At 38.7% G+C, this 576,716-nt stretch overlaps 4 protein-coding genes and 1 pseudogene across 4 annotated transcripts; 2 read left to right on the top strand and 3 right to left on the bottom strand.

Moving 5' to 3' along the window:
* Positions 1–5,022: 5,022 nt before the first annotated feature.
* Positions 5,023–5,724, bottom strand: LOC149169650 (oxidoreductase-like protein, amino-terminal protein). The gene has a single exon (XM_089427141.1). It carries the CDS (start codon positions 5,652–5,654, stop codon positions 5,304–5,306), a length of 351 nt encoding a protein of 116 aa, XP_089283267.1. The 5' UTR covers positions 5,655–5,724; the 3' UTR covers positions 5,023–5,303.
* Positions 5,725–69,420: 63,696 nt separating this feature from the next.
* On the bottom strand, positions 69,421–71,160 carry LOC149169649 (alcohol dehydrogenase class-P-like). Its single transcript, XM_089425281.1, has 6 exons — positions 70,951–71,160; positions 70,679–70,754; positions 70,507–70,568; positions 70,220–70,315; positions 69,919–70,080; positions 69,421–69,540 (listed from the first exon to the last, which is right to left on the bottom strand). Exons 1-6 carry the CDS (start codon positions 71,143–71,145, stop codon positions 69,421–69,423), a joined length of 711 nt encoding a protein of 236 aa, XP_089281407.1. The 5' UTR covers positions 71,146–71,160.
* A 2,064-nt stretch (positions 71,161–73,224) lies between these two features.
* On the bottom strand, positions 73,225–74,499 carry LOC149169648 (O-fucosyltransferase 23 pseudogene; annotated as a pseudogene).
* A 108,842-nt stretch (positions 74,500–183,341) lies between these two features.
* Positions 183,342–426,226, top strand: LOC149169646 (Flavin containing amine oxidoreductase family). Its single transcript, XM_089428756.1, has 9 exons — positions 183,342–184,078; positions 238,985–239,170; positions 239,302–239,386; positions 309,559–309,706; positions 309,828–309,908; positions 310,700–310,871; positions 326,051–326,210; positions 394,488–394,591; positions 425,596–426,226. The coding sequence occupies exons 1-9, from the start codon at positions 183,644–183,646 to the stop codon at positions 425,896–425,898; spliced, it is 1,674 nt and encodes a 557-aa protein (XP_089284882.1). The 5' UTR covers positions 183,342–183,643; the 3' UTR covers positions 425,899–426,226.
* On the top strand, positions 294,751–297,249 carry LOC149169647 (uncharacterized). The gene is made up of 2 exons (XM_089427140.1): positions 294,751–296,931; positions 297,055–297,249. The coding sequence occupies exon 1, from the start codon at positions 294,991–294,993 to the stop codon at positions 296,677–296,679; it is 1,689 nt and encodes a 562-aa protein (XP_089283266.1). The 5' UTR covers positions 294,751–294,990; the 3' UTR covers positions 296,680–296,931; positions 297,055–297,249.
* Positions 426,227–576,716: the final 150,490 nt, after the last annotated feature.

Here is a 576,716-nt window from a genome sequence, read left to right as displayed (position 1 = left end):
ATCATTAGGTCATCTCTTTGGCTTTAACTCCATGTATTCTCTGTCCTAGATGCGAGTCCCCTGCCATGGAGACCACACAGTAAAAGTCTTGGATCTCACAGGGAAACTCATTTCTTGTGAAAACTGAGGGTACTGTATTTGAGCTCCAACATTCTCTTTTCACTTCTTCCTAGGGAGTTCGGGAATTGCACACAGCTCGAATATCTGGATCCCTGCCAGATCAATCTGCATGGCCCCATTCCCCTGAAGGTGGTTCGACTCACAAATCTCTCAGACTTGTCTCTTTATTCTAACTTTCTCACCAGAACCACTCCTCCCTCTAGTTTTGCGCTTCCGTTGTTAGAGGATATTTACTTGAACCAAAACAACTTAACTGGAGAAATTTCATCAAATATTGGAAATCTCACTGCGCTCTTCAGCTTATGGTAAGAAGAAAATAAATTATCAGAGACAATATCCGCTTCCATAACAAATTGTCGTCGCCTCTCAAATTTGTATCTCCATCACAATCAACTGCATGGAAAACTGCCAGCAAGTTTAAGCAGGCTACAGAGCTTGGCACACCTCTACCTTACCAGTAATATGTTTGAAGGCCCTATACCAAAACAACTTGCAATGAGCAGCGACAGTCTTAGTTAGGTTGATCTATCGAATAACCGTTTCAATGGAGAAATACCATGGGAATTGGGCAACTGGAGCGGTATTTCAATGACTTCATTTTACCAAAATCAATTCACAGGACGCATACCCTCATGAAAATAAAACCCAAGGGAGTACTGTGAACCACTCCACCCTCTAGTTTTGCGCTTCTGTTGTTAGAGGATATTTACGTGAACCAAAACAACTTGACTGGAGAAATTTCATCAAATATTGGAAATCTCACTGCGCTCTTCAGCTTATGGTTAGAAGAAAATAAATTATCAGAGACAATACTCGCTTCCATAACAAATTGTCGTAGCCTCTCAAATTTGTATCTCCATCACAATCAACTGCATGGAAAACTACCAGCATGTTTAGGCAGGCTACAGAGCTTGGCACACCTCTACCTTACCAGTAATATGTTTGAAGGCCCTATACCAAAACAACTTGCAATGAGCAGCGACAGTCTTATTTAGGTTGATCTATCGAATAACCGTTTCAATGGAGAAATACCATGGGAATTGGGCAACTGGAGCGATATTTCAATGACTTCATTTTACCAAAATCAACTCACAGGATGCATACTCTCATGAAAATAAAACCCAAGAGAGTATTGTTGACGTCTATAATGGAGAAAACCCCTGTGATCAGTCAAAGAATTACATACCTGAATTCATTTCTTTACGCCGATGTCTTTCAGTCATTTTGTTCTTCCTTTTGTCAGACGGGACCGAACCTTGAAACTGACCATCATTTGGACGATTAGAACTGTACAATGCGGTCTTTAGAATAGGAATCCAAAAATGTAAAACAAATGCGACAGAGAACAGACTTACTCCAAACACTTAAGCGATAAAAGCAACACAAGATTTCAACTATTTAAAGATAAAATGCATTAGATGTTTTTCATAAAATAAAACCCTAAAACCTACCGCTACAGACTGTAAAGGCCGAGAAGAATTAACCACTAAATTGTTCTACCGTGATCAATTCAGAGCCTGAAATACAGAAATTTAAAAAGGTTTTTTGTATATCTGAAAAATGTGGGTAAAGGGTTAGTTAATGCCAACCTGGCGGATAACAGACATGTCGAATTCCGCCCTGAGAACTTGAAATGCCCTGCAAACAGCGGTGGAAAGCTCTGAGAAAACCTTTGAACCGAAAATTAGTGAGCGAGAACCTGAGATTGGGCGAATGAGATGGCGCGTAAAAGGTCGAAATGACGAACTTAATGAGGAATAAACTAAGCAACTCGCAAGGGCAGAAGGAATACAACAGGAGAATGACAGGAAAACTGCTTTTAATCGTTCGGCTTCCAATTGAATTCGACACTGAGAACTCTGGTCCACTGCGATTTCCACAAGCAGCCGAGATTTCAAAATGAGAACAATGGTTTAGTACCCTTGAAATGGTTCTCCAGTTGGTTCTGCAGTTGCGCTTTTGGAAGTATAGCAAGTGTGCCAGAAGTGAGAAAGGCTGCTCGATTGCTGATATCATAACTACATTGATAGGAACATCATTGGATGTCAAAACAAGAATCGAAACCTGTCATCGAGTGATCGACTCTTGGCATTGAGTGATTGAAACCTGTCATTTCCACTTGAAATGTAGGTAGTGGCAAGAACCGAGAAGCACGGAACACACTTCTTCATTAACCGTTTTCATAACTTATTTCAGTTTTGGATCAACGATCAAACTTCGTTTAATCGTCTAACACCACAAATCCACGGTCAACAATAGGACACGGCGTCGGCTGGGGCAATTCATTTTAAAGGGAAACGCCTTACGGCGTAAAAATTAGGCAACTGGAGCGGTATTTCAATGACTTCATTTTACCAAAATCAACTCACAGGACGCATACCCTCATGAAAATAAAACCCAAGGGAGTACTGTGAACCACTCCTCCCTCTAGTTTTGCGCTTCCGTTGTTAGAGGATATTTACTTGAACCAAAACAACTTGACTGGAGAAATTTCATCAAATATTGGAAATCTCACTGCGCTCTTCAGCTTACGGTTAGAAGAAAATAAATTATCAGAGACAATACCCGCTTCCATAACAAATTGTCGTTGCCTCTCAAATTTGTATCTCCATCACAATCAACTGCATGGAAAACTGCCAGCAAGTTTAGGCAGGCTACAGAGCTTGGCACACCTCCACCTTACCAGTAATATGTTTGAAGGCCCTATACCAAAACAACTTGCAATGAGCAGCGACAGTCTTATTTAGGTTGATCTATCGAATAACCATTTCAATGGAGAAATACCATGGGAATTGGGCAACTGGAGCGGTATTTCAATGACTTCATTTTACCAAAATCAACTCACAGGACGCATACCCTCATGAAAATAAAACCCAAGAGAGTATTGTTGACGTCTCTACTGGAGAAAACCCCTGTGATCGGTCAAAGAATTACATACCTGAATTCATTTCTTTACGTCGATGTCTTTCAGTCATTTTGTGTTTCCTTTTGTTAGACGGGACCGAACCTCGAAACTGACCATCATTTGGATGATTAAAACTGTAGAATGCAGTCTTTAGAATAGGAATCCAAAAATGTAAAACAAATGTGACAGAGAATAGACTTACTCCAAACACTTAAGCGATAAAAGCAACACAAGATTTCAAGTATTTAAAGATAAAATGCATTAGATGTTTTTCATAAAATAAAACCCTAAAACCTACCACTACAGACTGTAAAGGCCGAGAAGAATTAACCACTAAATTGTTCTACCGTGATCAATTCAGAGCCTGAAATACAGAAATTTAAAAAGGTTTTTTGTAGATCCGAAAAATGTGGGTAAAGGGTTAGTTAATGCCAACCTGGCGGATAACAGACAGGTCGAATTCCGCCCTAAGAACTTGAAATGCCCTGCAAACAGCGGTGGAAAGCTCTGAGAAAACTTTCGAACCGAAAATAAGTGAGCAAGAACCTAAGATTGGGCAAATGAGACGGCGCGTAAAAGGTCGAAATGACGAACTTAATGAGGAATAAACTAAGCAACTCGCAAGGGCAGAAGGAATACAAGAGGAGAATGACAGGAAAACTGCTTTCAATTGTTCGGCTTCCAATTGAATTTGACACTGAGAACTCTGGTCCACTGCGATTTCCACAAGCAGCCGAGATTTCGAAATGAGAACAATGGTTTAGTACCCTTGAAAAGGTTCTCTGTAGTTGCGCTTTTGGAAGTATAGCAAGTGTGCCGGAAGTGAGAAAGGCTGCTCGATTGCTGATATCATAACTACATTGATAGGAACATCATTGGATGTCAAAACAGGAACCGAAACCTGTCATCGAGTGATCGACTCTTGGCATTGAGTGATTGAAACCTGTCATTTCCACTTGAAATGTAGGTAGTGGCAGGAACCGAGAAGCATGGAACACACTTTCATTAACCGTTTTCATAACTTATTTCAGTTTTGGATCAACGATCAAACTTCGTTTAATCGTCTAACACCACAAATCCACGGTCAACAATAAGACACGGCATCGGCTGGGGCAATTCATTTCAAAGGGAATGGGGCAATTCATTTCAAAGGGAATAAGACACGGCATCGGCTGGGGCAATTCATTTCAAAGGGAATGGGGCAATTCATTTCAAAGGGAATAAGACACGGCATCGGCTGGGGCAATTCATTTCAAAGGGAATGGGGCAATTCATTTCAAAGGGAATATATATGTCAGTGTCCATCCCTTTACCAGTGCAGATGTGTAATTCTGCAAATTAGAAAATCACAGCATTGGTGTGGTATAAGTTCACTTTCCAACCTCTTCCAGACATGTAATTCTGCCCAACTGATATTGACAGAGTTTATGGTTTTTAACCCATACATTGGCGTAAGCGAAATGGATTTTACTGCCTTAAACGGCACTAATCAATGGGTTGCAACGGTTTATAGGTTTGTTAAACTACCTCAAAACGTTTGAAAATTGATTGAAATGGTTGCCTTCCGATGTCAAAAATCGATCCAGAATGCCTAATAGAGGCCTCAAAACTCTTGACACACCTTCAATATACCCTCTGGAATCAGAGGCGTCAAAAGCCCCTGAAACAGATGCCTTAAAAACCCTAAAAGACTTGCAATACACCAGCAAGTAAATCTGAAAACTCAAAACCAGATTTGACCATATCCAGCCAGAAAAGGGAAAAAATATAACCAGATTTAAGCATATTCAGGCTGATTATCCTAATTTCACACAAAAATAGCTCCTCATAATTGATGCTTGATGACTTCAGTGGACGCAAAATACCGTGAATATTTTTTTAAAGTAAAAATACCATGAATCTATCCAAAGGTCCTTTTACAATTTTCGTATGCGCTTAAGCAGAATGAAGGCGGGAATGGAAACAATATTTGTATGCATTTGACTATAAAAGCAAACTAAAATAACAATTATTTAACATTGAATCGTTCATTTCGAAATTGAAATCGCTATGATTCAATCAATCAACAAGCTGGATCTGGATTTAAATTTACAGTATAAATCGAGATCTACAAATGTTCATTGCAATTCTAATGCACAGATCTCCTCCAAAGCAATGGACGAAATATCAGTTAAAAAATGGCAGCCAAATAATGGCCATGATATAAGAAACCCACCAGAGCAAAAACCCTAAGCAATTTTGAGTAGGAGATTCGTGAACTTTTACAGCTGAAGGGAAATCAGGGCGGAGAAAGGGATTTAAGAATGGAATCCTTTTCCTTCTTGTATTCCTGCAACTGGTCGAAGTAGGTGTCCCACACACAGGTCTCGCAGCCGCTGCCACAGCAATCCCCTGGAAGAGGTTTCTCTGGAGGCGGCCCTATTTTCTCCATCAAAATTTTCTCTATCTCTTCCTCCCGCTTCTTCTTTTCATCTTCTACCTTTGCCTTTGCCTCTGTGGATTTCTCCAGATTCTCCTTCCCTTCCACGCCGCCGGCTCCGCTCAGAGTCGCCATGGTGAAACAGTCAAGCCGAAAGCAAACCCTCGTTCTCGCTGACACAACCGATGGAACACAGAAGAGGCTTCTCATAGGCTCCTCCGCTCCATAGGCAGCCCAAGCAATGTCGTCAGTAAGCGTTCATAAATTTATAATGCTTCTTTTACAAATGGATTCCGTCGCCCATTTGGACTCTGTACCGTGGGAAAGATTCCACGCGTTTAATAATTGACATCTTTTGGGAATGACTCCACATGTTCAATACTGGCAGGACGATGATTTATAAGGAATAATTAATGTCAAATTTCAAAATAGCTATTTTTTTCAGGAAAGAAAAATCAGTGTTCTGTACTAATAAACAGAGTACACGTTTGAGTTGTTTGATATTATTTTTGGTTGGAATTCGAGCAAAAAAAAATTAACAAATCTTACTAAGTACTGTTTAAATCATGTTTTTTGGAGAGTGACAATGGATTCAGCACTATCGAAAAAAACTTTTGGAGTACCCAAAATTTTAAAATTTAACAATTTTAATTTGGATTTACAAAAATCTCTGCTAAAATTTATCAAATTATTGCCAGAATTTTCTTAATTTTCAGTGAAAAAAATAGTGTAATTAGACTACGACATAAACAAAACCCATTATATATAACTGATATTTCAGAATCAAAACACTCAGTTCCTTTACTTATTCCAACAGTGTTAAACATACATCATTTCTAAATTTGGATATCTGTCCCAAAAAAATGTCTTATATAAAAAAGTTTAAACATATTATTACCACTATTAAGCTTACGATAAAAGCCATATACCATATACTTGAGTGATTCTTTCATCAATATTGTAGAGACAATATTGAAGCTAGTGTAAAAGGGTTTTTTTTGTCTTTGAATTCTGCCCATAATGTAAGCAGAGTAGTAGATCTCTCCCAACCAATATTTATGACCTTGTTTAGAGAGTGCATCGGTGATATTGTTTTGTTCTCTGTAAATATGTTCGAAATTCATTGAATTGGAAAATCTCTTCATTCTCCAAATTCGGTGCATCAAGTTGACAAGAAAAAGATATTCAAATGAGGACATATCATTTACCCAACCTATAGCAACTTTGGAATCCCTCTGTACATCTAGAGACTCAATAGATAGTCATCTACTGCAAAATAAAATCTCTATAGTCCAATGATCTTTACCTAAGTGTTTGTACCAATGTCGTCATTCCAACTAAAAAGTTAATATAGATCGGGGTTCGTAACAATGTATATCCCACTTCCACATCTATCGAGATGTACAACACCATCAAAGAAACTAGAGAGATATCAACTCCAACAATTTATAGGTTGTATGCATCTCTATAAGACCTTTTGAGCTCCCTGCCTTGATTCATTGAAAAATGCACATATATTGGTGCAATTCTTGTTAATGTCATATGGAGTATCTGTTAGTTTTTGTAGCATCAGACAAGTGTTCTAGTCTCGACTTTACTTAGAGAGGCTAAGAAACACAAGATCTCCAAAACTCCAAAAAAAGTTTCGGGAGAAAACACCTAGAGATGGTTCAATTAAGTTAATTGATCAATAATTAAATATTTCCTAACTTAGGAAACGTGATTAATTAAAAGTAAAAATTTGAGAAAGGTGAGAATTCTCTAGAAACTTACACGGATCGATTTGGAGATGATCTTAGTTGTTGATGATGATTTAATCATAGTTGTTGGTTCACCAATGAGAGATTATAAGAGCAACTCGATGGGTAGATGGAGAACGCACTTGTGAGGTCGAGTTTCATGGCAGATCGAGCTACCTAGTTGCAAATATCGAGTAAGGGAGAGAAGTTCGAGCGAGAAGGGACGCAAAGACAGAGAGGGAGCAGTTGAAGTGAATTTCGAAGGAATTCCAAGTTTCGGCGAGCTAGCAGTAAGAGGTCAAGTTATTCCACTAGAGGTTGCGTAGGGACTGCATATGCAGCTTTAGCGTGGTAGTTCGATTTGGATGAGCAAGAGGTCGATTTAGTTGTCAGAGGTCGAGATAATTTTCCAGAGGGCTAGAGAATTACTTCTAGAGGTAGCAGCAAGCAAGACAACAAAGAATAACCTTCTAGAGGCAGCAACAGGCAAGACAACAAAGAATCACTTTTGGAGGTAGTAGCAGGCAGGACGACAAAGAATCACTTCTAGAGGCAGCGTGCCAAGATTGCTTGTGGAGAAAGGAAATTTTCCCTTAATACCTTTGGCCAAATTCTCTTGCAGAGGATTGCTAGTTCGACATCCAAACTGTACTCAAAAATTTCATTGTTGCATGATAATAATAAAACCCTCATATGTTGCACTGGGTTTCCCATATTTTTCTGGGGACATTTGTCCAAAAATAATGATGTCATTTTTTTTGTGTGTGCGCGCTATATTTTCCCAATTCCAGTTATTTTGCATGGCGTATTTTATTTTGGTGAAAATTTCAGTTCTGATTTTATTTGTTGTTGCCGTAGCAAATAAACTGCACTTAATAATAATCAATTAGAAGAATAACTTCCATTTGCTGCAATAGTTGAAAATTTCACATGGTATCATAGCAGTGTTGAAGACAGATCAAAGCTTAGTGGCAAAGAGGGAGAAATTTCGTAGTTCATAGGGAGTTTTGTGCGAATTTCTTCCTATATATGCACAAAGGCTAGCTAGAGTGCGAATTAGCAAAGGAAGAGCTCGATTTTCAGTTTGCAAGCAGCAGAAAATTTGTGGTTCCTCAGTAGTAGTGATTTGCAGACAGTGGTGTTGCTGTAAAGCAATTTCAGTGCGCAGATCTGGGCGCAGTGGTTTTGTAGTAACATATCAACATCGGGTGGAAGAGAAAAAGACACACAAAGGAATTTCCAGAATTTCTTAGAGGGTTTCCAAACCTAGTTTTCAGGAGGAGAACTGTGATTTATAATTGCATAAAGTCATAACAGTTGTTCTAGTCAACCAGTGGGAGCTTCAAGAGTAGCATATCATGTGCCATATTCTGAAGAAGGACTTCTGGAAGGTTGAGCAAGTTGTCCAATTAAGGTAGCAGGCAATGTGAGAGCCGGAGAAGGACTTCTAGAGGCAAGCAAGAGAAGATATGTGCATTCTAGAAGAAAGTGTGAGCAGGAAAGAGAAGGATATTTCCAGTTTCATTCTCCAGTTTTTTTGAATTTCGCAGATTTTGCAGCTTTCCAAAGATGGACGTACGAGATTACTAAAGAAGGTCGTAGGAGTTAGCCAGAACGCAAATCTGGGTAGTGGATCAACTTCCAGTTATCGGGGATAGGTGTTGAAGGAAGTGCAAGCTGTCAAGTGTGAGTTGCAAAGCAAAGCATTTTCCCTATAAGGGACAAGGCTTGATAGGAGATAGTGGGGCACCAAATCCAGGTGGAGGTGGAGTGTAACACCCCTCCCTTGTGTGTCAAACCATTACAAATCTAAGTTGAGGAAAGCTAGGTATGATGTATAATATGAAAAACAATTACATTATTAAGTAATTAATAAATTGATCACTTGGAAAAGCAAGACACCAAGAGATGAGATTCTTGCCAAATCCCATTGAGGAATGGGATAGGAATAAATATTTCATGATAAAGCTTCTAGATGTGATTCTAGATAAGCTAGATGGATTGGAGATAAATATCCATCAAGAAAAACATAAAAGATTTGTGGGAGATAAAGGCAAGGTTTTATGAGGAAAATCCTCGCGGGAGATAAAGGAGAGCTTTTTCAAGAAAGGTCTAGGAAAATGGAAAAAAATCCATAAAAGCGGGACACTGTTAATGGAAACTATATCATGAAAGAGGGTATTAAATACCCATTCAATTGGAGGCAATTGATCCATGGCAAGAACCTCGACAAGGGGGGGATCAGAGGTGATTCATGGTTGGGTGGTGGTGCTCCACTCTCCAAGTGATGTGCACTCTTTCTTTTGATCTTGTTGGTTTCTTATGCATGGAATATTCTGTATGTTGGTTTCTTCTCCTCTCTGTTATAATTTTAGTTAGTCTATTTTCTTGAGTTTCCTCGCCATGAGAAGGAATGCATGGATTTCATGTACCCATTATGCATGAGTAGATTACCTATGTTAATTGCTTTTATGAGATATTTTGATATGGATGCATGTGACATTAATGTAGTCCAAGTCAAATTTAGTAGAGGAACGTAATATGTGGGTTGATGCAATAATGGAAATGTTGTCACTATTTTAACATATGTGGTAACTCGGTGGTGAACCTCTGTGCATGAGATATGTGTAGGATTAAGACAATAATCTCGGCAAAGTATGTATGTAATAATTTCCATAATGCTTCTATGAAGTCATCTTCATGAGGTTGTCATGTATATAAGTGTTTGAGATAGTTATTGGCATGAGATATTGGTGCATGCAGAACAATTAGGGAATAATGTGTCTAACTATATATTCAATGGTTTAGGATAACTATACTATGCATGTCATAAGAGTTGTATCCAACGAGGCTAATCTAATTAGATATGCATGTTGAATAAAGGTGGTGAGTAGCATTTTGACTGCATCTATAGACAATGATCATGATTCATAGCCATGCTAGTCACAGTAGTTTCATATCAATACTCCCCTAATGCTTGTGTGGGGTTTTCAAAGAGCTTTGATGATTGTCTGTCATGATTTATTCCTTTCTCCAACTTGTGGTTTAAGCCTAAGATCTGATCTAAAGAGCATGTAAAATGGTGCCTATGGTGACTTTGATGTTGTCAGTAGTTAAGATCAAGAGTGAAGTTGCAGGAACAATCGTATTGCATGAAATGATGGAATCACTATACTTCTGATGACTGACGAATATTAATTGTAAATGAAGACAATTTTAAATTAAGAATGCCTAGTAGCTATTTTCTAGGGTAGGCTGAGGAGGTACGTTACAAATGGTATTGGGGCTTCAAGTTCAAACCTTTCGACCCATGGGCCAATCCGCCTCTGCGGAATTTGACAAAGTATGAGAACTAAATAAGTAAAATAACCCAATTTTTTTAAAAAGGTGAAGTTAAATATTGAAACTTAGAACATGTTAATATCATATTGATTTCTTGTCGTTAAAAAAAAGTTTGGATTCCTTAAATTGAATCCAAATATTAACATGGTTTATTGAGGAATTATTGAGGAATCATTAACATACATATGTTAATTCAATATATATGTAACACGTTATTATATCAAGCAATTAAATTAAAGGGGAAGTTTCTATGAATTGGTGGAAGATGTTTGACTTCTACCCCATCTAGGTTGTATGTCGAAACACGTCCTCTCGAAAGACCGTAGGGTGTCCAAAAATTTAATATTGGGAAAACTCTAAAAGAAGTCGCAAGAGACTTCAACCAACCCTACCTCAAACAACTATCAAGATAAGGTGCATCTCTATGAAGGCCTGCATACAAAGGCTGCATTTATATGTTTGAGTACGTAGAATGATTTTTTAAAACTTCTCTCAGGTAGACTGAGACATGGTCTAGGGCTCTGGTAGAAAGCTCCGCAAGATAAGAAGAACTGCATCCAGCTCGTAGAGGATTTGCATCACACGGTTAGACATATCTCTGTTGCACTATATAGCAGGGATGCTTCATTCTTTTTTCCAGAATGCAGGGGATAACCACCATGCATTTGGTGTTCAACCTTCGTTGGAGTTGTAATTACCAGATAAGATAGTTGTAACTTTTACATTGTTGGTGTTCAATAATGAGATAGGAATTCGAAAACTTAATATCGATTCTATATGTAGTGTTGGACTCTTCATAGAGAAGAGGAAGGGTTTTAATCAAATTGGTAGGTTCAGATTACAGGATCAATTTCTAAATTTCACCAACAGAAACCCTATATTAATCGTCAGTTGTGGAATGGACAGTTTGTTTTTTGGGTGCTTGATCCAAACTGGTTGATGTGGTTTCTAACCCAGAATCTGACGGGAACATTGTTTCCAACTACCGCTTAACCATGGATGGCATATACAATAAACATGCGGGGTGAAATATGCATGTTGGGTATGGGTTGTATAAAAATTATAATGAGTCCACCCATCGAAACCATCTAAGTGATAGTACACTGTGAAACAATTACCGCTCGTGCGAATGCAAGGTGTAGGCAAATGAAAGTTGTAGTAGAATTAGAACCACCAGGAAATATTAAAAAAAATGTTGACTGCTAGGTAGGATGTAGTAAGGGAACCAAAGTAGAGTTGGTAGCCCTAAGCTGCCATTGTTGTTTCCAATCCATAAAAGATGGCTATATACTCAGAGTGGTCATAAAACATTATGAAGCATAAACATAGTTAGAGGAATTGAAACCACCATCTGTACTGCAAATCGAGAGTGGTCATAAAACATTATGAGGCATAAGCATAGTTAAAGGAATTGAAACCACCATCTATACTGCAAATCAAGACACGGGGACAACGCTTCTGCCAGACTGTGGCTCGGATTTTGTTCTAGAGAAAAGAATCTGGTTAATTAAATTGCAAGGAGAATGGTCGTATTATCATTCCTCCCATATGGCTTGGCGCTGAAAGTGTTGGTTGTTATCCTGGTGTGCTTCTTTTATCCCCCCTGCGTGGCATTCCTTTTCGACTAAGCTAAGAGCTTTTTGTTTTATCTCAATAGATGGGTAAGGCAACAATGCCTTCCAAAGCTAGCAGGTGGAGAAGGTCACGTGGGTGACTGTTTATTTTAGTGTTGCCTTTCGGACTATTGATTGCTGATCGAATTGGCTACCAATGAAATAAATGGATAAGGGTTATCCACTAGCCCCATGAACAAAATTAGAAGACGAGAATAGTGAAGGAAGAAGGCAGGATATATCCAACCTTATCCACGGCTTGGAAACGTATGGGGTTCAAATTTCTTGATCCCAAAAGCTGATTATTTGACTTACGAATATAGAAACGTTATCCCTGGACATGCTGGTAAAAGCAATCAGAAAAGAAATTAAACGTATTGATATGGATTATCTGAAATAGATAAGATTTATCTACAACCATTGTCTAACCGCCATAAGCCATACCGACGTGGAGGCAGTGGATTTTATTCTGAGTTTTAGGAGAAAAGTATGGTAAGCCGCAGGATTTCGGGTTGTGCTGACAAACGAATTGAGAAAAGGCTGCTGTTTCTTTTTAAATACTGCTTTTCGGGTTGTTTTACCACAATTTCGGAGGAATAAAGGAAAATTCGTAGCACAGTTGTTTCCTTTTGATCAAGTGTGAATGCCTATCCGCCAATTGGAGGCATTGGTTGGGATAATGATTATCCTCATGGGCGGGATAGAGTTATCCTTAGATTTCACGACGCTCGACTGTATCCATGCGATAAACACATATAAAAACTAGAAGGAGGAATATTGTCTTCAAATGAGTGCTCTATCCATCTATGTGTTGAAGCTACTCATAAGTAAGTGAGCAATCTCGGTTCTCTATAGACATCGTTATGCTCTGCAGACAACATAGGGTAAGTATGGTTTTTCTTTCGGTCGATTTTGTTTTGCTTGATCGAGTTTGATATATATATATATATATATATATATATATATATGGACAATGTATTATAAAACTGTTCTCAAATCATTTTTTTGTTTATGTTGAGGACATTGCAAGCAACTACGGTGGCAGAATTAGCGTCTGCAAGCTTTTTCCACCAGCAAAAAATGAACTGTGTGCCGGGATAAACATGTTAGGTCCCTATACTAATATTGTAACCCCTTATTGTTATTAGTACAACCCCCTTATTATATTGTTATGCCCATGTAGTCCCATATTGTTATTATTGTTCCCTTACATTATTATTGTTATGTCGGCTCTGATTATATTATGACCCCTTAGACTCCTATATATAGAAAGGAGGTCTTGTCATTTGTATCATCCAAGAATTGTTCATTTGTGTAATGTAAATGAGGTTGTCCCCTTGAAGAGGCTGATTTATAAGAGTTCATTTATCTTTTCTATCTTTTTGTGAGCTGGTTTCAGAACATATGGTATCAGAGCTTTGGATTCTAGGGTTTCACTGCTCCAAACAGGTCATCGTGGAATTTCTGCTATAACATGTTTTCTGCGACATTTCAGAAGCTAACAAAAAAAACCATTTGAGAATAAATCTCACTGAACCACGGGTCTGAATTTCAGATCTTGTCTCACTTTATTTTTGGAGATATGATCTAAGGAAGTTAGGTTTTTTGCAAGCTCCAAAATTTCATCTAAAACAGGTCATCGTGGAAGTTTTGCTATAACTTGTTCGCCACGAAGTTTTAGAAGCAAAAAACAAAACCCATTTGAGAAGAAAGCGGCCTGAACCTTCGGTTTGAATTTCAGATCTTGTCTCGCTATATTTTCGGATATATGATCTGAGGAAGTTAGGGTTTTTGCAGACTCTCGAATTACATCTTGAACAGGTGACCTTGGGAAAATCATCCTAACTTTCTCTCTGAGCATTAGATTGAAATTCGTAAGAAGTTACGGAAAGAGGACGGACTGCAGTTTTCTGTGTATATTTTTTAGATCCTAAGGTCAAAAAAGTGACACGTGGCCCTTCATACAAGTTCGATCTTTTGAAAAGGTATATAATCAGGTCATCTTGGGAGATTGTGCATAAATCTTTCTTTGAAAATCCAATATCGAAAAGACTAGTGGCATTGGAAAGAGGACGCGAAGAGCTATTGTAGATCGTGATTTTAGAACTAGAAGATCCGAAATTACAGAGTTACAATCGTTTCAAGATTGAGCTCCTAAAATCAAGAAAAAGCGAGATGAGGAAGTTTGATGGCAAAGATATGGTAAATTGGATACTACATATGGAGAAATATTTTGATCTACATGGTGTACCACTGTTACAAAAGGTACATATTGCATCTAATTATTTATAACTGAATCAATTTCTATGGTATAAAGGGCTTTGTTCTCGTAAACCACTTGTCACATGGTCAATTTTCACGGAGGAAATGATAGCACATAATGAGGATACAAAGAGAAGCACCTTTTTTAGCCAATTGATAAATCTCAAACAAACGGGTCCAATGGCAGAGCACATTGAGGACTTCCAAAAATTGAATATAAGGGTAGATGATATTCCAAAGAAGAAAATGGTTGATGTCTTCATAGGGACTTTGAAGGATGACATTCAACATGAGGTTCGTCTTTGGGAACTTGATTCATTGGAGAAGGCATTCAGGTTGGCAAGAAAAATTGAAAGCGAAATTATGGAAACAAGGAATCCCACCACTCATGACTATAATTATGGAAGTGTTTTTTCTCCTAGATTTCCACAATCTACAAGGTTTACACCACAACAATTGGAAGGAAAAAGAGAAAAAGGGCTTTGTTACAATTGTGATAGCAAATACACTAAAGGTAATAAGTGTGCCGAGAAGAAATTATTTTACATAGACTATGAAGAGGAGGAAGAAAAGGATCAAGAAACATCAAAAGAAGAGGATATACACCAGGAACCCACCCCAGAGAAAGAAGAAATGAATCCGACCATATCTTGTAAAGAACTAGAAATAACTACCACTCCTCAAACTCTCAAGATAGAAGCACATATCAAGAAGAAAAAGGTTCAAGAAGTGAAATATTACATCGAGAAAGAAGAAATGAATCCAACCATATCTTGTAACGCATTGGCTAGATTAACCACTCCTCAAACTGTCAATACAGAAGGACATATCAAGAAGAAAAATGTTCAATAAGTGAAAGATCACATCAAGCATCAAGAAATGAACCCGACCATATCTTGTAATGCATTAAAAGAAATTACCACTCTTAAAACTATCAAGATAGAAGGACATATCAAGAAGAAAAAGGTAATAGTGTTGATTGATTCGGGTAGTACCCATAATTTTGTTCATTGTAAGATAGCCAAGGAATTGAATTGATTCCTATATCCAACACTAGAGTGTCAAGTGATGGTTGCAAATGGAGGAACTATAAATTGCTTTGGAAAGTGCCAAACTATCAAGCTATCCATGGGAGAATATGTATTGAATAGCCCAATGCTTTTCATTCCAATGGGTGGTGTTGATGTTTTACTAGGAGTCCAATGGCTACAATCTTTGGGTACGATAGCTTTTAATTTTCAAGAACTTTTCATGAAATTTTTTTGGGAAGGAAAGGAAGTTAAATTGAGGGGTATCGAAGGGAAACTAGGAAATATAATCAACTCTAACAACATGACAAAGCTTCTAAATAAAGAACAACAGGGCGTAATTGCACAATTATGTTAACTAGAAGATCCCACATCGAAATAATGTATTTCTCCATATCTCCAAAAAGTTTTGGACAATCATTCCAAGGTATTTGACACTCCCAAAGGCCTCCCACCTATTCGTGATCATGATCATGCTATTCATTTGATTCCAAGAAGTGTTCCTCCAAGCATCAGGCCTTACAGATATCCATATGCCCAAAGGAGTGGGAACTCATTCAAAAGTTGCAGAAGATCCCAGTTCAAATAGTATTGCGAGAACTTGACAAGGAAGGAAAAATCATATTGGAGTCTGAAGTAGTCATTGAACCAAGAAATCGACAACTACGAAATATATGAATTTCAGAGTATCTCATCAAGTGGAAGAACTTACCCACTGAAGATTCCACATGGGAGGACAAAAAATTATACAAAAGCATCAAGAAATACTCAAGCATTGAGGACAACACTTTTTGAAGGAGAGGGGCATGTTAGGTCCCTATACTACTATTGTAACCCCTTATTGTTATTAGTACAACCCCCTTATTATATTTTTGTTCCCATGTAGTCCCCATATTGTTATTATTGTGCCCCATAGAAGCCCACTATTGTTATTATTGTGCCCTTACATTATTATTGTTATGTCGGCTTTGATTATATTATGACCCCTTAGACTCCTATATATAGAAAGGAGGTCTTGTCATTTGTATCATCCAAGAATTGTTCATTTGTGTAATGTAAAGGAGGTTGCCCCCTCAAAGAGGTTGATTTATAAGGCGTTCATCTATCTTTTCTATCATTTTGTGAGCTGGTCTCATAACAAAACAACTGTGGATTTGAAGAGAACCTAGGTATTCATTCCTTTTATTTAGAAACTGAATCAGGTTACAATTATGAGTCTCTATGTGCATCAATGTTGTTTGAAAATTGCCTGCGATGACAATTCATTGTTGGAGTCTTGCAATCGGAAAGTCAAAGTCAATTGAGTAATTTCCTGTATGGTCGACGATGTTATAAGTCATATATATAATTTGAGCATTTTAAAGCCAGAGGAGTCGAGACGCTCGCAAGTCTCGAATATAAAAGGTTTTGTGTTGCCGAAAAGGTTTTTTTATAGCCTTTCATTGGTCATTGAGATGACATCATAAATTATTCATCTCCAATAACATTAGTCATTGTTAACCATCATTTTAGTTGGTCGCACAGACCCATGATTATGGAAATATGAGGACATTCACAAGAGTTAGGAAGCATCGCACCCTGTATCATTTTTGCAACTAGAAACATATTTCGTTCCCTTCAAGCCATTCCTCAAGGGAAAATCACTATCAAACCCATTTGTGGTCGTTGTTGCACTCAAGTGATTTGATACCATGTGAAAAATCAATTGGACATAGTTATTTGAAATTAGTAAAAATGCGGTCATCAATGCAAGGCTGACTTGCCATAAATTTATCTATATGAAAGGTTTCAAAATTTATCTATATGAATGATTTCGAAAGTGGGGTAAGCGAATAATTATATACCTCCTTGCAAATAATTCGGAGGTTTCATTGAGTAAAATCATCCTTGATGAGGCAGAAATATACTTTTGAATGTCTGTGATATTGTAGTAACATAAAATCTGAATTCTAAAAGTACAGGCTATATAGTGCTTTTTTTCTACCATAGTTGGATTTTAAATGTATTCGAAAACATGAAATAAATCTAACAAAAGATGTAGGCGCAGGCTAGTACTTGCTTACAGTGGGTGAAAGCAATTTTATTAAAACTAGCTCTGGAATTAAGAATTGTATGAGTCAACACCATTCAGATTCAATGATTGGTAGAAAGGACAAATACCTAACCATAGAAGTAGGTATTGTATGCTAAACTATAATGGGTGCAAGCACCACAACATGCCAATAACTATGTCATGGACAATGCTCTTTCCGATTTTCTACAACTTAGTTAAGCAGCAACAAAAACGAGAGTAGTGTAAAAACATTGTTTTGAATTGGCATGCCTCATTATGTTAAGCAGATAGTACCAGACTAAATAACATGAGGTTATCTGTGGCGGAAGCAAACTGCACATAAGCATGTGTACCTAAATTATTTTGTTCCATGCATAGATTTATGTAAGTTACTTTATTTATTGTTTGCTTATGATAAGCAGTACGGAATGCATGACCAAATTATGAGCATTTTCTCATGTCTAAAACAATAGATTTAAGACACCGTGGAAGAGATATAGTGACTTGATGAGTAATCGAGTAGGTATTAATCCCTACAGTTATATAAAATTATAACTAAATTATTATTTGAAGTTTAAGAGCATACAAAAACTATATACCATAATGAACAAGTAGTTTAAAATAAGTATGGTTATGGTATACAAATATTGCATGAAGAATTGACGATATGCTATGTTGCATGCAATAAACAATGCTAAGTCGAGAGTTACCATGAGTTATTTTATTGTGTCTCCTCCTAGATGAGGAACTTGAAATCTTTATAAGTTGTAAAAAATTAAGCCTTGAAAAATGATGCTTGCAAATATGTACAACAGGGTAGATAAATAATAGATAACCATGGGAAAGCATCGTCATCAGATTAATACAATGTTAAAGATCGATAACAAGTAATGCATATAGGAGGAAGATATGATTACTTGAGTGGTACACTTATATGTGTTGCCTTCATGAGTGAAGGAATCACAATTCTCATAAACTAAATTATGATAAAATCAAAGAGGAAGTTACCCTGTATGTGGGAGAATCTGGGGTGTAATTGGTTTTGGATAAGAAGTCAAAGATTAAACTATGAGATCTTAACAATCATTAAATGAATATATGAGCAAAGCATTACACCAATGATAAACATACAAGTTGTTGGATAGTTGTAGTGTATGGGGAAGAGAGACTCCCTGGAAACTATAATGAAACATGATCAAAACTAATTAGTTCAGTAAGTAATAAGTGGTTGATAGATTTGATGACATAGTCAATATAACATATTTAAAATTTTAAGACTGTATGGTTGCCATATAAGGGCAAAGCCTAAATAAAATACCAACTCATGAATGTAATATAGTGATAAGTCATCTTATCCTATCTATATCTGAAATCAAATTATGAGTGTATGTTGTCTAAGAAAGAATATAACTTAAGGAAATTAAGTTATGCTTAAAAAATCCTAAGAAGGGATGGGAGATGTGAAAGACAAAGTTTTATACGTAATATGAGACTAAGTACATTAAAAGTTGTCTTTTAAGTTAAATGTGACTGTATTGATCAGTGCACATGCAAGTCATGATGTAATTAGCCTTGGATATGGGTTTCCAATAAATGAATCATTTTAATAAGAAAATGATCTAAATACACCTTAATGAAGGAAACAAAATCTTACCAGAAAATTATGCATAGTTAACATGCATATGTTGGAATCTATGGGATTCTGGTTGAGTAAAGCAAGAGTCATAAAGTACATGATAATCTAACCTAAACCAGGAATGAGATTGTCAAGTGGGTGTGAAAATATGACACAACCTATTGTAAACATCATATATTAATAATGATGGTATGATAAGAAGGACAATGAATTGACACCAAAAGTACACCTAGTGTACATACATAGTGGAAATCTAGAAGCCAGTCTTGGTGCTTCTTCGTTTATAATAGAAAGATAGTGTAAGCTTATACCTTCTCAACATACATCAAGTAAGATAAGAGAGGATAATTGATCTCTTAGTCTTAAGGGTGATTTAATGTTAAAAGAAGATGTTAACATGTAAATACCCTAGGGTCACACCCTCGAATACAGAGTCGAAGGGTGTGAAGTTGTGAATATTATAACTTTCACTTATAACTCCTACATGGGAGTTGTATGTAGGTGCATACTGTTTAACCATAATGTTTAGACCTACATGAAACTTATCATAACCAACAAGGTGTTGGAAGAAGGAAATCATATGACATGATTATTTAAGTGTGAAATAATTATTAAGAAACTAACCAACTTTGTTCTGATGGGCATGAGACTTCAAATATCTATGATAGACTGAGTATCATAGTTAATAGTTTGCTTTATGATGTATTTCATTGTTGTTAAAACCTGGTATAGGTGACAGATTTAATTCCAAAACTAAAAGTTATGGGTATGATTGAGTTATAGTGTGCATGATGACTGTTATGATACTATTATAGTGTGCATGATGACTATTATGATACTATTATAGTGTGCATGATGACTGTTATAGAAATGGAACAGGTCCATGAAAGTCCTTAGTAAGAACTTGAACACAGTTTGTTCTACTTACCAGAAATAGATGAAGAAATGTTTGGCATAATGCTAACATGGTTGAAAACATGTGGATAAGTGCAGGTGATGCTATGGACATGGGTAGGATATGCATTGGTACAAATTGTACTATGTACAAGCAGTACATATGGTACTAGTATGGATATATGTATGGCGTGATTAAAATATGATACGTATAGTTATGTGTGTAATACACCTTGTGTGTGGGTATGCATGAAGACACTAGGTGGGTGTCTGGAAGGGCAACCGACTTGGAGGTTGCACAGAAGAAGGAAACTAAGAAGTAGTTCAGGGATAAGTAACATTGGTTTATTTGCAGTTTGGCACACATATGATTATGATGAGTATATATGGTTATGATGGTTATATGTGAGCTACCCTGTTATGATGTTTTATGCATATTGATTGGGAAAATATGCTAGTTGACTTACTATTTGTAGAGAAATTGCACGAAGCAAGTGTTCGACAAAGAACACAAAGGCTTAATAAAATGTTGGAAATACTAAGGGGGGTGAATCAGTATTTCTTTTCAATTGTTACTTTTACCAGTTAGATCACTTATATTTAGAACACAAAATGAACAATGATAAGAATAAATTCTTTTATTAATTGAATCAAGTACAAATGAATGAGTACAATAATTGTTGCCAAGCTCCAACTTGGACTTTAGTGAGGCTCCGACCTCTAGGGCTTCGACCCTATCTTATCCAAGGCACCAACCTTGAGTTTAGGAGCACCGACTCCAAGAACACCAATCCTATATCTGCTTCAAGCATCGACCTGGTTTCTTAAGGACTCTAATCCTCTAGGGCTCCAACCCTATATTTCAAGGCACTGACCCTGTCAGTTTTGGGGCATCGACCCCAAGGACTCCAATTCTTTATCTTCTTCAGGCACCAACTTGGATTCTTGAGGACTTCGATCCTCTAGGGCTCCAACCCTATTCTCCAAGGCACCAACCTTGTTGTTTGAGGCTCCAACCTTCGCGCACCAACCCTCTGGGGTCCAACCCACTCTCGTACTTCGTCTAGATTGTAGGTTTTAACCCCATACAGAAATTACCTGCATACAAATTCTAAAACACAGAAAATAAACAATGCAAGCGCATAACACATAAAACCGATGTCTATAGAGAACCGAGATTGCTCACTTACTTATGAGTAGCTTCAACATATAGATGGATAGAGCACTCATTTGAAGACAATATTCCTCCTTCTAGTTTTTATATGTGTTTATTGCATGGATACAGTTGAGCGTCGTGGAATCTAAGGATAACTCTATCCCGCCCATGAGGATAATCATTATCCCAACCAATGCCTCCAATTGGCGGATAGGCATTCACACTTGATCAAGAGATATATACCCCAACCGAGTTACATGGCATTTAAAAAGGAGTCCATGTATATTTGATAGAAGAAGACTTTTAGCATGGAGCCATTATATATGATTTTCCTTATCATGACTTAATTTGTGATATATCAACTTTGGTGGGGTGGGCCATAAAGTTAAATTATTTTATTATAAAGTTAAGACTTTAAAATCAAAGTTTTATTGATTTAAAAAAAAATTGTTATATGGATTTAGGGTTAGGATTTTAAGATTTATGAATTAGGATTTAGATTTTAGTCTTGGTTTAGCTCTTTTAAATGGTTAGGATTAGGGTTTTATAATCATAAGGCATGCTTCAACTAAGGCTAGGGCATCATGTAAAGCTAGGGTTTCTTGCAAATTAGGGTTTAGCTAAGGCTAGGGTTTCATCTTAGGGTTTGCATGAGGTTATGGAATCTTCATGGTTAGTTCAAGGACATCTAGGGCACTATGATCAACGGGAATCTAGGGCAACATCATAGCTCACAAGAATTTGTCATCACGAACAATTCCATATTGACATCAATGATAACCTTGATTAACAAGAACGCAGGGTAGCAATGGAAGGAGATGTGCTGGGAACACTCCTTGTAACTGATATATATATATATATCAGAATATTTTCATCAGATGGCAAGGCCATAGAAGCTATGGATTCAGAGATAGCTACCTGAGAATGAGGATGCAGTTATACATCGAGGACGATGTAAAATTTAAGAGGGGGAGTATGTAACACCCCTCCCTTGTGTGTCAAACCATTACAAATCTAAGCTGAGGAAAGTTAGGTATGATGTATAATATGAAAAGCAATTACATTATTAAATAATTAATAAATTGATCACTTGGAAAAGCAAGGCACCAAGAGATGAGATTCTTGCCAAATCCCATTGAGGAATGGGATAGGAATAAACCTTTCATGATAAAGCTTCTAGATGTGATTCTAGATAAGTTGGATGGATTGGAGATAAATATCCATCGGATGGATTGGAGATAAATGTCCATAAAAAAAAAAAAAAACATAAAATCTTTGCAGGAGAGAAAGACAATATTTTATGAGGAAAAGCCTCGTGGGAGATAAAGGCGAGCTTTTCCGAGAAAGGCCTAGGAAAATGGATAAAAATCCATAAAAGTGGACGCTGCTAATGGAAATTGTATCATGAAAGAGGGTATTAAATACCCATTGCATAGATCAATTGGAGGCAGTTGATCGATGGCAAGAACCTCAGCTCGGGGGGAATCATAGGTGATTCATGGTTGGGTGGTGGTGCTCCGCTCTCCAAGTGATGTGCACTCTTTCTTCTGATCTAGTTGGTTTCATATGCATGGAATATTATGTATGTTGGTTTCTTCTCCTCTCTATTATAATTTCAGTTAGTCTATTTTCTTGAGTTTCCTCGCCATGTGAAGGACTGTATGGATTTCATGTACCATTATGCATGAGTAGATTACCTGTGTTAATTGTTTTTATGAGATATTTTGATATGGATGCATGTGACATTAATGTAGTCCAAGTCAAATTTAGTAGAGGAACGTAATATGTGGGTTGATGCAATAATGGATATGTTGTCACTCTTTTAACATATGTGGTAACTCAGTGGTGAACCTTTGTGCATGAGATATGTGTAGGATTGAGACAATAATCCGATAGAGTATGTATGTAATGATTTCCGTAATGCTTCTATGAAGTCATCTTCATGAGGTTGTCATATATATTAGTGTCTAAGATAGTTATTGGCATGGGATATTGGTGCATGCATAACATTTAGGGAATAATGCGTCTAATTGTATATTCAATGGTTTAGGATATCTATATTATGCATGTCATAAGAGTTGTATCCAATGAAGATAATCTAATTAGATATGCATGTTGAATAAATGTGGTTAGTAGCACTTTTACTGCATCTGTAGACTATGATCATGATTCATAACCATGCTAGTCACAGTAGTTTCAGATCAATACTCCCCTAATGCTTGTGTGGGGTTGTCAAAGAGTTTTGATGATTGCGTGTCATGATTTATTCCTTTCTCCAAGTTTTGATTTAAGCCTAAGAGTTGATCTAAAGAGTAGGTAAAATCGTGCCTATGGTGACTTTGATGTTGTCAGTAGTTAAGATCAAGAGTAAAGTTGCAGTAACAATCGTATTGCATGAAATGATGGAATCACTATACTTGTGATGACTGATGAATATTAACTGTAAATGAAGAAAATTTTAAATTAAGAATGCCTAGTAGCTATTTTCCAGGGTAGGCTCATGAGGTACGTTACATGGAGCTTGATACTTCAGCGTGTTAAGATGGGAAGGGTCTAGTGCAGAAGCAGCAAGGAGATCAGTTAGATCAGTCCCAGTTGTTGCAGCATGACCATCATCCTCGCTACAAGGGCCCATAGTATCATAGTATCAGGTTCAATGTCACCAGGTGTAGTCATTTATTCAGATGACAGTTTCATAACTAGTTGCAGTCAGTACTCGAGAGATAGTTGCAGTGACATAGGTAGTGAGAATTGCTCCGTTGCAGGTAGCAGATGCAGTTCCAGTCAGAGAGGGTTCCATTTTTCTAAAGGAGGCTAAGTAAATTCTAGAAAATGAAGACAAGGGAGGTAGTGTGATTTGGTCAGTTGAGACACACTTCTAACTAGAGACAATCGGTTAGTCCATGTTGGAAAGGCTACAGATCATATACCAGTACTGGGAGGAGAACTGGAGGAAGAACGAGTAGTTTTAGTATGCAGTAGGAGGAAGAGTGTCTATTGAAAAGGGTTTCAGAAGACAATATTGATTTTTCCCGCAGCACAACTATGCAATCCAGTTTGACATGCAAACAGGATTGTGAGTTGCAGTAGAGATGTTTTGTTGGAAGAAAAGTGAGATTTCACAATGGGAGATTGAGACTCACAGGGAGTCTAGATTCAAAGGGAGAAGCCCTATGGAAGCTCGACACTTTAGATTCTAAGAGTTCAATACATTAGAACACACATTTTCAGTTGTTGCAGCAGCGTAGTGGTAGCACAAAAGCATAAAAAATGTGGGATGAGGTCAGTAGTTCAATTTACATTTTCCTTGTATGCAGTTATACCTCCAAGAGAGAGGTGGGGAGACATTGAGCTGTAGACCCCAAAGTTGTAGAGATTTGGGTAGGATCCATAGAGGAGGATTAGTAGTTGTAGATTACTCCTCATTTGGATCAGTTTTCAGGATGGTTCAGTTAGATCTCAGTGGAAAGTGCAGAGGCTAGTTTTAGTTAGAGACTTACAAGATAGTTGTAGCACAAGAACATAATTGATTCATAATTTTGTTCTCAGTTGTAGTAGTTGCAGCAGCATCAACAACATGAGATCAGTTGCATCACAGAACATAGTTGGCAATAATAGATGTGGTACAATGCAGTGTCATCAACAATGCAGATGCATGGTGGTTCAACTACAAAGATGGCAGATGAATCAGAGTATGCGCAGTAGTTGGTGGGCAGTGGCAAGTTGTCACAGTTGTTACACATCAACAACATATGGGAGGATGTTATAGGATCGAGAGAAAATTTTCCCTGCTAAGAGAAAGTGTTAGTTTTTGTAGCATCAGACATGTGTTCTAGTCTTGACTTTAGTTAGAGAGGCTAAGAAACACAAGATCTTCAAAACCCAGAAAAGGTTTCGGGAGAAAACACCTAGAGATGGCTCAATTAAGTTAATTGATCGATAATTAAATATTTCCTAAGTCTAACTTAGGAAATGTGATTAATCCACAGTGATTAATTGAGAAAAGCGTGAATTATTTAGAAACTCACACGGATCAAGTTGGAGATAATCTTAGTCAATTGTGAGGATCTAATTATGGTCATTGGTTCACTAATGAGAGATTATAATATCAACTTGATGGGTAGATGGAGAACACACTTGTGAGGTCGAGTTCCTTGGTAGATCGAGCTACCTAGTTGTAGAGATCGAGTAAGGGAGAGAATTTCAAGCCAGAAGGAACGCAAAGACATAGAGGGAGTACCTGAAGTGAATTCTGAAGGAATTTCCAATTCTGGAGAGGCAACAACAAGAGGTTGAGTTATTCCACTAGAGGTTGCACAAAGACTGTACAGGCAGCTTCAGTGTGGCAGTTCGATTTGGCTGAGCAGGAGGTTGATTCAGTTTCCCGAGGCTGGGATAATTTTTCAAAGGGCCAGAGAATCACTTCTAGAGGTAGCAGTAGGCAGGACGACTTGATCAGAGGCAGATTGAGGATGTGTGTGTGAGGGTCTACGCAAGCACTGCGCAAGGGTTCTTGAAGGGCCAGTTTTCTAAAGCAGGTTGTGTTGGGATTGCTTGTGGTGAAGGGAAAATTTCCCTTAATATTTTTTGGCCAAATTCTATTGCAGAGGATTGCTAGTTTGGCATCCAAATTGTACTTATAAATTTCACTGTTGCATAATAATAATAAAACCCTCATTTGTTGCACTGGTTTTCTGACATTGGGTTTTTCCAGAGACATTTGTCCAAAAATAATGATGTCATATTTATTGCGTGTGTTATATTTTCTTGCAATTATTTTCCGCAATGTATTTTGTTTTGGTGAAAATTGCAGTTGTTATTTTATTCATTGTTTGTTGTAGAAAATAAACTACACTCAATAATAATAAGTTAGAAGAATAATTTCTAGTTGTTGCAATAGAGTTGAAAATTTCACAGTATCTTCAAAAATGAAAGCATTTTTGCTTCTCCAAATGCCCCAGAAAGCAAAGAAGGGAAGTGTTCTAACCTCCTTATAATCTAACATCCATACATGAATACATCTTCAATAGAAGTAAAATCCCAAAGTGCATTGATTTTTAATCTTTGTAAAACTCCTATCTAAATGGCCACAGCAAATGGGCACTTGAGAAATAGGTGTAAGACATATTCATTATCATTCTTGTACATAATGCATCTACTAGGTCATATAAAGCCTCTCTTACACATATTCTCCCAAGTTAGGATCTTATTTTTCCATACTAACCAACCAAAACTTTTTGAGTTTCAAGGGCATCTTCCATGACCATATTTTCTAGAACCATTGTCTATCTACCGCTGCCTGTTGATCAAGAGAAATAAATCTATAGGTCTACTCAACATAGATCTATCCCTGTGTGGATTTTACATCCCATGTGAAATTATCCTCCTTTCCACCAAGGTGATGCCCACCAGGTATAGATTAACCACATATATATTCCAAAGCTTTGTTAGTTCCCCATAAATGACCATTACTGTAAGGTTATGTCATGTATCTTTGTTGCCATGTCTCATCAAGATGGTTTGTGTACTCTTTTCTTCTTTCCTTTTATTTTTAAGTTTTTTGGGGTTGTTATGGACTTCTTAGTGGAGGTTTTTGGGTTTAAAAAAAATGGAAAGAATTTTAATATTAAAAAAATAAGGTTTTGGAAAATAGTTGAGATAACATTTCCACTTGAGTTTATTACGTTTAAAAAAAAAAGAGATGGAAAACTTTTTAATATTAAAAAAATAAGGTTTTTGTAAATAGTTTAATATTTATATAGATAAATTTTCCATTGTAAGAGAAGATTGGCTTGGAGTATTGCCCAAAAACTGCTTATGCTTGGCTAAGATCTCATCTTCTTCAGACAAATGTACACACACACACACACATTAGTGTGTGTAAAGGGAAGCCCCTAAGGTGACTATAACTTCCAATGTAAATTACATATCTTGAATATCATTAAATGAATACCTATAAACCCATTACCATTGAACTAACAGAGGGACTCTAGCACTATAAGGTGTGAAGGACTTTTGTGGTTTATGAGAAATAATGGCCAACACTTAAGCGGTTGACCTCCAAGACTACCTCATTTCCCTCTCACCCCTGTTTTTGTCCACCTTTCCCTAGAAGGTGTGCCTCCTTGAAGCAATGACCACTTGATGCTTCTCTCCCTTCTCCTTTGTGCATGCCCCAATCTACTTATAGTAGCACCTCACTTTCCTCCCCTTCCCTTTTTATTTGGTTGTTAGAGGTGACCATACATAATGTATTTTTTACTTGCAGCAATGCATATCGATGGTATAATGAGGGTTTTATGATCGAAAACTTGGTGGTAGCTAACCTTGACATTATCGATTCAAGTAATTTAACAATTTTTATAGTTGTAGCCACTGGCTAAATAAACCAACAAATAAATCAATAAGAGTTAAGTCTTTCAAATAAGAGTGAGTGTGATTGGGACTTTCCATAATGTGATACTCCCTCACTGTTGTTGGCATAATTTTTCTGACCATCAACTATAATTAACATTAGGAGGGCCAATGATTTTGAATAGAAATAAAGGATTCACATATATCTAACCCTCCAAAATAACCTTGTACACCACCTCAAAGGGTGCCAATGACCAAGTATTTTGAAGAAATTCCACAATATTCACAACTTCTAGATCAATCATATCAAAACCTTTTGAATATATGCATAATCCACAAGAACTTGAAACCTAAAGTAATCTTGTTATCAATTCTCAAGTTGAACTTATTAATACAAGTGTAGCTTCATAATTGTGGTTATTCAATCCTACATTAGTTAAATCATAACTGTCAAGAATTCTTAAAAGAGCACAAAGGAAATAACTTGGCTAGTCTCTTGTTGAATTCACTATTTCATAAAAATGTAGGCTTCCAAGAAAAGAAAGATCAGGTGAGTGTCACATGCTTTTAGAAATTGAATTAGGTGCTCATTTATATAAAAGTTTAAAAGGTAATGTTGATCCAAGTGAACTAATTTTGGAATTATTTGGTGGTGCAAATAGAACACCATCTCCACCTAAGAGTCCACTTAATTCTCTATGGGGTTTTCCTAAGAAACCATCAGAAGGCACTCCAGATCACACTCCCAAAGTTTCACCACCACCTAGATCCCAAGAAACATGATAATCATCGAAGGAAACCATGGTTTATACCTGAACCAGTAGCTTTAGTGGGAACATTGAATAATTTTCCAAAACACCTTGAGAATTTTCTTCCCAAATATGACCTAGATATCAAAGAAACACCAAACACTCATGTAATTGTGTCTATGTTAGTTATGAATGTAATGGGTGCTCAACATGAAGATGTTATGTATATTTTTCCCACTTGCATTTGAATGAAAAACCTCTACATGTACTTTGCGCTTCCCCAAGGTTTAATCACAAACTAGAATGAATTCAAAAATTCATATCTTAAAAAGTTTAGTGAATATAAAACATTAGTGGCCCTAGTTTTAGAATTGTCCAAATTCAAAATGAATCTAACGAAAAGGTTAAGGGTTTCAGTAAGAAATTCTTGATTTTATTAAATAAAACACTTGAAGATTCGAAATTATCATCCAATGTACTATTATAATTTTATATTATTCCTCTCCCATCATCTATTTCTATATTTGTAAAACGAGCAAGAAAAATTTGTTTAGTTGATGTTTTTGAAGAAATCTTAATAGTAAAAATAAAATGCTTAGAATTTCTAGTAAGTCTATGGTAGATGAAAAAAATATTTTCCTAGTGCAAAGAAAACCACCACAACAACTAAGGTTGTTGATGAAAAAAAGACACAATAGATGTTGACAGTTTACAAAGAATCATTAATAAACTTTCAAATTATATAATAAATCTTAAATTAGCTCAAGGGAGGTACCTCTAATAGGAAACCTTGGAAACTTTCTTTAGGAAGGAATACTTTTGTGCCTCCAGCTCAAAACCATTTTGCTAAAGAAATTCACCATGAGGAATCTGCTTAAGCTAATTTCTATAGAGCCCATAATGCTAATCATTTAAAAAAAAATTGCCCAAAATTTGTAAAGATGTTTAAAGTTATTGTTGAGATGGACGAAGGAGAAGAAAATCAAGTTAATAATAAGGAAGACGAAGACGAAGAAATTCTTGAACCATCAATTAATGTTATATTTTCAGGGGCATAATTGATGAAGACGAGGAAGAGGTTGAAGAAATTTTCACTGCTAAAGTGAGAAGAAAAGGCCCCCCATCCAATTTAGGGTCTCCTTCATCTTATTATCCTATGAAGAAAACTTCTTCTAGTAATAAATCAAAGTTGAAATGTAGCAAAATATAATATAGTTATGATAGACTAGATTATGATGGGGTTGAAGACATGAAGAAGATCAAGGAAAACATCTAACTATATGAATTAACACAACAGAAAAATAAATTTCTTTAGGCTCTAGTTAATAATAATTCTAAAAATAATTCATGTATTGGAGACAAGGATAAGGGGAAAACAACTCTCAATTATTCACAAAGAAATAAATCATATGTAAATGCAGCACTAGAAGGAAAAACTTGTTCAAACACACTACCCTTTTTACTGACATTTGAAATTTATAATAGAAGTGTACATAATTGTCAAGTGAAATCAAGGGCATATTCAAACATTATTCCGTATTCAGTTTGCAGAAAATTAAATGTCGAGCCCAAGAAAACCACTATACAAATTGTGCAATTGGATTGTTCAAATGTTGTTATGGGACTTGAAAGATGTGTTAATTAAGTTTTTTTTTTCTAATCCAAAGGTTCATCATCCCATAGAAATTATGTTTGTTGATATTCCTGAACCATGTAGTTTATTTCTTAGTAGGGATCGGTCTGAAAAAACTTAATGCTTATTTCTCAATGGACTGGTCACAATTATGGTTGTCATATAATGGCTAGCATAATAAAATAAAAGTAGAACGGGAAAGGCACATCAAATATATTGTGACAGACTTAAATAATACTAATGATCATGTCTTATTTTGACATCTGACACTTGGTAATTACTATTTTGATTCATTTTTTGGAAATTTCATCCTTGAACCATCACCCTTTGCAAATTTGCATGAACAATTTGAGGTCCTTCACACCACTCAGATTGTTGCTAATAATTGTATAAATTAAAACACTGGTTATACAAATTTAGTCTCAAATAGTTTAAGTTCAGATGTAAACAAAGAATTGTAGATTTAATTTTTTTAATGGCTTCAAATCAAGCAAGAGTAAAGGTGTTGTATGCATCCTTAAAAACCAAAAAGGAAACAAAGAGATGATATCTTGCAGGTTGGTTTTCTAATGTATTAACAATGTAGCTGAGCATGAGGCACTAATTCAAGGTCTTAGAAAGGATATTGGTTTTAATGTGAGGCAATTAAAAGTCATTGGTGATTATAAATTTGCCATCAAACAAGTAAATAATTTGATACATTACATTTCCAATCATGATCTGAATGAAAAGTGACATCCACCTGTTGTATTCATCCACCCATGGTATTTATCCGCCCATTGTATTGTAAGTGGCATCTATCCATGATATTTATCCACCCATGGTATTCATCCACACATGGAATTTACCCATGGTATTGTAAGTGGCATCCACCCATTGTATTCATCAACTCATGGTATTTATAAATCCATGGTATTGTAAGTGACATATACCCATGGTATTCATTCACCCACCTATGGAATTTACCCATGGTATTGTAACTAAAAAAGGCTATAAATAACAAATTGTATTTTGTAAAAGGACAGATTGTCCACCACAATGTAGCTTTTATAGTTATTCTCTATTTATAAAAATAAAAAATAAATAAATAAAAATCTTTGTGGCTTTGTTTACTATGTGTTCTTCTATTTTCTTCTGACATTTTAATTTTTTAGATCCTGGGGGCCTCCCCCAAGATCCGGATCAATGGTTTCAGATTCAGGTTAAGGCTCCATGGGAATGAGGCATATTTCAGTTTCAAAGTTTTGCATCAATATTCAGAAAACTTCATGCAAGTGCTACAACCTCCGTAGAGCATTTTAGAAGGTGCAAAATATCTCATCTAAAAGTATTTTCTGTGAGCTCAAATGGGTTTTGTATGGAATTTGATTTTGTTTCTCGATTTGAGAGATATGAGAAATTGAAGTTACACATGTCTAGAATGTTGCGCCGCCATATGTACCATGAGTTTCTAGACTCATTTTCTCACTCCAAAGGTCATCAAATTTCAAGTGTCTTATATCAATGGAAATATCTCTTCAATACCTCAAATGGGTCTTTGACGGAATTTGATTTCATCACATGTAGTAGAAGTTATCAACAAATTTGCAGCAAGAGGTCTATAATGTGAAATAATCATTTACTTCATCTCATTGGATAGGAGAATCTACCAGAAAATCCACCATGTTTTTACCAAGCAGAATGACAAGCATCATGGTTATGGGTCATCCACAAACCCAAGGTTATGGGAAAACTACACAAAACACTTGTCATCGAAGTCCATTTGGTAGGCCGCACATTGTTAGTATCACAGTTGGTCACAAGCATTACAGGGTATCTCTATCCTCTAATCTTCATTTTTCATGGTTATGGGTCATCCACAAACCCACATTTGATCGAAATCCACTTTCTAGGCCACACGTTGTTAGTATCACAGTTGGTCACAAGCATTATAGGGTATCTCTATCCTCGAATATTTGTTCATCACATTTATGGATTAACCACACAAAACCCTTCTCTTCAATGGCTCTTCATATTCAACAAAGGCTTCGCATGAGGGAACTTCACGTAATGGGGACCATTGCTTCTTAAGGGGGGAGGAATGATCTGAATGAAAAGTGACATCTACCCATGGTATTCATCCACCCATGGTATTTACCCGCCCATGGTATTGTAAGTGACATCTATCTATGGTATTCATTCACCCATGGTATTTATCCACCCATGGTATTCATCCACACATGGAATTTACCCATGGTATTGTAAGTGGCATCCACCCATGGTATTCACCCACACATGAATTTACACATGGTACTGTAAGTGGCATCCACCCATGGTATTGTAAGTGATATCTACCCATGGTATTAATTCACCTATGGTATTTACCCACCCATGGAATTTACCTATGGTATTGTAACTAAAAAAGGTTATAAGTAACAAGTCACATTTTGTAAAATGACATATGGTCCACCACAATGTATCTTTTATAGTTATTCTCTGTTTTAATAAAAAAAAACTTTGTGGTTTTGTTTATTGTGTGTTCTCCTCTTTTCTTCTGGCATTTCAATTTTTTAGATCTTGGGGGCATCCCCCAAGATTCAGATCAAAACATCTAAGAAATTATCAAATGGGATATGGAATTTAATTTCTAATTTTGATGCATTTAATATAATTTCTATACCTTGAGTTCAAAACTCAAATATTGATCTTCTCTCTAATATTGCTTCTAAATTGATTCCTTCAAATAATTTGTCACGAAATCATCAAATGGGATATGGAATTTAATTTCTAATTTTGATGCATTCAATATAATTTCTATTTCTTGAGTTCAAAACTCAAATGTTGATCTTCTCTCTAATATTGCTTCTAAATTGATTCCTTCAAATAATTTGTTAGCTGATAAGTTCTTTGTTGAATTTATTTACATGCCCTTAGTACCCAATAACATTACAAATTGGAGAGTGTTCAATGATGATGACAAGTCCTTGAATTTATCACAATTTAGGATAACTTTAAAGGGTTAGTCATTAATGAACATCACAATGACTTAGAAATAAATGAATTGACTCCACAAGAAGAACGACAAATAATGTTATTCCAAAATTTACGGTTCACCTAGAAAATTTTATGATTTTCATGACAAGTTTAAGAGAGTAACAAATTGTAAAACAAACAACTCATTCATGCAATATGAGGTGATTAATCTTAGTACCAATCAAAATTTGTGGAATATCAATCTTGAGACTAGATGCGCACCTACAAAGAAAACCACATTCATTATCCTATTCACAGAATATAAAGATATATTCTCCTAGACATATAATGATTTGAAAACTTATGACGTTAAAATTATCCATAATGTCATTCCACTCACAAATGATGCAAAACATGTTCAACAAAAGCTAAAGAAAATTCATTCAACAATGGAACAATAGAGCATAAAGAAATGAATAAATTATTGTAAACTGGTTGGGTGTCAAATATGATATCAATAAATGGTGAAATTAGGATTTGCATTGATTTATGTAGTCTTAACAAATCCTTGGATAAAGTCAATTATCATGTTTTGCCTATGGGACATATTCTACAATGTGTGTTAGGTTTGGAAGCATTATCTTTTCTAGATGTATTTTTTGGTTATAACTGGGTTTTTGTTTCACAGGGTGATCAATTAAAAATTACATTTAAGAAGAAATGGGGCACATGCACTATAATAAGATGTCATTCAGTTTGATTAACATAGGTGCAACATTTCAAAGGGGAATGGACATTTCTTTCATAGATTTGGTAAAATAAATTAGTGGTTGTATATCTAGATGATGTAATTATATTTTTGCATAATTTCAAACAAATATTTAATCATTGTTGAAGGTATGGAATCTTTTTCAATCCAAAGAAAACTATTTTTGTAATAAATGAAGATAAACTTTTGGGTTTTATTATGTCAAAGTTTGGTTTTATGACCAAACCCAAAAAACTAAAACCATTTCTTAATTTTTTTCTCACATAATAAAAAATCAATGCAACCATTTATGGGAAAGATTAATTTTGTTAGAAGGTTTGTCTTGAGTTTTGCATAAATAGTCAAACAACTCGAGTACATGATTAAAAATATTGCTTTGTTTAAATGGAATGACCAGAGAAGGAATATTTTAGTTCTATTAAATAGACTATAGCACAAGCTCCTACATTGAAAAGTCTCGCATATATATGACTAGAGGAATCGACAGCTAGGCCAGTTTGTACTCGTGTGATGCAGGGTTAATTCCAACCGCTACCACTATAACCCCTAGGTGCTTATGTATTCCCCTTCCACAGACAAGGGTAAATCGGGGGGATTTGAACCTCGCACCTCCTCGCATCTTACACTTAAAATTCACGCCATCGCTTATTGAGCTACCCCTAGGGTCTGATGAGTCCTTATTTTAGTAAAGAGTATATTTTATATATTTTTTCTACTGACTCAACATTTGTTGTAGTTTTAACTTAGATAAAATTATTGTATCCAGGCACCCATTTCATTTATGAGTTTAGAGTTATAAGGTGTTGAATTAAACTATCCTAAGGCAAACAATTAAGCATTTGTTACCTTCAAAGTAGTAAAAAATTTCAGACCATATCTTCTTAAATATTAAACCAAAGTGATTGCTCCACATCCCTCCATCTGCCATTTACTAGTCCATAAGGAAGTGGAAGATTGAAGGGAAAATCTAGCAACTAAAAATATTTTTCAAGGACAAGGACTTTGTAAGCTAGTAGTTGAACCTGAAGGTTCACATATAGATGAAGTGTTAGGTGGGGAAGACAAGGATTAATTACGTATTAAATAAATTTATTATTTGCCCATTTCGATTAATTCTTGGTATAATGATTTAAAGTTCTAATTCACTCATGGTACCTCTCCACAATATATGGATCCAAAGAAGAAAATAGACTTAAGATTAAAATATGCTCAATATCAATTGATCAATGGGAATTTTTTCGGGAAAAACTACAATCATGTTTTGTTAAGATGCCTACAAAAGGAACATGTTGAAAAGGTTCTCATTGAACTGTGTAATGAACGTGTAGGAGGACACTTTGGAGGTGACACTACTACCCACAAAGTTTTGTGTGTTGGTTATTATTGGCCAACATTGTTCAAAGATGCTCACACTTTCTCTAGAAAGTGTGAAAAATGCCAGACATTTGTTGAATGAGAAAAGAGCCTATATTATCCTTACAACTAGTTGACAATAGACAATCCACTTGAATAGTGGGGACTTGACGTTATTAGAGAAATCACTCCAAACTCATCTCAACAACACAAACACATCCTCATTGCTATAGATTATTTCACACGAAGGATAAAAGTTGTCCCTTTGAAAACTATAAATGAAAATCAAGTTATCTATTTGCTTGAACAAAATATCATTACCAAGTTTGGTTTTCCTAGTTCACTTGCTTTGGATAATGCTTCTTATCTTTATTCCTTGAAATTAACTGAATTTCTTGAAGAAAATAAATACAATGCAAATCATTACACTCAAGGTAATGGTTTGGTAGATTCAACAAACAAAAATCGGATTCAAGTAATTACGCTTTTTATTTATTTATGAAAATTAGAAAAAATGACATAAATTTCATTACATTGCTTTATGATTACATATAGCTACCCCAAAAGCTGCATTAGGAAATTTGCATTTCTTCTTTGTCTATGTCAAGGAAGTTATCGTAACTCCTAATATTTTTTCTCCTTTTTTTTAGTTAGTCGAATCAGTCAGAAAGGACTCGTGCCCAATAATACGAAAAGGAATCAAAAACCTTTTAAGACTAGAAGAAGAGTGAGAGAAAGCCAAGAATAAATTTAATTTATATCATCAAATTATAAAAATTGGTATGATAAAACTTCAATTAATAAAAAGGCTTTTGATGTTGGAGATTTGGTTTTGTAATGGGACAAATCCCATGAGGTGAAAGACAAGCATACCAAATTTCAACACCTCTGGCTTGGGCCATTTCAAATCTTTAAAAGTGTTGGTCCTTCAATATACATTCGAGAATCATCAAAGGGGTCGTTAGAAGGCCTCCTTGTGAATGGAAAAATCTTAAAAATGAATTTCACATGATGATTTTATGTTTATATATAATTTATTTCTATATTTATTGTAGTTGTTTGATCTTTTATTTGAATTCCTTTGAAATATTTGAAATTTATTTTAGTTCTGTTACTAACTAGCGTAATTTTCAAACTATTTGTATAGATTTAATTGTTTACAAGTTGTTGTAGCAAAAACTAATTTTAGTGCACATCTAACAACAATACTCTAACCATAAATCAATAAGGACAGTTTATTAGGATTATCATTATTACAATTTGAAAATTCAATTAAAGGTTTTATTTCACCACAATAAATCTTTATAGTTTATCATAAAGATGAGACATATGTTGACTCTTACAAGGGCTTCACTGGTTTAAAACGATAAAAATAACAAAATATAAAGAATGATTAGAAATGAATATATATTTGGACTAAGTTTTTATATCTCAATTTTTACTAGTCAAAATAATTCCTATATCACTACACTTCCTATCCACCGCTCTTTACATACAAATTATTCGATAAATAAGGATTTGAAACACTCAAAATAGTGTGAGAAGTATAAGCAAACCTATAGGGGCTATGGATGTTGGCTGGAAATGGGGCCATACTTATATAATACTAAGGCAATTTTGTTGGGGCTATGGACTCCCATTGGTAGCAAAGCAATGTTGGGTCACAAGCGTGTAAACATTTATGAGTATAAAACTTTGGCCTTTTGACTTATTTACTAATTAGTTAAAGTAAAGTTTAGAATTTAATTAACACAACAAGCTCTATGAGGACAATGTTGAGTTATGAGTATTTGGAATTTGGAATTTGGAATTTATCTTGTACAAGCATTGGGTAGAACAAATTTTTGTAAATTTTTGAAATTTTGAAATATAGGACTAATCTTTCATATTTTAGAGAAAATGTTGTCTTATGTTTTTCAATGACAAAGATAATTGGTTCTTATAGTATGTCACCATTGTTGTAACTTGTACAACAACTTCCCCATTATGATATGAAATATTCATTAAATAATGGGGACCTACCAATTTTTTTTGTTTTCTAAGTTTATTCATTTAAACATGATTTTGACCTATTGGTAAAGATTGTGTTTTATTTTAAATTTGGTTGTTAATATTTTATTAATTTTGTATAATTGGTTGTTTAAAGTTTTTATAATTTTTCATAATTCATTTCAATGGTTTTGTCTTATTAATTTAATCAAATATGATTTTTAGATCTATTCGTGTAGAATGCTCAAATTCATAAGGAAAATTATTTTCAATTTATATATGAACCTGATTCGCAACTTGATGAATTAAATGTCCTAGATGTATGATAAATCTGGATATAAATAATCTAGATTTGGAACAAACCTTAACATCTACCATTATAATCATCTAGATACCAAATGTAGATGTCTTATATCTGGATCTAGAAGAAACTAAGTGTAGCACCATTCGAATTTACTGGATACTCAAATACCAGATATTATTTGAAACTTCTTCTTTAGTTTTTGTATTGTTTCCTTCTTATATGTGGTTGTTGGCTGGATAAATTTGTGAGGTTTCATACGATTGGCTAGTTATGATGACATGGTTGCAGATTTGGATTGGTGGTTTGACTTTGCTTTAGGATTTTATTTCTAAAATTGAAACCAACTTAACATTTGTTAGTTTTATTCTCTCCAAATTTTGGATACTACGTAAATCAATTCGAATGGACATGCATCTCGATTCGAGAAACATATTTATTGCAACCCATTTAAATGTTTTGGATGTTGGATAACTTAACTACATGTCATATGTATCTATCTGAATCCAAAAGGCTTGTTTATTGTAATTCATTTAAATGTTTTGGATGTTGAATAACTTAGTTGCAAGTAACATGTATCCAAATCCAAGAGGTAGCTTATTGCAACTCAGTTGAGTGCCTTGGATACAAAATATCATGCATTTGAATTCAAAAGGATTACCCTTGTGCACTATTAATACATACCAGATGTTATGGATATTGGATATCTTTCTCACAAGTGATTTGTATCTGAATATTTGGGACATGCGTTATGGTGTGTTGTTTAAATCATCTGGATACCCTAATATCAAGAACTTTGAAACATACCCAGATGCTTGCCTATGTTAGCTTCCAATCATATGTTATGTCACCTTCAAACCAATTTTATGATATCTACATAACGCTATGGCTATTCTATGCGCCATGGATGAAATGTGTATATTGACATGGAATCCAAATGCAAGGGATTTTCGTATATATACAAGATATACTACCTAAGTTAAAATTATAATAATTATGCTATAAACTATATTATATTTTATGTCACACTCAAAGTATGTTATGTTAATAAAATGTTATAAACCTCTTATCTCCACTTGATGAAAGGATCATTAGCTCTCAAAAGCAATATTTTATTTAGTTAAAAAAGGGTTTTGACTTTTGAGGAAAAGTCATATTTTCATAAGAAAATATATTGTATTTTTAAATGGAAATATTTAGTGGGAGTGAGTCATAGTTAGAATGTTTAGTTTGGGTGTGAATTAGTTGGTTTGGTATGTAATCATATCTTCAATTATGGGCAGAATTTGAATTAGGATTTGGTTGAGAAAATAAAGATTTTAAGATATTTTAGGAGTCATATTAGGATCTCATAAAAAAATTCAGTTAATTGGGTTATGCTTATATGCTTTTGTAAAACTTTGAGCGAGAGGAGCGATGATGGAATTAATGACAAATTAATGTATAATGTGGATGAGGAAGAATGGCTAACCAAATGAAGATCAAGCCATGAAGAAGTAAGAGTCAAAAATTTATTATATATGTATAGATTGTGAAATGAATAGAATTTCATATTTTATTGTGTGTAACTATCTATGTGTGATCCTGTTGGAGAATTCTAGCATTTAAGTGTCAATTTAGCTCTGAATGTGTGAATGTGTGAGGGATTCTATAAGTCTTTGGGTAAACCTCATTAATGAGTAGAGTTAATGTCTATGTGTGTGAAATCTAGAGCTAATGATCTATTGTATGAATCCTCCATTTGAGGAAGTTGATTCTAACTGAGACATTTCAGAGTTTAATGTTAGTTTAGGCTTCTATACATGCATGAAAATTCTCTGTTACAAGAGTGAAGAGGAATGGTAGATGCAAATGCAAGATCGAGAGTTCCATTTACAAGGAATTATTTTTGTTCATGAAGTGAGAGTATGGATCCATGGAAATAGATTGAGTTCATCATTGGAAATGCCATAGGAGGACAATTATCAAAGAGTTGCAGAGAGAATAGGTGTCATTTTCCATAGTAGAAAAAAAGGAAGACTTCGAAGAAGTTTGCATTGAGACACAAAAAGAAAGCCTAGTCTGTAAATATCTAGGGAGAACCTCGATCATTTGATCACTGAAGGAGTGAAATAGATCAATGCTAAATTCAAGTAAATAGAGATGAAATTGAGCACTAAAGTCGTGGAGCTAGTTTGATTTGATTCCACGAAGAACTCTATAGGTAATTTAGGAACTGTTATTGGTGAAATATGTAGGTGCATAAATCACAAGTCAAAGATCGATTTTTTGAGGATTGATCTGCATTAAGTAGGGTAAAATGAAATTCAAAACTCTGAAATCTTGACCTAGGCGTGGTCTAAACCTGAGTTAAGTCATTGTAGGGAAATGTGTCGAAAGGTAAGGTCAAAATCTAATAGGTTTACTGGTATTTGAATCGATTGGTATTTATAACGATTTTGTTTTGCCAAGATTTATAAATATGCTGAACATATAGACAATTCAATAGGTGAATTGTGCTAGCTCATGACAAAGGCATCCAAGGTGGTACTCCCAATGTATATTAGGTTACATATTTCACAAGAGATATATGCAAAGTCATAAATTATGGATATACACATGTAATATGTAAGTGCATGGTGTTAGCGCTTGGAATTCACCTAGGCTGAGATAGACAAACTCTCAAGGCTACATCAAACCATTTCACCTCGTAGCTAGCCCTACGAGGTATGAGAAGGCTCTCTCGGGTCAGATTCGGTAGATCTTTCAATATGATAAGCTGACCAATTAGGAATAAAGATTTTAGGCTAGTAAATTGATAAGGGGGGTTGATTTAAATATTTTTGGGGTTTTTGGTGGCAATTGGAGGGAGTGCAATTCAGGGTGCGGGGATTGGGCTCAGTTTTTGCAGGGGGATCTTTGGGGCAAGGTAGGAGTGAGTGCTGATGCCTTAATCTGAGATGGATGATTAGGAATGATAGAGGAGGAGCTAAAGAGGGCAAACAACAACTTTGAATCCTCTTTAGACAGTGGAAAACATAGATATTGAACAAAATTAAAAGCTGAGCATGGCATGCATGAATTCAAACTTTATCACTTCATCTGTTCAATTAGCAGCAAAGAAAGAGATGGAACACATAAACACACTTACAATAACATGTAGAGAACACACCATCAACACAACAAACCACAAGAATCCACAATGATGTCTGCAAAACCTTGGCCTTCATTTTCCTTAAATTGCAGTAATAGATATACAATATACAATAATGCTTCTCCCACAAGAGTCCAACCATCAAAATGAGGATGAAAAGGCATCATATAGCTGATCTAACTCCTTTCCCCACCTCTAGGGGTCGAGCTCAGCTTCCTAGGAGCAGTTTGAACTAATTCTAAACTAAGAACTAGATAATAGGCAGTCAAAACAACTTGCCTCTAAAACTTAGGAAACTAATCCATGCATTAAATATTCACTATTTACATCAAGGAAGCTTCTAGAAGGGTTAAGAGAGATTAAATCTATCAATGTGCCATGAAAATTATCCATACATCCATCATTTACAGGTACAAATGATCAACCAAGGTAAAAACAGAGTTTGCAGGCCTGAAAAGTCAAAACTGGCAATTTTAGCTCGAGTGGTCGCGCCCCTTTGCAGCACTTTTTGAATGGGTTCCAGTTGTCCAAATCAAGTGCAAGATGGCTCATTGGAAAGCTCTGTGTGTCTACTTTCCATCCCAAGTGGAATTTCTGGATTTGGAGTTGATCTGACCCCTCAAAAGTCAATTCTCCCAAGGTCACTTTCTGCAACTCAAAAAGTGGGCAGAAAGTCAAAATTTTGATGTATTTTGAGCTTTTGGAGGCCCAAATCTCAAAATCAAGTTGACCCCAAGTATAGGTAATTCTAGTTTTTGCATGCCCTTTCCAAAAATGTCAACTTTTTGTGATTCTGAGCAGTCCTCCCGAGTGGTCGCGCGGGGGGTGAGACCACTCCACAGGCAAAAACCTGTAAATTTCCAAAAATTTCCAAAATGCTCCAAAACTCTCAAATTTTTTTGATTTTGCTGCTGGATGAAGGCTAATGAGTACCATGGTGAGTGAGGGATGCCTCAGCCAAGATACGGAGTGGGTTTGTCCTTTTCTTCCTCTTGCGGGCCTCGGACAACTTCCTTTGGAGTATCTTCATTTTTGCCTTGCAAACATGCATTCTCGCCCAATAATGATTTTTCATGTTCTGTAGCAGCCTCTTGTCCTCGTTTGCCTTCTCTAACAGCCTCTGCAAGTGTGCATTCACACGGATAAGCATGGATTCCCTCTCCTTGGGCAGCAAGTCACCGGGCCTCCTACGGTTGATGACTTGGTCACTTCGAATCCTCCACATCTCATCCAACTCTTTCTCATCCTCAAGTTGCTTGTTGCGCTGCTCAAGATAGTTTATTGTCCATTGTTAGGGTTTTGGGTAGATTAGATGGAGGGCATTAGGGTTTAGGGAATGTATGTGAGGGAGGGATAGGGTTTAGGTACTGGGGATGGGAAATTTAATATTCTTTGCAAATGAGATAAGATAGAAACATATCATAACAATTGTGAATTTAATGGGAAACAATGGAGGTAATAGATGGGAATCAACACCTTGAAAAAACATCAAACCCTAGCATTATGCCTACATGAACAAGCAGCTACCAATGTCTTCTTTCCTTGCATTCTTGAAGGTATAATCACAAGCATGAGGATCCACAACCACCATCAACCAACAAAACAATTTGTAGAGAGCCTACCTCAACCCAATTTGCAAGTTTGAAGGAGATTTTGAGTGAGTTGGAGGTGATTTTGGCACTTACAGCCTGAGTGGTCGCGCACCTCCTGAGTGGTCGCGCACCTTGTAATTTAACACTGCAGGAGAGCCTCTGAGTGGTCGCGCACCTCCTGAGTGGTCGCGCACATTCACAGCCTTTTTTGAGGGCCTTCCTGGTGTCGGAATCAGGCGCAGGATAGCTCGTTGGAAAGGTATTTGAGTCTACTTTCCAACCCAAGTGGAATTTTTCAATTTGGAATTGATTTGACCTGTAAAAAATCAAATCTCCCAAGACTGGTCAAAAAGTGCCCAATGAGGCTGCCTCAAGGAAGAGTGTTGTTGCAGTCAACTTTTGAATACCTTCCTCAACCCCAAATTGAGCTCATGATAGCTCATTGGAAATATATTTGTGTCTAGTTATCATTTTACCTATCAAGAAAGTCATTTGGTCAACCAAGCTAGGAGAAAACTTGATTTTCCCAAGGTCACTTCAGAGGTGCCTTTGATTCTCCTGAGGCAACGGTATTCTTGACATTTCTCTCAAACCATGACACCTGTGCAAAAAGTGAAGGATTTTTCTCTTCCTTGGAATTTTTTGGACAAAAACCTCTCTCAGTTTTGCAAAATTCATCTTTGATTGCTCAGAAACAGCTTTTGAGTGAAACTTGTCCCGATGTGTGAAACAAGGGATTTTGTCGAAATGAAGCGAAATGAAGGGGATAGAGGGCTTCTAAATTCTTGGGGAAATTTTTGGGAGTGGGGAGGGATGTTAGGAAGTAGGGGAAAGTGGAATCTCAGAGATTGAGTGAGGGGAAGGGGTTCAAAAGAGTGAAACACAGGCCCAACCTAGAAAATTGCCAAGTTGTAGCTAGAAACTAGGGTTTGTGCAAAAATGAGGAATTTGGGGGATCTGAGTGTTGGGAAGTGTTTGATAAGGTACATTAAGGATAGGGGAAGGTGTATGAACATCAGGAAACAAGTTTTGCCGATGATTTGTCCGCCCAAGAGAAACTGCCTTCAAAACCCTAAGAGGGGGAAATGACCTTGCCTGGGCGCAACTGAAGCATGAACAAGGTATCAAATGACCCATTAGACACTGACATGATAATGAAAACCCTATGAATGATGATAGACTCAGCTGGATAGTGACATAGACCGTCATTTGGGCAAACCCTAGACCTAATGCCTAGTGACCAAATTTTGCTTGAAGACTCACTGAAATGACAAAATTTGACCTTGACACTCCAAAATCACTTTGTAAGAGCATATTTGATCACTGTAGGAAGGCTGGAAAGACTGACACTAACACATGGAATAGGTACATCAAGGATAATGGATGAGTTATGAGATAACCGGTGATTGTTGTATTGTAAAAAATTATAAAGGTGATCGTAGTTGAAACATGGTGTGTGTGCAACTAATGTTGCACACCATTTCACCCCGTCAATGTGGTATAAACCTTTACAATTATGTTAGTAGAAAATAACATGCCACTTGTTGAGATTAACGCATAAATTTCCTTAAATATATCAACCATAGATCCTATTTTTTGTGGATTTAATTGGTCCAAATACATTTTTTGGTAGGATTAATCATTGTTATGAGTTTATTCATGTTTTTTTCCTTTTTAATAATTGTAAATAAGATTAATTTGATAGTTTGATTCAAAATTCTTCTTGTAAGTTTGATTATTTTTTCTATTTTATTTAAAATTGTTGCGAATTTGTAGATAGAAGAAATAATCTTGGGGATCTAAAAAGTATGTAGAGGGAGAAAATAAAGAAGGTATTAGACAAATGAAGATTAAGACATCAACTAATGGAACAACAAAGAATAATATACATTCAACATCGTGAAGCAAACATAGTCATGTGTATAAAAAATAAAAAAATAAAAAAATATTATACAACCATAAAATCATTTATTAGAAAGAGAAAGGATTTGTATCATTATTATTTAACTTGAGGAATAATAAAGGATTTTCCAATGATGTTTTTCAAAATTATTGGGACTATTATAACAAATAAGTGTCAAGAATTTGAATGTAAAGATTGAGCATTAAATTAGCATAAAAAACATTTTTTCCAAAAGAGAGCGAGATGGAAAACTTTGTATTATAACTTGTGTAATATTAACAATGAAATAATAAATTTTGAAGGTGTTAGGTCCCTATAATACTAGTGATTCCCCCAATACTATTGTTATTCTAGCCCTTATTGTTATTTTTGGACCCCTATTGCCCCCATATTGTTATTATTGTGCCCCATAGAAGCCCACTATTGTTATTGTTATGTCCTTATATTATTATTGTTATGTTGGCTTTGATTATATTGTGACCCCTTAGACTCTTATATACAGAAAGGAGGTTTTTTCATTTGTATCATCCAAGAATCATTAATTTGTAATGTAAAGGAGGTTGCCCCCTCAAAGAGACTGATTTTGAAGTCATTGATCTATCTTTTCTTCTATTTTGTGAGCTAGTTACATAACATTTGGTATCAGAGCTTTAGATTCTAGGGTTTCGTTGCTCCAAACAGGTCATCGTGGCATTTTCGCTATAACTTTTTTTCTACGATGTTTCAGAAGAGGAAATTAAAACTCATTTGAGCTGAAATATCCATGAACCTCGGGTCTGAATTTTAGATCTTTTATCACTATACTTTCAGAGATATGATCCAAGTAAGTTCGAATTTTTGCAGGCTCCTGAATTATATCTCAAACAGCTGACCTAGGGAAAATCGTCATAACTTTCTCTCTTGGCATCAGATTGAAATTTCGTAAACAGTTGCAAAAAGAGGATGTCCTGTAGTTTTCTATGTATTGATTTCAGGCCCTAAGGTTGAAACAGTGACACGTGGAACTTCGTACAAGTTCTATCTACTGAACCATTCTATAATCAGGTCATCGTGGGAGATTTGGCATAACTCTTCCTTGGAGAACCCAAACTTGATCAGACTTGCAAGGCTAGAAATATGACTTAGAGGGCTAAAGCAGGACGTAATGTAAGACCTTGGAGATATGAAATTACAGATATACAACAGATTCAATATCGAGCTCCTACACAGTGAAAAAAGGTGTGTAGTTTTGTTTTTTACTTTTCATAAGTTTGGTTTGAAAAATTAGTTTGAAGGAATTCAAAGGGCATAGTGAAACATTATTATCATTAATTGATGCCCCGAAGAAATAAAATGGAAACACCTAGTAAGAAACCTAAAATCTCTAGCATGACTCATGAAGAAGAGGAAGAAATGCAACATGATATATCAAAATTATGAGACCAAGTGCAACAAAATTGTCACAAAACGTAAGAGAAGCTAAGATGGATAGTTTAAGAAAGGCATGGAAGCTAAGATGGATGGTTTAAATAAAGGCGTGGGATCTAAGATGGATGGTATAGAAGAAAAACTTAAAGGCAACATGCAATATTTGAAGACAGATGTGGAAGCTAAGATGGATGGTATAGAATAAAAACTTAAAGGTGACATGGAAGATTTGAAGACAGATTTGACAATTTTTCTACAAGAAATGCTTACTAATGGTGAAAGGGTAGTAAAGGAAACTCATCAGGTGAACAAAAGAAATGGTAATCCTGATTTCATAGACTCTAATGGTGGATTGAAGACCCACCATGTTCCAAAGATCGATATGAGGAAGTTTGATGCAAGGATCCTGTAACATGGATACTACAGATGGAGCAATATTTCGATCTCCATAATTTGCAAAACACACAAAAGGTACGCATTGAAACTTTATATTTGGAACCAAATCAATTTGAATGGTATCAATGGCTTTTCTCTCATAAACAAATTGTCACTTGGGCAATTTTTACGGAAGAAATGATAGCACATTATGAGGATACAAAAAGCAACACTCTTTTTAGCCAATTGATAAATCTCAAATAAAAGGGTTCAATGATGGAGCACATTGGGGACTTCCAAAAATTGAATATAAGGGTAAAAGATATTCCAGAGGAACATAGGATTGATGTGTTCATAGGGATTTTAAAGGATAGCATCCAACATGAGATTCAACTTTGGGAACCTAATTCACTGGAGAAGGCATTCAAGTTTGCAAGAAAATGGAAAGCAAAATTATGGCAACAAGGAAGCCTACCACTCACAACTATAAAGATGGAAGTGTTGTTGCCCCTAGCCTTCCACAACCTACAAGGTTGACACCACAACAATCGGAAGAAAAAAGAGAAAAAGGGCTTTGTTACAGTTGTGATAGCAAATACACTAAAGGTCATAAGTGTGTTGAGAAGAAATTATTCTACATATTGTGAATAGGAGGAAGAAAAGGAACAAGAAACGTCAAAAGAAGAGGATATACACCAGGAACAAAACCTAGAGAAAGAAGTAATGAATCCGACCATATCTTGTAATGCACTGTCCGGAATTACCACTCCTCAAACTATCAAGATAGAAGGACATATCAAGAAGAAAAAGGTATTTATGTTGATTTATTCAGGAAGTACCCATAATTTTAATCATTGTAAGATAGCCAAGGAATTGAATTGCTTCCTGTATCTAGCACCAGAGTGTCAAGTGATGGTTGCAAGTGGAGGAACCATAAATTTCTCTAGAAATTGCCATAATATCAAGCTATCCATGGGAGAATATGTATTGAATAGCCCAATTCTTTCCATTCCAATAGGTGGTGCTAATGTTGTACTAGGAGTCCAACAACTACAATCCTTGGGTACAATAGCTTTTAATTTTCAAGAAATTTTCTTTGAAGGAAAGGAAGTTGAATTAAGGGGTATCACAAGGAAACCGGGAAAGATAAAAAACTCTAATGGAATGACAAAGCTTCTAAAGAAAGAACAATGAGGTGTAATTGCACAATTATGTTCGCTAAAGGTCCCCACATCGAAATCATCTATTTCTCCATATCTCCAAAAAGTCTTGGACAATCATTCCAAGGTATTTGAGACTCCCAAAGGCCTCCCACCTATTCGTGATCATGATCATGCTATTCATTTGATTCTAGGAAGTGTTCCTCCAAACATCGGGCCTTATAGATATCCCTATGCCCAAAAGAGTGAAATTGAGCGTATGGTTGCATAAATGCTAGAGGCTGGTATAATTCAACCTAGTCAAAGTTCTTTCTCTGCTCCAGTCGTATTGGTGCAAAAGAAGGATGGTTCATGGTGCATGTGTCTAGATTCTAGGGAGCTCAACAAGCTCACTATTAAATATAAATTTCCCATTCATGTCATTGATGACTTATTGGATGAATTGCATGGATCAACTTACTTCACCAAGTTGGATCTTCGTTCAGGATAACATCAAATCAGAATGAAGGCTGAAGACATTCCAAAAACAACATTTAGAACTCATCAGGGTCATTATGAATTTTTGGTCATGCCTTTTGGCCTTACCAATGCACCTTCTACATTTCAAGGTTTGATGAATTCCATTTTCAAACCCTTCCTTAGAAAAATTGTGTTAGTATTTTTTGATGATATACTAATGTACAACAAGTCTTGGAAGGATCATGTTCAACATGTTGACATGGTGCTCAAACCATTGGAGGAGAAACAATTATATGTAAAAAGCTCCAAATGTTTCTTTGGAGTACAAGAGGTGGAATATTTGGGGTCATATTATATCTCATGAAGGTGTGAAGGTAGATCCTAGCAAAATTAAATCCATTAAGGAATGGAAAATCACCACATCAATAAAGCATTTGCGAGGATTTCTTGGGTTGATAGGGTATTATCGCAAGTTTGTTAAGAATTATGGGCGAATAGCAGCACCTCTAACAACATTATTGAAGAAATATGCATTTTCATGGACTCCAAAGGAAACGAAGGCCTTTGAACATCTTAAAGAGGAAATGTGCCAAGCACCGGTCTTAGCTGGACCTCACAAAAACCTTTATTGTGGAATGTGATGCCTCATGAAATGGAATTGGTGTTGTTTTAATGCAAGAGGAAAGACCCATTTTTTTCGAAAGTCATCCAATCAAAGAAAATTATTTACACAAATCTATTTATGAGAAGGAAATGTTGGCAATACTACATGCACTTAAGAAATGGTGACCCTACCTAGTGGGAACACACTTCAAGGTAAAAATGGATCATGATAGTCTTAAATACTTTTTAGAACAAATATTATCTTCAGAAGAGCAGCAAAAATGGGTCACAAAGATGTTGGGTTATGACTTTGAAATCATCTACAAAAAAGGGAAGCAAAATGTTGTGGCAGATGCACTTTCAATAAAGGATGAGGATGTGGAAGCATTGCTTTGTGCCATTTCTATTATCCAACCAGCTTGGATAAACGAAGCAAGGGATGAATGGAAGAATGGTGAAGAAGTGTGGGAACTCATTCAAAAGATACAACAAGATCCCAGTAAATCTAATACATTTAGCTGGAAAAATGATTCGGTATGGTACAAAGATAGCTTATAGCTATGTAAGAATTCCCAACTCAAACAAAAGATTCTTATGGAATTGTACACCTCTCCCTTAGGAGGGCACTCAGGATTTTTAAAAACTTACCACAGGGTTAAGAAGGAATTTTTTTGGGATGGCCTTAAATCAGATATTCAAAAGTTTGTGGTGGAATGTTTGGTTTGCTAACAAAATAAAGTTGAAACAATTAAGACCCCAGGTCTATTACAACCTTTATCCATTCCAAGCCAACGTTAAGAGGAGGTTTCAATGGATTTTATCACAGGCTTACCCAAGTCCGAAGGAAAGAGTGTCATCATGGTGGTAGTTGACAGACTTACCAAGTATGCACACTTTTGTGCATTATCACATCCATTTAAAGCTAGTACAGTTTCTACTACATTTATGGAAACAATTCAAAAGCTACATGGAAACCCAAAGATTATTGTAAACGACAAAGATCCCATTTTCACTGGATATTTTTGGACAGAATTATTTTCTTATCTTGGTACTCAGTTAGCTCATATGTCGTCTTATCATCCTCAATCTGATGGGCAAACTAAGATTGTAAACAATTGCTTGGAAGGATATCTTCATTGCATTGTATCTGATTAACGGACATAATGGGTCAAATGGTTGCCTCTGGCTGAATGGTGGTATGACACTTCCTTCCATCCTGCAGCAAAAATGACCCCATTTATGGCACTTTATGGATATCATCCACTGTCCATCACATCATATTTAAGAGAAAATTCTAACGTTCAAGCAGTGGAATTTCACATCGAGCATCAACAACAAGTTCTCCAACTCTTAAAGGATAACCTCACTTTGGCACAAAATACAATGAAACAACAGGAAGATCAACATCGCAGCGAAAGAAGTTTTGATGTAGGTGACTGGGTATTCCTGCGGATGCAACCATATAAACAAATGTCCATCAATCAAGCTAAGAAGGATAATAAATTACTACCAAAATATTATGGTCCATACAAGGTGTTGCAAAAGATTGGTACTATGGCATACAAATTGGAGCTTCCTGCAACTTCCCGAGTGCACCCAGTTTTCCATGTTTCATGCTTAAATAAGGTTATAGGTGACAAACTCCCAGTTCAAACATTATTGCCAGAAATTGATGACGAAGGAAGAATCATATTGGAACCTGAAGAAGTCGCAGAAACAAGAACTCGACAACTACGAAATTGATTAATTTCGGAGTATCTCATCAAGTGGAAGAACTTACCTGCTGAATATTCCACATGGAAGGGTGAGAATTTTATACATAAGCATTCAGAACTACTTAAGCGTTGAGGACAACACTTTTTTGAAGGAGAGGGACATGTTAGGTCCCTATATTACTAATGATTCCCCCATTACTATTGTCATTGTAGCCCTTATTGTTATTGTTGTGCCGCTATTGTCCCCATATTGTTATTATTGTGCCCCATAGAAGCCCAATATTGTTATTGTTGTGCCCTTATATTATTATTTTTATCTCAGATTTGATTATATTGTGACCCCTTAGGCTCCTATATATAGAAAGGAGGTTTTGTCATTTGTATCATCCAAGAATCATTCATTTGTGTAATGTAAAGGAGGTTGCCCCCTCGAAGAGGCTGAGTTTGAAGTCGTCGATCTATATTTTCTTCTATTTTGTGAGCTGGTTACATAACAAAAGGCCACATTTCTATTTTAGACATTGATCATGGGAACTTGCAATTGTTCATAATACATTCTAAAAGTTAGTTCAATTCATGTCTTTCACTTTGATGCATGAATTTTTTTTATGTTTCTGCGATTTCTTTAATAGATTTTTATGAGATATGAAAGTATATATATATATATATATATATATATATTTGGATTTTACGAATTATTCCCTATGATTTACTAATTTATCTTTTACTTGTGTCAGAAACATATATACTAATTCATATATGTATATAGAAGGATTTTTATAATATATTAGTAGCTTTAGATCACATATATATTTCTCTTTGGATCAATATTATTGTATGCAAAATTATCTTTTAATGGCAATTGGACCTACTTACAAGTGGATATCACCATACCAAATGAAAGTGAGTCTGCTTGGGGTTTTCCATTGGGTGATACTCCCACATTGTTGTTAGTATGATTTTTCTTACCATCAATAGGTAAGAAAAGGAATAAGACAAAGTTTCAAAAGGAGCGTTGAGGAAACCTTTTTTTAATTCTTTCAAACCCTCTTGGACAAAACCAATGCATGAGTTGCCAAGCAAAATACCAATATGCCTCTTTGTATCGCCATATAAACATGTACAACCTCATACAGTCTATTTGTGAGGGAGAGGAACTATTATATGACATATCACTACTGGAAATCGAATTTATTTACCATGGAAAGGTTTCCTGAGGATTTTTGGGTTGTATACTAGCCCTCATTAAATGACAAGAAACCAATTTAAGCTTCAAAATTCTATAGTGGCAAATCACAATGGCATTTCCCCCACTTCTAATAGTTAATTCCCAAATTAGAACCGATTTAAAACTCCTTGCAAAATTGCAATGAACAAATTACAGTTTGTCCATTGATCTTCAATCTCATTAATCAAACAATGGTGGAGGATAGGTAACTATTCGGATATATTTATGCTCTTAAACTAGTAGGATATGAAGGAAAACTCCAACACTATAGAGATATCTCAACACACCAACTAACACAAAAACCATTAAAATCTTCATAGTCAATAAATCTTTAGAGCATCCATTAAAAATGCACATAATAGCTTCATAAGACTATGCTCGCAAGTTAACACAACAAAATAACAATACATGGTATATAAATTAAAGCACATGGAGATATTAATTACCATGGAAACCCAAATGGAAAAACTAGCATTCAATGGTTGTTCAATACTCTTATTTCAACAATATTTAGTACAATGAAATTCATGGATCTATGGCCATTCAACGATTTATACAACTCCCTCACCTCTTCTTCTGCTAGCCCAAAGACCCTTTTTGAGTGAAATTACAAGAAGAAATAGGGATAATTAGGGTAAGGGAAAGAAAAAGGGATTGACCTTTTAGTTCCAATTCCTCTCTCTCTTTTCCCTTACTATTATATTTATATATTTTTAAGTAATTTATCGTTTTCTTCTCCTTTTATCTAATTCCATTTTACTTTGCATTGTATTTTACACAATTACTAACCTTTTGTAATCCTTTAATTTCCTTATATATTGAGGCTTGCAACCATGGATTTGTGTTCATGTCAATTGAGGATCATGCCTTTGAATTGAGAGTCATTTTTGTCTCCAAAAGCTTAGAGGACCAATCAGAGCAATGTGCCTTCTATGTGTTTCTTTCAAACACAACTCTAACTTTGGATCTTGGCTACAACTATCACTCTAGATTTAGGTCATGGCTTTGGTAACTAGCTATTATTCTAGCTTTGGTTTTTGGCTTACTTGTTCCCTTAATGTAGAATTCTACTCACTGACTCTCAATGTTGATAAATCTCTAGATCCAAACTCTAAAATCATAATCCATTCCCATCTCTTTCAAACTTGGAGATGGTCCATATTAGTAGTCAATGAAGTCAAGTAGAATTATGGTTTTCATTTTCAATGTGATCCCAAAAATCTATCTTGGCACATAGAAATTCCACAAGAAAATGTGTGGATTGCCTTTTTCTATTAGGACCAATTACTTCTTGTTTAGCAACAAACAAAAAAATAGTCTAAAAATATAACCTCTTTTAGGAGAAAACCTCTGTTTAAAATATAACAATGTACAAGAATGAAAATTGAGATGCTCCTAAGGCTAGGTCTTCTTGGTATATATATGAAGGATAAAACAGGTGCAACGAAATGTTATAACCAACCAATTAATATATTAATAGAAATATAATGACACGCTAGGTATGGATTAATTAGGGGTTTTATGCTTAACATGGGGCTTTCTTTAGGGCTTAATATTCCCCTCTCTTTCAAATAAGTGTTGCCTTGAACACTTAACTAACTACGGGTATTTATACATGAATAAATCATCTTCCCACGTTATCTCTTCCAATAGTAGGTTCTTCCATCTTATGAGGTACTTAGTAATTACTTAATTTAATAGTTGCTTAATCCTTATTTAAAGAATTGTTTATGGTTTGAGTATGATTTTCCCTTCTTTATTAGTTTATGATAAACTAGTTTGGACTAGGATCTTATCACAAATTTCCTTCTTTAAACAAGAAACATGGAAGATTGGATGTACAGGTAAAGATTGAAGCAACTCCAATTTGTAAGCTATACTTCTTATCCTTTGCAACACCTTATAGGGGCCATAATACTTGGATGCTCATTTATTATCCTTCTTTTTTTTCTTGAGGGACATCTATTTATATGGTTGTATTCTCCAAAATACTCTTTCATGTACTTCAAATTCCCTTTCCTTATGATGTCAATCTACTTGTAGTTCCATCCTATTTTGAGTTATAACCAAGTTATCTTCAATAGTTTGAGAACCTCTTATTGGAACCATATATGGTCCTCCACTACGTGAACCTTTGCAATCCCTTTCAATGGTGATGTGATGGATGGAGGATGGTATCCATAAAGTGTCGTAAATGGGGACATTTTTTGATGAAATATAGAAGGATGTGTTGTATCCTCATTTTGCCCAAAGCAACCACTTGACCCATTATGTCTATTTATCAAATGTAAAGAAACAAAAATATCCTTCTAAACATTTATTCACAATCTCAATTTATCTATTAGATTGAGGGTGCTAACAATATTTGTGATCCAATTGAGCACCTAAATAGGAAAAAAAATTATTCTAATATTTTTTAGTGAAGATTGGATCTCCATCACTTACAATAATCTTGGGCATTCCTTATAGCTTTTGGATTGTTTCCATAAATGTTGTTGCTATTGTACTTGCTTTAAAAGGATGGGAAAGAGCAATAATAAGCGTACTTCATCAATTGATCCATTACTACCATGATGAATCTATTTCCTTCATATTTGGATAAATTTGTAAAAAATTGCATTGAAATTTCTTCCAAAGATTGAATTCCTATAGAGAATGTTTGTAGGAGATCTAAGGTCTTGATTGTTTCTCCCTTGTTCCATTGGTAGACCACACATTCAACCACATAATTTTGAACAAAAAATTTAAGACCTTCCTAGAAAAAATACTTCTTGATTCTATGTTAAGTTTTAAATAAAGCACCCTAAATGTCCTATAGGAGAAGTGCATAATTCCCACATGACCTTTTGCTTGAGTTGGGAATTATTAATTAAATATAGGTGATCTTAATACCACAACAGATCATTCTTCCACAAAAATTTATCTATGGTACTTGGGTTCATAGTTGTTGAATGACCTTGCATACCCTTTTATCTTGTTTCCATTATATCCTAGCTTCTTCCACCCATTTAGATTGTGGAATAGAAATAACATATAGTAAATCCTTTGTTTCTTCTTCTTTCCTTGGAAGTGCATCTACCACCATATTATGTTTTTCTTTTTTTGCATATAATTTCAAAGTCATATCCTAGCATTTTTGTGACCCATTTTTGTTTCTCTTCTAAAGATAATTGTTGATCCAATATGTACTTCAAATGATCATGACCTTTTTTTACTTTGAAGTGTATTTCTATTAGGTAAGGGTGTCATTTTTTTTACTAAATGTAGTATGGCCAACCTTTCTTTTCATAAATAGGTTTGTGTAAGTTCTTTCCTTTAAGTTGGCTACTTTCAAAGGCAAGGGGCCTTCCTTCTTGCATTAAATCTACATTAATTCCATGGCCTCGGGAATCACACTCCATAATAAAGTTTTTTGTGATGTCAATTATGGCCAAGAAAGGAGTCGTACACATAGCCTCAAGTTTTTCAAATGATTTGGTTGCTTCTTGAGTCTAAGAAAATGTTTCCTTGTTTAATAATGTTGTTAGAGGTGGTATTATTTGACAATAATTCTTGACAAAATTGTGATAATATCCTATCAATCCTAAGAATCCTCTAAGTTTCTTTAAGATTTTATGGATTGGTCATTCCATTAGCTTTAATTTTGTTAGGATCTACCTTGACAACCTCATGAGATACAATATGAGGATGACCTAAGTTAAAATCCTAGCAAGAACAGATGGAGCTCTGGAACCCGCCTAATAAGGGCTATGGTTTGTTTGCAGTATTTTTCTGATGCACCCTCCCTCTCGTTTTCGATTAGCTCTGCCTCCCCCTGTTGTTGTACCTACCTGACGTTGTTCATCACCTGTCGTTCCTCGTTTGCAATTTCGTATTATACTCTCCCATGATTCCGTTGTGCCCTTACCGTATCCCCCATCCTGCTCTCAGTCACTACATCGACAAGTTTCTACATTTTACGGCGGCAGCTGGCGCGTAACTCTCGGAGCAGTTATGGATATGGAAATTGTAGACTATTCGGAAGACCCGTTAGAGGGTGTTACCATCTGGACAACCCCCCAAGAGAACACAGAAGGCCTCCTCCCTTTCTGCAGCGAACTATCGGATACTATCGCGACTTTGCCCTCGATCTCAGGGCCCTCATGCTCGGTCATAACCCTACCTGAGGCTAGCCCCTCCTGGACAGATTTTACTACCCCTCCCTCATTACCATCCTCCCTTCAATTTGCGGCCCACTTCATAGGCCCTAACCTAGCCTCTTGCTCCTTCGGCTGTCCACCCTTCCCTCCATCCGCCGGATCACATATCCCCTCATATAATCCCCCCGACGAACCCTCGGTCATGGGACAAGTAACTCCTCTTGCGGCACCTTTATCTACTCCCCCCTCCAATAGTTTCACATACATACCACCTCTCTTGGATGCTTTCCCCTCTAGGTTGTGTCTGAACCTTGAAAACCCTCAACCTATCCCTCCTACAAGTGGATCCCAACAGGATGCTACCGACGCAGGCCACAGACCGAGCAAAAAACAAAAGTGTGTTAAATCCAAGGCACAAGACGTTATAATATGCCTAGGCGAGGACATTCAGTGGGGAGAAACAATGGATACAGCTGATCGAGTCTTCGTTGGTAGGGTTCAGGGAAGAAACTACATTGCGGCTCGGCTGAAGCAATGGATGGTAGAAGTTTGGGGACAACATTTGGTTGATCTACCTTTAGTCCAAACCTTTGTCAAAGGGTGGTTCATGTTGCGTTTCGTTAGAGCTGAGCATACGAATTGGGTCATGTCCTCGTTCTGGCACATTAAACAAACCCTCGTTCTCCTGTGTCAATGGAACCCTCTCTTCGACCCTAAGAGGGAGCAACTCGGAGCAGGGCCACTATAGGTATGTCTACTAGGATTACCTCTTCACTTCTAGTCTGAAGACATCTTCCGGCGCATTGGTAGCTCTCTGGGCACTTATCTGGAGCATGATAGATCATACCTCTCCACTAGCATCATGGCGTACGCGAGGATTTTGGTTCACCTAGACACCCGGGAGGGACTACAGGAACACGTCACATTACAATGGAGGAATTTCTCCCGATTGAGGATTCTTGATTATGATGAGGTGCCTTTCCAGTGCAGGAGGTTCCATAAGGTGGGTCACCTATTCAGAGATTGCCCCCTGAATGGAAATACAAGGGCAGGGGGAAATGGAAAGACTATACCTACAAAGGACTCTCAAGCACCTACGAATCAACCCTCTTCCGAAGCTGCAATGACTCACACCGTCCCTGAAGCAACAGTGAATGCACCAGCCAAGGAGGCTTTGAAGAAGCATGGTAAAGCACCATATCAGCCTCCCTCTCCTCCTCTCACCAGGGCAAGGGCGGTTTTAGAGGTTGTGTTATCTTCGGGTATGTTCGCCTCTAACCCCTACTCTGTACATCTCTCTACTTCATCTGATAGCATGGCATTATCTTCAGTTAATAATCAGGCCTCGACTTTCATACCTATGCCCCCCATTTCCTTGGCATGCTCCCTAGACCCCCCCCTCCCACCTACTCTTGCACCCCGCCATCCTTCCCGGAGGTGGCCCCTTCCAAATCTTCTGACTCTAAGCATGGACCTCTATCTCCCAGATACCCGCTTCAATCCCGAGCACATTCACAGGCCCCTGACTCTATTGGCATTGGACTGGATACTTCCCCCCATTCCCCAGAATCCACCTCGAGGCTGACCTTCCTCCCTAACCAAAGCCAAGTTTTAGGTTGCGGAAGAGATAGCATTTGGGAGACAACACACTATTGACAAGGTACTTAGAGCATTGAACACCCTGGACGCTCCCCCCCCATGAAGTTGTTTTCATTTAACTACCGAGGGCTAGCTAGCCCTGGAAAAAAACTATATTTTCGCAAAATTCTTAGCACTGAACTGGTCGATGTCGTTTTCCTTCAAGAAACTCTAGGCCTAGCTGAAGCCATCACCCTCCTGCTAGAATCCATGCTCCCTGGTTGGTCTTTTCAAGCCCTTGATGTCAATGGACACTCGGGAGGCATAGCTCTAGGTATAAACTCTCGAACCATAAAAATCTATAACATATGGGGAGGCATAGGATACATTGGGGTGGACATATTCTCATCTGAACTAGGCACAAACATTAGACTTATCAATGTGTATGGGCCTTGCCAACACCGTGCAGATTTCTGGGAACATTTACTAAACACTAATCTCCAAAAAAAGGACAACATAATCCTTGGGGGGGTTTAAATTTCTCTATTGGATTCTCGGAATCATGGGGACATCATGCCCAGATTGACCCCCTATCTGCTTACTTTGAGAATATCCTGGAGAATCACAGTCTTATTGATATCCCATCAGCAAAAATACAACCTACCTGGAGGAATAAAAGAATTGGAGAGGATAGCCTCACTAGAAGGCTTGATCGCTTTCTCATCAAGGAGCGACTATTGAGTATGGGATATAACTACCGACAATGGGTGGGATCAGGGGGTATATCAGACCATCTGCCGATATACCTTGAAATAAGAGGAGGTCTGAATAAACCAAAAGCCCCTTTCAAATTCAACTCCACCTAGTTAAAGGATGCAACCTATACCCGAATGGTAACTAAATATTGGAAGACCCAACCCCTTGCTAGTGGTGGGAATATAGTCGAAGGCTTTGCACTCAACCTAAAAGAGCTGAAGAGATTATCTAAAATCTGGGTGCACAATAAGAGAGAACAGGATGACCAAACCCTAAGGGAAACTGAAGCAGAGATAGTTGCTTTCGAAAATGAACAAGGAGGGGCTTTCACCTCTATTGAACAAAAGGAAAAGCTCACATCCTTAGTAACCAAGAGAAGCAAAATTTTAAAGGACCGAGAAGAAACCTGGAGGTTGAGAAGCAGAGAAATATGGTTTCTAGAGGGAGACGATAATACAAATTTTTTTCACAAATTTGCTAATGGGCACAAAGCCATCAACTCCATATGGAAACTAACAAACGAGCAGGGGAACATTGTGAACACTTTGCCGCAATTAACATCCCTGGCTACATCCCACTTCAAGCAAATCTACAAGGCACCTCCCAATGCCACTCTTGTTGAAGTCATTCGAGTAGCACAACTATTTCCTCGGTTTGTGGATCAGGAAACTGCCATGGAACTAAACAGGGAGGTCATAATGGGGGAACTTGAAGCTACCTTAAAATGGTTCAAGTGCGACAAGAGTCCAGGACCAGATGGATGGTTGGTGGAGTTCTACATGGATTTTTTTGATACTCTCGGAGAAGATATTCTAAAAGTCGTTGAAGATTGTTGGATCAATGGAAAGATGTATGAGGCTTTCAATACCACCTTCATCGCCCTCATCGCCCTCATCCCCAATACCACAATCTTGTCTCCTTTGATGACTTCCATCCCATCTCCCTGTGCAACTGCATATACAAAATCATTGCCAAAATCATAGCCAATTGCCTCCGTCCCATCCTATCCACCCACATATCTTCTGAGCAATTTTCCTTTCTGCAAGATCGACAGATCCATGAGGCTGTTGGAACTGCACAAGAAGTACTACACTCTATTCAAATGAAGAAGATGAAAGGTATGATCTTAAAGGTAGATCTCTCAAAAGCATTTGACAAAGTAAGTTGGTTGTTCATCATAATGCTCCTAACTCATCTAGGTTTCCCTTATGAGTTTATAAAATGGATTATGTGTTGTATAACAAATATATCTTTCAGTGTCCTTGTCAATGGGGCAGCATCACCCTTCTTTCACTCTGAAAGAGGTCTCAGGCAGGGTTTCCCTCTATCCCCATTATTATTTTTACTCATCATGGAATGGCTCAACAGACTTATAAAAGAGGAAAATAGTAGGGGAAGGCTTAAAGGAATCAAAATCACTGACAGATGCATACTGACTCATCTACTTTTTGTGGATGATGTGTTGATTTTCCTCAATGGTGGCATTGGGGATCTGACTATATTGCAGAACACTTTCTCTTTATTTCAAACGGCTACAGGTATGGTCATTAACAACACCAAATCCACCATTACAGCCACTGGATGCTCTCCCCATGAGATTCAATATGAACTTCATAGATTCCCTTTTACCCTTCTACAGATGGAGGATGGCCTTAGATATATGGGATACAGGCTAAAGCCCCATGGATACAAGATAGCAGACTGGACTTGGTTAATTTCTAAGATGGAAAGGAGGCTCAACATTTGGTACCACAAGTACCTATCCAGAGCAGGAAGACTAGTACTCATCAAAGTTGTTCTTGAAGCCACTCTGGTATATTGGATGTCTCTGGCATGGATACCCAGAGGTATCCTCTCCAAGATACAAAATCTTTGTTGCAGGTTCCTCTAGAAAGGCAATCAGTCAGGGAGAATATTTTCCTAGGCCAAATGGGAGGTGCTTACTCTCCCAAAGAAATGGGGAGGGTGGGGCATTAAAAAGCTGGAAGACTTCTCCTCTGCACTGGTGGCCAAGCTTGGCTGGAAATTAATCACTTCAAATAGCCTGTGGACTATGGTGGCCTCTTCAAAATACATAGCCCCACTAAACCTGATGGACTGGCTTTGACAGCCACACTAGAACAAAACAGGGATATCAGTCATTTGGAAAGTTGTGCTAAACTTGATGTCCATTATCCGAGGGGGACTCACCTGGAGAATTCAATCTGGCACATCATTGCGCTTAGGTGTAGACCCTTGGATCGGTTGCGGTAACGCTCACAGGTTGCCTTATGAGCTTAAGCTACACCTTAACAATGCGGGTATCACCCATATCAGTCACATCATTGACATGGAATGCATCACCATTTTACAGCAAGCCTGGAAAACCGCACACAATCTGCACATCCCTCAGCACTGGCAACAACATTGGGCAGAATACACAGCAGCCTTAACTGAATCTCATATTAGAATTGTCGAAGGGGAGGACGAGATAATCTGGGCGCATGCAAAAAATGGGAGATACTCCCCTAAGGAGGGATATCTCGTCTTAGCTGATATTCATAGACCACAAGCTTATGAACACTGGTGGAAAAGCATGTGGAAACTAAAAGCGCCTCCCAAGACCCGATTATTCATGTGGGCAGTTCTAAAAAATAAGACTCCTACAGGTGACAATTTAATCAAAAGAGCACAACACGGACCTTTCTGGTGTTGCTTGTGCAAGAACAACACTGCATATACAGACCATCCTTTCCTCATCTGCCCGGTCGCAAAGGATCTCTGGAACTCTATCCTATTGACCATACCCACCCAGTGTAGTTGGCAGGGCTTGACAGTAAAGGATGCTTGGTCCACATGGTGGACTTCTGCTACACCGATAAAGGCTAGGAACCTTCCTCTCCTCATCTGCTGGGCAATCTGGATAGCCCACAATAGATACATCTTCTGAGACATTGCTCCTCATTGGCCCTCCATCACTGCTCGCCTTCTAACAGACTATCACACCATACCTGAATAAGATGAAAACTCTACACCCAGGCACATTGTCCATGAAAACATCAATCTCTCTCAACCATGGGCATACTTTGATGGTTCAGCATAGGAAGAAGGCTGTGTAGGCGGAGCCATTCTGTACCTATCTGAATCCTATCATTTCCATATCCAAATGGGCCTGGTGAGATGCACAAACAATTTTGCTGAACTGATTACAGCTAAATACCTTACACAATTTGCTTTGGAAAAACACTGCAGGAATATCCAAATGTTTAGGGACTCAAAAATTATTTGCAATTGGATAAACAAATGTTCTAACTACTTTGTTTATACTCTGAGACCTATACTGGATGAGACTCATCAGACATTTTGATTCATTTGTCTGTCGTCACATTTATAGGGAACGCAACTCATATGTTGATCTATTATCCAAGGAAGTTGCGTTCAGGCCTCTCGACACATGGCTGATACAGGAGCCGGGGGATGGTGCACACTACCAATATTACCATCGACCATTCATGGACCTAACAGACTAAATCTGGCTCAGCCGGAGCCTATTTTTTGCTTATGTAAATAATATTATGCTTTTAAATTATCAGATGTACACAAATGACAGTCATACATTACTCTTTGCGTAGAGTTTTTTGTTAAACTATAATTTGAACAATTACTAAAGTACAATGCCTCCCTACATGGAGTGCACTATTTTTGTTAATTTCTTATCTGATAGGCACTCTGTTCACAACATATGCGCTTCACATCTACAATATGTAATTTTCCTTTACTAATGAAAATTACGATTTTTCCAAGGGGAAAAAAATCCTAGCAAGAACGCTTTGGTGAAAAAGGAGTAAGAAAAATCATTGTGATGACCAATGTAGTGCCCAATTTGTTTTGATTAGTTTGGAAAATTGGGTATTATTATTTGAGGGTATTTTGTTTACAAAATGGCATATGTTATGATGATAAAACTTAAAAAATTTAACTATTTTGTAGTGACTTTAACTAGCATAATTATATTTCTAAATTAATTTAGTTTAATATTTATTTTTATGTTTTACTTTTTTCCATGTAATCAAGCATCCAACCTCTAGCATGAAGGTAAGGACAAGATATTCTTTGAGGCTTAAGGACGTTCAACAACAAGGGTCGAAGTCATTACAAAATATACTTGATATGAGTTCAACGTGTCACTTCATGGGAATTGAACATGGGCAGGGAGGATAACAATCATTCCTCACTACCACCCAAAATAAACCCAATTGACTAGTTTAGTTTAATATTTATATAATAAACATGGATGGATAAATTGTACAATGATATGACATAATTTACAATGCCAATTTACGTTGTCATCATATAGTGTAATAGATGTATACATATGTTTTTGATGCATTAATCGCTAGATGCTATTGATGGTTTTTCTAGTGTGACATAGGTGTTCATTAATGTGAGACTACGTCAATATCATTTGGACTCTACATTGAGTCTGGATGTTAATTTATGTCATTTTATTAGTGATGTTTTTTAATTTATGATTATGGAATTATTTAGTGCATTGTTTTAAGTATATGCAAGCAATTAAAATATGTTTGTTGTTCAGAACACACATGGGTAATGGAGTTGTATGGAGGTTGTACGTGGTATCACCAAGAGTGCGATAACTACATTCTTATTTCTACTTACAAGCATTCATTTTCTATGTTCCATGTTGTTGTTTTTATCTAAAGGTTGCACATTGATATGAGTGTAGGTAACAGATTTTTTCATTCATGAGGTTTAGTTGAGGGGTGCACAATAAGGTCGTGGAATTATTCCTCAATGACCATTAGTCTCTCAATAAGGTTATGATAAGTTGACTTAATGTGGTCTCCAAAATCGCATCAATTCCCCCATGAAAGAAATTTAGATGTTTGAAGGGCATGGAACCTTGTTTCTTATTGAAAGGTAACTCTTGAAGGGGGTGGAGAAGCATCACACCCTTGGTACCAATATAAGAGGTTATGCCTGCATAGAAAATATGTTTGACTAAGCATACATGCATCTTATTTAGTTTGAGAAAAGTTAGAATTCATGGTTGATTAATTGAGCATATATCTTATTACATTTCTCATAAGAGAAAAAAAAATATAATAGGTTATTTAATAGCCATTATAAAAATAAACATATTTTCAAATGTGTATGAAATGGAAAAAAAAAAAAAAAAAAATAATTAATTAATTAACTAATAATTAATTACTAGTACACTCACAAATCAAGGAGAAGAATGATGAATAAGGAATTCAAGTTTAAATAGAACCATGGGAAAATAAAAGTGGGCTTGTGAGATATTAAAGAGAATTAATAACTAACCAGAGCAGTGATTACATGTACACCCATTCAAAATTTAGGAAAAGAGAAGGAGATCAAGGGAACATGTAAGAGTTAAAATAGAAAGTGTAGCAGGTGAGGAATGATTACTCTTTTAAATTTTTAATGAGAATTTACTTGTGCATATTAGTGACACATGGGTGAGTTAATAATAGGTGATTAGGAAATTAGGAAATTGCATGTTTATATGTAATGTACAAGTGGCTTGGACCACAAAGCCTATAAAGACAAGGCTTGAGCTAGAGAGCTCACATTTTTTACTTTTTAATGCTAGATGGTTGTTGTAATACCAAATTTTCTATTGGTGATTGTTGATGAGTTTGGTTTATTGGAGAGTTTCCTTGAGGTAGAGATTTCCTCTCAAGTTTAACAACTTCACTACTCACATTTTTTACTTTTTAATGCTAAATGGTTGTTGTGTTGAAAATAGCAACAAGAAATGTTAAAAATCGCATTGCTATAGATAGCATTTCAAGATATATTCCAATTTTAATTTGTCCTTGAATTAAAATTCAAATTTTGTCTCACCAGTTGTTTGAAAATAATTAATTAATTCATCTTGAGTTAATTAGTTGGTGAAAATCAAACATGAAGTCTTTGTGAAGACATGCAACAATTATCCCTTTGATTGAGGAAGTTATCCCCTAATTAAGGAGATAAGGATGAGTTGTAATTATTTAGCTCATTTAACTGAGTTAATTCCAGTTAAATTAGTTCCAAACAGTTGGAGTGTTATGAAACCAGCTCAAGAAAAGATAGAAAAGATAAATCAACGCCTTAGAATTCAGCCTCTTCAAGGGGGCAACCTCCTTTACATTACATAAATGAACAATTATTGGATGATTCAAATGACAAAACCTCCTTTCTATATATAGGAGTCTAAGAAGTCACAATATAATCCAGCCGACCTAACACTAATAATATAAAGCCACAAAAATAACAATAGAGGGATTCTAAGGGGCACATAAATAACAATATGGGGGTAATAGGGGCACAACAATATAAATAAGGGTATAACTACAATAGTAATGGGGTAATCACTAGTATTATAGGGACCCAACATGCCCCTCTCCTTCAAAAAAGTGTTGTCCTCAACGCTTGAGTAGTTCTGGATACTTTTGCATAAAATTCTCATCCTCCCATGTGGAATCTTCAGGGGATAAGTTTTTCCACTTGATAAGATACTCTGAAATTGATCGATTTCGCAGCTGTTGAGTTCTTGTTTCTGTGACTGCTTCCGGTTCCAATATAATTTTTCCTTCCTCGTCAAGTTCTGGCAATATTGTTTGAATTGGGAGCTTGTCGCCTATAACCTTCTTTAAACATGAAACATGGAAAACTGGGTGCAATCGAGAAGCTGCAGGAAGCTCCAATTTGTATGCCATAGTACCAATCTTTTGCAACACCTTGTACGGACCATAATACTTTGGTGATAATTTATTATCCTTCTTAGCTTGCTTTAGGGACATTTGCTTATATGGTTGTAGCCGTAGGAATACCCAATCACCTACATCAAAACTTCTTTCACTGCGATGTTGATCTGCCTGTTGTTTCATTCTATTTTGTGCCAACACGAGGTTATCCTTTAAGAGTTGGAGGACTTGTTGTTGATGTTCGATGTGATGTTCCACTGCCTGAACCTTAGAATTTTCTCTTAAATATGATGTGATGGATGGTGGTTGATACCCATAAAGTGCCATAAATGGGGTCATTTTTGTTGCTGTATGGAAGGAAGTGTTATACCACCATTCAGCCAGAGGCAACCATTTGACCCATTGTGTCTGTTTATCAGATACAAAGCAACGAAGATATCCTTCCAAACATTTGTTTACTATCTCAGTTTGCCCATCAGATTGAGGATGATAAGATGAGCTATGAGCTAACTGAGTACCAAGACAAGAAAATAATTTTGTCCAAAAATTTCCAGTGAAAATGGGATCTCTGTCACTTACAATAATCTTTGGGTTTCCATGTAGCTTTTGAATTGTTTCCATAAATGCAGTAGAAACTGTACTGGCTTTAAATGGATGTGATAATGCACAAAAGTGTGCATACTTGGTAAGTCTGTCAACTACCACCATGATGACACTCTTTCCCTCAGACTTGGGTAAACCTGTGATAAAATCCATTGAAACCTCCTCCCAACGTTGGCTTGGAATGGATAAAGGTTGTAATAGACCCGGTGTCTTAATTGTTTCAACTTTATTTTGTTGGCAAACCAAACATTCCGCCACAAACTTTTGAATATCTGATTTAAGGCCATCCCAAAAAATTTCCTTCTTAACCCTGTGGTAAGTTTTTAAAAATCCTGAGTGCCCTCCTAAGGGAGAAGTGTGCAATTCCATAAGAATCTTTTGTTTTAGCTGGGAATTCTTACAGAGGTATAAGCGATCTTTGTACCATAACGAATCATTTTGCCAGCTAAATGTATCAGAAGTACTGGAATCTTGTTGTAGCTTTCGAATAAGTGCCCACACTTCTTCGTCATTCTTCCATTCCTCCCTTGCTTCGTTTATCCAATCTGGTTGGATAATAGAAATGGCACACAACAATGCTTCCACATCCTCATCCTTTCTTGAGAGTGCATCTGCCACCACATTTTGCTTCCCTTTTTTGTAGATGATTTCAAAGTCATAACCCAACATCTTTGTGACCCACTTTTGTTGCTCTTCAGAGGATAATCTTTGTTCTAAAAAGTATTTAAGGCTATCATGATCCGTTTTTACCTTGAAGTGTCTTCCCATTAGGTAGGGTCGCCATTTCTTAAGTGCATGGAGTATTGCCAACATTTCCTTCTCATAAATAGCTTTGCTTAAAAACTTTCCCTTGATTGGACGACTTTCAAAAGCAATGGGTCTTTCATCTTGCATTAGAACAGCACCAATTCCATTTCCTGAAGCATCACATTCCACAATAAAGGTTTTTGTGAAGTCCGGTGTAGCTAAGACCGGTGCTTGGCACATTGCCTCTTTAAGATGTTCAAAGGCCTTTGTTGCTTCCGGAGTCCATGAAAATGAATCTTTCTTCAATAATGTTGTTAGAGGTGCTGCTATTCTCCCATAATTCTTAACAAACTTGCGATAATACCCTGTCAACCCAAGAAATCCTCGCAGATGCTTTATGGATGTGGGGATTTTCCATTCCTTAATGGCTTTAATTTTGCTAGGGTCTACCTTAACTCCTTCATGAGATACAATATGACCCAAATATTCCACCTCCTGGACTCCAAAGAAACATTTGGATCTTTTTGCATATAATTGTTTCTCCTCCAATAGTTGTAGCACCCTGTCAACATGTTCAACATGATCCTTCCAAGACTTGCTGTAGATTAGTATATCATCAAAAAATACTAACACAAATTTTCTAAGGAATGGTTTGAAAATTGAATTCATCAAACCTTGAAATGTTGAAGGTGCATTGGTAAGGCCAAAAGGCATGACCAAAAATTCATAATGACCCTCATGAGTTCTAAATGTCATTTTCGGAATGTCTTCAATCTTCATTCTGATTTGATGATATCTCGAACGAAGATCCAACTTGGTGAAGTAAATTGATCCATGCAATTCATCCAGTAATTCATCAATGACAGGAATGGGGAACTTATCTTTAATAGTGAGCTTGTTGAGCTCCCTATAATCCGGACACATGCGCCATGATCCATCCTTCTTGTGCACCAATACTACTGGAGCTGAGAAAGAACTTTGACTCGGTTGAATTATACCAGCCTCTAGCATTTCTGCAACCATACGTTCAATTTCACTTTTTTGGACATAGGGATATCTGTACGGCCTGATGTTTGGAGGAACACTTCCTGGAATCAGATGAATAGCATGATCATGATCACGCATAGGTGGGAGACCTTTGGGAGTCTCAAATACCTTGGAATGATTGTCCAGGACTTTTTGGAGATCTGGAGAAATAGATGATTCCAATGTGGAAACATCTAGCGAACATAATTGTGCAATTACACCTCTTTGCTCCCTTTTTAGAAGCTTTGTCATGCCATTAGAGCTGATTATCTTTCTTAGTTTCCCTGCAATACCCCTTAATTCAACTTCCTTTCCTTCCGTAGAAAATTTGATGAAAAGTTCTTGAAAATTAAAAGCTATTGTACCCAAGGATTGTAGCCATTGGACTCCTAGTACAACATCAGCACCTCCCATTGGAATGGAAAGCATTGGGCTAGTCAATACATATTCTCCCATGGATAGCTTGATATTATGGCACTTTCCAGAGCAATTTATTGTTCCTCCATTTGCAATCATCACTTGACACTCTGGTGCTGGATATAGGAAGCAATTCAATTCTTTTGCTACCCTACAATGAATAAAATTGTGGGTGCTTCCTGAATCAATCAACACTATTACCTTTTTCTTCTTGATTTGTCCTTCTATCTTGATGGTTTGAGGAGTGGTAATTCCCGCCAATGCATTACAAGATATGGTCGGATTTATTTGTTCTTCATCTAGGCTTTGTTCCTGGAGTATATCCTCTTCTTTTGACCTTTCTTGCTCCTTTTCTTCTTCCTCTTCACAATCTATGTAGAATAATTTCTTCTCAGCACACTTATGACCTTTTGTGTATTTGCTATCACAATTGTAACAAAGCCCTTTTGCTCTTTTTTCTTCCAATTGTTGTGGTGTCAACCTTGTAGGTTGTGGAAGACTAGGGGCAACAACACTTCCGTCTTTATAGTTGTGAGTGGTATGCTTCCTAGTTGCCATAATTTTGCTTTCCATTTTTCTTGCTAACCTGAATGCCTTCTCTAATGAATCAGGTTCCCAAAGGCGAACATCATGTTGGATATTATCCTTTAAAGACCCTATGAACACATCAATCCTATGCTCCTCTGGAATATATTTTACCCTTATGTTCAATTTTTGGAACTCCTCAATGTGCTCCATTATTGAACCCTTTTGTTTGAGACTTATCAATTGGCTAAAACTAGCAATTGTCCCAAAAGGTACAAAGAGAGGCCGATAGGATTATTAATTTGGAATTGTAAAATTTAGTAGCAAATATTGCAGAGGGAAATCCCATGATATTACATAATGAAATCCCATCCTATTACAAGTAAAACTGAGAAATTTCATATACCACAATACAAGTAACACTGAAACCAATCTTGTAGAGTGAAATCCCATCATATTACAAAATGAAATATCATTATATAGGATTTATTAGGGTCATTACAGAGAAAATTAGCATAAGTGGAGAGCTGATTCAGAAGGTATGACATGGACTCTGTAGAGTGAATCCCCTAATCTTGTAGAGTGAATCCCCTAATCTTGTAGAGTGAATCCCATCATATTACAGAATGAAATAGAAGTCTAAAGGATTTATCAGAGACATTACAAAGAACGCTATCACAGTGGAGAGCTGCTTCACAAGGCAGGACATGGATTCTGCTTATTCACCACAGAAACTCTTGTTGTTGAAGATGAGAAGCAGCACAAAAGTAAGTCATTCCACAACTACTATAAACTTACAACAATATTAACATCCTGCAAATATTCTCATCTATGAGGAGCTTTGGGGGCCTATAGATTACAAGAGAATAGCATAAATTCTTCACTAAACATGTTAGTAGCGTACTGATCATCTTGGCGGTTGGAGACAGAACTGGTGTTGAAGCTCTCTTTCCTCACAAACCCAACAGGGGCTTTCTTGTCATAATTCTGAGTACAAAATTTGACTGTCATTTTCTGCATCTTTCTATTTATATACATTGTTTGAACTCCTGTACAAAATTTCCCACAGAAGAGAAACAAAAGATATTACAATCATATTGTAAGAGAAATGATCTGGCTACTAACAAATGAAAACCAACATGAAATGATGATTCAAGCACTACAAAGCTAAATCCTAGTTTTCAAAATACATTCTGTATTAACTACATGTGGGCATCAGACTGTCCTTGTACAGTGACTTAAGCTATTTGGCTAGCAAGAAATTAAAAGAATTCAAAACAAAGATGTTATTACTAATCAAGTTTGACACAAGAATAGATATGCATATTAAGGGACACAACCACCTTTAAAGGAAAAGAAACAAATAATACTAAGATCCCCAGATATATATATAACAATAGTGTGGAGTTATTTCAATGAGGCTTGTCAAGGTAATCCCAGCTATTGTGGATCATGAGGCATTACTTTAAGAGACAATTACGAGATCAGTTTCAAAGCAGAGCTGTAGGAGATGGATCAAACAACAGAGCAGAACTTTATGCTTTTTGGTAGATTCTGAAAATAGCAATAGAGAAAGGTTTAAATTGTCTACAGGTGATAAGAGATTCCAAACACATTGCAGAGAGGTCAAATGGAAATTTCAATCAGGAAAATTTGCAGCTGGCCAATCATTGGACGGAATCAGAGAAGCAAGGAAAAATTCCATGTCATTATCTTTTCAGCATGTCTGCAAGGGATAAATATGAAGGATGATATATTGTTCAAGTAAGCACTGAGGATGCAGAACAGATGGATGGAGATGATTGAATACCCCATCTGGACCTTCTCATTCAATCTATTGCTAATCAAGCTATTATAGTAATGACCTTTTGGATGGTTGTTTTGGAAGCAGTGTCAAAACTTAAATATCATACTTACCCTAAAATTATTATAACGTTTACATGCTTTCCGGGACTTTAATTGCATACCATAGTTACACATAAAAGCCATGACATTAATCACATAACAGTTTGAAATAGTTCAGCATGCCTTCATAACATTGGAGATATTCCAACTGTGTTCATATTTGTCACTAATCCTGAATGACTTTAATTACAGTTCTCAGACCCTCTCCTTTAAGCATGTGATCAAATGCCTTGTTGATGTCATCAAAAGAAACCTTGTTTGTAACAAATTTATCCAGTTCAAGCTCCTGCAAATTTAACAATCAAGGAAGGAAAGATTAAAACCGTAATTATAACTCTAATTAGATATGATAAGCATAGATTGCTCCCGTCATGGTACGGACAAAAAAAAAAAACAACTGGGAAACATGACCACACAGTATTATCTACAATTATGGTTTGAATAAGCTGTTACAACTATGTTATGAAGTCTTACCCCATTCAAATACATCTCTACAAGGCCTGGCAAATCAGTACGAGGCTTATAATTTCTAAAGAAGGTTCCTTTCAACGTTTTCTCGCTCAGAAAGTTTACAGGATTCGTTTTAAAGACTGCATCTGAACGAGGGACCCCTGTTAAAACGGCTACACCCCAACCCTGCAAAAACAGAACTCTGATATCTTACCCCATTCAAATACATCTCTACAAGGCCTGGCAAATCAGTACGAGGCTTATAATTTCCAAAGAAGGTTCCTTTCAACGTTTTCTCGCTCAGAAAGTTTACATGATTCGTTTTAAAGACTGCGTCTGAACGAGGGACCCCTGTTAAAACGGCTACACCCCAACCCTGCAAAAACAGAACTCTGATATCAAACATATGCATTGCCTGCATTTTCTTAATTAAATCGAAGCAATCAGTTTAAAGCTACAACTTAGAATTGAAATGATTGATGTATCTTAAACCAAAGGAAACCAAGAGCTAGTACATCATGGCAGCATTCCAAAGCTTGAACCATGGCCTCAATACTCCCTGTGCATTCGACGCTGCAGTCCACCCCTCCATCAGTTTTTTTCGCAATTACCTGTAAACATTTTTTATAAGTGTTTGGAAATTAAGAGTCTACACTGCTTTGAATGGATGGTGAATGAGTGCACTCCATGCGAAAACTTAAAATCTCCCCCACCTAAGCACTAAAGTACCACACTAGTCAAAAGCAACCAATACTCTGATCTGGGAGAGAGTTTGATGATCATTTTGGGCAGCTCTACGTACCTGCTGAATAGGTTTTTCGTACTCTTTAGGGTTTATAAATTCCGTTACTCCAAATTGTTTTGCTGAGAAAGGAAAGATTACAAGAAAGGGTTAAAAAGGCAATTCTACAAGTCAACATATCAACATATGTACACAAATTTTCCAATAATGGAAGTGGGAAATATACAATTACCTCGTTCATATCTCTCATTATTGAAATCGATTCCAATTATTCGAGCAGCTCCTGCAATTCTTGCACCTTCACAAGCCTGCGTAGTTAAACTCGGGTCAGAAGGCTAACATATAATTAAACTCTACCCTCATCATATTGGTCCCAATGAAAATGCAGGTAGGGGAAGTGAACAGAATAGTCCCTAGAAAAAAGGTTTGAGGACTTTAAAACTGCAACATATACTAATATGCATACAGTGGAACATAAAGAGGGCACTTGTTATTAGTACTTACAGCAAGCCCAACAGCCCCCAGGCCAAATACTGCTACTATCGAACCCTTCTTGGGTTTGCCTGCGTTCAAAGTAGCACCCATCCCTGATTCCACAACAGAAAAGAATTTTACACAACAATTCCAGTCAAAGAAACCATTATGAATGATTTTATAATTATTAACAGTACAGCGAGCAAAAGTCCTCGCAATTGACATGCCCACTTTGTAAAACACTATACATTGTCAACGAGGTCAGTTATTTCATTTCTTCAGTCAAACTTAATATATTATCATCTCAAAATTACTTATAAAATCTTCTACAATTCAGGAAAGTAGTTTTTGCATAAATGGCAAGCTGCATCCAGACTTGGAGTCGCTCTGCATTGAGTAAATTCTGTTTTGATAGGAGATCCAAGGGCAATATAGGCCTTGCGGGGCAGGGGGTGTTTAGAGATGAGCATGGTAACATTCCAGGGAGGTTAGACAAGTTTTGGAATAGAATACCTAACAGGTAAGCAGAGATAACTTGTAAAATCTTCTACTATTCAGGAAAGTAGTTTTTGCATTAATGGCACGCTGCATCCAGACTTGGAGTCCCTCTGCATTGAGTAAATTCTGTTTTGATAGGAGATCCAAAGGCAATATAGGCCTTGCGGGGCAGGGGGTGTTTAGAGATGATCATGGTAACATTCCAGGGAGGTTAGACAAGTTTTGGGCACAACACACACACATATATATGAGAGCACTGGATTTATCAGAGGGTTGGTGGATGGGAGATTGCTGAAGAAGCTGTGGTCTCTTTCCCAATTTCCCTGTGATCCCAGTTTCTGTGGGAAAACTCTCAACATCCAATAAAGGTTGACAACTACACTCAAGGGAATCAAGTTTTTCTTAAACTCTCAATGAAATTTTGTTTTTTCCTTCTAGCAAAACCCTTTCATTCAGATGTGCTTTTGCATGTTGCAATCTAGAAAAACTTCTTGTCACTTTCATCGTGCCAAAACATGAAGAGTGTAAGTTTCAGACAATAATCACAGACAATAATCTAAAAAGATTTTGCGAACAATTTTTGTCACGTTTATCAAGCCAAAGCATGAAGACTCTAAGCTTCAGAGAAAATTCCATCTTTCAAATTAAACAACATAACATTACAAAACATGCAAGTCCAGAACATAATTTTTTTTAAACTCACAAAACTAATTTCATTACTAATAATTGGGCGAAAGTTAAAACATTGCTTCCTGGAAGAGGGCACATATAGATATATATTAAAGAAAGGGTTGACACGAAAATAAAACACAAATCTCTGTTCTTAAAGTAGTCTTAAGCATGGAATACAATTCAGATTATTTTTTCTGGCTGACTACCGACCCTAAAGAGAGGGGAATTAGTTTAAAAACGTTTTGCCTGCTGGAAACCACATTGAGCTAGCACAGAATCCAAATACCAATTAACTCATAAAGTCACATTTAACTTCAGATACAAGGCATCGCACTAGATATATGGAAGCTTATGTAACAGAAACTACACATAATGATTTGATCTTAGAGAAAAGCACAACTCAGCAAAACATAGTATGTAATTGTACCTCAGCCAAGGAATTGTGCAGATTGAGCTCCTCCTCAGTCGCTTTTCGTAGCTCACTGATTGATGATTTATCATCGTCATCATCTGCGCAATCCTCTGCCATCTTGTACCTATATGCAACCCATGAAAGCATCCATTTAGACAGACATTTATATTCAATACAAATCTATGGGTTGGTGTATAAAGAAAGAAAAGTCAACAACCAGAGTCGTGTTTCTTGTATTTCTTTACATTCATCAATTTGTGAATATAACTATTAATGGCTGATAACAAGTTCAAAACACAAAGATGTACAGCACATGACATGTGCAACAACACCCTCAGTGAGAATTCCTATGGCTAAATACCAACTGTGTTTGCAATTGTAGCAAATGACAAGCCATTTGATTAAAGACTGCCCTCTTGAATATCTTGCACTGTAGAGGAAACAAAAAAACCCAGCCTGTGTCATCTTCGTCAAGTATATTTGAGGCCCAGGACCTCACACAAACATCTATGTTTAACGCAGAATACTAATGTAAGATTTGGTAATAATAAAAAATGTCAACAATCAGACTTGTGATTCTCTTATTTCTTTATTATATGTTCATCTATTCGAGAAAACAGAGATACAGAGCGTGAGATGTGCAATAAAACCCTAAGAGGGAATGGAGATGGCTAAATACCGGCTGTGTTTGCAATGTACATAAACCACCAAGAACAAACATCTAAACATCTTCAAGAACAAACTTCATTAATTCTGAAATAAATATAGACCCAATTTAACAATAGTATATAACAATTTGTTTTGAACAACACCAATTGGTATTGAGGCACCATTAATCTCCCATTCTCTGTTAAAAAGCTATTAGATCATATTTGAAGAGCATGATCGTGAGGAAGAATCATACAAAATGCACATAAACTGTAGCTTCTGCAAGAGGTATTGACCAGGCAATTTCTTTGTAGCATACAGCTTACAAAATAATGTTACAGAAAATCACCTTGTTGAGATTCAAGCCTGAATCTGCTTAAAATTGAACAATCTGGTTCTAGTCTTTCACTGGCAAGAGACCTCATTAGATCCATAGCTAATAGCAGCAAGGCTCAAATCCGACATGTTGGTTGCCCATCTTTTAGGTCCTCCTGCTGGGCCTTCAATGTTGTAAGCATAAGAAGCCACAGTTGAACCTTCACAATCCTGCGCCCTATCCATTCTCATGGTCCTCTGCAACACTATGAGACTCGAAAATGTAGAAAAGCTATTCCCCTCAAATGTATCAGCCTGCAGGCATACTTCATAATCAATTGCAGATTGAATGAGATAGGGATACTTTGAGTAGATATCCAGCACACCCAGTTTCTTCTTTTCGTAAGGGGCTAAGAAGTCACTCCATCCCTCTAACAGCACCCTGTCCTCTAAAAGATCGTCGGCAACAGCCAGATAAACAACAGAGGGCTTCTCCAGTCCAGGAATGTGAGCAACCCTCTTCATTATTTCCTCCTTACTACTGCAAATTTTCAAGTCCTTGCCATTTCTAGCTCTGGACCTCATCTCAAGCTTCTTGCAATGGATCATCCAGTCTTTCTCAATTCTCATATGAACCGCCACATATTTGGGTTGAAATATGAATGGGCTCATTCTGATTTTATTCTGATCAATTCCAGTTCGAGAGCTTAAGCTCTTTAGCTTGGATACAACTCTGGAGACTTCGGCGGACAAATTATCAACAAGAACGAGGCATTCAAAGACTCTGGCATAATCAAGAACAGGCCAATGGTCGTGCCAAAGAAAAGGGTGTTTACCCTCCAATTTAATAACGGTATGCCGATCGCTTTCAGGGGTATTGCATTGTTCCAGCTGTGCCATATCCCTTTCCACTGTCCACCGCCGCCCACTCCCCTTAGCCACAACGAAAACATCGGAAAAATTACGGGAATTCATGCTGCTTATGCGAACGAAGCCGTTGCAGAGGGAATTGAAACGATGGAGCGAGAAGAGGCGATCGACCAGGTGTCAGCATGAGAATCAAGCCTGAACAAATACTAAGCAAATTGCCCAGTCCGCCAGGTGTCAGCGTGAGAATCAAAAGGACGACGAAAGTCCCTTTCAAAGGAAGGCCTATCGGCCTAAAAAGTGTTGCTTTTTGTATCCTCATAATGTGCTATCAATTCTTCCGTAAAAATTTCCCAAGTGATAAATTGTTTACGAGAACAAAGCCATTGATACCATACAAACTGATTTGGTTCCAAATATACAGTTTCCATACGTACCTTTTGTGCGTTTTGCACATTATTGAGATCGAAGAATTGCTCCATCTGTAATAGCCATGTGGCGGTATCCTTGCCATCAAACTTCCTCATATCGATTTTTGGAATATGGTGATTCTTCGATCCAACATTAGCGTCTATGGAATCATGATTAACATTTCTTTTGTTCTCATCATGAGTTTCCTTTACTACCTTTTCACCATTAGTAAGTATTTCTTGTAGAAAATTTGTCAAATCTATCTTCAAATCTGCCATGCCTGTCTTCAAATTTGTGTTCAAATCTATCTTCAAATTGTCCATCTTAGCTTCCATGCCATTCATCTTAGCTTCCATGCCATTTATCTTAGCTTCTGTTAACTTTTGTGAGCGTGACATTTGTTGCACTTGTTCTTGTAATTTTGATATATCATGTAGCATTTCTTCCTCTTCTTCATGAGTCATGCTAGAGCTTTCAGGTTCCTTACTAGGTGTTTGCATTTTCTTTCCTCAGGGCATCAGTTACCGATAATAATGCTCTACTATGCCCTTTGAATTCCTTCAAAATAAATTTTCAAACCAAGCTTAAGCAAAAATTTAAAAAAATCTACACACCTTTTTTCACTTTGTAGGAGCTCGATATTGCCTCTGATGTATCTCTGTACTTTCCAATCATCTAGTTCTAGATTTGTGACCTGTAGTAGCTCTCTGTGTCCTCTTTCCAATGCCACCAGTCTGATCCAAATTGGATTCTCCAAGAAAGAGTTATGCACAATCTCCCAAGATGACATGATTATAGACCTTTCCAGAAGAGCGAACTTGTATAAAGTGCCACGTGTACAATTTTCGATCTTTGGTTCTGGAAAATATATACAAGAAACTACAGTCTGTCCTCTTTCTGTACCTTCTTACGAAATTTCAATCTAATTCCCAGAGAGAAAGTTATGATGATTTTCCCCAGGTCACCTGTTTTGAATGTAATTCAGGAGTCTGCAAAAAGACCAACTTCCTCAGATCATATCTCCGCAAATATCGCGAGAAAAGCTATGAAATTCAGACCCAAGGTTCAACGTGATTTCTTCTCAAATGGGTTTTTTTTGCGACTTCTAAAATGTCATAAAAAAAAAAAAAAAAAAAAGAGTTGTAGCGAAAATTCCACGATGACCTATTTGGAGCAGTGAAACCCTAGAATCCAAAGCTCTGATACCAAATGTTATGAAACTAGCTCAAGAAAAGATAGAAAAGATAGATCAACGCCTTAGAATTCAGCCTCTTCGAGGGGGCAAACCTCCTTTACATTACATAAATGAACAATTCTTGAATGATTCAAATGACAAAACCTCCTTTCTATATATAAGAGTCTAAGGAGTCACAATATAATCCAGCCGACCTAACACTAATAATATAAAGCCACAAAAATAACAATAGAGGGATTCTAAGGGGCACAGAAATAACAATATGGGGGTAATAGGGGCACAACAATATAAATAAGGGTATAACTACAATAGTAATGGGGTAATCACTAGTATTACAAGGACCCAACATGGAGGAACTAATTGTGAGTTCAGTCAGTTAATGCATGCATGAATGCAATTAGTGTTCTCCAAATAACTGAATATTCTCTTATAAATAACCAATGCATGTCAGTTCAGACAAAGATCCAGTTGAGATTAAAAGCAGGGATAGTTTACTATCAGTTGCTAGAATATTCCCATGTGAATATCTCTTGCATGTAGAAGGAATTCATTCCTTGATGATTGCGTAGTTACTACATAGGTAAGAGCAGTCTGTGAGGTGAGAATCACACAGGTTACAGCTGGAGGACCCAGGGAAAACTGCGGAAGGAAGTAGGAGGCTTGGAGGACATAGGAGAAGGCATATGTGTTGTCTATTCTGTCTATGAGCAGCAGTGAGGGATTGTACTAAGAGCTGGATAGCTTGAGAGCTAAAGCTTTGTGTAATCCTGAGATATTTCCACTTGTATGATAATACATATAGCGGGGTTTTTAGCTGAGGCTTTCTCCAGAGTATTCTTTTGTGTTTCATGTGTGATTGAATCTTCCTCTCTGTTATATGTGTTATGTTTGATCTTGTTCAAAGTCGATTAATCTTCCGCAAGTTTGATTGTAGAAGTAGATTAAGTATTTTGCTTTAGTACATTGCATAATCAGTTTAATCTACAGTGAGAATTTATACATGGTAGGTGATCAAAGCAAAGAACAATATATAAAGAAGGGAGAAGTTCGAAGTTTGAAGTTCTTGATTGTAGGTACAAAATCAATTAAGCTTCCTCAAGTTTGATTATAAAAGTAGATTAAGTATTTTGCTTTAGTACATTGCATAATCAGTTTAATCTACAGTGAGAATTTCTACATGGTATCAGAGCTGGTGAGACTAAATTTGAATTTTAATTCTCAATTTTAATTCAAGGACAAATTAAAATTTGATTATATCTTGAAATGATATATATACCAATGTTATTTTTAGCATTTCTATTTTTAGCATTCTTGTTGCTATTCCAACACTCCCTTTCAACAACAAAGGGATTATCTGCCACCCCGATCCTATCTCTATGGAACTTGAATTTACACTTTGACAATGCCTTAGTCAAAATGTCAGCATCTTGCTCCTCGGTCGAAATATACTGCAACAACATGATCCTCCTCGCCACACAGTCTTTGACATAATGATACCGAATGTCAATATGCTTGAACCTGTCATGAAATACTAGATTCTCAAAGAGTTTGATACAACTCTAATTATCACAATAGATCATAGTTGGATCCATCCTCTGATCAAACAAACCAACTAGAATTTTCCACATCCAAATGGCCTCACATGTTGCCTGACTTGCAGCCATGTATTCAGCCTCTGTTGAGCTAAGTGCAATTGACCTCTGTTTCCTGTTGTACCAAGAAACTGCAGCTGAACCAAGGTTGAAAATTCCTCCTGATGTGCTCTTTTGATCTGATGGACTCCCTGCCCAATCTACATCTGTGAAGCCCTGAAGCTTCACTCCCTCTGTCTGTTTGTACCATAATCCATAATGAGATGTGCCTCTGAGGTATCTCAAAACATGCTTCACTGCCTTCCAAAACATCTTGGTAGGTTGAACCATAGCTTGACTCAGCTAGTTCACCGCAAAGCACAAGTCTGGTCATGTGTTCACTAAATACATCAATGAACCCACAAGCTATTGATACACAGTAGCCTCTACTACCTCACCTGAAGTAGCATCTTCCTTCCTCTAGTTACATGCCAGAGGAGTCTGCATGGGCTTGCACTTCTCCATGTGGAATCTCCTGAGTGTCTCTTTGGCATACTTTCCTTGAGACACAAACACTTCCCCATCCTTCTGCCACACTTCCATGCCTAGAAAGTAGTGCATGAGACCCATGTCTTTCATCTCGAACTCTCTTGCAAGGTCTGCCTTGCAAGACATGATCAACTGATCATCACCTGTCAATATCAGATCATCAACATAAAGAACAATGATCAATTGCTTACCTTCCACCATGATGTGGTACAAGTTCGCATCCGCTTCACTCTTTGTGAAGCCCAACCCGGTGAAGTAGTTGTCGATCCTCGTGTACCAAGAACGAGGTGCTTACTTCAACCCGTACAAAGCTCTCTTGAGTTGGCACACATGTGACTCACGATCAAAGGTCTCAAATCCTTTCGGCTACTCTATGTACACCTCTTCCTGCATCCATGTTGCTGCTGGTCCTTTCTCCCAACACTGCATTCCCGTTGCACCTCCTCTCATCACATTGCATCGTGCTGCCCACTGCTGCACTACAACTCAGTTACTGAGAAGTAAGTAACTAATCTAGCAATTGACCTCCCTGTTGGGCTAGAAACACCCTCTGATGCTGAAGCTCCCTTTGCCGCTCCATCCGCGTCTGTCTCTACCCACTCAGGCAGTCCTACTACTCCTCGTCGAGGCTCCCATAGTAAGGTCTAATCAAATAGGTTGGGTACCTCAAGGATCCTGCCCCTATTTCAGCCTTCTTGGGACTATCACTTCACATTGCCCCACCTCCCACCTAGAGGCATGGTTGCATGTGATCCCTCTGCTGACTTCTCCAATTATGGCTCCTCCACAATTGTCTGAGACTTCTTATGGTGTTGCATGTTGAGAGGTAATGTACTCTCCCTCTCAACCACCAAGTCTCTAACATTGGCCTTGCTCCTCAAGGCTCTGCATGCATCTTGAACCTCGAGAGCATACAGGTTCTGTACCCGTGAACCGATCTGTTTCACCTGTCCCATGGTGATGTGTCTAAGGAAAATCGTTCCCTTACTGAAGACAACATCGTAGCCTTTGTCCTCCAACATCGCGATCGATACCAAGTTTTTCTTCAGTCCAGGCACATACTTTACATCAATCAGGGTGAGAGAAGCTCCATGCTCCCTATGAAACACAATCGTACCTTCACCTGAAACACGGTACTTTCCATCATTGCCCATCTCTATGCGCATCTAGAGGTCCTTCTCCTCCAAGGTACTGAATAAACTCTTATCGCTGGTCATGTGGAATGAGGCTCCACTGTCCAGAAACCAACCACAACCCATCATCGATGAAACCATGCATGTGATGAGGGTAAAATCCAATTCGAACTGAGAGGCCAATGCCTCACCTTCAGATCCTTCCGAGGATGCCTTCTTCGATTTCTTCAATGGACAATTAGTTGCATAATGGCCCACCTCATGACAATTAAATCATCTCACTTTAGATTTGTCAATCTTCTTCCCATAATGGGAAGAACTCGATTTGGAATGGGAAGCCTCCCCTTTCCCTTTCCACACCTTACTTGCTAAGGCTAGATTTTCTTCATCATCATTCTTAGATGAAGAACCATCTCTGGTGCTTCTCCTGATCTCCTCCTGCATCAGATCCGACCACAGTCGTTCCCAATCTGGCAGTTTCTCTCTTCCATTCACTGAGTCCTAGTAGCTATGCCAGCTCTTAAGAAGACCAAGGAGAGAAAGACTCACCATGTTATCATCAGTTTTCAGGATTCCTACACTTCCAAGCTCATCGTTGTAGGTGGTGAGCTTGTTCAGATATGTAGAGATCGTGTCGCCCTTTTCACACTTGATTTTCCGAAGCTTGTCCTTCAGTGCCAGCTTCCTCTGGTCACTATTGTTCTGATATAGGTCCTTCAATGTCTTCCACATTGAAAACAGAGTCTCCTTCCCATGGAGACTCGAGATAATATGGTCTCGAACTCCCTCCAGAATAATCCTCCTCGCTCTCACCACACATTTCTTCCATTTTGCCAATTTTTGGGCATTAGCTTCTGCTGGCTTGGGGACTTCTTGATCAATCAAGTCCTTCAAACCATTGTCTTCTAATATCACTTCCATGCGATCCTTCCATGCTATGTAATTCGAGCTACCATCTAGGGCATACTCGAGTCTCAAGCCATTGAACGCCATTTGTGAACTTTGAGATGTTATAAGAAATCGATTTTGTACCTAAAATCAAAAACTTCAAACTTTGAACTTCTCCCTTCTTTGTACATTGTTCTCCGCTTTGATCACCTTTGCTCTGATACCATGTAGAAATTCTCACTGTAGATTAAACTGATTATGCAATGAACTAAAGCAAAATACTTAATCTACTTCAACAATCAAACTTGTAGAAGCTTAATCAATTTTGAGCAAGATAAAACAGAACACATATAATAGAGAAGAAGATTCAATCACACATGAAACACAGAAGAATACTCTAGGGAAAGCCTCAGCTAAAAACCCCGCTATCTGTATTATCATACAAGTGGAAATATCTCAGGATTACACAAAGCTTTAGCTCTCAAGCTATCCATCTCTCAGTACAATCCCTCACTGCTGCTCATAGACAGAATAGACAACACATATGCCTTCTCCTCTGTCCTCCAAGCCTCCTATTTCCTTGCGCAGTTTCTCTTGGGTCCTCCAGCTACCACCTGTGTGATTCTCACCTCACACACTACTCTGACCTTTGTAGTAATTGCGCAATCCTCAAGGAATGAATTCCTTTTGCATGCAAGAGATATTCTCATAGGAATATTCTAGCAACTGATAGTACACTGTCCCTGCCTTTAATCTCAACTGGGTCTTTGTCTGAACTGACATGCATGAGTTATTTATGAGAGAATATTCAGTTATCTGGAGAACACTAGTTGAATGCATGCATGCATTAACTGACTAAACTCACAATTAGTTCCACAAACTATTTGGAACTAATTTAGCTGGACTTAACTCAATTAACTGAGGTAACTAATTACAGCTCAAATACAACTCATCCTTATCTCCTTAATTAAGGGATAACTTCCTCAATCAAAGGGATAACTGTTGCATGTCTTCACAAAGACTTCATGTTTGATTTTCACCAACTAATTAACTCAAGATGAATTAATTAATTATTTTTCAAACAACTGGTGAGACTAAATTCGAATTTTAATTCAAGGACAAATTAAAATTGGAATATATCCTGAAATGTTATCTATAGCAATGTTATTTTTAGCATTTCTTGTTGGTATTTTCAACACTCCCTCTCAACAAGAAATGGATTATCTGCCACCCTAATCCTGTCTCTATGGCACTCGAATTTACACTTTGACAATGCCTTAGTCAAAATTTCAGCATCTTGCTCCTCTGTCTCAAATCCTTCCAGCTGATCTGATACCAATAGTGTACTATCAATTGCTAGAATATTCCCATGTGAATATCTCTTGCATGCAGAAGGAATTCATTCCTTGAGGATTGCGTAGTTACTACAGAGGTTAGAGCAGTGTGTGAGGTGAGAATCTCATAGGTTACAGCTGGAGAACCTAGGGAAAACTGCACAAGTAAATAGGAGGTTTGGAGGACAAAGGAGAAGGCATATGTGTTGTCTATTTTGTCTATGAGTAGCAGTGAGAGATTGTACTGAGAGCTGGATAGCTTGAGAGCTAAAGATTTGTGTAATCCTGAGATATTTCCACTTGTATGATAATACAGATAGCGGGGTTTTTAGCTAAGTCTTTTCCCAGAGTATTCTTCTGTGTTTCATGTGTGATTGAATCTTCTTCTCTGTTATATGTGTTCTGTTTGATCTTGCTCAAAATCAATTAAGCTTCCGCAAGTTTGATTGTAGAAGTAGATTAAGTATTTTGATTTAGTACATTGCATAATCAGTTTAATCTACAGTGAGAATTTCGACATGTTATCAGAGCAAAGGTGATCAAAGTGGAGAACAGTATACAAAGAAGGGATAAGTTTGAAGTTTGAAGTTCTTGATTTTAGGTACAAAATCGATTTCTTATCACATCTCAAATTTCACCAATGGCGTTCAATGGCTTGAGACTCGAGTATGCTCTGGATGGCAACTCGAATTACATAGCATGGAATGATCGCATGGAAGCAGTATTAGAGGGCAATGGTTTGAAGGACTTCATTGATCAAGAAGTCCCCAAGCCAGCAGCAGCTAATGCCCAAGAATTGGCGGAATGGAAAAAATATGTGGCGAGAGCAAGGAGGATTCTTCTGGAGGAAGTTAGAGACCATATTGTCTCGAGTCTCCATGGGAAGGAGACTCCGTTTTCAATGTGGAAGACATTGAAGGACCTATATCAGAAAAACAACGACTAGAGGAAGATGGCGCTAAAGGACAAGCTTCAGAAAATCAAGTGTGAAAAGGGCGAAATGATCTCTACATATCTGAACAAGCTCACCACCTGCAGAGGTAAGCTTGGAAGTGTAGGAATCACGACAGCTGATGATGATATGGTGAGTTTTTCTCTCCTCGGTCTTCCTAAGACTTGGCATAACTACCAGGACTCAGTGAATGGAAGAGAGAAACTGCCAGATTGGGAATGACTGTGGTCAGATCTGATGCAGGAAGAGATCAAGAGGAGCACCAGAGATGGTTCTTCATCTAAGCATGATGATGAAGAAAATCTAGCCTTAGAAAGTAAGGCGTGGAAGGGGAAAGGGAAGGCTTCCCATTCCAAATCGATTTCTTCCCATGGTGGGAAGAAGATTGACAAATCTAAAGTGAGATGTTTTAATTGTCATGAGGTGGGCCATTATGCTACTAATTGTCCATTGAAGAAATCCAAAAAGGGATCCTCGAAAGGATCAGATGGTGAGGCACTGGCCTCATAGTTCGAATTCGATTTTACCCTCATCGCATGCATGGTTTCATCAATGGTGGGTTGTGTTTGGTACTTGGACAGTGGAGCTTCATTCCACATGACCGGCGAAAAGAGTTTATTCAGTACCTTGGAAGAGAAATACCTCCAGATGCGCATCGATATGGGTGATGATGGAAAGTACTGTGTTTCAGGTGAAGGTACGGTTGTGTTTCAGAGGGAGCATGGAGTTCCTCTCACCCTGACTGATGTAAAGTATGTGCCTGGACTGAAGAAAAACTTGGTATCAGTCACGATGTTGGAAGACAAAGGCTATGATGTAGTCTTCAGTAAAGGAAAGGCGTTCCTGAGACACATAGCCATGGGTCAGACCAAGAGGATTGGGATTCGAGTGAAGAATCTCTACAAGCTGGAGGTAGATGACTATGCTACATTGAGTTCCAAAGCAGAATTGGTGCAAAGCCAAGATATTGGTGAGTTATGGCATAGAAGGTTGGGCCACTTGCATCATGGGGCCTTGAAGATAATGCAACAGATTTTTATCGGACTTACCAAAGGTAAACTTGAGCAAGTAAACACATGCAAAGGTTGTACCTTGGGTAAGTATGCAAAATCTTCCTTTCATGATCGAGACAGTTCCGCTAAAGCAATCTTGGAGCAAGTTCATACAGATGTGTGTGGACCATTCTTAACAGCCTCCACCGCTAAACAAAGGTATTATGTGATTTTTATTGATGATTTTTCTCGTAAATGCTGGATCTATTTCATGCAAAAGAAGGATCAAACCTTCTCAAGGTTTTGTGAGTTCAAAGCCTTGGTTGAGAAAGAATCATGAAAGAAGATCAGGGCCTTGCGAAGCGACAATGGTGGAGAGTATGTCTCTCAAGAGTTTAAGGACTTCTGTGCTGCAGAAGGAATTAAACGGGAGTTGACGGCACCTCATAACCCACAGCAGAATGGGGTGGCCGAGAGGAAGAATAGAATGATTGTGGGAGTAGCTCGGGCGATGCTGCATGACCAAGGCCTGCCACTTCATTTTTGGGCTGAGGCATGCAACACAGTGGTTTACTTGCATAATAGAAGCCCGCATCGCATACTTGGGATGAAGACACCAAAGGAAGCTTTCTCTAGGAAGAGACCAGATGTCGGTCACTTCAGGATCTTTGGCTCATTGGTTTATTTCCATGTGACCCCCGAAAGAAGCTAGAGTTGACAGTATAGTTGGGGATACTTGTGGGGTACACTGATACTCCACACAACTATCGGGTGTATTTTCCTACTAGTCAAAGGACAGTGGTTCATAGAGATCTTAAGTTCAATGAGTTGAAGGCCATGTGAGTTTCCCTTGAGAGGGAGCTCAAGTTGCAGGTAGAGGAGGAACTTTTGGTTCCTAAGGAGGAGGAGCCTCAGACTGATGCGGAGCAGCCGCATGCAGAGGTTCCAGGAGTGGAGACATCCACTCATGCAGAGTCTTCCAGAGAGGGGCGGAAATGCACAAGGGAGGCTGACAGATTGTTGATGGATGCGAGAGAGAATGTGGGAGAGCCATCTTCTCACCACAGACAAAGGAGGTCACCTAGCGGTATACTGGTTACATGGCCCTTGTTGGGGAATGTGTTGAGACTGAACCATCTTCCTTTGAGGAAGCAGTGCAACAGCCAATTTGGGTTGATGCTATGGTGGAGGAGTATGACTCCATAGTTCGGAACAATGTTTGGGATGTTGTTCCAAGACCGGAGAACAAGTCAGTTGTGAGTTCCCGTTGGCTTTACAAGGTAAAGCATGCTGCTAATGGTAGTGTGGAGAAACATAAGGCAAGGTTTTTTGCCCGTGGTTTCTCACAAGTTAAGGGGATCGACTATGATGAGACTTTTGCTCTTGTAGCAAGGTACTTATCTATCAGATCGATGTTGGCACTATTAACACAAATGGGTTGGAAGATCCATCATATGAATGTGAAGACTGCATTCCCCAATGGCAAGACTGAGGAAGAGGTGTACATAGAGCAGACAGAAGGATTTGAGACCTTCAATCGTGAGTCGCATGTGTGCCGAATCAAGAGAGCTTTGTACGGGCTTAAGCAAGCACCTCGTGCTTGGTACACCGGGATCCACAACTACTTCACCGGGTTGGGTTTCGCAAAGAGTGAAGCGGATGTGAACTTGTACCACATCATGGTGGAAGGTAAGCAATTGATCATTGTTCTTTATGTTGATGATCTGATATTGATAGGTGATGATTAGTTGATCATGTCTTGCAAGGAGGACCTTGCAAGAGAGTTCGAGATGAAAGACATGCGTCTCATGCACTACTTTCTAGGCATGGAAGTGTGGCAGAAGGATGGGGAAGTGTTTGTGTCTCAAGGCAAGTATGAAAATGAGATTCTAAGGAGATTCCACATGGAGAAGTGCAAGCCCATGTAAACTCCTCTTGGCAGGTAACTGTAGGAAGGAGGATGCTACTTCAGGAGAAGTAGTAGAAGCTACTGTGTATCGGCAACTTGTCAGTTCACTGATGTACTTAGTGAACACACGACCATATTTGTGCTATGCGGTGAACAAACTGAGTCAAGCTATGGTTTAGCCTACCAAGCTATTTTGGAAGGAAGCGAAGCATGTTTTGAGATACCTCAGAGGCACATCTCAGTTTGGATTATGGTACAGACGGACAGAGTGAGTGAAACTACAAGGATTCACAAATGCAGATTGGGCAGGGATTCCATCAGATCATAAGAGCACATCAGGAGGAAACAAAGGTTAGTTGCACTTAGCTCAACAAAGGCTGAATACATGGCTGCAAGTCAGGCAGCATGTGAGGCCATTTGCATGCGGAAAATTCTAGTTGGTTTATTTGATTAGAGGATGGATCCAACTGTGATTCTATTGTGATAATAAGAGTTGTATCAAACTCTCTGAGAATCCAGTAGTTCATGACAGGTCCAAGCATATCGACATTCGGTATCATCATCTCAGAGACTGTGTGGCAAGGAGGATCATGTTGTTGCAGTATATTTCTACTGAGGAGCAAGATGCTGACATTTTCATTAAGGCATTGTCAAAGTGTAAATTCAAGTTCCATAGAAACATGATCGGGGTGACAGATAATCCCTTTTTTGTTGAGAGGGAGTGTTGAAAATAGCAACAAGAAATGCTAAAAATAGCATTGCTATAGATAGCATTTCAGGATATATTCCAATTTTAATTTGTCCTTGAATTAAAATTGAGAATTAAAATTCGAATTTAGTCTCACCAGCTGTTTGAAAAATAATTAATTAATTCATCTTGAGTTAATTAGTTGGCAAAAATCAAACATGAAGTCTTTGTGAAGACATGCAACAATTATCCCTTTAATTGAGGTAGTTATCCCTTAATTAAAGAGATAAAGATGAGTTGTATTTGAGTTGTAATCAGTTAGCTCAGTTAACTGAATTAAGTCCAGTTAAATTAGTTCCAAACAGTTGGAGGAACTAATTGTGAGTTCAGTCAGTTAATGCATGCATGCATGCAACTAGTGTTCTCCAGATAACAGAATATTCTCTCATAAATAACCAATGCATGTCAGTTCAGACAAAGACCCTGTTGAGATTAAAGGCAAGGACAGTGTACTATCAGTAGCTAGAATATTCCCATGTGAATATCTCTTGCATGCAAAAGGAATTCATTCCTTGAGGATTGCACAGTTACTACAGAGGTCAAAGCAGTGTGTGAGGTGAGAATCACACAGGTTACAGCTGGAGGACCCAGGGAAAACTGCACAAGGAAATAGGAGGCTTGGAGAACAGAGGAGAAGGAATATGTGTTGTCTATTCTATCTATGAGCAGCAGTGATGGATTGTACTGAGAGCTGGATAGCTTGAGAGCTAAAACTTTGTGTAATCCTAAGATATTTCCACTTGTATGATAATACAGATAGCGGGGTTTTTAGCTGAGGCTTTTCCCAAAGTATTCTTCTGTGTTTCATGTGTGATTGAATCTTCTTCTCTATTATATGTGTTCTGCTTGATCTTGCTCAAAATCGATTAAGCTTCCGCAAGTTTGATTGTAGAAGTAGATTAAGTATTTTCTTTAGTACATTGCATAATCAGTTTAACCTACAGTGAGAATTTCTACATGTTGTAATACCAAATTTTCTATTGGTGATTGTTGATGAGTTTGGTTTATTGGATAGTTTCCTTGAGGTAGAGATTTCCTCTCAAGTTTAACAACTTCACTTTCTTTTCATTTGCTAGTTGGTACCTTTCATATGACTCCATTATAGCTTGAGGTCCTTTCAGAAAGAAGAGTGCCCATTAGAGTTAGTAGGGTTGTTAAACCATGAACTATCAAATGATTGACAAGTTCAACACAAGGCCTAATTTGTGCTCATAACACAAGCATTGATAAGTAAGGGAAAAGTTAGTAATTCTTACAAAATTTACATTTAGTAAAAATTATTGTTTGTCAATGAATTTATAAATTGTGAATCATCATAGTGTCGCTAATCATTTCATCCTTGTGAATATATACTTACATAAATTTTATTGATGTCATTATGCCAATAAGCATGTCTATTTTGGAATAGGGCTTCCACATTTTTAATTTAATTATCAGTAATTACTGACTGGATGGTAGGGATTTAACCTCCATAGAATATTAGAAGCTATTGTTAGTAATATTCACAAATCAAAGGTTGACATTGATTTCTAAACTAGTTATACGTCTTTTTAATTAAATTGATCAATTAAGAAAATTGTGTTGTGAACAAGTGTCATATGAAATGAGTTATGATTTTATGGGCATGTGCTATTGATAAGCCATGGTAAAAGTATCCACGGTTAAGAATCTTGTAACATGCTTTTTAAATGTATATGTTAAAGCGTATATCTTTTTTTTATAAATAATAATAATAATGTTATAATTTAGTTAATTTTAATTGTATTTTTTTAAAACTTGACACATATCATGTAGTAAGTGGTTTGATGCTTATCATGGATTGATTTCTAAGGGTGTTTACCATTCATTTAATTTATATGATTGTGATAGTATTTAAATCATCTTTTACTAAAAATATATATAAATATATTTATAGTATAATGGGGTCTAATCAAGAACATGGATTTTCTTCTAAGAGATCACATGTTCAATTTATGTATGTTTAGTCTAATCATGAAGAACATGGATTTTCTCCTAAAATTACATGTACAATTTACTTATGCATTGTTGTTTATATTTCCTTGGCCTTAATGGTAAACCATATAAGTGAATCCTCAAAGCACAAAAATAGTCAACAATATACTCATTAGATTTCTAAGTTATTTATATTTCCTAAATAGAAATGAGTCTTGAGGACACAAAACTAGTCAACAATATACTCATTAGATTTCTACCAATAAATCCTAAAATACTCAACAACAATGCTAATCAACAAAATAGTCATTATAAACTCAATTATCAAAAATATTCATTTGTATAAGTACATTATTAATTTAGTGCTTTAATTTAATTGCTTGGAAAATTAACATAATCCATCATATTTCATTTCATTTAACTGAAGTTGCAAAAAACACTATTAAGGTAATAATATATAGAGGCCAATATCTCTTGGAGAGCCAATATTCTTATTGCTCAGATAAGGACTAATTCTCATCAACTCCTTTGTAAAAGAGGGCGGTGGAAAAGGCCAAAAGAAGTGGGAGGAAAGAGTATGCATTTTTTTTTTCTTTTGGAAAAGTGGAAACAGAAAAGCATTTCATTTTAGAATGTGATGCCTTCAAAGACAACAGGGAAAGTTATGCAGATACGCTGACAACTAGCTTTTGGCATAATCTATTTAGCCAGGGGTTTGTCGAGAAGAATAATTAATTGTAAGTTCAAAACAAAATCTTATTTCTAATCCACTCATAGTTGTTCCCAAAAAAATAACTATAGTAAAATCGTGAACTATTTGAGAAACAGGAAGACCCGTGATCGATTATGAAGCAGACTTTTGATATGTCAAAGACATCTACCGGCCGAAGAATCTATTAATCACACTTAGGGATTCGATATTTGTCTCCATATTTCATGCATCTCTGTCAACTCAACTAAAATCCTAAGTTGGCAGACATCAAGATATCCTGTGTACACTTGGCCTCAATATGTGTATATGTGTATAGTTGGGCATGTAATTTAATTAGTTGTGTTTACCAGAACTGAAAGTGTCACTTCAAAGTCTAATATCAATCAGAATTCAAGTTGTGTTTTGGAATTTGACCACACTTCTCTCCACAACTGAACTCACATTTCGTATCGACATTGAATTCTTCTTGCACATCTAATTTATAAATTGAATAAGATAGCTCTAATCTTTAAGGTATCGGGAGTAATAATTTTATTATTTCATCCATTGATAGTTAGTGATATTTTGGCATGGATCGATCTATAATTTTACATAAGTTATTCACTGCAATATATAATACTAAGGAATATTTATCCAACACTGTAAGTGCTCCCTTTAACTGACCCTATACTTATTATAATTGAATTCCAGTTATGGTTTAACACATGCCATACACATACACTATATCAGCACATGGGATTTCCATTAGACAGTTTCAAATCTATTATTTGCAACCATTACAAATTACATGTTAATTGAATTTCCAGTTATTGTTTAACACATGCCATACACATACACTATAGCAGCACATGGGATTTCCATTAGACAATTTGAAATCTATTATTTGCAACAATTACAAATTACATGTTGAATGTTAGCATATAAATTTCTATTAAAATTTAAAATTTATGGATATATATAGCTTGAGTTCGTCTAATGATTAAAACTATACACTAATATTTAAATACAATGTGAGATATAATTGTATATCTATCCATATATATAACTCTACAACTACAACATTTACAAAACTAACACAATCCTATGCATTTTGCAAAGGCTAATTGGAGTGCACATTTTTGCAATGATGTACTTTGAGAAGTTCACATTGGAAGGAGTGTTACAACAAAGGCCCCCCTAAGGGATCCCTTTATGCAACTAAAATAGATATAACAATTAGTGGAAGAATATTTATGCATATTCATTATAGCTACATGAGTATCTATGTACCGTTAGGTAAGGCATACAATTGATTTATCATTGGGTGCCATCTACATATATACTTTTGGGACACATTGAATTGAGTTCCTCACCTCACAATTGCCTAATTATACTAGTTCAAAACAAGTGTAAAACATGGAAACTCTGTATTGATTACACAACCTTGAATAAAATTGTAGACAAGAATTGATAGCCCACCCCCTAGATTGATGATTTGGGTGACCAACTTAAAAGTGCCAATTTTTCAACAAGATCAATCTTAAGTTAGCTATCACTAGGTGTCAATTGATTCAACATATATGTGGAAAACAACCTTCAAGTCCAAAGAAGCTCTCTTCAAATCATTATCCATGTCATTAATATATACTAATGCATCAACAATGTTTGTGATGATGATGAATGATATTTCGCCACAATATTCCATTGCATATGTGTTTATTTTGTTTGTTGGCTTATCAAACTTCGAGAATGTGACTTAATAGACAAATTTTTTTAAAAATCATATCTACTATCAAAGCACTACTTTTAACAAATCAACCTCATGGTTCGATCCTAGGTTCCCCCACCATGCCAAAATTACCTATCTCTAAGGATCCTTAGTATGAAGATGTCCTTATTCACTTTGAAACTTTACATTTCCCATAAGGATTAACCCCTAACTAGAGGAGAACACTTAAATATAAGATTCAAAATCATCGAGTAATTGTTGGAGTCTTGTTCAAACGAAATTATCATGGTGTACTAGTTAGATGTTTAGATCATGGTTGAGATGCTAGACTTCTAAATGAAGTGGTTTGATGTGTGTGGAGTATTTTTGAAACCTTTGTTACAAATATAGGAACTTGAGGGATGATTATTGGTGGACTAGGTTTTTCCATAATACTTATCAATTATAAGATATAATAGAGCTTGATAGAGATTTTCCAATAAGGTAAAAAATGTTTGTCTCCAATGCATGTTGTGTTTATTAACACCCCTTCATGCAATTGGAGCGAGAAGTGATTGGACTTATCAATCCTACATCAACTAATGCCAATTATATAGACTCACTTTCATTAATAATTTCATAAATTGGCTTAGATTTATTCTCCTTAAAAATTCACCATGAAAATATTATTAAATTTCTTGAAGGCAATTTATTATCAAAATTCGTTATACATTATAAACCCATTACTCATTATGAATCTACTTTTAAACCTACTAAAACAATAAATATCTATACCAATTATTATATTGTCAAGGCACAATCCCCCCCCCCATGGTTATTACCTTCAAGAGAATGGTCTTATAAAATCCACAAATAAAACTTTCAACAATGACTTAAAGAAAACTATCAATGAATTGTTATTACTACATTGTGTGGTCGAATATATTCGCACAAAAAGCACTAGCAATTCCCAATATATATCTTTATGTATGGGAAATATATTATGCTTCTAATACACCTAGAGATTCCAATCCAGTTTTAGTTATCAACGATTTTTTTAAAACAATAATTGGAGATTGTATTGAGCAAAATTGCAAAGGAAACGAGGTTACATCAAAAAATTCTATATTGTCAAAAATCCAAGGTAGGAAGTTCTAATTTAGATATCGTCAACACAACCAAGAAGAACTTAGTTGACTTAATTTGCCAAATATTGAAAAGAACTATACTTCAACGTTTTTGACATGAATATATTCTCATGAATTGCTTACGTAATAGTAGACACAAGCAATACATGATTAATTGGTTTCGAATATGATTTCTTGTGACCATTGGGTAGGATTCTACTAAAGATTTCTTCTTTTTCTTCCCTAATTTTCTCCAAACTTATTTTTAAGTGGGTCGAGTGCTTACTAGTTCATTTCGACCTAAAGTACCTTAAGGATTCTTCTTGTTCTCGAGATTCAAATTCATCAGCTTGATCTACCCAACTTTCTATTGTTTGAGGGCATATATGACTATGGGATTCATGGCCCAAGTCCTATGGTGTTGGATCTACTTTTGATGGACTTTGAGAAACCTACTCTTGCTATTTTTCTTGAGATATTGGAGCCATTTGAGGTGGAGGAGAAGTTGGAGGAGTTTTATCTCTTAGAACTAGATGATGGTCGTTAGAGGAACCTACCCACCAAATTTATAGTTCTTTAACCCATTTGGACAATGAGTAGTTATATAACCTATATTAAAACATGCCCTACACCACAAGGAGACATGCTCATAATCTAATTTTTGAGTCCAAGAAAATCTTTGCAAATTAAAATTTCAGTTGGGATCCCAAGACTAAAATCCATTTCTACGTAGATTCTAGCATACTTCTCCATTGAATTTCATGAGAGACAAAATGGAACTTTCTAAAGGAATCGAATGGCTTGGATAGAGGGAAAACCCCATAGATGTAGTGGTAGATTTGGAAGTTGCACCCAAATAAGAGAAGAGGTTAGAAGTTCTATCAATGAATCGAAATAGGGAGACTAAGGCTTTGGGTACAAGCCAACATTACCCCAAAACCATGAACTTGAGTTAAAGATAAACTCCTTATCGTCAACATTGTCAAACTTGGAAACAAAAAAAACCCCTTTGCAAGGGTGGATGAAAAAGTCTTGCTTGATCATAGGGAGCCAATTTTCTATGATATAGGCATGAAGGCCTATAAGTTGCAACCAAAACCCATTAAATCAAGCTGCCATATTTGAGGAAATTCGCTTCCTCTTTAGCCTCCAAGTCAATGGGAATGGAAATGGAGGGAGGTTCATGAAACAGAAAGGAGGAAGAATGGGAAGAAGATTGTTGAAGCACAAATCTTGAAATAGATAACTCTAGGAGAGTCCAAGCTTGAACCTAATGTTAGAAAACTAAGGGAAGACACAAGATCAGACACTAACTAAGCACATTGATGCATGTTAAAGGGAAGCACGCACCTAGAAAGGATCATTGAGGTGAAAGGAGCCAGGGGAATCCATGATGGAGAGGACTTCTTCTAAGAGGAGGGGATCAAGAGAAGAGGTGCCATAGCTAGGCATGGCAGCGAAGGCTAGATGCTAGGGGAGGAGGATTTATGCAGGAAATTAAGCATTTTCGAACTCTGATTCTGCCTAAAGCCGGGAACATATAAACACCTAAAGTTAAGCCAACCACAATAGCGGATCCAAAAAACATGGCATTATCCTTAGATCATCTCCAAGGAGTAGAAAAACATCCCAATGGGTCTGACAAATCAGATAGTGAAAAAGATGCAAGTTATGTCTCTGCCATAGCACTAGATGTCAACCCTGGAAGGATTCAAGCCATAATGGTGAACACAACAACCTCTTCCAACCCCACTAGTTGGATAAATGTTTGGAAGAAAAAATTAAAGAAGGATTATTTTAGATCCTCACTATGATCACACATTATCCTCACTTTCTCTTAGTATGCATGTATCAGTTCTTGGATGCCCCGAGAAACATTAACAACAAGTATGCAATCAATAATATTTGACAGTTTTTTGCCAAATAAGGATTGGGGCAGATCATTGATGAATACAAATATAAATGTGTATATATATAATGTATTTTCTTTACATTTATAATGAAAAACAAAAAACAAGAAAAACATTTCATTTTCCATCTAATCATTTAGAAAAGGAGAACCATGAATTTTACCAAGGTGAAAAGGAATGATTATAGATAAAGGTTAGAGTAGTAAATAAAATGAGGGGTGAAGATCTAAAATTAGAAATATTAAACTAGCCTATACCCATATTAACCCCAAATCTATCAAGCATCAAGAGGGATCCAATATCTTGAGGTGCAAACCTCTTTTTTGAGTGCAAAACTTGAGGAAAGGTTTGTACCTCAAGAGATTTTATCTAGGATGGTTATATAATACTATATAATATCTATATTTGTATCTATGTGCCTCTTTCTTATTCCCTCTCTCTATGTCACCCCCCAAACATACGCACTCTCTCTCCATATCTATCTCTCTCTCTCACTCCCTCCCTCTTCCACTCCCACTCTCTTTCTTCCCCTTCTCTCCTTCTCTTTATCTCCTTCTCTATCTCTTGGCCCCCACTCTCCTCTTTCCCTCACTCTCTCTCCATCTCTCTCCCTCCCTCTTCCTCTCCATCTCTCTCTTCCCCTTCTCTCCTTCTGTATATCTCCTTCTCTCTCTCTTGGTCCCCACTCTCCTCTCTCTCTCACTCTCTTTCCATCGCTCCCTTGTCACTCCCTCTCTCTCCACCTTTCTCTCTCTATGTTTTTTCTTCCTTCCCTCTCTCTCTCTTGAGTCCTCTCTTTCTTCTTTCGTCTCTCTCCTTTTCTCTCCCACCTTCCTTTGTCTCTCCCCCCATCTCTCTCTCTCTCTCTCTCTCTCTCTCCAACTCTATCACTATCTCGCTCCCTCTCCCCTCCTCTCTGTCCCCTCCATCTCTGTGTATCCCTCACTCTCTCTTACCCTTCTCTCCCTGTCTGTTCCCTCCTCTCCGTTGTCCCTCACTTTCTCTCCATCTCTCCCTTGTTACTCCCTCTCTCTCTCCACCTCTATCTCTCTGTCTTTTTTATTTCCTCTCTCTCTCTCTCTCTCTCTCTCTCACACTCACTTTCTCTCCACCCTCCATCTTTGTCACTATCTCCCTCCCTCTCCTGCTTCCCCCCCGCCCCCCGCTCTTAAATTTGATCCCATTGTGTTGTATTTAAGAAAGTATCCAAATTTTAAAAAACTCAATTGGTTGTAAAATATTAAACCTATATTTTGGATCATTCAGTTCAAAGAAAATACAATAATGAAAAACTTTAAAAAATCATGCACTATCATTCCTCTATTATTGTTAGTCTATTTGCTTGCTCTCATGGCTTGGATCCTTAGTTAAGATGGATCTATGTTGGTAATTTTTATATTATATACATTTCGCAACTTTAAATATAAAATTATTCTCATTTTTTCTTCTATTAAAACCTTAATTTAACCTATGGGAGTATTTTTAGTAGTCCTTAGAGGGTTTAGATATATATCTCAAAAGTAATTATAACCTTTTTCCTTTTAGATTCTATTAAAAAAATGTTATAAATTAAATTAAAATGAAATATTTATATTGTGAAATAAGTTACTGTTTTTGGTTATATGCTATTGCTAAGCCATTGTATTGGCCCATAGTATTGTAACAAAGAATATTTACAAGTTAATAATATCCATGGTAAAGTGAGGGTGAATATATATGGTTAATAATCTTGTCATATTTTTATAAAATATTTTGATTGTGAAATGAGTTATGATTTTTTGGCATGTGGTATTGATAAGCCATGGTATTGGTACATGGTATTGTAACAAAGCCTATTCACAAGTTCATAATATCAATGGAAAAGTGTGGGTGAATATCCATGGTTAAGAATCTTGTCATATTGTTATAAAATATTTTGATTGTGAAATAAGTTATGTTTTTTGGGCATGTGGTATTGATAAGACATGGTATTGGTCATAGTATTGTAACAAAACTTATTTACGAGTTAATAATATCCATGATAAAGTGAGGGTGAATATTCATGGTTAAGAATATTTTCATATTGTTATAAAATATTTTGATTGTGAAATAAGTTATGTTTTTATAAGCCATGGTATTGACCTATTGTATTGTAGCAAAGCCTAGTTTTTACAAGTTAATAATATCCATGATAAAGTGAGGGTGAATATCCATTGTTAAGAATCTTGTCATATTGTTATAAAATAGTTTGGTTGTGAAATAAGTTATGGTTTTGGGGCATGTGGTATTGATAAGCCATGGTATTGGCCCATGGTATTTTAACAAAGCCTATTCACAAGTTAATATCTATAGATTGGAGGCTTTCGTGATTCATGATTTAAGAAAATATCTTTCGGAGAAATCACATAGATATCTTAGTTTTTTATTATTTATTAAGCCAACATTTAAATGTTTGCACTCATCCCCGATATCTCTTTTAACCTTCTTCTTTTTTAATTAAGCCTACATTTAAAATTGTTTACATTTTTATGTTACACCTACACATCTACCCTATAATGCGTTGTAGAGATCCTCTCGGTGCAATAAATTGAAAAGTTAAGAAAAATGGGAAAAAAGAGAGAAAATATCTCACTCTCCTACTTCAGAATTCTTAATTTTTTTTTTGTCAAAACCATTTTTAAACTTTTATTTATGTTTGTTAAAGAGATTTCAAGGCCTTCTTTATCATCTTTCAAATCCATTAGCTTATGTAACCTATGTTGTAATGGTATGCTTTAATCACTCCTAAAAGTGTTGGCAAGTAATGGTGATTATGCATCTATCTATAGTGGTTAGGGTTTTTCCCTTGTTTCTCATGTGCCTCCTCCCCTAGCATCTAGCCTTCACTGCCATGCCTAGTTATGGCACCTCTTCTCTTGATCCCCTCCTCTTGGAGGAAGTCCTCTCCATCATGGATTCCCTTGGCTCCTTTCACCTCAAAGATCCTTTCTAGGCATGTGCCTCCCTTTAGCATGCATCCATGTGCTTAGTTAGTGTATGATTTTGTGCCTTCCCTTAGTTTTCTAGCATTAGATTCAAGCTTGGACTATCCTAGAGTTATCTCTTTCAAAATGTGTGCTTCAACAATCTTCTTCCTATTCTTCCTCCTTTATGTTTCATGAAGCTCCCTCCATTTCCATTCCCATTGGCTTGGAGATTGAAGAGAAAGCGAATTTCCTCAAATCTGGCAGCTTGATTTAATGGGTTTTGGTTGCAACTTACAGGTCTTCATGCCTATATCACAAAAAATTGATTCCCTATGATCAAGCAAGACTTTTTCACCCACCCTTGCAAATGGTTTTTTTGTTTCCACGTTTGACAATGCTAAAGATAAGGAGTTTTTCTTTAACTCAAGTTTATGATTTTGGTTAGTCTCCTATTTCGATTCATTTATAGAAGTTCTAACCTCCTCTCTTATTTGGGTGCAGCTTCCAAATCTACCACTACATCGATGGGGTTTTCCCTCTATCCAAGCCATTGGATCCCTTTAGAAAGTTTCATTTTGTCTCTCATGAAATTCAATGGAGAAGTATGCTAGAATCTATGTAGAAATGGATTTTAGTCTTGGGCTCCCAACTAAAATTTTAATTGGCAAAGATTTTCCTGGACTCAAAAATTGGATTATGATCATGTCCCCTTGTGGTGTAGGGCATGTTTTGATATAGGTCATATAACTACTCATTGTCCAAATGGGTTAAAGAACTATAAAGAGAAGCATTGGAAATAAATTTGGTGGGTAGGTTCCTCTGATGACCATCATTTACTTCTAAGACATAAAACTCCTCCAACTTCTCCTCCACCTTAGGTAACTCCAATATCTCAAGAAAAACAACAAGTTTAGGTTTCTCAAAGTCCATCAAAACTAGATTCGACACTACAGGACTTGGGCCATGAATCCCATGGTAATATAGGCCCTCAAACAACAGAAAGTTGGGTAGATCAAGTTGATGAAGCTGAGTTGAGGGAGAGAGAGAGAGTGAGAGATAGAGAGAGATGGCGGGAGAGACAAAGGAAGGTGGGGGAGAAAAGGAGAGAGAGGAAGGAAGAGAGAGAGGACTCAAGAGAGAGAAGGAGAGAGAGATAGAGAGGGAAGGAAGAAAAAATACATACAGTGAGAAAGATGGAGAGAGAGAGATTGACAAGGGAGTGATGGAAAGAGAGTGAGGGAGAGAGGATAGTGGGTACCAAGAGAGAGAGAGAGAGATGGAGATATAGATAAGGAGAGAAGGGGAAGAGAGAGAAGGAGAGGAAGAGGGAGGGAGAGAGATGAAGAAAGAGTGAGGAAAAGAGGGGAGTGGGGACCAAGAGAGAGAGAAGGAGAGAAGGGGAAGAGAGAGAGAGGGAGTGGAAGAGGGAGGGAGAGAGATAGAGAGATAGATATGAAGAGAGAGTGTGTATGTTTGGGGGATGACATAGAGAGAGGGAATAAGGAAGAGACACATAGATACAAATATAGATATTATATAGTATTATATAACCAGCCTAGATCCATCTTAACCTCGAACCTATCAAGCATCGAGAGGGATAAAATCTCTCGGGGTGAAAACCTTTCCTCAAGTTTTGCACTCAAAAAAGAGGTTTGCACCTCAAGATATTGGATCCCTCTCGGCGCTTGATAGATCCGGGGTTAATATGGATCTAGGCTGGTTTATATTTCTAATTTTAGATCTTCACCCATATTTTTATTTACTACTCTAACCTTTATCTATACGCATTCCTTTTATCCTTGGTAAAATTCATGGTTCTATGAAATGTTTTTTTTTTCATTATAAAGGTAAAGAAAAAACATTATATATATACAAATTTATGTTTTCATTCGTCAATGATCTTCCCCAATCCTTATTTGGAAAAGAACTGTCAAATATTATTGATTGTATACTTGTTGCTAATATTTCTAGGGGCATCCAAGAACTGATACATGCATATAAGAGAAATTGAGGATAATGTGTGATCACATTGAGGATCTAAAATAATCCTTCTTTCCTTTTTTCTTCCAAATTTCTATCCAAACAATGGGGTTGCAAGAGGTTATTACATTCACCATTATGGCTAGACTCTCTCCAGGGTTGACATCTAGTGCTATGGCAGAGACAAAACTTGCATCTTTGTCACTGCCCGAATTGTCAAACTCATGGGAATGTTTTTCTACTCCTTGGAGATGATCTAAGGATAATGCCATGTTTTTCTACTCCACTATTGCGGTTGACTTAGTTTCATGTGTTTAGATGCTCTTGGCTTCAGGAAGAATCAGAGTTCGAAAATGCTTAAATGCCTGCATAGACGAGAAGGTCTTGGGAACATTTAGAGGAGACAATGATGCAAAAAAATAATTTGGACCTATGTGCCTGAAGAAGGTGCTTCTAGTGTTGACTTATAGGTCATTGGAGGCTACAATTCTATATTTTATAGAGGAGAAGGTTTATGTTTGGTTGACTGTGAAGTTTGCTAGCCTTTCTGAGTCATTTTATTTTGAGGCCTCGAGGAGGGAAAGGAAGAGAAATTGTATTGAAGATGTCCAACCCTTGGTAGGATCTACATCGAAAGGTAATATCTTCATAGTCTAGAGGTTGCATGAGAGAGTCCTCTAGCCAATCTATACAAATTTTATTTGGAAGGCCATTACAAAGATCCATTTCAACACAAATTATTTTAATGTATAGATGCCTTTCTGGAATAATTCTTCTTTTATCTTAATAAAGCACCCAGGAACATTTCCTATCTCCTCCATTGACAATGGGTTGTAGAGGGGAATAGGAAAGTTGGGAATCCTAACCAGATAAGAGCCTTCATGCCCTCCATGTCTAGAGGGTTGAAATCGAGAAACTAGGGTTCTAATGAGAGGCCAAAATGCCCCGAGAACAAAGACCCATGTTCAAGGTCCTTTAGACAATCTTATGAGTTATTTAAGAAGACAACAAAAAACCCTTGGAACAGAGCTAGGGAGGATAATCTATGGTCAAGGTTTTATTCAACCAATCTCTTAAAGCTGGAGTTGAGGGCTAGAAACCATTAAAATGGAAGAGAATAACATTTGTTTACATAAAGATAGGCTCGCATAATAAAGACATATTCAATTACCTTAATAGTTGGAATCTCCTATGATTATTCAATTATGAAATATGGGTATAAGAGGGTTTTAGCATCATAAATGGAGTTTCCCACCCTTCGTAGCATTGTTGCATGATTTCTTTTGCGATGAGCTTGCAACCCCCGGGCTCAAACTCTGGCTTGGATCGAAGATTGGTAGCCATGGGAACTCCCCAAGAGACTTGTGGAAGCCGATATTGTTTTGTTCTTGCTTATGCAACGCCCAGTGACCATGCATTAGCTCGAACTCGAAAGACGGAATAGTCAATGTTTTGGAAGTTCTAAACTTAGTGTCTACAATTCTGGAGTTTTTGTTCACTAAGAGACAGAGAGGGGGCCCATCCAAAGATTTTACAAAGAGAGAGAAGACCTTGCGTTCGCGGTTAAATTTGGGGCTTGAGAGCAGAGCATCAAGAATCGAGAGAGGAGGCTTCAAGTATACCATGAGTAGGGAAGTGCACTCAACCAGCAGTTGAAGCCCATCTTGAGAACCACTGGTAGGGAAAAGGGAGGCATGGAAGTTACCATGAGCTTGAGGTGGTTGTCGAGAAGCCCATGAGCAAGTTTCAAGAATAGTCAAAGGGTTGACAACCGGGATTTTTCTTTGTTATGCCATCATTTTCCCATTCACTCAAATCCTTCAATACCTCATGAAAATGAAATGTTTACTTAACATATAGTTATTTTAAATTTTTTATTAGATATGATGAAAAAACTTTTATAAAGTGATTAACATATTAAAATTATACTATGAAAAATTAAATTAATGTTATTGTATGTAAATAATAATATTTTTTTCACTAATTTTTTTTAAATAGATATTGAATATTAAAATTTATTAATTTTAAAACTATTATATGAAAATAATATGTTTTCATAAATATTAAAAATTATAATAAAAATAAAAATATTTTTTATCCATTTGTTTATATCTTTACTTTCATTTTCACAAAAGTACTTGATTTTCTTTTTGTATATTTTTTTTTGGCTTACCCATGTGGTTTGAACCCGAAACCTCACGAGAAATAACTCCTCACTATCAAGGCGATTGCCAATCAAGCTAAACCCAATGGGTTATTTTCATAATTTTATTAAACACATAATGGGTTTGTGCTTTTATGAGACTTGTTTTTTTTGTAAGCCAATACAAAAGATTTCTATTAATAAAGATAAGTTTTACATTGATAACATATGTCCTCCAAAAAGGCTGACCTAGGAATATAAATCTCGAACCAGGTAATACAAAGTAAGCATGGAGATTAAATAACAGAAGTCCCAAAAATTACATCCATTGGCATCGATTGGCTAGTAATAAAACTAATACCTCCAGCTTATTCTAAGGAAATTGAAGCATTGTAAAAGAAAAGTCACACAGTTAAGAAACACCTTTAGCAAAACAGCTATGGAGAAATTAAGCCATGGTCGCCATCCTTTTGTTCTAAGAGTCGTAGAATAAAATAAACACCTCCAACAAAACTATGTACGGAAAACACGGGTGCTACTTGTTGAAAGAAGAACACGAACTTCGTGCTACCTTGTTGAAATAAGAACACGAACTAAGTGTCACACCATATAGAATGCCATTACATGTTATAAGAGCATTAGACGCCACCTCTTTGCAAGAAAAACGCAGACTAAGTTCCATAGCAAATGGATTTTTGTTGCCTATTGTAGAGAAGAGAGGTACATATGTGCCATTGTAGACAACCACAAAAAACCCTAACAACACCTTCCCAAGATCTGTGGAACAAAATGTCATTGCATTTGAAGGCAAACAAAAAATTGCACAATCCAAGCCCATTAGTCAGATATGATAACTGGTGAAAGTGGAGATGTGTGAGATGGTGGAGAAGCGGTAGTTGGTGGAGCATTAATAACAACAGGAGGCTCTATGAGATCCTCAAAGTTAGAATCAGAAACTATATACTTCTCAACCCTTCGCAAACGTGAGACTATATCATCTAGGCAGAAATAAACATTCTAGAGAAGTCGCTTGATATCCTCTTGTCTTGCAAATATTTTATAATTGTCCACCTGCTTATCTATGAGAACCAAACAGAAGAGGGTACACATTAGTTGATGCACAACAATGGAATGTAGAAAATGTAGTCTCCTCTTTCTAAATTTCCCAGGTCGGGAATCCATTTGAGGTCTTCTACACCCACCTCTGAATCAGAGAAGTAAGGCCTATCATTGAACTCCCTAGATTCAAGGTGAAGAATTTCCTTTCAAACCTCCATAGGGACCGAATCAAAATAGATCACAGCCAAATTCCAATCAAATAACTATCTACATTGAGAAGTAGATCTACTAGCACCCCCTCTATGATTTTCCATTCTCTGTCGAGGAGGCATAGTTACTGAGAGAAGTGGATGAAACACACAAGACTGACCAATACTAAGACAAAGTGGAAAATACCTAGATTTTTGGACCCTCAACCAAAGCAAAAGGACGTCATCTTCAATTCGCCATGATTGGAATCCATAAACAAGAAATCCCAAGCTATAAAAGTGACAGAATATTGATAAAGTAATACCCAAAGTTTTGGACCCTAAGCCAGTGCAATAGTAATACCCAGATTTTTGAACCCTCTCCCAGAGTAGAAGCATAACGTCCACAATATTGTAGAAATTATGGTGTAGATTTGCAACTGCTCATGAAGTTTTAATCAAAATCACAACATACAAACCTACTCTACTGCTTTGCGGAAGTCAATTTACAATTTAGAAAAAAAAATCAGACATGCCATAAGAAAAAACACACATGCACATAATATTTTCTTGGGGAAAGCAATTTGCTAAAAACCCTAATGTCTTCTTGCATTAATTTGATAAATAAAGATGTATCACAATTACTTTGCTCAATTGAGCACAACTTACAAGTGAACAACCTATCTCTCTGCTCACTAAGAAGCTCTGACCCAGAATTAGTCAATTTTTGCCTCTGCTTGAGCCCCTATTTCTTTGCGCAATTTCTAAGAAATTAGGCCTTAGGAATTTCTCCAAAATGGATTGCGCAATTCCCAAGTTTGATCATCTGACTACATGTAACACATGTGCACTCAAGACTAGTCTACAACTAATGTTACATTGCCTTGGAATCTCCACCACAGTTGGGGAAATCGATTTCTCTGCATGCAGTAGCTATTTTGGGTTGATTGATCAATTAACTGCATGATCACTAAGTTTGACAGAAGTCCCACTGCACCACTGACCTTCCACTAGTTCCTCCAACAATTGTAACTAGTTTAGCTGAAAACAACTTGACATAACTGACTTTAATTGCTACAAATTAACAATCACACATGCGTAACTAAACTCTAATTCCTCCAACACAAATTTACTGACTAAACTACTCTGCTGTTGTGGAAATCTGAATTTTCTCAATTTTATCAAGGCAAAATAAAATTAAGAATTTCTTGCTGCATTTTTCAAAACTCCCTCTCTACAAGAAAGGGATTATTAACCACCACTATCCTGAACCTGTGGAACTCAAACTTCCCTCTTGACAATGCCTTTGTCAAAATGTCATCATCTTGTTCCTCTGTTGGAATGTATTGAAGCAACATTATCCGCCTCTGCACATAGTCCCGCAAATGGTGATACTGGATATCTATATGCTTGGATCGATCATGAAAAACAAGATTCTTAGAGAGCTTGATGCAACTCTGATTATCACAGTAGATCACAGTTGGATCCATCATCTGACCAAATAGTCCAACAAGTATCTTTCTCATCTAGATTGCCTCACATGTTGCTTGAATTACAGCCATGTATTCTGCTTCTTCTGAGCTGAGCGCCACACATATTTTCTTCTTGTTGTACCAGGAAAAAGTTGCTGACACAACACTAAAAATTCCGCTTGATGTACTCTTTCAGCCTAATGGACTCCCCACCCAATCTACATCTATGAAGCCTCATAGCGTCACTCCCTTTATTTGTTTGTACCATAGTCCAAACTAGGTAGTGCCTCTGAGGTACCGTAAAACATTATTGGGCGCCTTCCAAAATAATTTGGTTGGCCTAACCATACCTTGGATTAGCCAGTTGACTGCATAGCACATATCTGGCTATGTGTTCACAATGTACATCAATGAATCCACTAACTATCGATAAATGGTAGCATCCACTTCCTCGCCTGAAGTTTCATCCTCCTTCCTCTAGTTGGTCGCTAGAGGTGTCTCCATGAGTTTACAACTCTCCATGTGGAACTTCTAGAGTATCTCATTTTCATACTTGTGATGAGCCCCAGAAATGGGTAACTATATGGGCTCATTTTGCCTATTATTCTCATTTAATCCACCATTCTCCATAGTTTTATGCATGCTATTGAATATATTTATGTTAATTGTGTGAATGGGAATAGTCACTTTACCACAAAGTCTAATACATGCTTATTGCAGATTTTTGGACATCTTTGGACCAAGATCAGGCATTTATGAGTAGATTGGTAGCCAAATATGAAGAAACAAGGCTGAGGATTTGTAGGAGGGGTGTCTCCTACACTAAATGACCCCTTCCTCGAGTTCTCCACCATCAGCTCGGAGTTCAACAACCCATCAAAGATGATTTCAAGGGGTAGCCGAGAAAGTCTAGTGAAGTGGTTGATTAACTACAGTTTTGGGCAACCAAGCTCCTAAAGTTAAGGAGGATTGTTGGGATTCCTCGTTTGCATAAGTAGGAAGGCTTCAAGCCTTAGTAGTTTAGTCATTTGTTAGTCTATTTTTGCACTTTAGTGCAGCCTTGTATCAGCACATTTTCGAGCTTCTTCTTGTAGACAGTTTTTGGGATGTAACTATTATTTTTTGATCAATGAAGATGAATCCTAATTTGCACCAGCTTTGATATTTCTTAGGAGGCTGTAGCTCTTGGGTTTGGGCCCAACCCAAGTGCCCAATACCTCCTTTGTGTACTTTTATGTGTTTTTCTTGCATTCATAGAATAATTTCTATTATTTAGGTTAAAATCTTGCTTTATTACTTAGGTTGTTTTTGATGATTAAGATAGTTGTTCATGCTTCAGGTTGATTTGATAGTTTGGTAACAGAAAAGATCCATAAAAAGGCTACCAAGCAGTCCTTGGTTTCATTTCTCCCTCCTTGGGACCATGAATTGAGACCAAGGCACACTTGCTGCCACAAAAACATTGTTTTTGCCTTCCAATGCAATTGCTAGTGTTAGATTTTGAGTTGGATAAGTTGATATCAGTTGTGCTTTCATGCTTAGATCTGTTCTTGCTCAGTTTCCATAGCTTTCTTGCATGATTTCCTATCTATAAACTTTTGTTCATCATGTTTCTGGTTTCTAGGTCAGAATTAGGTCAAAATAGATAAATCTCTGTTTTTTAGCCTTTGCTTGGATCAATTTTGGAAAGTAATGTGAAAAACACCTGTAAGACACTCCAGCCTATCCTTCCTCCATCATACAACCTACTCCAGTCCCTCGCTTAAGGTATCCTTCACTCATTCGCCATACTTTCCCAACTTGCCCTAATTTCTACATTTTTGTGCAACATTGCTTTCTTCATCCTTGAACAAATCCAACCATCTTCATCACTCCTGAGCTTCATTTACCAGGTCCTAGACCTCTTAACATCCTTATCCATCCTTCATTTCCACTTTCCCACCGTTTTTCCACCATCAACCCTCTAAAAACCACTTTCAGCCTGTTCCTGTAGAATTTCCTGTAGATCCCCTGCAGCCTCCTGTAGAAGTTCACGCGAGCGATTTTTCGAGATCTGAGTGTGGTGGAAATCTCTAGAAGGGTGCTAGGGACTCCTTAGGTCCTCTCCACACCTTCCCAACCTCCTGCAAATGCCCACTCCATTTCCTTTCACCAATAAACCTCTGCACAGTCAAAAATAGTTAAAACACATGCATAATAATTCTGCATAAAATTACTCAAAAATACAAAAAGATGATTTTTCCATGTTTACCTTCAGAAGTAGCTTAAACACATGCATTTTACCTTTTCAATAGTCAATGGCATCCATTTTAGTAGCTTACATCTCTTTTCTTGCACAAGTAGGGTTAGTTGATAACACTAGGGTTTGCTAGGGTTTGTGTTTCCTTTCAGCTTTCATCTTGTTTCTGCAAGTAGACTAGCCTCTTTTGAGTTAGCTTTCATCCATCATAGTTAAAAGCTTCTTCTAAGAACTCATAGAAGTTGGCTTAATCTCCTAGCGAACTTGTGCCAGCTGATCAAGTGACAACCTGCAGTAAGAGGTAGTACTTGTGCATACAACACCGTCGCTTCCAAGTTTGTTACGAACTACCGGGTTGATAAAACTAAAGTAGGGAGTCCTAGGAGTTACAACATCATTGTTGCAATACTAGAGCTCACCATCTTTTTGGCGTCATTTCCGGGGAAGTGTTAGAGTATTTTGTGATTACTACTTTTCTTCTATTTTCTACTGTAATCTTCCGCTAAGTAGTTTATTTCAGCAAGAGTAGAGTAGTTGTTTCATTTCAATTCTGCAAAAGTAGATTAGACCATTTCCTGCTTTCATTTCAATTCCGCAATTTCATTTCAGCAAGTGTAGATTAGTATTTCCTGCTTTCATTTCAATTCAGCAATTCCATTTCAGCAACATAGATTAGTCCTTTCCTGCTTTCATCTCAATTCTGCATTTTCATTTCAGCAAGATAGATTTCAGTTAGTTGCAATTTGCAGTTCAATCTATTTCAGTTTTTGCAGGTACAAGAAGAAGAAGAAGAAAAAAAAAAAGGATTTCATTTCACGCCTTGTAGGAACAGAGACAATTAAGGAAAAGGGACACAAAAATGAAAAACATAAGTCCCTCAACCTTACATCACTTCCATGGATTGACTACTGAAGACTGTTGGGTCCCTATAATACTAGTGATTACCCCATTACTATTGTAGTTATACCCCTTATTTATATTGTTGTGCCCCTATTACCCCCATATTGTTATTTCTGTGCCCCATAGAATCCCTCTATTGTTATTTTTGTGGCTTTATATTATTATTGTTAGGTCGGCTGGATTATATTGTGACTCCTTAGACTCCTATATATAGAAAGGAGGTTTTGTCATTTGTATCATCCAAGAATTGTTCATTTATGTAATGTAAAGGAGGTTTCCCCCTCGAAGAGGCTGAATTCTAAGGCGTGGATCTCTCTTTTCTATCTTTTTGTGAGCTGGTTTCATAACATTTGGTATCAGAGCTTTGGATTCTAGGGTTTCGCTGCTCCAAACAGGTCATCGTGGCATTTTCGCTATAACTTTTTTTCTGTGACGTTTCAGAAGTCGCAAAAAAAACCCATTTGAGAAGAATTGGCACTGAACCTTGGGTCCGAATTTCAGAGCTTTTCGCGTGATATTTTCGGAGATATGATCTGAGGAAGTTGGTCTTTTTGCAGACTCCTGAATTACATTCAAAACAGGTGACCTGGGGAAAATCGTCATAACTTTCTCTCTGAGGATCGGATTGAAATTTCGTAAAAAGGTACAGAAAGAGGACGGACTGTAGTTTCTTGTGTGTGTGTTTCAGATTCAAAGGTTGAAACAGTGACTCGTGGCACGTCGTACAAGTTCGCTCTACTGAACTAGTCTAAAAGCAAGTCACTGTGGGAGATTTCACATAACTCTTCCTTGGAGAATCCAATTTGGCTCAGACTTGTGGCATTGGAAAGAGGATGCAGAAGGCTACTACAGGTAGAAATTTTAGAACTGGATGATCCGAAATTACAGAGATACATCAGATTCAATATCAGGCTTCTATAAAGTGAAAAAAAGTGTGTAGTTTTTTTTAATTTTTTTGTGTGTAAGCTTGGTTGAAGGAATTCAAAGGGCATAGTAGAGCATTATTATCGGTAACTGATGCCCCGAGGAAAGAAAATGCAAACACCTAGTAAGGAACCTGAAAGCTCTAGCATGACTCATGAAGAAGAGGAAGAAATGCAACATGATATATCAAAATTACAAGACCAAGTGCAACAATTGTCCCTTGCACAAAAGGAACAGAATCTAAGATGGATGGTTTAAAGAAAGGTGTAGAAGCGAAGATGGATGTTTAAAGAAAGGCGTAGAAGCTAAGATGGATGGCATGGAAGCTAAGGTGAAGGGCATGGACGCTAAAATTGATGGCATGGATGATAAGATGGAAGAATTGAAGATAAATATGAATAAGTTGCTACAAGAAATGGTCACTAAGGGTGAAAGAGTACTAAAGGAAACTCATGATGAGAACAAAAGAAATGTTAATCATGATTCCATAGACTCTAATGTTGGATCGAAGACTCACCATGTTCCAAAAATCGATATGAGGAAGTTTGATGGCAAGGATCCCGCCACATGGATATTACAGATGGAGCAATTCTTCGATCTCAATAATGTGCAAAACACACAAAAGGTACGTATGGCAACTTTATATTTGGAACCAAATCAGTTTGTATGGTATCAATGGCTTTGTTCTCGTAAACAATTTATCACTTGGGCAATTTTTACGGAAGAATTGATAGCACATTATGAGGATACAAAAAGCAACACTTTTTTTAGCCAATTGATAAGTCTCAAACAAAAGGGTTCAATAATGGAGCACATTGAGGAGTTCCAAAAATTGAACATAAGGGTAAAAGATATTCCAGAGGAGCATAGGATTGATGTGTTCATAGGGTCTTTAAAGGATAATATCCAACATGATGTGCGCCTTTGGGAACCTGATTCATTAGAGAAGGCATTCAGGTTAGCAAGAAAAATGGAAAGCAAAATTATGGCAACTAGGAAGCATACCATTCACAACTATAAAGACGGAAGTGTTGTTGCCCATAGTCTTCCACAACCTACAAGGTTGACACCACAACAATTGGAAGAAAAAAGAGCAAAAGGGCTTTGTTACAATTGTGATAGCAAATACACAAAAGGTCATAAGTGTGCTGAGAAGAAATTATTCTACATAGATTGTGAAGAGGAAGAAGAAAAGGAGCAAGAAAGGTCAAAAGAAGAGGATATATTCCAGGAACAAAGCCTAGATGAAGAACAAATAAATCCGACCATATCTTGTAATGCATTGGCGGGAATTACCACTCCTCAAACCATCAAGATAGAAGGACAAATCAAGAAGAAAAAGGTAATAGTGTTGATTGATTCAGGAAGCACCCACAATTTTATTCATTGTAGGGTAGCAAAAGAATTGAATTGCTTCCTATATCCAGCACCAGAGTGTCAAGTGATGATTGCAAATGGAGGAACAATAAATTGTTCTGGAAAGTGCCATAATATCAAGCTATCCATGGGAGAATATGTATTGACTAGCCCAATGCTTTCCATTCCAATGGGAGGTGCTGATGTTGTACTAGGAGTCCAATGGCTACAATCCTTGGGTACAATAGCTTTTAATTTTCAAGAACTTTTCATGAAATTTTCTGGAAGGAAAGGAAGTTGAATTAAGGGGTATTGCAGGGAAACCAGGAAAGATAATCAGCTCTAATGGCATGACAAAGCTTCTAAAAAAGGAGCAAAGAGGTGTAATTGCACAATTATGTTCGCTAGATGTTTCCACATTGGAATCATCTATTTCTCCAGATCTCCAAAAAGTCTTGGACAATCATTCCAAGGTATTTGAGACTCCCAAAGGTCTCCCACCTATGCGTGATCATGATCATGCTATTCATCTGATTCCAGGAAGTGTTCCTCCAAACATCAGGCCGTACAGATATCCCTATGTCCAAAAAAGTGAAATTGAACGTATGGTTGCAGAAATGCTAGAGGCTGGTATAATTCAACCGAGTCAAAGTTCTTTCTCAGCTCCAGTAGTATTGGTGCACAAGAAGGATGGATCATGGCGCATGTGTCCAGATTATAGGGAGCTCAACAAGCTCACTATTAAAGATAAGTTCCCCATTCCTGTCATTGATGAATTACTGGATGAATTGCATGGATCAATTTACTTCACCAAGTTGGATCTTCGTTCGGGATATCATCAAATCAGAATGAAGATTGAAGACATTCCGAAAACGGCATTTAGAACTCATGAGGGTCATTATGAATTTTTGGTCATGCCTTTTGGCCTTACCAATGCACCTTCAACATTTCAAGGTTTGATGAATTCAATTTTCAAACCATTCCTTAGAAAATTTGTGTTAGTATTTTTTGATGATATACTAATCTACAGCAAGTCTTGGAAGGATCATGTTGAACATGTTGACAGGGTGCTACAACTATTGGAGGAGAAACAATTATATGCAAAAAGATCCAAATGTTTCTTTGGAGTCCAGGAGGTGGAATATTTGGGTCATATTGTATCTCATGAAGGAGTTAAGGTAGACCCTAGCAAAATTAAAGCCATTAAGGAATGGAAAATCCCCACATCCATAAAGCATCTGCGAGGATTTCTTGGGTTGACAGGGTATTATCGCAAGTTTGTTAAGAATTATGGGAGAATAGCAGCACCTCTAACAACATTATTGAAGAAAGATTCATTTTCATGGACTCCGGAAGCAACAAAGGCCTTTGAACATCTTAAAGAGGCAATGTGCCAAGCACCGGTCTTAGCTACACCGGACTTCACAAAAACCTTTATTGTGGAATGTGATGCTTCAGGAAATGGAATTGGTGTTGTTCTAATGCAAGATGAAAGACCCATTGCTTTTGAAAGTCGTCCAATCAAGGGAAAGTTTTTAAGCAAAGCTATTTATGAGAAGGAAATGTTGGCAATACTCCATGCACTTAAGAAATGGCGACCCTACCTAATGGGAAGACACTTCAAGGTAAAAACGGATCATGATAGCCTTAAATACTTTTTAGAACAAAGATTATCCTCTGAAGAGCAACAAAAGTGGGTCACAAAGATGTTGGGTTATGACTTTGAAATCATCTACAAAAAAGGGAAGCAAAATGTGGTGGCAGATGCACTCTCAAGAAAGGATGAGGATGTGGAAGCATTGTTGTGTGCCATTTCTATTATCCAACCAGATTGGATAAACGAAGCAAGGGAGGAATGGAAGAATGACGAAGAAGTGTGGGCACTTATTCGAAAGCTACAACAAGATTCCAGTACTTCTGATACATTTAGCTGGAAAATGATTCGTTATGGTACAAAGATCGCTTATACCTCTGTAAGAATTCCCAGCTAAAACAAAAGATTCTTATGGAATTGCACACTTCTCCCTTAGGAGGGCACTCAGGATTTTTAAAAACTTACCACAGGGTTAAGAAGGAAATTTTTTGGGATGGCCTTAAATCAGATATTCAAAAGTTTGTGGCGGAATGTTTGGTTTGCCAACAAAATAAAGTTGAAACAATTAAGACACCGGGTCTATTACAACCTTTATCCATTCCAAGCCAACGTTGGGAGGAGGTTTCAATGGATTTTATCACAGGTTTACCCAAGTCTGAGGGAAAGAGTGTCATCATGGTGGTAGTTGACAGACTTACCAAGTATGCACACTTTTGTGCATTATCACATCCATTTAAAGCCAGTACAGTTTCTACTGCATTTATGGAAACAGTTCAAAAGCTACATGGAAACCCAAAGATTATTGTAAGTGACAGAGATCCCATTTTCACTGGAAATTTTTGGACAGAATTATTTTCTTGTCTTGGTACTCAGTTAGCTCATAGCTCATCTTATCATCCTCAATCTGATGGGCAAACTGAGATAGTAAACAAATGTTTGGAAGGATATCTTCGTTGCTTTGTATCTGATAAACAGACACAATGGGTCAAATGGTTGCCTCTGGCTGAATGGTGGTATAACACTTCCTTCCATACAGCAACAAAAATGACCCCATTTATGGCACTTTATGGGTATCAACCACCATCCATCACATCATATTTAAGAGAAAATTCTAAGGTTCAGGCAGTGGAACATCACATCGAACATCAACAACAAGTCCTCCAACTCTTAAAGGATAACCTCGTGTTGGCACAAAATAGAATGAAACAACAGGCAGATCAACATCGCAGTGAAAGAAGTTTTGATGTAGGTGATTGGGTATTCCTACGGCTACAACCATATAAGCAAATGTCCCTAAAGCAAGCTAAGAAGGATAATAAATTATCACCAAAGTATTATGGTCCGTACAAGGTGTTGCAAAAGATTGGTACTATGGCATACAAATTGGAGCTTCCTGCAGCTTCTCGATTGCACCCAGTTTTCCATGTTTCATGTTTAAAGAAGGTTATAGGCGACAAGCTCCCAGTTCAAACAATATTGCCAGAACTTGACGAGGAAGGAAAAATTATATTGGAACCGGAAGCAGTCACAGAAACAAGAACTCGACAGCTACGAAATCGATCAATTTCAGAGTATCTTATCAAGTGGAAGAACTTATCCGCTGAAGATTCCACATGGGAGGATGAGAATTTTATGCAGAAGTATCCAGAACTACTCAAGCGTTGAGGACAACACTTTTTTGAAGGAGAGGGGCATGTTGGGTCCCTATAATACTAGTGATTACCCCATTACTATTGTAGTTATACCCCTTATTTATATTGTTGTGCCCCTATTACCCCCATATTGTTATTTCTGTGCCCCATAGAATCCCTCTATTGTTATTTTTGTGGCTTTATATTATTATTGTTAGGTCGGCTGGATTATATTGTGACTCCTTAGACTCCTATATATAGAAAGGAGGTTTTGTCATTTGAATCATCCAAGAATTGTTCATTTGTGTAATGTAAAGGAGGTTGCCCCCTCGAAGAGGCTGAATTCTAAGGCGTGGATCTCTTTTTTCTATCTTTTTGTGAGCTGGTTCATAACAAAGACCCTCATACCTTCTTGTTTGAGTTTGTTGTCCTTTGTCGAACTTATGACTATGCAGAAGACGAGAAAAAGTTGAAACTCTTTCCTTCTACCCTCAAGGATGCAGCACTCCGTTGGTTCATGGGGCTACCTGGAAACAGTATCACAACTTGGGCTCAAATGCAGCAAGCCTTTAACAACAAATACCGGGACTATTGTAGGTCAAAGGATACAAAGGAAGAAATCTTTCGAATGACCATGGGAAGTGATGAATCTTTAGAAGACTATGAAGAGAGGTTTCAACTCAATTATAAAAGGGTCAGGTGCACACTTGACCCCGAATCTCTGAAGTTGGTTCTGCTCAGAGGAGTCCCTGAAGACCTTCTAGATACCCTCCATTTGCTGGCCGGGGGAGACATCTACCAGCTACCTTATGATGACATAAAGACTGTGTTTAGAAACCATTCTAGGGTAGCCAGAAAGAGAGGTAGGGGAAGTCAACTCTTAGCCAGCACCCCCTTATCTAGTTCATTCCTTAAAAACGAGTTTGCAAATCAGATGGAAGATTTCAAGAGTGAGATGAGGCAGACCATTGCCATGCAAATGAATACCTTGTGAATCCAAAAGAAGCAAGAGTAAGCCGAGAGGGATTTGGCCATCTTTTGTCCCAGGTGCACCAGAAAGCATCCTAGGAATGAATTTCCATTGCACTCTATAGAAGTGTGTTTTGTTTGTGAAGAAAACCATCCTACAAATCAGTGCCCTTCCTTGCCTGGATTTAAAGCTATGTACCAAGGGGCTGAAGGAGCCACTGAACCACTCTACTTCATGAACCAAAGGAGGCCACATGGACCCAGACCTTACCAGCAGGGAATGCAAGGGACATCCCAGACTTATTACAACCCCAATCAAGCCACTTCCATGCCTTCTTGGGGTCCCCCTGCTCATCCTTCCTGGTCCACACCCCCTCCTTGGTCGTATCCTCCTCAATACCATACTCAACCAGCTGCTCACTCATTTCATTCTCACACTCAGCCACAACCTTAGTGGAATGCACCTCATCAGGGGTGGAGGCCCCAATACAATTCTCCTCCCACTCTTTTGCCTCCACCACCTACTCAACCACAACCATTACCTCCTGCTCCTCCAAGAAAACCCCAGATACCTGCTCAACTGAACCCGAACCCCAATAACAGACAGGCCCAGCAGGTATATACTGGAGAAACCACATGCCCTACCTATGCTGTAAAGATTCAAGAGATCAACCTACGATCTGGGAAGGTCCTCCCAGATAGCCAACCTCCTCCTAAGGAGGATGAGGAAGAGAAACAGGAAAGTGAACCCAAAGCCATTCCACCCTTTCCTGAGAGACTAACTGGAACCACGCAACCAAACCTAGAAGAAACTGAACTTCTGGGAGAACTTAAACAGTTATGTGTGAAAATACCACTTCTCTAGGCCATAAAAGATGTACCAATCTACAATAAGTTGATCAAAGAGAAGTGTTTCAGGCACCCAGGCAGGCGCAAGAGAGATGCCCCAACTATCAATGTCATAGGACAACTGTCTGACCTAATGTTGGGACAGGTAATTTGTCCAAAATATCTGGACCCTGGGAGTCTTGTAGTCGATGTCCACATCAATGGCACCATAATCCCCCACACTTTGATTGATCTAGGGGCTGCCATTAACGTAATGACCAGGGACACTATGCTCAAACTCAACCTTTAGAGTTCCCTAAGAAAGACCTCAACAGTACTGCAGTTGGCAGACCGCTCCACTGTGACTCCTGAGGGGATTGTGGAAGATTTCATGGTCTCCATTGATTCCTGGGAGTACCCTGCTGACTTCTTGGTCCTTCAGCCAAAGGAAAAACTCACTGGGTATCCCCTCATCTTGGGAAGGCCTTGGTTAGCTACTGCAGATGCTTACATCAGTTGTCGAGCTGGGAGCATGACCATCAAGAATGGGCATATGTCCAAACAGCTAGTCCTATATCCTCCTACCCAACCTCTGCTAGAACATGATTTACCTCTCTGGTTGGAGGAGGAAGATGAGGATGAAGTCTATTTTGCCTCATTGTGCACAGTGGAAGCCACCAGGGGAGGTCCTCAAACCGAGGATGATCTTATTGAGAATTTGATTCAAAATCCACCCCCCAGTGTGTTGCCATTAGAAGAGTTGGTGGAAGAAACCCAAGCCAGTGCTTTAGTTAATCTCTGTATGGCTGATCCGACCTCTCTCTGAGTTAAGAATGTGGAATTTGGCCCTGAAATAACCTTGAAGATCAACTCATCCCTATCCCCCTCTCAAGAGAAAGAGTTTTGTAGCTTATTGAACAACCATTTGGATTCTTTTGCTTGAAGCTATAAGGAGATGAAAAGAGTCCACCCTTCAGTCTGTACCCATCACATCTACATTAAAGAGGATTGTAAACCAGTCAGGCAGCCTCAAAGGAGGATGAATCGAGCCTTTAAGGACATTGTCAAAGAAGAACTGCAAAAGTTGTTGGATGCAGGATTCATCTACCCCATCTCTAACAGCGAGTGGGTTTCTCCTTTGGTGCTTGTGCCCAAGAAAAACAGGAAGTGGAGAATCTGTGTAGATTATCGAGAACTTAACAAAGCCACCAAGAAGGACCATTTCCCTTTGCCTTTCATAGATCAAGTGTTAGATGGCCTGGCAAGGAAGAAGTTCTTTTCCTTCCTAAATGGGTTTAACGAGTACAATCAGATCCAAATCAGACCGGAAGACCAAGATAAGACCACTTTCACTTGTCTATGCATTACCTTTGCCTACCGAGTCCTTCCCTTTAGGTTGTGAAATGCTCCTACCACTTTCTAGAGAGCAGTACTGAGTATATTCGCTGAGCTGGTTCATGATTCAGTAGAAATCTATATGGATGACTTTACCCCTTATGGTTCTAACTTCCAAGAAGCTCTGACTAACCTGAGGAAAGTTTTAGCCAAGTGTATTGAAATGAACCTGTCCCTCAGTCCTGATAAATTTGAATTCCTAATGACTGAAGGGGCCGTGCTAGGTCATACAATTTCTCAGCAAGGTTTACAGGTGGATCCCAACAAGATTGCTATCATCTAAAGGGTCCTGCCTCCTCAAAAAGTAAGAGATGTTTGGAGTTTTCTAGGCTTAGCAGGATATTATAGAAGATTCATTAAAGATTTCAGTAAGCTAGCCTCTCCATTGTTTGGTCTTTTGGAAAAAGATGCTGAGATCATATGGACTGACAACTATCAAGAGGCTCCAGGTGCTTTGAAAGGTACACTGATAACTGCCCCAATCTTGAGAGGTCCAAACTGGGCCCTACCTTTCCACATTCACACAGATGCCTTGAACAAAGCCATAGGAGTAGCCTTAGGACAAGTTGAAGAGAAGCTACTGTATGCCATATATTTTGTTAGTAAAAACCTGTCTAAGGCAGAGTTAAACTATACTGTAAGAGAGAAACAACTCCTGGATGTAGTCCATTCCCTAAACAAGTTCAGAAACTACATCACCAGCTATCAAACATTCATGTATACTGATCATGCTGCAATTAGGTATTTGATGAACAAACCTGATGTAAACGCTCGTATCATTAGATGGTTACTTTTATTGCAGCAATTTGATTTGACCATTGTTGATAAGCCAGGTAAGGAAAATGTTGTTGCTGATTTTTTGTCTAGACTAGATTTGCTTGCAAGTGAAGAAGGGATGGTGGATGATCAAATTCCAAATGAACACATGTTTGCTATTTCAATACTCTCTCCATGGTTTGCTGATATAGCAAATTATTTGGTTTCAGCATAATTTCTGCCATACCTGTCCTCAAAAGAGAAGATCAAGATCGTGAGGAAAAGTGCCCCATTCACTTGGATTGGGGGCAATCTTTTTAAACTTGGCCTAGATCATATTTTGAGGTGATGTGTCAGGGAGGAGGAAGTTTTTGACATCCTCCTAACCTGTCATGATGGGCCCTGTCGAGGCCACTTTGCAGCAAAGATATCTGCCTTCAAAATTCTACAAGCAGGGTACTATTGGCCCACTCTTCATCAAGATGTTAGGAGATACATCAGCCAATGTGATAGATGTCAAAGGATGGGGAAACCTACTCCAAAGGATGAGATGCCCTTGCAGCCTCAAGTGACTTTCGAGCCATTTGAGAAGTGGGGCATGGACTTTGTAGGTCCTATCAACCCTCCTTCAAAACAGAAGTCCTACATCATTGTGTGCATGGATTACCTGACAAAGTAGGTGGAAACAAAGGCAATCAAAGCAGCAACAGAAGAAAAAGTAACTGAGCTCTTGAGGGAAAATATCTTCTACAAGTTTGGCTACCCAAGAGAATTAGTCACAGATCAAGGAAGTCATTTTACCTCTAACCTGATTGAAGACCTGCTCACTCATCACAAGATTAAGCACAGAACTTCCACCCCTTATCATCCGCAAGCAAATGGACAAGTGGAAGTTACTAACAGGGCTCTGGAAGGGATTTTGACTAAGGTAGTGAGCAGCAGCAGAAAAGATTGGGCAGATCACTTGGTTGAGGCCACCTGGGCCTATAACACTACTTGGAAAACTACAACAGGTTTCACACCCTATGAGATGGTCTACGGGAAGAAGGATTTTTTGTCCATAGAATTTGAATATAACACATTGAGGTTGGCAGCTCAGCTGGACCTAGATCTCAACCATGCACAACAAGAAAGATTGCTTCAGCTGAATGGATTAGATGAACAAAGAATGCAGGCCCTTCTCCACTCAGAGGTAATCCAACTTCAAAGAAAGATATGGCATGACCGGCACCTCAAAGAAAAGCAATTTTAGCCAGGAGATTGGGCACTACTATATGATTCAAGATACAAGGATTTCAAGGGCAAGCTGAGGACAAGATCGCTGCAACCATATACAGTGGAAACATGCAATGACAATAGTTCAGTCCTTATTCAGACCATTGACGAAGAAGCTATCCCCATGCTCGTCAATGGGCATAGATTGAAGATCTACAGGAAGCTCCTTTCCAAGCAGGAGTTCATTAAGACTCTTGGTAAATCAATATTGGTAGTGGAGCAAGTCCCTGTCTCCACTCCACCTACACCATGAAAAAAAAACACCAAAAAAACAGAAAAAGAAAAAGGAATAAAAGATCCTTGGGTGAAAACCTCTTGGAGGCGCCTAGGGTAGACAGTGAGGGTGAAAACCTCTTGGAGGTGCCCCAACTGTCTCAGACAAAAAAAGAAAAGAAAAAAATAAACCTAATTTCTATTGAATAAATTGCAAGTTGCAGGAAGGTCATTACAGGTTTTAGGAGGATCGCACAAGACAAAGACAGAGGACATGACCAGGATGCATGCATCCCTCATAATCCATTCCTCCATCATCATTACCCTTTCCCAAGATCTAGTCTCATTTGGTCCGAAATTCCACATCCTACAGGAAGCTCTGTATCTTCTACAGGAGGATCCTGTAGAAACTACAGACAAGCCAAAATCGATCTCAGAAGAGGACCCGAGGGTTTGAAATCTGTCTATGAGGCCTATGAACCTCCCTGCCTCCATCCCTCGCCATATGTCACCCTTTTCCATCTCTGTACACCTCCATTACACTCGTTTTTATGTCCCTGCACAGTCACACACAAAAATCCTGTTTTTTTCATGTTGCAAACAAAATTTTAATGACAAATCAAAGCAATAGTTTTTTTCACTCACCATACCTGATACCCTCCATCTGTGATTCCTTGTCAGCCGAGACCCTCGTCAGCAGTTGTAGCCCTACTCATTTTAGCTTGAATTTCAGAAGGAGAAGCAGCTACAGGAAATCCTACAGGATTCCTGTAGCAGCTGATCCCTCTGAAAAACATACTACAGAGACAGGGACAACAAAGTATAGCATATGAAACATGCATGGAGCTCTGTTTGAACGTGTGAACATTAGCAACAGCCCGAGGCCAAGCATGCAGAATGCAAGTAGCAACAACAATGAAGAAATGGGTTCCAAAATCTGAAAAATGCATAACACGACCGCGACTGCACAGGTAAGTGCCTAAACCTATTCCTCAATTACATGAATCATATTTCAAGGCTGTGTGACTATGGGAATGGTTCAGATTGAATGGAATCGGTGGCCAATTAACTGGCCACCCTCGGTCAGTTACACATCCTTGTGGAATCCAAACGAGCCCCGTCAAATTCAAAACTGCTGATCAGATACGCAGCCAGCACGTGTGGAATGTCCATTCAGGAAGAAATATTCGGGACTGGTAGTGGTGGCGGCGGATAACGGGAGTAAGGGAGGTGATGGTGGTTAGACAGCATGCAGAAACATTATGACCGTGACGTAGGATCAACGGTCCAATCCGGCCACCTCATCTCCTCACCACGAATCATGCCCGCAGTTAAAAGACAGCTCAGTTAAGACATTCACCACCCTTTGTTCATTTTGCCTTCACGACGTTCTCGACTGGAGTACGCATCTACCACTTCCAGAGCAGCTAACCAGTTGTCCTCCACTAGATTTCTACCTGTTTTTTTGAAAAACTCCTGCCTATCGGGCTCTACAGGAAGCACAATTTCATTCTACAGGAGTCGGTGACTTCTACAGGAAGGGTTCTACAGGAAAGGCAGAGAACAGCTCTGCAGAAAGAAAACTCGGGATTTTTGTCGAATTTCAACCTCAAAATGAGGTAGGCTCGAGAAAAATTCTCTGTGCATGATTTGTTTGTGTAAGGTGGTGAACTAAACACGGTATTAGATTGAAAAACGAGAGTGAAAGTCTGCCTGTGCATTGAAAAAAGTGAAAGTCTGCCTGCATATTTCACCAAGTTTACCCAGTTTCTTTTTTTTTCTCTGCATCCGAAATCTCCTCATCATTTTTCAAATTCTCCTGTAAGGAAGATACATGTAGCTGTAGAGACCAGCCTGTGTGTGTATGAAAAAAACTGAATTTTCATATCTATCTATGTGCTAAGAAAAGAACCTGTGTCCTTATCCTTTGTTCTATAGAAAAAAATTCTTTTCATAAACAGACAGTCAAATTCAGGGTGACAGCAGTTTAAAACAGGGGAATTATTGCCATTTGATGTTGTAAGGAAGCACACGGGAAATTCCTTCTTGGGTTCAGAAAAAACCGAATTCAGTTATCCTCTGTTTCAGTGATTGACTTTTTTTTTCCACCTAAGCATTTTCTTTTCTGGTTAAAACACAAACTCAACACCATGCCAGGAGGATTCATGAGGAAAGAACCCTTAAACTCTAGCAAATTGTATGAGCACCCTGAGGTGGTGGACCTTTTCACCAGGGCAAACTGGATATCCTTCTTTGACAGAATTCAGGGTTATGATGAGGAGGTGACTGAAGAGTTTTTGATGTCCCTAAGACCACATTCAAAGACACATGCCACAGTTAGTTTTAGGGGTTTGACCCTAGAACTTACCCCTGATTTCATCAGTAGAATTATCGGTCTACCATTGGGGCTCCCTTGGAGCAAAGAGGAGAAATCATTAGGACAAGTGGCTAAGAAAACATTTTTTCTGCCTAAGGAGCATCCTGTAGAAGACAAAAACGAAGTCAAAAGGACAAGCTTGCCTCTTCTCTGGAGTGAACTCAGTTATCAAATAATGAAGTATATCACATGTGAAGGGAGGTTTAGCATCATCTATGGTTATCTTTTCAGGTTGCTACATGAATTGAGGTATGGAATGGACTTGCCGCCAGCTAAAAAACTGAGCATCCCATATTTCCTCCTTCAGTATTTAATTGAATGTGGTACAAAGCTAAATGCAGGAGTCCCAGATCAGTTAGCCCGCCATGGACTCATCAAACTGTTGGTGGAAGATGCTTTACACACCTATACTGTCCCCATAAGTGGAAAATCTTTAGAAATATGTCCAGGGATGATAACATCAGAACTTTGGTTGAGAACATCAGCCAATCCAGCAGTGATGAGGGGGAGAAAACTGAAGAAATTGAGAAGAACATTGATGAGGGAGCACAAGACATTCAAGCAGAGGGAAGAACAGAGGAAGAACAGAAAGAAAAATAGAAATTTGATAAGACTGCTAAGCCTAAGACAGAAAAGGAGAAAACATCAAAAACAGATAAGGGAAAAAGGACAAAGATTGGAAAGAAAAAGGCCAAGAAAGCCCAAAAGAAGGTTGCCATAGCCAAGGCAGGCACCCAGCAAGAGAAAGAAAAAACACACCTTGAGATATTAGTGACACAAGCAGAAACAGGGGGCATAGAGATTTCTACAAGAAGTGAAGGAAAAGAACAATAGAAAAGGAAATCCCCTGAAATGTTGGCAAGGGAAGCAGCAGTTGTGCTGGCTGCATTAAGCACACCTACAAAACAAAAAGGAAAAAGAAAAAGGCAGACCTCCATGTACTTTAAAACCAAAAAAATCACAAGGATCAAAGTGGGCAAACCCCAGCCACCATCCAAGGAACCAATTGTCATTGAGGACTCACCCACTAAAAAGAAGGAAGAGTCTCCTTCCAGGATATCCATCACCTATGAAAGAGGAAGTCGAAAAACCACCACATGGAAAGAGAAAATTAAGTTGATGGACTCAAAGGCAGTTCTACAGGAAGCTGAAACATCTCTACAGGAAACTCTAGCCAAGTTAAAAGAGACTGAGAAATTGGAGGAGAAGGCAGCCAAACAGTCATAGGGGGAGAGCAAGGCTAAAGAAATACCTGAACCTACCCCTCAGCCTAATTTGGGCTCATATTACAATCTGTTAGAGGGTGGGAAAATCATCCCACAGAAATTTGTTGTACCGTTATTTTTCGAATTAGAGAAAGAGAGGATCAGAACACACACATGGATGCAAATCACCAAATCTAAAGGAGTTGAGGACATAGGCCACATGGAGGATAAGCTAAAAGAATTAAGAGGGGAATTGGCCATGGTGAGGCACATAGAAAGCTGCAAAAGAGCCCAGCTACAGGAGGAGAATGAGCTGCTGAAAAAGCAGTTGCAGCTACAGGAAGTCCATAAGGAAGATAGGCTGTCCATTTTGGGAGGGCAGCAGCAGCAAGAAGGACCTCCAGCAGACAAGGAAACAACCGAGAAACAGCAAAAAGAGGGAGAGCTACAAGCTAATGTGGAGATGCTAACAAAACTGCTGCAAGAACAGGAGTCTCAGGCAACAAAAGAAATACAAGTTTTAAAACAACAGTTGTAAGAAAAAGAATCCCAAATGGCCTGCATGGCTAGTTGGGCAGTAGAAGCCTTACAATGTAGGCAACCTGCTAAATCCTATGCATTATATCTTAAAGACCAATGGTTGCAATTTCAAATTAACACATTGGCCCAAAGGGGCACCACTCCATTTCAGAATTACAATCAATTTCTGCAATTGTGTGACAGTAGCTCAGCTAAAGATAAGGCCAAGTTAGCAGAATTCTATTTACACAACTTGGCACTTCCTAACATGAATCTATGGGACCCAAACATTGTATTAGGAGATCTGCAACTCATGGCCATGGCTTCTTGGTTAAGCCATGAGGAAAAGAGGGTAGTAGAGATTCAGAATATTATGGCCAGGGAACTAAGTGAGCCACTTATGATCAGGGCAAAACCAGAAGATCCCTCAACTCTTATATATTCCCATCGGTACCTTGCAAACAACCCTCACATCGCACCTAACTATGTTGAAAGGCAAGCTCAGGCCATTGCTCACTTTGAAGACATGGAAAGACTGTTTGGTGATAATTGCATTCATGCTTGCACAAGGAGATGGAACACATTGTCCCATAGTCTAAAAATAAGAGAGTACCACTCCCCAACCAGAATGAGGGAGGCTATGAGAAGAGTACCCCTATACAAACAATCAATGCAGAACTTGAAAGCCAATTGGATTGGCCTTAAGTTCAGCCCTCCACTACTGCTAGGGCTGTTAGAAGGGGTCAAGGAAGAAGAGGAGCAAAGACAATGGGAGGAAGTAGACAGAAAGGCAGGTTTTCATGATAGAGAAGAGGACATCACCTCAGAGGCCTGGGATGTTAGAGAGGCAGTCAAAGCGATCAAAGATGATGAACTGGATTAGTTGCTCAGAGGATGAGCAACACATTCAGCAGGGGGGTGATGATGAGCCCTGGAAATGGGTAACTATATGGGCTCATTTTGCCTATTATTCTCATTTAATCCACCATTCTCCATAGTTTTATGCATGCTTTTGAATATATTTATGTTAATTGTGTGAATGGGAATAGTCACTTTACCACAAAGTCTAATACGTGCTTATTGCAGATTTTTGGACATTTTTTGACCAAGATCAGGCATTTATGAGAAGATTGGCAGCCAAATACGAAGAAACAAGGCTGAGGATTTGTAGGAGGGGTGTCTCTTGCACTAAATGACCCCTTCCTTGAGTTCTCCACCATCAGCTCGGAGTTCAACAGCCCACCAAAGATGATTTCAAGGGGCAGTCGAGCAGGTCTAGTGAAGTGGCTAATTAACTGCAGTTTTGGGCAGCCAAGCTCCTAAAGTTAAGGAGGACTGTTGGGAGTCCTTGTTTGCATAAGTAGGAAGGCTTCAAGCCTTAGTAGTTTAGTCATTTTTTAGTCTATTTTCGCACTTTAGTGCAGCCTTGTATCAGCACATTTTCGAGCTTCTTCTTGTAGACAATTTTTGGGATGTAACTATTATTTTTTTATCAATGAAGATGAATCCAGCTTTGCACCAGCTCTGATATTTCTTAGGAGGCTGTAGCTCTTGGGGTTGGGCCCAACCCAAGTGCCCAGTACCTCCTTTGTGTACTTTTATGTGTTTTTCTTGCATTCATAGAATAATTTCTGTTATTTAGGTTAAAATCTTGCTTTATTACTTAGGTTGTTTTTGATGATTAAGATAGTTGTTCATGCTTCAGGTTGATTTGACAGTTTGGTAACAGAAAAGATCCACAAAAAGGCTACCAAGCAGTCCTTGATTTCATTTCTCCCTCCTTGGGACCATGAATTGAGACCAAGGCACACTTGCTGCCACAAAAACATTGTTTTTGCCTTCCAATGCAATTGCTAGTGTTAGATTTTGAGTTGGATAAGTTGATATCAGTTGTGCTTTCATGCTTAGATCTGTTCTTGCTCAGTTTCCATAACTTTCTTGCATGATTTCCTGTCTATAAACTTTTGTTCATCATGTTTCTGGTTTCTAGGTTAGAATTAGGTCAAAATAGATAAATCTCTGTTTTTTTAGCCTTTGCTTGGATCAGTTTTGGAAAGTAATGTGCAGAACACCTATAAGACACTCCAACCTATCCTTCCTCCATCATACAACCTGCTCCAGTCCCTTGCTCAAGGTATCCTTCACTCATTCGCCATACTTTCCCAACTTGCCCTAATTTCTACATTTTTGTGCAACATTGCTTTCTTCATCCTTGAACAAATCCAACCATCTTCATCACTCTTGAGCTTCATTTACCAGGTCCTAGACCTCTTAACATCCTTATCCATCCTCCATTTCCACTTTCCCACCGTTTTTCCACCATCAACCTTCTAGAAACCACTTTCGGCCTGTTCCTATAGAATTTCCTGTAGATCCCCTACAGCGTCCTGTAGAAGTTCACGCGAGAAAATTTTTGAGATTTGAGTGTGGTGGAAATCTCCAGAAGGGTGCTAGGGACTCCTTAGGTCCTCTCCACACCTTCCCAACATCCTGCAAACACCCACTCTATTTCGTTTCACCAATAAACCTCCGCACAGTCAAAAATAGTTAAAACACATGCATAATAATTCTGCATAAAATTACTCAAAAATACAAAAAGATGATTTTCCATGTTTACCTTTAGAAGTAGCTTAAACACATGCATTTTACCTTTTCAATAGTCAATGGCATCCATTTCAGTAGCTTACATCTCTTTTCTTGCACAAGTAGGGTTAGTCAGTAAAACTAGCGTTTGCTAGGGTTTGTGTTTCCTTTCAGCTTTCATCTTCTTTCTGCAAGTAGACTAGCCTCTTTTAAGTTAGCTTTCATCCATCACAGTTAAAAGCTTCTTTTAGAACTCATATAAGTTGGCTTATGCTCCTATCGAACTTGTGCCAGCTGATCAAGTGACAGCCTACAATAAGAGCTAGTACTTGTGCATACAGCACCATTGCTTCCAAGTTTGTTACGAACCGCCGGGTTGATAAAAGTAAAGTAGGGAGTCCCAGGAGTTGCAACATCATTGCTACAATACTGGAGCTCACCAACTTGCCTTGAGAGACAAACAATTCCCCATCACCTTGCAATACTTCCAACCCAAGGAAGTAGTGCATGAGATCCATGTCCTTCATTTAAAATTCCCTTGCAAGGTCCTCCTTGCAAGATTTGATCAACCACTCATCACCAGTTAAAATAAAATCATCAACATATAAGACAATAATAAGCAATTTACCTTCTATCAAGATGTGATAGAGGTTTGCATCCACTTCACTTTTGGTGAAGCCCTAACCAGTGAGATAGCTATTGATCATGTTGTACCAAGCACGAGGTGCTTGTTTGAGACTGTACAACGCTCGCTTTAGTCTGCACACATGAGACTCTCGATCAAATGTCTCAAAACCTTTTGGTTTCTCGATGTACACCTCCTCCTCAATAACCCCATTGAGAAATGTTATTTTTACATCCATCTGGTGGATCTTCCACCCCATCTGTGCAGCCAAAGCAAGAATTGGTCTAATGGATGAGTACCTTGATACAGGAGAAAAGGTCTCCTCATAGTCAATTCCCTCAACTTGGGAGTACCCCTTGGCCACAAATATGGCCTTATACTTCTCTATGCTTCCATCTGTTGCCTTCTTCACCTTGAAGATCCATCTCAAACCCACAACTGATTTATTTGTTGGTCTTGGGACCACTTCCCAAACACTGTTCTTTACAATGGATTTGCATTCCTCCACCATTGCATCAACCCATACAGGTTTCTCTACTGCCTCCTCAAAATATGATGGTTCAATCTCTACAAACTCATTCATTAAAGCCTTGTAGTCAGTGTACCAATCATGTTCCCTTCTTTGCCTACGGAAATTTGAAGGAGCACCTCCATTCTCCCTCGCATCCTGCAAAATTATCTCAGCTTCCCTGGTCCTTTTCCTTCCTTCACTAGATGGTTATTCTTGAGTGGTTGTCTCCACTCTTTGCTCCTCAATTTGTGGCTGCTCCACAGTTTCTTGAGGTTCCTACTTTGGAGCTAAAATATCCTCTTCTGGTGGGATCTAAAGCTCCCTCTCAAGAGAGCACCGCGTCGATTTATCTTCATCAAATTTTGCATCCACAAATACCCCCAACTCTACTGTCAACTGGAGTTTCTTCCTTGATTCTTTGGAGACAAGGCAGTAAACTGAGGCTCCAAAAATCCTGAAGTGTGACACATCCAACTTTATCCCCAAGAAATACTCCTTCAATGTAATCATGCCCATAATCTGATTAGGACTCTGGTTCTACAAATAGATAGTTGTGTTACATGCTTCAACCCACAAATGCAGAGGTAGGCCTTGGTCATGCAACATCGCCATCACTGCTCCCACAATGCTACGATTCTTTCTCTCAGCCACCCCATTCTGTTGTGGCTCTTGGGGTGTTGTCAACTCTTGTCGACTGCCTTCTTTTGCACAAAAAATCTTGAATTCATTCAACACGTACTCACCTCCAATATCACTCCTCAAAGCCTTCACCTTCTTTTCAGTTTCTTTCTAACCTAGTGTCTTGAATTCTACGAACTTGGAGAATGTCTCATCTTTCTTCCGCATGAAAAAGATCCAACACTTCCCTAAAAAGTCACCATTAAAAATGACAAAATATTTGTGTTTGCTAGTGGAGGTTGTCGAGAAAGGTCCACAGACATCAGAGTGGATCCTTTCTAGGACTGCATGTTCTTTGTTTTCCCGCTCATGGAATGTGGATTTTGTGTACTTCCCCAAGATACATCCTTTGCATACATCCTAATACTCAAGTGCTCCTTTGGGGAGGCCAGTGGTTATTTGCTTCATAATCTTTGCGCCAAATTTCACCAACATCGAGCCTCTACACTTTCTTTGCCTTAATGCTTAATGCAGCACCATATTCCACATCTAGCTTATAGAAGTTCTTCACCCAAACCCCAATTTTCTTCACCTATGCCATGGCTATGTGTCTAAGGAATTCCTTTCCTTTGCTAAAGATCACATCATAACCACGGTCTTCCAAAACTGCAGCAAAGATGAAATTTTTCTTTAGGCCTAGACCGAACATGATATCCTTGAGCCTCAGAGGGGAACCCAACTCCCTCTGAAAGGTGACTGTACCAACCCTAGTCACATTGTATCTTCCATTGTCTCCCAGCTCAATGTGCATCTGCAAGTATTTCTCCTCCATGTCATTGAAAAACTCTTTACACCCGGTCATGTGGAATGATTCACCTAAGTCCAAGTACCACATGCTCCCCATCACTATGTTGACCATGCATGCGATAAGGGTAAATCCAACTTCGAACTATGACACCAAGGCTTCAACTGTTGATCCTCCTGAGGTATTATTGCTTGCCTTTTTGTGTGTACACTTCGTGGTATAGTGCTTGAATTCATGACAAATGAAGCATTTAATTTTGGACAAATATTTCTTCTTTCCCCCTTGACTCGATTATGGTTTGGATTGAGATTTATTCTCTTTTCCTTTCTTTCCCTTTCCAACCAATGAAATTTTTTCTTCATCATTTCCCTTGGATGAAGTCCCATCTTTGGTATTCCGCCTTATTTCCTCCTCTACCAAATCAGACCATAAGTGTTCAGAATTCGATATTTTCTCCCTCCCGTTCACCGAATCTTGGTATCTATGCTAGCTCTTGGGAAGGCCTAGAAGGGCTAGTCTTACTAAGTCATCTTCTGGAACATTAACACCAACCCCACCAACTTCATCATGACATTGTGTGAACCTACTCAGATACCACACAATAGTGTCATTCTTTTGCATCTTGATACTTTGAATTTTATCCTTGAGTGTCAGCTTCCTGTGGTCACTACTATTCACGAAAAATTTGGTTAGTGCTTTCTGCATTGCAAACAAAGTTTCTTTCCCATGGATATTTCAGACAATGTGATCCTATACTCCCTCCAAGATTATTCTCCTCGCCTTGGCTACATCTTTGTTCCACTGAGAAAGGTTTTGGGCATAATATTTTGGTGGTTTTGCAACATTTTTCTTGATGTATTTATAGCAATCCATTATCATCTAATACCACCTCCATGCGATAAAATTAGAGTTGCGTTCCAATGCATACTCTAGCCTTAGTCCACTTAAGGACATCTCATCTATAAAGAGATCCTGTTACACTGACCTGAAAATTCGAGCCTGCTGAGAAACAACTTCGAAATTCCAGCTCTAATGTGAATCCTACTCTGATACCATGTAGAAATTATGGTGTAGATTTTCAACTGCTAATGAAGTTTTAATCAAAACCACAAGACATAAACCTATTATATTGCTCTGTAGAAGTTAATTCATAATTTAGAACCTGCAAGAATAACCTATCTCTCTTCTCACTATGAAGCTCTGAACCAGACTTAGTTAATTTCTTCCTCTACTTTAGCCCCTATTTCCTTGTGCAATTCCTAAGAACTTAGGCCCCTATTATTTAGGAATTTTTCCAAAATGGATTATGCAATTCCCAAGGTTGATCATCTGACTGCATGCAACATATGTACACTCAAGACTAGTATACAACTGATGTTACTCTGCTTGGAATCTCCACCACAACCAGGGAACTCGAATTCTCTGCATGCACTAGCTACTTTGGGTTGATTTATTAGTTAGCTGGATGGTCACTTAGTTTTACTGAAGTCCCACTCCACAACCGACCTTCCATTAGTTCCTCCAACAATTCGAACTAGTTTATCTAAAAACAAATTGAGATAACTGACTTTGATTGCTACAAATTAGCAATCGCATATGCTTAACTGAACACCAACTCCTCCAACTCAAATTTACTGAGTAAACTGGGTGACACAAGCCATGTCACATGAGTTAACTGCATCCAATTTGTCTGATGCTGTGGAAATTTGAATTTTCTCAATTTAATCAAGGCAAATTGAATTGAGAATTCGTTGCTACATTTTTCAACAAATATGCCTCAAATGGAACCTATGCACAAGCAATGGTAAGATATAAAAATGACAGAGTACTAACCAACACCTTTGAAAACCCCACCAGGAATACGCAACATATATATAACGAAACTACACAAAGCCGAAAATTAGAGACCAAGGTTGGCCATGAAACATAGACTTTGGCCAGCCACGAACAAGGCTTAGGCCGACAGGGACAAAGACCAAAAACATGAAACAACACAACCCCAAGTTTCCCTACTAAACAGTAAGAAAAAATAATAACAAGAAAACCATATGGAAAAACTTCCAGGATACCATACACCACAAACCAAGATAGGACAATTGAATGAGATACCTGCAGAATCAGTTCCTTAGAGTGTCAAGGTGGGTAGAACCATGACCAATTTAAAGAATGGCCTTGTCGCAGTATTATGCAAGAATAGAATAAAAAACATTGACCCACTTCTATACTTCAAAATACTGTGAAAGAGTTTTGAACAAAGTTTGACTTTCCCTCATAACAGTGGCAAGTCCCGAGTTTACAAAAGGATGGATGCTCGTGACCCCAACATGTAAGATATGCCATGAGAGAGAAACATAAGTGGCATGGTGAGGATTTCTCCTCTCCATGACCCCAAATCATGTCATACCTTTGCCACCCTATTGCAAATCTTATGTATTTATAAGGAGAGGACAGAAGAGAATGACGCAAGGTGGAAAAACAATTTTCATGCCTCCGCAAGACCAGGAAAGGACAAGTGTTGATCATGGCACACATCTTGAAAAAAACATTCCTCGCCTAGTGCATAAATCCATCCATGATCGTGAACCATAACCCCATTCATCAACGGAATGAGCCAATCCTTCCAAGTATACCTAACTCATTGTTGTAGGGATACCCACGAGCACAAACTCATTGTTGTAGGGATACCCACGAGCACAATGTAGGGAATAAACACAAATCTCCACCAACCCCCGTGCATTTATGATGAAACAATGTGAGTTGGGGTCACCCTTCTGTAAACCCATTTCCCTGATACACTATGACAATGGGAGGACATATGTCTAAGTGTGGCACACATTTTAATATGGACACCTTGTAGTCAATGTTTAAATATGTTAAGTGAGACTTGTTTATTACAAGTATTAAATATATATTTAAGAATATTTTAAGATTAAATGGATTAAGGAGGTAATGTTATGTAAGAATAAAAATAAGAAATAATATGCACATTACTCTTTTACTTTTATGAAAAATTATAATGTGTAGTCAAACGATACTTATTTGTTTTTTTAATTTGCGTTTCATATGAATATTAAAAAAACAAATGAAAGATAAAGTTTCTCATCTTTTACTTTATATATATTTGGGAAAAAAAATCATATTAAAAATAGAATGGATTCTCATTGTATAATCTTCAAGGTCATATTTCTGAGTATTGACTTTTATAAAATATAAATGTCACATGGTAATTCAAAATTCTGATTATAAAACTAAAAATTTATATGGTAATGTCCATAAAATTATCATATGTTCTTGAAAAATAAAGGGTCTTTATTATGGCAAGAATCCATTGATAGATTATTGTAGCAAAGAAATTCCAACATCCACCGATTTTGCTTCCTTTGAGGATACATATGATAGAATGTACATAGAATACTTGTGTGAAAGATATAAACTCAAACATAGATGCCATCTTTTTTAATTGCCTTATTAAATCTTCATATAAAAGATAGTTAATCTGTATTTTATTATTCATTTGATTTATAAACAAGGAAGAGTCACCAAATATATGCAATCTAAAAATCTCTTTATCCATTTTAATTTTTATTAAGAGCTTAGAAAGACTTCAATTTTGAAAAATTATTTTTTCCAACACCCATTGTGACCTTGAACATAATGAAGTGCTCCTCCAAAAAGTATAGAACTCATCCAACACATAGTTGTTATACTTTGGACCTTTCCTTGCACCATCATAGAAACTCTCATAAAATATTTGTCAATGAATAAATCACCTATCTATCTAGGTTCCTTTACATTTGAAGTCATTTTGCATCCTAGAAAAAGTCTACTAAAAGGATTTGTTTTCCTTCAAGAACGAGTGCACTTCAAGGCAACCAAATAGCTCATAAGGTTAAACATGGAATTGCTTTTAATTCTCTTATTTCCTTCTTTTGAAACCAAGCTTCAAGAGATCCCTCCATTGAGAATCCCCTCCATTTTTTTTTAATTCTAATCAACTTTTCAATATCTCTCTACAAGTGTTAGGCATATAATTTCCTTTTGTTAATCAAAAGTACTTTCATTAATTTCTAAAATATTTACAACATCCATACCATGGTTTCTTTGCTCTCCCAGCCTCATTGCAACCGAATTTGTTGGCCAGGAGAGCGGTGAAAAATTTGAAAATATAAATTTGTTTCTTATAAGAACCCTAGAGGCATACTAGCCCTATTGCCCGAAAAACAAACAGAAGAAAAAAGCAACCAACAGATACCATTTTACAATTGGGGATTCAACACCTTAGAATTTCCAGGGACCATAGGAGAGTTATGCCCTTAGTGAACATGAAAGTATATATGAGCCAACCTCGCTTCAATTTCATCCATCCTCTCACTAGTTTTGTGTTGACTGTGGCGAACGGAAGCGAGACACTCCAAAATTTCTCCCTGAGAGAATTGCACATCATTAATGTAAGTTATGTTCTTGTTTCAATCATCATATCTCTGCTCATGGATGACATCCAAACTGCATGGATGTCTCTCAATTGATCAACAATTGAGGCCAATGTGGGAGGTTGTACCACACACCCTGGTGATAGAGCACAGAAATGGGCCACCTCACTTTCCTTGTCCACTCCCTCATCGTTTCGTGCCTCCTCCCTTTCAGTATGGTCGTCGGGTTGTCCTCTAGAGACAACTTCATGATGTTCTCACCCTCTCTACCTCAACATGACAATCGTCCACTCAAAATTCCTTTCAATAGGTCCACTCTTCCCACTAGGCCTACCTAGGAGAGGGGATGCACCCGCCGAGCGAGCACAATGAGTACATATAGGGTTTGATCGCCAAATTTGAATCTCATCTCCCCAATTTTCCAAGAGTGAACCCTCAATCAAAAATTCCATAACCAAGTGCAACCCATTGTTTCCACCCTGACACTTCCACACACCCCTATTGCTTCGATGCGACGCCCTCACCACAGGGGAGGTTAGCCAGGGCGATCCAAGACTTCTGAAAAAACAAAATGCTAACAGTGACAGAACAAATTTTCCTGGTACAAAGTAACATCTCTTGTATGTGGAACTCAATGGCGACACCCTATGTTTAAGGATTTCTACCCATTCACATTCTCTGGGATCCCACACCACTTGCACCTTCACACGATTCATGCCCGCAGAAATCACATTCCACCCCCCACCAACTCATTTTGACACAGTGATACCTAGACCAATGAGCATGCATAGGTGAAGTGCATGTGCACACTCAGCTGCAGCTACCCCGTTTAACCAAACTCCCATACCCAGAAACCAAATACAGTGACAAACTCCTAATCTGTAGTTTAAATAAACATTCCTTCCTTCTCGATGCTTCGAATCAACCAATGCCACTTGGCGTGGAAGCCTCTATAACCTTCTCCATGCATCATATCAACTGATTGGGATCACCTAAGGCTAGGCCATGTACCACTTTCCCATCCGCCTATGTTGTACCTATCATGGTGCTCACCCCCATCAAGGAGTGTTAGGCATATAATTAATAGATAATAAAATGAGAAATTAATTTTGATTCCCCTATATATAACATATCAATATTAGGATGCTATCTTCCTATTTTATGTACACCCTCACATGTTAGGACCTTATTATTAAGTACTAGCCAAATTTTTAGGGCCTTTTATTTCCTAGATTCTAGACCACCACTACTCATCATCTTGACCAAGGGGATATTTTTTTTCCCCGACAAAAAACTGTAATTTCATTTAAATATTAAACAAAAATACATTTTGATATACACAAAAAGGTGTGTATTCATGAAAGATCTGCTCAAATCTTTATAGTGGCCAATAGAAAAAGCCAGTCTGCCCATCATGACAATACATCTTTACAATATTCAACCCCAGGGATCCTCAGATAAAAACTGAGAAGGGGTAGCATAATACAACTCATATGCAATCTAACAAAATAATAGTTTATTCAACCTTATAGGCTTCAATACCATTGTCAAAAACTAATATAAACATATAAAATATAAATATAAAAATAGAGGAGAAATATAGCTACTGAATCTAATAGCCAAAAAATCTTGTAATGATCATCATTTAGAAACTCCTCAATGGAACAAAGACCTCAATCCAGTTGAAGGCCTTCCTTAGAAAGTTTGTCTACTTTCCTGTTGTGTCCCTGTAAATATGATTGCAATAAAAAGATACATAAGAAAGCTTTATCCTCTGCGAATCCTCCAATATGTGGGAAAGGTTCAATCGACGACATTGTTATATTTCATTGACCCAATTAATGACTAGCAAGGAATCACCAAACACTTGGATCTAATCACAGCCCTTCTCATGAGAAAAATCCAATAAAGAGCGGCAAGATAACAACTCAGCCATATTGTATGATCCCTTCCCAAGCCCCAAGCCGACTTTGTAATAATGTTGATCAGATAAAAAAATAATGAAATCACCACCCCATTGTTGGCTTGAGGGGGCCTGACCTAGGTTCGGAGTTATTTAGCCAAACAAATCCCTATACTACTGGCCCTTTCGGCAATAGCCCGCGGAGTGCGGACTGAGGTCTCACCGAAAGCAGTACGGGGGGATTCTGGAACCAAGTTTCTGCACCCTTGAGATGTCTGAGGGGTCGATTTAGTCTAGCTATGAATACCTTCGTGCACTTTCCTGATCTGCGAGGCCTTCACGCCCTGTTATACTCGCCTTCGCGCAAACCTAACCAGGGGTTGAGGAGCTTTCGAGCTGCTAAAGCAGTGATATGCACTATTTCCCCAAGTTACGTCTCGGATCTTACTTATCTTCTTATAACAGTTAGTTATATTCACGTAAACAAATACTTTATCTTATATTCACTTATTCAATGCATTCATATAAGTTCGCGTAGCAAATAAACAATAAACTTGAAATTCATACCTAATATACGTCAATGCATAAAAAGGAAAAGATACCCAGAAATAATGTAAAGCTTCTCTTTATTAATGCTTCAATCAGTGACAGACTCAACCTGCCCTGCGCACTTAGCTGCAGGGGTCCACGCACTCAGCTGTGGACTACTCGGCCTCTGCGCACTCAGCTGCAGAGCCTTCCCCTACTCTACTACCCAAAGACTCGACTTTACACTTGGACTCAATGCTTCATCATTAGATCTTCTATCTTTGATTCCTTCGATGTCCCTTTACACTTAGAGCCTTGCTCTATTTATACAATCCCATGGTCCACGACCATGGGTAGAACTCTCAAGCCGACATTACATTACAAAAGCAAGGGCGGACAACCTTATGACTTAATTACAACTTCGCGCTTCGCGCCCACAAATCGCGAAGTCTTTAAATCGGACTTAGTCAAAGCTTGGGCTTTAAACCCCAAAACTTGCCTTGGGGGGATCCCGTGCGACTAAGACCTCATCATCTGTAGGTTCTGAGTCGAGGAAGGTTGGAGCGCTCCCTTGTTGCACAACCTAGCTATCAGCGTAGGTCAGTCCTTCGTCTCGTGATCAAATAAGGTATAGTATAGACATGATGTATGCGTTGGATTCGTACAATCATGGGCATAATGTCATGTCCTTCCCCAATTGTAGCATATAAGTTGTTCGCGACCTCTTCCAGGTCCTCCTCCATCTCGGCCTCGTCTGCGCCCCTGAAATCTAGTTCGCGCCACTCCTGCGTTCTGGTCAAGGGGCCGTGTTTCAGCCTGAACTCTGTAGGTGGGGGTCCTATCCATCATCAACTCATAGCTTCTATAGGTGCACTCATCGTGTCCAACCGATCTACAAAAATTATAGAACAACTATTACGAATTTTATGTGTACTTTTGTAACAAATGGCAGTTGTTCGTAGCATTCTTTCCTCCTATTTGACAAATCGCGCACCACAAAACAAGCATCGCGCTAGGTCCTGCTTGTGCCTCTAGTATTAACGGAATCAGCCCTCCTCCCGTGAGGTAATTTGCGAACACTGGGTAGTGGTCCTTGTCATGACCCTGAACCTTACATTTAACGCACCATACCTCTTTGCGCACTTCTGGTCGAGTTGTCCTGTCCTGTTTCAAACTATGCATCTCAAGGCATAAGTTTTTCAACTGCACATGGATCTTCTAAACTCCCAAGTTAGGATCTTGTATCGGGGTCTCATGCAGCCTCATTGCAATCTCCAAGGCCTCCGCTTGAGTCGTTAACGTCTGTTGTGACAACGAGTTCCTCAAATGCGGCGTTAGCGATGCTACAAACCATTCGCGGTGTTGTCCATTCGTCAAAGTCATATTAGCTTCGCGAATTATGCACTTCAGTCTCTGATCCAACTCCCAAGGAGTCTCGCCTAGTAGCATTGTGATCTCTTTGAATCCAATGATCAACTACGCCTCTGACTTCAACCTGCTAAATTCTCTGTTCAGTGCAATTTGGATATCCACGATCCCCACATTCAGATTTTCATTAGAATGCTTAATATACCAGGTCAGCACGCGATCCTATAGAGTGGTGACCAATGTCGCTTTCTTTATATTGTCATCTATAACTCCCTGCGCTTCCCATATGGCTCTTATCACGAACCAAAACTGGTCCGGGTCTTCATTTCCTACTCCCTTAAACACATGCAACTTTATCATGCTTGCCATATTGACTCGCAGTGGTGGTGGAGGTGGTACGGGCGAAGATGGAGGTGAAGGTGATGAAGCTGGTGGTGGTGTGGGTGGGGGTGGTATGCACAGAATCCTCTGCCTTATCAAATTGATCGCACTTCACGGCGAGACCTTCGCGAGCTCTTCCTCGTCCCCTCGCAGAGGTGAAATCAAAGGGCTATTCTCTGGTCCCTTACTTCCTTTGTTTCTGTAGGTTTTTCCACTTTACGTGGCTCCAGACATCAAGGTAATTGCATAACCCTCTTTTCACACAATAACATTTTAATCCAAGTATTCAAAGACTTTACGTACTTACCTCGCAGTCCTTTGAGAAATCGTCGCTCTGCCTCACTATAGCTGACTGAAGTATCTACCGCGAACTCAGTAATGAATCCTCCTATAATCTGATCGAGCCAATGATCAATAACGCGCACGATCTTATGCTCCGATTCTTCCAATCTGCTTACCAACTCTGGGATCCACACAATAGGATTATTGAGCTTCCACCTTCCTTGGCTATCTCCTAGCTTCGCGATCCACTCGTATAGCTCAGTAGGGAAGGATGCGAAGAAAATTTTGTGGATCTCTGTGTATAGGTAGCAGTCTAACCACTCTTCCTTTGATAGTCGCAAATTCCTGTTTTCCTGCGCCGCGAACTCGTAAATTCTCCTGTCCAACCAACCTTCAATTTCCTTCTTAGCTGGATTCCAATGATACGGCATCAGACATCTCTATGTATATTTCTGTCCCAGCAACAAAACCATTTGTTGGCTTGAGGGGGCCTGACCCACGTTCAGAGTTATTTAGCCAAACAAATCCCTATACTACTGGCTCTTTCGGTAATAGTCCGCAGAGTGAGGACTGAGGTCTCACCCGAAGCAGTATGGGGGGATGCTGGAACCAAGTTTCCACACCCTTGAGATGCTTGAGGGGTCGATTTAGTCTAACTGTGAATACCTTTGCCCAAGTCATTTGCGCACTTTCCTAACCTACGAAGCCTTCGCACCCTGTTATACTTGCCTTCGCGCAAACCTAACAAGGAGCTGAGGAGATCTCGCGCTGCTAAAGCAGTGATCTGCGCTATTTCCCCAAGTCACGCCACAGATCTCACTTATATTCTTATAACAGTTAGTTATCTTCGCGTAAACAGATACTTTATCTTATATTCACTTATTCAACGCATTCATATAAGTTCGCGCAGCGAATAAATAGAAAACTTGCAATTCATACCTAATATACTTCAATGCATAAAACATGAAAAGATACACAGAAATAATGTAAAACTTCTCTTTATTAATGCTTCAATTGGTTATAGACTCAACCTGCCTTGCGCACTCAGCTGCAGGGGTTAGCGCACTCAGCTGCGGACTACTAGGCCTCTGCACACTTAGTTGTAGAGCCTTCTCCTACTCTACTACCCAAAGACTCGACTTTACACTTAGACTCAATGCTTCATCATTAGATCTTCTATCTTCGATTCCTTCGATGTCCCTTTACACTTAGAGCCTTGCTCTATTTATACAATCCCATGGTCCGTGGACCATGGGTAGAACTCTCAAGCCGACATTACATTACAAAAGTAAGGGCGGATAACCTTATGGCTTAATTACAACTTCATCACTCTGCGCCCACAAATCGCTAAGTCTTTACATTGGACTTAGTCAAAGATTGGGCTTTAAACCCCAAAACTTGCCTTGGGGGGATCCTGTGCCGAACACCCATGTGAGAATTTCCCCGTGCTTAGCCACATCAAAGAATCCCCATGGGCAAGATTTGTCAGGCTGATCCAGGATAATAAAAAAATTGTTCCTAGTAGAGATAGATGTCTGAGGAAAATGAGAAAGGATGGTCATAACTTTAGCTTCCACCCAATCTGGAGAGGAGTGCTTGTTATGATTTTTTTATTTTTTTTAACCAAATGCCCCAACAAATAAGTAGAGGCAAAGCCTTCTAAATTTATTATTCCTATTTCACAACCAAGACCGCCACTTCTCTTCAAAATATGTACCTTTCCAAAAACATCCCTAACAAAGCACAACACTACAAAAATTCCAATATCACAATAAATTGGGCACTCAGTAAAAAGATACTCTATGGATTCAACATTCAACCTACAAACGGAGCGTCATTGAAGGTCAATCTTGTGACGTCTCTGCGGAAGATCCCAAGTAGGGATTTTTCTTGCAAGGAGACACCACATAAGTAGGTGAGATTTTTTTCGAACACTTCATCTTCCAAACTCCTCTCCACTACCACTCCCATGCCTCCTTTGTTATAACCATATTCATGTGAAGATACCCCATATTAGGAGTATAATTTCCAATTAGAGAGTGAACCCAAACCAGCTCATCATCATTCTCGAAAAGTCTAATATGAGCCATAAATAGAGAATCAAGATAACCCCTCCAATTCTCACTAAATTCTTGATCAATCTGCAAGTCTTTGGCGGTTAACTAAATTTAGCGCCATTTAGAGGTCCAATCTGGGTTGTTGATATGGGAAAGTATTGAGATACCTCTATGTTGGAGAAAATCTATAAATTGTTGTGGCAAGTGATAGGCATGATCTTTACCAGGCTAGGGGTTTTGACCCAATCTAAACTTAAACCCATTTTCGACCTTCTAGGATAGCCTTGAAGTAAGAAGGTCTAGTGAATTAAGAACAATGCACCAGATTTTTGATAGATTAACACGAGGCTTGTTCATGAACCTTGCAAAATCCTTAAGAGAGTAAGAGGGTATGCATTTTTAATAAACCACCTGATACCACAGGGTGTGAGTGGACAAGAGTCTCCAACCACATTCAGTTGCTAGAGCTTTTGAGAACCAGAAAATATTTTTGAGACCCCAGTGACCAAGCAATTTAGGCATCACAATATGATTCCATTTAACCCATGGAAGGACAAAATGTTCTTAAGATCCAACCCATAAAATTTTAAAATAAATATTTATATCTCTTTCCAAGACAAAACACAAGAATAATTTATATAACCAATTTGACGAGAACAAGTCTCCTTGTCATTGACATCCACCTTAGGCTCCAACCTTCTAATATTTCCTCTATCTTTGTGATTAACCATGGCCATTATTCTTTCTTGCAACAATTCGATTTCAAGTGGAAACCCAAACTTTTATGCCTGCATCCATTTCTAGAAAAAGAAATGGAAAAGTATTCCTGAGATTCATCGTTTCATGATCTGCTAGGTTTTGATCTATTATAGGGGAATTATCTATCATTAACCACCATACATGTAACTTTTCCAAATAGATCAATAATTTTGGATAGCTTAGCCACAATATTACAATCACCATTACAGAAAATTAGAATATCATCAACAAAAAGTAAATGAGTAAATGTTAGAGCATTAGGAATAATGGCTCCTTGAAATTTGCCTCTATGCTTAAAATCTACCACCAGAAGATTGAGACCTTCCACTACTAATTTCTTTGTCTTAGCCCTTTATGGGAATGGAAAATACCAATTGATTAGAGCAACAAAAGAGACCAATTGAATGCAACCCATCACCTAATTCACAAATTCAATCTTGAATCCCAAGTGAGTTAGGATAAATCTTATGTACATCCAACTTACACGATCAAAGGCCTTAGATGGATAGAGTTTGATGACAACACCTTTTGATCTAATATTTTTTATGCTATGGAGCACCTCTTGTGCCACCACAATGGTTTCATGGCATTTCTCCCATCAAGGAAGATGAATTGTTCATTTGAAATAGAGTTTGAAAAAATAGGTTTTAATATTATGAAAATAAATTTGGAGATAAACTTATAGGTACAATTGCAAAGTGAAATAGGATGAAAATCCTCAAATGAAGAAGGTTTATCCACTTTAGGGATAAGGGCAATGAAATTTGTGTTGAAGGATGTCAGAACCCTACCCTACCTTTTAGATTAATTAACCAACTAGTAAATTAGAGCCAATAATATCATGAAAAACTTCAAAGAACTAGACCCCCCCCCATTGGGGCCAAGACTTTTGTCTTTCTAAAAGATATCAAGAGCAACCTTTAATTCCTCCTCTGAGACCTCCTCCACCAAATCCCCGTTTTCTTCATCCTCCAAAAACCTAGGAAATAATTGGGAAACCTTAATTGCTACATAAATACTATCCCTTTTAGGTTCTTTGAATAACTTCTCAATATATGCTCGACCAAGTGAAGGAGGCCCCTTAAAATTTGAGACCTCCTTGCCCTCGTCATCCTGACGATTCCATATTGTATTACACATATTCCTTCCCTTAGCATGTGCTTGGAAGAATTTTATGTTCTCCTCCCCTCCTTCAAGCCACATGGCTATGATTTTAAACCTCCACACAACTTCTTGAACCTCTAGGATTTCCTTCCTAAGGGATTCCAATTAGACCAATGTATCTCTATATTCAACATTCCCCCATCCCTATAATTAGAAATAGAAATAATCTCCCTCTCGATGTCAGCAAGCTCTTTCTCCTCTCTTATTCATTTCTTTCTAGCCTAATCTACAACCAAACTCTTGACTCATTTGAGGTTTTCTTCAAAATGCCAGGCAACCAAAATTCCATTGTTTGGGACATAAGAGGACCAACCCTCCTTGAACAAGTTTACAGAATCTTCATCTTTAATCCAGAAGTAATTTAGTTTAAACATACTTCTAGGCTTATGACCATGATTTTTAATCTCCAACAATATGGGCGAGTGATCAAACTCACCCCCATACCCAATCCACCAACGAATATTATTATATTGCTCCACCATTACTTCCACCACTAAAAATCTATCAGTCCTTTTAGAAATTCAATCCTCCCCAACACAGTGGTTTCTCCAATAAGTTTTTAGCTTTGTAGGCTCTATATCCATCAAATTTTTACCCATAAGCTTGGTAACAAATAAATCAATGGCCTTCACAAGGCCCATAGAGATTAATACATATGAAAGATGCCCCTAGCTCCGAAATAAAAATTTCAAGCCTCGATCTAGAATTTATAATCTAAAAATTTAGAAAAAAAAATATCATTGCATGTATCCCAATGATCTAATTTAGAATATTAGATTATTGTGCTAAGATCCTCCTCAAATTAGAAACAAAATGCTTTCATTCTGCTTAAGGATTCATGAATTTTTGCAAGTGAAAAATGAGTTTTTATATTAATTTTATGAGAAATTAAACATAAATAAGAGACTAAGCAACAACATAAACATGTATAGAACATCATCAAAAACAAATTACAATAGGAACATGATAAAGGAGTTCACCCCTCCTGGGCTATGTCTCCTTGGTCCAGCTTCCAGTGGCTTGTGCCTCTCTATTATGCTCAAAAGCGTAACAATATGTGTTTACAATGCTCAAATGATTCTGAAACATGCTTCAATGAGTCCAGAATATCAAAAAATGGCTAGCTAGCCTCCTTTTGCCTCCAATTTGGTCGAAAACTGAAGAAGTTATGACCTCTCCTAATTTTCCCAATTTTCGTTCCACAAATTGCACCATTTCCGGCATGATCCTACAATTTCACTCCAAAAAGTGCTAAATGGGAAAAAAATTTACCGCGTAGCAGCCATAAGATATCGACACTGACATCTCCATCACATATCACAATTGGTGAGAACCGACGGGTTTTATGGTTTGTGAATGCGGCGTGGGTGATATGCGATTGTGATAAACAACAGACCCGACGGAACTATCAACTGAAACCCATAATCTTATTACATCCAAGATCCATCGCAAATCACAATCGACAGAGTCAGGGGGTAACATATATATGGGACTCTGCATTGTGCGATCTGCAATTGTGATTATCGCATCACAACCCGGTACGCTGGGGGTTGATTTCTATAGTACTTCCCTTCTACGATGTGCGATTGTGATTATCGCATCGCACCCTGGCTTGTTCTGGGGTCAATTATTTAATGTTGACCCGCTTGCGATATGCGATTTGTGAAATGCGAGGGGCAATGGCAGCCTTCCACTTGGTGTTTCCTCATTCGCTAAAGAGTCATGCCATGTCATCTTCTCTTGCCATATGTCCAAGTCAAACCTGAAATTTAACTTGCTCTAACTTCTTCATATGAGCTCGAATTCGAGTGTCGTTCACATCATTGGAATCAGGATGACGAGCACTTCGATCTAAAGCTAAGTTTATCGAGATTCTTCCACTTTGAGTTTTGAGCCTAATTTTGAGCACCTGATCACTTGTCCCCACTGGAATCCTTTTGGACCCCAAAAGATCACTTTCAATTGTCCAATAGGTAAGGGTACAATTCCCTCACCTTTCCAACCTCTATCCATTTGGATTTTAAAGTATTTGTACCCTTGAGCCCCACTCGAAGATAATCGGCACTTCCGCTTTTTGATATCCTTGTTCTTTTGTCAAGTATAATGTCTTGTTGAAGCTCATCAAGGAATTCTAGAGAACAGTCTTCAATAGATGAAATTTGAATATTCTCTCCTTGATCTTCAATCAAAGGAGGCTTATACAACCTTAAATTCTCAACATTAACAAAAACATAAATTGCATATATGAAGGCAAATCCAACCTGAAGGCATTGTTACCAATCTTTTCCAAAATTTTGAATGGACCATATCTAATTGGTTTTAGATTTTTACCTTCTCCTTGGAGCCTCCCTTTGTTAACGTGAAGCCAAACTTCATCACCAACTTGGAACTTGTGACCTTTTTGATGCTTTTCATGCCTTGATTTGTACTTGCCTTGGCTTTTCTCAAGCTAGTCTTGAACCTTTTGGTGTACTAATTAGATTTGTTCAATGAACTTTCTTTCTTTTTCTATGTCGCTATGACCTTCAACAGCAACATCTTTGCCAAAAATAAAATCCACAATAGATTTAGGTAAGTATCACAAGCATGCCTCAAACAGTGAAGTTTGAGTTGAAGAGTGCTTGGCTCGGTTGTAAGCATGTTGAATATAGTGCAAATGTTCATCCCACAACTTAGGATTCTTGCTTCAATACCCATGAAGAAGATGTATCATTGTTCTGTTCACCACTTCTGTTTGACCATCTGTTTGAGGATGAAAAGTTGTACTCTTTTTCAATTTGGTGTCCATGAATCCCCACAAGCTTGACAAAAAATTCCTAACAAAGCGAGAATATCGATCACTAACAATGGATGTGGGCAATCCAAAATGCACCCAAACATTCTGAAAGAATAACTAAGTCGTTTGTTCAGCTATAGATTGATTTTTACATGGCATCAAAACACACATTTTTCTGAAGCTATCCACAACTACATACAAATAATCATGACCTCTTTTTGACATTGGAAAACCTCCTACAAAATCCATGGAAACACTCTCCCACGTTGTGAAGGAACCAGAAGTGGTGTGTACAATCCTAACTTCCTATTGCTAGGCTTACTGATTGCACATAATGAACATCCTTTAATAAAGCAAGACACACTTTCAAGCATATGAGGCCAATAACAATACCTATGTAGATGTTCCACCGTCTTACTTACACCGAAATGACTAGTAATAAGAGAATTATGTGCCTCTCTTATGATGTTAACTCTTTCTCCTTGTGGAATACAAAGCTTTCCAAGATGGCACAACAAGTTATCATACAAATGATAATCCAATTCCTCTACTTGGTTACCTTGACTCAAGCTTGCATAAACATTTTTAAAGTCATTATCTAATGCATATTGCTCAATATAACTTTCATGTAAAACATAATTATGCTTGAGTAAAGTAGTCGCACTATCAATAGGCTTAGAAGGCATATCAACAACTTTATTGTAGATACCTTTCTTATACCGGATTACCAAGTGGAATTGTTGAAGAAAACCCATCCATCAGAAGTGCCTTTATTGCTGCAACTTTGATTGAGATTGCAAGTATTGCAATGGTTGATGATCAATGTGAATGACGGTTTCCTTACCCATCAAGTATTGTTTCTATTTTTTCACAATTTGCACCAATGCATACAATTCCTTGTCATATGTAAGATAGTTAATCACTGCACCATTAAAAGTTTCCGAATGAAAACAGATAGGCTTACCATGTTGCATGAGGACTGCACCCATGGTGTAGTCGCTAGCATCAATTTGAATCTCAAATGACTGTCTCAAGTCTGGAAGTGCAAGTACTGGAGCTATACTGATCTTTTCCTTCAATGTGTCAAAGGCCTTTTGTTGTTTGCCTCCCCACTGAACCTTTTTCACACTTGTCAACGCATGAAAAGGAGCGGTAAGAGAAAAATTAGCAATGAATTTCCTCCAACAATATGACCCAAGTAAACTAAAGAAGTTTTTCCAAACTCGCACTTTGACATCTTAAGATACAATTGTTCTTTTTTCAAGACATCAAGTACTTTTCTTACATGTGTGACATGTTCATCACGAGATTTACTGAAAATTAAGATGTCATCTAAGTAGACTATGACAAACTCATCAAGAAATGGCCTCAACACATCATTCATCACACACATGAATGTAGCAGGAGCATTACATAAACCAAAAGGTATAACTAGCCATTCAAACAATCCTTGTTTTGTTTTGAATGTTGTCTTCTAAATGTCTCCTTCAGCTATTCTAATTGATGGTAGCCACTTCTTAAGTCGAGCATAGTAAAATACTTTTCATCTTTCAATTGATCAAGTAAATCATCTATTCTAGGCAGTGGGTAACGGTTCTTTACCATAATTTTGTTCCATGCATAAAATTCCGCACACATGCACCATGTTTCGTCCTTCTTTGGCACCAATACAATAGGTAAACCATGTAGAGAGGAAGATGGTCTGATGATCCCTTTATTCAACAACTCTTGAATTTTCTTCTTAATTTTTGCATTTTCCATCACTGACATCCTGTACATGCCAATGTTAGGAAGAGGACAATCTTGTTGCAACTGTATCTCATGTTGGATTCCTCTCTTGGGAGGTAATCCCTTTGGTTCCTGAAACATCTCGGTTAACTACGTCAACCAATTCAGATTTCAAATTTGAATCACAACCTTTAAAAGCTTCATTATCAACATCATTCTTGGGTTTGATCATTAGAAGCACAAAATTCTTGCTCGAATTCACTAGTCTTTTCATCTGCCCTGCATTAACAAGCGAAATATTTATTTTCTTGCTATGAGCTCTCACAATATATTCTACTCCATCTTTGAATAAATGATATTTGTTTTCATGTCTATGGAAGATAGTTTTTCTGTCATAAAGGTACGGGCTGCCCAAAACTATGCCACATATATCTAATGACACAACATCAAGCTCCACTTCATCTATGAAATTTACAGTAATGGTGAATTTCAGTTTTAACTTTCTAGTAACCTGTAGTTGCACATTGTCACACACCCATCCAAGTGGATATGGTTTATGATGTGGAACGGTTTCCAAGTTTAAATTTTTGACAACGTTTGTAGAGATAAGATTGGCTTAAGAGCCACTATCGAAAAGTGTATAAATCTTGTTGTGTTTTGAGATCACCCTTATGTGAAAAAGTTCTATTCTCCTCTTTTCATTTGGAGTTTCATTTTGTGAGTTTGAAGAACTACTGCTAGCAATGGATTCTTTTCCTTTTAACCCCAGGGTTGTGATTTTAGTTTCATCACCTGAATCGGATCCCAAATCTTGTTGAGTGGTTGCAGTTTTTTGTTTTGTTTTCCTTTGTAGTTGTTTCCCTTTGGTCTCATTTCGGGATAAATTCCAACAATGAGATTCATCATGACCCTCCCTGGAACAATGTTTTCATGTAACTTTCTCTCCTTCTTTTTTGATAGACGCATTTTTCTTTTCCTTCCCTTTGAAAGCCTTTTCCTTTTCTTTACTCTTAAATGGATTTTTACTACCTTCTTCTGGGGTGTTTTTCCCACTTGCCTCAAGATGAGTGGCTTGCACACACACATCATCTAGATTATTGGTATTAAACATTAAGATAGTATGCCTAAGGAAACTGTGTAAACCCCCTATGTACTTCATCAATGTGTCATGTGATTGCAAATATACACCTAACATCAAAGACCTTTCTGTGAATTCTTGGATGTAATCTTACACATTTTGATCATTAAGCTGTCTAAAGTTCTGCCAATTCATGATGGATTTCTGCATATAATCTAGAGGATATAATTGTCTTTTGATTGCAGCAATGAAATCATTCCAAGAAATTAAGATCTTACCGTGTTTTTTAATCTCCTCTTGGGTCTTTGATTCCCACTATACCAGTGCTACACCCTACATTCTCAAGGAAGCTAACTGAATATTTATGTCATCCTCTAGAAGGTTTTGAATCCTGCAATAGACCTCCAATTGACGAATCCAATTATTAAGCTTCTCTGCGTTCACTTCACCATTATACATGGGCAACTCAAATTAACATCAAGTTTTAAAAAAGGTGGTTTACCAGTTCCTTTTGAAGTATGATTATGAGTATGAGTAAAGGTGGTGTTAGTGGAAGAGGGTGAATATGCTTGTGAAGAAGAATATGAAGAAGATGGTGGAGAGGGTGGAGGTTTGTCTCCGTTTCCATTACCACCTCCTGAAGAGCCTTCTCATTTGGGAGGTTTGGAACTTTCCCCTTGCAACCTGGTATTCCTCTCTTCATAGAGGACCTTTACCGTCTCTGTCATAATAAAGAAATCCTTTCTAAAGGTCTTCTCGTCTTCTATCATGTTTGTAGGTTCTCCTTCATGAGACATGATCTCTAGAGTATCAACTGCAACTTGAGTCTGAATTGGTGTTGGAGATTGTGGCAACCTTGCTCTCCTTCCCCTTGACCCAACTTCAAGGCTTCCAACCAGCTTCCCTTCTCCTCTTTTGAGTTTTAACCTTGTAAGCATGACATAAATGGCTAAAATTTCACTATTCGGTGGCCATAAGCTATCAGCACTAACATCTCCATTGCAAATTTCAATCGGCGAGAACCGACGGGTTTTATGGTTTGTGAACGCTGTGTGGGCGTTATGTGATTGCGATAAACGATGGACCCAGCGTAACTATCAACTGAAACCCATAATCTTATTGCATCTAGGATCCATCACAAATCACAATCAGTGGAGTCAAGGGGTAACATATATATGGGACTCTGCATTATGAGATTTGTGATTGCGATTATCACATCACAACCTGGTACGCTGGGGGCTGATTTCTGTAGTACTTCCCTTTTGCAATGTGCGATTGCGATTATCGCATTGCACCCTAGCACTGGGGCCGATTATTTAACATTGACCTGCCTGTGATATGCAATTTGCGAAATCAGGGGCCAATGGTGGCTTGCCACTTGGCACTTCCCCATTCGCTAAAGAGTCTTGCCATGTAATCTTCTCCTGTCATCTGTACAAGTCAAACCTGAACTTTGACTTCCTCTAACTTCTTCATATGATCTCATATTCGAGTGTCGTTCACACCATTGGAATCAAGATAAAGAGAAATTCGATATGAAGCTAAGTTTATCGAGATTCTGCCACTTTGAGTTTTGAGCCTAATTTTGAGCACCTGATCACCCAACCAACAACAAGACCCCTACAATAACCACAACCATCTGAAGTAATAAAACACCACTCTCCTCTATTCCATAGACTATTATATCATATCTCCAACACCTAGGGTTTCCTAGAGGGAAATAACATTCAAACCCTCAACCTTACCCAACCACTTCATTCTAAGACTTTTAAAGGAACTTGTGAAACCTCTGTAGTTAAACATTAAAAATTTCATTAGAATGTTATGCCTTAGGAATTCAATGCTCTAAACACCATTGTAATGGATAATTGCATGTAAGTGGCCATCTCTTCCTTGGATTTCTCCTTGGCCTTTAACAAGGTCAACTTTCTCCCATGAGACTTCTAAGAGGAGAGCACCAATTGGCCTAAGCCATCAGGTGAACCTTCAAAAGAGGGGAAAATTTGTCTATAATGAAGGTTATATAAAGTACCTCCAACATCAAGATCCCTAGAGGAAATAGATCCTCTTGAGGAGGAAAATGCCATCAACGGAGAGGGAACAAGACAGTGACTTGATCATAGGAAACCCTAGAAACAAATTATGACACAACAAGCTTAAGCCCCCAGATATAAGATCGTAATCATACCCTAAACTTGATAAAGAAATAGTAAGGGAAGAAACTATAGGAAGGATAGAGGGAGAACTTTGAGGATGTGCAGTTGAAGGAGACATCCCATCATAAGCATGAGGATAAATGCCATCAGCATTGAATTTATCCTATGCCAACAACCTAGAGCCTAACATCTCAGTGGAAGGTGGGACCTCCACATTTATATCCTCCACCCCATGTTCCACCACCTTTACCTTAGATTTCGCCCCAAAATCTGACACCTAAGCCCTCTTCATCGTCTTCTTTACAACCCCCCCCACGCCAATCCATTTTTAAGGGTAGAATGCAATGACATACACTATTCTCATATATATGGCAACATCTGCACCTAAACGAAATCCCTTCATAATCAAGGGTATGGCGCTACTCGTAGCTTCTACCAATGTTAATGGTTTCATGAAAGCCTTTTTGAAATTCAAGGATAACCATAATTTGGGCCATGGACATATCCCTGGATTATTTGAATGAATAATCTGCCTTTAGGAAGACCACAGGGCTATTACCAAGGTCTCTAAAGCTCTTTTCATTCCATATATTCAACAACAGTCTAGGAAACCAAACCCATATAATCACAACATTGAGCCTTTCTCAGCTTACATCAAAGAGAAACATCCAAAATTTGTATGAAACAAAAGTAGAGTCTATTTACCATATAACCTTAACAATTTCTTTAGCCTCCTCATGAGGGCCGAAGTTTAATTATATCCATGATTTAGCGAGCATGAAGATATTAGGAGGAATATTTACCTTTGGGGAAATTTCAACTTGAATCCATTCTTGTAGGGTCCCAATGTTGAACTTCCTCCCTCTGGCCTAACTGACCAAAGTCTTCTCCACCAATTATTTGGCCTCCTCCATCTCGACATCAACTCCCAAACTAAGATTATAGGAAACAAGGTGATTTTCACATCTCAAAACCCTATCCTTTTTTGTTTTGGGACTAGGGCCAATTGCCACTTTTTCCAGAAAATATGATGCTTCTCCTCCCTCAACTTCATTTTCATACTGCCTAGAAACTACAATCCCAACAATAAGTATACCACCATCCTCATCCACTCAAAAGTTCCTTAAAATGCTACTTGAAGCAAGAAGGAAACCCTCCAAAACTTGTTCAGCATCTAATACCAACCCCAAATCGATGAGGGAAAGCCTCCTTCGGCAACTGAGTAGGGAAATATCTTCCTACACTAAGAAGAAACTAGATGTGGGTCAAACCATTGTGTCTGATATCCATCAGTCATCATTCCCAAAGTAGAGAAATTTGAACCCCGAGAAAGAGGGGGAACCAATAAGTTAACCTAACTCAACCCTGCGAGTTCTGAAACACAAAAATTAACTTGGGTAAGGGGTAAAAACTATGAACCCAGAGGTAAAATAGTAGAAAAGGGCCCAATACTACCAAAATCCATACTAGAAACAGATAACCCCCTTGGGGTAATTCCACTAGAAGTTACCATGCCCTTGCCTGAAAACACAGATAACCATTCAGTGACCACCTAATATTATTTGAACTTTGCATTAGAGAGGAATATGTCCATGTGACTTGAGCTTTTAGAAAATTTAGTAGGCTCTAACTCCATCATACTATCGATAAACCCCTAATTCCTTTATTAACTAGCCTGTCCACTAGAACCTCGTTAACATTTAGCATTTGTTTCCAAACTTTTGAACCTTGTGTGTGAGTACTACACTTGGATGCGAAAAGAAAAAAGATGAGGAGCATTAGGGTTTACAAAGTCTCTGCAAACCTCCCTACCACCAATATTTTTTAGCCCATAGTTGAGGCTTTTGTCGACCATGCAAGCAAAATATGGTTGGTCCAAAACGAGAAATGTCATGGTCACGGAAGGGTTGGTTTGCTTTTCCAAAAAAAAAAATTGCCTCTTCCAAGCCTGCAGAACCCCGGAGGTGTTTTAGTTTATCCTTATGCAGAATGGGTGATGAATTTGTTGAAGAATGTGAAGGAATGGAAAATGAAAGTGACCAAAGACCCTTTGGTTGTAGATTTGGTCCAAATCTCCACAAATCTGCAATCCGCCTAACGTCTTACAGTGCAAAGGCCTGAATGGGTTGGGTTTTTTGTGAAATTTTTTTGCCTCACCTCAAAGGAACTAATGTGACCTGTCTGATTCGTTTTCAACCCAGATCTCAAATTTGGTCTCTCCCTTTGTCTAATCAGAGTAATTTTATGCAAAAATTGAATTTGGATCTAGAGGAGTCTTATCAGATCTTTTTGAAATCACTAGATGCGAAATCATTGCTCTTTGGGATTTGGCCCTTTGAGCTGGTGATAGATCTTAAAAATAAGGTCCAATATAATTTGGGTATACTAGCAGATCTACACATTCTTATTCATGAAGGCAAATCACTACAAGATGTCATCTAGTTGAAAGACTACGACATAGATCATAGTGTGAGATGGAGCTCCAAGAATGAGCAACCCATCTGGATCAACATCATTTGACAAAAACCCTAAGGTCCTTCCTCTTTCAAGGATGTTGTGAAAGGGAAAGTTGCTACACTAGGTGGATAGTCTCCAAATCTGTCAATTCAAGGTCCCTATCTAGTTGAATAGACAAAAAATGCACTATATCCGTTAGTAAATTTATCAGGAGTAAGTGGTCTTTTTACAACTCTTCAAACTCAAACTTTCATTTACATATGTAATGGTTTCTGAACCAAATTTAAAGATCTACATCAGTGGATCTTCACTAATTGGACCAATAAATGTGATATTTACTTGTGTTTGAAGGGGTTTTTTATGGTTCAATTTGATAATCAGGAGGATATGGATTTTGTTTTAAACAAGGGACCATGGTTTTGGGGAAGGGAGGGTCTCTTTGTAACTCCATGGTTTCCATATTTTGATGCTACAAAAATGGTGGTTACGAAGATGCCAGTATGGGTGAGACTACACAACCTCCCTCTCCCTTTCTGACACCACCAAGTCCTAGAAGGTATTAGAAATGCACTGGGGATATTTCTGAAACTGGATCAAGACAAATTGGAAAAAAATATTTTTACTTTTTCTAGTATCTACATTGAGATAGACCTTAGTAAAGGCCTTCTAGATCGCATTCATCTGGGTTATAAAGATTTTGAGTGACTCAATTGTTAGATTTTAAAAATATATCTTTCAAATTGCAAATTTTCCATCATACAGGGCACCTACAAAATACTTGTACCTAAGCAAAAAAAAGGCAATGAAAAGATCGGATAATCCAAAGGGATGGAAATTTCTAGATCCATTTTCTTTAGAAGACAAAGATGAAGAAATGGACTAGAATAGTCAACAAGAAGATGAAAAAAATTAACATGGATAACAAGTGAAAGAGGGAAAAAACATGGAAAATAATTCTGAAAGTCATGCTGAGAAAACCAATGATTTAGTAGTGATCCAGACTCCGAGAAAATAACATGAGGAAATATGCAAAAGCCAAGGAGCAGCTAGAACAAAGCGAACCCACTCATCTGAGAGTTTGGACTCAAGTAAATAGGTATCGTCAAAATCAGAAGGAGAAGAAATAGCAATTGTACTTTCCAATCCAAATGATGAGGGTTGGCAAAAAATTCAAAAAATGAAAAGTAAAAAAGAGAAACTCAGTTCATTCGAGTAAATGTAATTTCTGCTTTTTAATTTTTGCACGTTATGAGTAGAGGTAACTAGGCTACTATGCATGCGCTAAGCACTTGAAAAATGCAATTTTATTTTTTAATAGAATTATAGGTTTTTTTCTTCATCTTTAAAAAAAAAAAAACTGACCAAGGAGATATATTAAAGCTTCATATCTCATATTTATTGTGTACATTCTTGTAATTTTATCTTTCACCTACATTAAAGGGTCATCTTCATCTCTAATTCTAATGTGATTTTTTTCTTTTTTTAGATTTTTTTTATACTTATGCTAGTTGACTATCCGTGCTTCATCTATATCAATAGATGGAATCAATTTTCATCTATGTTGCCATATATTTGGTGTTGGCGGGTACACAATTTTATGAAGAGTATATACACTTTTTTCATGTAGATGGTTTATTGATTTTTTATTTAATAAATTTTGATCTCCATGCCCATGATAATATCCATTGTACCAACCTTCAAAGAAGGAAAGTTTCCAATTACAAGAAATGCTACCACATAGCTTTCTAATGATTTGAAAGATTTAATTGATTTCCATAGATTCCTTATCTAATCCAATAAGGTAGTAGGAGTAATATGTTTCAATAGAATTGTGGTTTTCCATGTATTATATTTTGAAATGAGATCCTAGAGGCTCTTTGCAACTAGAGACCTCAGAATCACATGGATATATTTTAGTCCCCATCCCCACTTGTTTTCTTGGAAAGGATATAGACTTGCATGTGGTCAAAGGGATATCACTACATTCTTCTTTACCACCCCATGGAAAATTGAGGCAAAGCTTTATGATGCCATCTAAAACACCTTTAGGAATCTAATCTAGAGAATGCTAGTATAATGGGATGGATTTTAGTATTTCCTTAATAAGAGTTAATTTCTCCTTCTTGAGAGCCATTTATTACACCATAGTTGAATCATTTTCTTTATCTTTTCGAATAACCACCTCAATCCACCTTTCTATAGCCATTAGGTTTTAGAATAAATCCTAATTATTTAGAGATCCCTTGAATCTCAAAATGTCTAAAATGGAAAAAGTCTTTAAATGTGTTACAATCTATTCACTTAAACCATTGAAACTAATTGTTGACTTATGAATATTTACCTCCATACATGTGGACTTACAAATTACAATAAATGCTAAGAAGCTATTTTATTTTCCTTGATTCCCTTCGTGAGCCATTTAAGAATAATAGTATATTATCCATAAGAAATGAGTCAACAAGACATAACTACTTATCTTGATTCCTTTTAAGCAACCATTCTTTTAGCCCCCATAATTACTTAACTAATTCATCTTGATTCCTTTTCAACAACCATTCTTTAAGCCCCCATAATTACTTAACTAAGTCCTTTCACAATTAGTAAAAATAAAATGGAGAAAGTGGGAAACCTTGTCTGAATCTCCATGTAAGTTTAAATAAAGTTGAGATTATCCATTAACGAGTACAACATAAAAAAAACATATGTGGCACATCTGATAACTAACTTTACCATATGATAACTGAGACTAAAATGAATCAAAACCATCCTTAAATATAACCATCTTGTTCTATCACAAGCTTTGGAGAGGTATATTTTTGTAGCCATGACAAGCAACTTACTTGTTCTTATTGTGTTAAGGCTCCCTTATATAGCCTAATGGCTTCATAGATTTGCCTACCATCTAGAAAATTAACTTGTTTTAGGGATATAACCTCAAAAAATACTTCTTGTTATTTGGTTGTTATTACTTTGGAATTTAAAAAAAAAACATTATTACAAAGTGAGATTGGCCTGTAATCATCAAAGGGAATTGGCTTGCCACATTTAGATTTAGAGAAATATAAGTAGAATTTAGTGAACCCAAAATGTGTCTAGAAATATCGATCTCTTTAATAGCATTGTAAAGCCCTTCTTTATGGTAACATAAAAACCAAGGAAAACTCAATAGTCCACCCATTTGGACCTGAGCTCTTACTTTGCTAAAATGAGTGGAAAGCTAATTGAAGCCCTTGATCATAAAATGAGGAAAAAAAGATAATTTTGTAATCTCAACCAGATTTGTCCTTGTTGGTTTTGCATAAAAAATTGAAAATGATTTAAATCCACAACAATTAGGTCTTTGAAACCAATATTTATTACCATTCATGGTGTTTATGCTCTTACAATTTTAATATTGGTGAAATAATTTGGTGTTCGGATCTCCTTTCTCCAGTTAGATGGTTTTGCCCTTCATTCTCCATTTGCTACTATAGTTTTATGTAATATTCTTTCCTTTCTCTCCAATTCTTTAAGTCTCTTGGCCTCTTCAATATTGAAAAGAACTCCTAAATTATTGTGCTTTGGACTCATCAGCCTTCTTGATTTCAAATTCAACTTATATGAGAAGTCTTTCCTTATTCTTATGAACTTCAACTATGCATGTCACCATTTTTCCTTTTATATCCTGATGTGACTTAACTAATTTAAAACTAGCAGAGTGATTTGAGTTGGGATCAAAAAACATCCATTGAATTTTCACCATATTCTTGAAATCCTCATCCACAAGGCAATATACATTGAATTTATAGGGGATTGTGGCTTTTTCATCTTCAAAAGCCAACTGTAGAAATATTGGATTATGGTTAAAGGAGCCTCTTGCATGTATCCATGATCTACTTTATTTCACATTGTTATATGTAACGTTCTTTCTTATTTGATCTAACACAATATTACACATATTGTATGTGTATGTGCGTGCAATTATATATATATATATATATATAATATGTGCGTGTTTGTACAATTATAATTACACTGTGTATGTATATTTTTTCTTCATCGAGGAAAAACAACTTTATATTTCGTAGAAATATACATGTTATAGTGTCAAGGCTCGCTGATACTGAGCCTTTGGACCATCTATTCATTATATCATTTACAAGAAACCACTCATACTTATGTCCATTTGTGTATGTGTATGTGTGTACAATTATGACGTGCAATATTGTCTTAGAACAAATATGAAAAAACATTACATATAACTATGTGAAACAAAAAAAGAGATCATGGATAGATAAGAGGCTCATTTAACCATAATCTAATATTCCTATGGTTAGCTTTTGATGATGAAAAAGCTCCAAGCCCCTCCAAACAATTTGAAAGTGTGTGCGTGTGCGCACAAGTAAATGTGTGAGATCCTCCTACCAAGAAGTACACACACATACACAAAAGTCACTATGTGTGTTTATATACACACATTTTCTGGTATTTAGAGGTTGGGACCTATGATAAACCAAATTTTTTCACAATTCAAAACCTTGTTAATAATATACTCATTTAAAAACTAACATATTATTTGTATGAAATTAAATTTAGATAGGAAGGATAATATTTATCTTTATATCTACTTAAATTAAACATAATTAACTAATTTTAATTTAGAAATACAAAATTACATTTTAACATATTTTACACACGCTTTCATACAATAATTTTAATAAATAATCATTAATTTTGTAATTAAGTTGATAGGCTTTTTATGGTGAATTTCCTCCTCACGACATTGTAGCAGATTCGTCGGCCTTCAAAGAATATACCATTTCGATGGTCTGATTGACCATGGGCCTCTGATCTGTGATTTTCTTAGCCCGAGGTTCTTTGACATGACTGTGGAACCACATCACACGCATGGGACCACATCACATCGACAATTCCACAATGTAGCATTTGGTTGTAGTTTCAAAACTTACAATCTTTGATGAGTGACATGGCTTGATCTACATGGAGAGGAAATGAGTGAAGCCCAAATCAGAGCCCTCTCTATCAGCGATTTCCAATCGAAGGTGTAACCTTGGAGCCCGACATGTCAATCGGTCGATTGTCAATTGTGGATCACCTTCTGCATTTGGGCCTTGGTCCTGTGGTTCTTCCCGTGACCATAGTCTAGCCCCCGTATCGGAGCCTTTCAATCGGAGGTTATCCATCAGAGGTGTGACCGTGGTGCTAACCCCGAAATCAGAGCCCTCTCTATCAGCGATTTATAATCGGAGGTGTAACCTTGGTGTGTGCCATGTCAATTCATCGATTGTTGATCGTCGATTACCTTCTATGTCTGGGCCTTGGTCCTCTGGATATTCATGTGACCACAATCTAGCCCCCATATAGGAGCCCTTCAATTGAAGGTTTCACTTCGATTGACAAATCTCCTCAAGCTTTGATCATTGATCTCCCATATGTGACGCCATCACTGCCATGTATTTTCCACATGTAACCTTTTGAATAATGCCACATGCCGCCCTTTTTTAACTTATTGTGAGCCTTGAAACTATTGAATTCATCTGCCATGTGTCAACCCTGTTGGCACGTTGTGATGACGTCAGCCTCTCCATGTCACTTTTGGCAACCAATTGCTGCCTGTAACACATCCCTAAACACATCCAGTCGTTGTTTGCAACGTGTTTCTTATCGGATCCAGTCTTTATGTTGGCATGCGTCCCTTTGGAAGAGAGAGAAAAGGGTCGAGGTTCTTTGGTTTTGCAGACAAATACTTTGTTAATTTGTTATCTTCCATCCCGACACTTTAACACTAGCAGCCCATTGTCTGTGATTTCCTCACATATTGCAACTCGCGTACTGCAACTCACAATATCGGCACTTTTAAGATGTGGGAAATTCTCGGAAAGTTCATTTGAGAGCGGACGCGATGTTATATTGAATTATTTTTCATACCTATGGAGGGTCCAGATATCGAAAGGAATAGTAATCTCTGAAGTCGAAAGTCGAAACTTGAAAAAACAGGGCATTGAAGGCCGACAAGGATCACTAAATATCTTAAACAGATAAGGCACTAACACCTCAGATATGCGGGACATTCCTATTGGTATATTGGACAGACGAACCTCTTTATAATAGAATTATATCGGGCTAATAACATCACGGAAATTCTTTTCAAAATTTCCAATACATGTAGCATTGGTCCTATATAATAATAAACAAATATATAAATTATTAATCTCTAAACTGTGTTATGGACCTCCAACCACTAATATGCAACCTAATTGTTTTATCATACCAAACTTAAATGTGAAATCGTATCTACCCCTTATCGTAGATTTTGGAATAAGACCTCCGATAAGATCCACTCTCTATGCACGTATCTTGTTCTCACTATATATTTTTATTCATTAATTACCATTGGTTAATTGACTATGTGCATTTACTGTCATTTTATTCTCCCTCATATGAAGATCGCATGTTTTACACCCTTGTATAGAGGCAAATTAATATGATCGATCGACCTTTTTTCCCACAGATTTCCAAAATATTTCTTCTCGTGTCAAGGTTTCAATGCCAAAAAATCTTATATATATTTAATCAATATGCCACATTTTTTTAACGATTGCAACTTAAAACCTCTACACGCATCTTGGTCTCAGTGGCTACTCTATTCATTAATCTAATTAATGGACTGACCATGTGCGTTTACTTTCGCTTTATTCTCGCTTGCATGAAATTGATATGTTTTATGCCCTAGACACTTTATTTTACGTGTTTATTCAACTGAGCCACATTGATATTCTGGAGCAGACTTTTGATTTGCAAGATTTAGAAAAGGATTCTTCTCATGTCAAAGTTTCAAAATCCCGAAATCCCCATGTATATCTAATCAATATGTGACATTTTCCTTTGATTAAGGTTTGACTTATCCACACATCCTGATGTCGACCACTGTTTTATTCAATAATCTAATTAATTGCCCACGTATGTGCATTTATTCCTACTTTACTCCCGCTCATACGAGAATCTCCGTCATTGGTAACCCTGCGACCTCTGCCACGTGTCCTGAATCTGATTTATTGGTCCCTTTGCTTAGCTGGTAGATGGGTGTGTGCTCTATTTAGCCTCTTCACGTCGCACTATTCTCCTGATTTTTCAAGTTGCATTTTCTGTTGCTGTTGTTGTGCTATTGCTGGTCTCTTGTTGTTGCTACTGCACATCGTGTTGCTGCCTTCAACTGGATAACTACCCCATAATTTCAATAACAAACAGGTGAGAATTGAGAACTTGTTAACCATATTTCCTTCTGCACTCAAATGGAAAGTATCAATGTTTTCATACTGCATATATAGCTTAGAATACTATGTGTGTTGTCACGACATGCAACACACCCGTATGTAGAGTTTATGAAGCACCATATATAGACAACCAACTTTCTATGCTTAAACATTTCAATTTTCTTCTACCCTTACCTTTGACTATTGGCAAGAATCTAAATTGTAAATCTTTCTTCTTTCATTTTCCTCCAAGTCTGCCAATCCTGTGAACGACCATGCTCACTGCTTTATTTCCGCTTCTCTTCCAATGTTGACAACATTTTACGGGCTTTCACCTTTCAAGATAGCTCCTTTCCTCATCATCATGGAAGTTTCCTTAACAATGAATGCCATCATTTTTTTTCTCGTTGGCTCTACAACGATCCAACCATCACTCCAAATCATTGAACTTGACCTTCTTGCTTCCACAAAGACATCGTCCCAACGCTACCACATTTCTCTCTCTGACGATACCTCTCAGCACAGAACTTTGCTTTCGTCTTCTTATAATGGCCATGTCATCTCTAGTGCCCTCCAATTGGGCTCGATTATCATTCTCAAAGAAGTCAATTGCATTTTTTTGCAAAACTATGCGTATGTTCACTCTTCACCATATTCTTGATGTTTTTCTATTCCTTCCCTCTCTTTGCCACTATCACTTAGACTAATGTCGTGTTTATTTTCTCTTTCTTTCCTTCTTTTCAGGAGTCTACAAATTATTGAGCTGGAAGTTCTCAAATGTCATGAAAAATTGATTGGGGACCCAAACCTTCTTCAAATTGTACAAACGTTGACATACCAACCAGCCTCTTCAACGTCACATGCCCCCACCTCATCTACTGCTGCTTCGACACAGGATTCTGCATCATCATCAACCTAGTTGTCCTCTGCTTTTCTTGTTGCCATTCCATTCATGGCGCTAAGCCCCTATCGTAAACAATGGTCAATCTAGGGTAGGGTGCTTGGAAAAACATTCATTCGCTCCTACAACAATGCTTGAGGGTCTGGAAAAGGTATTTGGATTTGACCTCATTGATTTTTCCAGTGATACAATCCATCTCTCTGCCTTCGGTGATATGGCAGATTCCTTGCATGGCCTTGTCCAAATTGGGAAGCTTTACATGGTTTCAAATGGCACTGTGAAACCAACAAACAAAAATTACAACCAACTAGATAGAAAATGGAGAGTCTCCCTCCATGCAACTTCCATTGTTGAACCTTCCTTAGATGATGTGCTGACAGTTCCTTTCCACTGTTTTTGTTTTAAATCTATAAATGAAATTAGATCTACAAAACTCGGCTCAATTGTTGACATCATTGGCCTTGTCAGGTCCACTTCTCCAACTTCCACCATTCATCGAAGAGATGGTTCTGAAACACTTAGGAAAACTCTTAGCATGGAAGACATGTCTGGCTATAGTATCGACATCACCCAATGAGGGGAGAATTGCCACACCTTGGGCAAGCAACTCGTTGAACTCACCTCTTCTAGTGCTTCGACTATGCTTGCAATCAAAGGGGGTCGCATAGCTAAATTTAATGGAAGAACTATTGGGACTATCTAGACCACCAACCTCGTGCTAGATCCCGCCATTCCAGAGACTGAACAATTCCAATCATGGTTTCATTAAAGAAACTGCTTGGCCTCTTCACTATTGTTAAGTAGAAAATTCTTAGGAACTTCCAAGCGAGGCCACCCACAATGTACAATTGTCAGCCTCATAGACTCGCATTGCACCGGAAAACCAACATGGTTCTATGTTCCTGAAACCATCACCTCTATTAACATGTAATATTTCTACTCCCTTGCATGCCCTCTTTCATTTGATGGCATGCAATGCATGAAAAAAGTTGTCAACCACTCAAATGGAATGTGGAACTGTACAAAATGTGGTGGGATCTTCCCGAAATGTGACTGTCGGTATGTGCTGAAATTTGAAATGCATAACCACATATACATACTAGAAAATGTCATCGCATTTGATAATGCTACAACTGAACTCATGGGTGTCCAAGCAAAAGACTTGTTCATACTCTCCAGTGATCCTGGTGCTATCCATGATCTTTGTGCAAGGGTTTCATGTCGTCCTTTCCTCTTCACACTGTCTGTGAAAATAGATATCTTCAATGGTGTGGACCATTTGAAGTTTGTACTAATCAATTTAGAGGAAATCACCTATAGCTCTGCATGTTTCGTTCTCCTCTAGGAGATCGAAAAATGTCTACTGCTCTAGTTTTTCAGCGTCTTTGAAAGTCGATTTCTTTTCCCCATGCCACCATGAAGTGTAAACAATAACTTCTATATGCTTTTCTGTTCATTGTCGTTTCGTCCCTTGCCGCCCCCCTTCTTTTTGTTCACTTCATCATTGTACTTCTCTTCTTTATGTATATACACCTATGATACATGTTGCAGCTTCCACCTTTGCATATTTCTCCATCTTTTACTTTTACATATATTATATATGTTTTCTTTCTTCTTCCTTCTAAACCAAATAGAATATTTACGTCATTTTATATTGTTTTTTGTGCTCCTAAATACAAACACTGGCTTCTTATAAAGGGTTGTTGTTTGGTTGCCTTAAATCTACTTGGTAATTTAATGCTAAATAGTTATCGATCACCGCAAAAATACTTCGCTAAAATAAGATTGATTATAATCTCGTTCTACGCTGCAAAGATAACTTTGACAAAGTTCCAAGAACAAAATTTGAATCGCACGACATTAGTACATAATATCAAAGAAACATAAACTCTATTATAAAAAAGGTTTCTCCAGCCACTAAACTTCAGCTACTTTGTCAAAAGGCACATCTACTTTATAAGCTAAAACATACTACTTCGAAAATATACTCACTAATGAATTTCTTACTTTTGGGAGTTATGTTATCTATATTTGTGCTTAAGGCAACTCTTTCTCATCTTTGATATTCACTTGAACTTGTCTCCCCATGTTTGTATCAGGATGGACATGCCAATGTCTTCTACAAACCCCTCAAGAAATGCTCAAAAGAGACTCCTTTATGCACAGAATAAAGATGCCTCCAACAAACAAAGATGCCTCAAATATAAAGTTGATTTAAACACCCAAACCTTTCCAGCTATACCCTCCTCTAATGTTTCTCTTCCCCAACATCTCGAAGCTTCACTTGGAAACCCACCTCCTTCAATATTCCCTGCTCCGACTGTACCTACCCTTCAAATTCCTCCATTAACTACCACTTCTTGCCCATATACATTGCACACCCCACCATCGACTCATCTTCCTTCACCTTCCCATCCCCATATTTTGGTCAACCCTACCCTTAACCATGCACATCGTTGATTCCGTGAAAGGATAGATGACCTCTCTCCCTTGCATATCTACTCCATATGAAAAGAATCATACCCAAATATGAAAACAAAATTCTTACATGGTAACCTTTGTTGCTCCCGGTGTGCAACTACAAAATCCACCCACCACTTCTCCCTTGCGAACAACATGGACCCTGGCGACCAACCGTTTGTCCTTGTTGCTCTAACACAAATAGAAGAAATTCTCATATCACATGTCAGCCCAATCTTTCAAGTCACCCATGCACGAGGTGGACAATACAAATACATTGGTCATACTATTTGTTTCCCGCAAGACATCACTGTCATTGCCAACATTTTACCACGCTTGGTTTCTGAATTGGACATCATCGTTGTTATAAAGAACCAATGTTATATGTATTAGAGTTTTACTATCAAAGATTTCTAAAATAATTCCTCCAATGTCACAACACTGATATAACTCTATTATCAAAAGGTTCCTCCCACCAATATACTACAACCGCTCTATGACTTTTTTTCCACGTCATTCCGACCAATCACATGAGGGGAAATCTGGTTCCGCTAATCAGAAGCCTCCCTTGACTAGGGTTTTGACCATCTAAAGGATAAGGTTATCCCAAAAATTCCTTTAAATACATATCCTCACTCCTATTCACCACAACAAGGCCTTCTCTCTAATTCATATCATGACTCGACCAAGGGACCTCGAGTCTGCATCACGTACTGTCTTAAACAAAGAGCTCTAGAACCTCCCCAATTATAAGCTCTACTGTTGCAAACACTTCTTCGATCCAGTCTTGCCGACTATGTCTCTATCTCAGGAATCTCGTACACTCCCAGACGTGCTTCATGGTTTGATGATGATACCTTTGGTTACTTAGAACGATCTACGATGTTATCCCTCCTGAGCTTCGGTGATACGTTCTCCAATGGATTCCTAGTTGACGAGTCTTCCCTTCCCATTGGGAGGGAATCCTACCCAAGGCGGCATAGGTGCTCCTGCGTCGCTTACCTACCACGGGTTTGGTGTGGACTCCTGAGAGGTTCCTACCTCTCCTGCTACATGCTGACGGTGCCAGACCTTATGTCGAGCCTGCAAGCAACTCCATGGTGCTTGATGAAACCTTCCGGTGCCTCGACAGCCATCCTAAGATACCCATAATAGGTATCGAGCCTGCTGAGAAGGCTAGGTTGCAGGTCATTTAGGAAAAGTTGTCGGCTCGTCTAATCCTAAGGGAAAACTCCCCTTGACATTAATCCAATGCTTTCCATGCAACACAACAACTTGTAACTTGGAAAACAAAAGGCATGCAAGCAGATAAAGACCCTACTATCCAACGGGTCTTCCATGTAATCTTAATATTAATAAAAGGGTCTCAGAACCCACTATCTTTCAAGTTTGATCGAACCTCTCATGGGTTGACCATGACATGTAATGAGTTTTGTCTCTTCCTTAATAAGTTATTAATCTTTTTTGTCATGCAATTTGTTATAGCATGCAGTTTGTTATGCTCCCTAATCTTGTTATCATGCAGTTTATAATAGCATGTGATTTGTTATCCCTCTTAAGCATCAAACATTCTATGTTTACCTTTAGCAATCATTACACACACCTTTTCCTTCAACTTTTACACACACACACACACATATAACTCATCCCCACATGGATGTACCACATATGCAAACATAATCAATGTAATGCAGTCCTTCAATCCAAAACTAGTAGTGGAACGAGAGGTTTACTCATCGGAACATTCAAAATGAGACAACACAAAACATTTGCGATATGGGTACCTACAATGCGGAACGAATGCGATAACATAATTAACTCATTTTAATAATTGTATCGGGTCCATAATATCGGAGGTTTTGATATTGGAGATAATCGCAACATGCAACAGTTTGAAAACTTGCGCTATAATAAAGCTCTGATATGGTGGACGTCAAATTACAATTAAACTTGTTTTAATATCGATATCATGTCCATATTGTTGACCATTTTAGATGATGGCACATAACGAAAGTTTCGATAAACAGATGTGATCTTAGATTAAATCCAATCTTATAATTATACTGGGTCTGCAAGTGAATCGACGATTTGATATCAGAGGTTTCATTCAAAAGTCCCAATATCAAGGCGGACGTGACATTATTATTAATTAATGTTAATACACCATATTGGGTCCGGGTATCGGAGATTGGAGCAAATTTGAGGTCGGAGATTAATGCATATCACAACACATGCATTCAAGAATATTGACAGGATATGGATATTGGAGGAAGTGCTCTATCGCAAGTCAAATATCAGGGGGTTTCAAGTGCTAACATATAACAAAAATATTGAATCATCAATTGCACATATATGATATCATTGTTTGTCTGTATAATTAACACATTTCGATTTAAACACATCAATGGTGATACTGATATAATCACACACAATAACATATATGACAAACTTGAATTAAAACATACTTCCATTAAAACAGTACTTCAACCCAAAAACATAGCATCAACATAAAGATAATAGTACTCGATACACATTCACTTTGCTCATAAGTAAAATCGGTGTGGTTCTTCTTTCTATTAAGACTTGTTTATAGCTACAGTAGTAAAAACCAAAATACTTCTCGCAAAATTTTAGAACCCCCTTTCTTCATAACAATGAAGGGGATTTAAAGTTTAAAATCAAAACTCAAATATAGAAAAGTCCATAAAATGTTGCGTTGGTCCAAACAAACCACACTTAAAATAAAAATACAAACTAATAGTACAATCCTGTTACAACAAGTTGATCAAGACTTGGACGAAGACTTCTCTAGCAATCGTTGTTGAAGTTCACATATATCTGTCATCACCTTCAATTCAAGTGGATGTTTAGGTCTAATATGCATCCGTGCAATGAATAATGCATCATTGAGTGCTGGAAGCACCTGACTGGTTGTATTTAGAAGACACCTCAGCATCAACCATTGCCCATGTGGTTTGACTAGGAAATGCCAATGGCATTCCAAGTCAATCTTTGATAGAGATTTTATCCACTCAACCTTCTTCTTTGATGATTCTTGCCAAGATTTTGTCAATATTTTAACATCGGGCAACGTATCTTCTAGGCACTCTGAGATTAAATTTGCCTGCAAGAGGCTATTGTTGATTGATTGAATCATGTTGCTAGATATGTCCCTGACACTATAGATTTCCATCTCCGCATTTTTAAGCCTTATCTCCCATTCTTGGAAGACAATATCTTTATGAGATTCTTCTATTTTGGGCAGATTTGCTAATTGGGCCTTAGGGTTGTTATGTCAGTCAATGAAATCAAAGAATTTCTCTTCAACTTTCTTGCTATATGTCCTTAGATCGGACAGTTGATTCACAAGTGCATCAGCTTATTGGCACATCTCTTCGATAATGCCCAACTTTTGGCAAAATAGAACCTGATGATGAGCAAGTAGGTTATTTAGCTCCCCTACTTCTTTCATGTCTCAGGATTAGCCTTCAGTTTCTCAATACTGTGCTCTAGCTCCTGTATGTGGGCTTCCCAACTCTTCATGTTATATTCATATTGAATTTTCAACCCTTCGAATCTGGTTTGCAACTGTGAAAATTAAGCTTGCCATTGCTGGACAATTCCTTGCTTTTCATTTCCTAATTTTTTATCAAGGTGCCTTATTCTATCATCTTTCTCCCTTAGGAGTTGTTTCACTTTTGTGGTTTTGTCAATTGTTGCACTATCATAGGTTGCTGGATATTGTGATATTCTCCCAAGATCTTCAGCAGGGGTCACTTGGGCATCTTTCCACAGTACTTGAAAGGATGTATTTGCAGGGACCAAAGCTTGCCTTTGTTCAGTGTTTATCCTCTTTCTCTGCTTGCTAACTTTTGCTATGTGTTTCAGGCTGTAAAATATGCCCAGAGGAGGAATCTCCTCAATATTGAGAATGACCTCAAAGGTTGGAAAAACTAGGATGATTTCCAGATCATCACTGTCCATAGTTTCCTTAGAAGGCTAAATAGTGAACGAGGTCTTCTCAGCGATTATAGAGGTCTGCGCAATCTATGTCTACGACGAAGTTTGTTGTTTTTTAGGGTTAGTCTCTTTAAGAAATTGATCCCAAATCCCATCCAGGCTTTCTTTTGTCGCTACCTTCTCTGCCTTTGATTCACTAGCTGCCAATGTTTTAATTACATGCATTGCATCTTAACTCTGAGATGTGCTCACTCGTGTGTCTTGTTCCATGTTCTGGTGATTTAGATTCAAAATTTCAATGGGCAAATGGGAAATCCTTTTAACCTTGTATTGATGAAACTGCACTAATTCCTTGGGGCCGAGTCATGTTGTTGCTTCTTTTTCAACTTATGCATAATTTGACGCCGATCGAAAGAAATCATAAAATTTCTCAGGCTCATTTATAAACTGCTTGATCTTTTCCTGTGTTGTAATATTTTTAGCAGTATCAATTGGATCACACTGCCGATTTGGAATGGTCAGAAAGTTCATCAGTTGGATTTCCTCCATATCTCTAATAGCATGTTTGAAATTCTCTAAAGAATATAATCCACAACGAAATGGAAAAACATGCCACATTGTCTTTTTGCTTTCTTTCATGACCTTAGACAGGCCATTTCCCACAGTCTAGTAGGCTATTTCGCGGGCTAGGAGCTTATCGGGGACATACAGGGGCAACACATGAGGTTGTGCAAGGCTGCCAAAAACTCGAACATAGGTAAATGATTCCTCCCCAAACCATCTTCCAACTGATAACAGGTCAATGTTGCCTTCAACGGAGATTCTAGGGCACTTCTCATTGAAAACAAACTGGTAAATAGGAAGGAAGACTGTTGAGTCTTGAAAATGTCATTCATTTGCATTACACTTTCACTATTATGTCCATTATATCACCTCCATTTCACCTCCATTTCACTACTATGTCACCACATTCATCCCACTTTCATTATCATTGGGCCACCTTTATGTTTTTCCAATCTTTATTATTTCTAAGCCTTTTAAGTGAATTTGTGGTTAAACATTAGAAAATAATGTGCATATGCTTATACCTAACAAATGGGTTGAGATTGTTGACATGTGTAGGTTGAAAGGAGGCTTCTAGAAGACCCTTATGTGGCACTCTAAGGCCAAATTCGAATTTGGTTGGAAAGAATCATGGGATCATGAGGATATGTGTCACATCTCCTAATTGTATTGTAACTCTAAAAAGACATGTGTCTTATCAGTTCCTATTTTGATTAGGACTCTAGAGGTAGAGGGAGAGATTCATGGACTATCATTAATGAGATGGCTCTCATCTTTTTGTATAAATAGGAGATCCCTCTCCTTCATTTGCTAGTCTTTCCTTTAGTCTTTTCTTAGTTCTTTTAGTTTGTTAGTCCCATGGCTTTTGAAAGCTTTGGAGAGCTTTGTTGTACTTTGCACTTTTGAAGAAATTGAATAAAGCTTTGATGTTCTCAACATGGAAGGAGATGTGAAGTAGATGTCATGGAGCATATTAGAATGTAAGTAGATTAGATTTCATTTTGTAAATATTGCTTTGTAGAATGTAAGGTAGATTAGATTTTTATTCATGCAATTTTAATTTATGCAAGTTATTTTCTCCCGGGATTGTGTGTCTTTGTTGTATTTGCTTTATCTCTAATGGTATTTTCAGTTGTCATATTCATAAGTTGCTGCCTTTATTTTATTTTTCTAGCTTGATTTCTAGTTTAGTTTCTCAAGTTGTATGCTAACATATTGATGGTCTCTTTATCATAAGTTGTTCATCTTTAAGAGATCAGAATATTAATAAATTACAGCTTGCTTTGAGTACTTTTTAGACTAATCTCTAACTACTTCTTAATCGTGTTTCACATAATCCCATATGTTGGAAGCAGAGAGTTAGGAAGAGTTGAACATTATAACTGGTTTTTAAAGTGGATTTTTCTTATTTTGATTACTTTTTAGACTTATTTCTAACTACTTCTTAATCGTGTTTCACATAGTACTATATGTTGGAAGCAGAGAGTTAGGAAGAGATGATCATTATAATTGGTCTTTAAAGTGGTTTTTCTTACTTTTTTTTGCAGCAGCATGAATAGTGACTAGTGCCATTAGAAAGTGGTTTTTATGTTTTGCTTTCAGTTTCATTTCAAGTTATTTCTTTCAAGCTCTTTCTTTGCAAGTTTAATGTACAGTTTGAATTACTGCATGCTTTCAAGTTGATTGTAGATTAGTGATGCACATAGCCTTCTAATGAACTAATGACGTGATAGAATCATCTTGTCCTTTTGCTGCAGCAAGGATACTTGGTCTCATAGTCATTTTCTCATTATTTGATTATTGCATGTTAGAACAAAAATCCCAAAAACAACATAAACTATAAAACAACGAAGTAAGAGAAAGGTTAACTAAGCACATATAGTGCACCACACTTCATCAGCTTACGATACCCGGATTGATAATTTATGTAGAGCAATTTAAGACATTAAATTGACTAGACATTTTGGCGCCGTTGCCGGGGAAGTGTAATTAGGAGACCTTATTTCTTACATCTGAAAAAAAAATTAACAATTCTTGAGTATGCTCTCCTCTTGCACTTTGTGTGATCTAGAGGATCAGAAAAAGGATTGTTAAGTAAAAAAGGAAAAAATAATAATTCTTGAGTATGCTCTCCTCCTGCACTTTGTGTGATCTGGAGGATCAGAAAAAGAATTGTTAAAAGAAAAAAATAGGAGACAAAATAAACTTCAAACATTTCAATTGATTCAATAAAAAAAAAAAAAATGAAAAAAAAAATGAAAAAATGAAACTCAACTGCTTTGATAGGTTCAAATTGTCCAAAATTGTCTGGTTATGCTTTGTAGTGGTCTTCAAAACACTGTATCTTGTTCAAATAAGGTTTTGCAACTTAGCTGCGGAAACTGCCCTGATTCCGCAGCTAGCTGACAATTCTGCAGCTAGCTGACAATTCCGCAGTTGTTTCAAGGTTTAGCAGGTTACATGCATCTAATGAAAAAACCGACCACATGGGCATCTCCAGAATTGTCCCGACATGGATCCTATCCTAGTCACCCAGCTCAGATCGATGAAAAACCAGCCTAGGACCTCAGTCAAAGTCTTGTTTTTAACATGTTTTTCTTGAAGAATTTGCTGCCTGAAATTGAAAATCATTAATCATTTTTATAAAATTTTACAATTTCAGAGAAGAAAAAAGAGAGAAAAACAATCTATGGCTATCTCCATTCTTAGTTTTCACTGTGGCTTCAATAAAAAAAAAAAATATGCCTCCCTGTTCAAACTTTGACCTATTGATTCCTGTAGGAGGCATTCATCATTTAGTGGCAGATTTTTGAGTTGATTTCACCTTTGGATAGCTACATTATCGATTAGAAACAGAGGGTCGAATTCTTGAAGGTAGCCTCTGGTGATTCATTAAATTATTAAGGGCAGAGTAGTCATTTTTCTCCAAGGGCGAGAGCATGTAAGCTGATTACATTTGCTGACAAAAGGACAAATTTGTTAGCTGAATTTTATCTTATTTCAGGGGTCAAATCCTCTTACTGTTGGAGCCAATTTCCTCTGCCATTATATCCATCAGATTACAGGTCTACTTCATGGGATGAGTTCAGCATTCACCATAATTATTTGGAGATTGATCTGAATTAGAATGAATCAATAAGCTCAATTGCTGCCACTTAGATTTCCGCCACCTACAAAACCTGTGATATAAACAACCTGAGCTGTAAATTCAATAAAATTCCTAAGTCGTTGTTTTAAAAATGCAAGGATCTCCTGGCTCATATTGTGGACTTGCTGGCTGCTGTAGCTAACTCTGATAATGAGCGTGGAAATTGGGGCATGAAAAAGGAAATAAAGGAGTCTTCTGTAAGAAATAGAGTGTCGAAGGATAATTCATTGCGAATAAAAGAGAATTCTAATAAGAAATTTGCAGTTCTTATTCTTGGTGCTGGTCATGTATCCAAACCTGCTATTGAATTCTTAACTTTGAATGGATGCAATTTTTCTGAGTCTCAGTCCACAAATAAATGAGGTAGCTAATGAGTCCGGAATGCTTCTTGATCAGATCCTTCAGCTGCCTCTCCTCCAAAGTATTCCATATAAAAAAAATTCAAAATCAATTTCACAGCCGAATGCAGAACTGTTAACTCAGAGAAAAAAAAAAAAAAAAAAAAAAAAAAACGTAAACCTGAAAAAACGTCAAACTTCACACCTTCGATTCTCCCAAACAGAGACGAATTTCAAAAAACTAAAACATGGGTTTTTTTTCTAGGAGGGTTAATTAGATAACCCAGAAACCGTTTGAGGAAATTCGTGGCGGTCTGGGAGAAATATTCGGTTCTTTGGAGCCTCTTTTTTTTGCCGCCGCGTGAAAAAATTGAGTTATTAACTGACAGTTTGATGTATTCCGCGTGCCTGAAGAAGGATAACGCCAATTTGATTATGTGCTGGACTCTTTGCCACCTCTACCACGTCCTCTGCCCATATGCCACCCGTTGCAATTCATTAAAACCAGCAGTGATCCAAGTGAAGACGGCTCTGTTACGTAAGCCAATTACATACGGCTCTTCACAGCCGCATAACTCCCGCTGCAAACTACAATTCATCTTCACATTCTTCCCTTATATTTCGTTGCTGCGAAGTGCACGTTTTTCTTCTTGTTCTTCATCGTTTCTGCGAGATTCGAGCGCGTGACTCCAGTCATAGGCGGGGGAAGCACTTCAGAGCACAGCACAGTACTAATCACAAGTGACCGTCCTGGAGTGATTAAAGGAACTCGCTTTTCTACCAGCAACTGTTATGGCAAGTGTTTCAATATCATAAACATTTCTCCATGTTATGGCTTTGGTAGAATTGCTAGGACTTGGATGACACTCTTGAGGGTGAGGTTCATCAAAAAGCATTCACAATTCTTTCTTGCCAAATTTAAAGTTTCGCAAATATTTATACACAGATGGGGACTCGAAGAAGACCGTTTCTGGACCTAAATCAACCTCCCAGTGAAGAAGAAGATTCTGAAGTGTTCCATGCATTTCATTCACTCCTCCACATTTTTTTTTTCTTCTCTTCCACGCACACAGCCACTCCATTTCACAGCACTTTCTGCACTTTCCGCAGCCAATACAGCGTTTCCGCAGCTAGCTGACAATTCTGCAGCTGTTTTGTTAAACTCTAGGTTGCAGGTATCATCAAGCAAAACAAGTCACATGGGTAGCTAGGGAAATGTCAGTACATGGATGGTGTCCTATTCATTCGGTCAAATTTGATAAAAAAGACCCCGGTCAAAGGGAAGTCAAATTGTGTGTTATCGCAAAGTCGCCACATTGAGTCGCCACACTGAGTCGCTGCATGTCAAGAAAAAATAATAATTTTGAATCAATGAAATGAACAAGTTATTTTCTCACTTTTCTGAAGGTATTGATTAATTTTGGACTGATAATGAAAGATGAATGGCTAACTTTGTATCCAAGATTTTTAGCTACAGAACTGTGCACATTCCGCAGCTAAAGTCCAATTCCGCAGCTAAAGTCCAATTCCGCAGCTATTCTCTGATTCCGCAGCCAAAAAAACCTCATTGTTCAAATCAGCTTATCTTTTTCATACAAAATCAGATTTTGATGATTTGAGCACCATTGGAAAGATCTCAACAAGATCTATACAATGAGAAATATATCATTAGAGTTTGAAATGGCAAATAATGAAATAAATTGCTGAAAAGAAGCAACATCAACTTGAGGCACTAATTCCAAAGCAGGTATAAATTCTTTTGATTTTTCCTTTGAGAACTTGTTTCATTAATACAAATTCTTAGTTTTGTGTGTAAATATCATAACTAGAGAGATTGATCACCTCTCTCCTTTGATAATCTTACATTCCATTGCAGAAGAAGTATTAGTTTTTTGCAGATTCCAGGAGGAAGGACAAATGACTACAAGAGAATGGTGTCTCTCTAAGAGACCAATTTGTTTCATAAGAGGATGATCAGCAACAAAGAGGAAATATGCTGATGCAAAATCAGATCCAAACACTTGAAAAACTTTCAGATACTATTGTCTCCATCACATCCATACTTCATAATAAACCATTCACCTCATTCCACTCCATATTTTCCATTTTCATTCACATACACTTTCCATCTCTTTTTGTCCATTCATAACCCACAAATAAAAGCAAGAGGCTCATTCACATGCTTATTGTCATTGCCATTTCTGTTCTCCATTGTCATTTTCCATTTCCATTTTCCATTCCTTGTCATTTTTATTCCGCAAATAAGCCCTGCTTCAATGCAAATTATTGAGTCCATAGTCCTTTGAGTCTAAGTTCTTTGTAAAAACACCTTGAGGCTTGCATGCCTTAATGGCAAGTCCTCATGCTGACAAACAATGGGAATACATTAATGTCCCTTGTTCGTTAGATCTTCTAGGTGACTCGACATCAACAAATTCATTCGTACCTAGCAAGATGTGTTTGGGCATCTTGACTCTCATTGTCATCAATGGTGAGAGTTCTCGTGTTGACTAGTGGCATTCATTAATGGCCACTAAGCCAACAATTTCCTACTATGTTCGACATCAGAACATCTTTTCACATAGTAGGAATTATGCCAATGAGTTTTGAAGACATGAAGACTATTATTTTCAGCATTTTGGAGCAGATTCCGCAAGTTTTAGTAGAAGCAATAAAAAGCCACCTTATCTCTCTATCCATGACCCCTCTTGTTCAGCCACTTGAAGAAGAATATGATCAGAAGTTTTCAGCCACCACACATACAACTCATCCATTTCAAAGGGTAAGTGAAGGTACGGCATTTTCTAACTTTTAACCATAGAATTCCATAAAAAGCTAGAATGATAATTGTTGGAAAAACATTTCTCTTCCTCATTTCATAAAATTGCCAATACCATCAGTTGGGGGGGGGGGGGGGAAATACATTCATATTCATATCTTTCCATGTCCATATCATATTCAGGAGCTCACATACTTCCAACATATATTAATTATTACATTGCTATTATGAGCATACAATGGCTTTTGAAAAAAGTGCTTAAAGGATAAATTGGATACAAACAAAATCATGGTTGTCACACAAGAATCAACCATCATGCAATCCAATAAAGATATACTTTGCAACAATAATCAAAATATCATTATGCAAAGTTCAAAGATCAAAATAGAAGGCAACAAAAAAAAATAAAAATGGTTGTAACACAAGAACCAACCATGTTGCAATTCAAGTGAAACACTTTGCAGAAATATGAAGTTATCAAATGATATCATGCAAAGTTAAGCCAAAGCTCAAGGATCAAAAGAGTTAATGTAATATATATTGCATGAGGACATGCAATAGCTTCAGTTGGGGGGTATGTTGAGTCTTGAAAATGTCATTCATTTGCATTACACTTTCACTATTATGTCCATTATATCACCTCCATTTCACTACTATGTCACCACATTCATCCCACTTTCATTATCATTGGGCCACCTTTATGTTTTTCCAATCTTTATTATTTCTAAGCCTTTTAAGTGAATTTGTGGTTAAACATTAGAAAATAATGTGCATATGCTTATACCTAACAAATGGGTTGAGATTGTTGACATGTGTAGGTTGAAAGGAGGCTTCTAGAAGACCCTTATGTGGCACTCTAAGGCCAAATTCGAATTTGGTTGGAAAGAATCATGGGATCATGAGGATATGTGTCACATCTCCTAATTGTATTGTAACTCTAAAAAGACATGTGTCTTATCAGTTCCTATTTTGATTAGGACTCTAGAGGTAGAGGGAGAGATTCATGGACTATCATTAATGAGATGGCTCTCATCTTTTTGTATAAATAGGAGATCTCTCTCCTTCATTTGCTAGTCTTTCCTTTAGTCTTTTCTTAGTTTTTTTAGTTTGTTAGTCCCATGGCTTTTGAAAGCTTTGGAGAGCTTTGTTGTACTTTGCACTTTTGAAGAAATTGAATAAAGCTTTGATGTTCTCAACATGGAAGGAGATGTGAAGTAGATGTCATGGAGCATATTAGGATGTAAGTAGATTAGATTTCATTTTGTAAATATTGCTTTGTAGAATGTAAGGTAGATTAGATTTTCATTCATGCAATTTTAATTTATGCAAGTTATTTTCTCCCGGGATTGTGTGTCTTTGTTGTATTTGCTTTATCTCTAATGGTATTTTCAGTTGTCATATTCATAAGTTGCTGCCTTTATTTTATTTTTCTAGCTTGATTTCTAGTTTAGTTTCTCAAGTTGTATGCTAACATATTGATGGTCTCTTTATCATAAGTTGTTCATCTTTAAGAGATCAGAATATTAATAAATTACAGCTTGCTTTGAGTACTTTTTAGACTAATCTCTAACTACTTCTTAATCGTGTTTCACATAATCCCATATGTTGGAAGCAGAGAGTTAGGAAGAGTTGAACATTATAACTGGTCTTTAAAGTGGATTTTTCTTATTTTGATTACTTTTTAGACTTATTTCTAACTACTTCTTAATCGTGTTTCACATAGTACTATATGTTGGAAGCAGAGAGTTAGGAAGAGATGATCATTATAATTGGTCTTTAAAGTGGTTTTTCTTACTTTTTTTTGCAGCAGCATGAATAGTGACTAGTGCCATTAGAAAGTGGTTTTTATGTTTTGCTTTCAGTTTCATTTCAAGTTATTTCTTTCAAGCTCTTTCTTTGCAAGTTTAATGTACAGTTTGAATTACTGCATGCTTTCAAGTTGATTGTAGATTAGTGATGCACATAGCCTTCTAATGAACTAATGACGTGATAGAATCATCTTGTCCTTTTGCTGCAGCAAGGATACTTGGTCTCATAGTCATTTTCTCATTATTTGATTATTGCATGTTAGAACAAAAATCCCAAAAACAACATAAACTATAAAACAACGAAGTAAGAGAAAGGTTAACTAAGCACATATAGTGCACCACACTTCATCAGCTTACGATACCCGGATTGATAATTTATGTAGAGCAATTTAAGACATTAAATTGACTAGACAACGACACCATGCTAATCTTGTAAAAATGGGGTTGGTGTTTTGACTCCTATAGAATATTATGGTAAATGTGAATAGGAAAAGGGTCTTCAATAGTCCATTTCCATCCCATGGATGAAAAATCTGAAGTGAAACAAATACAATCCATAATGTAGGCACTCATGTAGAATGGGAGAACAACAGTTTCATATTACACTTTTTCCTATATTCTAGGATTACATTGATTAAGCAGTTGGACAGAATAGTTCCCTAGTCCATTACATAACTATCAGAGGCAGCTTCAATCAGGGGCGTCCATTGGTTTAAAAACTTATGGGAATTCTCATAGCCAAACAGTCTACACATCATTGCATCAACAAAACAATAGGGTGCATTAATAGAGGCTATAACATACATACCCTTGTCCTCCCACGTATGCTTTTATGGGTCTCTTCTCCATCCTCAAATGACCTTAGATTGGTCATTTTCTAGCATGAACTTCTCAACGAACTCTTTATCATATTTCTTCTGAGTTGCTGGGAGGTGGTACATTACAGACAAGTCTTTTGCAGTGAAAGAGTCAATGACCATTGCTTTCTTGGTCATGAAGTTCCTATCTGCGATGTTCATATGATCAATGACCCACCTGATAATATCCATATAAGGCAAGATACTTGGGCGAGCAACAATTCTATGGAGAAACGAAATGGCCACATCATTGTATGTAATTTATGAAACAAGAACCATATCCTCTATTGTGACTATTCTTCCTATGACTTTTGGCACTTCTTTTTCAAAAAACTTATACATGGCCTCCCAGCTAGAGACCCCAGCATCAGGGGTGCATGTCATGTTAGAAAATAACGCAGGCATTTCTGTGACCTTAGGAGGAGGAGCAACTGGCTGTTGTTGAATGAGAATTTTCCTTCTGGGTTTAGTGGGTCAAGACATTTGTCGTGAATTTTGTTTGTCATGACTACCCTGCGAGGAGAAAACACAAGAATGACCAACGCCTACACTTAGAGAAAATGACCAATTATGCATGAATCCAATAGTTTTATGAGCGAAATCTTCGGGAATCGTTAGTATTAATGAAAGCATTTAGAATATCGAAAACCATAAATTCACTGCATTTCACCATTAATTGACAAAACGTGCATCCACGTGGCCTTCGACACACGTAAGCTTTAACAAACATTTTTATCAGAGAAATCACATCATTTTCCTACCAAAACTTGTGATCTCCTCTATCTCCGGACCTGATTAATTTTATCATAACATCTTTAATATAAAATCGCATCTGCCCTTCATCGCAACTTTTGGAATGAAACCTTCGCTTAGATCCGCTGATCTCCGATTGTGATATGTCTTACTATACGCGTCAACTTTACGGGAGATTCTTATCAGAAAAATTAGATGGTTGTCCTAACAAAACCTGCGATCTCGTCTACCTCCGGACCCGATTATTTTTATCATAACATCTTTAATATAAAATTGCATTCGCTCTTCATCACATCTTTTGGAATGAAACCTTCGCTTGCATCTGCTGATCTCCGATTGCGGTATGTTAATAGACCTTGATTAATTTGAACTCTTTGTGACCGTCGTGCTAACCCCCAAATCAGAGCCCTCTCTATGGACCAATTCCAATAGAAGGTGTATCCTTGGTACACGACATGTCAATTCATTGATTGTTGATTACCGATCACCTTCTGCGTTTGGCCCTTAGTCTTATAGCTCTTCATGTGACCATAGTCTAGCCCCTGTATTGGAACCCTTCAATCAGAGGTTATCAATCAAAGGTTTCACTTCGATGCACAATATGCCTCAACCTTCGATCGCTGATCTCCCATACGTGACGCCATCAATGCCACGTATCTACCACCTGTCACCTTGTGAGTAATGCCACATGTTACCCTTTTTTGGCCTATTGTGAACCTTAAAACTGTTGAATCTGCCTTCCATGGATCAACTGTGTTGGTACACTGTGATGATGTCAGCCTCCATGTGTCACTTCTCGCAACCAATTACTGGCTACCACGTGTCCCTCAACACATCCAATCGTTTTTGCCCTGTGTCTCTTATGAGATCCAGTCTTTTTCTACCACACGTACCTTTGGGAGGAGAGAGAAAATGCTCCAGCTTCTTTCGTTTTGCAGACAAATTCTCTGTTAATTTGTTATCGCCCATCCTGACACATTAACACTAGCGCCCCATTCCCCGGTGAATTCATCACATATTGCAACTTGCATATCGTTGTTTTTGAAACGTGGTCACTCTGCCTCAATTCCAAAGATAAAATACATAGCTTGGACTGCTGATCACTGATATCATAGGACCCCCGACTGTTGATATCGACTTTCATATAGTGTCACCTCTAATAATCGTCGATCATCGATAGCATATGCGGATACGATTCGTTTTTTTATGATGCTTTCATGTGATTTCACCTTCGTTGTGTCGTAACTTTCCAATATCGCATATTTGTGATGCCTGTCATGTTAAAACCTCCGATATCAAAACCTATGATACCTAATAAGCTCTCTTTTTGACTCAAACAAGGATGAACTAAGAGTTTGCATATCGTATCGGCGTTGCTTTGCACATCTTAGTGCAAATGCTATTTTAATATTCATGTATTAATTATAATTTTAAATTTTATTAACACATAACAATTTATAATAAATTTAAAAAATCAATATATTGTAAAAAGATTAGTTATACACAAAGGATAACATAATTTCAATATATTGAAGAAGTTTATAGTTTCAACTATAAACATTCTAATGCCATAATATACCTTTAATCTTAAGAAAAAGGTTTATGGTTAAATATAAGTTATTTAATATTATAAAATAACCATCCCTATTTAACCCACAGAGAATGTGGGCATTACTTATAAATTTTATTTAATTTGGTTATTACTATTATTTTTATGAAACAATTATTATATTACATTATAAAAGAAAGACTTACGTAGGTGTATATATATATATATATATATATATATATATCTTCAGCATTTTTAAAAGCTTCACTATTCTAATACATCCATAACAAGTTTTCATTGCCTATGTAGGTTCTCTTGACTACAATTCTACATTGAAATCTGCCATAGATTCTACAAAAACTCCCAAAAAATAGCATACTTGCAATACATTGATTAGGACATTGTAAACTAAAATTCACCAAATGGCTCAGCTTCTAAGGTTGTGCCCAAGTTCTCCTCTGCTACACAGCGTGCTTTTTCTCCCTACTCAATTGATCCTTGAACCTCTGGTATCTATTATCCTTTGCCAACTTCCCACTCTTTTAGCTTGTGCTAGGACTCACCGAATGGGGGGTGGGGCTTCCATTCCATTAACTTTAAGCTTCAGAACTATTATCTATGCCTCCATTATTGCTAGTTTCTTATCTAGTTTTCTCTGCAACCATTCACACTTATTTTCTAACAGCTGAAACTTCACTTCCTTCTCCTTCTCTACCATTTCTAACCTTCTGTTTGATATCTCCATCATCTCTGCCACTACCCTTGATAGTTTATCAATTAATCGACACCATCGCTCTTGTTCATTCTCCTCAGGATGTGATTCATGTATCACCAATTCTTTCCTTTTTGGGCTCATCGCTCCTGACCAAATAATGAACCAGAGCCCAGATAAGCCTTACGAAGCACCCCCAAAAGCCAACTCAATATATAAATGTGGAGCTTGGGAATTAAGGCGACATCGCCCACAAGGAGAATTTATTTCCATATCTGCCAAATCCAAAAACTGTGAGGTCGATTCACTTATGTCAAGAAATTTGTGTCACAACCTAAACTTAAATGATTTGCATTAAAATCCATAATTCAAAATTTAAAGGTTAGACTATCAGGAATAAGTGGTGTATTATGGATGCTCACATCCTATTGATACATAAAATTTCCCCTCTAATATCTAGCGTATCGGCTCGCACTTCGAACCTTGAAGTGATTGACATTGTACGCATGCGCACTACGCGCAGTTAAGAGCCTATGATGGCCACCATATGTACAATACTTGGGGCCAATGATGACTCCTTTGATGGCTCATCCAAAACTTGCAATTTATATTTTTTCCTTAGTTTGATGGCTAGATTGGCCAACTTTTTTGCATGATTTCTTTTGGATGCACCTCATGGGATTAGGGAAAACGTCCTTTGAGTTTGGTTTATTTCTATTATTCCTTGCCTCAAACTTACTCCTTTATTGTCTAATTTATCTGTTTCTACATTCAGATTCCTATAGATGTGAAACAAGTCTAACTCCTCAAATTTTCTCAACTATAGAGTGATCCTTCTCAATATTGCAGAGTTATTTCTCATGCCTCCAACATTAATTTGGATACCTGTCTTATTAAAATCACTAAATCTCCAAGGAACAACATTCTATTTATGCATTTATTATTAGCTAATTCTAATCCTTTCCAAAGGGCCAAAAATTCAGCCTTGTGGTTTGTTAGAGTGCCCAAACCCCAAGTAAATTGAATCTCTTTATGTTCAATGGGGCAAAAGGTCACCCCTTCCACTCCTGCCAACCCTCGATTTCCCTTTGAGGCACCACAAAAAAACCATCAAAGGGTATTCTTTGCTTCTTCTCTAGTTTTGAAACTCAACAAATTCCATCCTTATGCAAGGAAATTTACTTGAATTAGGTTGGTTATTGAAGTTGTCAGCATGATTCAAATTTTCAGTGACTTCAATCCAACTCCTTTCTTCAGGAGTTAGATCCTATATATTTGACGCTTTAAAGCCTTAGATCCAACTCCCCTTTGTTAGACTGGATTTTTTGTAGTCCCTTGCAAAGTGGCAATATTCATGGCATATCCGACACTTAAATGGTAGTTGCTTGTAATCCAAAACTTGATAGTGACTCCATTCTCCCATGGTGAGATTGATTTCCATTGGAAGAGATTTTTCCATGTCAAATTCCACACAGATCCTGGCACAAGCAAATTGGGAAACCTTAGGTTCAACTCTGTTGAAATACTTCCTCAACACATTTCCAATTGCTCTGATATAGTCATCACTTCGGCATGACAAAGGAAGTCTAGGAAATTTGACCTAGACAGGGATTGCATTTGGGATATCATCAGCTGGATCAAAATCTAGATCATTTGTTCAAATACATTCCCCTTGCCCCCCAAAAATATGGTCCATTTCTAAATATCACATCTTTGTCCTCCTTGAGTTCAAATAAGAAATGAAAAAACCATTCCCACAAGCATAGAGACCAATGCTTCCTTTTATCAACGATTTCCAAGTTTCTCGATCCATTAATCTATGAATTTTAGCGATAGACACATATTAGTAAATTTCCCCACCAAAGAACATTTCGTGAATGCCAAAGCTGTGTATTGAAACCCCACAAGAAGGGCCACCAAATGAATATTGTTCGCCTTTTTCACGAATTTGGATGTGGTTCCCTTATACATTGTCTTTTGGAAAACGAAATAATTAGGGTTTGGAATGCAACCTCTTCATCCAATGGAGGGGGAGGAGCCCCCTCTGGGCCAACAATATCAAATTTGTAGCAAGAGGTCAGCTAGGGTTTCAGAGCAAGTGATGCATTTAATTTTTTGCGCTTTGAGACACTCTACAACTGAGTATAAGGGGAAATGTGTAAGCATAAATGTTTGTAAAATTTATCATTTAATATAAAACATTTAACATTTATATGTGAGATCAATTAAAAAATAATAAAAAGATTAAAAGCAATATAAAGACCGCTATGGGGGAGATGTTGTAGTGCCCATAAATGAGTCTAAAGATTTAAATATTGGCTCAATTAATGATAAAAAGTTAGTAATTAAAATAATAAAGTTCAATTTATTATATTGTAATTTTGTTTTGTAGGGCAACTTAGATAGATATTATGTTGTGGGAAAATATACATAAATAATTATAACGTACATTAGTCAATGCTCAATAAATCATCCTATAGTCTTGCTTTGGTAGAAACTAATAAATTGAGGTGTGAAGTGGATAAGTAAATTGTTTTCTTAGGGAGAATAACTTGCATAAATTTTGGTGGGTAGTAACTACTAGTAAGTCTACACATTTACAATTTTACTCCTACATAAGTATGAAGAAAACATAAATAATTGTGGGAAGTAACTCTTGGTAAACATATTTATTTATATCTTATTCATATCCATATTTTATGCAAAAACTTGCTTAAATTATCGTGGGAAGTAATTGATGGTAAATATGTTATTTACCTCGGTATGGTGGGGAGTAACACCCGGTAAGCATATTTATTGACATCCATATTTTATTTACCTCAGTATAAGCTATTTTTCAAGGATTTTAATTTTCAATGGTTTTCCTAGAAAACTTAAGAATAAAAAATCACTACACAAATATCTAAAAATCATGCATGAATATTGCAACCATATCCATAAGCAATGACATAAAATATTAAGGTAGTTATCCACATGGTATTATAGTGTGCAAATGTTGCAATAAGACCAAGTTATGGTCCAATCAAATGTTTGATTTTTTTTTAATAATATTGAAAAATAAATATTTATTTTTCAAAGCTAAACATTATAATTTTCATTTGTTAGTGTTAAACTAATAATGATCAACAAACAAATCGATTGTTAGAGTCTTTCCTTGGTAGGGATTAATAATAATGATTCCATAACCATATATAAATTTATTTAATAAACACATAAAAACTTAATACTTATAATAAACTCACAATATACCAAGACTCTTAACCATGGATATTCACCCCCATCTTGCCATGAATATTATGAACTTGTAAATATGTTTTGTTACAACATCATGGGTCAATACCATGGCTTATCAATGTCACATGCTCAAAAACCATAACTCATTTCACAATAATAAGTTAAAATGTAAAATATACTAGACCTTACATTAATCATTGATTACAAAGAGAGACAATTCTAGATCATATGGAGAGAGGAGGGCGGGGGGGAGAGAGAAGGAGAAAGATAGTGACAGAGCTGGAGGGTAGAGAGAGAGTGAGTGATGGGGAGGAGAGAGAGGATGTGAGAGAGAGGAATGAAGAGAGAGAGGAGTGGATGAAAAGAAGGAGAGAGGGAAGGAGAGAGATGTAGTTGGAGGGGGAGAGAGAGGAATAGAATAACAAAGGCATAGATAGATAGAGGTAGAGAGAGAGGAATAGAATAACAAAGGCATAGATAGATAGAGGTAGAGAGAGAGAGGGAGTGATAAGGGAGAGATGAAGATAGAGTTAGGAAGAGAGGAGAGGGAAGACAGAGAGAAGGATAAGAGAAATAGGGAGAGAAAGGGAAGAGAGAGAGGGAGATAGAGATGGGGGGGTGAGAAGCAGAGAGGGAGGGAGATAATGACAGAGTTTGAGGGTAGAGAGAGAGAGTGAGTGATGGGGGAGAGAGATAGAGGGAGTTGGGAGAGGAAGGGATAGAGAGGGAGGAAGAGAGAGAGGACTTGAAAGAGAGAGATGGGTGGGAGAGACAAAGGGAGGTGGGAGAGAAAGGGAGGGAAAGGGAGGTGGGAGAGAAAGGACTTGAGAGAAAGAAGGAGAGAGGGAGGGATAGAGAGATGGAGTTGGAGGGGGAGAGAGAGGGAGGGAAGAAGAAAGACATATAGAGAGAAAGTGCAGAGAGGGAGAGGGTGACAAGGGCGAGATGGAGAAATAGCGAGGGGGAGAGAGAGAGAGAGAGGGAGAGTGTGTATGTTTGGGGTTCAGACAAAGAAAGAGAGATGAAGGGAGATACATATATAGATGGAGGAGGGAGAGAGGGGGAAGAAGAGAGAGTTAGAGGGTGGGAGGGAGAGATAGATATATATTGTGAGTGAGAGAACATGTGTGTTTGGGGGGTGAGATAGAGAGACAAAGAAGGAGAGATGAAGGGAGATAGAAATATAGATGACAAGGGCAAAGAGAAGGAAGAAGCGAAAGATAGAGAGAGGGAGGGTGAGGCCAAGATAAAGAGAGAGAGAGAGGGGAGAGAGGGTGTGGGAGAAAGAGAAGGAGAAAAGGTGTGGGAGAAAGAGAAGGAGAGAGGGAGGGAGATAGAAAAAAATATTGAGGGGAGAGAAAGAGGGAAGAAGAAAGAGACACACAAAAATAAATACAAATATTATAATATTATATGATATTGAACTTTATTAACCATAGAGAAAGAGGAAGTAAGGCTTTTACGAAAAATAAAAGAAGTTGGATTTAGAAAGCCATGAATATTTTGGTTTTTCACTGAAATAGATGCATTCATTTCAGTGTAGTGTCGATTCCCGATCCTATTTAATTGATTGCGCTAGATGCATTGATTTTCGTGTAGTTGTTGATTTCTAATCTTATTTGATTCTTGCACTAGATGCATTGATTTCAATGTTGATGTTCATTTCTAATCCTATTTGATTGCTTGCACTTGTTGCATTGACTTTAATGTATATGTAGATTTCGAATCCTATTTGATTGCTTGCACTAAATATATTGACTTTTAATGTAGATGTTTATTTATGATTTTATGCAACTAGATGTATGATGTACAATAATTTCAAACTAATTAGATTAATAGTGCACATTAATTTCAATGTAAGCACAAAACAATTATTGATAACATGCATTGATTTTTGGGTTACAATAATTCAACCATAAATAAAATACTTGAATTTTCATTTTAAATAAAATGTTCACTTACCTGAAATGTTCGCTTCTTGAAATGAAAATTATTTCTAATTGGCTACATTCTTATATTTCCATTTTCGATCATTCAATATTGTTAGTCACCTTGCATTCAAACAAGGTAATGGAAACAACTATCATTGAAACTTACTTGGGGTTTAACACTCCATAAGTCACAATGATTAAGATTGCTGAAAGCTACTACTAATATTTGAGAGCAAGAAAGACAAGATATGATGTTTACTACAATAACTTGAGTTAAAGATTTGAATGGTTTACGATTTCAACCTCCCTTTTCATATGATCGATATGAAAAGATGTCAAAACTAACAAAAGTGACAATAAAAATAGTAGAAGAAAATAATTTGAGGAGTGACAATAAAAATAGTAGAAGAAAATAGTTTGAGAATGATCACAATGAAGACTATTTGTAATCGATATATTCTTATTAGTCATATTTTCTATCATGTCGCTTTGCATTCAAATTTTATTATTTTAATCATCAAGTTATTAACTGTTTGTGGTGCACGATTGAAACTAGCTTAGATCCATCTTGATCGTAGATCTATCAAGCGCCAAAAGAGACCAAATCTCTCGACCAACAAACCTTTAGTCAAAAAATGGTTTGCACCTTGAAAGATCGATCTAGGGTTAAAATAAATCTTTTATTTAATTTGATTATTATAGGATAAAACATTTGATTATTATAGGATAAAACAAGTTAATTAAAAAAGATGAAAGAAAATAAATAATTATTTATTTATTTTATTATTATTATTATTATTTATTTATTTATTTTTTTCACTGGAAAAATTGTAATCTTTCATTATATTTGAAAAATTACATGTAGTAGATGCTTTTCAGCATATGCATCGTTTGTCCATATTCATCAGTAAAAAATGGAGCTCTGTCGTATCAAAATTTGTGCATGTGTATCTATCTTGTGTTTCACCACGCAGGGTGTTCATAAAGACATTGTTATAAATTGATATCTACAATATATACCTTTACCACGCAGGGCAAAGTCCATACGACAAGGTCTGTAAATGAGCATAAATAAAAAGCATGCTGAATATATATACATATGTGTAGTTTGTGCATGTCCAAAGAAAACAAAAAAAAAAATTAGGGACTCTCTGCCCTATGATATATCTGATCAGCATATGGCCTGTGATAGTAACGATACTCATTTGTACCCCTTTATTCCTGTATCAGCCACTGTCCTCTGGGAAGTAGCGTGGCCTCCTTGAAAAGCCCGTCAACAAAACGATTATGTTCCCTGTAAATGTGTTGACATGAAATAGTGTTACACTGAGCTTTAAAAATATTCACTTCATCCAAAATATCAGTGAGAGTATGAGAATGACAAACAGTGATATTAAGAAAGAAAGAAAATAATTTATTTAAATTGATTTTTAATTAAATTACTATTATTATGGCGGTGAAAATAACTCTTGTAAGATGCAGCGATTGAGCGGTATCGTTTGACCAAGCAACAACAGAGTTAAGGGCTGGATCAAATACCAATCTGAGCAGAGTGTATTTTTATTTTTTATTATTATTTACATTACAATGCAATATGCTATGCCTTCTCATAGTTGAAATCTTAACTGAAAACTATTCATTCGCGATCATGGCATTTGATCTACCGATGTTGGTGTGCGGCTAGGATAGTGGGGATATCCATTTCTTTGTCTCTGCCTGACCCTTTTCCTCGTTTTCAAACAATAAGAATTGATTCCATCTACCATTTTCACCACCAATTTATCAGAATTTTATCATCTATCCTTCTTCGTATTCCATGGAAGTAGTGTCTACGCCAATAGCTTCCTTAAACTATGGGAGCTCTTGTCTTCAGTCTGCAAATTTGTGCTCCCGTGGCACTCAAAAGAATAGTTCGATGCAATGGCAAAGACAATGGCGATGCAATAGAGTTAGCAGGAGAAGCGGAGGACGAGGTGTTTGGGTGGTGGCTAAAGAAGCAACCATAGCTCCATCCCCATTAAAGGAAGGAATTCAGGCAGAGTATGATTGTGTGGTGGTGGGCGGTGGCATATCCGGACTGAGCACTGCTCAAGCGCTGGTCAGCAAGCACGCTTCGACTGTCAGTAAGTTGCTGCTGACAGAGGCCAATGAACGCGTTGGGGGCAATATTATCTCATTGGAGAAGGATGGGTACCTGTGGGAGGAAGGCCCCAACAGCTTCCAGCCCTCCGATGCCATGCTTACTTTGGTGGTACGTCTGTGGGATCACATTTCTCCTTATCTTTATTTATTTAAGATTTTGAAATGGTAATTCGTACTAGGAAGACCCACATTGGCAAAACTTAAATTGATCCTACTCCCATTTGTGGATTCTCCCGTGTGACTTTTCATACACAATCCCTATCTTATCCATACTGTTACATTCATCCATTATAATACGCTTAGGACTTTTGTCCTATGCCTAGTACTACTCAGTGCTGCTGGTGCCATTCTTAAATTTGTTACTCATTTTATTTTAATCAAAATTGCCATCAATAATGGTTCAATTGCTACTGGTGTATGCGAGACTTTGGTAATTAATTCTAAATAACATTCACATTATTCCCCATTATTCATAACATTCTGTTTATCTGCAAATCACACTTCCCGTCACATTACTTTTTGAGAATTGCTGTGATTTTTTAAACCCCTTTATGAGATAATTTTTTTTTTCCGCATTATCAGATCTCTATATTCCTTTCTTCTATACCAGTGCATATGCTTCCAGCTTTCCGTTCTAGATGTTTATTGGGTTGTTAACTTTTAGTTTGCCATTATGTTTTCCTTTGTCATTGTTTTGGCTTATAAGTCCGTGCATCTCTGCACATGTTTATACTGTTCAGTCTCAATAAACCCAGAATTAGTTTTTATGCTTTACAGGCCGATGAACGGAATGTTGGTGTGACTAATGCTACACCATGTGTAATATTGTAATCTTACTTACTGGACAGTGTGTCTGTGACGAATGGTCCTAACGTTCTATCATTAATGTGGTGTTTAGAAGTTGGTTTAGTGGTTCCTTATTAATATGGTAATTAGGAGGTGGCTTAGTGGGCTGTAATTAAGGTGGTAATTGTGCAATGCACTGGGTTTGCAAATCTGAATATGTAGCAAAAGCACAACATAAATGACAACAAATGAAATTCAATACAAAATAGAATAAACACCAACTAATTCTACAGACTTTTATCAAAATCAATGGCCGGTGCTTTCAGCCATTGTTACATACATAGAACCAACTTTTAGGGCCTCTGGATTTTTCTTTATACATTCTAATCAACAACTACAAGAAGCCAAAATCAAAGACCAACATGCCCCCACGTCAATGGTGGGATTAAAATTTATATAAGGGTTGGAGGGTTTTCTTGGAAGGTCATCTATCAAACTGTCACTGCTCAGCCAGCCCAACTATCAAAGCTGTTTCATGACCAGAATCCCTATTGGAGCTTTTGACTAAAGCAAATTTCTTTATAGTGTTCATGTTTTGCTAATGTTGCCGGAGGCCAAATGTACTTCCTATTGATCTTCTTTCGTGGCATGTGGTATCATTCATTAGACAATTCTATATATTTACCTTGTAGTATGGCCTGAACTTTCTTGGAGTCTTCCCATACAGTCTTGGGACAACCCCAGATTTCCCTCCATAGGGCTGCAAGTGTAGTTGTAACGAACCCAGTACCCTCTATCAAGTGTTGAGGATAAGGAGTACTTCTTGGAATCACAAGTTTCCATTTCTCTTCTTGCTTTGATACCATAATCCATTATGCCCCGCTATTAATAAATGATTGCATGCGACATGACAAGTAGGCTGCAAATGATATTCATGTAAACATAACAACAATCAATGAATAACATACACATCAATAAATTGAAAGCAAAAATAAGCCATAACACTTATCTTTTTGGATTTAAATACCAATTGATTGCAAATGAAGGATGTTCCACCCAACTGTAGGTTCTTGCAATTGGGCTGCCCCTGAGTTGTGGCTATGAATCCAGTAATACGAATTTTCCTATGGTTGGCTTTAATCCTTTCACACAGCCCAATTTTTCTCAGAATTTACAATTTGTAAACTGTCATAACAATTCCAATCTGCTAGATCTTTTTCGCCTTCAACCTGCACAACCCAAGGAATGGGATCTATTACCCACCGTTTTGTGGGTGGTATCCCTTGGAGAAAGTTTTCTCCAAGATGGTTTTCAGCCGGTAGTCAGCAGCCCCTTGCAGCCACCAACTAGCTCGTTGTGCCATTTCTCCGCCACCTGAGCCAGCCATGTGGTTCCTCACCCATATGTCATGATTGTATGTTTGAAGGTGGGCCTCCTGAACCTAAAGGTATGCCTTGTCATTTGGTAATTGAGTATTGTAGTTTGCTTATCATGGACACTTCTGGGCATGGATTAATGGGGGGATTCGACGGAAATAATGGGCTAGGTCTGTGCTCTCGTCCCCTAGACCCCTTTTGGATATTAACCTTGGATTCTAGTCCCGTGGGATCTTTTTCACTGACCATTTGGCTTTAGGGATGGTATTTCATGGGAAACCCTAATTTTGGTTGCGTGGTCCCGCTCCCTCATCCACATATATTGCCCCCTTTCCACTCATTATAACCCCATTCATCATTTCTCCCACTTGGGTCCACATTCTTCCTTTGGGCCCACATAGGGCTAGCTCTCCCCTTCTCTTGCCCACACCTTGGGTCAGACCCAAAATGATGCCCCGGAGGTTGATGCAGCTAAAAAGAAAAGTAAAAGCATAATTTGCCACATTCAACAGGAAAATGTACCACAAGATGCAAAAGAGGGCCGGGACAAACATATTTAGCACGTGGGAAAAAGCCGATACATGAGCTCTACCCCATCATTATGGCCATCGCCCTGGTTTCTACAGGTTTTGTGAGCTTGCTTCATCATATAGGAACCCATGGTTGTCCCAACCCCTGGTGGGCAATCAACTGCCCTACCTTAAAAGGGGGTATCCACTGCTATATCTCACACATCATGCTCTTACCCCTTGAGCCCCGAGCAACTAATTGAAGAAAAATCATAAAAAGGCAAAAGTCATATAACGAACGGTGGAAAATCAACGTCGGGGCACCTCATGTACCACGATTGCTCCCTCCTATACATTATATACCCAAGTGTGGGCTTCCCTTCTACTAGGTACCCTTCTACCTCAGCATGTGGCCCAGGGCTACCCCTTCTCATCCCCTATTCCATTCACCTCTTTATCACATGTCACAACCTTTTAAAGGATGTACCTTGGACATATTATCCCCTTTAAAAGTAGAAACCACCTATTAAGATACTTGGTTAACCTCATTTGGAGTTTGGAGACAATAGCACATGCCAAAGCCCATTATGGAAGGGCAGACCATTATGAAGTACCCACCTGTGGTCCATGGTTTGTAAGCTCTTTTACTCAATTTTCTTGATGACTTGTTGTACTGGAAGGCTAGGGGATGCATTGGATCTTATGCAGGATTGCAGGTGTTCTCCATCTTGGGTTTGGTCTCCCTGTACGGGGTTCTAACCCTCCAGAGGGCTACATTGACACATGTAGGGTGTGTGTTGAGAGCCATGGCCCTCTACAACAGTAGATAACACTCCATGGATCCCCAGAGATGTTCGGAGATTGCTCGAGATTTATCTATTGGACGAGGAAGATGCACTTGATTCACCTTTGCTCAGCCAACCCCACAGATGTACCATGCACTTGGCAGTTGTCCCAAGACTTGTAGGATGATGTGGCATCACCTACACCATCATCTGAGCCCTTACAGATGGTCTACAGGCATCTTCGACTTACTTGGAGACCCATGAGGCCACTTGTGTGCCCTCACAACCATTGGGAGTACCATGTGTTTATTATGTGGAGAACAAGGGGCCACCCCCTTGCCCATTACTTTTGGAAGTCTAGCTCATCATTTTGACACTTATTGCCTTCATTAGGCCTCTTAGAGAGCCCAACGACATGTATTATTGATCATTCGACCTTTTGGGAGGCTTATTATTTTATTTGTGAGCTAGTTTGGTGGGCTTGTCACCAACAGATAGTTATTTGCACATTGTTTTAGTTGATGGGCTAATGTAGGCTCAAATTAGGTAATTCGAACTCTTAATGAGTGTATAAATAGGAGAGACATGAATTCATTTGGATCATCACTTGGATTGAATCATTTTCTCTCTTGAGAATTTCACATTTCTTTCTTAGGAGGACAAATTGGAGCCTGGATGAATTTTGATGTTTGGATTGGATTTTCTTATCTTGGAGCTTCTTTATTGGCAAATGTACTGATGGTTGGATATATTCTCTTACATGTAAGTATAAGTTTGATGCTATTTTCTTTTACTTTGTCACATACATTGATCATGGGATTTTCGCTATTTTAGGGCTAATTATTGCATACATTAACTACTTCATTGTCGAACTATGTTTTTATATAACATATCTCTAGGTATGGGCCATGTTTGTTGAACAAATTGTCCTAGAGATTGAAGTTATCTTGATAAGCCATCCTTATCTGCAAGCGAAGTATAAACGCTTTAAGGTCACTTTCCTTTTCTGCCTAACATTGGACGAAGTTGCCCTTAGAGCCTCCTTAAGCTAGAAACGAGATCCTTCTTCATAATTCTTCTTGACTCCATATTCCCAAAAGGAATTAGGCACTGGTCCACCATAAGGTGATTACCTTAAATCTTTTTCTTTAACTTTTTCCCTTTTTTTCTAGGTCTAGCCATTTGGGCCACCTAGGGCATCACTTTCCCGACAAAGTAGCCATAGAAAAAGTTCGATCTCCTAGCCTCTACTGCGCTGGTGTGTCCTCAAGGTCTCCTCCAAATTTGAAGAAATTCCGATGGTGGGATTGTGAGATATCCCAAGCCCTAGCTCTGAGATCAAACTTTGCCCTGGTGTTCCCTAGGCTAGTACCTCATAGGATCAATTTGACACCTTTAAGTGGAAATTCTTGTTTTGATCCTTTCCCCTTCCTTGTTTAGGTTAAGATCATCATTGGTTGCTAAACTCCCTCCCCTTAACCTAACCCAGGTCCACTTGGTCCCGTGTGGTCCCACACCTTTGAAAAGTCAATTTTTCAAGAACCACTTGGAAACCGAGTTCAATAAGGATTATAGGGATCGGGAAACTCCTTTACAAGGCATATTCCTTAAACCTAGCCCTTAAACCCTCACCTCCTTTTCCTAGAAAGCTTTTTACCTTGCTTAAAGAGAAAGCAAGCTCCATTCTTAACCTCCTTCTAGGAAACTCAAACCTTATTATTCCAAAATTTAAAAACATCAACCTTATTACAAAATTAATCCCAATCTTCACTCTTATGACTCCCAAATAAAAAATATTTTATCCACTCCTTATCTCTCCCAAAATATCTTCTTATCACTCCCATACAAAATATACACCTTATCACTCCATTACAAATCTTCAAAAAATATTTTTATAATCCACCTTATTCCTCCAAAATCATTATTTTATGATCCCTTTAAAAATGCTTTTACATTCATCCCATTAAATTATAAACTTTAAGAAGACACTCCAAAGTGATGTAACGTTTCCTTTTAAAATGATTTATGAAAACACTTCAAAATGATTTAATGTTTATGCATGTAAAAATATACACCATAAGCTTTATGCGTGTTATTCGCTGGAGAGCAAAAGTGAAAGGGTGCGTAAATAACCTTAAGGAGATTGCAAGTAATCAACCATTTTGTTGAGCTTTGAAATCCATGCTCACCGTAAACTCCACGCTCACGGCTACAGGATTCAATGCAGCACTTAAATTGATTTTTCATGAACCATAGAATAAAAGTGACTTAACACGCCAACTCAGATAGAAGGATCTCCCTTCCCAGCTCCAAGTGTGCCAAATTTATGACTGAGGAGGCAAATGCTGCATTGACAGATACGTCATTGTGCAAAAGAAAATGTTGTAGCAAGAAATGTTTTGGCAATCCAAGGAGCGGGAAAAATCATACAACGGGTAATTCTGTGTAATACAAGATTGACAGGGTAGGTGGCAGGTGGGCAACAAAAGATATCATCGCCCATGATGAACCCAATGGAAATGGGAGATATCCTACCCAAGTTTCCCTCATATAAATCAACAAAATTGAATTTTGCATCAATCGCTTGGATTTTAGTGCTTGCTCAATTAGCGAATTCATCATACTATCTTTTGAATGGCAGTGTCGCAGTACTGTTGTGGAGTGTCTTTCTAGCTATATCTTCTGATAATTTTCGCACTGGTGCTTTTCGCTGGCTTGATGTCTGGACTTACCTTCGGCCTAATGTCGCTGGGACTAGTCGACTTGGAAGTTTTGATTAATTTTTTTACTAAGCCCGAAGATAAAAAGAAACATGCTGAAAGGATATTACCTGTGGTGAAGAAACAACATTTGTTACTTTGCACCCTATTAATTGAAAACTCCTTAGCCGTGGAGGTTCTTCCAATTTTTCTTGGGGGGGCGTTTTGATATCTGTTACTTTGATGTTTGAAGAGATCCTTCCTTAAGCAATTTGTTCTCGCTATGGCTTGGCGGTTGGAGCAGCAATGGCACCGATTGTTCATGTGTTGTTATTGGTATTTTTTCCCTGTTGCATATCCATTCAGTAAGTTCTACAGTTGAAACTTGCAACGATCTACTGCGAAGCAATTACACACCAGCAGTTCCTCTAGAAACGCCATTCTGCAAACACTCCATTTTCTAGGTCTTCGCGCAATGTTCCAAGCTTACGCAATGCTTCATGCACTTTCAATCAATCTCCTTCTTTTGTTTTTCAACGCCCAACACAAATGGATCTTGCAACGATTTTTTAGTCTTATAGGGATGGTAGTTACCAATGATATTTTCTCTCCATTGACACATCAACAGTTCATACTCGCAGAACACACAACTCATTGCTCCATGCAGTTAATGCCCATTGCATCAAGCTTCATGCTTAGAAACGTCCCTGGAAACGATCTCCATATTTGTGATCTAGTACCAACATCGATCTACTCTCTTGTAGCAACAGTGGGTTCTCCCCTCCAACAATATCTTCAGCATGCTAACACATCAACAAATGTACATTAAAGCCGCATTGATTTGATAAAGTGCTCCTTTCAATATTAGATTGACAGATCATGTAGGAAACGCTGGAGTAGATGGTGGCTCCTTCCTTTTTCTTAAGATCAAGATATTGACTACAAATATTTGCAGATCGAATCTCTATTCTGGTGTTGTAACCCTATGCAAAATCTCCTATTCAACCTTCGATTAGCACGCACCATAATCTCAAAATCTTCCATGGAAAACTACCATGGATTCACTGAGGCCCTCAGAGCTATAATGCTCTGATACCACATGTAGAATATTAAACAAAATTAACACACATAAAAAATACCAGAAACATAGAAATGGCGGAAAAGGCCTCAACCTTACTGTATTCATCTCTCATAATGTAATGTACAAATAATGATAGTAATACAAATAAATACATGAGGAAGTTTGTCTCAAGATAGTGCGTCTATCTTGGACACTTTGGTTGAGCAAATATCTCAACCACACTAATCTAGGAGCCTATCTAGTTGGAGAGAATCTCTCAACCAACTAGACCTAAACTGACTCTTATCTATGAGGAACAAACCCAATCTAGAAAGGTAGGATTAAATCCAACTTTCTTGATTTTAATTAATTTAATTATTTTGGGCTTATAATTGTTTTTAACACATGAGAGTGAGACTTAACACTAGAGGGAAAAAAAACTCTTCTGATTAGCTGTGTCTAGAAACACAGGTAATCAACGAGGTTAAAAAACCTCCTAGGATGAAATTCGTCACCAAAATCATAGACTTACCTAGATTTTTACATATACTGAAGGTCTTACTAAGATCATTTACATTATATAACTTGTAGAATGGGTTTACAATGACGTGTAAACTGCTGATAGATTACCCGATCATGTTGAAAAAATTGGTCTCTTCCGCTTCCTTGGAAACTTTGACAAAATGTGTGCAACATGACCAAAATGAGAGGCATGTCCTTTTCAACCTTGAAGTATAGGTTAGGATCAACATTGCTCCTTGTAAATCCCAGCTTCATAAGATAGCTATCAATCCTCTCATACTGTTGTAGCGCTACAACCACCCTCCAAAATTTTGGCTCGCATGCAAATTTTGGAGCCTACCTTGGATCCTGCGATCGATCGTCCTTGGTCACTTGTTGGTAAGCTGATGATCTCAAGCTTCCCCTCCTTGATCTTAAGAGTTGTTCATGTTCTCATCTTTATGCAGCATGTGTCATCTTTGGGCATAGCAATTGTTGTTTGTCCTACAAAGGGAATGTTGTTTTTCTTCAAGGGAAAGCATGCTGCATGAGTTGTTATGATCACACAGACATGTTTCACACTGACTTTTACACACTCTTGTCACGAAGGTTTTTGCATCAAGCAAAGTATGTCTTATGCATTCTGGATGGTCTATGTTGCATCACTAAGTGCTTGTGTGTGATCATAGTCAAGTCTTATCACTGTTTACATCTGTTTCACTGATCTCACACTTAGCCCATTTCTCGAACAACCTAGCCTCATCCAGCTTCTCGAAACTGTGCACTTTGCTTCTGCAACCATCAAGCTTCCTCCCTTGCCTGCTGAAACTCCACAGTGTGCAGAGACCCCAACATCCCTTGGCATCCAAAACTGCACAGTGGTTTCCTCCAGTGTCCTTCCCCCAACTGGAATCCACTGTCATCAGAAACTGCGCAGTATTTCCTCCCAGCTGCCCAGGCTGCACTGCACTCAGAAATTATGCAGAGGTGTCCTCCCAGGACCCCATCCCATAGCAGTGTCCTATGCCTCAAAATTGCGCAGTGTTGTCCAAGCTGCCTTGTCTGTCTTGCATTCAGAAACTGCGTAGTTGGGCCTCCCAGGGCTTCGTCCCAGCAGCAGTCACTGCCCGCTGAAACTACACTGATATATCTCTCAGTGACTACAGGAAAAGGTGACATGCTAAGATCACCCCCAAGGAGTTGAGGCGAAGGACCAAGAGACTAAGTGATGGTAAAGCTCAAGACTGCATGCAAACTCTGTCGGATGCATGATCATCTTGAGGGTAAGGACAATAAGTAAAAAACCTTTCGAAGTACATCTCTTAGTTGAGTTTGCAAGACTGCTTGTCATGTCATATTATCATGTCTTCAGTAACATACTAACATGCTTGTGTGCAAACACCAAAAGGTCATTTCATGTGTTTCCTTTACATGCCTTGCTTCCTTTTCGCTTGTTTGACCAATTGTCTTCTTCAGCGTGTTGATTGCTATGTCATGCTTGCGACCTTGTTCTGGTGATGTTGAAGGTTTGTGTATGAGTTGTGTTCGCTATGTAAACATTTATCACACTCACACACGATGTTGTAAGCATTGTCGCGCAAGTGTCATCACGGTCATCCAAAGGTCTATCCGAAGTGTCGCACTTGTCGCTTTCACCATTAGACAGTGCCGTAGTTAGTCACACTGAGCATATGTTTTCTTGTGGTTTGGGGTGTCTTGTCGTCGAGTCATGTTGAGTGTGTGTTCGCAAGGTCATGTATACACGAGTTCAATCGCTCACACACTTAGCCATTTTTTTCGAAAGTCTGTCGACTGGACCACCCTCCATCAGCTGGACCTCCATTGAGTTGCATTGCACAGTTTCATCCCTCAGTGACCAAGCACTATTGCTCAGAATTGAGTAGAGCTTGAGGCTACCCTCCAGGCAGTCCGCACTGCACTACTCTGGAATCAACTCGACTGACTGTTACCCAGAACAACGCAGAAGTTGCCCAAGAAGATATCTCAGTTTGCGCTTCCCGCAAGCCTATCCATTAAGCCTCCCGCTGGTCAACCAGAGAATTTGACTTGGGTAGTGACCCAGGGCTGCACTCCTCCCAAAAATTGCGCAGAAGCTGCCAGCTTGCCTGCTTGCACTGCTTGAAGAAATTGCGCAGACAAGAGGGATAGGCACCAGCTGCCTGTCAATTCACTGTCTTTGGAAATTGCGCAGTTCTGTTAGTCAGTCCCCCTACGGCTTGCTTGCTACTCCTCCTGAAAATTGCGCAGTTTTCATGGACAGTCCATATGTTGCTAGACATCCTGCTTAGCCTAGAACTGCACAGACATGTACTGCATGACTGCCTCCCAGATCTGCGCAGTTCTAGCCAGCAAGCTCCCACAGCCCGATCCCGACATCCTTTGAAAATCTGCGCAATTTTCATTGCCAGTGCCTCTTGCTGCCCGCACTGCCTTCCCCGGAAAAATTGCGCAGTTTTTCCTCCCAGCTGATCCAAATCTTGCAGATGTCACTGCTAACCCAGACTGCTCAACCCAACCTCTCAGTGACCTCTGTGCAGTTTTCTCGATAGTGTCCTAGAGCCTCGCATCTGTAGTATACCTAGGGGGAATATTATGGGGTATAGAGGGAGGTACCCAAGGGAATAATGTAAGAATGTGATGGGTCATAGTTAATAAATAAAGTGGTTAACCCACATCATGTAAGGGACCAAAAGTAGTTAGGAATAATGTGATTCCCATGGTATTAGATACATGGTATTGAAAGACCCATGGTAATGGCTCAGGGTATTATATGTATGAAGCCTGACATGTGCTTTGCACTGTTTCAGAGCCTTGTCCTCTCTCTTGGTCACCTTCACCCGAAAACGAAAGACAGTGCATCATGGTAAACTAGGGGATTTCTGGATTTGATGTCATCTCGTCATGAGTGATTGCAAAAACAGGTACATGGATGAGACATGGCGCGATGATGAATAGGATGAACAAGGAGTGCATGCTAGAAGACTTGCTCGTGGTTGGACGAACACACGAAGCATACCAAGTAGCAAGCGAAGGAGATGTTGAAGAATCTAGGGCAAAGTAGTGTAGTGTGATTCTTCATTACTTGATAACAATTTGTGAAGTCTTTTTCCTTTTCTTGTTAGCTTATTCTTCTTCTTCTTATTAGTGCATATGTGTGTACTTCATCAAACTGCTACCAAAACATAAAGAACAGGAACACAAGATGTTGGCTCTCTGCCATGGGCCAAAACCTCTCTTCTCTTGAGAGGAAAACCCTTTAGTTGATTTCTCTTATTGAAGCTTCTATTGATCAATGCCAAACCCTAGACCCTTGACTAAGAGATCCTCCAAGCACAAGTCAAGTCTTCACTTCTTTCTGCATCATATACCTCGACACTTCTTTCGACACTTTGTTTCTCAACATTTTGTCCTCTTTCTTCCAGCCCTTCGTTCTCTTACTATGAATCTTGTTCTTCTTCTTTGAGTCTTCTAGATGAGATGTTCTTCCTTGATCCCTTGCTCAAATATACTTCAACTTTGACCAACCGAAATCCTTCTTGAGTGGGTGACTGTTCTGTTGTTCTGCTGCCCTAGTTTCTAGCACGTGTGTGAGGATCACTAGGTTCATATGCTCTTCTTCCCTTCGCTTGAGAGTCTTCCTTCCACGTTGGAGTAGGAGGCCTTTGTAGGCCTAGTTACTAGCCCAAACCATAAAGAATATACCACTGCAATTTCACTACTGATCTAGTCGCAGACTGTCCCTCATTCTTCGCATGTGTGACTGTATATACCTTAAAAGCAATCCTTCAGACTTCGCTGTTCATACTCCTCTCTTCGCTGCCTAAGTGGACCCTTTTCCTTGTCTTCTTTCGACATTCTTATCTTTTTGTTTTCTTCTGGATTTCAGAGCTTGAGTAGTACGTTGTGTTTGGAGTGGACAACCTGTATAAATAAAGGACAGTCCCTCCACTTAAGCCGACTTGATTGTTTGCTAGCAGGCCGACTTGGAGGGCTGTTTGTAGGCTGATTTGGAGGGCAGTTTAGTGGCTGATTCGCTGAGTAGATTTCACACATTTTCCATGGTGGTGTAGCATGCTTGAAGGAGCTTCTTGAAGGTGTCATTACATAGGATCAGACATGACTTTGCTTGGAGGTTTCCCTTTGACTTTAATATATATTTATACAATGTAACATGCCCTTAAGGCCTTCAATATTTTTCTCTTGACTATTTGACTCACCTATAGCACTTTGACATGTGCTATACCTACTTCAATGAGCAAGAAATTCATTGTCGTATATTATAAAAATAATATTTCTTTTCTTGAATAAGTACAAATATTAAAAGTACATTTATGAAGACCGAACCTAGTTACACTTCCTTCAACACTCCCTCTTAACTAGGGAGGTATTTATACAACATTACAAGGTGTTTGGCTATTATCAATCTTGAAGAATTCACATAAGAGAAACCGGATTAGCGATCCATCTGTTATAGCATCATATCCATCAACATTGTCATAGTGTAAGGCCTTGACTAACAACTCCATCTCTTTACGAGACCATGAGTTACAATGCTGGCGAGACCAATGATTTATAGACACCTTCATCATTGTCTCTCAAGGTACATACCCACCCAGGTGTTCTCCAAGTATGACCTTCTAGGACTATTCTTATCTTGGGTTCCCAACCCTCAAAGAATATCGTCCCTCTTGCCTACTCTTCTCTTGGATGCCCTACACATCCTCAGAGTACCGGATGCCAGATGATTACCTAATCCTACGATTCTTTCTTCAAAGTGAAGACAATAATGTTGTGTCTATCTTGCGTTCTATATTTCCATTCATGCCCTTTATCTAGACTTACGGCTGTTAGTCCTGGTCTAGTGCATGACCCATGAAATGGAAAACACAATTGTCACTCCTTTGTAGTCAGGGGTGATCCAAAACTCCCTCTTGATCAGGGACCTTTCAGAGCTCCCTCTTAACTGGGGAGACTTTCCTTCATCAACAACTTCTTCTTCGTGGGTCCTCCAGCTGCTTGATCTCCTTCCTTTCTTGATGTCATGAAATCTTTGTTCGAACTTCTTCTATGTAGAGCACCATCCATCGATCACTTTCCTTCTTAGATTGTCATGTCTTGCTTCCTTCGTGGAAAGTGGCTTTCTTGTCATCTTGCCCATGCTTTGGAATATTTTTCTCATGGATGCTTCGATGTACTTGCTAGGTTACATGCTTTGACCTAGTAGCCCTTCATGATTTCATCCTGATATTGCTTCAACATTGCTTTTTCTTTTGTTGGATGGCTTCTTCATCACGACATCTCTGTAGAGTAGAATCAATTATCTGCACCTTTTGTATCTCCAAGGCTTTCATAGGTGTCAAGGGTCCTTTCTTCCTTTATCAGAGTTGTCCTGCCTTCTTTCAGGAGATATCTTCAAGGAATTTGTCAGATAGTGATTCTTGGTGATCATGGTGTTATTCACATGCTTGATCTCTTTCTTCATTTGCTTCTTCTCAGATAGATAGGTCAACCATCTAATGCTTCTTGTGAGAGCATTCCTTCATTACTTGCTTTCTGGACTTGTCAATATTTCTTCTTGCTTCTTAGTCAGCAACCTTATGCTCCTTATGTGAGCATATCCTTTTGTTTGACCTTCATTGTATTGTGGTACATGCCTTCGAGCATGTTCTTGGTGAAAGAGATTCTTTCATGTTTGATCATGTTATAGAACTATACCCATGACTCAATAATATACAAATGGTAACATGACTAAACTTTAATGCGTACATACCTCATCTTGATTCTCCTTTGATCATTCTTTGGTGTGGCCCTTCTTGCTTCATCTTAGCTTGGCTGCATATCATCCTTTTCTTGAATCCCATGAATGGGATTCCTAATGAGACATCTGCCTTGTTTCATGAACGTTCTTTTGAAGATTCCATCATAGGATCTTAAAGATCCTAGCCTTGCAAATGTTTTCTTCCTTTGATGATGTAGGTCTTCTAAGATTCTCATCATGATCAATTTTTCCTTCATCATGTATGAGGTCCTATACTAGGTATGCTTTCTTCCATACGAATATCTTGAGCTATATCTACCATGCTCCTATATTCTAGAAGATATTTCTACTTATGCATTTTTGTTTTCATCATAAATGCTACATCTATATGAGTATCTAGAACTCTATGTACATCATGCTGCTAGATTCTAGAGGATGTTTCTAGCCATGCAATTTTAATTTATTCCTACATGCTCCTATCCTACTCAAAACTTTGAAAAAAGTCTAGAAGTAAAGAGTTTGACCTAGTCATAGTAGAGATCCGGAGGATCTTCCTTCTTTTGCTTCTTTCCTTCTTTCATCTGATGAGTGATGGGAGCTTCTCCCCTCTTCCTTTTGTTGTTGTTGTTGTCCTTCTTAAGCTTAGGACAATTCTTTTGTAGTGTCCATATTCTTGGCATCCAAATTATTAGATCTTGGACATGTCGTTGTTGTTTGTTTTTTGTGGACCAAACTTGCCAAATTTACCCTTTCTTTTGGCCATGGTAGCAAATGCTTGCTCCTTTGATCCCACATCTTCTTTTACCTTAAGTCTGGTTTCCTCTGTTCTGCATAGAGACCACATTTCACTGAGAGTGGTTGCTTCCTTCTTGGCATATATCCTAGATGTGAAGTTTCCCCACTCCTTAGGTAGAGCAATGAGTACTATAGTTGTCATCTCTCTGTCAGACATGACTTCCCCAAGCTCTTGAAGTTGATCTCTTATTTCATATATTTTCATGAAGTAGGAAGCTATTCGTTCCTTTGTTATCTTCATCTTGTATAATTCATTCCTTAGAGATATTACTTCTTCAGTTGTGGATACCGAGAATAGCTCTACTAGCTTATCATAAATTTCTTTTCATGTCTCAAACTTGGAGACATGAGGAATGAGAGTGTCTTTGATTGATTCTATAAGAATCCTTTGAGCTCTTGTCTCATCCTTATTGCACTTGGCTAAGGCTTGAGTCTGTTCCTTAGCAGGGATAGTGATATTCCCTTTGACATGCTCTAGGAGTTCATTCTCTTTGAGTAGTAGATCAGTCCTCTTCTTCCATGCAAGAAAGTTATTGGTGCCTACCAATTTATTGCTTTCCTTGCAAAAAGACATTGCTGTATATTCAGAAGGGGACATGAACTTACTTGATAGATTTTGAGATGTAATGGATTTGCTTTCTCCTTGAAGGCTTGATGGCTTGCCTTCCTTGGATCTTGATGTTCTTCAAGTTGCCTTCTTCAAGTGGACTTGCTTAATGATGGGATTTGCTTAAGACTTGTAGCTTGATGTAGGTCCTGCTTCAATCTGCTCTTCTTTGTAGGTGCCTTTATGTAAGGCTCTTCTTCTAGCTTTGTAGACCTCCTTAATGAATGATGGATTGTAGAACTTTCTTGACCTTGAAGTGATTGAGACTTCTAGGCTTGATGCTTCAATCTTGTAGATGCTTCTCCTTGATGAGTGTTCTTGAGTTGCCCTTTCCTTGATGTGTCACGTTAGCTATGATACCATGTTGAAGAATCTAGGGCAAAGTAGTGTAGTGTGATTCTTCGTTACTTGATAACAACTTGTGAAGTCTTTTTACTTTTCTTGTTAGCTTATTATTCTTCTTCTTATTAATGCATATGTGTATACTTCATCAAACTGCTACCAAAACATAAAAACCAAGAACACAAGATGTTGGCTCTTTGCCAGGGCCAAAACCTCTCTTCTCTTGAGAGGAAAACCCTTTAGTGAATTTCTCTTATTGAAGCTTCTATTGAGCAATGCCAAATCCTAGACCCCTGACTAAGAGATCCTCCAAACACAAGTCAAGTCTTCACTTCTTTCTGCATCATATACCCCGACACTTCTTCCGACACTTTGTTTCCCGGCACTTTGTCCTCCTTCTTCCAGCCCTTCGTTCCCTTACTATGAATCTTGTTCTTCTTCTTTGAGTCTTCTAGATGAGATGTTCTTCCTTGATCCCTTGCTCAAATATACTTCAACTTTGACCAACCGAAATCCTTCTTGAGTGGGTCACTTTTCTGCTGTTCTGCTGCCCTAGTTTCTAGCACGTGTGTGAGGATCACTAGGTTCATATGCTCTTCTTCCCTTCGCTTGAGAGTCTTCCTTCCATGCTGGAGTAGGAGGCCTTTGTAGGCCTAGTTACTAGCCCAAACCATAAAGAATATACCACTGCAATTTCACTGCTGATCTAGCCGCAGACTGTCCCTCATTCCTTCGCACGTGTGACTGTGTATACCTTAGAAACAGTCCTTCAGACTTCGCTGTTCATACTCCTCTCTTCGCTGCCTAAGTGGACCCTTTTCCTTGTCTTCTTTCGACCTTCTTATCTCTCTGTTTTCTTGCAGATTTCAGAGCTTGAGTAGTATGTTATGTTTGGAGTGGACAACCTCTATAAATAGAGGACTGTCCCTCCACTTAAGCCGACTTGACTAGCTGCTAGCAGGCCGACTTGGAGGGCTGTTTGTAGGCTGATTTGGAGGGCAGTTTGGTGGCTGATTTGCTGAGTAGACTTCACACATTTTCCATGGTGGTGTAGCATGTTTGAAGGTGTCATTACATAGGATCAGACTTAACTTTGCTTGGTGGTTTCCCTTTGACTTTAATATATATTTATACATAGTGTAACATGCCCTTAAGGCCTTCAATATTTTCTCTTGACTATTTGACTCACCTATAGCACTTTGACATGTGCTAGACCTACTTTAATGAGCAAGAAACTCATTGTCATATATTATAAAAATAATATTGCTTTTCTTAAATAAGTACAAATATAAAAAACTACATTTATGAAGACCAAACCTAGTTACACTTCCTTCAACAGGAGACACGTGCACATGCACGGACTATCAAGCGAACACCAAGGCCATTGAAGACTCCGTGCACTTTGCCATGCGGAGGTGAAACTATGGTACACCACGGGCACCCTCATCACTCAGTAACACAATCAACATGTGCATACCAGCAGTGTCATGAGTCGCCTCGACCACATCACTATTTTGGGTCATACTTGTGTAATCAATGTAATGTAACGTAAAAGTTGAAGAGACCCACAGGCGAAGTTAAAGAGTCATGTAAGTCGAATAGTCATGAGGGAAGTCAAAGAGTCACAAGGGCCAGTTTCCCCCTTGGCTATATATACCCCTCATTTGTACATGCAAAAGACTTTTCACCTTAGCTCCTCCCACATAGGCTTGAGAGTCTGTAGTCTTTTATTTGAAGAGCGAGCAGTGGCTCCAATGCCCTGCTATCGGGGTTTAGTGATGTATGGTGTATGGATGTGTCTTGGAGCTTTCGCTTAATTCAAAAGCCTGTTAATAGGTCAGCACATTTTCACACATGTATTGTATTCGTTTGTAAGACTATTCTTTGGATGCTTGTAATGCATTTGGTTTTAACCTATACTAAGATAGTTGAACTATTTCGGTTGTTTTAGTGCATACGCTGTTGGAAATGTGTTGTATCAGTTGTTAATGCTGTCTCGCCCGTGTGGACTATTCCGCCGGACACCAAACATACTCATTCTTGTAAACTTGTTATAGAGGCCATCGCACTCGTGTGGACTACTGTGCTGGGTGTTGCACGTGCTATTTGTTCACTTTGTGTTTGTGACTGCCGCATGCGTGTGGACTACTCCTCCGGAAGCTGCGCAGATCCTGCTGTGTTGTTTATCTCTAATTGAGTTAGGACTATTCCCTTTCGACTTGAGACTCACTCTCATTCTCTCCCTCTGCAGTGAAAGAACTTTGACACAAGCGACACTAAGCACTCACTAGGCACACGAACCTCGCTGTTTGAATATTAAGTATACCACTCTCATGTGTTGACAAGCAAGAGCTAAGGCATATCTTTAAGGTAATGGCAACCAGGGCATCATACTGGATGGGACTCCTACACCAAACAGTGTGAGGTCTAGTTGGGACTTCATACTAGGGAGATCCCTTGAATGTTGGCGGGTCCAACACTGTCAACATTTCTGGCGCTAGAAGGAGGGCCTGATGATAAGCTGAGTCCTCACAATCTATTTTGAATCTTTGCATACTTATCATGACTAACCACATAATTTCTCTTCCAGAGTGTATGTCTTATGGAAATGACTTTGAAATCTCGGAAGAGCTCTGGAATGACTTGTCACATAATACATACGATGGTGAAGGCAGAGCATCCATGTTTAGGCACACAATTGGCGTTGTAGGCTCCTGTGAAAGGCATGAAATCCATGAAGATTACATGACTTGCGCGTTGTTCGCATACACGCTTCGAGGGCACCCACTGCTATGGTGTGCCACGTTGCCTGAAAAATCTATTCACTCTTTCCATCATTTGTTCGCAGAGATAACCCGTGCTTTCAATCATTTTGACTGTAAAACACTCAATAACGAAGTTCTGAAATTACGGAAAGCACCTGATGAATCTGTTGAACAATTTCACATGCACTTTCGTAATCTTGCATATCGATTTCCTGAAGATGAAATTGATTGGGAATTCTTCGATGGAAGATTTAAGTATCTTCTTTACATATCCGAAAATCCGAACCCCTCCCAGCATATACCTCGGTGTTAAAGCTGCCAAATCTAAGACGGACAAGGTCGTTGTCACAAGTGACTTTCCGTCCTCTTCTCATCAAACAGTTCTGTGCGAGGTGGGAGAAGGTGCGCGCACATCTATTGAACTGTCACATCCTCCTACCCCACCTGCTCTTGATATCTGCGCAGATTTGGCTTGCAAACCCGTTGGTTGTCATATGGACTTGTTACCCCAACCTCTGTCCCCGCATTCTACTAATCCTCTGGACTGTACTGTCTTGTGTTCTTCTGTTCTAGACTCCACACTTGTTGTGAATGAGGATCAAGTTGTCGACGGAGTTGGTGTTGTGCAGCCAACCTGCGTTATCATTCAAGATGAGTGTGTGCGGAAATTTGAGAAGAACCCGCGGTGAAGGATGACTCCCTTCCATCCGCGCCTTATCTGCTCTATCCTGACATCTCTTGTGATTTTGCTACTCTTGATTTTCCCTATGAAAACTCATCTCTCAATGTTTCTACTTCTGATCATTCACAGGACACATCGAATATCAGCCTGACATTACATTGCAGAGATGACACATCTTCCTCTGGAAATCGTCCCATTTGTCATCTGTCATTTCTAAAAACACAAAGCGTGAGGATCTGTGTTTCTCATCTACCCCTCTGCATGATTCATCAAATCATGAGGATGCTGACGAACATCCCGAATTTTTTGATCGTGGTTGTCATGATCTCTGTACTTCTTCATTTGATCACGATGTTGATTCACTTGCTGTTAATCTTTCTAAGCCACTGGTCTTCGATGATCTATCTATTGACGAAGTGGAAACCCCGCAAGCTGTCGAGGCACTTCAGCCTGAGCTGATGGTTATGTCAGGCCCTCGCTGTCCTGAGGTTAGTTCCACTTCTGATCAGAAAATTTGTGAAACACCCAAGGCTCCTCATCACTCATCTGTATGCACTGAAGATCAATCCAACACACAGATTTCACTTCCTCCATCGGAATCACATGATCCCATCGCTTATGCACTGGAGGAATCATACACAACAAGCACACTTGCAAAGCGTAAGTTGTCTCTCTTTCTCATGTTTGCTTGTCTGTCACAGTCAAAAGAGTACGCATGCTTATCATCTGCACGTAGTGTGTCACAACACCATGTTAAGTTCGCAAAATGCTTGTCTTGCGCTTTCACTCTTTTCTTTTCTGTGGACGCGTTTAAACTCAAAGTGTGTTGGTCTTCATTGTTAAATCTTTCTTGTTCACTGGTTTACATGTATATCTTTCTTGTTTACCATGCCTTCGCTAACATGGTCCATCTAATGTGCCGATGGCTGTGAGTAGGCCCATGCACTGTTTAGTGTAGGAGTAGGAGTAGTGTTTGCTTTCTTGCTTTGCTTTGCTTCCTGGTTTGCATATTTGCCTTGCTTACTTGGTTTGGTTTGCTTGCTTGCTTTGCTTACTTGTTTTGCTTTCGCTTTACTTCTGTTTTTTGCTTTTTGCTTTCTTTGCTTGCTTGTACCCGTAGGTTAGCCTCTCATGAAATTGTGTTTGGCTCTCGAGACAAGCCGGGCAAATCTAAGAGGACTTGTACAACTATCAACATCTGGTTATCTGTTGTCCTCTCTCTTTATGAAGAGCTTGTTGTCTTCATTCGATGATGCCTTGATGGAAAATATGTTCTGTTCAGAGTGAGTCTTGGTGAAAACACAACGCTTGCACTGTTAACTAGTACTGCCTACTTTAATCGTTTCTTTTGGGTTAACCCTTGTCATCTTAGTCAAGTAGAGTAAGGCGAGGGGGAAAAACTTAACAAGTATGTCAAAGGTATATATAACATGCTTCTCTGAAGGAACAACCACTTATGCTCTCAATAAGTCGGGACCCCTCTTTCGCCTTTGAAATAAATAAGTGCCTATGTACAGTTCTTTGAAAAAAATGAAAAATGAATAAGGTGAAAGAAGAGAAAGGCTTCCTGCGCAGAGAGGTGATACAAGTAACTTTGCCGGGGTACTGACTAGGCTCGCTGGTAGCAGAGCGATGCTTGTGTTCCTGTGTGACTTCGCCGGGGTACTGTCCAGGCTTGCTGGTAGCGGAGCAACACCAGAGATGAAACTTAAACTCTGACAGTTATATTACTTGTGCATCAATATACCCCTCATCCCCAATCGAAACAACTAAGTTGACTTGGCTTGGAATGTGTGCTGACCGATTAAGAGAATGGTAGGGACTACATCTTTCACACAAGCTAGTGCGGAAGCCATCACGATCAAAGAATCGAACAATACTTCCGGAAGGGTTAGACTTGTTTTTTCACGAAACAAGGTCCATATAGAGAGTTGGAGTTCTACTAGTGTGTCGCCAATGTTGTAGCGGCTACAACCACCCTCCAAAATTTTGGCTCGCATGCAAATTTCAGAGCCTACCTTGGATTGTACGATTGATCATCCTTGGTCACTTGTTGGTAAGTTGATGATCTCAAGCTCCCGTCCTTGATCTTAAGACTTGTTCATGTTCTCATCTTTATGCAGCGTGTGTCATCTTTGGGCATAGGGATTGTTGTTTGTCCTACAAAGGGAATGTTATTTTTCTTCAAGGGAAAGCATGCACGCATGAGTTGTTACGATCACATAGAGATGTTTCACACCGACTTCACGCACTCTTGTCATGAAGGTTGTTGCATCAAGCAAAGTATGTTTTATGCATTCTGGATGGTCTATGTTGCATCACTAAGTGTTTGTGTGCGATCACAGTCAAGTCTTATCACTGTTTACATCTGTTTCACTGATATCACACTTAGCCCATTTCCCAAACAACCTAGCCTGATCTAGCTTCTCGAAACTGTGCACGTTGCTTCTGAAACCATCAAGCTTCCTCCCTTGCCTGTTAAAACTCCGCAGTGCGCAAAGACCCCAACGTCCCTTGGCATCCAAAACTGCGTAGTGGTTTCCTTGAGTGTCCTTCCCCTAGCCAGAATCCACTGTCATCAGAAACTGCACAATATTTCCTCCCCGCTGCCCAGGCTGCACTGCACTCGAAAATTGCGCAGAGGTGTCCTCCCAAGACCCCATCCCGCAAAATGTCTTGTGCCTCAAAATTGCGCAATTTTGTCCAAGCTGCCTTGTCTGTCTTGCATTCAGAAACTGCATAGTTGGGCCTCCTAGGGCTTCGTCCCGGCAGCAGTCACTTGTCGCTTTCACCATCAGACAGTCCCGCAGTTAGTCACACTGAGCATATGTTGTCTTGTGGTTTGGGGTGTCTTGTCATTGAATCATGTTGAGTGTGTGTTCGCAAGGTCATGTATACATGAGTTCACTCGCTCACACACTTAGACCATTTTTTTCTAAAAGTTTGTCGACTGGACCACCCTCCATCAGCCGGACCTCCACTGAGCTGCACTGCGTAGTCTCATCCCTTAATGACCAAGCACTGTTGCCTTGAATTGCGCAGAGCTTGAGGCTGCCCTCCAGGCAGTCTGCACTGCGCAAATTCTAGAATCAACCCGGCTGACTGTCACTCAGAACAACACAGAAGTTGCCCAAGAAGCTATCTCAGTCTGCGCTTCCCACAAGCCTATCCATCAAGCCTCTCGTTGGTCAACTGAAGAATTTGACTTGGGCAGTGACCCAGGGCTGTACTCCTCCCAAAAATTGCGCAGAAGATGCCAGCGTGCCTGCTTGCACTGCCTGAAGAAATTGCGCAGACAAGAGGGACAAGCACCTGCTCCCTGTCACTACATTGTCTCTGGAAATTGCGCAGTTCTATCAGTCAGTTCTCATGCCAGCCTGCTTGCTACTCCTCCTGAAAATTGCATACTTTTCATGGATAGTCCAACTGCTGCCCGACACCCCACTCAGCTCAAAAATTGCATAAACATGCCCTGCATGACTGCCTCCCAAATTTGCGCAGTTCTGGCCAGCAAGCTCCCACAGCCTGATCCCGGCCTCCTCCGAAAATCTGCACAATTTTCATTGTCAGTGCCTCCTGTTGCCCTCACTGCCTTCCCCGGAAAAACTGTGCAGTTTTGCCTCCCAGCTGAGCCAGATCCCGTAGATGTCACTGCTGTCCCGGACTGCTCAATCCAGCCTCTCAGTGATCTCTGTGCAGTTTTCCCGATAGTGTCTCGGAGCCTCGCATCCCGGCTTGACATGTGCCATGCGCTGTGTCAGAGCCTTGTCCTCTCTCCTGGTCACCTGCACCCAGAAACGAAAGACAATGCATCATGGTAGACTAGGGGATTTCTGGATTTGATGTCGTCTCGTCATGAGTGATTGTAGAAATAGGTACATGGATGAGACATGGCGCGACGACGAATGGGATGAACAAGGAGTGCATGTTAGAAGACTTGCTCGTGGTTGGACGAACACATGAAGCATACCAAGTAGCAAGCGAAGGAGACACGTGCACATGCATGGACCATCAAGTGAACACCAAGACCATTGAAGACTCCATGCACTTTTCCATGTGGAGGTGAAGCTATGGTACACCACGGGCACACTCATCACTCAGTAGCACAACAACTCGACACGAACAACATAGCCAGCATGTGCATACCAGTAGTGTCATGTCGAGTTGTGTCATGAGTCGCCTCGGCCACATCACTATTTTGGGTCATACTTGTGTAATCATTGTAACGTGGAAGTCCAAGAGACCCACAGATGAAGTTAAAGAGTCATGTAAGTCGAATAGTCATGAGGGAAGTCGAAGAGTCACAAGGGCCAGTTTCACCCTTGGCTATATATACCCCTCATTTGTACATGCAAAGTACTTTTCACCTTGGCTCCTCCCATATAGCCTTGAGAGTCTGTAGTCTTTTCTTTGAGGAGCGAGCAGTGGCTCCAACGCCTCGCTATCGGGGTTAGTGATGTATGGTGTACGAATGTGTTTTGGGACTTTCGCTTAATTCAGAAGCCTGTTAATAGGCTAGCACGTTTTCACCTGTGTTGCACGGGTACCCGCACCCGGGGGTGGGGTTCTCGAACCCGTCCCGGGTTCCCGCACCCAAGTACCGGATTCGGGTACGGGTTCTTCCCAGACGAACCTAGAAGAACCGGGTTCTTCAAAAAAAAAAATTTGGGTTCTTTTCCTTTTGACGGGTTCTTGGGTTCTTTGGGTGCTTGAGTTCTTGGGTTCTTCGGGTTCTTCGGGTTGGGTTCTTTGGGTTCTTCGGGTTCTTTGGGTTCTTCATAAAAAAAACTATGTTAAAAATTTAATTTTCAAATAATTTTTTTTATTGAAATTTAAAAAATAACTTATAACAAAGGTAAAAAACTTAAAAAACCCTAAATTTTAAAGACTTTAACTCTTTACACAAGCAAATATCTGATAGACTGATACCGTGATACGTGATTATTCTTGGCGGCAGAGCACTGCGACATACCAGAAGAACAAACACCGTGATCACTGATTACTGATTTCATTTAACTTTTAAGTTTTTTCCATTTGGTTGAGGCTTGAGCCGTCCCCGTTTACGATTTCCGGAGGCAGTGGGCAGCTTTAGCAGCAGTGGGCAGTGGGCAGCTTCAGCAGCAGTGGACAGAGCAGCTTCAACGGCAGTGGTATTTACAAGTTTTTGTTTTCAATTTTATTATTCCATGAAAAAGTTTCACAAGACCCGCGTGTGAAAAATATAGGTGCATTATAATTTATATTACACATTTGAACAGTGAACACCCACAGGGGCTCAACTACATTAAGCTGCATTACACTTTCATTGTAAGTGGATCGCAATTGCCCACTAGCAGTCACTACTGCAATATCCCTAATGCCATAGGTGTTCGTGATTACTTAAAACCAAAAATCCAGGCCTGTAGACCTGTGTTCTCTGTTCCAACGATGAGCTTTGTGGAACGGAACAAGGCTCCTTGGAGCATATTAGCAAGTTTAATTGCAATGTTTTCCATCGACACGTAACATTGAGCTGGCAAAACATATAATAAATAATTCCCTTCTCTATACAGATGGACATTCAATTGTAACAACTCAATTTAAAAGCTAAATATGTCACTTATGTCAAGAACATAGAATATATGGCATCGAAACCAGAACTGGAAAAGAGACCTCTTGCTCTGTAATTTGAGCCTGCAGATTCTTGTAAATCAATTTGGAATGAAACATTCATTCCCGAGCCAAATAACCATCAAATTATAAACTGTAAATGCACACATACAGGTTCAGACATTTTCGGGCAAATAGAAAGTAGGATTGAGACCAGCCATAAGCTATAATCAGCTGATGCTGTTAAATGGCGAAGGGCTATTTTGGACAATGGCTAAATTAAGTATCAAAATCTGCCAATTTCTCACAACATTCTCAAAGTTTTCTTGTTTAAAGTTGAAAAAATATACAAATTCATATATATTATCAATTATAAATTTATAATTTATAAAATATAGTTATTAAAATTTAATATTATTATATTACCCAACGAACCCACGCACCCTGTTTCCAAAAATGCCGTCCCCGTCCCGGTCCCTGTCCCCGCACCCACGTTTCCTGGCAACATAGGTTTTCACACATGTATTGTATTCGTTTGTAAGACTATTCTTTGGATGCTTGTAATGCATGTGGTTTTAACCTATACTAAAATAGTTGAACTATTTCGGTTGTTTTAGTGCATACGCTGTTGGAAATGTGTTGTATCAGTTGTTAACGCTGTCTCACCTGTGTGGACTATTCCGCCGGACACCAGACATACTCATTCTTGTAAACTTGTTATAATGACCGTCGCACTCATGTGGACTACTCCACTGGGTGTTGCACGTGCTATCTGTTCACTTTGTGTTTGTGACTACCACATCCGTGTGGACTACTCCGCCGGAAGCTGCGCAAATCCTGCTGTGTTGTGCATCTCTAATTGAGTTGGGACTATTCCCTTTCGACTTGAGACTCACTCTCATCCTCTCTCTCTGCAGTGAAATAAATTTGACACAAGCGACACTAAGCACTCACCAAGCACACGAACCTCACTGTTTGAATATTAAGTATACCACTCTCTTGTGCTGACAAGCAAGAGCTAAGGCATATCTTTAAGGTAATGGCAATTGGGACATCATACCGGATGGGACTCCTACACCAAATGGTGTGAAGTCTAGTTGGGACTTCATACCGGGAAGATCCCCTGAATGTTGGCGGGTCCAGCACAGTCAACACATACCAAGCCCTACCCATAGATGGATTTCTTCAACCTGCATACGTGTGTACTTCAATCTTGTACTTCAAAACCCTGAGGTTGTTCCAAGTGAAACATATGGCATGCACATTACTGTAGGTGTCTCTGAGTAGTTTTAGTTTCCCAACAATGGTTTTCAATGGACTGTTATTTCTAAACACTGACTCCAAACTCCAGCATACAATAGCAAATAAATTATATGAGACTGAACAGTACAAATCAGAGTGTGAAAGCACCTTCCTTTATTAAAAATATCAGTCCATAACAAGAGATAACAAGTAACTATTTGTAGACATTAATATAAGGAAAGTCTGGCTAGTACAGAGGCATCATATTCATTATTTGCAACCCAGAAATATATATACATGACATACCAGCATTACAACCTTCAAATCTGCCTGGAAAGTATGGTGCAAATAGAGAGATAGCACCTGGTAATTATTCTTAATAGCAGCAGTATTACATCTCCTTAAATCTCCACGCAGATCAAAAATGTGAGAGCAAGGGACTGATATTATGCACAGGTGTATGCTTCTGTGTTCTGCGTCCAACAGAGATAGGTATTTCTTCAAAATCGGACCCTCTCTGGAATATGTTTTACCCAGCCAAGCATGGAAAGGATATGGCTCTCCTCTGGTCACAACTCAGCTCTCTTGTGAACTAAATTCAGCCAGCAGAAAAGAGCAAACTCGTCCCTCTATTTTGGATGCAACTCAACCACTTCAGGAAGGACTTTGACCCACAGAACTAGAGGTAAGGTATGGCTCTTCTCTTCTAGAAAATAGACCCCAGCTTGATCTGAAACTTGGTGCCTTGATGGGTTTTCCTCAGCCTGTCAAGATCAGATAGAAAATACCAAATAAGAACTTGAAATCAACTGATAACACTTTTCTACCTCTATTTGTCCCGCAAGTCTTCTTCTCCCATGAATTCCAATGGTGAAATCTGAATGATTCCACTCACAAATCCCAAACTAGGGTGTCTCGTTGCAACACTGAAGTCTGCTATGGCAGCTAGGGCTCCAAAGCCCTCAGCTTCCTCTTCCAAACTCTCTCTCTTCAAACTCACACACTGCACAAATGAATTAGAGTCTCCTCAATTCCCTTCTTTAATGAGTTTAGGATTGTCTTTTCATCTTCGCCTTCCCTTTTGTCTTTTCATCTTCACCTTCCCTTTTCTCTCTTTATTTTTTATTTTTAATTAATTCACTTTTATAAAGTCACTTTATGATACTCCACTTTATAAAGTTAAAGTGACATCCAAATTGCCTAGGAAATATCATCTTTTCTCCTTCTTTAATAAAGTCTCCTTAGGCAAATTTAAGTCCCCTTATTAATTATTTCACCGCTTTAGCCTATGGGAACCACTTTAGGTTAGCAGACTCCATCATAAGCTTCCTATGGGGATGGGGACATTACAAAACTAGACAAGCCCTAGGTTGGAGAATACAATGCCCAAATGAGAGAGTGAGCTGCCCCAAAAATGCCCTGCGCTGCCCAAGAGAGGATGCACTGTCTGCCGGAAAAGAATTGCTGAAAGACCCATCTCCGGTGCTCAGAAAATTTTGCAAAATTAGCATCGAGCTCCTCTCAATAAACCCACGAAAACCCATAAAGGGTTTGATCTAGTTCTGACTTCTGAAAATTGGCCCCAAATACCACGTCCTCCTCAAATTGGGTGGAAAATACAGCTTGTCTGTAATGTACTAAAGTGGCCCTCCAATCACTCCATAAATGTTGAATTCTACTCCCCAGATGACTCCCTCAAATTCCCGTTACAATTCAGCTCCCCAACTCCTTTCCTCAACCTCCCATGTGTGCCCAGAATTGGGCCCCTGCGCTGGCCTTGGGTGAGAAGAATTCGACCTACCTCAATGCAACAATCTCTGACCCCAAAACTCTTCACCAAGCTTGGTCTTCCCCTGGAGTAGCTATGGAAAATTTTTCCCAGCAAATGCCACTCAGAAGATAGCTGAAATAAGTGGCACGTGATCCCCTACTGCGTCCTCTTGGAGCACGAAATTGGCTGAGTGAAATGGTTGTATGATGCACCCTGAGCTCCACAAATCTCCCTCCAATATGGCACAATCTTACCTTCCTAGGGGGGCACTCGTAGTCCACCGAAAGAAGGGTGAGCTCTCCCCTTGGAAAGCTCTGCGCTGAACAACACTGTGACCCGACTAAGCAGCTCAAGCAACAAGAGAAATGTTAGATTGACAAAAGACCCCAATAGCTGTTAGGCCCCTTCTATTTATAATTTTTGAGCTGCCTTCCCATGTGGGCCCCTCCATCAAGCATTTCGACCTCCTACCTTAGCAACTCGACTTTTCCTCCAAGGAAGTGCGTACTTCATGTGGGTGTGGCCCCCACCTCCCACTAACAAAATGATTTCGGCCTCCATCTCCTAAGTCTTAGTCCAAAAATTTCGTGGGTCCCATAATAGACAAAATTGCCAAAATTGTGAAATTAAATTCAGGGAAATTATTCTAGGAAGGAACATTGCATTTTTCCTCGACGCCTCATAGTTCGGCCAGGATGTCGAAAATGCAGTCCAACTTTTCTGATAGGTCTAATTTGCTATTTGTGACTACTATTTTAGAGTTGTTAGTGTAGTCTCCATATTCTATCTGCTTGCCTTTGAAAATAGGTGCTCTATCATTCTTCGTTTTGGATGACATGGAGGATGATGTGGAATGGAAAAAAATGGTAATGGAAGAGACAAAGGTTAAAGATTTGCTGATAGACTGTAGGAAGGAGGGAGTAGACGAAAGGGGCGACTCGAGGCTAGAGATGTAATAATTCGTCGGAACCTTGGGCCAATGGCTGTCGAACCTCCATATAAGATAGTGTTTTGTCCCGTATCGAACCACACTCATTTGAAAGGATTGATGTAGAGGTACAAAATCGTCCTACATGAAGGAAACTTGCCATCCAGGTGGCCAAAGAGGATAAAAATTAATGAAGCATATCCAAGCCTGAGCGGATGTAGATGAGAAGACATTATGAAGTGTGGAGAAATAAACGAATTGAATGTGGGTGGTTGCGAGTCACGTGATGTGGTGTTAGCATAATGATTATAGACTACTGGCAAGCTGAGTCATCCACGTTGAAAAACACTTTTTTGTCTATTCTATTTTGGTTGATTTTGGGGTGAATGCCCACTTCAATATGTTCATTGACTGTAGACAAACTTGATTCTCTTTTCACTATGACACTTATAGTTGGAAACACTATTTCGTTGGTTTGGCAGGCTTTATCTACATGCTTTGTAAATCGATTCACCAAGGGTTGTGACTCTTCATCGATGTTATCTATGAATGAGAGTCTTTCGGATTAATCACATTATTAGGATTTGGTTGACGTTTTGAACTAGCTAATGTGGTTCATCCTCAAGACAAAGGGTTGATCATTCCCACCATAGGAAGCTAAGAGAGGCTATTGAAATTGAGAAACATGCTATCAATCTCAATAGGGATGATGGGTGGAAATTGAGTAAGAGTTGGATTCCAGCTCTTTCATCTTGATTTTTTTTTTTAATAATATATAATGAATAATTTCATAATAAACTATTATGTTATATTATTCTATTTATTGATTTATTTATTTATTTATTAAATAGAAATAGGGTTAGTTTTTATTATGAATGTGTTTTTAATTTGACTATGGTCATTTTATAAATAAAAATGGTTATTATAATAAATAATTCATATTTAATAATTTAATATTACTAATAAATAAATTCTTATATATATATATATATAAACAACTTAATATTATTAATAAATAATTCTATTTTTTGTGTGGTTATGTCTTCCGGAGTCATCGCATCGATGACTCCGGAAGACATAACCACACAAAATGCAGATCGCAAAAGTCTCAAATCTATTAATTCTATTTTTATTATTCTATTTATTTATTTATTTATGAAATAGAAATAGGGTTAGTTTGTTAGATCTTAATAAGTTTGTATTATTTGATTTGACTCTGGTCATTTTATAAATAAAAATTAGTTATAATACATATATAATAATTTATATTATCAATAAATAATATCTTACTTAGTTATTATAATAAATAATATGTATATATATATATATATATAATAATAATAATAATTTTAATATTATTAATATATAATTAAACAATTAAAGGCTAATTTACAACATCTAGTCTTTAATTAATATCTATATATATATATATGAATTTATTAATTAAATAACTAATTCCTAACGGCTAATTCTGGACTTTGATGCATCCTTGCTATTTATTCATTAGGATCTATGGATTTTTTCACCTTTGTCCTGAGGATGAACCTCATTAGCTGGTTCAAAACGTCGACCAAATCCTAATAATATGATTAATTCGAAAGACTCTCATTTACAATATGGATCACAAAAGCTTAAGATCTAACGTTATCTATGAGATTAATATTTTTTTTTTGCAGTTAACAAACTCAACAGGGGGGGCTCGTTGGTGAGATCTCTTATTTGAAGGAGAATATTGTCAACTTCCACATTCCTGACCCAAGACTGACTGGTCATCGGTATTTCTATGACGAGTTGATCTTTTTAAAATTTCTTTGTCATCTTTTTGGTACCAGATCGGGGAGGGTTCTGATTCCATATATAGTGTTTGATTGAGAAATTCATGAATTCTAGGACTGATTATATTTAACATTGGAGAATGATATACTGCGGGCCCAAAGTCATCAATGTCCAAAGCGTCTACTTGTCTCCTTGGGATTAAACACAATTGGAGACTCTCACTTTTCTCTGCAACCATTGGGCAATGGGGATACGCCTCTCCACTCTGATTGTTCTTCGACATCCTTAGAGGAATCATGTGCACTAGCCCTTTGCCACTCTGGGCTTTAAGGTTGACTCAACTAACGCATTATTCTTGCATTACGTATCTCCTCTTTGTTTGATAATGCTTGTCCCTTTCAACTTTCTGTATATCAATTGTTGGTTTATAATAACGTTTACCGACTTATGTCCTCTTTTCAAAGTTGTCTCGAGTGTGTACTCTCGAGTCTTTTTGGACGAGTTGCTTTTTTTATTGGCTCCTCGTTTCTAGTTAGTTCTATAGCATTATGAGTCTCTTCATGAATGGCTACCCCCCCATTTCCAACCTTGACTTACACTTGGTAGGCAGCGAGGCAAGCCATGGGCATACTTATTTGCTGAGGAAGTAGTCCCACACCTTTTTGGTGTCTCGACAACAAGCTTGTAAAAATTACTCCTAGCTTTCTTCACTTTGTTTGTCATTGATATTGATTGGTTCACGTAAAGGGGCTCGGTACTCAACAACAGGTTTGACGCCCTTGTCTGGAAGAAATTTATGAAGTAAAGAATGTATTGTACACATGAAATACTCATGGAAATCAATATAGAATTTTTCTTTTATTTATTTTTAATGGAGGTTTGATCCTTGACTGATTGCTCTTCGTACTATTCTTTGATAATTTGTTTGACCCACTCATGCAGGTTCATTCTCCCCCTCGTTGATGAAATTTGACATCAACCGCTCATTAGTGGTCGGATGACGAATTAGACAGTTGGTCGATGTATTTTTTCAATTCAATGGGGATGGATTCAATAAATATTTCATGCATTTCTATGAAGAATTGGGATCTTTCTTTGACTAAAGATAGTCGATTTTTGTTGGCACAGTTCCTCAGATAAGTATTGATTTTTCTTTGCCACCATTCTTGGATCTCTTCTAAGCTCAACGTTTATGTGTTCATCTTAAGTTGACTTGGGTTCAAGAACTACCAGCAAAGGAACCGTTGTTGTAATTTGGCAAAATGTATACATAGTTACCAATAGATTCATACGCCAAGAAGATATTAAGCAAAGGAAGACATGCAACACATAAGATAGAGAAAAGAGAGAAGTAAGAGCAGAGGTAGGCCAGCCAAAACACTTCTTGTATTAATTCACATCTATCATTACATTCATTATCATCATATCTCATATATAAACTAGACTCTTGGCAGTAACAACTAACTAACTGCCTTAACTACTTGGGCGGTTGACTTGACAGGGAAAACAACTCGACTGGTCGATCGACCTGACTTACATATTTAGCAGAGAGTCTAGTCGGCTATTCGGCTTGTGGGTCTGGTTGACTAAGCCTACTAGCCATTCCAACATGCCTTGACCAACTTGTCCAGTCAAATGCGAGAAGAAACCTCCTTCCGCTTGTTGGAATTCAATTGCTAGCTTGCATTTACCTCCATGTTGTTCATTTCAACTCTAGTTGGAACCCTAGGAATCACACGATCATAATTTAGGCTTTGCCAAGGATTTTTGGCAAATGAAGAACTGCTAATCTGAGTCACTTGCTATGCCTTTATACAACTAGGTTTCAAGGAAGAGTCTTGATCCAAGCTCCCAAAGGCACCGCTTGCACCTCCTTGTCTTGGAGTTGCTAAAAGATCATCAACCCAACACCTTAACCTGAAGCCATTCAAGAATCACCTACCCTAGCCCCTTGAGCTATAGGAATGGGTAAGGCTACTCCACCCCTTCTATCTAAAGCTCCCAGCTTTGGTTTATGGTGATGGAAAATCTTGAATTAGACAATCTTGAGCTTAGGAAGCAAGGCATGCATTTGGTAAATTCAGGTACCTAACCTTTTATTGCTAGACTCTATCCACAATGCACACAAAGATGTAAGGTCAATGCATCCTCTTTCGGTCCACCTCCACACACACCCTTAGATTAGCACAAAAAGAGTTATGTTGAATAGCAACGATAATAACCTTTTGAAACCTCCTTGCAAACACATCAATAGATGGATGCATGTTTGTAGGTAGGGTGTGGAATTCCAACCAAGGTGGTTATTTAGCCCAATTGCGATCCTTTGGGTTGAAGTTTGTCTAGTGGGGCAATGTTTAATGTTTGTTGGAGTTAATCAACAAGCACACATGGTTTGACCCCAAGCACCAATATGAACTAGGGAGATTCCCTTAGCTTTCCAATTGAGAGCACATGAACTGTTGAAGGCCGCCTCATTTAATATTCTTCTTAGAGAAAACAAATCATACCTCGCGTTTCCGGATTTTGGCACAACTCAAAATATTCTTTGTTATGGGCCAAAAAAATAAAATTGAAGTCATCCTAATCTTGAGAAATCGTGTTAATATTACTAAAGGAATCTATGGAGGCAGCTTGATTTGCTGCCCCTCACCTTATCTCCAATGCCTTGTATGATCTAGTGCAACAGGACCAAGTCAAGAAAGTCTCTTTTAAGTTGTCTTCCTTAGAAGACTGTGGTGCCTTTTTAAAAAGTTTTTGGGGGATGCACCCTCGACTAGGGACACAAGGTGTGTCATTCGACCCTTGGATGTGGGATGAGTGCCTTAGGACCCCCATTGAGTATGAACGACACATACCCGCCTCAATAGTTGCTTGGGCCCCTGCAACTAGAAACAAGTAACTGTTGTCTCATTAGGATTGAGACAATGTGTGTTAAATGAATGGATGTAATGTATTTGAGGAAAATATGCATTTATCTAGTTTGTAAAGAGAGGGCTGTATCAATGAAAAGGGACAAGTGAGTACATAATGAGATTTGTTGAGAAATCTAGGGCAGAGCTAGGTTGCACGAAACGGGGAAATGGGTACGAGTTTCTGAAACGGGAAGCGATACGAAACACGACCTCCCCAAATTTTGGGAATGGGGAAACATGAATATATATATATATATATATATATATATATATATATATATATTAGGACATTTAAGAAATATGTGCAATCATAAAGCATATATGATACATTCTAATTTATTACATTATGATAAAATTGTCAATTGTCAATGCATAAACTATAAGTCTCTAAATTTACATCACATTTACTCATGAATGATCACATAATGAAAATAGAAATATCCAAAATCAGCCACGAGAAATTTCTAATTTCTTGTCTCGTGCTTGATTGGGAGTCTCCTCCTACATAGTCAAACGACCTTAGTGCTCTTGATTAAATACAAGTTTCATACCCTAGTACCCTACATGCTCTTCATTATTGGGAGTCTCCCTTGCATAGAGGGCTTGGTTCTCTTGATTAAATACAAGTTCCATACCCTAGTACATGATAAAATCCAATGGAAACATTGCAATCCCCCCAATCCTGAAATCCTGAAAAATAGATGAGTCTGCTGGATTTTGAGTTAGATCTAAAATTCTACTTTCTCCATATGAAATCCAATGAGGGCGAAACCACTCTCAAACATCCTGAGTCATTTCATGGTAATGTTAAAAATTTAAGTAAAATGATGAAAATGAAAAATAAAGGAGAATATCATTTTTACTTTAAGAATTTAACATTACTATGAACTGCATATCAACACTAGGGCAAAATTTCACTTTTATAACTTTAGACAGGCATCTAGAAGCAACTAGAAGTCACTAGGATAACCTAAAAATAAATTAGAAAACAAATTTAAAAAAAAAAAAAAACACTAGTAAAAAGCTGAAATGTGATTCGTACGGCCCTGAAACGCATTTCAGGCCGTACTGGCCATGTTTCAGTTTCGTGAAACGTGGCAGTACGACCTGAAACGTGTTTCAGGGGCATACCACACGCGTTTCGTACCCGTTTCCGTACAGAAACGCCCCCTTGCCCTACGTTTCCTGCAACATAGGGGCAGAGCATTAGAGTTATTAATTGATTTCTCTTATGTCTTTGACAATTTCTTGTGAGTTAAGATCATGCTTTAGCATCATAGATTAATTATGTTTATCATCAAGACAATTGCCAAATAGAAGATCACAATACAAGCACATGAAAGGCACTAGAAGTAGGCTCCAAGCTAGGGGAAAAACCCCTCCAAAGGGGAAAACCCAGAGAACTCTTTCTTATAGGATTTTCAATGAAGACTTCCAAGACCAAGACTCTAAACTATCCTCCAAGAGACTAGGCCAACCACCCAAACAAAGACTATTCCATTCTTCACAAATTCGGATTTGAAGTAGTCTGTCCTTCCACAGAGAATTTCGGCTATTAGAGAGAGAGATAAGTAAATACCTAAATCAATTTTCAGATTTTTTGTCCTTCCTCCTTCGCACTTCTGTTCTGTCTTAGAGCTCCATTAGAAATTTGAATGCACAAGTGTGTTTTTGGAGGACGAATTCCTCTTCAATATATAATCATTTGAGTGGGCCCTTAAGCATCTTCTAGGCTGACCTTTAGGGCTAGCTGACCTGATCTCTTGAGAAATATCTAGACATTTTCATGACATAAAATATTTTTCTTTACATTGCTACAAGAGCCCTTTAAGGGGTTTTACATTTCAATTTTGACCTTGAATCCCTAGAGCACTCAATGGGTGCACAACCTAGGACCATGGGCAAAAAACCCATAAATAAATTTTCTTTTACAAAAATAAATATTTTTCTTTTCTTTTGACAAGTACAATGATTACACCAAGTCATGACATCATAATTATGAAGACCGACACTAATTACAGCTCAACACTCCCTCTTAGCGAGGGAGGTATTCATAATTGACAACAGGTACAAGGACAATACTTCCATTAAAAAGTTCTCATAAGAAGAGTCTGATTGTAACCCATCTGTTTAGCATCATATCATCCAACATTGTCACATAGCAAGGCCTTGACTAAAAACTCTATCTCTCCACAAGATCAAAGCACAATGTCGACGAGACCAATGGCTTATAGACACCATCATCATTGCCTCTCAAGGTACATACCCCATCCGAGTGTTCACAGAGCATGTCCTTCCAGGACTATTCTTATCTTGCATCCCAGCCCTCAAAGAATATCAGTCCTCTTCGACTACTCTTATCTTGGATGGCTTACTCATCCTCAAAGAGTATCAGATGCCAAATGCTTACCCAATCCTCCATTCTTTCTTCCCAAAGTGAAGACAAGAATGATGTGTCTATCTCTCCTTCTCAAGTAGGGAGGATATACCCATTCCTATAAAGGAATGTACCCAAGCCCCCTCTTATCTAGGGACTTGTCCAAGCCCCCTCTTAACCAGGGACTTGCTTCCAGCTGCTTTTTGCTCTACGTGGAGATCATGGGACTATCAACTGCTTGTGGGGCTCCTTCTTTCGATGTCATGAAGTTCATTTTCAACATTATGGAGCCTTCATCTTTTGTAGGGCATCGACCATCCATCACTTTCCTTCACGAGCCACATTGGTCATGTCATCCTTCTCTTTGTCGGAAAGTGATCCTCTAGTCCCCATTTGGCTTTTTCCTCATACAACTACCTCTTTCAAGTCATGTTTCCTCCAAGATCTTTCATCCAACCACATGAGTGCTAGTTGTAGGTGACATCTACAACTCTCTTTTCAGTAGCCTTGTATCAACCCATCTAGATGTTGTTCAAAAATAAAAAATGAACATCAAATCAAAGTTACCTTTTGTGATGGTCTTTCATCATGACATCTTGCTTTCTTGCAACATCCTGCACATTCATAACACATCTCCAAGACTTCATGTGTCAAGGGTCTCATTTCTTTATAGACCTTATCACGGTCTTCTTCTCTATGGAGATGTCATGATCAGTTCTTCTAGTCGACGGATGTTGACTTCCAGTGAACGTAGTTGCATCTTTCACGATTTCTTCTTTCTTTTTTCACTTATTGCTTCTCAGGAACTCATAATTCCTTCATCTTTGTCAACCACCTCATATACCATATGAGGACATATTATGTTGATTTCATCTTGTCAATATGTGAACCATGCTTTCATGCATCTTTCAAAGGAAGAGATCCTTGATCATGCTCTCAAGGTAGAGCATTTACCCATGCTATCTGCAACTATATGATGACATGATTTAAACATACCTCTTTTCTCCTTTTGGTCATCTAGACTTCCTTTGACAACTTCCTTGATTGAAAGTACTTCAGCCATCTCAACATGCTGCATTGCTTTGTCATCATACCATCATCCTTCTAAACAATGGATCCCACACAAGGTGGAATGACCAACGAGATGTGAAAATTCGGAAACCCCAAATCCTACTGCGACAATTGATAATGTTTCTTCTATTTGTTAAATTAATCAAACAAATTATTTGCAATTTCCTACGACAAATATCAAAACATATACATTGCAGCCTTCACAAAATAAATACTGTGGAAGAAATAAAAACACTTGAAGAATAGATGCACACACACAATAATACATCGTTGTTTTTGGACTAATGTCCCCGGAAAAACCCAAATTGGGAAAATCGGTGCAACAACTGAGGGTTTTATTATTATGCAGTAGTAAATCTGAGTACAAATCTATGGATGCTCACATCTAGCAATCCATATAGAGAAAATGACTGACAGAAGTCTAGTGAGAAAAATCTCACTTCCATCGATGATCTGACACTGACCTTAGCTCAAGATGAGCTGCTCCTTGCTGCCTCTGCGTCACCTAGATCGTACCAACGTCTCTCTCATTCTGTTGATCAGCTGCTGCTCTGGAAACTCGATCTTCCTGGCCTCCGGGCTCCCACTCTAACTCCTGCCATTAAATCTCGACTTCTCCTCAGCAAAATACAGATCTCCCTCTGAAGCTCTGCACTGCCTCTCTGCACTGCATCAGTCTCTCTGTGGAGTACGCCGTCTCTCTGCTATGCACTCACCGGACTGGAAAAACTTCCTTCTGGCCTTGCTATCCCTGCCCCTCTCTCACTGCTTCGACTTTATTGAATCAACTTCGGTAACTCACAGCTGCTACTCTGGAAATTAATTTCCCAGCAATATTGAATTCCTGGTGGCTCCAAGTGTGTTCTCCAACCCCCATCGGATTTGTTCTTATAATCCCTCGTTGAGGCTTCAACGACCAATATTAAAACATAATCGATGTCTAAGATTAACTAAAACTCGATCCATGTCTTCTTCTAGAATATTTCACCATGACTTAATTAATACCCTTTAATTAATTAATTTTCCTAAGTTTAGACTTGGCACCATTAAAGAAAGATCAATTATTTTAATTAAGTCATCTCTAGGTGGAATTTCCAGAAACGATTTTTGGGTTTTGGAGAATACATGTATTCTAGCCTCTCCATGAAATTTCGTGGCTAGAACACAACTGATGCTACAAAAATCAAAACTCCCTCTTAGCGAGGAATGTGTTCTAGTGCTGCAACCCACTGAAGAAACACCCTGTCTTTGCACCATCTCCTATTACGTCACTGATGTCTGGCTGTTGTTTCCACCAACTACTGCGCAACTCTGATAAACACTGCATTCGTGCTGCTGCTAGCCCTGCTCTACTGCTACCAACACTGCATTTGCACCGCAACGCCCTTTCCATCTGTTGCTGCTGCAACTGCAACAACTGCGACGAAAAACATTCAAAATACTGAACCAACTGTGGTCAGTATGATGCATCTGTCACCTGAGTCCTGACTGCTGCTAGACTCTGCGCTGTCATTGAACCCTCTGCGCTGCTGCTGACTTTGCTCTGTGCCAACTGCACTGCTGCCAACTCTACACTGCGCTGCCTAGTATTTGACCTGCTACTAGCTACTGCATCTGTCCTGACTGCACCAAATGTCACTGATCCATCCTGCTATTGCTTGTTTTGGGCTCCTGTAGCAAGGTATTGATTCATGAGGTGGACCTCCTCAAGAATCCTGCCCATCTTGTAGCTCTCTGGGGCTACAAAACCAAATCACCCCACCTCACTCCTGGAGGTATCTCGGTGACCATGGCAAACTCTTCCTCCAATCTGGAGGACAACCTGTCGATCTTTGCGGATGCAACTTGTTGATCCTGCTTCTCCTCCTTGTCCTTCTTTCTGAGAGGACATTGAGTGCTGTAGTGGCCAAGCTCACCACACCTGAAGCACTTGATCTTGGAAACATCCTTCTTCCTCCTGTGCTGCTCCTGTTGCCCCTTTGATGCGAGGGCCACATCTTCTTCTTCCTTTGCTTGCTTTGTCCCACTGCTGCTGCTACTCTGATGGTGCTCTTCATCAAATCTCACCTCATCTCCTCTTGCTGCAGATTAGCCCACATACGATCCCAATTTGGCAGTTTTTCTCTGCCCAATATACTCTGGACGAAAACTTGCCATTCTTCAGAAACACTGTTCAAAGCTAATCACACCAATTCTGTAGGTTGGGGCGTTGACCCTACTGAAGACAACTGGTCCCGGACATCCTGAAGCCTAGTAAGGAAGGGTTCTATAAGCTCCCCTTTCTGCATCCTCATGCATCTCAACTTCTTCTCAAGATACATCTTCCGTTGTTCGGAAGATCTTTCGTACAATGTAGCAAGTGCTTCCCACATCTGTCGGGCAATATCTTTTCCAGCTATGTGAGATACCACGTGATCTCGAACCCCATCGAGGATCAGCCTCTTTGCTTTCGCCATCTCCTTCTTGTACTTCTTAAGTGGATCTGCATCTACGGGTACAACTACCACACTATCGATGTAAGTCTTGAGATCATGTTCATCTAGAAGGCAGGAAATTCTAGCCTTCCAGATCACATAGTTGGAGGCTCCCTCCAATCGATCTTGATCTCTCAACCCTGTTGATGCCATCTCTGAAAAATGTCGAATTCCTCCTCTTCTCCTCTGTGTAGCTGCTGCCCAGCTATTTGCACTCCCTTTTGGAGTGAGAAACTCTGCACACAACTACTGTTGCTCTGCTAGGAAAATTCGAACTTATGTGCTAGAAGTTCCCTGAGGAAAGAAATTCCCTCAGTGTGTGCTCTTCTTTCCTCCTGATGCTATTTTGCACTAGCAAACTGTTGCAAAATCTGTGTCTCAGCTGAAGGTTTGCTCTGCAAGGAAAAATACCGCGTCTCCTTCTGCCTTTGGTAACCTTCGATCTGAAAAATCTATTCTCTATCGACTTTCTTAGAGAAAAGAATTTTCCTCATAAATTGATTCTCTTGTCCCAAGGACTGTGCTATCTCTTGAGGGTTTCGAATTGCTGCCTATGTCGAAATTCGAACCTCCTTCTCCTCTTCTACTACTGAGCTCTTCGACTTCTATCTGTGCTCTGATACCATGTGAAAATTCGGAAACCCCAAATCCTACTGCAATAATTGATAATGTTTATTCTATTTGTTAAATTAATCAAACAAATTATTTGTAGTTTCCTAGGGCAAGTATCAAAACATATAAACTGCAGCCTTCACAAAATAAATACTGCGGGAGAAATAAAAACAATGGAAGAATAAGTGCACACACACAATAATACACCATTGTTTTTGGACTAATGCCCCCTGAAAAACCCAACTTGGGAAAACCGGTGCAGCAACTGAGGGTTTTATTATTATGCAGTAGTAAGAGTACAAATCTATGGATGCTCGCGTCTAGCAATCCATATAGAGAAAATGACTGACAAAAGTCTAGTGAGAAAAATTTTACTCCCACTGGTGATCCGACACTGACCTTAGCTCAAGATGAGCTACTCCTTGCTGCCTCTGTGCTGCCTCTACATCAGCCTACGCAGATCTGTGTCACCCATCTCAGATCAACGTCTCTCACTCTGGTGATCAACCACTGCTCTGGAAACTCGATCTTCCTGGCCTCCGGGCTCCCACTCTGACTCTTGCCACTGAATCTTGACTTCTCCTTAGCAAAAAACAGATCTTCCTCTGAAGCTCTGCGCTGCCTCTTTGCACTGTGTCAGCCTCTCTGTGGAGTACACTATCTCTTTGTATGCACTCACCGAATTGGAAAAGATTCCTTCCGGCCTTACTATCCCTCTCTCACTGCTTCGACTTTACTGAATGACCTCTGGCAACTCACAACTGCTAGTCTGGAAATTGACTTCCCAACAATATCGAATTCCTCGTGGCTCCAAGTGTGTTCTCCAACTCCCATCGAATTTCTTCTTATAATTTCTCATTGAGGCTTCAATGACCAAGATTAAAACATAATCGATGGCTAAGATTAACTAGAACTCGATCCATGTCTTCTTCTAGAATATTTCACCACGACTTAATTAATACCCTTTAATTAATCATTTTCGTAAGTTTAGACTTAGGCACCATTGAAAAAAGATTAATTATTTTAATTAAGTCGTCTCTAGGTGGAATTTCCAGAAACGATTTCTAGGTTTTAGAGAATACATGTATTCTAGCCTCTCCACCAGATTTCGTTGCTAGAACACAACCGATGCTACAAAAATCAACACGAGACGCTTCTTGTTGTCGCACAGAATGTTTAGGCATCGCGACAACGACTCAGATTGGGCGCCGTCACCCTGATCCCCAATCTCTCCGTTTAAGCTGTCTCCCTACAACAGGCTAAGGGGGGTAGACCCTACGAAAATGGAATGAAGGAGAACTAGTTGGAAACCAGCCAATTCGGGAGACACAGTGAAGCGAACAAGTACTTGATTTAGATTTAACAAGATATATAGGATTTGATTAGATTTTAAGCAATTGATGCCAGTGCCTTATGGAATCAACTATCTTGCTAGGAAATTTAAGACCAAGTAATTGATTTGCAACTGCTGCTTGGATGAATGACTATCTTATATGAAGTGCAGATCCTAAAGCTAATATGAGATGCAATAATCTTGGTTAATTTTAGTTAAATGCCTATCTAAGTTTTAACCATTCAATCCTTTCTATATTGAGCCTGATTTCATAGTAATTGGCAGAAAGAAGATAAGGTGAAGCACGAAAATCTAACATACCCAGTGTCTTCGGCGCTGCAGAGAGCTGTGGTTCTGACAACTGCAAGGGCACCGTTTTAAGTACTATTAAAAACAAATTTCTCAGGCAAAAATGGATGGATACCTATCTCTCTATCGACCACGCTTATGCTTGGAAGTAAATTTTAGTTATGCAGAACTAACTTAATATGCAAATGCACGAGATGATTAGAGATGAGATGAGGTTAGATTCAATGATGAAAAATGCTTATGCTACGATATGATTCAGAGTTATATATCAAAGCCCTTAATTGTCAAAATGAATGTTCGCTTTATTAGATGACGACTTAAAAATAAATCTCTGAAAATATTACAATTAAACCACAAACTTATTTCAAATATTTTTTGATACTATTATAACTCAAAGAGAACAAAAACTTCTTTGCAATCAATATCAACAGATGCTCAAAAAATACTTAGTTTACGAAACAAAAGATATGCATTTTATCACAATTCCATGACAGAGTACTTAATTTTCAGAAATTAGGTTTTAGGACAGCAGTTAGAAAAACTTTATGACAACAGCGATATTTCAATGAAAACAGTAAGCTATCAATAATATCTTTATGTCAAAAATTTACCGAAAATTTTTCAAACTTGTCCACATGATTTTTTTTTTTTTTTTTTTTTAGCGTGTTATGATGTGATTTCCAGAATTATATCTGATCTGATATACTTATTACAACCAGCAATTAAAACATGAAATAAGCCTAATGATGAATGGCCAACTCAAGAAATTAATTCCTTAATGTATTAGACAACTTAGGAACTGATTTGAGGCTAACCCACATGAAATTTTGCCACTATTATATTTCAGACATTTCAGAAACAGAATTATTTAGAGATAACAGTCACCCAAAATGTAGATCTAGGCCAAATTTTTGATACACATCAAACATAAATGACTTATTAATGTATTTAGCAATTTTTTTTAGTTAATTTCAAACCACTTAGATGTGTTTTTCACCACTATTAGAAAGACATATGACTGCTGTAGCAAACAGTGAGGAAAAAGATGGTTTAGAGATCAAACCCTTAGGCCTTAGGGCTTGAAGATCACTTGCCCAAGTTGCCAAAAAAATTTCAATACTTGACACAAATTTTTACCAAATTTTCTGCAAAAACCTACCAATGATTAGCTTCAAAAAATCAAATATTCAAATTAGAAATGGAGCAAGGGGAATCTAGGGCCAATGAGAGCTAGCACTAGACCCAATAGAACTAGCGTTGGGCTAGGAGAAGGTAGATCTGGGCTTAGCAGCCCCAAAACTTGAAACCTTTGTTTTGAAAAAAATTATTTTGCTTCAGATCTTCAGATTTATTGCAAAATATTAATGGCTGGCCCTGCAAAAATATTTGGGACAAGATATTGCCTTCCAGGGCCTAGATCTGTCTCAAAACCTTGAAATTTGCTTGAAACAATCTCAGATCTGAAGATTTACTTGGCTGATTTCCCAAATCTATTCTTGCAAACAATCTTTGAGCCCAGATCTTGCACTCCAGGGTCTAGATCTAGCTCAGATCTGAAGATTTTCTTGGTTGATTTCTCAGATCTATTTCTGCACACAATTTTTGAGCCCTGATCTTGCCCTCCAAGGTCTAGATTTAGCTCAGATATGAAGATTTTCTTGCCTGATTTCTCAGATCTATTCTTGCACAAATGAAAAGAGAAAAGCCCAATATCCAATATGTACAAAAATAGGGAAAATCCCAAAAACCCAAGTGTTAAAATTCAAAATTATGTTACAAAATTTCAGATCTACAAAAGTAAGTAATAGATCTATACAAATAATTTACAGATCTATCAGATCTGAGGAGTATGAGTCCAACTCCGCTCCTAGATTTGATAATCTAAGGCTCTTAATAGCCAGATTTATCAAAATTTCCACAAAATATTTAAAAGATTTTGAAATTTTAGAGAGGTACTGGCCCAAAAACACTCTGCAGGAAAAAAAGATTAATCGTTAAATAAATCCTGGGGCTTATATGAAATAGGCTCTATAGAAAATATTTGCTGAGTGTTGGCTGGTCCAACCAAGAACTATCCCCAAACGCTCAATGAGAATCCGAGAGATATTCTGCAAATACTAGATCAACTATCAAATCAAGTAGAGAAATAGAACAACAATAAAATTATTTAAAAATAGAGATACCTGCTACTTCAATCAAAATTAAAAATGTTACCCTAGATCCAACAAACTGAATAAGATATCTGTATTCAGATTATTCTAAGAGAGCTATTGATTGATAATTTTCACATAATATTAAGCAGAAATTAAAACAATGTTACCATAAATTCATGAAAAGGAACAACATTGCCAGTTGAAACCCCAAAGACTTTTACATTTATTCCATAAAAGTTTACAAGAGAGCTTGAGAGTTGAGTACACGATTCAGAGATCGGATCAATTGACTGACAAACGACTTCCTATTTAAAGATAAATCCTCCAATGGTTAGTTTGAGTGGTCTTCGTCAAAGCAATCTTGATCGTTGATGAGGATCAAAATTTCTTTTAATCTCATCAGTCGAAATTTTAAATTCTCGAGGAAATTCAAAATTTTCAATTAAATGCATTTTTAATTAATTCAAAAATTAAAATTTTGAATTAATTTATTCAAAATTTTGACTTTGACTTAACCCCGGGGACCAAAGGCTTAAAATTTAGCAAAATAATCAATTTGCCTTGGTCCCGGGACCTTTTAAATTTTGACTTTTAAGGACCAACGAATTTTGCCTTCGAAGAATTTAAATTTACCTAGGACCTAGAATTAATTAAATTTCTGGCTTAAGATTTTAATTAATTTTTGGCCAGAAAATTTAATTAATTAGCCTATGAGGGGATAAATTATTTTTCCAACCGTCAAGACACTTTACATCATAATTTTCATATTTTTTACATCTCAAGGGGGAAAACCCATTTATAAAAGACCTTCATAGACTACCCATTTTTGCGACACAAATATAATCCAGCAGACCAAACAATTTGTAATAAAATAACCTAACCAAATAGTTAGGATTATTCCCAAATCACTTTTACATAGACTCTATCTAGAACACTAGGACTCGCTTAAGATCCTAGTGACAAAATCCATTTCGGCTTTGGGGTACGGTTGAAGGAAAACTCTGCCGACCATTCGAGAATGGATCAGTGAGACAAAAAACCTCCCGGAATGTAGATCATCACCAGAAAAGTAGGTTTACCTAGGCAATTACATACACGACACCGATTTGCTGAGATTATTTACATTTTACACATGCAGAAAGGGTTTACAATATCACATGATGATCAGGCTAATGATGATAGTTGAATGACATGGACACATCGATCATGCACTATCCCTTTTGCGAAAAAATGGGGTGTACTGCTATGGCTCATTGACACGTGGTGGTCAACACTTCTTCCAGGTGAACCTTCTAATGAAGATTCCAATAGAGGATCTAGATTATCCTCATCCGGCAAATGCTCCTTTTATGATGATGATGATGTATGATGAATTCCTTCTATCATGCTAGATGACTTTCTTTCAACCACATGTACTATATATGCTTTTAATGAGGTTACCAAGAGCTACTTCCTTTATATGATGACAACTACATCCATGTAGACTTCTACTTCAGCTATTCTTTCAAGCTTCTCTAATGATGTCATGAGCTCTTGCTTCAACAGTATGCTTCTAGTATGATGCCATCTTTTCAATATGATGCATCCTGTCATAATTACAATGCTTGACTGCAATCTTTAACCATAGTAGAGGTCTTTTCACCTTCTACTTCTCCTTGCTATGTACCAGGCATCCACAGTTCCATAGTTATATCATGAACCTATCATAGTGCCTGAGGATCCAAGGGTTCGTACAGTTCCCTCCTTCCATCATGCTTCTCAAAATGGAGGATCAACCCATCCATCTTCTTTTACTTCCTGTACCTGCAATATTCACTGACAAGTATCCCCAAGCAAAGTATATAATAACAAGAGCATGATATCTATCTGACAATCTACGGTTACCATGAGACTTAAAGGTTGTACTTCTAGGGTTTTAGGTGCTAACCCTAGACCAGGGGTTCCAACTTTATCCATGCTCATGAGTACTAGATTGCTTATAAACCCTAAAAGACCTAGGGCTCGATTTACCATGAGGGAACATGATTAGAGTTTTTGTATGACAAGGGTTTCACAAACCCTATCCAATCAATCAACCCTACTATATGTTGAACGCTTAACAAAATCATACATACCTCATGGTTATATACCTCTAGCGTCCTGCACTTTCAGATGCCATGGTTTCTTCATAGGTTTTTCCTTCAAGGTGATTATCAATTCGAGATATCCTTTATCTTTTCCTGCTCCAACATACTATAGTTCTTTTGCCTTAGAACTTCTGCTACCTTTAATACCAACAGACTGTTCTTCCTTTGAGTCCTCTCACAGAGATGTGGCAGTGTATACTTCAAAGTTGACAGAATCACTGATTTTTTGTCACAATGACCTTTCGACTGCCTCTGAACTGATATCTTTTCAAAGTCTATAACCCTCTGCTAATCATTAACATGTATAGTGTGTTGATTTTTGGTAGCATTAGATGTGCTCTAAGCCTCAAAATTTGCAGGGAGGCTAGGACGCATGTATTCCAGAATACCCAAAAATTGTTTGGGAAATTCCACCTAGAGAAGGCTTTATTAAAGTAATTAATTGTTTTTAATGGAGGCCTAAGTCTTAACTTAGGAAATTAAAATAACTAAAGGGTATTAATTAAATTAGGGGTGAAACTTCTTGAAGAAGACGAGGATCAAGCCAAAATGATTTGAGCCATTGATTAGAAACCTTTGGTTACTCAACGAGAAGATTATAGGAAGAGGCTTGATGGGCATTTGGAAGACACATTGAGTGAGACATCAGAGATCGATTTTGTCAAGAGTGCAGCGCAACAGTTGCTGAAGAAGTGATCGAGGTGATTTCTTGCAATTAGGAGCAAGGATAGTTTCTGGAGGAAGGTTTCCTGATCCAGGAATACATTGCAGTGGAGGCAGAGAGAGATCCAGAAGAGTCAGCGCAGAGCCACGCTGAGGCAACGTAGAGCCTGAGAGTCGAGTTCTAGAAGCCGGGCTGTGAGACCGGAAGAGTAGAAAGTCGAAGTTCCAGAGGCAAATCGATCAGTCTGAAGGAGTGATGCAGTTCCCAGAAGCTGTGATGCAGAGCAACACAGTGATTGCGCAAAAACTGCGCAGAGGTAGCTAGGGGCTAGCCATTTAGTGGCTGGATTAGTATTGTATCGCCAGTGATAGTGTGAGGTATATCTCGCTCATCTCTCTTTCAGTCAGATTCTCTGTATTGGATAGCCAGTAAGGCATCCAAAGATTGTATTCAAAAGCTACTGCATAATAATACAAACCCTTAGTTGCTGCACCGATTTTCCCACATTGGGTTTTTTCGGGGACATTGGTCCAAAAATAACGGTGTCACTTGTGTGTGTTGTTTTTTTCTTGCTTAGATTCTTGTTTACGCATATTATTTGAAGTTGTGAAGGTTGCAGTTGTATTTACTTCGATATTTACAGTAGAACACAATAAATAACTTGCATGGATTAACAAGTAGGAGAAGTAATATCAGTTTGCTATAGTAGTGATTTGGGGCTTATCGGATTTTCACATGGTATCAGAGCACAGGTGAAGTAAGAGATCAGATCGGAAGAACCCAATGTTGAAGAGAAGGAGGTCGATCGAAGGGCTGCGTAGGTAGCAGATCGAATCCTTAGAGGGATTGTGCAGTCCAAGTCAGGAGGGTAAGATTCTCAAGGAAGATCTCTTTCTGAGTGAGCTGACAGAGAGGTAAGATTTCTAGATTGAGATTTGTTAGCGGCAGAGGGAGCAACGCAGCAACAGATTCAACACAGAGCAGTTTTATGGTGAGACGCAGTTTTCTGCAGCAGTTTCTGGGGCATAAAAACATTAGAAGGAAGGAAACACTATTTGAGGGAATTTCTTCCTCAGAGAATTCCTAGCCAGGGAATTCGATTTCTCATTTGCTGAGCAACATTAAAGTGGAGCAGATCTACTAACTCTAGCAGGGAGTGTGTAGACTAGCCCAGCAGCAGTGTAAAGGAGAGAGGAGGAAATTCGACATTTTGTTGGCAGAGATGGCAGCTAACGGGCTGAGAGATCAAGATCGGTTGGATGGAGCATCCAACTATGTGATCTGGAAGGCTAGGATCTCATGCCTTTTGGATGAGTATGATCTCAAGTTGTATGTGGATAGTTTGGTATCTGTACTTGGTGATGCAGATCCACTCAAAAAGTACAAGGTTGAGATGGCGAAGGCCAAGCGGTTGATCCTCGATGGAGTGAGGGATCACGTTGTATGTCACATTGTTGGCAAAGGGACGACCAAAGAGATGTGGGATGCCTTGGCTATGTTGTATCAAGGATCTTCCGAGCAACGAAAGATGTACTTGGAGGAGAAGCTGAGATCAGCAAGGATGGAGAAAGGGGAACGCATTGATCTGTTCTTGTCAAAGCTTCAGGAAGTCCAAGATCAGTTGGCAGTTGTAGGATGAACACCTCAACCTAAGGAGATGGTGAGAAGAATGGCAAGTATTTGTCTAGAGTATCCTGGGCAGAGAGAGATTGCCAGATTGGGAAGGAATGTGGGCTGCTCTTCAGCAGGAAGAGATGAGGCGAGACTTAGTCAAGTGCAAACTTGATGGCAGCAACAACAGTGGGACGAAGCCCAAGGAGGAGGAAGAGAATGCAACCCTTGCATCGAAGGGGCAGCATGAGTAGTGTAAGAAGAAGAAAGGTGTCTCAAAGATCAAATGTTTTCGGTGTGGTGAATTTGTATTGAATGTTGGAAATAATACTGAGGGGGGGGGTGAATCAGTATTATCAGATCAATAATTTAATTTTCAAAACTGATTTGTATACGCTACTTCAGTTCAGTGAACTAGCGTATACGCGACTGTATTTAATGCAACCAGCGTATATGCAGAGATCTTTTGATTTACCCAAATTATCATGTATTGAACTTTAATCAATATATCAGGAATTCATTAGACAGTGCAGTAAAACAGATTAAAGCATCACACATAAGCAACAAACATGAACACCAAGATATAAGGTGGAAACCCAATGTGGGTGAAAACCACCTATTGCAATCGTCTCTGTCTTCTTTTAATAAGAAAATTCTGTTTACAGTTTTTGTACTGGTGCAATCTTATACCAGTACGCAGGCTTCTACCTGTAGAAGGCTACAACCTTCTCTCGTTCTCCAGCTTCTACTGGAAGGGAGCTACAACCCCCTAGCTCTTGTACTAGCCGATGTGTTTACTAGTACGTAGGCGCCGACCTACAGAAGGCTACAACCTTCTCCTTTTCTTCCAGGGACCACGTTTCATAAATTTTCAGACTGGATCCATCAACAACATCATATCAAATATATCTGCATCAACCAATCACCTTTTGAACCAACTACAAATGAATCAATCAATCACTTTGACAACCCATCAATCTGATCATTTAGAATACTGTCACCAGAATCCAAGCCAGAACCCAGAACACTGCAATAGCAAACAGAAGCAACTAAAACATATTTGATAAGGTATACGCTACTTCCATGTGTCGAACCTGCGTGCATACGCGCTTTCCTCAAGGCGAACCAACGTACAGATCTGCAAATCAAATTTATGATGTATGTGCTTCTTTGATATGCAGAACCAGCATGTATACGCTCCTTTTCTAAAGTGAATCTGCTTACAGATCTGTAAATGATGATTTAAACATTACAACTATTCCAGATTTTAGTCATACCCAGATCATCATATTTACAGATTACAACATGCGCAAGTTATTCAGATACATGATCAAATCACATAAAGATAATTCACTTCAAGCCTTGAGATCCTGATGCATCATTAGATCTTATCTTTCATCAAACGCTCAGGTTCCTCCTTGGTTCAGATCCAACAGTGCACCATAACCCAATAACTTGCATACTAGATCTCACACTTCATCAGATATTCAATGCTTGTGTATTCTGGCCATATGATCTTCTCCTCCTTATATAGTTTTAGGCCTTTCACAATACCATGGACCAACACCACTTAGGACCAATACCTTGGATCAAATACCATGGACCAATACGTCGGACCAAATACCATGGACCAATACCATGGATCAAAATACCATGGACCAAAAACTTAGTTTCCCAAGGTATACGCGCTTTCCTTTCTGTGAAAGTGCGTGTGTACGTTATACGCTTCGTTTGTTCTGTTAACCTGTGTGTATACGCGGCTTGGTCAATGGTGAACCTGTGTATACTTCTCTTTCTTCATTTTGTGAAGACTGATCTGTCATTCTTTGTTGTTTACCTACTATACTGTGATTTCTCATCTGAGTGAGTTGCCTACTGAACTGAGTCCTTTAAGTTGCCCTTCATATCATCACATCTGTAAACACTATTGTCATGCATTCTGTCACATCTGATATCTCTTTTGTAGATTCATCTAGTTACCATATACAAGTGAGTTGTTCTGCTATAAGTGGGTTGCCATCAAGTACAACACATATATCATAATGCCAACATTGAAGAATCAAGGGCTAGTATGTATATTAAGGTTCTTCTCTACTTGATAACAATTTGTGAAGCATTTTTACAGTTATCTTAGCTTGATCTTCTGCTTATTATTAGTGTTTGTGTTTCATCAAACTGCTACCAAAACCATAAAGACAAGAACACAGATGTTGGCTCTCTGCCAGGGCCAAAACCTCTCTCTCTTAGATAGGAAAACCCTTCAGTAAGTTTCTCTTATTGAAGCTTCTTATTGATCAATTCCAAACCCTAGACCCTTGACTAGGATGTCCTCCAAGCACAAGTCAAGTCCTTCCTCTTTTCTGCACTATGTTCCCCGACACATGGACTTCCTCCTTCTGGCACTTTTCTCCCCAACACTTCGTCCTTTTCTTCACTGCTTTGTCTAGAGATAGACCTTGGCTATGTTAGCTTCTTGATGAGATATTCTTCTTCCTTTCTTCAAGATGTTCTTCACTTAAGGAGATTCCTTTCTCTTGATCCAATGAGATTCTTCTTGAGGTAGATTTGCAAACTTGATGTGATTGAACATCAGCCCTAGTTTTGCCACGTATGGTAGGAACCCTAGAGAATTAGGGCCCTTTTCCTTCGCTAGAGAGACAAGCTTCTTCGCTTGACTTGGGAGGCCTTGTAGGCCTAGTTTCAAGCCCAAACAACACTAGTTCATGGACTATTTTGTCCCTGCTGTCATACCCGCAGACTTGACCTCCTTTTCTTCGCACGTGTGACTGTTTCTAGCCCTAGAAACAATCCTCTTCACTTCGACTTTCTTTTTCCTTCCTTCGCTTGTGTTGGACACCCTTTAGACTAGGATTTTCCCTCACTTTCTTGGCTACTTTACTTTGCTGATTTCAGACATTGATAGAGGACATTGAGGGGGAGTGTACAACCTCTATATATAGAGGATTGTCCCTCCTTTAGGCCGACATTAGGCAGACATGATGTCTTTAGGCCAAATTCACTGTTTCTTCGTCATTTTCATCATTTAGCTTCTTTTGGAGGACGTTGCTACATGGAGAAGACTTGCACTTGTCTTGGAGGTATTCCTTTGACCTTATACAATTTTTATACATAGTGTAACATGCCCTCTAAGTGTCTTACATAAATACATTGACCTTTTTGACTTCCTAGAAGCACTTAAACATGTGCTTGACCTACTTCAATGAGCAAGAAACTCATTGACAATAATATAAAAATAATCTGTCTTTCCTTGAATAAATACAAATGTCAAAAGTACATTTATGAAGATTGAACCTAGTTACATTTCCTTCAACAATTTGGTCACTAAGCTACGCAGTGTCCTCTCAAGAAGAAGGACAAGGACGAGAAACATGATCCGCAAGCTGCTACCGCAAAGATCGAGGAAGAGGAGTTTGCCATGATTGCCCAGATACCTCTAGGGGAGAGGTGGGGTGATCTTGTACTATAGTTCAAAAGAACTGCATATGGGCAGGATCCTTGAGGAATCCACCTCTTGGATCAATACCTTGCTATGGGAGCCCATATCAGAAGTAGCAGGATGGACCGGGTTAGTTGGTGTAGAGGAGTGCCAGAGTGACAATTGCAGTGGCTAGGAGCGCCAGAGTCTGAGCAACGTAGAGCTAGTGTTGGCAGCAGTGCAGTTGGCACAAAGTAGAGTCAGCAGCAACGCAGTGGCTTCAGTGACAACGTAGAGACTAGAAACAGTGAGAACTCCAACAGCAGATGCATTACGCTGAACACCCTTGGTTCAATATTTTGGATGCTTTTCTGTTGTTGATGCAGCAACAACAACAGTTGGAGAGGGTTGCAGTGCAAATGCAGTGTTGGCAGTGGCAGGGCCAGTAGCGGCACAAATGCAACATTTGCGAGGGTTGCAGTGTAGATGCAGTGTTGGCAATGGTAGGGCCAACAGCAACACGAATGCAACATTTTCACAGTAGTTGGTGGGCAATGATGTCAGACATCAACAACACAGAGGGAGATGTTACAGAAAAGGGTGATGGTTCAGCAAGTTGCATTACTATAGCACATTCCTCGCTAAGAGGGAGTGTTGATTTCTAGTAGCATCGGATGTGCTCTAAGCCTCAAATTTGCAGGGAGGCTAGGACACATGTATTCTAGAATACCCAGAAATCGTTTTGGGAAATTTTACCCGGAGAAGGTTTTATTAAAATAATTAATTATTTTTAATGGAGGCCTAAGTCTAAACTTAGGAAATTAAAGTAATTAAAGGGTATTAATTAATCTGGGGGTAAAACTTCTAGAAGAAAACGAGGATCAAGCCAAAATGATCTGAGCCATTGATTAGAATCTAATCTGGGCCGTTGGTTACTTGACGAGAAGATTATAAGAGAGGCTTAATGGGCATTTGGAAGAGACATCTAGTGAGAGATCAGAGATTGATTTTCTCAAGAGTGTAACGCAACAGTTGTTGGAGAAGTGATCGAGGTGATTTCTTGGAGTGAGGGGCAGGGATAGTTTCCGGAGGAAGATTTCCTGATATGGGGGTACATTGTAGAGGAGGCAGAAAGAGATATAGAAGAGGCAGTGTAGAGCCACCCTGGGCCGCATAGGGCCACGCTGAGGCAGCGCAGAGCCTGAGAATCGAGTTCCAGAAGCCAGGGTGTGAGACCGGAAAGGCAGAAAGTCGAAGTTCCAAAGGCAAATCGACCAGCCTGAAGGAGTGACGCAGTTCCCAGACGCGGTGACGTAGAGCAGCGCAGTGATTGCGCAAAAACTGCGCAGAGGCAGCTAGGGGCTAGCCATTCAGTGGCTGGATCAGTATTGGATCGCCAGTGATATTGTGAGGTATATCTCACTAATTTCTCTGTTAGTCAAATTCTTTGAATTGGATAGCCAGTAAGGCATCCAAAGATTGTATGCACTGGTTTTTCCACATTGGGTTTTTCCGGGGACATTGGTCCAAAAATAACGGTGTCACTTGTGTGTGTTGTTTCTTTTTTGCTCAGATTCTTGTTTCCGTATATTATTTAAAGTTGTGGAGGTTGTAGTTGTATTTACTTCGATATTTATAGTAGAACACAGTAAATAACTTGCATCGATTAACAAGTAGGAGAAGTAATATCAATTTGCTGCAGTGGTGATTCGGGGCTTCTCGAATTTTCTCATAGTGTAGCAATATTTAACAAGTTTTTGTCAGTGAATTCTCAAAGTTACCTTATACTTATGATGTCATTGTCACAAAGATGTGACTTCACCTTGCGCCTGTAGCTTTCCTTTCAGATCGCAATATCCATTTTTACGAATATTATTATGAAGACAATCAAAGATTCCTTTCTAATGAGTCGGCTTCACTGACTCCTGTAGACTTTGGACTGTATATATATATGAATGACACTCTAGTCACTGTGGAATGCATGAGTACTTAATTTTTTTTTTTTCTATGCCACTGTTCCGAGAAGGTGATGGATCTTCTCTTAAACAAACTTATGCTTATGCACAAGGGACTAATGTTCCGTCGTTCTAGGTCTCCTTCATGTGAATATTTTAAAGATGAATACATATGTCATGCCTTCAGGAGGTCTTGGCTCCTTTCTTTAAGATGACAGAAGCTTTCACTATTCCATACAACCTTCAAACCATGCTCAGGACTTCTTGCACTTTGAAAGATAGGGTGTGACCTTCGATTTTAATGTGACTATGATTCAGAATTTTGGTATCCCTGATCAAGACTTTGAATGCAGAACTTTGTTTCCAAAATGTTAATTACATATCACTGTATCAGAGTTATATTTCAGAATTCTGGGTTGAGTGATATAAAGTTCTGCTCATAGACCTCATGCTCAGGTATAGGGAGGATTTTACACTTCTTCTAGATCATACAAATGATCAGAACCATACCATAGATGAATTTCTTTCTTTCAAGGACTTCTAGATAGGCTTTTGATATCTTCTAATGCCCAGAACAATTTGTAGCAGAAAATGATATACATACCAGAGATTTGGATGACTTTGTAGCCCTTTTGAACTGCGCTTCTATACCAGAGAATGCGGCTTGGTTTGATGGGATTGATCAGCCTTTTGTACCATAAAAGAGGACTTATTTATGACCTTGATTTGTTTCGTTATCCTTGATAGGATTTGCGGCTCAATCTCTGTAATTAGGGCTTAAAGCACTGCCCAGAATTACTTTTTCTTGCCTCCACAAATTTGATCTTGGGAACTTGATCCTTCTTGAGGTCAAATAATGGCAAACTGATCTTCTTTCTGCCCATTTTCCAGAGCCCTATCTCTGATACCATGTTGAGAAATCTAGGGCAGAGCATTAGGGTCATTAACTTATTTCTCTTATGTCTTTGACAGTTTCTTGCAAGTTAAGATAATTCTTTAGTATCATAGATTAATTCTGTTTATCATCAAGACAATTGCCAAATAGAAGATCACAATGTAAGCACAAGAAAGACACTAGAAGTAGGCTCCAAGCCAGGGCAAAACCCCTGAAAAGGGGAAAACCCAGAGAGCTCTTTCTTATAGAATTTTCAATGAAGACTTCCAAGACCAAGACTCTAGACTATCCTCCAAGAGACCAGGCCAGCCACCCAACCAAAAACTGTTCCTTTCTTCACAAATTCAGATCTGAAGTAGTCTGTCCTTCCACAGAGAATTTCGGCTGCCAGAGAGAGAGATAAGTCAATACCCAAATCAATTTTCAGATTTTCTGTCATTCCTCCTCTTCACACCTCTCCTGTCTCAGAGCTTCATTAGAAAGTCGAATGCACAAGTGTGTTTTTGGAGGACGAATTCATCTTCAATATATAGTCATTTGAGTGGGTCCTTAAGCATCTTCTATGCCGACCTGATCTCTTGGGCAGTATCTAGACATTTTCATGACATAAAATATTTTTCTTTACATTGATACAAGAGCCCTTTAAGGGGTTTTACATTTTGACTTTGACCTTGACTCCCTAGAGCACTCAATGGGTGCACAACCTAGGACCATGGGTAAGAAACCCATAAATAATTTTTTTACAAAAATAAATATTTTTCTTTTCTTTCTTTTGACAAATACAATGATTACATCAAGTCATGACATCATAATTAAGAAGACGACACTAGTTACATTTCAACAAGATTCAGTTTTAGGAGGTACTCAGGATGGTGAAAGCATTTTATGCTCACATTAATAAGAGCATAATATGGCACCTTAAATTGTTTTTATTTTCTTCTATGCACTTTATGTGGAACATATTTTATTGGTTCAATCTTTATGTTTGAACAAGTTTACTGATTGTAGATCAAAGGACTTAGATAACTTGTTAATGGTGATATACTTTGACTTTTTATTATTTCATTTTAACATGATTGATTTGGTTCATGGCAGGTGGATAATGGCTTGGAAGATGAACTTGTCTTAGGTGATCCCAATGCACCTCGTTTTATATTGTGGAATGGCAAGTTGAGGCCAGTGCCTTCAAGTCCAACCGATTTATTGCGTTTTGATTTGATGAGCTTTGGTGGGAAATTACGAGCAGGTCTTGGTGCCATAGGATTACGCCCTTCACCACCGGTGTGTTCTTACTTTTTCTTATGATAAATTTATTTTGACTAGGATATGTGCATTGCTTTGTCTGCATATAATTGGCATTCTTATTCATTCCAAATCTTTATAATTAACATAATACTATTAAATGGTTGTAGGATAGGGAGGAATCAATTGAAGAATTTGTACGTCGTAATCTTGGTGATGAGGTTTTTGAACGTTTAGTTGAACCATTCTGTTCAGGTATGAGTAAATGTTGTTAAATATTTTGATTAAAAGGTATTTTATTGGTCTATTTCTTGTTTGGTGAAACTTATTTGAATATTTGAATTTGATAAGATAATGTGTTTTTCATATACTAGTATATGTTTTAAGCATAGTTAACCTAAAGTTGTAAAACTTGTTTTAGTGTTTTAGATCTATGTTGTACAAAATTAGGGATTTAAGACAGGTGCATAACATGATAACATTTTTAGAGAGAATATAAATGCCACAATGTATTACTGTTGCATCTATTACGTGATTTGGAGCTTGAGGTAGGCTACCCATCGTACAAGTACTACCACTCTCTCAAGATAGTCATTTTTCAACACCTCATTATATAGCAGCCTAAGTTTGTTATGGTGGTTAACCACTTAACCCCTAACCTCAACATCTTAATATGATATTCATCACTTGTAACATTATCAGATCATTAACACAAGACAACATATATGAAGAATAGATCAGGCTCCACCTACATCCACTGGAAACCTAGTTACACATTCTGTTTTCAACAAGAAACAACTGCTTCTCTAAAACTCAGTATTGGTGCTTCATTTGAATGTCATCACCCTTACTGAAGGTAGAGGTTAGTACTCTGCTCCATGTTGTTCATTAAAGTCTATATAGTCGCCATACTGACTGCTCGTCTTGCTAGAGAGATTCACTAGACTTCTATAAGTCAGCTATTTGAGAACACTCTGAATTACCCCTGTCAAACTTATGCATGTTATTGTTCTCATTTCTGGAATTGCTCTGTTAGATTGAACAGTGAGATCTAAATCTAGAATGCTCCAATTGATGTGCTATAAATTGAAATTCAGATCATGAGATCAATACAATGAGATAAGAGAATGGCTTAAACCCTTTTACACTAGTTATTTTTATTATGCTTGCTTTTGCCAATTATTAACAATTTTCTTCTTTCTTGTAACAAATTTTTCCATTGCCTTAATGCTGGAATGGTAGTTCCAGCCAACACCTTTCGTCATTGACTCTTGAGCTGGTAGCAAGTGCGATATTTCAATAAATGAACTTTTTAACTAAACAAGTTAAAAATCAACACTTTGTGACCTAATCAAACACTCTAAACTTCAAACAGGATCTGCTCTTAATGTTCTGGTTTGACCTATTTGAGTATTCTTTTTGATTGAATATTTAAAAGTCCAAGGACAAACACTGGAAAAATCATGGGCATCTGGTCATTCCTTGTATTACAAGCTTGTCCACTTCATCTACCAAAATATTAAACAACATTTACATCCCGGCTCTAAATTTCTTGCATTTCTAATAATTGCTTTAAAAACAAATTATAAGGTTCTCAAGTTAAATAGCTCTAGGGAAAACGCCATGCTCTTTAGAACAGATTTCCAGGGTTTCTGCCGCTCTCTCCAACTTTATCCATACATCTCCATCCACTGCACCCTGCAGTGTTGCAAACATCGTCTAATTTTCCTGTACCAAATCTGATTTGCACTTCAACACGTGATTTTTCCATACCTTTGTAGGAAAATGGGATCTCAACGTGCACCCTAGTGTGAACACCTACTGAAAGTTCATTCTACAAGATTTAGTAGGTGCTTCTGTTGCACAAAATCTGAGCAGCTATTGCACAAAATCTGGGAGTCTCTGCTGCCCCATGAAATTCTGGAAAATTTCTCATGCTTTTAATGGCCCTCATGTTGCTGCGAGACATCTACTGTGGATTCACTCACATTTCCGATGACATTGCTCTTCAATTCTGCAAAAAAATGCCCCAGTTTTATTTGGATCTGCCACTGTCTCTGCTAAATGTGATGGGGTTCTCTCATTATTATTGTCTGCAATTGCAGAATTAGGTCTGATGTTCTCCACAATAGGGTTTGCACTTCTCTTACATAGTGTACCCTCTTCAATTTGCTTCTCATGGGTCTAAAAAAACTTTTGTTCTTCTTTGTAGGAAATGACTGTGCTCACGAGGCTTAATAAAGATCATAATGTTTTGATGCTTCTAGATCAGATGTCTTCCTCTTCTTTCATTGATATGGGTAGAACTAGCCAACTTGCAACATACTCACGCACAAGAAAGAAGAATGCAATTACTAAATGGAGATCGATAATTTGTACATGCTGTACACTCTAATTTCCATTAAACATACTGTTACCCAATATTTTTCTCTAGGCAAAATAATGGGTACCCTGAGAAAGATGCTCAGGATTTCCCCTGTTTTCAAAAAAATGTGGACTGGAGCTATGATGCTGTGAACAAGTTATCCTAGGCTTGATCGAGAAAAGGGGATGGCTACAGTACTGTTGTCCTCTGTATGTAATCATGTGTTTGAGCCTGAGGAAGGCAGCAAAGCATTGACCTGAAGTAGGGGTGATCTCTAAAAAAGGGGGGCATTCTTGTTGTTTAGGCTGGTTGAAATAGGTCCATCTGTTGTTTTGACCATTATCTTCAAGAAGCTACAGGTGCCGACAATATCTCTAAGGGACTTTGTCAAGGAAGGAGATTGCTGCAATATAAAGACTCAAGAGAGACCTGGGCAAGTCTGTGGCAGGTGCAGTGGTACAGCTTGGACCTGTTGTTGGCAGCAGATTGGATATTAAGTTAATCAGAGTTTGAGGCTACCAAACCTCCATCCTTCTTGTAAAACTCTAATTGTGCAATTTAACCAGATAGTAAATTTGAACTGGAATTTAAAAATTAAATACAGAAGAATACATGGAAATCAGTTTGGAGATGTTTCTGTTGAATTTTCTAAGTCTATCAGTTAGAAAATTAATCTGTATTCTGCTGGTTTATTTCTTCTACTTGTTTAAATTCGAACAAGTTATTTAAAACATATAAATAACGAAATAAACACAATACAATCTGAATATCTACAGATTATCAATTGAAAGAAAACAAACACACAAGTGACACCGTTATTTTTGGACAAATGTCCCCGGAAAAATCAAATGCGGGAAAACTGGTGCAGCTATTCTGAGGGTTTATTATTATGCAGTATTTCCTTGAGTACAACTGGGTGCCTAACCGGCTCACCCGAGAGAAAAAATACATGGCAACAATACCTCTCTATTTGGAAACAGGTATTCAGAAAACCTGTCCCACAAAACCCTCTCGAGTGTCTCTGAAGCTTTGCGCTGGCCCTTTTGGCCTTTGCGCCGGCCCTTTTGGCCTTTGCTCCAACCCCAAACCTCTCTACGTCAGCGCTCTGAGGCAATGCGCAACCTTTGGGACCCTCTATGTCACTCTTGCAGCTTCTGCGTGGATGATGCAGTCCCTCTAGCCTCTGTGCTGTCTCTGTTGGGCTCTGCGTGCCCTGAACTGGTTGCTGCCTCTCGCTCTCTGCTTTTGCGCTAGTCTCTTGGCACCATAGTTTTCAAAACCGTTTTAAAAAACCGGTTACCGGTCTAACCGGCCGGTTAGCAAGGCCGCCGGTCTAGACCGGCCAAAAAACCCAGTTGGAAGGCCCCCTTCGCCCAGTTTTTGCCCTAACCGGTGAAAAACCGGCCGGTTTGTATCAAACCGGCCGGTTCCGTCCTAAACCGGCCGGTTTTAGGCATGCTCTTCCGAAACAGTTTACTGATCATATAAAATACCACTGGTGACTGAAGAAGCCAAGTCTTTAATTCATTGAGAAGCTGATCTAATGCCACCTTGAAGTTTGAAGTCATGCCAGCAAAAAGGTGATGAGATCTGTGAACACAAAGCCGAGGAGCTGAGCTGGTGTCTCTGTGGAGGAAGCAGCCAAAAGAAGATCTCAGTCTGAAGACAAGCAAGCTAAATCCTTGTCTTTCATGTACAATAATGAGAACCAGGAAGCCAGAGATCAGAATTACAATGAAGTCTGAAAGGTGTACTAACACTATCATTCTAAGGCTCAGATACAAAAGCCAGCAGCTAAAGGACTATACCTTTTAGTTTTAAATCACTCCACAATGAAATATCTATGAAGAAAAACAATTGCTACAAAGTCTGAAATTTGAAAGCATTTTCAGAAGCCAAGCTAGTATCACCTTGGAGATAACATCCAAAAGATGCTTGAAAGGATTTCTGTCTGAAGACAAGCGCATTGTGAACAAGTCATCCTTTGTGAGACATTATACATTAAATAAGAGTTTGGGTTGATGTCACAGTTTGGACTAATATCTCGTAAGTGTTTCATGGACCCTATATGAGTATTCTGGATGATACAATTTACATTGTCTAAGAAGGATTGATCTACAGTTCTATGATGAATATGAGGCCTGATCTACATCAACAGTATGTGTCTGCAAAGTAAAACATATGAAGCAATCACTGAATTTGCTATCAGTGATTTTTCATTCTTGTAGACTGTCCGTGGACCGGTATAGGTCTGCAGAAAATCAGAACTATTGGTCTCAGTATATCTTGAAGTTTGAACTTGAAGACTCATTATAGATTAATCAGGGACTGTAAGGTATCCTTAAATCCTTAAGGACAACGATGAACAGTCTTCAATCATGCCAAATGAAATAGTGCTAAAGCAAGAAGAAATGACAAGAAGTACAATATGGATTGTGGCTCAAAGCAAGTCATAGCCACATATAAGAAATGTGAGATCTTTACTCATATACTGAAAGACTGAAGTGTGGAAATATTATACTGTGAATCTTGCATTGCATATGATTACTGATGGGTATTTGAAGAACTGTATCTGTGATGCTCACCCTTGAAATAGAAAATGGATCACTTTCACTAGCATGCCTTTGGAGAAAGCACATTGTGGTAAAGGGAGTTCTATCACAGTGGAAATGAGACCAAGTACTTCTTCAGTTGAAACTTGAGAAATCAAAGGTCCTCCCTTGAACAGGTCAAATCTTTTGCAGCAGGCCAAAGACATAAAGGACATGTTGGATTGAAGATTGATGCCATATGCATTTACTACTATGAACACTTAGGTTCTGAAATCTAATGCTAAGGCCTGAATAATGAAGATCATTATTTGCACAAAATGTTGCTACAGTGATTTGGAAGCAGTGATGGACTTCATCACATGAGCAAAGGCTCTAGGGTTTTGAGATTTGGGTGTGAAAAAGGAACTTGTGAAATTGGAAGGACTGTAGGCCAATGGCCTCATAGCTTGCACCATTGTTTTTGGACTTTATAGGCCATTTAGAGCCTCATTTCTTATGTATTTTGCTATTTTGTCGATGATATGTATTGCACTCGGTGCCATTTTGATATATTCACCTTTACATGGTATATAAATGAGCAAACTTTGCATATTTTGTCTCTATTGGCTTGGAATCATGGTTTTACATCTTAAAAATAGTTTTGTTTCATTAAAAATTAATTATTTAATGTTTTTTTAAAAACCAGTTCGTTTAGACCAAACCAGTCCCGGTTAGACCGGTTCCGGTCGGTAAACCGGTTCATTAGGTGGACCGGTCCGGTCACCGGTTCCGGTTTTAAAAACATTGCTTGGCACTGTCTCTGCCTTTCTGCCCAATACTCATTGCCCCTTGTTGTTGATCACTGATTCGACTTTGCTTAGCAACCCCGCTCTAGCAAATCGAATGATTGATCACTCTGGTGTGTTCTCCAACTGACCCTCAAGCCTCTTCTTATACTTTTCTCGTTGGTCCTTCAACGGCCGAGATTAAATCTCTAATCAACGGCTAAGATTAGATTTGGCTTGATCCATGACTTTTGGAACTTTCTAATCCAGTTTTATATTAATACCCATTAATATTTTATTTTTCCTAAGTTTAGACTTAGGAACTCCATTAAAAATATTAATTATTTTAATATCTCCCAAATCGGTTAGAATGTGCCCAAACCATTCTGGGTCTTGGAGATCTCATGTGCTTTAGCCTCTCCACAAATGTTTCCTACTCCTCGGAGGCTGTGTTAAGTGCGGTCCTTACTATTAACTCTTCATCCGGCGTGGCTCCTATGGAAGTCAACTGGTCTCGGATCTCCTTCAACCGACTGAGGAAGTGATCTATCTGCTCCCCCTTCTGCATCTAGTATGACCTTAGCCAGTTCTCAAGTAACATCTTCCTCTGCACGGAAGTATGCTGGTACAATGTCTTCAAGGTGTCCCACATCTCCTTTGCTGTTTCCTTCTCAGCAATATGTTGGACCACATGATCCTTGACCCCATCAAGGATGATGCATTTTGCCTTGGCCATTGCCTCCTTGTACTTCTCATTAGCTACTGGGTCAACTGGGATAGCCATTACTCTCAAGGCGAAGCCCTTGATGCGATGTCTGTCTAGAATGGACAAGATCCTGGCCTTCCAAACCACAAAGTTGGACGCTTCGTCCAGCCTGTCCTGATCTCTCAACCCATTCACGACCATCTCTTTGCTCTTCTGTCGACTCCTCCGAGTCTCTCTACTTCCCTCTAGAAGTTCTCCTTTCGACTCCTGCTGAGTCTCTCTACTTCCCGCTTGGAAGTTCTCTGTTGGATTCCCTCTGAGTCCCGATTTCTCTACTGGAAATCCTTCTGCCAATCGTCAAGTTACCCGTCTTCGATCGTCTGTGCACCTGCAACACTGATTCGGATTCCTTGGCTAGAAATTCGCCTCGACAGCAACTCCCTCTACCTTGGTTTTGCCTTGTTAGGTACTGTTCTGACCACAGTACCCCACCAGCTTCGCTCCCACAAATTGCTCACAACTTCCTATGCCCCAGCAACTGAAGGAATGAGCCTCTAGGCTCTGCGCAATCTCGGCACTGGCAAAAACAATTCCCTCAGCCTTGGCGTCAACCCTCCTGGTCTCTGCGTGAGCCTCTCTCTGCGCCCTTAACCTTTGCACTGGCCTTTTTCTGGGCCGGATTGATGACGCAGTCTCTTTTGCGTCAACCCTTCCTCTGTTGCTTCTGCAAGGATTAACTTCTGTCACTCGGGACAACTGATTCTGCTACAAATGCTCTGCTTAGTTGATTGCCTTTAGCTCTCCTGTGATCTGCAACCTCGCTCTGATACCATGTTGAATTTTCTAAGTCTATCCGTTAGAAAATTAATCTGTATTCTGCTGGTTTATTTCTTCTACTTGTTTAAATTCGAACAAGTTATTTAAAACATATAAATAACCAAATAAACACAATACAGTCTCAACATCTACAGATCATTAGCTGAAAGAAAACAAACACACAAGTGACACTGTTATTTTTGGACAAATGTCCCCGGAAAAACCCAATGTGGGAAAATCGGTGCAACTATTCTGAGGGTTTATTATTATGCAGTATTTCCTTGAGTACAATTGGGTGCCTAACTAGCTCACCCGACAGAGAAAAAATACATGGCAGCAATACCTCTCTATTCGGAAACAGGTATTCAGCCCACAAAACCCTCTCCAACGTCTTTGAAGCTCTGCGCTGGCCCTTCTGGCCTTTGCATCAGCCTCATGCTGCCCTGCATCAGCCTCAAACCTCTTTGCGTCAGCCCTCTGAGGCACTGCGTAGCCTCTAGGACCCTCTACGTGGCCTGAAGTGGCTGCTGCCTCTCGCTCTTTGCTTCTGCGTTGGTCTCTTGGCACTGTCTCTGCCTCTCTGCCCAGTGCTTACTGCCCCTCATTGCTGATCACTGATTCGACTTTGCTTAGCAACCCCTCTCTAGCAAATTGAATGATTGATCACTCTGGTGTGTTCTCCAATTGGCCCTTAAGCTTCTTCTTATACTTTTCTCGTTGGCCTTTCAACGACCGAGATTAAATCTCTAATCAACTGCTAAGATTAGATTTGGCTTGATCCATGACTCTGGAACCTTCTAAGCCAGTTTTATATTAATACCCGTTAATATTTTATTTTTCCTAAGTTTAGACTTAGGAACTCCATTAAAAATATCAACTATTTTAATATCTCCCAAACCGGTTAGAATGTACCCAAACCATTTCTGGGTCTTGGAGATCTCATGTGCTTTAGCTTCTCCACTAATTTTCATGGCTAGAGTACATCTGATGCTACCCCAAATCAACAATTTCTTGTCTGTTGTTACTCCCGCTCTTGTTACCAAACCGTTCCTCCCAGCCTATATGGGGCCTACCTATTTGGTCCCCAGATCCAGAAGACTTCAAAATGGAGATCTCTGGCTCCCATGCCCAAAATTCCAAGAACAACTAAGACTCAATCTTTCTCTCTGTTTGCGGTTTACTGAGAATTTCCTGTCTGTGGAATGCCCAAAAACTCCTCCCTTTGCTTTACTCTTCAGGCAAAATAATAATCCCCTCCCTTCTATGTCGTACCTCCTATCCTTATACCTGCGAAGACCACCATCTCCTAGCATCTTATCTGCTCTATATTCCCTGCACTCGGGCACGTGAAATTCAGAATCGTCGAGTAACCTCCTTTTAGAGGCGGTCATACTTGTGTCGAATAATCTTATGAGTTGAGTTTTTGACTGAAGTGGTCCCTATAACTATGTTTCTTTTATTGCCTTTAGTTCCTTTATATAAAGTATATAATTTTTATTAATCCAATTATCAATTAATAATAATTAATATAATGTTATATTATAGTTCCTTTTATTTGGTTAATATATTATAATTTCCCCCCTTTTGTTTGTATAAAAATATATATTACAATTCCCTTTTGTCTTGTAAAATATATATTATAATACCATTTTGTATAATGTATTGCATTTACCTTTTATTTGGTATAATATATTATAGTTAGATGTTATGATGATGATATATATATTATATATTGAGTACCCCAAGCAAGTTTGGTAATTACTTTGTATGTTCAATAATTATTTTATTTATCCTATACTTGGACATTTTCATAATCGGTCAGTAGGTATACTAGTACAGTGCATGCAATACATGCATATGTAGCTATTATATGCATGTCTCGTATGCATGCTAATATTTCTATGTTTTCTATAACTCGAGGCGGGTCATTACACTTCTAGCACAAAATATCCATATAAAGAGCTAGTACATAGATGTGCTGAGACTTGCGTATTTACAAGTATCTCTGTTCATTGTACAATCATCTTTAGAGGAAAAGTCATCCTGTAATTTGGCCTAATTACAAAGCAACAATTGCATTTCAGAGTGCACCTATAATATGATCAAAGTGCGCTTTGATGAGGCACATATATAGGCATTTGAGCACTGGAATAAAATTAGACAGGGCCGACTTGAAACAAAAGTATGATTTGCTTGATAATGGGGTTGACCTTTGTAATGTTTGCTGTCAAAATTTGTTGTAATGGTGACCATTGAAAGGGGACTTTAACCGTTGTTTGGAGAAGCCTTATAGAAGGTTGTGTGCCCACATGGAAAGGGGTTGGTGAACCCTGGAAGACTTCTTGTTGAAGCTTGTGGTAGCTTCGAAAGGTCTTCTGCATAGGCTTGTTGTCTTAGCATGTGGAAGATGATTTATTGCCTCTTTAGGTGCTTGCCTGGTGGAGTAAGTGATTTATGTCTTCTTTCCTAAGTCTTAGGAAAAATACAATAATTAAAGTGAATTAAATATTGTGGACTATAAAGTCATTTTATAAGGATAAATAATTCAATTATTTAAGTGACTTAGAAATAATCTCAACCATTGATCTCTAAGATCTTTTAGAAGAGAGATTAGGGTTAGGGATTTGGGCTTAATGAAGATTATGAAAGAAGCCTAGCGAAGAGGTGAAGACACAAGAACACAAGAGTGAGAGAGACATCTACAACATTTTTGGGAAAGCAATTTTTCTCAAGGAGAGACCAAATTCTTTGGAGCATGAAGCTCAGTTTTACTGAGGAGAAGGAAGAAGAATACATGGATAAGTTCAGGGTGTTTTTGTGAGGCCGATTTGCTAGGGCCGAGTTTTGAGTGCGCAGAGGCCGATTTTATTCATGCTGAATTTCTTCAGAAGTTGATTTCTAGTTGGCTGATTTTCTTTGGGCTGAATTATTCCAATGGGGCTGAGTTGTAGGTTCCAGTGTGTTGAGAAATCTAGGGTATTAGACTTAGGTGATTTCTTTCAATTAGTAACTGTTTGTGAGTATCTTTTATTTCATTAGATTAGAATCTTCTCTTTGATTAAGTTATTGGATCAAACAACTACCATGCATAAACATAAATACACAAGAAACACAGAATCTAGGCTATGAGCCAGGGCCAAAACCTCCCACACTTTGAGAGGAAAAGCCGCACAAATTCTTCTTATAGAGATTCCAATTGATGAATACCAAGACCAAGAACCTTGACCTATTAGCCTGTCCAAGACCAAGACACAAGTTTTCTTGACAGTCAACCTTCTTCTTGACTCCTCTTCCGCTTCGACCTGCTTCACTTCAAGACCTTCTTCATGTATAGTTTTGAGACCTTATTACACACTTGTGACCTTTGCAAGATACACCAGACTGTAGCCTCCTTTGGATCACCGAACTGAATTGTGTCATATATATATATCCTTGCTTGAATTGTTGTAGCATCAAGACCTATTCTTATGAATCCTAACTTTTGTTTAGCACAAAAGGATCCTTGCTGTCCCTTGATATTCTTCTGCAACTTGACTTCCAAATTTAACTCCTCTTCTTATCACTTAAACGAACCACAGAGATATCCGAACTCATCTCTGCATCGGGCCACCCGAAAATCAGAGATATCCGAACTTGAATGCTGTCTCTATCCATCCGAGAATCACAGGAAGACTTCCGAACTTCTTCGCTGCCACGGTTCACCCGAAATCTCAGAGGATGTCCGAAATTTTTCTGCTTCTGTGGAACAAGCTGAGGTCCCTATATATAGTGGTCAACCCATGTATATTAACCAACATGATCCAGTGAAGTGTTGTCTCTTCGAATTAGGTGAGCCGACATGATTTCTTGAGGCCGACTTGAAGAGGGAACTTGTGCTTGTGTTTTGGAGGGCTACTAGACAATCTAATTGACTCATATACATTTGACACATGCTCAAGAAGAGCTCTTCATACATGACATTAATTCTTTTGACTTTAATGACAAATCCTAAGGCTCTCAATGGGAGCCATCTAAATAAAATTTCTTGCTCATGAAACCCATGAAGCAATCATCACAAAAATAATTCTTCTTTGCATCATTTACAAAAATGACAATTACATGTCATTATGAGGACCGAACCTAGTTACACTTTTCAACACTCCCTTTTAGCTAGGGAGGTATTCATAATGGTACTTGGTCATTCTCAATCTGAAGAATTTTTCATAAGAAGAATTCGGATTGGTAACTCATTTGTATAGCATCATATCAACCAACATTGTTACATAGTAATGCCTTGACTAGCAACTCCATCTCTCCACAAGATCTGAGCTCAATGCTGGCGAGACTAATGATTTATAGACACTCTCATCATTGTCTCTCTTGGAACATCCCCTACCCACCGGGTACTCAGGGTGTGTTCGATGAGGACTATTCTTATCTTGGACTCCCCAACCCTCAAAGAATATCTGTCCTCCACGACTACTCTTCTATTGGATGCCCTATCTCATCCTCAAAGAGTATCAGATGCCAAATAATTGCCCAATCCTCCATTCTGTCTTCCTAGGTGAAGACTAGAATGACATGTCTATCTCTCTCTCTCAGATAGGGAGGACATATTCCAATAAAGGAATGTACTCATTCCTACAAAAGGAATGTACCTAAGCTCCCTCTTGGCTTAGGAATTTTCAAGTTTCTTCCAAGTAAGAAACTTCTTTTCAGGCTCCCTCTTAACTAGGGACCTACAACAACTCCTCATGTGGAGATCATGGAACAATCATGTTAAAATTGGCAACTAGGGCCAAACTCCATGTTGTTCTTCTTATTTATGGCAGCTGATATTTTTCTTGCATTCCTCTCGTCGAGAGGTGTAGGATTTATCTAAAGATCATCCGATTCCGACATGTATTCATGGAGATATGAATTCATTTGTGTTATGTGACAATTCGTCAAGGTCGGCCAACAACCAAATTACCCCCACTTGTCCTTCACGTTTTAGTATAGATAGAGGTGCCTTGCAAGTCATTTTGGACACACACCTCTTGTGATCTCTTCCTCTCCACTTGTCTTTGGGTTTTGGTGGGAGGAGAGATCCTAAGTGAATACACTGCCCTAAGAAGAGATGCCCTAGATCTAAATGCAGTCATGGGAGAATAGGCTCTACGCTGCCCTAATGGAGAAGCTTAATGCAGCCATGGAAGAAGCCTTATTGTTATCATGGAGAAACGCTTAACGTTGTCCTAAAGGAGACTTTCCTACACAGCAAGAAGAATCCCTAGACGTGGAGGAGAAAGGGTCCTCTTGAAGACCCAAGCTACCCTAAACGCAGACCCTAAGAGCTGCCATTATATGTCCTAAACGCAGTCATCTAGACGCAGAGGAAGGAAGGTCTTGCTATGCCTAGCCGCAAAAAATAAGATGACTTTTGCAGCCCTATAAACGCAGTTGATTGCCTGTATAAAGGAGATCTAATTTGCTGTGGAAGATTGGCCCTAAGCGTTAATGTATGAGGCCAAATCCGTGGTTCAGTTAGAGCCCTAGTCACTGTCTAGATGTGCCATAATCATAGGCATGACTCCGTAGCAAAAGGACTAGAGGTTGCCCTACATCCGCTGTTAAAGAAGGTCTTCTATCACTAAGTTAGACGCTGTCCTAATGTGAGGATATGCCGCAGTTAAGGATGTATATACTCAGCTAGGACAGACCTTTCATACACTTCTCATACGCTGCTGTAAGTCATAGTAAGGAGGCCTAGAAGAGGTCCTAATCTCAGGCTTACAGAAGCCCTATTTCGCTGTGCAAAGAAGCCTAGCAGCGATAGTTAAAGTTTGTTGTTCTAAGGCATGAATTAGGTATGTTTGGGAGCAACTGTATGTAGGATTGATCTAAATATCATCCGATTCCGACATGTATTCATGGAGATATGAATTTATTTGTGTTATGTGACAATTCTTCAAGGTTAGCCAGCGACCGAATTACCCCCACTTGTCCTCCACATTTTAGTATAAATAGAGGTGCCTTGCAAGTCATTTTGGACACACACCTCTTTTGATCTCTTCCTCTCCACTTGTCTTTGGGTTTTGGTGGGAGGAGAGATCCCAAGAGAATACACTGCCCTAAGAAGAGATGCCCTAGATCTAAATGCAGTCATGGGAGAGTAGGCTCTACGCTGCCCTAATGGAGAAGCTTAATGCAGCCATGGAAGAAGCCTTATTGTTATCATGGTGAAACGCTTAACGTTGTCCTAAAGGAGACTTTCCTACACAGCAAGAAGAATCCCTAGACGTGGAGGAGAAAGGGTCCTCTTGAAGACCCTAAGCTGCCCTAAACGCAGACCCTAAGACGCTGCCATTATATGTCCTAAACGTAGTCATCTAGACGCAGAGGAAGGAAGGTCTTGCTATGCCCTAGCCGCAAAAAATAAGATGACTTTTGCAACCCTATAAACGCAGTTGATTGCTTGTATAAAGGAAATCTAATTTGTTGTGGAAAATTGGCCTTAAGCGTTAATGTATGAGGTCAAATCCCTGGTTCAGTTAGGGCCCTAGTCACTGTCCAGATGTGCTGTAATCATAGGCATGACTCCGTAGCAAAAGGACTAGAGGTTGCCCTACATCCGCTGTTAAAGAAGGTCTTCTATCACCAAGTTAGACGCAGTCCTAATGTGAGGATGTGTTGTAGTCAAGGATGTATATACTCAGCTAGGACAAACCTTCCATACACTTCTCATACGCTGCCCTAAGTCACAGTAAAGAGGCCTAGAAGAGGTCCTAATCTCAGGCTTACAGAAGCCCTAATTCGTTGTGCAAAGAAGCGTAGCAGCAATAGTTAAGGATTGCTGTGCTAAGGCATGAATTAGGTATGTTTGGGAGCAACTGTATGTAGGATTGATCTAAAGATCATTTGATTCCGACATCAAGGTCAGCCAGCAACCAAATTACCCCCACATGTCCTCCACGTTTTAGTATAAATAGAGGTGCCTTGCAAGTCATTTTGGACACTCACCTCTTGTGATCTCTTCCTCTCCACTTGTCTTTGGGTTTTGGTGGGATGAGAGATCCTAAGAGAATACACTGCCCTAAGAAGAGATGCCTTAGATCTAAATGCAGTCATGGGAGAGTAGGCTCTACGCTGCCCTAATGGAGAAGCTTAATGCAGCCATGGAAGAAGCCTTATTGTTATCATGGAGAAACGCTTAATGTTGTCCTAAAGGAGACTTTCCTACACAGCAAGAAGAATCCCTAAACGTGGAGGAGAAAGGGTCCTCTTGAAGACCCTAAGCTGCCCTAAACGCAGACCCTAAGACGCTGCCATTATATGTCCTAAACGTAGTCATCTAGATGCAGAGGAAGGAAGGTCTTGCTATGCCCTAGCCGCAAAAAATAAGATGACTTTTGTAGCCCTATAAACGCAGTTGATTGCCTGTATAAAGGAGATCTAATTTGCTGTGGAAGATTGCCCTAAGCGTTAATGTATGAGGCCAAATCCGTGGTTTAGTTAGGGCCCTAGTCACTGTCCAAATGTGCCGTAATCATAGGCATGACTCCGCAGCAAAAGGACTAGAGGTTGCCCTACGTCCGCTGTTAAAGAAGGTCTTCTATCAGCAAGTTAGATGCTGTCCTAATGTGAGGATATGCTGCAGTCAAGGATGTATATACTCAGCTAGGACAGACCTTCCATACACTTCTCATACGCTGCCCTAAGTCACAGAAAGGAGGCCTAGAAGAGGTCCTGATCTTAGGCTTACAGAAGCCCTAATTCGCTGTGCAAAGAAGCCTAGCAACAATAGTTAAAGATTGCTGTTCTAAAGCATGAATTAGGTATGTTTGGGAGCAACTGTCTCTACATTAGAGGACTAAAGGAAAAGTTGTTTGTTTGGACCTATTGAAGGAGTCTGCTACTATGGCTTAGCTGCTCTGCTAGGCTGCAAGCCATAGCAAGCAGCTAAGGCTGGTATGCATTTGCAGCAAATTGGATGCAGTATGTTAAAGTGCAACATATGTATTTCAACAACATGATGTGAGTAGTGCAGTAGCAGGAATGTATTGCAACAACATGATCATGATGTATTGCAGTATGCAATGCAACATAGTGCAATGAAGGGTACAACATAGTGCAGCATGAAGGGTGCAACATAATGATGATGAAGAGCAACATGATGATGAGGTACCGCTCTGTGATGGGAGAAACACAGTGATGGGAGCAACTTAGTGATTGGGTGCAACATAGTGATGGGTGCAGCATGATGATGAGGTGCAGCATGAGGATTAGGTGCAGCACAGTGATGGGTGCAACATGGTGATGGAATCACCTTGAAGGATTAGTTGAAGTAGTTTGCCTTCACTTGAGTTCAGACCAGCTACCTTATGTGTCATCTTCTTAGAGAAGATCTCTGCTCTTATTATGACAAGTCAAAATGTTGACTTCTGATGTATATGTACTATCTCTCTCTCTCTCTGCTGAACTATTGAAGAACATAAGAAGAATTGATCAAGGATTTCCCCACATTGGGGTTTGTCCCTGGTTGGCGCCACATCTTGTGTCCTCTTGTCTTGGCTTGTCTTCTGCGAGTTATGTCTATGTTCTATCCGCATTTTACTATCATGCTAAATGTGATTGCTAATCTAGAATTGATGTTGAGCTAATATGGAAAAATTGAAGTAAATTGCACTAAGCATAGAACATACCTAAAAATAACATGGTATCAGAGCTAAGGTGAAGACAAAGCACAAGCAAGAGTGAAAGAGCAATCACCGAAGACAGTTGGACAAGGTCAAAAGACTCAATGGGTTCCTCATGACACTTCAAATTCACCAAGGGTGAAGTCGAATCAAAGAAGATTATCAAAGTGGTGCAACAGAAGCATATGGTGGCCTCCCTATAGGTCACTTCAATGGGAAGTCCAAATCTAAGAATGGAAGGAAAGACAGATGCCTTGCTTGCAATAAGTTTAGCCATTATGCGAGGAAGTGTCCAAATAGAAGGGATACATCTCTTGATGATGATAACAATCATTCCAGGGGCATCTTCAATGATTGGAGGAATGATAGGTACAATGGCAAAAAGGAATCCAGGTCATCAGGAAAATGGCCGACTCTTCAAGAAAGAAAGGAACTCCTGGTATGAAGAATCAAATGTTGTTTTTGATAAGCTAAAGGAGTATTATCTTATATTGGCCCTCTCCATACTCTTTGGGAATCTGGCTTATTGATAGTAGTGCTTCAAGGCACTTTTATCGGATAGAAGGAAGCTCTCTCTAATTTGATAGAGAAGGAAACGATCGTGGAGATTATTCTTGGAGATGATGCCACCTATCCCGGAAAGGGTGTAGGGAATGCTACCCTTCAATTGAATGAGGGTAGCATGATTCATTTACAAGAAGTTCTTTATGTACCTGATCTTAAGAAGAACCTGGTGTCCATTTTGGCAATGTAAGTCAAAGGTTTTAAGGTGGCATTCATCGATGGAAAGGTACGTGCTTGAAAATGGAATTTTCAAGATGCTTTTACTCTTGAAGTTCAGGGTTGGCAATTTGTATCAAGTTGCAGAAAGTCCAATGGGGACCATGTTGGTTGACACATCTCTTCTATAGCACCAGAGGTCTGCTCATTATGGGGCCCTACCCAATGTGAGTCAGATGGTGACAGGAATGCTTGAACTCAAGAAGAGCATGGAGGTACATGTCCGAGATGTACCGAAGGAAAACTTACAAGGGGACCATTCCCCTCATGTAGCAAGTCCACAGATTTGGAACAACTCGAGGGGTTTGAGATTCATGATCAAGAATCTCATGTATGCAGGTTGAAGAAAGCCCTCTATGATTTAGAGCAAATGCCCCGGGCTTGATATGAGAGGATTGATAGCTAGCTGATGAAGCTGAGATTCACTAGGAGTGAAGACGATCCAAACCAGTGCTTGAAGGTTGTAGATGATAGACCTCTCATACTGGCACCTTAGAGGGAGTTGGATTCCGGATTTGGAATGGTGAACTGCAAGCCCGTGACTACCTCGATGGAGCCTAACTTTAAGAAGTTATGCAGTAGTGATGCTAGACTTGATTTGGGAAATGCCTTTGAGTTTCATAAACTCATAACTAGCATTGATGTACTTGGTGAACTCTTGTTCGAATATATGTTTTGCAGTTAGCATGTTGAGCTCATATATGGTTGAGCCTCACTGGATTGGTGCCAAGAATCTTCTGAGATATCTTTGGGGCACAATCTCTCATGGATTGAGATACACTGCCGGAAATATGAAGCTGCATGATTATTCGAATGCTGACTGGGCAGGCAGTGTGGAGGATCGCAAGAGCACTTATGGGTGTTGGTTCTGCTTTGATATCCTGGATGAGCAGGAAGCAGAAGTCGGTTGTTTTGAGCACCGATGAGGCCGGATACATAGCTATGAGTATGGCCTCCTGTGAAGCTGTCTGGTTGTGGAAGCTCTTCTGTGAGCTGTTTGGACACGTGCTGGATACCATCGTGATCTTCTGTGACAACCAGAGGGGGATTCGATTGTTGAGGAATCCCTGTTCTATGATCGCTCCAAGCATATAAACATTAGGTACCACTTTATCTAGGATATGGTACATCGAGGAGCAAGAAGGTTCCATCGCATTGGGACTGACGTGCAGGGAGCCGATATTTTGTCAAAACCCCTGGGAAAGGTCAAATTCTTGACTTTCCATGAACGACTAGGAGTCGTGGAGAGACTCTCTCCTAAGGGTCTTGTATGATATGGACATTGAGCTCCGGGAGCTCCGGGGGGCTTGGGGGTACATCTTGGAGCAATGAGTAACCATAGGGTGAGTAGTTCAGCCTTCACCTAGTGGTCTGCTATGTAGGCAGGATGAGTGGTTCATCCTTCTCCTACTAAGACACAATCATAAGGTGAGTGGTTCAACCTTCCCCTAGTGATTTGTTGTGCACAGGGTGAGTGGTTCAGCCTTCCCTTAGTGATTTGTTGTGTATAGGGTGAGTGGTTTAACCTTCCCCTGGAATACCCCATGGTGACATGTAGGCAGGATGAGTGGTTCATCCTTCTCCTGCTGAGAAATCCTACCCATGTAGTCTGGGATGCATGGGAAGTACCTCTCATCTAGCCAATGAGTACGGATATGAGGATAGGGACCATAGTAGTATCGATGGACGCATTGTGTAACTACTGTACTCCCTATGCTAGGATGATATTGATCTGGGATCAATTGGAACTGACTTCGGGTCAGTAAGAGTGTTTTGACACACTCTCTTTATTTGGAACTGATTTCGGATCAGTAAGAATGATATAACTCACTCCCTTTTGGAATTGATTTCGGATCAGTAAGAGTGGTATGACACACTCTCTTTATTGGAATTGACTTCAGGTCAGTAAGAGTGGTATGAGACACTCTCTTTTATATGGGACTGACTTCGGGTTAGTAGAGGATGGTATGATACATTCTCGATCACTTCTTCTTCTTCATAGTTCAGCAGAGCAGAGCAGAACAGAGCAGAGCAGTGCAGGGCATTGATAGCTGAGATAGTACGGACTGGTAGATGGATTAGCAGATGGAGTTCTCCCTAGTTGAGAGGGAGTGTTAAAATTGGCAGCTAGGGTCAAACTCCATGTGGGCCTTCTTATTTATGGCGGCTGATATATTTCTTGGATTCCTCTCGTCGAGAGGTGTAGGATTGATCTAAAGATCATCTGATTCTGACATGTATTCATGGAGATATGAATTTATTTGTGTTATGTGACAATTTGTCAAGGTCGGCCAACAACCAAATTACCCCTACTTGTCCTCCACGTTTTAGTATAAATAGAGGTGCCTTGCAAGTCATTTTGGACACACAGCTCTTGTGATCTCTTCCTCTCCACTTGTCTTTGGGTTTTGGTGGGAGGAGACATCCTAAGAGAATATGCTACCCTAAGAAAAGATTCCCTAGATCTAAATGTAGTCATGGGAGTGTAGGCTCTACGCTGCCCTAATGGAGAAGCTTAATGCATCCATGGAAGAAGCCTTATTTTTATCATGGAGAAACGCCTAACGCTGTCCTAAAGGAGAGTTTCCTGCACAGCAAGAAAAAGCCTTAGGCGTGGAGGAGAAAGGGTCCTCTTGAAGACCCTAAGCTACCCTAAACACAGACCCTAAGACACTGCCATTATATGTCCTAAACACAGTCATCTAGACGCAGAGGAAGGAAGGTCTTGCTATGCCCTAGCCGCAGAAAATAAGAGGACTTTTGCAGCCCTATAAACGCAGTTGATTGACTGTATAAAGGAGATCTAATTTGCTATGGAAGACTTGCCCTAAACGCTGATGTATGAGGCCAAATCTGTGCTTTAGTTAGGGCCCTAGTCACTGTCCAGATGTGCCCTAATCATAGGCATGACTCCACAACAAACGAAGGACTAGAGGCTGCCCTACATCCGCTGTTAAAGAAGGTCATCTATCACCAAGTTAGATGCTGTCCTAATGTGAGGATATGCCGCAGTCAAGGATGTATATACTCAGCTAGGAAAAACCTTCCATACGCTTCTCATACGCTGCCCTAAGTCACAGTAAGGAGGCCTAAAAGAGGCCCTAATCTCAGGTTTACAGAAGCCCTAATTCGCTGTGCAAAGAAGCCTAGCAGCAATAGTTAAAGACTATTGTTCTAAGGCATGAATTAGGTATGTTTGGGAGCAACTGTCTCTACATTAGAGGATTGAAGGAAAAGCTGTTTGTTTGGACCTGTTGAAGGAGTTTGCTACTATGGCCTAGCTGCTCTGCTAGGCTGCAAGCCATAGCAAGCAACTAAGGCTGGTATGCATTTGCAGCAAATTGGATGCAGTATGTTAAAGTGTAGCATATGTATTGCAACAACATGATGTGAGTAGTGTAGCAGTAGGAATGTATTGCAGTAACATGATCATGATATATTACAGTATGCAGTGCATCATAGTGCAATGAAGGGTACAACATAGTGTAGCATGAAGGATGCAACATAATGATGATGAAGAGCAGCATGATGGGTACAACATGATGATGAGGTACTGCTTTGTGATGGGAGCAACACAGTGATGAGAGGAGCGCAATGATTGTGTGAAGCATAGTGACGGGTGCAACATGAGGATGAGGTGTAGCATGGTGATGGAATCACCTTGAAGGATCAGTTGAAGCAGTTTGCCTTCACTTGAGTTTAGATTAGCTACCTCATGTGTCATCTACTTAGAGAAGATCTCTGCTCTTATTATGACAAGTCAAAATGTTGACTTTTGATGTATATGTACTCTCTCTCTCTCTCTGCTGAACTATTGAAGAGCATAAGAAGAATTGGTCAAGGATTTCCACACATTGGGGTTTGTCCCTCGTCGGCGCCACATCTTGTGTCCTCTTCTCTTGGCTTGTCTTCTGCGATATGTCTATGTTCTATCTACATTTTACTATTATGCTAAATGTGATTGCTAATATGGAATTGATGTTGAGCTAATATGGAAAAATTGAAGTAAATTGCGCTAAGCATAGAACATACCTAAAAATAACAAATCAACTGCTTGAAGAGCTCCTTTCTTTGATGCCATGAATTTATTCTTTGTCATGGAGTCTTCATCTTTTGGGACTTCTCCACAGGGCACAAACCATCCATCACTTTCGTTCATGAGTCAATCATGTCTTCATTCCTTTCATCTTCATCTTGTTTCCATCTGGCTTTGCTTCATGTCATGTTGCTTTCTTGATGCCATATTTTCCGGAAGGATCTTACATCCTTGAATATGGTCTTCCTGGAAGTCATCCACAGATCTTCCCTTTGGCAGTCCTGCATAAGCCCATCCAGATATTAGTTCAAAAATAATAAATGAACACTTAAATCAAAATTACCTTTGTGATGGTCTTTCTTCATGACATCTTCTTGTAGGTATCAACATCCTGCATACATGTTGACACATTTCCCAAATATATTCATTGTCAAGGGTCTCCATCTTTTTCAGACTTCCATTAGAGTCTTCATATCTTTCCGAGAGATTTCTTAGTCAAATCTTCTTGGTCTTTCGGATGTTGATTGCCTTTACCATGGTTGCATACCTCACGATCTCTTCCTTCTTTTCACACATTTCATTCCAGGAGCTTCCAATCAGAGTTCCTTAATTGTAGTCAATCACCTCATACTTCATATGAGGACATATTATGTTGATTTCATCTAGTGTGACCTATGCCTTCTTGCATCCTTTCAGAGGAGGAGATCCTTTTTCCTTGATCATGCTTCTCAAGATAGAAGTAGTGATCCATGTTACCTGCAACCATACGACATGACATTATAATATTAAATACAGGTGTACATACCTCATTTACCTTTAGGTCATCTAGGCTTCTTTCAACAACTTCCTTGATTGAAAGGATCTTCAATCCCTTGATCTGCTTCATCTCTCATGTCATCATACCCTAATCCCATGAACTCCACAAGTTGGAGTTCCTGATGAAACAATTGCTTCCTCTCTAGATCGGTGAACCCTTTGATGAGAATTCCGTCAGAGAATCTTAAGGATCTTGCATGACTAGCTCACCTAGTTAACCGGGGGGTTAGTCCGCCCCCCCTTCGTCGCGTCGATTCCACAGCGGGGTGACAACGCCTCGGGGAAATTTTTTTTGGACCTTATATTAGGTAGGCGGACCTACCTATGGTTTTGTGCATGGTTTTCGTACATGGTTTTGAGTGTGATGGTTTTTGGTCCATGGTATTGGATGCTTCGACATGTATGAATATGTATTGTAACATTGAAAGGAACATAATGAAAAATCAAGCTAGTAGTCCCGGTTTTGGGATCGAGGGGAAAATCTCTGTGTATATGTGTTTTATGTGTTATGCTCTCGCTATTGTTTATTTTCTGTGTTTTAGAATTCGTATGCAAGTAATTTCTGTACGGCGTTAAAACCTACATTTGGTACCATAGCTGTTTTGGCTTCAAGAGGACGCCTTTGTTGCTGAGGGGTTTTGCTCGGGCCTGTGGTAGACTTGTTCAGTGGAAGATCTGCGGGATCGATTCTGGTGGGGAAAGAAGATGGCGAGCAGTGGAAGATAGAGATTGAGATATTTAATGGTCAGAGTTTTGAGTTGTGGAAACTCAAGATGGAGGATCTGTTGGTGGATAAAGATCAGTGGATCGCGGTAGATTTGGGTACTAAACCAACGAGAGTGTTAGATGAAGAATGGAAGAAGTTAGATTGGAAGGCAAAGAGGACAATACGATTGTGTGTCTCAGATTCAGTATTGTTTAATGTATCGGGGGAAACTACGGCGAAGGCTTTGTGGGTCAAGTTAGGGTCTTTGTACCAATCTAAGTCTCTGGTGAATAAACTGTTCCTACGGAAAAAGCTGTATAACCTGAGGATGTAAGATGGAGACTCGGTGACAGAGCATTTGAATGCATTTAATACTGTGGTAAGTCAGTTATTGTCTGTTGATATTAAAATTTCAGATGAAAATAAGTGCATCAGTTTGTTGTATTTTCTACCAGATTCGTGGGATAGTCTGGTTATTGCAATAGGTAGCAATGCAACTGCCTTGCAGTTTGATGAAATAGTTTCATCCTTGCTGGCGGAGGAGATGAGACAGAAAAATATGGAGAGCCAGAATGGTGATGCCTTGTCTGTACGAGGACGGTCCCAGAACAGAAACAATAATAAGTCATTGAGTGGGAGATCTAAATCTAGAGGGAGATCTAAATCTCCAGGAAAACCTGTAAAAGTGGTGTACTGGAAATGCTGAAAGAAAGGGCACTACAAAAGGGACTGTAAATCTAAAGCTTCTGACAAAGGAAAGGGGTCTGATGATGCTCCTTCTGCAGAGGTGAAAACCACCTCAGGTGAAGGTGGGGATGTGTACTTAGCTTTTTCAAGTACGCGTGTTGATCATGAGGTGTGGTTGATTGACTCAGGTGCATCCTTTCACTTCACTCCCCATAGAGAGTGGTTCTGTGAGTATGAGAAATATGATGGTGCTGATGTCTTCTTGGGGGATGACAGGAATGCTAGAATCGTTGGTCGCAGAAAAGTAAAGTTGAAGTTGCAAGGTGGAAGGATTAGAACACTTCAGGGCGTTCTGCATATTCCTGCATTAGCTAGAAATCTGATTTCTGTAAGCAAGCTGGATGATGCAAGTGTAAAAACAGTGTTCGAGAAAGATACCTACAAGATGGTTCGGGGAGCACTGGTATTGATGCAAGGAGTTTGGATTGGAACTCTGTACAAGCTACAAGGAAGCACTATTATTGATGGGTGCAACAGTTCTGTGGTTCTTGAAAGTGGAGCAGAAAATCTAGTGCTCTCTGGAGAAAAGACCATGCTATGGTATCAAAGGCTTGGACATATTGGAGAGAAGGGCCTTTGAATACTTCATGGTAAAGGTATGGTAGAAGGTATGACTAATAGCTCTCTGGATTTTGATTTCTGTGAAAATTGTGTATATGGGAAGCAGAATCGCGTGAGTTTTCCCTCTCGTGGTAAGAGGGCGAAATAGATATTAAAGCTTGTGCACAGTGATGTGTTTGGATCTGTGAAGGTTCCATCACTGGGTAAGTCTGTGTACTATGTATCATTTATAGATGACTTCTCAAGGAATACATGGATATATTTCCTCAAGAAGAAATCTGAAGTCTTTGACAGGTTTAAAGAATTTAAGGCTCTGGTGGAAAACCAGAAAGAGAAGAATTTAAAGGTGTTGAGGACAGATAACGGTGGAGAGTTTATGCAGCAAGGAATTTGAAGAATTCTGTAAGAAGTGTGGTATAACACGACAAAAGACTACTCCATATACACTTGAGCAAAATGGAGTTGCAGAAAGAATGAACAAGACGTTGATGGAAAGGGCAAGAAGCATGCTCAGTGGTGCTGGGTTAGGACAAGAATTCTGGGCAGAGGCGGTGGAGACAGCATGTTACCTGGTCAACAAATCACCTTCATCAACATTGGAGGATAACACTCCACAAGAGGTATGGACTGGTAAGAAACCCTCTCTTTCACATCTGAGGGTATTTGGATGTGATGCATATGTACATGTTCCAAAGGAGAAAAGAACAAAGTTGGATAGTAAATCTAAAAAGTGCATCTTTATTGAGTATACAGATGGTTTAAAGGGTTATAAGCTTTGGAACCCAGTAACAAGGAAGGTTGTGTACAGCCGAGATGTGGTGTTCAGAGAGGTGAAAAATGTTATTAAACATGAAGTCCCATCAAAGGAACATGAGAAGATAGAGTTTGAGCTAAAGGAGGAAGAATCAAACTCTACAACAGAAGAGGAATCAGAAGATGAAGAGTCACAAACTCTTGTTGTGAGAAGATCAGTTCGAGAAAGAAGGCAACCAGAAAGGTATAGTCCATCTTCTTTTTGTTCAAATTTTGCTTTATCTATCACTGATGATGATCTCAGAATTGTGAAGGAAGTAGTAGATTTCTGAGGATGGAAAACTCTGGAAAGAGACCATGGTTGATGAAATGGCATCTTTGCACAAAAATGAGGCTTGGGATCTGGTGGAGTTGCCGGTTGGAAGGAAAGCCATTGGCAGCAAATGGGTGTTCAAGAAGAAGACAAATGCAGAAGGAAAGGTGGAGAAATACAAAGCTCGGTTGGTAGCAAAAGGTTATTCCCAGGTGTCGGGAATTGATTTTGGTGATATTTTTTCTCCTGTTGCCAAGGTAGCTTCTATTAGATTACCTTTATCTATTGCTACTGCTTTTGATTTTGAGGTAGAACATATGGATGTGAAGACAACATTTCTCCACGGGGATCTGAAAGAGGAGATCTACATGAAGCAACTTGAAGGCTTTGCGGTGAAGGGTAAGAAAGAATTGGTATGCAAGTTAAAGAAGTCTTTGTATGGGCTAAAATAGTCACCAAGGATGTGGTATCAGAAATTTAATACATTTATACGAGGACGTGGCTTCACCAGAAGCAAAACAGATCACTATGTGTATTTTAAATTAATTGGTTACTGTGTTATTTATCTGGTCTTGTATGTGGATGACATGTTGCTGGTTGGAAATGACAAAGAAATTATCCAGGATTTGAAGACCTAATTGTCCTCCAAATTTGACATGAAAGATCTTGGTGCTGCAAACTATATTTTGGGCATGGAAATTAAAAGAGATCGGGTAAAGAGGAAGCTCTGGTTAAACCAGAGGAAGTATGTCAAGACAATATTGCAGAGGTTTAATATGCAGGAGAGTAAACTGGTGAAGGTTCCTATTCCTATAGGTGTAAAGTTATCTACTGAACAGTGTCCCAAGACACAAGAAAAGGAAGAGGACATGTCCCGTGTTCCATATGCAAGTGCAGTCAGTAGCCTGATGTATGCAATGGTTTGTACTAGACCAGACATTGCACATGCAGTGGGAGTATTGAGCAGGTTTATGTCAAAACCAGGGAAGGAGCACTAGACAACAGTGAAGCGGGTTTTCAGGTATTTGCGTGGCACTGGTGATTATGGCTTGTGCTACCAAGGAAGACCAGGATTGGACAGAGTGTTGGATATTCGTGGCTTTGTTGATGCAGATTGGGCTGGAGATATGGATTAGAGAAGATCTACAAGTGGGTATGTGTTTAACCTATTTGGAGGTGCAGTCAGTTGGATGAGTAAGAAACAATCTGTAGTGACACTATCAACAGAGGCAGAATACATGGCAGCCAATCATGCAAGCAAGGAAATAGTTTGGTTGCAGAGATTGTGTTCAAGTATGGGGTTAGTACAGGGAGCTATAAGGATAGACTGTGACAGCCAAAGTGCAATTTTCTTGGCAAAGAACCCTGCTTACCATTCAAAGACAAAGCACATTGATGTTCATTATCACTTTGTGAGGGATATGATAGAAGACAAAAGGGTGTTGTTGGTAAAGGTGGACGCTTTGAAGAATACTGCAGATGCATTGACAAAATTTGTGAGCTCTGAGAAGTTCTTCTAGTGTAGAGAAACAATGGGCATTGCAAGGCTGGATAAATGACTAAGCTCTCTTGTGGAAAGAAAACAACAAGTGGGAGAATGTTAGGTTGTGTTATATTCTTTCCACGACTAGCTCCCTAGTTAACCGGGGGGTTAGAGGAGGGGCGGGTAGTCACTCTCTATGGGGTCTGGGGCAGCGCCTCGGGGAAATTTTTTTTGGACCCTTTATTAGGTAGACGGACCCACCTATGGTTTTGTGCATGGTTTTCGCACATGGCTTTGGGCGCGATGGTTTTTGGTCCATGGTATTGCATGCTTCGACATGTATAAATATGTATTGTAACATTGAAATGAACATAATGAAAAATCAAGTTGGTAGTCCCGGTTTTGGGATCCAAAGGAAAATCTCTTTGTATACGTGTTTTATGTGTTATGCTCTCGCTATTGTTTATTTTCTGTGTTTTAGAATTCATATGCAGGTAATTTCTGTACGGGGTTAAAACCTACACTGCATACATGTTGACACATTTCCCAAAGATATTCATTGTCAAGGGTCCCCATCTTTTTCAGACTTCCATCAGAGTCTTCATATATTTCCGAGAGATTTCTTAGACAAATCTTCTTGGTCTTTCAGATGTTGATTGCCTTTACCATGGTTGCATACCTCACGATCTCTTCCTTTTTTTCACACATTTCATTCCAGGAGCTTCTAATCAAAGTTCCTTAATTCTAGTCAATCACCTCATACTTCATATGAGGACATATTATGTTGATTTCATCTTGTATGACCTATGCCTTCCTTGCATGCTTTTAGAGGAGGAGATCCTTTTTCCTTGATCATGCTTCTCAAGATAGAAGTAGTGATCCATGTTACCAGCAACCATACGACATGACATTATAATATTAAATACAGGCATACATACCTCATTTACCTTTAGGTCATCTAGGCTTCTTTCAACAACTTCCTTGATTGAAAGGATCTTCAACCGCTTGATCTGCTTCATCTCTCATGTCATCATACCCTAATCCCATGAACTCCACAAGTTGGAGTTCCTGATGAAACAATTGCTTCCTCTCTAGATCGGTGAACCCTTCGATGAGAATTCCATCAGAGAATCTTAAGGATCTTGCATATCCCTATTCGGCAAATGTTTCCTTTTTGACTTGATGTATAATGAGCCTTTTCCTGGATGACTTCTTCCTTTCCTTAAGTTTGCAATGAGGTTCCCAAGAGCTATATTCTTCATATTTGACTGCCAAGGATTTTGTTCCAGACTTGCTTATGTTTCCTATGGTGATGTCACGAGCTCTTGTTTCTAATGCTTCCATGATGCCATGATGCATCTTATTATTTATTATAGCCATATCCTATAACATAAGATTTAGAAGCTATGTCGAGACCTTTTGTGAGGGACACTATCTCAGTCATAGTAGAGATCTCTTACTTCCTCCTTTCTTGGACTTCTCTTCTTCTTTTGATATTGTCTCTTTAGGACAATCTTTCCTGTAATGTCCATAATTTTTCCATCCATAGCATTGAATCTCAGCTATGCTCTTCTTTCTTTTCTGAGGAACAAAATTTCCAAACTTCCCTTTCCTTCCTGCAAATGTTTGAGTCCGTTAACCTTCAACACTTTTGCCCTCAAATTGTCTTTTTTTATCTTTCATAAAAACCACAAGTCGAATGAGGTAACTTTCTTATCCCCATGGACATTTGTTACCTTGTTCATCAGTTAGTGCATTTAGAACAATGATGATTATCTTCTTATCATCTCTCCCAGATCTCGCAGTTGAGATCTTATGAAGATATCCCTTCATTCTTTGATACCTTCATTTTTGTGTAGATCAGATATAAGTCATGTGACCTTCTTTATCGCATCTTCAGAGAATATTCTTATGAGCTTATCATATACATCTCTTCGATGTCTCCATTATTGCTATATGAGGGGACCTTTCACAAGAATCCCTTTCCATGAATTCAGAGGAGACCTTTGTCATTGATGTGTTCAGTGACTTCACTTTCTTTGAGGACTATGTTTATCCTCCTTTTTCATGCAAGGAATTTCGATGACCCAACTAGCGTATAGATCTCCTTGCAAACACGATGTCATTTGACCAAATTTGATTGAAGAATGAAAGATACTTACTTGACAAGTGAAGATGAAATCTTCATCTTAACCACTTTAATGATGGTTGAAGAAGATGTATTAGTGCTCCCTCTTGGATGATCTTCTTCCAAATGAAAAAGCCTTTCTTCAATAAAGAAGATTGCTCCTTTTATGATGACAACACCTTTTGATCTGGCTCCTTTTGATGAGGATGATTTGCTGCTTCCTTGGATGATCTTCTTCAAGGACAAGGAGAGGATCCTTGCTTGCTTTATAACCTTGAAGATGATGACAATGCCTTCTAGCCTTCAAGATACTTCGATTTCTTTGGTAGTGAATGAGTGCAGATCAGAATTGCTTCTAGGGTTTCGACTTTCTCCAAGATGATGTGATCTTCATCTTTAAAGTCCTTTGAGCTACCTTGCCTTGTAGATAACTTGACAATGACTAGAGGATCCAAAAACTTTTGCTGTTGTAGACTGCTTCTTTGATCTAGGGTTTTATTCTTCAATGTAGATCTTGATCTTTTGATAACCTTTGACTTGCTTAGATTCCTTTCTTGAAACTCGATCCTTGAGTGTCTCTTTGATTAGATGCCCTTCCTTTGACTTTAGTACCTTAGCTCTAATACCATGTTGAGAAATCTAGGGCATTAGACTTAGGTGATTTCTCTTGATTAGTAACTGTTTGTGAGTATCTTTTACTTCATTAGATTAGGATCTTCTCTTTGATTAAGTTATTGGATCAAACAGATACCAATGCATAAACATAAATACACAAGAGACACAGAATGTAGGCTACGAGCCAGGGTCAAAGCCTCTCACTCTTTGAGAGGAAAACCTGCACAAATTCTTCTTATAGAGATTCCAATTGATGAATACCAAGACCAAGACCCTTGACCTATTAGCCTCTCCAAGACCAAGACACAAGTTTTCTTGACAGTCAACCTTCTTCTTTACTCCTCTTCCGCTTCGACTTGCTTCGCTTCAAGACCTTGTTCATGTAATAGTTCCGAGACTTTATTACACACTTGTGACCTTTGCAAGATACACCAAACTGTAGCCTCCTTGGATCACTGAACCAAATTGTGTCATATATATATCCTTGCTTGAACTGTTGTAGCACCGAGACCTATTCTCATGAATCCTAACTTTTGTTTAGCACAAAAGGATCCTTGCTGTCCCTTGATATTCTTCTGCAACTTGACATCCGAATTTAACTTCTTTTCTTATCACTGTAATCTCCTTATACGAACCACAGAGATATCCGAACTCATCTTTGCACTAGGTGTTAAATTATGGTATGTTCTATGCTTAGAGCATTTTACTTCAAATCTTTTTATTAGCCACTGTTTAGCGATCACATAAACATAAAGTAAAGTGCAGATAGAACATTAAACGATCGACAGAAAACAAGCCAAGACAAGATACACAAGATGTGGCTGCTAGCTAGGGACAAACCCCAGTGCGGGGAAACCCTTTGATCAATTCTTCTTTAATCTTCAATAGTTCAGCAGAGAGAAATAGTACAATTCAGAATTCTGTAATTTTATAACAGCAGCAGCGAACCCTAAATCAGCAAAGTCAAACTTGGTCAGAACAACCTTGGATTGACTTCTAGTCAACCTTGAAGAACTTTGTCTTCAACAACCAACTTTAGCAGCTCGAAACAATCCACAATACTCAGTGAAACAATAGTCAACATCTGGTCAAACCTGCAGCGGCTTCTTGACAGTCAACGCAAGTCAAAGGAGTGGTCAAACTTGGTCAAAAGAGCTGAACAAAACTACGGCTAGCCTAGGAGAGGCTGCCCAACCCAAACTGCATTCAAGAAGGCCTCCACGCTGGTCCACGCAATCCAATTTGCCCATTTGCAGCTAGATCAACCCAAGTCAATGCTGCCCTAACTAGAAATCAGCGTCTTCCTTCTTCAGCCACACGTGAGAGAGAGAGAGACTCTTCTAATATGTAGGAGAGAGAGAAGATGTGAGATGAGATGAGTTGATAATGATTCAACCTCACTTGTACTTATATGATTCGCTGGTCATGTGTGCCACACATTTAGCTGCTGGCCGACCTTGAAAATTTGTCAAGTAAATACAAATAAATTCATGTTTGCATAATTACTTGTCGGAATTGGATGATCTTTAGATCAATCCTACACCTCTCGACAAGAGGAATCTAGGAAAAATATCAGCTGCCATAAATAAGGTGACCCACATGGAGTTTGGCCCTAGTTGCCAATTGTAACACTCCCTCTCAACTAGGGAGAACTCCATCTGCTAATCTGTCAGACCATCGGTACTATCTCTGCCATCAAATGCACTGCCCTGCACCACTTGGCTCTACTCTGCTGAACTATGAAGAAGAAGAAAAAATCGAGGACATATCATACCATCCTCCACTGACTCAAAGTCAGTCTCAAAGTATGTCATACCACTCTCACTGATCCCAGATCAATGGAGGTTATCCTAGCATAGTGAGTACGCTAGATACAACGATGCATCCATCGATAGTACTACTAATGGTCCCTAACCCCATTTCCCTACTCATTGATCACATGAGAGGTACTTCCCATGAGTCTGAGACTGCATGGGTAGGATGCCTCGACAGGAGAACTAATCATCTTGTCCACAGGAGAATGAATTATCTTGTCCAACAGTCACCATGGGAGAACTAATCATCCTGGCCCACAGGAGAACTAATCATCCTGTCCCACAGGCACCACGGGGTGTCACAGGGGAAGGTTGAACCTTTCACCCTGTACATAGCGCACCACCAGGGAGGGTGAGTTGCCCTGTGGTCGCATGTCAATCCAAGAAGTACACCACGCCCCCATTGAGCTTCTAGAGCTCAATGTATGCATCATACATGACCCTCATAAGAGGGTCTCTCAACGACACCAAGTCGTACTCGAAAAGTCAAGAATTTGACCTTTCCCAGGGGCTTCGTCAAAATGTCAGCAATCTGCTTATCTGTACTGATATGTTGGAGCCTTATTGCTCCCTATTGCACCATATCCCAGATATAGTGGTGCCTGATATCGATATGCTTGGAGCGATCATGAAATACGGGATTCTCTGATAAATGAACCCCGCTCTGGTTGTCACACAGGATCATGATAATATCCAGTGTAAATCTAAACAGCTCACTGAAGAGCTTCCGCAACCACACCGCCTCACAAGAGGCCATAGTAGCAGCAATGTACTCTGCCTCGGTGGTGCTCAAAGCCACTGACTTCTGCTTCCTGCTCATCCAGGATATCGAGGCAGATCCCAAAGAGAAACAACACCTGAAAGTGCTCTTTCGGTCCACCACACTGCCTGCCCAATTAGCATCAGTATATCCATGTAGTCTCACATCTCCGGCAGTGTATCTCAACCCATGAGTGATTGTGCCACGAAGATATCTCAACAGGTTCTTGGCACCAATCTAATGTGTGGTGAGGCTCAACCATATGTTGACTGCAAAACATATATCCGGACAGGAGTTCACCAAGAACATCAATGCTCCGATGAGTTGATGATACTTGGTAGCATTTTGTAAAACATGTTCGGCAGCACTACCGCTTAACTTCTTGAAGTCAAGCTCTATCGGGGTAGTCACGGGCTTGCAGTCCACCATACTGAATCTCTCCAATATCTTCACCACATATTTTCCTTGAGATAGGAAAATCTCCCCTGGCTTCTGCTAGACTTCTAGTCCTAGGAAATAGTGCATCAGTCCTAGGTCCTTCATCTCAAACTCAGAAGCCAACTCCCTCTTACATTTGTGAATGAGAGGGTCTGCACCTGTTAGAAAGAGGTCGTCAACGTACAACACCAGTATGAGAGGTTTGTCATCTTCAACCTTAAAGTAAAGGTTAGGGTCAGCTTCACTCTTAGTGAATCCCAACTTCATCAAGTAGTTATTGATCCTCCCATACCACGCTCGGGGTGCTTGCTTCAACCCATAGAGGGCTTTCTTCAACATGCACACGTGAGATTCCCGGTCATGAATCTCAAATCCTTCGGGTTGTTCCACATAGACTTCCTCTTTGATTGAACCATGCAAGAATGCGATCTTGACATCCATCTGATGTAGGTTCCATCCTTGCAAAGCAGCAAGGGCTATGATTGAGCAGATGGTGGTGTATCGGGCAACAGGTGCAAATATCTTGTCATAGTCTATGCCTTCCTTCTGAGAGAAGCCATGAGCGACAAAACGAGCCTTATACTTTTCAGCACTTCCATCAGCTCCATGCTTTATCTTGTAAAGCCATTTTGAAGTGACAACGACTTTGTCCAGGGGTCTGGGGACCACATCCCAGACATCGTTTTTCATGATGGACTCATATTCCTCAGTCATAGCATCCTTCCAGACTTGATGCTTGACAACTTCTGCAAATGATGAAGGCTCATTTTGGATGATCGTGCTCATGATGGTCAAGTATCCCTGATACCTGGTCGGCTTCTTACTTTCCCGGAAAGTCCCCCTGGGTGCAACGTGTCCTTCAACATCATCAAGTGTCCCCCTCGGCCATGAAGGCCTCTTCCTAGAAGAGGAGGGCTCTTGTGGAGGGGGATCAATAGGATCCATAGGTTCTTCCACATCGGGCATCGTCTCATCTTCCTTTTCCTTTAGTTCCCTAGTGTCAGCTTCTTTAGATCCCCTTAGAGTAGGAAGATTGTCAACTTTGCTAAGAGCCACATCTTCGTCAAAGGTGACATCATGGCTAATCTCGACTTCCCTTTGACCGGCCACATAGATTCTATAGCCCTTAGTATTTTCGCTATAGCCCACAAAGATTCCTTTCTTTCCAGATGCACCCAATTTATTCCTTTTCTCCTTCGACACATGAAAATATACAGGACTTCCAAAAATTCTAAAATGAGATACGTCAGGTTTCTTACCGGTGAACATTTCTTCGGGAGTCTTGGAACCCAATGCTTGATGAGGGCATCGATTTTGCACATATACGGTGGTATTCGCAACTTCAGCCCATAGAAACTTCGGAAGTCTTTGATCATAGAGCATAGCACGGACAACTTCCACAATCGTACGATTCTTCTTTTCCGCCACACCATTTTGCTCAGGAGTATAAGGTGTTGTATTCTCCCTCTTAATGCCAACCTCTTTGCAAAAGTCATGGAACTCATTGGATTCATACTCAGTCCCATTATCAGTCCTTAAGATCTCGATCTTCTTTTCTGTTTGATTCTCGATCAAGGCTTTGAAGTGACGAAACCAGGAAAACACTTCATCCTTCTTTTTCAAGAAGTATATCCAAGTCTCGTTAGAATAATCATCTGTAAAAGTGAGGTAATATAAATATCCTCCCAAGGAGTTCATAGACATCATACTAGATATATCTAAGTGAACCAACTGCAATATATCGGAGGTCTTGCTATGGCTTGAGGGGAATGGTCCCCTTTTGAGCTTTCCTTCGACACATCCCGGACATACACCTTCTTGCTCTACTTTGAACTCGGGCATCCCTGTCACCATTTGTCTCACATCGGGTAGAGCTTTATAATGAAGGTGAGCAAACCTCCGATGCCATAGTTCAGACTGAAGAGATGTGTCACAAGACATGACACCTAGCGGACTTCCTCCGACTTGATATAAGGAATCAACTTGAAACCTAAGAGCGAAAGCATCTTTGAAATTCTTTTTCCATACACGTAGCTTGCCATCGATGAAGGCCACCTTGTAGCCTTTGTCTTCCATTGCCGAAATGGACACCAGGTTCTTTTTGAGAGTAGGTACATATAGGACTTCTTGTAAATGAACTGTATTACCCTGATTCAATTGCAGAGTGACATTCCCTATGCCTTTCACGGGATATTTGGAGTTGGCCCCAAGAACAATTTCCATGTTGGTCCCCTTCTCTATCAAATTAGAGAGAGCTTCTTTGTAACCAGTGAAGTGTCTTGAGGCACCACTATCAATAAGCCAATTTCCCAACGAGTCCGGGGGAGTAGTAGTAGAGAGGGCCGCTGGTAGATAATATTCATCTTGCTTATTGTTAACAACATTAGATTCATACCTGGAGTTTCTTGTCTTCTTGGAGGGTTGACATCTTCCTTGATTTCCAACATTCCTTTTGCCATTGAGCCTGCCATTCCTTTGATTGCCACGGGAGTGATTTTGATCATTGTCATGCTGTGAGTCCCTTTTATCAGGGCACTCCCTCTTATAGTGGCCAATTTTGTTGCAATTGTAGCATCGTCCTTTTCTTCCACCCTTTGGTTCAGCCTTTCCTTTGTATTTAGCCTCGAAATAGTTTCTCCTTTTAGCATGAGAGGAGAAAGCAGAGGCATTTCCACTAAGTGCAGGCATTTCCTATTCTTCCATCCTTGTTTCTTCTTGAATGCATCTCGCCATCAATTCCTCAAATCCAGGAATTACATTATTGTTGAGGAGAGTGGTTCTGAATTTGGCAAGAGGAAATTGAATCAGAGGGTGAGTTACAGGTGAGAGAGAGAGGGTATCAACAATAGTCAAGAGTGCAGGAAACGATAGGAAGAGGCAGTGCAGATCACTTATGCAGAGGCAGTGACGCAGGGACAGCGCAGTCACTGCGTAGAGGGTGACATACTGTGGCTAGCAGGAGGGCAATAGGTCCTCTCAGGTGTTAGAAATTTACTATGCAATGGAGATGTTGATTTGGGGTAGCATCGGATGTGCTCTAGCCACAAAAATTGGGGAAGAGGCTAAAGCACATGAGATCTCCACTACTCAGAAATGGTTTGGACAGATTCTAAACAGTTTGGAAGATATTAAAATAATTAATATTTTTAATGGAGTTCCTAAGTCTAAACTTAGGGAAAATAAAATATTAATGTGTATTAATATAAAACTGTGTTAGAATGTTCCAAAAGTCATGGATCAAGCCAGAATTAATCTTATCTGTTGATTAGGGACTTAATCTCAGCCGTTGAATTGTCAACGAGAAAAGTATATAAAGAGGCTTGAGGGTCACTTGGAGAACACACCGAGTTGATCAAAATTTCGATTTTCTGGGGCAGGGTTTGTTGAGGAAGTCGAAAGAGTGATCAGAGTTGCAACTGAGAGGCAGTGAATACAAAAGTAGAGTGGCAGAGATAGTACCGGGAGGATCAATGCAGAAGTCGGGAGAGAGGGACGCAGAGCCAACCAGAGGTTCACGCAGAGGCATCTAGGGCTCACGTAGAGGCAGCTAGGAGCTACGCAGTGCCTCAGAGAGCCAGCGTGGGTGACACAGAGGTTCTAAGGGTTGATGCAGTGCCTCCAGAGGCTGACGTAGGGCGAGCTACGGTGACGCTAGACAGACGCTGGGCCAGAAACGGCTGACGCAGTCCATAGAGGCTAACACTGGGGTTTTTGTGGGGCAGAAAGGAGCTGGGAGTTTTCAGAGTGTTTATCTGGGGTTTTAGCCGGAACATTTGTCTCCGACTGAGAGGTACTACTACCGAGGGCATTCTCTGTTGGGTGAGCCGGTTTTGGCACCCAAATTGTATTATGGAACTGCTTAATAATTAAAACCCTCAGATAGCTGCACCGGTTTTCCCACATTGGGTTTTTCCGGGTACATTGGTCCAAAAACAACGGTGTCACTTGTGTGCTTGTTTTGTTTCCTTCAGTTGATGATTTGGAATGTGTTGAGCATGTACTTGTATTTATTTTCAGTATTTATATTGTAAATAACTTGTTAATTAATCAGAACAAGTAGGCAGAAATAAATCAGAAAGTACATGAAGGATTTCTAACAGTTAGAATTAGAAATTCCAATAGGAGAAATGTGTTTGTAAAATTTCTCTCATTGATCCTTCTTTTATTCTGCTATCTGTAGATTGTACATGAGATTTTGCTGAAGAATAATAAAAGAAACCCTCATCTGCTGCACCGGTTTTCCCACATTGGGTTTTTCCGGGGACAATTGTCCAAAAATAACTGTGTTAATGTGTTATTGTTGTGCTAGTATTTTCCTTACATTTATTTTTCTGCAATAATTAATTTGTGAAGACTGCAGTGTATGTATTTCGATATTTGCCATAGATAACTGCAAATAATTTGTTTTAGTAAATTAACAAATAGAAGAAATATTATCAGTTGTTGCAGTAGGATTTGGAATTTCCAGATGTTCATAGTCTATTTAAGAAAAGGGTAACGGTAAAATTAAAAAGAAGGGTGATATCAAAAGTTATTTCACACTCACACTCACCTCTCCCTCTGATACTGCACATGGTCCTCAAGCTAATAAAGGTCAAATGTAGCTTACTTTAGATGACCATTGGAAGAAAGAATTAAGAGAAACTGCCTGTGATTACACAATTAGATGGTGGTATGATGCTGATATCCCCTTCAATGCTTCTCGTTCACCATATTATGAACCTATGTTTGATGCCATATTTGCTGTTGGAAAGTGCTTCAAAGACCCTACTATGCATGAGTTAAGGGGATCTCTTTTGCAAAAACAGGTTATGTCCATTGATGAATATTTGAAAGATTTCAAAAGCTGATGGGTGAAAACATGATGTACCATCATGTCGGATGGATGGATTGATCAAAGGAACTGTACCATCATAAATTTTCTTATCTTTTGCCCATAGGGAACCATGTTTCTAAAATCAGTGGATGCATCTGAGAAGGTGAAAGACACACACTTGTTGTTTCAGCTTTTGGATGAGGTTGTTGAACATGTGGGGGTGGCTAATGTTGTTCAGATCATCACAGATAATGCCTCTAACTATGTTCTTGCTGGTAAAATGTTAGAGGGAAAACACAAAACCATCTTTTGGACCCCATGTGCTGCACATTGCATAGACCTCATGTTTGAGGATATTGGTAAAACGGTTTGGATCAAGAACACTATATAGCATGCCAAAAGCATAACAAAGTATATCTACAATCACTCATGGTTTTGAACCCTATGAGGAAAAACAAAGGGGGCAAGGATCTTGTTAGGCCCGCCGTCACTAGATTTGCAACTCATTTTTTGACATTGCAATCTATGCTTTCTCAACATAGAAACTTGTAGAGGATGGTTTCCAGTAATGAATGGAATGGCTTTCAATGCGCTCGCAAATAGGGTGGCAAAGATGTGAGAAAGAAAGTTAATGAAGACATATTTTGGCAAAAGGAAGCAAAGGTTGTGAAAGTTGTTGAGCCACTATTTAAGGTGTTGCGGTTGGTGGATAGGAAAGATTGGCTATGGGTTTCATTTATGAGGCTATGGATTAGGGAAATGTGTTAAATTATGGTATGTTTTATGCTTAGAGCAGTTTACTTATTTTTCTTCTTATTAGCCACAGATTAGTAATCACATATACATTAAGTAAAGTGCAGATAGAACCTTAAATGATCAACAGAAAACAAGCCAAGACAAGAGACACAAGATATGGCGGCTAGCCAGGGATAAACCCCGATGCGAGGAAACCCTTTGATCAAATCTTCTTTTATTTTCAATAGTTCAGCAGAGAGAAATAGTGCAAAATCTGAATTTTGTAATTTTATATCAGCAGCAGAAAACCCTAGATCAGCAAAGTCAAACTTGGTCAAACTAGCTGAAATTGACCTCTAAAATACTTGGTCAATTTTCGGTCAACTTGTCCTCGAATAGCTTGAAGAAACAACCCTTGAACAGCCCCAAAAGTTCAGTCAATTTGCAGATTTCTGAAGTCAACTTGTAGCCCTAAACTAGGGCAGTCAACACCGGTCAAAACAAAGGTCAGATCACCTCGTTTTTTGTGCCAAAAATTGTGGCCTGCCTAGGAGAGGCAACCACACCCAATCCGCACTCTTGGAAGGTCAACGCTTGGTCAACGCTGGTCAAAGAGATGACCTGCTGCCCTAGCGTCCTCCTTTTTGCGTCTTCCTTGCCCTAGGACGTCTTCCTTTCAGCCACACGTGTGAGAGAGAGAGAGAGGCTCCTTTTATACGTAGGAGAGAGAGAGAGAAGATGAGTGCACTGAATTGACCAAATGAAGAGAATGCTCCTTGTATTTATATGCAAACGTTGAGGTTGAGTAGATATGACTGTTGGGCTTCTGAGCCTACATAAATTCGCTGGCCGACCTTGACAATTTGTCAATAATCAAAATAAATTCATATCTCCATAAATACTTATCAGAATCGGATGATCTTTAGATCAATCCTACACCTCTCGATGAGAGGAATCTAGGAAAAATATCAGAAGCCATAAATAACGTGATCCACATGGAGTTTGGCCCTAGTTGCCAATTTAACACTCCCTCTCAACTAGGGAGAACTTCATCCACAATCCGTCAGACCGTCGCTGATGTCCATCCATCAAATGCACTGTCCTGTACAGCTTGACCCCACTTTGCTCTGCTCTGCTCGAACTATGAAGAAGAAAAAATGATCGAGGATGTATCATACCATCCTCCACTGACCCGAAGTCAGTTCCAGAGTGTGAACCACTCTCACTGATCCCAGATCATTATCTCTGATCCAAGATCAATGGAGGTCATCCTAGCATAGGAAGTACGGTAGATACAACGATGTGTCCATCGATAGTACTACTATGGTCCCTATCCTCATTTCCCTGCTCATTGATCAGATGAGAGGTACTTCGTTAAAATTGGCAACTAGGGCCAAACTCCATGTGGGTCACCTTATTCATGGTTGATAATATTTTTCCTAGATTCCTCTAGTCGAGAGGTGTAGGATTGATCTAAAGATCACCCGATTCCGATAAAGTATTTATGGAGATATGAATTTATTTTGATTATTGACAAATTATCAAAGTTGGCCAGCAACTTATGTAGGCTCAGAGGCCCAACAGACACATCTATTCACCTTCAACGTTTGGATATAAATACAAGATGACTCCTCCTCATTTGGTCACTTACTACTCATCATATCTCTCTCTCTCCTGCGCAGAAAAAGAGTCTCTTCTCTCTCCTGTGCAGAAAAGCTCTCTCTCTCACCCGAGCCGAAACAAGTTGTTCGAAGTCTTGGACTGGTGCACGGCGAAATCTTGGACTGGTGCACGACGAAATATTGAACTGATTCACGATGAAGTCTTGGACTGGTGCGCGGAAAAGTCTTGGACTGGTGCACGACGAAGTCTTGGACTGGTGCACGACGAAGTCTTGGACTAGTGCACGGTGAACGACTCACCGGTGGAGACTTGACGAGTTTGATCTAGGGTTTGCTGCTGCTGATATAAATAAGATCTTTGTACTATTTCTCTCTGTTGAATTATTGAAGATAAAAGAAGATTTGATCAAAGGGTTTCCCCATATTGGGGTTTGTCCCTGGCTAGCCGCCACATCTTGTGTCTCTTGTCTTGGCTTGTTTTCTGTTGATCGTTTAAATGTTCTATTTGCACTTTACTTTATGTACATGTGATTGCTAATTTGTGGATAATAATAAGAAAGATAAGTAAACTGCTCTAAGCCTAGAACATACCATAACTTAACATGGAATCAGAGCTAAGGTGAAGACAAAGCCCAAGCAAGAGCAAGAGCAATCATCGAAGAGAAGGTTGACAAGGCTATCTGAAAGAAATCGTGGGGTCCTCAACACACTTCCCCGCTGAAGATAAACTCCGTGAGAAGTCTGACTATCCCGGATAGAAGATGTCTCTCGATCTAATATTAGAAGAACATGTAGTGTTGGACCATGTGAGAGGCGGAATTGTTGAGCCTCCATCAAATGCATCCACTGCTGCTAGGAACAAATGGACCAAGGGAGAAGTCAAAGCAAAGAAGATCATCTGGGACTATCAACAAACACTTGGTGGCCTATGTTTCTGAGCTGAACACCTCTAAGGAAATCTACGGTAGATTGTTGAGTTTATTTAAAGTTAATGATGCAAATCAAGTCTTGTTTCTTAGAAATAAGCTGAAGGAAATTAAGAAGGTCAAAGATGAGAATATGCAAGCATACTTTTTAAGAATCACCGAGATCAAGAACGATCTCCTATCTATTGGGGAAGTAATTCCTGACAGGGAAATGACACTCAGCACTCTTGGAGGACTACCATCTTGAATGGTATATATTCAAAACTACTCTTCTCAACAATAACGTAATTCCTGGATTTGAGGAATTAATGGCTAGATGCATTCAAGAAGAAACAAGGATGGAAGAGCAAGAAATACCCATACTTAAAGGTCATCCCTTTGCCTTTTCTTCTCATACTAAAAGAAGAAACAATTCCGGGGCTAAATTCAAAGGAGAGGCTGGACCAAAGGGTGGAAGAAAAGGACGATGTTACAATTCCAATAAAACAGGTCACTATGCTAGGGAGTGCCCTGATAAAAGGGACTCATGATCAAAATCCCTATCAAAGCAATCAAAGGAATGGCAAGTCAAATGGCAGAGGTAAATGAAGTGTCGGAAATCAAGGAAGGGGACAACCATTCAAGAAGGCAAGAAATTCCAGGTATGAATCTAACATTGTTGACAATAAGCAAGATGAATATTATCTACTAGCTGCTCTATCTACTACTACTCCCCCGGAAATTGGCTTATTGATAGTGGTGCTTCAAGGCACTTCATTGGTTACAAAGAATCTCTCTATAATCTGGTAGAGAAAGAAACCAACCTGGAAATTGTTCTTGGAGACAATTCAAAATATCCCGTGAAAGGCGTAGGAAATGTCACTCTTCAATTGAATTAGGATAATACCATCCACTTACAAGATGTATTATATGTACCTGATCTCAAAAAGAACCTGGTGTCCATTTCGGCAATGGAAGACAAAGGCTACAAGGTGGCTTTCAACGATGGCAAGGTACGTGTATGGAAAAAAAACTTTAAAGATGCTTTTACTCTTGGGTTTTGAGTTGATTCATTATATCAGGTCGGAGGAAGTCCGTTGGGTGTCATGACTTGTGACACATCTCTTTAGTCCAAATTATGGCATCGGAGATTTGCTCACCTTCATTATAAAGCTCTACCTGATGTAAGAAAAATGGTAACTGGGATGCCCGAGTTCAGATTAGAGCAAGAAGGTGTATTTCCAGGATGTGCCGAAGGGAAGCTCAAAAGGGGACCATTCCCCTCAAGCCAAAGCAAGACCTCCGATATATTGTAGTTGGCTCACTCAGACATATTCGGTATGATGCCTATGAACTCTTTGGGAGGATGTTTATATTACCTCACTTTTACAGATGATTATTCTCGCAAGACTTGGATATATTTCTTGAAAAAGAAGAATGAAGTGTTCTCTTAGTTTCGACACTTCAAAGCCTTGATCGAGAATCAAACCAAAAAGAAGATCAAGATCCTAAGGACTGATAATGGGACTGAATATGAATCCAATGAGTTTCATGACTTTTGCAAAGAGGTTGGCATTAAGAGGGAGACCACTACACCCTATACTCCTGAGCAGAATGGTGTGGCAGAAAGGAAGAACCGTATGATTGTGGAAGTTGTCCGTGCTATGCTCCATGATCAAAGACTTCCAAAGTTTCTATGGGCCGAAGCTGTGAACACCGCTGTATATGTACAAAACCGATGCCCTCATCAAGCATTGGGTTCCAAAACTCCTGAAGAAATGTTCACCGGTAAGAAACCTGACGTATCTCATTTTAGAATTTTTGGAAGCCCGATATATTTTCATGTGCCGAAAGAGAAAAGGAATAAATTGGGTGCATCTGGAAAGAAAGGAATCTTTGTGGGTTATAGTGAAAATACTAAGGGCTATAGAATCTATGTAGCTGGTCAAAGGGAAGTCGAGATTAGTCATGATGTCACCTTTGATGAAGATATGGCCCTTAGCAAGGTGGACAATCTTCCTACTTTGAGGAGCACTCAAGAAGCTGACACCAGGGAACCGAAAGAAAAAGAAGAGGAGACAATGCTTGATGTGGAAGAACCCCTGGATCCTATTGATCCTCCTCCGCCTGAGCCCTCCTCTTCAAGGAAGAGGCCTTCATGGCTTAGGGGGACACTTGATGATGCTGAAGGACACACAGCACCCTGAGGAACCTTCCGTGAAAGTAAGAAACCAAACAGGTATCAGGATACTTGACCATCATAAGCACGATCATCCAAAATGAGCCTTCATCATTCATAGATGCCGTCAAGCATCAAGTATGGAAGGATGCTATGACTGAAGAATATGAGTCTATTATGAAGAACGATGTCTGGGATGTAGTCCCCAGACCCCAGGACAAGGCAGTTGTCACTTCAAAATGGCTTTACAAGATAAAGCATGTAGTTGACGGAAGTGCAGAAAAGTATAAGGCTCATTTTGTCGCTCGTGGCTTCTCCCAGAAGGGAGGTATACACTATGACGAGATATTTTCCCCTGTTGTCCGATATACCACCATCCGCTCGATCATAGCCCTTGCTGCTTCGCAAGGATGGAAACTACATCAAATGGATGTCAAGACGGCGTTCTTACATGGTTTGATCAAAGTAGAGGTCTATGTGGAGCAACCCGAAGGATTTGAGATTCATGATCGAGAATCTCATGTGTGCAGGTTGAAGAAGGCCCTCTATGGGCTAAAGCAAGCACCCCGAGCATGGTATGAGAGGATCGATAGCTACTTGATGAAGCTGGGATTCACTAGGAGTGAAGCCGACCCCAACCTTTACTTTAAGGTTATAGATGACAAGCCTCTCATACTGGTGCTATATGTTGACGACCTCTTTCTAACAGGTGCAGACCCTCTCATTCACGAATGTAAGAGGGAGCTGGCTTCTGAGTTCAAGATGAAAGACCTAGGACTTATGCACTATTTCCTAGGACTGGAAGTCTGGCAGAAACCAAGGGAGATTTTCCTATCTCAAGGAAAATATGTGGTGAAGATATTGGAGAGATTCGGCATGGTGGACTGCAAGCCCGTAACCACCCCGATGGAGCTTGACTTCAAGAAGTTAAGCGGTAGTGCTGTTGGACCTGTTTTACGAAATACCATCGAGTATCGTCAACTTGTCGGAGCATTGATGTTCCTAGTGAACTCCCGTCCAGATATATGCTTTGCAGTCAACACGTTGAGTCAACACATGGTTGAACCTCACCACATACATTGGATTGGTGCCAAGAATCCGCTGAGATATCTTCGTGGCACAATTACTTATGGGTTAAGATACACTGCCAGAAATGTGAGACTACTTGGATATACTGACGCTGATTGGGCAGGCAATGTGGTGGACCGTAAGAGCACTTCCGGGTGCTGCTTCTCCTTGGGATCTACTTCGATATCCTGGATGAGCAGGAAGCAGAAGTTTGTGGCTTTGAGCACGCTCGAGGTAGAATACATTGCTACTAGCATGGTCTCCTGTGAGGCAGTCTGGTTACGAAAGCTCTTCAGTGAGCTATTTGGATTTACATTAGATACCACCATGATCCTAGGTGACAACCAGAGCGGGATTCGGTTATCAGAGAATCCTGTATTCCATGATCGCTCCAAGCATATCGATATCAGGTACCAATATATTCGTGACATGGTGCAGTGGGGAGCTATAAGGCTCCAACATATTGGTAGAAATGAACAGGTCACCGACATTTTGACAAAGCCCCTAGGAAAGGTCAAATTTCTGATTTTCCGAGAATGACTTGGAGTCATTCAGAGACCATCTTTTGAGGGTCAAGTATGATGTACTGAGCTTTGGGAGCTCCAGGGGGCGCCGGGTACTTCTTGGAGCAACATATGACCATAGGGTAACTCAACATCCCCTGTTGGTGCACTTTGTACAGGGTAAAAGGTTCAACCTTCCCCTGACACCCCGTGGCGACTATGGAACAGGATGATTAGTTCTACTGTGGGCCTAGATGATTCGTTCTCCATGGCGATTGTGGAACAGGATGATTCATTCTCCTGTAGGCCAGGATGATTAGTTCTTCGTGGCATCCATTGGACAAGATGATTCGTTCTTCTTTCGACATGATGATTAGTTCTCTTGTCGAGGCATCCTACCCATGCAGTTTGGGACTCATGGGAAGTACCTCACATCTGATCAATGAGCAAGGAAATGAGGATAGGGACCATAGTAGTTCTATCGATGGATGCATCGTTGTATCTACCGTACTCCCTATTCTAGGATAACCTCCATTGATCTGGGATCAATGATACTGGTCTGGGACCAGTGAGAGTGGTACACCCTCTGAAACTGACTTCGGGTCAGTAGAGGACTGGTCTAGGACCAGTGAAAGTGGTACACACTCCAGACTGACTTCGGGTCAGTGGAGGATGGTATGAGACATCCTCGATCACTTCTTCTTCTTCATAGTTCAAGCAGAGCAGAACAGAACAAAGCAGAGCAGGGGTCAAGCTGTACAAGGCAGTGCATTTGATGGATGAATAGTAGCGACGGTCAGACGAATTGCAGATGGAGTTCTCCCTAGTTGAGAGGGAGTGTTAAAATTTGGCAACTAGCGACAAACTCCATGTGGGTCACCTTATTCATGGCTGATAATATTTTTCTAGATTCCTCTTGTCGAGAGGTGTAGGATTGATCTAAAGATCATCCGATTCCGATAAGTATTTATGGAGATATGAATTTATTTTGATTATTGACAAATTATCAAAGTCGGCCAGCAACTTATGTAGGCTCAGACGCCCAACAGACACATCTATTCACCTTCAACATTTGGATATAAATACAAGATGACTCCTCCTCATTTGGTCACTCACTACTCATCATATCTCTCTCTCTCCTGCGCAGAAAAAGTGTCTCTTCTCTCTCCTGCGCAGAAAGGCTCTCTCTCTCACCCAAGCCAAAATAGGTTGTTCGAAGTCTTGGATTGGTGCACGGCGAAATCTTGGACTGGTGCACGGCGAAGTCTTGGACTGGTGCACGACGAAGTCTTGGACTGATGCGCGGCAAAGTCTTGGACTGGTGCACGACGAAGTCTTGGACTGGTGCACGATGAACGACTCACCGGTGGAGACTTGACGAGTTTGATCTAGGGTTTGCTACTGCTAATATAAATCAGATCTTTGTACTACTTCTCTCTACTGAATTGTTGAAGATAAAAGAAGATTTGATCAAAGTGTTTCCCCATATTGGGGTTTGTCCCTGGCTAGCCGCCACATCTTGTGTATCTTGTCTTGGCTTGTTTTCTGTTGATCGTTTAAATGTTCTATCTGCACTTTACTTAATGTACATGTGATTGCTAATTTGTGGATAATAATAAGAAAGATAAGTAAATTGCTCTAAGCCTAGAACATACCATAAGTTAACATACTTCCCATGAGTCCCAGACTACATGGGTAGGATGCCTCGACAGGAGAACTAATCATCCTGTCCACCGGAGAATGAATCATCATGTCCAGTGGATGCCACGGAGAACTAATCATCCTGCTCTACAGTCGCCACGGAGGATGAATCATCTTGGTCCACCGGAGAACTAATCATCTTGTTCCACAGCCGCCATGGAGAACAAATCATCCTGGCCCACAGGAGAACTAATCATCATGTTCCACAGTCGCCACGGGGTGTCACTGTGGAAGGTTGAACCTTTACCCTGTACATAGTGCATCACCAGGGGATGGTGAGTTGTCTTGTGGTCACATGTCGCTCCAAGAAGTACCCCGCGCCCCTTTGGAGCTACTAGAGCTCAATACATCATACGCGACCCTCATAAGAGGGTCTCTGAACGACACTGAGTTGTTCTTGGAAAGTTAGGAATTTGACCTTTCCTAGGGGCTTTGTCAAAATGTCGGCGACTTGTTCATCTGTACCGATATGTTGGAGCCTTATTGCTCCTCGCTGCACCATATCTCGAATATAGTGGTACCTGATATCGATATGCTTGGAGCAATCATGAAATACGAGATTCTCTGATAAACGGATCCTGCTTTGGTTGTCACACAGAATCACGGTGGTATTCAATGTAAATCCAAACAACTCACTGAAGAGCTTCGCAACCAGACTGCCTCACAAGAGGCCATGCTAGCAGCAATGTACTCTGCCGCGATGGTGCTCAAAGACACTGACTTTTGCTTCCTGCTCATCCAGGATATTGAGGCAGATCCCAAAGAGAAACAACACCCGGAAGTGCTCTTTCTGTCCACAACACTGCCTGCCCAATCAGCATCAGTATACCCAAGTAGTCTCACATCTCCGACAGTGTATCTCAACCCATGAGTGATTGTGCCATGAATATATCTCAATAGATTCTTGGCACCAATCCAATGTGAGTGGTGAGGCTCAACCATATGTTGACTCAATGTGTTGACTGCAAAGCATATATTTGGACGAGAGTTCACCAAGAACATTAATGCTCCGTCGAGTTGACGATACTCGGTAGCATTTCGTAAAACAGGTCCGGCAGCACTACCTCTTAACTTCTTGAAGTCAAGCTCCATCGGGGTAGTTACGGGCTTGCAGTCCACCATGCCGAATCTCTCCAATATCTTGACCACATATTTTCCTTGAGATAGGACAATCTCCCCTGACTTTCACTCCTAGGAAATAGTGCATAAGTCCTAGGTCTTTCATCTCGAACTCAGAAGCCAGCTCCCTCTTACATTCGTGAATGAGAGGGTCTGCACTTGTTAGAGAGAGGTCGTCAACATATAACACCAGTATGAGAGGCTTGTCATCTATAACCTTAAAGTAAAGGTTAGGGTCGGCTTCACTCCTAGTGAATCTCGACTTCATCAAGTAGCTATCGATCCTCTCATACCATGCTCGGGGTGCTTGCTTTAGCCCATAAAGGGCCTTCTTCAACTTGCACACATGAGATTCTCGATCATAAATCTCAAATCCTTCGGGTTGCTCCACATAGACCTCCTCTTTGATCGAACCATGTAAGAATGCAGTCTTGACATCCATCTGATGTAGGTTCCATCCTTGCAAAGCAGCAAGGGCTATGATCGAGCGGATGGTGGTATATCGGGCAACAGGTGCAAATATCTCATCATAGTCTATACCTTCCTTCTGGGAGAAGCCACGAGCGACAAAACGAGCCTTATACTTTTCAGCACTTCTATCAGCTCCATGCTTTATCTTGTAAAGCCATTTTGAAGTGACAACGACTTTGTCCAGGGGTCTAGGGACCACATCCCAGACATTGTTTTTCATGATGGACTCATATTCCTCAGTCATAGCATCCTTCCAGACTTGAAGCTTGACAGCTTCTGCAAATGATGAAGGCTCATTTTGGATGATCGTGCTCATGATGGTCAAGTATCTCTGATATCTGGTCGACTTCTTACTTTCCCGGAAAGTCCCCCTGGGTGCAACGTGTCCTTCAACATCATCAAGTGTCCCCCTCAGCCATGAAGGCCTCTTCCTAGAAGAGGAAGACTCTTGCGGAGGGAGATCAATAGGATCCATAGGTTCTTCCACATCGGGCATCATCTCATCTTCTTTTTCCTTTGGTTCCCCGGTGTCAGCTTCTTTAGATCCCCTTAAAGTAGGAAGATTGTCTACCTTGCTAAGAGCCATATCTTCGTCAAAGGTGACATCATGACTAATCTTGACTTCCCTTTGACCAGATACATAGATTCTATAGCCCTTAATATTTTCGCTATAGCCCATGAAGATTCCTTTCTTTCCAGATGCACCCAATTTATTCCTTTTTTCTCTAGGCACTTGAAAATATACAGGGCTTCCAAAAATTCTAAAATGAGATACGTCATGTTTCTTACCGGTGAACATTTCTTCGGGAGTCTTGGAACCCAATGCTTGATGAGGGCGTCAGTTTTGTACATATATGGTAGTATTTGCAGCTTCAGCCCATAGAAACTTCGGAAGTCTTTGATCATGGAGCATAGCACGGACAACTTCCTCAATTGTATGATTCATCCTTTTTGCCACATCATTCTATTTAGAAGTATATGGCGTAGTAGTCTCCCTCTTAATGCCAGCCTCTTTGCAAAAGTCATGAAACTCATTGGATTCATATTCAGTCCCATTATCAGCCCTTAAGATCTTGATCTTCTTTTCGGTTTGATTCTCGATCAAGGCTTTGAAGTGCCGAAACTAGGAGAACACTTCATCCTTCTTTTCAAGAAGTATATCCAAGTCTTGCGAGAATAATCATCTGTAAAAGTGAGGTAATATAAATATCCTCCCAAGGAGTTCACAAGCATCATACCGGATATGTCTGAGTGAACCAACTGCAATATATCGGAGGTCTTGCTTTGGCTTGAGGGGAATGGTCCCCTTTTGAGCTTCCCTTCGGCACATCCTGGACATACACCTTCTTGCTCTAATCTAAACTCGGGCATCCCGGTCACCATTTTTCTTACATCGGGTAGAGCTTTATAATGAAGGTGAGCAAACCTCCGATGCCATAGTTCGGACTGAAGAGATGTGTCACAAGACATGACACCCAACAGACTTCCACCGACCTGATATAATGAATCAACTCGAAACCCAAGAGTAAAAGCATCTTTAAAGTTCTTTTTCCATACACGTACCTTGCCATCGCTGAAAGCCACCTTGTAGCCTTTGTCTTCCATTGCCGAAATGGACACCAGGTTCTTTTTGAGATCAGGTACATATAATACATCTTGTAAGTGGATGGTATTACCCTGATTCAATTGAAGAGTGACATTTCCTACGCCTTTCACGGGATGCTTTGAATTATCTCCAAGAAGAATTTCTAGGTTGGTTTCCTTCTCTATCAGATTATAGAGAGCTTCTTTGTAACCAGTGAAGTGCCTTGAGGCACCACTATCAATAAGCCAATTTCCCAGCGAGTCCGGGGGAGTAGTAGTAGATAGAGCTGCTAGTAGATAATATTCATCTTGCTTATTGTTAACAGTGTTAGATTCATACCTAGAATTTCTTGCCTTCTTGAATGGTTGTCCTCTTCCTTGATTTCCAACACTTCTTTTACCTCTGCCATTTGACCTGTCATTCCTTTGATTGCCTTGAGAGGGATTTTGATCATCATCTTGCAGTGAGTCCCTTTTATCAGAGCACTCCCTAGCATAGTGATCCGTTTTATTGCAATTGTAACATCGACCTTTTCTTCCACCCTTTGGTCTAGCCTTTGCTTTGAATTTAGCCCCGGAATTGTTTCTTCTTTTAGTATGAGAAGAAAAGGCAGAGGGATGACCTTTAAGTATGGGCATTTCTTGCTCTTCCATCCTCGTTTCTTCTTGAATGCATCTGGCCATTAATTCCTCAAATCTAGGAATTACGTTATTGTTGAGAAGAGTAGTCCTGAATATATACCATTCAGATGGCAGTCCTCCAAGAGTTGTGAGTGTCATTTTCCTGTCAGGAATTACTTCCCCAATAGATAGGAGATCGTTCTTGATCTCGGTGATCCTTAAGAAATATGCTTGCATACTCTCATCTTTGCCCTTCTTAATTTCCTTCAGCTTATTTCTAAGAAACAAGATTTGATTTGCATCATTAACTTTAAATAGACTCACCAGTCTGTCGTAGATTTCCTTGGAGGTGTTCAGCTTGGAAACATAGGCCACCAAGCGTTTGTCGATAGAGTCTCGAATGATCTTCCTTGCTTTGACTTCTCCCTTGGTCCATTTGTTCCTAGCAGCAACAGATGCATTTGATGGAGGCTCAACAATCTCGCCTTTCACATGGTCCAACTTCCTGCTCTTCTAATGTTAGATCGAGAGACATCTTCCATCCGTGATAGTCAAACTTCTGACGGAGTTTGTCTTCAACAGGGAAGTGTGTTGAGGACCCCATGATTTCTTTAAGATAGCCTTGCCAACCTTCTCTGCAGTGATTGCTCTTGCTCTTGCTCTTGCTTGGACTTTGTCTTCACCTCAGCTCTGATACCATGTTAAATTATGGTATGTTCTATGCTTAGAGCAGTTTACTTATTTTTCTTCTTATTAGCCATAGATTAGTAATCACATATACATTAAGTAAAGTGCATATAGAACATTAAACGATCAACAGAAAACAAGCCAAGACAAGAGACACAAGATGTGGCAGCTAGCCAAGGACAAACCCCAATGCGGGGAAACCCTTTGATCAAATCTTCTTTTATCTTCAATAGTTCAGCAGAGAGAAATAGTACAAAATCTGAATTCTGTAATTTTATATCAGCAACAGCAAACCCTAGATCAGCAAGGTCAAACTTGGTCAAACTAGCTGAAATTGACCTCTAAAATACTTGGTTAGTTTCCGGTCAACTTGTCCTCGAACAGTGTGAAGAAACAACCCTTGAACAACCCCAAAAGTTCAGTCAATTTGCAGATTTCTGAAGTCAACTTGCAGCCCTAAACTAGGGCAGTCAACACCAGTCAAACCAAAGGTCAGGTCACCTCGATTTTTGTGCCAAAAATTGCGCCCTGCCTAGGAGAGGCAACCACACCCAATCTGCATTCTTGGAAGGTCAACGCTGGTCAAAGAGATGACTTGCTGCCCTAGCGTCCTTCTTTCTGCGTCTTCTTTGCCCTAGGACGTCTTCCTTTCAGCGACATGTGTGAGAGAGAGAGAGGTTCCTTTTATGCGTAGGAGAGAGAGAGAAGATGAGTGAATTGAATTGTCCAAATGAGGAGAATGCTCCTTGTATTTATATGCAAACGTTGAGGTTGAATAGACATGACTGTTGGGCTTCTGAGCCTACATAAGTTTGCTGGCCGACCTTGACAATTTGTCAATAATCAAAATAAATTCATATCTCCATAAATACTTATCGGAATCAGATGATCTTTAGATCAATCCTACACCTCTCGATGAGAGGAATCTAGGAAAAATATCAGAAGCCATAAATAAGATGATCAGATCCACATGGAGTTTGGCCCTAGTTGCCAATTTTAACAAAATGAACAAATAAAGGAAGCATACAGGGATAGAGTGGCTAAGTATGGGCCCATTTGGGAAATCATTGATCAAAGATGGAACAATCAACTCCATCTCCCTATACATGCAATTGGGTTTTTTCCGAACCCAAGGTATTATTATAAAGCGTTGGAGGCAAAAGCTTTGACTGGGGAGGTTAGAGATGGATTGATTGAGTGCCTTGAGTGCATGGTAGCTATGGAGAGTGAGCAGCTGGAGATACACTTACAGATCACTTGTTTCGGTGGAGCCACAGGAACCTTTGGCAAGAACCTAGCAAGGATTGCAAGGGAAGTAGATGAGCCAGGTAAACAATTTCAAATTTCAAATTCTTATTTTGTTAATTTGTTTATAATTTGAAAGTTGGATATAATTTGTTGAGCTAACTCATTACACAACTATTTTTTTTGCAGCGTAATGGTGGGAGGCATTTGGTAGCCATTGTCCTCAATTGCAGAAGTTTGCAATCTGTATTTTGAGTCAAACTTGTAGTGCTTTTGGGTGTGAGCGCAATTGGTCTGTCTTTGAGAGGATTCACACAAAGAAGAGAAACTGTTTGGAACAAAAACGGTTAAATGATCTAGTCTACGTCCAATACAACCTCCGGCTAAGACGCAACCAATTGCTGAACAAAAGACCTGATACAGATCCCATTGTGTTGGAAGATATTGATCCATCATCAGATTGGGTAGTGGAGAGTCAACCAACAGAGTTTGACCCTGATGAGGATATTGGTGTTGATTTGGATTTAGAGATGGAGGCATTACAACAGAATGTTCAGTTAAATGCAGATCCACTAGTACTAGGCCCAACCCCAAGTCCTCTAATTGCAGAAACTTCCTCTACTCATCCATGCCGCAGACACATAGCTTGTCTATCTCAGCGTGCAACTGCTGCTAGTACTATACTTCTATAGTTGCAGTTGGAGATGTTGGTGAAGAGGAGGAGCCATGGGTTTCCTCTTCCGACTCTGATTCAGAGTCTGAGCCAGATGGTGTTTGTTTTTTAGCAATAGTGACTAGTGATGTTTTGTTGTAGAGGCCATTTAGAGCCTCCTTGGTTATGTGTTTTTGTTCTGATCTCTATATATTACATGTATTGGACAGTGCATTGGGTGCCATTTTGATATAATAGATATATTCATGAGCATACTTTGATCATATGTTGTCTTCTCTCTATATTCTAATGCTTTGAGTTTGGAAACATGAATGAAAATCTTTAAAAATATGTTTTTCATAAAAAATAAATATTTAATGTATTTTTTACAAAGACCGAGTCATTGAAATCAACTAGGCCGAGTCGATACCGAGTTAGAGTCTGTGTTGGACCCTCGGCTGGTTCTGAATCCGAGTCGGAGTTTTAAAACTATGGACACAGGGCAATTCGTAGAGGGTTTTAGAGGCCAATCTTCAGTGTCGGATTTGCCTGTGGTGTGAGGAAAATTCCTCACTAGATTTTTGCCAGTATTTTTCTCTGTAGGATTGCCAGATTCGACATCCAAATTATTGTACTCAGATTTCACTGCTGCATAATATCTAAACGCTCAACTGCTGCACTGGTTTTCCCAAGTTGGGATTTTCTTGGGACTTTTGTCCAAAAGTAACGATGTCCTTTTTATTGTGTGTGTGCTAGTATTTTTTTAGTTTCCAACGCTATTTATTTCCGCAGTTTTATTTGTGAAGGTTGCAGTGTGATTAATTTGGTATTGCCGTAGCAAATAAATTGTTAAATTAATTAACAATTAGGAGAATTAATTCTAGTTGTTGCAATAGGATTTCAATTTTGAAATTTTCACAAGTCCCAGTGTGGCCCTCTGGAGGTATAGGACCCCATATAGGGAGACCAAGCCCAAAATGGAGACCCACATGCAATCCTGCATAAAATCCAATGTGTGCCCTTGCCCTCTAATACAATAAATCACTAGAATGATCAAGTAAAAGAGCTTACAAGCCATGGAACCAATGGGGCACTTCATGGTGGCATGCCCTTCCATAGTGGGCATTGGCATGTACAAGTGTCTCTTAGCTCAGTAAGGGGGTTAATCAAGGACCCTATTAGGTGGTTTCATCCTTTAAAAGGGGTGACATGTCCATGGTACATCCCTCAAGTGGTAGGTGGCAAATGATAAAGTAATGGAACAGAGTGGGGATCAGGGGAATCATCCAGACCACATGTCATGGTACAAGGGTAGCTATAATAAGGGAAGCCCACACCTGGGTATATGAGTGTAGGAGGGAGAAAATCGTGGTACATGAGTTACCTCGACCTTTGTTTTTCCACCCTTCTTCATATGCCTTTTGCCTTTGATTGATTTTTCTTCATAACTGCTCGGGGCTCCAGGGGATGAGAGCATGTTGTGTAATATATAGCAGTGGATACCCCCTTAAGGTAGGACAATTCATTGCCCACTAGGGTGTGAAAATTCCTAAATTAGAATCCCTACTGTAGCAACTGATGATATTTCTCTTACTTGTGAGATTTACATGAGCAAGTTATTTGCAGTTTCTTACGACAAATATTGAAATATATACACTGCAATCTTCACTTAATTAATTTATATGCGGAAATAAGAGACTGAGCAAGAAAGAAAATACAACAAAATAACACCGTTATTTTTGGACAAATGTGCACGAAAAAACCCAATGTGGGAAAACCGGTGCAACAAATCTGATGGTTTTATTATTATGCAGTAGTAAAATCTGAATACATCTCTGGAAGCCTTCCCGACAATCCAGTTACAGAGAATAAACCTGACAAAGAGATTTGTGGGATTACCTCACATTATCACTGGAAATCTTGGCTGATCCAGCCCCAGAATGATTGCCCTTGACTTTTCTGGCTGCCTCTGCGCAGTGTCTACGACAGCCCAGCGTCAAGCTCTGTGGGAACAGAGTCAATCCTCTGGCTGGTCGATTTTTTGCCTAGGTGATTTGATTTCTGCCTCTCGGTCTCACACCCAAGCTCCTGGCTTCTGAAACTTGAATTCCGTCTACAAATTTCGGACTCCCCCTTGGCTTCTACGCTGCCTCTGTGTGGCTTTGTGTCAGCCGCTCTGGCTCAGCGCTGCCACGGCTGGATCTTCCTCTGCCTTCTTTGCTGAGTATCGTTTGACTGGGAAAAATTTCCCTTCGGATACTATCCTTGCCCCTCACTACAAAAGCTTACTTCGAATCTCTCTCTGGTAGTTGCTCTGCTTCAAAAATTCGATCTTTTGAACTCTCGTTATTTTTTCCAAGTGGCCATCAAGCTTCCTCTTCTAATCCTCTCGTTGATCAATCAATGAACCAGATTAGATCCTAATCAATGGTTAGGATCATATTGACTTGATCTTCGCCTTCTTCTAGAAGTTTCACCCACACTTTATATTAATACCCTTTAATTGTTTTAATTTCCTAAGTCTAGACTTAAGGTCCCATTAAAAATAATTAATTATTTTAATAAAACTATCTCCGGGTGGAATTTCCCTAAGTGATTTCTGGGTATTGGAGAATGCATGCGTCTAAGCCTCCTTGCAAATTTTAAGACTTAGAGCACATTCGATGCTACCAGGAATCAACATAGGGGTTGGGAGAATCATGGGTTCCTTAATGATGGAGGGGGCTCATCTAAGGCCTATAGGAACTAGGGTGATGGCCATGGATAAGGGGTAGAGCTCATGTTTAGCGTTTGCCCACGTGCTAAATTTGTATGCCCAACCATCTTTTATAATGTATTTTGCCCATTTTTATAATGTTTGGGGGCTTATAGGCTAAATTCGACCTAGCGGTACTCATATAAATAGAATTCAACCTCATTTGTATTAGATCATCATCACACTTGGATTCTTTCTCTTGAAAAGAGCTCACACTTGTTTTTTTGGCTATTGGAGACTCTTTGGATGCATTTCGATGTATGGAGATGATTCGTACTTCTTTGGAGCTACTTCTTGGATTTTTGGATCGATATATTGCACAGGATTGCGGGGGAGCGACTCCCCTCCTAGAACCTGCTCCCGGAGCGCGTTCTCGAAATCGCTTCTCCCTAAAAAAAAATTCGCTCCCTTCTTTTTTTTGCAATTTTTTTTGGAAACACGTTCCAAATGCAATTTTTTTCAAAGAAACAAGATGTTTTGACTGGGGCAACCTAATGATCAACCCTATGGCCCTAGTTTTGATATGCAATTCATGGTAATGTTAAACTCTTAAAGTAAAAGTGACATTATCCTTCATTTTTCATTTTCATCATTTTACTTAAATTTTTAACATTACCATGAAATGACTCAGGATGTTTGAGAGTGGTTCGGACCAGTGTTGTTAAAATCGCGATAAAATCGCGATTTTATCGGAAAATCGCGATTTTTTCCTCTGCCCGATCAAATCGCGATTTTTATCCGTAAAAATCGCCACTTTTTTTTATACCGATTTTTATCGAAAAAATCGCGATTTTTTCGAAAAAATCGCGATTTTTTGCGTAAAAATCGTGGGAGGCGCGGGCAGCGGGGTTTTATATGGCAAATTCGATTTTTTTTTAATTCATTGTGCTGTCGCCGCGCGGAGGAGGAGGAGAAGAGGTGAGGGAGAGGAGCTGAAGGGTTTCCGTCGGATTTGGGAGCGAATCCAAGCGTTTTTAGGAGGAATCCAAGCCAAGATCACCAATTTGTCCATAAAAGAGGTATGTAGATTAATTTTTTTTGGTTTTGCTTCTATAAAAACTTTGGTTTTCATTGTTTTTAAAGAATTTTTTGAAATTTTTCATTGATTTGGGATGGGTAATTTGTTATGACTATGAGAACCAATTTTTTATTTTTATTTTCTCATTTTTTTTAAACATTGTTTATTTTTTTTGAATTTTCATTGTTTTTTGGCATTTGCCATTGGCATTTGGTTGGGTAACTTGGGTTTAGAAATTGGGATTTTGGAAATAATTAACTTGTAATTTTGCAAATGCTAAATTGTAATTTGTATTATGTAATCCTAAATTCCTATTTCCTAATCCTTATTTTTCCATAGGTTTGCAAATTCAAAATTCAAAAACAAACATGCCAAGGAAATTGGATCCTTTCTGGGAATATGGTGACCCTAAAACTCCGAATGATAGACAAAACTTGTATTGCAAGTTGTGTGGAAAGGAAATATTCGGGGGGGTGTACAGGTTGAAGTTCCACCTTGCACAAATCCCTGGACATGATGTGGGGCCCTGTCTAAATACAAATGCTGAAATTATCCAAAAAGCCATGAGAGCATTGGGAGAATTAGAGCACACTAGAGATGCCAAAGAAGAACTCAAAAGGCAACTAAAAAGGTCAGTTGAAGGAAGTGGGCCAAGTGGCACTGGTTCTACTGCAGTGTCAGTCAATCCGGTAGCTGCATCATCATATTTTGTTCCTCGAACCACACCTGGTTCACAACCAACTATTGGTTCAATGCTAAAAAGAACTGAAAAAGAACAAGCTGACAAGTTGATGACAAAATTTCTCCTCTGGAGTGATATTCCTTTCAGCATTGTAAGGAGTAATCCATTTTTCCAACCTACTGTTGATGCTATTGCCAGTGTTGGCCCGGGGTACAAAATCCCTTCTCTTCATGATTTCAGAGGCCGGCTTCTTCAAGATGAAAAGCGTGACTGCACCCAAAGATTGGAGGATTTTAGGGCATCATGGGCACAAACAGGATGCACTGTTATGTCAGATGGTTGGACTGACCAAAAGGGGAGAACCCTTATAAACTTCTTGGTTAGTTGTCCCAAGGGGACTATGTTTATCAAATCTGTTGATGCAACTCATCAAATCAAAGATGCAAGAACTTTATGTGATTTGCTGGATGTGTTTATTTTGGAGGTGGGTGCAGAAAATGTTGTCCAAGTCATAACGGACAATGCTGCAAATTATGTTGCTGCTGGTAGAATGCTTATGGACAGGCATCCTGCTTTATTTTGGACACCTTGTGCTGCCCATTGTATTGATTTGATGTTAGAGGACATAGGGAAAATTCCCTTTGTCAAAGAGGTTGTTGACTCATCAAAAAGCATCACAAAATTTATTTACAATCACACATCTGTGCTTAGCTTGATGAGAAAATGCACCAACAACAAAGAGTTGGTGCGCCCCGCCATTACACGGTTTGCGACGAGTTTCATATCTCTTCAATCCCTCTTGAATTCTATGTGGGATTTGAAGAGAATGTTTCTTTCAGAGGAGTGGCGTGCTTCGTCAATGAGCCGCAAACCAGAAGGAGAGGCCGTCTGCAGACTAGTTTCATACCAGGAAGACTTCTGGGCGGGAGTGCAGGAGGTGTGCGCTGTTACAGAACCTTTGGTAAAGGTTCTTCGGTTGGTTGATGGTGAGAAGCCCGCAATGGGCTATTTGTATGAAGCCATGGACAGGGCCAAAGAAGCCATTCGGTCCTACTATGATGATAAGGGAGATGATGGGTTTCAGAGACAACTCCTTCTATGGGAAGTCATTGATGAGCGATGGAACAACACACTCCATCGTCCCATTCATGCTGCTGGGCTTTTCCTGAACCCTGCATTTTCTTATGCATGTGGGTTTAATTTTGATGTTGAGGTCGTGGAAGGATTATTAACCTGTGTCCAGAAGATGGTGAGATCTCCAGAAGAACGTATGGAGATCTCTAGACAAATTGAGCAATATAAGTTGTCAGGTGGCACATTTGGCTTTGAGATGGCTGTCATTGATAGGACGATTAAAATGCCAGGTATTTTTTAGTTTGTAGTATGTACTTTGTAACTTTGTTTCAACTTTCAAATTTCATTGTTTCTTCAAATTCCATTTTTTTCTTATGTTTATTTAAAATTTTATTTGTAATTTTGTTGTAGACGCATGGTGGAAGATGTATGGTGGCAGAGTACCCCTTTTGCAAAATCTTGCCGTACGCATCCTCAGCCAAACATGCAGCTCCTCGGGATGTGAGCGCAATTGGAGTGTATTTGAAAAAATACACAACAAGAAGCGCAATAGGTTAACACTTAAACATTTAAAATATTGCAAATTTCCAAATAAATTTTTGAATTCATTAAAGTTTTAAACAATATTTTTTTTATAATATTAATTATTAATTATTATTTCATGAACTTTGTACAGGTTGGAGTCCCATAGACTTAATGACATGGTCTATGTCTACTACAATCTTCGATTGTGGGTGAGACAACTAGAGAAGAGTAAGACACCTGATACGGAAGCCATCTCATTGGATGGGATTGACACCACTGCTGAATGGAGGGTTGAGACCGAGAGGCCTCTCATGGATCCCACTGAGGATTGGTTAGTGCAGGATGAGGGGGAGGAGGAGGGGGAGCAGGAGCAGGAGTAGGAGCAGGAGCAGGAGGAGGAGGAGTTGGAGGAGCAGGAGGAGGAGGTGACACCGCCTACCTGGGCTACCACTACCACCAGTAGAGGACGTGGTCTCCGTCCACCTAAGCCTCCTGTAGCTGCTACTACTAGTTCTTCAGCTTCTAGAGCACGTCAGACTCCACTGCCATTTCCACCAGCACAGGCACCAGCTTCTACATCTAGAGGGAAAGAGAAAGCTGTGCCATTTTCTCGCAAGAGGGGCAGAGGAAATCAATAGGATTAGACTTTCATTTTATTGTATATGACATTATGACATGATGAGATACATTATCATATTTTTTGTTGATATTTTGAGGCTGAGTTGGACTTGGGACTCAGGACTTACTATTCAGGACATGATTCAATGTTATGTGTGATTTTAGCGCTAGAAATGATATTAAACATCTTATATATTAGTTTTTTTATCATATTTATGTGTCAATGTATTTATTTTATGTTGTAGATGGTTTAGATATTAAAAAAATTGAAAAAAAATGAAAAAAAATGAATATTTTTGTGCCAAACGCTTTTTTCCCGCTTTTTTCCGCTTTTTTCCCGCTTTTGTCGATTTTTTTCCGCTTTTTTCCCGGCGCCGATTAAATCCCGATCGCGCTTTGTGCAACATTGGTTCGGACCTCATTGGAGTTCATATGGAGAAAGTAGAATTTTAGATCACTCAAAATTCAACTGACTTCTCACTTCTTCAAGATTTTAGGATTGGGGGGATTGGAATGTTTCCATTGGATTTTGTCATGTACTAGGGTATGGAACTCGTATTTAATCAAGAGCACCAATCCCTCTATGTCTCTTGATGCTAGTGACATTGGTTGTCGAACTCCTCTATCATGTCCCTACTAAAAATGTACCCATCACTCAAACAAAATCTTGACTTGACATGCTATGTTTTTTCTATCTTATGTTAATGCTTAGAGGGTGATATTAATGACAAAGATCCCTATACAAATCCAAAGGTAATGACAAAGATACCTCTGGATATTAATGCTTTGAGGGTGATAGTAATGAAAAAGATCCTGATTTGCCAACAAGACTCGGAAATTAGACATTTCTCGTGGCGGCAAGAAGCCCAAGCATTAGCAATAGGCAATAGATTTACTTGTCTTTTCTAGTTTCTAGTAGTTTTTATAACTGTTGACTATTTCATATTTATTATGATATTTTTTGTAAACAATAATATATGACAATTTAAGTTTGAAGTTTGAAGTTGGCAATTATAACTCATTGGTAATGAACTATGAATATGATGCTTTGTGAAAGTTCAAAGTTGTTTCATTTCATTTCATTTTATAACATTTCATTTCATGTTAGAATTTTTATATAATTTTGGTGATCATTGATGATAAATGTTATGCATTGAATTTTGGAAGCTTGAAACTTTAAGATTGATGAATCATGAGACTTGATATGTTGTATGTTACTAACTTGTGGACGTGGTCGATGAAGATTATAACTTCTAGATGATTGATGTTATATGGTTCAATCTATGTTTTTATGCTTTTTATATCTAATTCATCATTCTACATGTTTTTGTTGACATTTATGCATCAATATATATAAAAATATATATTATATAGTAATTCACTCCCGATTCGCTCCCGGATCGGGAGCCTTTGAAAATGTCACTTCCCGCTCCCACTCCCGCTCCTAGCTTTCGCTCTCGCTCCCAAGTAACCTTGATATTGCATGTCATTTTGTAAATGCTCATGTTGTTGGATTTTTTTTCTTGAATTTGTTTAATATATGGAATTGCTACTCTAGAATATGTTAAAATTGTACCCTAATTGTTGAAAATTAAATTTGAAAAGCTTTCTAGTAGAGAATTGCATATCTTATCCATTGTATGACATGTAATGAACGTTCCTAGTGGATGAATATCTTTGAATTCTCCATTAAACTCCATTACCTCTTGAAATAGGTAAATATTTGAAATTGGTACTTAGGGCATCGATTTTGAGGCTTATTAGGTGTAAATTTTAGGGCTAGATTGTTCTTTGTTGTAGATAATTGCAATTTTAAACTTCTTCAACATTTTCATATTACATGTTGATTTGGGGTAGCATAGGATGCGCTCTAGCCACAAAAATTGGTGGAGAGGCTAAAGCACATGAGATCTCCAATACCCAGAAATGGTTTGGGCAGATTCTAAACAGTTTGGGAGATATTAAAATAATTAATATTTTTAATGGAGTCCCTAGGTTTAAACTTAGGGAAAATAAAATATTAATGTGAATTAATATAAAATTGTGTTAGAAGGGTCCAAAAGTTATGGATCAAGCCAGAGTTAATCATAACCGTTGATTAGGGACTTAATCTCGGCGGTTGATGAACCAACAAGAAAAGTATAACGAGAGGCTTGAGGGTCACTTGGAGAATACATTGAGTTAATCAAGATTTCGATTTTCTGGGGCAAGGTTTTCTGAGGAAGTTGAGAGAGTGGTCAAAGTTGCAGCTAAGGGGCAGTGAATACAGAAGCAGAGAGGCAGAGAGGGTACCGGGAGAATCAACGCAGAAGCTGGGAGAATCAACGGAGAAGCCAGGAGAGAGGGATGCAGAGCCAGTGAGAGGCCACGTAGAGCCAGCGAGGGCCCACGCAGCGGCAGCCAGGAGCTGCGCAGTGCCTCTGAGAGCCAGCATGGGTAATGCAGAGTATCTAGAGGCTAACGCAGTGCCTCCAGAGGTTGACGCAGGGGTTATTGGGGTGGCGCTTGGCTAGAGAGGTTGACACAATCCCTAGAGGTTGACGCTGGGGTTTTCGTGGGGCAGATTGGAGCTGGGAGCTGTCGGAGTGTTTATCCGAGGTTTTAGCCGGAACATCTATCTCCGACAGAGAGGTACTACTGTCGATATTATTCTCTGTTGGGTGAGCCGGTTTTGGCACCTAGATTGTATTCAGAAACTGCATAATAATAAAACCTTCAGATAGCTGCACCGACTTGCCCGCATTGGGTTTTTCCGGGGACATTGGTCCAAAAACAACAGTGTCACTTGTGTGCTTGTTTCCTTTAGTTGATGATCTGTAATGTGTTGAGCATGTATGTACTTGTATTTATTTTCAATATTTACATGGTAAATAACTTATTAATTAATCAGAACAAGTAGGCAGAAATAAATAAGAAAAGTTCATGAAGGGTTTCTAACAATTAGACTTAGAAATTCCAACATTACATTCACCCCATAACATCATATCATCATTAGCGATTATGTAGAGAGAACAATAACATCAAGAATGCAACAAAACAGTAAGGAACAATAGAAGAATAATATACGCAATAGAGACACCAGGATTTAGGTCAGAGACTAGGGAGAAACCCCACAAGGTGGAAAACCCAACCAAATTCTACTTCTTAGATATGCATCAATTGTTCATCTGAGATACAATGTACAAATATCATGAGACATAAGTCTTTCATCATTACTCACATTAGGCCACCAGGCACCTAGAGCCAATCCTGGGTCAAGTAGATGCTCATGAGATAACAACAGACATATCTCTCAAGGAGGTAATCACAAGCACTCCTTAATCACAATCCCTCCTATCCTTGTCACAAGAATAGCTGTCAACATTGTCATAAGCATCACTGTCATGTACATCATGGTCATAGACATCATTGTCATATACACTGTCACATCTGTCATAGAGGCAATGTCACATATCACTGTTATTGAGGCATTTCTACATATCACTGTCATGGAGGCATTGTCACATATCATTGTTGTAGAGGCATTGTCACATATAACTGTCGTAGAGGCACTATCACACACATCACTGTCATATAGAAGATGATAAGGCTGCCTCCATGTCACTGTAAGTAGCTTACATATGTACCACTGTCAAGGCCATATCATGGTCAAATATTGTTGTCAACATAAACAAAAGTATCATAGCCATATATCATGAACACAAGCATAGGTGTCACGACCATACATCGCTGTTACAACAACAACTAATACTGCCAATTATGATTGTCATAAGGATAATCATTTCTGCCATATATCACATTCATAAGTGCTAATATCACTGTCATTCATCACAGTTATAAGAACTATAATCTTTGTTCAAACAGTACTGTCACATGATCTAAAATATTTGTCCAAACATCTCTGACATAAGGATAAGAATCATAGCCCAAAGATCACTGTCATATCCATATATCACTGATATATATATTGCTACCAATCTTAGTAGTTTAGGGCACATATAGGGCTAGTCAAATAGGCTGCAAAGGTCTCCTAATAGACTTCATAAAGGTTGCATAAGTTCAGGCCTTGAAGGTCACAAAATCAACACCCTAACTGTAGAGGGTTAGTGCCATTAGGGCTACAACAAGAGATGCAAATATAGTCCTCTTAACACAAAACTTAAGGCCACTGTACCTACACAGATATAGCCCTAATATAGGGCTCGAACCACAAAAGTAACCCTCCAAAACATGCCTATACATAACTCCAACAAGGTCAACAGATTGTCCTCCAAACCTACTTCTTGAGCTCGCATTGTGCCATGGGATCAACCTCTTTCCTTAGAGTTTATCCATAGGATTCTCGACTCTTTACTCAGAAACATAGCTAAGGATTCTCGACCTCAAGGTTCTCAGCCCCTTTTTGCCTCAGAAATCTACCTCATGGTCTTGTCCCTCTATTTTAGAAGACTGTGTTAGGGTCTTAGCCCTCTGCCTCAGAAGTCTGTGTCAGGGTCTCGACCCTCTGTCTAAGAATGTGAGCTTCCTAGCCTCAGATGAATGAGCCTCAGATCAGATTTGAACTATGCCTTTTGGGGAACGAATTAGGCTCAATTTATAGTTATTTCCATGTACGAAGGGTCACGACTTTTGGGCAGGCCGACTTGACGCTGACTTGCAAATTTGGGGGGAAAAACACAAATTCAAATTTGCTAATAATATTTAAATATATTTTCAACATGCTTGATGATTACTTTCCCAAGTAAATTTGTCACATCAATTAATAATAAAAGGAGAGTCAAAAAGTAATTTCCTTTACCCAAATTAAATTCTCTTTGGGGCAAGAGGGGTTTCTTTTGGGGTAGATGGGTTCCTATGGGGAAGCTCATCCCATAGCTGCCCCAATTTTCAACATTAGGGACATTTTATCTCACCTTAAAAAATTGTAAGACTCCATATGCCCAAAGGACAAGGCACTAGTCCAAGTCCATGGTGGTCAAACTTCCTCTTTCTCCATAGATTTTCCTTTTAAAATTTAGTCCTTTATGGCTAGGGTGAAAATCTAGGGCTTCTAGCAAAATTTTAGGGAGCAGAATTTTTTGGAATTCGAGAGCCTAAACATCAAGCTTAGGGTCTAGGCTACCTATGCTCCAAGTTTGGTGGGCATCCACATGAGTTTCATCCATAAAATCTCTTGCCCTAGGTGTTGTTCCAAGAGGGAAACCCTAGGTTATTCTCCCTCAACTTGAGGACTTCCTTGAAGGCTGTATGAGTTTGGTGCTTGTTGAAGTAAATCATAAGAAGCCTTTTCTCCTGGGCCTTGACCTTGTGAATAACTATTATCATTAAAAAACCTCAAAACCCTAGGTCTTGTGCCTTCTTTTGTAGGGCTTTTCTTAGAGAGCGAGTTGCTTCTTTGAAGCCTTGTACCATTATTGAGCCTCTCTTTCAAATAAAGTTTAGCTGATCACTTCGTACCCTATACCAAGCATATCTATTCTAAGCGATCTCCTTCCTACCAAGACTCCTCCCATCAGTGAAAGTCCATAAAGAGTAGGAGACCTTGGCTTTGGTGACAGTGGACCACTGTGCCATTGTTAGCACTTAGTCTAGCTCTTTGTCCGATAGGCTTTCCCTCCTTAGGGCCTGCTGGATTTTGTGGTAACAATACTCATCCTCTCTCCTACCATGTTATGAGATATTGCAATGATTTATCATCAAATGAATGTATGACTCCACTCTCATTTTTATGTTTATTCCTATCCCTCTTGAGTGTAAACACAACATTTCCAGTGTTCAGTTTGGTTAGAAAATTTCGATCTTTAGTTTGTTTTTACATGATGCATCGCAATCTACTCCTATACATGAATTTTTTAATGATGGTTTTTTTCAATATATTTTTTAGTACTTCTAAGTGGCTTAACTTTGATGCTTTTTTTGGTTGATTATTGGACACAGGGCTCAAATCCATTGCACATTTACTTGCTCTACAGGATGGTTCCATAGGCAAATAGACAATACCTAAGTACATAAATGTTCATTTGATCCTCACCCAAGTTGGAAATGTTTTACTATGCATAGAATACTGGGTGTCATCTACTTATGATGTTCATTGCAATATAAATGTTGATCCCATGGTTACTGTATGATCTCTTTTGTCAATCTCTTCCACTATTATCTCTAATATACTTTGTGTGTATAGAGGGTGGATCTAGTTCCTCTTGGATTCAAAACTTTAGAGACTTGTTTGTATATCTTGCTGCGCCGAGAGGCGCTCTATACCACAGTATATGGGGGAGACGTTGTCTCACAACGTTACAATAATTTCTTTTTTAAATATATGTTGGCTAATTAATTAAAAATAAAGAATAATATTTTATATGTCCGTTCAAAATTGAACAAACTTTTTAACAAGAAGCACATATATACAATAATATGTTGATTTGGGTAGCATTAGATGTGCTCTAGCCATGAAAATTGGTGGAGACGCTAAAGCACATGAGGTCTCCAAGGCCCATAAATGGTTTGGGGAAATTCCACCCGGTTAGAGAGATATTAAAATAATTAATTTTTTAATGGAGTTCCTAAGTCTAAACTGAGGAAAATTAAAATATTAATGGGTATCAATATAAAACCGGGTGAGAATGTTCTAAATGACATGGATCAAGCCAAATCTAATCTGAGCCGTTGATTAGAGATTTAATTTCGACCGTTGAAGACTCAACAGAAAAAGTATAAGAGGAGGCTTGAGGGTCAGTTGGAGATACACCAAGATTGATCAGTGAGTTCGATTTTCTGGAGCGGGGTTTGCTGAGAAAATTCGAACAAGTGATCTGAGTTGTAGTGAGGGGCAGTGAGTGCATAACAGAGAGGTAGAGATAGTGCTGAAGGACTAGCGCAAAGATTGAGGAGGCTACGCAGAGTCAATAGGAGACACGCAGAGTGCTAGAGTGACTTCACAGAGGCTAGCAGGGCCTGCGTGGGTGACGCAGAAGGCCAGAGAGCTAGCGCAAAGCAACAGAAGGCTGACGCAGGGGGTTTCAGAGTGATGCAGAGGCCAGGAGGGCTGATGTAGAGCCTCAGAGAAGCATTGGAGAGATTTTCGTGGAGCAGACTTGCTCAATATTTGCTTTCGAATAGAGGTATTTCTGCTAGATAGATATCTCTGTTGGGTGAGCCAGTTTGGCACCCTAGTTGTACTCAAGAAAGCTGCTTAATAATAAAACCCTCAGAACTGCTGCACTGGTTTTCCCAAGTTGGGTTTTTCCGAGGACGATTGTCCAAAAATAACGGTGTCCCTTGTGTGTTTGTCTGTTATTTTCAGTTGATGATCTGTAGATGAGTTGAGACTGCATTTGTGTTTATTTTCAGTATTTATATGGTTAAATAACTTGTTAAGAAATAAACAAGTAGGTGAAATAAACCAGATAATGTAGGAAGAATTTTTGACGTGTTAGACTTAGAAATTTCAACATGGTATCAAAGCATTGCAGATCACAGGAGAGCTGAAGGCACCAGCTAAATCAGAAAATTTGCAGCAGAAACAGCTGTCCCGAGAGACAGAGCTGTTCCTAAGCAGAAGGCAGCAGAGAAGGAGTGACACAGAGGGCCTGCGTCATCATTTCGAGACAAGAAGTTGGCCATCGCAGAGGTAGAGAGAGGCAGAAGAGGCTCACAAAGAGCCACGTCATCCTACTCAGTCAGGTAGGCTTGACGTAGTTGGCCAGAGGAGCGATTTAGCCTTGCTGGGATTGCGCAGAGCTAAGAGGCTCAGTTTCTTCAGCTGTTGGGGCCTAGGGAGCTATGGGCAGATTGTGGATTGGGAAGCTAGTGGGGTGCTGTTGCTGTCGAAGAAGAACAGTACCTAACGGGATAGAACCAAGGTAGAGGGAACCACTTCCTTGAGGGATTTCTAGCCAAGAAATCCAGATCCGTATTGCAGGTGCATAGAGGATCGGAGAAGAGCAGTTCGACAATTGGTAGGAGGATTTCCAGGAGGGAAATAGAGGCTCAGAGGGAGTCTAGGAGAAAACTTCCAGGAGGGAAGTCGAGACTCAAAGGGAGTCGAGAAGAAGAGCAGAGATGGCAATGAATGGACTGAGGGATCAGGACAGGTTAGACGGGGCCTCCAACTTTGTCATTTGGAAGGCCAGGATCTTGTTTGTTCAGGATAGCCAGCATATCAAGGGCTTCACCTAGAGAACCGTGGCTATCCCAGTCGACTCGACTGATAATGAAAGGTATGAGGATGCAATGGCCAAGGCAAAGTGCATAATCCTTGATGGGGTCAAGGATCATATAGTTCAACATATTGCCGAGAAGAACATGTCAAAGGAGATATGGGATACCTTGACGACATTGTATTAGGGAACTTTCGTGCAGAGGAAGATGCTACTGAAGAATCAACTGCGGTCGTATTAGATGTAGAAGGGGGAGCAGATAGATCTATACCTCAACAGGTTATAGGAGGTTTGGGACCAACTTACTTCCATAGGGGCTACGCCGGATCAGGAGTTCACGATGAGGACCGCCCTGAATGCAGTCTCTGAGGATTGGGAGACATTTGTCCAAAGCATTTTGGGCAGAGCTACTCTTCCAGGATGGGAAGAGATGTGGGCAGCTCTTCGCCAAGAAGAGATCAGACGGCTGACCAAGGCAGGAAGTAACAACAAAGGAGGTCGAATCAAGAAAGAGGAGGAGGAGGATGCAACTCTAGCATCTGCGGGACAACATGGGAAAAGAAAGAAGAAGGACATATCCAAGATAAAGTGCTTCCATTGTGGGGAGCTGGGTCATTATGCAACCTAGTGTCCCAGGAAGAAGAATAATGGAGAGGCTTTTGACTCCAAGGCAGCTCCGGCTAAGGCAGAGAAAGAAGTCGAGACAGATGATGATTGTGCCATGAGTGCTCATGCACCTCTAGAGAAGAGGTGGGGTGACATTGAGCTGTAGTCAGGAGGACTGCATAAGATGACGGGTAGGATCCTTGAGGTACCCAAACTCTGGGATCATATCCGGCTACGGGAGCCCCGAGAGACAGTTGTAGGATGACGGATGTCGGTAGAAGCAAGATGCGGATGGAACGACAAGGCAATGCCAGAGTGCAGTGGTCTTTGGCAGTGCAGTGAAGGTTGCAATAGTGCGAGAGGCACAAAGGTGGTTGCAATAGTGATGGTTGCAGCAGTGCGAGAGGCACAAAGATGTTGCAACAGCGCAGAGGCAGCAGAGGAAGCACAAGATAGCAGCAGAGGTAGCTTCAACATCGGGGGGCTTCTAGCCTGACAAGGATGTCAGTAGTTGGGTAGATCAGTTACTTACTTCTCAGTAACTGAGTTGCAGTGCAGCAATTAGTAGTGGTAGTGCTATGGGCAGCACGATGCAGCATGATGAGAGAGCACTGCAGTGCAGATGCAGTGTTGGGAGAAAGGACTAGCTGCAGCATGGATGCAGAGGGAGTTGCAATACAGATGTAGCAATGGAAGTGGCAGAGCCATGGGCAGAAGTACAGGAGGCAACATTGTAGAGGATGTTGGGTAGCAGGCCAAGCATCAACATAGGTACCGGTGTCGGATGATCAGGGTGATGTTGAGTGGTGGAGCATTACTAGAGCACATTCCTCGCTAAGAGGGAGTGTTGATTTGGGGTAGCATCGGATGTGCTCTGGCCATGAAAATTGGTGGAGAGGCTAAAGCACATGAGATCTCCAAGGCCCAGAAAATGGTTTGAGGAAATTCCTCCCGGTTAGAGAGATATTAAAATAATTAATTTTTTAATGGAGTTCCTAAGTATAAACTTAGGAAAATTAAAATATTAATGGGTATTAATATAAAATTGGGTGAGAATGTTCTAAATGACATGGATCAAGCCAAATCTAATCTTAGCGGTTGATTAGAGATTTAATCTCGGTCGTTGAAGACTCAACAGAAAAAGTATAAGAGGAGGCTTGAGGGTCAGTTGAAGATACACCAAGATTGATCAGTGAGTTCGATTTTCTGGAGCAGGGTTTGCTGAGAAAATTCGAACAAGTGATCTGACTTGCAGCGAGGCGCAGTGAGTGCATAGCAGAGAAGCAGAGATAGTGCCAAAGGACCAGCACAGAGATTGAGGAGGCTACGCAGAGCCAGCAGGAGCCACGCAGAGGGCTAGAGTGACTACACAGAGGCTTGCAGGGCTTGCATGGGTGACGTAGAAGGACAGAGAGCTAGCACGGGACAACAGAAGGCTGACGTAGGGGGTTTCAGAGTGACGCAAAGCCTCAGAGAAGCGTTGGAGAGATTTTCGTGGAGCAGACTTGCTCAATATCTGCTTTCGAAGAGTATCACTGCCAGATAGATATCTCTGTTGGGTGAGCCAGTTTGGCATCCTAGTTGTACTCAAGAAAGATGCTTAATAATAAAACCCTCAGAACTGCTGCACCGGTTTTCCCAAGTTGGGTTTTTCGGGGACAATTGTCCAAAAATAACGGTGTCCCTTGTGTGTTTGCCTGTGATTTTCAGTTGATGATCTGTAGATGAGTTGAGACTGCATGTGTGTTTATTTTCAATATTTATATGGTTAAATAACTTGTTAAGAAATAAACAAGTAGGTGAAATAACCCAGATAATGCAGGAAGAATTTCTGACGTGTTAGACTTAGAAATTTCAACATAATATTATCGGTCACAAAAGGAAATTAAGTGCGAACAAAAGTCATGAAAATAAAAAGAGTATAAGGTTAGTTTAGCCAAGGAGTATTAAGTATGTTTGTCCTTCAAATATTTTAAACTATATTATTTGTAACCTATATTAATGAAATAAGATTATTTGTCTGTAAATTCTGCCTCACTTCACAATGGGACAACAAACTCACTTGACTATAAAACTTCCCAACACCCCATTCCTAATTCTCCTTTGCTTTGATCCATCACCGAGAATTGCACGAAAATATTAGATTAGGTTTTGTCTATAATGTAAAAAATCTTATAAAATAATTTTCCAAAACTTGAAATTGATTAAACACAGATCAACTCTTATTATGTGTAAAATGTTGCATGAAATTGGAATACTCACAAAACTAAAATTCCAACTCTTATTACATGTAAAATATTGCATGAAATTGAAATACTTACAAAACGAAAATGTTTGCTGAAATAATTAATTTGCTGCGAGATAAATTTTATCAAAGTAAAAAATAATTAACTTTTCATGTATATAAATTAAGCAAATTGATATCATAATTCAAAACTTTTTTCTGTGAGTTTTCTCAAAGTAAAAACCAATAAGTTTTTTTGATAAATAAACCGGCATGGAACCCATAACCTCTTTCCTCTACCTTTACCATATTCACTTTTTTATTTCTACGTTGGGACATCAAACTCACCCAACTACAAACCTTTCCGACACCCCATTCCTCGTTCTCCTTTGCTTTGATCCCTACTGGGAATTACACACAAAATATTAGATTAGGTTTTGTATGCAATGTAAAAAATCTTATAAGATAATTTTCCAAAACTTGAAACACAAGTAAACTTTTATTACTTGTAAAATGTTGCATGAAATTGGAATACTCACAAAACTAAAATGCCACCTCTTATTACTTGTAAAACGTTGCATGCAATCGGAATATTTACCAAACTAAAATGTTTGGTGTGAGATAAGTTTTATAAAAAAAATTCAATATTTCAGAGATATAATTAAGTAAATTGATATCATATTTTAATATTTCTGTGAGTTAAATTTTCTCAAAGTAAAAAGCAATAAGCTTTTCTGATATATAAACTAGCATAGATCCATCTTAACTCCAGATCTACCAAGTGCTGAAAGGGACCAAATATCTTAAGATGCAAAAGGATGCAAAAATTGATAAGAGATTAAATGATTTGATCCCTCTCGGTGCTTGGTAGATTCAGAGTTAAGATGGATCTAAGCAGGTCCATTACTGCCACCAGCTGGTATACTAAGGAAATACTATTATACATATGCCAATATGGTTTTATAACTTTAGGTGTTATCATATCAATACTTTTCCAGTGCATGAGGCCTTATACCTTCTAACTAACAAAAAAGGAATTGATATGCAGGAGTGTATGCTGGAGATCCTGCCAAATTGAGCATGAAGGCAGCCTTTGGAAGAGTTTGGAAGTTAGAACAAAATGGTGGGAGTATCATTGGGGGAGCCATTAAGGCAATTCAAGAGAGGAAGAACAGCCCAAAGCCAGCACGTGACCTGTAATTGCAATTTCTTTTCTTATACATGAAAGTTGATTGCAAGACATATATGTTCGGGGTAGTTGTGGGCTGTTTAAGGGATGGTTTCCTGATTGCTTTTCAGATATTGATAAAACTGCAGGCGCTTGGCAAAGCCAAAGGGTCAAACAGTGGGATCATTTAAGAAGGGTTTGGCAACGATGCCAAATGCAATTGCTAATAGGTATAGCCATTTTCTCTTTGTTTGAGATATTGCTTAATAATCGACATATTTATGAAGTATTTCAGAATTAGTGAATAGACTGTTATTAGTTTGCCTTGCGCTATTCTGGCTTCTGTCATTGTTGAGTTCTTTTGATAAGACAAGGCTGTGAAATATAATTTCATTAATTCCACTAATGACCAAATAAAGGTCAATGGGATCTTAATAGTACATTTCATACAAATTGAAGAATAAGTTCCTATTGCATCTCCTAAAAAAGTAAAAAAATCCAGGCTAACAAGAAGGCATGACGATGAAAAGGCAAATATAGAAGGTTTACACAATGAAAGATACTTTGTACAATGCATAAGAGAATAGTCGAGAGAAATAGGGACATATTTAAGGGAACTAGCTTAGTCTGAGGCACTAGAAGAGTGCAATGCTATAGATCCTATGAAAATGAATGAATGCAAGAGAATAATCTCCCAGCAGATGATCAACATTAATTAAAATCCAGTGGGTCTATGGAATAACTTGTGGTAACAAATGTCTTGTTTGATGGAAGAGCATAAACATTTTAACCTCAATATATGATGCCCCAGAAATGTGAAAGGACGTTAATTCTATGTGTACTTGTGTGTGCTGCACCTTTCTTTTATGGCATTGCAAAATTTGCAACCCTGGTAAAAAAATATGAGGCAGGGATCTTTTTCCTTAAATATTGGGAACAAATTTGTTAACTGCAAACTCTGTTAAGACATTTATTAATTATTTTTGTCTTCTAATTGGGGAATTGTTATTGAGTTTTATAGGCTGGGTGCTAAAATAAAGCTCGGTTGGAAGCTCTTATCTATCAAAAAACTGTCTGAATGTGGATATGCTTTGACTTACGAGACTCCAGATGGACATTTTTCGGTTCAAACAAAGACAGTCGTCCTCACTGTGCCAGGTTCTGTTGCTAGCAATATCTTGCGACCACTTTCGGTACATCCCTTGTCCTTTTTAGATTTCTAGCTGTTATGACATGTCTTTGTAGGACTGATGATCTCAAGTTTTTTTGTTATTTTGTAGTTTGACTATGAATTCTTTTGACCTTGTCCCTGAAGTTTGTTGTTTTTTTAATTTTAATTTTTTCTTTTATCTACAGTGGTTATCTATGTGCAGTTAGAAGCTTCATTTATGGCTTGTATTTGTGTATTATAGATGTTCAAGACTGTTAGGATATGGTTCTCAAGCATTAGTCCCATTTTGCAGTAAAAGTAAGATTTTCTAAATAACTAACCTGAACTGAGTTTGCTGCGTTATTAGCTATATCAAGATCAAAATCTCATTTCACATCCAGTACGACTGAGCTACTTGGCTAAATTGCAATTTTTTCAAGCCTCGGTGACTGCTATCCTAGTGTTCTCTCATTATATAGCTCAAAACATAATTTATTTAAAAGCAGAAAATTACATTTCTGAACTTGCATTTATCACACAACAGTTGAAAAATGAACATTGGAAGAATAAAACACATAGAGAGATTTCTCCTTTGAATCAGATTTTCATTTCTTTGATCAAAGCTTACAAGATGACTGTTGCCCACCCAAAGTGGGCGAGCCCATGGGGGAAATTTTCTCTTATCATCTCTTCCTGCTGGCAGCCAGCAGCCCCTGGGAGCCACTAGTAGCCGATGATGATGTGCCATTGATATTTTCGCCACCTACATCAGTCATATGCTTCCTCGCTCGTCTGACAAGAGCACATGTTGGAAGGTGGACTTTTGATCAAAATGTACTTTATTCATTTTGCAATCGGGTGCTTATGCTTGTTTGTATTTGGGAATTTGACATGGATTATGGGGTAACTTAGAAGAAAGAAGGGTCTTGGCCGTGATCTTGTTCCCTCACCTTAAATGGAGGGTTAATTTTCAATTCTAGTCTAGTGGTGTTAGTTTTTGGTAGCGTCGGATGTGCTCTAAGCCTCAAAATTTGCAAGGAGGCTTAGACACATGCATTCTCCAATACCCAGAAATCGTTTTGGGAAATTCCACCCGGAAACAGTTTTATTAAAATAATTAATTAGTTTTAATAGGACCCTAAGTGTAAACTTAGGAAATTAAAATAATTAAAGGGTATTAATCTAATTGTGGGTGAAACTTTTAGAAGAGGACGAGGATCAAGCCAAAATGATTTGATCCATTGATTAAGAGTTAATCTAGGCCATTGGTTGTCCAACAGAAAGATATAAGAAGAAGCTTGAGGGGCATTTGGAGAACACATCGAGTAGAGATCAGAAGATCAAATTTCTAAAGCAGAGCAGTTTCCGAAGAGAATTTCAAAGTGATCTTTTTGCAGTGAGGGGCAGGGAAATTTTCCTGGTCGGTGAATACAAGGCAGAGGGCAAAACAATGTCTAGAGAGGTTGACGCTTGCCCACGCAGAGTTGACGCAGTGGCAACGCAGAGCGTAGAGGGAGATCAAATTCCTGCTAAGGAAATCAAGTTTCAAAAGCCGGGAGCCGGGGTGTGAGACCAGGAGGCAGAGAATCAAAGTTTCCAGCCAGCAGAGGGTTTGAAGGAGGAGCAATGTAGTCCCTAGCAGAGGTGATGCAGACATTGCATGGGGTTGACGCAGTTCTACGCAGAGGCTGATGTAGAGGCTCTTCTCCAATGAGATCAGTGCCAGATTCTTCCAGTGATAGGGTGAGAGCATCTCACTACTTGTTTTGTCTAGTTTCTCCTTGTATCGGATAGCCAGTTGGGCATTCATCGAATTGTACTCAGAAATTACTATTGCATAATAATAAAACCCTCAACTGCTACAACGGTTCTCCCACACTAGGTTTTTTCGGGGACATTTGTCCAAAAATAACTGTGTAGCTATGGTGTACTTCCTTCTTGTTCAGTTTCTTATTTGTGCATTTTATTTAAATGGTAAAGGCTGCAGTGTATTATTTTCAGTGTTTACTGTAGGAAGCAGTAAATAATTTTGTTTAGTAATTAACAAATAGAAGAAACATAATCAATTGCTGCAGCAGAAATTTGGGGCTTCCAACTTTTCACATGGTATCAGAGCTGCAGGTGAAACAAGAGAGCAGTGCCGGAAGAGCTTAGTGCTGAAGGAAGAAGTGAAGTCGAAGTGTTGCATAGGCAACAAATCGAATCCCCAAAGGGATTGTGCAGTTTAGGCTAGGAGGGCAAGATTTTCGTGGTAAATCTCTCTCTGAGTGAGTCAACAGAGAGGTAGGATTTCCAGATCGAGATTTGTCAGCGGTAGAGGGAGCAATGTAGCAAAAGCTTCAGCGAAGAAGGGTTCCTGGTGTGACGCAGTTTCTGCAGGCAGTTACTGGGTAGAAAGACGTCAGAAGAAAGGAGAGAAACTTGAGGGAATTTCTTCCTCAGAGAATTCCTAGCCAGGGAATTCAAATTCTCATTTACTGAGCAGCAGTAGGAGAGAGGAGGTCATTCAAATTTTTCAATTGGCAGAGATGGCAGCCAGTGGATGAGACACATGCATTCTCCAATACCCACAAATCGTTTTGGGAAATTCCACCCGGAGACAGTTTTATTAAAATAATTAATTATTTTTAATGGGACCCTAAGTCTAAACTTAGGAAATTAAAATAATTAAAGGATATTAATCTAACTGTGGGTGAAACTTTTAGAAGAAGACGAGGATCAAGCCAAAATGATCTGAGCCATTGATTAGTAGTTAATTTGAGATGTTGGTTGTCCAACAGAAAGATACAAGAAGAGGCTTGAGGGGCACTTTGAGAACCTATGAAACCGGATTCGTCATTTTTTCTTGAAGTGTCTGAATCCTACGAATCGGACACGATTAGAGGGAATTCGAATCCCAAATTCGAGACACGTCGTGTCCTAACAGGACATGCTCGAATCCGGGTCGTGTCTCGTTAGGACACAATGTGTCCTGAAAACTGGATTCGAATTCAGCGAAAATGAAACTTGCGGGCTTTAAAAACAACGCATTCCTTTTTTTATTTACCATTTTCTCTCATTCCTTTTGCAAAAAGTGAGCTGTGGGTTTGCTGTTAGAAGTTTGGAGCAAGGAGCCAAGGGTTTGGAGCGCTCAGCAAGGAGATTCAAGCACCAGGTAAGTGCATTTCATCTCTATCTTTTTGCATTTGTATTACAACAGTTTGTATATGCATTTCTTTTACAAATTTGTGCATGTTTTGTTTATTTTTTTTTATAGTATTCATGGCTCAATCAAGGGCAGCAGGCAGGGGGCAAAGGAAGGGGAAGAATGTCCCCATTGGAGATGTCCCTCCTCCCCCAATATCATCAGAGTCTAATGCAAGTAATGTTGAGGGAAGACTTCCTCCTAAAGACGACATTGAGAAATATCCCTTGTGGAAATATGTCACAAGAGAGGATGGGCCAAGCACCAAGGGGAAGGGAGGAGGCAATGTGCATTGAAGATGCAACTTTTGCCACAATACTTTCACAAGCACATATTACCACGTGAAAGACCATTTGTTGGCTTTACCAGGTTGTGGAGTTGGAGCTTGTAAAGTTGTTCCTTTACAAAAGAGGAAAGAAATGGAAAAAGAGTTCACTGTTGGTATGGCAAATGTGGTTGCAAAATCAAGAAAAACCAAGAATGATGACCCCCTTCCATTTTTGAGGAAAGGCACCACCAAATATCCAGTTGAGAGTTCTATTGGGGGACAAGCAGCAAAAAGAAAGACAATTTCACTTGGTCCAATGGACAAGATTTTTCAAAAAGAGAAACAAAAAGAACTTGATCTCACCATTGCCTTCTTTTTCTATCAAAACTTCATATCCTTTAATGTTGCTCTATTTATTGAGATGTGCCGAGTTCTAACTCACAGGTCTCCATCATGGTATGTGCCTCTTGGTTCAGAGAAGCTTAGAACCACATTGTTGACGAAGGCAAAAATAGAGGTTCAAAAAATGCTTGAGCCTATTAAAGCATCATGGCCAACATCTGGGATTAGCATTGTTTTTGATGGATGGACAGATCCAACACGACACCCACTCATCAACTTCATGGTGTCTTCCTTGAATGGTCCAATTTTCTTGAAAGCGGTGGATACACTTGGAGAATACAAGGATGCACAATTTATGGGTGAGTTATTTATTAAAGTTATTGAAGATGTAGGTGTTGATTCTTGTGTGCAAATCATTACAGATAATGCACCTGTTTGCAAGGCTGCTGGCATGATTGTGGAAGCTAAATATCCACAAGTGTTTTGGACACCTTGCATTGTCCATTCATTGAACTTAGCACTGAAATCCATTGCTTCTGATGTGCTTTGGATTGGTAACATTATTGAGGATGCACGACATATCCGTAACTTTGTGCAAAATCATACAAATGCCCTGGCCCCTCACTATCTACAAGGAGTACAACAATCTATCATTGTTGAAGATTGCTGATACACAATTTGCCTTTTCATTCATCATGTTGAAGAGGTTGAGGGAGGTCAAGACCGCTCTCGGGGCCATGGTTATTTCTGAGTTTTGGTCTTTTTGGAGAAAGACAGATCAAGTAGACTCTAAAAGAGTGAAGGACACAATGCTAGATGATGCTTGGTGGGAGAGGGTAGATCTAATTATTCAGATCATGGACCCTATCATTTTTTTGCTTCGATTTGAAGATACAGGAAAACCCATCCTAGGAGAGGTTTATGAGGGATGGGATTCCATGATTGAGTCTGTGAGGAGCATTATTCTACAGAGTGAGTGCCCTGAGTATGAGACATCACTAGAGGCCTTCTGTGGTACTATACAGGATATTCTTGTCAACAGATGGGACATGAATTGCACACCTTTACATTGTTTGGCTCACTCATTGAACCCAAAATACTACAGCCATGAGTGGTTGAATGGTGGACCTTCCCGTAGATTCCCTGCTAACATGGATGGTGAAATCTCACAGGGGAGGAAAGATGCATTCAGGTGGGTTTTTCAGGATAGAGCATTACTTGATGAGGTGGAGGATGCTTTTGTTGAATTTTCCACTGGCACTGGTCGATTTGCAGGATATGATATGATTAGAGACAGGGGGGCTAAGAAGGCCTATTTTTGATGGGCAAATCATGGAGCAACAAGCCCTCCTCTTCAGCAATTAGCCATGAGGGTCCTCTCATAGCTGACTTCATCCTCTTATTGCGAGAGGAATTGGAGCACATATGGGAATTTGTATAGTGTGAAGAAGAGCAGGCTTGAGCAGTTTAGGGCAGAGACAATGGTGTATGTGCACACCAACCTTCGTCTTATTTACAGGCAGAGGGAAGAGTGGTTGAAGGGAAAGACAAAGATGTGGGATGTCTTTCCTGATGATATGGGTCTGGACAACAGTGTTGAGTTGGCATTGGCCAACATGGATCTCAATGATCTAGTGCTAGAGCCTGTTAGATTTGATGACGGTGATATTGTAGAGGGGTCATCCTCCACACCAGCAGATGCAGAGGTGACTATGGATATAGGGGAGGAGGAGGATGCAGAGGAGAGTAGTGGTGACCATGATGATGAGGACATTGATGCTGATTTTGATGATGACTATGAGGATTGATGACTCATGAGTCATGGGCTACCTACTGCCTTGAGGCTTTTATATCTGTAGTTGTTTTATATTTTCTATTTCTATTTGCCATTGGCATTGCATTACCTATGTAACACATTTTGATTTGATGACTTAATGAGAAAACTACAGCTGTCAGTGTCTTTATCTTACTATCTTGTCTTTCTCTTATTGGATCATTGATGAATTGAATATGTATTATGGTTTATAATTTATGATTCATTGATTTATCATTTATGATTTATGTGACAGTGACATGTATTTGAATTTTGTATGTACTATGCATGCTATAATGTTACTAACTTACTTTGTAAACAATAAAACTAACATCTAGATGAAGATCTATGTTTGAAATCAATGAATTTGTATAATTAATGAGAATTTGTGTAAGAAATATCTAATATATATAACGAATCCTACATGTCTTGTTCTGGGAGGTCAACGTGTCTGAATCTGACACTCGAACCCCCATATCCTACGAACCCCGAATCCCTGTGTCAGGTTACTTAGTGGAAAACACATCAAGTAGAGATCAAAAGATTGAATTTCTGAAGTAGAGTAGCTGTTGGAGAAAATTTCGAAGTGATCTTTTTGTAGTGAGGGGCAGGGATAGTATCCGAAGGGAAATTTTCCTGGTCGAAGAGTATAAGGCAGAGAGGGAAAAATGACGTCCAGAGAGGCTGATGCTGGCCCACGCAGAGCTGACGCAGTGGCAACGCAGAGCCTAGAAGGAGATCGAATTTTTGCTAAGGAAATCGAGTTTTAGAAGCCGGGAGCCGGGTTGTGAGACTGGGGGGTAGAGAATCGAAGTTTCCAGCCAACAGAAGGTTTGAAGGAGGAGCAACGCAGTCCCCAACAGAGATGACACAGAGATTGTTTGGGGTTGATGCAGTTTTGCGCAGACGCTGACGCTGAGGCTCTTCTCCAGCAAGTTCAGTGCTGAATTCTTCTTGTGACAGGGTGAGAGCATCTCACTACTTGTTTTGTCCAGTTTCTCTCTGTATCGGATAGCCAGTTGGGCATCCATCGAATTGTACTCAGAAATTACTGTTGCATAATAATAAAACCCTCATCTGCTGCATCGGTTTTCCCACACTAGGTTTTTTCGGGGACATTTGTCCAAAAATAACTATGTAGATGTGTTGTGTACTTCCTTCTTGTTCAATTTCTTGTTTTCGCATTTTATTTAAATGGTGAAGGCTGCAGTATATTAGTTTCGGTGTTTACTGTAGGAAACAATAAATAATTTTGTTCTGTAATTAAGAAATAGAAGAAACGTAATCAGTTGCTGCAGTAGCATTTGGGGCTTCCAAATTTTCACAAGTGGAACGTTCCCTAATGGCCCAACGGATATAGGAAGGGCACTACTTGGAAAGCCATGATTGAGATAGTGTAGCCCTGTCTCTCCCTATTCCATACTTACCACTTTCCATTTTACATTACAAGCCCCTATTCCACCTCCATTATTCAGGGTCAACTGACCACTGGTTCATTGGGATTTGGCACCCACGCATCGTCATGCCTGGGTAGGGCCTAGAAATTTGCCTTGGGAAGTCGATGCAACTGAAAGAAACAAAAATAGCATATGATGGCCACAAGCAAAACAAAAGAAAAATCAAAATGCAAAAGATGGTCGGGACACTCAAATTAACATGTGGGCAAAAGCCAAGCATGAGCTCTACCTCACTCATATGGCCATCACCTAGTTCCTTGTTAGTTTGTGTAGCTCAGACAAGTGTTCTAGTCTCAGGTGATGTCTATGAGGCTAGAAACATAGATGGATTAATTATCTCCAATACCCAAAAAAACGTTTCTAAGGAAAATTGTCTTAATTAGATTTAATTATCCAGTTTAATTATTTTTCTAAGTCTAATTTAGGAAAAGTGGTTAATTAATCAAGATTAATTGAGACAAATCGCTTTTTTTCTAGCGACTTCTAGAAAAGTGATTGAATGAAGTCAAGATGATCTTAGCCATCGATTATGAATAGATCGTGGCCTTTGATTGCTCAACGAGAGATTATAAAAGATCTATGTGGCCTTTGGAAATCAATTCGAACACAACGATTTGCATTGATAGTAAGTGCGTAGTGATAGTGTGGGAGACACCAGCAACGGGGTTTCAACAGGAGAAATTGAGAGTATTTCCAGAGCAATTCTTCACAGAGATTCTGGTTTTTTGAGAGAAGGAAGCATGTTGAATTATTTTTGCAGAGAGAGCCCACATTAATTAATGCGAGTTGTTGGAGCTACAAATTGATTTCCAGCTATTGGAGATAGTTACAAGAGGAAGTGCGAGTGGCTTTAGTGAGTTGCTTGAGTCAATTTGTTTAGCCGAAACAATTTTCCGGAGGTAATGCGAGTTCCAGAAGGAGGTTGTGCACATTTCACAAAGAGGGCCGAGTTTGTTTGCAGATGTTTGATTTGACTAGTAGAAGTGAAAGAAAAATATTGCCAGATCTTTGCTAGTAAGAGGCAAGCAATTTATGTAATACTTGATTTGTCGAAGAATAATAAAACCCTCATTTGCAGAACTGGTTTTCCCCACATAGTGGTTTTTTCAGGGACAATTTGTCCAAAAATATCAATGTCTAATATTTTGTGTGTGATATTTTCTTAGTTCTTGTTATTTGATTTTGGTGAAGTTGTAGTAGTGTTTTATTCAATATTTGTTGTAGTTTGGATATAATTTGCAGAAGACAAATAATCTCTTAACGATAGGTGAATAATAACTAGATTATCTACAACAATTTTAAAAATTTCACATTCCTCAACCAATGTTGCCCTCTCTCATAAAAGACAAGGAACCCTTGCATGTACCAACCCTAGATGGGCGATGGACTGCCCCATCCTTAAGGGGGTAATAACTACCATACATCATATAAATCATGCTCTCATTCCTTGAGCTATGAGTAGTAATACAAAGAAGAATCAAGAAAAAGTAGAAGGCCTAAGAAGGGTGGAAAAACAAAGACTGAGTTGGTAACTGATACATCCACAGTTGCTCCCTCCTCACATTTATGCACCGAGGATGAGGATCCCCACTAGGCTGGTCCCTTTGACCATGGCACTTGGCCATGAAGTCTTTTCCCCTCCGTTCCATCATTATTCACTTGGTGCCTATTGATAGAGGGTGGACCATGGACATGTCACTTCCCCTTGAGAGTTGAGAACACCTAATAGGGTTGTCTATTAACCACTCCTACCTAGGGAGGTAACACCATTACGTGACCAAAACCATAATTTTGGAAGGGAAGCCTTGTATGAAGTGTTAATATTTCCATTACTTTCAAGCTTGGTTCACTTAGATGCAATAATGATTAAATGTACCTAATGGTGAAAGTTGTAGCATTGGAGATTGTGTGTAATTGGCAGGTGGTCCCATTTATAGGTCTGGGCAACTTAACTAGGGTCCAAGTTCTCCATAGGGTCATATTGAGACCCAAAGGTGAAACGTTGAGAGCCATGGGACTCCAGACAGTTGTAGAGCATCACTGGCATCCTTGGGCACCTCCAACACTCACAACATTCCAACACTTTGCCCCACATTGTTGACTTTTATTGGATGATGACTTGGACCAGCATTCCCCTAGCCAACTTAGCAGTGATTGGATACATGGTAGATAATCCAGGGCCCATATGAGGATGCTCTTGCACATTAAGACATGGGAGGGTTAGTAGCACCATGAGAACCCTCAATGTTGAAGCAAAGACATGCATTTTGGCCACTTGGAGACCTATGAGACCACTTTTGTGCCCCAAAGCCAAAATTGGGGTCAACGTATGGATGGATTATGTTAGATATCTAGGGTTCAACCTTGTAGGTGGATTTTAGAGGGCTTCTACACACATTATGGCACCCATTTTCCCTCAGTGCCAACCCTAGAAGGGCCTATCCTTACATGACTTCAACTACTTCTGTTATTTCGGCTCACATGTGGAGAGTTATTTTGTTTTTCAAAGGCTACTAGGTTGGCTTGTGACCTAGCACAGTATTTTATGATTTAAAGGGGCTTCTAGGGTAAATAGAAACTCAGCCTCCTCAGATAAATAGAGGAGGCCTTCATTGTAACATCTCATCATCATACCTCTTTGGATTTTTGGCCTAGTTAGCTGTAATTCAAACTTGTTCTCTTGTGGAAGATTTGGATGTTGTGGATGCATTTTGATATTTGGTGCTGATTCTGCTTATCTTTGGAGCTATTCTTTGGTCAAATGGATGGAATCTTTGCATGTTATCTTGTAAGTGCACCTAATTGTTGAATATTTATTTTCTTATGTCTAATGTATGGAATAATTGATTCTAGGTTATGCTAAATTGTGCCCTAAATTTGTTAAAGATAAATTGAAGGCTATCTAGATGAAATATTGCATGCATTACTTGTTGGAAAATGTAACTAGGTTCGGTCTTCATTAATGTATTTGAGCCATCATAAAATGTACTTGTCAAAAGAATAAAGAAAATAATTTTTATATCAATGACTTATTAAAGCATGTGTTTCATGCTTGGGTCATCATTATATTAGTCAAAGTCGCCATTGTGGACTCCTAGGATTAATATTGAGTCTATAGAGTCATTGTACATTTGAAGAGACCCTTCTTGGGCTTTTGAATCATGTAAAAGGGTTTATTATCAAGTCAAATGTAATTTATGTAACCTCCACACCAAGTCGGCCTAAGGACACCAATTCAACCTCACTAGGAGCTTATAAATACAATGGGATCGAATTCATTTGGAGCGTCTCATCTCAAGCAAGTTCGATATCTCTAAGGAAGCTGGAGAAGTGTGAAGTTGGTCAAAGAAGTCTAAAGGAAGTGCGAGTTGGGTCAAGTCTAAGGAGAAGGAAGAAATCAAAGTTTTGGAGCTACTCTCTCTCTGTTTCGTGCCCTAGTTTGGGAGATTGAAGTCTTCCAAATGTTGCTGTTGCCAGTTGCTGCTTGATGTTGTAAGCTGCTGCATAGTCGAAGTTGCTGGGGTGGAAGTGCTGCTGCAAAGGGGTTGAAGATTTGGAAGGTTGACTTGGTGTGGAGGGAAGGTTTGGTTATTGTCTAGGTTGAAGAGTCTCAAAGAATACTATTGAAGGAAGAGAATTTTGATTGGGTTTTCCTCTCGAGGGGGGATTTTCCCTGGCATAGTGCCTACATTTTGTGTCTTGTGTTTTTATGATCATACACACATAATATGGTATTTGCTTGACGAAAGATATGATAATAAAGAAGTAAAAGAAGGCAACATAACTCACAAGTAATTATCAAGAAAGAGGAATCAAACCCTAATCTACTTTCATTGATTTCTCAACATGATATCAGAGCTAAGGTCAGGAAAAGTTGACGATCACTTTGTTGGCATGGATTCTCCCTCCTTGATAAACTACATGAGAATGGGTATCAACACTGTTGGACGCTGGATCAAGAAGGTCATCTACTACTTATTCAACAAGGTCGAAAGTCAATGGTTCTTGGTTACTCTTACAGGATCTCTTAGTGATGACAATGAATGGATCATTGATAGTGGAGCATCAAGACACATGACAGGAGAAAGTAAACAACTTCATGCACTATCAAAGGAGCCATCTTCTCATGCAATGGAATTGGTTGACAACAAAAGCTATGCTGTTAGAGGCCTGGGATCAACATCACTGAAGCTAGAAAATGGATCGAAGTTGCACCTCAACAACATACTATATGTTCGAGGTTTGAAAAAGAATTTGGTTCTATTTCTTGTTTAGAAGATAAAGGGGATAGAGTTGCTTTTGTTGATGGAAAAGTATTGGTTTGGGGAAAAGACTCTAGCATTGATAAAGCTAGGGTTATTGGAGTTTGTGAAGGAAGCCTTTATAGAGTTATTACACCACCTCCTCAAGCTTTGGTTCATATGGAGATCAATCCCATTGAGCTATGGCATAGGAGGTATGGTCATCTACATTATAAGGTCATCCCTACTCTTAGTCAATTGGTTCATGGCATCCCCAATATGAAGTTAGATCATGAAGGTGTGTGCAAGGGATGCTCTTTGGGAAAGCATACAAGAAAGCCATTTCCAAATAGTGAAACTAGGTCTAAAGAGATATTAGATCTCATTCGTTCTGATGTGTGTAGGCCCATGTCTGACAAATCACTTGCAGGTCATCTCTACTATGTAACGTTCATTGATGACCATTCTAAAAAGACATGGCTCTACCTTCTCAAAACAAAAGATGAAGTATTTAAAAAGTTCAAGGAGTTTAGGTTCGAAGTGGAAAACCTAACCGAAAGAAAGATAAAAACTCCAATGGTGGGGAATACACTTCTAAGGAGTTGATTGCATATTGTAAGGAAGCAGGAATTAAGAGGGAGCTGATTGGTCCCTATTATCCTGAACAAAATGGAGTGGCCGAAAGGAAGAATAGGTCAATTGAAGAAGGCATTTGAACAATGCTCCTTGATCAAGACCTACCAAAATTCTTATGGGGAGAAGCAGCAATGACAACCGTGTACATTCAAAATAGAAGTCCTCATAGAAGTCTTAATAATATAACACCCGAAGAAGTATTCACAGGAAAGAAGCTGAGTGTGGATCACCTCTGAATCTTTGGAAGTCCAACATACATCCATGTTCCAAAGGACAAGCGAAAGAAGTTGGATTCTACAAGTATCAAGGGAATATTCATTGGATATAGTTTCTCCTCAAAAGCATATAGAATCTACATTAAGGAAGGAAGACATATCAGAGTAAGTAGGGATGTCATATTCGATGAAAATCTAGCCTACAAGAAATCAAAGGATATTCCTATTGATTTTGATGACGAAGAAGTTCCAATATTTGAAGAAGAAGAAGATCATCATGAAAACCCTACTACAAATCAAGAAGAAGAAGGACCAAGTGAGTCTATTCAATTCGTGGTCATCCCAACCACAAGGAAAAGGCCAAATTGGTTAAAAGCTACATTAGAAGATGTTGAATGACATGAAGCTGCAAAATGAACCTTCAGGGAAAGTAAGAGACCGAAAAGATATTCTGGTTAGGCTACATATATGACAAAGTTAATTGAGGCCGAACCATCCACATTCAAGGAAGCTGCTCATCAAGAGGTTTGGAAGAAGGTGATGCAGGAAGAATATCAATCCATTATGAAGAATGGGGTTTGGGAAATCATTCCTAGACCTAGTGACAAATCGGTTGTCACCTCCAAATGGATCTATAAGATCAAACATGTTGTTGATGGAAGTATAAACAAGTATAAAGCTAGATTCGTTGCAAGGGGTTTCTCTCAAAAGGAAGGCATTGATTATGAAGAAACCTTTGCACCCACAACAAGGTACACTACCATTAGATCTTTGGTTTCATTGGCTGCTACAATGGGTTGGAATATCCATCAAATGGATGTGAAAACTGCATTTTTGAATGGGACCATTGATGAGGAAGTGTATATCGAACAACCCGAAGGCTTTGAAGTTAATATCAGGGATTCTCATGTTTGGAGACTCAAGAAGGCTCTATATGGTTTGAAGTAAGCACTTAGGGCATGGTGTGCAAGGATGGATGCATATCTACTTATAATTGGGTTTGTAAAGAGTAATGCTGATCCAAATCCCTACATTAAGGTCGTGAATAATGATCCTGTCATTACTCTACTATATGTGGATGATCTATTCATTACAAGTGTGGAGCGAAGAATTCAGGAGTGCAAGAAGATGTTGGCAGCTGAATTTGAAATGAAGGATCTAGGATTGATGCACTATTACCTGGGTCTAGCAGTACGGTAGAAACTTGGGGAGATATATTTGGGGCAAGCAAAGAACATCATCAAGTTGTTGCAGAATTTTAGGATGATGGATTCCAAGCCGATGACTACTCCTATGATCACCAATCTCAAGAAGTTGAGGGGCTCTGACTCTAGTCTCGTGGATCCTACCTCTTATCGTCAGTGGGTGGGCTCCCTAATGTATTTAGTAAATACTAGGCCAGGTATATGCTTTGTAGTAAACATTCTTAGTTAGTTTCAGTTGGAGCCTCGTCATGATCACTGGATAGTTGCCAAACACATATTGAGGTATCTTCGTGGCACTATACATCACTGCCTGAAGTATGATAGTAAGGAAGTCAAGCTAATTGGTTATACAAACTTTGATTGGGGTGGCAGTGAGACCGATGGAAGGAGCACTACTGGAGGATGTTTTAGTGTAGGAGTTGTTATGATCTCATGGATGAATAGGAAGCAAGATCCCGTTGCTTTAAGTAGTGCTGAAAGTTCAAATTTCAAACTTTAAACAAGTAAAAAGCTGAAACAACAGAAAAGACAGATTCCAGATCTACAATTTCATGAGAGAAAAGATAGGGAAGATTTAACTGTTAACATACCTTGGAATGAAATCAATGGGCATTGGGCACAAGAATCTGGTCCATGACTCCTCCAACATTGAAGATGGTCTGTAGCCTCCTTGTGTAGATGCCAAATCCACTGCAAACAGCCCAATAGGATTTCCAAACAAGCTCCAAGATCACTATAAATCACAGCTCTTCAACGTGTCTGCAAAACTCAAAATGCTTACAAATGCTCAATGAAAGAGGTGTGAAGCAAATAGACGTTTGGGGGGAGTGTCTCTATATAGTTTGTTTTTAAGGTTTAGGGTGCTAGGGTTTGGGATTTAGGTAGAATTTAAAATTAAAAAAAAAGAAATTCCCTTAAAAACTGTGTCTCAGTGAGGATGAGGACTTAACTTGACCGAGTTGGACTGGTTTGGTACCAAATTGGTTCTGAACTGAGCAGAAGGCCATGTTCACTCAGTTTGTAGTCAACATGGCTGAGTCTGAGTCTGAGTCTGAGTGGGTCTAGTTTAAAAACACTGGTTGATATCAATGATGAGACACGTCATGACTCATATATTGATGTTTGGTATTATACGGACATTAATATATTTCATATTAATGAGTTTCTATTTTTTAATCAAAATTTTGGTATTTAAAAAGAGTTATTTTACTAGAGCTTTTTCGGAGTCCACTTACAGTCTGGCCTCCCAGAGTATTTTGCCAAGCCAAGTTTTCAATGTTATTTTGTTTTGTACCTTCGAAGATGGAATTTATCCGTCCAAAACAGGAATCAAAAAAATAATTGGAGAACTTTGCAAGAGCAAGGTGTGACCCCTAAATCATTAAGGTGATATCTTGCTACATACACATTAAATCTTTCTCAAAGCATATCCTCTCTCCTCTCTTTTAGACCCTTCTATTAATTTCCAAGCCAATGCAGGATTTTGTGCTCCTGTTAAATGGCTTCCTTTGTTGGGAACTAGTGAAATGCTTAACAATAATTAGGGGTGCTTAATAACAAGTCAATGCGGGCCTTCACTTTTGATACAACTCATTATAGTTCTTGCACAATTTTAGTGATATTCTTCAAATTTGTAGCATTTCAAAGTCTTGGGAAACAGTGTTTTTCCATCTTTGAAATGTGGTATGTGTATTGTATTTTGTGCCATGTAAAGTTTGTCAAGAGTAACATTCGGCAGAGAAATTGTATATTCCATATTGACACTCTGATTTATAAGTTTCTCAAGGAAATAATTTCCACTGGCATTTTTATTACTCAAGTTTGTTTCAGCTTAATGATTTATGTTTATGCTGTTTAACAGGTAACTGCTGCAGATGCTCTCTCACAGTTTTACTATCCACCTGTGGTGGTAGTTACAGTATCCTATCCAAAGTCAGCAATCAGAAACGAATGCCTAATCAATGGTGAACTGAAAGGATTTGGGCAGCTACACCCTCGCAGTGAAGGAATTGAGACTCTAGGTATGGTATAATCCATTTTTTATAAGAGATGAGGTAGAGATTGTATTGCTATCAGGAACTATGATGATTCTTCTTTGCTATAATTGTACTCTTCTTTTCTGAATGTCACCTCACAATTCTTTAAATTTTATGTTGAGCATAACTTCTGGACAGTCTTGACTATATTGTAAAGTCTTAAAGTATCTACAAATGTAGCTTAAAATGAGAAATATGATAAATAATATTCTGGAAATTGCATATGCTACTTAAAATATTGCAGTTTAATGAATCTGCAATAATAAGTGGTGGCAAACATGCCCTAGGTAGCTAGATTAGTCAAGCAAGCTTCGATTCATTTTGTTTGTTTGTTTGTTTTGATATCTATTGTCTGCAATGCTTCTTGTAGGTGAAATGGATTAAACTTTTTATTTTAATTTTTCCTCATGAAAATGTTGTCAAGGATTCATCCATTGATGAAACTTGGGATTGCAATAGCAGCTCAGGGAGTAGTCTCTTTATAGCTAATTTGAGCTAAAATATAAGGATAAACAAAACATGGGTATTTTTCTTTCATTGTAACTATAATACTTGGTGGCAATATTGCTAGAAACGCCTCTCCCTCCCCCCCTTCCCCAAGGATCCAAACTGGGAACCACATCCCGTACGGATCCATGGGGGATCCGTCGTCAGATTTGTGGTTCATAAATCCGGAACCGTGGATTGGGCCGGCAAAGACGGTTCCTGGAAATTCTGAACCGTGCTGGCCTGATCTGCAGTTCCATATTTCTGAACCGCAGATCTAACGGTGGATCGAGCACGGATCCCGAGCAAATACGAAGGGAGACAAGCAGTTCCACAGGGTTTTAATTTTTCTTTTAATTTTTTCTTTGACTTAAGTTGGGTTGGGGCTTCTCAGACACTCCCAAGGTGCTCCCTTGATCCTTAGATGCTTCCTAGATGCTCCCTTATGGTAATGTTAAATCCTTGAAGTAAAAGTGACATTCTCCTTTATGGAAGATATGGAGAAAATAGAATTTCATATCCTATTCAAAATTCAACAGACTTAACAATTTTCATGAATTCAGGATCAATGGGATTGTGGCATTTCATTAGATTATATCATGTATCAGGGTATGTTATTGGCATTTAATCAAGAGCACGAAGCCCTATATGTACCCTAGTGTTGGTGGTTTTAATTGTTGAACTCCTTTGTCATGTCCTTAGTAAAAAATTACCTTTCAATCAAGTCAAAATCATCAATCAAGCATGTTAAGCTTTTTCTACCATATTTTAAGGCTTAATTTAGGTAGTTTGATCAAAATTGGGTAATGTTGACTAATATCGCTAGACAATCGAGGTAGAGGCAAAGGCTAGACAAGAGGACAAGAATCTAGATTCTAGATGGTTGATGCTCGAATAATTAATCATTAATGTACACTGGATACCATATCTATCTTGATTTATATACAAATATGCATGTTTCCATATCTTCTACAACTAATCTGGTATTTTGGATGTTTTTTTTCATATGAATGCAAATATATATAGTAGACACATCCGAGATGCTTCGCTTCCTAGATTTTTGGGAAATGACGCTTTCGCGGATCTGATTCCAAAAAACGTCCCTGCTTCATGCAACATTGCTAGAGCACATCCCTTACAAACTCTTTCGTTTTCTTCCTTTAGTTCGGGGATACCAGTAACCATATGATTCAATGATGTCAATATCTTATAATGAAGGTGACCATACCTTCTGTGCCATAGTTCACAAGGGCTAATATCTAATTGTACTAGAGCTTGAGGAAGAGGTGTTAGAAGCCTATACAACCTCCCCTCACGAATCCCAATAGTCTTAGCATCCTCAACACTAGATCCCTTGGGCCTTACCCCATATTGAAATTTTTAAGTATAACTGTTAGAAATTTTATCTGTATTCTTCTGGTTTATTTCTCCTACTTGTTAATTACAAACAAGTTATTTAAACACATAAACATCGAAATAAACACAATACAGTCTCAACCATCTACAGATCAACAACTAAAAGAAATAGAAAACGCACAAGTGACACTGTTATTTTTAGACAACTCGTCCTCGGAAAAACCCAACTTGGGAAAACCTGTGCAACAATTCTGAGGGTTATATTATTATGCATTATATCCTTAAGTACAACTGGGTGCCAAACCGGCTCACCCGACAGAGAAAATAATTCGACAGTAATACCTCTATATTCAGAAGTAGATATTCAGAAAATCTGCCCCACGAAACCCTCTCCAGCACAACTGAAGCTCAACGTCAACCCCACCTGGCCTTAGCGTCAGCCTAAAACCCTATGCGCCAGCCCTATGAGGCACTGTGTAGCCTCTACGGCCCTCTGCGTCACTCCTGCTGCCCTCTGCGTGGATGACGCATGCCCTCTGGCCTCTGCGCTGTCTCAGCTAGCCTCTGCGTGGCCTGCTTTGGCTTCTGCGTCTGCCTTTGCGCTGGTCTTTCGACACTACCTTTGCCTCTCTATCCAGTACTCACTGCCCCTTGCTGCAAACTGATCACTAATTCGACTTCTCTTAGCAAACCCTGCTCTAGAAAATCGAATGACTGATTACTCTGGTGTATTCTCCAACTAACGCTCAAGCCTTCTCTTATACTTTTCCTGTTGGTCCTTCAACTGTCAAGATTACATCTCTAATCAACGACTAAGATTAGACTTGGCTTGATCCATGTCTCTTAGAACCTTCTAACCTAATTTTATATTAATACCTATTAATATTTTATTTTTCCTAAGTTTAGACTTAGGAACTCCATTAAAAATATTAATTATTTTAATATCTCCCAAATCAGGTAGAATCTGCCCAAACCATATATGGGTCTTGGAGATCTCATGTGCTTCAGCCTCTCCACCAATTTTCATGGCTAGAGTACATCTGATGCTACCTCAAATCAACACTCTCTCTTAGTGAGGATTGTGCTCTAGTAATACTCCACATTGAGCATTACTCAGATTATACGGCACCGATCCCTGTGCTAATGCTAGGCCTCCCCGCCCAACATCCTCGACATTGCTGCATCCTGTACTAATGCCCATGGCTTTGCCACTGCCACTACTGCATCCGTACGACATCTCCCTCTGCATCTGTGCTGCTGCTAGTCTTTTCTCCCAACACTACATCTGCACTACAACCCCCTCTCATCATATTGCATCATGCTACTGCTAACCGCTACTGCATTGCAACTCAGTTGCTGAGAAGTGAGTAATTGATCCACCCAACTATTGACATCCCTGTCGGGCTAGAAACACTGCCAATGCTGAAGCTCTCTCTATCACTATCAAGTGCTTTCTCTACTGCCTCTGCGTTGCTGCAACAACTCCCTACCTCTCGCACCACTGCAAACCTCTCTGTGCCATCCTACACTGCTGCAAGCCCCTCTGTGCCTCTAGCACTACTGCAACCTGTTAGCTCTGCACTGCCCGAGACTACTACACTGTAGCACTCTTTGCCGCTTCATCCGCATCCGTTTCTACCGACATCCGCCAGTCCTGCTACTTCTCACTTCAGGGCTCTCGTAGCAAGGTATAATCCAAGAGGTTGGGTACCTCAAGGATCCTGCCCCTCATCGCCTATAGTCTTCCTGACTATGGCTCGATGTCTCCCCACCTCTTCTCCAGAGGTACATGAGCACTCATGGCACAATCGTTATCCTCCTCTACCTCCTTTTCCACCTTCGCTGGCGCTGCCTTGGAGTCAGACGCCTCTCCCTTGTTCTTCTTCCTCGAACACTAGTTCGCAGAATGACCCAGTTCCCCATAGTTGAAGCACTTAACCTTGGAGAGGTCCTTTTTCTTCCTCTTCTCCTGCTTCCCCACAGATGCCAGAGTTGCATCCTCTTCCTCTTCCTTCTTGATCCAGACTCATTTGCTACTATTTCTTGTCTTCCTCAGCCGTTTGATCTCTTCTTGGCGAAGCGTCGCCCACAATTCTTCCCGATCTGGAAGATTTGCCCTGCCTAGTATGCTCTGGACAAATGTCTCCCACTCCTCGGAGACTGCATTTAGTGCCATCCTCACCATCAACTCCTGATTCGGCGTGGCCCCTATGGAAGTTAGTTGGTCCCGAATCTCCTTCAACTGACCGAGGAAGGGATCTATCTGCTCCCCTTTCTGCATTTGGTATGACCACAACGGATTCTCAAGTAACATCTTCCTCTCCACGGAAGTATGCTGGTACAACGTCTTCAAGGTGTCCCACATTTCCTTTGTCGTCTCCTTCTCAGCAATATGTTGGACCACATGATCCTTGACCCCATCAAGGATGATGCATTTCGCCTTGGCCATTGCCTCCTCGTACTTCTCATTGTCAGTCGAGTCAACTGGGATAGCCACTGTTCTCAAGGCGAAGGCCTTGATGCGATGTCTATCTAGAATGGACAGGATCCTGGCCTTCCAGACCACAAAGTTGGACGCCTCGTCCAACCTGTCTTGATCCCTCAGTTTATTCATGGCCATCTCTCTGCTCTTCCTTTCGACTCCTCTGAGTCTCTACTTCCCCTTGGAAGTTCTCTCCTAGATTCCCTCTAAGTCTCGATTTCCCTCCTTGAAATCTGCTTGCCAACCGTCGAGTTGCACCTCTTCGATCTCCTGTGCACCTGCAATACTGATCCGGATTCCTTGGCTAGAAATCCGCCTCGATAGTGACTCCCTCTACCTTGGTTTTGTCCGTTAGGTACTGTTGTGACTCGGCAACAACAGTACCCCACCAACTTCACTCCTCGCAATCTGTCCACAGCTTCCTATGCCCCAACAACTGAAGGACCGAGCCTCTAGGCTCCGTGCAATTCTGGCACTGGCCGAAATGCTCCCGTAGCTAACTGCGTCAACCCTCCTGGTCTCTGCGTGAGCCTTTTTCTGCCCTCCTCAGCCTCTGTGCTGGCCTCTCTCTGGCCCGGACAGATGACGCAGTCCCTTTGCATCAACCCTTCTTCTTTCGCTTTCTGCAAGGAACAACTTCTGTCACTCGGGACAACTGTCTCTGTTGCAAATGCTCTGCTTCAGCTGGTGCCTTCAACTCTCCTGTGATCTGCAACCACACTCTGATACCATGATGAAATTTCTAAGTATAACCGTTAGAAATTTTATCTGTATTCTTTTGGTTTATTTCTCCTACTTGTTAATTACAAACAAGTTATTTAAACACATAAACATCGAAATAAACACAATACCGTCTCAACCATCTACAGATCAATAGTTGAAAGAAATAGAAAACACACAAGTGACACGGTTATTTTTAGACAACTCGTCCTCAGAAAAACCCAACTTGGGAAAACTTGTGCAATAATTTTGAGGGTTATATTATTATGCAGTATATCCTTGAGTACAACTGGGTGCCAAACCGGCTCACTCGACAGAGAAAATAATCCGACAGTAATACCTCTATTCGGAAGCAGATATTCATAAAATCTGCCCCACAAAACCCTCTCCAGCACAACTGAAGCTCAGCATCAACCCACCTGGCCTCAGCGTCAGCCCAAAACCCTCTGCGTCAACCCTCTGAGGCACTGCATAGCCTCTACGGCCCTCTGCGTCACTCAAGCTGCCCTCTGTGTTGATGACGCAGGCCCTCTGGCCTCTGCGCTGTCTCAGCTAGCCTTTGTGTGGCCTACTTTGGCTTTTGCGTTTGCCTCTCTGCCTCTGCGCTGGTCTCGTGGCACTACCTTTGCCTCTCTATCCAGTACTCATTGCCCCTCGTTGCAAACTGATCATTGATTCGACTTCTCTTAGCAAACCCCGCTCTAGAAAATCGAATGACTGATTACTCTTGTGTATTCTCCAACTGACCTTCAAGCTTGCTCTTATACTTTTCCTGTTGGTCCTTCAACAGTCAAAATTACATCTCTAATCAACGACTAAGATTAGATTTGGCTTGATCCATGTCTCTTGGAACCTTCTAACTTAGTTTTATATTAATACCTATTAATATTTTATTTTTCCTAAGTTTAGACTTAAGAACTCCATTAAAATATTAATTATTTTAATATCTCCCAAACTGGGTAGAATCTGCCCAAACCATTTCTAGGTCTTGGAGATCTCATGTGCTTTATTCTCTCCACCAATTTTCATGGCTAGAACACATCCGATGCTACCCCAAATCAACACCCCATACAATAACTTTGCCATGAACAAAAACAACCCTATCACCTTTATCTTCTAGGAAAGAAATAGAAAGCAATTTTTCCTTTAAACCTGGAACATAGAGTATATTGTTGAGATGAAATCACGAATGCTTCCACCAGTTTCCAGCTCCAAAGCAGTAGATCCAATTCATTTGACCGAGTAGCTCTTCTTGTCTCCAAGTTCAACTGAATGAGAAGAGATTCCTTTTGATATGGTTTGGTGTTGACCACATTCCCTTGTCATACGTCTAGATGCTCCATTGTCGATTACCCATATACTATCATCTTCAAAAGTACCTGTGAGAGCAGAAAAGAGACTTCCATCCATGACTTCTTTAGATAGCTTGGAGATGAACTTCATGATGCAACCTTTGATAGTTACAAAGAGACTCCTAGGAGTCTTGAGACCTTTCCACATATAGCTTTCCATTGGAGAGGGAGAGAGAGAATAAATAAGTGCTTCAATAGAGTCTTCCAACAAGAGTGCCAACAAGGATCTGATCTTCTGACTTCCTTTTTTCACCTTAGCTTTGATACCATGTTGAGAAATCAATGTAGATATAGATTATGGTTGATTTCTCTTACTTGATAATTACTTGTGAGTATTTGTTGGCCTTTTATTACATCATTATATCTTCATCAAGCAATTATCAAAAAATAAAATGCATGATCAGAAGAACACAAAGAAGACAAGACATAGGCTCCAAGCCAGGTAAAATCCCCTCCAAGGGGAAAAGCTAGTAACTCTTCTCTTCTTATAGAATCAGATCAAAGTGAGACATCCAAGACATTAAAGACCAAGACCAAAACCTCCTCAAGCACCAAGTCAGCCCTCCTTCAAAACCTTCCTTAAGCAAGTCAGGTCACAAAGTCAATGATAGTCAAACTTCACCAAATCTGGTCCAACTCAGTTTTTTGGCCCTGCAACTCAGATCTGAAATTCAGCCCTGCAATTTTTGTACCTGCAATTCGTATAGTTGCCCCAGAAACTCGCACGTGGACAAGAACAATAAAAAATTCAGAAATTTCATTGCTTCCTTGGCTTTCTTCTTTCTTACTTGGCCTTCGCTCTTCTTGTTCTTCATTCTATTTCAAAGATGAAACTTGTGTCTCAAGTGTGCGAATGAGGATGAAGTCTCTTCCTTTATATAGCCATCCATGTTGTCGAATTAGGCCTCTCCTAGGCTGATTTCTTCTCGGCAGGGCCGACTTGGTCTTGGGCGTCAAAAATACTTTTCTAGACTCAAAAATAATATTTTTCTTTTGTTTGTCCAAATGGGACTTTGACACATGACAAAATTTCTTCTTGACTCAAATAATCCCTAGAAGCATGAAGAATATGCTTGTCTAGAAAAATAACAATAATAATAATTTTTCTTTTCTTCTTTTGCTTTTTACAAGAAATATATATATCGATACAAATACAAAACAATTATGAAGTCTGAACCTAGTTACATTTTTCAATATCTTGCTGATTTTTTATGTAGAAAGATGGTACATGTTGAAGATGCGAATGGTTGATTTTTCCTTTATTAAATGAACCATCATCTCATGATGGCATTTCTCGTCGTGAAGCAGCAAATCTCTCTCCGCTCAATTAAAAGGATGTTGATTAGTAACAATAGAATATATATCACATACCTCAGCATCCGTTAGCTGTTCGACACCAAGGGAAACAAAATATGAATTGTTTTTATCATGCACCATGAAGTTGTCTCAAAGTTTGAATGGAAATGGGAAGTGCAAATTCATGTTCTCCATTGTCAAGTGCTCACTATCCATGCCCTAGATGAGATATCCACGAATAACCCAATACACATCTCTATATCTCCCAGCCAAACAAAAAGTACCAATGTCATCTGATTTCGGTTGCCATGTTCTTCATCTCATGAGAGAATCAGAGCAACTGAAAAGTGTTCATCTTCCAAAGGTTTCTCCTCAAGAGGTATCCTTTTCAATTCTGAAAAAATTCTTTGTTATATTCATAAATTTGAAAAGAAACATTATAATGAATTACCAAATTCTTGTCAAGGATGAGAATTACCAAACTCTTGTCAAGGACGGGAAATGTATTAGCTGCTGAATCTTTTCCTCATGCAAGTATGTGCTAGTATCATAAGATGCTTCTTCAAGATCAAGAGGGAGTATATCATCCTCAATAGAAATCTCACAACTCTTATCACTAAGGTCTTCTTCAGGAGGTTCCACCATAAGATCTTCAAGTTCGTCAACAACTGGATTTGAAATATACTCTTCTTCTTGAGGTGCAAATTTTTTTTAGGAGCTTGATCATCCCACTCCATATTTGCAAGAGCAAGGGTTAATATCTCATGCAATAATAGCATGGATTGTTTCCTTAACAAGGAACGTTTTTGATACTCATCTCTTTTACCAAAATTTTCTTGTATAGGGCTACGATGTATTTCATCAAGGTCATGTGGATAAGAATAGTAACTAGCATACAAACCTCCATTGCCTTTATTGTGTTTGGCTTTTCTAAAGTAATTACATGCTTTGTTCTCATGAGGAAAGTCACATTCACTACACCTTGAAGAATCCTCCAATAGAAGCGATTTAAAACATTCCAACAACTTAGACTTCCATCTTTCTTCCAATATTTTTATGCCATAATTCTTCTCAAGATAAAGAAGAACTTTTTCTATCTCATAGGAAGTGTTATCACAATCTTAGTTAATAGTTTTAAGGCGCTAACAGATTCAGTGTCAACGCCAATTTGTAAAAAATAGTATAAAAACGTTGACAACTGGATTATCAGCGCCAATTTGAAAGTGTGATCAAGTGAGCGCTGACCAAATAAATGACTCCTATTTTGGTGGATTTGACCCGAGCTTCACGGAAAAGTACTATTTCAAATGTAATGACCGAAACTCAGTAGTCAAAAGAAAAAGGTGCCAAAGCATGTTTTGTTTTCACTTGACAAAACTATGTTTTTTAGACGTTTTTCCCTGTAAAAAACAATAACTTTGGGCACGGTTTCTGAACAAATAGGAACGGATTTTGTTATGAAACCAGCTCAAGAAAAGATAGAAAAGAGAAATCAACACCTTAGAATTCAGCCTCTTCGAGGGGGCAGCCTCCTTTACATTACATAAATGAACAATTCTTGGATGATACAAATGAAAAGACCTCCTTTCTATATATAGGAGTCTAAGGGGTCATAACATAATCAGAGCCGACATAACAATAATAATGTAAGGGCACAATAATAACAATAGTGGGCTTCTATGGGGCACAATACTAACAATATGGGCACTACATGAGTACATCAATATAAGAAGTGGGTTGTACTAATAACAATAAGGGGTTACACTAGTAGTATAGGGGCCTAACAGATTTTGTTAATGGGAACGAACCCATTAACAAAAGCCTCTCTCAGATTTTGCACAATTATCACGGTTTTGGAGATTCTAATGGTTCTTTGAAGCCTATTTTTAGGATTTCGCCAGAAAAATTCATGGACAACTGTTGGTGAGCCACCTCATCAATTCGACTTGGGCATCTAATCAACAAGTGGAAAAACACTTGTCAATAGAAGATCAACAGTCAAGGATGAGGTGGAAGTCAGTTACATGTGGCAAAGATTTTCAAGGCATGATATTGGTTAACATTTGAACTAAATTTAGATTCAAAGACTCCAACATCTCCAATAGCTTGATACACTTGCAACTATTTCTCATTTATTTTGTATTTTGAAATCATTTGAGATTTTTTATTTCGAGAGCAATAGTAGTAGTTTGTTTTTACAAAGTATATAAAGACTGTGATTTTGTAAGAAGGTGGGGTTGGTTTTTGATCAGAAGACTTATTGTGCAATGTATGTCTCTGAAAGTTTAATGAAGGAACCTTGATTCTGCAACAAAGATTCTTGTGTTGGAAAATTTGGATATGTGTTCTCCTGTTTTTGTTTTCCTTTCTACGTTGTCATATGTATGCTTTTCTATGATTGATAAGAGTGAATGAACAAAATTCATATTGCTTATATTTTCAGTCATCTATATCTTTCCAACTTATGTTTTGTAGAATTCATCATTGCGATGCTCTTATAAGTATACCATTACCCTCATGTTCTAAATTCCATCTCATCGATTTAAAATCTTAAAGTATCTCAGCTACCTTGCCTCTGTGAGTGTTTTGGTTTCTTTGCTTTTTAAGTGAAATATGACTCGATGCCCAATGGAATTCTATCAAACCCTACCACATTTTTGAAAGCCTTGCTACAACATATCTAGTCATTGTTTTAAGTTCATAACCAATCATATTGACTGAGTTATAGAAGGGATCCCCCTTCAAAATTGAAAGGGCTAGCTTTCAATTCAAAAGCGGTTAGAGCCAGGGTTTTCTCTAAGTGATAACATTTTGCCACCATTGCAGGGGAGCAAAGTGAAATTTTCTTTGGGAGAACGACAAGATCCAGATCTGATCGCTGATGGTGAACAACAGTGAGACACCATTGAGGTATACATCATTCACCTAACAACTCCATTGTCAGATTCCATAAGTCAGAACTTTCATAGCAACTCTACTATTCGAACAATTCAAAGCTTGAACTGTAGATCTAGTTGTCTAGTCAATCGAGATGACAGGGTATGTTAAAATTCTTGTTTCTATTGAAGGTTTTAAGGAATATTGGGACAATTTTGATGATGATCAGATTGATGCAACTTTTTCAAGGTTTTTACCTATGTATTTACATTCATGCAAATGTTCTTTCGAGGATAAGATCTCTTTTTTAGAAACATTCGTTGGAGAACTTGAGAAGGTTATTGAGGTCTTAGAGGTTCAAATACAATCCCATAATTCCCAATATCAGAATCAGTCCTTTGAAAGCCCTTTTCTACCGAAAAAATAGGATATAGTGTTGCCCTATGATTTTTTGATTGAGGAATGTTATGTTTTTGAGGATGAGTTTGACAATTCACAGTTGGAGCAATGGTGTGATAAAGAGAGCACATATGAACAATCCAAGCAGGATATTCTAGTCACAAAATACATTGAACATCATCAAACAAAATATGACTTTTATGATCCCATAGCTGTTTATATGGAGAGTTGTTTTAGCTTGAATTTCCAGCCATGTTTCCACTGTGAGAAGTGTGAAAATTCATAGACTCGAAGGAAACCCTACTGCAACAAATCTGAATCTACTTCACCTACTTGATTTTTAAATTACATTCATCAAGTTATTCTTTTGAATACTAAAGCAAATTTCTTCTGCAGCCTACAATTAATTAAATATTTGATCTCATGAAACAAAAAACAAAGCAAAGAACAAGATACATAGGACACACTTATTTTTGGACACAATAGTCCCCGGAAAAACCCATTGTGGGAAAACCGGTGCAGCAACTTTGAGGGTTTATTATTATGCAGGAGAAATATCTGAATACAAATCTAGTATGCTCATCTAGCAATCCTTTACAAAGAAAATACTGGTGGAAAATCTGAGTGAGTTTTACCTCAATTCAACCAGCATAATTCCGGTTGATCTGGCACAAGACCGTCAACCTTTCAGGCTTTGCGTTAGCTTCTCTGCCCTCTGCGTCAGCTCTCTCGGCTGTTCCGGTAGTTCTCGACAGTTCTGGATTCTGCGTGACAGGCAACTTTTCTGCTCTGCGCTGGCCCTTTTGGCTCTGTGTTAGGATTGCGTGGGCCTAGACTGGCCCAACGTCAGCCTTTCCTGGCTACTGCGCTGCCTCTCTGCAAGCTCTCTCCGCCTCTCTGTCAATATTCTCTGGAAAGTCCTCCTAGATTCTCATTACCCCTTTGCTACAGAATGATCACTTAGTTAGAATTTCTCAGCTTCTTAGCCCCAGAAATCGAACTCTAGATCAATTCTCTCTCTTTGTGTGCGTTTCCAAATGAACCCCAAGCCTCCATTTTATACTTTTCCCATTGAGTCTTCAATGGTCGAGATTAAGTCTCTAATCAACAGTGAAGATTAAAACATGACATGATCCGCCTTCTAGATCATTCTCACCTATATTTTGATTAATACCCATTAATATTTTAATTTCCCTAAGTTTAGACTTAGGAACCCCATTAAAAATATTAATTATTTTAATAAAATACAATCCGGGTGGAATTTCACCAAATGATTTCCGGGTTCTTTAAAACTCATGTGCCTTAGCCTCTCCACCAATTTTCAAGGCTAGAGCACTTCCAATGCTACCAAAAACTAACACTCCCTCTTAGCGAGGAAAGTACTCTAGCAACAATGTCCACTTGCATGTTGCCCTGTTTCTGAAGCACCTCCTTTCTGCACTGTTGCTAGTAGCAACACTGTGCTGTTGCTGCTACTGTACTACTACCCATGACACTGCCAATGCCACTGCTGCATCTGTACTACAACTCCCTCTCAAATGCTGCATCTGCTATGCTGCTAGCACTGCCACTGCCAACACTGCATCTATACTGCAACTCAGTTGTTGAGAGAAGAAACTGAAAAACATCCAAAATTAGCTAAACTTAACTGTGTTCAGCATAATACAATGAATGTTGGAATCTGATTGCTGCTGATTCTGGCCCTCTGAATCTTTTGCGCTGCTATTGACTCCTGCACTATGCCAACTGCACTGTTGCCAACCTTGCTCTGTGCTGATCAGTCTTTGGTCCCCAACTACTACAACTGTCGTCCAAACAATCCACTGCATCATCTGACAGTAAGTCCATCTCGCTACTGCTGAGTCTTGGGCTCCCGTAGCAAGGGATTGATCCAAGAGGTGGACTCCTCAAGGATCCTGCCCCCTTGTAGTCCTCCCAACTACAACTCAATATCGCCCCATCTCCCTCCTAGAGATGCGTGGGCACTCATGGAAAACTCATCCTCGTCGATCTTTGCTGAAGCAGCCTTAGGATGATGTTTCTCATCCTTATCCTTTTTCTTCAAAGGACACTGGGATGCATAGTGGCCCATTTCGCCACAACTGAAACATTTTATCTTCGAAATGTCCTTTCACTTCGGCTTCTGCTGTCCCTTCGTTGCCAGAGCTGCGTTTTCCTCTTCCTCCTTCGTCTTTGAGCTACTCCCACTGCTGCCACTGAGGTTGACCTTCACTAGGTCTCTTCTTAACTCCTCCTGTTGAAGAGCCACCCACATCTCCTCCCATGAAGGTAGTTTTTCCCTGCCCAATATGCTTTGGACGAAAACTTGCCATTCATCCAAGACTCCATTCAGGGCTATCCTCACCATCGCGGTTGGCTGAGGAGTGGACCCCACTGCAGCAAGCTGGTCTCTAGTGTCCTGAAGACGGTGAAGATAGAGGTTCACCCGTTCTCATTTCTCCATCAAAGTCTGCTGCAACTTTTGCTCCAGATACATCTTCCGCTGTTCGGAAGAGCCTTCATACAGAGAAGACAAGGCTTCCCACATCTCTCGGGTTGTATCCTTGCCCTGCAAGTGTGAGACCACATGATCTCGAACTCCATCAAGAATGAACCTCTTTGCCTTCCCTTGCTCGGCCTTGTATTTCTTCTTTTCATCGTTTTTAGCAGAAACAACTACAACACTATTAACGTAGGTCTCGAGATCATGTTCCTCCAGAACAACAATGATTCTGGTCTTCCATATGACATAGTTGGAAGCTCCTTCCAACTTGTCTTGATCTTTTAGCCCATGCGATGCCATGTTACTCAACTGTTGAACTGACTCCTCTAGTCACTGCTTAGCACTGCTCAGCTGTTCAGTAAGTGAGAAATTTGAACTTTCTGGCGGAAAGTTCTATGAGGAGAAAATTCCACTTCTACATGTCTTTGTTCTTTTCCAGCGGATTTCTGCCCTGACAGAAATTGCGCCCTTCAAGCACTACGCTGAGGCTCTGCGTCACTCCCTCTGCCTCTGCAAGCTCACGATCTGGAAATCGTAACTCTCTGTCATCTCACTCAGAGAGAGGTTTCTTCGGATCTGCTTCTCGACAAGGACTGCACAATCCCTTCAAGGGGATTCGAATTGCTGCCAAGTGTAGCTTTCGGCCTCACTGCTCAGTATTGGATCTGCTTTTCCTGTTTCAAAATCAATGCTCTGATACCATGTGAAAATTCCTTGATTCGAAGGAACCCCTACTGCATCGAATCTGAGTCTACTTCACCTACTTGATTTTTAAATTGCATTCATCAAGTTATTCTTCTGAACACTGAAGCAAATTACTTCCGCAACCTACACTTAATTAAATATTTGATCTCATGAAACATAAAACGGAGCAAAGAACAAAATACATAAGACACACTTATTTTTGGACACAATAGTCCTCAGAAAAACCTAATGTGGGAAACCGGTGCAACAACTTTGAGGGTTTATTATTATGCAAGAGAGATATTTGAATACAAATCTAGGATGCTTATCTAGCAATCCTTTACAAAGAAAATATTGGCGGAAAATCTGAGTGAGTTTTACCACACTTCACCCAACAAAATTCTGGCTGATCCGGCACAAGACTGGCTAGCCCCGACTATTTATGCGTTGGCCCTGCGTAGGCCTTGTGTCAACTTTTTAGGCTCTGCGTCAATTTCTCTGCCCTCTGCCTCAGGTCTCTAGGCTGTTCTAGCATTTTTTGGCAATTCCGGCTGTTCTCGAGAGTTCTGGATTCTGTGTGACAGGCAACTTTTCTGCTCTGCGCCGGCCCTTCTTGCTCTGCGTTAGGACTGCGTGGGCCCAAACTGACCCAACGTTAGCCTTTCCCGACTACTGTGCTGCCTCTCTGCAAGCTCTCTCTGCCTCTCTGTCATTGTTCTCTAGAAAGTCCTTCTCCCGGATTCTTGCTACCGCTCTACTGGAGAATGATCACTTAGTTCGAATTTCTTAGCTTCCTAGCCCCAGAAATTGAACTCTAGATCAACTCTCTCTCTCTCTCTCTCTCTCTCTCTCTCTGTGTGTGTGTTTCCAAATGAACCCCAAGCCTCCATTTTATACTTTTCCTGTTGAGTCTTCAATAGCCGAGATTAAGTCTCTAATCAATGGCTAAGATTAAAACATAACTTGATCCACCTTCTAGATCATTTTCACCCATATTTTGATTAATACCCATTAATATTTTAATTTCCCTAAGTTTAGACTTAGGAACCCCATTAAAAATATTAATTATTTTAATAAAATACAATCTGGGTGGAATTTCACCAAACAGTTTCTAGGTTCTTTAGAATTCATGTGCCTTAGCCTCTCCACTAATTTTCAAGGCTAGAGCACTTCCGATGCTACCAAAAACTAACAAGAAGCAGATCCATAATCAGTTACCTTTGCCATTATATTGGCCATTTTTACTAGGTTCAAGCACAGTAAAAAAGCCATACTATCTGAGCAGCTACTTGACTAGTTGCATTGGCATTTTAGTGTCATTTGATTCAAAAATTTTCCAGCAGCTTAGGATAGGTTGGTGTGCCAATAAGCTCAACACTTTGAGCATGTTTTGTAGCAACTTTCAGTTTTAGTTTTCAGCAATTTCAAGTTTCAGTTTGCAACATGTACAGTTCTAGTTTCAATTTACAGTTGCAGTTTGATTTTTGTTGCAAGTTGCAGTTGTTGAGTTGGGATCAGTCCAATGGATCAGGTCTCTGGTCTATAGGGGTTCTTGCTGCCATCTATGATTGAAAACAACCCCGTGGAGCCAGCTGTTATCACAATCTTAGTTAATAGTTTTAAGGAGCCAACAGTTTCAGTGTAAATGCCAATCTATAAAAACTAGTATAAAAGTGCTTATAACTGGATTATCAACACCAAATTGAAAGTGTGATCAAGCAAGTGTTGGCCAAATAAATGACTCCTATTTTGGTGGATTTGGCCCGAGCTTCACAAAAAAGTTACTATTTCAATCATAATGACCCAAACTTAGCAGTCAAAAGGAAAAGGTGCCAAACATGTTTTGTTTTCACATCAAAACTCTTTTTAGATGTTTTTCCTGTAAAAGACAGTAACTTCGGGCACCATTTCCGGACAAATGGGAACGAATTTTTGAAAACCAAAAAAGGTTTTTATCGGGAAGAAACCCTTTAACAAAAACCTCTCTCAAATTTTGCACGACTATCACGGTTTTGGAGATTCTAATGGCTCTTTGAAGTCCATTTTTCAGGGTTTCACTGGAAACAGTTCATGGACAACTGTTGATGAGGCACCTCGTCAATTCGACTTGGGCATCTAATCAACAGGTGGAAAAACAATTGTCAATAGAAGATCAACAGTCAAGGATGAGGTGGAAGTCAGTTACATCTGGCAGAGCTTTTCAAGGCATAATATTAGTCAACATTTGAACTAAATTTAGATTCAAAGACTCAACATTTCCAATAGCTCGATACACTTGCAGCAATTTCTCATTTTTTTATTTTTTATTTTGAAATCATTTGAGATTTTTTATTTCCAGAACAATACTAGTAGTTTGTTTTTACAAAGTCTATAAAGACTGTGATTTTGTAAGAAGGTGGGGTGTGTTTTTGACTATGTTGCATCAGTTTCTGGAATGTCGGAACATTGGGAACTTGGGTACGGGTGTCGAGAACGGCTAGAGGTTTCCCCAAAATTTACAAGAAATGGCTAATCGGGAGCGGTAATATTATATAATAAAAAAAATAAAAACAAAAAAATAAAAAATATTTTTTTAATTATATAATTTATATAATAATTAAAATTAATATTGAATCAAAATATTCAAATATTAAAATCAATTTAAATATATAAATAATAAATATAGCATCTCTCTTATATATAGATATATTCTTTGGGTGTCTCTCTCCCTGGGTCTCTCCCTTTTATATATATAAAATATTAAAATATCAAGCTCATTATGACACATGACGAGTCTTTGAAACAATTTGGCTTAAAAATACAAAAGAACAGTTTTACATATGTTTCTCTAGTTATTCTTAAGAGAAAAAATAAAGCAACTCTAATGTTTAAGCATTGACTGCCACATATAATTTGCACATACAATCTTTTGTGATATATATACATAAACAACAAAAGAAATACTCATCAGCATGACATCCCAGATATCGCCCTTACATCGAGGTGCCACACGCTTCTTTAACCCATCAAGGGATTGCTCCAGTTTCTCAATTAAGGATATCGGTGTTAAGGATGTCTTTGGCCTTTCTTCCTACGGAGATTTCAACTTAGGCTCATGTTTTGTGGGTAGTTCAGTGTATTTCTCTACAGACTTTGTATTCCCCAACCCCAGGAAACACCGAAACTCCAAAAAAAATAGTCTTCAAAGCTCCCGGAACTTTCCCAAGCTCCTATTGCAGCTCCCACTGAAAAGGAAACGTTCCCATACGGCTCCAAAGCTCCCAGGAGCGCGGGAACCATTGGAACGGGTTTCCCAACTCTTGGGAGCGATTCCCGTGTAACATAGGTTTTTGATCAAAAGACTTATTGTGCACTGTATATTTCTGAAAGTTTAATGACGGAAGCCTGATTCTGCAACAGAGATTCTTGTGTTGGGAAATTTGGATATGTGTTCTCTTGTTTCTGTTTTCCTTTCTACATTGTCATATGTATGCTCTTCTATGACTCATAAGAGTGAATGAACAAAATTCATATGTACTGTGCTTTGTTTATATTTTCAGTCATCTATATCTTTCCGACTTATGTTTTGTAGAATTCATCCTTGCGATGCTCTTATAAGTATACTGCTACCCTCATATTCTGCATTCCATCTCATCAATTTAAAATCTTAAAGTATCTTAGCTACCCTGCCTCTGTGAGTGTTTTGGTTTCTTTTCTTGTTAAGCCAAATATTTGACTCCATGCCCAATGGAATTCTATCAAACCCTACGACATTTTTGAAACCCTTGTTACAGCAAATCTAGTCATTGTTTTAGTACATATCCAGTCATACTGACTGAGTTATAGAAGGGATCCTTGTTCCAATTTGAAAGGGCTAGCTTTCAATTCAAAAGCGGTTAGAGGTTACCTTGTTTTTCCCCACAGCCAGGGTTTTCTCTAAGTGATAACTGGAAGCCCAATCTTCTGTTTTAATATCCAGAAGAAATAAGACATATTTGAATCACATGCATTAATATAAAGCTTTGTAAGACAATTCTAATTTTTTATTTACCCTTGATGATGGATAGGTCACCCTGTGTGCCTTGATTAATCTGAGATAAAATCGCCATTGAGTTTCATGTTCTTCCTTTTTGACATGAAGGACTTTGTGCCACAAGAAGCTAGCACCCTCTTCATAACTTTCCATTGGATCATCTCCTTTGCTCATTCTTCATAGGATGTGTCTCTGAAAATTTTGTGGAGTAGCTAGATGAGAAAAATGATCTTCAAAAAAAATACCTCATCATTTCACTGTAGCGTGTCTATGATTCCAGGAAAGGGACTTTACCCCAACAAAAATGCCATGTTACCTCTAAAATCTGCACTTCAAAGATAAGTCCAATTATCAACTACAGACCCTACAGCAACTCAAGGACATCCGCCATTGTCACCTCAGTGGTTGTCATCCATGGTTTAGGTTGGTTGTCCTCTGGCTCAAGTGGGGAATTCACTGAGATAAAAGCACTAACCTATCTTTGAATTGAGTTCCAAAAAACAGATTGGGAAGTGGATTGTTTTAGGGTTTTATAATGTAAATATGCTGGAATTGAGAGGACAAGTGCCTAATCCCTTGGGCAATGGAATCAAGAAAAATACTAAAAGCTTGAATGTGTATGAAGAATGCATAATAAAGCTGATACAACAAATCCTATTAGCAAATATCAACCAGATTTCAATGCCAAACACCATGAAATTCTCACAGATGATACTATTTCACATTACTCAAAATCAAATGCTGTATTTTGCAATCATAGCCAAAATAGGATAGCAGGACAGCCTTCTTTATTGGAATAGCGACAAACATAACATCTTGTTTCATCCGTGTTTACATAATAGGTCCAGGAGAATTAAAATAGTCACACCAAACCTCTTCTTTAGCCCAAGAAACCCACAAACTACAATGGAATAGCTTTAGCCATGGAGTTATGACAGCATATTTGAATTAACAACCAAGCACTTCAAAAGTTCAATCTAATTTACAGCAAGAGGAGAAAATGGAAGCTTCAAGCTGTGCTTTCCAATAACTCACAAAGTTAGAACTCAACTTGGCCTCTATTGGGATTTTCTCTCACTTTCAATCCACTAGGTTTGGAGAAGGGCCAAAGTCCTAGATTAGGGGCAAATGGCCTCATCCCTAGTTGCAGGAGGGCAGAAGGGCCTCAGTCCAAGAACAAGGAAGCCAAGAAGCCTCAGTTTGGAGGGCAGAAGAAGATAGAATACCCCAGACCTGTGAAGAGGCCAGCGAAATTGTCTTTCTGTGTAGGAGGTCTGCTAAAGTCTGTTTAAGGATATTTGAGTAGTATGGTTTGATGCTTCCTAGATTTGTAATTCCTACTTATAAACCTCAGATTGTGGATAAGACTGAAAGGAGCCTCCCTTGTGAGTTAAGGAGGCATTTGATTGATACCTTGAAAATAAATTATACTACTAAGGTGCCATTACTTAAATTCTTGCCAGAATAGATTGGAAGATTGTTTGATTCAAGGAAGTTAGAACCAGAAGGAGAGAAAGCCTCAAGTTCTTAGTTCTCAGGATGAGATTCATGGTTTAAGGTGGAATGTTTACAATTGAAGGAGACCTAGAAACTTCCAAGCTCTAGATCTAGATCTTGACTGCATGTTTTCTAATAGATCACCCAGATTTGTGCCAAAACAATACCATGCCATGTAAAGAGGCAGAATACAAGTCTTACAAAATCTATATTGGATCATTGATCTTGGTAGTCTGACAAAGATGGAACATCCTTGATTCAAGCCTAGTTGGGCAGCTTCAAGGACAAAGTTGAAATCTATTTAGTGGATGGACAATTTGCGGATGAAGAAACCCTATCTCACACATGCATTAGTAACTGATGATGAGGATCAGGATGATGAGTTTGCAGATGGATTTCTATGACTTCTGCAAGAAGGCAAGGATCAAGAGGAAGTTGACAACTCCCTACAATCCTCAGAAAAAAAAAGATAAGTACTTTATATCTTTATTCCTTGATTATTTCTTTATTTTTGGGTCAACCTCTTGTCTTTGTATATTTTGTTTGGTTATAAATGTTTCTTCCATGACCTCCTAATGAGGGTTGCAGATACATTTTTAAGGCTGCGAAGGCTCTGGCAGTAGATGGAAGCATTGGGAAGAACGAAGCAAAGCTTGTGACAAGTGGATTCTCCTAGGATCAGGCATAAACTCAACTAGAGTGATTTGTGAGAAATTGTATGACATACAGAACCGTCCCTGATAATAGGAAGAGCTCCTAGTTCAGAGGGAGTAGGCAGACCAACAAGTTTGAAGGATGCCATGATGGAGAAAATTGTGTCAAAGAGAAGTTAGTAGTGACTTCCAAGTGGATCTCCAAGATGAAACATGTGGTAGGTGGCAACATAGAAGCACAAACTGATTCATGGCAAGAAGTTTCTCCTAGAAATAGGGAGAAGACTATGACAAGACGGTTCCTCCTGTTGTCAGGTACACTTATGCTAGAACCATTATCTCTGTTGCTTTTGTTGGAGGTTACATCAGATGGATGTAAAGACCGCTTTCCTCAATGGAGTAATTGAGGAAGAAGAAGTGCACATAAAAAAACGTCAGGGCCTTGAGGTACATGAGAGGGAATCTCATGTTTGCAGACTGAAGAAGGCTTTGTACGGGCATAAGCAGGCAACTCGAGTTTTGATGAAGTGTGATCTTGTTATTATATGATTTGTTTCTGACGGGAGCAGAAGGACTCATGTGATAAGGGAAGCAACAATGGCATGAGGATTTGCTTCTGTGATAGAGGGAGTAGTCAAGCCCTGCTCTCTGAGTTTGAGATGAAGGATCTTGGTTAGATATATGACTTCTTGGGACTAGAAGTGCGACAGAAGTCGGGTGAGAGCTTGCTTGGTCAAAGAAAGTATATTATTACGATCCTTCAAAGATTTTGGGATGATGGATTGCAAGTCCATGACCACTCTCATGGTAACCAATCTGAAGAGTTGAGTGGCAGAGAGAGCAATCAGGATTGCCACAGTAGAATTTGTTTCAGGAAGCACCCAGTTAGGATGACTGGAAAGCAACTGTGGCGATGGATCCCAATACAGGAAGATGGTAAGTTTATGGTTGAGCCGAGACATGCAACACAACATGTGTTGAAGTACCAGAAGGGTACAACTGGATATGGATTGAAATATGTCTCAAATGATGAAGTACAACTATAGGATATACAAATTCAGATTGGGCAGATAATGCAGAAGACAAGAAAAGCACATCAGGATGATGATTCAACTTGGGGTCTGCTATGATGAGCAAGAAGCTGACAACACTATTGAAGTAGAGTATATTGCAGCTTGTTTGGCGAGTTGTGAAGGAGTGTGGCTTCAAAAGCTACTTGCAGGATTGTTTGATCAAATGTAGAAGACGACCGTGATGATAGGTCGAAGCACATTGAGATCATGGTACCACTACATCCGAGACAATGTACAGAAAGGAGTAGTAAAGCTCCAATGCATATCTATGGACGAGCAGGTTGTTGACATTCTCACAAAGCCTCTGTCCTAGGGTGAAGTTTGTTTACTTCAAGGACAAGCTTGGAGTGGTTGACGGTGCCTCCCTCGGTGAGAGGGAGTGTTGATGTTGTAGCATCAAGGGGCGGGGATTCTCCCTAGGTTAAGGGTATTGACTAGGAGCCATGTAATGTGGCTAGGGAGATCGGCCCAGTGAGCATCAAGGCTTGGAGTGCTCCCTTGGGTAGGGTTTACTTGACCAGATTTCCAAAGGTTACTTGGCTAATGGGTTGAGTGAGTGCCTCATAGCATAGAGCAAGTGTTTTTTACTATTCAATAACATGTGATGACATGTGGGAATGGTAAATCGGCCCAGGATTTTGCTATTGGTCAGGGGGTACTTGTTCTAGTTCCAAGTGATTAGTTGGTGACCCAAGGACTAGTCTTGTGATAGGGAGCACCTAACCATATTGCCAAAGGGTATTTGGCTAGTGGATGATTAGATCCTTTGCAAAGGGTATGTGGCTAGTGGGTAACTATATCCCTTTGCATGATGCTGATGCAGGATGCTTTCCACTTACATCAACATAGCTAACTTATTCAATCTTTTCTTGGGATGGAGTATTTTTTCAACAAAATGTACATTTGACGAAGTCAAAGTGAATACCTCCCTAGCTAAGAGGGAGTGTTGATTTTTGGTAACTGTGGGAGGTATTTCCCAGCTACAAGTCGACCCCTAAGAAAAACGAAAAAGAAGAAATTTAAAACTTAAATTTTGAATTTAATTTTTGCCTCCAAAAAGTTAGGTCGGCTCCAATTGTTTAAGTAGGCCCAACACTAAGAGACATGCCCTTTGGGGCAGCTTAGATCACTATAAAATAGCCATTCGACCTTCTCCATTTGACATAATTTTGGATAATCTCTATTGCTTTGTTCACACATGCAAATAGAAGAATTTTTGGATTTGTTCACACATGCGAAAAATGGGACTTTTGAGGCAGATTTTGAAGTCTGAGATTCTGTTTGAAGGAAGCCTAAAAGCTTCAAGTCTGCCAGAAGGACAAAAGGCCACATATTTTGTATAAGAGATTTTGTAAGAGGGCTGAGGCCCTGGAAGGAAACCTTGTATCTTCAGTTTTATAAAATCACAGGGCCAAGATCTTTGGGAATTGTTGTTCATGGAAGAAGGGCTGGTCTAGCCCTAGGAATTTCCAGGTTATCCTATTAAACTCAAATTGTACTGTTGTTGAATTGAATAATTTTTCCTAGGAAAAGATTGCTAGGTTTTTCCCTAGTTAGGGTTTTCCTTGTTGAGAAATCTAGGGGCAACTAGATAAATGATTTCACTTTTCTTGATAACTATTTGTGATGTCTTTTTACTTATTAGATTATTCTTCAACTTGACTATTATTGTGTTCTCTTCATCAAACAATTACCAAAGCATTAAGAACAATAAGACAAAGGACATAAGATATAGGTGATCAGCTAGGGACAAAACCTCTCCACTCTGAGAGGAAAACCCTCATAAATTCTTCTTCTTATAGAATCTTCAATTGATGAATTCCAAGACCTAGACCCTTGACCAAGATTCCTCTAAGGCCATGTCACCCTTGCCTCTTTTTGCCAACTCAAATTAGCTACTTCTTTCATGTCTTCAATTTCGGCCCTGCAACACCTTGACTGCAACTTCGACCTCACTTTCTGCAACTTCAGCTTGCCCCCAACTTTTGCAATCTTGCTTTAGAAACCCTAGGCCATCTGTGTGAGATGATGAAGGCAAAATTAAGTGGTTTCTCTCCTTTGCTTGTCTTGGATTCTTCTCCTTGTGTATTCGGCTAGTACAATGATCCTTTCTTATTCTATATCTCGGCTTCTTTCAATTTCTGCAATATCTTACTGCTGAAACCCTAGTTGCAGTCACATGTGTGAGGTGAATGGCCCAATGATCCGAATTAGATCATTATATTGTTTTTCATCCTTCTCGATGCATTTGGAGTGGAAAAAGTCTAGGAATTAGCTCACGGGACCATTTTTACCAACGGGACCCAGTTTGGAGAAATGGGGTCTGAAACCTTCCGGGAGCATTTTGAGGCATCAAACAATGTTTTTTGGGGGTAAAACTTTGCTGTTTTAGCGGAGCACTTATTTTTGCTATTCTACACATAGTGACCTTTCCAATGACGCAAGAAGCGCGTTAATCGGAGTTCGTATGCAAAAGCTATGCCACTTAGAAGTTCACCTTACTGTTTTCACACCTATAGTTCGGGAGGATGCTGCATCAGCCCCCATTATTCATGGCAGAGGGGCTAGCCACGTGTTTGTGATGTAAAAGACTCTAGAAGAGTTTATTTTGTAACTCTAGTTAAGAGTTGATGTAGTCAAACTTAACCACTGGTAGGCTATTGGGTTGCGTTATAATTGGGCCACCAGGAGGAAGAGGCATTCCATTCATTCGAGAAAATTTTGTTCCATAGCTGAGCAAAAATAGCCAGGAGAGATAGGAGGTAGAGCACATAGAGAGGATCTATGCACTGTAGCAACCCACGGGCCATAGGCATTACTTCTTTGTACCTGCAGCCGTATTTCCAGACAGAGAAAGAGAGCGAAGCGGCCTCACCTTTCAGCTGGGTTTTCTCCCGAAAAAGTTTCCTAGAGAGCATATCTTATGTCTTGTGTGTGTGTGTGTGTGCTTATTTTGTCGTTTTCTACTTTTTTGTATAATTTCCATTTGCATGCATGCATTAATTACAATTAAATCCACAGATATTAAAGTTTAATAAACTGTAATAGTGTAGAATTTTATGAGTTTTAATATAATATTATCAGATTTGTTGTGACGAATTGTCTAGTGGAATATCCACGACAATTTACGGATCATTTGGTATCAGAGCAAGTTTCTTTGGGTAGTTTGTGGAGATTGTAGGGATGTAGATCGGTGAGGCCGAAAATCTTAAATCCCTAATCATGGGTGACGAATTTGTAAACGAACCTCGTGATCTTGCAGAGGTGAGGTTTTTGCGGCTTGAACAACAAGTCGCAGATATAAATCGCAATGTAAGCCTCCTCATGGCGGCCTCAAGCAATAAGTTGGTGATATTTGGAGAAGATGGGGTTTCGAATGCAGAGGACAAATCAGAATGAGGATCAAAAGATCATTGAGAAACAGAGAACCAACTGAAGAGAACCCAAAAAATATCGACCCAGTTCGAGTGCTGTGAATCAGTCCCTGATCAAAATGGAAGCAAAAGTCGATATCAAACCGTACCACGGTGAGATCAACGCTTTGAAGTTGAACCACTGGTTGTAGCAACTGGAAGTTTATTTCAACGTCCATCAGATCGAGGAAGGGCAAAAGATCTCATTCGCGTGGCTGAAATTAGAGGGCCATGCATTGACTTGGTGGGAGAGACACACGAAAACCCTGAGGTTGGAGGGAGAACCTCCAGTGACTAAGTGGGAGGATTTCAAAACCCTCATTAAGTCACAATTTTATCCCGTTGGGTAAGTGGAGGACTAGTGGATAAGGTGGCATTCCTTTAGGCAAAATCTAGACCAAAGCGTGCAGGATTACACCACATAATTTAGAAAGATGGCTATAATGCTGGGTATCTCTCCAAAGAACCCAGATGTACTCCTCAAGTATTTGGTGGGTCTACACCGTCATTTGCGTGAGCAAGTGATGTTGTTCAAGCCCAAATCAGTGGACAAGGCTTGTGTACAGGCACAATACCTGAAGAACATAGGCCTAAAAAGAGCACAATCAAGTGGATCGAAGCAGAAGGAGCAACAGGAAGCTTCTAAGGAGGGGAAGAAGAAGCAAAAAGGGGGAAAAGATAAAAAGATGGCAACCACAACACACCAGTGCAAAGATCCTAGCAACCACTGTAACCACTGCAACATTGATGGCCATACAGAGGAGAAGTGCTGGAAGTTGCATCCAAAACTAAACTTGAAGAACAAGAAGAAAGATGATAATAAGAAGAATCTCATGGCCACTGATTCGAGCAACCAATTTGAAAGCAACTCAGACGTGGATAAGAAGATCGTTTGTACATCAGTGCAAAAGGAGGTGAATTTGAGTAGCCTTCAGCAACAGGAAGAGAAAGAAATGACCAAACTCTTGCATATAAAGATGCAAGTCAAGAAGACGAAGATTGATGCTTTGTTTGACTCAGGATCGTAGGCGAATCTCATTGCAGCAGAGCTGGTCAAGAAGTTGGGGCTGGAAGTTCGTGATCATCCAAACCCATATCCATTGGGATGGGTAAATAAGGATGCAGAGCTGAAGGTAACAAAACAATGCAAAATTAGATTTGCTATCAGTGTTGATTTTATTGATGAAGTAGATTTGGATGTGGTTCCCCTTGATGTATGTGGAGTCGTGTTTGGGAGTCCATACATGTACATGTGTGATGCAATATTCATGAGATCTAACCAGTACCAGTTCATCAAGGATGGAAAATCGTTCATCATCAACACACACAAAGACAAGTCGAAAATTTCATTGGTAAGTGCCAACCAAGCCAAGAAATTGATCAGTTCCAGCAAGAAGTATGTTTTATTGTTTTTAAGAGAAAGTCAGTCTGAAGAGGAGTCAATAAGAGGCAAGGCATCCCTGGAGGGGTGTACTAAGAAACAAAAACAACAATTGGAGGAGTTGTTACAGGCATACAAGGATGTGTTCCGAGAGCCTAAAGGGTTACCACCTAAGAGAGAAGTGGAGCACGAGATCTAGTTATTGCCAAACTCCCCATTGCCAAATATTGGGCTGTACAGGCAGTCTGTTATAGAAGCAAGTGAGGTGAAGAAACAGTTGCAGCAACTGCTGGAACATGGTGTCATTCGACCGAGTACATCACCATGTGGGTCACCCATCATCATTGTGCCAAAGAAGGATGGGACTTGGCGGATGTGTATAGATTACAAGGCATTGAATAAAATCACACTCAAGAACAGATACCCCCTGCCTAGGATAGACGATCTACTAGATCAGTTGCAGCAAGCAAAGTATTTCACCAAGTTGGACTTGAAGTTTGGATATCACTAGGTTCGAGTCAAAGAAGAAGATACATGGAAGACTACCTTCAAAACCAGGCAAGATTTGTATGAGTGGTTAGTTATGCCATTTGGCCTATGTAATGCACCAACTACATTTATGAGATTAATGAATGATATATTGTGCCCTTTTATAGATTCATTTGTTATTGTCTATCTAGATGATAGACTAGTATATAGTGCTACTTTGGAGGAGCATATTTCGCATTTGAGGCAGGTGTTGGAAACATTGAAGAAGCACCAATTGCTAACAAATCTCAAGAAGTGCGAGTTTGCGCAACAATCCTTGGTGTATTTGGGGTATGTGATTAGTGGAGGAGAACTGAAGATAGATCCTTCCAAGATGGAGGCCATCATGAAATGACCATTGCCTGCTAATGTTTCTGAGGTTAGGAGTTTCATTGGAGCAACACAGTACTTGTTGAAATTCATAGCCTCATTTTCAGTGGTAGCAGCACTGCTCCACGCCATAACAACAAGTGACAAGAGTTTCTAGTGGGGAAAAGGTCAACATAATGCTTTCGAGGAGCTAAAGAAGATCAGTCAACCGCTAGTTCTAGCATTATCAAACTTGCAGTGACCCTTTGAAGTGGAGACAAGCGCGAGTGGGTATGCTATGGGAGCTGTCTTGATGCAAGGAGGAAGGCCCGTTTGCTACCATTCTGACATATTTCATGGGGCAGTTCTTAACTACCCTACCTATGATAAGGAGCTTTATGCCATGGTGCAAGCTGTGAAGAAGTGGAAGCACTATTTGATGGGAAAGGAGATAATAATCCACACAGATCACTAGCCGTTACAGTACTTGCAGGCCCAGAGTAAGCTACAACAAACCAGGCATTACAAGTGGATGGGGTTTTTACAGTATTTTCATTTGGTGATCAAGTATAAGAAGGGCAGCACAAACAAGTTGGCCGATATGCTTTCAAGGCCACCCACATCAAAGATTACAACTTTGGGGACTCTTATGCACATGGAGCCATTCACCCATGATGCATACAGAGAGGCATATTCAGAAGATGAGGACTTCAAGGAGGTGTATCAGCAGTTGCAGAGTTAGAGTCATGTGCATGATGGCGACAAAACCATTGACTACCATCTCTAGGATGGGTTACTCTACAGGTTGGATAAGCTATGTGTTCCTAAAGGTGAGTGTTTGCAGCTGATTAGAGAGGTTCACACCTCCAATGTTGCAGGGAACTTTGGTGTAGGGAAGACAGTGGCTAACTTGCAGAGGTATGTGTATTGGCCCAAGATGTAAGAGCAGGTAGCTAGGTTCATAAGAGGATGCATGCTTTGTTGCGCCAGCAAGCCTAGCAACATGAAACAGGGTCTGTATCATCCCTTACCTGTACCTACTTGTCCTTGGGAAAGCATTTCCATGGATTTGTGGGAGGTTTACTGACAACTAGGAAGGGAAATGACTACCCGTTCGTGGTAGCTGATAGGTTCAGCAAGATGTGTGTTCTGATGCCCTGTAAAAATACCATCAATGGATAAGAAGCATCAAACTTATTCTTTGGACAGGTCTGGGTGCACTTTGGGATACCAAGGAGCATAATTTCAGATAGGGACACAAGATTTCTTAGTGCATTTTGGACTACATTGTGGGAGAAGATGGACACAAAGCTGAAGAGATATACAACATTCCACCCACAAACAACTGGGCAGACATAAGTAGTCTATAGGACTTGTTGCAGCTTTTGAGGGGATACAACCAAAAACATCCAAAGACCTGGGATGAAAATATGGTATATATACAACATTCTTATAATAGAGCAGTCCACACTTCTACAGGAAAGTCCCCATTTGACACTTGTTTTGGATATTTTCCACCTTAACCTTTGGATATTGCATATGGTTTGCGAGGAGGAGCGAGGGAAGATCTTACAGGAGGTGCTTTGAGGGCTGAAAAATTTATAGAGAAGATCAGGCAGATCCATCTACAGGTACAAGAAACACTGCAAAAGTCGTTGGAGAAGTATAAGGCCAGGCATGTGCTGGAATTTCTAAGTTTAACCCATTAGAAATTCTTCTTGTACTATTTGGTTTATTTCTTCCTACTTGTTTAAATACTTAACAAGTTATTTACCATGTAAATACTGAAAATAAACACAAGTATAGTATCAACATCTACAGATCATCAACTGAAGGAAAACAAGCACACAAGTGACATCGTCATTTTTGTACTAATGTCCCCGGAAAAACCCAATGCGGGAAAACCGGTGCAGCTATTCAGGGGGTTTTATTATTATGCAGTTTTCAAAATACAACCAAGGTGCCAGAAATGGCTCACCTAATTGAGAATGCCCTTGGCAGTAGTACCTCTCACTCGGAGATAGATATTTCGACTGATAAATCATCGGATGAACGATCCCACAACAATTGCAGCTTTTGCTCCTCTGTTTCACTCTGATAGGGACTGCGTCACCCTATCCGGCTCACCAGCTCCTAGTATATCCCACGAAATCCTCCTAGCGCTGCCTCTAGGCCCTGCGTCAGCTCTACTAGCCTCTGCGTCAGATTCTGGAGCCTCTGCTTCAACCCTTGGACCCTCTGCGTCTCACACGTTGGCTTGTCTGGCTCTGCGTAGCTCTTGCCTGCCTCTGCATAGCCTCCAGTTGCCTCTGTGTCAACCTCTCTGGGCTCTGCGCTACCTCTCTGGTACCAACTCTGCCTCTCTGCTATGTATTCACTGCCCCTCAGCTGCAACTCAGATCACTTGTTCGATTTTCTCAGTAAACCTCACCCCAGAAAAATCGAACTGATTGATCAATTTGGTGTGTTCTACAACTGACCCTCAAACCTCCTCTTATACTTTTCTCGTTGGTAAATCAACGACCAAGATTAAATTTCTAATCAACGACTAAGGCTTGATCCATGAATGTTGGACCCTTCTAACCCAATTTATATTAATACCCATTAATATTTTATTTTTTCCTAGGTTTAGACTTAGGAACTCCATTAAAAATATTAATTATTTTAATATCTCCCAAACTGGGTACAATTTGTCCAAACCGTTTCTGGGTTTTGGAGATCTCATGTGGTTTAGCCTCTCCACCAATTTTCATGGCTAGAGCACATCCGATGCTACCCCAAATCAACAATCCCTCTTAGTGAGGAGTGTGCTCTAGTAATACTCTACACTGAACATCACTCTGATTATCCGACACTGGTACCTGTGATCAGTGTTGTGAAAATTGCGATAATATCGCGATATTATCTTTTTGTCGCGATTTTTTCCCGAAGCCGATATTATCGCGAGTAATAATCGCAGATTTTTTTTTATACTCGATAATTTTGAAAAAATCGCGATAATTTGAAAAAATCGTGATTTTTTCCCAATTTATCGCCGAGGGTCGAGGTAGCATGGTTTTATAAGGGATGCTAAATGTTCGAAATGCAATTGTTTTTGAAAGAAAAAAATAATTTTTGAGTGGGGCAGCTTAATGATCAAGTCTAGGCCCTAGTATTGATATGCTATTCATGGTAATGTTAAATTCTTAAAGTAAAAGTGACATCCTCCTTAATCTTCATTTTCATCATTTTACATAAATTTTTAACATTACCCTGAAATGACTTAGGATGTTTGAGAGTGGTTCCGGCCTCATTGGATTTCATATGGAGAAAGTAGAATTTTAGATTTCATTCAAAATCCAGCAAACTTATCAGTTTTTCAGGATTTCAGGATTGGGAGATTGTAATGTTTCCAGGTGACACCACCTGCCCGGGCTACCCCTGCCACCATTAGAGGACATGGTCTACCTCCTATAGCTCCTACTTCTAGTTCTTCAGCTTCTAGAGCATAAGCAGACTCCACTGCCAACTCCACCAGCACCATCATCTACATCTAGTGGGAAAGGGAAAGCTATGGCATTTTCTCACAAGAGGGGTAGAGGAAATCAATAGGATTAGACTTTAGTTATTTTCTTCATTTTATTATATATGACATTATGACATGATGAGATACATTATTATATTTTTTGTTGATATTTTGAGGCTGAGTTGGGACTCAGGGGTCAAGACTTACTATTCAGGACATGATTCAATGTTATGTCTGATTTTAGCACTAGAAATGATATTAAACATCTTATATATTAGTCCTTTTATCATATTTATGTGTCAATGTATTTATTTTATGTTGTAGATGGTTTAGATATTAAAAAAATTGAAAAAAATGAATATTTTTGTACCGAACAATTTTTTCCCGACTATTTCCGATTATTTCCCGATAATTACGATTTTTCCCGATTTTTTCCTCGCGCCAATATTATCCCGATAACGATTAATGCAACATTGCTTGTGATGATGCTAGGTCTCCCCGCCCAACATCCTCTGCACTGTTGCCCATGGCTTTTCCACTGCCACTTCTGCATCTGTACGGCAACTCCCTCTGCATCCGTGCTGTCGCTGGTCCATACTCCCAACACCGCATCTGCACTGCATCCCCCTCTCATCATGCTGCATCATGCTACTACATACTGCTACTGCACTGCAACGCAGTTATTGAGAAGTAAGTAATTGATCCACCCAACTACTGACATCCTTGTCAGGCTAGAAACACTCCCGATGCTGAAGCTCCCTCTACCGCTAACAAGTGCTCCCTCTATTGACCTCTGCGCCACTGCAACAACTCCCTGTATCTCGCACCGTTGCAAACCTCTTTGTGCCATCTTGCACCGTTGCAACACTCCCGTGCCTCTCGCATTGTTGCAACTTGCTAGCCTCGCGCTGCCCGGGGACTTCTGCACTATAGCACCCTCTGCTGCTTCATCCGCATCCGTCTCTGCCGACATCCACCAGTCCTGCTACTCTCTCTTCAGGGCTCCCGTAGCAAGGTATAATCCAAGAGGTTGGGTACCTCAAGGATCCTGCCCCTCATTGCCTGTAGTCTACTAACTACAGCTCGATGTTTCCCCATCTCTTCTCTAGAGGTACATGAGCACTCATGGCACAATTGTCATCCTCCTTGACTTCTTTCTCTGCCCTTGCTGGTGCTGCCTTGGTCTCAGAAGCCTCTCCCTTACTCTTCTTGCTAGGAAACTGGTTTGCAAAATGACCCAGTTCCCCACAATGGAAGCATTTGACCTTGGAGAGGTCCTTCTTCTTTCTCTTCTCATGCTTTCTCGCAGATACGAGAGCCGCATCTTCTTCTTCCTCCTTGATTTTGACTCCTTTTCCGCTACTCCACGCCTTGGTCACCTGTCTGATCTCTTCTTGATGAAGAGCCACCCACAGTTCTTCCCAATCCAGGAGGCTCGACCTGTCCAGTATGCTCTGGACAAATACCTCCCAATCCTCTAAGACTGCATTCAATGCGGTCCTCACCATTAATTCCTGATCCGACGTGGCCCCTATGGAAGTTAGCTGGTCCCGGATCTCCTTCAATTGATCGAGGAAGACATCTATCTGCTCTCCCTTCTGCATTTGGTATGACCGCAGCTGATTTTCAAGTAACATCTTCCTTTGCACGGAAGTATGCTGGTACAATTTCTTCAGGGCATCCCACATCTCATTTGCCGTGTCCTTCTCGGCAATATGCGACACCACATGATCGTTGACCCCATAAAGGATGAAGCACTTTGCCCTGGCCATTGCCTCTTCGTACTTCTCATTTTCAACTAGGTCAACTGGGATCGCTATTGTTTTCAAGGCGAAGTCCTTGATGCGATATCTGTCTAGAATGGACAAGGTCTTGGCCTTCTAGACCACGAAGTTGGATGCTCCGTCCAACCTATCTTGATCTCTCAGTCCATTCACGACCATTATATTGCTCTTCTTTCGACTCCTCCAAGTCTCTCAATTTATCGTCTAGAAGTTCTCGGTTCGACTCCCTCTAAGTCTCGATTTCCCTTCTGGAAATTCTTCTGCCAATGTCGAGTTGTCCCACTCTGATCGTCTGTGCAACTGTACCACTGATCCGGATTCCTTGGCTAGAAATCCGCCTCGGCAGCAACTCCCTCCTCCTTGATCTTGCCCTGCTAGGTACTGTTCTGACCGCAGTAACCCACCAGCTTCGTTCCGCAACTTACCCACAGCCTCCTATGCCCTAGCAACTGAAGGATTGAGCCTCTAGGTTCTGCGCAATCCTAGGACCGGAAAAATATGCACCTCCTGGCCACAACGTCGATCTTTCCTGATTGAGAAAGATGACTGGGCACTGCATAGGTCAGGTTTGCTCCTCTCTGCCTCTGCGCTGATCCTCCTCCTAGCTCGAACTGATGATGCAGACTCTCTGCATCACCCCTTCCTTGCTGCTTTCTGCTAGGAACAACTTTTGTCACTCAGGACAACTGTTTCTGTTGCTGCTGCTCTGCTCGGCTGACGCCTTCAGTTATCCTGTGATCTGCAACCACGCTCTGATACCATGTTGGAGTTTCTAAGTTTAACCTGTTAGAACTTCTTCCTGTACTATCTGGTTTATTTCTTCCTACTCGTTTAAATACTTAACAAGTTATTTACCATGTAAATACTGAAAATATACACAAGTACGGTATCAACATCTACAAATCATCAATTGAAGGAAAACAAGCACACAAGTGACACTGTTATTTTTGGACTAATGTCCTGAAAAACCTCAATGCAGGAAAACTGGTGTAGCTATTTAGAGGGTTTTATTATTATGCAGTTTCAAAATACAACCAGGGTGCCAGAAATGGCTCACCCAATTGAGAATGCCCTTGGTAGTAGTACCTCTCACTCGGAGAGAGATATTCTGGCTGATAAATCACTGGATGAACAATCCCATAGCAACAATTGCAGCTTCTGTTGCTCTGCGTCACTCTGATAGGGACTGCGTCACCCTAGCTGGCTCACCAGCTCCCAGTCTATCCCACGAAATCCTCCCAATGCTGCCTCTAGGCTCTGCATTAGCTCTGCTAGCTTCTGCGTCAACCCCTGGACCCTTTGCGTCTCACACGCTGGCCTCTTTGGCTCTGCGCGGCTCCTAGCTACCTCTGGATAACCTCCTGCTGCCTCTATGTCAACCTCTCTGGGCTCTGCGCTCCCTCTCTAGTACCAACTCTGCCACTCTGCTATGTATTCACTGCCCCTCAGCTGCAACTCGGATCACTTGTCCAATTTTCTCAGCAAACCTCGCCCTAGAAAAATTGAACTGACTGATCAATTTGGTGTGTTGTCCCACTGACCCTCAACCTCTTCTTATACTTTTCTCGTTGGTCCATCAGTGACCGAGATTAAATCTCTAATCAATGGCTAAGATTAGATTTGGCTTGATCCATGACTTTTGGATGCTTCTAACCCAGTTTTATATTAATACCCATTAATATTTTATTTTTTCCTAAGTTTAGACTTAGGAACTCCATTAAAAATATTAATTATTTTAATATCTCCCAAACCGGGTACAATCTATCCAAACCATTTATTAGTCTCTCCACCAATTTTCATGGCTAGAGCACATCCGATGCTACCCCAAATCAACAACGTGATCAACACAAAATAGAGAAATCATTCAAGGTGGGAGACATAGTATGGCTACAGTTGAACAAGGAGAGGCTGCAAAGGCCTAGTAAGAAAATCAAGGCTCTAAGGTATGGTCCCTTTGAGATACTAGAAAAGGTGGGTGATAATGCCTATCGACTCAGTTTACCACTATATATGCACATTTACTCAGTTGTGAATGTAGATAATTTGAAACTCTATGAGGCTTCCATGCTAGACTAGGAAGAGGAACAGGTCCTACCTTCTGTGGAGGATTTGGCACCAGATGCTCAGGCAGAGTTGACAGAAGATACAGTTTTGTAGAAGAAGTCCAGAACTACAAGATAGGGGTAGCATGACCTTTGGCAAATTAGATGGAAGGGACAACTTCCAGGGAAAGCAAAATGGTACACCAGAGAGAAGGGGGAGGAAAAAATTCCTCACGTCCTTTAGTAAAAGCTTTTGGGGACCAAAAACCTCTCAAAATGGGGAGGTGTGATCCGAATTGGATCATTATATTGTTTGTTATCCATTTTGATGCATTTGGAGTGGAAAAAGTGGAGGAATTAGCGCACGAGATCGTTTTTACTGGTGGAACCTAGTTTGGTGAAACGGGGTCTGAAACCTTTCAAGAGCATTTTGATGCATCAAGTGACATTTTTTGGGGGTAAAACTTGCCACTTTAGCTCCACATATTTTCATTCTATTCTACACACAGATACCTTTCCAATGGCGCAAGAAGCACGCTAATTGGAGTCCGTATGCAAAAATTATGCCACTCAGAAGTTGACATTTTTGTTTTCGCACCTATAGTTCGGGAGGATGCCGCGTCAACCCCCATTATTCATGGAAAAGGGGCTAGCCACATGCTTGTGATGTAAAAGACTCTAGAAGAGTCTATTTTGTAATTATAGTTAAGAGTTGATGTAATCAAACTTAACCACTAGTAGGCTATCGGGCTGTATTATAACCGAGCCACTAGGAGGAAGAGGCATTCCTTTCTTTTGAGAGAATTTTGTTCCATAGCTGAGCAAAGATAGCCACGAGAGATAGGAGGTAGAGCACATAGAGAGGATCTCTGCATTGTAGTAGCCCATGGGCCACATGCATTACTTCTTTGCATCTGCAGCCAAATTTCCAGACAGAGAAAGAGAGCAAAGTGACCTCACCTTCCAGTTGGCTTTTCTCCCGAAAGGGTTCCCCAGAGAGCATATCTTGTGTCTTGTGTGTGTGAGAGTATTGTTTCATTCTCTACTTTTTTGTATAATTTCCATTCGCATGCATGCACTAGTTACAGTTAAATCCATAGATATTAAAGTTTAATAAACTGTAATAGCGTAGAATTTTCAAAGTTTTAAAATAATATTATCAAATCCGTTGTGACGAACTGTCCAGTGGAATATCCATTGCATTTTACGGATAGCCCAAAAACTATCCTTAAAGACTTCGATCTTCTCCTTCTTTTTACTTGCTGCTCAAGAGGCTTCCTTTCTTCCTTATTCACACTTCTTTCCTTGACTTGTATGCTTGGTTGATCCACTCTTGTATGAGGTCGAGTCCTCCCATATGTAGGCTCCTCACCCATGCTAGTAGGTCGACTTGATATCATTCCTAGGCAGACATGTTCTCTTGATAGGCTGATTTGCTTCTCTTGGAGGCCGATTTAATTTAAGCACATAGACAAGGTCTTTGAGGGTCTTTCGACTCTAACTTTGACTCAAATAATTTTCTTTACAATATGTAACATGCCCAAGAAGGGTCTTTCATACATGATAATGAGTTTCTTGACTTGTAGACTCAATGACAAGCCCTGGAAGCTCTCAATGGGATCTTGACCTGTAAAATAAATTTCCTTGAGCATGAAACCCATGTCTCAAGGATAACAACAACAATAAATATATTTTCTCTTTACATCAAATATCTTTTTAGCATCATATCATCTAGAATTGTCACATAGCAAGGCCTTGACTAACGACTCTATCTCTCGACAAGATCAGAGCACAATGCTGGCGAGACCAATGGCTTATAGACACCATCATCACTGTCTCTCAAGGTACATACCCCACCCGAATGTTCAGAGAGTACGTCCTTCTAGGACTATTCTTATCTTGGATTCCTAGTCCTCAAAGTATATTGGTTCTCTATGACTACTCTTATCTTGGGTGCCCTACCTCATCCTCAAAAAGTATTAGATGCTAGATGCTTACCCAATCCTCCATTCTTTCTTCCTAAAGTGAAGATAAGAATGATGTGTCTATCTCGCCCTCCTAACTAGGGATGATATACCCATTCCTATAAAGGAATGTACCCAAGCTCCCTCTTATCCAAGGACTTGTCCAAGCTCCCTCTTAACCAGGGACTTGCTTCTAGCAGCTTTCTGCTCTAGGTGGAGATCATGGGACTATCAGCTGCTTGTGGGGCTCCTTTTGATGTCATGAAATTCATCTTCAACGTTATGGAGCTTTCATCTTTTCGTAGGGCATCGACCATCCATCACTTTCCTTTAGGAGCCACATCGGTCATGTCATCCTTTTCTTTGTTGGAAAGTGATCCTCTGGTCCACATCTGGCTTTTTCCTCATACAACTACCTTTGTCAAGTCCTGTTTCCTCCAGGATCTTTTATCCAATCACATGACTGCTAGTTGTAGGTGACATCTACAACCCTCCTTCGGTAGCCCTGTATCAACCTATTCAGATGTTGTTCAAAAATAAAAAATGAACATCAAATCAAAGTTACCTTTTGTGATGGCCTTTCATCAGGACATCTTGCTTGCTTGCAGCATCAACATTCAATACATTCATAAGCACATCTCCAAGACTTCATATGTCAATGGTCTCCTTTCTTTATAGACATTATCATGGTCTTCTTCTCTATGGAGATGTCATGGCAAATTCTTCTAGTCATAGGATGTTGATTTCCTTTTTCTTATGTGATCATTCTTGCATCTTTCACGATCTCTTCTTTCTTTCTTCACATGTTGCTCCCGAGGAACTTTCATCCTTAGTTCTTTTATCTTTGTCAACCACTTCATATTCCATATGAGGACATATTGTGTTGATTTCATCTTGCCAATATGTGAATCATTCCTTCATGCAATTTTTTCAAAGGAAGAGATCCTTGGTCATGCTCACAAAGTAGAGCATTTACCCATGCTGTCTGCAACTATATGATGACATGAATTGTTTATCAAATATATACATACCTCTTTCCTCCTTTTGGTCATCTAGTTTTCCTTTGGCAGCTTCCTTTCCTTGATTGAGAGTACTTTAATCAACTTGATTTGTTGCACTCCTTTGTCACCAGACCATCATCCTTTTAAACAATGTTGTGAACATCACGATTGGGATTAAATTGGCGAGGGTAAAAAATTGGAAAAAATCGGAAAAATTGGGAAAAAATCGGCAAATACAAAAATATTCATTTTTTTAATATCTAAAGCATCTACAACATAAAATAGATGCATTGACACATAAATATGATAAGAGAACTAATATATAAGATGTGTAATATCATTTCTAGTGCTACATCACACATAACAGTGAATCATGTCCTGAATAGTAAGTCCCGAGTCCCAACTCAGCCTCAAAATATCAACAAAAAATATAATAATGTATCTCATATCATGAGTCATAATGTCATATACAATGAAATGAACCAAATAACTAATGCTACAGATTTCCTCTGCTGCTCTTGTGAGAAAATTCAATAGCTTTCCCTCTATGTAGATGGCGGTGGAGTTGGCAGTGGACCCTACTGTTCTCTAAAAGCTGAAGAACTAGGAGCTATAGGAGGTAGACCACATGCTCTACTGGTGATAAGGGTAGTGTTAAAATTGGCAACTAGGGCCAAACTCCATGTGGGTCATCTTATTTATGGCAGCTGATATTTTTCCTAGATTCCTTTCGTCGAGAGGTGTAGGATTGATCTAACGATCATCCGATTCCGACAAGTATTTATGGAGATATGAATTTATTTGTATTTACTTGAAAAATTGTCAAGGTCGGCCAATCGCTAAATGTGTGGCACACATGCCCAACACATCATATAAGTACAAGTGAGGCTGAGTCATTATTCACTCATCTCATCTCAACTCATCTTCTCTCTCCTCATCTCTTTGGGCCAGCGAAGGAGCAACTTCTCTCACACGTGCAAGAAGAAGGATGCATTTTCTGTTTAGGGCAGCATTGACTTTCTGGGCAGTGTTGAGTTTTTCTAGGGTTGCGTTGACCAAGCGAAGCACTGTTTTGTGAAGCGTTGACCAAGGGCTGACTTTTCTAGCGTTGTGTGGACCAATGTTGACCTAAGCGTTGACCAATGTTGACTGGTTAGTCCTGATCGCAAACTGCTTATCTTTGATTGCTGTTTTGACCATTGACCAAGGGCTGTTTTGGGCTGCCGAAGTTTGCTATTGAAGACCGAGTTCTTCAAGGTTGACTAGAGGTCAATCCGGGGCTGTTTGACTAAGTTTGACTTTGTTGATTTAGGGTTTGCTGCTGCTGTTATAAAATTACAGATTTCTGAATTGTACTATTTCTCTCTGCTGAACTATTGAAGATTAAAGAAGAATTGATCAAAGGGTTTCCCCGCATTGGGGTTTGTCCCTGGCTAGCTTTCACATCTTGTGTATCTTGCCTTGGCTTGTTTTCTGTCGATCTATTAATGTTCTATTAGCATTTTACTTTATGTTTATGTGATTGCTAAACAATGGCTAATAAGAAGAAATTGAAGTAAACTGCACTAAGCATAGAACATACCATAAATTAACATGGTATTAGAGCTGAGGTGAAGACAAAGCCCAAGCAAGAGCAAGAGAAATCACCAAAGGCTGTTGAAGCAATCTCAAAGACTTCATGGGGTCCTCATCACACTTCCCTGCTGAAGACAAGCTCCATGAGAACTTTGACTATCACGGATGGAAGATGTCTCTCGATCTGACATTAGAAGAGCAGGAAGTGTTGGACCATGTGAGAGGCAGAATTGTTGAGCCTCCATCAAATGCAACCGCTGCTGCTAGGAACAAGTGGACCAGGGGAGAAGTCAAAGCAAAGAAGATCATCCGGGATTCTATCGACAAACACCTGGTGGCCTATGTTTCTGAGCTGACCACCTCCAAGGAAATCTACGATAGACTAGTAAGTTTATTTAAAGGTAATGATGCAAATCAGGTTTTGTTCCTTAGAAATACGCTGAAGGAAATTAAGGAGGGCAAAGATGAGAGTATGCAAGCATACTTCTTAAGGATCATCGAGATCAAGAATGATCTCCTATCAATTGGGGAAGTCGTTCCTAACAGGGAAATGACCATCACAACTCTCGGAGGGCTCCCATCTGAATGGTATATATTGAGAACCACTCTTCTCAACAATAATGTAATCCCAGGATTTGAGGAACTGACGACAAGATGCATTCAAGAAGAAGCTAGGATGGAAGAGCAGGAAATCCCTACACTAAGAGGCAATCCCGCTGCATTCTCCTCTCATGCTGAAAGGAGAAACAATTTCGGGGCTAAATCTAAAGGAAAGGCCGGACTGAAGGTTGGAAGAAAAGGAAGATGTTACAATTGCAACAAAATGGGCCACTATGCAAGGGAGTACCCTGATAAAAAGGACTCACATCATGACGATGATCAAAATCACTCCTGAGGCAATCAAAGGAATGACAGGTTCAATGGCAAAAGGAATCCTGGAAATCAAGGAAGTGGTCAACCCTCCAAGAAGGCAAGAAACTCCAGGTATGAATCTAACGTTGTTAACAATAAGCAAGATGAATATTATCTACCAGCGACCCTCTCTACTATTGCTCCCTCAGACTCGCTGGGAAATTGGCTTATTGATAGTGGTGCCTCAAGGCACTTCACTGGTTACAAAGAAGCTCTCTCTAATCTGATAGAGAAGGAGACCAACCTGGAAATTGTTCTTGGGGACAACTCAAAATATCCCATGAAAGGCGTAGGGAATGTTAGTCTTCAATTGAATCAGGGTAATACAATTCATTTGCAAGAAGTCCTATATGTACCAGATCTCGAAAAGAACTTGGTGTCCATTTTGGCAATGGAAGACAAAGGCTACAAGGTGGCCTTCATCGATGGCAAGGTACGTGTATGGAAAAAGAATTTTAAAGATGCTTTCACTCTTGGGTTTCGAGTTGATTCATTATATCAGGTCGGAGGAAGTCTGCTGGGTGTCATGTCTTGTGACACATCTCTTCAGCCCAAACTATGGCATCGGAGGTTTGCTCACCTTCATTATAAAGCTCTATCCGATGTGAGACAAATGGTGACAGGGATGCCTAAGTTCAAAGTAGAGTAGGAAGGTGTATGTTCGGGATGTGCCGAAGGAAAGCTCAAAAGGGGACCATTCCCCTCAAGTCATAGCAAGACCTCTGATATATTGCAGTTGGTTCACTTAGACATATCTGGTATGATGCCTATGAACTCCTTGGGAGGATATTTATATTACCTCACTTTTATAGATGATTATTCTCGCAAGACTTGGATATACTTCTTGAAAAAGAAGGATGAAGTGTTCTCATGGTTTCGTCACTTCAAAGCCTTGATCGAGAATCAAACCGAAAAGAAGATCAAGATCTTAAGGATTGATAATGAGACTGAGTATGAATCAAATGAGTTCCATGACTTTTCCAAAGAGGCTGGCATTAAGAGGGAGACCACAAAACCATATACTCCTGAGCAGAATGGTGTGGCAGAAAGGAAGAATCGTGCGATTCTGGAGGCTATTCGTGCTATGCTCCACGATCAAAGGCTTCTGAAGTTTCTATGGGCTGAAGCTGCGAATACCACCGTATATGTACAAAACCGTTGCCCTCATCAAGCATTGTGTTCCAAGACTCCCGAAGAAATGTTCACTGGTAAGAAACCTGACGTATCTCATTTTAGAATTTTTGGAAGTCCTGTATATTTTCGTGTGCTGAAAGAGATTAGCCATGATGTCACCTTTGACGAAGATATGGCTCTTAGCAAAGTTGACAATCTTCCTACTCTAAGGGAATCTAAAGAAGTTGACACCAGGAAACTGGAGGAAAAGGAAGATGAGACGATGCCCGATGTGGAAGAACCTATGGATCCTATTGAGCCCCCTCCGCAAGAGCCTTCCTCTTTTAGGAAGAGGCCTTCATGGCTCGGGGGGACACTTGATGATGCCGAAGGACACATTGCTCCAAAAGGGACTTTCCATGAAAGTAAGAAGCTGGCCAGATATCCAGGATACTTGACCATCATGAGCACGATCATTCAAAATGAGCCATCATCGTTTGTAGAAGTTGTCAAGCATCAAGTATGGAAGAATGCTATGATTGAAGAACATGAGTCCATCATGAAGAACGATGTTTGGGATGTGGTCCCCAGACCCTAGGACAAAGCTGTTGTCACTTTGAAATGGCTTTACAAGATAAAGCATGGCGCTGATGGAAGTGTTGAAAAGAAGGCTCGTTTTGTCGCTCGTGGCTTCTCTCAGAAGGAAGGTATAGACTATGACAAGATATTTGCACCTGTTGCCCGATATACCACCATCCGCTCGATCATAGCCCTTATTGCTTCGCAAGGATGGAACCTACATTAGATGGATGTTAAGACCACATTCTTGCATGGTTCGATCAACGAGGAATTCTATGTGGAACAACCCGAAGGATTTGAGATTCATGATCGGGAATCTCATGTGTGCAAGTTGAAGAAAGCCCTCTATGGGCTGAAGCAAGCACCCCGAGCGTGGTATGAGAGGATCGATAGCTACTTGATGACGCTGGGATTTACTAGGAGTGAAGCCGACCCTAACCTTTACTTTAAGGTTTAAAATAACAAACCTCTCATACTGGTGTTGTACGTTGACGACCTATTTCTGACAGGTGCAGACCCTCTCATTCACAAATGTAAGAGGAAGTTGGCTTCTGAGTTTGAGATGAAGGACCTGGGGCTGATGCACTATTTCCTAGGACTAGAAGTCTGGCAGAAGCCAGGGGAGATTTTCCTATCTCAAGGAAAATATGTGGTGAAGATATTGGAGAGATTCGGTATGGTGAACTGCAAGCCCGTGACTACCCCGATGGAGCTTGATTTCAAGAAGTTAAGCAATAGTGCTGCCGGACCTGTTTTACAAAATGCTATCGAGTATCATCAACTCATCGAAGCATTGATGTTCTTGGTGAACTCCCGTCTGGATATATGCTTTGTAGTCATCACGTTGAGTCAACGTGTGGTTGAGCCTCTCGACACACATTGGATTGGTGCCAAGAATCTATTGAGATACCTTCGTGGCACAATCACTCATGGGTTGAGATACACTATCGGAGATGTGAGTTTACATGGATATATCGATGCTGATTGGGCAGGCAGTGTGGTGGACCGAAAGAGCACTTCCGTGTGTTGTTTCTCTTTGGGGTCTGCCTCGATATCCTAGATGAGCGGGAAACCAAAGTCGGTGGCTTTGAGCACCGTTGAGACAGGGTACGTCGCTGCGAGTATGGCTTCTTGTGGCGGTTTGGTTGCGGAAGCTCTTTAGTGAACTGTTTGGATTTACATTGGATACTACTATGATCCTGTGTGACAACCAGAGCGGGATTCGTTTATCAGAGAATCTCGTATTTCATGATCGCTCCAAGCGTATCGATATCAAGTACCACTATATCCGAGATATGGTGCAGCAGGGAGCAATAAGGCTGCAACATATCGGTACAGATGAGCCGGTTGCCGACATTTTGATGAGGCCCCTGGGAAAGATCAAATTCTTGACTTTTTGAGAACGACTTGGTGTCATCGAGAGACCCTCTTATGAGGGTCTTGTATGATGCATACATTGAGCTCTTGGAGCTTCGGGGGGCTTGGGGTACTTCTTGGAGCGATATGCGATCACAGAGCAACTCACCCTCCCCTAGTGGTGCGTTATGTACAGGGTGAAAGGTTCAACCTTCCTCTGTGATACCCCGTGGTGACTTTGGGATAAGATGATTAGTTCTCCTGTCGAGGCATCCTACCCATGCAGTCTGGGACTCATGGGAAGTACCTCTCATTTGATCGATGAGTAGGGAAATGGGTTTAGGGACCATTAGTAGTACTATCGATGGATGCATCGTTGTATCTACCGCACTCCCTATGCTAGGATGACCTCCATTGATCTGGGATCAGTGAGAGTGGTATGACACACTCTGAGACTGACTTTGGGTCAGTGGAGGATGGTATGATACATCCTCGATCATTTCTTCTTCTTCATAGTTTAGCAGAGCAGAGTTGAGCAGTGCAGGGCAGTGCATTTGATGGCAGAGATAGTACCGACGGTCAGACAAAGTAGCAGATGGAGTTCTCCCTAGTTGAGAGGGAGTGTTAAAATTGGCAACTAGGGCCAAACTCCATGTGGGTCATCTTATTTATGGCAGCTGATATTTTTCCTAGATTCCTCTCGTCGAGAGGTGTAGGATTGATCTAACGATCATCCGATTCTGACAAGTATTTATGGAGATATGAATTTATTTGTATTTACTTGACAAATTGTTAAGGTCAGCCAACAGCTAAATGTGTGGCACACATGCCCAACACATCATATAAGTACAAGTGAGGTTGAGTCATTATTCACTAATCTCATCTCAACTCATCTTTTCTCTCCTCATCTCTTTGGGCTAGTGAAGGAACAACTTCTCTCACACGTGCAAGAAGAAGGACGCATTTTCTGTTTAGGGCAGCATTGACTGATTTTAGGGCAGCGTTGACTTTTTCTAGGGGCTACGTTGACCAAGCGAAGGGCTGTTTTGTGAAGCGTTGACCAAGGGCTGACCTGCGCTGACTTTTCTAGGGCTGCGTGGACCAACGTTGACCTAAGCGTTGACCAGCGTTGACTAGTTAGGGCTGACCGCAGATTGCTGATCTTTGACTATTGTTTTGATCGTTGACCAAGGGTTGTTTTGGGCTGCCGAAGTTTGATGTTGAAGACCGAATTCTTCAAGGTTGACTAGAGGTCAATCCGAGGTTGTTTGACTTCGCTGATTTAGGGTTTGCTGCTGCTGTTATAAATTTACAGATTTCTGAACTGTACTATTTCTCTCTGCTGAACTATTGAAGATTAAAGAAAAAATGATCAAAGGGTTTCCCCTCATTGGGGTTTGTCTCTGGCTAGCGACCACATCCTGTGTCTATTGTCTTGGCTTGTTGTTTGTCGATCTATTAATGTTCTATCAACATTTTACCTTATGTTTATGTGATTACTAAACAATGGCTAATAAGAAGAAATCGAACTGCACTAAGCATAGAACATACCATAAATTAACACTTGGGTAGGTGGTGTCACCTCCTCCTCCTGTTGCTCCTGCTCCTGCTCCTACTCCTCCTCGTCCTCTACCCCCTCTACTACCTCCTGCTCTAACCAATCAACGACTGATTCCATGAGTGTCCTCTCGACCTCAATCCTCCATGCAACAGTGGTGTCAATCCCCTCCAATGAAATGGCCTTCACATCAGGTGTCCTCTCATGTTGCCTCACCCACAATCGAAGATTGTAGCAGACGTAGACCATGTCATTAAGTCGCTGGGAATCCAACCTATACAAGGGTCATAAATTAATAAATTATAAATAATAAAATTATAATTATAAAAAAATATTATTTAATGAATTCAAAAAATTAATTGGAAATTTGGAATATTTTAAGTTTTAACCTATTGCACTTCTTGGTGTGTATTTTTTCAAATACACTCTAGTTGCGTTCGCATCCCGAGGAGCTACATGTTTGGTTGAGCACTCGAATGGCAAGCCTTCGCAGATTGGGTACTCTGCCACCATAGCTTCTCCACCATGCATCTACAACAAAATTACAAATAAGATAAACATAAGAAAAAAATGAAATTTGAAAGTTGAAGCAAAGTATGAAGTTATGAACTTGAAGAGACAATGAAATTTGAAACAAACTAAAACATACCTGACATTTTAGTCTTTCTATAAGCCACAACCATGTCAAAGCTAAATGTGTCACTTGCCATCCTGTATATCTCCATTTCTTTGGAGATTTCTGCACATTTTGTCGGAGATGGTACCATCCTTTGAACATAAGTGAAGAATCCATCCATGACCTCAGCATCAAATAAGAACCCACAAGAGTAAGCAAATGCGAGGTTCAGGTAGATCCATGCAACATGAATGGGACGATGGAGTGTATTGTTCCATCGTTCATCAATCACTTCCCATAGGAGGTGTTTCTGAAACCCCTCATCCCCCTTATCATCATAGTAGGTCCGAATGGATTCTTTGGCCTTGTCCATGGCCTCGTACAAGTAGCCCATTGCGGGCTTGTCTCGATCAACTAATCGAAGAACCTTTACCAAAGGTTCAGTAATGCTGCACACCTCTTGCATTCCCACCCAGAAGCTTTCTTGGTATAAAATTAATTTGCATATGGCCTCTCCCACTGGTTTGCGGCTAAATGCCAAAGCACGCCACTCATCTAAAATAAACATTCTCTTCACATCCCACATAGAATTCAAGAGGGATTGAAGAGATATGAAACCGGTGGCAAACCGTGTAATGGAAGGGCGCACGAACTGCTTATTGTTGGTGAATGTTCTCATCAAATGAAGCACAAATGCATGATTACATATAAATTTTGTAATGCTTTTTGATGAGTCAACAATATGCATGACAAACGGAATTTTTTCTATGTCCTCCAACATCAAATCAATGCAGTGTTCAGCACAAGGTGACCAAAATAAGGTAGGATGCCTCTCCATAAGCATCTTGCCAACAACAACATAATTTGCAGCATTGTCCATTATGACGTGGACAACATGTCCTGGACCCACCTCTAGAATGAACACATCCAACAAATCACATAATAACCGTGCATCTTTGATATGTGCAGATGCATCAACAGATTTCATAAACATTGTCCCCTTGGGACAATTAACCAAGAAGTTTATAAGGCTTCTACCCTTTTGATCGGTCCAACCATCTGACATCATAGTGCATCCTGTGTGTGTCCATGATGCCCTAAACTCCTCCAATCTCTTGGTGCAGTCAAGCTTTTCATTTTGAAGAATGCGCCCTCTAAAGTCATCATAAGAAGGGACTTTGTACCCTGGGCCAACAACTGCAATAGCATTAGCAACGGGCTGGAAAAATGGATTGTTCCTTGCAATGCTGAAAGGAATATCACTCCAAAGAAGAAACTTTCCCATCCACTTGCCAACTTCTTCTTTCTCCCTTTTTTACATAATTGAAGAATAGATGGTTGTGAACCAGGTGTGGTTCTAGGAACAAAATATGATGAGGCAGCTACAGGGTTGGTTGTAGACACTGATGTTGAAGTAGAGCCAGTGCCACTCTCATGTTCACCTTTGAACACTCTACTCGCTGCTAGTTGACTCTTTAGAGTTGACTTGGACAATTTGGTTTGCTCTATTTCTTCCAATGATCTGAGGGCTCTTTGGATGATTTCTGGATTTGTATTGGTGCAAGGCCCTACCTCATGTCCAGGGATTTGTGCAAGGTGATACTTCAATCTGTATACCCCCCCGTGTCATATGATGCTCACATAACTTGCAAGTCAAGTTTGATCTGTCAAACCCTCCATCAGGTTCACCAAATTCCTACAGAGGGTCCAATTTCCTTGGTATGTTTGTAACTTTGTTGAACTCTTGAGTTTTAATATAAGATGAAGTTTGAAGTTGAACCTTGGGCACAAGAAGATTTGCAAGTTAAAAAAAAATAAAATAAAATTTACATACAACACATTGAATTTTTGACAAAAAAAACCTCAACTCAATGCAACAATAATGGAAAAAATACACATTCAAACCCAAACAAAAATGATGGAAAAAAACTAGGGCACAAGAAATTAAACTTATAAATCTAACAATCAAGTTTTTGCATTTTTGACCAAAATGAACCTTTTCCACTATATGCAACAAAAATGAAAAAAAATACAATCAAATCCACTCAAAAATCATTGAAAATCAATGGGTTATAGAAACCCAAGAAAAAACAAGAAAAAAACAAAGAAAAAGGGCCAAATTTGATGCCCATACCTGAAAACGGCGCTTTGCTGAAGAAACTTGGCCCAAACTCGATTTTTTTATTTTTATTTTTTGCTTCGGATGCTAAATTGCTTCACTTTTTTTTTTTCTCTTGCCCTTGTAGATGACTTCTTCTCCTCCTCAACGCTCAATCTTGCCCTCTGTATGAAAAAAATCACAAAAAAAAAACCCAAAAAGGAACTTAAAAACTCGTTGTTTTCCGCCGCCACGATTATTTCGAAAAAAATCGCGATTTTTTGAAAATAAAAAAATCACCAAAAAAATCGGGGATTATATCGGCTCAGCAAAAAAATCGCTTTTTTTTGAAAAAATCTTGATTTAATCGCGATGTTCGCAACACTGCTTTTAAACAATGTATCCCACACAAGGTGGAATCATCAACGAGACACTTGCTTCTTCTAAGTAGAGGTGAACCTTCTAATGAAGATTCCAACAGAGGATCTAGATTATCCTCATCTGGCAAATGCTCCTTTCATGATGATGATGTATGATGAATTCCTTATGCTAGATGACTTTCTTTCAGCCATATGTACTACATATGCTTTCAATGAGGTTACCAAGAGCTATTTCCTTTATAGGATGACTACTACATCCATGTAGACTTCTACTTCAAGCTTTTCTTATGATGTCATGAGCTCTTGCTTTAACGATATGTTTCTACCATGATGTCATTTCTAATATGATGCATCCATACTTTACAGTGATTTATATCTGACTTGTAATACTTTAACCATGGTAGAGGTCTTCCACCTTCTACTTCTTCTTGTTATGAACCAATCATCCATAGTTCTACAATTAAATTTAGGATCTAAGGGTTTGTATAGTTCCTTCCTTCCATCACGCTTCTTAAAACAAAGGACCAACCCATCCATCTTTACTTCTTGTACTTGCAATTTTTATTGACAAGTACCCCAAGCAAGGTATACAACCAAAACATGATGTCAAGTTATCTTTCTAGGGTTTTTCATGCAATCAAGAGGTCATCCTAGGGTTTCTTTAAGTTCAAACCCTAAATCATATTCTTCATGTCATACTAGGGTTTTATCCCAAGCTCTATAATCCTAACAAACCCTAGAAATGAAATCATAGGGAACGAGTACCTTAAGATTAGGGTTTCTAATTACTAGGGTTTCTTATGAACCATTTATAGTTCAAAATACAAACCCTAGAACCATAACTTCAACCCTAAAACATCTTATGATGGACCCTTAATAAACATATCATACATACCTCATGGTTACCTACTTGTAGTGTTCAACACTTTTGCATGCTATGGTTCCTTCACAAAGATATTGTGATCTTTATTGACCCTTTGCTATCTTCAAGACTTTCTTTTAATGAGGATTCAACTAGAGATATTACTATTCTTTTGATGGGACCTGCTTCTCCAAGAGCTCTTTTCTACTATGTTGACCACTGAAATATTTCTTTGCTACATAACTTCACAGTAGAGATTCTTGTTGTATTTATCTAGTGCCTGTAGATTCTTGTTTTCACCACTTTTCATAATGTATAAATGATTATCAAGATAATTCATTTAGCCTTCTCGAATGACTAATCGTGCTATAGAGAACAAGTATATTTGAATGATTGATGTCTGCATTCTTAGTGCCATAGATGTTTGATTCACCACAAAATTAGTGAGAGGAATATGATGTATCTTGACTGCCTTCACTAATTGGTCTTTTTGAGAAGTTCGATTCTGAGGATGCCCAAAAATATGACTCTGAAGTTGCTACAGTAGGATTGTCCTTTTGAGGAAATGTAAACAAACCTCTCTTTCAAGGCTCAGATGTTGATCTTCTTACCGGAGGACTCAAATTGTTTTTGAATATTTGAATTAGGCCTTCGGTCTCTTGAAATAATGATATAGTATCCTTTAGAAATCACTCTATTATTCCCATAGTTTGTAGGTCTACTTACTTGGTGAAGGGCTGATATTGTAGCCAGAACTTCGCTTGACTTTGGAATGAGTTTGGTTCCTTTTCAATGTCTTGAGAGAGATGTAGTTCACTGTAACTTCTTTGCTATATTGAGATCAAACCTTTGAGAATTTTGTGCCCAGAATTTTATCAAGCTTTCTTCTTGAACTCAACCTTAAGTATTCTTGAAGATTCAATGTTCTCTTTGATGCCTTGACTTTGATACTCCTTTTGATGCCTCTCTTCAAGCTGCCTTTCCTTATCTTGCTACCTTAGCTCTTGCTAATCTTCTAGTGCTTCAATCCTTGAGTGTCTTTCTTTCAGTTGACCTTCCTTGATTTGTTACCTTAGCTTTGATACCATGTTGAAAAATCTAGGGGAAACTAGATAGATGGTTTCTCTTTTCTTGATAAGTGTTTGTGATGTCCTTTTACTTATTAGATTATTCTTCAACTTGATTATTATTTTGTTCTCTTCATCAAACAACTACCAAACCATAGAAAACAATAAGACAAAGGACACAAAATATATGCGATCAACCAGGGCCAAAAAATCTCCACTCTAAGGGGAAAACCCACAAGAATTCTTTTTCTTATAGACTTCAATTGACGAATTCCAAGACCTAGACCCTTGACAGAGACTCCTACAAGACCAAGTCAATCTTGCCTCTTTTTGCCAAGTAAAATTAGCTACTTCTTTCTTGTCTTCAATTTCGGTCCTGTAATACCTTAACTGCAACTTCAACCTCTCTTTCTGCAACTTCGGCCTGCCTGCAACTTCTACAATCTTGCTTCAGAAACCCTAGGCCACACATGTCAGATAATGAAGGAAAAATTAAGTGGTTTCTCTCCTTTGCTTGTCTTGGACTCTTCTCCTTGTGAATTCGGCTAGTAGAATGATCCTTTCTTAGGCTATATCTTGACTTCTTTCAATGTTTGCAATACCTTACTGCAAAAACCCTAGTTGCAGTCACACGTGTGAGGTGAATGGCCCAAAAACTATCCTTAAAGACTTCGATCTTCTCCTTCCTTTTACTCACTGCTCAAGAGGCTTCCTTTCTTCCTTATTTGCACTTCTTTCCTTGACTTGTATGCTTGGTTGATCCACTTTTGAATGAGGTCGAGTCCTCCTATATATAGGCTCCTCACCCATGCTAGTAGGCCGACTTGATATCATTCCTAGGCCAATATGTCCTCTTGATAGGCCAACTTGCTTCTCTTGGAGGCCGATTTAATTGAAGCACATAAACAAGGCCTTGGAGGGTCTTTTGACTCTAACTTTGTGAAAATTCCCACCGCTGGAATCCTATTGCAGCAATTGATATTATTTCTTCTAATTGACACCATCGAAATAAACACACTGCAACCTTTACAAATAAATATCGTGGAAATAAAATAGCGCTGGAAGTGAGAAATGCTAGTACACACACATTAAAATTATCACCATTATTTTTGGACAAATGTTCCCGGAAAAACCCAATGCGGGAAAACTGGTGCAATGGATGAGGGTTTTATTATTATGCAGCAGTGAAAATATGAATACATTTTGGATGCACAACTGGCAATCCACTACAGGAGAAACTGGCCACAAAAATTAGTGTGACAAATTTTGTCTCACCTGGCACAGATCCAACTCTAAAACTGGCTTTGAATGGGCTCCACAAAACCCTTGTGTCAAGCCTGCATAGCCATTGATATGCTCTACCTAGAACTGCAAGTTGCAACTAATCAAGTTGTCTGCCCAATCTAGCGTTTGAGAATGACTCGTTGGTCCCTTCCAGAAATCTTCCTAGCCTCCAGCAACTGAATCAACCCTCTATCTGGCCAAATCGAACTGTTGCCTCTGAAGCTTCTGTGTCGCCTCTATGCAACCTCACTGAGGAAACTTGACCCTCTTGTAGTTGACTCTCTTGATTTGGAAAATCTCCTCCAGACTCACTGTCCTTGCCCCTCACTCACTGCTTCGATCTTTGGCTCTTTGACAACTAACTATTGCTACTCTGGAAATTGATCTGCCAAGGAAATCGAATTTTTGGTGTTCTGCAAGTGCCCATTGACTTACACTTATAATCCACTATTGTAGCACCAATGACCAAGATTAAATCTTAATCAATGGCTATAATCATCTTGAAGTCGATCTGTGTGAGTTTCTAGATGATTCTCACCTTATCTCAATTAATACTGATTAATTAACCATATTCCCCAAGAGTAGACTTGGGAAATATTTAAAAAACGCCTAATAATCTAATTGAGACACTTCTAGGTGGAATTTCCAGAAATGATTTCTAGGTTTTGGGGAACTCATGTTTTCTAACCACTCCACCAAATTTCGTGGCTAAAACACATTTGATGCTACAAAAACTAACACTCCCTCTTAGCGAGGAATGTGTTCAAGTGCTGCACACCTTGCTACAACACTCTGTCTCTGTATCATCTCTGTTATGTTGCTGATGTCTCGCTCCTGCTGCCCACCAACCACTGCACAACTCTGATACTGCATCTGTGCTGCTGCTGACACTGCCATACTGCTGCAAACTCTGCGTCTGCACTTCAACTCCCTCTCATTTGTTGTTGCTGCAACTGCAACTACTGCAACTGAGAAGCATCCAAAATACTGAATCATCTGTGTTCAATATGATGTATCTGTCTCTCGACCCCTGATTGCTACTAGCATTTGCACTGTCACTGAAGAATATGCGTTGATGCTAACTCTGCATTGAGCCACCTACTCTGCTATCAACACTGCACTACGCCCCTCAACATTTGATTGCTACTAGCCTGCAACTATCACTTTGGTACTGACTGCACCAACAACCACTGATCCATCTTGCTACTGAATACTGTGGGCCACTGTAGCAAGGTACTGATCCATGAGGTTGACTCCTCAGTGGATCCTGTCCAAATCTGTAGCTCTCTAGGGCTACAACTCCAAGTCACCCCACTTCACTCCTGGAGATATGGCTACCAACATCATGAAGTCCTTCTCCAACCTGGAGGCCAACTTGTGGATCTCGACTGATGTTGCTTACTGGTCCTGCTTCTCCGACTTGTCCTTCTTCCTGAGAGGACACTGTGTGCTATAATGATCAAGCTCACCACACCTGAAGCACTTGACCTTTGACAGGTCCTTCTTCTTTCTTTGCTCCCCTTGCCATTGTCTGAGACCCTTAGATGCGAGGGCCACATTCTTTTCCTCCTTCACCGCCTTCTATCCACTGTTGTTTCTGCCACTGATGGAGCTCTTCAATAGAGCTCGTCTCAACTCCTCTTGCTGCAGATCGGCCCACATTCTATCCCATCCTGGTAGCATGTCTCTGCCCAATATACTCTGGACGAAGACATGCCAATCCTCTGAGACACTATTGAGTGCCAATCTTACTAACTCTGAAGGTTGAGGTGCTGCCCCAACAGTTGAAAGCTAGTCTTGGACCTCCTGAATCCTGATGAGGAAGGGATCTATGCCTTCCCCCTTCTGCATCTTGATGTATCTCAACTTTTCCTCTAGGAACATCTTCCGCTGCTGGGAAGTACCCTGGTATAACGTGGAGAGAGCTTCGCACATTTCTTTGGCCATTCCCTTGGCCGCTATATGTGAGACTATATGATCTATGACTCCATTCAGGATCAACTGCTTTGCCCACACCATCTCTGGTCTGAATCCTGAGGAATTGCCACTACATTTTCAATGTAGGCTATCATGCCATATTCATCTAGAAGGAAGGATATCTTAGCCTTCCAGATGACATATATGGATGATCCATCCAACCTATCTTGATCTTTAAGCCCTGCAGTAGCCATCTTGAAAAATGTCAAAAATCCCCTCTTTCCTTCTGCCTGGCTGCTACTCTGCTACTTGCGCTCCCTTCTGGAGTGAGAAGATCTGCTCACAACTACTGCCAATCTGCAAGGAAAAATCGAACTTCTAAGACTCGAAGTTCCTTGAGATAAATTTTCCCTCTGCTGTGTGTGCTCTTCTCTTCCACCTGACATTGGTTCCGTGATGCAAAAACCCTCTGCGTCCAACTAGAAATCTGCTTAGTGAAAAATTGCGCTGCAGCTGCTCCCTCTGACTACTGGAATCACTTTCCTGGGCAAATCGAATTTTCTACACTCCTGCAGCTGAAAACCGAACTGCTGGCCCAACTATTCGGCTTGATTGTTTGAGCACTGCGCTGCCTCAAGAAATTCGGCCTACTGCTCCCTCTGAGCAGCAAAATTCTTTCTCCGCTTCTGGGCTTTCCAGTTGATTACTTACGCTCTGATACCATGTGAAAATTACCACAACTAGAATCCTATTGCAGCAACTGGTATTATTTCTTGTAATTGATAAATTAATTTATTAGTTTATCTGCTAAAATTGACTACTAGGGCCAAACTCCATGTGGGTCATCTTATTTATGGCAGCTGATATTTTTCTTCGATCCCTCTCATCGAGAGGTGTAGGATTGATCTAAAGATCATCCGATTCTGATAAGTATTCGTGGAGTTATGAATTTATTTGTGTGATAAGACAATTCGTCAAGGTCGGCCAGCAACCAAATAAACTCCACATGTGCTCAACGTTTTAGTATAAAAGGAGATGACTTGAGAGTCATTTTTCACACACACTTCTATCTTGATTTCTCTCCACTTGTCTTGGGTTTTAGTGGAAGAGAAATCTACGAGTGGAAGCCCTAGACGTTGGAGGAAAAGAGGCCGCCCTAAACGCAGATGGAAGGCAACCCTAGTGGAAGGCAGCCGTAGACGCAGATAAAAGGCAGCGATAATGCAGATAGAAGGCATCCCTAACGCTCTCCTAAGGCAACCCTAACGTAGTCCTAGAAGGCAACCCTAGACGCAGATGGAAGGCAACCCTAAAACTATCCTAAGGTAGCGCTAACCTACGGTATCTCAAGGGTAACCTAGCCACAGTCAAGAAAAGGATATACGCTGCCCTAATAGGTCTTAGCCATACCAAAGTCATTGGAGGACTGAGCTGCTATTAGGAAGGCCTAGGAGCTGGGCTAGAAGGCTACAATACAAGACCTACTCCAGCGAAGGAGAAGGGACGTTAAGGTCACCCTTGTGACTACTTGAAGAGGCAACAAGGTCCGTGTGAAAGCCGCAGGTCTGTAAGTATTGTTTTGATGGTCAAAACAACCCTCCACATGGAGTTGTAGGTGTCTCCTCAACCAACGAGGTCACCTACCTTGTAAGGAAAGGGAGGCCGCATAATTCAAGCCGAGTTATGGGCTAATCGTTGGACTACTGTAGTTTACAGGAGGGTGCCCTAACCAGTGACCGAATTCTGTCCATGAACATCAGTACAGAGGTGTTGGATACTGCCACATAGGAGTTGCATTGTCACTAACAAATAGGACAATGGGACAGCAGCATGTTGGGACGACAACTTTGATGGGATAACCCAATGACATAGGATAACAATGACAATTGTGCAGTAGTGGCACAAGTGGCTCAACAGCTATGAGAAGGCAGCAAAGTGGGACAACAACAAGCATGGATAGCATGGCAAGCATGGACAGCACGGCAAGCATGACCAACATGACAAGCATGGTAAGCATGGACAACATGGATAGCAGTGACAAGCATGGTGCTGCAAGTACATGAGACATGCTGTATGACAACATGATTCAACAATGGCACATGGGACAACAGTGCAACATAAGGTGCAGCAGTCATAAGGTCCAACATTGTAATGATGGGTGCATCATGGTGCAACACTGTGAGGTGCAACATGATGATGAGATGCAACACAATGATAGGTGAAGGAGTCACTTTGGAGAATCAGTTGAAGCAGCATGTCTTCAACTGATCTCATGTATCATCTTCTTAGAGATGATCTGTGCTCTTATCTAGATAAGTCAAAGTGTTGACTTCTGTTGTAAATGTACTATCTCTCTCTCTCTCTCTCTTTGTGTGTGCTGAACTATTGAAGAACATATAAGAAGAATTGATCAAGGGTTTCCCCACATTGGGGTTTGTCCCTGGCTAGCGCCACATCTTGTGTTCTCTTGTCTTGGCTTGTCTTCTGCGATTTATGTTTATGTTCTATCTGCAAATTACTATTATGCTGATGTGATTGCTAATCTAGAAAAGATATTGAGCTAACTGTGAAAATTGAAATAAATTGTTCTAAGCATAGAACATACCTAAAATTAACATGGTATCAGAGTTGAGGTGAAGACAAAGCCCAAGCAAGAGTGAAAGAGCAATCACTGAAGACAGTTGGGAAAGGACAAAAGGATCGGTGGATTCCTCATCCCTCTTCAAATTCACCGAGGGTGAAATCGAAGCAGAGAATATTATTAGAATAGTGTAGCGGAAGCTTCTGATGGCCCACCTAAAGATCACTTCAATGGGAAGTCTGGATCTAAGGGTGGAAAGAAAGACCGATGCCTTGTTCGTAATAAGTTCGGCCATTATGCGAAGGAGTGTCCAAATGGAAAGGACACATCTCTTAATGAAGATAACAATCATTCCAGGGACATCTTCAATGATCCGAGGAATGACAGGTAATGCAAGTCATCAAGGAAATGACTGACTCTTAAAAGAAAGCAAGGAACTATTGATTTAGGGTAGCCTCGGATGTGCTCTAGCCATGGAATTTGGTGGAGAGGTTAGGGCACATGAGATCTCCAATAGCCAGAAATGGTTTGGGCAGATTCGAAACAGTTTAGGAGATATTAAAATAATTAATATTTTTAATGAAGTCCCTAAGTCTAAACTTAGGGAAAATAAAATATTAATGGGAATTAATATGAAACTGTGTTACAATGGTCCAAAAGACATGGATCAAGCTAGATCTAATCTTAGTCATTGATTAGGGACTTAATCTTGGTTGTTGATATGTCAACGAGAAAAGTATAAGAGGGGGCTTGAGGGTCACTTGGAGCGTACACTAGAGTGACTAGTCATTCTATTCTCTAGGGCGGGGTTTGCTAAGAGAGATAGAATTAGTGATCGGGAGATGCAACTGAGGGACATTTGAGTACAGAGAGACAGAGAAGCAGAGATAGTGCCAGGAGAGCAGTGCAGTAGCCAGGGAGAGTGACGCAGAGCTAGCTAGGGCTCATGTAGGGCCACGCAGAGGCAGCCGGGCCAGAGAGGGCCAGAGAGCTGACGCAGGGCCTCCTAAGGCTGATGCAGACCCATCCGGGGTGACGTAGGGCCAACGCTGGGCAGAGAGGGGCTGACGCAGTCCAGATAGAGGTTGACGCTGGGGTTTCTGGGGCAAATTTGTGCTGAGTAGCTGCCGGAAGGTTTATCCGAGGTTTCAGCTAGGAGATTTGTCAAAAACTTAGAGGTATTACTGCCAAGGAAATTCTCTATTGGGTAGGCCAGTTTCGACACCCAGATTGTACTATGATATTGCTTAATAAGAAAACCCTCAGATAGTTGCACTGTTTTTTCCACATTGGGTTTTTCCGGGGACATTAGTCCGAAAATAATGGTGTCATATGGTGTGATTGTTTCTGTTTCCTTTAGTTGCTGATCTGTAATATGTTGAGCATGCACTAGTGTTTATTTTTAGTATTTACATTGTAAATAACTTGTTAAGTAAAATTACAAGTAGGTAGGAATAAAATCAGATAAAGTGCATGGACGGTTTCTAACCAAGTAAACTTAGAAACTTCAACATGGTATCAAAGCGTGATTGTAGATCACAGGAGGACTAAGGACATCAGCTGAACAGAGCGATAGAAGTAGAAAACAACTGTCCCGAGGTGACAGAAGTTGTTTTTAGTAGAGCAACAACAAGGGGAGAGTGATGCAGTGCCTACATCATCAAAGGTGAGCTGAGAAGAGGCAGTGCAAAGGCTAAGGAAGGCAAAGGGAGCCTCACGCAGAGCCATGCAGTAGCTAGGAGGGCTGATGCAGTTGGCTAAGGAGGTCGGGTTGCTGGTGCCGGGATTGCGCAGAGCTTGGGAGCTCTCACCTTCGGGTTGCTGGGGTTTAAAAGGCTGTGGGAATATTGCAGAGTGGAGCTGGTGAGGTATTGTAGTCAGAACAGTACCTGATAGAGCAAGGCCAAGAGGAGTTGCTACCGAGGGTTTCTAGCCGAGGAACCCAAATCAGTGGTGCAGTTGCACAAGATGATCAGAGTACGGGGCATCTTGACAGCGGCAGAAGGATTTCTAGGAGGGAAATCAAGACTCAGAGGGAGTCCGGAAGAGAACTTCAGACAGGAAGTAGAGACTCAGAGGAGTCGAACAAAGAACTTCCAGGAGGGAAGTAGAGGAGCATCATGGCACTACACGGAGTAAGAGACCAGGATAGACTGGACAGAGCGTCGAACTTCGCAGTTTGGAAGGCCAGAATCTTATCCGTACTTTACAAAAATCGTGTTAAGAACTTCGCCTTGAAGGTAATAGCTATCCTAGTCGACCCCAATGATAACGACAAGTACGTGGAGGCAATGGCGAGGGCCAAGAGCATCATCCTTGATGGGGTCAAGGATCATGTAGTACCACACAGCTGAGAAGGAAACGACATTTGAGATGTGGGAGGCTCTCAAGAAATTGTACTAGCATACTTTTGTGTAGAGAAGAATGGTACTTGAGAATCAGTTGAGGTCGTATCAGATGAAGAAGGGAGAATCAATTGACACCTTCCTCAGAGTATTGAATGAGATCCGAGATTAGTTGACTGCTATAGAAGCGACACCAGATCAGGAGTTGATGGTGAGGAAAACCCTGAATGTCGTATCAGAAGTTTGGGAGGTATTTGTCCAGAGTATACTGGGCAGAGGGACTCTCCCACCTTGGGACGAGATGTGGGCAGCTCTTCGCCAGGAAGAGATCAGATGGCAGTCAAAGACGGGTAGCAGCAGCAAGGGGATCAAAGTCAAGTAGGAGGAGGAAGATGTTGCCCTAGCATCTGAGGGAAAGCAGGAAAAGCAGAAGAAGAAAGATCTCTCCAAGATCAAGTGCTTCCACTGTGGGGAGCTGGGTCATTATGCGACCCAGTGTCCAAGGAAGAAGAGTAAGGGAGAGTCTTCCGAGACTAAGGCAGCGCCAACACGGGCAGAGAAGGAAGTTTTGACAGACGATGATTGTGCCATGAGTGCACACGCACCACTTGAGCGGAAGTGGGGAGACATCGAGCTGTAGTCAAGCGGACTACAGGCGATGAGGGGCAGGATCCTCGAGGTACCCAACCTCTTGGATTAGACCTTACTATAGGAGCCTCGAAGAGGAGTAGCAGGATTGGCTGATGAGGGGAGAGACGAATGCAGCTGGAGCGACAGAGAGAGCTACAGTGTAGGAGTCCTAAGACAGCGCGAGGCTAGAAAGCTGCAACAGTGCGAGAGGCACAGGAGTGTTGCACCAGTGCAGGATGGCACAGAGAGGTGTGCAACGGTGTGAGATGCAGGAAGTTGTTGCAACAACGCAGAGGTCAGAGTGGGAGCACTTGTCAGCGGCAGAGGGAGCTTCAGCATCAATGGGTGTCTTTAGCCCAACAAGGAGGTCAGATTGGGAGATCAATTACTTACTTCTCAGTAACTGAGTTGCAGTGCAGCAGTGGGTAGCACGATGTAGCATGATGAGAGGAGGTGCAGTGTTGGGAGAAAGGACCAACAAAAGCAGAAATGCAGAGGGAGTTGTCGTAAAGATGCAGTAGTGGTAGTGGCAGAATCATGGGCAGCAATACAGGATACAACAATGTAGAGGATGTTGGGCAGGAAGGCCTAGCATCAGCACAGGTACCGATACCGGATGATCAGAGTAATACTGAGCAAGGAGTATTGCTAGAGCATAGTCCTCGTTAAGAGGGAGTGTTGATTTGGGGTAGCATCGAATGTGCTCTAGTCAAGAAATTTGGTGGAGTGGTTAGGGCACATGAGATCTCCAATACCCAGAAAGGGGTTGGGCAGATTCTAAACAGTTCAGGAGATATTAAAATAATTAATATTCTTAATGGAGTCCCTAAGTCTAAACTTAGGGAAAATAAAATATTAATGGGAAGTAATATGAAACTGTGTTAGAATGGTCCAAAAGACATGGATCAAGCCAGATCTAATCTTAGCCGTTGATTAGGGACTTAATCTCAGCTGTTGATATGTCAACGAGAAAAGTATAAGAGGGGGCTTGAGGGTCACTTGGAGCGTACACCAGAGTGATTAGTCATTCTATTCTCTAGAGCGGGTTTTGCTAAGAGAGATAGAATTAGTGATCGGGAGATGAAACTGAGGGGCATTTGAGTACAGAGAGACAGAGAGGCAGAGATAGTGCCGGGAGAGAAACGCAGTAGGGCCTCCTAAGGCTGACGCAGACCCATCCATGGCGACGTAGGGCCAATGCTGGGCAGAGAGGGGCTAACGCAGTCCAGAGAGATGCTGACGTTGGGGTTTCTGGGACAGATTTGTGCTGTGTAGCTGCCGGAAGGTTTATCCAGGGTTTCAGCTAGGGGATTTGTCAGAAACTGAGAGGTATTGCTGCCAAGGAAATTCTCTGTTGGGTAGGCCAATTTTGGCACCCAGATTGTACTCTGATATTGCTTAATATGAAAACCCTTAGATAGCTGCACCGGTTTTCCCACATTGGGTTTTTCCGGGGACATTAGTCCAAAAATAATGGTGTCATATGGTGTGATTGTTTCTGTTTCCTTTAGTTGCTGATCTGTAATATTTTGAGCATGCACTAGTGTTTATTTTCAGTATTTACATTGTAAATAACTTGTTAAGTAAAATACCAAGTAGGTAGGAATAAATCAGATAAAGTGCATGGAGGGTTTCTAACTAAGTAAACTTAGAAACTTCAATAGGAACCTCGGGCACTTCATCGGATAGAAGAGTGATCTCTCTAATGGAAACAATCGTGGGATTATACTTGGAGCCGATGCCACCTATCCTGGAAAGGGTGTAGGGAATGTTACCCCTCAATTGAATGAGGGTACTCTATTCATTTACGAGAATCTCTTTATGTACCTGATCGCAAGAACAACCTGTGGTCCATTTCAACAATGGAAGTCAAAGTTTTCAGGGTGGAATTCATCGATAGAAAGGTACGTGTTTGAAAATGAAATTACCAAAGATGCTTTTACTCATGGATTCAGGGTTGGAAATTTGTATCAAGTTGCAGGAAGTCCATTGGGGACCATGTCAGTTGACACATCTCGTCTACTTTATCGGGCCCTACCCGATATGAGTCAGATGGTGACAGGGATACTTGAATTCAAAAAGAGCATGAAGGTACATGTTTGAGATGTACTGAAGGAAAATATTACAAGGGGACCATTCCCCTCATGTAGCAGGTCCACAGGTTTGGAACAACTCGAGGGATTTGAGATTCATGATCAGGAATCTCATGTATACAGGTGGAAGAAGGCCTCTATGGCTTGAAGCAAAACACCCTGGGCATAGTATGAGAGGATTGATAGCTGTCTGGTGAAGCTGAGATTCACTAGGAGTGAAGCCGATCCAAACATTTGCTTGAAGGTTGTGGATGATAGATCTCTCATACCTGCACCTTCTGAGGACGACCTCTTTCTGACAGATGCAGACCCTCTCATTTGCAAAAGTAAGAGGGAGTTGGATTCTGGATTGGGAATGGTGAACTGCAAGACCATGACTACCTCAATGGAGCTTAAATTTCAGAAGTTATGTGGTAGTGATGCCGGACCAGATTTGGGAGATGCCTCTGAGTTTCATAAACTCATTTGCATTGATGTTCTTGGTGAACTTCCGTCCGGATATATGTTTTGCAGTTAGCATGTTGGGCTCATATTTGGTTGAGCCTCACTAGATTGGTGCCAAGAATTTTCCGAGATATCTTCAGGGCACAAGCTCTCATGGATTGAGATACATTACCGGAAATGTGAAGCTGCATGATTATTCGAATACTGACTGGGCAAACAGTGTGGAGGATCACAAGAGCACTTCCGAGTGCTGGTTCTCTTTGGGTTTTGTTCGATATCCTGGATGAGAAGGAAGCAAAAGTCGGTTGCTATAAGCACCGCTAAGACCGAATACATAGCTACGAGTATGATCTCGTGTGAAGCTGCCTGGTTGTGGAAGCTCTTCAGTGAGCTGTTTGTACACATGATGGATACCATTGGGATCCTTTGTGTCAACCAGTGGGGGGATTCAATTGTTGAGGAATCCTGTATTCTATGATTGCTCCAACATATAGACATCAGATACTACCTTATCTGGGATATGGTACGTTGATGAGTGAGGAGGCTATATCGCATTGAGACTGATGTACAGGTCGCAAACATTCTGTCAAAGCCCCGGGGAAAGGTCAAATTTGTGACTTTCCTGAACGACTTGGAGTCGTTGAGAGACCTTCTTATGAGGGTCCTGCATGATGCATGCATTGAGCTCCGGGGGGCTTGGGGTACTTATTGGAGCAACAAGCGACCATAGGGCGACTCACCCTCCCCTAATGGTGCGCCATGTACAGGGTGAATGGCTCAGCCTTCCCCTGTGATACCACATGGCGACTTAGGGACAGGATGAATGGTTCTCCTGTCGAGGCTTCCTACCCATGCAGTTTAGGACTCATGGGAAGTACCTCTCATATGGCCAATGAGCAGGGAAATGGGGTTAGGGACCATAGTAGTACTATCAATGGACGCATCGTTGTATCTACCGTACTCCCTATGCTAGGATGACCTCCATTGATCTGGGATCAATGAAACTGATCTGGGATCAGTATGAGTGGTTTGAGACACTCTCTTGTGATATTGATCTGGGATTAATAAAACTGACTTCAAGTTAGTAGAGAATGGTATGAGAAATTCTCGATCAATTCTTCTTCTTCATGGTTCAACAGAGCAGAGCAGAGCAGTGCAGGGCACTGATGGCAGAGATATTACAGTTAGACATATGGATCGGCTGATGGAGTTCTCCCTAGTTGAGAGGGAGTGTTAAAATTGGCAACTAGGGCCAAACTCCATGTGGGTCATCTTATTTATGGCAGTTGATATTTTTCTTGGATCCCTCTCATCAAGAGGTGTAGGATTGATTTAAAGATCATCCGATTCCGATAAGTATTCATAGAGTTATGAATTTATTTGTGCTATAAGACAATTCATCAAGGTCAGTCAACGACCAAATAAACTCCACATGTGCTCAACGTTTTAGTATGAAAGGAGATGACTTGAGAGTCATTTCTCATACATACTTCTATCTTGATTTCTCTCCACTTGTCTTGGGTTTTAGTGGAAGAGAAATCTAGGAGTGGAAGCCCTAGACATTGGAGGAAAAGAGGCTTCCTTAGACGCAGATGGAAGGCAGCCCTAGACGCAGATAGAAGGCAGCCCTAACTCAGATAGAAGACATCCCTAACGCTATCCTAAGGCAACCCTAATGTAGTCCTAGAAGGCAGCCCTAGACGCAAATGGAAGGCAGTCCTAACACTATCCTAAGGCAACCCTAACCTATGCTATCTCAAGGGTAACCTAGCCGCAGTCAAGAAAAGGATATACGCTGCCCTAATAGGTCCTAGCTACAACAAAGTCATTGGAGGACTGAGCTGTTGTTAGGAGGGCCTAGGAGCTGGGCTAGAAGGTAGCAATACGAGGCCTACTTCAGCGAAGGAGAAGGGACGTTAAGGTCACCCTTGTCACTACTTGAAGAGGCAGCAAGGTCCGTGTGAAAGCCGCAGGCATGTAAGTATTGTTTTGATGGTCAAAACAACCCTCTACATGGAGCTGTAGGTGTCTCCTCAACCAACGAGGTCACCTACCTTGTAAAGAAAGGGAGGCCGCATAATTCAAGGTGAGTTATGGGCTGATCGTTGGATTGCTGTAGGTTATAGGAGGGTGCCCTAACCAGTGACCGAATTCTGTCCATGAACAACGGTACAAAGGTGTTGGATATTGCCATATAGGAGCTTCAATGTCACTAACAAATAGGACAATGGGATAGCAACACGTTGGGACGACAATTTTGATGGGACAACCCAATGACATAGGACAACAATGACAATTGTGCAGTAGTGGCACAAGTGGGACAATAGCTATGGCAAGGCAGCGAAGTGGGACAACACCAAGCATGGACAACAACAAGCATGGTGCAACATGGAAAGCATGGATAACATGGCAAGCATGGACAACATGGTAAGCATGATCAACATGACAAGCATGGTAAGCATGGCAAGCATGGACATCATGGATAGCAGTGGCAACCATGGTGCTGCAAGTACATGAGACATGTTGTATGACAACATGGTTCAACAATGGCACATGGGACAACAGTGCAGCACAAGATGCAACAGTCATGAGGTTCAACATTGTAATGATGGGTGCAACATGGTGCAACACAGTGAGGTGCAACATGATGACAAGATGCAACACAATGATAGGTGAAGGAGTGACCTTGGAGAATCGATTGAAGCAACATGTCTTCAACTAATCTCATGTATCATCTTCTTAGAGAAGATCTATGCTCTTATCTAGATAAGTCAAAGTGTTGACTTCTGTTGTAAATGTACTATCTCTCTCTCTCTCTCTCTCTCTGTGCTGAACTATTGAAGAACATATAAGAAGAATTGATCAAGGGTTTCCCCACATTGGGGTTTGTCCTTGGCTAGCGCCACATCTTGTGTTCTCTTGTCTTGGCTTGTCTTCTGCGATTTATGTTTATGTTTTATCTGCAATTTACTATTATGCTGATGTGATTGCTAATTTGGAAAATATATTGAGCTAACTGTGAAAATTGAAATAAATTGCTCTAAGCATAGAACATACCTAAAATTAACATTATTGCTGTGACAACATTGAAATAAACACACTGCAACCTTCACAAATAAAAATTGTGGAAATAAAAGAGCGTTGGAGTTGAGAAATGCTAGCACACACATAAAAATTAACATTGTTATTTTTGGACAATTGTCCCCGGAAAATCCCAATGTCAGAAAGTCGGTGCAGCAGATTAGGGCTTTATTATTATGTAGCAGTGAAAATTTGTGTACAATCTGGATGCACAAACTGACAATCCACTACAGGAGAAACTGGCCACAAAAATTAGTGAGACAAATTTTGTCTCACCCGATATTTATCCAACTCTGAAACTAGCTCTGAATGCGCTCCACGAAACCCCTGCATCAGCCTATGCGTCAAGCCTACGCAACCACTGATAGCTCTGCCTAGAACTGCAACTGATCAAGCCGTCTGCCCAATTCAACCTCTGAGGATGACTCGCTGGTCCTTTCTAGAAATCTTCCTGGCCTCTAGCAATTGAATCGACCCTCTATCTGGCCAAATCAAATTGCGGCCTCTGAAGCTTATGCGCTACCTCTTGTTGAAGAAAGTGTAACTATGTTTGGTCTTCATAAATGTAATTTTGATCGTTGTACTTGTAAAAGAAAAGAAATATTATTTTTGTAAATTATAAAAATGAGTTTCTTGCTCATTGCATAGGTTTAGCACATGTTAAAGTGTTATAGGAAAGTCAAAGAGTCAAAGTAAATGTTGAAGACCCTTAAGGGCATGTTACACCATGTAAATTTATGTATTAGAGTCCAAGAAAGACCTCCAAGCAAAGTCACAAGCCTCCTCCATATGTCGGCCTCATAAAAAGGACTAATTTGAATCTCCAAAGACAAGTCGGCATAAAGTGATCAAGTCGGCCCAAAACAGGAGGATAGACCACTATATATAGGGTCACTCGTCCTCTCCAAAGTGCAGCAAGTCACCTCTGAAATCAGCGAGGAAGAAGGAAGAGAAAAGGGTACGAAAAAGGACGAAGAAAGGTGTCTCTCTTACAACGAAGGAGGAGGGATAGAAGACCGAGTTCACAAGGCATTTTTTAGGCGTAATTACAATCACACATGCGATGAGAAGGAGGCTCAATCTGCTAACCTAGTACAGTCATACGAAGAGGCTTGGTTGGGTTAGAAAAAGAATGCCGATTAGGCCTTTTACTCAAGCGAAGGAAGAGACCCTCAAGCAAAGTTAAGAGAGCATGCACAGCTGCAATTCTTGAAGGTATCCTCCACACGTGCGAAGAAAGGGAAGACATATTGCTCCTATTCTAGATTTGCAACCACAATGAAGAAAAGAGAGCTCGATTGGGTTAGTAACAAGGTCTTGTCCTTGATTAAGGAAATCTCTATCTCAAGCAAAGGAAGAGAAGAAGTATATCTCTTCTAGGGCATACAAACTAGGGCTGCTGTAGTAAAGTTGTTAGTTGCCGGGAGGAGGACAAAGTGTTGCAAGAGCAAATGATCTCAGGAAAGGCTTGACTTGTGCTTGGAGGATCTTCTTGTCAAGGGTCTAGGGTTTGGCAGTTGTCAATTGAAACTTCAATAAGAGAAACTTGCAGAAGGGTTTTTCTTTCTAGGAGAGAGGTTTTTCCCTGGCTAAGAGCCAACATCTTGTGTTCTTGTCTCTTTTGTTTTGGTAACTGTTTGATGAAATAAGAGAACACACACTGATAATAATAAGATAAGATTGTGGTAATAAGAAAAATAAAAAGTACTTCACAAATTGTTATCATTGCTAGAAGAATCTCATTATAACTCAAATGCCCTAGATTCTTCAACACCCTTGTGCAACCTCACTAAGGAAACTCGGCCCTCCTGTTGCTGAGTCTCTGGATCTGGAAAATATCCTCCGGACTCACTGTCCTTGCCTCTCACTCACTGCTTCAATCTATGGCTCTCCGACAACGGACTGCTACTACTTTGGAAATCGATCTGCCAAGGAAAACGAACTTCTAGTGTTCTCTAGTGTGTTCTCCAAGTGCCCATCGACTTCCTCTTATAATCCATTGTTGGAGCACCAACGACCAAGATTAAATCTTAATCAATGGCTACGATTATCTTGAAGTCGGTCCGTGTGAGTTTCTAGATGATTCTCACCTTATCTCAATTAATACAAATTAATTAACCATATTCCCTAAGTTTAGACTTGGGAAATATTAAAAAAACGGTCAATAATCTAATTGAGACACTTCTAGGTGGAATTTCTAGAAACAATTTCTGGTTTTGGAGAACTGATGTATTCTAGTCCCTCCACCAAATTTTGTGGCTAAAACACATCTGATTTTACAAAAAATAACAAACTTTGGCTGAAATAATTTTATTTACAATATGTAGCATGCCCAAGAAGGGCCTTTCATACATGACAATGACTTTCTTGACTTGTAGGCTCAATGACAAGCCCTAGAAGCTCTCAATGGGAGCTTGACCTATAAAATAATTTTCCTTGAGCAAGAAACCCATGTCTCAAGAATAACAACAATAATAAATTTATTTTCTCTTTACATCAAATAAAATTATGATTCCATATCTCATTATGAAGACTGAACCTAGTTACATATTTCAACATTCCCAGGGTAAAATTTTGTGTCTCTTGTGTTTGGTTGTCTCTTTATAATCCTACTGTCATTATTTTATTACTGTTGAGATCTTCTATGTGTAATTTCTTAATGATATAATATGAATGGATTAAGAAATCATAGGAAAGTAATTATCAAATTAGAAGATCATGCAAAATCAGTAGTATTCACTGAAGATACCAGAGAACAACCTGTAATGGAAGTAGAAATTCCAAGATTTGAGCCTAATAAAAAAGAAGAGGATAACCATAATGACCTTTATTGTCACCCTAATCATGGAAGTCGTTGCATAACAGGTCATTGCCAATCAGAGGGAGACACACTCTTCTCTGCTCATGCTTTGAGGTTAAAAGTTTTTTTATGGTGAGGACTTGTAATATAGCTAGGGCATATTACCACATTATGTAATATTATTACATTAATAGCCTTTATATAATAATGACATAATGTATATTTATTAAATGTTATAATTAGGATAAGTCACTGCTTTTATGAAAATGCATGACTTGTCATCCCTACATGTATTTATATACGCACTGCTGTAATTCAAGACATTATCAATCATTTAATGTCAGTTATTTGTTTTGTATCTTTTGTGTGCTTTTTGTGCCTCCATTTAGTTCTTTGCGTGTGAATCTTCATCAAGGTTGTAACAGAAAACCGGCATGGTCTCTCATCCCACAAAATCTTTCCCTTCTCACACAACGATTTTTTCCCTTAATGTCTCCAAACTTCAATCTAGGCGCGGATGGTGAATCTGAAATACAGTTTCATCGTTATGTTGAATGTCCTCATAATTTCAGTCAATTAAAGCAATCTTGATGATATGGTCCATGTAAATGATATATATTCGATTAGGTGATCTTGAACAGTCCAAGCATTGGAAATTCAGAGTGCTTTCGGTGTCAAATCTGATTTTTTGAAGATCAAGAAAAGATACTGTGGGGTTTATACATGTTATTGTAGCTTAACATTCCTTGTTAGACAGGGCACTGGCCATGAAAGTGTTTCTCTCACCCCACAAGGAGGCTGGCTTCTGTTACTGAAAATGAAGTCCTTTTATAGGAACCTTTTGGTAACCAATAACATAGCATTTATGTATTGATTTTTTAAAGTAGGATTGCATATTTAGTTACTGGGCCAGTTGGAGCTTTAATCACATTTGTGAATAGACGGTAGGTTTACCAACTATTAAGACAGACTACATTGAGTGATACTTGCTAATTTGTTCTTTCTATGTACCCAAGTATCAACTTGAGACCTTTATGAGGCAGTCTGTATGAAATGGGAGGAGAGTCTTTTTAAGGAAGAAATTGACTTATGTATGCAACACCAACACCAAAATGGGAATTTCAATGAAGCTTCCAAGCAATGTACTTGGTTAGTGACTTCTTGGTAGGAAATGTGGGTTTCCAAAGGTAAATCAATTATAGGTTTTATCTATGTAAGAACATCTTTATTAAGGTATCTTTTATTGGTAGTCTCTCTGTAAACATGTATATTATCTGTTTTAACTTTTGGGCAGTTCCATGGAAAAGCGGTAATTTCGCCACTAAGGTAGAAGCATCTGGACTAATACTGTTTAATTCTAAGTTGCATGAAACATGTACAAGTTTCCAAACCAGGAATGCCTAGAAATGTGACGCCCCCAATAAATGGGCACATGGGCGAATCACAGCATATTAAAAATATAAAAAATATAGATATATAGTTTTTTTAAACAACCCGTTATTTTGCAGGAAAATGCTTGGTATTTGAGAACAGTGAGCTGGTTTTTTCCTTTTCTTTTCTGCGCCTATTGCAAATCTCTGAGAAAAACCTATCAACAGATTTATGTGGCTATACCAAAATATAATGTGCAACTCATAATGTGAACTTTATACAGGAACGTTATATAGCTCTGCATTGTTTCCTGGTCGTGCTCCTCCAGACAGGGTGCTTCTTCTAAGCTACATTGGAGGTGCAACTAATCTTGAAATTATAGCAAAGGTATGGATAGTTACTGTGATCAAATGTTTCACCAAACACCAGAATGGTGCATAAAGAAGAAATAGCAGAGTGAAAATTGGGATATAGAATATCTTCTAAACAAGTCTTACTTTTTCTTTTATTTTATTTTTAGCTTTGTACAGTGCAGAGAATTTAGACATTTTGACAGTTATATTTGTGAAATTATCTCTTCACCACTACTTTGCTGTTGGCTATTACATTATAGTTGTCTTAGGTTTTCCGATGTAAGAAACTGTCATCAATTCAGGTTATTCGTGTATAATTTCTGTAAAGAGGATTCTAAGGTACAGAATTAACAGTGTCCTGTTTCCGTAAGTTTGATCTCATTGAAAGATTGCGAGCAGCCTAGTTTTAATTAGGACATTTGAAGGACTGAAGAAGCATGCTTATCTTATGATAAACTCCTTAGATAAATATAAACAAATTTTTGATATTACTATATGTTTGTGACATTTTGTATCACACTTCTCTGAAATGTAAAACATCATTGTGTTACACTGTTAGATAATCTCTTTGCATGCATTACGTGTCCATGAACTGCCTTTTCAACTTAAGAAAATTCTATCCATTAGCTGCTGCTAGCACTGACTTGGAGGCTGAATTTATGTCTCTCTAAAAGCATATCTGTTTCAGAAAAGTAGTACTGCAGTTGTGCTGAATCTGGAAGCTGATTTAGAAGTTTTCTTCACTTCCTTTGCTGATTTGATCTGTCTACCTTAAGTTCTGATCTTTGCTGTTCGATAAAGGTACAAAATCAGCCTATATATCATGCTTAGATCTGCTTTTAATATGATTTAGAAGCAATTATGTAATTTGCTTCATGTAGCATATTGCATCTGCTAATCTCAGCCTCAGAGATGCAGACTTAGACCTTCAAGAAGTTTTGTCTCTAAACTGCCATATTTGTGTTCTTGGGCAGTGCTACTGTTGCTGGCTTGACCCTACTTTTTGTAGAAGACTAAGTCTGCTATGTATGCACTGGCTTTTTCTTGTTTCCTGATTTAATTTTTTCTTTCATTGTGCTAAATTTCCACGTGTGACTGTGCTGATCTATAGGTGATTATATGCTGCTGATTGGGTGCTGATTTATCATGCATGTGTCTCCATAAAAGTGCTTGATTCTATGGAGCACTATCTTAACTTCTAATCTTGGAGTAGATTGAGAGCCAAATATAGGCCATGCACATGGTTGCTTGACTTGCAAGCAAAGTTATTCTATCCATTGCTTGATGAATAAGCAACCTTCACTCGTGTCTTTTTAGTCATGTGTGCACAAGAATCTTATCCACATATTTCAGCAAGCATGTGCTTAATTGTCATCCACAAAAAATGTTAAAGAATATCCAAAAGTAGTTACTTATCCACCAAGAAAAGCTTGTGTTAGTCTTGGCTTGATGATCAAAAAGCCAATGGATGTCTATCCTCCACCAAACATGGAGATTTCTTGGAATTCAAAATTCAGTGCGAAACAGAAATTTCACCTTCAACCTAGAAAGCTTCTTTGGTCTTACCCTGTGAATTTTCAACCTTAGGGTGTAAGATACGCCCCTTGGAATATCTCGAAATTCCCACTAAAATTTCTGAGTTGGTTGTTAAATTTTGATAGCTCAAGGATGAATTTCTCCTAGAAGAAATCATATCTTTCAGTTCTGTTTGAACTTTGAACCACCTATAATAAGATTTCATTTCTAACAATTTTAATATGACTTTCCAAAAATAGTAAGTCACATTTCAATTTGGAAGCAACTTTCCAAAATAGAAAGTCATGTCTAAATGATCAAGGATGATTTCGACATATGGAATCCATTTTAAAATCAAATCAATCATGATTATACAAGTCAAAAAGTAATATTTTTATCCTTACTAGTATTATTATTATTACAATATTATTATTTATATAATAGTCTAAAGTCATTCACCTTTAATTGTTGGAATATCTAATTCCTACTTGTCTCTAGTTGTGATTCTCACTAAGTAAAGGACTTTGTTCCTAGTAGTTAGGATCCATTTTCTATTTTGGTGTGTGGTTGAGAGATTTCCTCAACCAACAGATTGTGTGTCCAAAATAGTCTCCCTATTTTGAGACAACACTCATTGTATATATGTAATTGTATTTGATTAATAAAAGGAATCTGGATTCTCACTTTTTAATTGGTATCAAAGCCCCTGAGGGCTTGGCCCCTCGTGGGCTTGGCCTATCCTGGGCTGAGAGAAATAAGAGAGAATATTTTGATTTAATTTTTAGTTTGTCCATGGAGTCGAGGGAGTGTAACGTTGTGCATGGAACATTGTATTGATTAGCTAGATCTTGGAGCGGCTGTCTTGACTGATCTTGGATCTGCCCAGAGCTCCAATGAGTGGCCTATTTGTGCCTCTGCAAGTTCTAATGGCATGTTCGTCCCTGCATTGATTATTCAACGCTGATGGAATGAAACTAGCATGAGAGTTGTGCAAGTCAGGGATGTTAGAAAAAAAAACTCGAAATCTTATTTCTATTTCACAACTCCTTCAACGAATCCATTCCGCCGGAGATCGATTTAGGCTTCCGAGATCAAACAGTTGAATTGCTTGATCCGACCGTACAAACATGAAAGAGATGCGGAGCGTTAAATGGGCCTGCTTTGCGAGAGGGCGTTAATGTCAATTTTGAGAAGCAGGTAAGGAGTCATGATCCGATCACATAAAGGGGATCATTAAGATCTTCACAGATGTTACATGGCATAGGCATATACATGTCGTAGGGAGGCGCAAGGAGCGGACAATCTTGGATGAATAGTGCGATTGGGTGGAAAGAGACTCGGCTGTGGCAGATCTCATTCCAGCTGATAGCGGTTATCAAGTTCATGGACTCATGACTGTTGCACTATGTCACAAACCGATGTTACTTACAGCTGTGGGTCTTGCGGATATCCTTTGAATTTGAGCTCATCAAACCGCATAACATCAAATATTGGTTCAACGTACTGCAAGGCCATTAAGAAAGGCATCATTTCTTTCTTGTCCACTGATGTGAGCAGGTTCACTCAGGTTGACGAGGTTAAATGTGCTCCCTATTCTTGGCGTCTTTGGCGTATGAGAATGAAACTTCTTTGTCGTAAAGGTGGAGCTTTTATTGGCTATGGCTATGATGATTCTGTAGCTCCTTGTAGATTTGACAGTTCAGATTCAAGCTCTTTACGGAAATTGCAGAAGTAGCAGATAAGAAGCTTTACAGATTCAATCATTACGTCATTAGTGGTCACACATTAAAACACCTCAGTGCAGCAGTGGTTCCAATCTTACTAACAATTATGCATTCTCGTGGAAGCATCAAAATTTAGAGTGGTGGAATTGGAGCTATTGAAAGGCTTCAATGCTTTGAATTTAAATTTGAATGGGTCATGTTATTAATGTAAATTTGGTCAAAAGAATGGTACACTTTGTTGTTGTGACATTTAGTCTGGCCAACTATTGTCACAAGTTTGTGTCTATGTTGGAATTGGCCATTCCAACAATAGACAAATTTATTTGTAGGAATGCTTAGCTACCAAATATAATGAAGACATGACAGTGAAGATGACATTAGAGGAGCTGCATCAAAGATTGAAAGATGATGCACAACTAGGTGAAAGTTTGTGTGAGTTTCTAGAATAGACTCACTAGCATGTTATTTTATGAGTCACAGTTTATTATGTAAGCAAGTCTAGGATGGCTTTATAGTGGTCTGTAAACTGTGTACCTGGTAACTCCAGAGTTGGAGTGTGAAATGTAAGCCTTGTAAGGCATGTGTATCCCCATATAGTTCGTGGTAATCTAAAAACCACTAATAGTGAGAGCCCTAGGTGGCATGGTTGAGGGTGATCCGATAAAACCCAGTGCATGGTTACGGGTAATCCTACAAAACCCGGGTTAACAATGATGGAGGGGGAATTATAGGTATAGGTAAGGTGTGCAATTTTAATGGTTGGAAGAACCATGTATGCAAAGGACATCCTACAGGACTGGTGGTTGCAGCGGTTTGCACCCATGCATTCCGGTGGATGGTTGCTCCTTTATATGGACATCAACATATTCTTTTTGGTATATTTGACCACAAATAGACTTTGCAAACTGATATCGAGACAAGTACTCATTAAGGGGGAGTGTTGGAATATCTAATTCCTACTTGTCTCTAGTTGTGATTCTCACTAAGTAAAGGAGTCTGTTCCTAGTAGTTAGGATCCATTTCCTAGTTTGGTGTGTGGTTGAGAGATTTCCTCAAATAACAGATTGTGTGTCCAAAATAGTCTCCCTATTTTGAGACAACACTTCTTATATATATGTAATTGTATTTGATTAATAAAAGGAATCTGGATTCTCACTTTTTAAGTTTAATGGATTAATAAAAATGAATTCTCTCATGAAATAAGTAAATTAAATTGAGAATCTCTTACTTGGCAAATCAAATCTCTCTCTTGGAATAAAATAGTAACTCCACACTTAAGAGAATGTAACTCTCCCTCACTAATTCAATATATGGCAAAAGTGTAACTCCTCTTCATTAAATGCACTTGTAACTCCCTCATTCAATTCGATTTGTAACTCTCACCAAATATTCTCTCATGTCTAAGTGTAACTCTCTCTCTTTTTAATTCAAATTGTAACTCCTCAAGATGTGTACATCTCTTTGTTGATTTGTGGTAGCATCAGATGTGCTCTAGCCATGAAAATTGGTGGAGAGGCTAAAGTACATGAGATCTCCAAGACCCATAAATGGTTTGGGGAAATTCCACCCAGTTAGAGAGATATTAAAATAATTAATATTTTTAATGGGGTTCCTAAGTCTAAACTTAGGAAAATTAAAATATTAATGGGTATTAATATAAAACTGGTTGAGAATGTTCTAAATGACCTGGATCAAGCCAAATCTAATCTTATTCGTTGATTAGGGATTTAATCTCCGCCGTTGAAGACTCAATAGGAAAAGTATAAGAGGAGGCTTGAGGGTCAGTTGGAAATACACCAAGATTGATAAGTTAGTTCGATTTTTTGGAGCGGGGTTTGCTGAGAAAATTTGAATAAATGATCTGAGTTGCAACGAGGGGCAGTGAGTACATAGCAGAGAGGCAAAGATAGTGCCAGAGGGCCAATGCATTGATTGAGGAGGCTACGCAGAACCAACAGGAGCCACGCAGAGGTAGATAGAGACTGCGTAGAGGCTGAGGGGCCTGCGTGGGTGACGCAAAAGGCCAGAGAGTTGACACCAGAGGAGTGGCGTAGAAGGTTGACGTAGAGGGTTCCAAAACTACGTAGAGGCTAGCAGGGCTGACACAGAGCCTTGGAGAAGCACCAAAAGGATTTTCGTGGGGCAGACTATTGCTGAGAAGCTGAATATCTACTTTCAAGAAGAGGTATTACTGCTATGTAAAAATCTCTATTGGGTGAGCCCGTTTGGCACCCTAGTTGTACTCAAGGAAGCTGCTTAATAATAAAACCCTCAGAACTGCTGCATCGGTTTTCTCGCATTGGATTTTTCCGAGGGATGATTGTCCAAAAATAACGGTGTCCCTCGTGTGTTTGTTATTTATTTCAGTTGATGATCTGTATATGAGTTGAGACTGCATTTGTGTTTATTTTCAGTATTTATATGGATAAATAACTTGTTACGAAATAAAAAAGTAGGTGAAATAAACCAGATAATGCAATAGGGATTTCTGATGTGTTAGATTCAGAAATTTCAACATGGTATCAGAACATTGCAGATCACAGGAGGACTGAAGGCACCAACATAATCAAAAGTATTTGCAGTAGTAGCAGCTGTCCCGAGAGATAGAGTTGCTCCTAAGTAAAAAGCAGCAGAGAAGGAGTGACGCAGAGGGCCTACATCATCATTTTGAGCTAGAGAGAGAACTAGCACAGAGGCAAAGAGAGGCAGAAGAGCCTGACGAAGAGCTACGTCATCCTACTCTGTCAGGTAGGCTTGACGCAGTTGGTCAGAGGAGTGATTCAGCCTTTGCCAAGATTGCACAGAGCTGGAAGGCTCAGTTTCTTCAGTTGCTAGGGCATAGGGAGCTGTGGGCAGATTGTGGATTAGGAAGTTGGTGGGGTGTTGTTGCTATCGAAGCAGAACAGTACCTAATGAGACAGAACCAAGGTAGAGGGAGTCGCTGCCTTGACGAATTTCTAGCCAAGAAATCCAGATCCGAGTTGCAGTTGCAAAGAGGATTAGAGAGGAGTGAATCAACAGTTGGCGGGAAGATTTCTAGCAGGGGAATCGGGACTCAGAAGGAGTTTAGGAGAGAACTTCCAGGAGGGAAGTGGAGACTTAGAGGGAGTCTAGGAGAGAACTTCCAGGAGGGAAGTCGAGACTCAGAGGGAGTCCAGAAAAGGAGCAGAGATGGCAATGTACGGATTGAGGGATCGGGACAGGTTGGATGGGGCCTCAAACTTTATCATCTGGAAGGCTAGGATCCTGTCTGTTCTGGATAGACATCGCATCAAGGGCTTCGCCTTGAGAACCGTGGCTATCCCAGCCGACCCAACTGATAATAAAAGGTATGAGGATGTAATGGCGAAGGAAAAGTACATAATCCTTGATGGGGTCAAGGATCATGTAGTACCGCATATTACTGAGAATAACGCGACAAAGGAGATGTTGGATACCCTGACAACATTGTATCAGGGCACTTCCGTGCAGAGGGAGATGCTGTTGAAGAATCAATTGCTGTCGTATTAGATGCAAAAGGGGGAGCAGATAGATCTATACCTCAACAGGTTGCCACACCGGATCAGGATTTCATGGTGAGGATTGCCTTGAATGCAGTCTCTGGGGATTGGGAGACATTTGTCCAAAGCATTTTGGGCAGAGCTGATCTTTCAGGATGGGAAGAGATGTTGGCAACTCTTTGCCCAGAAGAGATCAGACGGTTGATCAAGGCAAGAAGTAGCAACAAAGGAGGTCGAATGAAGAAAGAGGAGGAGGAGGATGCAGCTTTGGCATCTGTGGGACAATAGGGGAAGAGGAAGAAGGAGGACATCTCCAAGGTGAAGTGCTTCCATTGTGGGGAGCTGGGTCATTATGCAACCCAGTGTCCCAGGAGGAAGAATAAGGGAGAGGCTTCTGACTTGAAGGGAGCTCCGACTAAGGTGGAGAAAGAAGTCAAGATTGATGATGACTGCTAAGTCACCAGGTTCGTCTTTGTATTCGAGTTTGGCGACCTTGAAATTTGAATAAAGTTCGACACCTAAAATTTGCCGATAAAGTTCGACATAAAATTCGACATATAGAAATTTGAAAAAAAAATGTATATATATAAAAAATTCAATTTAAAGTCAAATTCAATGTCCATAATGCACATTGCAAACACATAAGATTATTGCTCAAACATTTAAATCATTTCCACATAATTTTATAAACCATGAAAGCGAGTGCCAATAAAGAACCAACTTCCATACATGTAACATAGTAAACAAGGTGAGAAATTCATCATAGACATTCGCACCCATATAAAGTTCAACAAAACCATGGGCCATATCAGATTTCATATATTGAAAGAAAAATGATAAAAAAGTATTCAAAATATATAAAATCGAAAGTTTAAAGTAGCTTGGTAGTTTTAGAAAATTGTTCATGCAAAAAGTAAACTAGAAACCTAAAACATGAACACAAGTTTTATTCTTGATGTTCCTGTGGCCCACTTGTTATATCAAAAAGTTCTATATCATCAAGAGCAGTAGGAGCTGTGAATCTGCTAGATGCTTCAACATCAGATTCATCATTCAATTCCCTATCAATGTCACTATCAATGTACAAATTAGCTTCATCCATTGATGCATTTGGAACAGGATCGATCCATGGAGTAGAGGAATTGGATGACTCTTTAGCCACATTTTTTAAAGGCAACTGCAAGTTACTACAAACATAAACAAGATCTTATAATCTTCCAGATAACAATCTATTTCTTTTCTTGGAATGAATGTGGTCAAAGGAACTCCAATTCCTTTCACATGCTGATGCACTTGATCCCTGGCTTAAGATACGAATTGCAAAATTTTGCAGTTTTGGTGCCCCTCAAGCATAAAATTCCCACCATACTGCTGGATCACTTCTGCTCCTATCATACTTTGCTGATTGTGTTCCAAATAACCATTCTTCTAACATGTATGCCCTCAACTGACTTCTAACCAAACCTGCAATTTCTGGATCTGGATTTAGCTTTTCAATGGCCTGGATAAGTCCATTCATGACTTCTTCATCCCTATGACTTGGAACCCAAACAATCTAGGGTCCAAATAGCATGCTGCTGCATGTAATGGACTATGCATCATTTTCCATCTTTGATCAATTAAATCCCATATGTCCTGGTAATCAGCTTCCACATTATTAAAAGCACTTGCAGTGGTCTCTTTGCAACGATCAATGCTTTCATAAACAAAACCCATACAAGGTTTGTCACTATCAACCATGCGGAGCACCTTAACAATTGGGCCACATATTTTTAAAACCTTGTTTGCAATTTCCCAAAAGCCATTATTGAGCACTATTTGTTCAACATTTTTCCCCTTAGTTTCTTTTGAAAGGGTAGATCTCTCCTACTTAGTATTGCAAAACCAGCCCTTAGGCTTGCTTCTTCCTCAATACCTCTTTTTAGAGTAACATAAAAAGTGGCAAACCTTGTATTATAAGGCCTCAACAACTCTTTTGATGCCTTCTTCCTATATATGCTCAAAGTGAGACGATGGTTGATGGTGAAGTTTGCAATTGTTTTGGCTCTTCGGATTGTCTCATTGACCCACGAAAATTTGGCCAAGTTATGCAACATTAAATCCAGGCAGTGAGCTGCATAAGGGGTCCAATAAAAGTGATTATACTTTTCCATAATTAGCTTCCCTACACCAACACAATTTGGTGCATTATTTGTAATAACATGGACCACATTTTACTCCCCAACCTCTTGAATTGCTTCATCCAAAATTCCAAAATATTGCATATGCATAAAAGAATTCTGCAACATCATCATCAACTTCTTGTTTCTCAACAGGTTTCCAGAATTGATTTAATGTTTTGGTTCCACCTATTTTTACTTGAGTAGAACTTGATCCACCAATGGTTGAGATTGAATTAATGGTGTTGGAGGAAGACATGGCAATCTCCCTCTCAATTCGCCACCTCTTATTTTCCCTTTTCTCCTTTTCCATCTTTGAATTGAAATAGTTTTTCTTGACTCTGGTTTTTTGTTCATCAGAGATCTTAGTGCAGCCTTCAACACCACCTCCACTTCCATTGCTAATACTGAGAAGGTGATCCACTGCTCTAGTTAAAGAGCCAGTGAATTGATGTCCACACAGCTGGGACAAAAGATTTTTCCCCTCTTTTTTTTGACAAAATTCCATGCTACAATAGTTGATTTTGGGGGTGCCATTGAAATTTGAAGGTTCTGAACTTCTGATTGTTGAAGACTGAGGTGAATGCTAGAAGCCTAAAATGTCTGCGATTTTTTTTTAATTTACATTTTAATTAGCTTTATATTTTTTTTGTAGAATGAAATTATGAAAGTTTGAAACTATAATCTATAAAATAAATTTAAAGAGTCTCGATCTCTCAGGCTGAAACCTGAGAGTCCAGACACTATATTAAAAAAACTAGTAAAATGTAATTTGTGACTTACTGATAAATTGTATTTAACTGATAAAAACTAGTAAATTGTATTCAACTGATAAAAAAAATGTGTTTTAATTTTTGACTTACCTGGAGGCTAGAGTTTGGACAGTGTGGCTTGCTGGAGGCTGCTTGAAGGCAGCTCACTGCTTTGTCAGAATTGCAACCCTCAACAAAACTCTAAATTATCTCCAAGTGTGAGCCGCTGTCTTCTGAGGTTGGAACTTGGCCACAAAGATTAATCCTTCAAAGCCCTTACGCTACCTCAGGAATGCCGTTTGCTGTGCCTATCCAATAGAGTCTCAGCCTGTGAATGTGTGCACGGTATAGGAGAAGGCAGAGGCTAGAGCTGTTTATAAAAATAAAATAAAATAAACACTGATAAATTGTATGCATGTAGTGTCGAGTTGTAGTTTGCACTATGTATGTGTGCAGTGTGCAGGAGGCCGAGTTGTGTATGCTGGTGTGCTGCTAATAACTATGTGTCATGCTGTGCAGTGTGGACTCGTCACCTGTAGGCTGTGTATGCCGGTGTAAAAAACCCTTTGAAAACCCGCAGAGGGCTGTGTATGCTGTGCACTGGTCACGGTTTAGTTTTAACTTTTATGGTCGCTATGTTTTTTGGTCACTGTTATGTTTACAAAACAAAATAGAACCCGCACGCTGCAAGTTGCAACAAAACCAAACCCACGGGCCCGCAAACAACGAAACTTAATTTCTTTTTAATTTTTAAACAACGAAAAGGCCCGCATAAAATTCAATCTTTTTAAAACTGGGAAAAAAACGAACCTAAATGAATTTAATGGCGTATTTTATTAGAGTTCGACATTTTATTCGAGTTTGACATTTTGTTCGGCGAACTTGAATGAATAAATTCGAATTCGGTTGAAGTTTGGAGAATTTCAAATTTATTCGTTCAAGTTCGTTGAACCCGATGACTTAGGATGACTGTGCCATGAGTGATCATGCACCTTTAGAGAAGAGGCGGGGAGACATCGAGCTGTAGTCAGGAGGACTACAGAAGATGATGGGGAGGATCCTTGAGGTACCCAAACTCTTGGATCATATCCGACTATGGGAGCCCCGAATGACAATAATAGGATGACAGATGTCGATAGAAGCAAGATGCGATGGAACGACAAGGCAGTGCTAAAGTGCAGAAGTTTGTAGCATCACAGTGGGGGTTACAGCAGTGCGAGAGGCACAAAGATGGTTGCAACAGTGTAGAAAGGCACAAAGGTGGTTGCAGCAGTGTGAGAGGCACAAAGGTGTTTGCAGCAAAGGGAGCACAGGATAGCAGTAAGGTAGCTTCAACATCAGGAGGCTTCCGGACTGACAAGGATGTTGGACAACAGGCCAAGCATCAACACAGGTACTGGTGCGGGAGGATCAATGTGATGTTCAGTGATGGCGCATTACTAGAGCACATTCCTCGCTAAGAGGGAGTGTTGATTTGTGTTAGCATCGGAGGTGCTCTAGCCATGAAAATTGGTGGAGAGGCTAAAGCACATGAGATATCCAAGACCCATAAATGGTATGGGGAAATTCCACCCAGTTAAAGAGATATTAAAATAATTAATATTTTTAATGGGGTTCCTAAGTCTAAACTTAGGAAAATTAAAATATTAATGGGTATTAATATAAAATTGGGTGAGAATGTTCTAAATGACATGGATCAAGCCAAATCTAATCTTATCCGTTGATTAGGGATTTAATCTCGGTCGTTGAAGACTCAACAGGAAAAGTATAAGAGGAGGCTTGAGGGTCAGTTGGAGATACACCAAGATTGATCTGTCAGTTCGATTTTCTGGAGCGGGGTTCGCTGAGAAAATTCAAACAAGTGATCAGAGTTGCAGCAAGGGGAAGTGAGTACATAACAGAGAGGCAGAGATAGTGCCAAAGGGTTAGCGCAGTGATTAAGGAGGCTACGCAGAAGCAGCAGGAGCCACGCAGAGGCAGCTAGAGACTGCACAAACGCTGAGGGGCTTGCGTGGGTGATTTAGAAGGCCAGAGAGCTAATGCCAGATGAGTGGCACAAAAGGCTGATGCAGAGGGTTCTAGAGCTACATAGAGGCTAGCAGGGCTGACGCAGAGCCTTGGAGAAGTGCCAGAAGGATTTTCGTGGGGCAGAATAGTGCTGAGAAGCTGAATATCTACTTCCCAGAAGAGGTATTAATTTTGTGTAAAAATCTCTGTTGGGTGAGCTAGTTTGGCACCCTAGTTGTACTCAAGAAAACTGCTTAATAATAAAACCCTCAAAACTGCTGTACCAATTTTCCCACATTGGGTTTTTCCAGGGACGATTGTCCAAAAATAACAGTGTCCCTTATGTGTTTGTCTATTATTTTAGTTGATGATCTGTATATGAGTTAAGACTACATTTGTGTTTATTTTTAGTATTTATATGGATAAATAACTTGTTAAGGAATAAACAAGTAGGTGAAATAAACTAGATAATGCATTAGAGATTTATGATGTGTTAGATTCAGAAATTTCAACACTCTCTATTCTTGGGATGAGTTACACTTCTCCTCAAGTGACTCGTTCCTCATGGAATTCGATTCAACTATTATTGGCTCAAGGCATTAATTCATTTTGTAACTCTCCTTTCTCATCTATTTAAGCAAGAGCAAGTGAGAGTTGATGTAGCATGTTCATTGTGAAGGAGAGCTAGTGTTGAGTGTGTGCAAGAGAATTGTGAGAGCAAGTGAAGAGTAAGAGCAAGGGAAGGGTTAGCGCAAGTGTGAAGGACAAGATCTGATCAAGAAAATGAGATCTTCAAGCAAAGAGCAAGAGCACTTCAACTGCAAGTTGATTAGACATTGGTGACTTTATTCATTCTCATTCTCTCTGTCTCTGTCTCTGTACTCTGGTGAACAATTGAAGAAATCTAATAGAAGAAGAATCATTTGGGTTTTCCCCTTGTGGTTTTGGCCCTAGTTATTGAACCTAACTCGTAGTGTCCCATATTTGTGCTTGGCAGTTGTTGTTTCTCCTAGAGACAACCTTGGATTGCTTACAAGGCCAGTGCCTCGGCACATCTAAATTCTTTGTATCTCATATGATTCTCAAGAAACCGTAGGTATCATATGCATCTTTTATGCAAAGTAATTACAAATATACAAATATACACATAACGACATGGGTTGGTTCATTCATCCAAGGATATAAGCCATGTCTTTCTGGTATCCTTTCACATATGCAGTTCACAAGAATAAGGCAAAAACAAGTGGAGGCCGAGTAATCAAGGACTTACAGTTTAATCAGATTTTGCAGAATAATGAAAGAAGAGAAAGAGAATACTAACTCATCACATAGAGCTTGAAACATCAAGAGTTCTATACTTATTTGAGCTAAAGATAGACAGGTGGATGTAAGAAGAGTGAATGCTATGATTTCAGGAAGCGCACATTTAAAGATATAATCTCAGACTTGCATACAGGCATATGTATTAACTAGTTAACACCAATGAATCTGTAAGAATATAAGAGATATTTCTGGTAGCTACAATTGCTTGAAATCAGAGAGGAAGTGCGAACATAATGGAAGTTTAACAAAGAAACAACATACTGTAATACTCGAATATGGGAATCACCACTGTTTCATTCATATTCAGAAATATGTAGATCTGGAATCCATACAACTTCAGAAGCACATGCAGTTTTTTCCTAGAATTCAAAACCTTTCTTCAATGTTTCTTCCTCCCTTTTATAATGAGAGGGAGAACAAGAAAATCAGTTATAGAAAATATCTTTCAGGCTGAAGTTGCAGCTGTCTTTATGAATTGGTGTCTCAGCTTGAATCCTCTAACTATTACAGCAGGGGGATTCCTTTCTTGAAAGAAAAACAAAATAAAATATACTGATCACAACAACAAAACAAAGTTGGTCCATCGAAACTGAAATGATGGTTTCTGGAAATATCTTCATGCCACTCCTCTTTGCTGGCCTTTGGTCCTGGCGTGTTCCTGCTAAGTCATGACTAATCCTCTCTTGGCTGGTTCCTGGTCACTGTCTACCTTAACCGCTGACCCATCACTCCCTTTTTCTCTCTGTCCTGTGCTATCGGCGCCTCGCTGAAGTGTGACAGCTAATTCTTTAGTCGCGGGCCTTTAAAAGTTAGAAAACGGATGAAACAGGTGGGCACCTTTAATTTTCGCCTTAGTCTCTATGCTTTTAGCCCCTTTTATGAATTTACCCATAGGACCACAGGCAGAGATCGAGGATTTTCTTTGAAGCGTTTAAGGCCCTCAATAAATGTGCGGGGGGCCTTTTTCTTTATATTGCAATATCCCTCACTGGCCGATTGCCTGGACTTGAAACTTTTATAAACTGCAACCCATGAAATATCACATCTAGGGCCTGCCTTATCGCATCGCAATTGTCGGTAAGTGTGAGACTCAGAGCCACCAATCGCTGATTGCTGATAACCTATTGACGTCATTGCTGACATCATCACTGCCACGTGTCACCCTGCGAGTGGTGCCACGTGGTACCCAAAAACAGCCCCATAGGACCCCTAAAAATGCCAAAACGAGCAACACGTGTCCACTGTCATGTCATCATCCGTACTCGCCATGTCATCTGCCACCTTAGCTTGGTGGACCAATCAGAGGCCACCACGCGGCCCCCCTGGAGGAGAGAAAAAGGCTGGCTAGGCCTTGGTTTTGCAAGGAATTCCTTTGTATTTGATTTTCTCGGCCCCCTGACGATGCAAAATTTTATCGCCATATCAGCGGTTGGTAGGTCGCTTTAAGTTGACAATCCGTCAAATTGTAGATTGCCAATGGAGGAGAGAGAAAGGGAGGCCCGACCCTTGGTTTTTTCATGTTTTTCTTTGTTAACACTTTCTAGCCCCTCCCCGACGGTACAACCTTATATTGCAAATCAACCCCCGCAAAGGTCCTTTAAATCAAAAACCCGTCGACAAATGTTGGGCCTTGACCCATCGATAGCCGATTGCCGCCACCATGTGGAGGAGAGAGAAGGGGAGGCCCGACCCTTGGTTTTGCAAGCCATTCCTGTGTTACGATGTTTCAACCCTCCCCCGACGGTTCGACGTTATATCGCAGATCAGCCGCCCACTGATAACAGTGTGTCCGTGCCTCAGGAATACTGCTGTTGGCCAATTGCGCTCTACCCGGGACCCCAATTACACTTCATCTCCACACTTAGCCATTTTTTTGGTTTTCCTGAGCTTTCCAAGGCAATCTTCAACAGGCTCTAACTTTTGATACGAAAGTCCATTTTCAAACTTCTATATACTGTTGGAAAACGTTTTCTGAGCACTTGGCAATGTAGAGGGTCTGGTTAAGCTCTGATAGTTTCTGTGGCCTGAAAAATGGCTTTAACTTCATTTCTCTCAGGCAACCTTAACCAATGAAACCCATAATGCAGTGAGTGACAACATTGGCTCCAACTGGGGACAGTGCCTTGCTGGCAAGGTGTTGAGGACCTGCAGACCAGTAGCCTTTCCTTCCATTGGGCATGGATTTATTCTTAAACAACATATAATTTTGTGAAAGAGGGAATTTTTTGACAATAAACTGAAAATTCAAATAACAATTTTCAACACGCACACCAAATATATACAGTGACTAAGAGACGAAAATAAAATTATAGGAACTGACCATTTACAAGCAGTTCCAAGATTTCACCATCCAAGTTTTCAAGCATGTAAGTGTTGTTTCCCCTCTCTTCTGCAATCTTGAAGGGGCCCAACCATAGTGGATCAAATTTCCCATGCTTGCCTTTGTCTTCTTGCCTGACATCCCATTTGAGAACTAAATCTCCTTGCTGAAGAGGTCTGTCCTTAGCCTTCTTGTCAAACAGAGATTTCATCCTTTGTTGGTAGTTTGACAATTTGGTCCCCACCTACTCTCTATTCTCGTGAAGCTCCACCAACTGATTTATTCTTCTAGTCAAGGTGCAAGGCTCTTCCTCGGCTTCTTACAGCAACTTAGCTACTGACATTGCTAATTGGATAGGAAAGATAACAACCTTACCATATACTAGCTCCAAAGGAGATTTCCCAGTGGATCTTTTGGGTATTACATGGTTAGCCCACAGAGAAAACTTTAGTTGAGAGTCCTAGTTCCTTTGATTTTCAGTGGTGGTCTTCTTTAGAACTCTCACCATAGTTTTGTTAGAAGACTCAGCCGAGCCATTCCCTTGAGGGTAGTATGTAGTGGAGTGTCCAATAATGATGTTGAATTTGTGGTAGAAGTTGGTGAACTTGGCCGACTTGAAGACCTGTGCATTACCAATGATGATTTTAAAAGGACACCCAAAGCGAGACAATTTGTTTTCTTCCATGAATTTTATCACCACTGAATAAGTAGCATTCCTAGCTGGGATAGCCTCTACCCACTTGGTGAAATAGTTAGTGGTTGTTAGAATCCATTTGTTATTACCGCTAGAAGGTGGGTTTATTTCTACGATGAAGTCCAATCCCCACTGTCTAAAGGGCTCCTCTACATGTACATGAATTAGGGGGAGAGGAGCAAACTTTTGTCTTTCAGCAAACAATTGACATTTTTGGCATGACCTGACCTTAGAATAAACATCTCCAAATAGCGTGGGCCAGTAAAATCCTACCTTGAGGATTTTGTGTGCTGTTGCCTTCCAACTGTAGTGTCCTCCACAGACTCCCCCATGGAAATCCTCAATCACTTCATGGGTCTCTCCCTCAACCAAACACAATAGTAATACCCCCATCGGGTCCTTCCAGTAGAGCAGTCCATTGGATATAATGTATTTTTGTGCCTACAATCTTAGACTCCGGTATTTTGATCTATCCAGTCCCAACGAGCATCTTAGAAACAAGAGGTAATGAACAATGTTCTTATACTTGGGCGATCCCTCATACTTGGCATAGATCTTCTGTTCAACCATTTTAATTCTGCTCTGTTCATCCTCTGGATTGCCCTCCTCTGTGATCAGGCTTATCCCTAGAGCTTGGCAGTTGGATTTAGACAAAATCTTGGCCAACCCTTGGCCTTTGATGAGCTTGGTAGGCTTGATTTCCAGCTCATATTCCTGTATTTTAGCTATCCATCTGCCCCTCTTTCCTTCGCTGTCTCCCTGCACCAGAATGTCTTTGACTGTAGTCGTTGGGACAAACACTGTGATTTCGGATTGTAGTACATACATATGGAATGACTTCAGCGCCTTGACCAGTGCATAAGCCTGTTTCTCCAATATATCATACTTCAGCTCAGCGTCCCTTAGGACTTGGCTAAAAAAGGCAATGGGTTGCTCGTAACCTTCTTTATTTTTCTGTAACAACACAACAACAATGGTATGTGGAGAGGCGAAAGAAAAGATGTAGAAGGGTACTGAATAATCGGGGCTGACTAGCACTGGGGCCTCAGCCAAAGCTTCTTTGATCCTTGTGAAAGAATCACGGGGGACGGAGCTCCACTTAACTTCGTTCTCCTTCTTGAGCATATATGTGATACCTTTAACTATCTCAGCATAGTTGGGTATGAATCGCCTTAAGAAATTTATCCTCCCCAAAAAGGCTTGGACTTCTTTCTTGTTTCTGGGCAGGGGAATAAGGCTGATGGCTTTGACTCGTTCAGGATCAATCTTTACTCCTTCCTGCGCTACTATGTGTCCAAGTAGCTTCCCCTCACTCATGGCAAACTAAGATTTCTTCGGATTCAGAGAGAGGCCATACCTTCCGCACTTCTTGAAAGTGAGTTTTAAGTGGAGAATATGCTCTTCATCAGTCTTAGAAAAGACTGTGATGTCGTGAAAGTAGACTACAACAAATTTATCTTTCTTGCCCATGAAGGCTATGTCCATTTCTCTCTGAAATGTGGCCCCTGCATTTATCAACCCGAACGACATGTGTGTGTACATGAAGGTTCCCCACAGGGTGGTGAAAGCAGTCTTTCTATGGTCTTCGGGGTGGACCACCACTTGGTTATATCCTGAGAATCCGTCCATCATGGACATTTTGGTTGCACCTACTACCTTCTGCAATATATTATCCATCTTGGGCAGAGGGTAGTTATCTTTTAGAGACGCCCTGTTTAAATTCCGGAAGTCCATGCATAACCTTATCTCTCCGCTCTTTTTATGGACAGGGACCAGATTAGCTACCCACTCAGAGTATCTTAGAGGGACTATGATCTTGGCCTGCAACAACTTCCTTACCTCCTTTTCAATGGAGGGGAGTAAGAGTGGGTTTATTTGTCTAAGTTTTTGTTTGCATGGCTTTATCCCACCCTTCAAAGGAATTTTATGCTGAATAATATTTGTATCAAACAATTTCAAATCATTATAAGACCAAGCAAATACATCTTTGTAAGTTTTGAATAGATCTAAATACCTCTGTCTGTATTGCAAGGGGATTTCTTTGGACAGCCTGATCGTCTGGGGTTCCTCCTTTGATCCGATGTTGCAGTCCTCTACTTGCTCATCCTTCTCTGGGGTCATCTGTTTGTACACTATGTTGTCTTTATTGAAAAGTCTTTCAAGTGGAACAAGTCCACGAGGGATGGTGTTTCCTTTTAGTTGCAAAATTTTTTGCCCAGCGACTGTGTCTTTCCACGGAGTGGCTTCTTGTTCTGCTTCTTCTTCTTCTTCTTCTTTGATGGTGGAGTGGGCAAACTGCCCAACGACTTCTATGAATCTTTTGACTTGCTCATCATCTTCGAATACCTGCCAATGTTTAACATTATCAGGTATTGAAGGCCTGTGTCTGACTTCTATCTCATATTTGAGGAGTGGATTCTGTGGGGGCCTGAAAGTGCTTGCAGCTACCGCAAGAGAGTCAACGATCCTGTTTTCTTCCCTGGGCAGAAACTGGATGTCAAAGGCTAGGAAGAAATTATCGATTAAGTCCTACACTTCATTTTGGTATGTTCTCAGTCTGGGGTGTTTGGCCTGGCATTGATATCAGATTTGCCTTACGACCAGCTAAGAGTCTTCGTAGACTGTAAGGCATTCAATATTCATCTTTTTTGTTGTTTGTATCCCAAGGATCAATGCTTCGTATTCCGCCACATTATTGGTCACTTCAAACTCCAGTTTGAACGAGAGGGGTATCAGGCTGCCCTCCAGAGATACCAACAATATTCCATCTCCATTTCCATCTTTTGAGTTTGCTCCATCGAAGTATAATTTCCATATTTTATTTTCACTTGGTCGTAAGTGCTATGACTGCCCTGTTAGGTGTATTGATGTTTCCTTTAGGAAGGTCTCCTCCTTTTCTAGGAACAGACATGAGATGTCGCTATCTTTCCCATGCACTGGGGAGTTCTATGAGCCGTTAGCTGGGGTCACGGTTTTCACAAATTGGGATTCTCTGTACAACCTTCTTTGCTCACCTCCAAAAGTGGGAATGGTGGCATAAGTCAGATCGAGCTTGATAGAGCCACCTACCTTTGAACCCCAAGATCTGGATAAGAGCATTCCAAACAAGGAGGTATATCAGCCACCACTATATCCATTACCACACTTTTCACCGGGATCTGAGCCAAGTTTACCACCAGATCCTTTATCATGCCTAAGCACTTGACTCTCTTGGAGTCAAAGGAGTACAAATCCTTGTATGGTCTAGTGATTTCCAAGCCCAATTGTTCCATTACTGATAATGGCATGAGGTTGTGTGAGGCTCCTGAATCCAACATGCAATTATGCAACAAAAGGTCATGGATCACTAAAGTCACATAAAAAGGTGCGGTAGAAGGATCCAACTCTTCCACATGCAGCCCAAAAACGACCATTGGCCTCTCCTCTTGGAGGTTTAAACTATCATGGGCTGGTGTTGAGATAGAGGGATACATAAATTGAGAGACCTGAGCTTTATAAATAGGCTGCTTCAGGAGCTCAGTCAAGGGAACAAGAATTTTTACCTTCTCAAGCTCCTTCTGGAGATTGAATGCAGGTTGGACTTTTTTTGTACCTCCTGGCTCTGTTCCTTCTACCTTGCCACTGGCAACTTTCGGTAGAATAGGTGTCTCTTTTTCTATATGTCCCTCTGAACTAGTTCTTTCCTCATTAGAGGAGACTTTTATCTTGGAAGGGTCAGGATTCAACTTACCCTTCCCTTTATTCAGTACTGGGGGAACAACTTCCCCTTGTTGTTCTGGTTATCTCGTCCTCTTCTTTGAAGATCTTAGATCATACTTATGTTGTGGTTGTGCTTGCATGAACTCTACAAATTGTTTGCAATAATAATCCTTATCTTCCTCATCTATTGTTTTTTCGCTATCATTGCTGGCCTCTTGATGAGCCATATTCTCATATTCTTCTTTGGTAAAAGCAAAATACATATTTCCTTGCATCTCTTGTGTATCCGATGATTGTTCATCAGGACCATCTTCCAAGTATAATGGATGGGGGATCTGATCAAGCTGTTCCTTTCTTTCCCTTGGAAGTAGTTGCAGTGGAGGCCTTCTATATTGAGGGTTATAGCCATGATTATTGACTTGAGAATTTTGTCTAGAAAGGTTCTTGTTCTCAATTTCAAGCTTTCCAACCTTTTGTGTTAAACTACTGATGAATTTGTACAGCTCGTCCACCTTCAGGTCTGATGATTCTCTATCTTGACCAGAGGAGGATGCCTCCTCTTTCCCTCTTTTGGGTTCAATAATTTCTTGCTTTACCCTTGACTTTCCTTTCGAGACTAGATTTTCTTCCACTTCAAGAGCATCCTCCTAGAAGTTGGTTTAGAGTGAGAGACTTCCTCTCTCTCAGGGAAAAACCAACGTCAGACTCAAAAGCTCCTAGGAAAACCACACGAGCCGCAGTTGGAGGAGGCTTTATGTCAGCAGGCAGGTTATTGTACTGCTTATTGAATCTTTTGATAAATTTTGAAGTATCCTCCTTCAACTTTTTTCTTAGGGCATTAAACTCAGTGAGGATGTACTCATGACTCCTCTTTTCTCCCCATTTCTGGGTGAAAGTGTTTTCCAGCTCCTCCCAGGTAGCGATGGAGGCATTGGGTAAGTCTTTGAACCACTTTTTGGCTTCTCCCTCAAGACTTTGTACAAAAAGTCTCATGACCACATCTAGCTGATCCACATCTAGGATGTGAGAAAAAGAACTGAAGGCTTCAATGTGACTCTGAGCTGTGTTATCATCTTCCCCATTGAACCTAGGCAGCTGCTTTAGGTGGTTCTGGGGCATTGCACTCAGAGGCTGAGGTAAATTAAGAGGTGCATACTTATTTAGCAAAAAGCCCGGAAGAGCCATCTGGATTGGTGGAGGGGGATTAAAATTTGCTTGAGGAACTAGGGTCAAGACCACAGTGGTTGGAGGAGAAGTAGGGTATGTCAGGGCCTTAGGAGTAAGTCCTGAGTAGTGAGCAATAGTGGGCTGAGAATTGGAGGCGGAGGTGGCAAAGGTTGATGAGATGGTAGTACAAGCAGGGGGAGTTTTCTCTTTCCCGACTTTCTTGGACATTAACTTTTCTGGATCAAATACAAATGGGGCTTTCTTTTGGGATGTATTTGAGCGAGTATGAGGCCTTTTAAAAGCCAGGGTTATGAATGATAATGAGGGGGGTGTGGAGTCGCCAAGGTGATATGAATGCAATCAGAACAGACTTCGCTCACCTACACGAAGGGTGTTCAATTTGTCGTATCTCGGGGGAAAAATCCTTCAATAAGCTCCCCGACAACAACACCAAAAGATGTTGTCTCTCCCAGAGACAACCTTGGATTGCTTACAAGACCAGTGCCTGGGCCAGTGTTGCGGGGGAGCGCCCCCCCCCCCCCCCCTCGCTCCCACTCCCGATCCGCGCTCCGGGCGGGAGCGCGCTCCCTAAAAAAAATTTCGCTCCCTGCCTTTTCGGGAGCGTTTTGCCTTTTTTGCATTTTTTTTTTGTAGTAATGTTCGAAATGCAATTTTTTTTGAAAGAAACAAATAGTTTTTGAGTGGGGCAACTTAATGATCAAGTCTAGGCCCTAGTATTGATATGCTATTCATGGTAATGTTAAATTCTTAAAGTAAAAGTGACATTTTCTTTAATTTTCATTTTCATCCTTTTACTTAAATTTTTAACATTACCATGAAATGACTCAGGATGTTTGAGAGTGGTTTCGTCCTCATTGGATTTCATATGGAGAAAGTAGAATTTTAGATTTCATTCAAAATCCAGCAGACTTATCAGTTTTTCAGGATTTCAGGATTGGGGGATTGCAATGTTTCCATTGAATTTTGTCATGTATTAGGGTATGGAACTCATATTTAATCAAGAGTACCAATCCCTCTATGTACCTTGATGTTAGTGACATTGGTTGTCGAACTCCTCTATCATGACCCTTCTAAAAATGTACGCATCACTCAAACAAAATCTTGACTTGACATGCTATGCTTTTTCTATCTTATGTTAATGCTTAGAGGGTGATATTAATGACAAAGATCCCTATACAGATACAAAGGTAATGACAAAGATACCTCTGGATATTAATGCTTGGAGGGTGATATTAATGACAAAGATCCTGATTTTGCAACAAGACTAAAAAATTAGACATTTCTCGTGGTGGCAAGAGGCCCAAGCATAAGAAATAGATAATAGATTTACTTCTCTTCTCTAGTTTCTAGTAGCTTTTATAACTATTGACTCTTTCATATTTATTATGATATTTTTTTAAACAATATATGACAATTTAAGTTTGAAGTTGGCAATTATAACTCATTAGTAATGAATTATGAATATGATGCTTCATGAAAGTTGAAAGTTGTTTCATTTCGTTTCATTTTATAACATTTCATTTCATGTTAGATATTATTTGTTGTAATGGTTACACTTAGCTTACAAGTACAACTTTGGTGATCAATGATGATAAATGTTATATATTGAATTTTGAAAGCTTGAAACTTTAAGATTGATGAATCATGAGACTCAATATGTTGTATGTTACTATGTTACTAACTTGCGGACGTGGTTGATGAAGATTATAACTTCTAGATGATTGTTGTTATATGGTTCAATCTATGCTTTTTTATGTTTTTTATATCTAATTCATCATTCTACATGTTTTTGTTGACATATATGTATCAAAAATTAAAAAATATAAAAAATATATATATTTTTAAAAAATCGCTCAGGGATTCGCTCCCAAACCGGGAGCTTCTGAAAATGGTCGCTCCCGCTCCCGCTTCCGCTCCCGCTCCCCGCTTCCGCTCCCGCTCCCAAGTAACATTGGCCTGGGCACATCTAAATTCTATGTATCTCATATGATCCTCAAGAAATTGTAGGTATCATATGCATCTTCTACACAAAGTAATTACAAATATACAAATATACACATAACAGCATGGGTTGGTTCCTTCATCCAAGGATATAAGCCATGTCTTTCTGGTATCCTTTCACATATACAACTCACAAGAATAAGGCAAAAACAAGTGGAGGCCAAGTAATCAAGGACTTACAGTTTAATCAAATTTTGCAGAATAATGAAAGAAGAGAAAGAGAATACTAACTCATCACATAGAGCTTGAAACATCAAGAGTTCTATACTTATCTGAGCTAAAGATAGACAGGTGGATGTAAGAAGAGTGAATGTTATGATTTCAGGAAGTGCACATTTAAAGATATAATCTCAGACTTGAATATAGCCATATGTATTAACTAGTTAACACTAATGAATTTGTAAGAATATAAGAGATATTTCTGGCAGCTACAATTGCTTGAAATCAGAGAGGAAGTGCGAACATAATGGAAGTTTAACAAAGAAACAACATATTGTAATACTCGAATATGGGAATCACCATTGTTTCATTCATATTCAGAAAGATGTAGATCTGGAATCCATACAACTTCAGAAGCACATGCAGTTTTTTCCTAGAATTCAGAACCTTTCTTCAATGTTTCTTCCTCCCTTTTATAATGAGAGGGAGGACAAGAAAATCAGTTACAGAAAATATCTTTCAGGCTGAAGTTGCAACTGTCTCTATGAATCAGTGTCTCAACGTGAATCCTCTAACTATTACAGCAGGGGGATTCCTTTCTTGAAAGAAAAACAGAATAACAATACAATGATCACAACAACAAAACATAATTAGTCCATCGAAACTGAAATGATGGTTTCTGGAAATATCTTCATGCCACTCCTCTTTGCTGGCCTTTGGTCCTGGCGTGTTCTTGCTAAGTCATGACTGATCCTCTCTCGGTCGGTTCTTGGTCACTGTCTGCCTTAACCGCCGACCCATCATGCCCTTTTTCCCTCTGTCCTGCATTATCGGCGCCTCGCTGAAGTGTGACAACTAATTCTCACAGCCGTGAGCCTTTAAACATTAAAAAACGGATGAAACAGGCAGGCGCCTTTAATTTTCCCCTTAGTCTCTATGCTTTTAGCCCCTTTTATGAATTTCCCTATAGGACCATAGGCGGAGATCGAGGCTTTTCTTTGAAGCATTTAAGACCCTCAATAAACGCGTGGGGGGTCTTTTTCTTTATATCACAATATCCCTCATTGGCCGATTTCTCGGATCCAAAACTTTTATAAATGACAACTCATGAAATATCGCATCTGGGGCCTTCCTTATCGCACGCAATCGTTGATAAGCCTGACACTTAGAGCCGCCAATTGTCGATAACCTACTGATGTCATTGCTGACATCATCACTGCCACATGTTACCTTGTGAGTGGTGCCACGTGGCACTTGGAAATAGCCCTATAGGACCCCTAAAAACACCAAAAACAAGTGACACGTGTCCACTACCACGTCATCGTCCGTACTCGCCATGTCATCGTCCGTCTCAGCTCGGGGGACCAATCAGAGGCTGCCACGTGCTCCCCTGGAGGAGAGAGAAAAATGCCGACCAAGCCTTGGTTTTTTAGGGAATTCCTTTGTATTTGATTTTCTCGACCCCACGACGATGCAACATTTTATCGCCATATCGACGGTTGGCAAGTTGCTTTAATTTGACACTTCGCCGAGTCGCCGATGGAGGAGAGAGAAAGGGAGGCCCGACCCTTGGTTTTTTAATGTTTTTCTTTGTTAACACTTTTCGGCCCCTCCCAAGCGGTATAGCCTTATATCACAAATCGGCCCCTGCAAAGGTCCTTTAAATCAAAACCCCGCCGATAAATGTTGGGGCCTGACCCGCCAATAGCCAATTGCCGACGACACGTGCAGGAGAGAGAAGGGGAGGCCTGACCTTGGGTTTTGCAAGCCATTCCTGTGTTACACTATTTTAACCCTTCACTAGTGGTTCATCGTTATATCGCAGATCGGTCCCCCGATACTTAAATTCAAAAAGAGTCAAGGGATCTCTACTTGAATGGTTCATGAGGCACAATACTTGCTAAGGTTTTGCAAATGGGGTAGCAAGCTAAGTGGGCTTGATTGTGGGAAAAACTCCACAGTTAAGCGCGCTTGAGCCAGAGGAGTTCTGGGATGGGTGACCTCCTGGGAAGTCCTGGTTACCGGGTGCAAGCCCCGGAAGTGATGATTGATGCTATGTGATTCGTTCTCCACATTTCACTAGTTTCAATCCCACTTCTTCACCCCTGTGAGCATCACCCGATGCAATGAGTGCTAAGTGAACTATTCAAAAATCATGAGAAATTAGTCAGTTACGACTACCTCTCATGGAAATGGTCATACGTTTGAATGACTTACTTAACGCAGTTGAATCCCAAAAATGATATCTAATTTGTTGGAAGGTTAAGAATTTGACCTTCCCTAAGGGCTTCGTGAGAATGTCTATGACCTGCTAATCTACCCTGATGTGTTGGAGCTTTATTGCTCCTCATTGTACCATATCTCGGATAAAGTGTTATCTGATATCAATGTGCTTGGAGCGGTCGTGGAACACGGGATTCTCTAAAAGGCAAATCCCACTCTAGTTGTCGTAGAAGGTCATGGTGGTATCCAACACGCGCTCAAATAACGCTGAAGAGCTTTCTCAACCAAACAACTTCACAACAGGCCATACTCACAGCCATATATTCTGCCTCGAAAGCAACTGATTTCTGCTTCCTACTCATCCAAGATATTGAAGCTGACCCAAAGAGAAGCAACACCGAAACGTGGTCTTATGATCTATCACATTGCTAGCCCAGTCAGCATTTGTATATCCATGAAGCCTCAAATTTCGGCAGTGTATCTCAGTCCATAGTGGATTGTGCCCTGAAGATATCTCAAGTGATTCTTGGCAGCAATCCAATGAATGTGATGAGGCTCGACCATAAATTGACTCAACGTGTTCACAGTGAAGCATATGTTAGGACGAGAGTTTACCAAAAACATCAGGGCCCCCATAAGTTGACGATGCTCGAAAGGGATTACTAGTTCGGGCCCAACAACACTTCCACATAGCTTCTTGAAGTTGAGCTCCATCAGAGTAGACACGGACTTGCAATCCACCATCCCACATCTCTCAAGTAGCTTCACAATGTATTTTCCTTGAGGAAGGAAAATCTCACCTGGGGTTTGCTAGACCTCTAGCCCTAGGAGACAATGCATCAGTCCTAGGTCCTTTGTCTCAAATTCAGAAGCCAAGTCCCTCTTGCATTGATGAATGATAGGGTCATCACTTGTCAGAAAGAGATCATCCACTTAAAGGACCAGAATGAGAGGCTTGTCCTTTTCAACCTTGAAGTATAGGTTCGGATAAGCTTCACTCCTTGTAAATCCCAGCTTCATAAGATAGCTATCTATCCTCTCATACCAAGCCCTGGGGGCTTGCTTCAACCCACAGAGGGCTTTCTTTAACCTGCATACAGGTGTCTTACGATCTGGAACTTCGAACCCCTCAGGTTGTTCTTCATAGACTTCCTCCTTAAGTGAGCCATGCAAGAAAGCAGTTTTGACATCGATTTGGTGTAGGCTCCATCCTTGCGAGGCAACAAGGGCTATGATCGAACGAATGGTGGTATATCAGGCAACCGGTGCAAATATCTCATCATAGTCTACTCCTTCCTTTTAAGAAGAGCCTTGAGCAACAAAGCTGGCCTTGAACTTTTTAGCACTCCCATCAACGCCATGTTTGATTTTGTAAAGCCATTTTGAAGTGACCAATGACTTGTCCTTGGGTCTAGGAACCACACCAGACATCATTCTTCATGATCGATTCATATTCCTTGTTCATTGCATCCTTCCAGACTTGGTGCTTCACGACTTCTTCAAATGTACATGGGTCAGATTGTACAATGGTACTCATGGCAGCGAAGTACCCTTGGTACCTGTTCGTTTTCTTGCTTTCACAAAATGTTCCTCTTTGTGCAACATGTCTCTCGACATCTTCAAGAGTATCTTTGAGCCACAAAGGTCTTTTTCTTGAAGTAGAGGGCTCACTAGGAGGTGGATTAATGGGATCCATCGGACCTTCAACACCGGGCATCAGATCATCTGATGAAGATTCATCCCGCTTTCTTGCATCATCATCATTGTCCTTCCTAGGGATAGGAAGATCTTCAACGAAAGTGACTTCATGACTTATTTCCACTTCTCTTTGACTAGGCACATAGATTTATATGCCTTTAAAGTTTCCCTGTAGCCCACAAACATTCCTTTCTCCCCAGAAGCATCTAGCTTGTTTCTTTTCTTTTTCAGCACATGAAAATATACGAAACAACCAAAAATTCTAAAATGAGAAACATTGGGTTTCTTACCGGTGAAAACTTCTTCAAGTGTCTTGAAGTCCAATGCTTGATGTGGGCATCTATTTTGAACATACACAACGATGTTGGCAGCTTCTCCCCATAAGAACTTCGGTAGACCTTGGTCATGAAGCATGGCACGAGTGGCTTCTATGATAGTTCGATTCTTCCTTTCAGCAACACCATTTTGTTCAGGAGTATATGCAGTAGTGGTCTCCCTCTTAATGCCAACTTCTCTACAATAGTCATTGAATTCATTTGACTCATATTCGGTCCCATTATCGATCCTCAATATTTTGATCTTCTTCCCTATTTGATTCTCGACCAAGGCTTTGAAAGAGCGGAACCATTTGAACACTTCGTCCTTCTTCTTTAAGAAATAGATCCATGTTTTGCGAGAGAAGTCATCCACAAAAATTGCATAGTACAAATATCCTCCCAAAGATGTTACAGGCAACATACCTGATAGATCAGAATGGACCAATTGAAGAATATCGGTAGTTTGACTTCCACTTGAGGGGAATGGTCCCCTTGTATGTTTTCCAGCTGCACAACCCTGAGAAACTCCTTCATGATCTAAGTTGAATTTGGGCATAGCTATGACCATCTTCCTTACATCAGGCAAGGCTTTGTAATGAAGGTGAGCAAATCTTCAGTGCCATAATTCGGATTGAAGAGAAGTATGGCAAGTCATTACTCCCAATGGACTTCCTCCAACCTAATAGAGACCTTCAACCCTAAATCCAGGAATGAATACATCTTTCGGGTTCCTTTGCCAAACACGAACCTTCCCATCAACGAATGTCACCTTGAAACCTTTATCTTCCATTGCAGAAATTGAGACCAAGTTATTTTTCAGATCAAGTACATACAACATTTCTTGTAAATGAAGGGTTTGACCTTGATTTAAGTGAAGAGTAACAGTCCCAATTCCTTTCACGAGATAAGTGGCATTATCCCCAAGTATAATCTCCATATTAGTATTCTTTTCAATCAAGTTTGAGAGGGTCTCCTTGTACCCAGTGAAGTGCCTTGAGGCACCACTATCAATCAACCAATAATCCAATGTATCCGGAGGAGAGGCAGTGGTAAGGGCAGAAATAAGATAAAATTATTTTTGCTTTTCTACAACATTAACTTCTTCATACTTGGAGTTTCTCGACTTCTTGGGAGGACGACCATTTCCATATCGAGCAATGGGAGCATTCCTCTTTCCTTTGTTGTTGAACCTGTTGTTCCTTTGATTGCCATTGCCTTTGTAGTTGTTATTGTTGTCATCATCTCTTGGAGTATCCTTCTTGTGAGGACACTCTCTAGCGAAGTGGCCAAACTTGTTGCAATTGAAGCATCTTCCTTTTCTTCCTTCTTTGAATCCCGGCTTGAACCCTTGACCTTGTCTTCTTGGACTTGCATTGTTCTTCCTTTTAGCATGAGTGGAGAAGGTGGTAGTTTTGTTTCCATTTGAGGGCTTGTCTCTTTCCATCATCCTTATTTCTTCTTGAGTGCATCTAGCCAATAATTCATCAAATCCCGAAATCCTGTTATTGTTGAGGATGGTAGTGTTAAACAAATCCCATTTTCTTGTAAGGCCTCCAAGTGCAATAAGAGTGAGCTCCCTGTCACTAATAAATTCTCCAATAGATAGGAGATCATTCTTGATTTCGCTAATCTTCATGAAGTAGGATTGAATGGATTCTGCTCTATCCATCTTCATGTCTTTCAACTTTTTCTTGAGAAAGGGAGCTTGATTTGCATTATTTATACTTTGAACATCCCAACCAGCTTGTCATATATCTCTTTAGATGTTTCCAAATCATAAATATAGGCAACCAAAGGCTTGTGAATAGAATCAACAATAATTTTCTTAGCTTTAACCTCACCTTTCTTGTACTTTGTTTTTGCAGCAGTGGGTGCACTTGAAGGAGGCTTCACTACTCTTCCTTTGACATAGTCCATGGCATCATTTTCTTCCAAAGTCAAATCCAAAGACATCTTCCATGCATGACTATTCGGATTTGTCGTTAAGCTTGTCCTCGGATTTGAAGTAAGATGTAGTCGTCATTGGGACTAGTTCCAAGTTCTTGTCCAACAACGTCCCTTAGTGATTGTTTTTCGTCACTCTTGCTTGGGCTTTGTCTTCACTTGAGCTTTGATACCATGTTAATTTTAGATAACAATGGTATGTTCTATGCTTAGCACAATTTATTTCAATTGTCCTTTAGCAGCCCAATGGCAATTTCAAATTATTTCTAGTAGCAATCACATTAACCATTAATCACATTGACAATAAATTCAGATAGAACATAAAAACATATGCAGAAAACAAGCCAAGACAAGAGGACACCAGATTTGGCGGATGCCAGGGAAAAACCCCAATGTGGGGAAAACCTTTGATCAAATCTTCTTATTATTATTCAATAGTTCAGCAGAGAGAGAGAGAGAGTACAATAATCAAATTCACTTGCCCAATACATAGCCAAATCAGTCCTGTAAAATTCTGCAGTCAATTTCAGCCCTAACCAGAAAGTCAACGCTGGTCAAAACAGCAACAAAACTTCACCAAAGCAGCTTGGTCTTTCTTGGTCAAACTCAGCCTGAAGAGGAGGTCAAACACAGCTCAAAACAGCTCGGTCAAACCTGGTCAAAGGAGGGAATATCTGCTGTGATTTGCTGCAGTCAAAACAGAAGTCAACCTGAAGTCAACGCTGGTCAAACATTCCCAAACACCTTGATTTCTGTGCCAATGAATGCGGCCTCAAGAGAGGGAAATTATGCCCTAGAAAACACAGTCAAACTTGGTCAAAACAGCAGTGGTCAATGCTGGTCAACAGTCCTGAAATTTTCATCTTGTTTCAGCCCAGAAAACTGTCTTCCTAGCCGCACATGTGAGAGAGAGAGAAGATTCCCAAGCTGTAGGAACCAATCTGTTTTGGAGAGAGAAGAATGATGAAGTGTGTGATGTCCAAATGACGAGAGAGGTCACTCCCATTTATACAATTCGTTGAGCGTGAAAGGACACATCTATTGGGCTTTTTGAGTTTACATTACGCTGAGGCCAACCTTAACAATTTGTGCATGAGAGAGAATAATTTCAAAATTCCACTTCTGCTTGTCCGAATGAGATGATCTTTATATCAAATTTGGACTTCTCAAAAAAAGGACTCCAATGCAATAATCATCTTCATCATATGGCTGTCCCAAGGTGGAATTTAGCCCTAGTTGCCAATTTTAACACAAGCTAACTGTTTTGACTGATCAAATAATAACAAGTTAGATGAGTCATTTTGTTTTTAACAGAAGTATTTCAAGAATATTACCCTTCTAGCTTCTGCTGCCTAATATCTTCTTTTTGATTTCTGACCATTAGAAAACACAGCCATTTGTTTCAATTTATAGCCGGGATTGTCTCATAGGACGTACATTTCCTTTCTCATTTGAATCTTTTGTGAAACTTGTGGAAGTTTGCAGAATTCAGAGTATCTTATCAATATTACGAAGATTTTAGCATTGAGTTTCTTGAGTACCGTCAGCCCTGCTGTATGCTTCCTTGGCAGTGATTGATATGGATAATTTTGTTCTTATTTCAGAGGATTTGCTCATTAGATTCCATACTTGGGTTGTGCTCACAATCTTTGTTGATTATCATAACAAACTTTGTTGGTTGTTTCTTTTAACAATATGTGATATAGGGTTCTTTCTCTAATTGAAGGTGTGATTTCTGTTTTACATTGACATTCCTTGAACTTGGTCACTGACAATTTGATTTTTTGATTATTATAATTATTATGGCTTTTGCAGAGTGAAAGTGCAATTGTGAGTACTGTTGACAGAGAACTAAGGACAATGCTTATTAGGCCGGATGCTCCTGCACCCATCACTCTTGGTGTCCGGTTGTGGCCGCAAGCCATCCCTCAGTTTCTGATAGGCCATCTTGATCTTTTAGATACTGCACGTTGTGCCTTGCATGATTCTGGCTTGGAAGGTTTGTTTCTAGGAGGTAATTATGTTACTGGAGTAGCTTTGGGCCGTTGTGTGGAAGGTGCTTATGAAAGTGCAGAGGAGATATCTCAATTTTTGTCTAAGTCTCCAAGCATTAGGTGAATTGTGCACATTTCCTGAGGTCAGTGACATTTGATTCTGTTAATTGTGACAGTTTTGTATTCAGATATCATAGTCATTCTGCATGTGATCCAAAAATGTTATATTCCACAGGCATTGCAGTTTGTATGTTGGAAAAACGTTAACTATTTTAATTTTAGCCAAGCAATGTTAGAATTGTGGTTAGAAGATACAATTGCTTCCTACAGAGAGAAATGGAAAGCATTTTTGCCCATACCTTGTGAATTCTGAGACGACAATACTAGTATTTAATGATCTGTTGAAAGCAATTGCCATTTATATTTCATTCAATTCAATATCTTCAAATGTAGCTGCATATGCAAGTAGCAGTGGAGGCTATACAGTGGTGTTCGAGATGTATTGTCTCTTAATTTATGATCTTTTATATTTTCAAGAAAGTGAAAGCAATTCGGCTGAAATATCTGTCTACTTGATGAATATACTGTTGACCCATATATGTACTCAAACATAATTAATGCTTCAATCGGGGATGTCAACAGAGAAAAAACCCTTAATTGGTCTAGATTTAAAAGATGCCATTCAATAGGTACCCATACAATACCTTGATTGTTGGGTGTGGAAGCATCCTAGAGGCTCATATATAAGATTTGCAATACAGATGCTTGAAGTCAAACTAGTCACAGTTATTCCTATTTATATTGGATTCCTTCTCGTACAACCAGTTCTTGCCAACTCTGTGAAGGCTCTTGAATAAAATTTCTCAACCAATGTTTGTTATGAACGAAGTTCATAAACTTAGAAGAATACTCAGAAGATCTGGTATATGTAAATATCCATTATAGGATAGTATATATTTATATAGAAATGTACAAAGATATGAGAAATTTGATTACAACTGAGGGTCTCATATATATAGCTAGGCAGTTACCCTTTCACGATTGGTCATGTCCATAGAGACATACCTCTTCACTAATTAATTATTATTTATATCATTTTGTATTATTTATATATATATATATATATATTTTATTCATAACAATGTTGTGGATGGCTCTAGACACTAAAATTCTCCAATTATAGGATTTAGAGGTAATCACTTGCCGATAATAGGGCAGTGTTGGGTTTAAACTATACTTATGTCCTTGTATGTGATTCCATTGGAATGAACTACATCCTCTGTCCACTTAGTTGGCTAATTTGCTTTTGTACCTTGGTGCATCAATTGAATGCAAGTTTAGTTGCATGATCAAATGAGATGGATTAAATTATATGCTTTCTTCCCACATTAGGGCATTGCTCTTATTTCATGTCATTTTAATCTCCTATGGTGTGGTATTAGGGGCTCATGATGTGCACGAGCATACTTTTCAACCTGTTTTTTAAGTATAGGCTCTAATGAATTAACATACGCAATAAGCTGTGCACTCTTAAAACATGTTGAGTCAACTACTGGAATTGCAATCGTTTACTTAACTGGAAAACTCCGAGTTATTTAAATTCCTTGTGACAAACTCCTAGCACAACCGTAATATTACCTTTGAAGAAGCTAACTCATCTTAGTAAATATGGGCCAGCTTGCACATATTGCACATGCTAAATTAAAGACACTAATTTGCTACAATTATTGTGAATTGACTAAGATTTTGTTACTGCTTTTACAAAAGCATGTTGCCAAACTAGTGTGCATAAGATACTTTGTGATCAAATACTGTAATGTTTACTAGGACTCTTCAGTGCGTACTTTGTTGTCCAAACTTTGGGTATGGATGCCTAACTGAGGTATGGATGCATTGGGGTATTGATACATTATAATGTTTGCATTAGTGATGATCTCCTCATGATTTGGAAGGCCCTCGAACAAAGGCATAACTCACTATCACTAAGACTTGATTTTCAAAATTCCTACAAGAGCATTTCCTTTTAAACTTCTAGAATGTGATACATCCCGACAAAATAAGGTTGAAATATATTGTATCTATGCCTGCAACAACATAATCTTGTTCCAAATAAGCAAAGCAAGGAAATATCCTTGTATTTTATCATAGGGTTGTCATCTAATGGTGAAGTTCCAATCTTTATAATAGTTGATCACCTTGTTAAGTATGTATATTTTGTACACTTCCTAACTAAGCATATGTCATGTGAAATGTTGAGCTCTTGTTCAAGAATATCTATAAATTGCATGGTGTTTCTTACTACATAATTCATGATACAAATAGTAAATTCATCATCCATTTCTAGCAAGGTCTCTTTAAACTAGCTGCCACTTCATTTAATATGAGCATGATGCATTATACCTACACTTATGGTGAGATGAAGATTGCCAATGAGTGCCTGCAAGAACATCTCCAAATGTTTGTGTGGTAAGAAAAACAAGTGGGTGAAAGATCGACATTTAGTTGAATACTGGTACATCAATTCTTATCATATATATGGAACCAAAATGTCACCATTTAAATCTCTTAATGGCTATGAATCTCACTTACAAAAAAAAATACCATTCAAAGCATAAATGCTTTTGCAATAGAAAACACTACTAAAGATTTACAGCACTCTAAATACTCTTAAAGACGGCTTGATAATTGTGGTCTATGGAATGAATCAGTATGCTATCCATCATAAAATAAAATGTCACTTTAGTGTTCGCAAGATGGTCTCTATATGCCTCTAACTACATAAACTAACCACCCTTAAGGAGTAGGGTAAGAATAAGAAACGACCAAAGTTTTATGGAGCACACACGATAAGCGACAAGGTGGGTAATTTAGCCTCTACACTAAATATCTCAAATAAATGGGAACTTAATGATGTCTTCATTGCCTCCTACTTACCTAAGCTAGGGAGTCAAACTATGAAAAAAATAAAGATCCTAGTAATCGAAAACAAGGGAAATTTGTCTGGTTTCGGTGTGTTGCCCACCAAAATGAGTAATCCCATAATAGAAAACTTTTTCTCTTATCTTGGATAACCAGCCAACCAACATCCCTACACATTTGCTTGTTGATGATGATATGCCAGTTTCCTCTGCATTTGCACCGTTCACATACCTATCACCATTCGACATTTCTCTTGGATAAAGATTGGCTACCACTCAACAAGGACTTTGACCATTTTGCAATTCAGTGCTTTTACTTAATTTTTTGAGCATTTTAGTGTGTACAGAGGGGTGATTTGGATGATTGATTGATCTTGACTATAAACTTGTTCTCTCACCTTACGATGGGGGTTAATCTTTAAAACCTAGTTTAGTGGGACCTCTCCTAAGGCCTCAAGGTCATAACAGGGGCACTACTTGGGAAACGAGTGCTTAAAATTGCTTGATCGAGCATCCGTTTTTAATCAAAATGCGCCCTCATTTCGCCAAAATGTGTAACCTAGCTCCATGCTTTGACCCATTATTGAAATGCATTAATAATGCAAGAGAAAAACTCTATTAAAATTATTGAGCATATTGTTAACACAATAAATGCAAGACTTACCTTGAGAACCTATTGTGGTAAAACGTACCAAGAATATGAGGACTTTTCCTTGCTCTTTATTTTCATAGTCCACTATGAAATTACAATAGACATTGTGTCCCATGAATGGTTGCTACAAGGCCATCTCCATCCTTTGTTCTTTATGTAGTTATCCAACCCCTTTGCTTTTCTTATATATGAAATAATAAATCATTACAAGGAATACAATTCCTTCTTTTCCTCATAGTTTGTTTTTTTAACATGTCTTAATATTTATTTAAGGTTACTATTAGGGTTTTTGCATGCCCCAACTCTTGTTTAGGTTTAAGGTTTTGGATACTCTAGAATATTGTTGAAGCTTCATACATGCCGAGCTCCACATGTGTGAGTAATCGTAGCATCAACTTCACATTGTGGTGGTCAAAACATAGGTGTTGAAAGCATTACATGGCATAAAATTCCATATAAACTATGGTTATATACTTCTTTAGGTCATTGAAAATCTTTTGAAAATACTTTCATCCTAAAATAAAAGGCATACTTTCAAAATATTTCCTAAAAACATATTTTTTAACCCCTCAAAAAAAATCTAAAACATTTAGAATCCCAAATCAAGAAAATAGGAATGGCCACTATCATGAACAAAACTATGAATATAATTCTATATTCTAAAAACTACTAAAAAAATAAACCAAACAAAAATGCAAATATAATTTTATACTATAAAAATTACTTTAAAAATTCCAAACTAATAATAATCATATTTTAAATTAAAAATCAATATTATAATGTCTAAAAGTAAAAGCTAATATTTTTTATTATATAATTTATTTATTAGATAAAAACACCAATTTTGCCATACTTCAGATTCAATTTTCAAATTAAATATATAAAAAATTATTATTATAATTATTATTATTATTTTTTTTTATTGTGGTTCACGGGCACTGAGTGGCCGCTACATCCACAGTAGAGAAGCGGGGCAGTTCCACCCGAAGGGATCTGCCCATCGGCCTTTACAGACCTAACCCCGAGGGCGTCGAGGAGATTTGACCCCGTGACCTCCCAACTGGGAAAGTACTTAGCAACGGGAACTCGACCATTTGAGCTATCCCTTGGGGCTGTAATTAATATTACAACTTTCCTAACATAAAATTTAAAATAACATGTTATCCAACTATAAAAAATAAAATTAAACAATAAATCACCCGCAAATAACAATGCACATTTAGTAACACCTAACCTGTTATAAAGCTACCTTTGAACTCAAATTTCAAAGGTTGTTTATCAATCTTTCGTGTTAAGAATGAGGTAAGTAGTGTACACGTGCTTTGTATATATTTTTATAATGTTTATAACTACATATATGTAGCAATAAATTTATTTGTAAAGTAATATACACCAGACACATGATACATATTACTTTATAATACAAAGACATCAATTTTTTTCATGACTAATGTCATCTATCTCCTTTTAAAACTCATTAACATAGTCAAAATTTCGCTAAATTCATCATTTTCTAAAAGTTCTCATTGAGTTCTTCGTTAAAAGTTGTTTAAGAGTTTTATTATACCATAAGTAGTGTGTCAATATTTTTTACCTCATTCGTACTAGGCTATGAAATGAAAAGAAGAGCATAGGACATTTGTTAACGGTGGAGAAAAAATGCGGTTCATAAAAATGTGTAATAAAACTGTTAGTTTGAGCATATTCACACTTATTGTATGAGAGTAAAACATGTCATAATAGATTAAAATGTATAATTATTGTTTTAAAGTGAGTTTAATAGTTAGCATTAATTAATTTATTATTTCACACACATTTTATTCATAACTATTACCTAAAATCTAAAAATAATTTATTTTTTGCATCTATATTTCAACATGGTTTGCTTTATTTTTATATTGGTTTTTAAATCTAGTGTCTCTTCCATAGTTACGAGTAAAATCCCTTATTCATCATTACTAGATGTATATTTGTCTTTTCCCTTTGATGAGCAACCCTCTTCTAAGGAGTAAAAACTTTTCTTATTAAGCTCATAAGGTTTTCTCTTAGGCTCATTTTCTTCTTTATCACTACTATTTTATGAAATTGTGTATGAGAGAAGGCCTATTCTTCTACAATTACAACAAAATAGTATCTTAGTTGTGGATTTCACTTCTTCATCTCCATTGTTGTCTGTCTTGGCATTTGAACAATTATAAAATTTATGACCTATTTCTCCACATTTGACGCATTTAACAAGTTGCTTACATTTTCCTTATCTCATTTGCAATCTCCTTTCGATCTAGGCTTTGTTCTTGTCCAAGTCGTCACTTGAGTAGGCATGGTCTTCAATCTTCTTTGATTCTTTGTGAGCTTCTTCCTTATAGATACATTTCATCTTATCCAATAGTTCTTTATGCAATCTCATAGTGAATTACCCTATAAGGATCTAAATTTGAAATTGCACTCAAGATTACCTTCATAGCTTTTGTATTATACTTCTTCTTCTTCTCTCCATTCACTACAAATAACCATACATCCAAGTTAAGAGTCATTAAATAAGCTTCCATCCTTACCTTCTAGAGTAAATAATTTGTCCCATTAAAGATAGGTGCTCCATTTGAGAAGAATCCATCCTAATTGGCCATTGATTCCCTTCAAATCTACTTTCTAGTGGTTATATTGTTCCTAAAGGAACCCAATCTAATACCAATTGTTGGGAATCAAGATAACACTGAGAGGGGTGTGAATAAATGTTATAACACTTTTAACAATTAATAATCCAATTAAACAAATTCAGTAAGACAACTTTTGTTTTTGTCCCTCTCTGAGTTTAACCACTTAACTAAATTTGTAGCTTCTCTCCATGCTTTGTTGTATCTCGATGTTCGATGATCGATGGGATTTGACTTAAGCACTTAAACCTTAACTCCATGGAACCTGGGTTGTGACCACTGCCTTATAGCTTCACCACTCACCGCTTGCTACTCATAACTTGTGACAACACTTTCAAGTCAACAATTTGGTACTTGTAAACATCATTTGATAGTTCTGCACTTGATGGGAAATTCTCCCTCTACCACTTCATTGTTCATCGTTCGATGTTCATAACTTATGACATCACTTTCAAGTTGGAGGTTCAATAGACATAAACATAAAATGACAATGCTACACTTGATGGAGAATTCTCTATCTACTACTTCACTACTAATTGCTCAATGGTTAAACCACCAACACCTTCTAAGGAGCCCCAGTAAACAAGATTGTAATCGACAGCTGAAACATCACTTTAGGGCCTTCTTTCCTGTCTGAGTTGTAACAAAGGGGGTTTTGCAATTTGTCGCATATGCAATTTAATTGACCCCCATATCTTTGGAGCACACCAAGTAATCATGTAAGTCAATCACATCCAAAAACATAGGTGACACTTTGGGGCCCCCTTATATTTCTAATTTTTATTTGGGGGGTCTCGTACTCCATTGGACAAGGAATTCACAATGTTTTGTTTCCATGCTGATGGGCACTGAAAAGTGGTCAATAGGCCCTTCGACTCTCACACCTAAGTTGCATGTGACCACTAGTTGGAACTTAACACTTATCACTTGTAAGACCACTACCTATCACCTAAGATCATATGGTTCCTGCTTGTCGCTCATTGCCCATTGGCAGAGCTACAACACTTAACTCATGCTCTAATGACCCAGTGCCTAGTATCCTAGTTGAGGGGCCCACATGCCACCTCGGTCGCCACACAATGTACACCTCAGTTGATGCAACCAATTAGATCCTACCTTGTGTCTGCCTACACACATCATCGTCATGTGTCACTTCCACATGTCACTCAGAAAAAGGCCGCTTTGTCACCCAAAAATGTCAAATTCACTTGCCACATTTCACTCCCACGTGTGTCCACATCACCTTACCATGTCATCATCTCCTACTGCTTCATTGCACATGCTCGTCTAGATGCAGATGGACTTAATTCTTCACTAGTGGTCCAACAAGTGCCTGAGTGGTTATGCGAAGTTCCCTGTGTCTAGGCAGTAGGACCTTGGGCTTATTTGTTGGCCACTACCTGCCACTTCGTCGGTTGTGTTGCCCATTTGCAAAAACTCCCCTAGCTGAGCAGTCCAAGAGACACATAAGTTCTTATTGGCCAGGCTCCTTGGCCACTGAGCGTTGTGACCAACGATTTGCCAGGGAACTACCCATCAACCATCGACATATTATTCCTCCCAAGCTTCCATCCTTACATTTCTGATTGGTGTTGATCCAATGAGGTGGGGCCATCATGAAACCTTGAGCCTTAGAGCCATTACTGAGCTTAAACATTTCAAACTATGATTTCTCCCCATCCTTTGGGAGTTATATCCTTGAGAGGGCTATCTAACCAAGCACCAAGAACTTTTCATGTGCTTTTGAGCAAGTTGCTTGTAGATAACATGCCTTCAAAGATAGGCTACTCAACAAACAACCTAGTGATCATAAACTTAGGACATTATTAATGGAAACAACTAAGATATCAATAATAACATAAGGATCATGCATGAAATTCAACAACCCCCCCTTGAACTTGACATCACTTGATAACAATGATTAGACTTGACATAAATAACAAGAATTGCCAACAAATGCCAACATACTCAAAAATAACAAACATATCCCATATCTATCTACATAACTACAGTGATTCAAGTAGACCACCAAGATCACTTCTAATGATAATGGTGTCCATTAACTTCTCATGTTCATGATTAGGCAGGAAGCATCATAACTTTGATGAGTTTTTTCTTGTCGTTGTCTATAGTTGGAGGTTTGTACCAACATCTAAGTTTGTATAGTGGTATACAAAATTACATGGTCTATAATCTCCAAATATAAACCATTTTCTCCTACGTGCTCTTTGACTCTATGTTAGATATTCTCCTTTGATAACTTTCAAGCCAATCGAAAAATAAATGCTTTTAGAGTCAATTAATACAACATTGAAGGTTTATTTTTCCTCTCTGCAATGAGTCAACCAATAGTCATTGTCCCATTCATTACCTTTTGGGACAATCATTGCATATATTTGCCTTATAAAATATAAAGTGCCAACATGTCAATCCACTAAATAAACAAAGCATACTACAATCATGCTAGTTAATAAAAATTAATAAAATATTCATCGAACTTGGTTATATAAGATCTAAGATGTGATCATAATCTACTAAAATACTTGATTGTTCCTCCTCCAACTATGATAATTCTATAGTTATGTGTTGACCAAGCGAGAGCGATACGCGATCACAACTATCTACCCAGCCAGTGTAATCACAATTGTCCTATTCACTACTACCACTTACTACACAAAAGTAAGAGAGTTTTCTCATCCATATTTCAAGTATGGCATTGTCTAATGGTCAAACTGAAAGAAATCCATGAGTTCCCTAGATTGTTTTGCATTCATATAACTGTGTTTGATCTACATCAACCACATGCCAAAAAAATCTATGTACCTATGATTTCATAGTTGATTGGTATTCTCATGTTCTTTCTCCCTCCCCCGTTATTGAAGAACACCAATAAAAAATGGATTTTGCATCTAGAATGACAAAAATAGTAGTGAATTTCATCTCTTCTCTGTGTAATTCATTTTTAATGCATGCACCTACTCCATCAGGCTCCCCTTGTCCATGCAAAGTCTCAACATAGTTAGAAATATGTGGTAACTTGGGTTTTTATATGACATACACAACCTTTGAAATACACATTGATTTTTGAACTAGCTAGCATAACCATATGACCAAATTCAATGTTTGTCCATCTATATATTATTCTCCTTCAAGTGATTGTAGAAAAAATGAAAGCATTGTTGTACATAAGCTAAGTCATGGCACATATCGTCACTTATGTAGAGGTGATACTCCTACAATATAAACTCGTTGTTTCTGCTAATATCTATCCCATATATGTGATATGGATCATTATGTGAACCTTCTCCATGTGATAATATTGGATTTGAATCTCAATTTATGGTTGAAGGTTGTAGCTCTTTATAAAATCCATCACTGATAATAAAATACCAATTGGAAATGTATCTCTACACAATAAAAAATGCTCATTTTTCCATTGAGCCACATGGACATGTTGCACATATTGTTGGATCTTTTCATAGAATGCCTTGATGTAGTCACATATTTGTACCTTATAGAACAACAATAAATACATATACATATTGCTACAATGTTAAAATCCTAGCATCAAACTACAATTTGAAAGAAAAAGGATATTATTTATGTACTCATCACTAACTTGGGAAGTGTCAGGCCCCCCACCAAAGAAGTAAATATAGGGATTTAAATAGTCTTTGAATTGATGTACGGAGTCTAAAGACCCTCGAGAGAGGAATGAAGACCTAAAAATGGGACTGCTAGAAACTTACCAGACTAGATCCATAAACCTTACCCTTACCTTTAATGCCTTCACCTCCTTCCTAGTCCTCCTTCTTTTCATGATATAGTGGGTTGAATGTAATGGGGTAATTAAGTGTCCGGAGAGAAGGGAAGGAATGGGAGGGGAAATACACTAACTCGTGAAGGCCCATCTTGAATTGAATGAGGTGCTTGACCCTATTCATTCTCTCCCTTAGTACCTATGTGACATATTAACCTCCTTCCTCCCAAATTCATATTCATCACTCATGTGGATGCACTTACTCAGTAATTCCATTTCATCACAACTGAGGCATGTCCCCTCAAAGAAATCTTTTCTATAAGATGTACCCCCATTAGGCCTTGTACACAGGATATTGTGATAAGGTCTCTAGATGATGTTGGTAGCAATATAACAAAGCATTCCTACACAAAAATGTTATGAAATATAGGAAAAATATATAGATTTGTGTCATAATAGTAAGTGTATTTAATGTGGTATTGACAAAAACATGTGTTAGGATTTGTGTATATTCTAACATACCAAGGATTTGTTGAAAACATGTTGGCATTGATGTCAAAGGAGTGGTTGCAAGTAGATTGGTTAAGAAGATATTTTGAAGCCAATTTTAGTTTACAATATTAGATTAGATGCACTTCGAAACTGCTCAAATGGATAGAGCTCGAAAAGACCTTTCCATCGGTATATTGAAGTATGAAAAAGGGCCTCCTGGATCAAAATATATGGCCTTTAAAGTTTCAAAATTCGAAGGGTGATTAAAAAATTTGGTGTTTGTAGACCAAGGGCCTCGTAGCACAATCAACATGCATAAGTGGCAAGCACCACCACATGCGCATGCATGTGGACCAATGAATGAGTTAAGGAGGGGTTGTGTGCTTGAAAAATAATCTTGGTGCTTTTCGAGTCAGTTACAAGTCAACAATGGAGGTCCCACCAGAGACATGTAACCTCGACAATTAAATATTGGATTTTTCGAAGGTAGACACAAGGTTAAATCTCGGGGACTGATAAAGTGGGACGACGTGTTGGAGCAAGCGAGTAGGGATTGGTTGGGGGAGGAACCCACATGAAACATTACCCTATTGATCTGTCCCCGTCTGGATCCAATGATGCTTGAAGCTTTACTCTCAGGGAGATGGAACCAAGGAAACATGAAAATTTCCATCACCATCAATTATCATAAAATTTCCCATCTAGCTCCAAAACCTTATAATTGTAAACACCACCCCTCCCTATCCTAATCTAAGGTGAGAAGTGTTCACTTTCTAATCCAGTCTCCTTTGTGCAGTTAGAGATATGGGATAATTAATTTTTTTTTGGTCCTCAGAACTTGGATTGGATATCACTGTGGTGTTTTTCTCGACGAGACATTTCTAGTAATATAAAATTTCACACCAATCTGATCTCTAGACCAAAAACTATGGCCAATTTAGTTCTCGACAAATCTGATGATGCCACATCATCATCTTGCCACGTGTCACCCGCACGGCGAACCCAACCACTCTCTCGACCCTACATAGGGAAGGTATTTTCGCTGCTGACCTGTTCATGGGTTGGAATTCCACTCCACCATTTCCCTTCCATTATACATCTAACCCTTACTAAGACAAATCGCGGTTTGAAAGACAACGTATAATTATAGTTGGAGGTCGACTCATTACTCTAGTAGAACCACTTCTTCTATTGCATTGGGCTCAATCCCAACCCCACATGCATGTCAACTCCTAAGTCGTAGGTCGGCCCCCATTCCAACACAACTTTTATTCTATCATGCCAATCTCGACCCCGACTATCACTTACCATCAATTCACAAGGTCGGCCTTGACCTCAACTCACGTAACAAAGCCACAAGATTAGCCCTAACTCGACCTTGTCCACAAAGACTTGGTTATGCCTCTAGTCATGAGGGTTAAAGAAAAAGGGGCTAGTGAACAACAACCTCCTATAAATGTACATCCCACACTTCATTTCCCCTTGCAATATTATGCATTTGGGCTACAAACAAGATAAGGAAATCCTACTGCATACATAATGACATTTACTCATTGTGATAACAACAATTTCGACCTAACATGGGCCATAAAAACCACAGAGGGCCATACATGAAGGTCTCAACCATGACTAGCCTTGGGTGGTTCTATAACCATTTGGACCGGTGATAGACTTTGACCTTAACCTTGGGATCTTGTGATGCACATGTAGGTGTTATCCCTCCTAAGGTTACAACCAAGTTTCCTCTTCTTGGTTTGCATACAGTTCCAAAAGGCCACAAGGAGCTCAACGCACACCAAATCCTTAGGAATCCCTCCTTCGAAGGTCAAGCACTAACATAGGCCATGGGTATAAATACATAAGTGACTACCCTAAGAGCCCACGAATATTTCATTCTTGCCTATATGTCCACATTAGAGAATTTTGAGGCCTAAAATGGGCCTCCTATGGAATATTATAAAGTAATAGTGGAAATAATAAAATAAGATTATATTACATCGTCAAATTTTAGAGGGAAAAAAAGGAAAAACTACTTTTTCAACTCATATCCCTACAATTTTACTCAAATTTTGAGCAAGAGCACTCATTTGATGCATAATTTAATTTCTCATTTAAGGAGTACCCATGTTTCATACTTTCGATGGACCCTACTACATGAAAAATGAGAAATACATGAAAAAATGTGATTGTAATCATGTTTTTCATGTATTTCTCATTTTTCGTGTTGTAGGGTCCATTAAAAGTATGCAACATGGGTACCCCTTAGATGAGGAATTAAATTCTTCATCTAACGAGTGTTCCCAATTCAAAATTTGAGTAAAACCGAAGGAAGATTAGTTGAAAAAATAGATTTTTTATTTCTTCATTTTTTAATCTTTTTAATTTTTTACTCCAAAAATGGTGAATCACCACCCATGGTTGACATCATCATCTTGCATCCTATTGGTTCATATAAAATTGATTTTGGTTGTACATTTTGTTTTGAGGCCCATTTTAGACCTCATAATTTCTCTAATTAGGACCTCTCTTAAAAACTAACAAACACATTAAGTTGATAGAAACGGTCAGGAATATATGCTGCCAACAAAGGTTGTAGGAAGATTGGCATTTCACAAAAAAGGAGGAGGACCCCTTTTCAAGTTCATTGATAAGCTTGAGCCATATATGTAAGTGCATCGTTAGTAATGCATAAGCCTACAACCATCCCCTTATCATGAATGTGAATTCTAGGCATGAGATACATCGATGAAAGTCATACACCCTTTCTCACCAACTTGGTGACTCTTGAAGGGACTTCAACACTCTTATCGCACACTAAGGTGAATCTTAGGGAAAATATCAACCATGCAGATGGACATACACACATATACAAGCAATACCAACATGAAGAACAAGGATGCAACACATGTGAAAGGTTTCCAGGCAACTTGGCTACTAGTAGGGACCCATAAATGGTCTCCCACAGGCAGGACATCGACCAAGTAAATCAACCTAACTATATCTAACCATTCAAATAGATATTACTGAGATGTTTGGACATCGAGACTGCACATAGACTAGTACTTCTAGTCTTGAAGGATTTAATCAACAATGCATTCATCACATAAGTGCAACGTCATTGGGGGCATGGGGTGTAAAACCACATCAACGGACTTCTAAGACTGTGCTCCACATCTCACAACATATGGAGCTATTGGTTCAATACCTTAATGCAATGATTGTGAATACCCAATGTCAGGGTATGCATCCCGAATACAGAAGACTCTCATTCCAAATAATAGGTCAACAAGGTTAAATGAGGAGGAACTTCACATTCCATAATCCAAGCACAATAATACATTAGAATCTAAAGATAAATATTCACCATGCTACACAGGAAAAGTTTCTTTGCATTAAATGTTACTATACATTTCAACATTGTTATTTGTTGTCCCAATGCCTAAATCAATCACTCAATATGTTAACAAATCATGTAAAGTATTATTTACACAACTCTGTCTTAAGCATTGGTGACACCAAATGTAACATACATTCAATATCATGAAAATTATACATGAATACTTATCTTATAAATTCTTAGGAAATTGAGTCTGAGACTATGACTCTCCACCCAACCATAAATAACTGCTTCCAAGTCTCACTTGCAACTATCACCCCCGAGCTAGATTCCAAATACTGAGGAGTATTTGCTCAAGGGAAAACCACAACCTGCAGTTTCTATAGGGTCTCCATAGTTCTCTCCACCTCCACTGTCAACTGAGTTGCAAACAAAAGGTGTACAAGGGATCAAGAGGCTCACCATCTCCGCCCTTCAGCTGAATTGCAAACAACAATTGCACAGGGAATTGAGATACGCACCATCTCCACTCTTTAGCTGAGTAGCAAATGCACAGGGAATTGAGACTCACTCACTATCTCCACCCTTCAGCTGAATTGCAACAAAGCAATTGCACAAGGAATCGAGAGACTCACTGTCTCCACCTTTCAACTAAACATCATGGATCCAACTAGCTTGGGGACTCAAAGGCCACAACAAATCAAATAAATAGTAAGAAAGCCATCCAAAATCCTTCTAGGAATTTTCCTAGGAATAATTCCTCCACCCCAACCCTTTAAGTTTTTCCAAGAATCACCATCTCGACACTTTGGCCACTAGGTACTTGAGAGGTAATTTATTCCCCACTGCCAAGGATTTCTTATGACTTCTTGTTAACCATGTGTATCTTTCTCTCCTCTGCATTCTCCTCCTCTCTCTTTCCTCCAATGGTTCTCCTTCATTCGATTTGTCTTCTTCTATGTATAACCTCTAACAAAGGTACTACCAATAGATCTTTCCGACAAATGACAAGTGGGCCATGTCCCCCTTTATCATCAGTCTGTTAATGCAGTACAACAACCCACTCCCTCTAACGCGCTCTGGGCATCATTTCTTAATAGTGTATTCAACTTCATTTGTTGTTGTGTCCTCTCTTGATTGCGTTATTCTCCAAGAGAGTATGGTTCAACATACCTTCTTGCAGTTCCATTAAGTTCATGACCTTGCCTATTAAGGCAGTGAACAACTAGCCTTTAATGGTTATCCTAACAATTCAATTTTCCCCACCTCAAGGAACTTATGCCATTGTAGGAAAGAAAAATCCCCAGTCTTTGGAACCTTTGTCCAAGTGTTCATCCCATTTATAGAACATTTACATTACATATATGAGTGTTAAGAAATTGGGCCTATCACAATCCCCTCCCTTTTAAGGGAACACCATCCTTGTCATTTTTTGTCCATATGCAACAAAAAAGACATGTTTAAACAAACACATACAATTATGGAGCTTTATGTACATGTCTTTGTACAATATTTACAATTTATGTGCATTGGCTTCTACAGAAAAACAAAAAAGGATATGTTTCACTCATTGAGTCATTCGTTTCCCAAGTGGCTTCCTAGGGCCCAAAGTGCCTCCACTTCACTTTGACTTGCTTTATTGTTGGATTTTGGAGCATGATGCTCCTCTATCTAGGATGCATAGTGGTTATGGTTGGAAATTTCCCTCTAGTTCCACTTGTAGCATAGACCAATCAATCACATGATTAGAATCTTGTAGATATCTTTTAAGAAAATAAACATGGAAGACATCATGAAATTTTATTGATGGAGGTAAGTCTAGCCTATAGGCCACTGGCCCAATCCTCTCAAGGATCTCAAAATGTCTACAATATCATGGTTCCAACTTGGAACTCCTTGTGCACCCTATGCTGCATTAGTGAGCAGTTGTTTCAACTGCTCAAGTAAACATGTTCCCAAACTTGGAACTCCTTGTGCACCCTATACTGCTCTTCATAGATTTTCTTCCTGTCTTGTGCCACCTTCAAATTATGTCTTATAATCTAAATTCGTTGTTCAATCTCTTTCAACATATTAGGGCCAATAAATACCCTATTTACTAGATCACTCCAACTGATAGGAGTGTTGCAACTCCTTCCATAAATTGCCTTGAATGGGCTCATTCTTATGGATTCATAATACCCATTGTTGTATGTGAATTCCATAAGAGGAAGTTTCTCTTCCCACTTCTTGAGTTGGTGTATCACATACATCCTAACATGTCCTCGAGGATTCTATTCGTCCTCTCTGTTTTCTCATCCGTTTGAGGATGATAATCCGTACTTAATGCCAATTTTGTCCCCAATACTATAAAAAATTCCTTCGAATACTTTGAAGTGAACTTAACATCTATATCATAGATAACTTTCTTGGGAATTCCATATAGTGTCCTAATTTCCCTTATGAAATTTAAGCCACTTCACTAGTTGAGTTGGTGGATTTAACCACTACAAAGTGAGCCACCTTGTTCAACTTATCAATTACTACCATGATCACGTCATGCTTCCTGGAGGATTTTGGAAAAATAGTAATGAAATCCATGGAGATTACTTCCCTCTTCCATTCTAGAATGGGAATGGGCTATAATAATCCTATTAGATGTTTTCATTCAACTTTTAGTTGTTGGAATTTTATGCATTTAGTGGCAAAATCAACCACTTCTTTCTTCAATTTCGACCAATAATAAAACTTTTTAATGGCTGAAAGAGTCTTTTGATACCTCGGATGACCAAAATATGGCTTCTCATGGAACTCTTTCATTATGATATTTCTCAATTCATCACTATTTGGTACACAGATTCCTTTCTTCAATCTAACAATACCATCTTTTGCGAGATGATATTCCTACTTCTCACCTCCTTGTTGCAACTTTTCCTTCACTTATTGTATTGTTCATCATATTGTCTAGAAATTTTAACCCTCTCTACTAGGTCCACTTCATATGCACTTATGGTTTCCAGATGATTCATTTGAATCCTTTTGTTGAGTGCATTAGCGTGTCTTTTCCTTTGATATACTTAATCTCAAGATCCAATTCGCTAAGTGTGGCCAACCATCTGGCTTGTCTTGCGTTCAACTTAGGTTGATCAAACAAATACTTGAGCCCACCATGATCTGTCATGAGGGTGAATCATCTGTTGAGAAGATAGTTCCTCCACATCTTTAATGCATGAATAATGGCGGCTTACTCTAGATCATGAGTCACATAGTTTACTTCATGCTCATTTAGTTTTTTGGGCCCATAGAAAACTACTTGCCCTTCTTGCATAAGGACTCCACTGAGTCCTTCTTTGCAGGCATCCGTACACACCACAAAATCCTTATCTAGATGTACAATATGTAATACTAGTGCATTAGTGAGCAGTTGTTTCAACTGCTCAAAACTTGTTGCACATTCAATTGTCCAGTTGAATTTCTTTTCCTTTCTCTACAAGGATGTGATAAGATTTCCTATCAGAGTAGTTCCCGATGAACCTCTTGTAGTAGCCTGCCAATCCCATAAATGATCTAATATCATTCACACTCTTCAGTGTTGGCCACTCCATTATGGCCTTGATCTTTTCTGGATTGATTGATATCCCCTCCTTGGAGATAATGTGCCCCAAGTAATGTATTCGTGTTTGGAAGAATTCACATTTTCTAAGCTTTGTCTAAAGCTTATGCTCCCTCAAAAATTGCAACACTATAACTAGATGCCTTTCATGCTCTTCTTCGGTTCTTGAATAATACCAATATGTTGTCAACAAAAACAATGAAAAAGTTATCCAATTAAGTATGCAACATACTTTTCATTAAAAACATGAACATGGCATGCGCATTAGTGAGGCCAAACGGTACCACTACAAACTTGTGGTGCCCATTTCTTGTCCTTAAAGCAGTTTTCAGAATATCTTCTTCCTTGATATGTACTTGATACTATATAGATCTCAAATCGATCATAGAGAAGATTGTTTCTCTTCTCAATTGATCGAATAAATGATCAATCCATGGCAACATATACTAGTTCTTGATTATTACTTTGTTCAATTGCATGTAGTTTATACAGAGTTGGAGTGTCCCATCCTTTTTCTTCACAAATAATACTGGAGCTCCCCAAGGTGACACACTTGGCCATATGTAACCCTTCTCGAGCATCTCTTTTAGTTGTAATTTTAATTCCATCAACTCAGTCGTGTTCATCTGATTATCGTGCTTTGGACACTGGTGCTTCTCTAGGCACCAATTCGATGGAGAAATCAACTTCCCTATGGGGAGGTAAACTAGGTATGTCTATTGCAAGCACGTCCTTGTATTATTGCAACACCAGATACTTCTTCAACAATTCAATTTCCTCTTGCCCAACATTGTCACTAACTTCCTTATCACTGGATATTTGCACAACAAATAATTGTCAGCCTTTCTGGCAATTGCATTTGGTCTACATTGCTATGATCTGCCTTACCGTCATGGGCTTCCATTTGCCTTGCAAAATTCTTCTCTCTCCAGCATCATCCAAGCATTTAATTTCTTTTTCAAAACAATCTACTTTGGTTTCGTGCATATACAACCAATCCATGCCCAATAACATGTCATACACACCTAATGGAAACACGTTCTAATGCACTATTGTGGGCATGTAGCTGAGCTCAAACACACACGACTTCACCCAAAGACTATTTCTCCTTTTTGTCCTCATTGCTAATTGCACTAACCATGGCCCTGTGTGTAATTCCTTAGCCAATTTACATCTATCCACGAGCTCTAGACCAATATAGCTATAGTTAGAACCTAGATCAATTAAAATGGAGATAACTTGATCACACAATTTACTTTCCATCTTAATGATGGATGCCTAGTGGTCTACCTGGCGATTGTCCATGGTTGCATAAATTTTAGGCAAGCTTTGAGCCACATCATTCAATGTGGAATCTTCTTGGGAACTATAGATATTTGGCCCTATGTTTCCTTGGTGTCGGTAATCTCTGCTCCAGTGGTTCTCTCCACATGTCCAACACTTTAATTGCTCCTTCATTTCAACTCTTTGTGTCTCTGTTGTTGGCTGCTGTGTATTTCCTTTGATAGTTGGACTAGTTTTCTGTTGGAATCAGTTCATGGAGGCTGGGTGATTACCATCCTTTTTATTTACAAATTTATTGGGCCATTTTTTTAATTTCCAGCATTATTCCTTGTCCTCCAATCACTTTTAGTTTATGGTTCGCGTTTTGCCTACTCATAACATTGCTTCAATTTCTTAATGGCATCATTCAAGGTTTGAGGTTCCGAAAATTCAATTCGGTCTTTGAATTCCGTAGGAATTCCACTAATGAATATTTGGATTTTGGACTTCTCATCCTTTATATATGGCATATACCTCAACAAATCTAGGAACTTAGTGACGTACTCGTCATCGATCATTTTTCTCATCCTGAGTTCATAAAACTCTTTTGCTTTGTTGTTATAATATCGCTCAGACAAATATTGATTTCTTAAAAGTTTCTGAAACTCATTCCAAGTCAATTCTTCTTCAGCAATGCTTCTCACATTCTTCAAATCTTCCCATAAGATGTTTTCTCTTCCTTTCAGGCTATAGGTGGCAATCTTTGCTTTCATATTTTAAGAATAATCATGAATTTTGAAAACTTTCTTCATACCAAGCAACCAAGCTTCCACATCTTCGGCTCTCTTCAAATCCCCATAAAATGTGGGTGTCTTGGCCTTCTTAAATTCCTTGGGCATATAATCCTTTTCCTTTCTTTTCTGATGATAAAAAAAAAATTATATCATAAACTATAAAAGAATTTGGAAAAAAAAAACAATTATAATATATATATATATATATATATATATATATATATATATATATATAAAATTAAGTAAGTAAATATTGAGAAATAAAATATATATATATATATATATATATATATATATATATATATTAACAAAAACTAGGAAAAAAAAATAGAAACAAACTAGTTTAAAGAAAAAAATAGGAAAATAACGAAAAAAATTTAAAAAACTAGTGAAATTAATATTTAAAAAAAAAACAAAAAATGTAAAAAAAATAAAATCTCACAAACCATAAAGAATTTGGAAAAAAGAAACAAAATTAATATATATATATATAGAGAGAGAGAGAGAGAGAGAGAGAGAGAGAAATTAAAAAAAATTAGAAAAAACTAGGAAAAAAAATAAAAATAAAAATAAAAACAAACTAGTTTTTTTAAAAAAAATAGAAAATTAACGAACAAAAAAACTAGTAAAATTAGTATTAAAAAAACATAAATAAAATTAAATTATAAAAAAAAATAAACCAAAAAAATGGTTATTTTTTATTTAAAAAAAAAAATACAATTATCTTTTATTAAACATACCTATTTTATTTAAAACTAAATAAATAATTTTTTTTTAAACAATCTTGTCTTTTATTAAAAAAATAAAATAAAAAAATTTAAACAATTTTTATTATTATTATTTTTTTAATTTAAAAATTCAAATTATTAAAACTACATTTTATATTTAAAAAAAAAAAAAAAAAAAATTAAACCTACCTTTTATGTTAAAAAAAAAAAATTAAATTTACATTTTTTTTTAAACCATCTTTTTTTAATTAAAAAAAAATTATAATGTTTTTTTAAACAATATGTTATTTATGTCAAAATATAAATCATAAAAAAAAAAAAAAATTAAAAACCAATTTTAATTTTTTAATTTAAAATTTAAAAAATTAATAATTTTTTTTTTTTTTTAAATTAATATATTAAAAAAATTAATTATAATTATGTGTTGTATAAAAAAATTAAAAAATATTATTAAAGTTTTTTTATTTTTTATTTATTAAAACAAAATTTTTAAAACATATTAAATTTTTTTAATTATTATTAACGTTTTATTTAAAAAATAATTAAAATAATTTATTTTTTTTAAAACAAATTTTAATTTTTTAATTTAAAATTTTAAATTTTTTTTTTTTTTTTTTTTAAATTAATATATTAACCCCCGCCCTCCCCTCCCTCCCCCGGCCCCCCCTGCCCACCCCGCAATTTAAAAATTCAAATTATTAAAACTACATTTTATATTTTCAAAAAAAAAATAAAAAATTAAACCTACCTTTTATGTTAAAAAAAATAAATTAAATTTACATTTTTTTTTAAACCATCTTTTTTTAATTAAAAAAAAAATTATAATGTTTTTTTAAACAATATGTTATTTATGTCAAAATATAAATCATAAAAAAAAAATAAAAAAATTTTAAAACCAATTTTAATTTTTTAATTTAAAATTTAAAAAATTAATAATTTTTTTTTAAATTAATATATTAAAAAAATTAATTATAATTATGTGTTGTATAAAAAAATTAAAAAATATTATTAAAGTTTTTTTATTTTTTATTTATTAAAACAAAATTTTTAAAACATATTAAAATTTTTTAATTATTATTAACGTTTTATTTAAAAAATAATTAAAATAATTTAATTTTTTTAAAACAAATTTTAATTTTTTAATTTTAAATTTTAATTTTTTTTTTTTTTTTAAATTAATATATTAACCCCCGCCCTCCCCTCCCTCCCCCCGCCCACGCCGCCCTCCCCGACCTCCTACACTCGCGCAGGGCCACCCTCGGGCCGCCCCACCCTGCCCGAGGGGCGGGGCGGGGCGACTCGGGGGTGGCCCTGCGCGGGTGGAGGAGGCCGGGGAGGGGGCGGGGCCGGGCTGGGAGGGGGCGGGACCGGGGGAGGGAGGGGAGGGCGTAGGGATGGCGGGGGTTAATATATTAATTAAAAAAAAAAAATTATTAATTTTTTAAATTTTAAATTAAAAAATTAAAATTTGTTTTAAAAAAATTTAATTTTTTTTTTATGATTTATATTTTGAAATAAATAAAATATTGTTTTGAAACAAAGTTATAAAAAAAAAAACTAAAATTTAATTTTGATTAAAATATTTTAATAATTTTTTTTTTTTTATTAATTTTGTTTTTATTAAATTTTTTAATAAATTACAATTTAATAATTTTTATTGCTACGGTTTAATGAATTTTTTCTTTCAAATTAAAAAAATAAATAAATTTACATTTAAAAAAAAAATTATCTTTAATTTTTTTTTGTTTGTTTTTAAATAAATAATGAAAATTTAATAAAAAATTTTATTTATTTATTTATTCTTAAATCAAAAAGACTTTTTTTTGTAAGTTGAAAATGTTCTTTAATTTTTTTTATTGAAAAATACTTATATTTTTAAAATTTCGATATTTTTTTAGTTTTTTTTTTTTTAATAATTTGATCTTATGTCTCATATATATGTATTTTTACATTTATTTTTTAAGTAATCATCATTTTAATCTTAATTTCACTATTTTTTATTTTTTATTTTTGGTTAATTTTCCTTTTTTTTAAAAAAAAATCTAGTTTGTTTTTAATTTGAATTTTTTTTAGTTTTTTGTTAATGTTTTTTTTTTTTTAATTTTTCTATTGTTACCTATTTAATTTTATAGTTTTTTAAATGTGTTTTTTTTTTTTTTTTCCCAAATTTTTTTATGGTTTACATATTTGTTTTTTCCCCAATTTTTTTTAGATATGTTTTTTTTACTATTTATTTGTTTATAATTTGTAATTTTTTTTTAGTTTTTTAATTCTTATTTTTTATAGGTTAAGTTTGTTTTGTTGTTGTTGTTTTTTTTTACATTTTACATTTTTATGATTGATTTTATTTTTGATGTTTGATTTTTTTTGTTTTGTGTTTTTTATTTTATGTTTTGTTTTTAGTATATATTTTTATTTATGTTTTGTTATTTTTATTTTTTATTTTTTTGTTTTGTGTTTTTTCATTGTTTTAATTTTAATTTTAATTTTAATTTTTATTTTTTGAAATTTTAATGTTTTTCGGGGTTATGATAAAATATTTTATGCTATTATTTTGAAATGTTGAAATTTCACCCTTGAAAAAAAAATTTGTTATTCCATCATCAACACTTTTCGTTTTGAGGGCGTTTTTTGCACAAAATTTACCATTGAGAAAAAAAAAAGTTATTCGATCATCAACACTTCGTTTTGAGGGCGTTTTTTGGACAATTTTTGCACCAAACATTGGTTTTCACCGTCATTTTTAAAACATGTTGAAAATTTAGCTTGGAAAAAAAAAGGTGTTATTCCAGCATCAACACTTTTCGTTTTTAGCACTGTTTTTGATGTTTTTTCGGGGTTTTTTGGCCAGAGTTCCCGTTTTGAGTTTATAGTTCTCGTTTCAAAGTTTACATTGTTTCAGCAAGAAATCATACCCATGATCCTCCTCTAGCAGAGTTGTTAAGGGAAACTAGTTGCAACCAACAATTCATGTCAGCAAATTATTGTTAATGAATTAGCAAGGTAACCACATTAGTGATATGTGCAATCAATTAAATAAACCGACTTTTAACACCTAAACATTTTTTATTTAATCTCCTAAAATCTTTATGGAACGTGTTATGAATAACAATATATAAAAATAATAAAAATAAAAATAATCATAAATAATGATTAAATTAAAAAATAATTATTTATTGAATAGGCATGCCTCTAAGGACATGACCGTTCATGAAGGGGCACTTGCCTAGGTATATAAGCAGATCCTCAATTGTAAACATATCATCTCACATAAATTCTCTTATAGACTATTCAATATATATAGATATATATATATATATATATATATATATATTCTCAATGGATGTCTTCACGTTCCAAGTGTTCTAAAAATTACTACATAGTACGGACTTTGTTCGTTACAATGGTACCATAGTTGTTTGGTCTTCTAGTCACTCAACCGCTACACAGATCTAGTTTGATCTAGCCTTTGGCCATAAAATCTTCGTCAACCCTTTTGTTGTCACAATTGAAGCATTTCGCTACACAAAGTTTGAAGCTTATCCATTCCACAATAGGACTTTGACCATTAAAAAAGAAGAAGAGAGATTATATATATATATATATATATATATATATATATATTGAAGGGTGGTTCACGGACATAGAGTGACCGCTACATCCACAGGAAAATCCAGGTAAATCAACCCGAAGGGATCTGCCCGCCGACCAAATTAGCAAGGGCTAACCCCAAGGGCGTTGAGGAGATTTGACCCCGTGAGCTCGTGATAGGCAAGGTACTTAGCAATAGGAACTCAACCAACTCAGCTATCCCTTAGGGCTATATATAATAAAAATAAGGAAAAAAAAAAAGAAAAAAAATCACACTTTTGATATTTAAAAAAAATTATAAAAAATAAAAAAAATATTATAAAAAAAAGAAAATACAAAAAAAACAAATAAAAACTACAACCACAATTTGGGTCCACCGAAATCACTTCCTCCATAACATAACCGACACGGTGGCTTGGGCTTTCCCATTATCATTGCCACTCCCCTGTACATGCATCTACACGCATCTCATAGATCCCGCGATTGTGACAGATTTTTTCCACAACAGGATCCTCACCGCCATAAGCCACAATAGTTGTTGCAACATTTGACAGGTGGACAACCTCCTCACAACCACTTTCATCGGCCTTGTAAACTCTTCCCAGTCGCCCTATGCACCTTGCAACCCTGCGTCACTCTATTTTGTTCATTCCACCATTGATCTATCTAGTTCACACTACCAACAGTTATGTGCATGAAAAAATTGTGGAAAGGTGATGACGCACTTATATCACCAGCCACTCAGTACTTTGCTCAAGCATATGTACATCTAGTCGTACAAATTGCAGTGGTCATCATTTGCTTGTATATTAGTGTTGATACATATGAAGGTGGATATTAATCATAGGCAGGAAAGAGGTAATTTGGTTCCCAAAAAAGAAGTGTGCACCAAAATAAATTTAAACAATTTCAATCTAAGGTTGTGACCTTCCATGACATATCTTGCTAACATAAAAGCGAGCTTTTTATGTGAAGATAAAACATAAGTATCAAAATGCTTCCTCTTTTTATAAATAGGATTTGTGGTAAAGTTTCTTAAAATAAAAAAAGAAGTATTACATTTTATTTTATTTTCAAGGAGAATTTTTTTTTTTTAAAGGGGTGTATATACATAAGAATATTACCCTTAAGAAAAAAAAGAGAGACACGAGACGCATTTGAGAATTGAAAATGGTGTACAGAGAAAGGGTTGTAAAGGATTGAATATTAAGGTTTGTTTTGAAGGTTTATTAAAAAGAAATAATAATAGTTTATTATAAAATATTAGAAAGGGTTATTTTAAAACCCTAAGTTCATCTTGTAAAGCATAATGGAATCAATCACTAAGGAGAAAGGAATAAAGTCTAAGTTAGAAATGAAGGAAAGAAGATTTTTAGAAACTTCATATAATTATTCGTCAGTTTTATTTAAAATTAAAGGGACTCTCGAAAGATGTTACTATTGAGATTTCGTCATTCAAAGATAATAATTATATAAACCCTAAATTCATTAACCAATTGGTGATTCCCGAGTCAGATATAATTGAAAAATTAGACCTCTAAAACACAAAACAATATGACATAACTGATTTACAATTAAATATTGGGCATTATCGCAATTCTCTATTCAATCCCTATGGGGCGATCAAGGTGATAGATTTTGTTTTCACCTTGGATGGAATCACTAGGGTCCTTCATCCTAAATACAAAAAAAGATATTTTTGACATTTTCCTACAAAAGGAAGAAAATAATGCTACAAGATGTTACATTGAAGTCAGATTCAGTTACACTAGAAGACGTAAAAAATATCTCAAAAGTAATTCTTCAAGAAAACCAAAAGGCAATGTAAAATATGTAGGAGGAAGTTGAAAAGATCATGACAAACAAAAATGAAGAACTTACTTGCCTTAAGGACCACATAAAAAAAAAAAACTCACTCAAATTAAGAAGCTTAAAAAAATTTGTTGAAAAACAAATTAGAAGAACTTATTATGAAAGAAGCATTGAAGTCTTCAGACCGAACTATCCAAGTTGAAGAAAAAGGAAAGAATGTTGATCCAATCAATATAAAAACTCAATATGATGAAAAAACCGTGGAAGTTAAAACATATTTGGATGTTGCAATTCAAAATACGTATATTTCAAGTGAAGATCCAATGATCAACCAAGCAACTTCCATACCCAAAGGAAATCAGATAATTAAACTAAATCAAGAAATTGACACAAATAAGATAAGGGGAAATCAAATTGCAAGAACTCCTTATGTACACTCAAAGCATAAAAGTAGACATATCAGTTAGTTTATAAATCCACATCACTCAGACCAGAGATAATTGACTTATGTTCCAAACAAAGTTGATATCTCCACATTTCAGTTTTATGATAAAAATTCATTTGAAATATCCAATAACTACAAGACTCCATAGAAGTTTGATTTAGGATGGTCAAATGCCTTCTTAGTTCGGAAATTTTATTTATCACTCAAAGGATTATATCATCTTGTATCATCGAAGATGTGAATAGATTACAAAACAAAGAAATAGATGACACCCCTTATCAACAACAAGCTTTGAGGAGAAAGATTTTTGAAGAGGAAGCCAATGTTATGAATACAAATATATAAAAATAATATAAATTATATAAAAAATATCAATCATAAATAGTAATTAAATTAAACAATACTTATTATTGAATAGGCATGTCTCTAAGGACATGACAGTTCATGAAGGGGAACTTGCCTAGGTATATAAGCATATCCTCATTTGTAAACATATAATCTCAAATCAATTCTCATATACACTATTCAATATATATGCTTCTTATCCTCAATGGATGCCTTCATGTTCCAAGTGCCTCAAAGATCACTTCACAGTATGAACTTTGTTTGTTACAAGACCCCCCTTGCAGAAAATTTGTTGTTAATTGCCCATGATAGAGTCCATCTAGTCCTAGTGTTGAACCTAGATGCTCTGATACCACCTGTAAACACCCCATCTCCCCATCCCAATCCATGGTGAGAAGTGTTCACTTGTTAATCCAATCTCCCTTGTGATGTTAGAGTGATGGGATAATTACAACAACAAAAAATTGTCCTCAGAAATTGCATTGGATATCATTGTGGTATTTGTCTTGGTGAAACATTTTTAGTGATATAAAATTTCACCCCAATCTGACCTCGAGACCAAAACCTATGGCCAATTACATTTCTAGAAAATCTAATGATGCCACATCATCAACTTGTCATGTGGCACCCACACATCCAGCCTAGCCACTCTCTCAATGCCACATAGCACAAGTGTATTCGCTGCTGACCCATTCATGGGTTGGGATTCCACCACTTCCCTTGCATTGTACACGTAACCCTTACTAAGGAAAATCGTGGTTCAAAAGCCAAGGTATAATTATAGGAGGTCAACTCATTACTACAGTAGCACCACTGCTTCCATTGTATTAGACCCGAACCCAACCCCATATCCATGTGAATTCCCAAGTCGGAGGTTGACCTTGAATCCAACACAACTTTTATTTCGCCACGTTAACCCTGACCCCAAGTGATGCTTACCATCAAGCTGTGAGGTCATCCTCGACCTCAACTCACTTAACAGAGGCACAAGGATAGCCCTGACCCCGACCTTGTCCACAAGGAATTAGTCATGCCTCTGGTCATGAGGGCTAAAGAAAAAGGGGCTAGTGAATGATAACCTCCTATAAATGTACATATCACGCTTCATTTCCCCTTACAATATTGTGTATTTGGGCTACAAACAAGATAAGGAAACCCTACTACATACATAGTGACATATTCTCATCACAATAGCAGTAGTTTCAACTTAACATGGGCTATAAAAACCATGGAGGACCATACATGAAGGTCTCTACCATGACTCGGCCTAGGTGGATCTATAACCATTTGGACTTGAGACAAACTTTGAACCTTAAACTTGGGGTTTTGTGATGCACATGCAGGTGCTATCACTCCTGAGCTTACAACCATGTTTCCTATTCTTTTTTTTGTAGATGACATATGGTGCCAAAAGGCCACAAGGAGCTTGGAACACACCAAATCATTAGGAATCCCTCTTTTGAAGGTCAAGAACTAACATAGAGCATGTGTATAAATACATAAGTGACTATGTTAAAATCCCGTGAGAATTTCTTTCTTACCCAGAGGTACAAAGATATCTCTTGAAAACTAAAATATATTGTAAGCTTATATAAATGATCAGGAATATATGGTGCTAAGAAGGGTTGTAGGAAGATTGACATTCCACAAGAAAGGAGGAGGATGCTTTTTCAAGTTCATTGATAAGCTTGAGCCATATATGCAGGCACATGGTTAGTATCTCCATAAGCATACAACCATCCCCTTGTCATGGATGGGAATTCCAGGCATGAGCTACATCAATGAAAGTCATATGCCCTTTCTCACCAACTTGGTGACTCTTGAAGGGACTTCAATGCTCCTGCCACACACTAAGGTGCAACCTAGGGCAAATGTCAACCCTGAAGATGATCATAGGCACATATACAAACAATACCAACATGAAGAACAAGCATGCAACACTTTTGAAAGGTTTCCAGGAAACTTGGCTATTAGCAGGGACTCGTAAAAGGTCTCTTGCAGACAGGACATCAACCAAGTAAATTAGCTTGAATATATCCAGCCATTCAAATAGATATTACTAGGATGTTCCAACATTGAGACCACATATAGACTAGAACTCTTAGTCTTAGAGGATTTAATCAACAATGCATTCATAACAAAAGTTCAACATCACCGAGAGCATGGGGTGTAAAACCATATCAATGAACTCGCAAGACTGTGATCCACACCTCATAATATATGGAGTTGTTGGTTCAAGACCTTAATGCAATGATTGCAAATACCCAACGCAAGGGTATGCTTCTTGAATATACAAAGACTCTTATTCCATATAACAAGTCAATAAGGTTAAACAAGGAGGAACTTCACATTCCACAATGCAAGAACAACAATTCATTAGAAGTTGAAGATCAAATTTTCACCATGCTACATAGGAAAAGGTTCTCCACATTAAATGTTACTATACATTTCAACATTTTTATATATTGTCCCAATGCCTAAAGTAATCACACAGTATCTTATCCAATCCTATTAAATATCATTTACACAACCTTGTCTTAAGCATTGGCGACACAAAATGTAACATACATTCATTATCATGAAAATTACACATGAATACTTCTCTTATAAATTCTCGAGAAATTGAGTCTTGGAATATGACTCTCCACCCAATTGTATATAGTTGCAACCAAGTCTCACTTGTAGCTATCATCCTCGAGCTAGATTCCAAAGACTGAGGGGTCTTCTACTCAAGGGATAACCACAACCTACAGTTGCTCCAGGGTCTCTAGAGGTCTCTCCACCTCCACCCTCAACTGAGTTGCAAATAACAAGTGTACAAGGGATTGAGAGAGTTTCCTTCTCCACCCTTAAGCTAAATTGTAAACAACAATTTCACAGGGAATCGAGAGACTCACCATCTTCATGATTCATCTGAGTAGCAAATGCACAGAGAATTGAGAGACTCGCCTTCTCCACCCTCTAGATGAGTTGTAAACAACAATTGCATAGGGAACTGAGAGAATCACCATATCCAACCTTCACCTGAACACCATGGATCCACCTAGCTTGGGGATTCCAGAGCCACAAAAAATCAAATAAGTAGCAAGAAAGCCATCCAGAAGCCTTCCAAGAATTTTCCTAGTAACAATTCCTCCACCCCAGCCCTGTAGGATTTTTCAACAATCACCATGTCCACCCTCTGGCCACTAGGCACTCGAGAGGAAATTTATTCCCCACTTGGAAGGTTTTCTTCTAACATCTTTCTAACCATGGGTATCTTTCTCTCCTTTGTGTTTTCTCTTATGCATTCTCCTCCTCTCTTTTTTGCTCTCTCTCTATGTCTTCCTCCTTTGTTCTCCTTCATTTGAGTCATCTTCTCCTCTGTATAAACTTTGAAAATGACACTGCCAACAGATCCTGGAGACCAATGACAAGTGAGCCACATCCTCATTTATCATCAGAATGTTAATGTGGTTCAATGGCCCACTCCCTCTTGCATGCTCTGGGCATCATTTTTTAACAACATAGTCAACTTCATTTGTTGTTGTGTCCACTCTTGCTTGCATTACTCTCCAAGAGAGTATGGTTCAACATACCTTCTTGCAGTTCGATTAAGTTCAAGACCCGACATATTAAGGAAGTCAACGAATAGCCTTTAATGGTTGTCCCAACAATTCAATTTTCCCTACCTCAAGGAAATTGCACCATCCCAAGCAAGCAACCTCCCCAGTCTTTGGAATTTTGTCTCATTACTTTGCCCATTTATAGAATGTTTAAATTGCATATACGAGTTTTAAGTAATTGGGGTTGTCACAATAACACATTTTAACAGAAAAACACAAGCTCAAGAACCCCCTCATCGTCATATAGAAGAGGACGCATTGCATGATTTGGTTGGATGATGGACAATGTGGAAATATTAGCAGAAAACACATGTCACATATTTTTTGGCTAATAGAGTGACAAGGAGCCATGTTGGTTGGATGAGATCAACATGACATCAGTAGCACACATGGTATCAATAAGGGCGTGACATGTGGCATGCATATTTGGCATTTTTGGGTGGCCAATTGGGCCGAAAATGGGTGAAACATGGAACTTGTTAGTGATTGACACATGGTAGACATGATGGTGGACAACTCAGTAGTAAGGAAATTTCATATTGGTCATGTAAGTTTAGGCACCTTGGTGATTTCAAACACATCACATTGTTTTATTTCTGAGGTGGAAAAGCATCAAGAAATAGTGGCATCTTGGTGGCACAAAGAGTTGGAGTGACAAATGAATCAGTGTGAAGAACGTGGACGCGAGGCTGGACCTACAAGGACACATCACCCTAGCTATTTGGTGATTGCTAAGCATGTGATCCTACTGGGACAGACAATCTAGAAAATAGATCTCGAAAGAAAATGGAAGTGCACCACTATGTTTATTCTGAGAAAGAATTCGGAAGTGAAAGTGTTCACCCAACACTCGGTTCTATGTAGTATTTTGTGACCAAGGGCATAGAAGTTTTATGCATATGGTTAAACCCCTGAGGCTTAGAATGAAGGCACACCTAACTGATGGTTATATGTAAAGGTTTTATAGTGTTAAGCCTTTAGGCTTATACAATGTATGAATGTGTTGGCAATTGTGGTTTTAAGGAATAAAGGGCTAAGCCCTCCATCTTAAAAGTTGACAAGGGCTTAGTTCTTATGGTAATGAATAAGTCAGAAGTTATATTTGGCAGTTTTGCGCCATATTTGAAAATTTAGCCAAAATTAGCAGAGCACATGAGCTAGTTGAAAACTTGGTTAGTGAAATGGACAAACTAGGAAGAGTATTTGGAAGTTTTTTCCAAAATTAGTGTTTCACTCAAGTTGGAACTACATATATAAGTTCTACTAAATCTTGTAGAATTCCATAATTACAAATTTGGGAAATTTAACTTAGATTTTCTCACAGAGAAAGGAGAGAAACGTTTGAAGACTGATTGACCACATTAAGAAGTATTAACAAAAAGTGAAAAACATGAATAATGAGATCAAAACCTTTGTTAAGAGCAAGTTAAGAGTTCAACTTAATTAAAGTTTTAAACTAAAAAATATCATCTCTAATTCTTCTTAGGCATAATTGAATTATCAAGAATGTTGTTGCTATTATGTGTTTTGATCAGAGATTAGATGATGCTGAAGGTGCTTTTGTGGTGATTGGGTGTGTGGTTTAGGAGAGAGTTTATTTGTTCCATGAGAGGAAGTGGCATTCATTATTTGAGTTTGAAAATGGAATGAAAAATGAATAAATGAGGTCAAGCAAGTGGTAGCTTGCATTCCAAGTATTATAGCTCCTTCCAGTAGTGGTTGGTAAAAAATCAGGGGTAGGAGATCTTGTCAGTAGCAGTTGATGAATCAAGGATTGCAGCTCATTTTAATAGTAGTTGATAAACTAGGGAGTAGTAGCTTCCTTCTGGTTGGAGCCAGAGAACTTTGTAAAAGCAAGTTGAATCTTTCCTTTGTGAAGAAAGGATTGGAGAATATATGTGTTTAATATGTGCTTCTGGTGTTGATTCTTGTGATGCTTATATGAATGGTTTTTGAAGTGTTATTGGTGTCCTAACATTCTTTACTTTGTGAAAGAAAATTTTAAAGTTCTCACAATACTAATTCACCCCCCTCCCCCTGCCACCCTCTGTATTTTCCTGGTTTTGAACAATTGTTATTAGAGCCATGGTTACTTCAAGATTAGTTTAACAACTGAAAGAAATATAAGGGACCATGGAAAACCAGAAAGAAGGATACACCAATAGGGAACCTATGTTCAATGGAATGAACTATGTTTTTTGGAAGGTAAGGATGAAAACCTATATTTAATCTCTTGGTCCTGATGTATGCGATGTAGTGGAAGAGGAATATCAAAAGCTTCAAGCCCTGATTACTAGAGATCAGAATATGGAGTTTACATGCAATGCCAAAGCTATGAATGCTCTACTCACTATCTTACCTAAATCAGAACTAGTCAAGGTCATGGATTGCACTACTGGAAAATAAAAATGGGACAAGATGAGTAGCTACTATGAAAGCGTAGAAAGGTAAAGCGTGCCAAACTTCAAGGTTTTAGAGTGAAAGTTGAGTGTTTGAAGATGCATGATGATGAAAATATTGCTAAATACTTTCTTAGAGTTTATGAGGTTGTGAACACAATAAGAGGTCTTGATGAAGATGTAAAATAAATAGTAGTAGTTCAAAAGGTGTTGAGATCTCTCCCTGAGAGATTTAATACTAAAGTTTAGCCATTGAGGAGAAGAAAGATTTGAAGGCTCTCACTTTGAATGAACTACTTGGCACTCTTAGTTCCAATGAGACGAGGATTTCAAATGGAAAGTCTACAACAAAAGAATCATCCTTCAAAGCAAACATGAAGCCCAATGAAAAAAATAATGACTCATGTTGTGAATTAGATGAAGAGGAAGCTAAGTTCGTGAGGAAGCTCAAGAGAGGCTTAAGAAAGTACAAAGGTAAGCTACCTTTCAAGTGCTTTAACTGTGGTAAAGTAGGTCACTATGCTTCTAAGTGTCCTAAAAAGAAGAAGAATGAATATGATCCCAAAGAAATGTTTAGAAAAGTGCAAAAGGACAAAAATAAGCTAAAGAAGAAAAGCTTCTACGCTCATACCGTGGCGCCTATGAAAGTGAAGACAATCAATCTTCAGATGAGGATAGAGCCTATGAAAGCTCAAAAGAATTTATGCTCATGGCCATAGAAAATTTGGAAGTAGAAGTTGTTGATTCTGATGAAGAAGAGGTTGAAGTTGACTTAGAAGGAGAGTTGATTAGTGATCTTGAAGAGATATAGAGGTTGATGAAGAAAAATAAAACAAAAAATAATTTTTGGCCAAGGAAAAATTTGAAGCAATAGAACCGTTACTCTCGCAAATTGAAGAAGGTAAAAAGATCTAAGAAATATTGAAAGAGAAGCTCAATGAGAAGGATAAATCATGTGAAAGGATTAAAGGAGAAATTGTTTCTCTAAGGAAAGAGCTTGAAAAAGCTAAAATATAGCTAGGCTTTAATGATAAATTTGGAAAAAGGGCTGAAAGTTTAAATGAACTTATTGAAGCCCAAAGAGTCTCTAATAACATAGCATGTCTTGGATTTGAGGTCGAGTCAAGCTTAGCAGTTGATATGAAGGGAAAGAAAGTAATTACCTTCGTGCAAGCATTAAAAAATGTAGACAACACGATAGCTAGAGATGACCCAACACAAAAACAAAAACAAAAAGGGACCACATAGTCCAATTTGCAACCAAAGATAAATTAGCTATTACAAAATAGAAAGAGAAATTTGATTCAACAAAAGTTTGACAATGTAGGAGAGGTAAATGAAATTTATCAAAGAGTAGCTCAATCAATAAACACAAATTGATTTTCTCCCAGGTATGAAGACACCTTTCTAAGTTACTATTTTACTTGTACAAGTTATGGGCACAAGGCAGCAAATTGTCAGGTGAATCTGCCATTTACAAAACTCAAGGCACAAAGAAGAAATTATCGGCCAAATAATCAATTTGCTGGATAAAGAATGAGAAGACCCAGGTATAGTAATTCATTCTCCCCTTTGAACAATTCCATTCAATGCTATATATGTCAGAACTATGGCCACAAAGCAGTTGATTGCAAACTTAAAGACAAAAGGCATGTTCCAGAAATCAAGCAAACAAGCCAACGTCCCAGAGTATGGAAGAAAAAGGAAAACACAAATAACTATGACATTAGAGAAATTTTGAGGTCTAAAATGGTCCTCTTAAGGAATATTATAAAATAATAGTGGAAATAATAAAATCAGATTAGATTACATCATCAAATTTTAAAGGGAAATGTTTTTTCAACTTGTATTCTAACCTTACCTCCCTATAGTTTTACTCAAATTTTGAGCGAGAGAATTGTTGGATGTAGAATTTAATTCCTCATCCAAGGAGTACACATGTAGCATACTTTCGATGGACCTTGCTACATATAAAATTAGAAATACATGAAAAAGCGTTATTGCAATCACGTTTTTCATGTATTTCTCATTTTTCATGTAGCAAGGTCCATCGAAAGTATGCAACATGGGTACTCCTTGGAAGAGGAATTAAATTATGCATCCAACGAATGCTCCCACTCGAAATTTGAGTAAAAACATAGGGAGATAATTTGAAAAAGTAGTTTTATTTTTTTTTTTTTACATTTTTACTCCAAAAATAGTGAATCATTCCCTATGGTTGACATCATCATCTTGAATCCTATTGGTTCTTATAAAGTTGGTTTGGTTGTACATTTTTGTTTTGAGACCCATTTTTTACCTCAAAAATTCTCTAATGTGTGGTTTTATACGATCAGAATGAAGGAAGCCATTGGTATGTTGACAGTGGTTGTTCCATGCATATGTCAGGAGATAAAAACAAGTTTTTGTCATGGAAACATGTCAAGAAAGGTAATGTGGCCTTTGGAAATAATGCACCTGGTAAAATTATGGGTAAAGGACTTGTCAACCTAGCAAATAGAAAAGGTAAGGCCAAGGATGTGTTGTTTATTGATGACTTGAATCACAATTTACTCAATCATGTCTTAGATGTGTGGCCAAGGCTATGATGTGTTGTTCAAATCTAAAATTTTTCAAATAAAGTCTACAGGCACATGAGAGATAGTAGTTAAAGTTTTTAGAATGGAAAGTAATGTCTATGTTCTAAAATAAAATACAAAGAAGTGTTCTCTCACAAAGATTGATGAGAGATGGTTGTGGCATCGAAGGCTAGGACATATAAACTTTGATCATATTTTCAAATTGTGTAAGAAGAATTTTATCAGAGATCTACCAAAGCTTTCTGAGCCAGGGGACACCATTTTCAAATCTTGTCAAATGGGAAAACAACTATGAGTACCATTGAAATCCAAGGAGAGCTCATCAACCAGGCCTTTACAATTAGTACATATGGATTTGTGTGGTCCTTCAAGAACTTGGACACCCTCAGGTAAATTGTATTTCATGCTTATCATTGATGATTTTAGTAGAATGACATGGGTGGCATTTTAAGAGAGAAATTAGAGGCCTTTGAGAAGTTTTAAAACTTTAAGGCCATGTTTGAAAATGAGATAGACTATAAAATAAAGTGCACAAGGTCTAATAACAAGGTGAGTTTACTTAAGAGTTTGATGAATTTTGCAAGGAACATGGCATCAAAAGGTATTTAACCATAACAGAGACTCCATAGCAAAGTGGTGTACCAAAGAGAGCCAATAGATTAGTTTAGTAGTTGGCTAGAGCTATTATGGGAGAAATAAATATTCCACAAAATTTTTGAGTTGAAGCCATTCACACAATAGTGGTGATTTTGTACAAGGCACACTTCAAACAAAATAGTGACAAAACCCCATATGAGCTCTGATATGCAAACTTGCTACAATCAAGCATTTCAGAGTGTTTGGAAGCAAGTGTTATATCAAGAAAAACAATTAAAAGCTTGGTAAGTTTGATGCAAGAGCTGATGAAGGTATTTTATTGGATACTCTCAAAATAACAAGGGTTACAATTGCTACAATAATAATACAAGACAAATAATTGATTGCATAGATGTTAAGGTTGATAAGAACATTAAGTCTGAAGATAATCAACCAATTAATATAAGCTCTAATGTTCTAGTCAACAATGATGAGAAGGATGATTAGCCATTTAAAGATGACAACATTAAAGAACCCTTTTGTCCACAATTCAAAAGGTCTTGCAAGGTTGTGTAAAAACATCCTATAGCTGAAAAATTTGTTGGTGATTTTAATATAGGTTCAGGAAAGAAGAAAACTATTATATCCCCCTACTCGATCACATGTAGTCATGTTATCTATGATGGAACTAAAGGATTTTTCTCAGGCTAGCCAAGATGACAATTAGTTAAAGTCCATGAAAGAAGAGTTTGATCAAATCAAGAAAAATCAGACATGGGAGCTTGTTCCAAGACCGACAGATAAGAAAGTTATTGGAACAAAGTGGGTCTTCAAGAACAAATTGAATGAAAATGGTGAAGTGGTAAGAAATAAGGCAAGGTTAGTTTGCAAGTGATATGCACAAATTGAGGGCTTATATTTTGATGATAATTTTGCTCATTTTGCATGATTAGAAGCAATTCACATGTTCTTGGCTTTTTCTTGTTTTAAGAAATTTAAGATATATTAGATGGATGTCAAATCTACCTTTTTAAATGGAGAACTACAAGAAGAGGTTTACGTTGAGCAACCTGACATTTTTCAATTATTATATAAGCATGATTATGTTTGAAAGTTGAAAAAGGCCTTGTGTGGTCTGAAACAAGCCCCAAGGGCTTGGTATTCCATGTTGGATAGTTATTTGTTGAAGTGTGGTTTTAAAAGAGGTGCAATTGATAGTAATTTGTTTGTGAAATCCAATGATGGAAAATTGTTAGTGGTGGTTTTCTATGTTGATGATATTATTTTTGCAAGTGATTCAAAAATCTAACTTGTCAGTTTGCATTTGATATGCAGGCCGAATTTGAGATTTCTAGGCTTGGATAATTTCCTATTTCCTTGCTTTGCAAATTGCACAATCTTCAAAAGGAATTTTCATCTCACAAAGCAAGTATCTGGAGGAATGTTCTTTAGTAATCAATCGAATGGTTATAGGTTGCAAACTCAACAAGAATGATGACTCACCAGAGATGGATCAAACTTTATATAGATCTATTATTGGCAACCTCTTATACTTGACAACCTCTAGACCAGAAATTATGCAAGAAACTAGTATTATTGGAAGATTTCAAGCAACCCCTAGACAGAGTCATCTCCTAGCAGCAAAGAGGATTCTCAGATATCTTAGAGTCACAATGGGCTATGGATTTTGGTACCACATAGGTAAATATTTTTCACTAACTATTTTTACTAATGTTAATTTGGCAGGTGATACAGATGAAAGAAAGAGAACTATTGGTGGTCCTTTCTTTCTTAGTGAATGTCTTGTTTCATGGTTGAGCAAGAAGCAAGCTTCAATTTCTCTCTCTACTATTGAAGCTGAATGTATAACAACAACTTCTTGTTCCACTCAGTTATCATGGATGAAGCAGAATTTATAAGATATACAAGTCAAATATCATCAACTTATATGAATCATTTGTGATAATAATCAACATGTCAAAGAATCATATTTTTCACTCCAAGACAAATCATATTCCAAGAAAGTACCAATTTGTAAGATAACAAGTTGCAATTAGATTGTAAAGTTGGAGTATGTATCTACAAATGAGCAAGTAGCTGATATATTCACTAAACCTCTCCCAATAGATTAATTTTAATAATTAAGGCAAAGGTTGGGAGTAGTTCCTCTTACCTCGCTTCACTAGATCTTCCTCAAGAGGAAGAAAGGGATCTAACCAACGCTCAACATATCAAATGGAAGCCGCTAGATCCACAGGATCAACAAGACATGGGGAGATTGGTTGTTGGGGGAGCATATTATTTTCTTTTCCATTGATGTCAATGTTGATCTAGATTGTCATTAATGTCAATATGAAGCCAAGGAGCTATCAAAGTAAAGAAGAGAAGCAATTGTAAGAGCGGAAGATTGAGGAGGAGAGAGCCATATTGGGAGTATCGCATGTAATGTATGCCTAAGAAGAACTGAGAGGAAGAATTCATCAAAAGAAGCAAAGAGGAATCATAATGGGTCTTTGAATCCGGTTGAAGAATCTGAGTGAAGCTCAGAGAGAATTAGCAATGTATGAATTTGCAGAAGGCAGGCTTAGAGAGAGTTGAGCAGCGAAAAAGTGAAAGGTCGAAACCTTGAAGAAAACCTGAAACCATGGGAAAAACACTGAAGAAATGAATCAAAGTAAAAGTGAGGAGAGAGATGAAGATTGAACGCACAGGAACCGTTGGATCTCGGAGATCAACGGATGAGGTTGAAGGAAATGATCGACCAAGATTAAATCGCGCAGACTGGTGTCAAGAAATGAACAATAGAGATTGATTTAAGTAGTAGCGGAAGAGGCATCTGGAGAAGGCGTCACAACTATTGATGGTAGAAGATCTATGGTCATTGAGTACAAACAAGCTTGGGTGTTAGTCAATGAAGGAAGGTGGATTTAAAGCTATAAGCGGGATTTCAGGTAGATCCGAAATGGTAAGCGATATTTAGAGGACAACACTTGATTCCATTCAATGATTGACACATAGCAACTAGAGGAGGGAGAAAAACTACTCATTTCGGGTGGGTAACTCTCGTGCAAGTAGTCCACCCGAAATTGTTGTAGACCGTCGAATTTTGGGGGTTGAAATCTATGGTGGAGAATGGACCCGACTGCACCATTGTAATATGCCCTAATGTTATATCGTATCCGGTTCAATCGCAAGTCTTGAAGGAGTGTAACGATATAAACTGCTGATTGTGATAAGGCGATAGACTCGACGGAGCTATTAATAACTGGTTAATAACATAATTACATCTACTCCGTTGGTAGTAGGGGAATCGGCTATCGGCCATCGGCTGTACTATGGGCACGACTTATAAAGACCTCCAGAATGTTGTGATTGTGATTGTGGGTTTAAAGGAATAACTCTGACTATTCATGAATGTTGCGATTAAAGTAAAGAATAAGTCTATTGTTTGAATAATAATAAAGATGGCCTCTCTTCCTAATTAACATGTCCTGTGAGTATTGATGAATTCGAAGAGACAGAGCAAGCCGAAGAGTGAGCACAAAGGAAGTTGAAAGATCAAACGAGCATTGAGGAAGCTGAAGCTCAAGTGAGCAAGGAGGAAGCCAAAGGTCAGGCGTATCAGGCATATAAAACAGAGAACAAGGAAAGTTTAGGGTGGCTGGTGAACTATAAGAAACAAAGGAAGCCAAAGTTCTGGCAGAATTGGAAGGAATAGGAGGATATAAGTAAGTCATACGTCCAGCAGGGTTGGGAGCAGAGAGTTACAACCAAACAGATCCAGACGGTTTACAGTAGAGGGTTGGAGTCCTTGAGGTTGGTGCCTCAGAACTGAAAGGATTGGTGTCTTGGGATTTGGTGCTCCTAAATTCAAGGTTGGTGCCTTGACAAGACAGAGTTGGTGCTCTGGAGGTTGGAGCCTCACAAAGAGTCCAAGTTGGTGCTTGGCAACTAATTGGAACCATATATATGTATACATTGTACTTGATTTGTTGCAAAGATCACATTAATAAAAGCATCTATTCCTATTATCTATTTCTGTGTTCCAAATATAAATGTTTTTAATTGATAAAAATAATAATTTAAAAGAAATACTGATTCACCCCCCTCTCAATATTTCCAACAATTGGTATCAGATCAGTCTTTTTCATATCATCCTAACAGCTTGAAGAAGGATTCTCAATCATGATGAGAAATCAAGAAGTGTCAAGAAGACCTCCTCTGTTCGATGGCACAAATTTTGGTTTTTGGAAAAAGAGAATGTCCTACTACTTAATATCCCTTGGACCTAAAGTTTGGCATTCGGTCTTAAATGAGTACATAACTCCTTCCACTCTTCCAACAGATCAATACGAGAGGAAAGTCTACGTTGCAAATGCAAAATCCTTAAACTCCATCACTAGTGGAATCATTGATTCTAAATTTACAAAAGTCATGAATTGTAACTCTGCCAAAGAAGTATGGGATAAGCTAATTAGCTTATACGATGGGGACTCCAAAGTCAAGAAGGCAAAGCTTCAAACTCATAGAAGGCAATTTGAAAGTCTAAAAAGGGATGATGAAGAAGATATTGCATCATACTTTCTCCGAGTAGCTGAAGTGGTCAACTCTCTTAAAAGATTGGAAGAAAACATTGAAGAAAGCACCATTGTTCAAAAGGTCTTAAGATCTCTCCCAGACAGATTTGACTCCAAAGTAAGTGCCACAAAAGAAATGAAGGCTCTAGATACACTCAAGATGGATGAACTCCATGGAATCCTCATTGCCTATGAGATGAGAAAAGGTTGCCCAAGTTCCAAAGATGCAGGATTCAAGGCCTCAAAATCAACAAAGGGGAAAGAAAGGATTGTCAGTAGTGATGACTCCGATGTTGAATATGAATTGGCACAATTTGTACGAAGGCTGAAGAAAGGATCTAAGCTAAAAGGTAAATACCCTCTTATTTGTTTCAAATGTGGAAAAATAGGTCATTATGCTGCAAAATGTCCTCATAAGCATGATAATGATGATGAAGAAAATTGTAAAAGGATGGTATACAAAAAGAAAGGGTTCAATAAGAAGAATTTCCTCTCTAAGCAAGATGAGTCCGATGAAGATGAATTTGTAGTCATAAAAAAGAAATTAACTAACCAGTTACCTCACCGCAAAGGAGGTAATGAAGAATTAGATGAAGAAAATGACCATGCTAGAAGCCAAGAAGTATTATTCATGACGTTCACAAGTGATGATGACTCAGGGCTAGATGGAAATGTAGATGAATTGTTAATAAGTGTCATTGAAGAAAATGAGAAATTACAGAATAAATTCATTTCACTCAAGGTAGAAAACGAGGAAACAAAAATAAGGGAAGATCTCTTGAAAAATAAGCTAGAAGAAAGAGAAGAATCTTGCGAAGAACGTGAAGCCGAAATAGTATCTCTAAGGAAGGAATTGGAGCAAGTTAAAAAGGGTTGGAAAAGCTCTCAAATACTTGACACTATCCTAAATAATAAAAAGCCTCAACATGAAAAATCTGGAATAGGTTTTAAAGGAGAATCATCAAGTACTAAGAATAATGCGAAAAGTTATGCCGATGTACTTTCGAGCAACCCAAAAGAAGAAAGATTATTTAATCAAAGGATCATCCCAGATCCAAAGAATGAAGAGAGAGTAACTCCAAGGAAGAATGTTGATTCAAATCATGGCTATTACAACAGGTACAAAACTATCTTTTCTGGGCATTGTTTCCATTGTAAAAATTTTGGTCATCAAGCTAGACATTGCATGGCTCGTAAGAATGACACACCAAAACTGAAGGATAAAATAAACAAACCATATGGCCCCAAAGGGAAAGGACAAATCAAGACCTACAATTCTTTTGATCCCTTGACCAAATTTGATCTGATTTGCTCATTATGTAATAATAATGGACACAATGAACAAAATTTCCCACTCAAAAGAGGAAAAGCAAGAAGTGGGAATCCAAATATAGATAAATGTGGCCTATCTCTATGTGCTCAAAATAATGAAAATCATTGGTTTGTGGATAGTGGGTGCTCTAGGCACATGACAGGGGACAAAAGGAAGTTTGTTTCATTGAACAAAAAAGGAAGGAAATGTATCCTTTGGAAGTGGATCTGCCAAAATTTCTGGAAAAGGAACTATTACTCTTATTAATGGAAAAGGAAAAGCTCAAAATTCTCTTCTAGTAAACGGGCTCAAACAAAACCTCCTGAGTGTTAGCCAAATCTGTGATCAAGGACATAATGTTGCCTTTAGCACCAAAGACTGTGAAATAAGGAACTCTTCCTCAGGGGAACTTGTGGTGAAAGGGGTTAGAACACCAGACAACATCTACATTCTGAACAAGATTCAAGAAGACAAATGCTACTTAAGTCAAACAGATGAAAGTTGGTTGTGGCACAAGCGACTTGGACATACAAGCTTTGATAACTTGATCAATATCAACAAGATTAAATCAGTATGATACATTCCAAAGTTATTCAAACCAAATCAAGCAATATGTGGTCCATGTCAACATGGAAAACAAACTAGAACCAGCCACAAGACCAAGGAGTTTTCTACATCAAAGCCTTTGGAGATCATCCATGCTGATTTATGTGGACCAACTAGAACTCCGACACCCCAAGGAGAAAGGTACTTTTCTTTAATTGTTGATGACTTTACTAGAATGATGTGGATATATTTTATAAAATATAAATCCAAAGCATTTGAGTGTTTTAAGAATCTTAAAGCTCTTGTAGAAAATGAAAAGGACTCAAAGATTAAGTACCTTAGAACATATAGATGGGGAGAATTCAAATCAAAAGAATTTAATGGATTCTGTAAAATACATGGAATTAAAAGAGAACTCTTTTTTTCCAGAACACCCAAGCAAAATAGGGTAGTTGAAAGCAGAAACTGAACAGTTCAAGAAATGGCAAGAACAATGTTAATAGCAGCTGACTTGTAGCCAAAATTCTGGAGAGAAGCAGTGGGGACAGCTGCCTATACCTTGAATCGAACTCAATTAAGACCAAATAATGAAAAGACTCCTTATGAATTATGGAAAGGAAGACCTGCTTCAGTAAAATACTTCAAGATTTTTGGAAGCAAGTGCTTCATAAAAATCAATGATGGCTCACTAGGAAAGTTTGATTCTTAGGTTGACGAAGGGATCTTCCTTGGATATTCTACATGAAGCAAAGCCTACAAGTGCTACAATAACCGACTACGGAAAATAGTGGAAAGAATTGATGTGAAGATTGATGAAGACCTTCCACAGAAAGAAATTGAAGAACATGAAGTTGATCCTCTCATTGAAGAAGAAGAACCTGAAGAAGAAGAAAAAAATCAAGAAATACCCAAGGAAAAAGAACCATCTTAAACTCATTCAAAGATGAAACTTCTCCAAATATATCACCTGGAAGAGCATATTATTGGAAATATAGATGAAGGGATGCAAACCCGAAGAAGGATGACAAATGCACCAAAGAAAAATGATATGGCTCTTCTATCCATGATAGAACTAGAAACATTTACTTAAGCAAGTAAAGATCCTCATTGGGTAAAAGCCATGGAAGAAGAAATGTCTCAAATTGAGAAGAATGAGACGTGGGAGCTGGTACCTCGTCCAAAGGACAAAAACATAATAGGAACCAAGTGGGTGTTTTAAAACAAAATGAATGAAGATGGACAAATCATCAGAAACAAGGCAAGGCTTGTTTGTAAAGGCTATTCACAAATTGAAGGAATTGAATTTGAAGAAACATTTTCACCAGTAGCTCGTGTGGACGCTATCAGGATGTTCTTGGCATTTTCTTGCTCAAAAGGATTCAAAATCTATCAAATGGACGTAAAATCAACATTTCTGAATGGGGAACTCAAGGAAGAAGTCTACATGGAGCAACCAGAAGGGTTTAATCTAACATAAGGAAAATATTTTGTTTGTCAGTTGAAAAAGGCATTATATGGGTTGAAACAAGCTCCTAGAGCTTGGTACGCAAGATTGGATCACTATCTACAACAACAAGGCTTCAAGAAGGGGTGGCAGGAAGTAATCTCTACATAAAGATGGATGAGGATAAGTTACTAATCACACTTGTTTATGTTGATGATATGATTTTTGCTAGTAATAATGATGAGATGAGCTATGAGTTTTCTCAAAATATGTCAAAAGAGTTTGAGATGTCAATGATAGGAGAGTTATCTCACTTCCTTGGACTACAATTATCTCAAACCACGGCAGGCATGTTTATATCTCAAGCCAAATATCTTACAGACATGATTAAAAGATATGGAATGGAAGAATGTGCACCCATGAACATACCTATGACCACAAGTTGCTAATTGAGCAAAAATGATGACTCCCCTCCAGTAGATGCAACTCATTATAGGTCAATAATTGGAGCCCTTCTATACTTAACTGCTACAAGACTAGACATCATACAAGCAGTAGGAATGGTGGGAATATTTCAATCAACTCCTAAACAATCCCATTGGTTGGCTGTAAAAAGAATTCTCAGATACCTGAAAGGAACTCCTGATTTTTGTCTCTGGTACCCTAAGAGCTCAACTCTTACTTTGACTGTATACACTGATGCTGATTGGGCCGGAAGTGTCGATGATCGGAAAAGTACTAGTAGAAATGAATTCTTCCTAGGAGACTGTTTAGTATCTTGGCTCCGCAAAAAACAGACATCCATATCACTATCTACAGCTGAAGCTGAGTATATGGCTGCCACAGATTGTTGTACTCAAATACTATGGATGAAGGAAGCTCTAAAATATGTCAACATAGGTACAAATCAAGAAATTACCATCTATTGTGATAACACAAGTGCGATCAGCCTCAGTAAAAATCTAGTGATGCACTCAAAGACCAAACATATACCAATCAAGTATCATTTCCTTCGTGAACAAGTAGATGAACAAAATATCATCTTGGAATATATCAATACTAAGGAGTAGATAGTTGATATTTTCACAAAACCTCTTCCTCAAGAAGCATTTGAACATCTTCATCAAAAGATGGGGGTTATCTCTTTAGCATCACTTAAGTTGATTCATAAAGATGTTGCGAGATAGGGGGAGCAGTTCGACAGGGGGAGTCCTTGTACAATATTTTGCCACTAATGACAAAGGGGGAGAGAAGAAGAATATTGCCATCAATAACAAAGGGGAGATTGTTGATCTAGATTGTCATTGATGTCAATATGAATCCAAGGATCTATCAAATCAGAGAAGAGAAGCAAGTGTAAGAGCAGAGGATTAAGGAGGAGCAAGCCATATCGGGAGTATCGTGTGTAATGTATGCCCAAGAAGAACCGAGAGGAAGAATTCATCAAAAGAAGCAAAGAGGAATCATAATGGGTCTTTGAATCCGGTTGAAGAATTAGAGTGAAGCTCAGAGAGAATCAACGATGTATGAATTCGCAGAAGGCAGGCTCAGAGAGAGTTGAGCAGCGGAAAAGTGAAAGGCCGAAACCCTGAAGAAAACCCGAAACCACAGGAAAAACATTGAAGAAATGAATCAAAGTCAAAGTGAGGAGACATATGAAGATTGAACGCACAGGAACCATTGGATCTTGGAGATCAACGGACGAGGTCGAAGGAAATGATTGGCCAATATTAAATCGCGTAGACTAGTGTCAAGAAATGAACGACAGAGATTGATTTAAGCAGTAGCGGAAGAGGAATCCAGAGAAGGCATCGCAACCGTCGATGGTAGAAGATCTATGATCATTGGAACAAGCTCGGGCGTTAGTCAATGAAGGAAGGTGGATTTAAATCTATAAGCGGGATTTCAGGCAGATGCAAAATGGTAAGTGGTATTTAGAGGAGAGCGCCTGATTCCATTCAATGATTGACACATAGCAACTAGAGGAGAGAGAAAAACTGCTCATTTCAGGTGGGTAACTCTCATGCAAGTAGTCCACCTGAAATCACTATAGACTGTCAGATTTTGGGGGTTGAAATCTACGGTGGAGAATGGACCCGACTGCACCATTGTAATACACCCTAATGTTATATCGCATTTGGTTCAATCGAAAGTCTTGAAGGAGTGTAACGATATAAACTTCCGATTGTGATAAGGAAATGGACCTGACTGCACCATTGTAATACACCCTAATGTTATATCGCATCCGGTTCAATCGCAAGTCTTGAAGGAGTGTAACGATATAAACTTCCGATTGTGATAAAGAAATGGACTCGACAAAGTTATTAACAATTGGTTAATAACATAATCACATCCGCTCTGTCGGCAATAGGAGAATCGGCTATCAGCCATTGGCTGTACTATGGGCACGACTTATAAAGACCTCCAAAATGTTGCGATTGCGCTTGTGGGTTTAAAGGAATAACTCGACTATTCATGAATGTTGCAATTACCATAAATAATAAGTCTATTGTTTGAATAATAATAAAGATGGCCTCTCTTCCTAATTAACGTGTCTCGTGAGAATTGATGAATTCGAAGAGACAAAGGAAGCTGAAGAGTGAGCGCAGAGGAAGCTGAAGAGTGAGCGCAGAGGAAGCTGAAGGATCAAACGGGCATTGAGGAAGTTGAAGCTCAAGTGAGCAAGGAGGAAGCGAAAGGTTAGGCATATCAGGCATATAAAATAGAGAATAAGGAAAGTTTAGGGTGGTTGGCGAACTGTAAGAAACAAAGGAAGCCAAAGTTCTGGCAAAGGTGGAAGGAACAGGAGGACAGAAGTAAGTCATAGGTCCAGCAGGGTTGGGAGTAGAGAATTACAACCAAACAGATCTAGACAGTTTATAGCAAAGGGTTGGAGCCCTTGAGGTTGGTGCCTCAGAACTTAAAGGATTGGTGTCCAGGGAGTTGGTGCTCTGGAGGTTAGAGCCTCACAAAGAGTCCAAGTTTGTGCTTGGCAACTGATTGAAACCACACACACACACACACACACACACACACACACACACACACATATATATATATATATTGTACTTGATTTATTGCAAAGATCACATTAATAAAAGCATCTATTCCTATTATCTATTTCTGTGTTCCAAATATAAATGTTTTTAACTGATAAAAATAATAATTGAAAAGAAATATTGATTCACCCCCCCCTTAGTATTTCCAACAGTCAAAGGGGGATAATTTCACCAAAGGGGAGAAGTAAGAGAAATACACATTTATTTTATGATTTTATTTTTTTCGGTGTTGCCATCAATACTAAAGGGGGAGAATGTTGAAAATATGTTGGCATTGATGTCAACAGAGTGGTTGTAAGTAGATTGCTTAAGTAAAGACTTTGATTCCATTTTCAATTTAGAATATTAGAGCAGATGCACTTGAAAACTACTAAGATGTATAGAGCTTGGAAAGAGATTTCCAATGGTATATTGAAGTCTAAAAAAGGGCCCCCTAGATCAAAAGATATGGCCGGTCAAAGTTTCAAGTTTTGATGGTGAAAGTCAAGATTTTTGTGTTTGTAGGCCAAGTGCCCCACAACATAGTCAAAATGCATAGGTGGCAAGCACCACCATCTGGGCATGGAGGTGGACCAATGAATAAGCTCAAGAGGGTTAGTGCACTTGACAAATAATCTTGGCACTTTTCAATTTTGTTACAAGTCAACAATAGAGGTCCCACCCAAGACATATAACCTTGATGATTGGATCTCAAAGTTTTCAAAGGCAGGTGCAAGGTGAAGTCTCAAGGACTGATTAAGAAATATGACATGATGGAGTAACTGAGTAGTGATTGGATAGGGGAGGACCCCACACAACACATCAACCCAATGGTGTCTCCCTGAATGGATCTAATGGTGCTTGAAGATTTATTCCCAACGAGATGGGACCATGGAGACATGAATATTTCCATCGCCATCGATTGTTGTAAAATTTCTCATCCGAATCCAAAACCTTATAATGCATTTTAATGGAAAAATACAATCCCGAGACCCCCCTCGTTGTCGTACAAAAGAGGACACATTACATGATTTGGTTGGATGATAAAAAACAAGGAAAAAATAGCAAAAGGCACATAGCACATTTTTATTGGATGACAAAGTGACAAGGAGTCACAATGGTTGGATGATTTCAACAAGACACATGGAAACAATGAGGACATGACACATGGCATGTAGATTTAGCATTTTGGGTGGCCAAGTGGGCCAAAAATGGGTGACACATGGCACTAGTTAGCGTATGACATGTTGCATCCTTGCAAAGGTGGAAAACATGTTGGTGGAAAAATTAGCAATGAGGAAACATCATCTTGGTCCTAGAAGTGCATGCACATGATTTCAAATGGAACATAATGTTTTATATCCGGGGTGACAAAGTTTCAGGACATGGTGGCATCTTAGTGGCACAAAGAGATGGAGCGGTGGACCAATCAGTATCGAGCAAGTGGAAGATAGGGTGGACCTGTAGGGACACATCACCCTGATTATTTGGTGATTGGTAGGTGTGTGGTCCCACTGGGACATGTAATCCCAAAAAATATATCTCAGAAGAAAATGAAGACAAACCACCGTATTTTTACTAAGAAACAAAAGTCAGGAGCTAAAGCGTTCACCCAACACTCGGTTTTGTGTAGTATTTTGTGAGCAAGGGAAAATAAGTTTTATGCATGTGGTTAAGTCGTTGAGGCTTACAACAAAGGAATTCCTTGCCAATGGTTATATTTTAAGGCTTTATAGCGTTAGGCCTTTGGGCTTATACAATGTATGAATGTGTCGATAATTGTGGTTTTAAGGAATAAATGGTTAAGCCCTTTAGGTTAAGAAGTGCTAAGGACTTAGTGATTATGGTAATGAACAAGTTGGTAGCTATATTTGGTATTTTTGCACCATATTTGGTGATTTATCCAAAATTGGTTGAGTGCTTGAATGAGTTGGCAGCTTGGTTAGCGGAATGGATAGACTAGGTGGAGTATTTGGAAGTTTTGGCCAAAATTGTAGAAATTTCACCTGTAGAACAAACCGATATATGCAATTTCCTAAAGCATAATACTTGTTCTACTTCTACAAAACATTAAGCGGAAGCATAATCGAATTCATGAGCAACATCAAGTAGAAACATGCATAACTGATCAAGAGAAATAATCACACATAACACAAGATATATCCAGGGGAAAGCACCAACATAAAACCCCAAACGTGTATTATCAATCAAGTGGAAATCCTCTTCACAATACAAAAAGAATTAGCTCTCAAGCTATTCAGTTCTCAATGAACTATGAAGATATGAAGATATGAAGATCATAGACTACCTAGGCCTCAATATATAGGCCACAAGTCCTCCAATCTCCTATAATACATATTTCTCTTGGAAATAGATCCTTCTCCATGCAAGGAATACTTACTAGAAATATCCAAGCATTTGATAGTCCACTGTTCCTCATCTGATCTCAACTGGGTCTCTGTCTAAACTGACATGCATCAGTTATCCATGAGGGAATGCTCAGTTATCTGAAATAATAGTTGTCACATGCATGCAAGCATTAACAAACTATATTTCATTATTTTAACAACTTGCTAAAATAATCTAACTAGAGTTGACTAAGTAAAACTAAGTCAACTGATTCTCTCATTATAGAACTGAACCTTATCTCCTTTAATCAAGGGATAAATTCCTAAATCAAGGGAGAAAATAATTTCATGATCTCACAAAGACTTCAAGTTTAATTTTCCATAATTAATTAACTCATAGAGATTAATTAATTAATATTTTAAACTGTTGTTAAGACCAAATTCATTTTTACTTCCTATAGTTAGACCAGGGACTGCTAAAAATAGGAAGGGACCCAGAAATGCTATTTTTAGAACTTTCTATTTTTAGCAGTTTCACCTCTCACCCAATGTGGCTAATGACCTTACTAGCCAAATTGCTATTTTTAGACATGCTATTTTTAGCAGGTCTATTTTTAGCACATTCTAAATTTAGCATTTCTTGTTGCACACTTTTCAACACTCCCTCTCAACAAGAAAGGCTTCCTCTTGAACCCGATCTTGTAACTTTGGAATGTTCTGCATGCAACACATCTACCCAGTCCACTTGCTCCAACAACACTTGGAACAAAAACACTCCCAATTGATCACTCTATTGGGCTAGGAACATACTCTAATGCTGAAGTTCTACCTACCGCTGACAAGTGCTCCATCTCTGACATCTGCGCTACTGCAACATCTCCATGCATCTTGCACCATTGCACACCTCTCTGTGCCACCTAGCACTATGCAAAACACTTGTGCCTCTTGCATTGTTGTAGCCTGATAGCTATGCGTTGTCCTGGGATTCCCTGCACTGTCGCTCTCTCTGCCACTCCATCCGCATCTGTCTCTACCCAATCAGTTAGTGCCTACTACTCCACATCGGGGCTCCCGTAGCAAGGTCTCATCCAAGAGGTTGGGTACCTCAAGGATCCTGCCCCTCCTCCTTGGGACAATCACTCTATATCGCCCCACCTCCTACCTAGAGGTATGGCTGCATGTGATCCCTCAGCCCACCTGGCTCGAAGTCTCCCCCTACTGGAGGTCTCTACATGAGTAGATGTCTCTACTCAATCTCCACTCAACTTCCCCTGTTGTGGCTGCTTCACAACCTCCTGAAGTTGCTGCACCAATCGTGGCTCCTCCATAATCGTCTGAGACTTCTTCTGGCTTTGCATGTTGAGAGGTGATATACCCTCCCTCTCAATCACCGAGTCTCCATCATTTGCCTTGCTGCTCAAGGCTTTACATGCATCTTGAACCTCAAGAGCATACATGTTCTTGACCCGTGAACCAATCTACTTCACCTTTCTAGTGATGATGTGTCTAAGGAAAACCTTTCCCTTACTGAAGACTACATCATAGCCTCTGTCTTCCAGCATCACGATCGACACCAAGTTTATCTTCAGTCTTGGTACATACTTGACATCGGTCAAGTTAAGGCGAGATCCATGCTCCCTCTGGAAAATAAATGTGCCTACACCTGAGACACTATACTTCTCATCATTACCCATCGCTATGAGAATCTAGAGATCTTTCTCCTCCAAATTACTGAACAAACTCTTGTCACCGGTCATGTGGAAAGAAGCTCCACTGTCAAGAAACCAACCACTTCCCACCATGGATGAAACCATGCATGCAAAGAGTGTGAAATCCAACTCAAACTGTGAAGCAAGTGCCTCAGCTTCAGATCCTTCCCCGGATCCCTTCTTGGATTTCCCCTGTGGACAATTTGCAGCATAATGGCCCACCTCATGAAAATGAAAGCATCACACTTTCTATTTGTCAACCTTCTTCCCATCATTGGAAGAACTGGATTTGGAAAGAGAAACCTTCTCCTTCCACTTCTTCGCCTTACTTGCTAAGGCACAATTCTCCTCATCATGCATGGATGAAGAACTATCTCTGGTGCTCCGTCTGATCTCCTCCTACATCAAATCCGACCATAGTTGTTCCCAATCTGGCAGTTTCTCCCTTCCATTCACCGAGTCCTGGAAGCTATGCCAGCTCTTAGGAAGGCCAAGGAGTGCTAGACTCACCATATTCTCATCCAATGTCACGACCCCTACACTTGCAAGCTCATACCTGCATGTGATGAGCTTGGTCAGATACATAGAGATCGTCTCATCCCTTTCACACTTGATCTTTCGAAGTTTTTCCTTCAGTTCCAGCTTCCTCTGATCACTGCTATTTTGATATAAATCTTTCAATTTTTTCCACGTTGCATGCAGAGTCTCCTTCTCATGGAGGCTTGAGACAATGTGATCTTGTACTCCCTCCAAGAGAATTCTCCTAGCTCTAGCCACACACTTCCTCCATTCCACCTGCTCAGTCTTGTCAGTAGGCTTAGGAATTTCCTAATCAATGAAATCTTTAAGACCATTATCTTCCAAAACTACCTCCATGCGATCCTTCCAAGCTATATAGTTTGAGCTGCCATCAAGGGCATACTCAAGCCTCAAACCATAGAATGCCATTGATGAAATAGATGTGATAAGAACTTGAGATCTATATCCTGAATAATAAACTTCAAAATTCTCCTACTAGTATATTGTTCTTGCTTGTTCACCTGTGCTCTGATACCGTGTAGAAATTTCACCTATAGAAAAAACTGATATATGCAATGTCCTAAAGCATAATACTTGTTCTACTTCTACAAAACATTAAGCAGAAGCATAATCAAATTCATAGCAACATCAAGTAGAAACATGCATAACTGATCAAGAGAAATAATCACACATAACACAAGATATATCCAGGGAAAATCACCAGCATAAAACCCCAACCATGTATTATCAATCAAGTGGAAATCCTCTTCACAATACAAAAAGAATTAGCTCTCAAACTATTCATTTCTCAATGAACTGTGAAGATATGAATATATGAAAATCATAGACTACCTAGGCCTCAATATGTAGGCCACAAGTCCTCCAATCTCTTATAATACATATTTCTCTTGGAAACAGTTCCTTCTCCATGCAAGGAATACTTATTAGAAATATCCAATCATTTGATAGTCCACTGTCCCTCATCTGATCTCAACTGGGTCTCTGTCTAAAGTGACATGCATCAGTTATCCATGAGGGAATGCTCAGTTATCTGAAATAATAGTTGTCACATGCATGCAAGCATTAACAAACTATATTTCATTATTTTAACAACTTGTTAAAATAATCTAACTAGACTTGACTAAGTAAAACTAAGTCAACTGATTCTCTCATTATAGAACTGAACCTTATCTCCTTTAATCAAGGGATAAATTCCTAAATCAAGGGAGAAAATAATTGCATGATCTCACAACGACTTCAAGTTTCATTTTCCATAATTAATTAACTCATAGAGATTAATTAATTAATATTTTAAACTGCTGTTAAGACCAAATTCATTTTTACTTCCTATAATTAGACTAGGGACTGCTAAAAATAGGAAGGGACCCTGAAATGTTATTTTTAGAACTTTCTATTTTTAGCAGTTTCACCTCTCACCCAATGTGGCCAATGACCTCACTGGCCAAACTACTATTTTTAGACATGCTATTTTTAGCACATTCTAAATTTAACATTTCTTGTTGCACACTTTTCAACAAAAATTAGTGGTTTAATAAAGTTGGAATTGTAGATAAAGTCCTATTAAATCCTGTAGAATTCCAAAATTGCAAATTTGGATAGTTTAACTCGGAATTTTTCATGGAGACAGGGAGTAGAGTTTGATTGACAACATTAAGAAGACTTAACAGAAAGTGAAAAACATGAAGATAATGAGATCAAAACCTTTGTTAAGTACAAGTTAAGAGTTGAACTTAACCAAAGTTTTAACCAAAAAAGATCAGCGCTAATTCTTTCTAAGCATAATTGAATTATTAAGAATGTTGTTGATGTTATGTTTTTTTTTAAAGAGGGAATCCATACATGTGAGTTAAATTTGAAAAATTGTTTCTAGAATCTGGGCGTCCCCCTGAAGATGGACTCACATAGAATCTGAAACATTGGGTTTAAGCAAAATAACTCTGAATAGGTTCTTCTAGAAACAATTTTTTAAAGCTATGTTTGTTGATCATAGATTATAGGATTTTGAAGGTGATTTTGTGGTGATTGGGTGTATGGTTGAGGAGATAATTTATTTGTTTTATGAAAGGAAGTGGCCTTCATGATTTGAGTTTGAAAATGAAATGAAATATGAATCAAGGAGGTCAAGAGAGTGGCATATTTCATTCCAGGGCTTTTACCTCCTTCCAGTAGTGGTTGGTAAACAATTAGGGGCATGAACTCCTTTTTGTAGCAACTAATAAATCAAGGGTTGTATCTCCTTTCCGTAGTAGCTGATAAACTAGGGTGTCTTTTGGTTGGAGCCAACGGGCTTTGTAAAAGCAAGTTGAATCTTTCCTTTGTGAAAGTAATTGAAGAAAGGATTGGAAAATAAATGTGTTTAATATGTGTTTCTTGTGTTGATTCTTGTGATGCTTATATGAATGGTTGTTGAACTGCTATTGGTGTGCTAGTATTCTTTACTTGGTGATTTTTTTTTAAGTTCTCACAACACTGATTCAAACACCGCCCCACCACCCCCCCTCCCAGTATTGTCCTGGTTTCTAACAGACTTGCATTTCTCAAATGATCATTGGCCTAATTGCATAATCTACCCTCCTAAATATCTCATACAATTTGGTTTATGCCATGTCAAGGAAGTGTTAAATGTGGGGTTCATGATCCCTAGAATCCCTTCTTAATTTTATCAATTTTTTTTGGTAGAAGAAGGTCTAATATTCTCATGCTACAAATTTTGTGCTAGTCCCTTAACTATAACAATTAACTTCATATGAAAACAAAGTAACCTACCATTGAAGTCCCAACAATCTATTTAGCCAACTGTGTTGAGGCTATCTCATATAATAGAATACTTTCGAAGAGTTTTTACATTCCATTTAATGAGATGGGATGTGTGTTTTGGCAAGTTGTTTTCTAGTGATCTTGTTAACAATTGACTACAAAAATACACAACATGATATGTTATGGTGTTGGGATTGAGTTGTCTTACCATTTTTTGTAAAAGCATACACAAGGTTTCTAATAATATGATTACTTGTTTATATACTTTTCATTATTTTAATCCCTAGAATTATTCTAACAATACTTAAACTCTTATATTTTAACAAAGACAAAAATAATTGGAATTTGGCTACATCAAACTTCAATTCAAAGTATTCTTTGTTACATAATATCCAATCTAGGTAGGGGTGACAGACCTATATGTTGATATATGGCAACAAGAATATTCCAATTTAATTTGTCCTTGAATTAAATTGTGAATTAAAATCGAATTTAGTCTTAAACGCTACTTGGAAATAATTAATTAATTTATTTTAAATTAATTAGTTGGAGAAATTCAAGTTAGAAGTCTTTCTAAAGTCATGCAAGAGTTATCCCTTAAATTAAGGAGATAAGATTGAGTTATATTTGAGTTGTAATTAGTTAACTCAATTTTCTGATCTAAGTCCAGTTAAATTAGTTCCAAACTGTTTGAGGAACTAATAGTGAGTTAACAGTCAGTTGATGCATTAATGCACTCAACTAGTGCTACTCTAGTTAACTAAAGATTCCCGCATCAGAAACTCATGCATGTCTATTTTGAGAAAGGCCCAGTTGAGATTAATGTTCAAGGACAATGTACTATCAATGGCATGTGTTTTCTCATGGAGAAAACTCATGCATGTAGTCAAGGATTCATCCTTAAGGATTGTGCAGTTTTGAAGGTTAGTTTTTCCACTTGGTAATAGGATAATCATCCACAAGGAACAACGCAAGGAAATAGGGGCTTGGAGGGGAAAGAGGAAGGCTGGAGAGAAGCCAAGATTTCTTGTGAGAATCTGTGAGGATTGTATTGAGAGCTAGCTAGTTGTGAGAGCTAAGGCTTTGTATAATTCCTATGTATTTCCACCATGTATGATAATACAATAGTGTGGGGTTTTTATTTGAGACTTTCCCCAAAGTATTTTCATGTGTATTGTGCCATTGATACTTCTTCTTCTGGTTATATTGTTCAGCTCGATCTTTAAGCTTCCACAAATTGATAGTAGAAGTAGGTTATAGTATTCTACTTTGATTTATATTGCATTATCGGGTTAAGCTATCACATATTTTCTACATGGTATCAGAGATGTGAATAATATAATGAGAAGAGAATTCAAAGTTTGAAGTTCAGGGTTGCAGGTGCAAATCGAATTCATATCATACTTCAAGGTTGGCCAATGGCATTTTATGGCTTGAGACTCGAGTATGCCTTGGAAGGTAGCTCGAATTACATAGCATGGAAAGATAGAATGGAGGTTGTATTAGAAGACAATGGCTTGAAGGAATTCTTTGACCAAGAAATCCCAAAGCCAGCTTCAACTAATGCCAAAGAGTTGGCTGAGTGGAAGAAGTGTGTGGCGAAGGTGAGATGGATCATCCTTGAGAGAGTTCGAGACGATATTGTCTCGAGTCTCCATGGGAAGGATACTCCATTTTCAATGTGGAAGACATTAAAGGACGTCTACCAGAACAGTAGCGACCATAGGAAATTGGTGCTCAAGGATAAGCTTCGAAGAATCAAGATGGAGAAGGGTGATACTATTTCCACATATCTACACAAGCTCACCACCTGCATAGATGAGCTTGGCAGTGTGGGAATAACTACTATCGATGATTTTATGGTGAGCCTCGCTCTCCTTGCCCTTCCAAAGAGTTGGAATAGCTACCAGGACTCTATGAATGGAAGGGAGAAACTACCGGATTGGGAATGACTGTGGTCAGATCTTATGTAGGAGGAGATCAGGAGGAGCACACGAGATGGTTCTTCATCCAAGAATGATGATGAAGAAAATTTGGCCTTAGCAAGTAAGGCAAGGAAAGGGAAGGGGAAGACTTCCCATTTCAAATTGAATTCTTCTCATGGAGGGAAGAATGGTGACATGTCTAAAGTAATATGCTTTAATTGTCACAAGATGGGACATTATGCGACTAATTTCCCATCGAAGAAGTCCAAGAAGGGATCCTTAGAAGGATTGGAAGGTGAGGCATTAGCCTCTCAGTTCGAAATGGACTTTACCCTCATTGCATGCATGGTATCATTAATTATGGGTTGTGTCTGGTATCTTGACAGTGGAGCCTCATTCCACATGACCGGTGATAAAAATTTATTCAGTGCCTTGGAGGAGAAATACCTCAAGATGCGCATAGAGATGGGTGATGACGGAAGGTATAATGTTTCAGGAGTGGGCACGGTTGCTTTTCAAAGGGAGCATGGAGCTCCTCTCACCTTGACATATGTGATGTATGTGCCTGGACTGAAGAAGTATCGGTTGCAATGTTGGAAGAAAAAGGCTACGTTGTTGTCTTCAATAAAGGAAAGACATTCCTAAGACACATAGCCATGGGTCAGACCAAGAGGATAGGGATTCGGGTGAAGAATCTCTAAAACTAGAGGTATATGATTGTGTAGCATTGAGTACAAAAGCAGAATTGGTACAAAGCCAAGACATTGGCGAGTTGTGGCACAGGTGGTTGGGCCATTTGCATCATGGGGCTTTGAAGATAATGCAGCAGATATCTACAAGACTTCCCAAAGGTAAACTTGAGCAAGTTGACATATGCAAAGGTTGTACCTGGGGAAAGTACACCAAGTCTTCCTTTCATGATAGAGACAGTCGAGCAGAGGCTATCTTAGAGCGAGTTCATACTGATTTGTGTGGACCATTCTCGACGACATCCATAGCGAAGCAAAGGTATTATGTGATTTTCATTGATGACTATTCTCGTAAATGCTGGATTTATTTCATGCAGGAGGACCAAACCTTCACAAAGTTTTGTGAGTTCAAAGCTTTGGTTGAGAAAGAGACAGGGAAGAAGATCAAGGCCGTGAGAAGTGACAACGGTGGAGAATATGTCTCTCAAGAGTTTAAGGACTTCTGTGCAGCAGAAGGAATTAAACGACAGTTGATGGCACCTCACAACCCACAGTAGAATGGGGTGGCCGAGAGGAAGAACAGAACTATTGTAGGGGCAGCACGAGAAATGTTGCATGACCAAGGTCTACCACTTCACTTGTGGGCTGAGCATGCAACACAGTGATCTATTTGCAGATTAGAAGCCCACATCTCATACTTGGGATGAAGACACCAGAGGAAGCTTTCTCCGGTAAGAGACTAGATGTGGGTCACTTCAGGATCTTTGGCTCATCGATATATTGCCATGTGGCAAAGGATGCATGGAAGAAGCTTGCGCCGATAGCAGAGTTGGGGATATTTGTGGGGTACACTGATACACCTCACAACTATTGGGTGTACTTGCCTACCAGTTGGAGGACAGTGGCTCGTAGAGATCTCAAGTTTAATGAGCAGAAGGCCATGCGAGTTTCCCTTGAGAGGGTGCTCCAACTACAGGCTGTGGAGGAATTGCTGGTTCCTAAGGAGGAGGAGCCTCAGTTTGATGTGGAGCAGCCGCATGTAGAGATTCCAGGAGTGGAGACATCCATTGAAGCAGAATCTTCCAGACATGGACGAAAGCGCAAGAGAAGCTGACAGATTGTTGGAGGATGCGAGAGAGAATGTGGGAGCACCATCTTCTCAGCGCAGACATAGAAGGTCACCTCAGAGGTACACTGGATACATGGCCCTTGTTGGGGAATGTGTTGAGACCAAGCCATCTTCCTTTGAGGAAGCAGTGCAACAGCTAATTAGGGTTGATGCTATGGTAGAGGAGTATGACTCCATATTTCGTAACAGTTTTTGGGACGTGGTTCCGAGACCAGAGGACAAGTCAGTTGTGAGTTCCTGTTGGCTTTACAAGGTAAAGCAAGCTGTTGATGGTAGTGTGGAGAAGCATAAGGCAAGATTTGTTGCCGGTGGCTTTTCACAGGCGAGGAGGATCATGTTGTTGCAATATATTTCGACAGAGGAGCAAGATGCTAACATTTTGACAAAGGCATTGTCAAAGTGTAAATTTGAGTTCCATAGAGACAGGATCGGGGTGCAGATAATCCCTTTCTTGTTGAGAGGGAGTTTTTATATATGGCAAAAATAATATTCCAATTTAATTTGTCCTTGAATTAAATTATGAATTAAAATCGAATTTAATCTTAGCAATTACTTGGAATTAATTAATTAATTTATTCTAAATTAATTAGTTGGAGAAATTCGAGTTAGAAGTATTTCTGAATTCATGCAAGAGTTATCCCTTAAATTAAGGGGATAAGATTGAGTTATATTTGAGTTGTAATTAATTAACTCAATTTATTGAGTTAAGTCCAGTTAAATTAGTTCCAAATTGTTTGAGGAAGTAATAGTGAGTTAATAGTCAGTTGATGCATTAATGCACTCAAATAGTGCTACTCCAGTTAACTGAAGATTCCCTCATCAGAAACTCATGCATGTCTATTTTTAGAAAGATCCAATTAAGATTAATGTTCAAGGATAGTGTACTATCAGTTGCATGTGTTTTCTCATGGAGAAAACTCATGCATGCAGTCAATGATTCATCCTTGAGGATTGCACAGTTTTGAAGTTTTGTTTTCCCACTTGGTAATAAGATAATCATCCACAAGGAATAGTGCAAGGAAATAGGAGCTTGGAGGGTAGAGAGGAAGGCTGGAGAGAAGCAAAGATTTCCTGTGAGCATCTGTGAGGATTGTACTGAGAGCTGGCTAGCTATGAGAGCTAAGGCTTTGTATAATTCCTATGTATTTCCACCATTTATGATAATACAATAGTGTGGGGTTTTTATCTGAGACTTTCCCCAAAGTATTTTCATGTGTATTGTGCCATTGATTCTTCTTCTTCTAGTTATATTATTCAGCTCGATCTTTAAGCTTCCACAAATCAATAGTAGAATTAGGTTATAGTATTCTACTTTGATTTATATTGCATTATCGGGTTAACCTATCACAAATTTTCTACATGGTATTAGAGCTGTAAACAGTATTCTGAGAAGAGAATTCGAAGTTTGAGGTTTGGGGTTGCAGGTGAAAATCGAATTGATATCATACTTCAAGGTTGGCCAATGGTGTTCTATGGCTTGAGACTCGGGTATGTCTTGGAATGTAGCTCGAATTACATAGCATGGAAAGATAGAATGGAGGCTGTATTAGAAGACAATGGCTTGAAGGAATTCATTGATCAAGAAATCCCAAAGCCAACTTCAACTAATGCAAAAGAGTTGGCTGAGTGGAAGAAGTGTGTGGCAAAGGCGAGATGGATCATCCTTGAGGGAGTTCGAGACCATATTGTCTCGAGTCTCCATGGGAAGGATAATCCATTTTCAATGTGGAAGACATTGAAGGACCTCTACCAGAACAGTAGTGACCAGAGGAAATTGGCGCTCAAGGATAAGCTTCGAAGAATCAAGATGGAGAAGGGCGATACTATTTCCACATATCTGAACAAGCTCACCACCTGCAAAGATGAGCTTGGAAGTGTGGGAATAACTACTATCGATGATGATATGGTGAGTCTCGCTCTCCTTGGCCTTCCAAAGATTTGGAATAGCTACCAGGACTCTGTGAATGGAAGGGAGAAACTACCAGATTGGAAACGACTGTGGTCAGATCTTATGTAGGAGGATATCAAGAGGAGCACACGAGATGGTTCTTCACCCAAGAATGATGACGAAGAAAATTTGGCCTTAGCAAGTAAGGCAAGGAAAGGGAAGGGGAAGGCTTTCCATTTCAAATTGAATTCTTCTCATGGAGGGAAGAAGGGTGACGTGTCTAAAGTAAGATGCTTTAATTGTCACAAGATGGGACATTATGCGACTAATTCCCCATTGAGGAAGTCCAAGAAGGTATCCTTATAAGGATCGGAAGGTGAGGCATTAGCTTCTTAGTTTGAAATGGACTTTAGCCTCATCACATGCATGGTGTCATCGATGATGAGTTGTGTCTGGTATCTTGACAATGCAGCCTCATTCCACATGACCGGTGATAAAAATTTATTCAATGCCTTGGAGGAAAAAGACCTCAATATGCGCATAGAGATGGGTGACGATGGAAGGTATAGTGTTTCAAGAGTGGCCACGGTTTCTTTTCAGAGGGAGCATGGAGCTCCTCTCACCTTGACAGATGTGATGTATGTGCCTGGACTGAAGAAGAACTTGGTATCGGTCGCGATGTTGGAGGACAAAGGCTACCATGTTGTCTTCAGTAAAGGAAAGGCGTTCCTAAGAAACATAGCCACTTGTCAGACCAAGAGGATAGGGATTCGGGTGAATAATCTCTATAAACTAGAGGTAGATGATTATGCAACATTGAGTACGAAAGCAGAACTAGTGCAAAGCCAAGACATTGGTGAGTTGTGGCATAGGCACTTGGGCCATTTGCATCATGGGGCTTTGAAGATAATGCAATAGATATCTACAGGACTTCCCAAAGGTAAACTTGAGCAAGTTGACACATGCAAAGGTTGTACCTTGGGAAAGTACACCAAGTCTTCCTTTCATGATCGAGACAGTCGAGAAGAGACTATCTTAGAGCGAGTTCATATTGATTTGTGTGGACCATTCTCGACAGCATCCACAGCGAAGCAAAGGTATTATGTGATTTTCATTGATGACTATTCTTGTAAACGCTGGATTTATTTCATGCAGAAGAAGGACCAAACCTTCACAAAGTTTTGTGAGTTCAAAGCTTTGGTCGAGAAAGAGTCAAGGAAGAATATCAAGGCCTTGAGAAGTGACAATAGTGGAGAATATGTCTCTCAAGAGTTTAAGGACTTCTGTGTAGCGGAAGGAATTAAACGACAGTTGACAACACCTCATAACCCATAGCAGAATGGGGTGGCTGAGAGGAAGAAACAAAACTATTGTAGGGGCAGCACGGGCAATGCTACATGACCAAGGCCTACCACTTCACTTGTGGGCTGAGGCATGCAACACAAAATTCTATTTGCAGAATAGAAGCCCGCATCACATACTTGGGATGAAGACACCAGAGGAAGCTTTCTCCGGTAAGAGACTAGATGTGGGTCACTTCAGGATCTTTGGCTCATCGATATATTTCCATGTGACAAAGGATGCACAGAAGAAGATTAAGTTGACAACAAAGTTGGGGATATTTGTGGGGTACACTGATACACCTCATAACTATTGGGTGTACTTGCCTACTAGTCGGAGGACAATGGTTCGCAGAGATCTCAAGTTTGATGAGCAGAAGGCCATTCGAGTTTCCCTTGAGAGGGAGCTCCAACTACAGGCTGTGGAGGAACTGTTGGTTCCTAAGGAGGAGGAGCCTCAGACTGATGCAGAGCAGCCGCATGCAGAGGTTCCAGGAGTGGAGACATCCAATCAAGTAGAATCTTCCAGAGATGGACGGAAGTGCACAAGAGAAGCTGACAGATTGTTGGAAGATGCGAGAGAGAATGTTGGAGCACCATATTCTCAGTGCAAACAGAGGAGGTCACTTGAGAGGTACACTGGATACATGGACCTTGCTGGGGAATGTGTTGAGATTGAGCCATCTTCCTTTGAGGAAGCAGTGCAGCAACGGATTTGGGTTGATGTTATGGTGGAGGAGTGTGACTCCATAGTTCGTAACAGTGTTTAGGACATGGTTCCGAGACTGGAGAACAAGTCAGTTGTGAGTTCCCGTTAGCTTTACAAGGTAAATCAAGCTGTTGATGGTAGTGTGGAGAAGCATAAGGCAAGATTTGTTGCCTATGGCTTTTCACAAGCGAGGAGGATCATGTTGTTGCAGTATATTTCGACAGAGGATCAAGACGTTGACATTTTGACAAAGGCATTGTCAAAGTGTAAATTCAAGTTCCATGGAGACAAGATCGAGGTGGTAGATAATCCTTTTCTTGTTGAGAGGGAGTGTTGATATATGGCAACAAGAATATTCCAATTTAATTTGTCCTTGAATTAAATTTGAATTTAGTCTTAATAGCTACTTGGAAATAATTAATTAATTAATTTTAAATTAATTAGTTGGAGAAATTCAAGTTAGAAGTCTTTCTGAAGTCACGCAAGAGTTATCCCTTAATTAAGGAGATAATATTGAGTTATATTTGAGTTGTAATTAGTTAACTTAGTTTACTGAGTTAAGTCCAGTTAAATTAGTTCCAAACTTTTTGAGGAACTAATAGTGAGTTAACAGTTAGTTGATGCATTAATGCACTCAACTAGTGCTACTCCAGTTTACTAAAGATTCCCTCTTCAGAAACTCATGCATGTCTATTTTGAGAAAGACCCAATTGACATTAATGTTCAAGGACAATGTACTATCAGTTGCATGTGTTTTCTCATGGAGAAAACTCATGCATGTAGTCAAGGGTTCATCCTTGAGGATTGCACAGTTTTGAAGGTTTGTTTTTCCACTTGGTAATAGGCTAATCATCCACAAGGAACAGTGCAAGGAAATAGGAGCTTGGAGGGCAGAGAGGAAGGCTGGAGAGAAGCCAAGATTGCCTGTGAGAATCTATGAGGATTGTACTGAGAGCTGGCTAGTTGTGAGAGCTAAGGCTTTGTATAATTCCTATGTTTTTCCACCATGTATGATAATACAATAGTGTGGGTTTTTTATCTAAGATTTTCCCCAAAGTATTTTCATGTGTATTGTGTCATTGATTCTTCTTCTTCTAGTTATATTGTTCAACTCGATCTTTAAGCTTCCGCAAATTGATAGTAGAAGTAGGTTATATTATTTTGCTTTGATTTATATTACATTATCAGGTTAACCTATCACAAATTTTCTACACTATATCCTAGAAATTGACATTTTTTTGTGGACTTACATTCCTTGAAGGGGAGTGGAAATGTTCAAGGGTAGCTTTTGAAATCTCACCTTTTTGAACAAGGGGTTGCACCATAGGAACTTCATCAAGAAGTTGTGCACCAATCGCTTCTCTAGTTTCATCCAAACTATAATTAACTCTAGAAAAATATGGCATCATCTGATCATCCACAAAAAAAAAATTGATGGAATATTTGTTGGAGGTTCATCTTTTGGATTGGAAGTTAGATTCTCCTTTCTTAAAAGTTTTCTTTTTACCATACCTACCCTGTCATTTTTCTCTTGCTTCAATGATATTTTATATGGGTTGCCTTTCACTTGAGGACTTCCTTTTCCAAATACAATGGTTCCCTGTGTTTAAATGGATTATAATTACAAGGAGAAAAAATTGTCTTCCAAACACAAATAAGCATATTATCTTCTAATTACAAAAATTGTCCTCTAGTTATACAAGATAACAAATATTGTCTTCCAATCCTACAAAAAGGAAAAAAAATTGTGTTCCAATTTCTTTTCCAAATCCTCAACATGATAATAATGTTAGAAAATTATATATTACAGAGCAATGGAACATATAAAATATATTGCAGAAATATAAACACAGAAAACACATAAAACAAGAGAGACACAAATATACGTGGTTCACCCAATTTGGGCTATGTCCACGGGAAAAAACCAATCCTTCCTTTTATATTATCCAACAAACTAAAGAGATACAACCTACAACAGATCCGTTGTAATTCCCTCTTCGCTCTCACACAATTTCCTCTTTCTTTCTCACTTAGAATACAGATCTACATAGACGCAATACAATTCCCTCATATATTGCGAGGCGTTGCCTTCTAGGGCAAAAAACCCTAAATTAAACATAACTTCTACCATCGGATCTCCGCCTAATGAACAACGTAGGTTGACTACAAAATTACAACATTTTATAATGCAATTTTACATCTATTTTTAGCTTCGGGGGTGCTGTCGCTGATCCCCCGCCAGGGGGGCTCCTAGAGATCATTGTCGCCCCCTCAGATCCCCCTTGCAGCAAAAGTATTACGGGCAGCATTGCTGCCACATTACGAACTGGGGTCCAATGCGGTGATACCTATGAATAAAGAATATAATCATGCTTCACACCTAACAATCTCCCACTTGGAGACTGATTATACCGCTGCTTCATTTGCTGGACAATAACTCCACTTTGGACCTGGTTGTTTCTCATTTTCTTCATCATACTCTAATACCAATTGAAACTGAGCCGAATCTCAGTTTCTCCTTGGTTACAACTTTTGTTAACATATCTGTAGGATTTAGCTAGTGTGTATTGTTTCCAGCTTCAACTGTCCATCTTCCAACACTGAACGTATGAAATGGTACTTGAGATGTATATGTTTAGTCTTGGAATGAAATTGAGAGTTCTTTGCAAGATGTATGGCACTCTGGCTATCACTGTATGACCTGCCCAACTCCTGCTTCTTACCCAATTCATCCAGAAAACTTTTGTAACCAAATCATTTCTTTACTAGCCTCTGTAGCAGCAACATACTCTATTTCCTTTGTTGAGAGTGCAACAACACTTTGCAGTTTTGAAACCCAACTGACAGCTTTTCCACCTACAGTAAACACATACCTTGTTGTGCTCCTCCTATTATCTCTATCACTCGCTATATCTGCATCAAAATATCCCTGTAGAGCAATGTTTGAACCACCAAAGCATAATGCTTGATTTGTGGTACCTATCGAATACCTGAGAATCCACTTCACTGCTATCCAATGTTCTTTTCGTGGATTGTTCATATACTTGCTTACAACTCCCAATGCATGTGCAATATGAAGCCTTGTGCAGACCATTGCATACATTAAGCTTCCAACTGTTGATGCATATGGAACTTTAGACATATAAGCCATTTCTTCCTGAGTCTTGGGACACACCTCCTTACTTAGCCAAAGGTATACTAACTGGTTTTGCATTTTGCATATTAAATCTTTTCAACATCTTTTCTATGTACTCACTCTGAGACAATGTTAATTTTCGATTCTTCCTGTCTCTAGTTATTCTCATACCAAGGATTTGTTTTGCAGCACCCAAATCCTTCATTGCAAATGAGTTTGCCAATTTTCTTTTGAGCACATTTATTTCCTACATGTTAGAACCTGCAAAAAGCATGTCATCTACATAGAATAACAATATAATATAGCTGCCATCATTTTGCCTTTTGAGATAAACACAATGACCAGAGTGACATCTAGTATAACCTTGTTCAGACATAAACTTGTCAAATTTTAGATACCACTGCCTTGGAACCTGTTTTAAGCCATACAAACTCTTCTTCAACCTGCACACTAGTTTCTCCTTCCCTTTTACCTCATGTCCTTGTGGCTACTACATATATATCTCTTCCTCCAAATCCCCATAGAGAAAGGTTGTCTTTACATCTAACTTCTCAAGATGCAAATCTTCAGCTACTACTAGACTTAAAATAGTTCCGATTGAAGTCATTTTAACAACACAATAAAATATCTCATCAAAGTCTATACCCTTTTTCTGTGCAAACCCCTTCACCATAAGTCTAGCTTTATACCTTTTTCTACCTCCATCTTCTTCCTTCAACCTGTAAACCCATTTATTCTGCAATGTTGTTTTACCTGCAGGCAACCTGACTAAGTCCCAAGTTTGGTTATGTTTTAAGGAGTCCATTTCTTCTTTCATGGCTTGCTCCCACTTCTTCTTGGTTTCTACCTGCACTACTTCTTCATAACATTCTGGTTCACCAGAATCAGTCAACAATACATAATATAATGAAGGAGAGTATCGTTCAGGGGGTCTACTTATCCTGGTAGATCTTCTAACACCACTTTCAGGCGTTTGAGGTGCTTGTTATTGTTGTGGTTGTTGTTGTTGTTCTGGATGTTGATAATTATGATTTTCAAGCACCTTCACTTTTTTGTGACTTCGTCAAGCACTTTGTATTCTCTGTTTTCTTTTTCTTGTTTCTTTTCCTGCAACTGATCCTTATACGAAACCTTTTCATTGAATATGACATCTCTGCTTCTAATGATTTTTTGGTTTTTCATAATCATAATAGCGATAACCAAAATCATAAACCCCGTATCCAATAAAGGTACATTTCTTTGATTTTTCCTCAAGCTTTGTTCTATTTTCTTTATTAATGTGGACAAAGGCTTCACAACCAAAAGTCTTTAAAAATTAGTAGTTTACCTTGTTACCCATCCATGCCTCCTCTGGAATACCACCATATAAGGAACTTGAAGGCCCTTTGTTTATTAGATAAACAACAATATCTACATCATCTACCCAAAATTGTAAAGACAATCCTAAATGAAATCTCATGCACCTTGCACGCTCCATGATTATCCCGTTCATCATTTATGACACACCATTTTCTTTTGGTGTTCTTGGAACTGTCTTCTCTCTACGAATTCCATTCTCTGAAAAATACCTATCAAACTCTTTGCTGCAATATTCACCTCCATTGTCTGATCTGGGACACTTAAACCTTTTTCCTATGTCATTTTCAACCAAAGCTTTCCATTTCTTGAAAGTATCAAATACATCAAATTTATTTCAAATACAATAAATCTAGGTTTTTCTGGTTGCATCATCAATAAAAGTAACATAATAACGAGAGCCACTGAGATATGATACTTGAGAAAGTCCCCATACATCTGTATGCACAAGCTCTATTTTCTCGCTCTTCTTTTCTTTCCCAACTCTGAGGAATCTGACTCTCTTCCGTTTTCCATAAACACAATTCTCACAGAATTTTAAATCAACATGCTTTAAACCTGGCAATAAGTTTCTTGAGTGAAGAATCTGTATCCCCTTCTCACTCATGTGCCCAAGCCTATGATGCTACAATGCCATATCCTCTCTTGTAGAGGTTAAAGCATTAACAGAATTAGAAATACCATTGCATAAATACAATGTACCAACCTTTTCTCCTTTTTCTATTACTAGGGATCCTTTAGTGACCTTCCAGGTTTTATCTATAAAAGTAGTCACACAACCTTCACCTCCCAACTTCCTTGTTGAAATTAGATTTTTCTTCAGATCTGGAACATGCTTTACCTCCTTCAATAGCCATTGATTTCCATTCCACTGTTTAATGAAAAATGTACCCATTCCAATGATTTTACAGGGTTTATCATCACCCAATTGAACCTGTCCAAAATCTCCTTGAACATAATCATGAAAATGTTTCCTATTAGGTATGGCATGGAACGAGGCCCTTGAATCTACCACCCAAGCATCAATAATATTTTCTAATGAAAGAATCAAAGAATCTTGCAACACATCACATGCCACATTCGCTTCATGATTGTTTTCTTGTTGCGCATCTCCTTCTTTTCCCTTTCGAGTCTTGCATTCTTTCTTTAGGTGTCCTTTCTTCCCACATTTCCAGTACACTATCCCTGAACTAGACTTGGATCTACCTTTCCTTGACTTACTGCGATATCCTGGGTTCTTTCCTCTCTCCATTTTTCTTCCCCTAGTCTCTGTAGTCAAAGCATTACCTCATGTCTCACTGAAGCTTTTCCGTCGCATTTCCTTGCCAAGGATTGCACCAACAACATCATCAAACTTTAAAGTACTAGATCCAGAGACAGAGTTACTAATGGCCATAACTAAACCATTCCAAATTTCTAGCAATGAGCACATAAATAATAGAGCCCTAACTTCATCATCAACTTAACTGATTGGTAACTGTTTTAAATTCATTTAAATGATCAGCAATAGATCCACCTTCTGACATCTTCATATTAAATAAATGATTCATAAGAAATACCTTATTTGAGGCCGAGGGTTTTTCATATGGTTGGCCAATAACGACATTAAACCTTCTGTTGTCGTTTCCTTTGAAATATCAAAGGCTACCAACGCCACTAGGCACAACCGTATTGTTCCAAGTGTCTTTCTATTGAGAATATCCCATTTTGTGTATCTCATACTCGTCAGCTTCTTTGTCTTTCCTCTAAATGGTTGGTACAGATCTTTCTGGTAAAAATAATCTTCCATCTGCATCTTCCATAGTTTGTAGTTTTGGCATTTAAATTTTTCGACCCTAAACCTACCATCTTCTGCCATTGCTCCCACTCAAACTAGGAACCCTTCTCTCCTGTGATTTTATCAGCCAAACAGACCTTCGACTCTGATACCAGTTGTTAGAAATTTATATATTACAGAGCAATGAAACACATAAAATATATTGCAGAAATATAAACACAGAAAACACATAAAACAAGAGAGACACAGATATATGTGTTTCACCCAATTTGGGCTATGTCCATGGGAAACAACGAATCCTTCCTTTTATATTATCCAACGAACTAAAGAGATACAACCTACAACAGATCCGTTGTAATTCCCTTCTTTCGATCTCATACAATCTCCTCTCTCTTTCTCACTCAGAATACATATCTACATAGATGCAATACAATTCCCTCATATATAGCGAGGGGTTACCTTCTAGGGTAAAATCCTAAATTAAACATAACTTCTATCGTCGGATCTCCGCCTAATGAACGACCTAGATTGACTACAAAACTACAACATTTTACAAGGAAAATTTACATCTATTTTTAGCTTCGAGGGCGCTGCCCCCGATCCTCTGCCAGGGGGGCATCTAAAGATCATCGCTGCCCCCCCCGGGACCTCCCTTGTAGCGCAAATATTACGGGCGACATTTCCGCCACATTACGAAATGGGGTCTAATATGGTCATACCTCTGAATAAAGAAGATAATCAAGCTCCACACCCAACAAATAATTTCCTTCAAGTTACTCAAAATGCCTTGTAATTACGTAAAAATTATCTTCTAGTTACATAATAAGACAAAAACTTGATTTTGAATAACACAAGTGGACAAAAATATTTTTTCTAATAACAAAAAAACTCAGAGAAAGTGTTAAAATCACTACTATATTGTGCTTCTTCACTAGATTTCTATTTGGATGTTTGGAAAGTGGTAGGTAGGTTGGGTTAAGGCTAGCAAAGAAAGCATGCACATGTTTCTAGAAATGCACATGGATTCTTAGGAACGTGTACAAAATGTTCATGTGTTCCTGATACTAATATCCACATCAATAAATACCCTACCTACCTTCATCTCACACTTTCTAATGTTATCCTAGAATTGGCAAGACTACACATGCATTATCATAACATGTGCATGATTCTATATCTATCTCTTTTCCTCTACCCTTTCTCTCTCCCTTCTTGTTGGCTAGTTTAATTTCTTAAAGGATTCAACATTTAATTATCAACCAAGATGTTTGTAAACTTTGAGATACTATAATATATGTGCAAAGATCAGATTACTAATAAGCTTCTATCCTATCATTATGCAAGGAAATGACATGGAAAACCAAAACAACTAAAATAAAACTCAAAAGGAACTTGTTCTCCTTATAATAGACTTAACAAACATGGTTATAGGGATTTCATGAGATATCCTTATTGCATAGGATAGTTTTTGCATTCATATCTTATTCAAGCAACCTCAAACTAAATCTCATATTTGGTTCACTATGAGGGTATAAACCACAAGCAAGGGTAGTGAAAGGGAAAAAATTATAAGTCCATTGTGGCCACTAGGGTTTCCTACAATGCCCCTAATTGAGAATACCATATTTTTCATGATGTTTGGACCAGACAGTCATTGTACAGTGGGGGGGGAGAAAAACTTGACATTGCTCTTAGTGTGCTCTCTCACACTCTGCGATTCAAAAAAAAAGTTGCAAAATCAATGAATTTTGTGGAAACACGCCAAACTATGCAAGGAAATGAAACCTATGTATGTTTGCATGGAAAAAAAATCCTTAGCCAAGGTTCAATTTGATGGGTTCATACAAAGACTAGTCATATGGATCAATACTTTGTTTTGGGAAAGTGAATGGGTCTATTTTGGTATACCCATAACATAGAAAACATCAATATTCACACTCATACAAAATGATATGAATACAAGCAACACTGAATACCTGCATCACATCAAATGTTAACATAGAAATAGATATAACCTAGAAAATACAAGGAATAAGATACACACCAAGCATAACAATACACAATGAAAAATGTGAGAACGATACACAACAAAGAATATGCTTCACAAATCAAGCCGGTGCAAAGTATGTAAAATAGAGTGTTACCACATGCATTCAAGAGAAAATGTACAATAGAGATGCAAGGTAGACATGGATGGATTGGCCCAAACTAACTATGTTTCTTGTAATAACTACCTAAACTAAACACAAAGTATATAGATACATCAAATATGAAACATCAACACACTGCATCATATTAGTTCAGTCCCGAATAGATTACATGTTAATCATCATAAGTGAATCCTAGTAGCAATTTGATATTATGATAGAACAAATACAAGTTTGACCTATTTATTTCCTAGCCTCCACCTCACCCTATGTGATGTACAAAGGGTTATCGTTTATACAGGTACATTAGGAAGAGGAGCGGATAAGTGGATATAAGTTATCCCCTATCTTGCTCGACAATTACAAAGTGATCTCAAAAAATGCAAAAGACGGAGATATGAGTGGATATCATGCCAATTCTAGAAAATGAGCCTAACTACAAACTAGTATAGTGTGTGGGTTTAGCAAATCAATTAATCTAGGCCTGAAAACTATGCTTCATTCCCAATTGGGTATTTTTTTCAACACGAAATTGATTGATGGCCAACACATTGTACAATGGCCCTTAACTTGATCCAATGAACACCAGAGCATAATGGTGATATTACTTGGTCCAAATGGGTTTTGTATGAGGTCAAAGGGGGGAAGATTGGTAGTAAAATTATGTCAATGTCAAGCCTTGACATCTCCTCCATGCAAAAGTTCTCGTGTGTCATCACGCACCAAAATAGAAACTACCAACTTGGTGGAATGTTGATCATGTTGGGCTGAAGGTGGAAAAAGAACAAAATTGATCAAAAGATTTAATTTTCAAAGTTAATGGATGCCAATGAATATTTTCACATTGGCCCCACTCTTCTTTCTTGTTTTCTTCAATTTATTTTCCAGTGCTCTATTTTGAATGACTAGGTAGTGGTTCCTTAGGCACCATTTGCTTGCTAATTTTTACTTTTTCTCATTTTCACCACCAATCTATCAATTTATTCCTATAGTTGAGCATTTTTACTCTTGAGGACAGAGTTCTCATTCTTGATATAGTGACCCAACACCTTGAACTCTTTTAGCATGGAATTCTTTTTTGAATTTTTCTTATCTTTCTTTCTTAAATCTGTAAGTGAAGACCCGCTTAGGAAAATAAATGAGGTAATTGTATAGGTTACTCATAATAATAAACTGTGTCTTCAGACTTAGTGGGAGTAGATGGTATAGAAATGTCTGAATGATGGACATTAGAAATCTTGGAATTAGAGTATCTGGGTTGGGGTACTTTGGATGAAGAGATTATGGTTTCCTTTTGTTTATCATGACTAAATGTATTAGGCACAATGTTAAATGTAGCTTCCTTAGAAAGCTTAGCAGACATAATTTTTTTGGAAGCTTGAGGGTGAAGAGAGGATGAGCACTCTTTGAGGTGCTCTAACGGGGACAAAGAAGCGTCCTCACTTTGTTGAAGTGACCCTATTCTTGCCATACTCCTAGTCACCCTTCTAGTGAAAACATGATGTTTGCTTATCTTATCAACCTTCTTGGGGTTTTCCTCATGCTGTTCAATTTCAAATATACTATTGTCACGCTTGTTTTCCTTTTCTTGCTCAACCTTTTTCAACTTTCACCTTCTTCAACTATTTCTCTACTGGGTCCTCTAGGTGTTTCTCTTAGAAATTGGGGTTTGCCATTAAATCAATTTCTAGCAAGGAAAACAACCCTTGTATCCTCCCTTTTTGGAGCTCCTCTAAATTTGGGAGCTTTATCAATCAATGATGATATAGATTAAAATTCACATTTATGTGGTTTTGATGCCCTTTCTTTTCCATGTGACCAAGACATTTATGCAAATAAAACGGAAAGTTAACAAGTTCACCTTCAAAATGGAAGTTCCGCCATTTTTCAACAATCAATGACCTTGGGACCCATTTTCCCTAGTCGAGATTCAAGTCCTTTGAGTGCAAGAATAATCTCCACACCTTGCTCTCAATTTGATTTTTAAAAAACTATTAGTTGTTCATTTGGGGTAGTGTAGTGGCTTGGGCCATTGACTCCTATGAAATATCCATGACTATGTCTCCAACATGAGAAAATTTTCCATTAAAACCCTGTGTAAAATCTTGGGCGAATGCATTGTCATACCCATAAAATATCTCGATAAATGGAAGCCATCTCACATCCTTCAATATGGGTTTACACACGTTATATTTTGGATATGCCTCCAAAAGTATGATTAGCATAAGATATTTCCTCATGGCTCCTATATTTTCCATATTAGCTTTAGTGGATTAGCATCAAGGTGCTTTTCATTTCAATGATTATCTGACAATCATGAAGTGGGGAGGAAGACTAAGAGTGGGAAGGAAAATTGAGTGAAGTTGATTTTTTCGGTCAAGGAATTCATCAGAGTCTTGCTAATTAGATGAGTAGGAAGAAACTCTATTGAATGATGATGCATGCGTAGCATGTTGATTCATGATGAGTTTTTATTAGTGGAAGTGGCTCAAAGAATGATGGTAAGTGAAATGTGACAAAGAGTCATGGTGAGGGACAACGAGTGAGGTGGTGGAAAAGTCACTTGTGTTAATAATAATCAATGCTTTGTCAAATATAATTTCAAATCCTAACATGTTGAAATAAATTAATATAGCATGCACACCTCTAGTTTTACCATATGATTAAAACATACTTGCAAACAAAACCTTGGAACCTTCATGATTATGAGAATATTAAGGCTACCGATCATAGAAGTTTTGGGGATTTTATGTACTAGAGTGTTGAGGTTGTTGACTTTGAAGTGCTAATGCTACTGAGTAGTAAAGTGCTAAGGTTTCTAGACATGAATTTTTGGAACAAATGTTGGTGTGTCTTTCAAAATAAGAACTTATCACCTTGTTGAATGTTTGAACCAACAAATTGTTTTTTTTGAAGAAGACCTGAAGGATGGAGCAAGAAGAGGAGGGATCTAAATTCATCTTGTCACTTTAGACCCTTATTCAATAATCATTTGTTGTTGAAGAAACAAATAAAGTGTAAAATATTTTTATTTGTTATGCTACATGTAGTCTTGTAACCATTATGTGTTCATGTAACCATGGTTATAGGATTATGTGTTGGTTACAGGAAAACTGGTAGGTGCATTAAATATTGTTGTTGATGCATTATTTGACTTCCTAATGACCAATATCTTTCAAATTTTTATTTTGAAGGCTCCAAAAATGTTATTAGTGACCAATAGAAATTAAGATTAAATGTTGAAGATAACCATGTAATATCAATGTTGGAGGAAAAGTAAAGTTTATATTCCTTTTGTTATGCCTTTTCCTCAAAGTAAAGAAACTAGAGTGTTGATGTTGATGTTGAAACTTTCATTTTTTATCTTTCTTCTTATAGGATGAATGAAAAACAAAAGCTAATGAAAATAAACCTAATGAAGAAGGGGTTCTCCCATGAAAATAACTACAACATAGGTGATTAATAGTTGGGTACCAAGATTAACAATAATGACCATCCAAAGCTCTATAACGAAGAATCTTTCCATGACCCTAATTTGTGACAAACACAAGATTATTGTTTAAAAATACCCAGAGGTAGAAAAAACCGCTTTTTTGAGACAAGATACTTTTGCTTCTCTTACAACTAGTGGCCTCCCTTTTATTAGAATATTTGAGGGAGTGTTTTCCCATTAATTCCCTATTTTTCAAGCAAAAACTCCTATCCATTTATTCCAAACACTACTTTTTGTGATTGGAATTTTATTTTTATCTTTACTTTTGTTTGTTTTTCATATATTTTTTCATTTTTTTTTCAAATTTTCAAATTTTTTATTAGAAAAGGAAAAGAGAGAAAGAGAGGGGATCAATGAGGAATTAAAATAGGTTGAGAATCCCTACTTCCCACTACTTTAGTCTTAGATTTCTATGAGACATGTTGAAAGAATTATTCATGGCTAAGGGGCTTTTGATACACTTTCAACCTATTCCCCTTAACCAAAACATAAGTTCCTGCCCATTAATTGTCTTGATTCTAACCAAGCCATTATCAAAGACCTATTCAATCTCATATGGGCCCATCCAATGTGTGGTGAACTTTCCTTTGAAAATTTTAAATCTTGTGTCAAAAGGAGATCCCAGTCAACTGGTTTGTACTACTTTCTTTAGATGAACTTATTGTTCCATTTACTTCTTTGATGCTAGATTATATTTGTATGTTGAATGGCATCCTTACGTATCTCATCCAACTCATTTATTTGAGCTATTATTTGTTGTTGGGATTCTGAAAGGTCCATTCCCAACCGAGTTACGATTCTAAAAATTTTCACCTAGAATTCTATTGGGAGAAGAATATGCTTTCCATAAACTAGTCATGTGTTGTAAATCCATTAGTATCTCCCCATGTGGCCTTGCAGGCCCAAAGTGCCTCAAGAAGTTGATCTGCCTATTGTTTATGATGCATTTGTATCATCTTGGTTAAGATTGTTTCAAGAAAATTATTGGTTGATTCCACCTACCCATTCTATTTTGGATGGTATGGAGAGAACTTCCAATGCTTAATATTGTATCATTTGGTAATAGTTTGCACTGATTTTGATGTGAACTACGTTCCTTAATTTTTCATAAATTCTCTTGGCACAAAAAAATTGGTAAAACATTTTCAAAATGAAAGTCAACAATAGATTCTTCAGTAGAATGAAGAATGGATTTATCCTCTACCCATTTAGTTACATAATCAATGAAAACTAAAATAAACCTCTTACCTCTATACATTGGCGAAACTGGAATCTCTCTGATTTACCAGCATTATCCAAGATATTTTCTTCAGTGATGTTTTCAGACTTTCTTGAAAGAGAATGTAAAAACCATGTATGCAAACAAAAAGAAGAAGCAACATAAAGGGTTAATAAGACATGAAAAAAAATAATTGATAATGGATTTCCTCCAATTTGGAATACGTCTCTTAGCCCTGCTTCAATACTGGGGAGACCGCTTCATTCATCTCATAAAAAGAAAGGCAAGTACATGGAAAAACACATCATTATACCTCCATTCCTAGGAGTGAATTTAAATTCAACTGATCAAATCACAACAATCACAACACCAATAGATCCATCTCATCCTCTGAAGACTTTCAACTATAAACATGACCTACTTCTGAAAGGTGCATTATTGTCTCAAACTTTGTGCCCAAAAATTAATGAAGAAACTGGGTTTATGCCATGACCATGAAATATGATACTCAGATGCAAAAACTAACTACATCATTGTGATCATTGTGAAATTATGATTAAAATGAGTATAAAGTCGACCCCTTTTTGCCACTGTCAATTTTTGCCCCTCGGGGGATTTAAAGATTCCTCCATAGATGCTATATGGGAATATTCCTAGAATATTCTTTAAGAATATTCCCTAATATATGATTTGGGAATATTCCTAAAATATTATCGAGATTCATGCATGCATTAGCCTGTGTGCACCCTCCTCTCTCATACATTCTCCATGGTTACCTTTGAACAATTAGAATGGCATTTTATAACGAAGTGTGACATTGAATAAGACAATGTGCAGTGCGCATGATGGTTCACATAGTCATATTAAGATACATGTTGTTGGGGAGGTTTTCGGTTCAAAACCCATGGGATCCCAATTTTTCTCTAATATGGTTTTAAAGCCCCATTTTGGTTTTAATATAGTTTTCAAACCATATAATATATGGTAAACGTATGTCCAAATTGTAATGACTCCCCAAACCATGAGAATAATACAAAAATGGAGGTTACACCATCCCATGGCCACTAGTGTGAGGTGCCATGTGGCACCATGTGATTGGGTAATGTGGAAAGCTCTCATTGGTCCACATCATATGCTACCTCTGTCACTTACTTGCCATGTGTTGACTTGTGGTGTTTCCATATCAGTTGCTTTTGGGTCCACTTGGTTTGCTAACGGGGATGCCACATCAGCTCTATGGGTCCCACTAGTCCTATTTACTTTACCCACGTGTCAGCCTATGGGGATGCCACACGGCACCCTAGGTTGACTTTGACTTTGACTAGACATAACTTTTGCATAAAAATCTGGATTGAGGTGTCTTTTGTGCCATTAAAAATCTTGCAATGAGGTCTTTGATTTGGTCCTAGTTTCAATGTGTTCTGAAACCAACTCACAAAAGGATAGAAAATATAGATCAACGACTTCAAAATCAGCCTCTTCGAGGGGGGAACCTCCTTTACATTACAAAAATGAACAACTCTTGGATGATACAAAGGAAAATACCTCCTTTCTATATATAGGATTTTATGGGGTCCCAATACAGTCAGAGCCTACATAACAATAATATTGTAGGGGCACAACAATAACAGTAGTGGGCTTCTATGAGGCATAATAATAACAACATGGGGACTATATGGGCACAATAATACAATAAGGGGGTTGCACTAATTACAATAAGGGGTTACACTTGTAGTATAGGGACCTTACACACCCCTCTCCTTCAAAAAGTGTTGTCCTCAACGCTTGAGTAGTTCTGGATGCTTCTGTATGAAATTCTCATCCTCCCATGTGGAATCTTTAGCAGGTAAGTTCTTCCACTTGATGAGATACTCTAAAATTGATCGATTATGTAGCTGTCAATTTCTTGTTTTTGTGACTACTTCCGGTTCCAATATGATTTTTCCTTCCTCGTCAAGTTTTGACAATATTATTTGAATTGGGATCTTCTCACCTATAACCTTCTTTAAGGATGAAGCATGGGAAGCTGGGTTCACTCGGGAAGATGCAGGAAGATCCAATTTGTATATAGCACCAATCTTTTGTAACACCTTGTACGAACCATAATACTTTGGTGATAATTTATTATCCTTCTTAGCTTGCTTGAGGGACATTTTTTTGTATGGTTGTAGTTGTAGAAATACCCAGTCACCTACATCAAAACTTCTTTCGATGCGATATTGATCTGCATGTCGTTTCATTCTATTCTGTGTCAAAAGTGAGGTTATCCTTTGGGAGTTTGAGAACTTGTTGTTGATGCTCGATGGTATCTTCCACTACTTGAACTTTAGAAATTTATTTTAAATATGATGTGATGGAAAATGGATGATATCCATAAAGTTCCATAAATGGGGTCATTTTTGCTGCAGTATGGAAGGAAGTGTTATACCACCATTCAGCCAGAGGCAACCACTTGACCCATTGTGTTTGTTTATTAGATACAAAGCAACAACGATATCCTTCCAAACATTTGGTCACTATCTTAGTTTTCCCATCAGATTGAGGATGATAACATGAGCTATGAGATAACTAAGTACCCAAATATTCCATCTCTTGTACTCCAAAAAAACATTTCGAGATTTTTGCATATAATTGTTTCTCCTCCAATAGTTTGAGCACCCTGTCAACATGTTGAACATGATCCTTCCAAGACTTGTTGTAGATTAGTATATCATCAAAAAATACAAACACAAAATTTCTAAGGAAGGTTTTGAAAATGGAATTCATCAAACCTTGAAATGTAGAAGGTGCATTGGTAAGCCCAAAAGGCATGACCAAAAATTCATAATGACCCTCATGAGTTCTAAATGTTGTTTTTTGAATGTCTTCAGTCTTCATTTTGATTTGATGATATCTTGAACGAAGATCCAACTTAGTGAAGTAAATTGTTCCATGTAATTCATCCAATAATTCATCAATGACAGGAATGATAAATTTATCTTTAATAGTAAGCTTGTTGAGCTCCCTATAATCTAGACACATGCACCATGATCCATCCTTCTTATGTACCAATACCATTGGAGTAGAGAAATAAATTTGACTAGGTTGAATTATACCAACCTCTAGCATTTATGAAACCATACGTTCAATTTTACTCTTTTGAGCATATGGATATCTATAGGGACTGATGTTTGGGGGAACACTTCCTGGAATCAAATGAACAGAATTATCATGATCACAAATAGTTGGGAAGCCTTTGGGAGTCTCAAATACCTTGGAATGATTGTCCAAAACGTTTTGGAGATCTGGAGAAATAGATGATTTCGATGTGGGAACCTCTAGTGAACATAATTATGCAATTACACCCTGTTGTTCTTTCTTTAGAAGCTTTGTCATGCTATTAGAGCTGATTATATTTCCTTGTTTCCATTCGATATCCATTAATTCAACTTCCTTTCCTTCCCAAAAAGTTTTAAAGAAAATTTCTTGAAAATTAAAAGCTATCGTACCCAAAGATTGTAGCCATTGGACTCCTAGTACAACATCTGCACCACCCATTGGAATGGAAAGCATTGGACTATTCAAAACATATTCTCCCATGGATAGCTTGATATTATGGCACTTTCTAGAGCAATTTATGGTTCCTCCATTTGCAACCATTACTTGACACTCTAGTGCTGGATATACGAAGCAATTCAATTCCTTGGCTATCTTACAATGAATAAAATTATGGGTACTACTCGAATCAATCAACACTATTACCTTTTTCTTCTTGATATGCTCTTCTATCTTGAGAGTTTGAGGAATGGTAATTCATGTCAATGCATTACAAGATATGGTCAGATTCATTTCTTCTTTCTCTAGGACTGGTTCCTGGTGTATATCCTCTTCTTTTGATGTTTCTTGTTCCTTTTCTTGCTCCTCTTACCCATCTATGTAAATTAATTTCTTCTCAACACACTTATGACCTTTAGTGTATTTTTTTATCACAATCGTAACAAAGCCTTTTCTCTATTTTTTCTTCCAATTTTTGTGGTGTCAACCTTGTAGGTGGTGAAAGGTTAGGAGAAGCAACACTTCCATCTTTATAGTTGTGAGTCGTAGGCTTCCTTGTTGCCATAATTTTGCTTTCCATTTTTCTTGCCAACCTGAATGCCTTCTCCAACGAATCAGGTTCTCAAAGGTGAAACTCATGTTGGATTTTATCATTTAAAGTCCCTATGAACACATCAACCCTATGCTCCTCTAGAATATATTTTACCCTTACATTCAATTTTTGGAAGTCCTCAATGTGCTCCATCATTGAACCCTTTTGTTTGAGATTTATCAATTAGCTAAAAAAGGTTTTGCTTTTTTTATCCTCATAATTTGCTATCATTTCTTCCGTAAAAATTTCCCAAGTGACAATTTTTTTACGAGAGCAAAGCCATCGATACCATAGAAACTGATTTGGTTCCAAATATAAATTTACAATGCGTACCTTTTGTGTGTTTTGCACATTATGGAGATTGAAATATTGTTCCATTTGTAGTATCCATGTTATGGGATCCTTTCCATCAAAATTCCTCATATCGATCTTTGGAACATGATGGATCTTCAATTCAACATCAGAGCCTATGAAATCATGATTAACATTTCGTTTTTTCTCATCATGAGTTTCCTTTACTACCATTTCGCCATTAGCAAGAATTTCTTGTAGAAACTTTGTCAAATCTTCCATGTTGCCTTTAATTTTTTCTTCTATACCATCCATCTTAGCTTCCACGCCCTTTGAATTCCTTCAAACTAATTTTTCAACCAAACTTATGCAAAACTTAAGAAAAAACTACACACCTTGCTTCACTTTGTAGGAGTTCGATATTGAATCTATTGTATCTCTTGAATTTCGGATCTCCAAGATCTGGAATTGAATCCTGTGGTAGCCCTTTGAGACCTCTTTCCAACTCCGCAAGTATGATCAAGATTGGATTCTCCAAGGAAGAGTTATGCTAAATGTCCCACGATGACCTGATTATAGACTGGTTCAGTAGAGCAAACTTGTATGAAGTGCCATGTGTCACGCTTTCGACCTTAGGCCCTGAAAAGAATACACAAAAAACCAAAGTCCGTCCTATTTCTATAACTTTTTACAAAATTTCAATTTGATGCTTAGAGAAAAAGTTATGATGATTTTCCCCAGGTCATCTGCTTTGGATGTAATTTGGGAGCCTGCAAAAACCCTAAATTTCTTGGACCATATCTCCGAAACTATAGTGACACAAGATTTGAAATTTGGGTCCAAGATTCATCAAGATTGCAGCTCAAATGGGTTTTAATTTCAGAGTCTGAACCTTTGTAGAAACAAAATTATAGTGAAAATTTCATGATGACCTATTTGCGATGGAATTTTGGAGCTTGCAAAGACCCTAACTTCCTCAGATCATATTTTCGAAAATATAGTGAGACAAGATCTGAAATTCGGACCAAGTTTTAGAACAATTTCAGTGCAAATGGGGTATTTTTTTAGCTTCTGACACTTCGTAGAAAAAAATTTATATTGAAAATTCCACGATGACTTGTTTGGAGCAACGAAACCCTAGAACCCAAAGCTCTGATACGAAATGTTATGAAACCAACTCAAAAAAAGATATGAAAGATATATCAACAAATTCAAAATCAGCCTCTTTGAGGGGGAAACCTCCTTTACATTACACAAATGAAAAATTCTTGGATGATACAAATGACAAGACCTCCTTTCTATATATAGGAGTCTAAGGGGTCCCAATAAATTTGAGCCTACATAACAATAATATTATAGGGGCACAACAATAATAGTAGTGGGCTTCTATGGGGCATAATAATAACAAAATGGGGGTTATATGGGCACAATAATACAATAAGGGGGTTGCACTAATAACAATAAGGGGTTACACTAGTAGAATACGGACCTAACACAATGTGATCCAAAGAATTTTATTTTTGAGTCATCAGGGATCAACATGGATCATTCCTCCCTCTTGAGGAGCTTTTGGTTCTCCAAAAGCGTAAACAATATTGCAATTTTATCTACATAACAAATGTCTCTAAAAGACCACACTTTCTTCTCCTTCACTTTTGTACTTCAGATCCTGAAGTGATGAAACCGACGCTTGTATCCATATGCAAACCTGTAATTGATAATACATGTCTAACTTGCAAGACCCAAACAAAACCATACTTGCTAAGGGTTTATAATGCACTCATGGTTAGGTTTTACATTAGAAACCATACTCCATGATATCCAACTAAAGGCTAAACTGTCACGATGTTGCACATACAAGTGATATTATACACCCATCACTTTTACAAATATTTCGCAATAGGTGATTTACAATGGTGGCCATGCCAAACCACTTAAAAAGGCTTCAAACTTTGGATGTATCTTCTTGTTACACAACTCTGGATGGATCTCCCAACAGGTAGCTTTCTAGTGCCATTTCTTGTTCCAATGCCTACAATGGCGTTTCTTTCTCCAAACTATATAGACCTTTTTTCTCCCCTAATGTGGAGAGGGATCCTTATGTCATGACTCCTTCCTGTTCGACATATCCATCCTTGAAAAGTTTTCTTTGGTGCAAGTCTGACAAGGATAGCTTACCATAGCTATTTTTTTGAAATTTTCACCTCTTTATGGAGATGGTCTACAATCATGATCATTGAAATGGTGTGATGTGCTTTTCATTGTCTCGAACTTGTCACTTGAATATTCTCCTATCTCTTCCTTTCTGACATAACCCAATCCTACATGTTGTGGTGATTCCACCACTTAGATGGGATTCACAGTGCCTTGGTCATTAACTCCTAGGCCCTTGCCTTCATATCCCATCTTCTTCATAAGCCTCGAACCAATACTTATAGTGTGCTTCTCAAATGCACCAAAATCATCATCATAATGAGAACATGCAACTAAAGAATCATTGTTTACTTCAACTGTTGACTATGAAGTAGACGATACAATTGGAAATTGAGGTCGTTGTAATTTTTCCAAGTCCTATTTCATGGATCGTAACTAAAGTTGCAATCTTTTCTTCTCCTCTTCTGCTTTTTGTAGAAGTCTTCTTAGTTCAACATTCTCTTATTGAAGTATCTGGTTGATCTCCTCATAAGAATGATGAGAAGAAGATGAAGAAGAACAATATTCACTCAAATATAGAGATGGAGATTCATTCTATGCTCTCCCTTTCTCCTTTTCTTCCTTTGCCAATTTCTTCTCATAATCTACAAACTAATATGTAAACAATATGTCTACCATATCTTCCATCCTATAGAAGGCCTTGTAGAAATCTTTGTTATTCTCCATTTTCCTTCTTTATGTTTCACATTCAATCTCCGATTATCATTGACACTCGCAATTCACATAAGCAAGAAGACCTCTCTGATACCAAACTTGATCTGAAATCTCTCTAATTTATTAGCATTATCCAAGATCTTTTCTTTAGTGATGTTTTCAGAATTGCATGAAAGAGCATGTAAAAACCATGTATGAAAACACATAAAGAAGAAGCAACATAAAGAGTTTCTAAGACATGACACACAAAAGTTTGATAATGGAGTTTGTCCAATGTAGACTACATCTTTGAGCCTTGCTTCAATAGTTGGGAGGTTGCTTCATTCATCTCATAAAAAGAAAGACAAGTACATGGTAAAATACATCATAGTACCTCCATTATTGGGAGTGACATGAAATTCAGATGCTCAAATCACAAAACCAATAGATTTTTCTCATCCTCATAATACTTTTAACTGTAAACATGACCTACTTCTGAAAGGTGCATTGTTGTCTCGAACTTCATGCCCAACAATTAATGAAGAAGGTGGGATTATTCCATGACCCCTGAAATTTGATACTCATATGAAAAAGCTGACTACACCATTGTGATCCTTGTGAAATTATGGTTAAAATGAGTATAAAGTCGACCTCGTTCTGCCACTGTCAATTTTGGCCCCCTAGAAAATCTATAGGTTCCTCCACATATTCTACATGGAAATATTCCTAGAATATTATCTAAGAATATTCCCTAATATATGCTTTGGTAATATTCCTAGAATATTCTTGAGATTCATGTTTGTATTAGCTTGTGTGCACCCTCCTCTCTCATGCATTCTCCATGGTTCCCTTTGAATAATTCGAGTAGCACTTTATAAAAAAAGTGTGAGGGTGAATAACACAAAGGGTGTGGTTGGCATAGTCATATTAAGTTACTTGTTGTTGGGGAGGTTTTGGGTTCAAAACACATAAGCTCCCAATTTTTCTCTAACATGGTTTTAAAGACCTATTTTGGTTTTAATATAGTTTTCAAACCATATAATATATGGTAAATGTATATCCACATTATAACAACACCCCAAACCATGAGAATAAGACAAAAATGAAGGTTGCACCATCCCAAATCCACTTGGGCATAATTTGAGGTGCCATGTGGCACCATTGATTGGGCCATGTGGTAGGCTCTCATTGGTCCACATCATATGCCACCTATGCCACTTACTTGTCATGTGTAGACTTATGGTACTGCCACATCACCTACTTTTGGGTCCACTTGGTTTGCGAATTGGGTTGCCACATTGACTTTATGAATCCCACTAGGCCTGCTGACTTCGATGCCATGTGGAAGCCTATGGGAGTAACATGTGGCATCATGGGTTGACTTTTACTTTGACGTTTGGCTAGTTTGACAAAAAAATTGACTAACCATAACTTTTGCATACGAACTCGGATTGAGGTGTTATTTGCATTGTTGGAAATCTTGCGATGAACTCTTCGATTCAGTCCTAATTTCGTTGTGATCCAAAGAGTCCTTTGATTTTTTAGTCATCAGTGATCCACCTATATCATTCACACCCACTGAGGATATTTTGGTTCTCAAAAATCATAAACAATATTGCAATCTAATATGCATAACAAATGTATTTGAAAGGCCACACTTTCTTCTCCTTCACCTTTGTACTTCAGAGACTAAAGTGATGAAATGAACATCTATATCCATATGAAAAATTTTAGTTGTCAATACATGTCCAATTTTCAAGACCCAAACAACACCGTACTTTCCAAGGGTTTATAACACACTCATGGTCAAGTTTTACATTAGAAACCATATCCCATGTTATCCAACTAAAGGCCAAATATCACTATGTTTCACACACAAGTAATGTTATACATCCATCAACAAACATTTCGCAACATGTGGTTTAGAATGGTGGCCATGCCAAACTACTTAAAAAGGATTCCAACTCTGGATGGAGCTTCTTGGGACGGAACTTTGGAAGGAGCTCCCAATATCTTGTAGCTTTTTGGTGTCCTTTCTTGTTTTAATGCCTGCAATGGTTCTTATTCGTCTAGACTTTCTTAACCTTCTTTCTCCCCTAATGTGGAAAGGTATCCTTGTGTCGTGACTCCTTCCTGGTCAACATAACCTTCCTTGAACGACTGTCTCTAGTGCAATTTTGATGAGGAGAGCTTACCGTAGCTCTTCATTTGAAATGTTCACCTCCTTTTGGAGATGGTCTACAATCACGATCACTGGAATGGTGTGATGTGCTTTTCAATGTCTCAGACGTGTTGCTCGAAGACTTTCCCTACTCTTCCTTTTTGGCATAGCCCAATCTTGCATGTCTTGGTAATTCCACCACTTGGATGGGATTCACAATGCATTGGCCATTAACTCCTAGGCCCTTACCTTCATATCCCATTTTCTTCATGAGCCTCGAACCAATACCTGTAGTTTTCTTCTCAAATGCACCAAAATTATCATCATAATGAGAACATGAAACTAAAGAATCATTGTTTACTATAGCTATTGATTTTGAAGTGGGAAATACAGTCAGGGACTGAGGTCATTGCAATTTTCCAATGTCTCTTCTATGGCTCATAACTGAAGTTACAATATATTCTTCTTGTAGAAGTCTTCTTAGTTCAACATTCTATGCTTTAAGGCCCTGGTTAATCTCCTCATTCGAATGATGAGAAGAAGAATATTCACTCGAAGATGGAGGTGGAGCATCATCCTTTTCTCTCTCTTTTTCCCTTTCTTCCTTTGCCAGTTTCTTCTCATAATATGCAAACAATATGTCTACCATGTCTGTCATCTTATATAAGGCCTTGTAGAGATCTTTGTTATTCTCCATTTTACTTTTTTGTGTTGCATGTTCAATCTCTAATTATCATTGACACTCGCAATTCACATCAACAAAAAGATTGCTCTGATACCAAACTTCTGAAATCTATTTGCTTTACCAACATTATCCAAGATCTTCTATTTAGTGATGTTTTCAGAATTTCATGAAAGAGCATGTAAAAACCATGTATGAAAACACATAAAGATTTCATAAGAGATGACACAAAAATGTTTGATAATGGAGTTCATCCAATGTGGACTATGTCTTTGAGCACTGCTTCAATAATGGGGAGGTTGCTTCATTCATCTCATAAAAGAAAGGCACGCACATGGAAAAATACATCATTATACCTCCATTCCTAGGAGTGGCTTGAGATTCGACTTCTCAAATCACAACTATCACAGCTCCAGTAGATCCATCTCGTCCTCTTAAGACTTTTGACTGTAAACATAACCTTCTTCTGAAAGGTGCATTGTTGTCTCAGACTTTGTGTCAACAATTTATGAAGAAGGTGGGTATCTTCCATGACTCCTGAAATCCTCTACTCAGATGCAAAATCTGACTACACCATTTCAATCCTTGCGAAATTCTGGTTAAAATGAGTATAAATTCTACCCCTTTTTGCCGCTATAATTTTGGCCCCTCAGGGAATCTAAATATTCCTACACAAATTCTACATGGGAATGTTCTCTAAAAATATTCCCCAATATATGCTTTGGTAATATTACTAGAATATCCTTGAGATTAATGCTTGCATTAGTCTGCGTGCACCCTCCTCTCTCATGCATTTTCCATGGTTTCCTTTGAACCATTGGAATGGCATTTTATAACAAAGTGTGAGGGTGAATAAGACAAAGTGTGTGGTTGGCATATTTTTATCTAATATGGTTTTGAAGCCCAATTTTGGTTTTGATATAGTTTTCAAACCATATAATATATGGTAAACATATGTCCACATTGTAACAACTCCCCAAACCATGAGAATAAGACAAAAATGAAGGTTGCACCATCCCAAGGCCACTTAGGCCTAACTTGAGGTTCCATGTGGTAACATGTGATTGGTCCATGTGATAGGCTCTCATTGGTCCACATCATATGCCACCTTTTCCACCTATTTTGCATGTGTCGAATTGTGGTGCTTCCACATCACCTGCTTATGGGTCCACCTAGTTTGTTGACTGGGTTGCCACTTCTGCTCTATGGGTCCCACTAGACTTATTGACTTAGCTTCCATGTGGCATCCTATGGGAATGCCATGTGGCACTGTGGGTTGACTTTCACTTTGAATTTTGCCTAGTTTGACCAAAATTCTGACTAGCGATAACTTTTGCATACGAACTCTTATTGAGGTGTCATTTGTGTCGTTGGAAATTTTGTAACAAGCTCTTTGATTTGGTCTTGGTTTTAATGTGATCCAAAGACTCTGAATTTTGAGTCATCAAGGATCCACCTAGATCATCGGTTCTACAAAGTCTAGAGCCCACTTTTCAAAAGGGTCACCAATACCTATGGTTGAAGAGGCATATCATTATATTGCAAGGTCGCCCATTCATTGACAACTATCACATCTTCAAACATATTCTTTGACATCAATGAAAAGAGTGGTATAATAGTATCCTAATCAAAGAGCCTTGTATGATGTTCTTATGTATACAAAATTTCCTCCACAGGGTTCATCATGACATGCTTTTAGGATATAAAATATATCATCTTCTCATATGCATTTTCTGATAATCATGTCTAGTCCTGTACGGAAGAGGTATGCTTCAATCCAAGAATAAGAGGTATTATCTTTGATGATCCTTCGTTTCTCTTTGGGAAACAAATGTTGTGGTAATTTTCCTGCAACCAAATAATTTTCTATATTTTGAAACCAAGGAATGTTAGTGGACACAATAAAAAAAAATCGTTAAGAAAATAATCATTTACATGAGTATATAATATTTAATTATGTATCTTGGAAATGAATTGTGCTATTAAATTAGTTTTCGTAGGCCTATCCAAAATAGTAACATTAAACTCTTGCAATAATAAAAGCCACCTAATAACTCTACCATTTGTTATTGGTTCATTCATTAGATATTTTATGGTTGAGTGATTAGTATGGATAAAAACCTCATACTCAATAATGTAATGCCTGAATTTATTTATTTCATGTACTACTACTAAGAATTCTTTCTCCATCACAATGTAATTCTCAACATGTGCTAAATTCCCACTAACAAATTAAATGGCATAAGAAGATTTGCTTTCCTGTTGTCCTGACACTACTGCAAGGGTTGTATCCATGACATCTATGTAAATGTGAAATGGGAGGGACTAATTAGGCCCCCATAAAATAGGTGCCTTAGTGAGCTTATCTTTCAACCCTTCAAAAGAAACTTGACAATGTTCATCCCAAATAAAATTAGCATCTTTACTAAGAAATTTAAATAGAGTAGCTACTTTTGTAAAATTTTCTATAAATCTCCTATAGAAGCCAACATGTCCTAAAGGCTTCTCACCTCCTTTGGAGATTTTGGAGTTGGTAGCTTGGTAATTACTTCAATTTTTGTAGGGTCAACTTGTATTCTTGCATCATATATGTTGTTCCTAAAAATAATTCTTGCAATGTAGAGCATTTGGCATTTATATCATTCAAATATAGGTTAGTTTCTTAACACCCAATTAAAACCTTCTCAAGATTCTTTAAGGCTTCATGAAAAGAATTACCATTCATAAAAAATTAATCCATATAAATATCAACATAATCATTAATAAGATTAGAAAAATGGTTAATACAACTCTTTTAAAAGTAACATGAGCATTAGATAAACCAAAGGATAACACCCTTTAAGCATAAGTTCCCCAAGGGCATGTAAAGTGGTATTTTCCCAGTCTTCTAGAGCTATTTGTATTTGGTTATATCCACTAAATCCATCAAGAAATGAGAAGTGATCCTTACTATCCAAAGTGTCCAAAACTCGGTTAATGAAATGAAGGGGAAAATAATCCTTCAAAGTGGCCTTATTTAATTCTCTATAAGCTATGAAAATTTTCCATTTGTCATTCTTTTTAGGAACTATCACCAGGGGTGAATCTCACTAGCTATTTGAAATAGGGTAAATGAAATTGGTATCTAATAGTTTTTGTAACTCCTCCTTTACTATTCCTTTAAGGGTTTGGTTCATTCATATTTTTAGTTGTCTAATGCGGAGAACATCCTCCCTAGTATATATTTGATGTGTACACATGTTGGGATGAATTCCATTCATATCATGGTAATCCTATGTAAACACACTTGCATTCTTTCACAACATGCTAATTAATTCTACTTACTGGAGCCGATCAAGATGCATGTTTATATACAAACTTAAGCCTTGATTAATATCTAGAGATGTAGTAAAAATTTATATGTCGGATGCAATCAAAGGCAGTGATGGTGGGTCATGAGGATTTCAATTATCTTGAAAATATGATGTAAATATATGATCAAGGAAATCAGAATTTTGTAGAGTTTCTAGATTGACGAGGGAATATTGGATATGTCATTCTTCAGTTTGTTCTTTAAGTTATTAAATTTGGTCCACTGTAAAGATTAATTTAGTGTTTTCTTCATAACTATCATTTTTTTCAAGCCCTGACTTTTCTTTCTTGGTATTTTTTTTGGAAATATAATAAGTCATATTTTTAATAGAGTCCCCATGTGAAATAATTATATTTTTGAATGGGCATCCAATAAGGGAATTCGCAATAGCCAACTATGGTATTTCCAAAATTACAGGGTGTTGTACCAAAAAGACCTTAAGTTGCAATGCCATAAATTCCATAGGGTACTCCCATGAATCAAGGGAAACAATGACATCATCCAACACACTTTCGAGTTTGATGTTAGACCTATTAGCTAGTTCTAGAATAGTAGCTGTGGGATGAAGATTAAATAATTTTAATTGCTTCATGGATACTTAGTCATTATGTAATGGAGGACCCTACATCAATCAAGACATTTAGGATGAGGACTCCATTAATATGGACAATCACAACATGGTTACTATGATTTTCATATTTCTCTATAAAGGGTTTTCCTTTCATCAAGTATGCTTTCTTTCCTAGTACAAATTGGATAGTTTTGGGCTTGACTCTTTTCCTTTCTAGATATTTAAAATAGAGTTCCCTAATAGTTTTGGAGTAAATGGAAATATATCTAATGGCCTATAGTAAGGGAACCTAGATGTAGATATTCCTTAGTTCTATTATCAACTCACTTTTGGATCGTTCAATAGGATTTTCTAAGCTAAGACTCCATGGATAAAGAGGCAATCTAGAACATTTTGGGGGATTTTAATGTTGAAAGAATCTACCATATGTTATTATTATTTTTGTACATGGTCTCCTTAGATTTCTATTTAATGCACCCTTCTTGACCTAAAGTGTACATCCTCCAATTCTACAAGGGTGATTAAGTAGGTAGGAGAGGGTGGTGGCTCGACATTATTAGCAAGCTGGGTCACCTTGTTGTTTAGATTGGTTAATGGCTCGGAAGTAAATTGAGTTGGATTTGGGGGTTGAGTAGGTGGAAATTGTAGTTGTGAAGCTTTTGGAGGTGGTGGAAATTGTGTCATATGTTGGGCTATTGTTTATGTAAATTGTGGTTGTTGATAAAATGTTGGAGGTGGTTGTGTAGGGTAATGTTATTGAGGTTGCATATGGTACTGGTAAGAAAGCATAACCCCAAATTTAGGACCTCACCATCCTTTTTTCCAAGGATAGTGTGGAAGATGCTATGGTGGGCATGATTTCTAAGGCATTAGAATTAAAAAACTAAGATAGATACACTTAATGATAACAAGAAGGAAATTTTTGCACAAGTTTATAGGTTATACCTAAGGTCCTTGGCTACCAAGGGCTCTTTTATGCTGATGTATATAGTTGCTCGATTAATTTATCTTTTCCTTGGTACATTTCCTTTAGCCCTGGTAGAGAAGGTTACAAATGGCACAAACATTAATATTATCCAAAGAGCATTTTTCAAGTGGATGTTTTCTTCTACATTTAGGACAAAAAATAGAAAAGGGAAAATTTTCATCTTCTTGCTTGTTTTTTAGTTACAAGGTATCCAAATTTATATTGAAAGTGCCAAGAAGATTATTTTGAAATTATCTAATAAATGTCCTAAATATGATATAGTATCACAACTTGTAGTTGATTTGGTATCTTTCAAAATTGTGTCTCAAATCCCCTTACCAGATGAAGTTTGTCCCCTCTAGTATCTTATACAAAGGTCACTAATTTTATCAAAGGTTAGTTGTGAAACTTCCCCTACTCCCATGAAATTAATAGGGTTAATTGATTCATAAAACCCCCCCTAAAAAATATTCCTCTGATAGAATTTGGGTCAAGCTATTTTTTTCTAAATCTTTGAATATTATACAAGAATTGTTCAAGCTAGTCCTTTAAAATTTCTTTCTTTTTTGCACCATTTTGAAAATATATTCCCTTAATTATATGGCTTTACAATAATCCTAATATTCCCTAAGAAAAATTCTGTGCATTCCATCCCGTTTTTATATGGTATTCTCTTCCAATCCCATGAACTAGTGCAAGCTTGAGTCCTTGAGAGTAGAAGGGAATAAATTAACCTTTTCTACATCATTATAATAATCGTAGCTATGAGATATTGTATCAAATTCAAAGGAAAATTCATCAGGGTCTTAGGACCATACCATGAAAATGAAGCAATTTTGATGGAGGAATATTTTTTCATTTGAACATGTGCAATAGGATCTATAATAGGAAATCCAAACATTACCACATCCTCATATCTTGTGTGCATACTCTCTTCCTCAGAAATGTGAACTTCACCTCCTCCTTCCATATTCACCCCTCCAATAAAGCTAAACTCCATGTATATTAGAGGAGTCTCTAGATCTCTAATTGGATTGGTGCTTATTTCAAGTTCTGGAAGTTGGGGTGGACTTCCTACAATGGTTTCTACTACTATGAGTCTCATCTGAGGGTTCATAGGTTTTGTGGCTCTTCTTATTTTGAATTTTTAGATATTTGGACCATGAGGCTCCCAGTTTGGACCTAATAATGAGGTATTAATTGTTAATATTTGAAATCTAAAACCACTTGCCTTGATCATTTGCTTTTAGAACCTCAAACTACTCCCCCCAAATGTTGGATTTGGAGAGGGAGTCTTTCATGCTTGTCTTTATTTAGATGTACTTGCCAACAAGTTAGAATTCGAAGGAATTTTCTTATCGAAAGTAACTATCTTTTATCTTCTTGTAAATATACCCCTAACATCTCTAATTTAATCCCTATTCATAGAGTCCTAGCATTGGTTTAAGAACCAATAATTAAACTACTCAATATAGATTGCTAGTGTAAAAATAAATTCACACAAATTGATTGTAGAAATTAAAGCTAAATCATAAGTGCATTAGTCTCCTTAGTATGTCCTTGAAAATTATGCCAAACATTTCAGTCAGTTTAATTATCTAAAGAATTTGACATTAAATTATCAGCTAGGATGTTCGTAAATTTCGAGATACTACAATATATATGCAAAGGCTAGATTATTGATGGGTTTCTATCCTATCACTATGAAAGGAAATGACATGACAAACCAAAACAATTGAAAGAAAATTCATAGGGAATTTGTTCTTTGGACAATTATAGATTTAAATAAGAAGGTTATAGATATTTCACAAGACAATAGTATTGCATAGGACAATTGTTACATTCATATCTCGTTTAAGAAACCTCAAACTAAATCTCATATTTGATTCATTGTGTGGGTAAAAACAAAAGCAAAGGTAGGGAAAAGGGAATAATTCTAAGTACACTAAGGCCATTTAGGGTTTCCCATGACATCCTGGTTTGACAAGACATTATTTGTCATGCTTGATGGACCAAACAGTCATTATACAACTAGGAGGGAAGCAAATCATAAAATTTCCCTCAATGTGCTCTCTCATAGTTTGAAATTTTGAAGTAAAGCTACAAAATTAATTATTTTTTCAAAACATGCCAAAATGAACATGGAAATGAAACATATCTATGTTTGCATGGAAAAGAAAGTATTTGCCAAGATTCATTTTTGTGGGCTCATACACAAACTAGTCATATGGGATATTAATCTATTTTGGGAAAGTGAATGGGTCTATTTTTGTATACTATAACACACACAACAACAATATTCACACTCGTACGAAAAAATATGAATAAAAGCAACATTATGTACCTGCATCACATTGAATATTAATACAACAATATATATAACATGGAAAATTCAATGAAAAAGATATATAGCAAGCATTACGATACACAACGACAAAACGGTGAGAGTGATAAACAACAATGTATATGCATTACAAATCAAACCAAGAAAAAACATGTAAAACAGAGTGTTACCACACACATTCAAGAGATAATGTAAAATAGAGATGCAAGGAAAACATGGATGAATTTGTGGGCCCTCCCAACTAGTTGTGTCACCTACTTTAGCTACCTAAACTAGGCACAAAGTATGTAGAGACATCATATGTGAAATACCAACACATTGAATCATATCAATTCAATCCCAAATAAATTACATGTCAATCAGCATAAGCGAACCCAAACAATACATCATTCTTATGATATAGGTTTGACCAATCTACTTCTTTACCTCTGTCGTTCCCACTTGCGATGCATAAAGGGTCGGGGTCTATACATGTACATAAGGAAGAGGAGTGAACAAAAAAATCCAGGGGATCCCTTATCTTGCTCTATAATTACAAATTGATCTCAACAAATGCCAAGGAAAGGAGATACAAAGTGGATATCATGGCCAATTCTAGACAATGAACCCATGTTTCCCAACTACAAGTTGGTACTACATGTGGGTTTATCAAATCGATCAATGTAGGCATGACAATTGTGCTTCATTACACACTTGGGAAATTTTGTTCAACACAATTTTAACTGCTAGCCAACACATTGTACAATGACCCTTGACCTAATATGATGAACACAAAAGCATAATGGTGATGTGTATAGGAAAACCCATGTTTCCATTTATTCCCAAGAATAGTGGAACCATCACGAACTTGGAGGTTGGTTACAAGATCCCAAGAGGTTATTGGATCTACTCAAAACCCTCATTAGAAGCTCAAAATCCCTAATTAAGTCTCCTAATTATGCTAAAACATTGGAATAAATATATAATACATACAAATTACCTTGTAGGCCTCTTTTGGTGACTTTTTATGGTAAAGGCATGAAAGGATAACATTATGTGGTAAAAATGGGCATTATATGAGGTCAAAAGGGTGAAGATTGGTAGTAAAACCATGCCAATTTCAAGTCATGACACTCCCTCCCTCTCTTTCTCTCTCTCTCTCTCTCACACTCTTCCCCACATCTCTCTCTCTATCTCTCCCTTCATATCTCCCCTCTATCTTTGTCTCTACCCCCCCTCTCTCTCTCCCTCTCCCTCTCCCTCCCTCCCTCTCTCTCTTCTTCCACTCTTCCCCCTCTCTATCTCTCCACTCTTTTTTCTCTCTCCTCCATCCCTGTCTCCTTCCCTCTCTCTTTCTTTCTTTGTCTCTCTCCCTATATATATTTTTCTCTCTCTTATTCCCCCCTTCACTCTCTCCATCCCTCCCTCTCTCTATCTCTCTCACTCTTTGTCTCCCCCTCTTTCTCACTTCTTCCGTCTCTCTCTCTCTTTTCTTACAACTTCTCTCTCTCTCAGTCTCCCTTGTCTCCTTCTATCTCTCCTCCCTCCTTGTCTCCTTCCCTTTCTCTCTCTCCTCGCTCTTTCTCTCCTCCCCTCTCTCCATATCTCTATTTTTGCTTACATAATTCTCTCTCTCTCTCTCTCTCTCTCTCTCTCTTTGTATCTCTCTTCATCCTTATCTATATTATTCCCTCTCTTTCCCCCTTTATTCTCTATATTTATATCCCTCCCTCTCTCCTTCTTTCTCTATCTCTCCCCCCTCCACTCTCTCTATCCCTCCCTATCCTTCACTCTCACCCTCAATATCCACCTCTCTCTCTCTCTCTCTCTCTCTCTCTCTCTCTCTCTCTCTCTTCTTCCCTTTCTATCTCTCTTTTCCTCCACACTCTCTCCCTCTCTATCTCTCCTCTCAAAATCTCCATCTCGTCCTCTCTCTTTCCCCTCCTTCTCTCTTCCTCACTCCCTCACTATCTCTCTCCCTGTCTTTGTCTATATATCTCTTGTTACCCCTCCATATTCTCCACTCCTCGCTCTCTCCTTCGTACTTACTCTATATCTCCACCTCTCTCTCTCTCTCTTCTTCCATTTCTATCTTTCTCTTCTTCCACTCTCTCCCTCTTTATCTCTCCTCTCTCAATCTCCCTTGCTCCTTCTCTCTATCCTCCCTTCCTATCTCCTTCCCTCTCCCTTTCTCTCTCTCCCTCAATACCTCTCTCCCTCTATTTGTATGTCTCTCTCTTCCTTCCCCTCCACTATCTCCATCCCTCTCTCTCTGCCCCACTCTCTCCATTTACATATTTGTATGTTTCTCTTTATCTCTTCTTTCATCTTTGTCTCTATCTCCCTCACTCTCTCCTTCTCTCCCTCTCTCTCCCCCTCACTTCATAACCATCTCTCACCTTATCTCCCTCATAACTCTCTATCTCTCTCTATACCTTTAACTCTCTCTCTTTATATCTCTCTTCTTCCCTCTATATGCCCTCTCCATCTATGTCCTCTCTCTCTCTCTCTACCTCTCAATCTCTCTCATTATCTCCCCCTACTCTCTATCTTTCTATTACCATTTACATATTTTTCTATGTCTCTCTCTATATATTTTCCCTCTTTGTGTCTATCTCCCTACTGCTCTCCTTCTCTCTCTCTCTCTCCCCCTCACTTCCTCACTATATATGTTCCTGCTATCTCTCTCTTCTTCCCCATTCACTCTATCCATACCTCCCTCTTGCCTTCACTCTCACTCTATATCTCCGCCTCTCTCTCTCTCTCTCTCTCTCTCTCTCTCTCTCTCTCTCTCTATCTCTTCTTCCACTCTCTCTCCCTCTTTATCTATGTGACACAACATATTGTAGGGGGCCTATAAATTAATAAACACACACATAATAAAAATAAAAACCAGAAAATATATATGCACATAAAATCTCAGAATTAATTAATTAATGAAATAAAATATTTATAAGAGAACTATTGGCCTCATCATTGGCCTCTCATTCCTCACTCTACTCCTTACTTCACTTACTTACATGCCTCATGGGCTCACCTATATTTATACAAGTGGGTCTAAACCCAAAGTTGGTTCTAGATCCTAAACTAACACCCACAATATCTCTCATGATCCATAAAAATTCTCATCTAATCCCTTATCTCTATATAATATCCAACTAACTCTCAAATCTCTCAACTCTTCCAAAATACTCCTGAACCTTCTCCTATTTACAATAATTCCCATTCTCTCTAAAACTATACGAAAATACAATAAATAATTAAATCCTAACTTAGGAAACTAACTCCTTTAGTAAACATTCAACCCTAGGTTATATGCTCCTGCATCACTCTCCTCTCTCAATTTCCTAGCCCTCTTCTCTCTCCTCCCTCCCTATGTCCTTCCATCTCTCTTTTTTTCTCTCTCTTCTTCCCCCTCCACTCTCTCCATCCCTCCATATCTCCTTCTCTCCATATCCACATGTTTCTATCATATTTGACTATCTCTCCCTCTCTATCTCTCCTATCTCAATATCCCTCCCCTCATTCTCTCTCTCCTCCCTCTTTGTCTTCTTCCCTCTCTCTCCCTCTCCCCAAAACTTTCTATCTCTCTATTTTCATTTACATATTTTTTTGTGTCTCTCTATCTCTTATTCCCTCTCTATTTATATCTCCCTCTCTCTCTCTCTCTCTCTCTCTATATATATATATATATATATATATATATATATATATATATATATATATATATATATCTTCGTCCCCCTCTATCCCTCCTCCATATCTATCCATTCTATCCATACCTCTCTCTCCTTATCCCCCTCTCTCTATTTGCACCTCTCTCTCTCTCTTCTTTCCTCTATATCTCTTTCTTTTTCCATTATCTCTCCCTCTCCCTCTCCCTCTCTCCTCTCCCCTCTCCCCATAACTCTCTCTCTTTTTCTCCCCTTACACTCTATCTCTCTATTTCCATTTACATATTTTCCTACATATCTATATCTCTTCTCCCCCCTTCATCTCTATCTACGTCCCTCTCTCCTTAACTCTCTCTCCCCCTCTCTCCCCTATCACAAATTATATTTTCCTATCATTCTCTCTCGTTCTCTCTCTTATTCCCTTTATCTCCCCCCATTTTTCTAATATTCCCCCTCACACCACTTTCCTCCCCCTAGTTCTATCTCCTTCCCTCCCCATCTCTCTCTCTCTCTCTCTCTCTCTCTCTCTCTCTCTCTCTCTCTCTCCCCTTTAGCTTTGTCTCTATCTCCCACCCTTTATCCTTCTCTATATCTCCCTCCTTCACTCCCTTCCCCTCTCTCATTCTCTTCCCCCACATTTCATCTTGCTATCTCTCAGTATCCCTCTCTCTTACCCCTCCATTCTCTCTCTCTCTCTCTCTCTCTCTCTCAATCCCTCCAATTTGTCTCTCTTCCTCCTCATGTCAACCACAAATATCTCCCTCCCTCTCCCTTCCCCATCCTCTTTGCTTATCTCTCTCACTTTTTGACTCTCACTCACTCTCTTCTCTCACTTACCAAATCATTCTTCCTCACCCCTCTTGGCTCCTTTATCCCTTCCTCTCACCCTCCCTATCCCCCCTAAACTGGCCTTAACCATTTCTTTCAAACTAAATTTTCTCCACACATAGATATATCTCTCTCTCCCCACCAAACCCACCTCAACCATTTATTGTATGCTAAAGGAACTGGTTGCATTAATATGTGTGCTTTCCTAGTGCAAGAAATTCACACATGTTTTTGGAATGTCTACATGTTTTTGACACTAAGAATGTGCATGTGCTATTACGTGCACATGTTTTTTTGAGTTTATATTTTTCTTAGTGGGAATCTTATGTGCATGGCGATTTCTTTGCTTTAGATATAGTTTTAGGATCAAAAACCTTGTGGTTTGGGCTACAAATACATGAAAACGTCAACTTTAAAAAAAACCACATATATATTTCTATCTTTGATGTTCTTTTTCTATGATCTAGACAAATAAGTTGTCCATGAAATTATATGGCCATACATAGTCAACTATTTTTCTCTTGACATATATCAAAATCTTATAATACATCATATATTTCTGCTATAACTTGTTGGGGCCTTAACCTTTGGAAAAAAAAATTATATGGTGAAATAGAGGACATTAAGACATACGATCTAGAAAAAAGAAAAAAAAGAAAAAAAAATGTTTGACAATGGTAAGATCCTTTATGGTTGTACTAACATAAGAATTTTTAATTTCAAGGGTATAAGAATTTTCATTTTGCGTGTGTGTGTGTGTGTGTGTGAGAGAGAGAGAGATTATAGCCCCAAGGGATAGCTCAATTGGTTGGGACCCCATTGTTAAAGCACCTTTCTTATTGAGAGGTCATAAGTCTCATTCTCTTGACACCCTCATGGTTAGGCTTCATGGTTGAGCCAACGTGAAGTGATCCCTTCAGGTGGACCTGCCTAGTACAAATATCCCATCATTTAGATACTCAAATGTTGCACTAACGCAAACATATGCATTATATTTTACATGAAAAATAACATACCAATGTCAGGAAAAACTAAAAATTTACATATTTAGACACAATTTCTATAAATAAAAATTATGTATTTGTAAACCCAACTCATTTTCCTACATTTCATCTTTTTCAACTATCTTCAAAATCATTGCATAAGTACCTTTGGTTATCCCTCCAAGTTAACATATTGTTAATTTTCTAGTTTTTCATTGCTACTAATTTGTTAGAATATACCATCATTAACTTGCACCCACTTATATATTATTTTATTAAAAATGATGATTTTCATTAAGATTTTATGTTATTTAAGTTTTATGTATTATTTTAAAAATATTATGATATAATAACTAGGTAAAGTATATTGATAGAAAATTTCAGTAAGAGTTGTTATTACATCTCTAAAAATATCAAGAAAGTTTCAAACTAACAAATACATAGCTTATAAATAGACCTATTACAAATCCAAAACAAAGATTGGCTTTATCCTTTGTACAAAATTACCTAATACTTAGTACTATAAATTCTATAATGTATGCCTAATATTCTAATTATTTTGAAAAACATGAAAACTAACAAAGAGCATAATGATTAGCAACACTTTCTACACTTATGCTTGCTAGATGAAGTTCCTAGTTCACAACTATCATCTCCTTGCCAAATTGATTCATAGTTTCTTCTCCCCTGTACTTTTCCTAGATGAGAAGGCTAAAATCCTATGGTTAGAAGCCATGGAATGGTCACCCTTGTGCAAATAAAGAGCTTTATTTTGAAGGAGACTATACTTGGTTTCCACAAATTCTAATGGTTTCTTCAATTCCAACAAATATACCATAAATTTTCTATTTAGGTGGTAAGATCAAACTCAATTTCAAGAACATTAGAAGCAAGGTTAAACATTAAGGCTTTGTTGCAGTACACAAGCTTTCAATGGCTTATGAGAGCACAATATATTTCTTGAAGCTCTCTAGAGTCCATATTGTACCCTATTTGACTAATTTCTTGCTGATATATAGCTTGCATTTTGTAACCATGCCAATATTCAAGTCTTAAACACTCAAATTCCATTGAATCCAAAAAGTCATAAACTAGTCATAGTTGACTCTTGCTAGGAATCCTCTATGTAGTGCCCTGCTCTGGTTTACTGACCCTTATATGACATTAGCATTGACATAGCCTTAAGGATCACACATTATTCTTTGAGTGCCTTAGGTCAAGGATCTGTATACTTGACCCTTACTATTAGTGGATGTGATGAATGTGTTTATTTTCTAGTTGATGTTATGATGATAATAGTTGTGATGGATGTGTTTGTTTCCTAGTCAATGTTATGATGATGATAGTTGTGATGGATGTTTATGCTTTCTAGTTGATGTTATGATGATAATATTTGTGATGGATGTATTTATGAGTATGTCTAATAATGCAATGGATTCATTATGATTGGCTATTTACATTAGTTCTGGCTCATAATGAACAATGATATTAATGACTATGTCATGTTGATGATTTAACATATGCTATTATGTCAAAGAATAACACTGTGAAACATTATTACTAATGATTATAGAGTATGGAAGTAGACCACCAGGTGCACTAGTATGTGATGAGTCGATGACATATAATTTGATGGAATTGAATACTTTGTCTCTGATATTTTAAAGATCAATTTATTTTTTTGTTGTAAGTTCTAATGACATGTCAGTCGTTTTAGGCACATGTTAGTTGCTTGGCCGAACGATGCACACATGAGTGATAGGACTGTATAGATCTATAGAACTTCAAGGGAGGGGTGGGACAATGTCCCCGATTTCACCCGCTAACACTCCTGTAGTGACTTGGGCTAGAAGGTGTTGGGATACCTTCGCCTTAAAGATCACGATGTCATAGTGGAAAACTTCGGATTGGTTCACCCACGAGTATTTTTACTAGGGGGTGCATATCAGAGTGGATTCCTTGATCCCCAACACCATTAGTGTCACTATAGAGGGAAACACAAAAGAGGATAGTGGTCTCTATTGTTTCACTTAGATCTTCCCCTCGTAGTCACTGGATGTTTGAAAGGCAAGTTGTGTGGCACCCTTATAACTTCAAGGGAAGTTCTTGAAGGGCACGACCAACTCGGCACCCTTGGCATAAAGAATAAACTACTTGGATTGGCACACTTGGAACTTCGAAGGGATGTCCTTGAAGGGAAGGAACGACTTGTCACCGTTGGCATCAACAAGAAACTACTGAATATAATCAAGATATCAAAATCCTAGTAATTCACATAAAGTGATAAATGAGGTTTTAGCACCAAGGTAAATAAATCAAGAATAAAAATTGGGGTATATGGAGAGTAGGATGAAATAAAAAGATTGTACCACTTGAGAACTCTACCCTTCCCATGTTGGAAAATATTAGGTCGATAATATGTATAAGTGGTTTTTATAGGAAAAAGGGGGAAACAAGGACATATAGTTAATTAGAAAGATTAATCCTAAAATAGTTTAACCTCATTGAGAAAAGAGGGAGGTGAATAAAAATAAAGATTGATAAATTGAATTAGAGAAATTTAGAGAACTTCCATGTGGAAAGAGCCAACATAATAATATCCATTTAAGAGGCGAATTGAGTTAAATTAGAAGGTAGTTAGGGTATCAAATCTAAGACTTATTAGTTGAATTTAGTAATGAACACAAATTAAGGAATATAAAAGGGGGATTAAGAGACAACTAAGAGAAGAAATAGGGGTCTTGTTGGGGTGAGGAAAAATATTATTTTTGAATTAAAAACTTAAGTAAATAATTTTGGAGAGCTTTGGTGAGAGGGTGACACATGGGTGGGTAAAAAATCAAATTTTGGATTAATGAAATAATTAATTATGCATGAAGTTCGAAGTGTCACCTATCAAGCCTCCTATAAAAGAAGGGGAAAACTATGGAAGAAAGGACCTTTTTCCCTATTGTTGGATGAACTAGATAATGCTAGTTTGACAGTGAATACAACTATAGTGAGTTTGGTATAGTGGAGGTTTTCTTTTGAGAGGGGGACTATTGAGCAAGGATTTATCTCCTCCATTGGCTAGCACTTCTCCACTATCTTACAACCCCATTGCAGCTTAGGGTCCATGGGGAAGAAGAGTACCCAAGGAGTAGGTTGGGAGGTCAATTAGTTAGTCATCAACATTTAGCTAGGGACGCTAATTCCCTCACAATCACACGTGGAAAACCACCAGGGAGCACAAGGATCAATAAAGTCAAGACGAGTCTCCATCCCTCTAGTGAAAAATACTTCAGGTTACATAAATATGCACTACATGTTTATTGTATTGTGCTAAATTGTATAATTGAATTATGTATGAATCGGCTTTAAAGTGTTATGTGTATTGAATATTGGTGCATGGTTTATTATATGATTCATTTATTGTTATTGTTTATGGATAAATGAATTTTGTATGGAATTTATAATTTTTCTTATTCATGGTAATAAAGTATCTTACAATTGTCTCTCTCATTTTGTTAAAAGAATATATAGTGTCTTGCATTCCTTAAAATGTTATTCTGTTAGGTCCCTATACTACTAGTGTAACCCCTTATTGTTATTAGTGAAAACCCCTTATTGTATTATTATGCCCATCTAGTACCCATGTTGTTATTATTGTGCCCCATAGAAGCCCACTATTGTTATTGTTGTGCCCCTACAATATTATTGTTATGCAGGCTCTTATTGTATTGGGACCCCTTAGACTCCTATATATAGAAAGGAGGTCTTGTCATTTGTATCATCTAAGAATTGTTCATTTGTGTAATGTAAAGGAGGTTTCCCCCTCGAAGAGGTTGATTTTGAAGTCGTTGATCTATCTTTTCTTCTATTTTGTGAGCTAGTTACATAACATTTGGTATCAGAGGCTTTGGATTCTAGAGTTTCGTTGCCCCAAACAGGCCATCATGGAATTTTCACTATAATTATTTTTCTATGATGTTTCATAATCTTAAATTAAAACCCATTTGATATGAAAGATCTGTGAACCCAGGTCTGAATTTCAGAGCTTTTCTCACTGTATTTTCAGATACAAGATCCAAGGAAGTTAGGGTTTTTGTAGGCTCCTGAATTATTTCTCAAACCCGTGATTTGGAGAAAATCATCATAACATTCTCTATGAGAATCATATTGAAATTGCGTAAGAAGTTACCGAAAGAGGATGGCCTGTAGTTTTCTGTATATTGGTTTTAGGTCCTAAGGTCAAAACAATGACACATGGAACTTCGTACAAGTTCGCTCTACTGAACCAGTCTATAATCATGTCATCATGGGAGACTTGGCATAACTCTTCCTTGGAGAATCCAATATTGATCAGACTTGTAGGGTTGGAAATAGGACTTATATGGATATCGTAGTACACAATTTTAGGACTTGGAGATCCGAAATTACAGAGATACAACAGATTCAATATTGAGCTCCTACAAAGTGAAAAAAGGTGTGTAGTTTTCTTTTTTAATTTTGCATAAGCTTGGTTGAAAAATTAATTTGAAGGAATTCAAAGGGAATAGTGAAGAATTATTATCATTAATTTATGCCCCAAAGAAAGAAAATGGAAACACCTAGTAAGAAACCTAAAATCTCTAGCATGACTCATGAAGCAGAGGAACAAATGCAACATGATATATCAAAATTACGAGACCAAGTGCAACAAAATTTGCTCTCACAAAAAATAACAGAAGCTAAGATTGATGGTTTAAAGAAAGGTGTGGAAGCTAAGATGTATGGTTTAAATAAAGACGTGGAAGCTAAGATGGATGGTATAGAAGAAAAACTTAAAAGGCAACATGGAAGATTTGAAGACATATTTGGCAAAGTTGCTACATTAAATGCTTACTAATGGAGAAAGGGTAGTAAAGGAAACTCATGATGAGAAAAAATATAAATGTTAATCATGATTTCATAGACTCTAACATTGGATTGAAGACCCACCATGTTCCAAATATCGATATGAGGAAGTTTGATGGGAAGGATTCTGTAACATGGACACTACAGATGTAGCAATATTTTGATCTCCATAATGTGTAAAACACATGAAAGGTACACATTGAAACTTTATATTTGGAACCAAATTTGTTTGTATGGTATCGATGACTTTGCTCTTGTAAACAAATTGTCACTTAGGCAATTTTTATGGAAGAAATGATAGCACATTATGAGGATACAAAAGGAAACACCTTTTTTATCCCATTGATAAATCTCAAACAAAAGGGTTCAATGATGGAGCACATTGAGGACTTCCAAAAATTGAATATAAGGGTAAAAGATATTCCAGAGCATAGGATTGATGGTTCATTAGGGATTTAAAGGATAACATCCAACATGAGGTTCACCTTTGGGAACCTGATTCTTTGGAGAAGGCATTTAGATTGGCAAGAAAAATGGAAAGAAAAATTATGGCAACAAGGAAGCCTACCACTCACAACTCCAAAGATGGAAGTGTTGCTTCCCCTAGCCTTCCACAGCCTACAAGCTTGACACCACAACAATTGGAGGAAAAAATAGCAAAAGGGCTTTGTCACAATTGCAATATCAAATACACTAAAGGTCATAAGTGTGCTAAGAAGAAATTATTTTACATAGAGTGTGAAGAGGACAAAGAAAAGGAACAAGAAATGTCAAAAGAAGAGGATATACACTAGGAACAAACCCTATAGAAAGAAGAAATGAATTTGACCATATCTTGTAATGCATTGGTCAGAATTACCACTCCTCAAACTATCAAGATAGAAAGACATATCAAGAAGAAAAAGGTAATAGTGTTGATTGATTTGGGTAGTACCCATAATTTTATTCATTGTACGATAGTCAAGGAATTGAATTGGTTCATATATCTAGCACCAGAGTGTCAAGTGATGGTTGCAAGTGGATGAACCATAAATTTCTCTAGAAAGTTCCATAACATCAAGCTATCCATGGTAGAATATGTATTGAATAGCCCAATTCTTTCCATTCCAATGCGTGGCGTTGATGTTGTACTAGGAGTCTAATGGCTACAATCCTTGGGTACAATAGCTTTTAATTTTCAAGAACTTTTCATGAATTTTTTTTGGGAAGGAAAGGAAGTTGAATTAAGGGGTATCGCAGGGAAGCTGGGAAAGATAATATGCTCTAACAACATGACAAATATTCTAAATAAATAACATCGGGGCGTAATTGCACAATTATGTTCACTAGAGGTTCCCACATCGAAATCATCTATTTCTCCAGATCTCCAAAAACTTTTGGACCATCATGACGAGGTATTTGAGACTCCCAAAGGCCTCCCACCTATTCATGGTCATGATCATGCTATTCATTTGATTCCAGGAAGTGTTACCCAAAACATCAAGCCTTACATATATCCATATGCCCAAAAGAGTGAAATTGAACATATGGTTGCAAAAATGCTAGAGGTTGGTATAATTCAACCTAGTTAAAGTTCTTTCTCTGCTCCAGTGGTATTGGTACACAAAGAGAATGGATCATGGGGCACGTGCCTGAATTATAGGGAGCTCAAAAAGCTTACTATTAAAGATAAATTTCCCATTCCTGTCATTGATGAATTATTGGATGAATTACATGGAGCAATTTACTTCACCAAGTTGGATCTTCATTCAGGATATCATCAATTTAGAATGAAGATTGAAGACATTCCAAAAACAACATTTAGAACTCATGAGGGTCATTATGAATTTTTGGTCATGCCTTTTTTCCTTACCAATGCACCTTCTAAATTTCAAGGTTTGATGAATTCCATTTTCCAACCCTTCATTAGAAAATTTTTATTAATTTTTTGATGATATAATAATCTACAACAAGTCTTGGAAGAATCATGTTCAACATGTTGACAAGGTGCTCAAACTATTGGAGGAGAAACAATTATATGCAAAAATATCCAAATGTTTCTTTGGAGTACAAGAGGCAGAATATTTGGGTCATATTGTATGTCATGAAGGTGTTAAGGTAGACCCTAGAAACATTAAAGCCATTAAGGAATGGAAAATTCCCACATTCATAAAGCATCTGCGAGGATTTCTTGGGTTGACAGGGTATTATCGCAAGTTTATTAAGAATTATGGGAGAATAGCAACAACTTTAACAACATTACTAAAGAAAGATGGATTTTCTTGGACTCCAGAAGCAACGAAGGCCTTTGAACATCTTAAAGAGGCAATGTGCCGAGCACTAGTCTTGGCTATGCTAGGCTTCACAAAAACCTTTATTTTGGAATGTGATGCCTCAAGAAATGGAATTGGTGTTGTTTTGATGCATGAATAAAGACACATTTATTTTGAAAGTCATCCAATCAAAGGAAAGTAATTACACAGCTGTTTACGAGAATGAAATGTTGGCAATACTACATACACTTAAGAAATGGCGACCTTACCTAATGGGAAGACACTTCAAGGTAAAAATGGATCATGATAGTCTTAAATACTTTTTATAACAAATATTATCTTAAGAAGAAGAACAAAAATGGGTCACAAAGATGTTGGGTTATCACTTTTAAATCATCTATAAAAAAGGGAAGAAAAATTTTGTTGCAGATGCACTCTCAAGAAAGGAGGAGGATGTGGAAGCATTTTTTTTGTGCCATTTCTATTATCCAACCAGATTGGATAAACGAAGCATGGGATGAATGGAAGAATGACGAATAAGTGTGGCCACTCATTCAAAAGTTGCAGAAGATCCCAGTTCAAATAATATTGCCAGAACTTGACGAGGAAGGAAAAATCATATTGGAACCTGAAGCAATCACAGAAACAAGAAAGCGATAGCTATGAAATCGATTAATTTCAGAGTATCTGATCAAGTGGAATAACTTACCCGCTAAAGATTCCACGTGGGAGGATGATATTTTTATACAGAAGCATCCATAACTACTCAAGCGTTGAGGACAACACTTTTTGAAGGAGAGGGGCATGTTAGGTCCCTATACTACTAGTGTAACCCCTTATTGTTATTAGTGAAAGCCCCTTATTGTATTATTGTGCCCATATAGTCCCCATGTTGTTATTATTATGCCCCATAGAAGCCCAGTATTGTTATTGTTGTGCCCCTACAATATTATTGTTATGTAGGCCCTTAATGTATTGGGACCCCTTAGACTCATATATATAGAAAGGAGTTCTTGTCATTTGTATCATCTAAGAATTGTTCATTTCTGTAATGTAAAGGGGGCTTCCCCCTCGAAGAGTTTGATTTTGAAGTTGTTGATCTATATTTTCTTCTATTTTGTGAGCTGGTTACATAAAATATTCACTCGTGTTACATCCAATTAATATTATTTAAAAAGAAAAACAAGTTTGTAGGTAAATAATGTGATAGATGCATTCTATACACTTGGTATTAGAGCCAATTTCAACCTATAGAACCTAGGGCCCCTTGAAGTTGAACTATTTCATGATAATGATTCATTGCAGTGATAAAATTTCCTTTGTAATACCAATGTTTAAAATGCTAACTTCCTATAGTCTAGATTTAGAAATCCAAGGCAGTCAGATGGGTTACCATTAAATGGAAATTGGAACTATTGCCACAATCTCTCTTTGGTTCTTAATTCTATGAGCTTCACTCCTATAATATTCAAGTGGCTATTTTCAGGTCCTTTGATAGTTGTAGTCTGAGTGCCCATATTCCCTTATCAAATTCGATTTTAAATTCGGTAGAATTTATAGTCCGGATGTTTCGATCACACAACTTGATATGAAATATTTTCTAAGGCATCAAGGGTTGATTCTCAAACCTATGCCAAGGTATTTCTGCTATCAATGCAGGATCTTTCTAATTCTAATGAGTTGAAAAAACAAAAAAACGACCAAGAAGAAGAAATGCATGGGAATCATAGTGACAAAAAGGAGGAGGGCAAATAATATGTTTAATTAGAAGAGTGGTGAGAGAGGACGCTCTAGAGGACTAGAGCCCACGAGATATGGTGACTGGGTGAAAGGTGGCCCCTGCTTTATTTTTTGATAACACAAGTGCACATCATTAGATTTTGTTCGGTAGAGCCATATTGGGTATGGTGCAGGGGAAGGATCTATTGCACTTGGTGTAGAATAGACAAGTGATGTGGCCAGTGGACATGCATATGATGTGAAACATACAGGTTGGATTATGTTGAAGTTAAAGCTTCAGGACACAAGGTTTGGTTTTTTTTTTTAGAGATGGATATTGTTGTATTGGAAGAAAACATATGGTTGAATGAACAACATTGCAATACAAATTTTATGGAGTTTGGCCAAAACCTTCAAGGAAAATTGTAGAGTTTTGCAAGGCCTCTTATTATCTAGATACTTTACTCTCATTATTAGTGTATGTGATGGATGTGTTTGTTTTCTAGTCGATGTTATGATCATAATAGTCATGATGGATGCATTTGTTTCATAGTTGATGTTATGATGATTATAGTTATGATGATAATAGTTGTGATGGATGTATTTGTTTCATAGTTGATGTTATGATGATTATAGTTATGATGGATGTGTATGCTTTATAGTTGATGTTATGATGATAATAACTATGATGGATGTGTATGCTTTCTAGTTGACGTTATGATGATAATAGTTGTGATGGATGTGTTTATTTTTATGTCTAATCATGTGATGGATTCAATATGGTTGGCTACTTATGTTAGCTTTAACTCATGATGAACAAAGATGTTGATGGCTATGTCATGTTAATGAATTAACATATGTTATTATGTAAAAGACTAACATTGTGAAACATTATTATTGATGATTATTGAGTATGGCAGGAGACCACTAGATGCACTCGCATGCGATGAGTTGATGACATCTATTTTAATGGAATTGAATACTTTGTCTCTGAAATTTTAAATTCCAACTTGAATTTTTGCTATAAATTCTAATTACCTATTAGTGGTTGGAGGCACATATTAGTTTCTTAGCTGACGACTCACACATGGGTGATGGGGTCGTACAAATAGATGGAACTTCATGGGAGGGGTAGGACAATGTCCTTTATTTCACTTGCTAGCACTCCTATCATGACTTGGGTTGGAAGGTGTTGGGATACCTTCGCTTTTAATATCATGATGATTTGGTGGAGGACCCTAGATTGGGATGCCCACGAGGATTTTCACTGAGGGGCACACATTGAGGTGGATTTCTTGATCCCAAACACCATTAGTCTCACTATAAAGGGGAACACGTGAGAGGATAGTGGTCTCCATCGTTGCACTTGGATCTTCACCTCATAGTCACTGGATACTTGAAGGGTAAGAAATTTGGCACCCTTGGAACTTCAAGGGAAGTTCTTGAAGGGAAAGACTGACTTGGCACCCTTGGCATCAAGAAGAAATTGCTTGGCATAACACCCTTGTAACATCAAAGGGAAGTTCTTGAAGGGCATGACTGACTTGTCACCCTTTTCATCAAGAAGAAATAACTAAATATAATCAAGGTATGAAAATCCTACTAATTTGCGTAAGGTTGTAAATGATGTTTTAGAACCAAGGTAATTAAATCAAGAATAAATATTCAGATAAAGGGAGAGTAGGAAGAAATAAAAAGATTATACCACTTGAGACCTCTACCCTTCTATTGATAGTGCTGGACCCATAAACATTCAGGGGGTCTCCCGGAAATGAAGTCCCAATTAGACCTCACAATGTTTGGAGTAGAAGCCCCATCTGAAGTACGACTTGGTTTCCGAAATAGTGGGTTTTAGTGGTATGCCTTGGTTTCAATAACACATAGAATGGTGTATTCATGACTTTGGTGAAACAAGTGTATAGCTTTGTGAAGGTTCAAGTGCAATGCATGAAAGGTTCTAACACGATGAAGAAAACATTAGTGAGCCCCTTATAAGCTTGTAATAGTATGTAGCTTGAAAGGAGCACATGAGCATAAAAGGGGATCATAAGTTAGCCTGCAAAATAGTTCACAAGTTAACCAGGATGAAAATATACAACAAAATGTATTCAACAAGATTCATACTAATGCAAATTAAATAGTTCATAAGTGTTAGCATAAATGAAATAACATATATTACAAACATAAAAAGAATACTCCTACTATATTCACAACATATGCATGAAAACCTGTCGGCTCTGAGCTTTTATTAAAGTGAAATTCCCTAGCATACATATACACTTAACGAACAACTAGTCCCATAAGTGGAACATGAAGCCAACACCTACTCCTCCAAAAGGAATATACTCCCTCTATGCTACGGAGAAGCCAAGACTCTCAACAAAACTCCCAAGCTTCTGATCCTAAGCCAAAATCCTTTTACATGACTAATGAGGGTATATTTATAACAAAAGGGGTGACTATTCATCTCCCTTTGTGACTCTTTGACTTCCCTCATGACTGTTTGAATTCCTTCAACCATGACCTTTGGACTTCATTACAAAATGACTCTTCACATTCCACATTTGACACTTGGAATTTTACTTACAATTAATTTAAAAAAAAAATTACTATATCATTCATACCCATGTAAGACAAAATTGGGTAGAGTCAACTAGACAACCTAATAAAACAAAACAAGTTAAGCTTGAGTTTGGGAAACTCTAGCTCAGCCACTTCAACTTGTAGTTTCTTGGTCACATAGTGGTGCCAAGATTTGTACTGTACGATGACTTCCCAAATTGTGCGATGGGATTAGGCTAGAAGCGAACTCTAGCATCAATTACATCCAGAAATTGATTTGGAACCAGTCTGAATTTATTTCTTCAGTAGAAGCAACATAGTGTTGATTTGGATAGGGCCACCAATGTAATTCTACATATTATTCCTATTCACCTCCAGATCTTCCTTGGTGGTGATCCACCTGAGTTGGTACAAGTATTCATTAGGGGACTTTTTAGGTCTAAAATGGGCCTCCTAATAAAAATATACAACCAAAATGAACTTTATAAGAACCAATAGGATTCAAGATGATGATGTCAACCATGGTGGATGATTCACCATTTTTGGAGTAAAAAGTAAAAAGATTAAAAAATAATAAAATAATAAAACTACTTTTTCAACTCGTATTTTCAACTTATCTCCCTGTGGTTGTACTCAAAGTTTGAGAGGGAGTACTCATTGGATGAAAACTTTAATTCCTCATCCAAAGAGTACCCACATTACATACTTTTGAAGGACCCTTCTACATGAAAAATGAGAAATACATGAAAAAATGTGATTGCAATCACATTTTTCATGTATTTCTCCGTTTTCATGTAGCAGGGTCCATCTAAATTATGTAACATGGGTAATCCTTGGATGAAGAATTAAATTATGCATCCAATGAGTGCTTCCACTCGAAACTTGAGTAAATACATAGGGAGATAAGTTAAAAATTCGAGTTGAAAAAATAATTTTTCCTTTTTTCCCTCTAAACTTTGATGATGCCATCTAATATTATTTTATTATTTCCACTATTATTTTATAATTTCCTTAGGAGGTCCATTTTAGACCTCAAAAATCCCCTAATGTCTTCAACCTCCTGCATGGCTTGATTCCTGTGTTTCTCCTCTGTGAGTGAGCCAACTAAAGGGATCTTGTGTGATTTCACCATGAAATCCATGCTATTATATATTTGTGTATATGAGGTCTGAAAGTTCACAATGAATGAGACGAGATGTTTTTTACTCTATGCGATCATCCAAAATTGTGTGTTCTCCAACTCTTCCTATTGTCTTGTTTTCTTTATTAATTAAGGTGATGCACATTTGTGTTTCACTGACCACTCATGCATGGAAGTGATGGTTTTATGGAAAACCTCAAGATATTTATCATTATCTTTTCACTTCTGATGCATGTCGTGCAAGAGGACAACTGCTTTATGCATGGTGACAAGCTCCTCATAAAGGCTCTACATGGTCTCTCCCAATGTCGATACTTCACCAAGTATGGCTGCCTTTAGTTCTTCTAGATATACCTGTGCGGGAGCTACTTTCTATACCTCTGCTTGGAGCTTCTCAATTTGTTTCCTTACATCCTACAAGTTCTTTTCCATCTACCTATTCTCAGCCATGAGATACTCTGTGTTTGATTTGGTAGCACTTGCGAAGGCCAAGTTGGCTGCAATAATAGCTTTTGGATTTCTCCTGGTATCTGTCACAATCACCCTTTGTCTAATGAATGAAGGAGATGTAATAACCTTTGGAAAGTGTTTCTTTCTTGCTTGTACAATATTCTTCTTAAGCTCATCGTAAGTTAGATTGTACATAACCATGATGGGACCATTATCAAGAGGAAAAATTTCCTCTTCTTTGCGTGGAGATTGCTTTGCTGTCGGAGAAGGGCGAGATTGAACGGTGACCTGTTGATTTCTCGACATAAGATCAACATTTTGGTTTAGTGGCTCTGGTTCAACCTCCGTGTCCTATATTAAAATCAATTCTTCAATTTCTTGAGCAAGTTCCTTCTCCTGCAACTATTTTCTCTCTTCTTCTAGTAGTCAGTTATGTTCTTGTTCTTTAGCCTGTTTTCGTGCTGCTTATTCCTCTTCTATTCTCCTCCTTTATTCTTCTTCTTGTTTTTTCCTTTCTTCTTCTAATCTTGTCTTCTCTTGTTCTTCCTTCTTCTTCGGTTCTTCTTCCTACTTCCACTATTTCCTCCTCTTTTCTACTGTTATGGCCACTTCTAAGATGATTGGATCTTCTTTCATCTTGTGTCTCTTCTCTTTTGTTCGACTATGTTCAACCTTCCTCTTTCCCTTTTCATAAAATGGGTTGCGCCTTCCTGTTGGTTCTACCTCATGATTGGCTTCCTTCTTAGGAGTAATCTATGATGTTCCTGTGAAGTTGACTAGTTCGCGGGACTTGGAGGCATTGTAACAATTCTTCATCTTTTCCTCCTCGAGCTTGTAAAATTTCCCACTTGGCCATGGGAAATGAGTCCTCACACAGTTTTATTTACAAAAATTCCCATTATCGTATGCATTGAAGTACAAATGACCGGATGCGAATTTCTCTATCAGCTTGCCTTTAGTGTCTGCAACTTTCAAATTGTTGATCTCGTACAATTCGATTTGCAAAGGAGGAACGGGCCAAGGTGCTTTCTCATTCCTATGAAAAACTGCTAATAAACCTATGGAAATATGACAAGTAACTTCTTGCATGACCAACTTATTAGTGGCATGCCTCGGTATAATATGTGGAGACTTCTATCTACAAAACACTCTAAGGAAAGTGTCATCCAGTGAGGCAAACCAATATACTAATTCTGACACTAGTTCCATTGCCTCAGGGTACATGCAAGGTGGCTCTTCCTAAAATATTAACTTGTACAATGGAATGAGGAAGTGATAAATCATCTTTTCCATTACTCCCTTGTAGTTTTACTCCGAAAGAAGCTTGCAGTAAATGTGCATGACAATTTTTCTTGGTGACTAGGTCCAATTCATGCCAAGAAATGAATTCTTAGCACATATTGCATCTAGCAAATAAGCAGACATGTAGAATTTGGCTTGCTTACCCTTGGGAAGGTTCTTAGCATTAGTCACATGAATTATCAACTATTGAGCCAACAAATATGACAATTTGAATGATTTTCTTTCATTCACAACCTGATTAAGAAAGAATGCCCAACCTTCTAGAAAGGTCTCAATATTGCTTTGACCATAGATCCGACAACCTAAGATTATCAAGTGATGATATGCCTTCTCGAGAGATTTGGTATTGTAAGTGTTGTTGGGTGTCTGGTGGAATTTGGAAGGCTCTTTTAGCTAACCTTTGATGACATCCTTTGTGCTCAGGTAGCTAGTGATTGCATAAAAGTGGGAATCCATGTATGATTCTAGCATCGGTAAATGATACATAAGTTGGTAATCGTGTGCCAGGAAAGAGACAAGACTCCATTGACACTGTTGAGAGTCATGGTCTTTTTATCCATATGTGACATTATCCAACTGACAATGTTTTCACATGGAAAACTAAGTACCTGCATGATATCTTGTGTAATCCTGACCTTTGGAAATTGATGTACACTTATCAATCTTCAATATCTGCTTTGAAGATTTTTTTTGAGAATAAATCATTCACCTCTTCCATGTAATGTTTGACTCTTTCTCTATAAAAAACTGAGTGTCTGAGAAAATTGGAAATTTCACTCGAGTACTCTCAACTGCCTCTCTGGTGTTGCTTTCTATAGTGTCCTTTGAGATAAATCTCTTGGGAGCCATAGTGACAATAACTAATCAAGAGAACTGCTCAAAAAATGCAATACCTGTAAGAAAGAAATGCACTCATGGAAAACATAAATTAGCTCAAGAAAAATGACTCACAAAGCAAGATCAAGGCAACAACCACAAGACTGAGAGGGAAAACTACACAATTCCTTGGGTGAGGGAATAGACTGACGTCGTGAACTACACATTTGGTAGTCTCAAAAGTCAAGGGAGAGGCTTGATGCTTGAGACTATGCAATGCACAACCTTAGCCTGGGATGATTGAGGGAGAGACTACACATTGCATATTTTCAATGGAAAAGGGTGAGGCTTGAGCCATGGAACTATGCAATGAGCAGTTGAGAAAGCCATGGACTATGCATTGTGTAGTCTTGAAGGCCAAGAACGAGGCTTCAGCCTTGGAGTTGCGAAATGTGCAGTTGAACATGGCAACTGCTGACCAAGTAAAGGGTATATCTGATTTGGAAGGGTATGGGAAAGTGGCAGATCTGAGTGATAGTGCAAGTAAGAGTGCAGATCTAACTAAGGGAAAGATAGATTGGTGAAAATCAAGTGCAGAGGATCAACATGCAAAAGGAAAAACATCATGCATAGGGAGTCGCCAAAACAACGACCACTAATGGGTAAAAACAAGAAGCTAATGCAACACTTGTAAAAAGAGAATGACGGACCAAACCAACACTTGTACAAGCTAATATAAGATCAAATGGAAACAACTATGAAAATAAATAACCCAAAGAACACTCATAGAAGAGAAATGATAAAAAGCGATAGAAAGATCAATAAAAGATGACAAGAGAAAAAATTACCCGGAAAAGCGCCGTAAACTCCACTGAAGGCTCCTTGATCTCCTTGGGAAAGCTAGAGCTCAATTATTAAATGTGAAAATGAGATCTAGGGCATCTACTATATAGATCTAGGTGGGCTAGTGTTTATGATGTGCGTGCCTAAAATCAAGGAAAAAATGACACTTGGCAGAAAGTAAAAAATACAAATTGTGCCACTCTTCAGGAAACTAATTATCCACTCCCCATCTTCTAGGGATTGCTTTCCAAATTTTTTCTTTTTGATTTTTTGAGAAATTGGCTATTCACACTACCAAGAAAAGGTTTCACAATTCCCAATCCACAAGGGACTAGGACACTCCTTGGCTCAGTGAATTACGCAATTTCTGAGGGCAGGGGGATATTTTGCACAATTTTGAGCTCAAGGTTTGTTTTCCTCTCTGGATTGCACAATTTCGATCCTCAAGGATGGCACGCCTTCCAAGATTGTGCAATTGCTTAAGGGAAGACAAAAAAAGTTGCAAAGTCAAGACAAGAGATGGATTGTGTTTTAAAAGGTTTAGATTGGGATCAAAACAAGACATCAAAAGCATTGTATGAAATTATAAGTCTTAATATAGCATGAATACTATATGACATTGAATGATGAGATCCTATGGGAAGAATTGAGGCTCCAAAATCAAAGCATGGGAAATTTTTTGGAGGGTGCTTGTGGTAGCTACAACACTTGGCGACACACTGGTAGAACTCCAGCTCTCTATATGGGTCTTAATTCATGTAAAACAGATCTAACTCTTCAGGAAGTATTTTTCATTTCATTGATCACCATAGCTTCTTTACTTAGCTCAAGTTAAATATATAATCCCTACCATTCTCTTCATCGGCAGCACACTAACAAAGACAAGTCAAACTCAGTTGTTTCGACTGGGGATGGGGAGTATATAAATACACAAGTGTAAAAGGATTTTCAGAGTATTTTTTTTAATCTCTAGTGTTTCTCCACTGCTAGCAGGCCTAGATGGTACCCTGATAGAGTCATTTCAAGGACATAAACGTTGCTTCACTACCAGAGATCCTGGATAGTACCCCAACAGAGTTGCTTGCTTCACCTCCTTGTGCAGGAAGCCTTTCTCTTCTTTCGCCCTTTATTTTTTTGGAATTTTATTCATAGAACTATGCATAGGCACTTATTGATTTCATGGGGCAAAAGAGGGATCTTGACTTATTGAGATCAAAGGAGGTTTCCCCTTCAGAGAAGGATATTTATACACCTCTGAAATAAAGTTCACTTGTTCAATTTTCCTCCCCTCCTTACTCTACTCAATTTAGTTGAGAAGGAAAAACTAGCCAATCATTAAAACTGATTAGAGTAGGTGGTACTAGTTATAGATTCAAGAATTGTGATTCCACTATGGTTCTCTCCGAGAAAGAGCATATTTTCCATTAGGGTATCATCGACTAAAAGGTGCAATATACATGCAAAGAGAGGGAATCAATAGATAACCAAGTATTGACAGTGGCACAATTTCCTCTTGAACTTCACCATGCTTGCTTTGAAAGCAAAGATGATCCCATGCGTAATTTATTTGCAACAGGAAGAAATAAAAGGGTAGGGCAGAAAAAAAATGAAATGAAACAAGACAAAGAAACAAAAAAAACTACCCCTACTCCTACACTAATCGAGAAAAGGCTAGGCTTACTAAAATGAAACTTCCAATGTGTTAGCACTTAGAAAAGTTCTCTTGGATGAAAGAGAATTATCCCAAGGTAACCTTTTCACTCCAACTTGTAGATTGAAGGTTAGCCCCTTTAATCCAGAGAGGGCTCTCTCTCACCTTAACATTGTGGCTAGACCTTTACATAGTTTGTGTTGATTTAGGGTTTGGTTGGGCTTGAAATCAATATCTCATTGGGTGATGGAGTCAAATAGCTAAGGTTTAGATAGAGTTACCAAGGTAACTGATTGTCTAATCAAGATTGATAAAGGAAATTTTATATAGTAGATCCTAGACCTTTGCCATTTTTTGTAGATGGACAAAGAAAAAGAATAACAACCCACCACTATAGGGCATGCGCAATGAATCCTATGGTGGCTTTAGAAGATCAAGATGAGAACCTTTCAAAACTTAACTTAGAGCATCAAAATAGAATGAATTTTGAATTAATTTATCTTTTCCAAACATTCAGAAGGAATGCATTCATGAGATTATTAAAGGAGAAAATGAAAAAACATAGAGATACATACTAAAACCAACTATCTCATGGATATTTATATCAATGGTTAGAATCTACTAATCTTGGAAAATGAAATAATTAAAGCATTCATAGACATAGAGGCAATAATTATGTTTTTCAGAAAAAAAGGAACCCTTTCTTCATATTCTTGATGAAATATATAGAAAATACAATAGAGTTCAACTCCTTGAAGTATGGTAGAAATAATTACAAAATATTTACATAATCTTTGAGAGTTTAATTGACAAAAATCACATAAACCCTATCATTTTAGTTATTTGGATCCTTAATCTAGTACATAATCCCTGGTCAAACAAAGCACAAGGTTCCATACGCTCTTCCTACTAGTATCTTGGAAGAATAACGAGGTGTATGCTACAAAATAGGTAATGGAATGGTATGTTGCTTTACAAGCTTGATCTCTGAAGCTAAAATCATATTCCCTCCTTGTAGCCAACTGATGCATGAACCTGGAAATGCTTTCCTCATGTTGACTCATACTCCTTAGGCCACAAAACATATTTGATATCGTACCACAGTATACTCAAAATAATTATTGCTTGATGATTAACCATTGGTAAACCAAAATGTTAGATATCTATTAAGGTTTTGGTGCAACAAAATTAGGATCTATACTATACTCTTCCCCTGGAGTAAACTGCTCACTTCCCTATGTCCTCTGCAACTTGAGTAAGGATGTCTAGCTTATCTTGACTCCTCATCACCCTTCTGGTAAGTTGTTTTGGGATTTTATCAACTTTTAGGGTTTTTCCTTTGTCCTTCTCAACATACTCTGTTTTTCTGTGTCTTTTTCTACTCTTTTTAGTCTGCTCTGTTTTTTCTTCTTCATCAAGGATGACAACTATTTATTTAAACTTAGGATTCATTATGGCTTTGAAATTCAACCTCAATTTTTTATTAGGCTGAGTGTGAGTTCTTTTACCCTTAACCCTAATCTCTGTCTCGGCTTCCTTATCCTCTATTTCAACTTTTTGTTTACCCTTTCTGCTCTTTGAGATTTTATGTTTTGGTTCTTCCTCCTCTACCATAATTCTCTATTGGTTTCTTTGGCATCTAGTCCTACCTTCATAAAATTAAACTTCTAGCATCTTCATAGGGACCTCCTCATGTTTTTCAACTTGGGGTTGACTAGATTCTCCTTTGGTCTTATGAGCTACAACTTGAGAAGGAACTACACTTTGGCCTCTTTTTTATCTTCTAGATACAAGTGGGTTTGGGTTCCTTTACCGCATTTGTGTTAACTATTATACTTGCTTATTGAACTCATCAGTATATAAAACCTTAATGAGATTGTGATGAAAAATATCATGAGCTTGTAATTTAGGTCTCTTCCTTGCATTAGTGCACATTTTCAACAAATTCTGATGTAGGAAATATGGCAAATTCATTTTCCTAAAACCTGCTAAGTGAGAAAGAAACCTCATGTGGTATAGGTAAGCTTTGGAATACCTACCTTCACAAGTGAAGAAAAGCTGGAAATTTCTAAGTTCAGTAGCCCCATTGAGGTTTCAATTTTTTTTGGAGGACCCCTACATCATAGTCTTGATTTTGGCAGTCTTCTTTCAAGAAGAAATTTAAATCCACATTCAACAACCTTTGGTTCTTGAACCACCTTTCACCTTCTTCTAGCAAACCCATTGCTTCAGTAATCGACTCTTCTATGACTAGGAACTAGCATGTCCTATTTCTAGTTGTATTACCATAGAAAGAGAATAAAAAATCATGGCATGAACTCAAATTGTACCTATTAAAATGTTGAAAGGCTAGTTTCCAACCTGCACTTCTGAAAAGATCAAGCATTTTAGGGTACACATTGAAGTAGATGCCATTAGGTTCGAACCTCTTCACATGGCCAGACCGACCCATTCTTCCAAGATCCAAGACTTACAACACCTTCATTGACCTTGAAAAACCCTAAAAGAGGACTGCAAGACAACTAGCACTCTTTCAACACTAGAAAACAAAAAAAAATAGGGTTTGCTAGAAAAACCATTTTTAATCAAAACAAGGAAAACTATGGTTTGATTTAAAATGACTCAAACAGACTAAAAAATGTTGGAAAACGCCACATCATGTAGGAAGAGGACCATTATTTCACAAACCACCACTTGAGCTCTAAAAAAGGATGACTTATCGAGTCAGAAATCAAGTTTTTAATTTTTTCGAAAAGAGCTACGAAAACATTTCATAGCGCCACTCAATTTTTTCTATAGGTCAAATCACTAAGAGAAATTTTGCATAGAATTATGGTTAGGTAAAAGAGTTTTATTGACACATTTCCCTAGGCTTATCAAACATTATAATGAATAAAACACTTGCCTTTACATGATTTATGACTTGCAAAAAGATGGACTGACATCATTGACTTGAAATGAAGGTGTAAACCTTATGCTAACACAATGTAACCATCGAATCATTGCCTGACCTCAACGAGCGAGGGTATAAAAAATAAGAAAGATATTCAAGAATAACACCAGATAAGAAAGATAAATTGCGACATGCTGCAACATTCGAAGACTGAAAATGTAGGCAGAAAATACATCAAGAAAGCATATGTGAAACATTTTGCAGATGCATGATGGTGTTCGTACACATTGCAACAAGGTAACATGAAAAAACATTCTTCTTAACTTCCAAACTTGGTGAACATAAAGAAATTATAAAACTTACATTTTGTGAAGGAGATTACCAGGTTACTCCTCCTATCATGAGCGATAGGATCATGCGAAACAAATGGAGGATGTGAAAATTGTGAAATAGATTGATTTCCAATCTATGCAATCAACTAATGAGGATTCTTGCGAGGTGAATTAATATCCTAATCATGATTGGGACTAGAATCAAAACTGAAATAACCTGATATAACCATCAGTGTGGGATGAAGTGGCTTGACAACTTGCGGTAGTTCCAAGACATCAGAAGGTAGATCATCGAAAAATGAGGTAGATAATTGAAAACTGGTGGCTTAGAAAAATCAACAGTAGAAAAAATGGAGTCATGAATTGATGAGTCGATCAATAGATCACGACATCCATGATTATAAATTCCATCATTAAGAAGAAAAGGGTCCTCATGATCTGATGAATCATAAAGAGGGGGATATTGAAAACAAAAAAAAAATACTCTTTGTTTCTTCACAGAGGTTGGATGATGGATGGGAGAGATCAGGAAGGAAAGATTTTTCCTCTCCAAGTTCAGATGTAAAACTGACATTCCATGAGTCCTGAGTATGATCGGAATTAACATTGTTAGAAACTGATTCTTTGAAAGATACAATAGGCACAACAAAATCATGGAAAATTTCTGGATAATGTGGTATAGGCTAAAAAGGAGACAGATCAACTTGGATTGCAATTTTTTGTTCAGAAATATAGTCCCACACATAGTCACTATAAATGATAACACTAAATCCAACATGAATTTGATCCTCATTAACATCAGAATAAATGATTGAAATAGGTGAATCGAACAACTCGCAATCAAAAGGACCAAAATAAGCAACGAATGGAGGACGAGGAGACAAAATAGCACTAGAAACATCAAATTCACAGTCCAAAATTGTGTTTAAATTATGAACTTGTGGGGTGGGATAAAATAGTGGTAGATCAATGGATGAACTTTCAAATTCTCCAACCTCAACCTACATAAATGGAGCTATTTGATGAGAAGAAGATGAAGAGTCACTTGGAACAACAAATTCCTTCATCATAGATTTAAAAGCTCCATAACCGGTGTATGTTGGGATACTTTAGAAAGATTCATATTCTATTGGATTCATTGAAATATGAATAAGAAACTCGAACTTCTCTTTCATGAAATTCCAATCAACATCGTCTTCAAAAAATTGATAACATAAATGGATAAAGCGATCGTGAAAATCGTTAAGAGATTCATCATGTGCTTTTCTAAGATGCATGATTTTCTTATCAACAAATTTATAATCATACCTATCAAAATCACAGTAAATCTCCTTGATAAGATGCCCAAAAGAGTGAATAGAAGTGGTTGGCAATGTGTAACACCATTCCTTAATGCTTGCTTCGAACATGAGAATGAACAACCTACAAGAAGTATCCTCACAGTGATTACGTGATGAGTGCAAAATTCAAGAAAGCGAGAGTGTTCAAGAATGGTTGTTCCACCCTCACCATCAAACTTTAGATTTGACAAGTCATTAATTATCCCCGAGGGAACTTTTAGATTTGTAGTTTTGGAAAAACATGTTGGGGTTAAGATATGGGAAGAAGCCATTTAAAAGATAAGGAAAGTTCAAACAGACTTCATGGGCTCAACTTGTCATCTGGCCCTCCTTCTAGCACCAGAAATGTTGACAGTGTTAGACCCACCAATATTTAGGGGGTATCCTCGATATGAAGTCCCAGTTAGACCTCACACTATTTGGACTAAGAACCCCAATGCAACCCGGTTTCCGAAATAATGGGTTTTAGTGTTATGCCTTGGTAGAAAAACACATAGAATGATGTATTCATGACTTTGGTGAAACAAGTGTATAACTTTGTGAAGGGTCAAGTGCAATGCATGAAAGGTTCTAACATGACAAAGGAAAAGTGAGTGAGCCCCTTAGAAGCCTGTAATAGTACACAACTTGAAAGGAACACACAAGCATAAAAGGGGATCATAAGTTAGCCTGCAAAATAGTTCACAAGTTAACCATGATGGAAATATACAACAACACGCATTCAACAAGATTCATACTAATGCAAACGAAATAGTTCATAAGCGTTAACATAAATGAAATAACATATATTGAAAACATAACAAGAATATTCTTGCTATATTCACAACATATGCATGAAAACATGTCGACTCTAAGGTTTTATTAAAGTGAAGTCCTAAGCATACATATAAAATTAACAAACCACTAGTCCCAATAGTGGAACATGAAGCCAACGCCTACTCCTCCAAAGAAAGATACTCCCTCTATGCTACAAAGAATCCAAGACTCTCAACAAAACTCCCAAGATTCTAATCCTACGCCATAATCCCTTTACATGACTAATGAGTGTATATTTATAACCAAAGGGGTGACTATTCATCTCCCTTTGTGACTCTTTTACTTCCCTCATGACTTTTGACTTACTTCCACCATGACCTTTAGAATTCATTAGAAAATGAATCTTCACATTCCACAATTGACCCTTGGAATTTCACTTACAATTAATTACAAAAACATATTACAATATCACTCATACCCATGTAAGACAAATTGGGTAGAGTCAACAAGACATCCTAATAAGACAAAACACGCTTGAGTTTGGGGAAACTCCATCTTAGCCACTTTAACTTGTAGTTTCTCAGTCACATAGTGCTACCAAGATTTGTATTGCATGATGACTTCCCCAAAATGTGTGATGGGATCAGGAACCTCCATTGTATCCAGGTACACTGATTTAGAACCAGCCTTAATTTCCTTCTTTAGTAGGAGCAACATAGTTTTGATCTAAACAGGGCCACCAATGTAATTCTACATATTACTCCTATTCATTTCCAAATATTCCTTAGTGGCAATCTTCCTAAGTTGGTCCAAGTATTCCTCAACCTCCTTCCTGACCTAATTCCTGCATTTGGCCTTGATGAGTGTGCCAATTGAAGGGATCTTGTGTGATTTCACCATGAAATCCATGCTATTGTATAATCATGCATGGGAGTCCTGAATTTTGGGGATGAATGAGGTGATATTTTTGTTACTCTCGGTGATCATCCGAACTTGTGCTTTCTTCAACTCTGCATGTTGCCTTGTTTTCTTTACCAATTTGGAAGGTGCCCCTTTTTGTTGCATTGACCACTCATGCAAATAAGCAATGGCTATATGGACAACCTTGAGATCTTTAGCATTATCTTTGCACTTATAATGCATGTCGTGCAAGAAGAAAATTGCTTTACACAGAGTGAAAAGCTCCTCTTAAAGGCTCAACATGGTCTCTCCCAATGTCGATACTTCCCAAAGTATAGCTACCTTTAGTTCTTCTAGATATACCTATGCGGGAGCTACTTCTAGACCTCTTCTTGGAGATTCTCAATTTGTTGCCTTGCATCTTGCAAGTTATTTGCCATCTGCCTATTCTTCTCCATGAGATGCTCTGTGTTTGACTTGGTAGCACTGGTAAAGTCCAAGTTAGCTGCAATAATGACTTTTGGATTTCTCCTAGTATCCATCACAGTCACCCTTTCTCTAATGAATGCATGAGATGTAAGATCATCTGGAAAGTGTTTCTTTCTCACTTGAAAAATATTATTCTAAATCTCATCGTAAGTTAGATTTTATGTATCCATGACTGGACCATCATCAAGATGAACAATTTCCTCTTCGTTGCTTGGAGCTTGCTCTGCTGTCGGAGGAGGGGGAGATTGAATGTTGACTTGTTGAGTGATCGACATAAGATCAAAATCTTGCTTTAACGGCTCCGATTCCACCTCCATGTCGTGAATTACAATCAGTTCTTCAATTTCTTAAGCAAGTTCCTTCTACTACAATTGTTTTATCTCTTCTTCTAGTAGCCAGTTCTACTCTTGTTCTTCGGTATGTTTCTGTGTTGCTTCTTCTTCTTCTATTCTCCACCTTTCTTATTCTTCTTGTTTCTTCCTTTATTATTATAATATTTTCTTCTCTTTTTCTTCCTTCAACTTCATATCTTCTTCTTTCTTCTTATGTTTCCTCCTCTTTTCTGCTGTTATGGTCACTTTTAGGATGATTAGATTTACTTTCATCTTGTGGCTTTGCTCTTCCGCTAGACTATGTGCAACCTTCCTCTTTCCCTTTTCATGCACTGGTTTGTGTCTTCCTACTGGTTCTGCCTCTAGAGTGACTTCCTTCTGAGGAGTAACCAGAGATGTTCCTACGAAGCTAACTGGTTCGTGAGACTTGGAGGCATTGTAACAATTCTTCATATTTTTCTCATCAGGCCTGTAAAATGTCTCTCTTGGCAAATGGAAATGAATCCTCTCACAATATTATTTAAAAACATTCCTAGGATCATATGAATTGAATTCAAAATGACCGAATGTGAATTTCTCTATCTCCTTTCCTTCGATGGTTGCAACTTTCAAATTCTTGATCTTGTATAATCCGATTTGCAAAGGAAGAATGGGCCAAGGTGCTTTCTTATTCCTATGAAAAACTCTCGATAACCCTATAAAAAGATGATAAGAAACTTCTTGCATGACCAACTTATCAGTGGCATACCTCGGTAGAATATGTGGAGACTTCTGTCTGCTAAACACTCTGAGGAAATTTCCATCAAGTGAGGAAAACCAATATGCTAATTCCAACACTGCATCCATTGCCTCAGGGGACATTCAAGGTGGCTCTTACTCAAAGATTAACTTGTACAATGGAATAAGGAAGTGGACTAGTCAACTTTTTCATTACTCCCTTGTAGTTGTAATCCAAAATAATCTTGAAGTAAATGTGCACCACAATTTCTCTTGGTGACCAGGTCCAATTCATGTCAAGAAATAAATTTTGAGCACATATTGCATCCAACAAATAAGAATACATGTAGAATTTGGCTTGCTTACCCTTGGGAGGGTTCTTAGAATTAGTCACATGAATTATTAAATGTTGAGCCAACAAATCTGACCATTTGAACGGTTTTCCTTCATTCACAACCTAATTAAGCAAGAATTCCCAACCTTCTGGAAAGGTCTCAATACTTGTTTAACCATAGATCTGACAACATAAGACTATCAAGTACTGATAAGCCTTCCTGAGATATTTGGTCTTGTAAGTGTTGTTGGGTGTTTGGCAGAATTTGGAAGGCTCTTTCACCCAACCTTTGATGACATCCTTTGTGCTCAAGTAGCTGGTGAATGCATAAAAGTGGGAATCCATGTATGGTTCTGGCATCGGTAAATGATATACAAGATGGTAATCATGTTTCAAGAAAGAGGAAAGCCTGTGTCCATTGGCACTACTGAGAGTCATGGTATTTGTATTTGTATGTGGCAGTATGTAGCTGACAATTTTTGCACATGAAAAAACCAGGTACCTGCATGCAATATTGTGAATCGTAACCATTAGACATTGATGTACACCTGCCTATCTTCAAGATCTGATTTGAATATTTTTGCTGAGAATGCCTCATTCACCTTTTTCCATGTAATTTCTGACTCTTTCTCTATCAACAACTGAGTGTTTAAGAATTGACAAGTTCACTGGAGTACTCTTAACTACCTCTCCAGTGCTTATTTTTGTAATGTCTGGTTCTTCAGTAGGAGAAACATAGTGTTGATCTAGACAGGGCCACTAATGTACTTCTACATATTACTCCTATTCACCTCCAAAGCTTCCTTAGTGTCGACCTTCCTGAGCTGGTCCAAGTATTCTTTAACCTCCTTCTTGGCCTAATTCCTGCATTCTGCCTCAGTGAGTGAGCCAACTGAAGGGATCTTGTGTGATTTCACCATGAAATCCACGCTATTGTATAATCATGCATATGAGTCCTGAATGTTGGTGATGAATGAGGTGAGATTTTTGTTACTCTCGGTGATCATCTGAACTTGTGCTTTCTTCAACTCTGCCTATTGCCTTGTTTTCTTTACTAATTTGGAAGGTGCCCCTTTTTGTTGCATTGACTACTCATGCATGACAACGATGGCTATATAGATAGCCTTGAGATCTTTAGCATTATCTTTGCACTTCTAATGCATGTCGTGCAAGCAGAAAATTGTTTTACGCACAGTGACAAGCTCCTCTTAAAGGCTTAGCATGGTCTCTCCTAATGTCGATACTTCCCAAAGTATGGCTACCTTCAGTTCTTCTAGATATACCTATGCAAGAGCTGCTTTCTAGACCTCTGCTTAGAGATTCTCAATTTTTTTCCTTGCATCTTGCAAGTTCTTTGCCATCTGCCTATTCTCAGCCATGAGATACTCTATGTTTGACTTGGTAGCACCTATGAAGGCCAAGTTGGCTGCAACAATGACTTTTGGATTTCTCTTGGTATCCATCACAATCACCCTTTCTCTAATGAATGCAGGAGATGTAATATCATCTAGAAAGTGTTTCTTTCTCGCTTGTACAATATTATTTTGAAGCTCATCGTAAGTTAGATTGTATGTATCCATGACTGGACCATCATCAAGAGGAACAATTTCCTCTTCTTTGCTTGGAGCTTTCTCTACTATCGGAGGAGGGGGAGATTGAATGGTGACTTGCTGAGTGATTGACATAATATCAACATCTTGGTTTAGCGGCTCTAATTCCACCTCCATGTCCTGAATTACAATCAGTTCTTCAATTTCTTGAGAAAGTTCCTTCTCCTACAACTATTTTCTCTCTTCTTCTAGTAGTTGGTTCTACTCTTGTTCTTCGGCATGTTTCTGTGTTGCTTCTTCTTCTTCTATTCTCCACCTTTCTTCTTCTTCTTGTTTCTTCCTTTCTTATTCTAATATTTTCTGCTCTTTTTCTTCCTTCAGCGTCATTTCTTCTTCTTTCTTCCTATGTTTCCTCCTCTTTTTTGCTGCTATGGTCGCTTTTAGGATGATTAGATTTACCTTCATCTTGCAGCTCTTCTCTTCCACTAGACTATGCGCAACCTTCCTCTTTCCCTTTTCAGGCATTGGTTTGTGTCTTCCTACTGGTTCTACCTTTATAGTGACTTCCTTCTAAGGAGTAACCAAAGATGTTCCTACGAAGCTAACTGTTTCGTGAGACTTGGAGGCATTGTAAAATTATTCATTTTTTCCTCCTCGGGCCTGTAAAATTTCCCTCTTGGCCATTGGAAATTAATCCTCTCACAGTGTTATTTAAAACATTCCTAGGATCACATGGATTGAATTCCAAATGACCGAATGTGAATCTCTCTATCTCCTTTCCTTTGATGGCTGCTCTTTAAAATTCTTGATCTCGTATAATTTGATTTGCAAAGGAAGAACAGGCCAAGGTTCTTTCTTCTTCCTATGAAAAAATCTTGATAACCCTATGGAAAGATGATAAGGAACTTCTTTCATGACCAACTTATAGGTGGCATACCTCGGTAGAAGATGTGGAGACTTCTATCCGCCAAACACTCTGAGGAAAGTGTCATTTGGTGTGGCAAACCAATCTGCTAATTCTGACACTTCTTCCATTGCCTCAAGGGACATTCAAAGTGGTTCTTCCTCAAATATTAATAGTACAATGGAATAAGGAAGTGGACTAGTCAACTTTTCCATTACTCCCTTGTAGTTGTAATCCAAAAGAATCTTGCAGTAAATGTGAACAACAATTTCTCTTGGTGACTAGGTCCAATTCATGTCAAGAAATGAATTCTGAGCACATATTACATCCAACAAATAAGAAAACATGTAGAATTTGGCTTTCTTACCCTTGGGAGGGTTCTTAGAATTAGTCACATGAATTATTAACTATTGAGACAAAAAATCTGACCATTTGAATGGTTTTCCTTCATTCACAACCTGATTAAGCAAGAATTCCCAACCTTCTGGAAAGGTCTCAATACTTCTTTGACCATAGATCTGGTAACATAAGACTATCAAGTACTGATAATACTTCCTGAGATATTTGGTCTTATAAGTGTTGTTGGGTGTCTGGAAGAATTTGGAAGGCTCTTTCACCCAACCTTTGATGACATCCTTTGTGCTCAAGTAGTTGGTGAATGCATAAAAGTGGGAATCCATGTATGATTCTAGCATCAGTAAATTATACACAAGCTGGTAATCATGTGTCAAGAAAGAGGAAAGCCTTTGTCCACTGGCACTATTGAGAGTCATGGTATTGTTATCCATATGTGACAGTATGTAGCTGACAATTTTTGCACATGGAAAAATTGGGTACCTGCATGCAATATTGTGTAATCCTGACCATTAGACATTGATGTACACATGTCTGACTTCAAGATCTACTTTGAAGCCTTTTGCTGATAATGCCTCATTCACCTTCTTCCATGTAATGTCTGACTCTTTCTCTATAAAGAACTGAGTTTTTAAGAACTGACAAGTTCACTGGAGTACTCTTAGCTGCCTCTTCGGTGCTTCTTTTTGTAATTTCCTTTGAAACAAAACTCTTCGGATCCATAGTGACAGTAACTGATTAAGAGAAGTCTTAAAAAATTGCAATGCCTGTAAGAGAGAAATGAACTCATGGAAAACATAAATTATCTCAAGAAAAATGAATCACAAAGAAATATCAAGGCAACAAACACAAGAATGAGAGGGAAAATTGCACAATTATTGGGCCTTTGGAAGAGACTAGCCTCATGAAATGTGCATTGTGCAGTCTTAGAAGTCAAGGGAGAGGCTTGAGGCTTGAGACTACGAAATGCGCAGTCTCAATCTATGCAGACTAAGGGAGAGACTGCACATAGAACTGTCTCAGTGGCCAAGGGTGAGGCTTGAGCCCTAGAAATGTACAATGTGTAGTTGGGAAATCCAGGGACTAATCATTGGGTAGTATCAAAGGTGAAGCATGAGGCTTGAGCCTTGGAGTTGTGAAATGTGTAGTTGGACATCGAAACTGCTAGCCAAGTAAGGGGTATATGTTCCTGGGAAGGGGATGGGAAAGTGGAATTTATGAGTGATAGTGCAAGTCAAAGTGTAGATAAGATTAAGGGAAATATATATCGGTGAAAATCAAGTGCAGAAGATCAACATGAAAAAGGAAAAACAACATGCATAGGGAGTTGCTGAAACGACAACCACTAATGGGTAGAAACAAGAAGCTGATGTGACATTTGTAAAAATCGAATGAAAGATCGAACCAACACTTTTACAAGATAATATAAGTTGAAACACTATCAACTATGAAAATAAACATGCAAAAAGACACTCATAGAAGCAAAATGACAAAAAAGACAAAAAGAGTGACAAAAGAAAAAACTCACCCCGAAAATTTTGGCAAACTCCACTGAAGGCTCCTTAATCTCCTTGGGAAAGATAGAGCTCCAAGATCAAATGTGAAAATTAGCTCTAGGGGTGTCTATTATATAGATCTAGGTGGGCTAGGTTTTATGACGCGCATGCCTAAAATCAAGAAAAAAGTGACACTCGACGGAAAGTAAAATATAGAAAATTGTGCCAATCTTCGAGAAACTAATTACCTAATCCCTATTTCTAGGGATTGATTTTTCACTTTTTGTTTCTTATTTTTTAAGAAATTGGCCATTCACACTGCCAAGAAGGATAGTGAAATTCTAAATCCACAAGGGACTGGGCAACTCCTTGGCTTAGTGAATTGTGCAATTTCTAAGCTCAAGGTCAGCCTGCCTCTCTGGATTGTGAAATTTAGATCCTCAAGGCTAGTCTGCCTTCCAATATTATGCAATTTTTGAAGGGAAGACCAACAAAGCTGCAAAGTCAAGACAAGAGATGGCTTGTGTTTGAAAAGGTTATGATTGGTATTAAAACAAGACATCACAAGCACTTCACGAAATGATAAGTCTTAACATTGCATGAATACTTGCCAAAAGCGAATGATGAGGTCCTGTAGGAAAAATGGAGGTTCAAAAATCAAAGCATGGGAAAACTTTTGTAGGGTGGTTGTAGTAGCTACAACACCTTCCCATGTTGGAAAATATTAGGTACATAATGTTCATAAGTGTTTTTATAGGAAAAAAGGGGGAAGAGGGACATAGAGTTAATTAGAAATATTAATCCTAAAATAGTTTAACCTCATTAAGAAAAGTTGGGGATGAATAAAAGTAAATATTAATATATTAAATTAAAGAAATTTAGAGAACCTCCATGTGGCAAGAGCCAACATAAGAATATCCATCTAAGAGGAAAATTGAGTTAAATTAGGAGGTAGTTGGGGGACCAAATTTGAGACTTATCAGTTGACTTCAGTAATGAACTCAAATTAAGTAGAAAAGGGGGATTAAGAGACAATTGGTAGAAGAACTAGGGAGTCTTGATAGGGTGAGGAAAATATTATTTTTGAATTAAAAATTTAAGTAAATAATTTTGGAGAGCCTTGGTGAAAGGGTGACACATGGGTGGGTCAATAATTAAACTTTTGGATTAATAAAAATAATTAATTATGCATGAAGTGCCAAGTGTCACCTATGAAGCCTCCTACGGAAGAAAGGAAAAGCTATGGGAGAAAGGAACTTTTTTCCCTATTGTTGGATGAACTAGATAATGCTAGTTTGACTGTGAATTAGACTATAGTGAGTTTGGTATAGTGGAGGTTTTCTTTTGAGAACGTGACACTTGATCAAGGAGTGTTATCCATTGGCTAGCACTTCTCCACTATCTTACAGCTCCATTGTATCTCAGGGGTCCATGGGGAAGAAGAATAGCCAAGGAGTAGGCTGGGAGGTCAACTGGTGAGTCAACAACATTTGACCAAGGATGCTACTTCCTTCAAAATTACATGTGGACAGCCACCAGGGAGCACAAGGATCCACAAATTCAAGACGAGTCTTCATCCCTCTGGTGAGAAATACTTTGGGCTACATAAATATCCATTGTATGTTTATTTTATTGTGCTAAATTCTATAAATAAATTATGGATGAATTGAATTTAAAGTGTTACATGTATTACATATTGGTGTGCGGTTTATAATTTGATTCACTTATAGTTTTTTAATGGATGAATGAATGTTATATGGAATTTATTAATTTGTCTTATTCCTGGTAATACAATATGTTAATTTGGTAGCTCAGTGTTAAATTCCAATCATGGGAATATATTCCTATTTTTGAGAGGCCCAATTTTTACTTTTGAAGAACTTACTTTGGACAAGGGAAAGTGTATTTTTGAATTGAAGCCCACAATGTCACATTTGATCAGGTTGACCCTAAAGCAAATTGGTCACCTTGGAAGCCTATAAATATAAGTCAAGTGAACCTCATTTGGACACCACCATATTCTTCTCTCTTCATTGGATTGGTTTGCATAGTTCTAAAGTTTGGTTCGTGGAGTTTGGTTCATACAGGTCTGAAATTGCAAGGTTCGAAGCTCACACGTGTGATTAGGGTTTTTGGTTTCTAGCCGCAGGGTTGACATAGGAAATTTTTGGTTATAACTGTAGGCATGTAGGCTCATCTATGTGGTTGGAGCATCTCAACCGAACACATCATCTTCCTCCATGCAGTTGGGATCTAGGGTTTCAGTCTGATAATTGACCGCAACTGACCACAGTTGATTGCAAATCAAGAAAGCTGAATCTGATCAGTATTATTGTTGGGATAATATTTATGATATTGTTTGGTTGATATTGTTGGATATTTTTGTATGGCCTCATTGTACTCTCTGTTGAACATTTTATGACAATCTAATAATTACAAAGGGTTTTTTCCTCTTCATTGACCAAATCTGGTGAATCGTGTTGATGTGTTGATTGTCTCTTATTGTCATTACATTATTGTTCTATCTTTAGTTACTATTAATTAATAAAAAGTATTAATTGTTACTGAAAGCTTGCTAATTGAAGAATTGAATTGGGATAAAGTAATTGAAACAACATAGAGTAGGGAAAAATTAACATGGTATCAGATCTAAGGTGAAGGACAAGCCCAAAGGAGACAAGAGTTGAAGCAATCATCTTTGAAAAGTTGAAGGAGCCTATCTAATCAAGTCAAGATGTATTCCTCTTTCTTGAAGGATAATGAGAAGCTAGGTGACTCATTTAATGTTTCTTCTTGGAATATGAGGTTGGAAAGCATAGCTGAAGACAATGACGCTTGAGAATACATACAAAAAAATTACTTGAGGCCCCCAAAGAATGATTTTGCTACCACCAAGAAAAAGTACAAGAACGCTGATTTAAAAGCAAAGAAAATTATAGCTGATGATTTACAAGATCATTTACTTTCATATGTTGGAAATTTGAAAAAGTCTAAGAATATGTATGATAAGCTAGCTGGCATGTTTGAAGTCAACAATTAGAATGAAAACATCTCCTTGAAAGAACAACTCAAAGATATAAAGATGAATAAAGGAGACTTTGTGAAATCCTACATTATGAGGATATCTCATCTTAGATATCAATTTTTGAGAGTTGTAGAAACCGTACATGAAAGGTGTTATACTCCTATACAAATAGGTGTCATATTTCATGATTGACTGGTTGAGCTCTGTAATATGTTCATCCCTTTCCTTGTTGCAAAGGGTTTCCATATTGTCAAAAAATAAAAAAATGTAAAAAATGTAAAGAGGGTATACTCTAAAAGAAAAATCAAAGGGTGGAAAGAATAAAATGGCCAAAAAAGTGAAAGAAATTAACCCCACATTTTCCACATTTTCCATATTGTCCAAAATTCCACTACTTTTTCATTTTCAGTGATAAAACATTGTGTGCAGCTTGTTGAACTTTATGCCACAATTGATGAATGGCCAAACAACTTAATCTTGGCTAAGTTCATGTTTGAATTTCCTGTTTTAGAGATAGAGAATAAAAATCTGACCAAACTGTTTAATCTTGGCAGATATGTAGATAGGTAGAGAAGCAAAGGAGCTCAATAGTTTAATCTGAGCCCTTGGAAGTAATAAGTGCAGACTTAGGTAGGCTTACCATGCAAAGAAAAGAAATTTTGATAAGGGTTTGCTAGTCCAAGTGCAACCAAGTAAAAAGAAGGAAAAATGCTAGGCAAAGCAGGCAGGGTAGGTAGATTGGTGTTGCAGAATGATACCTGTGATGGATCATGTCTCTTAATGTGTTAACTTTCACTTCTATTACAAAGTGCAAGTCAGATATTTTTGATACAGCTCAAGCGAGGCCGATTACATAACTAACTCCCCTTCATACTTTTCCCTAGTCACTTACTAATTTCCCCCCTCAAATATTAAGAATATGTTCTTAATAACATTCATGAATCACTCATCTCATTTCATAAATATTGCGAAAAGGGAAAATATCACCCATAAACCCCATTCCCATTTTAGCCTAAGTCTAAAAATACACGTGTTTTATACTTAGCTCGCATTCATTTTCATAAGTCATATTAACCCTAACTTTTATTATATAAATCCTTCGCTAAATACCCTTCCCCGTATTATGTAAATGTACAAAAAATCCCCAAATATTAAATATCCCACCCCTGGTTAACTATAACCATAGCACCGTTTTAAAAATGGAATTGATAAACTTATTTGAAGTTTATCAAGAACCATAGCCTTCACCGCACGTTCAAAGGGTTAATTAAACCTCTGGATAATTAATAACCAAACCATCCTGAACCAATAGAAAAGCGCCCAATATATTAAAACACGGTTTATTATAAACCGGTCCCGCTGTTTACCTCTCCGACCATCCCACAGCATGTCTGTTGTCCGATCAACCCCCGATCATCCAAGGATTGAAGATCGTTTCGCGACTACCATAGCCGATGAGCGTTAATGCGCGATCAGCTGGTGGTTTTGCCGTCATACCAAAGACACATGTTGCCCATTTGAGGTGATCGCTCGCCCTCCGCCCGAAACCGCCCAGCCCCAAAAGCGGTGCAGGGAAAACTGCTTACCACTATCCTCTGCTGACGTCACCCTTATGCTTACGTCATCCACCCTTCTGTTGTCGTCACCCGCCACATCACCCGTCATGTCATCTGCCCGTACTCCCGTTGACGTCATCCATCCTTTAAAATCAAAAATTCCTGCCAAGCTTCATTTTGTCAATTAAAAGGGTAAAAAAGGTCATTTTTCTGTATTTCTCTGCGTATCGTGCTCCAGGCATAAAATTGACTGAGGTTGCATTTCCAGTTCTCCGACCAAAAAATCTCCAACAACGAGCTCGTAGCCTCAACCAAATTGCCATTTTTACGGTTTCTTTCTCTTCAAACACAGTTTAAACCAAACATAGGGACTTCTGGGCTTGCATAAGAAAGAAATAAAATATACAGGGATATTTTTACCCTAACCAGTGGGCCTTCAGAAGACATAAATTTCCAGAGAACAGTGGTGAGAAGACACATTAGCGGCTCTATTTTGCCAGAAACACGAGGGACAATGATGAAAAGAGGAAAACAAGTCAAAGTGTATCAGTTCAACATTAAAGAGTATCAGTTCAGCATTAAAGTGTATCATATCAGAGTTAAAACTGTCAGAGCAAAATTGAAGAGTAGCAGGTCAAAATTAAAGAGCACAGTTAAAGCAGGTAGTCAGCATAGAGTTATTGTAGACGACATCTACAAGCCAAACCATAAAGGCTTGCCTCCAGCATGAACATCAGTTAGTTGTTTCTATTTTACTTGTAAATTATTTTAGGTTAAACATAGATATTATCTCACAGCTGTCATGAGATATTTGTTGTACATATTTGGTTATATAAATACCCCCTCCATTAGAGTATTGGGGTGGTGTGTGGATTTCCTAGACTCTGCTGTAATATTGAAATTTTGGAATAAAGAGCTGTTGGAATCAACTGTTGTTTGGCCTACTAGATGAAGAATTGAAGCAGAGGACTTGTCACAAATTTCTTGAATCAACCACTGGATCAATAAGTCCTCCATATCTTGTGTTTTACATTTTTCTTGTTTATTATATCATCTGTGATCCATAAACTGAATGATAAAGAAATGGTTAATTTCAGCATATGCTTGATTGCACTCTGTATTCAGTCTTTATTGTTCTCTGTGTTTTCTTCAGAATTAGAATAAGCAATGAAATCTTAATTGCTCCTGTTTCCTGATTCTTTCATGTTGATTATTTGATAAAGAATTCTTAACTGCTCCTTATCAGTAATCATCCATTTTTCCCTCTTTCAATATGTTGAAGGATTCTTAACTGCCCTTCACCCATTTGAGCCCATTCCATCTGTTTCAAGTCTCTATTTCTTCCTTGTTTGAATACCTTGCTTTGTGAAGCCATCCTCTGTTAAGAAACCAAATCCAGAAAGCCATCTTCTTTGACTCCATCATGCCCAATGGATTGAAATATTCTATCTTACCTCTTAGTTCTATCGAATCTCACCACCCAAACTCAAAACAAAACCCTTGAACATCATAACTAGCCTAACACATTTAAAAAAACAAAGCTAAATCATAAAGAGAGAGCCCTCTCTGGATACAGATTGGCTAGATTCTGTATCTAAAAGATTGATCTATGGTTACCTCGGCATCCTTCCCTTTTCTTACAACTTTGGGGAAAACCTGAGTGATAACGTCGTTGGAAACTCCACTGGGAACCTGAACAATTGTTCGTTACTATTGTTTATTTCATAAGCTACAGATGGAGCTTGAAGTTAGTAAGGTAGCCTTTGAAATGCTTTTTCTTTGCAATTGCAGAAGTAAATGAATGCTGCTTCAATCTATCTTCGGTTTAGTTTATGTATTGAACAGTTGGTTCCAAAAACCTGATCAATCCCTCTGTTCAAAAAATCTTTAGGAAAGTTCAAAACTCCCACATCTAAAACCTCCTACAAGAGACTGTTAAAGTTGTATTGTCAAACCTATTTCAAGAAAAAACCAAAAACACACGTAGAAACTGGCCTCAGAAAGGATCTGTTACACCAGATCAAATCCTGATCCTAATCCCCCACCTGTGTTTGAAAATCCTAATCTGATTCCTAGGATTCTTAGAAGTCAAGAGAGCCAAGGAAATTCTGTTAGTTCACACCTTGATAAACATTTGCAGAACTCCATTCAATCTGAGCTTACCTCTGAAAGAACACCAAACCTTTCTGTGATTACTACAGCTTCTCCAAGCTCACCATCAACACCTCCAACTACCCTTTCCACTCCTCCATCTACAATACACATTCCCATTATTATACCTACTCCTCCAGTTGTCACATCTATGTATGCAACCATGGAAAACCGATATACTCCCCTAAACTTACCTGCCAATCCAGGGGCTATGACCCAAGACTATCAAAGTAAAATCCCTTATTTTGAAAGTATGGGCACTTAACAGCTCAACAACATACCAATAAAATGATCGACTATTTTGAAAAATATAAGGTTTATGATGATGATGTTAGAATGAAAGTGTTTGTTCAAAGTTTAACTGGAGATGTTAGAACCTGGTTTAGATCCCTCCTTGTTAACAGTATCAATGACCCACAAGCTCTTTATCAGGCCTTCTTGAACAGATGGGAAAAGAAGAAAGATCCTCTCCACATTTTAATAGAATATGAAAACCTAAGAAGAGGCACACAAGAAACTGTCCAAGATTATTGTACCAGATTCAATAATATCTACAATGCTATTCCTCAGAATCTTAGACCTCCTCCAGATTTGGTCTTGATCAAATTGCCTGATGCATTTGATTCTGATATGGCATACCAACTTAGGGAAAGAGATCCTCGAAACTTAGAAGAGATGCAGAGCATAGCTGTCAATGTTGATGCCAACCTGATATCTAAACGATCTAGAGCCAGAGCTGAAAGGAGGACACCTTTCAAAGAAGAACCTTCTACCTTTGAACATAAATTAGATGCAATTATTAAAGGAATGGACAAACTTGGAGATACAGTAGATACAATTGAGAGAAAATCCCCTTGGGATGGTCAACCAAGCAATATTGGGAGAAATCCAAATTTCAGGAAGAACCAAAATCCTAACACTGGAAAGACAAGGTCTAACCAAAATATTAGGCCCCCATTTCAAGAAAATTATGCTGAAGCCTCAACTTCTGATGAACCAACAGAAGACACTCAAATTAATCTAATGGGACTCAACAATGAATAAAAAGTTTTCTTGACCCAAGAGGATCAGGAAGCTCAAATTCTTAAACATTTCCAAACTCAGTAAGGTGAATCATTTGACTTTAGGGAGGGATATGATACATCGATTTATGAAGTCCACAAACAATACAATCTGAGGAGCAGAATAATAGATGTCCCTGAAACCAGTAAACAGAAAGATACCAAGTAGGCTAACAAAGGTAAGATCAGTGCCCCCCCTATACATATTCTTTCCAAAGCAGGTCCTAACCTTGATAACCCAATTGTTGAAGATATATCAGAAAATAAGCCACCTAACAGACAACCTTCCACTTCTAATCCTACTAAAGAAAAAGTAGAAGAGCCTCTAGAACTTGATTTGGAAACAACTTCAGCCCATAATCTCACTCCTGAAGAGGAGAAAAATGCAAAAAATCCAGCTCTCCGAAATACAAGAAATCAGACCGAAAAATATTTCAATCTTGAGACAGAAGTAGACATACTAAAGATAGTTGTTCCATTATCAAAATTAGCTAAACATGATGTCTACAGAAGTCAAATCATCAAATCACTCAAAATTTCTGTGAATGAAGATTCTGTAAATGTTTTTGATGACCAGCCTGAATTTATATTTGGCCCTGGAGTAAATGGAAAAACAATAGAGGGAGAGGTTCCTCCTTTCTATGTAGGTTTAAACATACATGATAAAATACTTCATAACGCCATGTTTGATTCTGGTGCTTCTCATAACTTAATGCCTAAATCTGTAATGGAGAGACTAGACCTTGACATCACCAGGCCATATAAGGACCTTTTCTCTTTTGATTCAAGTCAGGTCAAATTTTTAGGTTTAATCAAAGACTTATGTGTGTCACTAGTCCAATATCCCGCCAAAACCATCTTAATGGACATAGTAGAAGCTGATATTCCACCAAAGTATGGCATGTTATTGTCTAGATCTTGGGGTGCAAATCTTCAAGGATCTCTACAGTTAGACATGTCTTATGCTACTATTTCCCTGTTTGGTCAACCCAAGAGACTATACAGAGAAACCTTAATGAAGTATGTAGTTAGTAGTCAAGAGAAACCTCAAAATTTCCCTATCTACTCAGTACATTCAGATATGGATTCTTTTATCCTTTACAATGCTGAAATTGATCCCCCACATGTAATAAAAGTCTTAGCAAATGAAACAGAAAAAATTGCAAATGAGAGGTCTAGGGTCCGAATCCAAGAAATTTATGAAAATCATGAAACATTAGATAAACCAGAAGAAACTGAAAAACCAGATCTCCCTATTGAACAAATCCCAGAAACTCCAGATACTAATTATGAACATGAAATCCTTTGGTACTTAGAATTTGATGGTTCTGTGAACAAATTAGGAGCAGCAGCAGGAGTCTGGGTGCACAATCTTGAAAACAATCATGCTGAAGGCCATGCATACAGGTTAAACTTTAGGTGCACTAATAATATGGCTGAATATGAAGCACTGTTGCTAGGTCTTAAACTGGTCAATAAATTGGGAGCAACTAGAGTGTCAGTCCTAGGAGATTCTGATTTAATCATTCAACGGATAAAAGGGAAGTTCTTAACAAATGATCCCAGGTTAAGAGAGTACAGAGGAATAGCTATAGAGATCCTCAATACATTTCTAGAAACTCAACTTGCCAATTCCCAAGAAAACATAACTTGCAAGCTCATAGCCTAGCAATGTTTTCTAGCACCTGTAAATTATCATTTGAACCAAATCATCAATTCACAGCAGAAATTAGGTACAGGCCAACCATACCTGATAATGTAAAGAACTGGCAAGTGTTTGACAGTGATAATCAGATCAACAATTTTTTAACCCTAGAAGAAGAATTTTCTAGCACTAACAAAGATGGAGATATAGTTAGAGAGTTTAATCCAGCAAATTAGATAGAAATAGACATTTCAGCAGAAAATGCAACTCAAATGCTTCACCCAACAAAATTTACCAAAGAGGAAATACAGGATCTTAAAGAAACAAATGTTGATGAGATTATTGAAGGAGAATCTGAAGTTATCAATTTGAAAGACAATCATTTTCCCAAAGGATTAACTCCTTTGGAAGATCTCTTTGATTTCAACGATATTCCAAAGAAACCCCAGATGGAACCTCCAAAAGCAGACATTGAAGACTACAACATAGGAACTGAAAAGAATCCCAAAGTGGTAAAATTGTCCAAATCTTTGCCGCCTGATAAAAAACTTAAGTATGTTGAATTGATCAAAGAATTCCAGGATGTTTTTGCATGGAGCTATGAAGAATTGAAATCTTATGACACCTCTATGATTTAGCATACAACACCCCTCAAGGAAAATCAAAAACCATTCAAACAAAAGCTCAGAAGAGTCAACCTTGTACTGCTTCCTTTAATTGAAAAAGAAATCAAATGAATGCATGATTCAGGATAATTTCTCCAATCGGAATTTTAGAGTGGGTGTCTAATTTAGTGCCTACTAGGAAGAAAACAGGAGAAATTGGATTATGTGTTGACTCAAGAAATGTAAATAAGGTTTCTTTGAAGGACAAATACCCTTTACTTAAAATGGATCATATTTTACAAAGAGTAGTAGGTGCTTCTAGGATTTCACTTTTGGATGGGTTTTCAGGTTTTAATCAGATTCTTGTTCATCCTGATGACCAAGAAAACATTGCATTTACAACACCATGGGGTACATTCAAATATGTTAAAATTCCATTCGGACTTAAGAAGGTAGGGGCAACCTTTCAACGAGTAGTGGACATAGCTTTTGCAAAAGAAATTCACGATTTTCTGGTTGTATATCTAGATGACCTCACTGTGTTTTCTAGATCAGATCAACAACATTTAGATCATTTGAGACAAGTGTTTTTAAAATGCAGAGAGTATGGTATTTCATTAAATCCTAAAAATTCTTTGTTTGGTCTAGAATAAGGCAAACTATTAGGCCACATCATCTCCAAAGATGGCATCATAATTGATCCTGCTAGAATAGAAGCTATTCTACAAATACCCTATTATCAGGAAATCTAGTGTCTATGCAGAGCTGCTAGTCCCACTAAGACTGGTAGCTATCTTAGAAACAAACAAACTAAAACTACTTTCGTTTTCCTTTATGAGAAGTAGATAAGAGGGGAACAAAGGAGACCAACCTCTGTCTTGCACTTGGTTCCTTGCTTGATTCCTCTCCCTTCTGATAGATCTTTGCCACTCGCTAGCTCATCTACCCAGCTTCAAAGAGTACCTGTGGAATCAAAGTAGCATAACACTATCCAAGAACAGAGATCTACTATCATAAACAATATAGGACCAGATATATATTGACCACAAAAATGCATATATCATCAATCATACAAGAATGTGGAGGAAAACTTGAATATCTTTATTAATATCAAGAATAGCAAAGAGGATTACAACAATTTGTTCTGACCGAGTGTCATCCTCTCAGCAAGAAAGCCCTTCTTCACCTCATGAAAAGCTTAGATCACCCAACACCATGATGTTACACCAAGAAACCAATAACACTTCCTTACAAGATACAAAATTCTAGCCTCTGGATCTCTGGGATGAGGGATCCATATATAGATGATTGCAGGGAGGTGAGTCAGCTTCTGAGATTTGATTAGTGTCCTCTCCCTGATAGTTCTTGATTCCACTTGGAGATTGATGATCTCTTACTCATCCCTGGGTGAATTCAGAGAGGCAAGTGTCGCAGGAAAAGTTTCTGGAAGATTCCATGATCATCCACCTCGCAAATTGACTCTGCCATTTGTCCACTCTCACCCATCGCACCCCATAGAATGGATTTTCAGTATGCATCGCACCTCCCGTGTGCATTATGTGGGATGCATTGCACTTTGACCATGGAGCAGGTGAGATGGTCCAATTTTGACCAGTTCTGAGCAGTTTTTAATGGAAAACTTCTGGGAGATGATGTAATTAGCTGACCTTGTTCTTTTAGGGGTTGGAACAACACTTTTAGGGACTTAGGAGCCCTTGGTTAATGGACATATATGATTGGGGTTGTAGTGCCAAAAAATGTCTATAACATTTGCCCCCTAAAGCATGAGGTCGTTAATCTTTTGATGTCAGGTGAAATGCTTTATCATGAGGATCCGAAGTTTTTTCGAGCTGGAAGGTGACCTATAATAAGATACAATACATTACATTATCTTCATAATATTTTCATGATCTAGCTGAGGTGGGCATTCCCATGCTCAACTTTATAAATTCATTTTCATGTACATAATACAGACAATCGTCTGTGTGCAGACTGATGATTCTGGTAGAGCCATCATCCCTTAGATTGGATGATTATCTGTGCAGCAATGATGTACATTTGATGTCTTTATTTTCCTGAATATATATCACAGCCCGGATGGATGAAAGTAGATTTGGGGCCTTCAATCTCATTCGATCTTCACAAAGTACAAGTCGATCCATGTGAGAGATGTTCTAGAGTCGAACATGGAAAGACATTGCCTGATTACCAGCCAATGACGTAAGTTGTTCACAGGCGCGAGAGGAATCACCGATAATGATGATGACCCTCAAGGTACTACAGTACAATTCACGTGGTGTGAATAAGGGACTTGGCGTCGAACACCACACAAAATCTTTCGGTCAAAGGCCATTGATGTAAACCTGTTTCCGGAAGTGAGAAACTTGCCATTGAGGCATGCAAGCTTCAAAGTACTGAAAGGGTTGTCCCTAAGTCGACTTCTTGGATAATGAGCTAATGTCGACAAGAAGTGACCTGTCGTAGGAGGGCCTTAATGAATCCCACATCTATAGCATGGAACGGAGTAAATTATTTTGGAGGTGAAAACAGTCTGATGATACAGGGTTCAGGGTGGCGATCATGAAAGAATGGAGCGTGAATGTATTGCAGTGGATGAGACACAGGTGGATTCTCTTAGCGACTTCTCTTGAACATACCGGTGACACTGACATGATGGATTGGTAGCGTTAACCCCAAATATGGATGGTGTGATGGACCAATGGTGATATGACCAGTGAACGGAACAACCCAACCCGACTCAGATGTGGAGTGAAAGTGTCATGTTCAAGAGCGACTTGCTACCAATAAAGTTTCTTCAAGTTTTCTTCCCAATTTTTCCCCAGTCATTGCTGACCAGTACCTCTTTATTTTTGTCAAGCTTGAGGAGGATAACATATGCTTGTTCTATAATTTTCCCTTCGGGCAAACTCATCGCTATGTTTTAACGAGCCTAGCGATAGTGAAACTCGTTCTTGTCTGTATGGACAAGTTTGTCGCTATTTGGTTTTAACGAGTTTAACGACAAAGATAACTCGGTCCTTTTCAATTTTAGAGAGTTTGAAAGGGACGTAAAGAAAAATCCAATAATCCTTTTTCGTCTCATAATCCCTTAAGTCCAAAAAAGTATAAAATAATACAAAAGGGATGAATTTTCGATAATTTTAACGAGCCGAACAAAACAAGCGCTCGATATTTTTGTGTAATAATCCCTCATGTCCAAAAAGATTAAAATCTAGAGGAGGGATAGCACTTCTGGTCACTTTAACGAGCTGGAGAGGCTAATTTCTTGGCAATCTTTTCATATTTTACAAATCAGATGAAAAGAGCTTAAAGGAGACTCGTTTTTCAAGGAACGAGTGATAAATTCAGGTAGCAGCTGATTCCAGGTAAGGTTTGGAATTTTCCAATCACGGAAGTGTCACAAGGATGGCTAACAAGATCACTCTTCGCAGTTGTTCCTCAAAAAGGGTAAACAATCAAATGGAGGTGAATGATCGGCCAAAAAAACAGAGTGGAGGTGATGATGAGAACACGACCAAGGCTTCAAAGGCTGATGATAATGCATTCACGATGGTTATTTACCGGAAATTGGTTAATTTTTTAATGAATGAGCTTAAACTCTGGGGGAAACATTTGCTCATTACTTATGTTTAATTTTTAACGAGCTTGAACTCCACATAAAAACTGCTCGATACAATGGTCATTGATTACCTTGATTTTACCATTGACAACTTTGTTCCTTCAAAGGTTGTACTGCCTACTCAATTTCTTCATCAAACTAGTTAGAAACGAATAATATATGCTTGAAAAATGAGTCAAAACACTAATATTTTACTTGAATTACGTGAAAAGTAATTTAAAAGTGGTTTTTACCTCTCATTTTACCATTTCATTTGAACTTTGGTTTGTTGGAGCTTTGGAGGTGCTTTCCCCTTTGATTTTCACTAGCTGATTCCGGGAGATTCTGTGGATGATTCTCGGAGCCGTCTGGACCAGGTAAGAGCTAAACCTGAGCTCTTCAGTTTCATTCTTTCCTTTTTGAATTCTGAGCATGTTTCCTGGTTTTTCTGAGCCCCTGGGGTTGAAGAATTCGCCTTGGCTCCATTTCACCTTTCCTATATCGAAAAGTGTGATGCATACTGGCCTGGCCATTGGCCAGTCAACATGCATCCCACCCAGTACACTGTTGGGGGTGCGATGGGTGCAAGGAGGGAAACTTGTGCACAATTTTTCATGGAATTTTTTGCCTATTTTTCAGCAAATCAAGATCCTGACTCTTCTCTTGTTTTTTTCAGAGATTCATCAAAGAAAAATTCTTGTTACATGGTGAGAATGTGAGCATGAAGAAGAGGACATGATTGCTTTACATGATCCGGGTACGGTAACTGCACTGCGGAACTGTGGCCTGCTGAAGTTTTTCGCATCTCTAGCATGAGGCAACAAATCAACTTGTTGCAATATTTTCTCGATGCATGGGATCCTACCGACCAGGTGTTCCAGATTAGGGGCAAATCCATCCCCTTGACTGTCGTGGACATCTATTTTTTGACCGGTTTATTGAGGCGTGGTGCCCCTATCTCATTATCAGGTTCGGCCCGTGGGGGTGAATCCGTGAGAGATTACATTTGCTGGTATTGCAGAGAGGGATCTCAGCCAAGTAAGGACGATAAGATCAATATCCGAGACATCATTGACAGGTCCTTGAGGACCATTCTATTCACTTTTGCTATACTGGCTGGTAGTGCGGCTCTTCATGTGGCCAACAGGTCTTATATGCAGTATGGCTTGGAATGCCTTGAACCAAAGGTGTTCAACTGGTGTGATGCAGTACTCTTTGTGATGAAAGAACAATTGACCAAGGTAAAAAACGGAAGATTGAAGAACTTTGGTTATGGTTCTATTTTGACTGCTTTTGCCTTGGAAAAGATCCCACTGATGCAGCCACAGTATATTCCACTTGGTTTACCTCCACCGACTGAGCCATGGATGCAGAGATGGGTTGACTTCATGGCCCGACATGCGGGTCAGTCCTGGATTTCTTTCTTTGATACCTTCTTTGAGTGGTTCAACCATCAGCAGATGGTTTTTTCCGAGTGTCCATATGCTGGTATGGATTTTCGGGGTGATCTGGATTTGGCACTACTGGCTGGTGAGCAGTGGGGTGTCATAGGTAAATTCTCTGACCATATTCCTATTTATTGCTTTTCATAATGTTCTTATATTTTCTTTACTCAAGACTAATCAAAACTCATGCGCTCATGCAGACATTGGACCAGTCCGACCAGTAGTACGTTCGAGAGCGTCGGTTGCCGCTCCGGTAGGAGAGGCTATGGGGAGGGCTATTCTTCGCGACCTTGATGTGGCTAAGAATCTTTCAGCATTGCAGGATCAGGTCGAGGGTATCATTCTTGGTATTCCTGATGTGAGGACTGACGAGTTGCCTCTTAGGCTGCAGCGACATACTACTGGCGTGCCAAGTTGATGGACTCGGCTTTTACGCATGATTGCACAGGCGGTGACTTGTTATCATCGGCACCATTAGACTAGGGTGCCCCCTAGCATTTTGAGTTTTGGGTCATCTGACCAATTTTGTCTTGGTTACAGAACATCATGTGTAAACCAAAAACAGTTATATATATATTTTTGTTTTTCGGAGTTTTATTTTGGTTAAGTTACATGATGATGCAAATATTGATGAAATGCTTCTTTTATAGATGTTGCAAATGTCTATCTAACACATAATTTACCAATGAGTCTGTTAATGTGTTTAAGTTTTTGGAAATATGCTGATATTGAATAGAATCAAATTGCTTTTCCAAAATCTTGACCCTTAGGAACATGTGATAGATAGCTGGATTTCGGACAGAGTAGATACCAATGAGTTGTAGGATGACGAGTTGTGAGTCTAGCCTGACGACAAGTCGGCGTATGCCATGTGTGATGGCATCATAGAGGAGTTCTATCAACGCGCTATATTCAGCGATGTTATTTCTTGACCGACCAATACGTACCCCTTTGAAACTTACTAACTCGCCACTTGGATCAAAAATGGCCCAGGCCGCTGAAGATAGGTTCCACGAACTACGACTCGCTCCATCGGCATACCCAACAAACGATTCCAATAGGTTCAACATCTGCAACAAATGTAAAAAGTGGATTACCTGACCAAAACAATTACCCTTAGCGAAAACAAAAATGTAACAAAAGCATAGGGGTTACTAAACTGAATCATGCGTAGTAACACTTAAGGTACAACCTGTTACGGGGTTGCGCCAGTGGAATCCCATCATAATCCACTAACTCGTAGGCCCCTTTTGCTAATACATGTTTAACAATATAGGGGCGCATCCACAAAGACTTGAATTTTCCTGCTCCCAATTTATCGGATTCCTAGTCGTAAAGTAAGACCAAGTCACCTTCTGAGAAGACACGGGGTTTGACATTCTTGTCGAAATACACCTTGACTCGTTTCTTATGGGCTTCGTTAGCCAAAGTGGCATCACGACAGGTTTCATCCAATTGGATTAGTTCCAATAAAAGAGCCTCCTCTTCTGAAGTTCTGGGGAGAAGGTCGACTGCGAGTTTGAGGGACGAGATTTCACACTGAACTGGTAAGATTGCTTCTAGGCCATACACCAGTTGAAAGGGTGTAAACCCGGTTGCATTCCTTACCGATGTTTGGTATGCCCACAAGGCTGAGTACAGGATCAGGTGCCAACTCCTTTTTTGGACTCCAATCATCCTTTGCAGCATCCTCTTCAAGACCTTGTTGATTTCTTCAACTTGTCCATTGGCCTACGGGTAATATGGAGTAGAGCTGTCGTGGGACAACCCTAATTTGGCAGCTAATTCAACCATCATGTGATTGTGAAAATGTGATCCATGATCTGTGACTATGGATTGTGGAACACCGAATCTGGCGACTACATGATTGAAAAAGAAAAGGGCAGCCGTTTCGCCGGTGTTGTTTAATGTAGGCATTGCCTCAGCCCATTTGGTAAAATAGTCTACCGCGACTATGATATACCCATTCCCCTCGGTCGAGGTGGGGTTACATGTCATGAAATCTATGCCCCATTTGGCAAATGGCCCAACAAAAACTATTGGTTGCAGGGGTGTGGGTGGTCTTCTAGTTTTGCTATCTAAAATTTGACATGCATGGCAACTTCTGACTACGGTTATGCAATCTTTGAACATTGTTGGCCAGAAGTATCCTGCTCGTAAAATTTTTTGCACCGTATCATAACCAGAGTGATTCCCCCCACACGCGCCTGAATGGAAATCATTCAAGACTTTTTCAGCCTCCTCATGGGTGAGGCACCTCCTCAGAACTGTATCAACACCACGACGGTAAAGTGTATCACCGAAGATCATGTAGTCTTTTAATTGGTATCGAATACGTCTTTGTTCCGAGCGAGAGGTATTAGACCTATATTTTTGGGTTTGGAGATAGATGATTATATCCCCATACCACGAATTGCTTGAAGATATCAGAAACAAAGATTCATCCACGATGGTTTCTATGGATGTTTCATCATTGGACGACGATGGGAGGTCGCATAGTAATTTTGCGAAAACCAGGGATTTCTTCGATTTGGATTTTACAAATTCCAGGTCAAACTCTTGAAGAATTGCTATCCATTTTGAATATTTTCCCCCTAGCAACTGTCGCGACAAGATATAAGTCATGGGGTTGCAATATGACAAAATGGTAGTTTTTCAAAAGAGGACATAGTGTCGAAATCTTTGTATCGCTTGAACAGCTGCGAGAACCAGCTTTTCAACGTAGGAATACTTGCTTTCTATATCATTTAAGTTTCTACTCAAATAATATATAGGATGTTCAAATTCCATTGTCTTCTTGAACTAAAACCATTGCGATGGTTGTATCCACTACAGGTTAAAGTCTTTTTGATAATCTGGAGCGTAAATTAATGATGCTTTTATTAGGGATTCCTTTAAAGCATCAAATGAATCTTGCGCTACCTGATCCCAGACGAAGGGTACTTCTTTTTTCAATAGACGTGTATAACCTTTAGCAATTTCGGCGTAATTTGGAATGAACCTCCTCAGAAAGTTTGCTTTCCCTTGGAGTTTCTGAATTTGAAGCAAATTTGAAGGTGGAGGCAAATTTATGATTGCCTGAACCTTACATGGGTCAAGACGAATCCCGTCCTTTGCGACTACAAAGCCAAGCAAACGACCAGAACTGACACAGAACACACATTTGTGTGGATTGAGCCGTATTTTGTAGTGTCGGCAACGTAGAAATATCGCTCTCAAATGTTGTGGATGATCGGTTCGCTTTCGCGAATGAGCCAAAAGATCATCGAGATATGGTTGAATGATGTTTTTGATGTGATGGAAGGCATAATTCATTGCCCTCTGAAATGTTTCTCCTGCGTTCTTTAAACCAAAGGGTAACTTGTGGTATGCAAATGTGCCCCACGGACAAATAAATGCAGTCTTTGACTGGACCTGTGGGCGGATATTTATTTGATTATACCTGGAGAATCCATCCATAAATGAAAAGATTTCACATCCGGCGCATTCATCAATTATCTGGTCAATAAAGGGTGTAGGGTAGTTTTCTTTCAAACAAGCTTGATTTACATCCCTATAATTGATGCACACTCTAATCATTCCTTGTTTTTTCATTACAAGAACAATGTTTGATACCCAATCGGTTAGAGGAACCGAGTAAATAAAACCAGCATGGAGAAGTTTTTCAACTTCTGCCTTGATGGCAGTGGCTTTCTTGGGGTGCACCTGCCGCAGCCGTTTTCGTATTGGTTTGACATCTAGATACATCTTTATTTCTTGTTCAACTATACTTGAGTCAATGCCTGGCATTTCATCATATGACCAAGCAAAGACATCTCTGAATTTGTGAAAAAGAACTTCATATATTTCCAGTTCTGAAGGAGAACAACATTTGCCAACATAAATATTCCCTACAACATCTGTTTTGGTCGAGATATTTATGGCGATCGTCTCTTCGATATTGGACAAGTTTCGCTCGGAATCCACCATGTTTACAGTATTTGGTAGGAAATCAAAAACTGAAGGATGATAAAGGTCATCAAGAGTATCTTCTTGACAATCCAGAAGATGGGAACGATGGTGGTAATCTTCCCATGGCGCCCCGTCAATTATCATTGACTGAAAAATTCCTTCGTCTGTGTAATGTACTCGCAACCAAGGATCTGAAGGGGTGCCATATTCCTTACACCTATCTATCCAAACGCTTGATGAGCGTTGATTTGGGTTTGCCTCCCATGCCAAAAACATTGATTTCTACAATATTTCTATTGGCCTTGGAGGAAATACCTGCAGATGATCCATGCTAATATCGTTTTCTGAGATCTTTTGAATAGAAGATATCATATTGCAGGTCCTACCGTCGCCACTTCTGCCAGATTGATTGGAGGTGGGAGGGAAAAGTCCCCATTAATATAGGGTCTTTTAGTAGGCCTACTCCAATATTTTGAAGCGAATGGGGGCTTCCATGGATCATCGGAATGCTTCTCGTAACTTGGGAACTATTGGGGAGAAATGTTTGTTGGTCGACAATTGTAATTCCCCCTTGAAAGGGAAATGCAATCTTCCTGAAGTAGGTCGACACAACCGCAGCCATAGCATATGTCCAGGGCCTTCCCAATAGGATGTTGTAATCGAGGTTTCTGTCGATTACTTCAACATCTATTTCTACTGTTTTCCCCCCCAGTTCAACTTTCAAGTTACTTAAAATCCCATATGGTGTATATGTTCGTCCATCAAATTCTTTTAATGTTGTCGAAGATCGTGACAAGGTTGGAGATTGTAAAGTTTTCTAGCAACTCATCAACATAATACATGTAGATTCCCCCTCATCAATAATTGTTCGATGAAAAGTTCTTTTGAGGACTTTCACTTGAATGAGGAAAGCTAGTTGAGCTGGTAACTGAGGATCATATCCTTTGTGATTAAAGGACACAAGATTAGAATCCTTTGGGTCAATCCCACCTATTGCTGATAAAAAAGCCTGTTTTTGGGAGGGGCAATTTTGTAGTACCTCAAGTGTCGACATAGCAGATGGCGATTGGGCCAGATCTTCCACTATATTATAATGATGTGCTGCTCTTGCATGAGGATTAAATGTCGACTTGTGTACTACTCCCTTTGGCGGTTTTATTGTTAGCTCTGGAATGATGGGCGGCACAACTTCTATCGAAGTTGTTGTCGAACTACTAGGTTGATCTTTATCCTTGTTGTTCAAAAGTTGTGGATTCTTGTAATATTTATTCCTTATCGTTATCAAAGCATCATTTTGTTGCTTCGAAACCGACAACATCAGCACTTGGGACGGGGAAGCATTGTCACTGGAAACCAGATTTGTTCTTGGATTTGGAAACGGATCAGTTAATACCACCGAGGTTTTTGAATTCTTGAAGAATTTTTGAAGCTCAGCTTTATATGGACAATCTCTTATCCAATGATCCTCATCACATATAAGACATGGATGATTTGGTTACTTATATCCAGAAGGGTTTGCAGAAGATTTTCCAGATGATGATTCCTCTTGTTTCTTCTTCTTCCCTTTGTTTTTATTCTTGCCTCCTGGTTGCTTTGTTTCTTTGCCTTTGTCAATTGAGACGACATTTACTTCCAAGGCGAGAAGTTCCTCATTTGCATTTTGACTAGAAATCTTACGGGCATTTTTAGATGTAGCCTTCGTTGATTTCGTGTCTATCGTACCAATCATGCCATCGCCGGCATGAGAGTCATTGTTCAATTTAGGAGGAGGAGGAACGGAAAATTCTAGTATGGGAGCGTCAGGGATTTTATCGTAGAGCGTGCCAGACTGAGTATAAATCAAGTCTAAATATTTCGCACGAGCAATAACTTTCTCTTCAGTGACGACTCCTCCCTTTGCCACATCTTCTGTAATGGAAGGTAATAATGACTTAATAAACCATTAAGCTAAAAGCTGATCAGGAACGTATGTTTTTACCATTCTACGACGACGTCGCCACTCATGAATATGATCGGATATGTGAGTGGCCGTCGTTTGCTTGAAATTGGTAAGAAGTTCTGTTCCCGTTTTGTACCTTATGGGTAACTGAAAATGGGTTAAAAAGGTTGTGGCGAGGGTACTGAAGTTATCAAATGAAGCTCTAGGTAATTCGATATACCATTTTTTTGTTGGACCAGTTAACCTTATCTGAAAAAGGTGAAGCCTAATCGAATAATCGTTTAGGGTGTTTGATGAACACCATAGATGAAAGGTCATCACATGATTCGACGGGTCTTCACCCGGATTTCCATTAAATTTAGGAATATCTGATGGAATTTTATGTGGAATCGTTCGTTAGCCTATTTAGATCCGGTAACTCTAAAGTCGCCACGAAGGGTAACTGTTGATTCAGGTTTGGCGAAGCATACCCAGGATAAGATGGAATTGCCTGAGCAGTTGGTCTTTGCATACTAGCATAATGCATTTGATGATGGTAACTTTGGTAAGGTTGATGGGCATAACCATTATAGAATGGTTGATTTTGACCATTTTGAATATACGACTGCCCATTATTTGCAAATATTTGTTGCTCAGATCCTTAGTAAGCTTGTTGGAATTGTGGTTGTTGATATTGCACTAGCCATGGTTGTGAAGCCATGTGCTGTTGTCCAATACTGGCTGTTTGACCAAGATGAGGGGTAATTGTACCCGTTTGGGCCTGTGTCATTCCACTAGTTGGCGATTGTGGTTGAGTCGCAGGGATAAGAGGTTGTTGCATTACGACCTGAGAAACCTTAGGTTGACATACTACAGGCAACGCTTGTACTCGCGACACCGTCACAATAGCTGGCGTAGTTGGTATATTTGAAATATGTAAACATTGTTGCATCGAGTATACAACTCTTGGTTGTTGAGGCAGTATTGGCACCCAACCGCTAGATGTAATTCCAACATCACTTGAATTTTGTTGTGAACTCTCGTATGGTTGTTCTAATGGAGGAGACAATGAAAGGGTATATTTCCCCCCATACTGCAGTAATCCGATACTCAAAGGAATGATTTTCCCTTGAGGACTGACTGCCCAAATTGACACCGTGAAGGATTAATTTGTTGAGACTCAACATAAGAGCTCCCAGATATTATTCCGGATGAACAAACGGGAACGGACCATACTGTCGAAATAGCCCCTGAGTGGGCCCCATCTAGCGATTGAGAGCTAGTTGGGACAGATGGTATGTCGGCGAACATTGTTGGAGTGACAACAGGAAGTTCTGTCGTCGTTGTGTCAGATGACACAGTCCTAGATGTCGACGGTTGTTCAGACATTTCTAGTCTATCCAAAATATTTCCTAGCGATTCTATAGGAGCTTCCGATAACGGTAGACTAATTTCTGATGAAGAAGGATATAGGGTGATCCCGACTCCAAATTGCGATGGAGTACTAGATGGAGGATCCTCCACAATCTCTTCTATAGCAATCAGACCAGGTGGAAGAGGTAGACCGTCAGGTCCGTAAAATATTTTTGGTGTCGAAGAAGGTATAGATTCTGCAGCGATAGTCGTTTGGGGAATAACACCTTCCGAATCAGCTGTAGATGGAGCTGGTTCAGTAATACAAGTGTTTACCTTCACACTAGGATCAACTCTATTGTCCTTTGGTGGCTGTGGAACTTCTTCTATAAAGGCAGTGATACTAGAAATTTTTGGAGTAACCAGAGTCTCCGATGGTGTCGGAACACTTGTTCCAACTTTACCAGGGGATTTCGAACCAGTTAAACAATTTCGCTTCGTCCGTAACAGTTTTGATTCTAGAGACAAAGACGGTTGACTCGTAAACCTCCGCGAACGACGGGGTTCCAATTGACTTTCTTCCATGATTGCGGATTACTCGATCAACTAAAAATCAAGGGGAAATATGTTTCCGAATTAGATGAATTTTAGACGCTTTGACACAAATTGTTTTTTCAATTTTTAAGAGTCGAGAAAAAACAAAAGATGACTCTAGTCGCCTTCGATTTTTAATGAGCTTGAAGTGACAAGTGCTCAGATGGACCTTTTCTTTTAAGGAGTCTAAAAAGGAACAAAAGAGACTACTCTGGAAGTCTAGATAGAGGGATTACGAAACCAATCGCAAAACTACAGAATACTTTTTACGGTACAACAGTCAATCTTCCTGAATGTTGTGTTCAGTGCATTGCGATCGATAGGGCGGCAGACACAGCTTCCTATGGATAAAGGATATAGCCTATTGTAGTCTCCAAATATATACTCGACGGTACATGGGAGCACAAGTCCGTACTGGCACTTGTCGTCTCAAAGTGGAGGAATCACCCAACCAGCAATGAAAACAACAGTTACCAGGCTTTACGACGCCGAAATACGTCTCTAGCCTAGACTTCTAAATGTTGTGCGTTAGGTTCCAAAGAACTTTTAGATTCATTAAATTTATTTTACAGTTGATCTTGTTTA

This window comes from Pinus tabuliformis, chromosome 4_2, assembly GCF_031772625.1.
Source record: "Pinus tabuliformis cultivar Carrire ecotype Pingquan chromosome 4_2, CPIR1, whole genome shotgun sequence".
NCBI lineage: Eukaryota > Viridiplantae > Streptophyta > Pinopsida > Pinales > Pinaceae > Pinus > Pinus tabuliformis.
This window is presented reverse-complemented; position numbering and strand designations above follow the sequence as displayed.

Bases quoted from the DNA above. Each gene is read 5' to 3' on its own strand.
- LOC149169650 (XM_089427141.1), bottom strand. From the start codon at position 5,654: ATGAGAAGCCTCTTCTGTGTTCCATCGGTTGTGTCAGCGAGAACGAGG.
- LOC149169646 (XM_089428756.1), top strand. From the start codon at position 183,644: ATGGAAGTAGTGTCTACGCCAATAGCTTCCTTAAACTATGGGAGCTCT. The intron at 239,171-239,301 runs GTGTGTTCTTAC...AAATGGTTGTAG, and splicing joins GATTACGCCCTTCACCACCG to GATAGGGAGGAATCAATTGA. The intron at 309,707-309,827 runs GTAATTGCAATT...ATAAAACTGCAG, and splicing joins CCAAAGCCAGCACGTGACCT to GCGCTTGGCAAAGCCAAAGG.
- LOC149169649 (XM_089425281.1), bottom strand. From the start codon at position 71,145: ATGTCAATTGCGAGGACTTTTGCTCGCTGTACTGTTAATAATTATAAA. The intron at 70,755-70,950 runs GTAAGTACTAAT...TTAACTACGCAG, and splicing joins TGGGGGCTGTTGGGCTTGCT to GCTTGTGAAGGTGCAAGAAT. The intron at 70,569-70,678 runs GTAATTGTATAT...TTCCTTTCTCAG, and splicing joins TAATGAGAGATATGAACGAG to CAAAACAATTTGGAGTAACG.
- LOC149169647 (XM_089427140.1), top strand. From the start codon at position 294,991: ATGCCAAGGAAATTGGATCCTTTCTGGGAATATGGTGACCCTAAAACT.